General features: G+C 34.6%; 7 protein-coding genes and 2 non-coding genes across 24 annotated transcripts; 6 read left to right on the forward strand and 3 right to left on the reverse strand.

The window, feature by feature from the left end:
* Positions 1-7,632: 7,632 nt before the first annotated feature.
* LOC111044732 (retinaldehyde-binding protein 1) lies at positions 7,633-37,311 on the reverse strand. Of its 2 annotated transcripts, XM_039423748.1 has the most exons (8): positions 36,978-37,311; positions 22,747-22,917; positions 19,070-19,161; positions 18,063-18,219; positions 13,952-14,145; positions 11,084-11,194; positions 10,106-10,256; positions 7,636-9,178 (listed from the first exon to the last, which is right to left on the reverse strand). In XM_039423748.1, the coding sequence occupies exons 2-8, from the start codon at positions 22,883-22,885 to the stop codon at positions 9,144-9,146; spliced, it is 879 nt and encodes a 292-aa protein (XP_039279682.1). In that variant the 5' UTR covers positions 22,886-22,917; positions 36,978-37,311; the 3' UTR covers positions 7,636-9,143. The 2 variants fall into 2 exon arrangements, with proteins under 2 accessions (XP_022185639.2, XP_039279682.1); XM_022329947.2 differs by lacking the exon at positions 36,978-37,311 and having other exon boundaries at positions 7,633-9,178; positions 22,747-23,191.
* A 13,505-nt stretch (positions 37,312-50,816) lies between these two features.
* LOC111044733 (origin recognition complex subunit 1) lies at positions 50,817-72,324 on the forward strand. Its single transcript, XM_022329948.2, has 12 exons — positions 50,817-51,008; positions 52,621-54,075; positions 55,113-55,608; positions 56,120-56,737; positions 58,880-59,016; positions 61,123-61,231; positions 62,216-62,380; positions 65,099-65,248; positions 67,923-68,038; positions 69,265-69,438; positions 70,311-70,435; positions 71,705-72,324. The coding sequence occupies exons 2-12, from the start codon at positions 52,748-52,750 to the stop codon at positions 71,857-71,859; spliced, it is 3,573 nt and encodes a 1,190-aa protein (XP_022185640.2). The 5' UTR covers positions 50,817-51,008; positions 52,621-52,747; the 3' UTR covers positions 71,860-72,324.
* A 5,510-nt stretch (positions 72,325-77,834) lies between these two features.
* On the forward strand, positions 77,835-94,262 carry LOC111044734 (aspartate aminotransferase, mitochondrial). Its single transcript, XM_039423749.1, has 9 exons — positions 77,835-78,082; positions 81,121-81,277; positions 81,732-81,860; positions 83,293-83,514; positions 84,292-84,448; positions 85,080-85,178; positions 87,384-87,549; positions 88,066-88,216; positions 92,290-94,262. The coding sequence occupies exons 1-9, from the start codon at positions 77,991-77,993 to the stop codon at positions 92,410-92,412; spliced, it is 1,296 nt and encodes a 431-aa protein (XP_039279683.1). The 5' UTR covers positions 77,835-77,990; the 3' UTR covers positions 92,413-94,262.
* An 8,015-nt stretch (positions 94,263-102,277) lies between these two features.
* On the forward strand, positions 102,278-456,355 carry LOC111059730 (nuclear receptor coactivator 2). 14 transcript variants are annotated; one of them, XM_039423755.1, is made up of 17 exons: positions 102,278-102,578; positions 409,320-409,430; positions 416,165-416,312; positions 418,422-418,547; positions 420,366-420,683; positions 424,480-424,755; positions 426,604-426,830; positions 427,970-428,907; positions 430,871-431,173; positions 432,009-432,361; positions 433,333-433,521; positions 433,737-434,111; positions 435,429-435,717; positions 437,405-437,647; positions 441,038-441,238; positions 446,312-446,367; positions 449,895-456,355. In XM_039423755.1, the coding sequence occupies exons 2-17, from the start codon at positions 409,366-409,368 to the stop codon at positions 449,964-449,966; spliced, it is 4,179 nt and encodes a 1,392-aa protein (XP_039279689.1). In that variant the 5' UTR covers positions 102,278-102,578; positions 409,320-409,365; the 3' UTR covers positions 449,967-456,355. The 14 variants fall into 14 exon arrangements, 12 of the variants coding, with proteins under 12 accessions (XP_039279689.1, XP_039279690.1, XP_039279691.1 ...); XM_039423756.1 differs by having other exon boundaries at positions 416,168-416,312; XM_039423757.1 differs by having other exon boundaries at positions 102,279-102,578; positions 418,422-418,532.
* Positions 124,544-124,614, reverse strand: Trnag-gcc. Its single transcript has one exon. It is a non-coding gene; the product is annotated as a tRNA-Gly (tRNA).
* On the forward strand, positions 124,810-124,880 carry Trnag-gcc. Its single transcript has one exon. It is a non-coding gene; the product is annotated as a tRNA-Gly (tRNA).
* Positions 162,260-266,476, forward strand: LOC120350221. The gene is made up of 7 exons (XM_039422787.1): positions 162,260-162,267; positions 221,576-223,699; positions 227,596-227,736; positions 263,465-263,541; positions 264,553-264,683; positions 265,950-266,275; positions 266,374-266,476. The coding sequence occupies exons 1-7, from the start codon at positions 162,260-162,262 to the stop codon at positions 266,474-266,476; spliced, it is 2,910 nt and encodes a 969-aa protein (XP_039278721.1).
* Positions 374,167-379,182, forward strand: LOC120350422. The gene is made up of 2 exons (XM_039423762.1): positions 374,167-376,251; positions 377,171-379,182. Exons 1-2 carry the CDS (start codon positions 376,230-376,232, stop codon positions 377,527-377,529), a joined length of 381 nt encoding a protein of 126 aa, XP_039279696.1. The 5' UTR covers positions 374,167-376,229; the 3' UTR covers positions 377,530-379,182.
* A 6,005-nt stretch (positions 456,356-462,360) lies between the features above and the next one.
* LOC111059739 lies at positions 462,361-573,277 on the reverse strand. Of its 2 annotated transcripts, none has more exons than XM_022347369.2 (8): positions 573,007-573,277; positions 523,805-523,955; positions 470,009-470,183; positions 468,402-468,559; positions 466,896-467,009; positions 465,822-465,962; positions 464,840-464,974; positions 462,361-463,332 (listed from the first exon to the last, which is right to left on the reverse strand). In XM_022347369.2, exons 2-7 carry the CDS (start codon positions 523,943-523,945, stop codon positions 464,861-464,863), a joined length of 843 nt encoding a protein of 280 aa, XP_022203061.1. In that variant the 5' UTR covers positions 523,946-523,955; positions 573,007-573,277; the 3' UTR covers positions 462,361-463,332; positions 464,840-464,860. The 2 variants fall into 2 exon arrangements, with proteins under 2 accessions (XP_022203061.1, XP_039279697.1); XM_039423763.1 differs by lacking the exon at positions 573,007-573,277 and adding an exon at positions 538,141-538,212.
* Between the last annotated feature and the right edge of the window lie 3,439 nt (positions 573,278-576,716).

A 576,716-nucleotide genomic window follows, 5' to 3' on the forward strand; every position in this document is an offset into this window, starting at 1 on the left:
AATGAAGAAATACACAAAAGTGCAAATAATATAGTATATAGAATATCTCATAGATTATAATTAGCCTGATTGCCAATGTTCCTGACTTCTCTCATTTCTCCTCTGAAATTATTTTGTTGATAGAGCTAAGAATGATATCCTTCTGAATATTCTATCACAGTTTTTAATATGTCTATGTAGATAACTTTTCTCAATCAGCATTGGTATGTAGTACGGTATGCACCATCTAGGTTACATCACGCGAAAGTACTGTTATATTAATTTTCTATATCTATTACAAATGTATACATTTCAAATTTAAATAATATTTTCTCTATCGTCTTCTCGTAATTCTATCTTTTAAAATTATATTTTTCTGGCAGTTCACAATATTTCCATGGTGTACAGAGATCACTGATCAGTAATGTGTTGAGTACAATATTATTTTGTTTGTTGTTATGATACTCAAAAGTACGGTAAGCATAATTTATTATTCCCACGCATATTTTGTGTATTTTCTTGCACAGAAGCTGCAAGTAACGTGTTTACTACACAATGCATGCAAGCAAGCACAATACTCTCTGATCCTGCAAGTAAATACCGGTACTTCCTAGCTTCTAATTAAGTAAAAAGTTTCAACTACGATAGTCATATTCTTTTAATATTGTAAAAGAGAGCAAAGAAATGAAATTATTATCACTGTACTTCAGATAGAAATCATCACTTGAATATCTTGGGAGAATAATATACATGGTAGTCCACTTACATTTTAAAATTTTAATCCAACAGAAAAATGGAATTTCAAATTGTCTTGCTCTTGTCAATTTATCTTGTCTCCACCCTTGAAAATGCATGTTATTTTTCGATGAAACAGTGGCAAAAATCATGACAGAAATTATGAAATATGCAAGACACTGCATACATAAAAGAACATGCCTGTATGTAAAGATCAAGGAAGTTTCTTCCATAGTAAATTAATTCAAAAAAGAAGAACGTATTCAAAATAAATGAATAGACCTATAATAAGTAGTCGTATAAGCTACAATTAGTGAGTATTTCATCATTTGAACAAATAAAAAACTTACAATATCGACGAATGCTGAGAATCGCCTAGATGTTCCTTAATTGATCTCTTATGAAGAAGACCACCTAGTGAAGCATATTGAGAGAAATAAACACAAATAAATAATGATACGTTGAGTTTGAAGAAAAAATGAGTTGTTGGAAAAGGATAGGAATATAACATTTGCGTGACGAATAGAATGAAAAAGAGTCAAAGCCATCGTTAATAAACCTTATCATTATTAGATCTAGTAATGTCAGGTATTGTTTGTTTTGAATTACAACCTTCTAAATTGTTGTGGCACTTAATGAAATGGTATTTTTATACTCTATTGTACATGATATGTGTGTGTGCAGCTTGATAACATAATTACTACCTATTTGAACAACTCGAATGCCTGTGTGTTTTCCTTCAACTGCTAGGAAATGTTATTTTCGCTACGGTATCATTAAAAATTCATCTAGAATTTCAACGACACTATATTCTTCTTCATTTTATCTATTTTGGCAATTGATTCTCATCTATTTCCGGAATCGTTGGTGTTTGTTATTATTGCACCTGGACATTATAATACAATATTGGAAGCTCAACTCATTATATCATGCAAAAAATACATTTGATGATAGAAATTATATTAATTCCACAAATTCCCATATCTGTGTCTTATCCATATCCATATACCATGAGAGATTCATATCGTTGGAATATTTTACACATGTTATTTATAAGAGATTTACTCCTTTCTCTCTCTGATTGAAAATAAGGTAACTTCTCGAAGTTATTCTTGAATTAAACTTGATCACATTTGGAAGAGAAGATTATGAGAAACTATTCAATGACCCTCTTGTTACACAAGAAAAATGAATGCGATATGGTAATCACTATTTCCCAACTTTAAAACAATGGAAGCGAATATAAAACTTGATGAATGAATGGGGAGCAGGTGGCTAACTATTGGAATTCAATACATTGATAATGTTTAGAAACGTTTCACAAGGCCACATTCAAAGACAGGAAGTCTAAAGCTCAAGCAATCCGAGCATTTACCCTGAATGATGTAGAATTGGCTGTGCAACACTTGAATGAAATTTGCGATTGAATAACCTGAACAAAAAGGTGGCAGAAATTGTGTTGACTGTAGGAGTTCACATAGTTGAATATTAAACTCTATTCCACTAGTATTGTAAAATCTGACAAAGCATTTATTGGAACGGTTCCACTTGTTACTCGTTCTGCTACTACGTTGACATCATGTCGTCATTTTGTCCGTCTGTGCTGACCAGTGACGTCACAGTCACGGTTCTTTGCCACTGCTCTAATCAAGTTGGTTTCCTATATTATTCGTATTTTTCGTCAGATTATTTGCCGTTGCAATTTTAATATTTGTACTATTCGATTTTTTGGAATTTATTTTGTCTTTAGGCATCTTACTTTCTAGATATTTGTTACTTTTTCACCAAACGTCTGTAAACGTGTTGCTTACGTTTCTAACACATCCGGCATGTTCCTTTTTTCAACAAGCTTTTAGCGGTTTCCGTGTCTTTTGCAATGATTCCTAGTCGAGAGTGCATTTACGCTTTTGGTCTAAACCTTTTATTCATATTCATCGGACCTACGAAACGTTTTTAAAAGTGAATTATTCTTCAAATTAATTCGTTTGTTCTATTCTTCAATTGTGATTCAATTATTCATAGATTGCTTCGCATATTTACTCTGATAAACTTTGTCAAAATTGCAACCTCGTGTGGGCGTTTATCACTATTTATTTGATCTACAGAATGTTCTTAAAGTGTGAATTACTTCTGCAAATTAATTCATTTATTCTATTCTTCAATTGTGATTCAATTATTCATCGATTGCTTTGCATATTTACTCTGATAAACTTTGTCAAAATTGCAACCTCGTGTGGGCGTTTATCGCTATTTATTTGATCTACAGAACGTTTTTAAAGTGTGAATTGCTTCTTCAAATTAATTCGTTTGTTCTATTCTTCAACTGTGATTCAACTATTCATTGATTTCTTCGCATATTTACGCTGATAAACTTTGTCAAGTTCACAACCTCGTGTGGGCTTCAATTGCCATTCTTCTAACGATTGGCTTCACCTCTTGAAACTCAAACTTTCAAGTTCATCATCTCTACCGTTTGGAAATCATTCTAAAAATTCAACAACTTGAAGGTCGGATTATTCGTTTGGAATTCTACTTGCTCCTGTTCTCATTTCCACTGGGGGATTTGCCTGCTGTGGTGGACGCTTCCATGTTTGTCATCGCATGGCCAAATCACATCATCGCTTGCTGATGTCCTGTTCCTGTGGGTATTGCGGAGTCATTGTCTGTCTGCCTGGCTGCATCTCCTCTTCAAAATTTTATTCAGGTTACGTAAATCGTTCTATTCAATTTTCATTTACTTATGTATTACTTAACGGTTTTGTTGATGTCTATCTTGACATTCAATTCACTGAGGCCACTGACGCCTATTGATGTCTATCTTGACATTCAATTCACTAAGGCCACCGACGCCTATTAATTCATTGGATTTGACAGCTACCCTTGGCTTTACAAGTGATTAACTAAGGCCACTGACGCCTATTAATCGTTCTAATTGATGTCTATCTTGACATTCAATTCATTGATGGCCCATGTCGCCTGTATTTAACCTGGACAATCATTACATTGTATTTAAGAGCTACCCTTAGCTCTTAAGTGTCAATCTAAGGCCACTGATGCCTATTTATTGTTCTATTGATGTCTATCTTGACATTCAAATCACTGAAGGCCTATGCCGCATATATTTTTATGTATTCTACTTGTTGAGCACTATTTACAGCTTATTGTCATTTTTTATTCCTTTTGTAAATCATTGTCATTTATTATTATTCCTTTTGTAAATCATTAAGATTGAACTTTGCAGCAATAACTTTCATTATAGCACTCAATTTATATTCGCAATTCAGGTATCATTAATATTACCTTTTCGATTATTGTCAGGCTTCAATGGTCATTAATGTCATTGACCTAATCTCATTTAAATTTTGTATTTCTCTAACGTTTTATCACATGTTGTAATTTTCCCATGATTTTTCAACTCAGTATTCTTACAATTGTTTTTTGTATGTGGCCATCTGCCTATTATTATCTTATTATTATTAAATCTTATTTTGTTGATTCATTTAGTCTTTTATTGGCGTACTTACCACACTTCAAGCTATCAGTATTTTTATGCACAGAATTCAAAGATTTATTTGTAGGTATTTATACCAACTATCATTCACAGTCCACTGCCCTGACCTTGGATTCTGTCAAGTATTGAACATTGAAACTATAAAACTAAAAAAGAGCATATTTGAAATAATTTCATTTCTTTTAGACTAAAATATGAAATAATAGTAAGAGGTTAATGACTAATAATTTTATTATATTATGATTAGACAGCCTACCAATAATAGGTTTGTGACCTCTGATGAATAAATATGTTACCGGTAATTCAAAATCTGTTCATCATATCAATGAAATTCTCACATCCAAATAAGGTTGCTTAATTTTCACAGTATTTTTATCCTTGATTGAAATAGCTGGACTAAATATCTGCAAGGATCAATTTATTGATCTAAGGTTAAATTGGATTTCACAGTTTATAATGCTCTTTCAATATGTACTTCTTGTATCATAAACTTCCATGGATGAATTACAGAAATTAATGGATTAAAAATTATCTTTAAAGTTGAATTCAGAATACCAGCTAATTATAACTTAAAAAATTGATACATATCAAAACATTAAATGAGCTACGGTACTAAAATATTTGTCATTTTTGCAAAACATCAACGATAGATACAAACATAATTTTCAACTGTTATTTTTTCAGCAGCCGTCAATCTGAGAAGGTAAAAACTCGTTTTGTATGAAACATCAATTTTCCACCACTATGCAACTGCATAATATTAAAAATAGCACAAGAGTAGTTGGCTCGGAATCAAGGAAAACGTGAAGGACACTTTTTTAGATTCAGTGTAGATTGCATTAATTGCCAATGTAAGTTACAAACATGATTCGTCGACAAAAAACTTTATCTCACCACTCAGTTGAACGTTTACCTGCAACTTGCTTATGATGAATGCTGGAGTTTTATTTTAAGGTCAACGTATGGCAAATTCATGTTCAAGTTCACAAATAACCCTGTAATTTTCGTCTTCAACTACCATTCAGTTACCATTTTCATCCAATCAAATTTTGATATGAAAGAAGTCATGTAATTTTCTACAACGTTTGAATGATAAGGATTCGATCAGATGGCAATTATTGGAACTGGTTTCCTTGAAGCACCGATCAGATTCTACTGAAGACCTTTCAAAAAATCAGACCGAAAGACCAGTTTGAATTCCCATCCAATCTTTTCTCCAATATAGTATGCATGCTTATATCTGTTGATAGATATGTGAATAGAATAAGTTAGTTCAAAGTGTATTATTTTAGAAGTATTTTTGATATAAAGAGTTTTGCACAAATTGCAAAATTCAAACATATATGAATGTTATTTCCAAGCAAATTTATCTGATTTTTTATTCATTGAAATACAAAAACGAGTATAACTATTATCATACCTTCAGCCGGTCTCGACTAATAAATTATGCCATTCTCAAGTGTCTCAATGAATTCCAAGAATTTTTGTCTTTCATAAAAAAGAGTGTAGTGCTAATATAGTTATTTCAATCTGAAAACTATATCCCTATAAAAAATGTGGTATCCCTATAAAAAATGTAAAGAATATTCATGCAGCGACCGATAAATCTGTTTAAAATTTATAATTATTCAACAGATACGTTGAAATTCGTTGGAAATAGTCTCGATGCTTCAAGGGATAGAATTTTAAAACTTGATCTAGGCCTATAATCATGCTTATACATTAAAACACCTAACAGTAAGTATATTTTTTATTCGCAAATTAATAGGTTTTTTTTTCAATTGGAACGAATCAACAAATTTGGTACAAAATTGAGATTGTACCTATTATAATATACTTTTAATAAATGTAGCTCACCTATTATGTATATACTTTACTGGACACTCTTCAGACATTAACTTCATTAATCGACGGACTGCCGCATCCAGTATCATTCAAAAATGAATTATTGTGGGAATGAGGAAGCTAGATGTTGTATAATTATCGTTGGATAGCAAATCAATCATTTTTAGTGTAGTAGTATTTTTGATTAAGCATCTGTTAGAATGAATACCGGTTAAAGTAAGTTCGGTCATGAACATTTAATTGATGTTTATACAGAGTAGGCTACATAGTGTGAAAATTCTAATGAGAAAAACATGCTATGAAAGCCATATGTTATTGCAGAAGGATTCTGCAGTTTGTGCAATTATTGTTGAGTGTATGAATTATTTTGATTGAAGCCACAGTCCTCACATTCTCAATTTTCATTTATCATCCTTATCAATCTTAGAAGCTTTTGTAAACATATCAGTTGCATTACTCAACTGGAAATATTCCGAACAGTGTTAAACTTATTCCAGAGCCCCTGCTTATCCATTATCGTCATTACATGTGAGATCTTTGATAAATAATTTATTAAATTCAATTATTATCTCAAATTCAATTATTGAACTCAGTGATATGTGTGATGTGAGAATTGAAATGTACTCTCAAATAAAATCAATAATTTTATTGTTTATTCAATTATTCAGCTATTCGGGAAATCATTTCTGAAGCAAATTAAGTTTGATTTAGTTTTACACTCATTGTAAAAAGGTGTTTTCTGTTCAAAGACCAATAAAACTATGTGAAACTAAATCAAAATTGTTGATTTTGAATGCAACTGGTGGACCAGTCGACCACGACACTTTTTGTGCGAACAAGTAGTGTTGTTAACTATGTTTTGTTGAGAATGTACTTTAAATATTGTGCACTTTGATAAGAATCGACATGAAAGTGCAATTCTCTCATTCGTATAGTTCTTTTCACAGGCATTTGAATACCTGTATAGAAACTTCTGAAGAATAACAATCTTTTAGAAGTTTTATTGAAAAATGTTCAATATTAATACTCTTACTTCTCAATGTGAATTTAAGAGCCTATAGTGAGGTCCACGTTATAATGGCAGTGGAGAAAGATAGGAGAACAACGTTGCCGATCCTCTATCTTGTCAATGTCTTCTATAGACGGTAGCTGATATAGGTTTATTGATGTAATATCAATTTTTCATTCTCGTATAAAATAATCAATTATATTTTATTAAGCAAGAAATTATATTTTTCAAAAATTTCATAATGAATTTTCATAATTTTTATGAAATATTTTGTTAATTATTAATTATACATTAATGAAAGACGATCTGGCAACAGAGCAAAGCGAGAAAGAGATAGCGCTAACCGCTTTGTTGAATGATAGACAAGGGTAGCAATACCATTGTTAATCAAACACTGCCATTATAACGTGGACCTCACTATAGCTTAATCAGTGAAGGATGTTGTTCACCCATTAAACTATGAAAGGCTACCACTACCACTATTATCTGTTCTCATAACTAGTCATTCAAATAAGTTTGAGATCATTTTTTTAAACAATAGTAAAACACATTATAATTGACGGTATATTTTTTATTTGATAGTGTAAAAAATCATCCTTAAAATATTTAACAACATAAAAATTAAAATTCTTTCTCAGTTATTTTGGATCCCCATCAGAGGAGGTCTAAAAAATGAACAGCAATAAACTATTCAACTTGGCCTTCTATAAAGAATTTGAAACACAATAATATTTTGCTACAACTACGATAACAAACATGGATATAATACATGGAAATGAGTATCTAGAGCAATTACGTCACTATATTAAAAACTATTTTTGATATAAATATCCTATATTAATAATTATTTACAACAACATTATAATGTTAAGCATAGTCTCAATATATCATAATAAATACTAAAACATTTGTCTACTGTAATATAAGCAATAAATTGTTTAAAAGAAGTATTGTTAATAAATTTCACTATAAATTATTTTTAAACATTGAGACTGGAATTGTAATAGATTACTCTAAAGGAATACATTATTTTATTTTATTGAAAGTGAGCAGAGCTATGGTTTACCATTAATAAAATAGATTTGAGAATTTATATTAAATATAGAAATAAAATTTTACAAAATTGGAAGTATGAAAGTAGAATTTTCCCCACTATAAACTGGATATGTTTATTTTTCAGTCTATTTCTAGAATATCACATGAAAATATCACTTCTCTCAGTACAACCTTGCGATATGGAATGTTTTATAATAATTCAATATGAAAATTATTACACCTCTTATGAGTTTTAACAGTTCTTCTATGTTCAATAATGATATTTAAGTTTTATCGACCAATTATTTTGATTTGTATTAGTTTTATTTCTAGCTTCCTTTATAATTTCAGTTTAGATTAATTTCTAGTTATATTAGTAGGTATAAGAAATTCAATTTATCTGTACATGCATCATTACCATGTCAGATAAGATAATGTGAACATAAGATAAGGCAAATGAAATATTCAATGGTATTCTGTTAATGGAATTAACTATCGAATGTTCAATGATTAAATTGTAATAATGGTCGTTGGTAATGAACAGTATGGTCCAAAGTAAGTTATTATTCTAATTATAAGACGAGTGCTTAAACCAGGTCAAAAATTGTTTAACGAATTGATTGGAATGCTATTCTATGATGATAATATTCTGTGGATATGAATACACATCCACGAATTAAAATATCATATTTTCTAATATTCCATATTAGAATATACTAATATTCCAAGTTACTTATTTTTTATTGTCCCCAATGTTAAAATATTGCAAGTAGTGCAAGTAAATCCTACATTTGAGCTTTAAAAATTTGCCCCTCAACAAAAGTGGAAGGCATCAGGTACTTATTCTATTGAATTTCAATTTATCTAATAATATTATTCAACTTATCAACCATAAGTTATCGGCTTTACAAATTAATTAGATGGTTACATCTCTTCTAGGATGGTATAATTCGCAGAGTTTTCTATCAACTCTCTCTAGAATGAAGTTATTGCTTTGTGTTGCTTGTTGTGACGTAAATTTGCAGTAAGTTACTCTGTCTTGACATTTCCGTAGTTCATCCATGCTGAAAAAGTTGAGGAAAGGTTATCAGAAATATAAAACCTAAATCATTTTAGAAACGGTGAAGTGTTCTATTTCTAATGCATGACAAAAATATTATTGCTGAAGTCTCCAGATTCCAAAGAATAGAGAGAAATTATAACAAATAAAAATATATTCGCATAAGAAGCGTTTTACAGCTACAACCACTTAAAAATAATTTAAATGTCCGGAAAATGAAAATATAATAGGCTACGGTATAACCAGAGACAAACTAATAATAGTACCTACTGTAGTATATATGAATATAATAATAAATAGTAGTATTAGTTTCTCTTTGGTTTAACTGACTCTGACTTATATTCCCTAAACAAGTGGTACCGTACAAAAAGTATCGTATTAATACCCTTAAGTACCGTGACATTTTTATCGTGACATATTACGGTACGTATCTGTGATTTTTGTATCGAATTTTTCAATAACGGTAAATAACACTTTTACCAACTTAATGCTCATCAAATTATTACTGAAAAAATTAAAATAATTTGGAAAATATTCTGCAAATCTCTCTGTCTAATTTCTCTCGTATATTTCATAGAAAAAATTAAGCTATCCTTCAATTTAGATTCATGCCAGAGCTATTGTATCGAAAGCTATTAAACATTCTCAACTGTTAATATTCCTTGATAATAATTCATATCAGAGTAACTAGTGAAAATAGACTTGAATGATGAATCATCTATGAAAGATGACATGAAGAATTTTCCCAGAGCATGAAATTGATTACAAAGAGTAGTAGTTCTGTATTGGGTTTTTACTGATTTTCTTCCAATTAGCCTTGTCGGTGCTCATCTAAGGAACTGTAAGATATTATTATTTGTTCATTCATTGTACAAAACACTACAATCATATTCAATTAAACTATTAAATGAATATTGAATTTTTAGCATACCTTTGATGTGACTGTCGATGGTGCAGAGAGTGGGGTACCAGTCCTTGCTGCTGTAGTCGATCTTGGGCAGAGAGCCGCCATAGTCAGCTGGCAGGTGGGCGGGGTCAATGAACTCATGCAGAGCCTTGAAGTTGGAGCCGTGTCTATGAAGCTGCAATAATCATTCAAATTCATCATTTCAGATATTTTATTACTAGAAGAATATGCTAGTAAAAAAAATTGCTAATTTAATGACTGACAAAATAATAATTCTTTTTTTTCATTATTCATTTCCAATTACTTGATATATTGTCATACTGTAATTATGTAATATTTGATGTACAAAGATTTAGAAGGTATAGGATAGAATAATTGATTTAAGAACTCACTTGCAGCGCCAAGTGCCACTTGCTCAGTTTAAATTTGCGGTTCCCTACATCCAAAGAATCAATCTAGCAATAACATTATTTCAATGACAATGCTTATAAAAGAAAAATAAAAAAATACTATACAGATTGGAAAAATGAAAAATCATTAAATAAATATAATTATATCCTGTATAACGGGAGGTCCCTGCATAAAATCCAAGCAGTGAGTAGAAGATTTTTCGAAAAGTCGTACGATACTGTCATAATATTCATTTGTACATATTTCCCTTTTTTACCCAATTTACGATTGTTTTCAACCTGCACATATGTGTATGGTCGCTAACCCTTGTGTAAGCGAGAATCGCATTTAGAATGACCCAATATTATAGCCCTATAGCGGTCTAAAGGTTGTCATTATTTTTGCAAACATATTAATTTTTATGTATTCAGCTAACATTCAAATTAATGGTATAAGGGCTCTTCTAATTTGGTTGCGGTTGACGAATTATTCACCGATAATGAATTGAAAATAATGGATTTTTGGTATCTACATATGTGTACTACTATTTCTCATTGAAGATTTACAAAGTATATTCACTTCAATAGATAGATATTGAGTCAAAATTCTTACCCTAGCTGATAATTTTTGGTTGACAAATGACTGGAAGATTCCCCAAACCAGTTTGAAAACACCTGGCTCTCTCACAATGTGGACTTCTTTCAGACGAAGAGGCATTGCGGACTGAAATTAACAGAAAAACATTTCAAATGACAAATATGATAGAATTTCCCTTAATACTATAAACGCTATGGTTAATACATTTAAAAATATCTATTCTATTCAAAATGAATGTTGAATTTTACTCTTGACCATGATTTTTATTGTAAAGATTACCGTATTTGTTTATCATAATTTCGAGTTAAATGCATTTTTCTCTAGAATTATTCTGATTATTTAATGATAGAGGAGTCACATATCCTTCTCCCTAATCATACAGGTTGATTTAAAAGTACTTGTCCTCAGAACTGTCATGCTTTGTAACATTTTCAATGCTATCACTGCAGTAGCTTCCAGTTGAATTTTTTTTCATTTCTATTGGTTTCATTACATGACCTCTCACTCTCGTTCGATTGACTCTCTGATAGCAGTTTTTAATACCATTTATGATTAAAAATGACGACTTAATAGCAGTACAAATTCAATTACGGTACTGTACCTACCTAACTGGCGTATGAGGCCAAACCTGTGAAATATTCAAAGCCCTACAATTAACAGCCAAGGCTATAAGTGAGACTACATTCATCATACATCTATATATCCAAGAGGAATTCAATTATTTTGCAAAACAAAAATATAGAAGACATCAAATATAACATTCAATCATATATTATTATTCCACAAAAAATCTCTTCTATTTTCTTTGCAATACACACTTTGCAATCCATTTCAATAAAATTCGTAACATTTCAAAAATATGTTATCTCTGCACTATTTGGGAGACAGAATTGAGAAATAGACGAAGTTCTGGGTAATAGCATGGTGTTACGTTATATAAATTTAGGAGAGGAATAGCACAAGGTTACCATATTTTTCCTTTCCCTATCATTTTGATAATGTATTTATTGTATAAATGAATAAAGAATAAATAAATAATAACGAAAAGAGTACATCTTTCTCTATCTACTTATGCTATCTTTTCTCTATGGCAATGGGCTGTTTCTTTCTTTTCTGAACATTGCGTTTGTTTGCTTCATCCAAAATATCAGTCTGAATGATTGTTGAAAGACGATGGGATGATTAGTATTTATCAAATAGTTTGGCTGATGTCATATCTACATTTAGTACGACCATCTAATCTTCACAGTCAATACGCTACCAATTTTCAAGTGAATGCATAATCATACTTTCATTTTTTGTGAGCTGTATCTAAAATACGGTACTTATTTTTCCACTTGTAAAATTAAAGAATTGACGGACGGTTTGCAGCGATTCAAATATTTTTAATATTGAAAAATTATTATTAAATAACTAGTAATTGCTTTTGCTTTAAATTCACTCCAAGGCAATCGGTATTGTTAATAAATAACACCAATCCTCCCAATTTCACTAATGCTGACAGTTAATTATTGTACCGTAGGTATTCGTGTTTGATCACAAATACTGTATATTACTAGTAGTTCTGCGAACAGTAGACCTCGCGCATAAATACAACTTTCAATCTGATGAAAAGGGCCAGTACCGGTACAGTATATTGTGAAGATTTAGCCATGATTGTCATCTATTATGTATTTTCTCCATTGAAAGTGCTAGAGACACTGTTTCCAGGTACACCGGACTTATCAAGGATTACTTTTATATCAAATACATACCTTTTGAATGAAAAAGACTAAGAAATTGTCAAAAAACCACAGATTTATTGATACTCAGAAAGACCGGTTTCGGTCATTATCAGAGTTTATCAGAGATTGACAATGGTGTAATTACCAAAACCGGTATTTCTAAGTATCAATAAATCTGTGGTTTTTTGACAATTTCTTGGTCTTTCTAATTTAATGTTAATAATTACCACAATATCAACTTCTCAACTACACAAAAAGGAAAAAATTACCTTTATACCTTTACATACACATTTTTCTCTACAACTGCAGTATTGGACTCCAATAAAATAAAAATATTTTTTAAATAATTTATCCAATTAATTTGTTAAATCAATTTAATAATAATAATAATAATAATAAGATGATTCAATTTAATTATTCTATCTCATCATACTAATATTATGAAAACAATATTAGTATTATCTGTAAAAAAAATCTGGCAGGAACGAGAATCAAACCTGGGTCCCACAGAGTGACAGACCACGGTCTAACTGACTCGCCCACCATGTGCTCGTAACAATAGATGCGATAAAGTATGGCAATGAATCGCTGTATCTTCAAAGACACATCCTTTCTGGATTGAGGTTAGTTTGGTTTTTTTAATATTACAAAAAAACAGAGGTTTTATCAAAAATCGTTACACATACGTTTCTGCGCCTTGTTTCAAAGATCTAGCATACCAAATTTCATCCAAATCGGACAATAACTGCGACTGTAACTGCAGTACAAACAAACAAACAAACAGACGAAAGCCGATCGAGTTGAAACTAAGACCTCAGCTTCGCTTCGTTCAATAATAGAGAAAATATAGCATAAGTAGATAGATATCCCATTGTATAGGTAGTTTATTTTTCAAATTTCAAGACAATGTTTTGTTAACTCGAGCCGATATTACTGTCGCCTACTGTCTATTATCACTGTTTTGGCCGAGTGAGAATGTAAGAACAGCACAGTATGAGAGACTACCAGCGTCACATAGCTTCACGAAGAAGAGCTACGTGGACTATCAGCTTATTGAGTTAGCATTGAAATTTGAAACATAAACGCCCTGTACCATGGAATATCTTCTTATGCTTTATTGTCTCTATGATATTATTTTGTGAGATGGTTGACCGGTTACCTGGATGAATGTAAGCAGCCGGCTTGAAAAGGTGAGGTCCATGGCCCAGGCCTGGCTGAGTGAGAGGCCCTCGAAGTCAAGCAGCACCACCACCCCGCGCACCTGTGTCTCAGGCTCCATCATGGCCGCTAAGTGGATTAAGTAGAACAATCTGAATAGCTGTTCTGATTTCACTTTCTTCACATCCCAGTTTTCTAAACAAAAAACACATTACATTAGTTGTATTAGACTTCTTGTAGAATTCACCGTCAAAATCAATTTCAATAAAATTCAAGACATTTTATTCAAGAGATCCGGTTCTCGTATTCTCAAGTAGTTACTTCAAGTAGTGTACACATCAAACTCAGCAGCTCTGCAGAGTCTGTGGATGGATGGATGGAAAAAGATCTGTCTGTGCCGGCAATGCACTGCAATGCAGGTGCAGTTTAAATCGCCCTCTGCGTATCTGCCAGCCAACGTTTCCAACAAAACTCTGCTGGCCTGCCGATGTTTTTGAATCGCTCTGGGAGCGATTTTCTGCAGGCATCCGAGCGGACGTTTTCGATAAAGATCTTTCATCAAAAACCTAAATCGCGTAAAAATGGAGATAGAAGAATTTTAATTTTTTTTATATGATGGAACTGAGTGGGAATTAGCTTTGTTTATAACATTCTTTGTTCTTTCCTGCTTATAAATCAAACTACTCTAGAAATGTTGGGACACACTATATCGGACACTCCATATAAAATATCAGCCCTGCAAAATTCTGTCAAAGTAGAGTCCTACTACACAGTCATATTAGGTACTTAACAGTTCATAGATATTTGATTTATACTTTCATTTATACTATAAACGATCAAATATATACGGTACATGATATTATTATGATCATACATATTAAGCTGCGTACAGACTATGCACACCGCGAACGCACTCCTTCACTACCACCTAGATTTTAATATTTAGGATGTTGTAACTTTTTTATTCTTTACCTGGATTTTGTAAATTCAGGTGGTAGTGGCTCCTTGCGCTTTTCATCAGCTGAATCATCTGTATCTTACTGTTTCTTTACAAGAAGTATAGTTGTTATAATAAGCTTAGCAGCAGCTGTTGAAAAGTGGAATGCATGTGTTCGCGGCGATGTACGCACCTTTATGACTTCTTAAAATAATGAGGCCCTTAACATAGTTCAAGAGCGCTTTAGTATAGCTCGAGCTATGATGGGCTATTTCCCTTTTGACTAAAATGCATTTTTATCCAATACCAACTATTAACTAGCCTGTAATATTTGCAATGTGAAAAGTATAAGTTACTGATTGTCGATAGAATAAACATTAATACAATATAAACGAAAATGTTTCGTTTAAAAAAATGTTTATATTGTTTCACAAACAGTTCATGACCTGCATAACTATATTTACCGGTTAGTATGTCACCGGGAATGGTAATATTGCCTAATCATCAGAATAATATTCATCGACTACCTGTAGTGGATGTGTTTATGTTTACAATGTCACTGACACTCTCGATAGTCAGGCGACCTCTGTCATTAATATGTTTGTACTGAATCGGAATTAATTGTTGATTGGCTCTAGTTCAATGAACTTGAAATAATTTGTACTACAGACAATCACACCGCTGTGTACCAGTACACAACGCATGAGTAAGGAATTCAAGTCGGCAGATAAGGGTTCTGCTTCAGCTGAAACTGCTACTGGCCCGTTTCGAGGAAGTTCATCTTAGTCCAGGGTCAAAATTGAAGTTCCCAGTAATTCAATATCTTATATTGAATATTTTTTTTTTTTAATCACACGAGTCCAATTAATTCAAGGGCTCCACAGCAGTTGTTTATCTAAATCCATCAAATAAAGGCTACCACCTTCATAGACCCCTTATATATGACCTAATATAATTTTATTTCTAGGCCTATTATCACGGTCCCGAGACATGATTTGCCTATTCTGTCTTTTCTTATTAGAATTAGGTGAATGTTTACAAGAGCTCCCTGCAATTCTCTCAATAATTCTACATTTTTTCCTTGTTTTTGACAAACGGTTTTTACTATTTTCTGGGATCCATCCAGTTTTTTCAGCGTTTAACTATTCCATAATAATGATAATATTATTCTAAATTGATTTTTTACCCCAACTTCTAAAAACCTTCAAGGCTTCTTCCCTTTAGGATAATGCGTCATTCCTCACGCCAATCTGTTTATTTGTCCTCAAGACGTCAATGTCAAAAATCATATGAATAATTGAACTCTGATAATATCAAAATAGTTTTGACATTTTTATGTAGTCTATATTTTTAAATCCATCAAACTCTATTATTTGCTTTGAGACACAGTTTATACTGTATAAATACTGTTTTAGAATATACGTAGTTAAAATTATTATTATTATTATTATTATATTATTATTATATTATTATTATTATTATTATTATTATTATTATTATTATTATTATTATTATTATTATTATTATTATTATTATTATTATTATATTATTATTATTATTATTATTATTATTATTATATATTATTATTATTATTATATTATATTATTATTATATTATTATTATTATTGGGTATTTGGAAGTAGGCCTACGGTACCTATATTTTGTAGTTTTTATGGCATATTAGACTACTACTACCAAGATGATTAGTTTTGATACCTAATGTTGCTATTTCTTTCAGAAATTGAAACGACGATGCAATGAGTTAAGTTTAATAAAGTGGTATTATTCATTTGCAAGTGAATAAATTGAACCCCAGTTTGCAATTTAATGGAACGGAATATCAGTGGTTCATCACTATTTGGAAATTATATAGGTCATCTTATCTATCTTCTGGTCAACGGAAAAAAATCTGATTAGAATAATTCTTGGAAACCAATTGACTTTATTCAATGAAAATTATCGTGTAAAGGACGTTGCTCAGCATTTTTTAAAGCAGGAGTATAACAAAAACAATTTTTTATCAACCTAATGCATTCCCCCATCATTAGCATCAATTTCAATTGAATACATCATTATAATCAGTATCAGAAGACGTCAAACGTTTCATCAGTTTTTATTTTTTCATAAACATAGTCAGCTGTCAGTCTAATTTATCATTGACTTTTCTGCGTTCTCCTACTTTAGTTATCTCGATGTCCGTTGTAACAATTGAATCTGTCTTGATAATGATAATACATTTCGACCTACAATGTTCCATGGCAACTTCTAGAAATAGAAAACTTACAACTAATTTCATATTATCTGCTGCAAGTGTTTTATTTGAATTGAATTACTTACATATAATTAAGTATATTGGATAGGCCTAATGTAGCGAATACATAAATTACTTGATGATTTATTTGTGGATGAGGGGGTTGAAAATTCTATAATTATTTATTATTGATTTAAAATTGACAATTGAGAATAATTGATAGATGAAATGATTATTAATTAATCAATGATCAAAATAGATCATTAAATTAGAACTGTCTAGTAACAGCATGTAATGTATAGATGCAATACATAGTGTGAAGTTTCTAGTTCAAAAATTTCTAGTTTCATTCAAAATTTGGACTTTTTGAATAATTAATAAGTTACTGTTCTAGATTTTTTTATTTTAGACTCTAATAGTATCTATTTGATTCAAAATTTACTCGTTTATCTGAGTATTGAAGAGCGTAAATTGTATTTTGAAAAGTGAAAGTGACAAAACCAACATTTTGATTTGGACAGTATACAGTAGTATAAATTGGAAATGGGACAGTTTTGGGCATGAGCCTGTTGTGCCTTTCCTCACGTTAAGTATTTGTATACAATGTGATAAATAAATACCGTAAGGTTATGAAGGATTAGACTCACTGACTCAAGGACTCTTCTTGAACTCATCCATGGGTTTTGGAATTCTCATCTAGGAGTTGATTTAGCTTATGATACTGAATTATGATTGAGTTTATAGTACTTCAGATGGAATGATTCTACTTTTCCAATATGGATAAATTTAGGTAATTTCTACTACAAATAATTCTTATTGATTGTAACTATTCTTTTATTTTGTGAATCGCCAATTTAAATAATCGAATAAATTTTTCTTGCCTAGATTAACTGTTAAAAATATGATTAACTTGGATCTACTCACTTCCAATGTTGACTACGAGTACACGCCTGCCTTTCTGGTCCCTGTTGACGAGTACATTCACCACTTTGTTCTCGACCAATGCTTTCTTGTCGGACTCTGCGCTCAGATTCCTCAGCAGCTCAATGTGCTTTTCCTTGAAATCAGCCACCCTCTTCATCTGGAGCAATCATAAAAGCAATCATTTATCATTTTTTACAATGACATCAATGACGAATCTGATGAGAAACTATTGGAAAAACCTCAGGAAGAAATTGACATTTACAGAATCCAGGCGGATTAGGCCTAGCTAAGCTGCAACTCCTATTTTGATGTGGTGATTTATTCAGTAGTATCACAGACGAATAATGCAATTTTTAAATAATGAATGAGATGGTTGAAGAGAATGCGATGATTACCTTCAATAATAAACGGTGTATTTTCTTTAAGGTTGTATTTAGAAACTTTTGTATCTATTTCTGTCTAATGAATAGCTGTCTCCTAATAAAAATTTCTTCATTCCTTCTTAAAAATTGATCTCTGTTAACATGGTAATTATTATTATAATATTTTTTTTAATAATAATTCAATTCAATTCAATTTCTTTATTCCAATACAAAAACACTGTAAAAAATAAAATAGAATAGTTATGGAATAATTATTTGCCCGCATGGACTGCTGATCCGTGCCGTGCGCGGGGAAAGAGTACCTAATCTATACAGGTAACAATAGTGTAAAAACTACAATCGATAACTTAAACTCAGATAAGAAATAAAATATGATATAGATTTAAGTTGAGCCTATAAAAAGTATGTTAAATAGTCAGACTGTATCAACGATGATTTACATAGCACAAGTACCCGACTCATAATGGTCTCATATAAGTACCGTGCAATGTGAGCCTACAACACATTCTACTCAATGCGGTATCATAGATGTGAAATGCCTTCTTTAGATTAATAATTTTATGCATAAAATTATGAGAAATTGAGTTTTATTCTATAAGAGTAGTTATTATTATTTCAACTCACCAACTCCATTGCACTATCCGGGTAGTATTTTGTAGGCCTGAGAAATACTCGTAGCATTTCATCACTGTCATCGAAATATAATTTATGTTGTTCTGAAAAAAACAATTGTTTTAAAACATATTCACATTACATTAAAACATGAATACAATTATAATAGTAATACAATGACAGGAGGTTACCAACAACAAATCATCTAATCAGGGGTGAAAACCCCCTCACCTCCCCCACCAAGGCCATGGACGCACCCCCACCCTCTTTAATATCCCAAATTTAGTACTAGCCCCACAAAGAAGGAAACTTCACAAAAAAGAGTTTTGAGCCCCACCCCCACCCACCAAGAATTTCGAATTCCAAGGATGTCCTCGCCTCCCCCCTTTGGTCACCCGCACCACTGATCTAATTGCCAAACGAATAAAAATGATGTCTTCTACTATAATTCTAATTTAAAATTATATTGGAGCTACATATGGTCAGTAATACTAAAAGATATGTACCTATTCTATGTTTATTACCATACTATACATCTCTATTTTAATAGCGAATAAGATAACACACCGAAAGATTTAGAAAATCCTGTATGGTAGGTTTTTTATAACATGTATATTTTTATGTTTTATAATGATGATGTATAGAAATGTTTAAAATGCACGAATTAAATCTTGGATATATTATTACGAGTACTTTACTGGAACAACTCATTGGTCTAAGTATTTCTTGAAGATGTACATCTATAGTTCATAATAGCCTACATTTCAATGGAATTTTCCAATAGGATAGATAGATCATTTCCTTTTTCATGAAAATAGATGAGTCACATGATAATGCAAATGGAAAGCACTCGTGTGGCAAGAATAGATTATTTCGACTGATTCATCCATTTCTGCTTATTATTACTGAACGGTATTTATTATCTTATCTTTTTGACCTCTAGAATCACATCGATTTCGAAGTTGTACATCTATGATCTAATGCTGAACTTATTAAAAGTACGATATAATAATTGGAAATCATCCCTTCCAAGTGCGGGGATATTATAAAGAAAGTGACATACGATTCAAACATGTGAGCTTCAATTAAAGAATTTTTTCATTCCGTCAAAATTTTAAAACGATTTATTGCTTTTGATTGAAAAAGTTTTTAATTAAATTGAGCAACTTACATATGAAGAAAGAAATTAAATGGTCTGCCAAGTATAAATTCTGCATAAGAAAATCCTGTACAAATTCATACAGTCTATTATAGACCAGTCATAAATGAATCCAGTTTTGTTGAATCTTTATGAATTATCATTTGTATCCTATAGTTGGGAATAGAAAATATGATATATTTAGGAATAGAGAATAACTTGCTAAAACCAGTTCAATCGATGGACTGAACGAAGTTTGAATTTGGAAATAAATAATGTACTGTACCTACTACAGGCGGTACCATATTGTCAACAATGATTTTTTTATTGGTACCTATCTTCAATATGCCTAACTTCCATTATGTACCTGTAGTACGGTACTTCAACAATAACGGCTACTGACGATTCCAAAAAGATCCTGATTTTCTTATGCTAACAAATTTTGAGAATTGATAATATAGCCAAAGCCACATAAAATATGAATAATTTCGGAAAACACTGAACAGTTTGTAACTTACAATAGGATTCTGTCACTATATTGCTCGAAATATTGTAATATTTATTCTGAGGGTGAGCTCACAATCTTATCCATATTATTTTAATATATTCTTGAATCAAAAAATATTGAATTTATTCAGATACGATCCACGAAACAAGGATAATATAGTAGATTTATTTTTTGTATCTGATTATTATTAAAAGAGTCAAATAATCAGATGATTATTATCATTTCTTCTGCTCTTTGAATTTCTAAATTATGATGATAAATATGTTGGAAAGGCGTAAACACGTAGTGTTATCATTGGGTAATACGTCAAAGCAGTTCCAGATCAAGATTGTACTCTAATATTATTGTATTTGATTCCGTATATTGTGGGTTGTGGGTCATAGATATTGAGCCGTGTAATAAGAAATAATATAGCCCACGTTCAAATTTTCCACGTGAGGGCTTGCTGAGAAATAAGACCTCTCACCACATTAATCATGGAAAATAATGTCAAAATTTGATAACCAATTTAGGAGTCTAAAATTATCGTCTGTATAATAAATAATGGAGACAAAGTCCAGTCACATCTTTATCTCGGGATAATGTAATGAATCATTATGTCTATCTTTTGAATTTCCAATTCCATGAAGCAAACAATTTCTGAGGTTTCAGACACTTTTGATAGTGCAAATCCTGAAGAGATAACTTACATTTTTCATACTTTGAATCAATTCTCCCAACAGTTTATTGAAATATGAATAATACGTTACCGAATTTTCGGAAGGAATAAAGTTAATAATAATTGGTACCAAATAGTAGGTAGATACCGTATTTTTCATAAGCCTTGTTGAGTTGAAGCTTTTAATCATTGTTGCCTGAGCTAAGGCTATTGTATATTTTGTATAGTAGGTAGGCTATACAGTAGTATTGCACTAAGAAACTTGATGAGTTTTTCAAACAAAAGATTCAGCCTTATTGGAGTAGCAGTAATGGAAACGATGGACCAATCGTAGTGCAGAGTAGTGGAAAAGTGGGAAGATCCTAAAATGTATGACATACATTGGTCCATTGTTATGATGGGTTTCTGATAGTGAATTAATAAATATTTCTGATTATGCCTACAGAAAACGTAATGTTGGTGCTCATTGCTCTTCAATAAATAGGGCCTACTCATAAAATTCACTGTATAAAGGGCTAAATCTATCCCTTTTAAATTGAATAGCAAAAATTTCAACAATATACCATTAAAATTACTTCATGAGAATATGTTATTATGATAGGGATAATTCTTACTTGTTGTTTTTTACAGTAGTTCATATAAAATTTCATTGAATCCTTTAGTTTCACATGGATTAAGGAACATGTGGTAGATAATTTGATTATTATTGAGTTTATTTATAAAATGACAGAACGTTTTCATAGTTATCTGAAATAAGCATCATCTTAAGATGCGTTGGCTTAGAGAATGTGATACATTTTTGTTCTCTGATGAGTCACCATTCACATAACTCTTATATCATCAAATAACAAATAAATGTTCTATTTGTCTCAAATCTCAGAGTTTACTGCAAATTACTTACAAGTGAAAAATACTTGTGGAAATAAAATGCTGGCCTAACTAGCTGCTTAGTAGCGAACTAATTGTGGCTAGTAACTAGTAAACTAGAACAAGTAGCTAGTAACAAACTGCTTGTAGGCAGTGTTACTGCATGTGGTTCAATTATAATGCATATAATACATTAAATGAATGTTCATTTCATTCTCTGCTCCACCTGTGGAGGCATCACCACCTTCCGCAAGAATTAGTTATTTTCAAATAACAAAATCAATAGGATTCAATATACCTAGTCGTATTATGAAAGATTTCTATTTTTTTTCTTGATACCTTTTTGTATATTTTTATTACTTTTATTGAATAATAAAAAAATAATCTCCAATTTAATTGATTAATTTCAACGTTTCCATAACAATAATAATTTGAAATATGAGCGGGAGAGATGGATTATTTTAAAATGAAGCCGAAAATTTGTGAGTACAATAAAATGTGAGTTTGTCGGCACCTACCTCTGAGCATAGTCCTGAGTTCGTTGATGGCCTGATTGGCGCGTTCGTCGGTTTCACGCAGCTCCCTCTCGGCAATGAGTTTGGTGTCGGCGGTGATCGGCTCATTCTCCAGCCGGAACCGGCGGTCGATTTGCTCCATCTGCGGCGCTGAAGTGTGGCTCTCCGACTCTCCTGGAACGCGGATCAACATTGTTTTGGTGCACATTGTCGGTTAAAAGAGCGAATCACGTCAAGGCAAAACAACCCAACAGGAAAACGGACAATAACTAGTGAAAATCGGAAAACTCAAGTAACAGTTCCGCTATCAACCAATTCGAAGTATTCGTTTCCTCGCGATGTCTAACCTCTGACAGGCGTTTGTCCGGTTAGCAATATTTATGCCTCGATCGGTGCCGAATGCCAACTAACCATCCAGTGGCTTACAATTGTGTTTTTCTACGACCCTGCTCACTTTTGCAGTGCAACCTTTGAACCTTTGCTCAGATAAGCGACGGACAAACATTTCGTCACTATTCATGGTCGCACTGTCTACAGATTAGACGAGTGGAACATGATGATTGGATGGCGGGAGGGAAGAAGAGGGGGAATTATGATGGGAGAAGATGACACGAGATCAGAGAGTATATTGTAGGCGTGAAGAAGAAACAAACGATAAAAACTATCTATATCGGAAATCCTCGTAAATAACAAGAAACAACAACAATAGCTATTTAAATATTGGACTTAAATCGGAATCAAATTTGTACAATAAGTGTTTTCAAATATAAATTTATGACTTACAAAAGTTCAAAAGTGTGGGTGTACTTATCAATCATGCATAGGAAGTTGTCAACACTATTGTTTCCAATATGTTTTTGTATTTGGAACTTAATCACTATTTTGAAAATTATGTTATGCTCTCCAGAGATCAGTGTTCATTGACAGTAAGTCACGTGAAAATTTTGAAGGGTACAGTTCCAAAGTATCAACGAATAAGTTCAAAGTCACGACATTGTGTAGCAGATTTCAAAAATAAATCAATGATATTATTGACTAATAAAGTTTATTAATTTTTTCATCTTTCAAGCATATTAGTAAAATAGATAGTCTATTAAAGGGAAAACTTTAGCATTGGGCAACATGAAAGAGAGAATAACTTTTTTTAAACTTGCATAATAGGAGATTCAATAATAGTAAATATTGGAATTTGTCAATTTCTCAATAAACTAAGGCTCAACTCACGCTTACGCGACTCAGGTCGAGAAGAGACTCGACTCTAGTCGAGAGCATGTGTTTCCAAAAATGTTGACAGACTAGTCGATTCTAGTCTCTGCGACGTCACCATTTGAAAACACATGCTCTCGACTAGAGTCGAGTCTCTTCTCGACCTGTGTCGCGTAAACGTGAGTTGAGCCTAAGTCTCACTTTTATAAGATAATAAGCTTATGTTTATGTAATAAGTCAACTCCTTATTTAATCATGTAGATTGCAAGTGATGGTTGAATTCTACTCAGTTTACATACTGTTCTACTAATCATATCTTGTATTAGCTTCCAGTATCCGGTAGTTCGGAATCCACCTGAAGCTGTAAGTCCATGCATCCCTCATTACCATCCTTCTCATTACCCAAGCACAAGCCTGTAGCTCATGTCGGCACCAGCCTCCAAAAAACTCGTACAAACTAAAATTAACTATATGTAGTCTATTGTCTTATTGTCCCCATTCTAGAGAGAATCCTATCATTCCAAATTAACCCTCTGTTACACACAGCTGATGTGAGAGATCAGAAATGGGTATTTTGGGTTGTACGGCCCCTGGGGTGTAGCAGCACTGTGTCCAGTGCCCTCTAGTGAGGTCCACGTTATAATAGCAGTGGAGAAAGAACAGCGTTGCCGATTCTCCCTTGCCTTGCCACTGCCTTCTATAGAATATAACTGATAACAGTATTATCTTATAAAATATCAACTGTTCATTCCCATCTAAGTGATCAATCATATTTTATTCATCAATAAAATATTTTTTTCAAATTAATTAATGATAAATCATAATGTTAATCACTCCTACATTGTTGAAAGGTTGTGGAGGTAGAAAAGGATAGCCCTATCTTCTTTAGACAAGGATAGCGGCAGCATCATTGTTGATAAAATACTGCTATTATTACTTTGACCTCACTATACTGTAGTAATGTACCTTAGTACAGCTATTGATAAGGAGTGGGTTAGTCGAGTTTCTATTATCCATCATTTAGTAGTTTTACTTGACTCCAAGCTGGTGAGTATGAGCTAAAAACCGCTTTCCAGAATCTAATAAAAAATATCGACTATGATTCGATATCTACTATCGGTTCGGAATGTATGGGTTCTCCCCACTCTTACCGCCACCGCGATTCCTTAAATCTTCAGTTTTATAAGTGATTATTGTATTGAAGGGTTCAGTGTAAGAGAGGGCTGAGCTCCAAATTCGCCCTCCTAGGCAAAAAATAATGGCAGCTATTATTACATTCTTCTTTTTCTTCTTCTTCTTCTTCTTTCTTCTTCTTCTTCTTCTTCTTCTTCTTCTTCTTCTTCTTTTTCTTCTTCTTCCTTTCTTGGTTAATGCATCATTGCCTGTTCCGAACCTCATAGTCTTTATAATCGGACCATCTTTTTCTTGGACGTCCTCTATCTCGTTTCCCAACTGGTTTGTACAATGAAGATTGCTTAGGAATCCGGTCTCCACTCATTCTATTCACATGTTGGAACCAATCATTCCTACTCCCATTTATTTTATCTTTTATTGCAAAAATATTTAGCTGAGCTCTGATATCTGTGTTTCTGAAACGGTCAACTCTACTGCACCCATGAGGTTTCTGTTCTACGCAGAAACCTCATTTCAGATGCTTGCAATCTGCTTTCATCGCGCTTGGATAGTACCCAAGTTTCACTACCATACAGTAGTGTAGGAACCGCAATTGTTCTATAGAACTTTATTCCTGTTTTGTTGTTTCTTTGCTGGCACTATTCTTAAGAGTTCTATGTATGGTTCCACAGATATTTTGTACAATGAAGCGATGCATCTTGGTGCAAGCATCTTTATCATGTTGATAAGAGATATCACAGCCAAGATAGCTGAAATAGGATACCTGTTCTAGAATTTTATTTCGTAGAACAATTTTACTTCTCACCGGATCCTATTATAATAATTATTCTATTTACCCATAACCCATGAACAAGTGTAGAGCTTATGAGGGCATCACATTCAGGGGAAAATTAAACGGCCCCATTTCCAATGTGAACCGAGATTTAGCCAGGATTCAATCAATGTTGTATGGTGGGCAGGAAGCATACCAGAGTGCAATATATGGGTACAAGAGAAGTTTCAAGGGTTGAAGTCTTCATGAACTGTCTTTATAAAGTTTTTTATTAATTTTCTAGAACCCTCAATTCCTTTCGCGGCCTAGACGTGCCTGATATTAGGGAGCGCGGTCCTTCATGTTTACTATCTATTTATAGAATCAAAGAAAAAATGAACTAGTATCTCAACTCTGATTCTGTATGGTGTTTCATGTGGGAGTTTTGGAAGATTCAATAAACAACATGACCCAAAATAAGACAATGGTATTTTTGGTGAACCACAAATGTCATTGATGAACTAAACAAAACAAATCTATTTCAGTCTCATATTTCCTAGTTTAATCAATCCAAATTCAGTTATCTATGACACCAAATTCAATGTCACAAATCTCTGAACTCTTCCTTCTGTTTGCGAATCAACTATTGGATGTTGAATCATACTCGCCTATGCTTTACAAACGGAATTTGACCTATTCAGTTTGTGATAAATTACAATGCGTCATTTTCTGATTAAAAAAGGTAACGGTGCAAATTTTAGGGAACAAAAGCCTTTCAGATAGCCATAATTGCATTCACTGATGAGTATTATTGTAAATTGTTTAGTTTCACTTGCTGATAAGGGTAGTTTGGAAAGGTTATCATTGGAAAGTGGACAAAACGTCATTCCACAGAAGCGTACTATTTAATAGAGTTCGAATTTTGGACTTGAAAAATTATAGCAAAATGTTGTTCATTTGAATCTGGAATTGTACTTTATACTTTCTCCGCTAAAATAATATGCTATTGTTTATTGAATTCCAAAAGTAATACACTCACCTCACTTGGCTTATAATAATACACTACAATAATATTGGCTTAAAAAAACACTCACTTTGGCTTTCAATAGCTTTTACAACAATAGCATTAAAAATAGAACAATTTGAACATTGTTGAAAGAACATTGCTTGATGCAGGAAAATATGTTTGGAAGCTCTCCTCATTTTCATTCCTTTATGGCGAAAAATTATGTAGAGGTATCTGACGTGGTGTGCCGGATGAATGTACTTAATTTCATATAAAATAATAGATATTCTCAAAATATTCAATTTATCCTCTGTAGGTTTACAAACATTACAGGCCTAATTCGAATAAATTTGGGTGTATCAGCAGACCCGTTATCATCGTGTTATGGATCAATTGCATCAGTCACGCATCTATGAGTGCCTTGTAAGGAAAACAGCTCTAAAAAATACAGTTACAGATCCGGAAAAAATATTCATCATCTTATTTATTTATTAGGAATCACCATCAACAACGATTCGAAGCCATATAGAAGGTCCAAATCAAGGGGTTTCTCGCCGACAAGTTTATCTTATTAGAAGAAAGAAGGCTTGACGTAGTAGAGAGTTAAACAGTACTCTAGTACTCCGGTACTGGAGACTACTGGAGAGTACCAGACAGTACAGGACAGTACTGGAGAGTTTACTAATTCTCCACAACTCCAGTACTGAGGAGCTTGTAAACTCCGGTACTCCAATAGACAATAAAAGAGTCCTTTACTCTTTAACCCAATTATTTTTGTTTAATGCCATCGAACACCGTTCCTGTCAATGGAGTTCAGGTTTGTTATTGGAAATAGGCTCACCTGCAGTGAGCTTAACCAATCTTTATCAAAATAGAACATTATTGTTATTTCAAACGATTCGTAAATAATAGTCTGAAATGATAGTGAAGTTGTCTATTTATTACGGTATGTTCAATATTCTAGTCAAATGTTTCGTCGAATTATTCGAGTACTGTAATTCAAAATTTCGAGCTGATTTACAAAAGTGTAATATAAATAATACGGTACTCTCACTGCTTATCAATTTTACAACATTGGCTTACCTAAATGACCTCATGACTTACAGAATGACCTCATCACACTACCATGCGCTAACCAAGTGGAATAATAGGTCGATTGAATAAAAGCTAGCAATTGCCGAATTCCAAGTATTTTTCAAGCAAATGCTAGAATTCGATTCAGCTGTATAAACTTATTAGAATAGATAGTTCTAATGACTAGTTGCAGTCACTAGATTCTAGCTCGTAAAGTGTTTAGTTTGCTCGCAAACCCATCGATCACGATTGAATTGAATCTACACAATAGTGTCTTTCCTGGATAAAGAATTTTCATTATAGAATTAGTCCCACAAGAAATATGGCTAATTAATCGCTGATTGAAGCTGCTATACAAACTCATTATGTATCAACTTTAAGCTGTTATACAAGCTCATTATGTATCAAATTCAAGCTGTTATACAAACTCATTATGTATCAACTGCAAGCTGTTTTCCAAACACATTATGTATCAACTTCAACCTTGCATTTTGTATAGGTTGTACAGCTGAGGTGCCAGAGTAAGTCCGCATACTCCTCTGCAGCCAATTGCAAGCGATCTTCAGCGTCCTCTGTCTTAGTTTATTCAAGGTTTTAGTTTTCCGTCGCGTTACCCTACGATTCTAAAACTCAGTTGGAATCTTGGAGATCGCACTTATACAAGTTGCATACTGTAACTTTTAGTTGAGCTATTTGGTCATTTTTGGTAAATTGAATAACTTTCTCAAAAATTAATATTTTCAGAAAATTTTTGTTTTATTTAATCAACAATATCATGAAGAATTTATCCTCTAAATCTCATGAATTTATCTATTACCGAATTTGAAATGTTCTGTCCCAAAAATTTAAACTTTAGGTGCTCATATCTCAAAAAGTAATGATTGGAAAAAATGTTTTCCTGAGAAAACTTTTTCATTTTGATAGCTTGATGATATACAAATCGAAAAACTTTGAAAAATATCACCAGTAGAAAGTTCATTTGTAGCCTTTGCACAGCCTTTTAAGGAAAAATTCATCAAACTTTGTGACTCAGGTGTGAAAATAACGAACAAAAAAAATAAGTCACAAATTCATTGTTCATGCTTTATGCATACTCTAACTACTTACGGAGATGTTAAAACAGTATCCATATAAGCATCTCAACGTTTCAATGAAAGGTTAAAGTACCTACAGTAGGTACAAGATTTCTCAGGGCCAATGTGCTATCATTTTCTATAGCTGGTCTCATTCATACAAAAGCTCATCATTCATACTAGCTCGAGTTAATTTGTACAATCTACGAAATAAGTTGAGCCTTAATGATGATTTTTTTCCGGTTGCGATTGCGATTGCATTTGGCCAATAATTGAGTATACACAATATAATAGACATGGATAAGGAATATGGTACTCGTCATTGTTGCAAGATATATGCCAATTTTGTAGAATCATTTTTCAACTTTTGAAAGTACCTTTTTCCATCACTGATAAATTTCTTCACAAACTACCTCTCTACTTGTTCACAAAACATTGTTCTACATATTAAGCCAATCTTACTTCAATCAAAAATAACTTGAATTTATTTTCTGAATACGTAGAGCAATTTTATGATCGGTAAACTCTGAAAAAAGCTGAACTCCACTGATACCGTACATGAGGTATGCTCCATTTCAGGGTACTTAATATACTATTTTTCTCTTAGCTATCGTAGACTTCATATTGACCGACATAATATTATATAACTCATCCTTATTCTCGAATTGCTGAGACTATGTCAAGATTAAATTTTAATTGGTCGAAACGGAAACCAACTGATAACACTACTTGAAGTTGGAGAATACCTAATAAATCATAGAGGTCTCTTCAACTGTTACTGCTGCAAAGGTCATCGGAGATCAACATACATCCAATAGGCCTGTAGTTCATAACTCTATTTTTCCACCGATCACAGTTTCATAATTCTTAAACTTCTCATATTTTTTATGACATTGGTAGAAAAAACTTTGTTTCTGTTTATGGGAATATTTTATATAAAATATAATATGTAGTCATTGGTCAAATTGACGATGAATACATATTACGACGCATTCTCAGGACTTTCTATGCTTAGAACTGTTGAGAATTTGACAATCTGTCTTATTAATGCTCTACGTCGCTCATTCACATATTCCTTACTAGATTTTGAGTGATTATCAGTAGAGCGATTGATTTCTACATCTCTACAATTATTTTTTTTCAATCCTCGAAAAGCTCAATGTTCTTATCTCTAAAATTACTATATTATTTTCCTGATCCTTTGATTTTTATTTTTATCTTTTTTCAAAATCCTCCGCTCCACAGATTAGATATTTATTTTTTTGCATGATTCATTGTAGTTAGTGGTTACTTGGTAATATTGTAATTACTTTGTATTGATATAATATTTATTATAAAAGCTGCAAATGGCAAAAAATTCACAGCTAATACGGCTGATTGTCTCGGAAGACCCACCTCAAAATCAGTTAGAGAACATACTGGAGGCTATGGGGAAAAGTCCAAATCACGAAAATTTTATCCCCCTGGCACCCCTAGAACCCCCCAATTTTTTTCGACACATTTAAATCAGCCTCGCACAGAAAATTCGATAGAAGCTTTTTTTTTGTTCAGCTCGCCAAGATAAGTGTATAACCATAGCTAAATTTCAACTAAATTCAAATTGCGATCCAGGAAAGGGAGACATAAATAATAACTGGAAATCAGGCCTATCACTTTTGGGATTCGAGTCCGAAAAGCTTTGATAAACTTATATCCTATTCAGGGAAACAGAGCAAGCATTTCCATTCATACATGCCGCAAAAGTTGCAATAATATTGAGATGAAATTAATAATGATAATTGATACTAGAATCTTTCTTATTTCACGGAGCACGGTATGCACTGATCCGAAAACAATAATCTTCCCTTCATGATTTGAATACATGATCTTGTAATTCCTGGTATATATTATTTCATTTCCAAATTGATAAAAAGTTTAACGAATTATTGCTAAATCGCTTAACAAAGACTTATTAGGTCTAATCATGTAAATCCATATTCCTTTGTTACAAGTCATTGTTTACTATCCGTTACTAGCTCATATCTGTTAGATAAATTTGAACTATTGGTCCTTATTTCTGAGAACTATTATAAATCTATTTCAACCAATACTTTCATAATTTCTTCAAGCACTCAAGTACTTATATTCGACTTGGTGAATCATCATAATAATATGGTGGAAGTTTTAAAATCAGATATACTGTTTCGTCTTGATAACAAAAGATAATGAGTTTCAATTTTTCTGTTAACAATGGAGTTTTTCTGGGAAAACTACAGAAACGCGTCAATGTTTTTTCAGGATTCATCTGAGAGGTATTCGCTGTAGGCAGACGTTGAAGAGGAGAAGATTTTTTAAATTTTCGGAAGCACACATGATGGAGTTTTAGCTCCTTATCTAACATTTCCAGATTTATTTTTCAATATTTATTTTTCAGTTTCTTTTTCAATAAATTTCGAAATGTTAGATAAGGGAGAACAGGGCTTTGCAATGAAAAAATATCAAATAGATGTTTGTCAGAGAGAGGACTATGATAGCTGATTTTTTCGTGACATCATTCACAATAATTAAAAATATTAATATTATAATTCGAGTTCAATCTCCAATATTCACTAATAAAAACCCAATATGTTTCCGAATAGAGAAATGATAGCATGAGCATCCCAGTGCGTTTGTGTTCCAAATTTCAACAATGGCATAGCAAAGGGAGGTTTCCAGGTTACAACCACCTCCCCCCCAAGATCCATAAAAAGATGCACAAAACCCATTCCCTCATCAAATTCCAATAGGTGAAGTATATAGGGGGCCCAAAATCATTGCAGGTCAACCCCCCATTTCAAAATCCTAGCTATGCTACTGAATTTCACTGTTTGCTCAAGCCAATAGTCCTTGTGGTTCTTTTTCGTGAAGCTATGTGGAACTGGTAGTTTCATACACTTTCACTGTTCCAAGACAGTAATAATAATCGAAAATAGTCGGCATTAATCGGCTTCAGCAAACAAAAAATTGGCTTGAAATTTGGAGCATAAACGCCCTATACCATGAGATATATTTTCGTGCTACCTTTTGATACCGGCCTGAGGTACTTTTTATAAAGATACTAGAATTATTTATTGAAACTTTTGCATTGAAACCGCTAAAGAAGGCATAGATAGTTTCTTGTACTGTTCCAATATAAGGAATTTAATACTTCGAGAATAATCTGCCTTCTCTTCAATATTGATAGATCATTCTTTCGACTTCGACATACCAACAACTAATTTCCGAGGACTGTTCGTACCGTAAGTCTTGAACCCTTAGTACAACCAATCTAAGTAGCATGACACCAAGTTCAACACAATAATAAAAATGGTCGCACACTGATTTTGTTTGCTAACGATTGTGTTTTGTGTGTTTTACACAAACATTTCATTCTGCGTCACCACACAATACCCAAGTTCCTAGTTGCCTACAGGTCTTGAAATTCTTTATGCAACTTTATCTCAGAGTCTTTAACAATATTCATGTTCTCAGCTCTAACACGTGTTTAAATTTAAATACAGTGATAGGCTTACTTGATATAAGGGTTTAATGTCTAAAAATTGATAAATCATCAAACGTTCATTGAAATTATAAATTGAGTATGATAATAAGTTATGGTACAATATTATTACTGCTCTATAAATAATGTTGATTTTTATCTTATGCTCAACCCTAAATGTATTTTGTACTGTTTATCAGTAGCCTAATATTTCTCAATCAAGCATTAAATTTGAACAAGAATCAATTACACTTCTTCAGCACGAGGATACAGTGTGTTTTCATCTATCAATTCGTTTGTGATAAGATAATTTCTCAGTTGGTGTCATAGAGCTGTATGTGTTATGTATTGTGCACAATTGAACTCTATTTTGAGAAAAAACAGATTTATGGGCTGTCCTTGTTAGATCTGACGTATCCAATCGATAAATTAGTAAATTTTCAGCTTTTAACGTACCCTATCAAAATTGTAATAGTTTCAATTTGTCAATGTACTACAGCTTCATTATACACAATTTCCATTCATAGACCACGTGATCGTTTATTATTAACATAATAATTCATTATTTAGCAGATAGAAATGAGATGAGATTCTAAATATACTCAGATAGATTTTTACGATAGAGGATAGACTAGGAAATTCGAATTCTATCTCAATAGGCCTATTGTATATTGTCTCAAGATTGGTTAGCCTATATACCGAATATAGCAGCTTTGAATATAGAAATTGGACATTTTCTGTGTATTGAAATACTGGTTGAAGTACACTCAAGAATGAATTTTCTATTATTCAACCGAATTTGACTTATGGGGGAATATACAAAAAATGCCCAGAAACCCAGAAAGCCATGTCCTTGAGTCAAAAAACCAATTTTCATATTGTAATACCTTTTCAAGGCCTTTCTAACAAATAAGCCATATTTCGGCAGATATCATTCTACAAGGGTTATGTTCTATCAGAATCACCCGTTAGATGCACTTAATTTAGTAGAGAGGCACACGCATAAGGACACTTTTTGGATCTAAATTTTAGACACTCATAACTTTAACGCAATGATCGGATCTTCTCGTACTATAGCTCATTCTTCTCAGCTCGTCAAGACGGTTCAAAATCGTGTATCATAACTGGAATATGATCAAAAAAATGGAAAATTCATCCTTGAGTCCACTTTAGCCCATATTTCCATACACAAAAAATGGCCAAATTCTATATTCAAAGCTTTATATCTCAGTAGGCCTAACCCGATATGATACCAATTGGTAGTTGGTCTTGAATTATTGTAGAACAGAATACCTCTTTCATGTGAGGAAAATTATTTTCGTAAGATAGATTCGATTGTTCAAAGAATCAAGAAATTGGCGATATTTTCTCATTTCCACAGTATCGGCAGTTTTTTTGATATTGCACAGTAATTCATGATGGATTCGAGGCAACTCAGCTTATATAGCATGCATTTTACTTTAATTTAAAACCAATCGCAAGCTTTGATCATAATATCAGAATCGTTTTAGAAACACTTGATTGGGTAACAGCAAAATCGCGAAAAAATGGAAATCACCACTTTTTTATCGATTGTAACTTTTGAATGGAATTGAGATCGAAATTATCGTTTATGGGAGTGAAAAGAGGAAAACTTCTCTAAAGCCATCACTAAATTTTTATTTTTTTTGTAATTCACAAAATTGACAGCTTTGAATATGGAAATAATCCATTCTTTGAGTATAAAAATATTAGTATACGGAGGAATTTTCCATTTTTCAATCTAATTTAACTTATGATACATGATTTTGAACCGCCTTGACATGCTGAGATGAATGAGCTATGGCACGAGAAGATCCGATCATTGTGTCAAAAGCTATGAGTGTTTGAGATTTTGATCCTTGAAGTATCCTTATGCGTGCCTCTCGAGTAAATCAAATGCATCTAAAGGGTGATTCTGATAGAACATAACCGTCCTAGAATGATATCAGCCGAAATATGAATTCTTTGGTTAGAAAGGCCTTGTAAAGGTATTACAATGAAAAATTGGTATTTTGGCTGTAGGACATAGCTATCTATTTTTGGGTGTATTTCCCCTCCCATTATACTAAATTTGAGAATTCCTAAGGAATCTTGTTGAGATTTTATTGTTCTTACACAATTATTGTAATCACACAATATGTGATTTTCATCATTACTGAAAAGTACTCTAAATAGGGTGGAAGCGGTAGGTTTAGATAATTTTGAAAAAAAACCCTTGAATAATACCCTTTTTTAACATGTGTAGCTGTAAAACCAGAAATGGTGGAATTCTGCGCCACCACACAATTTATTAGGAATTTTGTTGTCTTTAATTTTGTAGAGAATGCATTTCTTCGAAACACTTGAGGCTTTCGAAATAAAATGGAAAATTTGAAAAAAGTCCCAGAATCTAGGGTTTTTCAGGGGTAAAGCCGCCCCCTAGCGTGTAAGCAAATTTTAGATTTGAGTTCAACGCCCCAAAATACATATAGAACTATCAATAAACATTCTTTCAGGACTGTTTTCTAAAAAATTAACTTACATTTGACTGGACATAAAAGTATGAACTCTCCCATAAAAACCAAATATATTATTCCACGGTGTTTGTGTTGTGTCCCATAAACGAAAACACAGCTAAAGTACGTTTTGGTTATGCGTTGCCACTCTATTCTTTCGAGAAAGTGTGAACCGATGAACCTGAAGTAGGTGAACCTATATTCTTCAACGGCCATCGTCCGCGATCGCATAAAAAAAGCATTGGTAACGCTACCTAAATATTTCACTTTTAATATTCATAATTTATCACAACTTTTCCTAATACAGTATTAATCATTCTTAAAACGTACATTTCCATTCTTTCATTTCATATTCATGCTTAATCAAAGCATATCATCAAAACTCACTCAAATTTATTATAAACTGTAGATCTTTTTTTAATATCTTCCCCTAGGATTAACAACATTAAGCTTTTTGAAATAAGTCGCCTATATCCTGAAATCAGATGTGATAGGCAATTCTACACCCTGGAAAGTTACCAGTAACGAGTAGCCTATTGAAGAAACGTATCAATAGGTAATTTCTTATTTCTTGTACAGTACGGTACTTGTATCCTTACGTGTACGGTACCTACCCTAAATGAGTAGAGTACACAAACATTTAGGAGTACATGTAGACGCCGGCTCCGTTCTTTATAATATATTTTTTTTATGATAGCTTTGGCAATCATCTCATAATCTTATAATAGGCTACTCAATAAATACGTAAATCATTAACGTAGAAACAGAACAATTAACGCAGAAATACGTCTTGAAAAATATGAATTTTTAACTATACCGTACCAACAAAAAAGAAATCCGATCAATAAATCATTCCATAGATAAACAGCATAAATAGATGTGTTGATGAATTGATTATATGGCTATTATAATCTCGCAATACTTTCATGAGATTGTTTTTTACTAACGTATTCATAATTTTATTACTGAATATTATGATTGATACTTGAAGAGCGCTAGGTTTTTTTTTCATTGAGGCTATGAGTATAAATACTGGCTAGATAATATTTCCAAGTCAATTTACAATGATTCAGCCAGTTTATTTCGTGGGGGCGCGGCGTTATTTGTAACCGGAGTGATTAGAGAGGGTGTCTAGGGGACTTCTCCCTGAAGCTACTTTAGCTGAATCATACTTGCTCGATTTTTATTTCACGCACTTCAGCTAAGAAAAATTTTGGTTAAATAGTGTGTTATACTGACAAACTTCTATTTTTGACTGTTGGATATGAATTAGACCATATTTATAAATAACAATTGAGATACCGTAATTATATTGTTAACTTATCAATGGCACAGCACAATAGTAATGTAGAACATATAATAATAATTTGCGGAGGTAATTAAACTTATTGGGCTCCATCTCACCAATATCGAGCTATTTGAGTTTCTCTTGAGAATCCATTTAAATTCAAAATATTGTAAGGGTTTGGAAGATAATATAAGATTGGATACCGCTGGGACAGAAGTTGAAATACGTGGTAATATAGAGAATATAGGGATTTACTAATACATTATATTCCATATTTTCTAAAAAATATTACAGGACCTATTAAAAACGAAATAAATGCTACTGTATTCTCTAATGAAATTGATTGCACTGGTTTGAAGATCTCCATGCAACTTTTATCATCCTCCATTCATGTAAACATATTAGCTTTACATTAACTCTCATTAATTATGATTTTTAATATTATTTACAAACTTTCAACAGTAAAGATTCCATAATTTTGAATTACTAATAGTTATTCAAATTTCAATGTCTTTGATATTGCCTTGAAATTAATATGAACCGCTGATGTAAGCGGTGTTATCATGAAGAGTAGGTACTATTTTCAGTGAATGTTAACTGACAGACCCTTCAAATCCCCCGATCATTTTATTGGTCTTATCTTTATAAAAAATGATTGGATGTAACAGAAACTTTCAAATTGAAACTCACCAAAAAATAAGGAAATCCTTGAAGTTTGTCAGTGGCAATCCAGCAAAGCACTAAATCAATGTTACATGGATAGTAAATTTATTTTTTGTCGCTCAGTACCTTTATAACTTTGAGAAGTTCAAAGATCCAAAGGTCCAAACAAAAAAAGACTGATAAAAAATGAATCCGCCTCTCTATGACAAATATTACTAGCATTTGAGGTTGAGCTGTCACCAAATAAGACTACGCTTTTGATAATGCACCGAACGACAAAGACGAGTCTAAAGTCATCATTAGGATAGCACACGTTTCTCTCCAACAAATAATTATATCATAGTTCAAATACTCTCCCTTGTCAGTAATCGCTTTTATCCTCGCATAAAGTGTTTACCTAAACACAATTATGATAAATAATAAATCATTCAATAGTTATTTTGATTTATCACTTATTCTTAACAAATGATCGCTGAGAGAGAATTTCAATTTTTTTCAATAATTAATAATTGTATGAAATTAGCAATTTTATACATACGGTTAATATCCGTATGAAATGGAATATTTCCATGATACTCCAACTTGTTTAATATACGCTGTTATTTCAGATCCAATAATAATAATAGATTATGGTTGAGTATTTTGTTTGAAAACCTATTTTTCATTGAATACAATACTTTATTTCAAATCTAATAATGATAGATTATGATTGAGTCAGTTTACATAGATATATTTATATAAAGCATAGCATATTTAGGATTCATTAATTATACAATAATAACTTGAAAACTCACCTCCCAGGGGGTGAAAGTTCTATCTAATCCTGTTTTTCAGGAAAATCGTACTCATCAGTATCCATATCCCCAAGTCATTTTTAATAATATAGCTCTATTGTGATTTTCAATGCGATTAGCTCATTTATAGGCCCAGTTCGCTAGGTTAAGTTCCAGTTTCCAACGAGAGAGAAAAAATATATAATATATATACTTGGAAATTATTATCCTCCTAATAATTACAGTAGGCTATACTTGAAGATTATTTGCAAGCACAGCCCAAAACTTTATTTTAGAGATGTGCAAGTAGTTTGAAACCTCATCAACACTTAATCAAAACTCCATTATCATCAAGATCGGCATTGGATGCCGCTTAATTATTTTCTCATCAATGACCCGGCAAAAGCAGTTTCGCATTCAAAATGCCTCCGACTTAGTCCGCCTTAATAAATATACACAAATAAAATTCTCAATCCTACGTTATAAGTTCTTCCTTATTTCAACTTGATTATTCGTATTTTCTGTATAGTATAGGTTAAAATTCAATTGTAAATATTTATGTAGTCTACCGTCCCTCATTTGAAAAATACTACTTATAGGCCTATTCTTCTCAAACAAATAGAGTATAGACCTATTGCATCACTCAGCATGAAAAAAAATACGGTAATAGTTTGTGGAGCGAGTGATTTGAATAGAAAAAAATTTGTTCATATTTTTTAATATGCTTCTTGAAACAATATACCGTATTAATTGACAAATGGTACTGTATGACACAATAAAATACATACGGATTATGTTACTCATTCAATTAAAAAAAAAATTAAAGAGACACTCACTCTATTATAAATAAGTTACTATAAAAGTATTAGAGATTTGATACCGGATAGATCAAATAATGAATGAATATATTTTTTGATAATTTGAAGGGTGAATTTGAAGGAAAGTTCAAATTGAATATATAGCCTTGTGACTTTGAAAGTTGTGCCAATCTTCAAGCTCGTGTGAAGCAATCAAGCTGACTGGACAATGATATGCAGTTCATTGTGTTTATTGATTGAATCATCCATTGTGGAAAAATCACGCAATGTGCACGTTAATTTTGTCATTGAACTAAGATGAAAGGAAGAAGATAGAACCTGTAATGAATTACGGTACGCTACTTACCAGCAACTTGACTGCTTACGTGTTGTTCTTTTGAGGAAGTGAATCAGAAGAAAAATCATAATTATTATTATTCAAATCAGCTTTTTAAAATGTTCCTAATTTTGTGTATACTTCTCAAAATTATAATTATGTTTTGATCATATATGGTCAAAACATTATTTTTGGATTCTATAAATATAATAATCATGAAATATAAAATAATAAAATATCCTATTATACTAAGTGAGCCATTTCTGTATTTATATATCTGGTTATTTTTATAAATGGTTATGTTTATATATGGTTATTTTTATATATGGTTATTTTTATATCTGGCTTTTTTTATATCTGGTTATTTATGTTTTACGGATCTCGTAAACGGCTCTAACGATTTTCACGAAATTTGGAACATAGTAGGTTTATTGACCGAGCGAGGAGAGGTCTAAGATTCAAGTCGACGGTTTGGCATTTCTCTTAATGTTTGAATGTTTTTAATGTTTAAATGTTTAAATATTTAAATGTTTGAATGTTTAAATGTTTATATTTTTGAATGTTTTTAATGTTTAAATGTTTAAATATTTAAATGTTTGAATGTTTAAATGTTTTAATGTTTAATGTTTGAATGTTTTAATGTTTAATGTTAAATGTTTAAATGTTTAAATGTTTAAATGTTTAAATGTTTAACTGTTTAAAATGTTTAAATGTTTAAATGTTTAAATGTTTAAATGTTTAATTTTAAATGTTTAATGTTTAAATGTTAATGTTTAAATGTTTTAATGTTTAAATGTTTATGTTTAAATGTTTAAATGTTTAAATGTTTAAATGTTTAATGTTTAAATGTTTAAATGTTTTAAATGTTTAAATGTTTAAAGTTTAAATGTTAAATGTTAAATGTTTAATGTTAAATGTTTAAATGTTTAAATGTGTTAAATGTTTAAATGTTTAATGTTTAAATGTTTAAATGTTTAAATGTTTAATGTTTAAATGTTTAAATGTTTAAATGTTTAAATGTTTAAATGGTTAAATGTTTAAATGTTAAATGTTTAAATGTTTAAATGTTTAAATGTAAATGTTTAAATGTGTTAAATGTTTAAATGTTTAAATGTTTAATGTTTAATGTTTAAATGTTTTAATGTTTAAATGTTTAAATGTTTAAATGGTTAAATGTTTAAATGTTTAAATGTTTAAATGTTTAAATGTTTAAATGTTTAAATGTTTAAATGTTTAAATGTTTTTAAATGTTTAAATGTTTAAATGTTTAAATGTTTAAAGGTTTAAATGTTTAAATGTTTAAATGTGTTAAAATGTTTAAATGTTTAATGTTTAAATGTTTAAATGTTTAAATGTTTAAATGTTTAAATGTTTTTAAATGTTTAAATGTTTAAATGTTTAAATGTTTAAATGTTAAATGTTTAATGTTTAAATGTTTAAATGTTTAAATGTTTAAATGTTAAATGTTTAAATGTTTAATGTTTAAATGTTTAAATGTTTAATGTTTAAATGTTTAATGTTTAAATGTTTAAATGTTTAAATGTTTAAATGTTTAAATGTTTAAATGTTTAAATGTTTAAATGTTTAAATGTTTAAATGTTTAATGTTTAAATGTTTTAATGTTTAAATGTTTTAAATGTTTAAATGTTTTAATGTTTAAATGTTAAATGTTTAAATTTTAAATGTTTAAATGTTTAAATGTTTAAATGTTTAAATTTTAAATGTTTAAATGTTTAAATGTTTAAATGTTTATGTTTAAATGTTTAATGTTAAATGTTTAATGTTTAAATGTTTTAAATGTTTTAATGTTTAAATGTTTAAATTTTAAATGTTTAAATGTTTAAATGTTTAATGTTTAAATGTTTAAATGTTTAAAGTTTAAATGTTTAAATGTTTTAATGTTTAATGTTTAAATGTTTATGTTTAAATGTTTAATGTTTAATGTTTAAATGTTTAAATGTTTAAATGTTAAATGTTTAAATGTTTAAATGTTTAAATGTTTAATGTTTAAATGTTTAAATGTTTAAATGTTTAAATGTTTAATGTTTAAATGTTAAATGTTTAAATGTTTAAATGTTTAATGTTTAATGTTTAAATGTTAAATGTTTAAATGTTAAATGTTTGAATGTTTAAATGTTTAATGTTTAAATGTTTAAATGTTTAATGTTTAATGTTTAATGTTTAATGTTTAAATGTTAAATGTTTAATGTTTAAATGTTTAATGTTTAAATGTTTAAATGGTTAAATGTTTAAATGTTTGAATGTTTAAATGTTTAAAGTTTAAATGTTTAAATGTTTAAATGTTTAAATGTTTAATGTTTAAATGTTGAATGTTTTAAATGTTAAATGTTTAAATGTTAAATGTTTAAATTTTAAATGTTTAAATGTTTAAAGTTTAAATGTTTAAATGTTCAAATGTTTTAAATGTTTAATGTTTAAATGTTGAATGTTTAAATGTTTAAATGTTTAAATGTTTAAATGTTTGAATGTTTAAATGTTTAAATGTTCAAATGTTCAAATGTTTAAATGTTATATGTTTATACGTTGCACATTTACAGGAAAACGTGGTAATAGATTTTCATGAAATTTGACAGGTATGTTCCTTTGTAAATTGCGCGTCGATGTATATTCAAGGTTTTTGGGAATTTTGCATTTCAAGGATAATATAAAAGGAAAAAGGAGCCTCCTTCATACGCCAATTTTAGAATAAAAATCAGACTACATAATTATTCATCATAAATCAGTTGTCGAGAGGATTATAAATCGCATGCTATTCAATATCAATACTAAGTCTCATTCTTTGGAAAACTCGCTGGACATTAAAAGGATAATAATTCATCCTTGGAAAACAGATGATAATTTCGTCGTCTCTCGATAACAGAAGATGCGTGTGCCTGTGTGGGAGAGAGACGGAATTATTTCTAGCTGTGTAATCATAAACAATCAGTGAGAAATTTCATCTTGCTAGACAATTTAATCAACACAATCTGATTTGTTGACATGACATGATAATCCTCATAGAGTATCATAATTTTTAAAGTTGATCATTATTTGACAATTTTAAGTGATTAGTGAGTGTTATTTTGTTATTCAATTTAGTTTGTGTATAATCTAAATTATAATTTTTTTTGTTTTCAAATGTTTGAACAGAAAATTGAACCTGAATTCAACTGTATGGAACATAACCTACTTTCTGGACTATTTATAGTGTATAAATCAAAATTCGGGAAAGAAACAGTTTTGGGCTGTGCCTATAGCTGTTAGTACTTCCCTAATCATTTTAAATAATTGTGTTCGGTTTATCAAAAGTCAATAAATAAATAACGAGCAAAGCTCGGTGCCCCGATATTAAAAATTAATCGTGAATTACCCTACCTCCCAACAACTTATGGAAGAAGTTCTTAAAATTTCATTCAGGCATGCTACTAAAATATGATTTTGGCTTTACGGTCTTGTTACTGATCATGTGACCAATAACTGATGAGCATTTTCAAGTAATATACTATAGATAATTGAAACACTCGTTTTTGATACATTATTAATCTGTTATTTGACCTACACCGTACTTCTGCATTTCTTAATTCACTTTAAGCAATAATTCTCAAACTCTTTTCCATAATTCCATATTCTTTCCATCTTCCATTTTAGGATGAGTATAAGCTGAAGCTCAATTTAAAAAAAAATTAATTTAGTCTGTCATTCTTCAGTAATCAATGAATGCAATATGAACAACTGACTCTTTTTCATGAGATGAATAATGTTTTTCCAACATTTTCCAGTTTCTCAATGATAGGGGAGTGATAATAATTATTTGTATAGGTCTTCTAAGGAATGATTATCTACAGCTGGTACCAGTCAACTACACTAACTTCAACTCCAAATTACCGTTCTAATACCAATAAACAATTTATCACAGGGTAACGTGTTTTATGTAAAGCTGTTAACTTTAGATGATAAATTATAGGTAGCCGCTCGGCCGAAAATTTCGAAAACATAGGTCTGTAAAATGGATTAATAAATAATTATTATCAGCCCCCTATTAAAATTTCTGGTCAGGAACCATCCCCGATATTCATACAACAAATCCCCAAGGTTTCATGCCGTTCTGTCAAGTAGTTTTTGAGTCTATAGGGAACAAACAAACAAACTAGCACACAAACAGACATTTATTTTTATATATATTGATACAATATATGTATTGTGGATTATTGGATTATAGTTAGCAAATACCAAAGACCTTAAAGATGCATAGACTCACATGCAGCACTAGTGTCGTACTTGAAATTGAAATCGGCCATTGAGGGGGCAACCTATGAGATTATTACATACCAATGCCTTTGTGATCTATAGTATTACAAATATATAGATATAATATCTTGTGCTAAAATACCCCAATGGCGGCCTTCAGTTTCAAGTAAGAGCTATCATTGGGAAGGCCTAGGCATTATGGGTCTATATCTCTTCAAGGTCTTTGGCAAATACAGACTTCTTGTGACCTTCAGTCTGCTAACGGTGTCTGGTCGGGTTCAAATCCCACCTGAGGCATGATCGTTTGATCATCTGATTTCATTACACACTTATGTGAGGATCACAGTAAAAAATATATTTTAAACTCATTAGTGAAAAATTAAATTAAATTAGTAAAAGAAAAATTACTTATTACTTCAGTTAAATTATAATAATGATTAATGAATCATTTACTCTTCCAATCAAATACAGAATAAACAAAACATAGTCAGTATCAAAAAATTACAATGATATCCCACTTAGAAGAATAAATTGTCATCCCTGAGTCAAAGCTGTGCAGGATGAATTGATTTGATTGTTTCTATAACTTGAAGCGCAATTATGACTGATTTATTGATTTGAAATAATTTCATCAATACTCATCCATTCAATTTATAGTTTCAAATTCAGAAACAAACATTAAAATATTTGGACCAATCAAATGATGAGGCCAGGAGGTTGAAAATTGGAAATATTACCTCCAATGCTCTAATGGAAAATTACAGTATTTTCTCCAAGTTCTCACTAAACAAAATCTACTAAGTAGATGAATAAATATATGAATGGATAAATAGATACATACATGAATAATTAAATGAATGGATAAAATGTTATTAACATTTTAACCTGTTATGGTACTCATCTCTTCCTTAGCCTTCCCACATCTTTTTCTCCGGTAGGCTTGTAATATTGAGCTTCTGCAAATTCTTCTGAATCGTATTCCATTATTAAGTTGAAGGATCTCCCTGTGAAATAGATCATTTTTGGTGTTTCTAGGGTCATACGATCAAGACTTCCTATCCAGGAAGGCAAAACTTCAAATACATAAAGCAACCATTCGGCTTTAATATATAGTTTACATAGGTCAATGTTAGCGAAACTTGGATGCTCACTAGAGAGGATTACAGAGTTTCAGCCGCATTTGAAAGAAAAATTCTACCTAGAATACTGGGACCAGTTAGAGAAGAAGATGGTTAAAGAAGGAGATACAACCAGGAACTCTATGCCATTTTCAAGTAGCCTGACATTATTGGTGTCATTAAAGGGAATAAAATAATGTGGGCAAGACATGTCAAGAGAATGCTAACCGGCAAGGGCACAAAAGAATGGACTGTACTGCACAGAACAAGGAAAAAGAAAAGTGTGATGCCCTAAACTCACATGGCTGGATGAATTGGAAAAGGACTCAAGAGAGCTGGGAATTTGTCAATGGAAGACGACTGCACTGAATACAGAGAGGTGGAGACTGATTGTAGAGCAGGCCAAAACTCGACTATCGGGTTGTAGAGTGTGAAGTGGTGAATTGTAAATTCTTTATATATGATACAGTGTTCTTGATATTTATAAGAGCGGTTGCTAAAGTCCCTATTTTGCAAATAAATTCACAAAAAGTTAAGGCTGTCCGGCTCACAAAATCGCTGGGTGCAAACCGCAGCTCTAGCTCAGTGGTAGATATATGAATTTTCCAAATATGATTAATTGTGTGGTGTTAAAAGTTTCAAGTGTCATGTACGTATATTACGCAAAGACCTTCTTAGTGATACAGGTATTAATACCAACATGGATAAGTTATTACTAATATAGCTCTTAAAATTTTAGGTAGGGTCTTATTTTCCTTAATAAGAATAATGTTCTTATGTTTCAAATAACCTATAACCCTGGTCAGCATACAATATTTAGATTCAAAGATCAAGATCAAAATTTTGTTATAAAATTTTATGGAAATTTCCATCCAATTTTTCTCTATTATTGAGAGTTATGTTATCAAACTCGTGTGATACAGTTTGTCTGTATTTTTGCAGCTTGAAAAATTTCAACTTGAAGAGCAACTCAATTATTTTAGCCAGAAACTTACAATAGAACATCAGGTATATCCTGTTGAATCAACTTCAGATTATACTTCTTGCAGCTTTCAGTTTTATTAATAATTCTATTTAGCATTGATAGCAAGGTTGAGTAGGTAAGCTTTTCATCATGCCTCATGCTTGTGGTGCCATTGTGTAAAAATATAGACCTTTGCCCCACTTTGGGCGCCATTATTATGTGAAGTGGTAAATTGTAAATTCTTTATAGATGATACGGTGTTCTTGATATTTATAAGAGCGGTTGCTAAAGTCCCTATTTTGCGAATAAATTCACAAAAAGTTAAGGCAGCTCACAAAATCGCTGGGTGCAAACTGCAGCTCTAGCTCAGTGGTAGATATATGAATTTTCTAAATATGATTAATCACCATAAGGTTCAATGACTGGTGATTAATAATTCTTACCGCTGCTTCTATGAAGTTCTTGAAGAATACCAATAAGGAAATCAAAAAGATAGTTGATGACTGATTACCAGTAACCATGTATCCAATTGAGAATAATGAAGACCAACTATGGTTTTTTCTAGTTGATTTTTAAAACGCTCACCATGAATACAGGTATCCACCAATTTATCCTTTCGAAATTCCTTAGAACTTACAACGCCAGTTCTTGAAGCTCTCTGGATCCTTATATGATATAACTGGAACCTTATTAATATAATTATCAATATATTTTTTCTGGCAGACTAGTATGGCTATCATCAAAGGATGATAAGTACTGAGTGCTCTTAATAAGATCAATATTAATTGATTCAATAATTTTATATGCTGCAGAATATTTTTTCTTGACACTAAGACAGCTCAAACTGTATATCACGAGATGAAATAAACTTCTATGATTTTGTATGCTGACATAAAACACAAAATATATTCCCATAAAACAATATATATAAATTCCTTAATAGTTAAACAATTATCACAGGGTTTACTAGCATACACAGTTGTGAGCTTTAAAGATTATAAATATATTATATTTAATACTGATACTTGGACTTCAAGTCAATTCAGAATTCTACAATTTAAAACCTGTTTGGTTGATAGATTTGATAGGACAAGCTTTGATCAATTAGCAAATAATAATTATTAAAACTAATATTTAAAAATGTCAGGGTTTTTTAATGAGTCTGTGCCATGCATGGAAGTAAGCTTCCTACATAAATCAAATAAATTCATAAAACATTCTTATAGACTATAAGATAGCACTCAACACGTTGCGAATTTTTCTTTGACTGAATTTATTTATATAGTGCTTTGATTAATTCCCCAACTCTAATTAAAAGGCCTTTATAAACGAGCTTATTTGAACTAATACTCACATTAATGATGTTCTTGGAAGTCTTGTAGAGTAAATTTATTATTTCCAATAATTAATTATGCAGGTCCTTTTTGTCTCGGCTGGGCTTGCACGTGGTCCAGATTCCTTATAGATTTCTTTCTGTATTAAAGATATATTTATGGGAACTGATTACAATTAAGAACTCTTTAACAACACTGAGCTCACAGATAAATAAACATTAATTACAAATAGTTCACATTTAAAAAAGGGATTGGCTTGATAATTTTTAAAATTTAATAAGAAGGAAGACCATAGTTTCCATGTGCATCTTCACAAAACGAGATCACAAGCCAAAGAGAAAGTGATTTCCAGAAAAATTTCATCTCTTCCTTGAACGATTTGTAAGCCTCCTTCTGATTGGCTTTTTAATTTAGCAAAACTCAATACAATTGGTTACTTCAGATTCAGGGTTTCTTCAACTTTATTATAGAAAAATAAATAAAAAGTTTTTATATAAATATATGGAGTGATTGTCTTAGACTATTCTAATAAATAAATTGTGATATACAATACTATCATGCAATATACATTTAATTGTAATAAATATTTATGCAGCAATAATAGTTGTCCCTATTCATTTACATAGACCTTCCTTAGTATATATAATACATCTTTTGTGAGTAAACTTTATAATTCAACTTGTACTGGTTGATCGAACAATCAGATTCGTTAGGTGTTGATTCAAATAACTATCGATTTATCCTAGATCGATTGATTCATTTAAAGACATAAACAAACAATTCTAACCTCAAATGTACATGGAAACTTTTATTTTTTATGATCTGCCAATAATAAATAAGCCGCTTTATAATTTTTAATTCTGCCAATGGATCCTCATTATTGTTGAATTACAATTATGCATGTTTTTCTTATCGCTTTAGATAATAACCATATGATTACTCTTTATTGCTAACAACATTCAATTTTACTTGAGTGGTTCTTGACTAGGTTATCTTTCCTTTCTATTTTATAATTCTATTAAAGTTCAACAGTTCATTTCAAAAATATTTTGTGGTGCTAAAATACCACGTGACAAGTGCCACATAAGTAAAGTAAGTATTATGCTGATACTTTATTTATCTATTTGATCATATAAAGGTGTAACAGATAAAACTCTTCTTATTTCATTATTTCTGATTCTATCAGATTCCTCAGAGCCCTCATTTCTGCAGCTTCAATCTTGAAATCTCATTTTTATTCCCAAAAAAGTTGGAACAGCGATAGTGTTGGAAAATTTAATTCTACTGTCCTGCCTTGTCTTATTTTTGAGGTTTCTGTGAATTGTGGCACATATTCTCTAAAATTTGCATAGTTCATAGTAAAGTACGCGCCCCATAGCTTTGCCTTCAAGACTTTGAAACGGCATATAAGCAAGGTATGGTTTGTGGGGTAATATTTATGGCTTTGCAGAAACATCAGGCTTCAGAGACCATTGATGGAGTAAGCTTCCTACCAAGAATAGGTACAGAATGGAAACTGTCAATCAAACGCCTATCCAACCAATGCTTTTTACATGGAGCAATTGCGTACGTGACCTTAGGAAGTTCCAATCCTGGTCTTCTGATTGGCTGGCGGCAGTGAACGAGATCAATAATATTGTTCCAGATCAGTAAAGTGATCCGAACCTCCCATCAATAATATTACAATGCGGCGCTTCCTTACAAGATGGCGTGTTTTTGCGCCAGGGTACTAGACTAGTTTCCATACTGTATGTATACTGTGTCCCTACCATTGATATATATAGTTAGATGACTTCAAGCGTTTGGAAGCATGATGCCTCCTTCATTTCTCGTCGCCATTGAATATCGGGCAAGAAGTCAGGCGCCCAGACAGACTTATATGGGAAAACATCGACTTTCATTGCGTTATATCTTTCGACATACTTTATGGATTTCAATATAATTTTTTTTCAACTTTTCATCATTTCCATTACCATATGATACAATGATTTGTTCATTGAACTTTATTTTTAACTCGACCAAACTTCTAATTTAGTGAACCTACCTCACTACAGATTTTGATCCATTCTATTTGCAAATGAATCTTATTTTTACAATATTTTCCTATTACCATGTATTTAGGATATGGAAAATAAAACATTTATTATAGATTGCTAATATTACCATATATTTTATTAGATGGCAAATAATAATAAATTAACTGTTATCACAATATTTCGTGAAACTGTTTCCATTCGTTTTGCAACTTAAGTATAGGTACCTAACTATACTCTTATACTCCTATATTTATAAGATAATAATAAATAACTACATATTATAAGAACGGGAAAAATAAAACAAAAATTATAGATTGCTAATATTACCATATATTTTATTAGATGGCAAATAATAATAAATTAACCGTTATCACAATATTTCGTGAAACTGTTTCTCATTCGTTTTGCAACTTAAGTATAGGTACCTAACTATACTCTATACTCCTATATTTAATATAAGATAATAAATAACTACATATTATAAGAACGGTAAAATAAAAGAAAAATTATAGATCGCTAATATTACCGTATATTCTATTAGATGGGAAATAATAATAAATTAACCGTTATCACAATATTTTGTGAAACTGTTTCTCATTCGTTTTGCAACTTGAATATAGGTACCTAACTATACTCTATACTCCTATATTTAATATAAGATAATAAATAACTACATATTATAAGAACGGGAAAAATAAAACAATAGCAATGATGAAGGATTTATAGACAATTTAAGCAAATAATATTTTTTATAATACAAATTTGGCATACAATATTTTCATAGTTCACAAAATATTACAATATAAGACAAATTAATGGAATGGAATATGGATACCTATATTGGATCTATGGAAATAAAATATTTATTATAATATTACCGAGACTTATATTTTATTACTTGGCAAATAATGATAATGAATCAACCTAAGCACAATATTTCCTTGAAACGATCATTTGGCACTAGGCTTAGCCTGCATGAAACATGACCGATGAAAATATAAAAATACTTATGTATAAAAAGAAATATTTTCATCTGGCACATGCAGATTCGTACATCCATAAGCACTGCATGAAACTACCATACTTTGAATATTCTTTGTTGCTTCAATAAAAAAAATATTATCATTTGAAAAAGGCTCTTTTTCTACACAGCGAATACAAATACCCGACTTCTTGCCCGAAATTTCTGGTAGCTACACTAGCGCAGTGGCATCATAGCGGACTTCGCTCTTCTTAATCTTATTCTCTATATCAATGGTCCCTACACTCAGACTCTCAGAGACTCTTCATGAATGAGAGAGTTGCAATGTATCACCAAAAATGGAAATAGCATTTTATCAGGTGATAGGCTGTTTTGTGTTCCAAAAAGTTCCTTGTGTAGGGTATTTTTTCGGATGCAACATGTTGCTTTTGATAACATACAGAAGAGCATCTATTGCTTATGGAAAGATGCATTTTCAAAAATCATCAATGTTTTTGAATGGGTAGTATTGTAGATTAGTGGCCCTCCGCCGATACAGTGGTCAAACCTACAGGACCCGTACTATACACATCTGTATAATTTATGTCACATTGTTGTCAATGTAATTTTAACCTTTTACCAGTTCTATTAGGTTCCTATTGTTTTGTTTTTTGTGATGCATATTTTTACATTGCTTTGTAGAATTTTTTAGATTATAATTCTCAACTCTATTCAGCAGTTGGTCTAGATTATAGTAGTTACTCTAGATCATTAAAAGAGTAGCTCTATTCAACATAGATTATGCTTCATTGACTGAATAATTATCAACGAGTCATCTGCCTAAATAATTGAATTCAGAAATATATAGCTTGAGATTGGAAATATGTCTGAAACCCAAAACTGAACTACATTTTTGAACCAAACCCACTTCTTGAGTGGCGGCCATATGTTATCATAGTAACATGCATCAACTAGTTTACAAAATGTTTACTTGTAGCTCTGTATATAAGTATACTTTCAAGAATTTATTGAAACGGTCAAAGTTCACAAACTAGAAATTATAGATGCACTAGCATCTAGACAAAATACTATAAAAAGTGGTCATTCATAATTAGTCATATCATTTTTAATTTAAAAAACTCATTTTATAAATTCAAAGTTATTAGAAAAAAAAATTTTTTGTTAATGAATATTGATAAAAATATTAATGAATTCAAAATCGTGGTTGTCTTATTGTGCACTTGTTGGCAAACCTGGCAGCTGGTTGGCGGGAACCGGGAATTTACAGCTGCTTGAGTGACGTCTATACACTCTACTGTTGAACTGTTGCAAGTTCCACAAGAGCACAAGACTACGTTTCAACGTTTCAACTTTAATTTTCCAGTTTAAATCTACAAGTTAACATTATTTACTTGGAGATTTTTCATTGCTTCTAATATATTTATTGTGAATTTGTGTAAATAATTGCTCTATCTTCTTCAACCATTCAAGTAGGTTTATTATCTTTTGGCTAACATTAGCTGTATGTGCAATTACCTTTCAATCTAAAAGAGAAATAATTTACTCTCTTTGAATTACTGTGACTTTACAAATTCAAGTTTCCTTATTCGAGCATGCGTATATATTTTACTTTCACAAATGCTTTTTTATTTTACAGTGATTTAGCAAAGCTTTATTTGAGCAAAATTAATTTTATAGGTTATGTTTACTTATTATTTTACACGTTAATGCTGTTGTCTCTTCTGAGAAATAAAACTAGGTTATATTGAGATAATATTGGAATGTTTAGAATAATTATTGTTGTGCTCCATTGTCATGCGTTACATCAAAGTTTTTGGCACTTCATACACTAAGTTAATTAAAGTGGAACAAGATGGACACAGGCTACTAACTGTGGTGATCTACTCCTTATATTTTATCAACAAGTGTAGTGTTTTTTAATTTACCTGTAACTTCAACTTTTATGGCTTATTTTAATGAAATTGTTATTTATTAAAAAATGTCACGCTTTTATTACTATTTTTTTCCATAACGTAAAGAAGGCAACAATATCCAAAAAAGCATGTTTTCAGTAAATGATCTATGTATCACGTACCGCACTACACTGCTATTAATAAAGTCAAAAGAAAAATCAATTTTTCTCCAGAAATGTATAATTTAAATTGAAGTTACATCCAAAAATAAGTAATCTCAGTACAAGATATATAGGTCTGTACCATGTTTTCAGGGAAAGTACATATAACTCGATTCTTTCCAAATACCTACCTATAACATGATATTAAACACCCAGATTTGATATGATGCTTTGTAAGTAAGCCTCATAGTATGAGGCTTTTTGTAAAAACTTTCAGTATAACTACAGTAATATTCAGACTTTTCTTCTATATAAACCGAAGACCGTTTCATTTATTTAAATAGGCAAATTAAAAGAGAATAAATTCTATTACTTTTTTGTTATTAAATAGAACTAGATGAACTAGTAGTCAAATTTATTATCTTCCTGTGTCAACGAGATCTTTCGACAGGTCCGCCATTGACAACCATCTTCCTGCTGGAAGATCTCGTCACAGTAAGTGAATAAATTTATTTATTGAAGAAATTTGACCGCTAATCGTTCTATTTCATCATCATCATCCATCATCCATCATAGACTAGGCTTGTAAAGCCTGCTCCGGTGTCCACCGCTTCCTCGGTCTTCCGACGTCCCTTTTCCCATCCAACTGCAACTTCCAAGCTTGTAGTGGAAGACGAGTTGGTGGCATACAACGTAGGTGATTTGTCCACTTCAATCTGTATTTTTTAATGATTGCTGTTAGTGGTTGCACATTGCACTCACTCGATCGTTCAGTGAGTATAGAACTTGATCGTTCTATTTGATAACAAAAAAGTGAGGCTGCACTTTAGTATATGGGTCGCGGAATCCAGCATTGAGACCTATAATACATATATACGGTACTATATATATACGCGGCCCATATACTAAAGTGCACCCAAAAGTGATTTAATAGTAAGCAGTTCCTGATGGATTTAAGAATGAATTTGAATTAATTTTTCGGATTTAAGAATGAATTTGAATTAATCTTTCATTTTATTTTTTTTCAGATAGAAACTAAAAATTCGAATATAATGTTTGAATTTGAATAGATATGACATTGACCTATCATCGTCTTCTTGGGAAGAAAGTACTGTTTTCATGATTCACCTTTAAAGAGAATATAAATCATCCGAAATGAGTGTTCATAGTCCATCAAAACTGAAAAAAGTCATGAGTGGGAAGAAATTGACAACTAAAACTAAAGAAGTCATAGAACTGGAAGCTATTTTGGCTGACCTCCAAGATAGTCCTCTAAAGCTCAGCTCTCCTGTTAAATATTCACCAAGCCATGTCAGATCTAGTCCAAGGACAAAATCCGCTCAAAAGATCACTTCTCCTGTTGCATTCAAACGCAATCTTGAGAAAGACTATCCGTCACCTGGTAAAGGAGTGAAAAGAATAGACTTCCAATCTCCATCCAAAAAAGTGCCTTCATTCGGAGTCGGGTCTCCTCATGGAAATAGTATAGTGTCACCTCGTAAACTTAGCAAAGAGATAGGTGTGTCTAACCATGGTGACTTACAAAACATAACCAGTCCTGCGATTGTGAAATTGGAAGCAATAGACAGTAACCGCGGAAATCTCACTCCTACCAAAACTATTACTCTTTCCAATGGCAAACATGTGAATGGAGTTCATGCATCATCATCTCATAAACTTTCTGTTACAAAACGAAATTCAAATCTAGAAAATAAGTCGCTTGCTAGTCAAAAAAGTGGAAGTAGGGACGACTTACTTGAAACTGGTCTTATAAAAATGCCAAAGAGCCTTAAGGAATTGAATTTAAGTAAGCTTGATTCACTCCCATCTCTCAATATTGGTTTGAAAAGTGACGCTAAAGATTTTAAAATCAAAACACCAACAACAGTTAAACCCGATTGTAATGAAAAACTAGACGAAAATGACATTGCAGCTATGTTGGAAGATAGTGACGATGATAAAGAAGACAATGAATATCCTGGTGTAAAAGGCGCAAGTAAAAATAGTAAGAACGAAATTTGTAACAAACCCATTTCATCGCCCGCTAGTGATATTCAACGAGTGGTGGGCTCAAGCAGAAGAAAAACAAATTGGAAACTTGAAAAGTATCGAATGGGCTACGACGATGAAGACATTATCTTCATAAAAGACTATGGTGGAACACCAGATAAATCAGCTAGTTCACCTTCAACAAAAAAGATGAATAGTCCTAAGCCAGCATCTTCTTCCAAACAGCAAAAACAAACAGGTAATCAAAATAGATCGAGAAAGAATGGAGAGTCAGATGGTGATGACCTCAAAATTGTAAAAGAACCTAAATCCCATAGTAAAACGTATTTGTCATCAAAAAAGAAAGGAGTAAGTACTTCAAAAAAAGACAGTGAAACAAAGAAGAAAGACGCTCCAGCTCCTACTGATTCATCTAAGAAGAGTAAGGCTCGTCGAAGTCTATTACAGGAAGCTACCTACTCCATTGAGGATAGGTAAGTCCACTTTTTTTCTATTGTTTTATTTCCACTTAGCATCTGATTCTTATAATGTAGTTGATACTTATAAAATAAAATTATAACCTAGTACCCTTTATGAAAAGTTTTTAATATAAAATAACAGATTAAAAACACAAATCAAAACTACTAGTTTCGATGTTTGACATCATCTACAGGTTATAAAAATAGATTTCCAAGTTTTATAACCTGAAGATGATGTGAAACATCAAAACCAGTAGTTTATTTTGTGTTTTTAATCTGTTATTTTATATTAGAAACTTTTCGAAGAAGGGTACTATAATGCTATTTTATAAGTAAAAATAAGTAGCCCTGAATACATACATTTAAGTAGTTGATACAATGTCATTATAAATATTGAATGGAAGCGGTTGGGTCCGTGATTGCTTTGCTGTAGGAGCAGTTGAACAGTAGCGTCGGTTCATGCCGTAGGACGGGTCACCACTTGAAGATCCGACTTCGCTAAATATACGTTAAGCGTTGAAAAAATCGCTTCCCTGTGACTCGGAATTCACGTAAAGCTGTAGGTCATCCCATCTCTCCTTCCCATTGCCCACGAACAAGCCTGGATCTTATGTAAACCTCACACTCAGAAAAAAACTTGGCTGCATCAAACAACAATAGACTAAATATATAAAAGACTTCCTGTGCTTTACTGTATAATATTTATGAAAGTAATAAAACATTTTATAGAACATTATTTAAATCCTTTCCATTCAGTAGGACTCTAGTCATGGATGCATTTCAAACAATGTTGTCCATCCTCAGCGCTTTGAGCTACAACTTAGCTCAACTCGTATAGAAAGCATATTTGAAAAATATAAAGTAGGCCTACTTATTTTCATATTTTTTCTGGAATGAAAAATCTAAATTGACAATAATAGATGGCGTGTACTAGCAGTACATAGGCCTATAATGTCGCTCTGTCCTGTTAAAGGGTCAAGTTTATTTTTGTCGAAGCTGAAGCTAAATTTTATTCATTGTATCATGTTTTAGAGCCTACTTTGCTTTTTCAGCTGTCAGTCACCTCTCAAATTGAAATTGAAACGGAAAGCTTCAACAGTCACCTCTTCTTATTGCAATGATTCTGAAGATGATGATGAACCTCGTAGATTGAAATTGAAACGGAAGGCTGCAACAGCTGTCTCTTCCTATTGCAATAATTCTGATGATGATGAACCTCGTAAATTGAAAGTGAAACGGAAGGCCGCAACAGTCGTCTCTTCCTATTGCAATGAATCTAAGGATGATGAATCTGATGATGATGAATCGTTGCGTACGAAACTGCGAAAAACAGTGGCATCCGCTTCTAAAACAAATGATAAAACTCCTTCAAAATCGATTGACTCCAAGAAAGACAATAGTACACCCACAAAAGAAGATATAAAAACGAAATCTTTGAAAAGAAAATCTTGCAGATCAACTGTAACTGGTGAAGATGATGGTAGTGATGAAGAACCTTTTATAATGAAATCTAAACGAGCGAAAACTGATTTGATTTCTGAAACAGAAGTAAGTGGATTAATTTAATGATAATTTGAAATTATTATTCACTAGCTGAAACTTGTTCTGTTTAAATTAGCCGTGATCTTATTCAATATTCTATTTAGCACGTAAGTCAGAGAAATTCTGTCAAAAAGAAGCGAGATAATAAAAAATTACTCATATTTCACATTTTTCTCCTGATAACAAGAAAACATGATAGATGCAAAACCTGCTATCATTCTTTTTCATACAAACCATAAATAATTTGATGCAGTTGCAGTAACAAAAATCTGTTTTGCAAAAGTGTTTTCATATAGGCCTATCCAAACAAAATTTTCAAATCTATCTAAAATGTCATTGCACTTGTGTTTCAATGTTCATTTCCTGCATTCTATGTCTATTCCGTTCCTCTATATTGTATTCTATGCTGTTGACGGATTTTATTTTTTATTTTCTTCTCCAATAGGATATCTATGTCTTATTTTTTCATAATATAATACTGGCAATGTATTTCACTTCTTTCTTTTTTTATTTACAGCCAAGAGAAAAGTCACTGAGGTCAAGAGAGAGTATTAAACTTCCAAAATGGCGGTTGATGGATGCCATGAATGGTATTTGCAGGTTAAAGTCTCCTACACGAAGCCCCAGTGCTAGTGTGCAACCACCCAACTCCGATTTCAATACTCCTAAAAAGCCGACAACATTTCAATGCCATTCCCCGAGGTTCGACCAGCTAGTTTCATCTGTTCAGAAAAAGTTCGGCAAAGGTGAAGGATCCCCTGCTAATGGGACAGAGGAAATTGGAAAAGAACAAGACACTAATCAGAAAACACCCAACAAGAATGGACTGTCGAAATCAGTTCTATCACCTAGAAAATGTACTCCACCTACAGTTGTGCCATTCGAATTGAATACTAGACCAAGTAGAGCAAAGATCTTAGAAAGTGACAAGATTGACAATGACTCGACCAAGAAACGTTCAAATAAAGAAAACCTGCTGAGACCTTCAACGGAGCAATCTGTAACTAACGATTCTACGAGATCAACATCGAAGAAAAGTTTGCAGCGCAACGTAAACTTGCCTTTGAAGGTGACCGCAGTTAAATCTGAACAAATACCTTCTGAAGGAGTCAAGAGTCCGAAAAATGCAACAGAAGTAAGTACAAGCATAGAGAAACAATAGCGTAAGTAGATATCCCATGCTATAGGGCGTTTATGTCGCAACTTTTACTGTTATCCCAAGCCGATTACTGTCGATTATTGTTGATTTTCACTGTTTTGACCGGGTAAAAGTGTATGAACGGCACAATATGAGAGATTACCAGCGTCATAAAGCTTCACGGGAAAGAACTACGTGGGCTATCGGCTTGAGATAACAGTAAAAGTTGCGACTTAAACGCCCTATGCCATGGGATATCTACTTATGCTATTGTTTCTCTATGGTACAAGCAAAAATATCCTATTTAACCTGTCTTAATGTTTTCTCAGGTATGGGTATTAGGCTGTTCTAAAGCGATTATCTAAAACTTATTCTATCTTATCCAATCAATAGTAAAAATAATAATATATTATCATACAGAATACAGTCGATTGAGAGTTTAAAAATTTCAGTGCATTATTAACTTATACTGTATTTTTTAAATATTTTAGGCTAACACTTTCCGAATGAAACTAAATATATTTTATCAAACTTCAACTTCATTCTTTCACCATAAATCAAATTTAATGAGTTTGAGAAAACTTTTTCCTATTATGAGATCAATAAGGTGTTATCTACAAAAATACAGAATGGCACGTTTGCGAGGCAAGGTTAAATAAATAACTTTGAAATTTAGATGAGCTGAAATTTTTATAATGAAATTGGGAATAGTGAGTCTCAATGATAGCATCAGCATTAGTTGAAAGGGAAGGTTTAATAAGCAATGCTGACATTTCCAAGTGAATCTCAGTTTAGTCGTTTAGTGTGACTGCTTTGAACATGCAACATTAATAAGCTGCTACCACTGCTGTAGTTTGAAGTTCAATTCTCATTCCGCATGAAACGTATTGTGTTTGACCCTACTTCATTATTGATGCAGAAAATACAGATACATGGACAGGAAAGTAACTTAGTTACACATTTAAACATTCAAATAATGTTACAGTGAGTGACATACAGTGAATAATGTAACACCTACAGTGAGTGAGGACTTGACACCTAACACCTACTCTTCAGAACTATTCATCATAATTATTACAGCCTAATGCTATTTTGTATTATTAAAGACACTTTTCACATCCTGGGACATTCTGTAAAAAATACATTTTACTTTCCTTGCCCTATTACCATAGGTAAGGAAAGTATTGCTTTCCGAAAAAAATTAAGGTACCCCAATTTCTATACGTTTCAAAGTCCCCTGAGTCCAAAAAACTGGTTTTTGGGTATTGGTCTGTATGTGTGTGTGTGTATGAGTGTATGTGCGTCTGTGTACACGATATCTCATCTCCCAATTAACGGAATGACTTGAAATTTGGAACTTAAGGTCCTTTCACTATAAGGATCCGACACGAACAGTTTCGATCAAATGCAATTCAAGATGGCGGCTAAAATGGCGAAAATGTTGTCAAAAACAGGGTTTTTCGTGATTTTCTCGGAAACGGCTCCAACGATTTTGATCAAATTCATACCTAAAATAGTCATTGATGATCTCTATCAACTGCCACAAGTCCCATATCTGTAAAAATTTCAGGAGCTCCGCCCCATCAATGCAGATAGATTCCCAATTATCAGGCTTCAGATACAATTGAAACAAAAAAAAACAAGTGGAGTAGATTGAGCATGAAAATCTCTACAATTAATGTTCAGTAACATTTTCACCTAAAATTGAAAATAAGCTTTAAATTCGAGAAAATGTGATTATTCAATTGCAAATTATTGTTGATTCTATTAAATCATTCACTATGAAGAGATAGCAGACCTCACGTGTGTCTCCAGCGTTATTGCCCTGTCACCAGCTGGCTCAAATATTTGAATAGTAGACTTGAGATGCGCGGGAACACTAGCGTCAGTGATCAATTTTCATAACGGCAAGGAAAGTTGTGTGAGTGCGCCACACCAGATTTTTTTATAATAGTATATTGCAATTCAACCCTAGACCGATGATGGAATGGCATTTGACGGCCCGTAGGCATGTTTTGGCAAATGCCATAGGTGAACTTTATTTTTATATAACTTAAATACCGGATTGTATGTAGATTTTGAAACCAACTTTCTGTTTATATTAAACTATAGTGATCACTAATCGCATTGTTTTTGTAGGTTGTTGGAAGCAGTTTGGACGATGCTAGAATTCAGTTGATGGTATCTGCAGTTCCGAAGTCGCTGCCATGTAGGGATAAGGAGTTCAACAATATTTATTCGTTTCTGGGCAGGAAAATTGAGGACTTTGCAGGAGGGTAAATTTTTCTCTCTTGTTTATTATTAGTAATAGCTGTGATGTTTGAATAGCAAAGACTAAAAACTCCCGTAAGGTGTTAAGTTTATGAATTATTCCTGATGATGAAATATCTATGTAAGCGGTATTCCATTTTTTTCCAAAGAGATTTTAAAGTAACTATATTATGTTATTGGATTCTATGACCAATATATTTAGCCATTATACCGGCTGATTCAAAAAGGACTTTACAACTTTGAAAATGTATATAAATCTTATTAAACAAGGTACAGAGCTGATTTTGGTGTTGTTTTAAAGAAAAACACTCAAAGTTTTAACTCGCGTAGTCCGCTAGTGCCTGGTCGCGCCGCACAAGCGCTAGAGGCAGTTAGGGTACGTCAAAGATGGCTGCCTTCACTGGACCCGAGCGTGCTAACTGTGTGTTTTGGTTTGAAAATCGGCATAGTGTACCTTGATATGTTGCAAAAATTGTTGATACCACAGATCGATGAGGATGACCGAGAAGGAAATGTTTTCTTCGTGCAAGATGGCGCACCACTACACTATTTGACTGACGTCCGGGATTTTCTAAATGACCGCTTTCCAAATCAGTGGATTGGCCGTAATGCGCCAATTGCATGCCCCCTCGTTCCCCAGACTAACACCGCTGGATTTTTTCTTGTGGGGTTTCATAAAAGATATGGTGTATGTACCTCCTTTGCCAGCCACTATACCTGAACTTAGAGTAGAGCAAGGATTTGCGCTGCTGTTGAGCAAGTTACACCTGAAATGCTAGTGCGAGTCTGGGAAGAAATCGACTATCGATGGGATGTCTGCAGGATAACCAACGGAAGTCACATAGAAAATCTTTAGTTTAAGGTAAAACAACTTAAAGTGTTTTCCTTTAAAGGTGCGTACAGACTTTCGCTCTGCTCCGCAACCGAACATCACTCCAGCAGAGCGATTGATGATCGACCGGGGAGCAAGAGTGGTTCGACCGGGGAACGCGAGAAGATCTAACATCTTCCGTAACGTTCATGATGGGTGCGTGGGCGGAGCGACTGTGGTTCGATGGAGGAACGAGGGCCGTACGAGGGCGGAGCGTGCTCGGTGCGGGTTGGAAGCGCGAATATGTGTACGCAGCTTAAAACAACACCAAAACCAGCTGTGTACCTTGGTTAATAAGATTTATATGAATTTTCAAAATTGTAAAGTCCTTCTTGAATCTCCCGGTATAATTAGCCGAATGGTTACTATCTACAAATTATTTGATTGGATTGTATGACAAATATAAGCAATTCAGCAAAGTGTGTTTTAAAAACACGATGAGAAAGAAGCGTATTCTGAAAGAGCAATAGGCAATCAAAATTATGAGTTTTATTCAAATACTATATATAACAATCAAACTTATGTGCTCCTCTCCATCAATCTCGATTGATAATCCATTTCTTTGATAAACGACTCCTCCACTGAATTTGAGTGAGTATTAATATGTTTCCAAGTAGCCTAATATTATTATTAGAAATTCGACTTGATAATAATATTTTGAATTATTTCTTAGCACTGTCTTTGAATTTAATTATAAACCGAGTCTCAACTTCCTCATCAATTTCGTTTATTTAAATACGAGGGTCATTCAATAAGTAGTAACGAGACAAATTACTAATTTTCAAAAACGGCTTAATTGATCCATATGAAACTTACAGAAAATGAAGTTGGCAACCTTGCGATGACATGTGATCTAGTTGTTCTAACGTATTTCGTAAACATAATCGCAAATTGACCCAGTTAACAATGGCGAGTCCGCTTGAGAATTGCACCGTGGAAGAACAACGTGCCGTGATCAGATTTGACTGTCGTTTCGATTCTGGCTCATAGTGGTGTGTCTATGTTTCATAACACGTTACAATTCTTTTGAAAAACATCCTCCTTCAGTGTAGCATACCGATTTTTCAACTGTCGACTGATTTGAAGCCGGGTTTCTTAGTGAGCGTCTGTGAGTTGTCTTGGCACCCATCTTGCACAAGTTTTGTTGTACTGCAGTTTGTTGAGAATAATGTTATGGACAGCTCCAACACTCCAGATTAATTATATTAAAATTGTTCATGTTGTCTATGTTGTGTTTCAGTTGCATGTACATAAGTGGAGTGCCGGGCACCGGCAAAACAGCAACTGTTCATGCAGTCGTACGAAAACTACAAGAAGATGTAGAAAACGGTGATCTATCTGCATTTGATGTAAGTTCAAACAATTCTCCATGGAAAAATATTATTTCAACATCAAACATTGGCAGAAAATAATTTAATTCCTATTCTTCCCATTAATAATGTTTAATTCTTCCCAGAATAAAATGGTTAAGGAGTCTGATGCTTCGAGTCGTTGTAAATCTGAAAATCAATAGAAACATACAATAAATGAATATTGTAACAGAATTAACTTGCAATAAATATTAAATTTGTAATGTATAACATGTTAAAAAGTCAAACTAGCAGGTCAATATTAGTGTACCTTCTTATAAGATCAGGCCACATTGTTATTGAACGGATTTTCTTCTCTTGCAAACGTATTGATTTCGGCCCGTAAAATTATTGCTCTTGAATAAATGGAGATTTACGGGCTTTATTTCTATGAATTAAAAAATTGTTTAGTATTTTTCATATGCTAGTTATGAACAAATATTTGTCTGTTCGTACAAATTTAGGATCTAATATTTTGAGCATTTACCCTCTTTTCATGAAAATACTATATACAAGTTTTTTGTTAATGTCAGTGTTGATGTATTGCTTAAATAGACTCAAATACTATATTTACTGATACGATTTATTAATTTCCTAAATCAATCTGTCTTTTCATTTATTATATTATAGTTTTCTGCCTTTTCTTTCAGGAGTGAAATGAATTACAGTAGTTTATTGAAGTACTCCTTATATTTTATCATCCAATATAAGGCTCTCATATTATTATAATATGGTTTGTTTTTTTTTTCAAATTTTTTCATTGAATAAAAATTAATCTTCTATTCATTATTCTATAATCTTCTTTATATTCTCGTCTAATATGGCATTTCATGAAAAAAGGTTGACAGCTAAACATACTAGAAAGTTTAGGTGCTATTACATCTTGAATTTGTCCAAATAGACGAGAATATGTTTTAAAATGCGGTACAACATTTCAATTAGTTTCTTATATCATAATAATTATGTTGTTTGTTTCGTTTGCAGTTTGTTGAAATCAACAGCCTGAGGCTCACAGAACCCAGACAGGCATACACTCGCATCTTGCAAAGTCTGACTGGAACCAAACTGCCTTCAGAGCAAGCTCTGCGCATGCTTGACAATAAGTTCTCTGGCAGAGGAAGGAAATCAACTGTGCTACTCGTGGACGAAGTCTGTAATTCTACTATTACTTGTGCATGCGTGTTAGCCCCAACATGACACCTCTTTTCATCCTGTCTCGTTTTGAACATCACTTCCTCTTTTTGGATTCCTTCCTTGTCTCCTCGAACCTATCCTATTAGGTAATACTCTTTACTTGTTTTGCTGAATCCTTCTATCTCATCATTTCTCCTTACCCAATTGTATTTTGATAATAGAGAGTCGCCTATTGTTTATTGTTTTTGAAGGGACGGATTCAAGGATCAAAAGGTTCAAAGAACCTCACACGTCAACCGAAGCTTATTGTGTTCTCAAGTAGTATGTTAGTTAGGCAAACCAATACCTATGTCCTTTAGAAGAACCAGGAGTTTTTCCCTATACTAACATTCCATACATCACCTGGTTGCAATCCTTGTCGCAATCCAGTGTGATATGCTCGGCAGTCTCTTCAGACTGATTAGTCCTCGTGACCTCCGTGAGTACCACTCCTGGCCTTCTTTGTAGGTCCTTCCGCTGAGGAAGGGGCGGCCAAGTTTCCTCTAGGGCGCCCGGCCACCCTTGACTCAGCCTCTTGAACCACATTATTTGTGTCTGGTTTTTCACCCATCACTGGTCTCTTTGGCTTTTTCTTTTTGCCCCTCCGAAACTTCGCAGGGTCAAAAGCCTCACCTCTCCCAATACGTTTTGCCTAAATGGCCGCCCTTCTTTGAGCAGTGGTGAGTTTTGGCCTCTCCACCCACAAACTCGTGACCTACGTGAGTTCCACTCCTGGCCTTTTTGTAGGTCCTTCCGCTGAGAGAGGGGACGCCAAACTGCCTCTAGGGCTCCCGGCCACCCTCGACTCAGCCTCTCGACCCACATTTGTGCCTGGAGTTTCACCCATCTCTGGTCTCTTGGGTTTTTCTTTTTGCCCCTCCGAAACTCTGCAGGGTCAAAAGCCTCACCTCTCCCAAGAAGTTTTGCCTGAATGGCCGCCCTTCTTTGAGCAGTGGTGAGTCTTGACCTCTCCACTCACAAATTCGTGACCTACGTGAGTTCCACTCCTGGCCTTTTTGTAGGTCCTTCCGCTGAGAGAGGGGACGCCAAACCGCTTCTAGGTCGCCCGGCCACCCTCGACTCAGCCTCTTGACCCACATTTGTGCCTGGAGTTTAACCCATTTCTGGTCTCTTGGGTTTTTCTTTTTGCCCCTCCTAAACTGCCCTGATGGGGCAGATCCCGTGGGTTTGAAGGCAAGGCAACTTCTGGAGTTACCTTGAGGTCCATTTTAGTCGCCTCCTACGACAAGCATGGATGCTGTGGGTGAATTCTGGTTTTCAACACATTCTTGATTACGATGATCGACTCAAAGTTCCCCCAACCCACAGGGGGCGAGAGTCACCTACAAAATTGAATAACTTTTATCACAGTAGGCTCAAAACGTTAAGAGCATTATATCAGTCAACATAATAGTTCAACTACTACAACCCAATTGTCATTTAATTCAAATTCAAATTGCATTTATTGCAATGAGAGGTGGTTCATTGCAAATAGTTCCAACTGCTCTTTTTACAATACAAAAAGGTTTTGAGAGTACCTGCAATTTATCCACATTATAGCGCCAAACAGCAGATGATCATAGCCATAAAATACATTCAATAATATTTTAACTGATACTATTTCTCTTGATTTTCTCAACATGAAGACACCTCTGGTAACCTTAGAGACAGTATAGTCTATATGAGATTTCAAGTTGCTATGGGTGAAATACCTAAAAATTTAGCAGAGTGAGAAGAATTCATATTATTATAGGACACTGATAGATTTTGTGTTTTGTTTAGATTAAGAACTAATTTATTGGCGTTGCACCAGTCAGTCATAATATCTACTTTTCCTTTTAGGAAAAGTACTCAATTTCTGATCATTTTTAATATTTAAACATACATCATCGGCGTACATATAACATGTAGTATTTTTATTTGCAATATTATGGTAAGTCGTTCATGTAAATTCTAAAAAGTATGGGCCCTAATATGACCCCTGTGGCACACCATTAGGAACCTGTTGAAGATCAGACATGACTCCAAGGAAACAAACTGCTTGCAGTCTTTTAGTTGAGTAAGATTTAATAAGTTTCACAGCCCCTTCAAAGAAACCCAGATTTTCAAGTTTGGAAATGAGGATGTTATGTGAAATGGTGTCAAATGCTCGAGATAGGTCAATTATTTTCGCCTTGACACCTCTTTTACTCTCCATACCATCCAATGTCTCTTGAATGAACGACATAACTTAGTCATAGATTGTAATAATGAATTTTACCACTGTAATATTTAGTGATTATTTGCCATAAATTTTCACAATCAAAAAGACCATATTTTTAAAAAATCAAAAGTGTCAACGATAGTGGAAATTCATTACAAGTAATATTGAACTGGTAAAATGTGTGGCTCATGACGAGGACTGGAACTGGAACTATCCACAGCAGATAAACTGGCCCGTAAACGATAAACTGCACAATAAGTCCATGTACAATACTGTAAAGGTAAAGGTAAAATGCTACAAATTGATATACAATTGGCTATATATGACATTCCAAAGCGTATGAAAATCACTATCACGCTGAGAGATGAATTACAGTATCATGGTAAAGGAAACATTGCTTTCAGCGCCTCACAAGTTCCTTAGTTCAATAACAGTATCTCTTGTGCATTTTTTCATTATTGAGTTTTTAATTTGATTCTATCAATTTTCAGCTGGACTACTTGTGCAATCGCAGACAGGATGTTATCTACAGCATTTTGGAATGGCCTATGAGGCAAGGGTCCGGAGTTGTTGTATTGACAATTGCCAATACAATGGACTTGCCAGAACGAACTCTGAAAGGAAAGGTCACCAGTCGAATGGTAAATTTTATCACAATATCTGTTTTTAGGGAATTAGTTTTAAAATATGATTTCTGTAAGGAGTAAAACTACTAGACTAAATAATCATGGGGAATTAATAATCATGGGGATCTGAAATTATTCAGAGTTATGTTTTATCTCCAACTAAGTTTACGAACAGATCGGTCAGGTCGATGTTTATACTCCATACAAAATTACTTATAACTTAAAGGAATATGCGGCGCAGAGAAATGGAGGGAGATCAGCCAATTACAGTGATGGATAGAGTCATAGGTAGAAGCGCAATTGCCAATTTGTCGATTAGAGTCAGTCGACTGAATGCTTTCAGAGATGAAACTCCGTAAGTTTGACATGAGCGCTTGAATACTCACTAGAAACTAGAGAATGCTGGCCGGTTCAGAACGGTAACTTCGCCGCCGTTGTACCCCTACCTCTGTATGCCTTCTCTGCTGCGCATGTCCCTCCCAAGTCCAAAGTAATTTTGTACGAAGTATAGCTTTCAGTGTAGGTCGCGATCGATCTTCTATATACTATATATATATATATATTATATATATATATATAATATATATATATATATATATATATATATATATATATATTATATATATATATATATATGTATGTATGTATGTATGTATGTATGTATGTATGTATGTATGTATGTATGTATTAGCATGATAGCTCGTAAGGGCCGGCACAAAAGCCGATTAAATTTTAATCGTGATAAATTTCACGAGAAGCAGTCAAAGAAGGCTTTTTCGAAAAGAAGGCCTCTCTGATTGTTTGTCCTGAAATTGATCACGATTAAAATTCAACCGGCACTATGTTTTATAATTATTAGCAGCTGATTAGCGGCATCAGAGATGAACTAAATCTAAAACTATAGTTTTCGTTTCTCTATGGTGGCATCGATCAAAACCGAAATTTTCACTGTAAACACTCGTTTAGCGTGAACACTCGTTCTCTTCTCACCTTGGAACTGCAGACAGGACTCATCTTTCATTTTAAAACTTGTTCAAAAAATATTACACATTCATGAATATCGTGAAAAGTAATGAAATAAAGTCTTGAAATTTCTTGAGGAATTCATGTAAAGTATATATTTACTCAATTTTCTTCTTTGCCATTCTCCAGATTGATCATTAGAATAGGGTCACATGTATGTCAATAATGCTGTCCAAAATGGAATTATCGAGTTTTTGAATGTATCAATTATCTTTTAAAAAATTCTTAAATATTAAGTGAGACTAGATTTATTATGAAGGGGAACACATTAAATATATATTATAAATAGATCCTCTCAAATAGTTTATAATGTGGGATTCCAGAAGATATGATGTATCTTTTATCGGAATAAATGCAAATAAAAATTGAGCCTATGTCAACACCGACGGGGGATTGGTGCAGGACAATTTTATATAAGAAATCCTGCTGCGTCCCTCTCTCATCCCGCGTCGGTGTGCGCAGTGCATCAAGCTATTGAATTGCCTTCTGAAAAAAATTTAGAATAATGGAAATTTTTAAATGCCGTACTTTCACTTTGAAACAGCCAGTAATTATTCATTCATAACAACCATTTATGTTTAAGCATTCAGTAGTGCTATTTTTACCATTTTTCATTATTATGTCTGTGCTTTCCACATTTTATCAAGGTCTCGTTTACTAGATTTCCATCGGGCAGTTCAGATATAATGAAAACATACTAAGGGAAACAAATAAAAAATCTAAGTACCCTTTATTAAAACCTTTTATTCATAAGCTTACCAAAAAGTTAATAAGGAAAGCAAATTTATCAATTCAAGTAATCAAGTGAAAAATATTTTTTTGTTTTAAAATTACTAATTTTTACTTTCCTTGCCCTATTACCATAGGTAAGGAAAGTATTGCTTTCCGAAAAAAATTAAGGTACTTCAATTTCTAAATTTCTATACATTTCAAGGTCCCCTGAGTCCAAAAAAGTGGTTTTTGGGTATTAGTCTGTATATGTGTGTATGTGCGTCTGTGTACACGATATCTCATCTCCCAATTAACGGAATGACTTGAAATTTGGAACTTAAGGTCCTTACACTATAAGGATCCGACACGAACGATTTCAATCAAATGCAATTCAAGATGGCGGCTAAAATGGCGAAAATGTTGTCGAAAACAGGGTTTTCCGTGTTTTTCTCGAAAATGGCTCCAACGATTTTGATCAAATTCATACCTAAAATAGTCATTGATAAGCTATATCAACTGCCACAAGTCCCATATCTGTAAAAATTTTAGGAGCTCCGCCCCATCTATGCAAAGTTTGATTTTAGATTTCCAATTATCAGGTCTCAGATATAATTAACAAAGAATTTCGAGTGGAAAAGATTGAGCATGAAAATCTCTTCAATTAATGTCAAGTAACATTTTCACGTAAAATTGAAAATAAGCTTGAAATTTGAGAAAATGTGATTATTCAATTGCAAACTGTTGGCAACTGTTGATTCTATTAAATCATTCACTATGAAGAGATAGCAGATCTCGTGTGTATACAGCGTTATTGTCCTATCACCAGCTGGCTCAGATCTTTGAATAGTAAACTAGTATGCGCGGGAACACTAGCGTCAGGTGATAAATTTTCATAACGGCAAGGAAAGTTATGTGAGTGCGCCACACCAGATTTTTGAATATTGATTTTTCACAGGGTCTGACAAGATTGACGTTCCAGCCGTACACACATCACCAACTGCAGGAGATTGTCATGAACAGGCTGATTGGAAATGACAGCTTTCATCCCGATGCTGTCCAACTTGTGGCAAGGTAATTAACTCCGCCCGCCTTTATTAACCCATTCTTCTTTCCACATTTCTTGCTTTTTCACATATCAGAACGAATTTCTTTTGCTTATAATTCGATTCATTAGTCTAATATGTTCTATTTTCGGATGACATTGTGTACGTTCTATGTACAGTAAAATGTTCCCATGGAACGCCATTTCAAAATCGTTGGTTCAAGCTTTGGGCGCACACATATAAAGTTGATTTACACTAAAATGTGTTGTTTACTAGCTGCGTGAATGAAGAAAGGCTGTTTTACAAACTTACCGTCAGTGCATTTCTTTTATTTCATTACTCTCAAATTTTCTACAGAGAAAAAATCATTTAATGAATGGTTATCAAACTATCAGCGCATGCGCAGAAAAGCAAGCAGACTACAATAATCGACCAATGAGAGCTCAGATAGTTGGAACTGTACCAGGTCGGACAATTTACCACGCTTCGACTGTGGGGCAGGATTTTGGAACTGGTTTCTGGTACAGAATCTGTCAAAACTCTTCCCATGGAACGCGGAACTTTTTACCTGGTAAATTGTGATTCGGACAATTTACCATGGAATGTACACAGAACGGGCCCATTAAGTGAATTAATATGCTATTCGAACACTATTTGTATGCAATATTATTTTTCTCTCCTTTGGTCACAAAGTAGCTCATGATAAGTATTCCTTCAAGTTGAAAAATATAACCATAGAGAAACAATAGCTTAACTTATGCTATTGTTTCTCTATGATAATATAACCAACAGTGATATTTCTAATATGAGTCGAAATTGAAATGTCGTAGAAACTCTAGTATTATACTCAAATTGATTTCAATGAGCTTCTATGTCACAAAGTGGTAAGATTAGGAATCAAAAGTGTAGATGTTGGGTTAAGATATTATTTAGAGAAAAAAAATCTTTTTCTACATTATACACTGCCAGAACAGGTGTCTCGTCGATTTCCTGATAATGAACATATATATAAACGTCATAAATTTAATAACAATAACTAACTATAGGCTACAGTCAGTATCCTCATTCTTTCAATGTATTTCTCCTTTTGAATTTGGTTCAATAAAAATTGAATGTCTGGTAATCTTCGCAACTTTATAATAAGTAGACTACAATTGATAATTGAGATTTCAAATAGTAATACATTATTTTAAGTCTCAATGACAGATATATACATATCTTCTATTTGAACGAAATGTTGATTTGATTGTTCAGGAAAGTAGCAGCGGTTTCAGGAGATGCGAGACGAGCTCTCGACATTTGTAGGAGAGCCACCGAGCTTGTCAGTCCGGCCAAAGGAGACAATGCAGCCTCCAAGACTGTCACCATTCAGCACGTCGAGAAGGCTGTCAGCCAGATATCATCAGGACGAAGGATCCTGGCTATCAAGTATGAATATCTCTCTTTCATTTCTATTTATGGGGTCAAATTTTAATCAGATAAAATCAATCCATTTTATTGCAGAAGACTGTTTTGATCATTGAGAGTATGATAACAATCAACAGTAATAATATGGAACAACATTACTTTTTAAACATATTATTCATAGTATATTCTTGAAGAAGTTATTTTTCTCACTGAGTCACAATAAGTGAGATTTGATTGTTTGATAACTTGAGTTATTGATTTGTTTCAATACATGAGGCTTTTCTCATCCCACACTGACAAAACTTCTTTCATTCCCCGCCTATTGGTGACTTATCCATTATGGTCAGATTTTCCTTAAGTTACCTTCAATTTCTACGTCTGCTTGATACCATGTACATTAAATTAATGCACAACTTATGGTAAGTTTCAAGTAATAATATTATAATCAAAAGGGATCAGAAACCATCCTTATGACTTATCCATTATGGTCAGATTTTCCTTAAGTTACCTTCAATTTATACGTCTGCTTGATACCATGTACATTAAATTAATGCACAACTTATGGTAAGTTTCAAGTAATAATATTATAATCAAAAGGGATCAGAAACCACCCTTTTTAGCGTCGGTTTCGTATAAATGATTCAATCCTTAACCTAATAACCTATGAACCATTGTGAAGAGGAGATAATATTGTATTTTTCTTCAACAATAAAGAGTGGAAATCGATCGAGTAGATTTCAAAAAAATAACGTTGATTTCAAATCTTCTGTCTCTGGACTTTTTATTGTTACCTCCGAAATACCCTCTGATTTTCAAATGAAAATTTGAAAAATGAGATTTATTTTTTGTGGATGTGCACTGCTTATAATGTGAGTTTGTTGTGTGTTTGCTAGGGCGTGCAGTACAATGGCACAGTTGGCTCTGCGAGCTCTGAGAGATGAAACCCTGCGCACCGGCATTGACGAGTCTAACGTTGCTCACATGTACAAACATCTTCTCAATATTTGCGCGCTCGAAGGTAGGCAAAATAGTATTGTTTGTTCTATTACTTAGAAGTAGTAGTACCCTTTTTATCTTATTTGAAAAATTTACAAACATGGATAAAATATGAACATCATTTACTTTAAGACACGACCAGTTTCGAGTGTTTATCCCATTATCAAGTGTCAAAAGATGTTAATTTCAAAATTTTGTCACTTAGTAATGAGATAAATATCCGAAACTAGTCCTGTCTCAAAGAAAATAAAAAGTTTACTAGTAATATTCATGTAATGAAACGTTCAAGTAGCCCTATTGAAATACATGAAAAATGTTATCGATACACCCAGTCAAATGCCTTTTCAATTATACGTCGGCTTATTTATTCTTCCTCATAGCACTTAATGTTATTTCTTCAAGGATTTGATAGTAATTTTCCTTCATAAAACCTAGTCAGTATTTTTTTAATCCTTAATATTGTATTAATAAATTTGTGCTAACAAAATTATCATTAAACGAGAAATTAATTCTATTAAATCTACGGAAGTAGCTTTATAATAGTGTAATGGTGATGATATTGAAATAAATTAATTATGGGTTTGTGTTTTCATAGAGATAAATTTATTATAGGTTCATTCGAAAAGTGTCGAATTAGGACTTCAGTCGATGAGGCTTCAGTTGAATTTTGTGTGTAAATTTTTATCGTGAGAAATTTATTTTTCTGTTGAAAAATAATTTTCTCATATTAATAATTTGCTAACTTGCGTCCGGTAAGACTCCAATTTTATGCAGGGCTGAGGTATCCTCACGGAACTGTATTTCCGTTAGCGATGGGAAATACACGAGTATTTGGGAATATTTCAAACTTGCATTATTTTAATTTCCCACCGAATTATGCTCATCTCCATGTGGACCGTTGTCTTGTTGGTGGAAGGGGATCATAAAGGGTGCTAAGCTTGTGTACCAAGTTTGAGTATTTTTTGCCAATTATGTAGTTCTTGAAAAAGCTGAGAAAACGCAGATTTTGGGCGTATCTTTGGATTTTTTCAAAACCGTTCTTAGTGCGCCTCTAGATGGCCAACTGAACAAATCTGCCAAATTTGAACGTATTTGATCCAGTAGCTTTTTAGCTCTGTTGATTATGAATGAGTGAGTGAGTGAATAAATCAGTGCCATTTCGCTGTTATATACAGTATATTCAAATTGAATTTGTCTTTTTAAATCAATAAATGAATATTGAATTAAATAATTTTGTCTGATTGATAATCGATAATTTTTTATAATTAAGATTGTTAATTTTTTTCCACAGGTGTGGAAAAACCAACTTTTGGAGAAATCCAACGAATCTGTACGAATCTTGAGAGCCTGGGTCTTATAATAGCTGAAAAAGGCAGACCTGATCTGATGAGGAAACTTTCTTTGAATGTCAGCTCCGATGATATTCATTACGCTCTTAACTGCTAAATCCACCAACGCCGTAATGTGATCTCAATTACCCTGAGCTGATCCACTAGTTTCTAAAACTTCTGGAAACTGCTGTAATTAGTGATAATCCCAATTTGCTCTACAACTTCCCTAATAATTTGCATGTTATTACTCTTTGGACATGCAAAATCGCACATCACATCGCGATATTCCGAAATTCACTTGATAATCTTCCATCCAAAATCAGTGGACTCTAATACTAATAATTCAGTATTGAATATGCCACTATAATGTAGTAATATCTTTCATATTTGAAAAAACATATTTTCACAACAGAGCAAAATTTGAGTGTAAAGTTCCTAACAAACACTTGTATATCTGGTGTAGCGGTCAAAACAATGACTTTCGAACTTAGTTGCTGCTTTGTATTATAAATTAATAATGTATAAAATATTAAGATATTTTAACGAATAAAACTATTTTTCAATTCTTTATTTTTCGAATCACTTGTTCTTATTTTATTGATTATATGATGAACTTTCAAGAGAAAATATCGAATTCTTTCCCATTTCCAAGTGACTAATGAAAAATGACAGCATTCATCTGTAATTTATTGAAATGTCCAAATTATTTTGAGTTGTGCGGTGATATTTTTAAGTTTGTTTAAATTATCACTAGTGAAAACCTTCCCCAATATTTTTTTAGAAAAATATTAATTTCAAGAAAGTAGCTTATTGTGGAATGAATGAAACACAGCCTACTAGAAATTGTTAAATTGAACAGTTAGTACTCCATAATTGACTACATAATAATATGAGGGTGTAACATTAACTACGTACGAGAAATTAGAAATAATATCTGTAAAATGTAATTTAACCATGTACTCCTGTAGAAGTTGTGAAAAGTTGTACATAATACTAATCTCATGCGTTGCACGTGGTATCGCTCGATTTTTTTTTTTTTTTTTTGTTATCTCACTCAGGGCTTTAAATGTAGGCAATTTTTGTGTATTGATTAGGTAGCCCGAAAATAGTAGTAGCAATGTTACAGGTGACTGAGGAGATTCCAAGCAACGAAATGCGTCCAGGTCTACCTTAGAAATGACATAGCTTCTCTTGATGTGTGGCTTGTTGGTTTGTTTATAGTATTGAGCTATTCAGGTTGATATTTAGCCTTATTAGATAACAAATTGACCCTCCGGCCCGCTCGGTATACCAGATTTACATCATACTACAAAAACGGTTCAGGGTCCATAGCACCACTGCCAATCGTCAGGGAGCATCATTGAGGAGTTAGCTCGGATGCCAATGACAAGGCTGCAAGCAACCCCACCACAGGCACCCAGTTCCGGTGGTACGTGGGTCCAAAGGCCCGGACGTATCCTCTCAGCTACCTGAATGCTTGGAAAATACCCGCGCCACTGTCAGAATGTCCCCGGTGAAAACCGGGGGCAGCCAGGGCGTTTTTAGAAGGTCGACCCCGAAACCCCGCCTAGATTGCCGTCTGAGCACCGACAACCACTCATACCCCCAACCCTAGCCCTACACCTGTCTATAACCCCCCAGCTCAGAAGCAAACCCCACCAACCCTAACTAACTCCCACACAGCTCATCCCAGCCCAATCCCACCACACCCTAGAGAACCCCAAGAGCTCCGGACTGGTTCCCCGCGACCAAGCACTGGTGACAGATTCACACATACAGCAAGACGTGTTAACTCATGCTCTCCAACATCAACACACAGACACACACACGCTACACCCAGCCAATCCTACACTTCACACCCCCGGCCCCTACCATAAATTGCTAACCCATAACAGCACCCACCAGTCTTAGAACAATAACACAACTCCACAGAATCCAAATTACTATAATTCAACACAACCAATACTCGCCATCCCCCTCAACATTTCTCACAAAGTCTACAGAAGAGTTAGGACAAAAACATAGTCCAGAAGAAAGTGTTTTTACGTATCGTCCACCGGGGTGACTTTGTCCCACCTCGCGGTAAAATATTCAAATCAGTTTATCTGCGATCTCTGTTATTCGAAATCGATATTCAACATTGATAGCCGTAGCCCTGATCATTATCGAGGTTCTACAATCGATATCTTGTCGAATCTCGATTACTAGTTGAATTATCGACATAAAACCAAACTACTTGCTTCATCTTGTGATTTCGTTGTCGGAAAACTTCCTATTAGAAAACTTATTTCTAAAAGACATGTTATCGGTAAGTACATATTTAATTATTTTGGCCTTTTTATTATATTTCAATTGGTATTTATATAATATCCATAGTTGAACTGGTTAGGGGTTCTGTTACTAATTAAATACAACGAGGTCACTTTTAGGTTAAACTTGGGGTGACTCTAATACGATTTTAATAATTATTTTTAGCTGATTCTGCAGCTGGAGCCAACATGCCTCGACGCTATTTTTATTATTTAGCGTATGGCAGATACACAACAAATATGAGTCTCAAATGCCTAGATATACACTGTATATTTCCAAATTCTTTTAGATGTTGTGCAGTTTTCGGTCAGGAGAACATAAGTTTGTCTGACTGCCATCGTTTGCTAGTCCATTTAGCGTTACCCAATGTGCACTATGGAGGCGAACTAGCATTACACATTTAAGTTAAAAATTCACTAGAAAAGATCTTTAGGCAGCAGAAACAGAAATATTTTTCAAAAAATAATTTGTGATTTGTTGAAGTGGATTTCATTTGTTTTCAATGATATTATTCATTTTAAAGGCTAACAGTCATGGTTTCACTTTAACTCTTGAAAATGAACTTTTTCCATATATTTTTTAAAGTGAGACAAAGTCACCCCAACCCTGGTTGACATTGTCTCTTAATTTCAAAAAAATATATCTTTGTTAAAATGGAGAAATATGTGAACATTTTATAATGAAATAAAATTTTATACATTTAAATATATATAGTATATGTATATATATATATATATAATATAAATATTTATATATATGTGTGTATATATATATATAGTATATGTATATACATTTTAATTTTTCTTACATTTTATATATTTTTTTAAACATTGCGCTACTATGGTGTAGTGGACTCAGCGCTATCCATTCTGGAGTCCTATCTGGCTGGGAGACAGCAGGTGGTGTCTCTGGGTGGAGCTTCTTCCTGTCCACTCCCTGTGAGCCACGGTGTACCTCAGGGATCAATCCTGGGACCGATCCTATTCATAATTATGATAAACGACCTCGACAGTGATGGTTCAACGCTCTTGTTTGCGGATGATACATCATTGATGTCTTCTGGCCGTGACCTTCAGAAGGTGTTGGAGATGTCAGCTGAACATCTGCGGTCTTCAACTTCATGGTTCCTGGCAAACCGATTCCAGTTGAATGCAAACAAGACCCAGCATGTCATCTGCAGCTTGTCAAGAAACCTTCCTGGTGATCAAGACCCTGTCAAGCTGCTGGGTTTTGTTCTGGACAATAAACTCAACTGGGCCAGCCATATTCAGCATGTGACCACAAGACTGTCCAGAATTTGTTTTCTGCTGCTGAAGCTGAGTGGTCAAGTGACTGAGGCCTATTTAGTCATGGTGTATCACGCGCTCTTCCACTGTCACGTTTCCTATGGCCTACTCATGTGGGGTCATTCAGCAAAGGTTGTGGACATACTGAAGCTACAAAAACGGGCTGCCCGAATCATCACCGCAAGCGATTATCGCGCACACTGCAAGCCCCTTTTCGTTAGACTTGGTATTCTAACAGTGATCTACCACTTCCTACTTCTCTGTCTGATGTATGTCAAGAGGAACCAGCAGTACATGTTGACTCGGACTGATGTGCATGAACATAACACCAGACATCGAGAGCTGATTGATGTTCCCAGAGTACGCCTTCAGAGATCACAGGTGTGCTTCAGGAGTTCGGCATTGCGATACTTCAATAGGCTGCCTACAGGAGTAAAACAGTTGGATTTAAGAGCGTTTGAGAGAGTTGTATCCAAGCACTTGAAAAGCAAGGCGTACTACAGTGTTAGTGAATATATGAGTGATGATTTGTCGGAAATGCTGTCTTGCTAAACATGCCTTATGTATATGTTTTTGTTTTTTGTGTATTGTATTTTATGTTTTTGACGCCATCGATCCCATATTATGGGTAAAGGATGCAGATTTAGGTATAAAGGCAGAATACAATAAAAAATATTGCGAGAGATTTGTTGCAACTCAAGTATTAATACTATTAATTGCAAGTGGTTTAAAATCTCAACTCCCCAAAATTGGGACAAAGTCACCCCGGTTTACCGGCAATCAATGTTAGAATTTTTCTCTAATTATTAAAATGGCAACATTGAAGGTGTACTCTAGAAGAAAAGAATTGAGTTTCATGAAGAAATGAATGTGTAATTGTTATTTCAGTATTATTCAAATAAGCATGTCTCCATTAATAAATTTGTGATTTATAGCAATATCGTACGTTGTCAAGAGTACCGGTAGTGCATTGGTGAATTTTCCTGTGTTTATCCCAATTTGTGTAGTATTCCCTGTGTTTAAATGAATAAGTGATAGCGTTAAAATGGTTACCGTACATTCTGTAGGTCAATAAAACCACGGTAAATAGAAGAAGTTTTCATCTAAATACCGTGAATAAAACTACCTACTCGCTCCATATGTTAGAGACCTATCTAAAGCCCGGGACACACCATGCAGTGTTTCAATAATTCAATCCTACTCATATCCGATAATTTATGTGGTGGGACAACACCTGCAGATCACATGACTGTATATGTGGCATGCACCATTCAAGGCCATGGTCTTCTTCAAAATATGAAACGGATACGTTTTATATTATATAATAATGTTGTGTTGTTAGAATAAGGATCTTGTTACGATCAAACATTATGATGTTATCAAAAGTACGTTACAGTACGGCGGTAGTCTACGATATTTTATTTCTACTCTTATATAGAATTCATTTTAAAACTATCCAAAAAATTTCTCAATTCAAATGATGAACTATTTGAAATTTTACGCTAATTATTACATTTTTCAAATCAAATACTATAATTTTGTTTAAATTTAGTATTCATTTAAATAGGTCCATAAAAGGGATCACTAAAGTGAAGCCCACTGGGACACGTCAAAAAAATAAAAGAAAAACAACTGCCCGGAGGCAGAAATCAAAAAGAAAATACGCACTCACCACACTGCTCTCCAACATAAAGAACTCACGGAGTGAGTACAGAGGGTGATCCGTCAGCAGGCTCCTCAGAGCCTCTCGAAACCGCACAGCAGGCAGATCCCTGGCCAACAGAGGCAGCCTATTATAGAGGCTGATAGACATATGAGCCAGACCAGTCCGAGTTCTGCTCAGCCTCTGGTAGGGTAAATCCAGCCTGAGTCTACCCCTAGTCTCATACGGGTGGAAGCTTTGTCGGGTCAAGAGCAACCCCACGTTTGCATGTGTTCTGCAAAGGGTATGAAGAACATAGAGGGAGAAGACGGTGAGGATCCTCTCTTTGATAAAGAGCGGGCGACAGTGGGCTAATCTACCAGCCCCACAAATAATCCTCAGGGCCCTCTTCTGGAGACGAAGGACTCGGGCGACATCTGTGGTTCCACCCCAGAGGGGGAGGCCATATAAAATCACGCTCTGAAAAAAGCCAAAATAGCACATTTTAAGATAATGAGGTGGCACACTGTCTTTGAGACCTCTCAACAGGAAAACTACTCTGCTCAAACTACTGGCGCAGACTGTCTCAATTTGCTCGCCCCATGAGAGCTTCCTGTCAAGGGTAAACCCTAACAGTTTGGCGGGGGCAAAATTGTATTCATTCCCATTTCTGAGACTGAACACAATAGACTGTGTTTTGTCTTCATTGAGAAGGAAGCGATTGGCAGAGAACCAGAAATTACAATGCACAAACGTTAAATCAATCAAGACAAAGGCATACAATCAAGTACATAATTTTATTTCAAATTTGCCGCGTTCAATTACAGCTGATGTGACAATGCTACCAACTACACAGAGTTGGCTTCTTTAATCTCTTCACTGCTCGTCTGCTGCTGCATGTGTCTCCTATTTCCCATCCCAATTCCCATCAAAATCAAATCAGAATCGGTTTGAAGTTTCTTGTCCAAACATTTAATTTATAATTATATCATTAAATTTAATTTGACAATGTCGTTCAGTTCTCTTAAACTTATAAATGTTTCGTCAAATCTACTAAAACATACAAAAAATGGGACAGGATTTAATACTATTCGTTCGGGGTAAGTATCTGCAATTTAACCTTTCAATATTTTCTCAAATTCGCGTGACTAATTTTATAAAAAAACTAATTTTACTTTATCATTTGGTAACTTGAAAAATAACTAAAATATTGATTATTTTATCTTGTAGCAGCTCTCTAGAATGTAGCAAATTTATTAATTATTAGTAAACTAGCCTATTACCGCAACTTGACCACTTACATTTAATGTAATTGTGTTCCAGAGACAAATAATCGTTTAAAAATTTAATTCGGTTATCCAACTTTTTAAAGGAGACTATAAATTATAGCTTGTTAGCCTCAAAAAGCAGATAGGCTTTAACGCTATCTATCTTTAGAACCTTATTACCTTAGGCTTGGGACACCAAGTGTCCAAGCAAGTCGCGGATATTATTAGGCTCATTAGACTAGGAAAACCATACTGTTGTTAAGACCAGGTTTTGGTCATATCTTCACTCATGTAACCAGCTCGGACCGCCTGGAGCACCATTGGTTTCTCACTGGTTTTCCGCTGGTGAATCAGCTTGCTTTACACATGGACACCACTGGTCCTGGTCCTGTCTAATGCAGGCGTTAGTTCATAAGGATACCTAGTGCATCATAGGTAGGCCTCTAGTTTTCATTTTTGGCAATGTTTTTTAAAAAAAAACCCTGCTTGTGATGCGCTAATATTACTTGATAATATAAACTTACGCTAATATAAACTTGATAATGTCTGGATGCCACCTATTCAGTTACAATTAAAACTTTTGTATTTCAAATGTCGAAATGTGTATAACTACTAGGTACATTAATATTGAAGTAGTATCAATGGATAAAATATTATCAAATTTAGTTTTGAGCACTAATCAAATCGTAAAGCGACTTAATTAACTTAAAATAACTTGAGACTAAAAATTGCTGATTCCTCTAGATTTTTTCAGTCTTTCTTATAGGATATTTATTATATTTTTAAATTGAAGAAGGCTTAATTTAAAAAATAGGCATCCATAATCAGTATTTTTAAAACTTTTTGATGTACCTTTTTAGTGGCTGACATTTGGCAAATCCGCCAAAGTTTGTTCTATTTATCTATTTCAAGGTATTTGGAGAATGAGCGTTCGGTCTTTTGAGTCATTTTTCTTAATAATAAATTATTGTTAGGTATAGGTTAGTAAAGTTTTGTTATATTGGGAAAAGGTTGTAAATTATTATTAAAATCACTGAAAAAAAATAACGTTTCAAGTAACTTTTGTGTTTGAGTAAATTTTTTTATTATCTTCTAGAAATACAATGTAAGCCTACTTAATAAGTTTATAAAAATTGAGTTATGAAAATAATATATTGGACAGGCTAATTAGTTCTTATCAAATATGAATAGAGGCTATTCAATTCCTTATAATATGTGAAAACAAAAAAGTGATAATCTATTGCAATCTGTATTCTTTCTAGATAAGAAAGAGATGTGCGATATATTCAATTCAATTATACATTAATCCCTGAACAGCTTGTACTGGATAGATTTGTACGTCATAGAAAAATTAAAAACACTCAAGTTCACACTAATTACATTCGAAAATGTGTTTTTATGTTTTTCATATTTGAGTTTTTTAATAGACTGGCAGAAAAACCTCATAGACATAGATGATCTCTATTGGAATAATTCAAGATTGCATTTTCGTTTTCCAAAATAATCGATGTCTACGTAAGTTAGTAATCTTAGACCCAAGTAGCGGATTATTGTCGTCATTTTTATTGACTTGTCTGTAGATGCCAGTTTTATCTTATCTATGTCAAGCTAAACTCAATAACAATTCGTAAGCTGTTGAGAAAAGCATTGAACATTAAACAAAAATGGTTATTCAATGATCGGAAATTAAGTAGCTTATCATCTCCAGACATTAATTAGACAAGACTCAGTAAAAACGTTCTTCAAACTAGAATTCAATAAAATTCTAGAGTAGCTCTTGAAATACTGTATTAAAGTTCCAGCTGTGTGTTTCCGATTTATTCCAAATTCATATTAATTTATTAATATTTTGATGAATAAGTTCATAAATTTAATTCGGTGTTGTTAATTGATTTGAAATTTACATTTTGCTGAACATAAATTTAAGACTGTAAATTTCCAAAGTCAGTTGCTGGTTGCTAAATTTCTCATTTAGAATATTCAATCAGTTGTATTAGGCCTATATAACAATCACTAAATTTTATTTTGAACAGAAAAATAAAACTCAAAATTTAAAGTAGGCCTACAAGTTTAATAACCATAAACTTCTTCCTTTATTTCAGTAATGTAATGTTTTTCCATCGATCATTTTTTATAACTTCTTGTGTAATAGAAAAAGTACTATTTTAATTTGAATATCATATTTCAAGTCGCAAAATTTGCAAATTTTTATCTATAGTAAAATGTTATATCACAAAAAAAATTATACCTACCAATATTTTAATTATATTTGCTGACTCTGATAGGTAAGTAGGTAATAAGTGTGAAACTATTTTTCAAACATCCTGCACACTGCACTATTATTGACAATTCATCAAATTATTATCGATTAATACATTTTTTATTGAATGAATTAGAATTTCATAAGTTCTTAATAATATAAATCTTGAAATTTCTTAAATTATATTACTCTTTACTGCATACAAGGAGGTTGCTTAGTATTACCACTTTTAAGACTCAATGTTGGCTTACTCATTGAAATGAAGGAAAAATCATAAAAGCTTGGTTGCTTCAATTTCAAATCACGATCATAACAATTTTATTAATAATGTTAAGAAAGTATGATAGAATATTTAAAAAAAATTGATCCCAACTGGTGCAATCATTGATGACATGATCTGATAACAGTTCACTCATTTATGGTAACTGAATTATCAATTAATTTGTCGAGCTGACGCAAGCCTAGTGGTCTGGAACCCACTCTGCTATCGTTGGACAATTCCCATTTAGTGAATCGTTCTTAGATGGGAGCAATTACAACAAATTGAAGAGTTAATCTAATAGAGTAATGTTCATAATTTAAGAAAAGTTGAGATAATTTGTTGTTGCAGATCATGGTGGGCTGGTGTGCAGATGGGTCCACCAGACGCCATCCTTGGTGTCACAGAAGCCTTCAAGAAGGACACCAACCCAAAGAAAATCAATCTTGGTGTAGGAGCCTACAGGGATGACCAGGGCAATCCCTACGTTCTTCCTAGTGTTAAGAAGGTACAATCCAAAACCAATAAATTGCTTTAGATGAAAGAACAACAATATAATATCACTAAATGATTCCTTCCATTTATTAGCTTATTTCAACAATAATTATTGGCATATAAATTAGACAACTAATTTTCTGAAGGTTTCACGGGCATAAATAGCTTATTCAAACTTATTCGAAATATGCATTCAATAGCAGGGAGAAGTGACCAAACTTTTCTTTTAATACATGACCAAGATCTTTTATTAGTTTTATACGTTTGTTCATTTACAATTTATTATATTTGTTGAGACTTGAGTGTGTCGCATGTGTTCTTTGCCATACGCTGTATAAAATAAATTTATACAAATACAACTAATTTTTGTCATGTTACTTTAGAATCAAATCATTCTCATATAATCCTGAAAAATAGTTATTATTTCCATCTGTGATTTTATTTAATGAAATTCAACCAATTTTCAGGCCGAAGAAATAATTATGGCCAATAAACTGAACAAGGAGTACTCGACCATCATTGGCATTCCAGAATTCTGTAACGCTGCTATAAAACTTGCCCTGGGTGATAACAGTCCTGTGATTGGTGCCAAAAGAGTAAGTTAGTTATTTTTTATTAGTTACTGTATTGGAAAACATCATTCTCCTCTATATAGCTTCAACATACAGTATGTTGTACAAATCATCATAGCATTGATAAATTATTGATATTATACTACTAGTTTAATATTTATATTGTTTGATTGTTTTAAACCTATATGATTTATGAAAACCCCTCATTGAGCTCTCTTTTTGAGAGGCTCTCAGATTTTTAACTGAAGCACTTGGATATTTTTGGCTGTAAATCAAATACATCCTATTAGAAATTCAGCTTATAGCTTGGCTGGTGATGCCTTCTATTTCTCTATCTTTCTCATCTCTTCAGATTCTCATCACTCGTGTCTCTCACAATTCAGATCTTACTTGTAAATTGATTATATCATTCATTGGATAAAATCCAATTAGTGTATTCATCGTTGTAATGAGAGTCGAAGAACACTGAAAGAAAGCTAATATCACTTGAGATTTTTCTTACTGAAGGAACATGATATAAAAACGTTATTTTCTAATTATTTAATGCTGTCTATATTCCTAAGTTTTAATTTGGTATCATGATTCATTTTTCTTCTGTCATCGTTTAATAGTTGTTCTTATAACCAGTTCGTTGGTTTGTTTTATCTTCATATAATTAGAGCTTTGTCTCAAGTGCTGGTTGTATATTATTTATCTTATTCTACTTCATTCAAGGCTAGTATCAACAAAAACTCTTCAATACATGTTATTGTTTATGTAATAGTTCCAAATTCTAAATTTCAAAGCAACAAATATTTTTGCACTGAAAATTGTGATGTTGAGTTAAAAGTAAAAAGTGACTTGACCCTATTTCGAACTCATAATATAAATTTGGAAGAGAAATAAATATTTATGGGTTCGCATGTTTTTGCTCTTTGAATATACTCTTAATAATAAATAATCTAGTAAGTTACTAAAGTATAAATAAATACTAGTAGTGTTTATTTTAGTAAGGAAAAAATGATATCACTTGAGATTGATCTTACTGGAGAAACATAATATAGAAGCTTTATTTTCTATGTTTTTATTCTTTAATGTTTTCTATATTTCCAAGTTTCAATTTGGTATCATGATTCATTTTTCGTCTGTTTCAAATTCCGATAGCTACATTGTGTCATATATTCCATTTAATTCAATGCAAAACCCAAGGCCACATAACATAAAAAACTATACAAAACTTACGTTTTAAGTGTCTTTCGGAACCTAGAATGATCTTCTTTAAACTTTGGGCACTTGTTATGAATAACATTAATACTTCCCCTTCAACTAGAGCTGATATTTTAAAGTGAATCTCACTCTAGTAACATCAAAACAAAACCTATTTATTCAATTTTAATTGTTATTTCCGATTTCGAATGAATCAGGTGCTTTTTTATGAATGAGCATTGTAATACTGTATATGTTTGTGCTATTTTAGAACGCAACGACACAAACGCTGTCAGGAACAGGTGCACTGCGCATTGCTGGCGCGTTTCTGGAGCGATTCTTGCCAGGCACCAAAGAGATCCACCTGCCTACGCCCACTTGGGGAAACCACATCCCCGTTTTCCAAGACTCGAGACTGACTGTCAAGAGATACCGCTACTACGATGCCGGCACATGTGGCCTTGATTTCAAAGGAATGCTGGAAGACATTTCTGTAAGTATCATTGAATTGAATTGAGAAAAGCTTTATTCATTACATGTACAAATGGTGCTACTACTTACACTACTCTTGCATAACTTTTATGCCATTCAACAATAATATTGCATATTGAACGGCTTACATGACACACAAATATTCCTCTGTAACGTTGTATGAGATTCAAACTTCCATAATTTGCCACCTAACCCACATTGTTTTATATTTCATAAATCGAATCCTATTTATTTTCTGATTATTTATTTATTCCTCAAGTAGGATTTACATTAGTCAAGTTTACTTGAATTCAAGTTTTTTCAACGTCTGTGTTGAATGGATTTTGAAAACTTCAAGTCAAGTTTACTTGAACTCAAAAGTATATAATTATAAATTAAAAAATCTAATTAATCACAAAAAATTTTCCAACTTTTCATACTTTTCTATTCAATTCTTTTTATACATTCTACATTTACCAACAACTGTATTATCTCATTTACCCATTTGTAGGTCGGACTGTACCTTCAAAATTCAAGTTGAAACCAAAAGTCAAACATGTTCAACTTGCAGAAGGATTTACATTCGGTATAGTGGATTCAAGTTGCTTTTTTGTGAACTTGACTTAAAGTTTGCAAAATACATTGAGTTTATGCATAATTTGAATTCAAGTAAACTGGACTAATTTTAACGCAACTTTAGTGTCCACTTGATTTAATAATAATTACCATGAATGTATGAGTATATTTATGTATATTATCATCATCATTGATTGTCAACACCTTATTTATTCCATTTCAGAAAATTCCTGCCAAATCGGTTGTCTTATTACACGCATGCGCTCACAACCCGACAGGAGTCGATCCCAAGCCAGAGCAATGGAAGGAACTGTCTGCGTTGATCAAATCAAAGAATCTGTTCCCATTCTTCGACATGGCTTACCAAGGCTTTGCTTCAGGTAAATCAATTACCTCGTGATTGAAAACAAAGTTTCCATTCAACTAATTTCTGTTACGAATCCAAATTTTAATTTGCGACAAAAAAACTATCTAATTTGAAAAGTTTATAAAAAACGTAGTAGTTGCTCTAATAAATTATGTTGTAATGTACTTTTAATATTCTTATTTTATTTCGGCTAAAATGCCCATTTTTATAATGTCTCCACTTCCAAACATAATGATTGGTATGTTTGTATTAAGGATTTTCAAGTTTGAGTATCATTTGTTGAAAATCAGTACAGGCGAAGGATTAGAGAAAACACTATAAAAAATATAATAACGAGCCATATTAGTAGAGAGTGTAGATAAGAGACGCTGTAAACCTTCAAAAGCTCCAAACTCTCATATTTGAAGGTTTTTACAATATAATCTGAAATTTTATACAATCAATAATTAAAATTATTAAGATCTTAAGTCTCATGGTGTGATAAGACATACACAGAACAGCAACAAATCCACTTGTACTTCTGTAACCACGATTTTGATAAATATCCAAGTATGATTTTCATTCCACAAAACCATATAATTATTCAATTACAATTTAATCAATCAATTATTTCTTAATGAAATATAATGTGGTATCTATTTCAGGTAATGTGGATAACGACGCATTCGCTGTTAGGATGTTCTTGGAAGAAGGCCACGACATTATCCTCGCTCAATCTTTCGCCAAGAATATGGGACTGTATGGTAATTATTGAAATCCCAATCTTGTTCTTTTCAGATATCGATTCTGAATAAAACAACTTGAAAGTTTCACCGATCACCCATTCATTGAAAACTTGTGCAGAGCTTGGTGACAACATAGAGTGGTTTTATTGTCTAAAATCTGGAAAACTGTAAAACAACCGAAACTAGTTTATTGTTTTTTCTCCAAATATATTGGATGGAACTAATTCGAATAGTTGACCGAGCGAAGTGAGGTCTAAGATTCAAGTCGACGGTTTGGCATTTCTCTTAATGTTTAAATGTTTATATGTTGCGCATTCACGGCGAAACGCGGTAATAGATTCTCATGAAATTTGACAGGTATGTTCCTTTTTAAATTGCGCGTCGAGGTATATACTAGGTTTTTGGAAATTTTGCATTTCAAGGATAATATAAAAGGAAAAAGGAGCCTCCTTCATACGCCAATATTAGAATAAAAATCAGACTATAGAATTATTCATCATAAATCAGCTGTCTGGTGGACTATAATACTATCCGTTCAAAAACATCGAACATCTTGTGGACTATAAAAAATACTACCCGTTCAAAAACATCGAACATCTTGAGAATGTATCTTTCCATCAACGTTAGTAGACAGTCTTTCCATAAGCTGAGGCCATTATTCTACTTTGGAGTTATTGATAGAAAACATTTTTTTTTAATTTTCCTTTTTTTAATCTGATGATTAAAATTGCAATAAATATTATTGAAAAGAAATTGATTTCTAAAATCATGAAAAGTGAGAAATTAAGTTTATGGAAATCAGCATTATGGTAGTTTATTTTGTTAATTTCAACACACCGATTTTTCGCCAACACGACAACACAGAATGTTCTCTGATGGGTTGATTGGGTTGGCGTATTGACGGCAGCCAGACCTGATAACAGCGCTCACACTCACATTCCGGGACGACACGTCACGGTACGATAGGACAGAAAGCTCTATGTTTATGTAGGATTTTTCAATACATTTTAAATTGATAAATTATTTATTAATTTTTGAGAATACATAACAACAGGTCAATGTAACTTACTGAGCGCGAGGTCTACTGTTCACAGAACTACTAGTTTTATTCAGATTTTCGAGCTTTAAAAACAAGCAAAAACGAATATCGATTCACATTGAAATCATGTATCAATGTTGTATTTTGAACTATTTCATTTATTTCTGTATGAGATATTACTAGTAAAAAATTTTACCTAAAAGTATAATTTTATTTATTTATTCGACTGAAATTAGTCAAAATAACAACTATCTGTAACAATTCAAATCATACCTTCTCGTTTTTTAAAACTGATAGGTCCTTTGAATGGTAATATTTACACTGAAGAGTTCCTATTTTTGTATACATATTTTTCATTGTTGCAAACAAAGTAATTTGAGTCGTTGCTGGTGTGGCAGCGCAGAAACGAAGACCTACCTCTGATGAAAAAGTAGAACTGCCTCAGACAATCTCATTTATTGTAAGTAATTTCAAGTGATTAAACCCGAAAAGATTGTCTCCGTGATCGCGCTGATGAGTTATCTCTCAGATTAAAATTAGATAAATTGAAATCACTCGTAGAGCCAACTCCTCTAACTATAACGTATGAGTTTTAAAACTCACCTGAAGCTGTAGGTCCTCTCATCATATCTTATCTCATCTAACTCAAATATCGTTCTCTTTCAATCTTTTTAGTTATACTGAATCGTTGTTAATATTTAATGGAGTGCGTCCAGTGCGATGTTATTTTCTTTTGTTTTCCTATCCAATTGTAATGTTATACCAGAGAAATCTCCTATAATTAATATTATATCCTGCTATTATTAATTCTGTGGTTATACTATCAAATATGTCATTAAGGCTCGTACTGGAGTTTTTCTGTCAGCCTTTCTATGTTTGTATCGAATGAATAGGTCTAAATGAAAAATCATCATCATCATCATCCGTCTCATTGCGCACGCACAATCTAGAGATCATTTATACACACCACCCTCAGCAGATAAAACGTATTGCTTGCCACTGTGTTGTTTTGACTACCGTATGAAGTTTACTCTTTTCTTACACAACGTAGGCTATATCTTCCAAATGTTTTTATGCAATGTTATTAGTCATGCAACATTATTAGTCATGTTTTAGTCATGCAACACTTGATAAAACTTGGATCAGGCGGGTTTGAAGTACAGTACGTTTAATGGTTTGTGTAGGTGAGAGAGTTGGAACATTGACGGTAACCGGGCAAAACGAGGACGAGAAGAGCAGAGTGATGTCGCAGCTGAAAATCCTGATCCGGCCGATGTACTCGAATCCGCCCATCCATGGAGCGCGCATCGTCAATGAAATACTCAACAGCCAAACTCTCAGAGCCAGTTGGTAAGCCGTGAGTCTACTATCAAGTAATACAATCGTCAGCTAAATTCTATGTATGACTTATAATTGAATGAATAAAGAAAATTCTTTATTCTTTATTGATTGATATAATAAGTATACATCATATAAATGATAGGGAGAGGAAAAATAAGGTAACCTTGTGCCAATCCTCTCCCCAATTTAGATATGGTTACACATAGTCCGAAATAGGTTAAGTCTTGTAGCTCTTCACTTCGCAAAATTTTCAGACCACTAATATGTTCACAAAGTAAATTTTCAAATTTAGATGCTTCAAAATCAAATAAAATTTCAATTTCGGTTACAATGGAATTTCCGTACTGTAAACATCTTTATAAGATTTTTACATCATACAAGAACTTTCAACTTTTCGTTGTATTTCAAAACTTTACAAGGTTTTAAAAATTTTATTTGAAAGCTCTTCAAAAAAATTGTATTTCAAAGATGTACAAATAACTTTTTTCATGGACTGTTCACTTAGACTGTTCTCTTGTTTGCCAGGCTAGAAGAAGTGAAAGGAATGGCAGATCGCATCATTGGAATGAGAACTGCGTTGAAGGATAATCTGAAAAAATGTGGATCGCAAAAGGACTGGAGCCATATTACTGACCAGATTGGGATGTTCTGTTTTACTGGTCTCAAACCGGAGCAGGTAAGCTATGTCATCATCATTATATTATATTTTACCACCACTATACAGAGTTTCCCACAAAAGGTGTAACAGCCAAAGACCATGGATTGTACATGAAATAAGCAACAAAAAATGTCAAGTAAAATTGTCTTACATCCAAAAAATTTTTGATCCTTGTTTTCGAAATATATTGATTTTTTAATATTTGTAAAAAACGGTAATAGCTATAAAATTACCCGTCAAAATCTAATTCAAAAGATTGGTTGGAAAGAGGAAGAAATTCCGAATAAAATTATCATAATCTATTAATATTTTTTACATTTTTGTAGTTTTTATGAGCGCTCAAAGTAGAGAACAGTACATTGTATTTCAAAGATGTACAAATAATTTTTTTCATAGACTGTTCACTCATCCAGTAAACTTAGACTGTTCTCTGTGTCTAAACTTAGTCTAAACTATGACTAGAAGTTTAGTCCTATGTCTAAACTTAGACATTCATCGAGTTCAAAGCCAAATTTCAAACAGTTTGAACGCTCATCAAAAGTTCAAACACGTCAAACGAAGGAACAAATTGAATGAATTTTATTGGAAATTTCTCCCTCTTAATAATATAATATAATATTTATTCTACCAATCAACATACATTGTACAAAATATTTCAGGAAAAACACTCTTAACTGGTGTAGCAAACACCTTCGCATGCACAATACATTGTATATCAAAGTCTAAATGAAACCCCCAAGGTAATCCTGTGCGGGGCCCTTCTTCATACTTGTATTCACAATAGAAAAAAAATGAAATGAAATAAGTAAAAATCAAATGAAAATATAGTCATACTTGGATATTACACATAAATTTAAAAACTGTAAAATTTTGAAAAAGAATTACTAAAGAAAAAGTATTGAACATAAAAATATAAAATCATAAAGCAATTTAACAGGTTTTATCGACCTTAGATTAAGGAATACTCTTATAGAAATATTTGAATATCGTCAATTACAGCAATGATTTTGTTCAATGTGGCCTTAACCGCTCGGCTATATTGGTACTCTGACTGTATTAAGTCAGCTATTTCTGAACATATCCTTAGAATTACATTTTCAGTGATAGTTTTATAGTTATTGACGTTTTTAAAAAATATCGAAAAATCTATCTTGAAAACTAAGTTCGATATAAGAGAATATTAGTGGACATTTTTTGTAGCTACATTTCATGTAGAATGCATGGTCTTCGGCTGTTACACCTTTCGTGGGACTCCTAATAATTTTTAGTAAGATGGCGTTCTTGATCAGACAGTATTAACCGTTCTGTAACACATTAGCACAAACTATTTCATATCTGGGGCCTGTTTCATAAAAGTTACAAATCCTGTAATACAGGAAAAGTTCCTGTGTTACAGGTAAAAATTAAAAATTTGTGTTTCATTACCAATTTTCTCTCTAAACAATTTACAAGTCATTTGCCTGTATTAGAAGTAAATAATACAGGGCTTTATCATTGTTGTGTTTCATAAAAATAAACTACCTGTATTACTGGACCTGTAAGGTGTTGAATATTTTATCATAGTTTAGACCATCCTAAAACTTTTACAAGTGTAGGTAAAATCTTGAAGTGTGGCATTTTGTTGTAAAGACAACGTGTTGAAATGGATGAAGGTAGTAGTTCTTGTTCTAGTAAAGATGACTATGTTATTATGCGTAGGCCAAGAATTTTCAAGGACAGAATTTCATACAATATGATGCAGGAAACTTATAAATATAATGAACGGTTTAGATTAAGCTTTCCTCAGTAAAGTGTTATTGGAAATATTCAGAAAATGTACGTCCATAATGTTTTATGTTTTTTTTATTAAACTATTTAATTAATGTCGTTAATTTAATTATTAACATTGATAATTAACTTTTTTTTGAAACATTACTACTTACATAACTGTTATAATAAGTTATGTAAGTTGAGTAGTTATTATAATTTCTCAACTATTTATCATTAACAAAGTTATTTACCTGCATGAATGCAATCTGTACATCGTCAGAAATTTGATAATGTGGATTTTACACCAAAGCATCTTAAGTAGCACTTTGTTCAGTTATTATATTAGGCTCGCTGGCCAATGAAAACATTAATTCAAAATAAAGAACTGTAATACAGGTGATTTTACAAGTGTAGAATTATTTTTAAGAAACATAATTTTACAGGATTGTAAATTTTAATTTATGATTCCTGTAATGCAGGCCCTGTATTACTGGAGTTTTATGAAACAGGCACCTGTATTACTGGGCCTGTAAGTTGTTGAATATTTTATCATAGTTTAGACCAGGGCTCTCCAACCTACGGCCCGCGGGCCACATCCGGCCCACCGAGAGTTATTGCAAAAGATTTACAAAAAATATATATATTTATACGTATTTTTGACAACAACTGTGAGTTCAGTACTCTTCTCTTACTAGCCACTTCATCTCGTAAGTGTGAAATTAGCTGTAAACAAGCAGCGATCAACCATTGCGAGATGTTAGCATATGGTTCCACAATTCAAATTCCAAGTACATCCTTGTTATTGGCCCTCTAAGCCTCCCAAGAATTAACAATGTGGCCCTTGGATAAAAATGGTTCGAGACCCCTGATTTAGACTATCCTAAAACTTTTAAAAGTGTAGAAAAAATATTTCAAAGATTAAACAAATATAACAGTCATATTGAATTAATATCGTTAATTTAATTATCAACATTTGATAATTAACTTTTTTTAAAACATTACTACTTACATAAATGTTATAATAAGTTATGTAAGTTAAGAAGTTATTATAATTTCTCAACTATTTATCATTAACAAATTTATTTTCCTGCATGAATACAATCTGTCCATCATCAGAAATTCGATAATGAATATGAAGAATTCAAAAATGTCAAAACTTATTTTGCTAAAATAAAAATTGAAGAATATATTAACAAATAATAAACAAAAATTCAAAGAATACACTATCAATAGAATGAATGACATAAACTACAATGGAAACATTAATTCAAAATAAAGGTCAATACAGGTGAATATTACAGGTGATTTTGCAAGTGTAGAATTATTTTTATGAAACATAACTTCACAGGATTGTAAATTTTAATTTATAAGTCCTGTAATACAGGCCCTGTATAACAGGGGTTTTATGAAACAGGCCCCTGGCCTTAGGTCGTAGAAAGGTTGAACAATTATTTTTTCCTACAGTTACGTTGAAAAGTGGCCATTGCTGCACTGATTACAGAACGCAAAGAATCACTTTTCCGCTCTAGTGCGGGAAAAATTTTTCTGCACTCCAGATTTGCAACATGGCAACGCAAAATACTTAGTAGGTTATATGGAGCAACAGTGCAGCAAAATCAAAATGAAGTTGGTAACAGTGACTGCTGTGGCTGCTATAGTGAGCAGAGGTGCAACGAAGCACAACGCGCAAATTATTAATCATATATTATAACCAAGGAAAACATTTTTATTCAATTTGACAATAAATTAAGGTTTTTATCAATAATAAAATTACACAGAAAAACATTTGATGGATTTCAGGCAATTTTACCCATAATTACCCACTTTTCATATTCAATGGTAACTGTAGGAAAAATTTAATGTGAAATACGTGCGCAAAGTTCCTCTGCTGCACTCAACAAACCATTCCGCCCTCGCCTACGGCTCGGGCGTAAACGTTTCTTTCGGTGCAGCAAACTGTCACTTTGCGCACTAGTTGCACAAATAACTAATAACGTTTGATAAGCTAACGGAAAACCCCATATTACCATTTCACATTTCTTGCTCATTGTAACTTCTTGAAGTCCTCAAATTCTTAAGAGTCTCTTTCATCTAAAATACAATTCTCCAGCTCTGATGGTTTACTTTAGGTATGATGTTTTTGAATTTCTGGACAAGGTAAAGTGAAAAAGTCAAATACATAATCACATAACAAACTATTTTTTCTCAGTTTTAAGAGTTTCAGGTTTCCCAATTCTCATGAAAGTGATTCTAGTTATTGGCATGATATTGGTGAATTTCTTAACAAAAACCGTTTAATGGATATGTTCTTCTGTAATAACATAAGTATCTTGTCTGTGTAGGTTGAGAGGCTAACAAAAGACTTCAGTATATATTTGACCAAGGACGGACGTATCTCTATGGCCGGTGTAACGACAGGAAACGTTAAATACTTGGCCGAAGCCATGTATGAAGTAACTAAGTAGCAACTTACTGAATTTAGTAAATTTACTAATTTACTTTAGTAGGAACCAAGGTTATCTTCAATGGAACAATGAAAAGATATATTTTTAAAACATATTGTAAGTTTCATACTAATTCCAATAAGATGTCACAATCGAATACCTTAGATGCACTCCACTATTTTGAATCCATGAAGATCCAAAAATTTTCCTGAAAAAGATCGAATATGTTTCAAGTCTTCAATTGCAGAGGAAATTAATCATTTCTATGTTTTAAAGGTATAATGTGAATCAATCGTGTAGCTTATGTTTAATTATTTTCACATACGTAATCAAGTGTTTAATTAGCTATCGTTATTTAGTATATTGTTACATTAGGAATCCCTGGCATCCTCTCTATTTATTCTTATTTAATTCTGTTGTTTTACATGGTTTTAATCGATATGTTCTAGTATTTACTAATAGTGAACCGTGCCATTGTCGTATAAGCTATTCCATTACACCTTGAAGATACAAAAAGGAGTCACAATTTATTTAAATACATTTTTCTGAGGTTCATGAATATACTTTATACAAATAAAATTATAATATAAATTATTAGAAAGAAAACTTTTCCGAATTCTAACAACATTTTCATATTATCAACCTTACTGATAGTTATCAACATTACATTTCAATAGAAATTTTATATATAGCACTTCTATGAAAATTCAATAAATAAAATAATATGAACCACAATTTAAACTTTATACTTGAACAAAAATTATGGGAATGGTTCCTTTGACGTCTTGTATGTAGGATGATGGTTTGATTAAGTAGATTGACTATTGATATAAGCCAATGATTGCCTTAGAAATGATACATCCCGGGATTTTGAAAATTCACAAAGAAAAGTTCGTTTAGGAAATAGCCTTATTTTTGCTCTAAAAATTCATTCACATATTTTTCATATGCTATTCATCTTCTAATATGTATCTCACGCTATTTTACATTACTTTTCTGCATTTGCTATTATTTGATGATTTTCTGAAAATCAACAATTTTAAATCTACAATTATTATCATTCTAAATGAAAACTTTTGTAAAGTGGTGCTTATATTAAGTAATAGAAGAGCGTGTTAGCCTTGTTATCAATATGAATAAGTTTAGAACTTGACAGTTTAATGTTTGATTAGTTAGTATTAGAAGAAATATTTCTTTTCTTTATGTATTAGTTTTTTCTCTTCTCTTAAATTTTTCTTCTCCAATTGAACTCTATTGACTTGAGATGAAAATGTAACTATAACAAGAAGTGAAGTTTTTGAGTATCCAATAATTTCATGTTAATGGATATTGGATGGTCCAATTGCAATGATAACGTATAGGTGTACTAAAGAAACTTTGATTTTTTTAGCATATTATGATGAAATAAGAATGAAATGTATCCTCCACTTGCCAGTGATTCACATATTGATACGTTTTTTCTATGAAATCGTATTTTATATTTCTTACTATAGAACTTGACTTTCACTGTACCGTCTATCATTCAAATTTTATGTAGTAGTGCACAGTATTTTTCGTAGAAGATAATAACATTCCATTTAACGTATAGCAATGCATCAACAATCGACATCAACAAAATATTTTTTTATTTATATTTATTATTTTACATAATTATTCTTTTAAATGCTTTGAAAGCTTGTGTTGAAATTTATTGTTCTAGGAATTTATAAATTCATTATTATTGTTATATACTATTAGCCGATAATGTTATTGTTCAAACAATAATTATTGTTTCAATTATGTTTCAAGTTATCTGTTCGAACTATGTTGCGATATACATAAATGTATTTTATTCATATTTTTATCAATAAACTATTTTTTGAAGAAGACTTTTTTCAGTTGCTTGATTATGATGTCATTTCTTAATTTCGTTTACATTTTTCTTAGAACCTCAAATACTGTATCTCATTTATGTCAAATTAAGCTGATGAATTGCTTATATTTGAAAATTTCAATTTTTTGTGATCACTTGGAATAGAATCGTTCTTCAGTCATACAGTTTATTATTTGTTGTTAACCATGAAGAGACCAACCATTTTAAATATGAGAGATCAACATCGATCAGCCTTCTTGCAACTAGGCCTGGGAAATAGGAATTTAAAGGAGTGGACCTTCAAATGCTTCAAATCGAACGAACTTCATTCTTCAAGAAGCAAAACAATATTGGTGGTGCTCGAGGAAGCTCTTGATCATAACCCAAAACTCAAGGATAAGGGAAATAATAATGTTCAAATCCCAGTGCAACATTAGGCTACATGTAGGATAAATAATGAGATTTAAAGATCAACAGAATTTGTTTTTGAAAGCTGGAGACAATTCTCATGTCCGAAAATGTTTTTAATATTTGAGACATCATCTTCAGAGGCCTCACATTCAATTATTGTGATAGATTAGTAAGCTGATCAATAAGGCCATTGCTGCATGACTATTAATTATTTCTCTCCTCTTATAGATATATTGTTTGCACCCAATATTCAAATCAACTATTCCCCATATCCCATATTGCTTTAATCTGAAGATTTTTGGTGTTGAAAAATGTTGTCCAATTTTGAAAAAAGATGAAATCACTATTCTCGATAGAGAACTTAATTTGCTTCCTTGGGTAAAAGAAAGGAGACGGGGCCGCGCTACCTGTGCACCGGGCTATTGTCCCAAAAAAGGTGCATCCTCTAACTCTCGACTAGCATACTTTATTGTCCTCTGATTCCGCTTCATTACCCTCATTAGTAGCCCCGTGTGCTTTCTTGAACGCGATTCTAGCTGGTATAGCACCAACTTATCTATTACTTTGCACTTTACATCTATCTGTTACCTGTATTTTCTACAATTATTAAATGTAAATCAGTGATCAAGTACTTGTAATTATTGTACTATTTCCAATGGTTCATTTGATGAAACTCAACTTGCTCACAAGCTGTGTAGAGACTAACTTGAGTTACATACAATTCGATACTTATTGAACGTACGATCTTTTGGCGTCCTTTCAAATTTCATAAGATTGAACACAACTTGGCAAACATATGGTGTGTATCATGTATTTGTCAAGTCCCATTCAATCTCGTAGAATTTATAAGGACTGCAAACAAATGTACGTCCAAAAATCGATGTGGGCTTTACACACCACGTACGTTTGACTAAATTTGTACTCATAATCGATAGTAATGTGTGTGTTTATCCATCACTGTATTACAGCTGAAAGTGCCTTCAAGTAACCACACTGGTCCACCAATATATTCCTCGGAGTGGAAACTTTAACAATAGACCACGAGAATGTCGAAATTCAATAACAATAGACGACCACTGAAGAATCACTAGAACTTCCACCTTTCATCCATTGTTTTCGGCGGCCCCGTCTCATTTCTTTAACCTGTTCCCTTAATTACTGGTTGAGAGCTGCTGTTCTAAATGAAGACTGAAGAGGTTATATACATAGTGATTCAAAAAGAATAATCCAATTTCAAATTATATTTTTTTGAAATATTCAATAATTCTATTAATTAGAAATAAAAATAGAAGTCCAAGTACCCTTTTTTCAAAATTGACAAAAATACTGTTATTTTTATTTTATATTTATTTTGAGAAACGACGCACACAAACGAATTTCTCATCAAATTACACACAGAAGCATCAAGTTTATGATGGTGTATTATGAATGTTCTATATGTGCCCTCTTTATGAGGCTCGGACGACATCTACAAAAAAGTGGGGTCCATGCACGATTGTTTGTGAAATGCACAAAAATTTTGGGCGAATCTCGTCCATTGCGATGACGCAACGATTCATGTAAGCGGTAAGGCATGACCATCTTTAGTGTAAAACATGGCCATCTTTCTAGAAGAACTATAGAATGGCCATGGGTAAAGTCAATCGACATAGCCTAATGTTGGTAAACTATAGTCTCATCAACATCCACAGAAAAACTTTGAATCATTGCTTTCTTGACCACTCACTGGGTGAAGTTATTTTTTCGTTGATTTACTACACACTGCATTTCAGTAGAAAAAAAAACAATTTATTTATGAAGTAAACAATTTTGAAGAACAGGCGCGCTTTGAAAACTTATCATAATAGTTACAAGCTACTCGTTTTGTTCTAATTTCTATTTTTATTCACTAAACAGACAATTTTTCAACACAAAAAGTATTAATAAACTAATATAAATTTACAGTGATACAATATAAATATTATACACAGGATTGGTTTATTTTATTGTTGCTAGGCAAACAAAGTACACTTGGCTAAGAATCATATATACGGCCCATAAGATGTGTATTTCATGTGAAAGAAATCATGTTCAATGTTCAAAACTCACATCATATTTCTGGCGATGAATGAGTCGTCGCATCGATGGGAGATGCTATTTTGCTGATGAAAGCACAAAGCAATGGAGAGACCTACCGTAATTGAAAGCGACGGGGCGAGAGAGTGGGTGGTTGCTGTAGCAACGCCTCATGTTGCCTGCCTGGTCCATTGCAGTGTTCGGGGCACCGCGACGCCGACGCCGAGGCATGGACCACCTCCTCTGCCTCCGCACTCACCACCACCTCAGGTAGGCACCAAATAGCCACTATAAATGCGTAGTCTGTGTATTTAGTATTGATTACATGTGTAGCTGATTTGATGTTTTATATTGTAATATTATTAATCGATCATTTATTGAAATACCTAACTCTGTGATCACTATCAAATCAAAAAGAAAACTGTGATTCAAGTAGATAACAGCTCCAATCAACAACTGAGTAGCACAGCCTACTCCTGAAAATAAATAGATTTTACTCACTACATTAAACTACAAGAATGATTGCTATTGAACAGGAAATTGAATAATCATGTTATTCAGTCGGTGCTGGTAAGCACTAAACCGTCGGTTTTAGGTAAGCACTAGATACCAGATCCAATCAATGACCTGAATTACAGTAGTTGAAAACTTCTATAAATTAGCCCACATGAATGATTACGGTGAAAATTGAAATAGACTACAAACTGGAGCAGGTAGATGATCATTGAATCTCTGATCACTAAATTGGGAGCACTTGAAGTTTAGAGAGCCTCGATGTCCCATCCAACTCCATCTGATAAAGAGTATTTCCTTTTCTCAAAAGATTTCTCAACAGCTTAACCAGTACTTGCAACTTCCGATATTTATAGCCAATTTGTAGACGAATAAACGAATTTCTGTTTGAGTTTTGGCCGGCCAGGTTTATTCAAACTATTCAATTATTCAGAATTATACAACTTCTAGAAAAGTACAACAGGTTTGGTCTAGGGGTAAGTAGCGTTAGAAACTTCGGTCTGCTAGCACCGTCTGGTTCGTAGGTTTGAGTCTCGCCGATGGCATGGACGTTTGATCATCTCATAATTTCATCAACGCACTTTCCGTTACCCACGCACAAGCAAAAAAAGCACATGTGGGCATCATCCGCAACAAAAAAAGTTTCTAGAGGAGGCTTAACAGCATGGAAAGATTATTATTTCAAGTTTATTTAATTACAGATGGAATTAAATAGAGAATGCATTTATTCAAATGCTAATTAATATATAATTATTATTTAACGATGATTTGCAGCATTTATTTAGGATTTTCGTTAAATAATAATTATTTATTTAATTGTTGACAATCTTGATGTATTTAATATTTTCATGCAGTTTTATTCACACAGGAGCGTTACTCCATAATTTTCGTGTTCCGGTTCTTATATTTGTTCATGCATGAACAAGATGATTCCATAAAGTTTATTACAAATAACGTTTTTTATAAACTTTGACTTTTCAAAGCAATATTCTTCTCCTGTTTACCAGGAAAACGCTAAAATGAAAATTGACATTGAAATCCATTCTACTTAGTTATTGCTATCACTAATGGGGACTAATTGCATTTTTTCAATCAAAAGGCTTGCTAGCAGGCACTATATACCTATCACAACGTATGCATAACTCTTGTTACATACTGAGAGGTGGTGAGTTTTCAAACTCATCAAAACTTTCTCAATCATGCAATATTATTCATTTGTGTATGGTAATTTATCATAATGTAGGTATAGCTTATATATAACGGCAGTGATGCAATTACATTTTGCGATAACAGAGTTGATTGTTTTCCCTGCGGAGCTGTTCCATGTTTATTTTCAGTCGCTCAAACGTTTGATTCTCGTCCACTCTGGACTTCATGGGTTTTAATTTATTTGTTTCTATTCTGATCTTTATTGACTTTTATGATGAGAGTTCAATAAGTTGGTTGGTTTATTAATGAGAGTGGGGTTCGGTGATGGATATAAAGTTCGCATGCTTTGGAAAAATCAACTTAGTTCATAGGAAAGTCAAGTTTTTTTCAAGAAAAATAACACAAAATAGTTTTGTTGCAGGCCTAAATCAGCTACTTAAATGGTCTCAATTACAATATTATTTGCTCATTGCTCCCACCATCATTGTTATTTTTGTTGTAGACGGAATAGCAAATTATTTAAATTCTTATTAGTCTACCTATAATTATTAAAAAAATATGTAAACAGTTATTGTTGAAATAAAATGATTAGTATTACCCTGGGTAATATTTCCTGAGATTCCTAGGCAAAAAAAAACTGTAAATATCAGTCAAACTAGGACGTTTTAAAAATGAGCTGTCGACAGTCTCTAGTTATAAAAAATGTTGCTGTAACTCTGTAACAGAAGGCTGATGAAGTTTTGTTTTTGTTTAAAAGTATTAGCCTTTTCCAGCAATGCAGAGTTAATCAACGATTATAAATGCAATTTTATAACTGTGTTTAATCGTGCACACAAGGACCCGCTGGATTGATAATGTTGAAAATCGTTCTCTGCTCTCTTTGTTCCAATTTTCAATTTGGTTCAACTCACCTCCCGAAATGGAAATAAATCAACTCATACGACTCCATAAAAGTGCAAATGAAATTTGTTTTATGGCTTTACCAAGGAAGGACGAATATTAATATCATAAAAGCCATTTTAATGAATGTTTCAATCTCATTACAAGCTAGCACTATTTAATCCAAGTAACATGCCATTAACTAAGCATGCAATTTGAAGTAACCCATAGTACTGCATGGCAAACGTCCTTCCATGACTTTTTATCATTGTGAATTCTGTTTATGATATCACATTATCTCTGATTACAAAAGTGCACATTGTATTATTGCTCTGCATTGTATTGCAAACCTTGAGTTCTGTTTTGTACTTGAAAACAAGCTTCAAAGCTTGAATAAGAGAAGTAATAAATGTGAATTATGATAAAACTGTTATTTTCATTTTTTTTCTGAATTTGAAATTAAAACTCTGACCTCTTATAACATTGCAGACTCTATTTTGCTATTTCTTTTTTAATTTTGTCTTATACTAACCGTGATACTTTTGATAAGATTCTGACTGTTTCCATTTCAAAACTAGACAATGCTCATTGTCTACGGTATTCAATTCAATTATGAATTTCATTTCATTTCAGGTTATTTTTTATTGCCGAAGCGCGATTCCTCCCCCACCTAAACATCAAATTCTATATTATTGAAGGCTACTTTTTGCTTGATTTCAGATCACACAAATTTAGTTGACGTTCCTAACTATTGATAGAGAACTCATTTGAAATTCACCTATAAAATGAATTTCCACTGTACAGTTTACAAATTATTTTGTTATATTGCAGTAGATTTGAACATCCATAAAGGGTGAGAGATGCAGAGGAGTGCACTTAAAAAAAATTGTTTGGCTGAGACTGTAAAACAATAGGCTAATAATAAACAAGGCCTATTAGTTTCTACTCCTTCCAATATTAAGTTTTTTTAATCAAATTAAAGTTGAGGGAAAATTAGGTTGTAAATTAAGTTTGAATTTATTCCCGCCTATCACTAAAATATTCAAGTTTTCACTATAAATCAATCTTTGTCAAAAGAATCTAAGATACAAATGAGTCTATTTCTATGTTTGTTAATTTATTATTTTTTTGTTAAATATTTACTGGAATTTTCTCTCTACTTTATCATCACATGCTCTCTTTTTTATTTCTCACCCGGTGCGCCTTCAAGTCTGCCACATAATGCAAGACCAATTACCAATTTTGCCTTCCCACCCTTCTTGGCAGAATTTTCCCTCGTGGCCGAGACCTTTTGATGGGAATGAGGTGACCACATCATTAGAGTCCTATTGAGTCCGTGATTGCGGCAAGCACGAGAAATGAAGTAACGTCTTCATATTCCTTTCCCTTCATCACGTTGTTTTCAATTTGCAAAGCAAATATGTCTTTAGAAGAGAAATTTCTTCAGAAAATGTTCTTAATGTACTATTATTCGATATTTGGGACGCATGCAAGAATTGACTACTTATTTGATTCGAACAACCTTTCTAAGCTTTCAAGCTAGTTTGTTCAAGTATAGTACAAATTTATAATATATATAAGAGGGCTCTGTGATTATAAAAATTCAACTTAAATCGATTTTAATCAATTTACATTTTATTATGTAATTAATTATCTATTCAAGAGTTAAATTGTATTCATATATTACTCATTGAATACATTACAGAAAGTTATATCTTTATTTTTATTTACAAATGTAATAAAATAGGTTTTATTAGAAAGGAACAGTATAGGCCTACTATTATTTTTAGTTGGTATGTGGTAACTTAGTTTATTATTTAAATTAATTTATAATCAAATAATGTAAAAATTAATCCTCTTTTGCTGGTGAGTGTTCAGAGACTTCCGATTTTTTTTCAAATTGCAGATAATACGGTATGCAGATTGCACCCTCTTCTGTTTTAAATCCTGATGCAGGCGTACTGATGTCAAAATAGACGATTTTACTTTTCTTATAAAAACATCAATGGTTTTATCTTCTTATTCGAATTTTTCTATAGATCATTAAGGCAGTACAACTCTATTTTTCAAATGAATCTTTTAAAAAAACGTGATATTCTTTTTAATTTGTAAAAGTACCTATTTTATATAGTGAGATCCACGTTATAATAGCTGTATTTGATTAACATTGGTGTTGCTATCCTTGATTATCATTAAACATAGCACATAGCGTTATAATTTTCTAGCTCTGCAACGTTTGCCAGACCGTTTTAATAACAATGTAGAATTAATATAATCAATCAAAAAAATTGATCTCATCTATAAAACATTATAGGCCTAACATAATCGTTGAAAAATATATTTTCTTGTCGAATAGAATATAATTTATTATTTCATAGAAGAATGAACAGTTAATATCACATCAGATATACCGGTATCAGCTATCCTTTGTGGAATGCACTCACAAGACAAGTAATTGGCAACGCTGTTGTCCTATCTTTCTCCACTGCCATTAATAACGTGGACCTCACTAATTTTTTCACCTACTATTAAAGCGCAAATGTTTTTTTCATTGATATACAAAATTGAAATATAAGTCTATATTAAAGAAGGAGATTTAGGATATGTAATTCTGTTTTGTTTCTCTTTCCTTTTCGAATATTATTTATAAAAGTGTTTCAATTTTTCAAATGAAAGATAATTTTGATCGACAAAAAACTACCTACAATAATTTTGAACAAAACTATGTTGTCTTCTTGTTTAAAACTATAAATTAAACATAGGCTACATTGTTTTATAAATTTAATAGAGTGTACTTTTATCGTTCTTGTATATTATTCTTATTAAATCTGCGTATATATCATTCGTGTTGATGATATTCTTTTGGTTTCTTGAAAATGTTATTCAAGTAGAGAATATTTTCGCTCTTTTGCTCAACGACCTTGAATTGAACATTCTCTGTCCAATGGAAAGATATGTTTTGATGCGGAGAACCAATAGAAATACAGTGCTGCCTGTCAGGGTCAACAAAACCTATCGAGAAGTAATGGAACGACAACACGAGCACGGTTCGAAGCAGCCATATTGTAGTGTAAAGTTATTTTGCTGAATTTTGATAAAAGTGATTAATTTTGTGTTTTTGAATGTGTCAGTGAGAGTTTTTAGTGTTAAACTTGTCAATTCTTATTTCTAATTTATTGAACAAGAATATAGTCTTCCTTTTTACGTAAAAATCATTTCTGATCATGTTTTGGTATTTCATGGAAGACCTTGAAACTTCTATGGATTGTGTGCGGTGTTATTATTGAAAATGTTGGAAAAATACTTAAAATGCTGTTCATTCATTCAGGTAAGAAACTATTCTAAAGTTGTATTCAATATATCGTTCATTTCAAATTCAAACTACGATTGATCAGTCAAAAAACTGTAATGTATGTATTTGAGAGGTTACTATAGGTTATCTCACGGCCTTAGACAATTCTTTATTTCATGACTTTTCAATAATTATTGACTATCTATTAAGATTTTGTAATTTTTACTTCTATACTTAATTTAAATCCAATTGAAGAAGTATATTTCTAAATTTTCGAAGCATTGTTATCTTTTATAGAATGTTGCGATGACCCTAACCTTTATGCAACCACGGTCCACGGTATTATCTAACTTGAATGAAAATCGTAAACTCGTTATCTTGTTCCATATAGCCTACTAAAGTTTTGTTCAGGTAAAATTTGCAATTATGACACCGTATGTTTTAATTGTTCTATCAAAATCTTAGTAGCTTATAGAATATTTCACTATATAGAAATGACATTCATTCAGCAAATATAACTAATTTACAATAAAGAATAAACGTACTAGAAAAGATTTCGTATAGGTTAGAATCATAGCAAGCTTGGTGCTGCTCGCTGCATTATTATAATTTTTTATTTGTATCCTATTTTCTATTTAATTTTTCATAATTTTTTTCCGTTTGGTTTCGTATACCGTGAGTTAGAATCGTAGCTGTCTGCTGTATTATCATAATTTTTTTCTATCTTAATTCCTATTATTGGGGCACCGAGCTTCGCTCGTTATTTATTTATTGATAAACAGAACACAATTCTTCAAAATGATTGGGGAAGGACAAACAGGCACAGCCCAAAACTGTTTCTTCCCCGAATTTTGATTTATACACTATAATTGGTCCAAAAAGTAGGTTATGTTTCATACACTTGAATTTAGGTCCAATTTTGACTCAAAATATTTAAAAACAGAAAAGTTCTAATTTAGATTGTTTACAATCCAAATTGAATAACAAAATAACACTCACTATAATCACTTAAAACTGTAAAATAATGATTAACTTTGAATTTTATGATATAAGCTACTCTAATTTAGGGCCGTTTGCACAGTGTAAGTTTAAGCTAAAGCTTGAAACATATCTGGATTTTTCTTGGGTTAAACTAAAATTCCGTTTGCACAGTATTAGTTTAATCTCTGTATTGAGTTTAAACTCTGGGAAAGTTTAAACCTCCAAAGCAGGAGGTTTAAACGAAATAATTTTGATTAACTTGACATCTGTAAAGATTTGATGGGGAATTATAGTAAATTATTTTTCGACGGTTGTTTTAATTCTTCTGTAGACGATAATTATTATTAATTTAGGTTATAGTGAATCATTATTTGAATGTAAAAATAATTGTAATGGAGAAATTGATAGAAGTTTTTAATGCGATTGGTAAAGATGACTGTGAAGAAATTTTGAAACTGAGAAAAATTGGGCAAAAAAACAAATAATTTAAATTTATGGGATAGAGAATTTTTTTAACGGTTTTGCTTAAGTACAGCAACTGCCAATTTATTATTTTGATTGAATAAACCACTTGATAGAAAATAAGACAATTTTTAACAGTGGTATTCGATTGGAAAACATGTTTTTAATAACACATAAATGAGATATTGCTTTCAAGAGATTTCTAATAAACGATAGTAGATTCAAGCGTAACAAAATAACTTTTTTATCTTACATTCTAAAATATATTTTCTGGTGCCAACTAAACATAATTTTTTAAAGAATTTCTTGATCGCTTTTCACTCTTATAACCGTACAGCGTACAGCTCTGTGGATTTTGAATAAGAACAAGAAAATACTAAAATAGTAGCTAAATAACCTCAAATTACTGATGGTTTGTAAACAACAGGACATTCTATTACCAACTTAACGCTAAACTAGTTTAACTTAAACTGGATTAGTAAATGCACTGAGAAAACCGATTCAAGTTTAAACTTTCGGATTAACTTAAACTCGATTAACTTAATCGAGTTTAGCAATCTATACTGTGCAAACGGCCCTTAATTTCCTTCAGCGGGTTTTCCCAGGGATGAAACATAGTGCAATCGAATTTTTATATCATAAACCTACTATGTTTCAAATTTCGTGAAAATTGTTAGAGCCGTTTTCGAGATCCGTTGAACATAAATAACCAGATATAAAAATACAGAAATTGCTCGCCTATTTTGACTAGGCAATTTTTTTTATTGAAATTTTTCCCACCAATAATCGAATCTCATAATTATGTTCTTTTTTATTTATTGTTGTTTTATTAGCTTAATTTATATAGGCCTACCGTACTATTCTAGGACCCACTTTATTATAATCAAATTATTAACCAATTATTTTCAAAAAGTGAGATTTTTCTTTAAATTCTCAATCATTAAACATTTACTTTTTTAGGTCTATACAATAATTGTACTTTCAAACGTTCTTATCAGCAATGTCAAAAAATATTTTAAATTTTCTTATTAGCAACTTCAAAATATTCTTTTTTCTCTTATTAAGCTTAGCAAAATAAAATCTAGCCTATTTTATTTGGGGGTAATCTGAATAAATGTACTGAAGGTTAAAACTATAACAAAGGAATTGTTTTCATAGTTTAGAATTGGGTTTTTAATACTCTTTCAATTTATATTTTCCTCTTGTCAAAAAAAAATTAATTCTTACTTGATTCTAAATTTCCTTTTTAAACATAATTATAATTATATTTTATATAATACTGCTGTAATTCTAAAATTTAAGACATCAATCAGGCTTCTCTCTTTTTTTCTAGAAATGCTGAACTTACTTTTTAATTATAAATTTAGGAAATTATTTTTTTATATAGGAGTTATAGTATAATTTTCCTAATGACGGGATGGCTATAGACCAAATAAATCCAGTTTAACTTACTGAGTAAAGGAAAACAATTGATGGGATTCTAGTTGAATTCAAGTTAATATTTTGATTTATGTTCCTCAAATTTTGAAAAATCAAGAGTGTACGTAACAACAAATATTAGAATAGAATAGAATATCGTTATTAGCCTTAATAGAATAGTCAATACAATACAATAAAGCACAATAAACAGTCACAGTACATTGGGCTCAAATATTCAAATATACATTACATACAGCTCATAATATTCAATAATACACATTATTCAAAAATATACATTATTTGTAATTCATTTCAAAATCCCTTGGATATATTTTTTCTCCTTATATTCTTTGACAGAGAGGAAGGGATTATCTACGAGAAATTTATTCACCACTTTCCTCGGTGAACCAATTATTTATGAAGTATTTATAAAATTTAGTATGCAATCAGTAATACAATAAAGAATGAACATGCATATAAATGTTGTTTGAAAATTAAGGTTTTTAGTTTAGCTATTGTTTAGATTATTAGATTATCACATTGCATGGTATCACATTTCGAATAGTATTTAGTATTTAATTAATTAGGTCCATAAAAGGGATCACAAAGTGAAAAGTAAAAGAAAAACAGCTGCCTTAAGGCAGAAATCAAAGAATTGTAAAGATTTTACATTTAAAAGTAACAAAACTATCCAAAGTAATAAAAGACGTGATAAATGTATTCGTTATTCATTTTCAAAATTTGGAAGTAGAATTGGGCAAAACCTGTTGTTCTCTCCCAATCTTATTTATATGATATGTCATTTTATCCATGGATAGAACTGATAAATAAATAAATTTAAAAAAAATAGGCCTATAGACATTTTGCCATTTTGATTAGGTACTGCCGTATGTAAAAGACACATTTTTCAACGTTTAAAATAGTCACGATTTCTGGTTGGTTTAGGGTCGGTCTTTGGGGTTGTTTTTCTCAAACGATTATGAGATAATTTTGAATTCAAATAACATGTATCACTAGATGGATAAGGAATCTCTTTTCCTTAGTAGAAAATAATACTTTTTCTTTAATAAATTCCAAAAAATATTGAATAGCCTGAATGGAAATAGGGGCATGGAGGATGGAGCCTGTTTTGTTGCCCACCGGTATTGATAGTTCTACCATTTTCTTGTAGAGTGCGTTTGCGTGGCCAAAGTAAAGTTCCTATGCGTGTCTGGTGTACGACAAGTGCTGCTCCTAGTAGTCGTTTTTGAACTAGAACTCAGTTTGCGTGAGTGATTTGAATGCAGCCATAGAGTAAAGAAAACTATACTTCTTTAGACGATTTTCTTCAAACGATTATTTCTGTCATCTCTGATGCAGTATAGGTCTGAGCGTAGAGTTGATGAATTTAATACAGGGTCTAGCAATACAATAGTTGATGTAATTTTACTAATGGAGTAAATTCATAAAATTCACTGCCAAAAACTCCCAATCATTATTCTTGGTTATCAAGCATATCATCAAGCTTACTGTTTTATATCAATAATTAGAATAGTCAGACACGGCTCAAAGGTCCAAAGAAGATGATTAATCGTTGTGGGGGGGGGGTTGTTCGTGTCAGTTGTGGTAGATTCTCTGTTCATATGTAATTTTGAAAAATGAACGAAATGTTGAGTAGGCCCAACATTGGAGGGAATGCTGTAGAGCCGCCCCTGACAATCACTTCCGAATTAATAATACCAATGGAGAACTTCATTACTAATAATATCAATGGAGTCATTAGTTGATTCTTAAGAAAATGTGATTCTAGAATTCTACAATTCAATGCTCAGTAACTATTCTTCCTAACTTCAAATGTAGATGCTTGTCTTGTTTTATCTCGTTCTATTGTTTTATCTTTTGCATTATCATTTATCTCGCTTCTTTCTTAAAATTTTGAATTCGTTTGTAGTTTGAGGGATCTATATCAAAAGTGTAGGGGGAAAATCTAATTATTTTTGTCATTATACTTCAGGTCCAAGCAAAGAAACTCGATTTAGTGACTGGACTAAGTGTGCTGATGAGCGAGACAGCCTATTCTATCACTATAATATGCTGTACAGTAGTTGTGGTTGTAGGTCTCTGTACTCTGACTCTCGGTACTGCCACTTGCTCAGTACTCACTACTCAGTACAGTATCACAGCATAGCAGTCTTTCTCCAGTGGTAGTGGTGGCCTTGAATTTCGATTTCGTTCAGCATCAGCGACTAGATTTCTCATTTCTTTCAGTGCTGGGCCTGTGGCTGTGACTGACTGCCTCTGCTCTGCCACGGCTCCACTTTTATTATCGCTTGCCACCGAGCAAATCCACAGTCTGGCTGCGGCCTTTCCTCTTTGAATGGGCCATTCGAGCACTCATAACACTTGAAGCTGCCTTTACAAATTTATTCAATAAAACTCTGCCCCACCTCCGTCCTTCCAATGCTTTTTGTCCGTTTCTTTCATAGTGGATAATTTATTCGTAGCATTTACATTGATATAGTATCAGTTTTGTCAAGGAAACTGTGTTCAAAAATGTTATTATGATAACTTATACTGCTCTTTCTTATATAATAATGCGAACTTACTAATAGTGGGTAGGTTTGTGATTTTGTATTCAAATTTTTCAAATAAGTGCAATATTTCTTAAGTTTTTCATTCATTGTGATAAATTCTGTGATTCATTATAAGTATTATGCAATCTTCAAATCATTTATTCCTGGACCAAAAATTAAGTGACGAAGAAGTGTGTGATATCATAACCTCAACCTTTTGGCAACATTAACTTTTTATCAAAATTTTTGAAGAGAAATAGTACAGGCTAAGCCTAGTTTTTCCTTCAATGTCATAATTATATTATGATTGTAGTATTATGTACAATAAATAAATGAAATGCTCTTCCCTATCTTATAATGGATGCTCTTCTCTTATCAAAGATTTTTCAAAAATATTCTAATTCGTATTAAGTTTCACTGGTTATTTTGAAAAGATACGCATGCACTGAGGAAGATACATTCGATATTTGTGGATAGATAATAATGACAAATCTTCTCTCGCTGTCTAGAGTTTTGTGAAATAAGTCGATTTTGGGATTAGAGTAGTAGAAAAGTCGCATAGAATAACCAATCTATCGATACTCTCTGATAGTAGTATCTAGAGAACTGCAGTCTATCTAAAATAAAGGTTGTCGCGACAATAGTAAAGTGTTACAGTAGTTGAAACTTGAAGGAGAATACATTTCTTTGAAAGATTGAAGATTCCCGTATTAGACGTTTCACTGTATTTACATTGATAAGGCTTTGTCAGCTAACTCTGTTGGCAAGTTACTGGGAAGTGCTTGGCGCTGTGATTGATCTGGTGACTTGAATCAGAATCTTAACGATACGCCTGATGACTCATGATGCGTAAGGCTAGGACTTTTGTGATCATCTTCAGCATAAATAAATGTTTGTTTGGAATTGAAGGGCTAAAATGAAGATGAACGTCAAATTTTTAGTAATGTTGAACTGATTAATTAATTAATCAATTCATAGGACAATCGATTTTTCAGGATAGTGATAACATACAGTTGGCATGTTCACCTTCTCAACAGAGTTTTTTACTATTTTCTGACATGAGTATGAAGATTATGAGCCATGCTCCATTATACATTGGTTCATAGTGCATATCTATGAAAGAACTGCACCATTTTAGATTGGATTGCTGCATCTAGAACCTATCTTCTGTCATCACACTCAAGGCTATTGTGAAGTCAAAAATATAGGCTATCAAAAATAAGGCTATTGTGAGATTATAAATATCTACTCATTGGAACCAATAGTGATTTAAATATAGAAATATAAATAGAGCACAGGTTAGATAGTTTATTGGTTGTTGCCAATCCATATTTGCATTGAGGATGTAAGTAGCCTTATTGCATGTCCTATAGGACCAGTGCACGACTATGCAAATATGAGCTGTCGAGGTAGAGCGGAGCAACTAGAAATTATTTGTAAATATATAATTGATAAGCGCGCTAAGATTTTATGCAGATGTGAGTAGGCTACTACTCGGTACTCGGCAGATAAGCAGCCCAAGAGGTGCGTGTCCATTAGGAAGGCATTAGCATGCTGTAAAATCGTCGCTTGTTTATCGAGAATGTATTGTATTTGTGCCCACTTGAAGCTGGCTGAAGTCTGTGGGCAGTGACTCACCTGCACTGCACTGTCCAAGGCGTTGTGATGGTGATCATGTTGGGCCTTCATTTACATAAAATGACGATTTACATAAATTTCTTCCGAATTGTTTACATCTCAGTCGGAGCCTTTTAATTTCAACTCGTGCTCTTTGCGTTGCACGCTTATTCTCGTTGAGCCATACCAGACCCAAGCACTTGAAAATCGATTCCGGGCTGAGTATGCTCAATGCTTAAAATGTCCGATCAATGACCAGTTTGACTTGATTTTATAAGAGTATTTTCCACTAAATGGAAAGGGTGGAGAGAAGCATGTGTGACAATTTGAATAAATTTACTTAGAAAATCAGCGTCTTGATACAAAGTGTCGAAAGTATTGCAGGAATTTTGAAATATAACAGTAATTATTATTAAACGAAAATCCCAATTATTCCAATAGTTTATTTCCATCTTTAAATATAACAGTATTTTGAAAAGTACTTGAATGACTATCATTTTGAAGAATGATGAAAAGATGTTGAAATAAGCAATATACCATGTTGAAATATTTTTCCTGGGATTTTTTCATCTTTTTTTACAGTTATTCTGATTTTCTTGATTTTCGTTGCTGGGTTTGTGAATGTTTGAATAATATTAGTGACAATTTGAATAGATTTACTATGATCGATTGCGTCTTCATAACTTCAGAGAGTATCGAAAAGGCTTACATTATGGTTATAATACAATATTCCAATAGTCCAGTCAACGAAAGATTATAGAGGGAAACGTTTGGAACACAATTTTCAACTCCACAGCTCTTTTAAGGATAGTGAGAGGATTATCATATCAAAAGTCCTCACCCCTACCCCCTGTGTTAAAGGGGTGGGGTGGTTTGAAAGTACCATTTTTTCATTTTTCGCATATATCTGAAACTATGCATCTTATGAACATTTGTATCCTGTGCAAATTAGAAGATTAAAAAATTACTAACAAGTTTTGTTCTTTACATTTTTTTCATATCTCTCATAGTTTCTGACATATTTGCTCTTGAAGGTGAGACATTATTTGAAAAAAACTGCCTTCAATTTTTTCATCTTTTCGGCCTTATAATTTTTGAACGATTGATGAAAAAAATCCGTGCTGATTATGAGCTGATAGAGCATAAAATTATCTTCAATTTGATGTATATTTTCTTTATTTTACGCATTTCCCTACGACTGTTGCAGAAGTTTTAGTGTTGAGAGTGAAATTTTCTGTTTAGCAGCAATACATCAGTTGACAATGAAATTTGAAGAGAATGTTTGGAACACAATTTTCGACTTTGCAGCTTTGTTGAGACTAGTTTGGAGGTGAGCATATCAAAAATCCCAACCCCTACATCATGTACTGGAGGGATGAGGGTGGTTTGAAAGTCGCATTTTCCACTTATTACTTACATGCTTATATCTTGGTAACAATGCTTATATCTTGGAGTTTAGTGTGAGATGACAGTATATAAGTATCTTTCATTGACAGAATTTGATGAATTATATGACAGTATTCTGTAATTTCTTATTTTTCTGTTACCTTGTTTGTCAGTATTCTTATCTTTTGAAACTGCATAATATTATTAGCAGCTCAAACATGCCAAATATTTTTCCTTGCTTTTGATAAGAAGTTAGGATGAAAGGATAAGAATTGATCCAGAGTAAAGAAGAGGATAAAGGAAAAATCTTATAACATAGCAGAAAGAGGAAGATTGTGGTGGCATATCCTAAAAACATTCAATGACGAGTCTAATCTACATAAAATATATGCCGTCAATCCAGCATCCACCATAAACTTTTGTAGTCTTGAAATTATACTGCACAACAATAGATTATGTTTGATTCTCTGTCATGCCTATAGAAAGCGACAGTAAAAAAATTGGCATCGACTGAAAATGTTTTGTTTATCCTGCCATAAAACTTGTATTATTTTGTGAGTTTATTATTTGGTGTAAACTCTGTAGGTGGTGATACTCGACGAAAAAGGTGCAGTGATTCGGTTGGCCGTGAGTCGAATCAAGGCCTGTTCCGCAGAGATGAGTCACGCTCTTCGCTGCCACTCATGTTTCGCTACCAATCACAAATCACTCAGCTGCTCTCAGCTGATATCTCTCATACAAACTTCACAATCGAAGAGAGTATAAATTATTGGGCTTGGTCTTTAACAAGCTTCTCTCACTGGTCTCCAATTTGCTCTTCTCATTAATATTGTAAAAAATGTTCTCCTTATTTGGTGTTCACTGAAAGTAAGGAAATTATTATTACTTTCCTTGCCCTATACCATAAGTAAGGAAAGTATTGTGCTTTATGCTTTCCGAAAAAAATTAAGGTACCCCAATTTGTAAATATCTATACTTTTCAAGGTCCCCTGAGCCTGAGTCCAAAAAAGTGTTTTTTTGGTATTGGTCTGTATGTATGTGTGTGTGAGTGTGTGTGTGTGTGTACACGATATCTCATCTCCCAATTAACGGAATGACTTGAAATTTGGAACTTAAGGTCCTTACAATATAAGGATCCGACACGAACAATGTCAATCAAATGCAATTCAAGATGGCGAAAATGTTGTCAAGAACTGGGTTTTTCGCGATTTTCTCGAAAATGGCTCAAACGATTTTGATCAAATTTGTACCTAAAATAGTCATTGATAAGCTCTATCAATTGCCACAAGTCCCATGTCAGTAAAAATTTCAGGAGCTCCGCCCCATCTATGCAAATTTTGATTTTAGATTCCCAATTATCAGGCAATCATACAATTTAAGCAAAAAAAATCAAGTGGAAAAGATAGAGCATGAAAATCTCTACAATTAATGTTCAGTAACATTTTCATCTAAAATTGAAAATAATCTCGATATTCGAGAAAATGTGATTATTCAATTGCAAACTGTTGATTCTATTAAATTATTCACTATGAAGACCTCGTGTGTATCCAGCGTTATTGTCCTGTCACCAGCTGGCTCAGATTTTTGAATAGTAGATTTGAGATGCGCCTGAACACTAGCTATTCACTATTCTTACGTCAGGTGATCAATTTTCATAATGGCAAGGTGTGAGTGCGCCACACCAGATTTTTTTAACGTATTGAAGAGGATTGTAATATTTTTTCTTTCTTTTAAAAAGTTTATTCTATGAACCAGATTTTCTACTATTCAACTGATCATTTAGTAGAAGGGGTGTAATTTTTATGTGATGTTTTGAAGGTATGGATTCAAGGATCCAAAGGTTCAAAGAACCTCACACGTCAACCGAAGCTTATTGTTTGTCAGGGGTGTAATTAATTTATTTTCAACATTAATATTCGAGCTCGGTATGACGAGCGTATGATTAGCGTATGTTTACGCTAATTCACATCAAGTCCTAATTTAATTTTTCTGAAGATACTCAAGTCGCTTGGCGACCAGCAGGTCGAGTCGCAGTCGCGGACTGGCGTATCCTTTCGAATAGAACTCGATTGTCCTCATCCACCGATTCACCAGAGGTTAATCCCCATAGCCCAAACTTCAGTATATTATTTCTATCTACTTGGACAGTTTTTTCTATTGGTGAATATTTTTTCTATCTCCAGTTTCTCGGTCCAAACTATGTTCTCAGTAGGTGAAGACCCATTTCATCCCATTTATTTACACATTGAATTTAAAATACGGTATTTCAGCATAACGAAACATGCAATAACATTCTTTATTAGGATATCTCGTTTGAAATCGTGATTATGCATAGAATAATATTAGTATTTCAGATTATTCTTGTTTGAATACTAGAGTGCTTTTGAAAGCTATTGATTAGAACTGGAATAACACCGTTCGCAAGTAAAGGGTTCAGTTGCTTTCACTGGAAAGCAACTACCTATACTCATAATTTTATTATAGTATGCTATACCATAGAGTAAAGATACCACTTGATTAAGATACCTATTTTGTCTCTGGTTATTAATAGACTACTCTATTATTCTATACTCACTCTAGCGTCTAGCGTGATTCAAATCGTACGTACGACTGCAGTCGCGGATACTCCAGTTTCTCTGACCTTAAGACTCGAGTCGCTTGTGTTGCTCATTATCCCTACTCTAGTTGCCAGTAGCCTTACGACTTATTTGAAATTGTAATTATCGGCTTATTCTATAAAGTTTTCTATTTTAAAATTGTATAATATGGGATATTTTACTACTTTTCCAATCACTAAATAATTGAACGTGTGCTCGTTTATGTATTATGTTTATGCTAATTCACATCAAGTCCTAATTTTATTTTTCTGAAGATACTCAAGTTGCTTGGCGACCAGCAGGTCGAGTCGCAGTCGCGGACTCGCCGATACTGGAATCGCCTAGTCTGAGTAACACCACTTGAATGCATTGTACTTTGTCGCTTCGTGATTTTAGTCGCGCTAGTGTGAGAAGAGCCCAAGTTCGTTGGCTACAAAGACCTGAGACGTTTGCCATCGATAAGTGAAAATGGATTGATTGAGGCTTCATTGTGTGCAAGTGCTTTGTGTTGGTGACATCCGTCCTTGTCCCTCCAACAAGTGCAGAGAATCCAACCGGTTGCACAGCGATCTATCTGTTCCTAGAAGATGGTGAGACGTGAGCTGTAATTTTATTGGACCATTTCAACCTGCTTGGCTGTCTATTGCGCCATGCTATTCACCACCACCGATTCCAAACCTACTAAATTGGTCTTTTGGCATTCTTCAAAGTTTGCTGGCTGAGCTTGTGAGCTTCCATCCAGGAATCGGATTTAAATTTTGAATATAATTATTTGTATTCAATGATTAGAAATATTATCTTTTCATATTAGTAGGAATGAAAGGGTGATCACTTGTACTGCCGAATCCTCTATCCTTTAATTGTCATTTATGAGTTAAAAAAACTCTCCGGTGATTCTCACCTTAAGCTGTAGGTCCACTCATCTCTCATCACCATCATGATCCGTCCCATTTCTCACGCACAAGCCTGGATCCCATGAGGGCATCACTCTCAGCAAGTTGTCTTGAATTTATTGTGTTTGTGAAATTTTGATATTGAAGTATGAATTGTACATCAAAACAAAGGCATATTGGTTTTGGCCTACACTATGTATAATTTTCTGCTTGAATAAAAACTCATTAACTAGCTTTTCTATAAAAAGGCTTTCTGCTTTATCATATTAATCTAAAACAAATCATTTTCTGTTTGAGTAATTCAATTCCCATAAAAAACAATCAATCATTCATTGTACTATGCAATACATATGCTCCCACTTCTAGGAAGCACAGGATCCTTATACGGTCGTTTTATAGATAATTTGATGGATGTAATCTGATCCTTTATTACTTTTTCCTTATTTCCAATATTGAATTTACTATATAACAAAAAGGAACGGGACCCAGAACGTTTTTGATTGAAAGAAAACATTCTGATCAATTATTTCAATTGGATTGTGTGGATTAATTTATTCTATCCAATTTTATGATGCTTGTCTTTATTTTAAGCGGTTTCGGTTTATAAATTAGTTGTTGTGATTTGTCTTAGTGGTGATTGAAGTGGAAGATGTTGTATGTATGGGCTTCACTCGGCACTCGACCGGAAGTTTTGACGTACACGTGTCTCGGTTGTGGGTTGTGGGGGTGGAGTGGCCAAATTACGGCACTCGTTATCTTGACGTAACAGAAGGATCTCACTGGCCGTTTGTTTATGTTACGAAGTGTGATAATAAGCGTGATGACTCCGGAAAATGATGCCGCACAACAACATTGGCGTCCACTATTTACGAGTGTGCGTAAGAAAGAGAGCGTAAAACGGAATTGCCGAAATGATAAAGAAAGGATCGGGGTGAGTGGACTCGATTTGTCCTATAATCAACCACGTGCTTGGCTCAGTTCTACTCTGGGATGGGGAGGAAGAGAAGAAATTAGTGAAGGGCGATGGAGTCAAGTCCTCCTTGTAGCGTGGAACCGGCCCTCAAAAACAGATAACGATAGTGGTCGGTTGTTTGCTTACACAAGTTTGATTTTAAGCACCGAAAGGGGATGAGATGTCACGTCGTCTGGTGGCTCTCTTCCCGCCATCCGGTCAGCTTTAAACATTGATTGATTATTATTCATTTCGTGGCGTCTCCTCTTTTCTAGTAGTCCACTTGTTTGAGATGAGTACCATTAGCGTCGCTTTAAAAGGTTTCATTTTTGTTGGATTTAGAGGTAGCGTCGCTTTAAAAGGTTTCATTTTTGTTGGATTCAAATCGTACGTACGACTGCAGTCGCGGATACTCCAGTTTCTCTGACCTTAAGACTCGAGTCGCTTGTGTTGCTCATTATCCCTACTCTAGTTGCCAGTAGCCTTACGACTTATTTGAAATTGTAATTATCGGCTTATTCTATAAAGTTTTCTATTTTAAAATTGTATAATATGGGATATTTTACTACTTTTCCAATCACTAAATAATTGAACGTGTGCTCGTTTATGTATTATGTTTATGCTAATTCACATCAAGTCCTAATTTATTTTTCTGAAGATACTCAAGTGCTTGGCGACCAGCAGGTCGAGTCGCAGTCGCGGACTCGCCGATACTGGAATCGCCTAGTCTGAGTAACACCACTTGAATGCATTGTACTTTGTCGCTTCGTGATTTTAGTCGCGCTAGTGTGAGAAGAGCCCAAGTTCGTTGGCTACAAAGACCTGAGACGTTTGCCATCGATAAGTGAAAATGGATTGATTGAGGCTTCATTGTGTGCAAGTGCTTTGTGTTGGTGACATCCGTCCTTGTCCCTCCAACAAGTGCAGAGAATCCAACCGGTTGCACAGCGATCTATCTGTTCCTAGAAGATGGTGAGACGTGAGCTGTAATTTTATTGGACCATTTCAACCTGCTTGGCTGTCTATTGCGCCATGCTATTCACCACCACCGATTCCAAACCTACTAAATTGGTCTTTTGGCATTCTTCAAAGTTTGCTGGCTGAGCTTGTGAGCTTCCATCCAGGAATCGGATTTAAATTTTGAATATAATTATTTGTATTCAATGATTAGAAATATTATCTTTTCATATTAGTAGGAATGAAAGGGTGATCACTTGTACTGCCGAATCCTCTATCCTTTAATTGTCATTTATGAGTTAAAAAAACTCTCCGGTGATTCTCACCTTAAGCTGTAGGTCCACTCATCTCTCATCACCATCATGATCCGTCCCATTTCTCACGCACAAGCCTGGATCCCATGAGGGCATCACTCTCAGCAAGTTGTCTTGAATTTATTGTGTTTGTGAAATTTTGATATTGAAGTATGAATTGTACATCAAAACAAAGGCATATTGGTTTTGGCCTACACTATGTATAATTTTCTGCTTGAATAAAAACTCATTAACTAGCTTTTCTATAAAAAGGCTTTCTGCTTTATCATATTAATCTAAAACAAATCATTTTCTGTTTGAGTAATTCAATTCCCATAAAAAACAATCAATCATTCATTGTACTATGCAATACATATGCTCCCACTTCTAGGAAGCACAGGATCCTTATACGGTCGTTTTATAGATAATTTGATGGATGTAATCTGATCCTTTATTACTTTTTCCTTATTTCCAATATTGAATTTACTATATAACAAAAAGGAACGGGACCCAGAACGTTTTTGATTGAAAGAAAGCATTCTGATCAATTATTTCAATTGGATTGTGTGGATTAATTTATTCTATCCAATTTTATGATGCTTGTCTTTATTTTAAGCGGTTTCGGTTTATAAATTAGTTGTTGTGATTTGTCTTAGTGGTGATTGAAGTGGAAGATGTTGTATGTATGGGCTTCACTCGGCACTCGACCGGAAGTTTTGACGTACACGTGTCTCGGTTGTGGGTTGTGGGGGTGGAGTGGCCAAATTACGGTACTCGTTATCTTGACGTAACAGAAGGATCTCACTGGCCGTTTGTTTATGTTACGAAGTGTGATAATAAGCGTGATGATTCCGGAAAATGATGCCGCACAACAACATTGGCGTCCACTATTTACGAGTGTGCGTAAGAAAGAGAGCGTAAAACGGAATTGCCGAAATGATAAAGAAAGGATCGGGGTGAGTGGACTCGATTTGTCCTATAATCAACCACGTGCTTGGCTCAGTTCTACTCTGGGATGGGGAGGAAGAGAAGAAATTAGTGAAGGGCGATGGAGTCAAGTCCTCCTTGTAGCGTGGAACCGGCCCTCAAAAACAGATAACGATAGTGGTCGGTTGTTTGCTTACACAAGTTTGATTTTAAGCACCGAAAGGGGATGAGATGTCACGTCGTCTGGTGGCTCTCTTCCCGCCATCCGGTCAGCTTTAAACATTGATTGATTATTATTCATTTCGTGGCGTCTCCTCTTTTCTAGTAGTCCACTTGTTTGAGATGAGTACCATTAGCGTCGCTTTAAAAGGTTTCATTTTTGTTGGATTTAGAGGTAGCGTCGCTTTAAAAGGTTTCATTTTTGTTGGATTTACATGGTACTTGGAATCAAAATTTTGTCATGTAGTTTTTCTCTTTTGTGAAGCTATTTTCTCGATGGCATCTCAATAGGCTCTTTACTTGTATGAGGTGGTTAGTAACAAAAAATACGTGATTACGAAAAACTAGTATTAAAATAAAATTAATTTTTTAGAATCAGTATGAATTCACATAATTTTTGGACATATTTTAGTAACTAACATACATGAACCTAACTAATAAGGGTTTAAAATATTGTGTAATTTCTACTTGAAAGAAAGAACAACCATCTTGTAAGGTCTTGTCAAATAATACATTACATATCGATATCATATTTATTATGTTGGAGGTTGGAGGTATTGCAGGATGTCATATCACATACAGTATGCAGACATCATTCATGTATGTGAACGTCGTCTGATATGTTAACAAAGAGGAGAAACAAGTAGTGTTATCGAGGTTATATCCTCAGGCTGTCCAATATACAGTACTGAACTTCATATTTTCGTGCACTCAAAGCTATGCATTGCTCATAACATTTCGTGAACTCACGCTCACGGCAAAACTATGGCACAGTAACAAAATAAATTGTCTAGTGATACATGTTGTGGAGAAAATTGAATTATAATGGAAGTACAAATCCAAATATTGCTTGATTTTGATATCTCAACTTCTATTCTTCTACCTCTCTCATTGTATGCTAATAATTGACTTATGTTTTTTTTGCAGGTAAAATTTTCAGAGCTTTTCAACGTACTTTGTAAGTTTGGAAACGTACCTCTGCTACTTTTAAGGAATATTGAAAGTTTGAAAGATTGATATGTTGTTGACAGAGAGTATAGAATGTAATTACATTGCATTGCAGTATTACATTCAAAATTACAAGTATTACATTCTATACTCTCTGGTTTTTGATGTGAATCACTCGTATGTAACTATTTTGTTATTTCTTCAAAAGACTCATTTGTAGTGACTTTGTTATTTCTTCAAAATTTCCCACAAGGTTTTTAATCTAGTGGAAGAAAGATTGCTTGTTATTGTGAAACTCCATATAGTTAATGAGAGCACTCGAATATTGTCAATTCCACTTTTCATTCGAGCAATCAACTGTAATTTTGATACTTTACCAGTGTTTTTATTCAGAAGACATCAATGAATAGAATTTGACAAATTCAATGAAATGTCAACTGACACTAGTCCTTAAGTATAAAATCGTTCATTGATTGTAGCTAAATCCACTTATTCTTAACAAGATCCACACACTCCACAGTGTAGGTGTTTGATAGTTACAAATTATTATCAACCTGTACCATATCTTCATCCAAGGTGTTGGTGATTGTATCACAGTTGATTATGGACAATAATTGTACTTTTGGTGACATTTTGGCTTTAACCTTATTAGAACTGGTTGCACCTACGTATAGAATTTCAGTTGTATTAATAATGTATTTTCTCAGTTGACTTGTAATACATAAAATACAGCAGTTTTTAATATATTCACTGATGTTATGTGCTACTGTATGCAAGTCAATGGATTTCCTAATCTAACTTAAATTTGTCTCCAATTGAATATTATGGTATATGACAAAACTTTCACTTTGATCTTGAAAGAGGCGAGGAGGGAGTGTTAAGACAAGTCCTATGAAATCAATATTACCATTTTAAACCATCATAAATACAATTACTGTATTATTCTTTTATAAGTGAGTGTGAGAATTAATCTGAAAGGAACTCATTTTGATGAGGAAGATGCATTTTTTCCGTCACTTTAAATTTCACTCGTGAAGTTAATTACCTATTTTCAGTCCTACTTTGCGTAAGTTTTATTGTGATTTTACTTATTCAAGTGTTATGCTGGCATGGCTTGAACAATGACTCAGTATCATTAGTTTGTCGTCATGCTTCATAGAATTGTGCCTACTCTCGGTCTAGCTAGTTGTTCTCCCCCCACTTTGGCTATCACATTAAAACTTCCTGTTTGTGAAAAAGTCCTGACAAATTATCAACTAGCATCCTCTCTAGATTATTTTCTAAGCTTTTTGTAGGCTTATGATTGGTATTCTTGATTTTTTCAGAACTCAAATACAGTACTCAATAGAGTTTGAATGATTTTGCTATCACCTTTTCACTTATTTACTTATCCTGTGAGCAACATCTCAATTGATATGGTTCCTCATTCTAAATTGAGCTATGTCCATGGGCGCCGACTTACCAAAACATTTGGGTGGGCTCATTGGTCTGGGAAGGGGGGTGGGGGTTCAATGGAATACACCCAAAAAAGGGGGTCCGGGGTTCAACTCCGGAAATTTTTTTAATTTTGTTCTGTAATATGTTTTTGTTGGTTTAGATTCTTTTTTATAGAATCTGGCTTTTTCACTTATCACAGTAGGCCCTATTGGTAAACCAGGGAAGATAATCTCAAAATACAATACAATTTGTTTGTATGCTGAGTAGCAATAATTAATTCTTGACTAAAATAAAATGAAAACTTGCTTGTTATTGAGCTCATAAAATTTGTTGAAGGAGATTTTCATTTGAAGTATTTCTTCAACTTCTCAAGTTGACAACAACATTGAAAGTTAGTGTAAACACTAAACAGTACACCCATAATCTAATATTAATCCTGTAATGAAGCATAGGCCTGTTGAAAAACATTGAGAATAGTATGTTCTCAACTTATTGCCTTTCAAATTTGACAATTTGCTTGGAATCGAATGTTAGATTCATGTGAGCCTTCGCCTTCTTTATCTATATCCATGTATTTCATTGTTTTTACTTTCAACATTGACATTGATTATAATATTGAAGATAAATTTAATAAATTAAGAATATTTTACAGTTATCAAAATGTTATTTTCTGTTCACAATAATAAATAATTAATCAAAATTTTGGGGGACTCCAGCCCACCCATTCCTTATGGAATCGGCCCCTCTGGTTATGTCATGTGCTACTACTTTTCTCTTCATTAATGTGCACTAGAAGTCACAATTACACTGGCAGGAATTTTTGGTAGAACTCAACTTTGGCGCTAATGGTGATTCCTATTTTGCTTCGCCGAATGTAAAAGAAAAGCAATGATTGAAGACTATATTAGGTGCACAGACCGATAAATGTGATTTTTGAACGACTTTTGAAAGCATTTCATTTATCTTTTTGCTGCTCTCAGTCAGTACACGTCTGCATTTTCTTCACTATTTTTGTACCATTGTAATTTTGGCCACCTAGGATTTCAATAAGAAATATTTTGCAAAAAAACCAATAATAATTTTAGGTTTCTGTATTTTTCAAGACAATTTTTGTCTTTAATTTCATTATAACTGTCCATATCCATCAATTTTGCAGAAATTGTTATAAACTGATTAACTTATTTTCAAACCAAGACTGAAGTCTTCCATTCATAAAGTTCATAGAACTTTCTGAGTTTCTATTCTACCGGGTGCGGCAGAAAAATTTCATTTTTTTTAAGTAAACGCCAATCAGTCAGCTGATGTAGTAGAGCAAATTTGGTCTCTTTAGAGAGTTCAGACCATAAAGTTTTTTCCCGACATGTTCAGTCGCCATCATGCATTGGAACAATGAGAAGCGTCCATTTGCCGTTGAGACTTATTTTTCGAGCAGATGTTCTGAGATCACAACCCAGCGCGAATTTTGAGATCGTTTGAATTTAGCCTCTTTGGCTACTATCCCGGAAATCAATTGTTACGTCGGTCACTACGTTCAGACAAACTGCAAGTACGACAAGACGAAGAACTGGAGTCCCTCGGCCCATTAGGTCACCTAAGAACATTGAGGCAGTGAGAGTTTCAATGTTGCGATCACCACAGCGTTCTGCGCGCAAACAATCGTCTGCTCTTGGACTTTCCGATCGTTCTGTGAGACGAATTCTTCATGATGATCTTCATTTCCATCCACACAAGATGGCAATTGTGCAGGAACTTTCTGAACGTGACTTCAATTGAGGGAAAACTTTCCAGGACGCTTCATCTCAATTAAGAGTGATTTGGAGTGGCCAGCCCGATCTCCCGATTTGAACCCTTGTGACTTTTTTTCTATGGGGGGTCTTTGAAATCCCTTGTTTATGTGAACCGTCGAAGGACCCTACAAGATTTGAAGACCAATATCAGGGAAGAAATTCCTAACATAACGCCTGCAATGCTAGCAGGAGTCATGAAAAAAGTCAGAAATCGGTTTACCCAGTATATGGAGAATGGGGAACGTCAACTACCTGTTATATTCTTTGCAAGATACAGTATTTCTTTATTATTTTCTTGAAAATAATAAAAATCGATAACATTGCAATACTACAACTAGTTACTACTGTTATTAGGTACAATATAGGCTACATTGTAGAGGTAACTTTGGTGAATAATTCAAACTGACAACTAATTGGTTTTAACAGCTTGACAAACGTGTCGGGTACTTGACAGTACTTGGATTTGTGTCTACAATGAAATAATGTTGAGGGCTGGTATGAGGGTCCTTCTGTCGCTTCGTGGCCCTTCTTATTCAATCCATCTCCTCTTCCCTGTCCACTCTCCTCTATCACTCACCCACATAATATACTTCTTGACTGTTCATTTATTCATCACACGTGACTTAACCAAGTTTCATAATGCGATCCTCCAACGCCTAGAGTGGTGGCTTTTATTGACATTGTAATTGACGTTGTTTGTCGTAAATATGTGACAGGTATTCATGTTTCAAGACGTTACCGTCAAATAATACATTCACTGATATGTCATGCAAGCTCGCTTGTATCTTCAATTTGATAGAGCTAGTTCTGCTCAGGAAAGTTTAGAGATGAAAGCTCTGTTGCAAGATGGAATGAAATTGAATCATATATTTTGAAAAAACTCATCACAATATTCAGAGTAAGGATGATGCAGTTTTATGTAACTGAGTACAATTGCTCTACTAACTATAGTTTGTATAAAATAAGTTGAGACTTGGAGAAAATATCCGTGCTGTCAAATTGTGCTAAATTGTTATCTTTTCATTCAAGCCCATATGACTGGAATAATTTATTCGAATTGACAACTTTGTATCGACTGTGCTGTCGAATTGAATACATCAGTCATGTAGGCTTGCATGAAAATATTGAAATTTCGCACAACTTGGCAACACCGATATTTTCTGCAAGTCTCAACTTATTTTATATACGGACTATAATGCTATCGCTACTAACTACTGTCTAGCCCCCTGTGGGTTGGGGGAGCTTTGAGTTGATTATCTTACTGAAGAATGTGTTGAAAACCAGAATTCACCCGCAGTATCCATGCTTGTAGTAAGAGGCGACTAAAATGGACCTCAAGGCAACTCCAGAAGGCCCCATCAGGGCAGTTTGGAGGGGCAAAAAGAAAAACTCAAGAGACCAGAGATGAGTGAAACTTCAGGCAAATGTAGGTCAAGAGGCTAAGTCGAGGGTGGCCAGGTGACCTAGAGGCAATTTAGTGACCCCTTCCTCAGCGGAAGGACCTATAAAGAAGCCAGGAGTGAAACTCACGTAGGTCACGATTTTGTGGGTGGAGAGACCAAAACCCACCACTTCTCAGATAAGGGCGGCCATTCACTTCTTGGGAGAAGTGAGGCTTTTTACCCTGCAGAGTTTCGGGAGGGTAAAAAGAAAACCCAAGAGACCAGAGATGGGTGAAACTCCAGGCACAAAATGTAGGTCAAGAGGCTGAGTCGAGGGTGGCCGGGCGCCCTAGAGGCAGTTTGGCGTCCCCTCTCTCAGCGGAAGGACCTACAAAAAGACCAGGGAACACAATAAGCTTCGTTTGACGAGTGGGGTTCTTTGAACCTTTGGATCCTTGAATCCGTCCCTTCAAAAACAATAAACAACAACAACTACTCACTAGCATTGGGTAACAAATATAATAGACTAGCAGGTAACCCGTGCTCCGCAAAGGTATGATCAAAAACTTGACAAACTGGACCCACTCAGATCTTGAAGAATTGAAAATAGGCCTATAACTATCCTCGGTGAATTAAGAATCTTTATGCAAAATTTCAAATTAAATCAGTCCAATACGTGATGATGCGTCATTCGTGAATTTCTTATCCCCTACGTGTAAAAGCCAGTTCTTTCCTCTATTATAGTATAGATAAACAATTCCAACATAAGTGTTTTCTACCGCTAAATACACTTTTATCAACTTGCCTTCTGCAGAACTATAACCACAGCGCTCAAGCCTCTAGTAGCTTCAAAATACATCGTAAGAGGTACCAATTTGATCTATCACCTGAGTAAATAGTTTAAAAAGGGTACTCAGATTTATATTTTTATCTATATTCAAAAGTAGTCCTAAAGGAAAAAGACTATTCATGTTTTATATAAAGTGGAAAATTCGATTTGGCTCTCAATTTTTTTGTTATCGGCTTTGTTCTAAAAACTCCATTGTCACTATGTGAGGTATTGAAACCTCTTCTGTAGAATGGTTAACAAATTATTTTGATAAAATGTGTATATTTGCTTTATCAGTGAGTGATAATAACAACTCTCATTACTGTTCGTTTAATATACATTTTGTTTATGTAATAAAAACAATGCATCGACCGGGAATCGAACCCGGGCCGCCCGCGTGGCAGGCGAGCATTCTACCACTGAACCATCGATGCTGTTGACGAAGATGACTTTGAAGATTACTTTCACTCTTGGATGGTCTTGTATAGTGTAACAACAGCTTAGAGCTCCAAGCTATAGCTTGAAGCTATACAGTGATAGTGCAGTAGGGAGTGATAATAGTTCTGAACAGTATATAACTACGAAGTGAAAGGCTTCTTGTAGGAAGAAGATTTTGCTCCTCTTCGTAAGCATCGATGGTTCAGTGGTAGAATGCTCGCCTGCCACGCGGGCGGCCCGGGTTCGATTCCCGGTCGATGCATGGTTTTTTGTTAATCTACTTGAACCCTAATGCATGTGCCGTATTTATATGCAAAGTACTATTTTTCACCTGCTGATTATTTTTTCTAAACAGAAAATTTACGTTTTACTTTCCGAAAAAAAGGTACCCCAATTTCTAAATTTCTATACGTTTCAAGGTCCCTTTAGTCCAAAAAAGTGGTTTTTGGGTATATGACTGAATGTGTGTCTATGTACACGATATCTCATCTCCCAATAATGAACGGAATGACTTGAAATTTGGAACTTAAGGTCCTTACAATATAAGGATCCGACACGAACAATGTCAATCAAATGCAATTCAAGATGGCGGCTAAAATGGCGAAAATGTTGTCAAGAACAGGGGTTTTCGCGATTTTCTCGAAAACGGCTCCAACGATTTTGATCAAATTTATACCTAAAATAGTCATTGATCAACTGCCACTAGTCCCATATCTGTAAAAAACTCAGGAGCTCCGCCCCATCTATTTTAGATTCCCAATTATCAGGCAATCATACAATTTAAACAAAAAAAAATCAAGTGCAAAAGATAGAGCATGAAAATCTCTACAATTAATGTTCAGTAACATTTTCATCTAAAATTGAAAATAAGTTCGAAATTCGAGAAAATGTTATTATCCATTTGCAAACTGCGTCTGTGTACACAATATCTCATCTCCCAATAAACGGAATGACTTGAAATTTGAACTTAAGGTCCTTCCCCTATAAGGATCCGACACGAACAATTTCGATCAAATGCGATTCAAGATAGCGGCTAAAATGGCGAAAATGTTGTCAAAAACAGGGTTTTTCGCGATTTTCTCGAAAACGGATCCAACAATTTTGATTAAATTTATACATAAAATAGTCATTGATATGCTCTATCAACTGACACAAGTCTCATACCTGTAAAAATTTCAGGAGCTCCACCCCATCTATGCAAAGTTTGATTTCAGATTCTCAATAATCAGGCTTCAGATACAATTTAAACAGAAAAATTCAAGTGGAAAAGATTGAGCATGAAAATCTTTACAATTAATGTTTAGTAACATTTTCACCTAAAATTGAAAATAAGCTCGAAATTCGAGAAAATGTGATTATCCATTTGCAAACTGTTGGCAACTGTTGATTCTATTAAATCATTCACTATGAAGAGATAGCAGACTTCGTGTGTCTCCAGCGTTATTGTCCTGTCACCAGCTGGCTCAGATCTTTGAATAGTAGACTTGAGATGCGCGTGAACACTAGCGTCAGGTGATCAATTTTCATAACGACAAGGGAAGTTGTGTGAGTGCACCATACCAATCTGTTCCATAACGAAATGAAACCACATTATTTTGATAGAAATTAATAAAGAAAAAATCTGGTGTGGCGCACTCACACAACTTTCCTTGTCGTTATGAAAATTGATCACCTGACGCTAGTGTTCCCGTGAATCTCATGTCTACTACAATTCAAAGATCTGAGCCAGCTGGTGACAGGACAATAACGCTGGAAACACACGAGGTCTGCTATCTCTTCATAGTGAATGATTTAATAGAATCAACAGTTGTCAACAGTTGTCAACAGTTTGCAATTGAAATAATCACATTTTCTCGAATTTCGAGCTTATTTTCAATTTTAGGTGAAAATGTTACTGAACATTTATTGCAGAGATTTTCATGCAAAATCTTTTCCACTTGGAATTTTTTGTTTAAATTGTATCTGAAGCATGATAATAGGGAATCCAAAATCAAACTTTGCATAGATGGGGCGGAGCTTCTGAAATTTTTACAGATATGAGATGTATGGCAGTTGATAGAGCTTATCAATGACTAATTTAGGTATGAATTTGATCAAAATCGTTGGAGCCGTTTTCGAGAAAATCGCGAAAAACCCTGTTTTTGACAACATTTTTTCGCCATTTTAGCCGCCATCTTTAATTGAATTTGATCGAAATTTTTCGTGTCGGATCCTTATATTGTAAGGACCTTAAGTTCCAAATTTCAAGTCATTCCGTTGATTGGGAGATGAGATATCTTGTACACAGACGCGCGCGCGCACGCACACACACACACACACACACACACACACACACCACACACACACACACAACACACACACACACCACACACACACACACACCACACACACACACACACACACACATACACACATACAGACCAATACCCAAAAGCCACTTTTTTGGACTCAGGGGAACTTGAAACGTATGGAAATTTACAAATTGGGGTACCTTAATTTTTTTCGTAAAGCAATACTTTCCTTACCTATGGTAATAGGGCAAGGAAAGTAAAAATTATTTTGTATTTATTTCTTCAATTTGAAATTATTTTGTTGAGAAAATCAATGTTATTTCAATACTCACTTTTTAATTTAATATTTAGCGCTTGTAAAAAACAATGTTCCTTACTTTTTAAATATTGTATCCAAACACTTTCTATTTACTTTTCTTACCACTGAAGACTTACGATGAATACATTCATAATTGAACAGTTTTTGATCGCTATTTATTCATTGGATAGAGCAAACAATACAATAGTCAGAAAAGAAGAAACTATTCATTACGTTATGATTAACTAATCTTTACATTATGATAATATTTTATTAATATTGCTTTTAATATATTTATATAATATTTCAATAAAATAGAGAAAAATAAACACAGTGCTTTAATTCCTCTCTTTTCTGATTTTAGAAATATATTTGAAATACAAAAATAAAACTGAAAGCATATTTCAGTTGAAAATAATATTACTTTTAAATAATCAGTTTTTTAATTCCTCTTTTTTATTTTAAAAATATTTTTCCAATATTATACCGTACATTCTCTAATAAAATACAGAAACTAGGAGACATTAGTTGCTCGATTCACATGTTGAACTAATGGAACAATATTGAAGAAAGAACTGTGTTTCTTCCAGGAAATACAGTTAGCTATTTGCTGGCGAGAGGGAAAGCAAAATAAAATCGGATCAATGAAAGAGGTCTGGCACCCTTTTCGGCGACATTTCAACCATCTTACAACTTGCACACTGGCACACATGCACTCGCACGCGTGCACTCACCAATTGGTTCACTAATAATAATTTTGCCAATAAGGAAGAGCTTTCTGCAGCCGGCTGGAAAACATCTCTGCTGTTGCTCAAGAATAGTGTATAGCTTTAGACTATCCTTGGCTGTTGCTGTCCTCTCAGTCAGCTTCATTTCTTCCGGCTCATCATTTCTGTGGCCCTTGCTCTCTGGCTGCTGCCTCCGCCTTGATTGCATGCCACTCTGCCATGGCCATCTCCCCATCAGGGCGCTTATTGACCGACCAGCTGTTTCATCAGCCAACGCTCATTCATCCACTAAGCTCACTCACTACTCAGTGCTGGGTTTTGTCTCTTATTTGAAATTGTGTTTAGATGATAATGAGAGAAGTTGAGTAAATTTTGAGTTTGACTTTATAAATCTCAAAATGTTAATGTGTTTTGTCAATACATATCTAAAAGTGCGTACAGATTTACGCGCCGCGAACATGAGCAATTCACTTTTAATCAGCTGATGCCAAGCTTTTTATATCTGTATGTTACCGTTTCTGTAAAAATACAGATATAATCAGCTGATTAAAAGTGAATTGCTCATGTTCGCGGCGCGTATATTTGTACGCACCTTTAGATTCGAAAATAGAATAACATCAATGTGATGAATTCAAATAAAAATAGATTTTACTTTCCTTGCCCTATTACCATAGGTAAGGAAAGTATTGCTTTCCGAAAAAAATTAAGGTACCCCAATTTCCAAATTTCTATACGTTTCAAGGTCCCCGTAGTCCAAAAAAGTGGTTTTTGGGTATTGGTCTGTATGTGTGTGTGTGTGTGTGTGTGTGTGTGTGTGTGTGTGTCTGAATGTGATGAGTGTATGTGCGTCTGTGTAGTACACGATATCTCATCTCCCAATCAACGGAATAACTTGAAATTCGGAACTTAAGGTCCTTACACTATAAGGATCCGACACGAACAATTTCGATCAAATGCAATACAAGATGGCGGCTAAAGTGGCAAAAATGTTGTCAAAAACAGGGTTTTTCGCGATTTTCTCAAAAACGGCTCCAACGATTTTAATCAAACTTATATCTAATATAGTCATTGATAAGCTCTATCAACTGCCACAAGTCCCATATCTGTAAAAATTTCAGGAGCTCCGCCCCATCTATGCAAAGTTCGATTTTAGATTCCCAATTATCAGGCTTCAGATAAAATTGAAGCATAAATTCCAAGTGGAAAAGATTGAACATGAAAATCTCTACAATAATGTAACATTTTCACCTAAAATTGGAAATAAGCTCGGAATTCGAGAAAATGTGATTATTCAATTGCAAACTGTTGGCAACTGTTGATTCTTTTAAATCATTCACTACGAAGAGATATCAAACCTCATGTGTCTCCATCGTTATTGTCCTGTCACCTGCTGACTCAGATCTTGAAATAGTAGACTTGAGATGCGCGAGAACACTAGCGTCAAGTGAACAATTTTCATAACGGCAAGGAAAGTTGTGTGAGTGCGCCACACCAGATTTTTATAAATAAGTAATCGTATTTTGTGAATTTTCTTTCGAAATCTAGTTTAGTTGAGTTCACTTGAGTCATTGAGAGTTTTTATCCTACTTTCATAATATATTCCTGGGATTTGAATTCAATTCAAGACAAACACACAAAAAAATACAAAAACAATAAAATCAAAATACAAATTTCTAATATATAAATACAAAATACAAAAAGCAGGTATATATCATTCCATAATATATGATCTTGAATTCCTCATCTTACAGTAGAAAACATTCCCTTCTCTATAAATAAACTCAATCAAATAGATTCATATAATTGTCTTTGTAGCTTATAAACCGTTGTCAGAAGGGACAAGATGAGTCCCTAGAGACATATCCCACAGCCCACTAAAGCGAAGTAGGAACTACTGTCAGAATGCTTGTAATTTTCAAGTACCGGTATCTATATCACATCATTTTTCAATACAACTTAATTGTGTATATTACTTACTTGAGCCTTTCCTATTATAATATTGATGGATGTAGTGTGTCTTGGTGAATGTGAATAGTAATGCATTCAAATGAAGGGCAATCAGTTGCTGTTCTACTTTAGTTCCTCAAACAGAGTTGAAAAACGTTGGACCCTCCATAGACTTTTGTCTATCTTTCAAACATTGATTTATTATGCCGTTATCGAGAAATAGTAGAATCGATTGAGAAATGTGATAACACTTGCTGAAGGGAAACATTTGGTGATTTTGATGGATGTTGGGCAGATAATCGCAGCAGGCAACATCATTGCCAGAGCGAACGGTTCTTTTAATATGTTTTGTTTTTTCCTTATTCTCTTTCTTATCTTTCCATGATTTTTCCTTCCCTTATTAACCAATTTGCTCCAAATATGTTTCATAGCTTCGTCAAGAGTTATGCTGCTTACGTCTTGGCCTTGTACATGGTGTATTAGACTTGCTAATCGCTACTAATGCTATATAGTAACATTCATTCCGAATATAGACTGCATTACATTTAAATAACATTTGTGCTTCCCATTCAACAGTTATAAGTGAATTTCACTTCAGTAGTATTTTTAATACTTAGCTCTCAATGCATCCTGCATCTTCCAGTTTTCTGGCCCCTGTTTGGCTAGTTCTCATCTGAAATGTAAAACTAATATTCAATTTCATTTCAATTTATTTCCACATGAAATTACAAATTTGTACAATATAGTTAAGTTACAACAAAATAACAAAGATAAATTACTCTACTATTTTGTTTTAAAATTGTAACAACATTGAATAGTGGAATCCCCCAAGAAGACTATACGTCTGTGAATGTGGGAGAGTTCCTGTGAGCAAGCTAATATAATAACAAAAAGTAAATAAAGTGTGAAATAGTTGAGCATAATAGTCCAGAAAGTAAGTTCCGTTTCAATTTATATCTGCTACAGCGCTGCGATCGCAGTTCCGCACATCTGCGGTAGACGCTCTGTATCAAGGAGAAGAAACGTGCGCCATTTGGAGATCGCTGTCAGCCACGTACGTTTAGTTGTGCTTGTTTACAATGACAGTGTTGATTGAAAATCCCGCCGCTTGTGAAATCAGGTCTGTGATTCGTTTTCTGAATGCAAGGAAAGTGAACCCAAGTGAAATTTATCGGCAAATTTGCGATGTTTATGGACAAAGTGCGATGAGTGATTCAATGGTGAGAAGATGGGTCCGTCAGTTCAATGACGGACGTAGTGATGTGCTTGTTGAAGAACGAAGTGGGCGTCCATCTTTGGTTACAGAAGAACTGGTTCACGCGATTGATGACAAGATCCATGAAAACCAAAGGTTTACAATTAGTGCTCTCGCCAAATTTCCCCAAATTTCACGATCACAAATGCATGAAATTGTTACCGGAAAACTGAAATTTCGACAAGCTGGAAGAAACTGTTCCCAACTGGTTGAAGACACAGGCGGCAAATTTCCATGAAGAAGGCATACAAAAACTTGTGCCACGCTATGACAAATGTCTGCAAAATTTCGGTAGTTATGTGGAAAAGTAGTTTAAGAATTGTAGAATTTTGTGCAATAAATAACTTTTCTGTATCTTTACACAATTTAATTTTATTACCAAACGGAACTTACTTTCTGGACCTACCACGTAATATACACATTTATAATACTAAGTTAACTCAACATGCTAGTATGAATCTACAGACTATTGCACTTCCCTACCACTGTTTTTGTCACCATTTGTGAAGAGTGCATAATATCAAGACAAAGTACTCAAATGGCAAGAAAGAGCTAAAAAAGAGCTAGAGGGCTCAAGACCGTGACGATTTATTTATTAAATTGTAGAGATTCAAGAAGCATAGGAATGTAGTAAGCCCTCGGTTCCAGCTCAACCTATGCCAATCAACCATCAACAGCTTCCTTTTATACACCACATCGCTGCAGCTCTCAGCCTCCCTGATATCATTGGGCAAATCTCTATAGACGATTTCTGCTAGATAGTGAGGAGATCTAAGTTCTATTCCGTGATATAATTGAGGTGTTTAATTTACATGGTTATTTCTGTGTCGAGTTTGATAGTTATGTCAAATATTGCTGAGTAGTTCTATTTTGTGTTTCCTGATATATGTGAAAAGTGTTTTAATATACAGTTGCCTGAATTGAGCACAGGGAAGTCCGAGAACAACAGCGACGTGGGATATCTGGGTTCTTTTTAAGAATTTTGTTTTATAATGGTGCGCTGGGTAACTGCAAGAGGCTCCAGGCAAGCAGATGATACCCCTCCCCAGACAATGATACCATGCTGTAAAGGTAGACGCACACAGATCGTCATCGGACGGACGGCACGCATCGGAAGATTATATTTGATGTTTTGTTTTCAATTGGAATGCGCATACCCATCCGCATCTTATAGGTATGCGCACTCCAATTGAAAACAATGCATTAAATCAAATCGTCTGATCCGTCCGATGCGTGCCGTCCGTCCGATGACGATCTGTGTGCGCCTACCTTAACACTGACTGTGCATAAGCTTGATATACTCTTTTACTTAATCTTGTATCGAGTACTTGTCTCAACTGAGATAGACCATACAGTATCTGTCGAAGCCTTTGCTTGACACACTGCATATGTGGTGCCCAACTCAGTTGATGGTCAAAAATGACCACCAGATATGTATATTCATCCACTCTGCCAATTACTCCGCAAGCACAGGATAAAGATCCAACATCCCCACATGTGTGCATTTTCACCTGTCTTAGCCCTGGGTCTGGTTGGTTTCTTGTAACAACTGGCAAGTACTTGATTTTATTGTCTTAGATTATTGTCTTGTTGGGTGAAATAATATTCAAATTTGAACATTTCAATCAAGTGTACATTAACCTGGTCTTTATTTATCAAGTTTTAAAAGCGTGACTCACAGTTCTCTCTATTAGAGTGCAAAATTTTTATAAATTATAAATTTATATAGATTACAGTGCAAACATTTTTATTATAGTATTCATTTTACAAAAATATGTTACATTATTTATAATTTATTCTCTAGAAATGTGTTTATTATTGGACTACATAATTGTATGTAACATTCCAGTTTTCAGACTTTGTAATATTAAAAGATTACTGTATTATGATTGTGTTCTGAAGGATTTCTTGGATTGGCCTTTGGTTATTGAACAGTGTTTGTTTTTGAACGTTGAGCGGTAGAAAGTTGTCTCTAATTGAAATTTAATTGAGACGCGTACCGCGTTCAAATTTCATTAGGAGAGGCTGTGCGGGTGCGGGTGCCTGCCAAGCTTTACATATTAAAAGGAGCGTGCCCCCCTGAACCCCCTTTCAACTCCCTTTACACCCCCCCCCTCAAAGTAGTAAAGCAATATTGCTCGGCACTGGAGTTGGCTGTTTGACTGCTCTGCTGCTTACACACTGATGTCTTCATTATTTCACATTTTCCCCTTGTTCTACGTCAGTATAGGCTTTTACTCTTTTACTTCTTTTCTGTGCTTCGTTTCATTTATTCTATCTTTCTTTCTCATTTTCTTCTTTTTCTCCTTTTTTTCTTCCTTCTCCCCTTCACAACCTCTTCCTCCTACTACTCCTCTTCCTTTTCTCTTTACTACGCCTCCTCTACATTATATTTTCCTCTTTTCACCTCACTTTCTTCGTTCTTCCGCCTCCTTCTCCTTTTCTTCTTTTTGCTTTTTGTTCGCCTTTTCTTATTTGTGGGCCTGCCGCAGTAATATAGTTGTTGGTTAGCTGGGTCTCGCTCTCTTCAGCAGCAGCACCACTATTATTAATGAAAGCTTAAACGTAGGGCAGGGCGTACCGAACTCAGTGCCCTATTTGCTTAGTGATTGGATGCTAAAATCGAAGTTAGTTCTCTGCTAATGCGGTGGAGGATGGGGAAAATTGTGTTGGATGGAAATGAATTTTCCGGAAAAGCAATTATTTGTTTTCTATTATTTTCTTTCGACGTCGTGCAGCCGTACTAATTAGTTTGAGTGGAGGAAATTGGAATTGTCATCGCATTTTCTATTAGCCCGAGGCGATTTTGAAATTTCGCGCTGTGCATGACATAGATCCATATTGCTTTTATGACAAGCAATGTGCTACTTGTTTATCAAGTATATATCCCAAATATTAACTCCTTAGTTTTAGACTGCATTCAGAAGTCCCATAACCCACAAGTATCACTTGTTCGCCTGGGAAAATTTCATTCTGCACGCTACTTTCTTATTCTTACATTTTTGATCTGTACATGGTTTTGTTTCTTGGCACAGTATTCGTGCTATAATGATCAATTTACCCATCATAATCAAGTATCCAACATAATTTACTAGAATTACACAATAACATCAGTGCTATTATTGTAATAATTGAGGTATCTTAATTTTTTTCGGAAAGCAATACTTTCCTTACCGATGGTAATAGGACAAGGAAAGTAATAAAATGAAAATGAAATTATTATCAAGAAAAAAATAAAGATAATAGAAAATGAGAAATTCTGTTTGTAAAGGAACAGAAAAAAGATTAAACAGCAATGAATGATAGGCTACATTAAAGTAGTTTCTCGTTATTATCCAGACAACAATCAATCAACCACCCGATACCAACCCTCAATCTCATTCATGTTCGATGATATTTTTCCAAATTGTGTGGAAAAGGAGTATTGTAAAAATTCAAGTGATTTATTTTTATGCATTTATTTATTCAGTCATGTACAATTACACTTATGTGAGAAAGGCACACCAGGCTTATGCCCAAAACTGTCCCTTCTCAAATTTATACTACAGTCAAATCAAAATTTAGGTCAAGCTACTATCACTTATTGAAATAACAATCTACACTTCTTAGTATCTACACTTCTGAATAGTTATCATAAATAACCGAATCTCACAGAATTAGAAAAAATTTCATCCAAAAATTCTTGATTTTGAATAGAACTGGAAAATTTTGAACCGAAAACTTCACGAAATATTTAGAACTGGTTACTAAATTCTGAAAAGTAAAACAATTCAGAGGAACTGGATCTATTTATTCCACCTTTGTACTGAAAATACGAATTCGAAAAATAAATAAATAGAATAAATTCACAAATTTCATTTACTAAGTCATTTTCCCATCCGGAAACTTTCTCTGATTGGTGCTGTTCATACTGAAATCATGGAATTCGTCAAAATAAAAGATGCCATCACTTGTAAGCAATGATTGAATTGCAGAGGCATCACATTATGCATACGGTAAAAATTCATAAATAGAATCACTTTCTTAAGCCCGGTCCAGACGCTCAAGCAAAAGTCGGATCATGTAAGTCATTGCGTCTGGACGGTAAAACGGATCGGTCGGTCTTCAAGCTTAAGTCGTCGAACTTGAAATGTATCTGCCGGGAATCTTTTTCCATCGTCTTTTGCCTATCCACCAAAACCTAAATCGCGTAAAAATAAAGATAGAGAAATTATTGTGATTACAGATTCGGATTCAGCGCCATCAAATTAATAAAATGCCTCGCGAGTACTTGAAAATAAGCAAGTTTTTTATCGATTGTATATAATGCCATTTAACCCTTTTTTCTTTCTTGATTCTCATGATACTCTCAGAATTTAATGTTGATATTATGATTTACTATTAAGATGTACTATATTGTTGATAAGAATACTATCTACAAATTTTCAATTTATTTACAATCACTGTGTCTCGAGATATGACATGTAAATAAAGACATTTAGCGATGAACAGTAATATTTTTGTCATTATGTTGTTAAATATAGCATTATCCAGTTGAATCAGCAAAAAAATACGATATAATTATTACTCATCTACCGGATATATGTCAACCGTATACAATTCAGACTCAATGAACCATATTACAAATCACAATTCATATTGAAGTGACACATAACCTCTAGCTACTTTGGACTGTTGTAAAAATTAGAATTGGAACCATTTTGGGCGTAAGTTAGCCTGTGGTACTTTTCTGTAAGTTGTATAATTCTGAATGATTGAATAAATAAATAAACATATCAAGAACTGAACTTGTGAGCACAAAAATAGGAAAACGGACGACATAAGACGGATGCGTGTGGACGCAATTTTACATCAGTCTTTTGCTTGAACCAAACGATCAGTCTTTTGCTTGAACAAAAGACTGATGGTAAACTTGATCGTCTGGACCCGGCTTTAAAGCAAGCTTGTCTATAAAGTGTTACTACTGTTTATAAGTGTTTGAGTAGCATGATTATGAGTATATAGTATATGTAAAAAATACTTATAAATTAGGCATTAGGGCTTCACATTCTTACAACTCAATCCATCTTTTTTATAATTTGTATAACACTATATTTATAAAATAACATCATAGTACTATTTAAGTTTTTAATATAAAATAAAAGATTAAAAACACAAATTAAAACAAAACAACTAGTTTCGATGTTTCACATCATCTTCAGGTTTTGAATAAAAATTTCAAATAAACGTTTTACTAATAGTTTTATTACTATTATTTTAAATGTATTTAAAATAACAAAACTATTAGTAAAACGTCTATTTAGAATTTACTTTTAAAACCTGAAGATGAAATGTGAAACATCATCGAAACTAGTTGTTTCGTTTTAATTTGTGTTTTTAATCTGTTATTTCATATTAAAAACTTTAAAAAATGGTACTATGGTGTTATTTTATAAATAAAAATAAGTAACTCTAAATACATTTTAGAAACATCATATTTATGAATTGTATTCTTGTGATTAATTACAAGTTCCACTGTAAACTATTGAAGCATTAAGTTGATTATTCAGATATCGGTAATTATTGAAAAATGATCTATTTCATATTCTCAGTTCAGCAGATATTTATTCATTGCGAGGAAAGGAGTATACCGATAGTGAAAAATGGCCGCATGAATTTTAATGAGTTGGGATGTTAGGGCCCCTTGTGGTTGTGATGCCCTACATTGACGGTGTAGGCGTAGGGTCCAGAGAGTATAGAATGTAATAGAGCTGCCTTCCCGTAGAGTGGAGCGTGCTCGTCCCCCAACTCTCTGGTTGGGTACCTCGCCATAGCCGTCTCAAGGCTTTATATATGGCAAGCGTTACGGAAATCGTCCATATCTTTAGTTCTAATAAGAATATCGCAACAAAATTAATTTCCATGTCTTCCTTACATAATCCCCTACAATTCCATTCCTTTTCCATGTCTTCCCCTATAATACCTTTTAATTTTAGCTGCAACTGTTTGGTAGTTATCAGTGTGCAAGCTAAAATAGTTCGATATTCAATGTTTGCATACATTTCTATTCTCTTTAATAGGCTATTATGCAATATTTAAACAACAAAATGTTACTAATAAAACTTCTAGAACACAGGAAGACCTTCAAATTGATATGTAATCATACGTACTTGAATGATCACAGAACAACAGATTATGCGTTCAAACGAAATTAATAGTCTGTGACTCTGCTCTAAAACTACACTTGACCAATATTGCAATTATATTATAGAAATATGAAAATATAATATAAGCTTGGTTACCTTTGATATTCTAGTTCTATTCAGATCCTGAAATATCATGTGATGATTTTTCTTACAGGCTTTATTTACATATGAATGTTATTACATTATAGCTCTATAGGTATATAGATTCTGCATTTATAGTTGAATAAATAGTCCGGAAATATTTTTATTGTCCTTTAAAATGAATAAGATTTTATCGTTTTCTGCCTGATTTTCTGTTCTTGGATTTGTTGATTTTTGTCACGTATATATTTCTTAATCCTCATTAAAAATATTTTTTCTATATGAACTCAATGAGCAAATTTTTATGATTATCCTCTCCTTCTATTGAGAGATGAGATGATTCTTCAAACAAACTGATATTTAAAAAACGTATTAGAAGTTTATTGGTATAGTACTTCTTCATATTGCTTTGATGCATGACATTTGAAAAGGCTATTTTGAAAATTGTCTCGCACATTCTACAATTATTCCTGTTTCGACTTTCTAGGGAAAAAATCATTGTTTGACAAAGGCAGTTCTATCAATTACTTTTTCTATGAAATGAGTAGCTGAAAATCAAACAAATTCAAAATCAAGCTGGTATTAAATAGTGTAGAAAAAACATATATATGCAGTACATATAATATAAATCATGAATAATATAGGATAAAGTGTCTGTAATGAATATTTGAACTCATCAAATCCATTGTACCATTGATAGTATAGTTTCAAGTAATGATGATTTTATTCAAAGGATAGGTATGTTGTTGTTCTATGACCACCAAGTACTTATTATTATGTATCAATGGAAAGATCTTTTCATGCATTACAAATTCTATCGATGACATTTTTTAGTTGAACGCTTGAATAGTTTTTCATAGATTAAAATGGAAGCATGTGCAATCGTTAATATTATAGTATTTCGTTTTGTACACGGTTAACATGCCAACAGTGGCAGCTACGATGAAATGGCATATGACTTTAATTTTAGGTAATAATATGAGAAAGCCATCGAGATAAATTTATGTTTCAACATTCCCATTAGAACTAGATATATAGAGAATTCGCGTAAACGCTTGCAATATAAGCTTAGGCGAGGTATCCAACCAGAGAGTTGGGGGGTCAAGCACGCTCCCACTCTGCATTCAGCTATGAGCAAGGCAGCCCTATTACCATTCTATCCTCACTGGTAGGGTCTTGTCGGCTACCTTGAAGGCGTCACGTCACGGTCGCTCTTTGTTGTGATTTGACGTGGAGCAGGAGTCTCTGGTTGCGAAATCGCCAGCTCAATTCGACAGAGGCCAAATTTTATTGCTCGACTTTTTTCTACTCTGGCATTTCCAGTGTGCCGAATAAATCGACTGTACATCCGTCCATTGCTCATACAGCGCCTGCCACTGTACTGTCAGACTCTCACCAATTAATAATTGCACTACATTAGACCAGTTTTCGGCCATCGCATCACAAAAGACCATTGTGTTCAATTTCTAGTACAAGCGCTCACATTCCTCCCAAATATCCCATCAATTATTGCATTCAAATTCACCCAAACAACTTGGCTACCAGCACGCGTGGTTGCCAAACTTACAAATCACTAGTCCCAATTATTGTGCGAAACGGCTTCACATAATCATCACACTGAGTGCCACTCCAACATCATAATGAGCTTACAAAACAAGTCAATATGTCAGCTGAAAAAATGATATCAGTCTCTAGTCATTAATGAGTCTACAGGATTTCTAATGTCTAATAAATGGTTGAAGTAAGGATCACCCTACTTCCTATCCTACCTACATACCAACAACTCTCTTCTTTTATCTGCACTCAAATTATTCTCCACTACAAATTATAAATATTATGTTAATGTCTTTGGTTCAATAATATTTCATTTACTGAATGTTTAATAATTAATACAAACTCTCTTTTTGCTATAAACTATTTTTGACTGATTATATTATAGAAATTATCCACAGTAATTATTTATTATGCAAATGAAGAATATTTTCAGTATAATAATTATTTCTTTTATACTGTATTTAACTAAAATAATTATCATTCAAGTAAAGAAAAGTATGAAGCAAAAGAGAGGGTTCTAATACATTAACTATATTATTGGGTAATATAGTTACTGTAGGTTCTATTCTAACTAGCAATCTAAGATAATGATGACTTTGAAAAATAATAATTTTACAGTAGACTTATTAGATTTTTATTTTAGAATGGCTTTTTCAGCCTTCCTAATCTGTAAAAGACATTGATTATATTGGGATTCTTCTTCTTGTAACTGTTTGTAATTCATTATTATTTTTTACACTTCTTATTCATTTGCCATCTTCTTCATCATTTTTTGTATGGTTAAAAAATATTTTTATAATTATAAATAACTAGCTTACCCGGCGAACTTTGTACCGCCAAAAAGTCAATGTATCTCATGTCACACTTCACTTTATTTGGTGATTCATGAAATTTATCTGTCAATAAAATATTTCATTCACATCTCAATACGGACTTCCTATGTGCTTAGTCATGCAGCATTTATTATTCCGAAAACATATTCTTCTCAATCATTTGGTAGAAATATCTATCAGTAAAGTTTTGAATTTAAAAAAAATATATATAGGTTAAATCAGTGTTTCAAAGATGAATTTAATGTTTTCATAGTTGCTGATTGTCAATAGATGGTCCAGGAAATATGTGATGTACAATGAATTACACAGAATTCCATCTTCCATTTTAGGATGAATATAAAAATTCATACAAACAAACAGACATAGATAAATTACAATGATCCACGATAGACATGGATAGATTACAATCCATGAGACAATACTAAAGATTTTTGGAAATGTTAACTAATAATAATTAATCAATTAACTTTATTGCAAAATTATACATTTAATAATTATTTGATGAAATTCCAGTTCAATCGTAATGAAAACAACTTCCTTCAAAAAATAATAATACGTTTCAAGGGAAAAAATCAAGAAAAAAAAGTCGAAGTCTTGGGATTCGAACATATTATTTTAAATGTTTGTTCAAAAAGCTGAATAATATAGCTCTTCAATTGGGTTCAACAAACTTTCGTTCCTGATATACAGATTTCAGTAGGCTACATACAGTACCGTACCTAACCTTCATCATACTTGAAATAAATCTCTTATGTAAATTTTAGGGGTTTTGGGGGGGTTTTTGGGGTGAAGCGGCCCTCTGGCGTGATAGCAAATTTCAGATTCGAATTCAGCGCCCCAAAAAACATATAGAACCGTCAAGAAAAATTCTTTCGGGGCTGTTTCCTGAAAAACGACCATTTGACTGGACTATGTACGGTAGTAAGTTTTTTTTTAAAGTTATTTCCAAACTTTATTTTTCTCCAAATAGTTTAGTTAGTACACTTCAACATAATCCGTACAACATTTCATTGATAAGCAATCTGCATTGATTTAATTAGCACAGTAGTCTGGTCTGAGATTGTCAGACACCATACTGTCTGCAGGGTGCAAGTATGTGGATGGTAGTTGTGCTTTGTAGCGTAGCACAGCCATTGAAGATGGCCTCTGCTGAGGTACTAGCAATTATTGAAACGACCAATTTGGCTAATGGTGGCCGCCGCTTCAGTGCTCCACGCTGCATAATTACCTTGCTATTCGCCTCTCCTACTAGTACAGCACTAATAGTAGCTATATGCTGTTAGTATGTCCCCTGCTCACTGTTCCAGTTACATGCATTTGCCTCAAACACCCCCGCCCCCGGCCATTTTCAAATAATCGTGTTTGTTCGACTCTCGTTGGTGACATTCACGCATGTACAGTCTACGTACGTCTACACTCACATCGATGCACGAGGTAACTCTACCAAATAGTTGTGAAAACTTTCGTCGAGAATCCTGAATGACCGTTTCAACACTTGTCACTAGTAATTAGTAGTTGGAAGTTGGTTGTAATCTGAGAGGCTTGTTCTCGCGTCTTTTCCATTTTTATGATCCTTTCACGACTCACCTTCTCTGGATGTTCCAAATTAAGCATTTGACGAGTAATATATAATTTAATAGTTAACTCATATTTATTCATCAATACAATTACAAATCATGATAAATATATGACGTACAAATAAATATCAAATATTAAAAAATAATTTTATAAATATTAGCCTAATATTATATAAACATAAAAATAATTGAACATTAGCCTAATAGTGATCTATGTTATTTTAAAGTATTTTTGGTGATCTGTCTCAGTTGTTGATTCGATTTTATTAATTTAAAAATATTAATAAATTTATTCATGATACATAATTATTGTTCCTCATGAGTAATCATGGGGTTTTCAATTGAAGTATAGTATCGTCAAATTTATTGTTTCTAATCTCTAATGCAAGTAAAGTTCTAGAGATAGCATTTTGTTGTGCTTCCTATGGAAATTGGAAATGCATCTTGTTGAAACACAGATAAGATGTTAGCCGTCTTTCCTTGCTAACCACTTGCATGGCGATGGCATAGAAATCGTGATGCACCTTGGCCCGGATGGGTATCCAGTTCCTGATTATGCAACTCCTCTCTCATTTCAACGCTCACTCACACTCCTCTCTCTCACTCCCTCGGTTATCTTAATTTGAATCTCTCTGTTTTTCTCACTCGGCAGGTCCTCTGCGTGCTGCTCACAGTCAGGCAACACAATTCAATGCTACTGCACCACTATCTTTAATTACAATATATTATTATTCTCGACTTAATTGCCACCATGTATGATATTGTGCTCTTGCGATTTCGTAACAACTAGGCTTTTTTACTGCGGTCTACCGCTACTTATTTGTAAACCGGCATATTATTGAATCTCAATTGCAAAAATATTCAGTCAATTCATTATATTGTTTTGTAGTTATTACACTTGAATTGTTATAATAGCCTTTTAATGGTAAACTTGTTGCCCCATTTGATTCTATTATAGTTTTGGTCTACTGTGCTAGAAACTGTAGCCCAATGTTATTATAGATTTTCCGTTAATAGTTTGAATTTCACCTCATTTTTTTGGTCAACTGTATTAGTTTTTGTCATTAATTGTTGGAAAATCTAGTTGGTTCGAGGTTATTAATTTGTACGGTACATTAATTGTTCAAAATCAAAATGGTTTTCAATAATATCTCTTCAAATTTTTAGAAATCGATAAAGTGGAATAGAAATTGTGTTTCAAAAAATTGGAAATTGAAGCGTATATAAATTTAGATCAACTGCTTAGCCTTATATTATATTGTATATTGAACATTTGAGACAATATTGTTTCTTCAATAGGAACAGTCTGTATTGATTTTGGATATACGAGTAATGTGGTCTTGATCATACACTAGATTGAAGTTGTTCTTAATAAATTAGTTTGTCTAATACATAACAGACAATTGTAACAGACATAATACAGTATTGTAATTTTCAAGGAAGAGCGTTGTTCACGTTATAAATTGTTTCAACTCAACTAGACATTATCGATATTTATACAATATCGATATTTTATCAACATCTTGATATCAGATAGTTCAGTTCTATATTGTGCAAAACTAGAAAGAGAATAACTTCGGTATGAGCTACTTGGGATGAAGATGTATCAAAGATAGTCGGTTTCCTGGCCATTGTGAGGAACATTACTGTAAAATGGTGCACAGTAACGTCCGAGCAAGAGATGGAATCGAGCAATTTGCGATAAGTGCGAACGATTGTCGTAAACCAAGGATGACATCCACTGCATAGGGTAGGTGACAGCAATGTTGTGTTGGAGTGTAGGTGAATTTCGATGAAGAGGAGCAAGCAGTCTTGACACACATTCTGCACCGTGCACTGTGCCGCGCTATACTGTGCAGCCTACACGTAACGCAACAAGCGATAAGTCATCCACCAACCAGTGATAAGGAAAGTCTCCAATGTAACCTTGCTGTCATTTGATTGCGTCAGAGTCAGCACCACCTGACAGCTTAGGTGGCTGCTCATTGTTGCCATTTTGTGGTTTTTAGGTTTTTATCGTGTCACCACCCCTTACTCCAGTAAAAATGATTCTATCTATAAATGAAGATGTGTTGGATGTGTTTGCATCTGTGTTAATCTCTTTATGGTGGATTCTTTTCTCTTGTATAATTTATTCAATAATTATGTAAGATTTTTTTTCTTCATTGAGAAGTCATTCATTCACAAATATGGCTGGTCTGCCATATTAGCCCATTTATAGGAGCTTGTTCAATGCAAAGAATAAGGATTTTGACCTAACAAGATCTACTGCAGTAGAGCATTATTAGTAAAATTTTCCAAATCAAATGGAATTGATTCATTCCTCCTAGTAATGTACGTATTTGAGAAAACCCCTTCTGAAACCTATGTACATGACATAAAAATTCCTATCATACTAGAATACATGCTAGTTTTTTCATGTGTCGAAAAATTATACTGTTTCTTTTGCAAAATTGTCTTGAAATACTAAGTCGAACCCGTTACTTAGAAATCCGTTGCTTGGGATACCACATATTATAAATTTTTGAAATGAGGTAACTTTTACATTGCATCTCATGTATTTTTAATTTAAGTGTTCTTGAAATAAATTTATTATTTTAAATGATAGCATCAATTTTAATGAATGAATTTATCCGGTTTTTGTGTATCTAGACTTCTGTATTTTACCCTTCAATGCACATTTGTTACAGTGCGTCTACCATTTTCATTAATGGTCTCCTATTATTTTGTTTTATAACTCTGAACTCCTGTACACCTTACATAATCATCTTCATTTAATACTTGGTAAATTTGTAAATTCTATCTTGTTCTTCAATTACGAGATGACTCAAAAGTGAGTCATTTAATGCCATAAAACGTTATCGAAGGTTAAATAATATTCTATAGGAACTTAATTCAGATGATATTGCAAAACCGTGCACCATTTGCCATTACTATAAGCTCCCGTTGAGAACAAAATGGAAGGGTCATGTACATAGGAGATTGCAACTTGACCATTATGTCAGTATAACACTGACTTTAAGTAACACTTATATTATTGTGATCCAATAATCAATTTTCATCTCAATAAAACTCCAATAAGAAAACTATTGCGGTCTTCCTGGATATACACAAAACTTTTGATACAATAATACCTCATAATACTTTGTTCAATAAACTAGAGTCCTATGGTTTCAGAGGAGTCTCGCTTAAATTGTTGAAAAGCTATCTGAGTAATAGAACCCAGTCCCTAACCATAAATGATCAATCTAGTGTAGTCTAACTAACTTAACTTCTTATGGTCTTCCTCAAGGTACTGCACTTTCTCCCATCCTTTTCATACTCTATGTAAATGACTTTTTAAATTTAAGACTTCTAAACTCAACTGTGATATCCTTTGCAGATGATACTGCAGCTATTTTTCACGGTAATTCATGGAATGAAGTTCATACCATAGCTGAAAATAATATGCTTTCAATTAATAAGTGGTTAGATAAGAATACCTTATGTTCTAATATTGAAAAAACGAATTACATAACTTTCTCTGCAAATAGAGTAGGGCAGCTCAACGAGAATCAAGATTTGAGACTCCATTCTCAGTGCAATTTAAACTTGGGTAATTGTGATTGTCCCACCATTAAAAAAAGTCAATAATACTAAGTACTTGGGAATCATAATTGATGAAAACCTTAAATGGGATTTTCATATTAAATACATTTGTAGAAAAATGAGATATTTATCTTTTAAATTTTACCAAGTTTACAGAATTCCTAATAAGAACCGCCTGAAAATGATGTATCATGCTCTAGTCAAGTCAATTCTGCAGTATGGCATAGTTGTTTGGGGAGGCTGTTTCAACTGTCATATTGCTGAATTATTTGTAGCACAAAAACTTATAATTAAAACTATATTAAGCAAACCCAGGTTCTATCCAACGGATATGGTTTTTAGTAATTTTGAGGTCATGTCTATACGTCAATTATACATAAAAACCGTAATTGAGTACTTAATAAAATATAGATCCGATTTTCCTCTCACATTAAACTCTACACTTAATTATTATAATCTAAGAACCACTGCTAACAAATATGTAACCTATAACACTAATATTGAATGTATAAGGAGGCAGTTAATTTACATAGGTACTAAAATGATAAACCTCATTCCAAATCACTTTCTCATGGACAATAAGATCAGCGGAAAAATTAAACTGGATATAAAAAACTGGACATACAGTAATTTCTTCTTCCATTTAGATATATGACTCGAGATTTTTGCTCGTTTTTTCATTAGTTTTTTCTCATTTTTCAGCGGACTTGCTTACCTTTATTTTGCGTACCCATTCCTCTGTTTTCTTCCTTCCCCCTATTTCTCCCTTCCCTTTTTTCCTCATCACTTCTCTCTTCTCTTCTTTGCCTGCCTATTACATGGGAAACCATAGTTGGCTAGGTATCTTCCTCTCTTTTTTCTCTTCTCCAACACATCCAACCACAAAGCCCATGGTTTTTTTATATTTGTAACATTTTATATTATTTTATTTGTTTTATAATTCTTTGTTATTTTATTTTGTCTTGTTTTGTGTGTTTTTAATAAATTTAAAATTGAAATTGAAAATTGAAGCCATGTCACAAAAATACCTGTTGATCTTTAGGATCAGATATTTAGATGGATTTCATGTTGAATTGTATCAAGTGCTTCAAAAACTCACTCCGCTCCCTAAAAACTCCAGTCATTTATTCATACATTCATTTACGAACATGAAATCATAATATTAAATCAGTAAAGAGACTTTTTAAATGGTTCTTTAGATATCTGTTTCTCATAAATTGAAATTTGTAGAACAAAAATGGATTTTCTATCAACATTTGAAACGGTTACACATAGCTTTTTACTTCCTATTCATAAATCCAAAATGTAATAAATATTATACAGAGTGGGTGAAAAGTCCGAGAACAGCTTAATATCTCATACACAAAGGTAATTTAATGGTGGGTGTAATCGGGGATCCCTATCAAATTGAAAATACTACTTTACTATGACTTCAAAAATCTGGTCCGCCATATTGAATGCAACTTTATTTTTTTTAAATCGGAAGGTTGTCATATGATACATGATTTCGATACAAAATTTCGAGAAAAAATGAATGGTGGAAACCGCACATCGATATCTCAAACCGTTCAGAAGATATTTTTACATCATTAATTAATACCACTTATGTATTTCATTTCTGATATGCATGATATTGATTAATAATGTGAATATCTTCTGAACGGTTTGAGATATCTATATTCGGTTTCCGCCATTCATTTTTCATTGAAATTTCGTATCGAAATCATGTATCGCATGACCACCTTCCTATTTGAAAAAATAAAGTTGCATTCAATAAGGCTGATCCAAGATGGTGGACCATATTTCTAAAGTCAAAGTAAAGTAGTATTTCCAATTTGAGTAGGATCCCCGATCACACTCACCATCAAATTACCTTTGTGTATGAGATATGAAGCCGTTCTCGGACTTTTTTGCTCCTTTCTGCTTTGAATAGTATTGATTAATAATGTGAATATCTTCTAAACGATTTCAGATATCGATATGCGGTTTTCGCCATTCTTTTTTTCTTGAAATTTCGTATCGATATTACATATCGCATGACCACCTTCCTATTTAAAAAAATGAAGTTGCATTCAATATGTCGGACCAGATTTTTGAAGTCATAGTAAAGTAGTATTTTCAATTTGAGCAGATCTCCAATCTTACCCACCGCAAATAACCTTTGTGTATGAGATATTAAGCCGTTCTCGGACTTTTCACCCACCGTATGGGTTTATAAATTACAAACTTATAAATTACTCAATTCCTTCCCATAACTATGAAATATGATGATTTAATGATGTAAAATCGGGCTCTCATACAGTCACGCTCACTTTAGCCTCTCAACTACTTCCATTATACTATAACATACTACTACTACTACTACTACTACTTGTACTAGTAGTACTAGTAATAGTAATACTACTCGTGTATTTGTATAAAAAAGATTGATATTCTAGGGTCTATATACAGAGTGAGGGTTGTAACTCGACTATTTTAAATGTAAATACCCATTGTGTGGTACATCATTTTAAAGCCTTTTTGAAACAAGAAAGATGGCATCGACAAAAATGTTCTATGTTACTTTTATTCAAAATAGCGGCTGATTAAAGTTTGAGTTTTTAAAGAAATAATTGATAAATTTTAATCAGCCGCCATTTTGGATAAAAGTATCATAGAGCATTTTTATTGATGTCATCTTTCTAGTTTTGAGAAAGCCTTTAAAATGATGTATCATACAATGGGTGTTTACGTTCAAAATACAACCCCTCATTTCTTTAAAAACTAAAACTTCAATCAGCCGCCATTTTGGATTCAAGTATCATAGAACATTTTTGTCGATGCCATCTTTCTTGTTCCAAAAAGGCCTTCAAAATGATTATCACACAATGGGTGTTTACATTTAAAATATTCGAGTTACAACCCCTAGGTCATCCCCTTATGAGGGATTGAAATTCAGGTTCACGTCAAAAGGTAGAGTATTTGACCAATAACTTATCCTGAAAGTTACAGTATTATATCTATAACAGTCTCCAATTTATTGAAGGGTTCCCATACATATGACTCACTCTCTATACAACACCTCTTGTCATCTGTATTTCATTGTACATTACTTGAATTAGAATAAATATCGGGGCACCGAGCTTCGCTTGTTATTTTTATTTATTGATAAACAGAACCATGGCTTACTTTAGTTAATCTATCTATAGTAGGCTGTGACAGAACACAATTTTCTAAAATGGTCTTTTTTATATTTCACAGCTGGCTATACGTCATCTTATGAATTTCGGGGATGCGATATTTTGATTTTTTACATACTCACTCGCTCACTCACTTTTTTACCATCCACAGCTGTTACAGCCAAGGATGTATTATCCTTTTAATGTCGTTCATCGAGTTTTCCCAAGGATGAGACCTAGTGCAATCGAAAATCATAAACCTACTATGTTCCAAATTTCGTGAAAATCGTTAGAGCCGTTTTCGAGGTCCGTTGAACATAAAAATATTATACCACCCATATAACCAGATAACCACATAACCATATAAATAAATAAATAAATCTATATATATATATATAAATTGTTCGCTTACTATAATAGGTTTCCTGTGTATCCTGTATCTGTGTCTTCTTACTGTATTCTTCCTTTATCTGTATTCAGTACTTATTAAAGTACGTTATGACTAATCGATTTTGAAAAAGTAATGAATCTGAAGCAGAGAAGTTGAGTTGCGCTTGCGCAGCAGTGCAACAAGTAACCCATATTACCTTTTTCACTTGAATTGCTCTTTGTTCTGCAAGCGGACCCACTTCTTGCTGGAGCATGTAATCTGGCGACCTTGCCACACCATCATCATCATCATCATTCCTTCACTCGATCCGCCTTCTTTCCCATCCTTTCTGTGCAAGGAGGATATCTCGATTTCATGCCTTGCCCTATCCACCTTGCCATGATTGCCTATTCAATCTATTACCTTTCTTTAGCATGTTGTGTAGTTGCGGTCCCCTACCCTCTGACAGATCTCATCAATACTTCTTTTCGTCTATCATTGGAGTTTGCCGTGCGGCTGTTGCCTTGAAAAATGAGCCTCCATACATTTCCACAATGCCTCCGACTGTCACGGCCATTCCATCCCCTTTGCACCAGTCATACGTAACCTCCAAAAAAATACTTGATTCAAGCCGTCGTGAATCTTCACATCTGGGCTTTGTATATAGTCTGTATCACAGGTTGATGAACTTTATTATATTTACTAGATGTTATAACTTTTACTTTCATGTGCACTAGCTGTAATTTCAATTATTTAGACAAGAATATGGCAGGTCAACTTCACCTGCATAACATTCCCTCATTAGAAACATTAAACTTTTGAATTGCCACAAAAACAGTTCTTACAAATTATTCTACCAGATAGAAGAATCTTCTATATTGTTGAAATATAAAATTGGAATTCTGTAATGAAATTTAATTTTCTTATTATAAGCTTTATGCTTCCTTCTTCTCAGTTTGATACTATCTGGGACATGACATTCACAGACAGCTGGTATAACATTACTGTTTGGAGTCCCTACTTCAGTCACTACCTCCGTAAACAAAGCCGTAGTGCAATCGTGTGAGGTCAGCACAGGTAGGGCTCCTACACCAATAAAAATTCGTTGATTTCAGCTGATCTTTATCATCTAGTGCTTCTATTGGTGTAGGAGCCTGGAGGTTACAGAGGTACTGCTTCAGTACGCATCTCACTTCAATTCGCAAATTTATAATTTTTTATATAAAAATTACCTTCTTCCTGATTTTAAATAATAATTTCACAGAAGTACTGATGTCTACTTTCAATAAGCAATCTATACTTGAATCTTATTTTTATGTAGAAAAAAAAACATTTTAAATCTTGTTAGTTTTGAACAATTTAAGTTATATTACTGAATTCGGGTAATGAAGATCTTCTTCTTCTGACTTACACGGTATAGGCATGATTGCCTGTTCCGATCTTTAAAATAGCCTTGGAAATAAAAATTTATCAAAAATATAATTAAAATCAAACTTTAAAATCGTGTCTAGTTTCAAGACCACCTTTTCCTTGGTCTTCCAACGTCTCTCTTACCTGCTGGTTTATAGTTGAGTGCTTTCACAGGGTAATGAAGATGTTAAGTGGTATTACTGTTTTACTTTTCTCTTTCCATTTTAGTAACTTTCGATCAAGTAAATAAATAAGAGCTTCAATTCAATTGATGGGACAAAAATGGCGATCAATTTGTTTGGCGTTTGGGTGGGTACCAGTCAGGAGTCAGCCAACAGATTGGAGTGAAAAGCGAATTGAGATGCGAGGAGCGTCGAGTGAAGACTGGCGTCCTGAGACACAGCACAGCGTCTAATGCAATTTGTCCGTCAGGCAGGCTGTTAACATTCAACAGCTGTACTGGCGAATTGTGTTGCCTCGTTGCCCGTCCAATCACTATCACTGTGTTCACGCAAACCTCTGTGGCCAAAAGAGATTATGATGATAAGGCCCGGTTGCACAAAAGCCTTTTAAATATTAATAATCATCATCATCTTCTTCTTACCAGGCCTGTACCGGCATCCATTTCATTCTTGGTCTTCCTAGAAAGAAATGGATGCCTTTACAGGCCAATAGAGCCTAATCCTTGTAAGAAGATGATGATGATAAATTTTAATCATGATTAAATTTCACGAGAACCAATCAGAGAAGATTTTTTAGAGAAGAAAAAATTGCTGCTCTGATTGGTTCTCGTGGCATGTAATCGGGATTAAAAGTTAAAAGACTTGGGGAACCGGGTGTCAGTCTTGAAGAATGATAAATACAGTAGGTATGCAGAAAAGCTTGGGATGAAAAAATGAGCTTAAATTTTTGAATTAATGCTTTTTGAGGATTTAGGGCCGGTTTCCAAGCTCGGGATGTAGCTAAGTTCTAGACTTTAAACAGCTGGAGTCAGAAAATTGGCTTTCCGAAACGGGGCGTAGTCGCAGTTTTTATGATAAACTTTATTTTCTCATTTCTATAATTGGAAACGTTTTTTCATGACGAAATGAAACATTCCTAAATAATTCAAAATAGCTGAAACTTTATACTATTTTCTCTTTATTTTATTTTGTGTTCAATTTTCTAGTTTTTCGAAATATAATTTTAACGTGGACTGCGACTACGTCCCGTTTCGGAAAGCCAATTTTCTGTCTCCAGCTGTTTAAAGTCTAGAACTTAGCTACATCCCGAGCTCGTTAACCGGCCCTAAGTGTTCTCAGTATTTTTATTGTTATGTTTTATATGTATTCTTTATTTTATTATTTAATGATTATATTCTATTATAACTTTAACCTATGTAATGTATATTCTTTATTCTATTTCGGGCCGGTTTCCGAGCTCGGGATCTACAAGTTCTGGAGCGTCTACACAACTTCTCGAGTACACGTTATTCTGGAAGCGCTGGATGATGTCGATATTGGATGGTCGGGTGCATCCCTACAGTTGAATTCCATAGGTCCACACCGGCTTGAGAATCTGCTTGTAGAGAAGCAATTTATTATAATTTGACAACTTCGATGTCCTCCCAAGTAGCCAGTACATTTTCTTGAATTTTATGCCAATGAAAGATAGTGTTCAAAATTTAATTTTTGAAAAAATTATCAATTCAAAACTAGGGAAATAAAGACGTTCTGTGATTAAGCAATGTTTTAAGTTTATCATTCAATGGCAGATTTTACTTATAATCAATGTTTTTCAATCATTCATCTTATAAATATCAATAGACATGTATAATAAAACAAAATGATGAAGATGAATAAAATGAATAAATAGACGAATGATGATGGTCTTCTTCTTTGAGATAATAGAATTGTAGTCATGTATTACATAATGAATGCGATATGATAGAGTACAGTAATTGACTCTGTAGTCAATAATAGCATCATCCTAACCTATTATTGTCTGAAACTCGTCCATTCCTATGGTTGGAGTTGTAAAGATAGTTTCCTACAACATTCAATAAATTGAATATTGAATGGAAATACTCTGTGACGAATTCAAATTAGAAATATGCAGATATTTTCGTTGGCTAAACAGTGAAAATTTGAAAGAAACTAGAATCATTAAGTTGCTTTCAACGTTAAACTAGTCATTATGAATCAGATCGAACTAAAAATATCAAGTGATAATGAAATAACAGACATTTGTTGCTCAAATGCATATTTCAATGTTGCACAAATACATTGTTCATGAAATAATTATGGTTGATAAGCTGGTGATAATCTGACAACGATAATATATATTTGCCCAATTACAGACTGAATCTGTGTAATCATGATTCTGTGGTCTTGTAACTTGAATTAATGTGCTCATTAGAAATCGTCTGACGTTGATTGCACCAACTCTGGCTAAGCTTTCAGCAATAATTGAATGCTGCAAATGAAATGAAACTCGTTCTGATTGGATTCATAGATGAGATTCGTAGCCAATTAACGTTCTAATTTTAGTTGATTCTCTCGTTAGGTACTCATTTATTCCAAACAAAATTAGTTAATCGCCAATTTATTTCTTTTTCCTACGGTAACCTAATAATTTTGTCGCTCTTCAAAACCAATTTGAGTTTTCATCAAATTATTCAGGGTTTTTTGGTGCAACTTCAATTGTCTTTCAGAAAGATGAAAATTACATTCAAACATGTTTGACAATCATCGTGATGGAATGTTGTCGTCCAAGTATAATTTAAAATCAAATCAGATACCTTTTTGTGAAAAAAGCAAATTCGAATAGATTTTTATTGGCTCTACGACTGTCATACTTCAGCCGGGACCGACAATTTTACTTGCCCTTCTGATAACACAGATACTTTTTTGTAATCTTGAGGCGAGACCATGTAAGCGTTTTTAGATTGTGCAGGTAGGAAGCTCTCCGATTGGGTTGGCGCCTAAAAAACGCCTAATATTATATTGCCCTATCTTATAAAGAGTAGGCTCTCACCTCTTACTTGTGACCATCCCTCATCCACTTGAATTGTACTTGAAAATCGTCATATACGAGTATTTTTATATAATTCATAATTCTGTAGATAGGTATGAATAATAAATAAATAAGAGCTTCAATTCAATTGATGGGACAAAAATGGCGATCAATTTGTTTGGCGTTTGGGTGGGTACCAGTCAGGAGTCAGCCAACAGATTGGAGTGAAAAGCGAATTGAGATGCGAGGAGCGTCGAGTGAAGACTGGCGTCCTGAGACACAGCACAGCGTCTAATGCAATTTGTCCGTCAGGCAGGCTGTTAACATTCAACAGCTGTACTGGCGAATTGTGTTGCCTCGTTGCCCGTCCAATCACTATCACTGTGTTCACGCAAACCTCTGTGGCCAAAAGAGATTATGATGATAAGGCCCGGTTGCACAAAAGCCTTTTAAATATTAATAATCATCATCATCTTCTTCTTACCAGGCCTGTACCGGCATCCATTTCATTCTTGGTCTTCCTAGAAAGAAATGGATGCCTTTACAGGCCAATAGAGCCTAATCCTTGTAAGAAGATGATGATGATAAATTTTAATCATGATTAAATTTCACGAGAACCAATCAGAGAAGATTTTTAGAGAAGAAAAAATTGCTGCTCTGATTGGTTCTCGTGGCATGTAATCGGGATTAAAAGTTAAAAGACTTGTGGAACCGGGTGTCAGTCTTGAAAAATGATAAATACAGTAGGTATGCAGAAAAGCTTGGGATGAAAAAATGAGCTTAAATTTTTGAATTAATTCTTTTTGAGGATTTAGGGCCGGTTTCCAAGCTCGGGATGTAGCTAAGTTCTAGACTTTAAACAGCTGGAGTCAGAAAATTGGCTTTCCGAAACGGGGCGTAGTCGCAGTTTTTATGATAAACTTTATTTTCTCAAATGAAACATTCCTAAATAATTCAAAATAGCTGAAACTTTATACTATTTTCTCTTTATTTTATTTTGTGTTCAATTTTCTAGTTTTCGAAATATAATTTTAACGTGGACTGCGACTACGTCCCGTTTCGGAAAGCCAATTTTCTGTCTCCAGCTGTTTAAAGTCTAGAACTTAGCTACATCCCGAGCTCGTTAACCGGCCCTAAGTGTTCTCAGTATTTTTATTGTTATGTTTTATATGTATTCTTTATTTTATTATTTAATGATTATATTCTATTATAACTTTAACCTATGTAATGTATATTCTTTATTCTATTTCGGGCCGGTTTCCGAGCTCTTGATCTACAAGTTCTGGAGCGTCTACACAACTTCTCGAGTACACGTTATTCTGGAAGCGCTGGATGATGTCGATATTGGATGGTCGGGTGCAGCCCTACAGTTGAATTCCATAGGTCCACACCGGCTTGAGAATCTGCTTGTAGAGAAGCAATTTATTATAATTTGACAACTTCGATGTCCTCCCAAGTAGCCAGTACATTTTCTTGAATTTTATGCCAATGAAAGATAGTGTTCAAAATTTCATTTTTGAAAAAATTATCAATTCAAAACTAGGGAAATAAAGACGTTCTGTGATTAAGCAATGTTTTAAGTTTATCATTCAATGGCAGATTTTACTTATAATCAATGTTTTTCAATCATTCATCTTATAAATATCAATAGACATGTATAATAAAACAAAATGATGAAGATGAATAAAATGAATAAATAGACGAATGATGATGGTCTTCTTCTTTGAGATAATAGAATTGTAGTCATGTATTACATAATGAATGCGATATGATAGAGTACAGTAATTGACTCTGTAGTCAATAATAGCATCATCCTAACCTATTATTGTCTGAAACTCGTCCATTCCTATGGTTGGAGTTGTAAAGATAGTTTCCTACAACATTCAATAAATTGAATTGAATATTGAATGGAAATACTCTGTGACGAATTCAAATTAGAAATATGCAGATATTTTCGTTGGCTAAACAGTGAAAATTTGAAAGAAACTAGAATCATTAAGTTGCTTTCAACGTTAAACTAGTCATTATGAATCAGATCGAACTAAAAATATCAAGTGATAATGAAATAACAGACATTTGTTGCTCAAATGCATATTTCAATGTTGCACAAATACATTGTTCATGAAATAATTATGGTTGATAAGCTGGTGATAATCTGACAACGATAATATATATTTGCCCAATTACAGACTGAATCTGTGTAATCATGATTCTGTGGTCTTGTAACTTGAATTAATATGCTCATTAGAAATCGTCTGACGTTGATTGCAACTCTGGCTAAGCTTTCAGCAATAATTGAATGCTGCAAATGAAATGAAACTCGTTCTGATTGGATTCATAGATGAGATTCGTAGCCAATTAACGTTCTAATTTTAGTTGATTCTCTCGTTAGGTACTCATTTATTCCAAACAAAATTAGTTAATCGCCAATTTATTTCTTTTTCCTACGGTAACCTAATAATTTTGTCGCTCTTCAAAACCAATTTGAGTTTTCATCAAATTATTCAGGGTTTTTTGGTGCAACTTCAATTGTCTTTCAGAAAGATGAAAATTACATTCAAACATGTTTGACAATCATCGTGATGGAATGTTGTCGTCCAAGTATAATTTAAAATCAAATCAGATACCTTTTTGTGAAAAAAGCAAATTCGAATAGATTTTTATTGGCTCTATACGACTGTCATACTTCAGCCGGGACCGACAATTTTACTTGCCCTTCTGATAACACAGGTACTTTTTTGTAATCTTGAGGCGAGACCATGTAAGCGTTTTTAGATTGTGCAGGTAGGAAGCTCTCCGATTGGGTTGGCGCCTAAAAAACGCCTAATATTATATTGCCCTATCTTATAAAGAGTAGGCTCTCACCTCTTACTTGTGACCATCCCTCATCCACTTGAATTGTACTTGAAAATCGTCATATACGAGTATTTTTATATAATTCATAATTCTGTAGATAGGTATGAATAAATCTGCTAGAGCTGCGCTCACATACGTCCAAAATGTGGTTCGAAACAAAACTATTCGGATCCCACACCAGTACACTCATTAATCACATGTGTATGTATACAATCATCCATTACCTTTGAGAGCTCAAAACGTGATAATGATTGGCTGATTGGTCACCTCAGATGCGCAATAATCGCTTCATATTCAAATTTCATAGTGGAGCTGTCAACAATTTCAAAGTTTTGAAAGTAGGTGAATGGAGAAAATGCATCTCATTTTGAATAGGCACAATTCTAACAGAGGTGAAGCTAATTTGTTTTCGAAACTGTTGAATGCATTTCGACGGAATGTAAAGTTGAGTTTAATAATAATAATAATAATAGTTGGCCTCCACATCATCACCCCTTACAGCCAACCCGTTCCACCATATGGCGCCAAGTGACTTGTAAGTATGCTTAGGCATTTTCGTGCAATAGAATGGCACATTGCCTTGGTATATTGCAGCTTGTGGTGCTGTTCCTGGGGGAGTTACTATCGCCTCCAAGGATAGGCCGACACACGTATAATGAATCTTGTGTGGAGTACAAATAGTCCCACGTTACTAGCCAAATTGTATAGTGCTGTATTTTAAATGCCTCACTTTGCGTCTGCAAATTGTGTTGTGCTGCAAATATATATAGCTCCACGTATAACGAATCTTGCACTGAGTCACCAGTATTGAGGTTAGAAATTTTGAAAATGTGTGCGTGGACGCTGAGTGAACACCAGACTGATTGAGTCACTACAAGATTCCATACAATCGTCTGAATCGCGGGTGGCATAAACACTCGCTCACCCTTGATTCTTCTTATGACAGATTGTATAATGATAAAAATTTTTAAAAGTAGTGTAGCGGTTGCTAAACACTGAATACGGATATCTTAAAACTATTACCGGTGATGGAACAGCATATAAAATCATACAGGTCGAGCAAAAATCCCGATGTAGATAATTTACCGGACTGCGTCTCTAATAAGTTCCGAAAGGTTAAAATAGGATACTAAGGACCAGAGATCATTCGGAATATATTTCGAGAACAGAGTCTTGTCGGGTTTTATGCTCTATTGTAGGAAATTATATGATCTCCAGTTGCATCTGCTATACAGTCGACGAATTCGCTCCTAAGTCGAAGTTGGTAACAGATAAAAGCTGATATATAAGCAGGTAAGGACAGAGAATAGGTAATCTCGATCTGACCCCACACACTACATCCACTTAGATCTGTTCCAGTATCCAGGTTGATTCAATTATTTCAATGATTGTACTTGATCGGTTCTTGATGATATAGAACGTGTCAGACACAATGATTGACAGGCTTAAGAAATAATCGAACTCAGAAGACGAATTGACAAAATGGAAATATAATATAATAAAATATATGATTTGACAGTGCAGATTCAGAGCTTGGGTTACAGATTGAAAATAGTTTAACATTAACAAAATAATTAGAAGTTTGCTTGTGTTCGCCTGATTCAACAGAATTTATAATTGATAATTTTAACAATCTTTGAGAAATGGTGAAAATAAATTATAAAATATTTTAAAAAATTGCTCGGGTCGTGGTTCTGGCTGCAGAGGATAGTTAATCAACTACAAGTTCTTATAAATTCTATATCAAGTAAAATCTAGGATCTTAATGGTTATAAGCGCTTGTTGGCGTGGCCATTACTTTAACGAAGAAAAATTTTATATTTTCTGCACTGTATTTTCTTTCGAAGCAAAGATTGGGGCCCCAAAATATAAAACTCACGTGAATCCTCTTGGCAGTCGTGGTTCCTTTAGATCAAATTTTGTTTGATCGGTGGCTGGTCCAGGCTTCGGTTTTAGAACGTGTGGAATTTCAATTAAGTATCTTCTTCACCAAATAAATTAGGGGACAGTTAAATTAGAATTTCTAGAATTATCGATTGATGAAATGAATTTACAAATAATAGATAAATTAGCCTAAAATATTGGCTCACAGATAAAATATATAAAAATTGAACAAAATTTCACTAATAGGTCTTTGGTAACTTTGAACAAGGTCTTAACGGTGAGGATTTTAAAAGGGAAGTCTTGTCTTCTTCTAAGCCTTTTGCTAGAACCTTTTCTCTGAGAATCTCTGTGTAATTAATTTGCATGAAAATTTGCCATTGGTAGAATGATTATGACGTAGGCATGACGTCAGTGGCAAGCAGTAAAATATAATTCCTTTGATTACAATAATAACTTAATTTGTATAATTTTTTAAACTGCTCAATTCTCTAGTTACAGTTCCTCTATACAGTGTACATGCACTAGCATATATGATAAGGCAGGTTTGTTGTCTGATAACAGATTAACATATGATGTTTTCAAACGATCATCCCTTTTGGTGCTATTTCTATGACATATGATTGGCTTAGACTTGCCAAAGAGATTCATTCACCATGTGACTCAGTTGAATCAATAATTTATAATTTAATATTTCTATACAATTCTTATTATGTTCGAAACTGTTATAATTAATTTTTGCTGCTCTTATCAATAATACAATATTCATGCTTTGACCTAGTTCGTTACAATAACATTCGACATTATAATGTAATTTCGTGAATAATAAATAAATTTTAACAATAATTCATACATTTTATTTTTCTATTTGAAATTCTTGGTCCTTTATCAATAGTTCTTAATTTTAGAAATAATATTATAGCTTGCATGAAAACCTGGCATGACATTTATAGTATTGAGTTAGTCAGCTGTGTCTGAGCTGCTACAAAAACATCTGATCAATAGTAAACAAAAGTGTAACCTCCAAAAGTTCAATGAGCAATTCATAAATGTCTTGTATTCAAATTGCAAAATAATTATAATTTTATTAAATAAGTCTCTGGAAAAAATGCGTAGTACGGAACGGTACTCTTATCTGATACTCAGCTGTTGATAAGGAAGCCTTATCGCTCAGGTGCTGACTATTCGTTTGGTAGATCTTTCATTCTATAAGGGTAATACAATTTTCCTAGCTAATTCTCTCCTTTCATGAGATTTACTCAAAAAATTCATCACAAGCTGTAAAAAAAAACATTTAGAAGTCGTATCACTCAAGTATATTTTACATTGTTCGAATTTTCCACTTAAAAATGTTGGTTGCTTCAAAAAAGTCAATTTGATTAGACAATTTATTGCCAACTTCCATACATCTCTCCAAAGGGGAGGTACAGCTTCTTAGGAAAGCGTGAAATTGATGATAATGTCTCAAATTTCGTGGAGGAACAACGACTCCAACTCCTCGATCACCAATGAAGACATTAATATAAGAACAATGCATCAAACTTGGTTCTTCTCCATTCCAGAGATTCAAATTTCACGGAATCGCAGAATTGTCTGTAAGAGAGTTCCCCTCCATGTCTGGCATAAGTCGTTTTAATACAAGATGCACAAATCTTCTTTGAACAGATTCAATTTTCTTAGATGTACATTGTCTGTCTCTGTTTCAAATAATAGAAGCATACTCCAGATGACATCGGACAAGTGAACAATAGAGGGTCTTCATTGTGCAGGGATCCCTGAAATCTCTTCCAATCCATCTCATGACTCCAAGTTGTCTTCTTGCCCTTGCCACAATATTATCGACATGCACAGTCGATAATAAAACCTTTTATAATAAACTACTAAAGGTTTTATTAAACCTTTTATAATAACTATTGGAATTCTATCAGAGCCTGGAGAAGAGTTTTTTAGGTCATAAATTTCCTTGAGAACGTCCTCCTCATTCACATCAGGTAATCCAAAAGATGATGAACTGGGATTATCATTGACTGGAGTGCAAGCAGTTGTTGAGATATTTTTCTGATTTAAGGAGAAGTAATTGCCAAAGTGCTCACAAATGTTGTGTGGTTCAGTCACTGTCACCTCATAAACTGATATAGTGGATGGACAATTATTAGCCTCAGTCCTGTTGTCCCTTACATATTCCCAAAAACATATTGGCTGGGTTTGCAGATATGACTCTGTCTTTTGAGTCATAATGAATTTGTCTTGAAGTAATTGACCTTATACCTGAGAGCGGAGAGTAGAATACTTTGAGTAATCTCTGTCAATCAAACTCTTTTTGTATCTCTTGTGTGCTTTCTTCTTGACTTTTATCATTCTGATCAATTTGCCTGAGAACCAACTGGGAAAAGCTGACCGTTTTGGTGTCCTTTTTGGAATGCAGTTATGCATGGCTTTCTTCAAGACATCAGTTAGTGTTTCTGCAGCTCCATTGGGATCATTATAGTTCACAATGTTTTGCCAATCAGTATCTCTCACCTCCTCATATAGTTTGTAATAATCTCCTTCCCTGAAGCAGTATACTGCTTTTGGAGCAGTTGGTGTGTGCCACCAGTGTGTGCCACCATATAGCAATGTTCTGAACATTCACAGCAAAAGGTGGATGATAAACATCTGGGGTAACGAATGGGGAAACTGAATGGGACACAGCAATGTTCTTCAGGTTACTGACCACCAAGTCAAGTACACGGTCATCATTTGAGCCCCTATTGAATTGATTTAAGCAGTTCTCTTCTAGAAACTGTAATACTACTTCGGCTCTTTGTAGTGCTTGCTAATGAGCATTGGGAACAAGAGAGTAATCCATCCAATGAACAGCATCAGCATTGAAGTCACCCAATATAATCAGGTCAAGTGAGTCACCAACCAATTTTTCACTCAGTTTTTCAAAATATCTGCTCAAGGATGACAAATCAGAAGTAGGAGAGACATAGTGACAAGCAATCAGAAGATGATTCCCAGGAAGTTTGATTTCAATCCAGATGACTTCAGGTAAGAAGTTCAAGGTCCAATCGCCTCGTTGCCGGTAGGGATCTTTTACAGCAAGCAGTGAGCCTCCACCTCCAGTCTGTCCTGTAGTATCATATTGCCTTTCAGCTCTGAACACATTGTAATCGGGTGGAAAGAAGTTTGAGCTATTATATTTATCGCCTATCCAGGATTCAGTTATAGCTACAATATCACAATCATTACTAACAACTGAAGTAAGAAATTCCATCGACTTTGTTCTTAGACCTCTGACATTTTGATAAAATATATTTAAGTCCTTCATTGCGAGCGACCCAATGAATTCACACTAGCTTTTCCGCCAACAGGCTTACAGGAGAATGAGACAGTTTCCCGTAGAATGGAGAGATAATAGCTCCTTCAGGCCAGGCATCAGGCTTACAAACTTCAAGGAATACATTTTCAGAGACAAGTACATGAAAAGAGCTGTAAGAGTCTGGAAATTTTGATTGGAGTTTAGTAGATGAAACAAAACCTTTTGATGTAGTGCTCCTGACAAGATTCTCAATATCATTTTCTGATGTTTCAGAGGAAAAACGACTAGCGAACAATGCCTTATTTCTCATTCTAGTGGTTATATTTGTATCCTTTCCTGATCCAATTTGAACCAGCCTTTTGCTCTTTTTTTCGGCATAGTGGAGTTTGTTAAGATACTTTGAAGCGTCAGTGTTTTGCTTACCAACATTGGTCTGCGGATCTCTTTTCCCTTGTCTTGGTTTTTTAGCCACAGCAGACCAAGGTTCAGATAGCTTGGGAGGTAAGTCGTTCTGCTTGTCCTGCAGAGCTGACTCGTCTATGACGATAGGAGAGGGAGCAGGCGCATCATTATTCACCAGCGAGGATTTGGATCTTTCTATTCGGATCTTACTAATTTCTGAACTGGGAGACACGTTGTATATTTTCGAAATCACATTAACATCGTTGTTTAGCAAAGCATCTCTTAATCTCAAGTTTTCCTCAGTCAATGAAGAAATTTCCAACCTCAACGCTGCTACTTCTGATGAAAGGTTACAAATGAGAGAGGCATTTGTCTCCTCTAAGCTACGGAACCTTTCAGCAAAAGAAGCTTCCAAATTCCTAAGCATACTTACAATTTCAATTTGTTTTAAATTGTCCATTGGGACATCGTCATTGAATTGGAGTCGGAGTTGAGATTCCGACTGGTCAATAATTGACCAGCAGCTAGCGGCCGTATCGGTGTATTGTCATTTACTATCAACGACTCTTTATTCATGCATGCATGACAATTAAAGCCTGAGTCTTTGAAAAAGTCAAGTTCTTCTTCACTTATTTCTAAACAAACTACATGTTGTCTTGTTGTACAAGTCTCACATTGTAGGATCTCTTGTCGGCCATATATTACTTTATTACACTTACTACATTTTTCTTTACTTGGTGCCATATATTTTTATTATTATTACCATGAGAATCTTCTCTCTTGTTCCTATCCTATAAACAAAGATAATATGTTTCCATTCTATAGCAATGCAGGAACTTCGTCAAAGATTTAAAAGGTCACAGAAACACACAAAAAGTGAATACTCAAGTCGAACACAACTTAAAACAACAATAACTCAATGACTAGAAATGATCAGGTAAATAAGAAGCGACGGTTTACCAGCGCTTAGGATTTTATCGGGAAGATGATGGGAAGAACAATTGCCGAGAGAGCTAGCATAGCGAGGAAGTTGGAGGCTCCTGATATGAAAAGAGGATAAAGGAAGGAGTAAGATTGGGAGGAGAGCTATAGCAGTGACAGTTGTCAGATTAAAATAATGACGATAAATATTGCAGCAAAGAGAAGAAGGAGCTGATAAATCACCGAAATCACCGTTATCTACAGTCAAAGATAGGCGAACGAACCAAGCTTCAAAATCGTGCAGAAAGTTCACTGAGTTTCAATTAGAAAGTATTTAAAATCAGTATTATTTAAACCTGTACACCGTGCTAAAAACTTTGAAGTAGTTCACGTTGAAGAGGAGTTCTAACTCCCTCGAACTCAACACTCAAAAGTAGAAAGACACCACAAAAACCACACAAAACTTCAAAAGTTTCACTGAGCGTTTCAGCTACAACCTGTCACGGCAGCAGACTTCTCTGCCAACTGAGTTGACAACAATAATAATGGACCGGGGAAATTTATGGAGTTTCCAAACTTCAGCTATCTTTAGATTTTCTAGATGGATTCTATTAGATGAATAAGTGGGGGTACTGTACTAGCATTTCTGACAGGCTCCCAACTATCGAGCAAGCATTGATTGATGGGAAGTTAATTTCTGGAGAAACGTCGTTTAGCTGTTGAACACCCGTTACTTCCGTGTCAGGTTTCACGATTCCTCACAGACTCGAAAACGAATATTCGTTTTCATGACGGCAACAATGTCCATCCATGTCTGTCCGTTTTACAGGCGATATTGATTCGCTTTTGGCTTCCAAATGAGGCAAAGGGGACCTTGCCTCTGGCCATTGCCGCTCATCAGAGTCAGAAGACAGGAAACGGAGAATGCAATCAGCGATCGACGATCAGCACTGAGCTGTAATTAGAGGTCGTGCGCACTGATGTCGATTGTCGTGTTGGACCAAGTGCTAACAAACTCATGCTGATATCTCTGATCGGGCTGTCGACTGTTCGTTCAATGGAATAATGGATCCAGTTCTTGATGAATTGAAGTCGATTGCAACAGCTTCCGATGAGAGCAGGCTGAGGTTAACCGAATATAGCTCACGTTAAAATTTCTTCCAGATCAACTGATTTCTTTGTTGAAAGCTTGTATAACGCCGAGGGAACTGTTAACTTAGTGATGATGTGTGAGCACACACGAAAGCATGCTCCTGTGAAGGAATAATTTTGATTAGAATAAAGTGGATTTTTTGACAACATTTCAAGTCTTTTCAACTGTTAAATTGTTGATTTGATTGTTTACTTTTGAACTTTACAAACACTGTAAATAAATTTATTGGTGTAAACTTGAACCTATTAAATAGACAATATTTACCAATAAACTAGAGCAGTCATCTAAAATATCACCTTATTAATACAACAGGGATATATTGTGGTTCCACCAATCCTAAAATTTATGTATGATAAATGATTGTGAGAACTATTTAATTACTAAATTGATGCTGTTCAGTACATTCAATGTATTTTAGTATACTCAATGTCGATGCAATAGTATTTTCTAATGGTATTACTTTAAAAATGATTACAATTACTGGAAAGGGTGACATTCACCAAGTTAACCGTTAAAATAGAAGGAACCGCCTGAATTTTTTTTTTTTTTTAAGAAGCTGAGATCCAAGGATAATAAGTTGAATAAGAAAAAAGTGCGCGAAAGAAAGTAAACGGCATTATCGCTTGAAATGTAAGAGATTTCTACTACAATAAAAGGCTTAGTTGCTTTTAGTTGGCAAGTGAGGTGAAGTTTATTGCCTCAATAATGTACACGGTTGACCCTGTTCCACGAAGCAGCCCGACTTCTAAGAATTATATTGCAATGGCAAGGGGTGGGGGGTTGTGGTTGGGGTTACTTGCATGGCCAGTCGATAAGACGCGGAAACTGGAGTTCGTGCTAGGGAAATGCAATGGTCGAAAGCTAACATGTTTATGCCCTTTCTACATTGGCCTCTCAATTCCACCCCATCACAATATGTACTGAACATCTTGAACAGTGAATCTCTCCACCAATTCTTTTCATTTTAGCAAAAAAGTATGAAGTTCATGGTATAATGTGAAATGTCTACAACTTTACATTCATTCCTATTGAATTGAATTCATTGTCAAAAAATGATTTGATTCGCATTATCAAAATTCATCCAATTATTCATTTCCGATAGACCAAGGTATCTAGAATACATATAAATCTATTCTAGGTACATTGTGATAGACCTATAAAATCATTGTGATCCCTATGAAATAATAGATAATTAATAGATTAGTGCCTTGAAATTCAAAGTCCTCGTAAATTCTGGTTCAGTCAGAAATAGAAAAGTAATTATTTTTGACCATTTGGTGGAACAGAAATATTGATTTAATACAACAAATATCGAAGCAATTCAATTCGTTCTCTCTTTTTAATTATGGGCTCGTCAATTTACTAAGCTTGCTTAAGCAGTTTTTGAATTTGTTAATAAACAATAATTTGAGATCCATCCTGAGAAAGAATTTTCTTGCTATCATTAAATTAATTTTATCTGATGATGGTTTCTTGATCCATTCCGAGCTGCGATGTATAACACACTTTTTTCTATGTATTTCACACGACCTGCAGTGACTTACTGACTAGTAAGTAAAAATTTGATTATTTACTTGAACATTCGACTGCATGTCGTGTGAAATATATAGAAAAATGTGTTTTGAATTATTTCTGTTTAAGAATGTTGTAATTTCATTTTTATTTTCAAATAGTGAATCTTGTTTCAAGGTTTCATTATTTTTGTCCTATTTATCCATTCGAACAAATTTTCATGCAAAACATTCGGTTCGAACAAATAATAAACTAAGAAAATGATGTCAATTCAGTAAGGGTTGTTGACATCTTATCAGTTTCTTCGTATTCATGCATTTATTCGCTTACAGAAATCTTTTCCAGAAGTCATTATTCTCAGGAAACATGGCAAAGTAACTTTTGAGCTGTAAAATATTTTTCTACAAATTTTGTGCAGCAGTTTTCCTCGTTGAGAGGTGTGGTGGTGTATCAAACTGTAGATTAGACTGCATCAACTTTACAGCGTCGGCGTTTCAGTTCGCCTTTCATAGCTCGTAATAGTAAATTTCCGCTAACGAGCAAACTTCATCTTTGGAATGGCGAAGTTCGGAAGCCACCACAATGGAACGATTGCAAACAACGTTCCCGACCTAGCCAATAGCGCACAGCTCACAGCCAGCAAAGCCAACTCCAACGTCTTGACAAATTATTATCACTATTATTCGACTTGCTTTGCTCGACTTTGGTCTGGCTTCGAGACTGAATAAGCTTCTCAGGATCGCGACTGATACATTGTTGAAACGCGATGCTGATTCGTAACGATGGCTTTTTTAAAATATTCTCTTCGTCTCCGCTGTCTTTTGTCAAGCAGTTGCAGTGACTTTCTTTCTCAAGTTTGCAGTTTGCAATTTCTCACTCAACTAATAAGTTTGACTTATTACTTTTGTAGTAAGTTTTTCAGTTTTCTTCATATTCAAGTACAAAATTCTATTTTTGATTATATCTTATATATTATGGTTTCTGTTCCTGAACAATCAGATTCATCTAATCTGATATCTATACTACTTATAAAATTCTTATCTCACTGACTCACTCACTCACTGATCACGATTTCTGGGAAACTACTGGATGGATTGCAACAAAACTTGGAATATAGATTCCTTATACGTCCTAGGTGCTCACTAAGAAATCTTTTGGCGATATTTCAACTCTAAGGGTGGTTTTTAAGGGTTCAAAGTTCGTCTTTTAGCATGCATATTCTTCTTCTCCCAATCTCTTAATTATAATGGAAATGTCCATATCATATGTTACTATAGAACTATAATCTAGAGAAAGTACCTCTTCGAAAGAGTTGTTAACTGGCAACTAAACTAGTAGTTTTGTGAACAGTAGACCTCGCGCAGTTATAAACCGCAGCCTCCTCTTATACTGTTCATCAGAGTAAATCCTGTCTGTTTGTCGTGTCGGCGAGATATCGGTGTGAAAACGGCTAATGGCTGTTGGGGTTGGTGTATCAAAAATTTAACATTAAAAGTTAATAATCTTTCAAGACATACTGTCAACAGGACAGCCCGAGTTCAAAGCAGAGAAAGTTCGAGAGAATGCTATATTATTTTAGTTATTTATTGCATGCGTTATTGCATGCAATCAATAGTTCATTTACTTATTTATTCACAAGTGTGACGATGGGTTTCCCCAAATATGTATCCTTAACAATACAAATTGTACAGATAGATACAAATGAAAAAAGAAAATAATGATAAAAATAATACGAACTTTTGCATTAATAAATCTAACAAAGAACAAAAATACCACCTAATTCGAAAATGAAAATTACAAAGATTTCAAGACTTATGAAAAAAGTAAAAATAAAACAAATTGCGAATTCAAAATTCAAAACTTATAAAAAATTAAAGACTATAATAACAAATAATGAACAAAAATTTTATCAATAGAATAAATAATAGATAGACCAGTCACTATATTCATTGGTGCATGCAATTTATATTGTACTTCTGATTTTTTAATATATTATTTGGGTACATAAGAAAAGTCCAGAACCAATATTTCTTCATGCAAAATTTCCTTGTGCTAGATACAGAGTGGACCAAAAACCTCGTATTTTCGGCTCATTTACCAGTTTTCAGTTATTTCTGCCAAATATCTTAACCGGACAGAAAAATTTGCTATTGTCTTTTTTCAAGATTATAAAATTCTGAATAGAATGAGATCATTCGGAACTCTCTATCTCCAATGAATACTGAGTTGTGATTTTTTCAAAAAATAAGTGAAATTTGAAGAAAAAATCAATTTTGATGAATTTTAGTTTTTGATCATCAATATCTTCCGATTTTTACCATTTAGATGTAAAATTCAAAATCCCTCTGAGCGTATTTTTGTGCTCTACAATCTGAGATCAGGGAGAGCGCTCTATCTCAAATAGATTTCCAGGTACACTTGACAACAATGCTCCTTGTATTGTGAAAAACACCTAATTTTTCAGCTTCAACCATCATCACCTAGGATAGGGATTTTGAATTATATATCTAAATGGTAACAATCAAAAAATATTGTTCATAAAAAACTAAAATTCCTCAAAATTTGTTTTTTCTTCAAATTTCACTCATTTTAAAAAAATCATAACTCAGTACTCATTGGAGTTAGAGAGTTCCGTATGATCTCATTTCATTCAGAATTTTATGATCTGAAAAACAGGTGAGAGCAAATTTTTCTGTCCGATTACGATATTTGGCATAAATAGCTGAAAACTGGAAAATGAGCCGAAAATACGAGGTTGTTGGTCCACTCTGTATCTAGCACAAGGAAATTTTGCATGAAGAAATTAGTTCTGGACTTCTCTCATGTACCCAAATAATATATTAAAAAATCAGAACTACAATATAAATTGCATGCACCAATGTATATAGTGACTGAACTAATATACAGGGTGATTCATAATTATGGTAAAATATTTTAATACGTGATAGTAGAGGTAAAAATAAGAAAAAAAGTTCATATAAACATATATCCATAAACGCTTCATTAGCGAGCTATACAGGGTGAAAGATTTCGCCCGGAATTCAGTTCCTCTGGTGAAATACACCGATGCTGAATTGTTTGGGGACTAGTTTTTGAAAAACCTATGCTGGATTCATATGGAAAAATATCTGAAAAATTGAATAAAACTAGTCTGGAAGCTGTAGTATGAGTAGTTTTTGAGAAAAAAGTTGAAATATGCAAAAAATTTAAGTAGAAAAACACAGACTTCTACGTTTGATGCCCAATAACTTTCTTCAATGACCAGTAAACAAATATTTTTTCGCAATAAAAATTGTAGAGAATTTAATTCTGAAAAGAATTATGTAAGCTGTGTAAACTAAATTCAAATAAAAGTTGAATAAAATGTATTCTTATGTAGTACATTACACCATAAAAATTTGCTGTTTTATGAGGAGAGAACTAATAACTCATAGGTTGTAGCTGATTGCAAATAAAACATGGATTTTAATAACAGCTGTTTTAAAACAGCTGATTTTTTATGTTTTAAATAAGAAAATATTCAAATGAAATTATCAGCTGAAAATTATTTTCAGAAATACTTTAGCTCACTGTTGAACAAAAAAAAAACAAACTGTAAGTTAGGCCTACTGTAACCGCGCTGTGTTTTTGTTTAATCTATTAACCAGTTATTTGTAACCATTCCACTTTGCTTTCGTGTTGAGTGTTAACTTTTTAAAAAATGGCAGGTAATCTTAGACATTATTCATACTCCGAATTAGCTGACATGCATTTAATGTATGGAGTGGGACACTACTGTAATAGTACTGAAGCAAGACGTTTGTATCAAGAGAACTTTCCTAACCGAATATGTCCAATTTCAAGGTTTTTTGCCACTATTCATCAACGTCTGTCTGAAACAGATTCTTTGATATCCAAAGAGCACATTTATGCAGGCAGACCCCGATCTACTATGACTGTTGAGTTAGAAGAACAAGTTCTTAATGAAATTTATGAACATCCAGAGAAGAGCACAAGAGAATTGTCAGTGCAGTTTAATGTCAATCAATCTATTATTTATTGGAGCGAGTAGAGGGAGACAATTTCAACATCCTCACTAGATTTTGAAATTTTATCAGAAGTATTTCACAAGACATGCAGCTTTGAATATAGAAATTGGCAATTTTTGGGTATTTGAATATGGGCTCAAGTACACTCAACAATAAATTTTCCATTTTTCGACCGAATTTGACTTATGATGCATGATTTTTGGACCGCCTTGACGAGACGAGAAGAATGAAGTGTAGTACGATGCATGGTATAATCTGAGCATTGTGTCAAAAGTTATGTGTTTGAAATTTTGATCCTTGAGGTGTCCTTAAGCGCACCTCTCCACTAGGAAATACTGAAATGAAGTGCATCTAACGGGTGATTCTCATAGAACATAATGTCATGAACTTATGTCATTGTGCGAAATATCAATGTGAGGACAATGTGGTTGGTGATGATGGTTGAAGCTGAAAATTAGGTGTTTTTCACAATACAAGGAGCATTTTTGTCAAATGTACCTGAAAATCTATATGAGATAGAGCGCTCTACCTGATCTCAGATTGTAGAGCACAAAAATACGCCCATAGGGATTTTGATATATATATATGTAAATGGTAACAATCAAAAAATATTGTTGATAAAAAACTAAAATTCCTCAAAATTTGTTTTTTCTTCAAATTTCACTCATTTTAAAAAAATCATAACTCAGTACTCATTGGCGATAGAGAGTTCCGAATGATCTCATTTCATTCAGAATTTTATGATCTGAAAAACAGGTGAGAGCAAATTTTTCTGTCGGATTACGATATTTGGCATAACTAGCTGAAAACTGGAAAATGAGCCGAAAATACGAGGTTTTTGGTCCACTCTGTATCTAGCACAAGGAAATTTTGCATGAAGAAATTAGTTATGGACTTCTCTCATGTACCCAAATAATATATTAAAAAATCAGAACTACAATATAAATTGCATGCACCAATGTATATAGTGACTGGACTAATATACAGGGTGATTCATAATTATGGTAAAATATTTTAATACGTGATAGTAGAGGTAAAAATAAGAAAAAAAGTTCATATAAACATATATCCATAAACGCTTCATTAGCGAGCTATACAGGGTGAAAGATTTCGCCCGGAATTCAGTTCCTCTGGTGAAATACACCGATGCTGAATTGTTTTGGGGACTAGTTTTTGAAAAACCTATGCTGGATTCATATGGAAAAATATCTGAAAAATTGAATAAAACTAGTCTGGAAGCTGTAGTATGAGTAGTTTTTGAGAAAAAAGTTGAAATATGCAAAAAATTTAAGTAGAAAAACACAGACTTCTACGTTTGATGCCCAATAACTTTCTTCAATGACCAGTAAACAAATATTTTTTCGCAATAAAAATTGTAGAGAATTTAATTCTGAAAAGAATTATGTAAGCTGTGTAAACTAAATTCAAATAAAAGTTGAATAAAATGTATTCTTATGTAGTACATTACACCATAAAAATTTGCTGTTTTATGAGGAGAGAACTAATAACTCATAGGTTGTAGCTGATTGCAAATAAAACATGGATTTTAATAACAGCTGTTTTAAAACAGCTGATTTTTTATGTTTTAAATAAGAAAATATTCAAATGAAATTATCAGCTGAAAATTATTTTCAGAAATACTTTAGCTCACTGTTGAACAAAAAAAAAACAAACTGTAAGTTAGGCCTACTGTAACCGCGCTGTGTTTTTTGTTTAATCTATTAACCAGTTATTTGTAACCATTCCACTTTGCTTTCGTGTTGAGTGTTAACTTTTTAAAAAATGGCAGGTAATCTTAGACATTATTCATACTCCGAATTAGCTGACATGCATTTAATGTATGGAGTGGGACACTACTGTAATAGTACTGAAGCAAGACGTTTGTATCAAGAGAACTTTCCTAACCGAATATGTCCAATTTCAAGGTTTTTGCCACTATTCATCAACGTCTGTCTGAAACAGATTCTTTGATATCCAAAGAGCACATTTATGCAGGCAGACCCCGATCTACTATGACTGTTGAGTTAGAAGAACAAGTTCTTAATGAAATTTATGAACATCCAGAGAAGAGCACAAGAGAATTGTCAGTGCAGTTTAATGTCAATCAATCTATTATTTGGAGGATACTAAAAGAGTAACAATTACATCCATACCACCTCCAGAAAGTTCATACTCTATTGCCACGAGACTGTATTCCCCGTGCTAGTATTTGCCAATGGTTTTTAGTGAAAATTGTTTACCCAAACTCTTTAACAACCGTTTTATTCACCGACGAGGCACACTTTACAAGAACTGCTATCGTTAACGTCCACAACCAACATATTTGGGCAGCTGAGAATCCTAATCAATCCTAATCTTTCACAACATCAGTTTTCAGTAAACATTTGGGCAGGAATCATAGGAGATCATCTACTTCTGTTTGAGCTTCCTCCCAGGCTTAATGGCATAATCTAACTAGTCTTTTGGTATAAGTTTAATGTCATTTAGATATGCTACTTTCATATAAGAAAAACTTTTCATAAAAAACCGAATATTTTATTTGCAATCAGCTACAACCTATGAGTTATTAGTTCTCTCCTCATAAAACAGCAAATTTTTATGGTGTAATGTACTACATAAGAATACATTTTATTCAACTTTTATTTGAATTTAGTTTACACAGATTACATAATTCTTTTCAGAATTAAATTCTCTACAATTTGTATTGCGGAAAATTATTTGTTTACTGGTCATTAAAGAAAGTTATTGTGCATCAAACGTAGAAGTCTGTGTTTTTCCACTTGGATTTTTTGCATATTTCAACTTTTTTCTCAAAAACTACTCACACTACAGCTTGCAGACTAGTTTTATTCAATTTTTCACCCTGTATAGCTCGCTAATGAAGCGTTTATGGATATATGTTTATATTAACTTTTTTTTCTTATTTTTACCTCTACTATCACGTATTAAAATATTTTACCATAATTATGAATCACCCTGTATAATAACATTTTCATCGAGGAAGAGCACCTTTTCGCATACAAAATTCTATGACAGTGACGAGACTATATTAATTCATTATTCAAGTTATATTGTTTTGTTCAAGCAATTTTTGTTTGTATGATGGATCTCGAAAACGATTATAACGGCTTTGGCAGAATTCAGGTTATAAATATTTTACTAAAATAATCTGATCATTTAATTCCTGTAGCGAAGCATCATGCTAGTAGTGCATAAAAATAGCATGCAATGATGTATCTGATTTATAGTATACACAGCTGCTGATTTTTCACCAAGTTACATTGAGATATTGAATTGCATGCGTCAAGGCATGCGTTTTTTAATCCACTCGACAGCTGATTTATGATGAATAATTCCAAAGACCTATTTCTTTAAGGTCTTTGAATAATTATTCTATAGTCTGATTTTTACTCTGTATATTGGAGTATGAAGGAGGCTCCTTTTTCCGTTTATATTATCCTTGAAATCCAAAATTTCCAAAAACCTTGTATATACGTCGACGCGCAATTTAAAAAGGAACATACCTGTCAAATTTCATGAAAATCTATTACCGCGTTTCGCCGTAAATGCGCAACATATAAACATTTAAACATTAAGAAAAATGCCAAACCGTCGACTTGAATCTTAGACCTCACTTCGCTCGGTCAATTAATAATTTTGTAAGGTTGGCATTAAGTTGAGATGACTTCATTAGGTTGGCACCAAGTTGAAGAACTAATTAACATGCATTTAATGTATGGAGTGGGACACTACTGTAATAGTACTGAAGCAAGACGTTTGTATCAAGAGAACTTTCCTAACCGAATATGTCCAATTTCAAGGTTTTTTGCCACTATTCATCAACGTCTGTCTGAAACAGATTCTTTGATATCCAAAGAGCACATTTATGCAGGCAGACCCCGATCTACTATGACTGTTGAGTTAGAAGAACAAGTTCTTAATGAAATTTATGAACATCCAGAGAAGAGCACAAGAGAATTGTCAGTGCAGTTTAATGTCAATCAATCTATTATTTGGAGGATACTAAAAGAGTAACAATTACATCCATACCACCTCCAGAAAGTTCATACTCTATTGCCACGAGACTGTATTCCCCGTGCTAGTATTTGCCAATGGTTTTTAGTGAAAATTGTTTACCCAAACTCTTTAACAACCGTTTTATTCACCGACGAGGCACACTTTACAAGAACTGCTATCGTTAACGTCCACAACCAACATATTTGGGCAGCTGAGAATCCTAATCAATCCTAATCTTTCACAACATCAGTTTTCAGTAAACATTTGGGCAGGAATCATAGGAGATCATCTACTTCTGTTGAGCTTCCTCCCAGGCTTAATGGCATAATCTAACTAGTCTTTTGGTATAAGTTTAATGTCATTTAGATATGCTACTTTCATATAAGAAAAACTTTTCATAAAAAACCGAATATTTTATTTGCAATCAGCTACAACCTATGAGTTATTAGTTCTCTCCTCATAAAACAGCAAATTTTTATGGTGTAATGTACTACATAAGAATACATTTTATTCAACTTTTATTTGAATTTAGTTTACACAGATTACATAATTCTTTTCAGAATTAAATTCTCTACAATTTGTATTGCGGAAAATTATTTGTTTACTGGTCATTAAAGAAAGTTATTGTGCATCAAACGTAGAAGTCTGTGTTTTTCCACTTGGATTTTTTGCATATTTCAACTTTTTTCTCAAAAACTACTCACACTACAGCTTGCAGACTAGTTTTATTCAATTTTTCACCCTGTATAGCTCGCTAATGAAGCGTTTATGGATATATGTTTATATTAACTTTTTTTTCTTATTTTTACCTCTACTATCACGTATTAAAATATTTTACCATAATTATGAATCACCTGTATAATAACATTTTCATCGAGGAAGAGCACCTTTTCGCATACAAAATTCTATGACAGTGACGAGACTATATTAATTCATTATTCAAGTTATATTGTTTTGTTCAAGCAATTTTTGTTTGTATGATGGATCTCGAAAACGATTATAACGGCTTTGGCAGAATTCAGGTTATAAATATTTTACTAAAATAATCTGATCATTTAATTCCTGTAGCGAAGCATCATGCTAGTAGTGCATAAAAATAGCATGCAATGATGTATCTGATTTATAGTATACACAGCTGCTGATTTTTCACCAAGTTACATTGAGATATTGAATTGCATGCGTCAAGGCATGCGTTTTTAATCCACTCGACAGCTGATTTATGATGAATAATTCCAAAGACCTATTTCTTTAAGGTCTTTGAATAATAATTATTCTATAGTCTGATTTTTACTCTGTATATTGGAGTATGAAGGAGGCTCCTTTTTCCGTTTATATTATCCTTGAAATCCAAAATTTCCAAAAACCTTGTATATACGTCGACGCGCAATTTAAAAAGGAACATACCTGTCAAATTTCATGAAAATCTATTACCGCGTTTCGCCGTAAATGCGCAACATATAAACATTTAAACATTAAGAAAAATGCCAAACCGTCGACTTGAATCTTAGACCTCACTTCGCTCGGTCAATTAATAATTTTGTAAGGTTGGCATTAAGTTGAGATGACTTCATTAGGTTGGCACCAAGTTGAAGAACTAATTAAAATGCATTTATCGAGAACAAATTGATTGGGCACTGCTGCTTCAATCAGAGCTATTCCTTGGAGTATAGATAATTTTTATTTTTCATAAAACAGACTTTTATGACTGGACTTGCTTCTATCAATTGATCCTATTCTATCAAGACTAATTTAGTTTGTATATCCGACATATCGCGAAAAATGCTTAAACAATTTCGTTGAAATTTTAATAATTCAGTATGATATATGGAGGGTATTTTTAAAACTTCAGAAGTGTCCGTGGACACTGTTTGGAGTGGACAGTGTTTGGACACAGATTGTGGAATCTGTTTGCAAAGAATGAGGAAATTCGGCCAAAATTTGACTTGGCGAAAGAAAGGGGTTATTTATTAGAACGGCCAAATAGCTGTTGTTGCTATTCCTAATGTAAAAATATCTTCCATAGAAGTAAGGCGCTTTTCCCATGAATCAATTATTCCCAAACATCGATTGTTTTACCAAAGAAAATAGAAGGTAGCTTTCGGTTAAAATATTGGAGAATATGCAAAACAGTTCGTTGACTGTCAGTATTCCTCATTAATAGCATCAATGCTCCCCATTCAAACAATGCTGACACATTGATGTGAATCTTACTATAATTTGGTTACTTTAGATCAGATGAAGATGATAATGTTGATGATCGCTACTGTTTCAATTTCAATCATGTTTGACATTTTTGCTTTTGATGCCAGCTTTTATTATTAAGTGAAATAAGCTCTCATTGAATGAAATCATAATAATTCAAGTCAATTATACTAAGAAAACAATTTATGTTTGAATATGTGTGTTTGTGGATATGTATGTATGTCGGACGGATCTCGAAAACGGCTCTAACGATTTTGATTAAATCAGGAATATTGTGGGTTTGCGACAAAAAACATTATTTTGGAACTGGTCTCAACTCTGGGAAAATTCGCTGAAGTTCTTTGAGAAAGGATTATTGGTCCCTCAAGTAGCAGCTGATCAGAAAAAAGTTTTCCATAGTCTGTTGAAAACGTAAGAGAGTATGAGCAAATGAAAAAGATTACAATAGCTGTAGTTGAGTTAACAAATTTGGCAACCTTTATTTAAAACATTTCAGTATTCATGGAACATCTGGAAGAATAGTTTCAGAAAGTGACCGGATGATAGCAAAAGAAACGTAAAATCGATCTCTCCAAACATAATGGTAGTTGAATGTAATGTTCATTGTGAGGTGATAGAAATGCGACTAATTTCTTCAGCTTCTGTTTTATTGGTTCCTCTGTTGCTTTTGTTTGTACGCAGCCATGGCCTTGAGAGAGCCAGTTGCACTGTCTGTTAATTCATAATCCGGACTAAATACCACGAGAACCAAAACAGACTTTTATGACTGGACTTGCTTCTATCAATTGATCCTATTCTATCAAGACTAATTTAGTTTGTATATCCGACATATCGCGAAAAATGCTTAAACAATTTCGTTGAAATTTTAATAATTCAGTATGATATATGGAGGGTATTTTTAAAACTTCAGAAGTGTCCGTGGACACTGTTTGGAGTGGACAGTGTTTGGACACAGATTGTGGAATCTGTTTGCAAAGAATGAGGAAATTCGGCCAAAATTTGACTTGGCGAAAGAAAGGGGTTATTTATTAGAACGGCCAAATAGCTGTTGTTGCTATTCCTAATGTAAAAATATCTTCCATAGAAGTAAGTCGCTTTTCCCATGAATCAATTATTCCCAAACATCGATTGTTTTACCAAAGAAAATAGAAGGTAGCTTTCGGTTAAAATATTGGAGAATATGCAAAACAGTTCGTTGACTGTCAGTATTCCTCATTAATAGAATCAATGCTCCCCATTCAAACAATGCTGACACATTGATGTGAATCTTACTATAATTTGGTTACTTTAGATCAGATGAAGATGATAATGTTGATGATCGCTACTGTTTCAATTTCAATCATGTTTGACATTTTTGCTTTTGATGCCAGCTTTTATTATTAAGTGAAATAAGCTCTCATTGAATGAAGTCAATTATACCATAGAGAAACTATAACATAAATAGATATCCCATGGTATAGGGCGTTTATGTCGCAACTTTTACTGTTATCTCAAGCCGATAGTTCACGTAGTTCTTTCCCGTGAAGCTGTGTGACGCTCGTAGTCTCTCGAATTGTGCCGTTCATAAATTATCACCCCAACAAAACAGTAAAAATTGACAATAATCGACAGTAATTGGCTTGAGATAACAGTAAAAGCTGCGACATAAATTCCCTATACCATGGGATATCTACTTACGCTATTGTTTCTCTATGATTATACTAAGAAAACAATTTATGTTTGAATATTTGTGTTTGTGGATATGTATGTATGTCGGACGGATCTCGAAAACGGCTCTAACGATTTTGATTAAACCAGGAATATTGTGGGTTTGCGACAAAAAACATTATTTTGGAACTGGTCTCAACTCTGGGAAAATTTGCTGAAGTTCTTTGAGAAAGGATTATTGGTCCCTCAAGTAGCAGCTGATCAGAAAAAAGTTTTCCATAGTCTGTTGAAAACGTAAGAGAGTATGAGCAAATGAAATAGATTACAATAGCTGTAGTTGAGTTAACAAATTTGGCAACCTTTATTTAAAACATTTCAGTATTCATGGAACATCTGGAAGAATAGTTTCAGAAAGTGACCGGATGATAGCAGAAGAAACGTAAAATCGATCTCTCCAAACATAATGGTAGTTGAATGTAATGTTCATTGTGAGGTGATAGAAATGCGACTAATTTCTTCAGCTTCTGTTGTATTGGTTCCTCTGTTGCTTTTGTTTGTACGCAGCCATGGCCTTGAGAGAGCCAGTTGCACTGTCTGTTAATTCATAATCCGTACTAAATACCACGAGAACCAATGAGAGAAGAATTCTATTAAAAAAACCCTGCTCTGATCAATTCTCATAAATTTAATCCTGATTGAAATTGAACAGGCTTTTGTGCTACTGGGCTGATATTTTCATGTTTCAATATCAGCTAAAAACTAAATAAAAAAACATAATATTCCATCAGCTGCTCCTATTTCATTTCATGATGTCATTACATGACACAAGTCAAACCTATTGATATTGATAGATCACAAGTAAATACTAAAGTTTTCAATCCTTTATATTAAGCGAGCAATTACTGTATATAGTTATATGGTTATGTATAGTGAGGTCCACGTTATAATGACAGTATTTGATCAACTTTGGTTTTGCTATCCTTGTCTATCTTTCGACAAAGCCGGTGGTACTATCCTTTTCTAGGTCCACAACGATGACAATTATGTTTTTGACAGTGTAGAAATATAATTAATTAATGCAGAAAATCGGCATCGCTTTTCTTCTATCTTTATCCACTGCCATTATAACGTGGACCTCACTATAGGTCCAACGGATCTCGAAAACGGCTCTAACGATTTTCACGAAATTGGAACATTACTATGTTTATGTATAAAAATTCGAATGCACTAGGTATCATTCCTGGGAAAACTCGCTGAAGGATATGAAAAGGATAATAATTATTCATCATTGAAAAAACAGATGATAATTTCGTCATCTGTCGATAACAGAAGATGCGAGTGCCTTTGTGGGAGAGAGATAGAATTATGTCCAGCTGTTGAATCTAGAAATTTTAATCGACTTGATCAAAATAATCTGATTTGTTGACATGACATGGTATATCATTCTAAATTAGAGTATATAATAATTTTCAAAGTTAATCATTATTTTACAGTTTTAAGTGATTAGTGAGTGTTATTTTGTTATTCAATTTGGTCTGTATACAATCTAAATTAGAACTTTTCTGTTTTCAAATGTTTGGATTGAAAATTGGACCTGAATTCAAGTGTATATGACTACTATTATACAGAACAGTTGCAACACATCAATTAATTATTCGAATGATTTGACTCAATAATTTTCATGCCAAGTTGTGGCCTAATCTCAAAAACGATTATATCAATTTTGGTAGAATTTAGATTATAAATGTTTCACAAAAATAATCTTATCTTTTAATTCCCATAGCGAAGCACGGGTGCCCTGCTAGTGTTGTATAAATTTATATATCTGTGTAAAATCTACTTATCAAATATAGGTTTATTTCTCAAAATTCTGGAGCAATTTCATAGACTTTAGGTACAATACATTTTACTCATATTGTCTCATAATTCTAAATTATATAAATATCTTGTCACTTCATTAATTGTTTGCACACATATGTCCAAAACGCTTTACATTGATCCAAATTACGTTATTGCAATATGCTATTGTGTTTTACCTTTATATTAACCTCTGCAGTGTAAAGGGAGATTTCCTATCTGTTACATTCCTATTTGATCCGATCGTTTGTTGTTGTTTGTAATTGAATACTTTCTTCTTGAACTCAGACATGAAAAATCTGGTTCATTGGAGTCTCTTTTTTTCAAGTGATCTTTAGTATGAAGTAAAAAATACCTTCTTCAGTATCACTGTTTTATGTAAGGTGAGAGGGAAATATTACTGTTTGTATCTGAAACGATAAGTCAACTGGAACAATATAGTTTGTTTTCAAGGAGAAGAGAAGAAATTCTCGAATAAAGAAAAACCCGTCCTCCAATTCCCAGAGAAGTGTATGATAAGTTCCACTTACACCCCTAATCTACATCTGAAGTCGTAAATCCTTTCTTTCCATCTGCACTCCAATAACAAACCCTGTCCTGTCCACGCCTCTGCTATGCTCGACTATTCCCTACTGATGTCGTTCCCCAAATAGTTGTTTATCTTATTCCAGCATGAAATTCCATCACCATGTTTCCCCAACTTTTGTTTCCATCGCATCCTCTATCTGTTCCTCCATTTACAACTAGACGTCATTCTTAGCCCTTGTCAGAGAATTGTATTGTCAGTTTTACCAACAGCTCTGTCAAATATCATCATTCATCTGCCTGAAATGTAGTTCATAGATTGATATTAATCTCGTTTAAAGTTTATTCTGGAGCAGTTTTTTCAACGGCTAAATCATGGTTGAACTAGTCAGTACATGATAAGAAAATGCATTCATTCTTTAGTTTTCTTTCCTAGAATTTAATCTTCAATTGCTTTCACAATAGTATGGAGATAATAAAATTAATGATATTAATAGTAACACTTGATGAAAACGATAGAATTTTATAATTTATTTATGTGAACTTGAACTTTAATTATTCCATAGTAAGCCAGGCAAATATGATCCGTTGGAAGCTAGAAGCTTCTGCAGCTTGATTTGAAAAGTATGCTTTCAATTGTTAATATGAAAATTAAATAATAAATTTCCGTAACATAAATTTGTATCTCTCTGACATTTCAAAAATGGTTTTTATGGAAGCAAATGGTATTCCCTGTTTGGTATACGTATTTTGATTTTGTAATGTGGATTCTCTATTTCCGAAATTCTCATTCATAATGAATATTTAATTCTGATTTTTCATGGATGTGCACCCGTGAGTTTGAATATTTAAAATTTACTAGCTAACCGATTTGACATGCAGGTTGCATCTGTGCATGCAAGCGGAGTGAATTCCAAATGTCTTGTCTGGCATGAATTTTTTATAAGCTGCAGTTTCCAAAAAGCAGGCAGCCTGTAGATGGTTGGAGAGATTGCTGATCAAAGTTTAAGTCTACATCGCCTCGTCTTATCTAGCAAGCACCACCGATGCACTCCTCAAATTTAACCTTTTTCGGTCTCTCTTTTTGCTATTTGTTCGTCTCTTTCTAACCGAACTTACTCACCTTTCCTCCCACGAATACACAAGCAAACTTATCTCTGTTTTTCATTTGGGTGTGTGTCAACCACCCTCTAGCGTCTTACACATCTCACGCATGCGCACCAACCGTCGTCTTCTCATTTGGGTCTCGTAAATTCAACAAGCGCGCGCCCCTATCTCCCCAAACCCAAACCGGCTCTATCAATTCCAAAGTCTTGGAGACTAGACGACCGGATAACATTAATGAGGAAACTTCTCAAGAATTAATAGAGCACAGAACATCTTCCTTTGCTTGTACGTGCGCGTGTGTACGTGTGTGTACTCGCTACAAAATATTGAGCCACCATCTCAGACCGACTAAATCGTCATCATTAACATTTCACTGGTTCCCTTAATTCTCGCTATCTGTAAAACTTCTTTATTGCACCGATCTTGTGTTTCTTTCATTTGTAGTGAAGTTTCTAGTAGCTGAAGTCGAATTAAACGTCTCTAGAGGATCAGAAGGATTAGAGACACCAGGGAACCTCTCGTAGTGTATTAATTAATCGTTGGACTTTTCAAAATAGTTGATCGTGAGCTGGAGGTGTTTAACGTAAAGGAGTGATATCCTCATCAACATTCCAGCTCCCATCAAACTTTTCGATATCCATCTTTGTCGGGGTCTCATCAAATTAACTCTCCTAAATGAGTCATTTAAAGATTTGAAGCATGAGGATACAAAACTATTAATGTTTTGTAATGTAAACTAACATTCAAAACTAGAGCGAACTATACTTGTTCCTTATTGCATATAATTTTGTATTAGTCTATTAATGATGTGTACATGAATTTATCATGTAATTGCTTTTTAGTCCTGATTCAATCTAAATCCTCACTCTACCTCTTTCAAGTGTTTATAAAACTATTAATCTACTATCAATAATAGAATTGATAGTAACAAATCCATCTCAGTCATCACCATTGTTTTTAAACAGAAAACTATTTTTCAGGCAAATTATTTCTATCAGAATCAATTATTTCAACTCAGAGAATGCAGAATTTGTTTTCTAAATTAAAAAATTATTGAATTGTTATAGTATATTCTAGAATCCTAGCCATTTTCATCATCTATCAAAGTTATTTTCTGTTGTCACAATGAGTGAAATAGTTTGGACAGAAACAGTGGTGCTAGTCACTAGAGGTGGAGTATTGCATTTCACTGGCGCTCCCTCGGAAAGTGCTTTTCCACGAAACAAGATACCTTGACGGCATTGAGCAGAGTGGGTGTTCTGGCTTCGCTATTCACTGAAACTTCCAGTCGTCAAATTAAATGTTCTGTGCTCAGCTCATGTTATTTGACTTTGAATTAATCCAGCTTGTTTTTTATGCACCTCCATAGCTCGCATTTTCTCAACTTCATTTAGACTAAATACATTTCTTGATTATCGATTATAAATTTTCCCAGTAACAGTTTCTAGTTTCATGAAAATTCACTTCTATGAGGTTAGTTCCCAATCTGTTGATATCCATTTCTATTCGGAAAATATTTTTATTTCCTCTTACATTTAAGCTAAATGGAAGAAAAATTGACTCAAGTACCGAATATCATCATAAAGTCTCAACATACTGGTATACTATAGTCTAGTGTCAATTGAATTTTTACTTTCCTTGCCCTATTACCATAGGTAAGGAAAGTATTGCTTTCCGTAAAAAATTGAGGTACCCCAATTTCTAAATTTCCCAATTTCACACTAAAAAATATATATATATATGTGTGTGTGTGTGTGTGTGTGTGTGTGTGTGTGTGTGTGTATGTGTATGAGTGTATGTGCGTCTGTGTACACGATATCTCATCTTCCAATTAACGGAATGACTTGAAATTTGGAACATAAGGTCCTCACAATATAAGGATCCGACACGAACAATGTCAATCAAAGATGGCGGCTAAAATGGCGAAAATGTTGTCAAGAACTGGGCTTTTCGCGATTTTCTCGAAAAGGGCTCAAACGATTTTGATTAAATTTATACCTAGAATAGTCATCGATAAGCTCTATCAACTGCTACAAGTCTGTAAAAATTTTAGGAGCTCCGCCCCATCTATGCAAAGTTTGATTTTAGATTATCAATTATCAGACTGCAGATACAATTTAAACAAAAAATTCCGAGTGGAAAAGATTGAGCATGAGAATCTCTACAATTAATGTTCAGTAACATTTTCACCTAAAATTGAAAATAAGCTCGAAATTCGAGAAAATGTGATTATCCAATTGCAAACTGTTGGCAACTGTTGATTCTATTTAATGATTCACTGTGAAGAGATAGCAGACCTCGTGTGTCTCCAGCGTTATTGTCCTGTCACCAGCTGGCTCAGATCTTTGTTTTTAAGTAGACTTGCGTTGCGCGTGAACACTAGCGTCAGGTGATCAATTTTCATAACGGCAAAGAAAGTTGTGTGAGTGCCCCACACCAGATTTTTTTGTTTGTATTTCAATTAATTAATTATTAGGCTAAACGCCGAATATAATATATATACTAGGCGGGGAATAATGAAGGCGGGGATTACAGTTCTTGAAATAATCAAGTAGCTTTTAATAGGTTTTCAATTTCGTTGAAAAATAAATTGAATGTTCTTGCTCATACCATTTTTATTATTCATGAATTTGTTCATTACAATAGGATCTACCACTTGTTTTGTACTTTAATTTGTTCTGATAAAAATTATTTCATGCCATGTAATTTATATTATGCTACCTTGCTACCTCTCGATTATGTACTGCGATAAGAAATTTATAGAAAAAAATGCAATTTCCGATTTTACCCAGATTGTAGAGTTGAGTGATGCAGACGGATTGTAGGCATGAGCGATTTAACAGAAAAACTTGTTGGAAGATTAGGAAGAGGATTGGCTGCTGTGAGGCATTGATTTCCAGAACGTGACAGCTTTTGGCTAACCCCTTGACATCCAATCGGGATCTACTTGAGCGTTCTCATTTTTCCTGGCTTGATAGATGACTCCCATATAAGGGAAGACATTTCGAAGGCTTCAGATCACTTCCTTGAATTGTGCACTGGAAGTTGGCAGTCGATATGTTCCCAAATACCATTATTGGTTAAACTAGAGAAAAATAGTATTTAACCTGTCCAATCTTCATTCTAGTTGTATGATAAGAAGTTTTTAGAATGTTCGTAGAAATTTTAGATTGTTCTTTTTCAGAATTTTCATGATGATAACAAAATTGATGATAAAAAATTTATGCATAAATTGTTTCAGAGTGTTAATGGTAATTTTTTGTTGTTGCAGGTTGGTTCTACATTCATTAATAATCAAATTCCTTTGTATAGTACAGTAAGTATGACATTGATATCATTTCTATAAACCACATTTTTGTAACTAAGCATTTGAACTCTAGTTAATGTCATAATTGTATATACAGTAGTATAATCAGGCTCATACTTCCAGTTTTCCGCTGTATTTGATCATGGTTTTTCATTTTCAATTTTTACGTATTGTAATGCAGATGGAATAATAATTTGTTATTTCTTGCAGTCAGTGTTAGTGTGATAATTCAACAATAAATTCTGTTGCTTTTGAAAAACAAATTTGGGTTCTGTTTGAAGTTCCAAGAATGTATCTCTGCATTTATCGAATGTTTCTCTGCTGTGTATGATATTTAACTCCTATATAGTATTATTCAAAGATTTGAATTAATCCAATTTGTAATATCGATAAATTACTATTTCTTCTCCATGAAATTGGGAAATCGATAGGTCCAATCATTTTCTCATCATCATCATCATGATCATCCATCCCTTGATCCATTATCCATTTGCAAAACAAGAATTTGTTTGGTATCATGCTAACCAAAAACAAAATAAGCATTGATTGTCCTATTTGGTGGTCTAGTGACAATAGAATAATAACAGTTTTACAATAATTCATTATGTATCATTGTTATCAAATCTCATGTGACCGTAAACGGTTTTGGTGAGCAGTGTATTACAACAACATTATTGTAAGAGCAGGACTGTTGAGAACACACGTTTGCTTGTATGTTTTTGTTGTGGCACGATATTCGGTTAGTGTGTCAGGGGGACAGGGTCAACTCGAAGCTCAGGGACATCACAACTCTCGGACGCGCATCTGCCAACCATCTTTCATCTGCCTTGCATCTGCCTTAGCAACTATCTTCCATTTCACTTGGTCACGATGACTGGTCTCGTTTTCGATGATGTTATTAAATCAGACTGCTCAAATTGTTGTTACTGCATGCAGTTGGGGTGGGTCAGTACCACTAGCACACTGACAATTCAATATTCTTCCCAGTAATTAATCGTATTACGAATCCCCCCTTGCGCGTCACAGTTCACAGATAGCCAGCGCATTGGTCCTCGTTCTACTAACACTGACTTCATATCACTGTTGAACGATGAGCGAGATTGAATTCTAGTATTTCATATTTAGTGGTGTGATTAGGAGACAATTGACATCTATTTCAAGAACTTGCAATATTGTATGGTGATTAAATTGTAATATAATTTTAATGGGAAATAAAATTGAATGGAATCGAAAATAAACAAATAAAATAATATTGAAATAATATGTGAAGTTGAAAAACTCTATTACTGGATTGAAATAAATATATAATCTCTCCTCGTATAGAATAAAAGTCTCTCATATGATATTAAATTGTTGGCATAATAGTTTGTATTGTTTGATATTTTGGAATCATTCTCATTTAAATAGGGAGAAAATGACCTTTTCAAGTTGGAAAAAAAAACATGAAATCATAGATTAATAATCGATCTATGGAAATGCAACTAGAAATCAAATTATTGGATGACAATAAACGAGCTAAGCTTTTAACGAAACGTTATGTTCATCATTTAGAACAGAGGCAGGATTGAGATAGGTTTTTATGAAACATCCATTTACGAAAGAGACCAGATTGTTTTTTGCGAGATTGTCAAAAAAGATTGCAGTGCAAATTATATTTAATATGGAATGATTTTTATTGCTTTACTAGCTGTTAACCCGAGCTCCGCAACGGTGTTGTTACAAAACTTGACAAACTAAAAACTTTACGTAATCAAATATTGGAGGATTGAAAATAGGTCTATAAGCATACTCGGTAAATTAAGAATCTATCTGCAAATTTTCAAGTTAATCAGTTCAGACGTGATGATGCGTCATACGTAATTTTCCTGTCCCTACGGCTGTAAGCCAGCCAGTTCTGTTCTATTGAAATAGGTTCCCCCATCAGATCTATCGTGAAATTTCCTTTTTAAAATAAATATTTAGCTGTTTCCATACTTTGCACTAACTCTGTATTCAGTGTAGATTTGCAAAAAGAGGATATGTAAATAGAAGAAGAATGAGAAGATAGAAAATAGAATTGTTGAATACACTTGTTCTGAACAAAGCTCAGGCTAGAGCTACCAGAGGACTGTAATTTACTATTCAAATAATCAAATACAAACAAGGGGCAAAATTTAATCTTCAATTTGAGCCAGGTTATTTGTACAGTTAAACTCTGCATTAATGAACAATAAAAAAGAGCAAAAACTCACCAGATTTAATCCAATCTTGTCTACTTGCCCTTCGAAGCCTTTATTAGGTGTTTTGGTCAGATTCAGGGTGGGATGAAATCTGGGAAAAAGACAGGTTTTCGCTTCCGGGCTGTCTTTTCGTGTTGATTCTGTGTTCCACTTGCAGGTCATACACTGTGTTTCGAACAAAGCTCAAACTGGATTCTTTATAAATTCAAATCCGATTCAAATTAATTCAATTCAACACTATTTACGCTGTTATATTCATAATTCACACACACTACACTCAAACAATTATTTACAAGAAATTTCCGATCGAAATTACATGACAAAAATACAAATTCGGTCTTGCAACAAGACAACAGGCTGACAAGACAAGAATGACTGGGCTTTTAACTCGACAAGGTCAAAACAGCAGGACGATCTGCGCTGGTGCAAACAAGCCTGCTATTGGCAGAACTGCAGTCTGGGATTTTGGCGCTACAGTTTGAATTCTCTGGCCAGACCATACCCCCGCCTCTGAAAAACTATTTTTCAGCCAAGTTACAAAAACTGAAAAAACCACAGAAAGGAAAAAATCCAGTCCTGCCAAAAAGAACAAAAACACTAACACCAAAAAACAACACAAAGAAAAAATGCAACAAGCACAACAACTATTGAGTTGGGAGTGGATATAATTGCATTATTACTAGGTCGAACACGGAAACAACAATTACACTTAAAGACACTAATACGAATAATAGAGCGAGCAGACAGTATCCAGAATTTCTGTCTGATCAAGGACAGCAATAACGAATGTCCAGCATGACAGTTCTTCTTGTGATGATAATCAATTAACATCGATACGAAAGCGTCGGATTTTGGTAAGATCATCTGATGACAAGTCTCGAATTCCAGTCCAGCATGAGACAAACGACCGCCGACGCGAATCACACCTCTATCAATGAATGGAGACAGGCGACGTAGGCGCATAGAACAATCCTCTCACTTCTCTAATTGCACAAATTCAGATGAAAAATGTATCTTCTGTACCACTTTACATAGATACCTCTCAGCAACATCGAAATCTGATTCTTCTGATTGGGGTAAGATTCGTAAGAATTTGAGAACAAGAATTACAATTCTCAAAAGACGACCATAATCCGAACAACGACCAATCAATGAATATATTGCATTGCTGTTACAATCAGGAGATTTTGTGACTGTCAACACTGACGGTTTTTTCGCCTCCGGTGGATCCACGATCTCTTCCATTTGAGTTTGGACGGGCCAATCGCATTCATCCTCTGCTATCCATGATGGACCTGAGAGCCACAACAGAAAGTTCACAAGCTCAACTGGTGATAAACCTCTAGACAAACAGTCCGCGGGATTTTCAATTCCGGCAACATGCATCCACTCCTGTATACAAGAATCCTGTATTTTTGCGACACGATTACCAACAAAAGTTTGCCATTTCGCGGATGGAGCATTAATCCAACACAAGGTGACTGTAGAATCAGAGAGTGCGACAATACAAGACACATGACAACGTTCACTAATAATAGTGACTACTGAATTCATGAGTTCTGCCAACAAGAGTGCCACACACAACTCCAAACGAGGTATTGAAACAACTTTAGATGGTGCTACCTTGGACTTTGAACACAATAATACAACTCTTGGCTCCTCGCTCTCCTTCTGCGACTTCACATAGATAACTGCACCATAACCAGACAATGATGCGTCACAAAAACCAATCAAACTGATGTGAGAATCCTGAAACAAACCAACGTGACGTGGAACAGCAAATTTCAACAATAGAGGCAACTCTTTTTGACAATTCTCCCAAAGAGTGCAGATAGACTCAGGCAGCTTCTCGTCCCAATCCACTCCTAATTTCCACAGTTTCTGGACAAGACATTTTAGACATTATTTCTAAACGGTGACAAGAGACCAAGTGGATCATAGATACAAGCCATCACTGACAGAATAGAACGCTTAGTAGCGACGACCTCACCACTCTTGACTGAAAACTGAAACAGATCAGTACTAGGTTGCCAATTCAATCCCAAGATAGCCAAGGAGTTGTCTGCTTCGAAATCCTTGTACGAAAACGATTTCTCTTCCTCCGAGAATTTCTCCAACATTGATGGTGAATTTGAAGTCCACTTTGTGAGCGAGAAACCTCCTCCCTCAAACAGCTGCTTGGACTGACGATACAGCTCCGCGGCCTCTGACTCTGTGGCGACAGATGTGACTAAGTCGTCCATGAACATGTCTCTTGGTATTCTCGCCTTGGCTGCTGGAAAACGATTTTCATCCTCCTCTACAAGCTGGTGGACGGTGCGAAGCCCCAAATATGGAGAGCTTGAAATACCAAAAACAACACAATTGAGCTGATAAATTTCGATCGGGTCCTCTGGCGAAAATCTCCACAATACACGCTGATAATGACGGCAGGAATCCTCCACTAATATCTGTCGATACATTTGTTTAATGTCAGCAGTTAGTGCGATTGGGAACAAATGAAAATTGACTAACAAAACAAAAATGTCAGTCTGCAATATTTGGGACCAGCATGAAGAACCTGGTTCAATGACAATCCCGATGATGTTCTGGAACCAGCATCAAATACAATGCGGATGGGCGTGGTAGTGCTGCTTGCTTTCACAATGGCATGATGCAGTATGTAGTAACCACCTCAGTCTGTCTGATCTGCTACAAACGACATGTGACCCTGACGTAGGTAATCGATCAATATTTCATGATATGAAATACGAGTATTGCTGTCAAGCTCTAGTCGTCTCTCCAAAGTCAGCAGTCTGCGTTCGGCGACAGCATACGAATCTCCCAAGCTGCTGGGCGGCTCCACAAATGACAAGGCAACAACAAAACGACCAGAATTCACACGATGTACAGACTTCCGAAAATTTACCTCACACTCCAACTCTTCCGGTTTCAGTTGACAGCTTGGTGCAGGGCACGATTCCAACTCCCAAAAACGTCCCACAAAACTATCCAACGATGGACTACTAACGAATGGACTACAGATGGCTGTAAAACAATTCGACACATTCATTGTTGAAGTGAGAATCGGCGCTCTCCCCATCAGAATGTGACCAAAGACACTATTAACAGTCATCAATTCGTGCGATTCACCTATACTAGGACTCCCACGTAGCAAGTGAGGAACTAACTCCACACCAATGATGCCATCTATTCTACTAGGAAGGTAGAATTTGTCGTCAGCCAGTGTGAGATTTTCAAGATGATGAAGTTTGGATCTGTCAATTTCACAAGAAGGCAACTTGTCGATGATTTTATCTACCACTGTGGCATCCATCGAAAACTTGATGGTAGGATCCAGCTTCGACTGAATCGACACACAAGTACGACCTCGAACTTCACTAGTACCACCACCGAATCCACAAACAACGGTTTTCATGGGCTGGAATGGTAGTCTCAAACGCCGACACAATTTGGCTGTAACAAAATGACACTGACTCCCGGTGTCAACCAAGAAACGAACATCACAAAGCTGATCATTACAATCTCGAACATGTGCAGTGACGGTCGACAACACAACGGTCGAATTTTCTACATTGTTGGATGTAGAACAACAACTAATAGGTGATGTGCCACCTGCCTTGGAGTTCGATGAGGACGCAACACCTTCATTGGAACTTGATCTGGAAAAGTGCAATAAAGAATGATGAGATTCTCGACATTGAGCACACTGAGTTTTACTACGACAATTTCTACTCAAATGATCCACATCAAGACAACGAAAACAACAAAACTTTCCTTTAAGCAAACAATAACGATCCCAAGGAGTCATTTTCAAGAAACTTGCACAATCTACTAACCGATGACCCGGTTTTGAGCACTTCAGACAATTGGGATTTTTACTAGATGCATCGTTAGATGAATCATTAGATTGAACCACAAACACCTTTGATTTATTATCCTTTTTGTGCTTCATATTAAACGATTCAGTCTGTTTCTCATCAGAAGGAAGAGTCTTAATTTGCTTTTCAATGAATTTGACATAATCGGTATAAGTTGGCATAGCCTTGTCACGGACAGCCGATTCAAAATTTCTACGAGAACTTGGATCCAGCAATCTCAAGCCATGATAGAGGAATATCGAGTCTGACAAATCAGTGAGTTGCAATCTCTTCACTGCATTGATTGAACTGCAAAACCCATCCAAAATCGCAATACAACCTGCCTTTGATTCTGATTTTATTGGACAAAATTCAAAAATTTGTTTGAAATAGGCATCGACTTGTGCCCGTGGATCGTTATAGCGGGTCAATAATGCCTGCCAAATTATTTGATAATTGTTAGCTAATGGTGGCAAATGATGACAAATATTTGCTGCTTGTCCAGTAAGTCTACTTACAAGATATTGGACCTTCTGCTGATCGTTCAAATTCTTGTTGTCATGTACCAATGCCTTAAATAGTTCATAAAACACCGACCATTGAGTCTGGTTCCCATCAAATTTTGGAAGGTCGATTTTAGGCAGTACCGACTCGGACACGACCGGCTGTGCACTAGCTGCTGTAGCTTCCAAAGATTGAGCAATAGCATCAGTCGCCTCTTTCTGTTTGAGAGTGTTAGCCGCTACTTCAATATACTGAAACAGATCTAGATGTGAGTCGTTGAATGCTACAACATGGTCTTTATTCAACTCAAGTTCCAACTCATTAACCACTAATTCTGTCTTTTCATAATCCGAAATGGTCTGAGACACCTGAGGATACAAGATTGAAAATTGCTCAGCAACTTTTGGATCAGAGACATTTTTAGACAGTTCATAAATTCTTTGCAATCTGGCATACAATTGTTCCAGTTTAGCGTGATGCACCCTGATTTGTTTCTGTAATTTTTCCTCCATCTTGACTACACAAAACAATTCAGCCCGACAATACAAACAACAGACAATAAAACAAGAATGAGTTCAAAACTAGATGAAAGGAAGAATCACGACTAGTAAGTTATCAAAGTTAAACTTTGATTATCAATTCACAAGATAAGTTACTGCTGAAAAAACTATATGATTAGATAATGTTCTTCCAACAACTCACAAACAAACGATAACTTGTTGAATTGAACAAACAAAATCATGCTGTGATTAACCTTCACTAACATGTATAACAAAATGGACAATACAAATTCCAACAAACAAATTCCCGAAAAAGAGCACAATGAGCCTAGTTCCAGGAAAATTACAATTTTAACTGAAATAAATTTAATTTCAGACAAATACAAATTGACAAGAAACCTTGCTCTAGAACAAGGCTACAACAAACTTAAGTTGAGCATAGATCAGACCATCGTCAACATGCCAACATTGGACAAATACGAAACTGCTTAAATCCAATGTGTGTGAATTAATCAACAAATTACAAATTTAAATTCATCACGGCCTGGCGGACCAAGAAATGTTCTGAACAAAGCTCAGGCTAGAGCTACCAGAGGACTGTAATTTACTATTCAAATAATCAAATACAAACAAGGGGCAAAATTTAATCTTCAATTTGAGCCAGGTTATTTGTACAGTTAAACTCTGCATTAATGAACAATAAAAAAGAGCAAAAACTCACCAGATTTAATCCAATCTTGTCTACTTGCCCTTCGAAGCCTTTATTAGGTGTTTTGGTCAGATTCAGGGTGGGATGAAATCTGGGAAAAAGACAGGTTTTCGCTTCTGGGCTGTCTTTTCGTGTTGATTCTGTGTTCCACTTGCAGGTCATACACTGTGTTTCGAACAAAGCTCAAACTGGATTCTTTATAAATTCAAATCCTATTCAAATTAATTCAATTCAACACTATTTATGCTGTTATATTCATAATTCACACACACTACACTCAAACAATTATTTACAAGAAATTTCCGATCGAAATTACATGACAAAAATACAAATTCGGTCTTGCAACAAGACAACGGGCTGACAAGACAAGAATGACTGGGCTTTTAACTCGACAAGGTCAAAACAGCAGGACGATCTGCGCTGGTGCAAACAAGCCTGCTATTGGCAGAACTGCAGTCTGGGATTTTGCCGCTACAGTTCGAATTCTCTGGCCAGACCAACACTATTTTACCTATAACCTCTCTCAAGCAAGGTTAGCAAAATACAGTATAACAAACTAGAAACATGACAAATTGAATACTTGACGTAATGAAATCTTGAAGAATTGAAAATAGGCCTATAACCATCTTTGGTAAATTAAGAACCTATATGCAAAATTTCAAGTTAATCAGTCCAGTAGTTCAGACATGATGATGCGTCATTCGTGAATTTCCTATCCCGTACGTGTATAAGCCATTATTCTATCCTTTATTATATCATATTACTAGCATCTATTTTGAAACTTGACAAACTGAAAACTTGACGTAATGAAATTTTGAAGAATTGAAAATAGGTCTATAACCATCCATTGATTGACATGTGATATTCTAACATATGGTTTAATCATTGGAAATAACAAAATCATATGATAGAAATTCAAAAAAGAACATCTGTTCTATTATTGCTTTCTACCTGATTCCACTTAAACTCAATAATATTGTTCTGATAATTGATAAATATGTTTAATGATATTATTATTAATATAATAATAGTATTGTTTTAGTAATTAATTATCATTATTGATATAATAATAGTATTGTTTTGGTAATCAATAAATATTTTTTTTCACAAACTCTGTATAATAATATGGTGAATGTGAAACAGCTGCATAAAAGAAATTATCTTGAAAACATATGTTTAGGAAAACCATAGATTTACTTTCGGCTCAAACAAAAGGTTCTCTAAATGGAGGTAGAATGATAAGGTTGGCAACTTTCAGTTATGTTGTTTTAACAATTTTCTTCAAATCACTTTCAAAAAGTTCACGTAGTCAACTACTATTGTGTTTGGGACACTTCTGGCGCTATCATAGTTTCACCACTATTATGTTCCACAGTCCTATCTCTTGCAGTCGTTAACTATATCTATAATGAAGTTAAGAGCTGGCTTATACACGTACGGAATATGAAAATTATGTTTGACGCATTATCACGTTTGAACTACTGGACTAATAATTAACTTTAAATTTTGCATATAGATTCTTAATCAACCAAGGATGGTTATATAGGCTTATTTTCAATTCTTCAAAATTTCATTACGTCGAGTTTTCAGTTTGTCAAGTTTTAAAATAGATCCTTGCAAAGCACTGGTTTCTGCTAGTTATAGATATAGTTAACGACTGCAAGGGAAAGGACTGTGGAACAGAATGGTGGTGAAACTATGATAGTGCCAGAAGTGTCTCAAACACAATACTTGGTTACTACATGACATTTTTGATAGTGATTTGAAAAAAAAAGTTAAAACAACAGAACTGAAAGTTGTCAACCTTATCATTCTACCTCCATTTAGGGAGACTTTTGTTTGAGCCGAATGTAAATCTATATATATATAGATAAATGAATGTCTGTGTGTTTGTATGTTTGTTTGTTCCCTATAGACTTGAAAACTACTTGACATAACGACATAAAACTTTGGGAATATGATGTGTGAATATTGGGAATGGTTTCTGAAGAGAAATTTTAATAGGGGGGGGGATAATAATGATTATTTATTAATCCATTTTACAGACCTACGTTTTCGAAATAAATTGTTGACAGAGCAGCTACTGAAGAACAGAAAGATGATCATGATTCATATTGTGATGATATGATTGAGCATCTGAAGTTACCAGCTGTATAATAAACATGACACCCTGTGATGTGATAAATTGTGTACTGGTATTAAAATGGTAATTTGGAGTTGAAGTTAGTGTAGTTTATTGGTACCAGCTGTAGATTATCGCTCCTTAGAAGACCTATACAAATAGTTATCACTCCCCTATCATTGAACAACTGGAAAATGTTGGAAAAAAATATTCACCTCATGAAAGAGAGTTGTTCATATTGCATCCAATAATTACGGAAGAATGAAAGAATAATTTTAAAATTTTTGAATTTAGCTCAGCTTATATTCATCCTAAAATGGAAGATGGAAAGAATATGGAATTCTGTGTGAAACATCGTACATCGCATATTTCCTGGACCATCTATTGACAATCAACAACTATGAAAACATTGAACTTATTTCTGAAACACTGATTTTACCCTTTTTTAATTTTTTTCATTCAACACTTTACTGATAGATATTACTACCAATTGATTGAGTAGAATATGTTTTCGGAATAATTAATGCTGCATGACTAAGCACATAGGAAGTCCTTATTGAGATGTAAATAAAAATATTGATTGTCAGATGAAATTCATGATTCACCAAATAAAGTCAAGTGTGACATGAGATACATTGACCTTTTGGCAGTACGAAGTTCGCCGAGTAGGCTAGTTTTAAATAAAGCTCTATTATTAATAGTCAATGCTGAAAAAAGACAGACTCAATCACCAGGAATACTATAAATTCTATGAGGGACCAGTAAGCCATTAATTTTGAGTATTTCAATCACTTTCACTATGGACACTGGATACATTAAGGACAATCAATGAATCAATACGTTTTAGTAGTTCAATTCAATTCAAATATATGTATGAAATTTATTATCCACAGAATAAAAAACTTTTGATTGCAGTGACCCCGACTACTAAAACATGAATAACCATTTAGATCAAATATAAGGAATTACATCTCTCATCAACTCGTACTTTTTATTCATAAAATATTAACAAAAAAAAAGTTATATTTAATGAACTCACGGCCAAGGTTTGCCTTTTTCTGGCCGTGCTACGAATAAATGTAGGTATATGTGCGACATTTTTTTGTAATCCTGTTGTCTATTAAGAAAGTTTTCAATGTGATTTTTGATGGAAATAGAATTTGAATTTGAAAAAAGAATTATCAACAAACTCCTAACCAAAGAAAATCTCTGTGCTCTGTTCTAATCGGAAAGTATGAGACTCCATACAGCTGATAGAAGGCGCAAACCGAACTGGCCAAGAATACAACAATGAAACACACAAGTGGCAAGTTCGCTTACTCGATTTACGAAAAAATAATTCGATCAGCTGATTGATAAGATTATTATTTAAGCTATCCAATGATTACAACATATGTTAGAATATCATGTATCAATTATCTCAGTTTCATATGGCGTTCACCTTACCATGCTCATAACCTTACTTAATAGGATCCTTTTTCATCCTTTGAAATCCTTAGAGGCAAAATATCTCAAAATCCGTTCTTAGTACGCGTCTAGGATGTTTGAAGAATATTTGTGCAAAGTTTTAAGTCTGTAGGCCAATCAGTTTTAGCTGTAGTGTGATTTTACATGAAAATTTTCGAAAAAAGCCCTCTCCTGAACACCCCTGTGCTCCTGATCGAAATTTTTCTGCATAGATGTAATTATTTTCCGTAGCTGAACAAAAAAGTTCCTCATGACTTTGCTTTGGAATGGGCGGTTAAAAAGTACAACATTTTTGGGGGGCCCCAGCTCCCTCAGAGGGGCAAATTTCTGAAAATCCTTTCTTAGTGGATGTTTTGAGGCTACCATAAACAATTGTGCAAAATTTCAAGTTTTTAGGCTCAGTAGTTTGGGCTGTGGTGTGATTTCAGTCTATCGGGGCTTAGCCTTTTATAGATATAGAGAAGAAGAGATAGAGATATACAGAGTGGGTGAAAAGTCCGAGAACGTCTTAATATCTCATATGCAAAGGTTATTTGACGGTGGGTGTGATTGAGGATCCTACTCAAATTGAAAATACTACTTTACTATGACTTCAAAAATCTGGTCCGCCATATTGAATGCAACTCTATTTTTTAAATAGGAAGGTGGTCATGATTCCGATACGAAATTTCATGAAAAAAATAATAGTGGAAACCGCATATCGATATCTCAAACCGTTTAGAAGATTTTCACATTATTAATCAATACTATTCAAAGCAGAAAGGAGAGAAAAAATTCCAAAAACCGCTTAATATCTAATACACAAAGGTAATTTGATGATGGGTGTGATCGAGGATCCTACTCAAATTGATAATACTACTTTACTATGACTTTAAAAATATGGTCCACCATCTTGGATCCGCCATATTGAATGCAACTTTATTTTTTCAAATAGGATGGTGGTCATGCGATACATGATTTCGATACGATATTTCAAGAAAAAATGAATGGTGAAAGCCGCATATCGATATGTCAAACCGTTCAGAAGATATTCACATTATTAATCAATATCATGCATATCAGAAATGAAATACATAAGTGGTATTGATTAATAATGTGAATATCTTCTGAACGGTTTGAGATATCGATGTGCGGTTTTCACCATTCTTTTTTTCTTGAAATTTCGTATCGAAATCATCTATCGCATGACAACCTTCCGATTAAAGAAATAAAGTTGCATTCAATATGGCGGATCCAAGATGGCGGACCAGATTTTTGAAGTCATAGTAAAGTAGTATTTTCAATTTGAGAGGGATCCCCAATCACACCCACCTTGGAATCACAATCTTTTATGAGATACTAAGCCGTTCTCGGACTTTTTTCTCTCATTTCTGCTTTGAATTGTATTGATTAAGAATGTGAATAGCTTCTGAATGGTTTGAGATATCAATTTGCGGTTCCACCATTCATTTTTTCTTGAAATTTCGTATCGTAATCATGTACTGGTTCTCCTTTCCAAATTCCAAAGGATTTTATATGATTTAGTCTTGCAGTATGTGGTTCATCATTTCGTGATTTGCGCTTGCATTTCTTTTACTCAATTATCCTCATAAAGGCTAGTGGTAGACACTTTTTTTCCTCTTGTCTATATACTAGTAATGATTATAGTTTACTGAGGTATGTGTGCATTTTTTCTTATTGAATTCAGTTAATGTATTTTTATTATTCTATATGCGACTGTATATTTCTTCTATTTTTCATAGAAAAATTTCTTCCTATTTTTGTCTTTTTTCATTCTCATAATTTTATAATTGGCTATTTTTATAATTTATTATTTTCTATCTTCTTTTTATTAAAAATTGTATTATGTTGGAAATTATTGTATAGTGTGGAGGAGGCAAAATGGGTTTTTTACCTGTTGTCTCCATGAATAAAAATAAATAAATAAATGTATCGCATGACCATCTTCCTATTTAAAAAATAAAGTTGTATTCAATGTGGCGGAACCAAGATTGCGGACCATATTTTCAAAGTCATAGTAATGTAGTATTTTCAATTTGAGTAGGATCCCCAATCACATCCACCATCAAATTACCTTTGTGTATAAGATATTAAGCCGTTCTCGGACTTTTTACCCACCCTGTAGATGTAAAGATTACGAATCTAATTCAATTATGTTGTTGAAATCAACAAATCTACCATTCAATTATTGATAGAATTACTCACAATTATTGAAAAAGGTAGACTATATTTTTCCAATTCTATTAACAAATCTAGAATGAAAGTCTCTAATCTACAAATTAGACACTATACTCAAATAAAAAAAACTTATAGAATATACAAATGGAAAAAAATTGAACAAAGTATGTGTAAAAAATGTAATTTTGTCTTTTACAATTACATGTTTTTGAGTTGATTTTACTCTGTAACTTACACTAATTTACCCCAGTAATATTCTCTACACTGGTTTCTGGCAATTGCTGAGATAATTGAGAAATGTTTCGTATTGGTTCGGCGAGGAGGAAAACATTGGATTTGTGAGGCCTTGTGTCAGCCGTTATCCCCATCACAGTAACACTTGTATGCCGCTATCTCTCGGCTAGTCTCGGGAGAATCGTTATTGGCCGGCGATATTGGCTGTCTTCGATGTACTGAGTACTGGCCACACTGTTTGCGGCCGAAACGACCTCCCTTTACTGCCAATCTCCCATCCCACTTGCACACAACCAATCTACTTACTCTCTCTCTCTCTCTCTCTCTCTCTCTCTCTCTCTCTCTCTCTCTCTCTCTCTCTCTCTCTGCTGTCTCAATTCAATCGTTAGTACTTCCCTAGCCCGGCCACCATATGCTATGGGTCAACCGATTGCTTCCAATCTCTAATATTAATTCGCTATTTACTATTGTCGCCCTTAGCAGGCGACATAGCAGGAAAATATTTTAGTCAAACATGATTCTGAAGTCAGCATCAACTATAGAAAATAATATAGTTGAAGGTGTTGATTGTGGAAAAACAATGCTTCAGTGTATTGAGTGCACAGTTTACTGAGTTGGAAAGACTATGGGTACTGCACCAACTGAATAAGATATAGTTTTTTGGACTCTAGAGAAGTGAGTGATGAATGCAAAATTTGATGAATTTCTATTCGATTATAATTACGAATCATATTATTAATTTGGTTGCCTGTAGTTAATGATTAATAGTGCTTGTTCATTTGCTTTACAAATTTTTCTGTTTATAGTTTTGTATCTAGATTTCTGTAATTATCATTCCTCAAGATTCACTGGAATGTTTAAAATTCTGAAATTCTAGAAAATTTAGTTAAAAAAACATGGAATACCATTACCTGTCCAAAGGACATTTCAGTCGTTCTTGTACATTTTACAGTATTGCTAGTTTTGGGTACTAGGATTTGACTAGTTGTACCAAACTCGATATTATATGGAAGTGGAACTCGACTCCATTGAAATGTACATTCAAATTTTCGAATTGAATAAATTAAATTAAATTTTTCCAATTCATGCATTCACGATCACAGTATAATTAATTTCAATTTATTGAATTCAACAATGTTTCTAAATAATTTTGAAATAACACAGAACAACTAACTGAGTTCATCTATTGTGTTGCATAAATTAATTCGAATTCCGAGTAATTATATTCAGCATGGAGTTGAAATTATTGTGAAAGCATTGGCATGTTCTTACCTGCTGCCACAGAGGGAATGATTATCGGTTAGTGTTGGTGGCGGGGGTGGTTCTGGGGTTGGTTATGCAAGTTCTTTGAGTTGTGTAGCCAACCCATCGGAAGGGCTATTGTTATGGTTGGTTGGGCTGATTGCGTTATAGTGTCGCCTTGCAGTAATGGGTTAGCCATTACGTGTAGGATTGATGAATAGCTAATGATCGGCGTGTACTCACTCTGTTTATTATGGCCTTCCTGTTCGCCCAACCCTCGACAAATCTGCACCAGCTCTGGCATTGGCACACGCTAATTTGCTTCGACCCGAGTTAATATTAATTGAATAAACACACCTAACCGAGTCTTGCCAGCAATCAGTACCACTGTGCCCCCTCCACCCTCCACCACAACACTCACAAACTACCATCCCTTCAGAAATAGCGGTAGTCACCCATGGAGACTCCATTGCGGCTGGGGTGCGTCCGCAATATCATGGTGATAAACTCCTCAACGCTTAAATCATAGTTTACTGACATTGTAATAGTCCAGTCACTATATACATTGGTGCATGCAATTTATATTGTAGTTCTGATTTTTTAATATACTATTTGGGTACATAAGAGAAGTCCAGAACCAATTTCTTCTTGCAAATTTTTTTTCGTGCTAGATACAGGATGGCCGAAAAACCTCGTATTTTCGGCTCATTCTCCAGTTTCCAGCTATTTCTGCCAAATCTCGTAATCGGACAGAAAATTTGCTCTCGCATTTTTTCTAGATTATAGAATTCTAAATAAAATGAGATCATTCGCAACTCTCTATCTTTAATGAGTACTGAGTTATGATTTTTCAAAAATGAGTGAATTTGAAGAAAAAATAAATTTTGATGAATTTTAGTTTTTGATCAACAATATCTTCCGATTGTTACCATTTAGATGTATAATTCAAAATCCCTATGGGTGTATTTTTGTGCTCTACAATCTGAGATCAGGTAGAGCGCTCTATCTCATATAGATTTCCAGGTACACCTGACAACAATGCTCCTTGTATTGTGAAAAACACCTAATTTTCAGCTTCAACCATCATCACCAACTACATTGTCCTCAAATTGATATTTGGCACAATGCCATAAGTTCATGAGACTATGTTCTATGAGAATCACCTGTTAGATGCACTTCATTTCAGTATTTGCTAGTGGAGGGGCGCGCTTAAGGACACCTCAAGGATCAAAATTTCAAACACTTATAACTTTTTACACAATGCTCAGATTTCATCGTACAACATTTCTTTCTTCTCGGCTCTCAAGGCGGTTGAAAATCATGCATCATAAGTCAAATTCAGTCAAAAAATGAAAAATATATTGTTGAGTGTTCTTAAGTCCATATTCCATTACACTAAAAATAGCCAATTTTTATATTCATAGCTGCATGTCTTCTGATACTTCTGATAAAATTTTCAAATCTAGTGAGGATGTGAAAATTGTCCATCTCTGCCTACTCAAATAAATAATACTTCCAATCCCAATACAATTCGAAAGTTACAGAAGATTTTAAAAATGGCAATTTCAGTTTTTACATTTTTTTGTGATTCTACTGTTTATCAACAGTTTCTAAAACTAGTCTGATACATCATAGAAACTCACGATTGATTCCAAATTGTAGGTAAATTCATATTCTACGACCTCAGTCGCCTGAAATCCATCTTAAATCACTTTTCCCTATCATGGAAATGCAAAAACTGTTAATATATGAAAAATATCTACAATTTTCGGAATTTTTCAATCTCACTCTACAAACATATTTTTCTAAGAATCGTTTACAGCATATTAAAGAGAAAATTCTATTGTACATTTCAAGATCAAGTAATGATTTCTATAATGAGGGGTTACCAAGATACCTAGCTTTGAATAGAGAAATTGGCCACTTTTTGGGTATTGGAATATGGGGCTTAAGTACACTCAACAATAATTTTTTCATTTTTTGACCAAATTTGACTCATGATTTTGAACCGCCTTGACGAGCCGAGAAGAATAAAGTGTATAATAATGAAATGTGAGCATTATGTCAAATGTTATAAGTGTTTGAAATTTTGATCCTTGAGGTGTCCTTAAGCGCGCCCCTCCACTAGCAAATACTGAAATGAAGAGCATCTAACAGGTGATTCTCATAGAACATAGTCTCATGAACTTATGACATTGTGCCAAATATCAATTTGAGGACAATGTAGTTGGTGATGATGGTTGAAGCTGAAAATTAGGTGTTTTTCACAAAACAAGGAGCATCGTTGTCAGGTGTACCTGGAAATCTATATGAGATAGAGCGCTCTACCTGATCTCAGATTGTAGAGCACAAAAATAAGCTCAGAGGGATTTTGAATTATACATCTAAATGGTAACAATCCGAAGATATTGTTGATCAAAAACTAAAATTCATCAAAATTAATTTTTTCTTCAAATTTCACTCATTTTTGAAAAATCATAACTCAGTACTCATTGAAGATAAAGAGTTCCGAATGATCTCATTTTATTTTGAATTCTATAGTCTGAAAAAAATGCGAGAGCAAATATTTCTGTCCGATTACGAGATTTGGCAGAAATAGCTGGAAACTGGAGAATGAGCCGAAAATACGAGGTTTTTGGGCCACCCTGTATCTAGCACAAGGAAATTTTGCATAAAGAAATTGGTTCTGGACTTCTCTTATGTACCCAAATAATATATTAAAATATCAGAACTACAATATAAATTGCAAGCACACCCCCTTTTCAATGTCTATATTGACTGGATTATAAGGAGAGCTTCTTGTATTGTATGAGTTCAATGATGCTTTCTCAGTAAGTTTTGTATTCTGTCCATGATCTACAGAAGCTTAGCATTAAAAACATTGTTGAAATATGTTTCACTTTTTAAGTGGTAAAAGTAGTGTACATTTACATAGGATTGAATTTTGTTACCTGATTATACTCAATTTATTATTCATTTTTTTAGAAGAAAATGTGTGTCTGAAAACGTTTCTCTTGTTAATTCTAATACCAAATCAGAATGATGAGGTGGCAATCAATGTTGAAAGGGTTATTATATCTTAGGATGAAATTAAAATGAGACTGAGACTCATGCTATGGTGTATTATCATGAATTATTATGAATTTGATCTACACTTTTAGATATGCCGTACCACCACCTGGATGTGATTTGAAATTTATTTGCCAATTAGAACCTCTGTATGGGTATTTATAGAACATTCATGTCATTAATTATTATTTGTTTTACACAAATTGTCTATTCACCTAAGATCTATTGAATTTTTTGGAAGGCAATAATCAAGGTTATTGAGTCTTGGAGCGACGTTTTTGTTGGCAGCCTGATGATTGTTGGAAGTGAACAAAATGTGGGGCTGAGAGGAATCGGAAAAACGCAAATCAGGCATGAAGTGGCATGAATCGATTTGGATTTACATCAACTACGTCTATTACTAATGCGAATTGCAGACGCTTGAAGAAGCAGTCAACGCAGTCTTTTCTACTTTTCCTCCATCAAATGGCTTTGCGTTTTGAATTTTTGTATCAAAATAAACATTAAGTTTCAATATTAGTGTTGATATGTTAGATGCTATTCTTCTCCTTACATTTTATAACATTGGCTTTTGGTTGTGTTGGCTTTTGAGACTTATAGGTTGATAGATCGTTGTGAACAAAATGTCGTACCACTTTCTGAATCCTTATCTGCGGAATGATATTTGACTTGGAAAAATAAATTTTATTGAAGAAATAGCTGGCCCGGCGAACTTCGTACCGCCAAATAGTTAATGCATCTCATGACAAACTTTAGCTGGATGCACACCTTAGGAGGCGCGATGTGGCATTTTGCATCCAGGTGCTTCTTGCTTATATTAGTTTGAATGGAAGAACTCACACACACTGAATCGGACATGGCGTGGAACGGTGTAATAAGGCAGGCAATCTCCTTAAGATCAACACTTTGTATCACCAAGCCGCGCCTCCTCAGGTGTGCTTAGTTAGCTTAATCTGATGCACTATATTTTTATGAAAATTATCCAACAATATTATATCTTAATATGGATTTCCTATGTGCTTAGTTAGTTGTACAGCAGTTTGCATTTTTAGATATAATTGAATGCAGCTTGCTGGGAAATTGAATGGCATATCTCCTTGGTGCTGATTTTCCCGTGCATATTCTAAATTTACAGCATTTCGTGTTATACGACCCAAGTTTGGACGTCGTTCGCACCGTGGCATTATTATTAGAATTACAATTTTGTGAATCAGTAGAAAGAAAATAGAAAAACAGATCTACCGACGGCTGTTGGATGATTATAACAGCTGATTTTTATTTCTGTGTGTGGCCAGCTCACAAATCTTCTTCCATAAGGATTACATGTAAACTTTGAAGGACCGTAGGAAAGAGTCCTGGAGTCTGATCGTAAATTTAGGCCATAGGGCGATAGGCCATAAACCTGCTCCTGAACATAAAAAACACAACTAAACAAAAATCATCAAATTCGGTCCACAAATAAAAAAGTTATTGAACGTCAAAATTTGAGGCTCGATTTTTATTTATGTAGATAGATTACATTATTTTTAAAACTATTTTTCTACTGATAATGTAATTCTCTGTACTATTTATTTATTTTTACAACATAAGCTCTTTATTTTCATGTTGAGATAGTATAGGCCGATGTATATGCGAAGGATCGTATATTTGTGAGGAGTAGTCTGGAATAAAAAAGGTGGATGTTGTTTTCTGTTCTACTAGAATCAAGCCACTCACTCACTGACTCAGTCTGCTGTCTATTTTCTCAACTTCTAGGACGACATTCACAGCTGAGACAAAGACGTGATAGATTCTTTCATCTTATTACGTTTTGATTTACAATTTCCGTCGCGTTGTTTTAAATAAATATCCCTGCCGCTGCGGCGCTACTCTCCCGCGTCCCCCCACACAGCTCGGGACATCTCTTGTTGTCTCCGTTCGACGGTTCCATGAGAAGGGGTCGCGCGGCGCGATTTGATATTTTGTGTATTTCGAACGTTTTCGAATGGCCTTGGGCTGTTTTCAAATGTGCATCGTGGTCGGAGGCAGATTTTGACCGGCGACTTGGGCAGTGCTGGTGTTATTGCCGTTGTTAATCGCGCGATTTGGTCTGTTTGATGTGCCATCCTTGTCATCGTCCATCGTCACTCCTCCACTGTCCCACTGTGCCACTCATGGCACAACCAAGTTATGGGTGGCAGTCTGTAACTGGAAGAGGACGATATTTTTGGAACTGTGATTCCAAGCATTCGGTTTGATTGACTTTGATGGGATTATTCTTATTTTCGCGCATTCATTTATTCATTCTTTCTGGTCTACCACTCAATCTACCAAATGTTGTGAAAACGAAAAAATCACTTTTTCTTCTACTATGTCTTATCATATTTCTTTTATTTCATTGTTCCTTTAAGTTTGTCTCTCAGTAAACAAAGGTTTCATCATGTTCTTCTCATTGCATTTATTTTTACACACGATTTACTGAAGTTTTATGTGTCAACAATATACTAGGTAGTTGTTAACTGTAGACGAATAATAACGTGTGATAATTCACAACTACAGATCTGCTACTATTCACTAGTAATATTAATAGTATTCAATAATGATGAACGGTATGAATACTTAATTAATGAGTTTTCCTACAATCTCTTCTCCATTGTGACTCCGAAAGAGATACGATGTTTTAGTCATCTAGTTCAATAAGCAGTCAAATTAAAATGTTGATATTTACAATTATTGCAATAGCAGAATTGATCAACCATGCTCATCGATTTATCTTTGACGCTGATCAGAACAAAACCCTAATATCACTCTCTCAGGGGATAAAATAGTTGATTAGTTGGAAGATTTCTGTGTATCAAAGGTATGCGAACTGTGAAATTCTCTTTTATAATGTGGTGGAACTATAATCATTCACTATAATTGAATCTGTTCAATTACTTTGAAAACTTATCAAACTTATCTCATACTATATAAAATGATGGTTGATTGATGGTGGAAATATCGATTTAGTTGGAGGGTGACATTTTGTATCTTTCGTGATGCACTACACCCTCATTCCAACTTTACAATAATTTAAGCTTCTGGTAGACAATACTCGGTATGTGAAATACAATTCCTACGGCTGATACAGGGTCTATCACAGAGATTAGTAACAGTCACTGGAATGAAACACAAAGAAGGAGAATCCCTTTTACTTTGTGAATGAATCAACAGTAATACTAATCGCATCACAATCCACTGTTAGGCCTTTGTAATCTGCTCTGCGCTTCTCCACCATCTTCAGTGTCCAATAAATTTCAACTTAGCTGTTGGGATAGTGCAGTATTCAAAGTGTAAATAATAATGACGACGAAGCAGCTACTTACTGAAGCGAAGGCCCCTTCTTTAGGTAGAAAAGTTTGTAGTAATTGTTGATGGTCGTCATTATATGCCTGCCTTCTTGGCAAGAAGACTGGATCTCGTTAAAAGCCATAATTTCGGCTGCAGGAAATTACTTCTCGGTAATCTTGTCTTCGTTTCATCTAAACTGTTTTGGTATTCATAATAATTGTTTTGGAGTTTTTCGTGGAGCCTGAGGATGTGATGTCGATGGATCGTGACCAATGCCAGCTCCCATATAAGGCTGTCTAAAGGTTGATCATCATCCCAATCTTAGTAGAATCATTTCCCAGGATGAATTCGACCCTAGACCTCGTCAGCTACTACTTTTTAATCATTTTCGTGGATACAGATTTCCTAATCATATTTATTGATTGTTGATAGCAATCCTATTTACATCAATTGTGTGATTTACATGTCAATCACATTTTTCATCAGATCTCTGTCTTCAACATTTTGCATCATTTACAATATTGTACAGTAAGTATTTGTTGATTTCCTTTCAGAATTATTTTCAAGTCTGATGTTTTATGAAATATTTAATAATTGAAGCTAATATAATCGTCGGTCTCGGCTGCCTGAAAATAGTCCTCATGTAAGAAGCCCTCAAATTGATCAGGTGCGAACTGAAAACTCCTCTCACACCACGAAAGTACGAACGAGGAGCGCATTCTACCTGGCTGAAGGTTGATAATAAATTATTTTCGTGAGGTGCGAAGGAGGAGCACATCATTTCGGTGCGCTCCTTCTTCGCACCTTGGTACTTGCCGCGCCTTTTTCTATCTGTTCCCTACCTGCTCTCATGGAATTATGATAGTATATATAAAATATTCATGCCACTACTTATTTACTAGTTTTCTTCGATAAACCCCTTAAACAAAAAACGATGTGTTGAGGACCGAATGGTGAATATTGAAACATATTAGTATTGTAGATTTCTGTTAGTGTTCTCCAGGTGTGTTGAAGTGATTAGATTTAATCCGAATTAATTGATATGAATTCCAGTGAACTTCGATTTATGTCAACTATTAGCATAAATTTTTCTGACTAGAGTACGATTCTGCTAAATTACTTCTATGTTGTTGAATTTATTACAACTTTCAAGCATTTCCACAGTATTGTTTTCAAGTTTTTGATGGATAGAATTTTTGCAAGGATATTTTGCTCATACTGGAGGCGGACATTATCATTTCCAAGTTTCAATAGAAGTGGGAATTTTGAAAACATTTCATTACATCTTAAGATACATAATTATTATTATAAATTACAAGTAAATGTGGAGACTTGAGTCTCAAGCTATAAATACTCAGCCTGAATTTTGAACACTTGTCAAACTCGAATCGTAGAGGTGCGAAGAAGGAGCGCGTCAATTCAGTGCGCTCCTCCTTCGCACCTCACTGATTTTCCCTTCTGAAAGCTTGACAGAACTTTTGCATGCGCTCCTCCTTTGTTCCCCCCTGACACAAGATCCGAGCCATCCAAATCGCACGTTATTATTATTATTATTATGATTATATCTAAAATTATAGGTAGCCTATTAAAAAGTCAGTTAATTTGCTTATATGGAATTAGTAACTTCAAAAGGTGAATCAATGATGTTGAAGTACTGTTAAAATTGTCAATAAGATACAGTAATTGGCTTGTTGCTTAAATTCAAAATGAATCACTCAATAACAAGACTTGATATGAATTAAATCCACTTCAAAATTAAATTTAGTTCAAACTACTGTCACTGTGCAAGCGGCACTTATAATGGTGTGGATATTTTCAAGTTTTAGATACTCCATGTGGATTCCGTATTTTGGACAGTGTTCCAAATTGAACACTCTCCAGCTGGTGAGTCCACTTACGTTGATCACCATCAAGAAGTTTCTCAACTCCGTCCTAAAGTTTGAGACTGTAACAACAGAAAGAAACTGGAGCTGTGCTTTGTTCATTTCTCATTCTTGACCTTTCTTTTAAAATTCACTTCACTTGATTCAGTCCTCTCTCTAGAGTGTCAAAATTTAGGGTCTCTTACGTTTCTTAATGTGGACTACAGGTATTTGAGAAGAAAGAGTTATTAACAAGAAAGGTATATTAAAAATGAAAAACTGGTGTTGAACGTGTTGACTACAAGCGTATGAGAAGAGAAATGGCCCAGAACAGAAATCTTGAGAACACTTGTGCAATTTGGTGCTATATACTGAAAACTGGTGCTGTGGTGCCTTATTTTTAAGGCGTTATTGAAATTGTGTGTTCATTATAATGTTTTGGTATTATTACTTCAACTTCTTATATTTGCGTTTACTCTTACCAATCTCTCAACTACTAATGTATGCAGATTGAATGAAATATTGTGATCATTCTCATTTTTTCGTGGTATTGTTACTTCAACTCTAATCATTAATTTGCGTTTACTCTTACCAATCTCCTGACTAGTCTATGTAGATTGAAGTATTGTGTTGTGATCATTTTCCGTTTTTGGTACTTAGCTTAAGTATTTGGGACTGTTGTGGTTGGTGTGAGCGCCCTCTCGCAGTGCTAAGCTGTAAATGCTGCTAATGGACGAGCCAAGACAAAAGAGCGCTCTGCTCTCAGCTGTACATTAAAGTAGCCTAACGACAGCGAAGACCCGACTTGTTTGTTGTTTACGCTACATATACCCGGGCCCGGGTACATATACCCGACCACGCTAATGCCCAGTGACACGATGTGACGCTCCAATACCCGCCACCACTTTTACGGCGCTCCTCCATTCATACCCTCTTCTCTTGTTCTTTTTTATTCAACGTTCGCTTTTATTCCTTTTTGCACTTCTCCAGCAAGCATTACGTCTTGAAAGACTCTTTCTTATACCAACCAGTTTCATGACTGCAAATTAAAGTTGAGTGTGCATTCATCATTGTTCCTCAATAAAATTGTGCAAGATTTTAAAATAGTCAACCACGTCAATATAGCCGAATTGCAATAGTTTATGTAAATTACGCACATTGTACGCTGATAATAAAATTTGAATATTATTTAAAAATCTTTATATCTTAAAAATAGTTAACATAATAAACACAATAGGCTGAGATGATTTATACTCACTATATTACAATTATTATCAAATACCTTTCTTTGTTATAACAAAATAAAGGGTTATAATAGAATAATGGGTACTAGATAATAATGTTTTGTGTTACAATAATCAGTAGCCCTAAAAATAAAAGTAAATATACCATGTAGTATAAAATCTTCCTTCATTCGGAAAAACGTGTTCTTTCAAATTACATCAAATGAATATCGCTCGCGAAAGCGATCAATAAGTAATTCCTGATTTGTTTTATTGAACTATTACCTCACTTCTTATCAAAGTGCATTATGTGGCTGTATGTTTCAAGCAAATTTTCCTTGCCCGTTTCTAACTATTTCGAGCGTCAACTGATTTTGGAGTGAAATTGATTTTAGGGCGAGTTTGCTTTGCCAAACTAAGTCAGACTGCTGTTAACGATAATTTTTAGTTTGCAGTTCTCCAAATTCGTAGCGTGGCCAAGAAGACAAAAGACAAATAGAATCACATAGTCATAGACACAGGGTCGGGAACAGGAGAATGCAATTGTAGTAAATGGTAGTGTGTGTGTTTGAGAGAGAGCGCGCGTACTGAGTCAATTAGACATTTAATTAAGTAGAATGAAATTCGCGACGGGAGCCGCTTCTCTACAACTCTACTCTGGGCGGTAGAGCAGGATCTTTGAAGATGGGATGGTTGCTAAGAGTGAGAGAGTGACTGAGTGTGAGGTGAGTGGGGTGTGGGTCGTTGTAATGAGTCAGTTTGCAGGATGGCTCAAAGGCTCCGTCCGATTCCAGGGAAATTAAAAGACATTAGTTGAAGGGCTGACTGGCCTGTACTGTGACTGGTACAGCAAGGACCCGCTTTCCTTTCACAACCGTGTTTCCGTTTTCCACAAGCGTCGATTTTCCGGCGTCAAACAGCCCCCCTCTCACTTCCACCCCACCGCAACACTGCTTTGACACAGCTGCTGTCGCCTCTCTCTCACTCTCTATTTCTCTCTGTCTTTAACCAGCCGCTTAGACTTTCCTCATCTTATTCGCTGGACTGGATGATTCTCAGCTGTTTTGTCAAAGAAAAAAGATTTACTATTACTATTATTAAAAGGTTTACTGGTTTATTTTTTGAGATAAAGCAAATTTAATTATTTGGTATGAAGGTTTGGTAAAATATGATGTAGCAGGTTGTGTCACGTAGCATGCCGTGTAGTCAGTCAATTTGAAAACAGATCCCTGAGTTCAATTTTTGTACTCGATCAATTGAATCAACTCACTTCTCGAATTCTTACAAATCTTTCTGTAATATTGATCGTGACTACGGAATGTACTATATAAGTGATTCCTCCTAATGTTTCTTTACTCATTGTGACTATGGAATGGAATTTACTATATAAGTGGTTAAACATTTGTCAAATTATGAAGTGTTTTTCTTTTTTTGTGATAGTTAGGGTTCAAAATAATAGTTATTTTCAACTCCTCGTTTCTTGGAACTATTTGCATAGGCTTGTAGGTTTTATAAGGAGTTAGGTGAGACTAGTCACGAAAGTCCGAAGTGCTGAGTTGTGTTGTTGACTGGAGGCTGTGGACCCCTGGGAGGCCGCGCCGCTCTTAATTACATTTCTGCTCTCCCATTATCGCCCTTAATTATTATTACCGGACTGGCTGACCGTTCCAGCCTTCAAAGCCACTCATCACTCTTCAATCTACTCTCAACCAATTCTTCACTCATTAGAAAAACTCTTCGCCTTTATTTAAGACGCATTACTCTTTTAAACGATATTTTATCATCAGAGTACCTGGCTTACATTGTATAAATACCAATTTTGTTACTAAACACTCCTCTTTTCATCAAGTTTCAATATTAGAGATTTCAGTTTTTTTTTTCATTGAGTTATTGAATATCAAGTTTGTTATCATGAGTAGGGAAATATGAAATGGAATGAAAAATTGAATTATAGGAAATCGGATGACACGAGGATCAATTATTGAGAAGCATAACCTTATCGAAATAAGGTCAAACGCTTGAAACACTGAGAGTTCAGTTGAAGACAGAACTGGAAGGAGAGTGTTTCTATTAGATTCAGGAGTTTTTTTACCTGCTTTTTTTCACGTTGATTTTTCGTAGGCCTATATATTTAAACCTATGCAAATATTATGTTTAATATTGCTGGATGGATCAAGCAAGAATTCATTTAATTGGACGATTTGAGTTCCATTTTCTATTAAAAACACCTATTGCTGTCTCACAAACTTAACTATATACTCTAATTATTGATTCAACTTCCGAATTGCAATACATTGTATTAGTTATATTGTACGTGTTACATCAATTCGGAAGTTAAACTGCCTTTATGATGGCATAATTGGTCGAAACCAATTATATGTCTTCACATTTCATGATCATTGAAGCTTTTACATTTCTCAATAAAGACATTTTACTGGTACGCTTTAATGCAATAATCTTTAGTGAATTGATATGGGTTTTTATATTTGCTGTAACTCCAAAAAAATGAAGGGTTTTAGTATATAAGAACAAAACAAATAATATTTCTATTAGAATGTAATGTTCAGGCGAGAACTTGAGCATTTCTAACAACTCAATTCAAATATTCCAATATTGTTCCTATCATTAATTTTTCAATTGATTTTTTTGTTTTGTGGATCACATTGCTGTGTAGCGTGAATGCGTATTTCACGTTGTAAGCCTATGTGGTGTGTGGACGTGTGTGGTGTGTGGTGATTGCGATGGTGATGATGGCCAGACTGAGTTGGAAACGTCGAGACTATTTTCGCCGGCAGTGGCAGCTCTAGCCTTTTCACTTTTCATTGGTTGTTTACTGTTGATTTACGACCGCTTCTAATGACCAAACTCTTGTTCTCTTCCTTTTCTAACGCCTACTTATCCACACTTGTTCATCTCTCTCTCAACAGGTCGCAATAATCGTGCTCGAATTCTGATCTTACTTAGCAGTCGGACAGAGATTTACTTAGCCGAAGTTCAAAGCTTCACTCTCTCCTCTCTTTCTTCACTACTCAGCTCTGAAGCCCACTCATAAAATTAAAACAAAATCCCTGCTAGGTGCAGCTTGATTTACAGCGTGCTTTTTCAGTCACCAATGCACTTATGTTACTCAAGCACATACGATTTGGCTTAGGTCATGGTGAACCTAGTAGCATTTTTTATAATCCAGTGTTTTCGCCATCCACTTCCCGCCGAAATAAATAACGCTTGTTTTCGTTGGCCTCATTCATTAAATTAATGTCTTTTTGATTTGGCACAGGACTATTTGAATTTGCTACTTCTAAAAGTTTTTCGTTTTCAATGCAAGTTTTCAGCAAGTCAATGGTGGGTGCACTGTGAATGCTGCTTTAGGAAAATTCTATTTTTTCTTCAGGTTATAACCTTGTTGAAACAAAATATCCATAATGCTTTCACATTTCTCATACCTTCAACCGATATGCTTCAATCCAATAATATTTAGTGTATTTTGGGTTTTTATATTTGTTGTCTCGATTTAAAGTCTATTCAATTTGTTAGGGATTTTTTTGGAAGTTTTAATGTGAAGAAGCTACTATTAAAACTAAATTTTCAAAATAAATTCCAGGAAGAAGGACCGTGAACTTTTTTATCCACATTTTATAGTTCAGATGTTGATAACAGTAATTAATTTTTAATTTACGAATTTTTGCATTTGCCATGCTATCATGCATGAGTGCAATTGAACTAGATTCGTTTTTCAATTTTGTAATTAGTTTATGAACTTTATTTTGTTTTCAAAGTGGGAAGTACTTGACCAGACTCCCAAGCCCCGTTGAAGCCATGTGTCTACACAAATAGATCGTCATAACAAAGCGGGCTTGATCGTGTAAGTTGTCAGGTGTGCACGTCATTTCTTCCTTCTCCTCCCACACCTATTCCTCCTCTCACCCCTTTTCTGCACGATATCACTATTCTTTTTCTAGCGTCGAACAACTTCCTCTACAGATGAAGTCTGGAATGGCGCATACAAATTTCCTAACAAAGAAAAGTAAGCACCGCATGTACAGTAAGTTGTGGAGTCGTCCACGTACCGGATAATAATAGTGCCAGTGGTACACAAACTTCTTTAAATTGCAAAACAGCTGCTGATGATAAGCCACTTCCTCCAATAGCGACGGCGGCGGCGCTAACATGTGTTGTGAGGGCCTCCTTTGTCCTTCGGCCCCATCATTAATCATACCATACCATCCCAACTTATCAAGTGTTTCTGTGTAGTGATCGCAACTTGCCTCCTTCCTGAAACGATTCCAATATCTCACTTAAATAAATAAATAAATGTTTTATTGTAGTAGCAAGTGAGAACATCAAAATAAAGCACCTTCATTTCTCATGTCATTGTTTTATTGTTATTGGTGTATTGCTATTATTATTTTAGTTATTTACGTTTTTGATACTTTTGTGCTTCAAAAATTTTGAGGTGAAGTCGTATCTCTCAAAAAATTCGTTAGTTTTAGTATATTTCAGTTTTATATTTTGTAGATAAAAGTTTATGAATATTGTCAATCAGCACCATGTTGGTCGATTTCTCCTTAAAAATCAGTATATTTGTCTCAACGAAAGTGGCTCATTGATTAGTGATAGCAAGAGCCTTGCAGATATATTCAATAAATATTTTATTGAACTTCCTAAAAGACTCTCCCAGACTTGTCCATCAAAAACAGATCATATAATACAGCGATAATCAAATGAATTCAAAACGGAACTAAATGTCAGGTCAATTTTTCTGGATCCGATCAGTAGTGAAGAACTTATACAAATTGTTAAAAAACTCGATATGAATAAGAGCTCGGGTAACGATAGAATAACACCTAGAATTTTGAAGCAGAATATCTCATATCTTTCCCAGGTTATTACATACTTATTCAATCTCTCATTAGTTGAAGGGAAATTTCCAAATGTCTTGAAAATAGCAACTGTTATACCGATTTTTAAAAAAGGGGACAGATTGTCCAAAACTAACTACCGTCCCATTTCTCTACTACCTACCCTATCAAAAACATTCGAAAAACTCATAAAAAAGAGAATTCTGAATTTCTTAGATAGTAACAACTTTTTCTCTCAGCAACAGTTTGGCTTCAGAGAGAATCTTAGTACTAAACTGGCACTTCAGCATTTCCTGCAGAATGTATATAAGGGATTAAATAAAAAACAAGGTAAAAATGCAGCTGGTTTGTTTATCGACATAAGTAAAGCATTTGATACAGTTGATCATGATCTTTTGCTACATAAATTATGGCGAGCAGGTATCAGAGGCACACCGTTGGAGTTGCTTAAAACTTTCCTTCAGGAAAGAAGACAATCAGTTAAAATCGATAATGAGATTAGTTGCCCTTTGGTAATCTGTCATGGAGTACCGCAGGGATCTGTCCTGGGACCTATATTATATATTTTCAATATATATCAACGACTTATTTAAGGGTGACTTCAATGGGGAAATAACTACTTTTGCTGATGACACTGCATTGCCATATAATACAGACAATAAAATTCAACTTCAGTTAAATATCCAGCAGGATTTGGATAAACTATCACTCTGGTTTTCTTGTTATAAATTATCTATGAATGTACAGAAAACGAATTTTATTATTTTTAGTCTTGCTCGGAGTCAAACTCTTCCAGATCCTATACTTCTTCACTCATTTGACTGCAGACGAGACCAATGTGATTGTCCCATAGTTAAAATGGAATCCACAGTAAAATATTTGGGTGTGTTCCTGGATAACATCCTATCTTGGAAACAACATATATCAGTCCTTAAAAAGTCTCTCCACTTTTACCTCAGAACAATGTTCAGATTGAAGGGGTTTTGCAATCAGAATATACTTAGAGATATCTATTATGCGTTTGCCCATTCAAGACTTAGTTATGGTTTGAGTTGTTGGGGGGGTGCCTATTACACTACTTTGGATCCTATAACTAAGCTACAAAAATCATTTATTAGAGTAGTTGCTGGCGTGGGTTATAGAGACCACTCTTTTCCACTATTTCTCCAATCTGGGATTTTGCCGCTGAGACATATGTATGTTCACAAGGTATTGTCCATGTTTTACTTGATAAGTGGAAATGACGGTGTAACAGTGGACTATTGTGATTTGTTTGAGGGTCCCCATTTAACAAGAGGAGTGGTAAATCACAACCTACGAGGAGTCAGGCCAAACTGCACTCTTTTTAGGAAGTCATTTATTTTTCTTACACTTAAATTTTTCAATCAATTACCCAATGATATCAAAATAGTTTTCAGGTCTCGTGATAGAATACAGTCGCTTAAATCTATTATCAAGAAATGGCTACTAAGTATTACCCGAGAGGATCTTGAAACCATGTACAACCCTATGATTTAATTTCCAGTGATGAATGATCTATTGCTCCAATTTTGCCAAAACTGATTAATGTTATTTTTTTCATTTTTCATTAATATATTCTCTACACACTTCAAAATAGTTTTAAATAATGTTTTAGTGTTTGTTTAATAATTCTTAAAAAAGTGTTTGAGTTGAATTCATTGTTTCCTATTGACTGGCTCATTATTCTTCTCCGTTATATTCCTAAACTCTGGTAATGTTTTTTATTCCATAAAATAATATTTTATAATAGTTTTTGTTAATAATATTTAATTGATGGAATATTTGTTGAAATATTAATATTATATATTTATTAATGTATTGGTTGATGAGTATTTATTTGATAATTTTTATTGAGTAATAATTTTTTATTCCATATCATTTTTGAAATATATATATATATATATTTTTTGTTTCTCTTCGTCCTGCGTGATGAATAATATATTATTATAATTATTAATACTAGATTAATCTTTCATATATTTTCCTTGTTGAATTTGTATCTGCCAGCTTTCTCTGTCTCTGCTTGTTCCTTGTCTAACTGCATTGCTCTCAACTGTACTCCATCATGCGGACGTGATTTTATCACTTGCATGGTTGAATATTTCCACATATTATTAATGTCAAACTATAGTAGGAAAAGTATTTTATGTTTATTATTGCTTGATTGCTTGTTTGTATATTGATGGAAATAAAAAATTCATTATTATTTATTTATTATTCAACTATGGAAAAGTTTCACAACATCAACGTACATTACTTGATATTGTTATCATGATAGTCATGTCCACTATGATCATAATATAAATGGACTCCTCCTACCAGACTGGGTGAGTTTGGCGGCAAACTTTTGAAATTTTATCATGACTTCTTATTGTTCAAGTCCACTCTGATTCATGTTGCCAATTATTTGGAATGTGCCGTTACAATATATTCATAGGTTTATTGTAAATTTATCAAAATAACAGTTAAGATCTCAAAATTATCAATTTTTTACAATTTCTAATTTGATTTTCCTTTTTTGTTACAGGTAAGATTTAGATTCTACGAATCAGTTCCATTCTGAATAAGTATAATTAACATGATCAAGACTATTTCAAGTACTCCGTGTAAAGGTATATTATTTCTTTAGGAAAATTAACTTAAATTTGCATGTTTAATAGTTGAGTACTTGAAATGAGCACAGTGTAATGGACATTTTTTTGTGATTCATTATCTATGTAATGAAAAATTAATATCTATCAATGTAAATTTGGACAATCCATAGGGAATTTATTTGATGACTTGTGGTTGTGGATATTCAAAACAGTTACACTTGTAGAATGGAAGGTTTGTAGAATCTTTCAATTATTGAACTTGAATGTCAAAGTTCCATTAAGTTGTGTTTTAGTTGGATTTATGGCATGTGTTTTAACATGCGAAGGCGAGTTTTGTCTAGCAGTAGTCAGCTGGCAGAGCAGAGCAGAGCAGAGCAGACAGACGTGAGCCATCTTTTCGCACTAAGTGAACTCGGACAGGAACAACAGAAAGCCATTAAGATATTTCGAACACTAGACGAAAATTTATTCGTAAAAGACATTCTAAAGTCGCGTATTCAAGCTGTCCACTGCATTTATTGGCTTGCCATTTGCCATTTGCTTCACTAGAACTACTGCAATCGTCAGTCAATGGAGTGACTCTCATGGCCAAACGCCAAAATCGCAACTCATTTCCAACACTTTTCAAACTGCTTTCTCACCTTGTGCTAATAATTATTACTCAAACATACAAATTCCACAATATTTACTCATATTTACTTATTACAGTACTAGCAGGTAACCCGTGACTTGACGTAATAAAAAATTCGAAATTTGAAAATAGGCCTATAACCATCCTCGGTTAATGAAGAATCTTTATGCAAAATTTCAAATCAATCAGTCCAGTAGTTCAGACGTGATGATGCGTCAAACATAATTTCCCGTATGTGTATAGCTGCGTACAGATATACGCGCCTCCAACCCGCTCCGCGCACGCTCCACCCTCGTTTCGCTATCGCTCCACAATCGCTCCGCCCCCGCTCTGTACTCGCACCGATCATGAACGTTACAGGAGATGTTAGCTCTTCTCGCGTTCAACTCTTGCTCCCCGGTCGATCATCAATCGCTCTGCTCGAGTGACGTTCGGTTGCGGAGCAGAGCGAAAGTCTGTACGCACCTTATGAGCCAGCTCTTTCCATTATTATAGTAAAGATGATGGATAGATGGATGATTTATCAGTATCTTTGAATGAGAATAACTTTTGAACGGTTTGAGAAATCGGTGCGGTTTTCACTTGAAATTCTGTATCGAAATCATGTATCATATGACCAACGTAGTTTTCTGTCTTCCAACTTTGTCATTTGACTACCTTCCAATTTAAAAAAATGGAGTTGAATTCATAATGGCGGATCAAAATTTTGATGCGACAGAAAATCAGTTATTTTTATTCGAATAGGATCCCCAATCATACCTATCATCTAATGTTCCTTTTAAAAGATATGTTCAGCTGCTTCTATGACTGTACTGTATTGAACAAATAAAAAATATTATATTCTATACAACAACTGGAAGCATGTCAAATTTAAAACTTGACGTAATGAAATCTTGAAGAACTGAAAATAGGCATATAACCATCCTCGTTAATTAAGAATTTGTATGCAAAATCTCAAATTAATTAGTTGAGTAGTTCAGACGTGATGATGCGTCAAACTTAATTCCCTATTCCTTAAGGTGCGTACAGACTTTCGCTCTGCTCCGCAATCGAACGTCACTAGAGCAGATCGATTGATGATCGACCGGTGAGCAAGAGTGGAACGCGAGAAGAACTAACATCTCCCATAACGTTCATGATCGGAGCGATTGCAGAGCGAGTGCGGAGCGTGTTGGAGGCGCTTATATCTGTACGAAACTCTATAAGCCAGTACTTTCCTTTATTATACTATAGATAACTGAAAAAGAAATAGGCCTAATACTTGAAAACCTCACAGAATCATATTGATTTTTTCAATACATCAATAAATTTTAGAATCAATTAGATCCTCAATTTGAATCAGGCAGCCTTTTGTTTTCCCAATACCAAACAAAATACCTAAAATATTCGTTTCACTGCGAATTTGTGTCTGATAGTACATTATAACTGAAGAATATAAATTATTACTTATTTTATTGTGATCTATTCATGTTTTTCTTGTGAAATTCAATGATACCGCATGAAGACTATGTCCATTTCATTTGTACTTGTGGCAAAATTTTACATTAAAAATAATTATTTGATAAAATCCAAGTTCAATTGTAATGAAAACAAATTCCTTCAAAAAATAATTGATAATTATACGTTTCCAGGGGATTGTTTTGTAACAGCATTATAACCTCCTCATAAAAAACACACTTATGGGCTACAACAATGTAGCCTATGACGTATGGAACTTCATGTACGGTAGCATGAATGAAATTTTAACATTAATTCTGAAAAATCTAGAAGGAAAATTGAAATTTGGGCTTCCAGGTGCACGAGATTGATATTTTTAGAATCTATGTGCAAAATTTGGAGATCTAAATCATTTCCATTTTTCCGGTATGCAATCCTCAAGTTTACATGTTTTGATGCGAACAAACAAACACAACCCTATTTTCTCTAATTATATAGATGTACTAATAGGTTAAATACATTCAATGTGAATGTAAAGTTATACTCTCTCTCTCTCAAGAATCTCCAAGACTGTATCTCCCTCTATCCTTTGAATTGAGCTGAAGTTCAATTTCATGAAAGTTCTAGAAAAATACAATTACTTTATTATCTTCTAATGACAAAAGCACTGGGTTATTGTCAGAAATATCAATAATTAATTGTAAAATGACATAAATGTTTGAACAGCAATGGTGTCAGCTTCAGTGTTTTCTTTATGGATAGATATCACAACATCTCACCAACAACAGTATTTCAAGTATTATTTTCTCTTTTAGTAAGATTTTATAAAATTTGATTCAGATTTGTGAAATATGTGAGATTTACATGAGCGCAAGTTTATTGTTACATACCTTACAGCATTCATCTTTCACTTACATAATGCTCTCGGAGAATTTTGTCAGGCTTTTTAAGTTCAAGTTGGAGGGATCTAACATGCAAATACACGTGTAATGGCTTCTTCCGCATTCGAAACCGAGAAACCTTATACATCTCTATTAGATCAGGTACTTTCGTAATGCAAAATCGGATCTCACTCTAAACTTACCTACCTTTGTTTGATCTGCCTTTACAAATATATGTTTGTATCATACATCTGAAATCATATCTTCACAAGTCGCTCGTATGCAACTTTTATCTTCAGGATGACTATGCAGTTATATCATTATAATTGGGAAACTTTGTTGATGATGATAAGAGGACTTGGCGAATTTCAAATTGCATTTTATGAGGTTGGGTATTACTAGTGATCAAACTAGTATATGTTACAAGCTTATGTAACATGTAACTTGTAGTTGTAATTTTCTATTAAAACTCGAAGGTTGGAATTACCAAGGTTTGACAGAGTAAGCAAAGAATGAATAGCATCCTGGACTGCAATTCAGTATAGAGTATAGGAAGTTTTCAAATACTACAAGATTTGAAGGAGAATTGATGAGATTCTCCCTACTAACTTATACTTGAAACAATTTTGCAAACATAGATTGAAGAGAAAAATAAATAAGTGCAATGGCTATAGACTTTTGAAGAAACCTGTTTACTGGGTGAAATATTTGCACAGATATTATATATATATATATATATATAATATATATATATATATATATATATTATATATATATATATATATATATATATATATATATATATATCTTTTCAATCAAAATGAACATGTTTTATAATAGAGAAAAGGTGGAATGATGTCTATTCTTATTCAATGGTTTAGTCTCCGATTCATCAAAGAGTAACAAGTAATATTACATTTTATAAGGATGTGATCGAAAATTTTACGAGTATTATTTGAACAGATGAGCGTGTTTATCGACCTTCATGTTGCTAGCACTGGTGGCATTGAAGAAGCATCAGCTTGGATCGTTGAGTGTATGGCTTAGCCTTAGCTGGTGATGTGCGATGGGTGTTGGGTGTTGGCAGAATTACACGGCCTGTTAAACTGTAACTGGAATGACGTGACTGGAATCCTGCGTGGAGAAGGCCATATCGTGCGTGAACAACCGGAATTCTATTGGGGGGCCAATTCGACACATTTTTCCTTGAATTTTGCTCTGATGTCATCTTTTCGGACGCTTTTTGGCGTTTGGGTAATTACTATACGTCAAAAGCGTTGCGGTGCGTTGCGTTCAACCCTGCAATATCCAACGCGCCTCCGATGTTCGCCAAAAGTTTTCCTTAAACGTCGACGCATCCAGTCAAAATCTCCCCTCTTTGCAAATTATGCTCACGTCGTTTATTACATCAAATACGTGCTACGTCAACCCTCTCTAAAAACGCAAAAATGATTGGGAGTTGAAGTTTGAGGAAAATGTGCATGATAAGAGGGATACATCCCTCCAAGAAATTCGGCGCCAATTTATTTTTTCAAACATTTTAAAATCAGGAACAAAATATGTATTCAAGGCATAATGTGATGAGAATTGGAAATCAAATCGATGCATTTATATCATTATAATAATAAGGAAATGAATAACAACATATTTTTAAGGCCAAATTACGATGTTGTTTGTGCGTTGTAACTACTGTTTACATTATTTTTGTGGAACACACATTTTCTTCCAAATGTGGGAGAAAAATGTAAGGCATGATATTGCGCTTTAATAATTTCAGCAGATAATACTGATAAATTGTTGGAGAAGCAATCTTGATGAATTCATCAAGAAGTCAAATTAAAAGCCTTTCCAAATCATGTTGTAGTGAAGAGGTAAGTGATATGAATTATTATGAGAGCCAAAAAATTCATATCTGGGCTGATAGCCACGGTAAGGGAATTAGAGAGCCTCTAACTGGGTTACTTCGAGGGTATGATATATCTTGTGTTTCCACTGTGGCCCCCGGGATGAAGTTTGAGACTCTTGCAAACTGGATGTTGTCTCCTAATGAGACTGTAGGTCTGAATCGAAATGATTGGATTGTGCTTCTGAGTGGCACAAATAGTATTCACTCTGGTTTTAATGATCTTGATAAGGAGAGATTTGTTGCTAAACTAGTTGAGGTGATTGGGACCTACAGACACAACAATCTGATAATATCAACCATACCCTACCGTTACGATCTCTTTGAGAGTTCCATTGAAAATAGATCTATAGCTGCTATAAACCGAATCATAAGGTGTTTGTCTAGACTGCACTCTGTAAAAATTTTAGATTTATGGTCTATTGAAAGACGTCTCCACACTAGTCACGGTCTTCATTTGAACAGGAGAGGTAAGTTCATGGTTGCAAAGAGAATTTTCAGAATTGTAACTGAGAATTCAGTCTCTGATAGAAATAATTATGTTGGACCTGATACTCTCACACCTCATTCTCTGGCAGTGAGCGGTGACCTAATTGACAGCTGCTATCGTGCTCATGATACAATGACACAATCCTTTGTGACAGTTGATGCCACCTTCTGTAGTGGCTCACGTGCTAGTGATGATGGTCCTTTCCAATGTGATGAGAGAATTGGCGAAAATGGTAGTGTGCATTGCTCTATTGAAGCAACACCTGATTCTATAGTGGTTGACCGTACTGATCAGGATGTGGTAGCTACTCATGAAATTCCAGTTCTGATCTCTTATAGACCAATCAATTTTTTAGATTAAACCAGCGATTGCAAACATTTGTAGATCGCACAAATCTGATTGACTGTCTTGCTGAGGCTGGAAGCAACCATGGTCACTCACCTAATTCTATGTCAGGCCCAGTCACTCTAAATGTCCTGCACTATAATGTTCGAAGTATTCGTAATAAAAACACAGAGTTGGCTCTGCAAATTCAAAACATGCAGGAAAACAAATCTCTAAGTAGAGTTGATCTCTTATGTCTCTCTGAAACGTGGTTGAATGGCAGTGAAAGTGTTAATATTGAAAACTTTAATCTTGTGTGCTATTTCAACAGAGAGTTACGAAAGGGCGGTGGTGTGGCCATATATTCAAGATGTGGATTTTTGACCTCTGAATTCAGCTTAGCAGAGGTTTGCGAGTCAGACTTTGAGGCAGCGGCTGTGACTGTGGAGGGTGATTTTCTAATAGTCTGTATTTATAGATCCCCTGACAGCTCAATGGATACATTTGTTGACAGGCTTGACAAGCTTCTTTCTTCAACTTTTAAGAGATTTAAGGGAATTATTGTGATTGGCGACTTTTATGTTGACTTTCTCAGCAACTCAAGCTCAAAGCAGGAGTTGATGTCAGTCTTCTGTGCCTATGGTCTTCAGGATGTGATTGGGGAGCCTACTCGGGTTACAGCTCACTCTTCCACTCTGTTGGATAATGGTTTCATCAGTGTCAAATATATTGATGCTGTATTGTCAAGAGTGATTAGCTTGTCTCTGTCCGATCACTTTGCTCAGGAGATAGTTGTTCCTTTACCTCTGCATCAGGTGAAATCTCTCAAGGCTGTAATGAAACGATCTTTCTCTGATCAAAACAAGTTGAAATTCTCTCACTACTTAGGTCAATGTGACTGGTCACCTATATATCTGAATGAGATTCACCACGAGGCTCAGACTGATTACTTTGTCCAGATGTTTGTTCAGGGTTTTGAAATGGCCTTTCCTTTGAGAAAGTTAGGAATCCCCAGAAATACTTCAAAGATCCCCTGGTCAAATCCTTACTTGAAGGATCTCTGTAACAGGAAGCGAGACCTGGAACTGTTTATGAAGGCTTATCCTCAAAATACTCTGTTTCGTGAGTTGTTCAAAAAGATATCCTCTGACATCAAACTGCTGATCCATTCTCTCAAGACTGAATATTCCAAGAGACTGATAGCTTCTGCTGACAACAAATCTAAGGCTGTATGGAATCTAATCAGGAAGGAAACTCCCATCAGGGTGAGTACTGAGTATCCAATTTTGATTGATGGCCTCCCAGTAGGATCACTTTGTGAAGTTGCTGAAGTATTCAATGACTACTTTGCTGGGGTGGTTTCATCGAATAATAGGCTCAGTTTGGGGGTTTTTGACGGTCCTTCTTTTTGTGATTTACTTGTAAATTCTAACCCTGGTAATGCTGCTGTCTCTGAGATGCCAACTTGGTCTGAGCAAGAGGTTGTATCTATTGCTAAGAAGCTAAAAATGAAAATGTCCAGTGGGTCTGATGGAATTCCTTCAAAAATACTGAATGAGTTTTTCCATTGTGTCAGTGGTCCTGTCACTCAGCTTCTGAACAGATCATGTGCTTCTGGGTCATTCCCCGCCTGCTTCAAGGTATCTAAGCTAAAGCCAATTTTCAAAAAAGGCTCTCGGAAGGAAGTGGATAAATACCGACCTATAGCTAACTTGACCTCTTTGTCCAAGGTATGGGAGAGAGCAATATATGACCCCTTGCTGGCTCACTTCCTGAATAACAATCTTTTAAGTGAGTGTCAGTATGGTTTTAGAGCTGGAATGTCAACCGTAGATGCATTGGAGAGTTTCATCAGTGATATCTATTCATCATTGGATCAGGGTGTTAGGGTCTTGGGGTTTTTCGTTGATATGAAGAAGGCATTTGACAGCCTGAACCACAGCATTCTCCTAAGGAAGCTTCATTACTATGGAATTAGAGGTAATTTCTTGTCGGTGATTGAGTCTTATCTTAGTAACAGAAACCAGATGGTTGAAATAGAGGGCGATAATGGTGTTGTCATTAATGGAAAATTCAGGTCTGAACTTCGTCCTGTTGGGAGAGGGGTCCCACAGGGATCAATTTTGGGCCCCCTTCTGTTTCTGATTTACATTAATGACCTCCCTGCAAATGTACATCATGCCAAATCAGTTCTCTTTGCTGATGATTCAAATTTCCTAATAATAGCTAGGAATAGTGATGAACTTCAGCTGACTGCAGACTCTGTGCTTAGTGAGGTGGCTCAGTGGTGCAAGGCAAACTTGTTGGAGGTAAACATTAAGAAAACCTCATTTATTGAATTCCAGATACGGCGATCACAGCTGGGCTCTTTTCAGTTTGATATTGATGGTGAGGAGGTTCAGCCCTCTACCTCGGCAGGATTCCTGGGAGTGACTGTCGACCGGAATTTGGCATGGTCAGTTCATGTGGAATCACTGATAAAAAAACTCAATTCAGCAGCCTTCATTATCTCAAGATTATCTGGGGTTCTGGCAAGAGATGCTGTGATTGCTGCCTACCATGGGTATTTTGAGTCACTACTCTCATATGGCATACTGCTTTGGGGTGCTTCAAGAGATGCACTGATGGTTTTCAAAGCCCAGAAGAGAACTGTTAGGATCATGTTTGGGAAGCCCCATAGATTTTCTTGTCGGTCCATTTTCAAGTCATCAAGAATCATGACAGTTCCTGCTCTTTATATTTACAACCTGGCTATTTTTGCTTATAAGTCACATGACAGTTGGACAACAGGATCTGATATTCATGATCATTTCACCAGATCAAGAAATGTTGTAAGAATTAATCAGCACCGAACAGCATTTTATGAACAAAGTACGGAGCATAAAAGTATAAAGGTTTTTAATTCGTTGCCAACCCGGTTAAAGGAGGCTCAATCACTTGGCCTGTTCAAAAGAATGACTAAGGACTGGTTGATTGAGGAGTGTCCGTATAGTTGGCAGACACTCATAAATTAAATCCTAGGCCTTCCTTTCAACATTTTCAATATTAATTACTATGTGAAAGAGGCTGATAGACTGACTTTATTTTAGTACCTTACTCTACTATTCTATTTTTTATCTATAAATGTTTGTTTTTTGTGTTACTGGTATCTATAATAGTGTGCATCATAGTCATAGTTACTTTTGTCATATTAATATAATGCATTGTTTAGAAATAAGAACTTGTATTGCTAGATTAAGTTATGTTTTTATTGACTGATTTTTGTATGACAATTGTCCATGCTTTTCTTGTAATGGCCTATGACATGTAATATATAAATAAATAAATAAATCTTTAATTTAGCAGACTTATGGCCGGGACACACGTATCCGCACCGTGCCCGAGCCGCGGCACGGCCGAGTGATGGACGTACTACGGCGAGTGAGAAAACAAATGCTTTCAAACGTTTAGGGACACATACTACCGCACCGCGTCAGCACCGTCACCGTGTTTGTTGCCCGCGCCGTGCCCGCGCCGTCACCGACTAGTTCAGTTTACTTTTTTAACGGAGATGGTGCGGGCTCGTGTAACATGGAGAGTGAAAAACTTATTGAAGAGATGATAAGGAATTTTCCAGTTTTGTAAGATCAAAGTGATGAGAAGAAATATGGTTGAACGGAAAAACAAGTTAAACAAAAAGTAAAAGTATAACCAAATAATAAGTCAAGCCAAAGGTATAATAGACATAATATAATAAAATAAACAACGAAAAGTATAAAATAAGGAACCCATGACTGTGTCTTGAATTTTAAATTTAAAACTAATTACATTGAGATAAGGCAGAAGACAACGATTTTATTGCTGATATAATTATATTTGCAATACATGACGATTGTGGTATTATTATGCACCGAAATAATATATACCAGCACTGTGATTCTCATCTTCTGTGTCTACGGGTAAATAGTTTAAAATTGAAAAATATAAATTCAAATAGGATGTAACAAGCTCTAATAGTATTATATTATTAACAATAGTTTAACAGCACTGTGATTCTCATCTTCTGTGTCTACGGGTAAATAGTTTAAAATTGAAAAATATAAATTCAAATAGGATGTAACAAGTTCTAATAGTATTATATTATTAACAATAGTTTAACACATTAAGAAATCAGACCACAGTAGCACTACAGAACTGATGCCACTCGGCTGTCGCACGGATATGTGCTACCACCATCACCGTGTCCCGGTCGTAGCTCGGCCGTACCACGTCACGGGCTCGGTGCGGTTATATGTGTCCGTAGATAATTCAAATTTAGTGATCTCAAAGTAAGTAGAAATTGAAGTTTAATTACACTATAAGAATCGATATGACACTTTTATTTTGGCAAGTTCTCCATAATTTAATTGAGATAGATCAGTGAGTGACTAAAATCAATAATCCACTCAATATAACTAAATTATTCCTTTACACAAGTTTATCATATAAAGAAATGCACTCAATTTATCTCTGATCTCTCGATTCATATTATTACAATCTGCAACTCATGGAGGTTTTTGCAGTGCTTTAGGAGAAATTAATGTAGCCTACATAGTTTTCTCTGTAAGAGGGTTATTCAGAGAATCAAGTGTATTGTAATTGTAAGTGAACTGTAGCTGGAGTTGAAAAAGCTTGCTGTTGACGTAGGCCGTGTTACACGCTAATGTAGATCGGCCTGTTTGTGTGACACTCTTGGTGTGTGGCTATGGCTATGGCTATGGCTATGGCTATGGCTATGGCTATGGCTAGTGGGTCAGGGCTGGCTGGCTACCTGGATCGATACATCGATAGAGCAAAACTGTGTAGTACATTATATCCGTGTTGTGATATAAGCTGCTATTTTGTGACCAATGTCGTCGTCATTTCAAGGGTTGGGACGAAGCTCGCTTGTACTCGGCTCTATTAAGCATTCTTTACTTTTCTTGGTTGGGGTGAGTGGTGTGGTGGTAGAAAAAGCAAATGTCTTCATAGATTTCTTTCCCGGTTGTTACTGTTTATTTCATCTTCCCCTTCTCTTCACTCTCACACTGTTCTTTCTCTTTTCCCTCTCCTCCTCTCTATCTTTCTTTTTCTCTCTTCCTCTTCTTTTTTCTTCCTCTTTTTCTCCTCCCCTCCTCATACTTCTCGCTTTCTCCCTCCGCCTCCTCCTCACCTCATCTTCCTCTCTTCCACGCTAGCCTCTTGCTTTACAGCTTGTGTTTCAACGGCATCTGTAAATAAATTAAGCAAATTGATTGTAAAATAGCTGCGAACATTGGTTTGGCTGTGACGCGCACAAATGATGTAAGTCTGCGTTGGACTTTAGATGCAAACACCGGTGACTGTCACACTGTCAAACTCCTACTTTATTTACTCTTCCTCAACGAAAAGTTTATTTGATTAGATCGAGTGTTTGTCTCGGTCTCACTGATTGTTTGGACGTTTTCTTGTCAGAGATAGTTAAGAGGTTACTCCATATAATTGGCTTCATTCAAACATTTATTTTCCCTCTAAATCGCTCCAAATCATCAGAACCGTTTGTTATTACAATATAATTTCAATATTCGATATAGATGAATTCTATTTTTTTTTTGTATAGTAAGTTGAGATTCAATTGATTGATGAAGTTATAAAACAAAGAGGCATGAAACAAATATTATTGGTGCACAATCAATCATAGTGGGTTGCAAATAAATAGATTTGCTTAACTTAATACCAGAAATACATTTAATATTAACAGTTGATACTATTAATACTGTTAATATTGACAGTTAAAAATTAATTACTTTGAAATACAGATTTTGATAATATTATGAGAGAGTTACGTGTTGGACACTTATAAATCTTCGAGTAAACGTTCTTGAGCTTCAAGACAATATTTCTCCATGAAAAGTACTGCCGATTATGAATGAAAATGAATCTCCGGATTAGTGATTCATTGTAAAAAAAACCATAATGGTAAGATAAGCACTGATTCATCAGACCCAAAAGTAACTTGATTTTAATTAATTTACCTTCTGTTGGTCATAAACGATGAACTGAATTATTATTCTTCAGTAACTTTTAGTAACGAAATATTATAATTGTATTTCTAATTAAATAAATCTTCGCAATTTGATTATAAAAATCGTACTATTAGATTACTTTATTAATTTTTTTTCTCAACGCATCAATCTAGTGTGCAAATTGTGTGGGAGATCGGGAATCTTGGCTAGGAAATTCCAACTTGTTGAGGTTTATTGTGTTGATAAGTTCTCCTCAACAGTCTAGTGATGTTTTCTGCTAGGGCTTGTCTGCTAGTCTAGTCTAATAATTGTCATTGTGGTAATGAGTTGTGAGTGCGTTGCGTTGCAGGAGTGAAGACACAAAAACGACGCCGACGCGCCGACAATCCAGAGCAGCCAACCGCGTGCGAGATAGCGGTCGGTGGCTGAGGAGAACAACTTGGCACATAATGAATGCAAAGAGCAGCCCTTGTCTGGCGGATGACGGCAAGTTGGTCCGCTGGGAAACAAGTTGACTACTTTGAAAGTACTAAGCAGCTAGCCGATGAGAACAAAGTCCTCAAGTGTAACAAACGTCGCGCAGACAGTACCTGTGCAACTCTGCAAAATGAGTGAATGGAATGGAAATGTACTTTGTTCTGCCACTGTACTGTCGGATGCGGTGCAAGATGAGCACGAATCGTTTTAAACTGCTTTAAGTTTGGTGGTAGCTCAAGGATGTTGGTTAGTATTTCTGTCTGCAACAGTTTTATTCTGAGTTGAATATCTTCCACTTTATTATTATTGTGTAAAAAAATATTTTGTACAAGAAACACCTTTGAACGAAAAACTTCTGGGTTTTAACTTGTTACAGATTCATGGAGTGTAATGTGAAAGACAATATATGACGAAGAAGAAGAAATACTTATTAAAATTTATCCTGTTATTTCAGTATTACTGATCTTCAATTTCAATATTAAAATCTTCTCATTATGTAAATAACTTGACAATCTTGATACTATTTTGCTATGTTGTTCTATCCTGCTTGTTACTGCAGTCAATTTCCACCTCTCAATTCTTGAAGAGAAGGAAGTTGAGGAAGAATTTCAGAATCTCAATAGTAATAATACGCTTAGATTTTTCCCTTTTTCTCTGCAAGGAAGATCCCTATATTTTGATATTTGTATCATACCGTTACACTGTTCTACGATATGGCCGCATTTCTAGAAATAAAAATGTAAATATTGAACATTATGCCTTGGAATCTGTCTCATCGTTGGAAACTGTTATACTGTGTATTCATCGTCTGCTGATTAGCATAATTTATTTCGAGAAACTCTGAGACGGAATCAGCCTACAGATTGAGTTAGTTGCTCGTCCGTGGAATCCGTTGTAGTGAGTTTGGTCGAGATAAACAACCGTGTATGTAGCTGCGTGCGTATGTCACGCATAGTACAGCTATGTTGGTTGGTTTGGAGTAGCTATTGACGTCTTTTTGCTTCCAACTGCAGTCGATTCAATGCAATAGCATTGCTGCCATGCCAAGCCATGTCTGCTGCCATGAGCTGGCAAAGATGAATTATTTCGTCAGGTGTGTGAGTATGTAGTGGCCAACGATATTATGAACGAGCGAGATATGGCGTCAGATAAATAATTCATGAGGGCTGACGACGTCGACGACGACGATCAAGGTAGCACTAACAGTCCTCCTCCTTCTCCTTCTTTTTCATCTCTTCTTCGTCATCTTCCTTCTCTTCTTCTTTCTATCCTCCTCTATCCCCCCTTCCAGTCTTGTCTCCTTCATGTGTCTATTGATGACAAATTTTCACCGACCGTTTCCAGTAGTTGAATTTGCAACACCAGTCGACCCAACGTCCCATTCAATTTATAAAACCTGATGTGGACGCGAACATATTATGAGAATCAATTTAGGAAGCCATTAATATCATGAAATGCCAATTTCTATTTGAAAAATTGAGCAGTTATGTTATATGCTTGGAGTCTTGTAGTAATTCGCTTGGTAATCATGAATTTATAATCAACATTGCACGTATGAAGACCTGTAAAATAAAACCTGTGTAGCTCTTCACAAAACCTTTTGCTTTTTATGTGCATTTTATAGAATGATTGAATTTGTATAGCAGCTTGACGTTTCATGAAAATATAGAACAATGACTAAACCGTAGAGTTCTTTACTAATTAATCAAGAGAAGATATTGAGATTTAATTATGTGTTTCTGTAAATAAATAACTGAATACTAAGGATGAAAGATTTGGGAGCTGTAATCTTGAATGAATATATTTCACCCTAGATCAAATTTGTGAAAATACCGTACATAAATCTTCACATTGTATTGGACAGGTTAATCACCTTCTCGTTAATTAGCAGACATATATCCTACTCAGACAGGAAACTGGATACATTGTTGAAGGTGGTAAATTGTGAGAGGTGAGGTGTTGGATATCTTTGCTAATGGAAGTTTTGGAAAATGTAATGGTGGTAGGTGAGACGTGCTCGCTGATTGGAGGTGCACCAACATCACCCCTGTGGGCGCGTGTGCGTGCGTGACCCACATCTACATTTGTGCTGAGTTTGAGGTTACGTAAGCGGTGTGCGGCCGGCCGGCAGCCATTGATCATAACTATGCGTCACTTACGCAACTGCGGGGAGCTGATCGGCTATGCTCGGCCCTGCTCGCCAACCCATGTCATTCGGCTCGTCGTTGCTCGTTATACAATCAATCCAACTCTACATATCTGCGATATGTCACTTTTTTCCCTCTCCTTGATAACATAAGACTTTAAATTTATTGTGAACCGTTTAGAGCGTATTTTCAGACCTGTATGATTATGGATAATATTCACAGCTACAATAATCATAATTATATAATGATAGAACTAGAGATGGCTGTGGTAATATCGTGTAGTGATTTGTATCCTCCAAAATGGAGATTGTTTGTTCATAAAAAAACGATAAGAGCCGTTCTATCGTTTCTCCCTTTGGAAAGGGTCAGTTCTTCTATGATATCAGCTGGGAAATCACTTCCCGGTGATTCGGAACACACGTGGGTAGTAGGTCTGGATCACCTGGAAGCAAAATCGTTCCACCAAGGACCTTCAAACCAATAAAAAACAATTGTATTACAGAGTATGAAGGATTAGCTTCATGGAAGATGAAACTCGTGCCGAAATGGCTCACGGTTTCTCTTTCTATATTCCAGTGATACTTTGACAAGCTCTAAAAATCTATGCTTTGTTGAAATGCCCAGCATACATCGTTGTTGATCAATCAACTCACTTGAATTTCAGAACGTTCACTGAAAGGTAATATTTGTCTTATTCGTGTGTGACAAATCTCATTGCTTAATAGCTTGTCTGCTTGGAGCTGAATGAGAACTGTTCATGTTGTCGCAGGCGCAGGCGCAGGATGTCTGGAATGGATTAGCTCGTGTAGAGGATTAGCGCGTTTGATTGCAGTTTGCATTTGACTCATTTGCAATTAAGATGTGAACGGATCAGCAGGCCTTTCTGTACTACTCAGCTTTTCTCCTAATGGAATTGAGTCGACTGCGTGGGCTGTGCGTCTGCGTCTGCATCTGTGGCCCCCTAGGCGTTCACAGAAGATGACACAGTTGTGCAGATGTACTCCTCAGGAGTATATCAGCAATGTACATTACTTCTTGTTTCTAAGGAACTGGTACTGATGTTGATGGAACTGTGATGTGATAAAGTGGATTTCTGTCAGTCAGTTGAGATACAACATCTTGTTTACTAGATCCTTCCCATCGTTCGGTGCAGCACTCCACTTAACAAATCAAAAACGTAGCCTGGTTCTCCTTCAACACTTTATTGCAATGATTTTCTGTTCAAACTTCACCTGTCTCTACTTTTGCATTTACTACTGGATTCCTAACATCTGCTATCTGTCGCTATTTTAATTATTCCATCGTGTTCCCATTAATTAATGTTTATGCGATTTAGTCAGAAGAGGAATGAACTATGAAATGTCATACGAATAAGAAAATGATTACTTTTTAGAATTACTTGTCTTTGGTAGTTTGAATTTTGGATGTGGAGACGCATCACAAACGAGGTGCAGAACATTAAATTCACACTCACTCTCCAACCCCCCTCCCCACCCATCAAAACCATCTATTTGTTGAATAACTGAATGACTAATCTCTGGTTGGCTAACTCAAATTTTAACCGTTTTCGTAACATGACACATTTTTGATATGTTTCTGTTTCTGAAGACTTGTTCTGTCAATTGATTCAAATGAGATTCACGCATTTTTTCAAGTAGATATGCATTTGAGAGATAGAAGTTGAATAAGTACTCACTGTATTCAGCCGCCTTCTAAGAATCAGTAATTTGTCATTTATAGTAATACTTGTCTTGATCAAAGCAAGTTCAAATCACTACTATCTGAGAACTTTGTTTATACACTCTTGGAATTACCTTAATGTTGTAATCACTTACCTCATTATTTATGATTCTGTAAATCATACAAATACAGAACTGAGAAATATTTTAAATATTGTTTTCTTTCTTCAGAATATGATAAATCTCTGCAAACAAGGAGGAATGAGGCCAAGGCTTCTACCCTATTACTAGACGATGAGATTTTTAAACATCTCGCTTTTCGAAATCAATTTTGGGACCAGAAATATTCTAGAAGATTATCTTTCCTAAGGTGATTCGTTAGAATAGAACAAAGAGGAATAAAGAAGTTCAAGGCGACTAGGATAGTATAGGAAAAAGAAGGAAGATTCCACACCACTGATAACAATCAGCCTATTACTTCTCTGCCGATTTCACAACAAGGCGCGCTTGCCAGAGAGGGCAATAAAGAAGAAAAGGACTTTATGGCTTACAATGTAATGAAATAGCGCAGTAAAAGGCGCATTTTACGGGTGGAGGACTTTTTGGGTGACCAGTTCAGACTGACTGGGTGTCACGCGAGAGCCACACAACAGCGCAGCACATCCAAGCCACCATAATTAATCTTCTTCCAGTGAATACTGGCTTTCTGCAGCCAGAAATGAAACAGTGGCACTTGACTGCTGAAAAGAGGTGAAAAGCTGTGATGAATTTCCCCCGTTTCCCCTGTACGGCGATCAGTGTCAATTATTTTGTATCATGTGGTTTAATACTACAAATACATTAACTTTATCGTATTATTACTGTTCGTTTCGAATCGATAAAAAATTATTTTATGGAGGGATTTAAAAATTGTTTGGGTTATTGAGATGTGGAACTAAAACGTATTCAATACTGAATCCAAATGATACTGAATAAAAGTAATATAAGTTCAGAAATTGCTGTTACCATAATATAGGAAACGTTTTTCTTCATTTTATACGTGCCTGTTCCTCTTTCATATTTGCATGTTGATTGAACGGTGTCTCAGTTACAAACTGGCGCAGTGAAGAATAAAGAGAAATTTTCAAACTCATAGCAAGTTTTGTTGAAACCGGAATCTATATTTAAAATGACGTGTATGAAGTGATGTAATGAGCTCCCAGGGGACATTCTACATACTGTATTAATTGCATGTCAAAGTAAATAAAATAGGAAAAAGAGAATCGGTTGATGGTAGAGTAGAGATTCATGAAAGTTGGAGCCGGGGAAGCATCTATATTATTTTGAAGTTAAAATGAATTAGTTATTATAGTAACACAATTTTTCCAGTGGTTCATTAAAAAAGTCGAGAAAAATAGTTGAAATTGTATCCCCGATGTATGAAAATAATCGAAAATATTCTCACAATAAAACTGATAATTCCCAGTCTATTACTAACAAAATCTGTATTTGCATAACCCGTAGATGCAAACCTCCATTGTCAATAATCAGATTGCCTTCGACCTAGAACTACGGTTTGGTAACGGAATTAACTAGCTAGATATGCATCGTATATCGTCTATAGATCCAGTTCATCTATAGCTAGTGTATCCGTTCGCTCTCAATACAGGTATACAAGTTTGCAGAGGTGAGGTAATTAACAGCATAACAGTGTTTGCGCATGGAATGTTTAATTTGTTGCCGCTGCAAACGATATGCTCCATCTGAACTCCACTCTATCTAACGTACAGATATTGACTCCGTGTATTATCATAGATATATATTCCATTTGATATAAACTCCATCATTCACCACCAACGTCATGCCAAACTAGACTTTTGAATGATGCTCCTCAGGGACCTCGAGGGTTTATGCTCGTCAACATCCGTTTGCATTTGTTTGCTCCGGTCCTCATGTTTTTCCTCAAACAAAACCTTACTGAGATCAATAACGCTACCTATCTTTACTCGTCTTGGTTCTCCTTCATTTTCCCTGATAATTTACATTTTTCTGCCACAACTAATCCAATCAACTACTCATAACACCCAGCGTATGTAGAATGGATGAAAATATATCGTCTAATACGTCATATCATAGGAAATGTAGGAAAAGTAACACCACATATCTTGTTCAAATTGTAGTTTCATGAAAAATTGAACTATTGAGTATTTGACGACTGTAATGTGTTCAGTCAATTGAGGCAAGGATAAGTATGTAATTATCATAATTATTATCATTACAGTCTGAGCCACTCATTTGTCATTATAACATCAAAATAATTCATTTTTCACGAATCATTCAACATGGAACACTTGAAACCAATTATGCCCTTGTGTTTCCTCCATCAGTTGTTCTTTCACCCTTGAATATAATATTGTGTCTGAGGTGTCCTTTTTCCACTTTTCCGTTCGTTTCTGAATAGTTTGATTCTCACATTTCCATTATTCAGTTTGGTCTGAGTGGACTTCCATTTTCAATTTTCTGCTCAGTACTATTCAATTATCTCATATTCCTGCATTTTACAGAAATATTCTAGTTTAGTTTTCCTTAAGAAGAAGAGATTGTGTAAGTTTCAACATGATTGAAAAATTCAATATTTTTGTAGAATGAAAATGGAAGCTCGGGTGTAAGCTTTTAGCTTTGAGCTAAAATTGTTTATAAATGTGATTCAGTTGTGTGGCAGGCTACCTGTGCATTGTACAAGAGAAGATTATTATGTGTCCTGTGCTCCTGTCCCGTAGCAGGCAACAAGGTTCTACAACTCATGCATATAGTGAGTGAGGGGAGTAGTCAGTGAGCTTGCATTACAGTATTGTATAGCGTCCGCAAAATGACAGCTTTCCAATATCCAATATGATATCAATCTCTAATGTAATGCACTTTAACATAACCGCCAGGGGCATTATCGAGGCTGATGCACCCTCACTGCACCCTGCCTTCAATCTCCTTCATCTCCCTACACAATATGCGCTGCTGCTCTTGTCTACTCCACTATGTGTAATATTATCACAAATATCCAATTAATTAGGTATAGTATCCAATTCCAAGGTGAACCTTATATAATAATAATCCAGTGAAAGCTATATACATAGAACTAAGGACTTCTGCCACTGCAGACATAGACCGAAGATCTAAATAGCAGAATAAAATTCGTTGAGTGAAACTATCTAAAACTTGCAATTTCTAAAGTGCAAAGCTAAAAATTCATTCATCTTTTAAACCTTATACATTTTGATTCTAATTGATTAAAATTTGGTAGTACTCTGTTGTTCAACGGTGGAATCTAATGATTCGCTTATAAATTTTGTTTTTAAGGGAGTACTCTGTATTTAAATATTTTTGTAGTATTCTATTTTTTTACGATGGAAAAGTATCTAATGCTTTCATGTGATTTATGACTTGTGTGTGGATAATAAGGTATACAATGAATGAGAACCTTAGAAATAGGAATTAAGAAGATGTAAGCTATAAATAATGGGAATCGAATTCGTGACTACCGTAGCCTGTGCAGCGATAGTAGAGTGAAATTATAACGCTCCAGGCAACGAGGCTACAACGTTTGTTCCATTGTAAAATGCTATTTAACCTCATTGTAAGATTTTCATTTTACCTACTAGTCCACTGCATTGCTGCAATTGAATAATCTATTATTTGATATGTCAATACTATTACTATTAATTGCTTCTCGCAAAAGCACGCTTGTCACTCAAAACCTTTGAAATGTAGTCATCCTATGATGACAAACAATGAAGAATTTTTACATTGATAGTAGGGGCTGTGCAGGTAGGGAGGTTTTGCATCTAGTTATCAGCAATGGCACGGTCATAAATGTTGCTGAAGCTATCAGGCAGCAGACATGTGACAGTTACTGGTTCTGACAATGTTGTTGAATGGCGTTTTTCATACCTTCAACGTTGTCATTTGTAACAACATTGCAGAACTTTGATAATTTCATTCCCATAAGTAAGATATGTCATGAGAGCTTTGTACGTGTATTGGACAGCATTGTAATTATAGTTGAAACAATCATGAATATTTCAATAGTAGTGTTCATTTCACCAGTAGTTTCTAACGAAGGTACAGCGGCCCTTAGGGCGAACCATCCAACGAAAAAGGTCGATTTTTCCACATTTATTCATTTTAATTCAGAGATATTTTAAAGATCAAACTTCTGCACTAAGACGACTGGAGTAGTGGGGCTGTATGGAAACATGCAGTTGTGTTGAGATTGCATTGATGGGGAAGCACACCTGCGTAGATCCTAGAAGAACTCTAGAAGGCAGAGTAGAGTTGTTTGGAGGGCAGATGGCAATCGTAGGCCTACAGCTGGTGTCACCTGCACAAGATCAGTGCAGTGCTTGTTGCGGGGGTCGAAGGGTGTGTCCCGAAATAAGGGTAACTCATTCCCATCGCAATCTCCCCAACCAAATCCCTCCCTACCTGTTGGCAGTAGTGTGGAGAGTAGTGCTACACAATGCACCGTTGTTTAGGTGCTCCACACCTATTATAATCAAAAAGAATAAAACAGATGGACTGCCAACTCGACAATACCGATCGTTCTTCAGTTTTCTTCGTAGACGGTCAGCACCTTTCCTTCCGTATTTGTCCTAATATTTCCTCATTTTTTTCCGATAAGGGGGTTATTTTTCATTATGCATGAAGTTTTATTTTTTACTGATGCATGGTTTCAATTTAATAGTACTTACGGATTAGCCTAAAACTTAGATTAGCAATTTCTATTAGTTTGGGTATTGCAGAATCACATTGGATGTGAAAAAAATTGTTTTCATAATTTCCAAACAAGTTGAATTCAATTTTCAAATTGAAATTATAAAAAGAAAATTATTTTGAAAATTTTGTTGATGGAAATTATTTTGTTTTATTCAGAGACCAATGTCTGTGAGACTAATTTATGTTCCCGGAATAAGTATTTTCATTTTTCATAAAGGATTAATGCAAATAAGAGTTAACTCAAGTGAGAGTTTTTTATCAAAGAAAGTGAAGTGATATGTGTTGGCGGTTCGGTGGCTACATAAGCCCTGTTTTGTTCTAACAATAATATTCTTCATCCCCATTTTCCATTCAGTAACTTATTAGCGTTAATTCTATTGTATTCAAAGTAATGCGATATGGATATGGTATTGATGGTTGGATATTAAATTACTTTATAAATAGAATTTGGTTGAGAGGCTAAGGGGTTGTGTAGCAACCCTTCTTAACTTGATCAGCCCTTCGCCCTTATCTTAACCGGGACAAAAGATATGGATCGGACACGTCTTGCCGTGCACTAACTCTCACATCACAGAGCTCTTTGCCAGGAACAAATAGCACATTGGCCACGGTATGGTGAAGTGAGAAGTAGCAGGGAGGAGGAGGAGGACCCTCTTGGAAGATTCACATTCTCCAGCTGCTCTCTGCTCCCCCTCCCCCCAATCCACTACGTTGTCACGCACCATGCGCTTGGATTTAAATGCAAATCGCCGTTTAAAAATATATACATACCCTTCTCATCAAAGCGACGACAATACCATCTTTGTGCTCTTCGATTTAATGCGGTCCGTTTTTTACCATTGCCGGTCGTCTGAAGAAAGAGCTGAGAATAAAACACTCGAAATGAATGCTGCTCATATTCGTGGCTGGCATAGATCAGCATATGGATAGTGTTGGTCTTTTGTTTGTGTCACATCTTGCCTATTACAAGTTTCGAAATAGGATACTCCCAATGTGCCAACTCGATTAGATCTCACTGTTGTTGGAACTAAATGACTGACAAATTAATCTCTCTGTATACGTGATTTGAAATGAAAATCTAGATTGAAATTAGGCTACGCATTGAGATGAGGTTTGTCCATGCCAAATGTGGATGCATGTAAGTTCATGTTAAGCCTATGATAGAATACATCCATTATAAGATTTTCAAAATCTTAATGTTAGTGCTCCAGTCATCTAGTTTTGTCAATTGAACACTCATTCCTGGTTTCACCATGCTCGTTCAAGACATTTGAACAAGATCAAACTGTAGTTATCAATAGTTACTATGGCCATAAAAATCATGTGTTGCAGATTGCTGTGCACTTTTTCTAAACTTTCCCCTATTTGACCATGTTCCATGTCTTGACCAAGCTTGGCGAAACTGACCAATCTGAATTAATCTTGTTCAAGTTGTATTTCAACGATTTCAACTTCCCATTTTTAACTCATATTTATTTAGTGAAATTCAAAGTTAAAAGATATCAAAACTCAGGTTCTTGGTGAGTTATTTCGTGAATCTGAGTTTCTTGTCAAGATGACTAATTTGCCGGTCAGATAGCCGAGTTGACTGAGGCGTTGCAATGCAACGTTCGGTCTGCTAGTGCTACCTGGTTGCGTGTTCGAATCCCATTCAATTACCCACGCACAAGCTAAAAGCTCATCTGGGCATTATCCGAAATAAAAATAATGAAAATTTCGGTAGTTTTGAATATTTATTGATATCATTAATATTTTTTCCTAGATCCAGTAAAGTTAGACGATTGAGTTTTTCTAATCAAAACAATTGAAAGTATGCTGTTTTAGAAACTAATTTATTGAAACATATTGTTTTATGCTGTTTCAGAAACATATCTAATGTTTCTGAACTCGAATGCGTAGATAAGTCATAATTTCTATTGTATAGAATTCTATTTTACTATTTGAGCATTTGTAGAGAATTTTATTTCATCATTCGTGCCTTTCAATTCTCTAAAAGTATACATTACACTGACAGTTGACTGTAGTGCTCTTCAAATGCTTCCTGGTGATTTGTCAGGTTGGACGATCGTGCTGTGCAAATAATCAACCCAACTCCTAAACCTGTCCTCTCTACTCTGGCTTGGCAGAGCTAAGCCAAGTCGCTTTTCGCTCGCACCCTCACTCACCAGTCACCACTTCACACTGAAGCCTGAGACAAACAGCGTTGTCGCCTGAAATTCGATGAAGTGCAGCAGAACAAGCTCGTTTAACTTTTGTTCTTGTTAACAGACTGAGTATGTTCTTATCCTCGCTGTTGAAGAGTGTGTTGCTTGATTGCATCTCAAGTGAATGCTTTTAGTCTTTTAATTGGTTTTGAACAATGCTTCATTCAAATGAAATTATTATCAATTTTCTATTGATTATTGGGATACACTCAAGATTACTATTATTTCTCAGAACAGTTGATAGTCTTGATTGTTGGATAAAGGTTCAAATAATCTTTTCTCAATCTATTATTGCTGGGGAATATTATTAGTTAGATATGCTGAATTCTCACTCCTATCTTCAATCATCATTAATCAAATTTAATAGATCTAGTAAACTATTAAATTTTCAATACATGCTGCATTACTTCTAAACTTCAGTAGATTATTCTATCTCTATCCAAACTGTTGTAGATTCGTAATATCATTTGTGACATGTATCTTACAATGCCACCATATTTATTCATATATTTTTAATCCGATCCATACATCTAGATATATTTAAAAGGGGCAAAAGACTTTCAAACTCAAAACCGTACGTGATTATTTCATTTAAATCAACTTATCTGACTATAATTGATCTGCTACACTTTGTGATGTCCCTTTTGGGTGCACATATGATATGCCCCACGTTGGTAGTGACATGTTATGTAAAGTCGTATCTATCTTATACTTGTGGCAGCCAGCTATAATCGGTAGAGCAAATGAAACCCGGGAATATATATATTCGCCCCTGCTGAAATAAAAATACCACAATGTTCTTACCAGCTCCTCAAAGAGCTCATATAAAGTTCTGCCCCCATACGTTGCAATCTGCCGCTGCTTTGTCGGTCCGCAATTCTTACCGTTGATCTGGAAGATCCCGCAATGATAGATGCTAAAGTGATAGATAAATACAAAGAATCTGAATATTGTGCAAGACAATATAGCATCGACTAAAAGCCAACTCGCTAACATCTGCCAAGGGGTTCAGCAATGTGAGATAATATCGAGCAGGATCAAAGGCGACACCAAATCAGAATTCCTTATAATTTCTACTGCTGCTCCAACTTAACACTAGGACCCTGTGTTTCAATTAATGTAACTTCGGTTATGATTCCGAATAACTCAGATAAATCTTGAGAACGTAATATTTTTGTAGATTTAATAATCAATGCTGTATATTGCCGACTTATCCACCACATTCAATGAAGATTATAGTTGAATGATATTTTTACTGTTACGTCAATAATTAAATAATGTGCTAATACCAGATTGGTCATGCGTAAAGACAGGATTATAAATGAGAGGTACACCATTCAATAGACAAATTCGTATATTACGCAGAAAATTCAACGAGAGATAATAAAACATAAAACAACAAATACTAGTAGTTCTGTGAACAGTAGACCTCACGCAGTATTCTCATCCACAAGTACCTGATTGAAACTATAATAGACCATATGGAAATACAGCAATAGACTGGCTTCTCCACACATCTGTGTGATCACTTGTCAGCTGATTTATGATGAATAATTCTATAGTCTGATTTTTACTCTAAAATTGGCGTATGAAGGAGGCTCCTTTTTCCTTTCATATTATCCTTGAAATGCAAAATTTCCAAAAACCTTGTATATAATACGTCGACGCGCAATCAAAAAAGGAACATACCTGTCAAATTTCATGAAAATCTATTACCGCGTTTCGCCGTAAATGCGCAACATATAAACATAAAAACATTTAAACATTAACAGAAATGCCAAACAGTCGACTTGAATCTTAGACCTCACTTCGCTCGGTCAATAAAGCAGTACGAGAAAATAGGAAGAAAATATCAGCTGTAGCTCACTTGAAGTTTATTTATTATGCTTGTTCGTATTAAATAAAAGATCTTATATTCCATTAATTATTGTAATGTCATAGTTGAATTTATTTGGTGAATCATGAATTTGATCTGACAATCAATATTTTCATTTACATCTCCATACAGACTTCCTATGTGCTCAGTCATGCAGAATTTATTATTCCGAAAACATATTCTTCTCACCATTGGTAGTAATATCTATCAGTAAAAAATTGATATCCATTTTTATATAAATATAGATTATTGAGGTTATTGACTTTTTTTTGAAAGAGGAGGAAAAAATAAAGCTCGCTAGCCTATTTTGTTACAATTAAATTCAATTCAAATATTAGATATAGCTGTTTCCATACCAACCTTGAGTAACAGCGACTTTCAATAAAATCAATTCCAATTCTATCACTTTATAAACTTTGAAATACTAATAATCACAGCCTACTATAGATAGAGTAAAGTAAGCCATGTAATAATACATCAAAACTGTATAATTCATGCACACGCATACAGACATTGATTTTGATATAATATAGATTAAATTCTCTACTTTCATGAAGAAATAAATTTTCTCTGTTAATGTTGCATCGTTGATGGAATTTTTCTTCACAAATTGAATGTCTCTAAAAGCAATAACACTTTTATTACTATTTTTTCATAGCATGTGTGTATCAACTTATTCGCAGGTAAAACACAGAACATACGGGAAACAGCATTATTATGTTGTTGACTTCTAATAGAAGTCCCACCTAAAATATTCAAATATAAATTAAATAGGAACGATTAATAAAGTAGAAAACCTAGAGCAAAATAGTTGACTGTGACGGTATTTGAACCTGCAACCTACAGCATCAGGTACAGACTTCTTAATGCACTCGGCTATTCAGGCTTGGAAAAAGAGGGCTAATTTTTGTGATCTTGAAACATTATCATTTATGTTTAATGTCAAACATTATCATCTTCGGTACCGTTCGGCCGACAATTCAAAACATGGGTCTGTAAAATGTATTATAATTAATAATTATTAGCCCTCCTATTGAAATTTCTGGTCAGAAACCATCCCCAATATTCACACAACATATCCCCAAAGTTTCATGCCGTTCTGTCAAGTAATTTTGAGTCTATAGGGAACAAACACAAACAGACATTCATTTTCATATATAGAGATATAGGCTCAATTTCTCGACTTGCTTTTGCTTGTCGAATAAATCCATAATAATTCTAGATTCCAATAATATATTAAATATTCATGAATCTCAGGGCTTGAATTCGGCATACAGTAGAATTTAGATAAAATAAATAATCCTTTGAAATTATGAGAGCCTCTTTATAATTGCTTCAATGCATAACGATTTTAAGAATGGTGATATGACCTTATAAAATAACTCAAAATGCTTATATATAATAGGCCTTTAGCTACTTAATTCCCTAATTCTCATATTAAAGTTCTTAGTAAGACTTTCCCTTATTTCAATTAAATGCGCAATTAATTATTAATCAAGCTTGATTTCTGAATATAACTTTTCGACGAGCTAGCTTTATTATTTCCTGAATGTCATGAAATGTAAAGAAGATTGAAGATAGTTCGTATTTGAATATGAAACGTGTTTTCCGCCTCGTGTGTCCAGCGCCTTATTAGTTTGGTAGGTCGTGGTCGTCTTCTTCAATGGGGATTAATTTAAATTAGCAACTCCTCTCATACAACGACTTCACTGAGTTGTAGCAATTGTTTAATAATAAAATTCAAATTTAAACTGGCATAAAATATTATAAGTGTTAAGTCCACGTCTCTCGTCTTTTTGGTTGGTGTCTCTCGTGACCTCTAGCAAGCAAGTGGGGCTGTTTCACCTTATTCTTTCTCGACGACACTCCCTCATTCCCAATCTACATGTCATTAAAATATATATTCTGATTGGTCGACCGTGGATTTCACCAAAAACAGTATCACTTAATTAAGCCCCAGAAATTAGATCTTAATATGGGTCTAAGGTAGAATACCTTAGAATAAACAAACATTTTTCACCTTTGATGACTCTCACGTGCAATTCATAATGGGACACATAATTTACAGATAATAGCATATATTAATTAATTTGAAAAATCCCACATGGTGGCTTTTTGAATTATATACTTTTAGCGCCTACCAAATACTAGACTCTGATTGGTGATTTGATATTTTCTTGTATAAATATATCTTAGTATTAATACACACATTAAACTATATCCTACTTCCCTTATTTTTATTATGATTTTTAAATATCCTGTTCATTGATATTTTTATAATAAATATTTATATGTTTTTTCAAACGTTTTTTGTCCCTTATTTACAGCATGCTAAAGTTCACAAAACCCCACTGGTCCTTGTGTTATGAATACTGTTCATATACAATTATTGTACTAGAAAGTGGCTGGTAGAATTATATGTATCCGGCTTGACCGCCGTTGATGTTGTCGACAGGCACTGTTACAAGTAAACCTAACCTCAAATTCTTTATTATGAATTTTTTAAATTGTTAAAAAAATGAATTCAATTTCGTACCATTGCCAATAATTACACTATCTAAAGTCTGTCTTATCTTATCTCTACCGTTATTACTAATCTATCTTTGTCAATTGATAATTTGCAGCTGATGATAATGCTTCTAGTTTCCTTCAATGAGACCTAGTTAATTATTCTCTTTTAAATAATTTTGAATATGTATCAAAATACATCGTTATAAGTTCTATTATATGCTATTCTTCTAGCATAGAGTATTCCTAAAAAATTCTCACCTGCATCATTTCATTATATTATATTGCATTGAATCTAGAAAATCTGAAATTAGTGGGGCATTAACAAGGATGTATAATTATCTATACACTATTCTTGGGGCATCAACTCCAAATCAAATTTATATGTTATTCGAATAAAATTGAAAGTCGATAATAATATCGAATGAAGTAAGTTGATTGAATAAAATATTACCAAATAATCGGCTCTCGGGTTAAAGTCGAATATTTATAGAATTATGATTATTATTTCTTCAGTTCGATTCTGGTTGTTATTGGGCATCTTTGAGAGGCTGTAGTCAATGTTGAATGAAACGGCGCGGGATCAGTTGCAGTTGCAGAAGACGCGTCGCGTTTCCCCTTTTCATGTTGAGTTTGGTGGTGAGGAATGCGATGCGACACGCATTGTAATTCAGATGGCCGGTCGTAAATGGATGCAGAGGGCCGTGAAATATTTATGAAACCAAAGTCTGAAGAAGGGCGGCGGTTGATAAGGGAGAGGTGGGGGGGATGCAAGGGGTCCAACAACCGGATGGGGTTGTTGAATCAGCCCGAGAGAGCAATCGACTCGGTCCTGTCTAGAGTTGGCTAGACCTGATGTTTTCGTCGGATGAATCGGAATGAATAGTGAAAGGTGGAGAAGGCCTTGAAGAGGGAAGCAGCTTCAGAGCCTCCCTCCGTCCCGCTTCTTGCGTCTGCCTTCTGGGCTGAAAAAATAAGAAAGGGATGCTGGGATGTATGGGCAGAAAAAGCCCCACCTGTAGAACTATAGCCACGCAATGTGTCGCTGTTGCCATCTGGTGCGTTAGCTAGGCTTGCATCACAATGTACGGGTTTTCAAAATAGATTTGGAATCGAAGGATTTTGGAGCGAAAGAGCGTTGTGCTCCTTCATTCAACATTTAAATTTACCTAATCGAGCTCATAGTAGTAAGAATGTTTTTTGGTTTTATTGTAATGGTCTGATTCTTCAATTACTATTGATACTCTACTTCCGATAACCTCTAGCATTCTAATTTGTGTTCTCTTGTGAAAGAAGCAAGGGCTGTAAACCCATTATCAGTGACCATTTCCAATAGAATTCACGACGAGAAGAAGAAACTAATCAATCAAATTGTTGGGTAATGCGGACAAATGAACGTTGTTCTTGTGCGAGGGTGTGATCGACTCACAGTGACATCAGCTTTTCCTGTCTCCAACTCTCATTTACGCTTTTTATAAGTTTGTGAGCAAACAATGTTATCACGGTGGTCGTTCTCAGTGAATAATCCATTTCCATTGTCTTGTGGACGAATCCCAATGCGACCCGCCATAAATCACTGGGAGCTGAAAGATGCCGTGTGTGGATGCTGTGAAGGTGTGGTGGAGAGGGTTGGTTGATGAGGGTGCAGACTGCAGTTCATCCCTTCGGGGAGCAATCACTCAATCTCCTGGTAGAAGGGGCTGGAGGTGTTGGACTTGGCCACAGCCTCACTTAATTATTAGAAAAGTCTTCTGCTATCTCTACATCAATACCACTCACAATTCACCTTTATTTCAATTCTTCATAGTTTGTTCATTTTCTACTATCCTTGGCAGAATCAACGGGTACTTTTAAATTGTATATTACAATAATAATAATGAAACCATAGATTTTAAGGAGTCTCCCTAAACGCAAGTGATACTTGCCAGGACAATGCTGGAGATTTGTTCTAATTGATAGAAGTACTAATTCCATATTTGAATTAACTTCTCAGTTACTTTTTCAATACTTATTGTAGAGGGAATATTGTTTATTTACTATACGATTATTTTTACCATGCTCATATTGTAATATAGTATAGTAAACATGTAGTAAAGTAGTAAAGTATAGTATGCATTACAAGAAACTCTTATCTTTGAACTTGAGGGAAGCTTTATTTACACCTGTTTATCAAATTTTTAGAAAGCCTACTCTACAACTTTACTCAAGCAACCCACTGTATTTAAAGTTGTGAGTCTCCTAATTTACTTGAAAATTTAGTTGAACAAGTTTTGAGCAATATTGTTCGCGATTGGCAGGCGAAATTGGAAGTGCCGCGATGTTCCCTCGTCGTCGTCCGTTTGACGCAAACGTTGCTCTCGCCGGCTACAGTATCATTACACAATAAGCAACAGCACGGAGGCGGGTCGCCATGGCAACGGTGGGACGCTACCTCGCCGGTTGCATCCACACAACATATATACAACAACCAAATCTATATAGATATAGATCTCGAGTATCTGCTCCTGTCGTCGATAACCCACCTCCAGTGACGACCACCCTCCCTCACCTGCTTCGTTTCTCGTTTTCGAAAACAATTTTGCCAGCTGAATGATAAATTGGAAGACGCACAATTGCTGGGATACCTTACAACATTTTTTGCAAATTTTTATCGCCACTGTCGGTCGTCGACATTATTTCTGTTTGTTGATGCTTCGCTGCGACATTTCCGCGCATAAATGTTTAGGATCTGTGCAGATCATTGGGAATGTTTGTTGCTGCTTTATCATTTCGCCTCCTCTTTCCCGTCGCATACATATCCACTCCTACAAACAAACACATGGATCTTTCAAGCGTAACTATGGTTTCCATTTTCAATCCCAAATTTCATCAGTTGTCTCCACCTGAGTGAAAGCGTTGTACTAAACTTTTATAAATTCAATAACTTTCCAAGCAATTTTGTGCAGTTGTAAATCTTATTTTCAAACGTACAATATTGAACTAGTTTCTGTTCGTACACCAATTTTCGGTTTTCTATATTTCTCTGCAATACTATATTAGAATCACAGTAGCATTTTGTAGAGAATGTAACATACAACTCCCAATTCAGTTCTTCTGATTGAGTGATTTGTATTTTTCCCCTTGGCATTCAATTTATTCCTATTTTCTCCTTCATGCGTATTCTCCATAACACAATCGAAAGTATTTTTTGTTATAGTCCAGTCAATATAGACATAAAAAAGGGGTTGTGCTTGCAATTTACATTGTAGTTCTGATTTTCTAATATATTATTTGGGTACATAAGAAGTCCAGAACTAATTTCTTCATGCAAAATTTCCTTGTGCTAGATACAGAGTGGCCCAAAAACCTCGTATTTTCGGCTCATTCTCCAGTTTTCAGTTATTTCTGCCAAATCTCGTAATCGGACAAAAAAATTTGCTCCCGCCTTTTTTCTAGATTATAAAATTATGAATAAAATGAGATCATTCGGAACTCTCTATCTCCAATGAGTACTGAGTTATGACTTTTCAAAAACGAGTGAAATTTGATGAAAAAATCAATTTTAGTTTTTGATCAACAATATTTTCCGATTGTTACCATTTAGATGTATGATTCAAAATCCCTCTGGGCGTATGTTTGTGCTCTACAATCAGAGATCAGGTAGAGTGCTCTATCTCATATAGATTTCCAGGTACACCTGACAACAATGCTCCTTGTATTGTGAAAAACACCTAATTTTCAGCTTCAACCATCATCACCAACTACATTGTCCTCACATTGATATTTCGCACAATGACATAAGTTCATGAGGTTATGTTCTATGAGAATCACCCGTTAGATGCACTCCATTTCAGTATTTCCTAGTGGAGAGGCGCGCTTAAGGACTCCTCAAGGATCAAAATTTCAAACACATAACTTTTGACACAATGCTCAGATTTAATCGTACTACACTTCATTATTCTCGGCTCGTCAAGGCGGTTCAAAATCATGCATCATGAGTCAAATTCGGTCAAAAAATAGAAAATTTATTGTTGAGTTTACTTAAGCCCATATTCCAATACACAAAAAATGGCCAAGTTGAATCATTCACCAGCAATTGAATTCTCCTATTAAGGCTGTGCAAAGGCTAAAAAAACTCCATTGGTGATATTTTTCAAAGTTTTTTGATTTGTATACTATCAAGTTATCAAGTCCGTTATTGATCACTTATTCATTCGACTTACTGATAATTGTTTTACTTGTGATACAGATGTGATCAACTTGAAAATATCAGATCATAATACCATTAGTTGTAAAATCCTTCACAATTTTCCATCAAAAGAAATTCAAAGGCCAGATACTTTTAAAGAAATCATAGATAAAAATAATCTTATCGATACGTTGAAACAAAGTGAGTGGAATAGCTGCTTTTCACTCCTTTCACCTAATTTAATTTATGATAAGATCAAGCTGAACTTTGATATAGCAAGTAACCAATGTAAGAAAAGAATACACATTAAAAACATAAAACTCAATTTCAAAAATAATTGGATGACTGAATTGCTTCATAATAAACTAAAAAAATCTGGTGTGGCGCACTCACACAACTTTCCTTGCCGCTATGAAAATTTATCACCTGACGCTAGTGTTCCCGCGCAATTCAAGTCTACTATTCAAAGATCTAAGCCAGCTGGTGACAGGACTATAACGCTGGAGACACGCGAGGTCTGCTATCTCTTCATAGTGAATGATTTAATAGAATCAACAGTTGCTAACAGTTTGCAATTGAAATAATAACATTTTCTCGAATTTCGAGCTTATTTTAAATTTTAGGTGAAAATGTTACTGAACTCTATTGTAGAGATTTTCATGCTCAATATTCCCCATTTGGAATTTTTTGTTTAAATTGTATGTGAAGCCTGATAATTGGGAATCTAAAATCAAACTTTACCTAGATGATGCGGAGCTCCTGAAATTTTTACAGATATGGGACTTGTGGCAGTTGAATAGAGCTTAACAATGACTATTTTAGGTATGAATTTGATCAAAATCGTTGGAGCCATTTTTGAGAAAACCGCGAAAAACCCTGTTTTTGACAACATTTTCGCCATTTTAGCCGCCATCTTGAATTGCATTTGATCGAAATTGTTCGTGTCGGATCCTTATAGGGGAAGGACCTTAAGTACCAAATTTCAAGTCATTCCGTTAATTGGGAGATGAGATATCGTGTACACAGACGCTCATACACTCATACACACACACACACACACACACACACACACACACACACACACACACACACACCACACACACACACAAACTTACAGACCAATACCAAAAAAACACTTTTTTGGACTCAGGGGACCTCGAAACGTATAGAAATTTACAAATTGGGATACCTTAATTTTTTTCGGAAAGCAATACTTTCCTTACCTATGGTGATAGGGCAAGGAAAGTAATAGAGACAGACTATTTAGGCGCAGTAAGAGTAATCCCTCCAATATCTAGTACAGACACGAGTATCAAAGTTTCCGGAACAATCTTAATAAGAAATCACACAAACTAAACGAGAATACATAATAAAAAAAATTTCCAACTCAAAAAATGATATAAAATCAAAATGGAAATAATGTATTAATGGAATTTTGGGTAGGGCTTCGGATAATTCTGGTAACCAAGTTCTAAGAGATTTATCCAATAAAATCAATAGTGCATCTGAACTCTGCTCAGCTTTTGCAAATTTTTTCATTAATAATATTAGAAACACGTCACACTTATGTCCACTCAACTCTGTCCACATTCCACCTAACTCCAGCTTCTATTCAAGGAAAGCCCGGGTTCATGATATAGAAAAAATAGTTGACAATATGGACAAAAATAAATCAGGTATTGATGGTATTGGAGTACTGGAGCTTCAACTCTTTCATCTGCGTGTGCTCCACTGTGTCGTATGATCAATTTGTCTACCACCTCCAAAGGTATATTTCCCGATTCTTTGAAAATCTCAATTATCAGTCCAATTTTTAAATCGGGAAAAAGAGACAATCTAGAAAACTACCAACCAATTTCAAAACTGTCTACACCAGAAAAGATATTAGAAAGATATTTACTCACAAATTTAAATAAATATCTGTCTGAAAATGATATTCTATCCAATATTCAGTATGGTTTTCAAAAAGGGAAATGTACAGAAATACTTATCAAATTTTTCACATAAAATCAATACTTTCCTGAATGACAGATAGCATGTGCTAACCATATTTATAGATTACTCAAAAGCATTTGACACCCTTAATCATAAAATATTGTTGAAATACCTAAATAGTATCGGAATAACTGGATACACACTTAGATTATTTGAGATTTTTCTGAAGGATAGATATTTTAAGGTTAAAATTGATGACAACCACAGTGATTTGGTCAGAAATGATGATCTTGGAGTCCTTCAAGGAAGTATACTGGGACCAGTTCTCTATAATATCTATGTTAATTCCATATCAAATGTAATAAGACATGGAGAAATTTTCGTGTATGCTGATGACACGGCTCTATTAGTCGCGCATAGAGATCCAAGGGTGGCGGAACAATCACTCCAATCAGATTTCAATCAAAGTCTCAGATGGTCCCATGATAAAAAACTTTGTTATTAAAACGAAAAAAAACAGTTTTAATGCACTTCAAATCTCCCCATATTAGATATGAAGAAACTCCAACAATCTCATTTCATAATTGTAAGTGCCTCTTCACCAACTCTTTTAAAAACTGTGACTGTCCATCTTTGTCCTTGGTGAGTGACACACGTTACCTTGGAATAATGCTAGATAGTAGCATGAGATGGCATTCTCAAATTGACAATATATCCTAGAAACTGCAGGCATTAAGCGCTAAAATATATTATTTACATAAAAACATCCCAGTTGATTGCCTGTATTTAATTTATAAGTCGTTAATAGAATCCATTTTAAGATATGGAGTTGAATCATGGGGTTGTGCAGCAAATAACTTATTATTGAGAGTAGAGAAAATACAGTGGAAGATCCTAAAAGTTATTGCGTCTAGAATACCTCATCTAAACTTGAATTTGAACAACCCTCAAACCCTACAAATTTTTTATCAAACCCTGACACCAAGAAATTTTTACACCTTCAAAATAATAGTATATTTCAAAAATAATTTCCATTATAGATTTTTAGCTCCTCCTACCCATTACAATTTCAGGTCACCTATAATATACAAAATTCCCCGATTGAATAATATTTATGGAAAAAGATCTCTGTTCTACATACTACCCTTCCTTTTCAACAAACTACCTCCAAACATAAGAGAATACTCAAAAAAAGATGTAATGATCTTTGTAATAAACAATTCGCTCTCAATTCAGTAGATTCATCATCATCATCTTCACTACAGGGATTAGGTTTATTAATTAACCTGCTCCAGTACCCATCTCTTTCTTGGCCTCCCTACATCTCTTTTTCCAGTAGGCCTATAGTTTTGGACTTCAAGGGGCATTCTTCAAGGTGGCATTCTATCCAAATGACTGCACCAGTTGCGTCTATTTTGTATAATCCTTTCATGCAGCGGAGCAACCGATAAAACCTTCCTTATATCAGTATTTCTGATTCTATAAACTCTAGTGCAGCCAAATACACTCCTTAGAAACCTCATTTCTGCAGCTTGAATTCGACTGTCCATTCTCAGTGTGTGAATCCAGTTCTCACTTTCATAATTATAGGAGAGTCGGAACTGCAATAGTATTATGAAACTTTAGTCTCGTTTCTTGTCGTGTTTTATTCATTTATGTGATTTTTTTTTAATAAACAAAATTCAGTAAAATCAAAATGAGAATAAAATACAGTGATAATAGAACTCTGAAATAAACAATTAATATCTATTATCATTATTTGAATAATAATTCCTAATAGGCCTGCGTTCGATGAACTTTTTTTCAATTAGCCTATTTTGCTGGTTCCAAATTATTATATCTGTTGTAAAGTCACTGCCGCCAGCCTGAACGACTAATAATCTAGTAATAATAATATTGTATAAAATATTTCCTCCTTCTTTCCTTCCTCAACCCCTTTTAGTTCTTTAATTAACTCCTTATTTCTTTTTATTCTAATAATTATGTTTATTATAATTTCTCATCATGATTGTAATCCTTTTATTTCATTTCTTGTATATTACTCTTGATTCACGACAAATAAGCTATTTATTTTATTTATACTTAATTTTAATTTAACGTTGTGAATAATTTTGCTTTGATCCTGCACCTGCTGAAAAACCCACGGGTTTAGCAGGACCCAACAATGTAAAAATGTTTTTCTAATAAAATTGATTGATTGAAATGAAAAAGTTTTCTCAGAAGCTGTTTTCCGGTCTTTACTTTTGAGATATGAGCGCATAAAGTTTAAATTTTTGGGACAGATCATTTCATATTCGGTAAGAGATAAATTCATGAAACTCCAAGGATAAATTCTTCATGGTATTGTTGATTGAATAAAATAATAATTCCCTAAAAATATGAATTTCTGAGAAATATATTCAATTTACTAAAAATTACCAAAAATAACTTTTAGCTGAGTTAACATTCTCTAAAAATGAAATTTTCAGAATTTTTTTGTTTTATTCAATTAAAAATAGCATGAAGAATTTCATCCTCAAAATGTTATGGCTTTATCTCTTAACGAATTTGCAATTATCGGTCCAAAAAATTTAAACTTTAGGCGCTCATATCTGAAAAAGCAATGATCGGAAAAATGTTTTTCTGTGAAAACGTTTTCATTCTGATAGCTTGATAGTATACAAATCGAAAAATATCACCAGTAAAAAGTTATTTTTAGCCTTTTGCACAGCCTTTTAATTCTTACCTTCTTACCAATTTTCAACGAAATTAATTTACGGTACGGTACTTTTGTGGTTCCTTCTCCCTAGTTTTGGGTTTGAGGGTTCCCATCATAGCTTTTTCAAAAATATATGCGTTTTTCATTTCAAATAATTCATGTATATCACCTAGCTTTCCTATTTATTAATTTGATTCTCTTTAAATCACAAAGCTTCTACAATTACTCATTACTGTACACATTACAGATATTGAACCCAGGAATTCGTCGCAATTGTATATTTGCAAAGTACTGATTGAAGAAAGCGACCAAATTGAATTGGGCTGCCTGAGTTTGTGGCCTTGGCCCTGATCCGGTTGGAAGTTGTTGTCCGGATGCCAAAACCATCCCTGTCCGGTGTAGGGGGGTTGCGATACGATCGATAATCCGACGCTGGCCTAGGGCTTGGCGCCCACGAGGCGGCCCAGCTGGCCCAAAGCCCTTAAACCCCTAAACCCCCAAAATCCACACCTAGCTGGTCGCAGCTAGGACGACCCTCTGCACTACTCTCACTTGCCAACTCTATCCACTGCTTAATTTACACGAACGAGGTAAAGCTACTCAGGATGTTGAGTGATATTATTATTGGCCACATCCAAAATCTTCATGAACCTCAATAAACTAACATTACTTTATTTGTTGAACCTAACTCCATGAATAAATATCCAATAAATTCAGGAACCTCAACTTTTTTGTGCAGTACGATACTGTATTTAAAATGTCGGTTGATAATACATCTTAGTTTTATTCAAATAAATAAATTCATTTAACTTGGCAAGTTAGTGTTCGCTCAGGATTAGTGACAGTATTACTGAAAAGTATTTTTTAGTCTTTCAGTAAAACTCTAACTTAGCCATTCCATCGAGTTTCACACTTATTATTCACTTTGATAATCTGAAATCAGCTTGTAAATGTAAGTGTTGTGAGAATTCATTCCATTTAGTAATTTCTCCTTTTCTACCACTCCAATAGTCCAATTAAAAGTATTGATAGAGAGTATATCGAATTATAGTCTGTGTAAAATAAGTTGAAACTTGGCCCTCCTTTCGAAGAAATTACAGGGTTGCCAGATCGTGTAAACTTGCAACTTTCTCAAATTTTCAATAGTTCACTCATCTTCCTCCCTAAAAATGTGTCCAATAGAAAAGAAATCATTGAAATTTTCGCACAAAGAAAGGAAATCTGGTAAGGTGAACTATTGGGCGGGCACCTGGGTACTCGGCTATTTTGCTAACCTGCAAGGATTGTATTGAAAGACACGTTGATAGAGATTGATTGGTTTTTGTTATACGTACATTTTCGATAGATAGGCTATCAGGACGACGTCGCGTTGGCTTGATAATAATAATTTACTTTCTCTTACAGAGCAACAAAAGCTGCAGGGCTAATTGTCGATTGGTTGCGTGTCGAACTCGTACCATATTCAAAGACTGGCATCGCTATTGTCATTATATTGATAACAATCACGATTGTCAGTAAGCCTATTTGCGCTCTCCGCTCCCCCTTGTCAGTGTTGTCAGGTTGTCGCCGTTATCTCGACTCTCGCTCCAGCGGTTGACTTTGTGGGGGGAGGGGTCGACCACATGAATTCTCGTTGGTTCATCACAAGCTGACAGCATTTTACTGTTACATCAATACAAGTAGACACATGTAAATTAATATATTGTATAATATCAGTCCTCTAATAAAATATTTCCACGGTTTGAAATATCCCTAAATTGTAAGTTCAAACCGTATACTAACCGATTTCATTTTTTTTTTTAATTTCTCGTAAGTACAGTAATTCATATTTCTCTGTCTGGGAAGAGAAACATACTTCTTATAATATCGTTCACAAACTAGAAACACTACTGTTGCACTACCTAAAAACACTAGACCTGCACGTCTAGTAGTCTAGTGTGTCTTGGACTCTCACCAATTAAAAAGTGTGGTTATGTTTGTATATTTATTATCATTGACATATTTACTTATTTATTATTCATCATAAACTCATGTAAGAAAACTTTTAAATTAAGTTTTGCTAAACTTCTTATTATTGCCAAAGTTTAAAGCTGGTACTTCTTAATGTTTTAATTTCATGAGAACTTGATCAGCAGTTACCAGCAATTGAGTTAAATGAATATAGTATGGAGAAATGATAACTTAAGAAGATATCCGATAGTAAAGGGCATTAATTTATGTTCCAAATTTCACAGTTAATAATATTTTTCTGTAAGTAGTTCTTTTTCGTGAAGCTATGTGACGCTGGTAGTGTCTCATATTGTGCTGTACACTCTCACACGGCCTAAACAGTAATAATAGACAGTAGTTGAATACTAATAATCTGCTTGAGTTGACGAAAATTCGGCTTGAAATTCACAACATAAACGACCTATACCCTGGGATACCTTCTTATGCTATCATTTCTCTATGATATTAGGTACTGATTGTTTTTTAAATCCTTATTCACTCCAACCTTAGAAAAAATTATAGGTTAGATGCCTGAACTACAAAATTAATCAATATTAAGAGTAGATTTCTCTAAAGTTGGTTTAACTATCAAACCCGTTTAAACAATGTATTGTCGCATTTACTATAAATATCGGGGCACCGAGCTTCGCTCGTTATTTTTATTCAAATAAATAAATTCATTTAACTTGGCAGTTAGTGTTCGCTCAGGATTAGTGACAGTATTACTGAAAAGTATTTTTTAGTCTTTCAGTAAAACTCTAACTTAGCCATTCCATCGAGTTTCACACTTATTATTCACTTTGATAATCTGAAATCAGCTTGTAAATGTAAGTGTTGTGAGAATTCATTCCATTTAGTAATTTCTCCTTTTCTACCACTCCAATAGTCCAATTAAAAGTATTGATAGAGAGTATATCGAATTATAGTCTGTGTAAAATAAGTTGAAACTTGGCCCTCCTTTCGAAGAAATTACAGGGTTGCCAGATCGTGTAAACTTGCAACTTTCTCAAATTTTCAATAGTTCACTCATCTTCCTCCCTAAAAATGTGTCCAATAGAAAAGAAATCATTGAAATTTTCGCACAAAGAAAGGAAATCTGGTAAGGTGAACTATTGGGCGGGCACCTGGGTACTCGGCTATTTGCTAACCTGCAAGGATTGTATTGAAAGACACGTTGATAGAGATTGATTGGTTTTTGTTATACGTACATTTTCGATAGATAGGCTATCAGGACGACGTCGCGTTGGCTTGATAATAATAATTTACTTTCTCTTACAGAGCAACAAAAGCTGCAGGGCTAATTGTCGATTGGTTGCGTGTCGAACTCGTACCATATTCAAAGACTGGCATCGCTATTGTCATTATATTGATAACAATCACGATTGTCAGTAAGCCTATTTGCGCTCTCCGCTCCCCCTTGTCAGTGTTGTCAGGTTGTCGCCGTTATCTCGACTCTCGCTCCAGCGGTTGACTTTGTGGGGGAGGGGTCGACCACATGAATTCTCGTTGGTTCATCACAAGCTGACAGCATTTTACTGTTACATCAATACAAGTAAACACATGTAAATTCATATATTGTATGATATCAGTCCTCTAATAAAATATTTCCACGGTTTGAAATATCCCTAAATTGTAAGTTCAAACCGTATACTAACCGATTTCATTTTTTTTTTTAATTTCTCGTAAGTACAGTAATTCATATTTCTCTGTCTGGGAAGAGAAACACACTTCTTATAATATCGTTCACAAACTAGAAACACTACTGTTGCACTACCTAAAAACACTAGACCTGCACGTCTAGTAGTCTAGTGTGTCTTGGACTCTCACCAATTAAAAAGTGTGGTTATGTTTGTATATTTATTATCATTGACATATTTACTTATTTATTATTCATCATAAACTCATGTAAGAAAACTTTTAAATTAAGTTTTGCTAAACTTCTTATTATTGCCAAAGTTTAAAGCTGGTACTTCTTAATGTTTTAATTTCATGAGAACTTGATCAGCAGTTACCAGCAATTGAGTTAAATGAATATAGTATGGAGAAATGATAACTTAAGAAGATATCCGATAGTAAAGGGCATTAATTTATGTTCCAAATTTCGTGTAAATCGTTAAGAGTCGTTTTCGAAATCCCTTGAACATAAATAACCAGATATAAAAATAACCAGTTATAAAAATATAAACAGATATACAGAAATTGCTCGCTTAATATTAATAATAGGATAGGATGGGTTCCAATTGAGTCACCTGATCATTTTAACTAAAATTTCAGATCAACTTTTTTGGAAAAAGTGGCCCTAAATATTATTGCATTTCCTTCTTCAGGATTGAGCTTTTATATAACTTTGAAAGAGAATACATCTTGAAAGATTAATATCGGCGCACCGAGCTTCGCTCGTTATTTATTTATTGATATACAGAACACAATTCTCTCAAATGATCGTGTTTATATTTTACAGCTGGCTATACGTCAGCTTATGAATTTCGGGGATACGATATTTTGATTTTCCACAGAATCACTCGCTCACTTTTAACTATCCACAGACGATGAAAGTCTCAGCTGTTTCAGCCATGGATAAATTATCCTTTTAATCAAGTTTTTCCCAAGGATGAGACCTAATGCAATCGAATTTTTATATCATAAACCTACTATGTACCAAATTTCGTGTAAATCGTTAAGAGTCGTTTTCGAAATCCCTTGAACATAAATAACCAGATATAAAAATAACCAGTTATAAAAATATAAACAGATATACAGAAATTGCTCGCTTAATATTAATAATAGGATAGGATGGGTTCCAATTGAGTCACCTGATCATTTTAACTAAAATTTCAGATCAACTTTTTTGGAAAAAGTGGCCCTAAATATTATTGCATTTCCTTCTTCAGGATTGAGCTTTTATATAACTTTGAAAGAGAATACATCTTGAAAGATTAATATCGGCGCACCGAGCTTCGCTCGTTATTTATTTATTGATATACAGAACACAATTCTTCAAAATGATTGGGGAAGGACAAACAGACACATCCCAAAACTGTTTCTTCCCCGAATTTTTATTTATACACTGTAAATGTTCCAAAAAGTAGGTTATGTTTCATACACTTGAATTCAGGTCCAAATTTGAGTCAAAATATTCAAAAACAGAAAAGTTCCAATTTAGATTGTTTACAAACCAAATTGAATAACAAAGCGACACTTACTAATCACTTAAAACTGTAATAGTATATTTCGCACCTAGGGCCGAAAATGAGACTTTTCCGGCTCGAAATCGGTTTTCAAGTCCGAGGCCGTAGGCAGAGGACTAGAAAAGATTGAGAGCCGGAATAGTATATTTCGCACCTAGCGCCGAAAATGAGACTTTTCCGGCTCGAAATCGGTTTTCAAGTCCGAGGCCGTAGGCCGAACGCTACTTTTCGCCACACACAAAAATATACTATATATATATATATATATATATATATATAATATATATATATATATATATATATATATATAATATATATATATATATGAGAATAATTATTGTTCATTAAGCACTTCCGAAAGCAAAAGTGGAAGGTCATAGCTCTAGCAAATCTGAGGTAATCTGAATATCAGGAAATTGTCCAAGTATTTTTATTTTTTATTCTGATTTGTCTAAATAACCTAAAAGGTTATGTTCAATTATGTGGGAGGTTGAGTTTATACTTTTTTATTCTTTCATATGACAATAAGATGATATTATTATAGATGTTTTAATTATTGAATAATAAACACAAATAATGAAAAGTTTTTTGATCAGCTGTTTTAGCACACTTGAAATTTGGCCAATCTGAATGTCAACGTCAACAATGCTTGTTGTCATCGACTTGGGAAGTTTAGTTTAGAAGTTCTATCCTACTCTGGAAATCAAATTTGGATAGTTTATAATATATCTTATCTGTTTTTCATTCATCCAAATAAAATGATAGTATATTATTGCAGAATACTTTATTCAATTCTAGAAGCATAAACTGATTCCGTTTCATAAATTATTTGTAAAAACGTTCAGCACCATGGATATTGCCCAAGTAGTTCCAAAATTATTCACCATGTTTCGTGATAAACGAAGTACTATGAGGTTTGAGGTTAGATTCTATTATACTCTGAAAATTGAATTTGAATAGTTTCTAATATCTTATTTGTATTTCATTCATTCAAATAAAATGATAGTATCTTATTGCAAAATATTTTATTCAATTCTAGAAGCATAAACTGATTCCGTTTCATAAACTATTTTGTAAACACGTTCACATCAAATCAGAATCAGCTGACTTCAAGGCTTTTTTACAGCCCTAGGGCCGTAAAAACTTTACCGGCCTGGTCAGAAAACAATCACTTTCGGCCTCCATATGACGCACGAAAACCAGCTCATTACATCCAAGTGGGGCGAAAAATGATGATTAACTTTGAATATTATGATATACTCTAATTTAGAGTGATAAACCATGTCATGTCAACAAATCGATTATTTTGATAAAATTTCTAGATAATATTTCTCGCGAGATACGGTAAGCTGATTGAATGGTCACACAGCTGATCTCCCACACAGGCACACGCATCTTCTGTTATCGACAGACGACGAAATTATACAGACATCTGTTCTTCCAAGGATGAATTATCCTTTTAATGTCCTTCAGCGAGTTTTCCCAGGGATGAGACATAGTGCAATCGAAGTTTTATATCATAAACCTACTATGTTCCAAATTTCGTGAAAATCGTTAGAGCCGTTTTCGAGATCCGTTGAACATAAATAATCAGATATAAAAATATAAACAGACATACAGAAATTGCTCGCTTAATATGATAGGATAGGATGGGTTCCAATTGAGTCACCTGATCATTTTTACTAGAATTTCAGATCAACTTTTTTGGAAAAAGTGGCCCTAAATATTATTGCATTTCCTTGTTCAGGATTGAGCTTTTATATAATTTTAAAAGAGAATACATCTTGAAATATTATTTGAAACAATACTATTTTTACAGTACTGGGAAATTATAATGGATTTCATAATTTTGCAACTTCGTAGTGTGTTTGGAATTTCGTGATTTTGCTAAGTTTGCAAACTCGATTATAAACTTTCTAGATAGAGAATGTATTACATATCTGTCATTCATAACAGTTGCAGTTGTAAAGGATAGCAGATCGTCGCTTTGGTAGTTGTCATTCCCAGTGAAACTGTACCCAGGAAGTATTGTATTGATTGCGCGCACTTGGCATAAATGTGATGGTCATTGTCATTCCCTTCACATACCTGTAGTGCTCTGCTGACGGTGCCATATCGTTATTTTGCCGAGATGCCGGAAAGCCTTCTGATTGATAAGCTGTCACTGGTGACTGGAAGTCACCTTTCTTTCTCTCATCCATTCATCATTGGTTGTCTCTCATTATACTGTGTCATGATTCCATGAAGGTTGCTACTACCTCTGATTGGCATGTGTCAGTGCTGCGAAAATTGATGTTTCAATAGCAACATGCTCCCCTATTCCATTCAATCCAGATTTGTTTAATCTGGTAAGTGTGACTACTAAATAAGAGACTTACACGTGAACACGTAGTATAGGTTGTAGTTGTCAGAAGTACCTGTCACTGTCACTAACACTCATATTGTAATATTTTTATCACTTGTGATTGTGATACACCTTGTACTATCTGAACAGCATTATCCTTGTTCAAGTTGTAGCTGTTGAGTGGCATCCCCTGTAAGGTTAGTTGAACATTAGACTGTGCCTCTATGCAAGACCATGGCTTTATGCATAGGCTTTGAATACGGTTGTATTATTGTTTCATACAAAACACTAGAAATAGTTCCGTTGAACTAAAGCATTATACAAATTTTAATATAATGATTTCAACTCTTATTGTAATACAGTTGAGTTGCAAGACAGTTTCAATAAGATTCTGATTTTGTTCTCAGTCCATTCCTCCATAAACGTATTTCTATGGAGGAATATCTTTGGTAATAAAGCAATTATTATCATATTGAAAAATGAAAAAAATGGAAGAGCTCTTCAAATGATTTATTTATTTCTATCAGTGAATACGATTAGTTGATTATTAGAGAGGTAATACTGATTGATTGTTTTCTTCGAGTGGTATCCACTGTAATAATTGATCCTTGTACTACCAGGCTATTCACTAGCTTCCAAGCAGAGTCCTACCATAGCTCTACCATTTCTTTAAGTCTGTGATTTTAAGTTCGTTTTCCATACTGTGATCGTGATTCAATTTATGAATCAATAAATAAATAATGACTGCTCTTGAAAGCTGATTTTAACACTGAAATATGTTATCTTATTTTTATTGCATAAATCGTTATAGTCTCGCCAATATCAGTTTTGTGATGAAAGCTTGAACTTCAATATTATTTGAACTAAATCAACTAAAACGTGACGTTGAACAGAGTGAAAGGTGTAACGTTCACTTCCTCATTAAATGATGAGGATAGAGCAGAGCAGAGCAGAGCAGAGCAGAGCAATGCAATGAATGGGGGTGGTTGGCTGGTCCCACTCTTCAACTGGAATACTCACGCATTTACACGTTGATCCCTGAAGTGGATCCCGGTTCTCAGAAGTGGTCTCCGATTCCATACTCCAGGCTGGTAAATCGGAGCCAGTTCTCGGAAATTGTAATTATTTAATTTGAATGGAATAATTGGAAGCGGTGAACTGAAGTAGGGATCAGCATCGGTAGACGAGACCTGATCGGTGCTTCGATTGCACTATAGACTGACTACCACTACACCTTATGCCTCGCCCCTTATTAATGTACTCTCCACCCTCCACCCCATCTATTCACCCTTGGATTTCTATCTGTTTGCGCACCTGGCACATCTAGCAGGTGCTTCTTACAAATCTTTCCCATACTCTTTTCCATTCACATTCCGTCGTCCTACCCACCCCATCCCATTCGTAGCTCCCCCTTCACCCACCCACCTACCCATCATTAATCCCTCTGCTACTTTGATCCTCCTGGATTTTCTGTTCTGATTCATCTCTACCCATTCTGTTGGTCGGATCATTTCTTATCGGATTTTGATACCTGCCTCTCCGCATTCAACGATTTTCATTCTTTCGATTAAAAACTAGTTTTATATATATTATATAGTACAGAATCTGTCTGATAATAATATTATCGTTAAAGTTTTCATAACATAAGTTTATCGAGGATTCGTCTTATAATTTTGATATGTTGCAGAGTAGACTAATGTCCAGTAGCACAAATCTCAATCAGGGTTTGATCTTCAATAAATAATTCCTTTTAAATCTTCAAACTGATCGGACATCAACTTTCTTTGCATAACTGGTATTACTTGACTTGATTGATATTCATGATTTTGTCTTGAAAACATTCAATGGATTATTATACAAAGAAAAATGCTCTCTGCTTGAGTGATGGTCTAATTTGTAACATTAAAATTTGCAGTCAATGTCCATAATTTATTTATCTATCAATCAATACGTTAATATTATAATCGAATATCCGAGTCGATTGACATCAAAGTTGACCGTGGAGAAGTAGTAAGTGATCTTGTTTTCTATTAGTAAGCTCAATGAAGTTTCTTATAATGCGAGAGCAAATAATAAAATAGAATGATGTATTTCATTGTTGTGCTCTCTTCACAATGATTCACTAGGTTGATGTAAATAAAACAATGGTATGGAAGAACATGGCCTTTGTTAGCGATGCCGCAGTTACCACCCTGGCAATTAGTTGATGCGAGTTACGTGACACGTGAATTACAACCGAACAAGTGACTGACTGACTGACTGCTGTACAAGGGTAACGAAAAACAAGGGCAGACACCCGCATTGCACATACCATTGACATAGACGTAATTGCCGACGTCACATCAGTGGTGTTCATTTCCACACTCAATAACTCATTGAATCTATTTTTTTTCAACTTGTTGAAGGGTTATAACCCTCAGCTATCCTTAATTTAACGCTCGACCTCTTATTGTGCTTGTTGCTCGACCGCTTGTTGTGATTGTTTTCAAGTGGAACGGTGCCGAAAAACACTCGAAAATGTACCATGATCCATGATCCGCGTTACTCATTTGTGTATCATTAATATTGAAAGGATTCAGAGAATATGTAACACCGTCATGGAATAGCCGATATTCTCCTATTGAATCGCCAATTGCAAGCCCCGTGCATGCTACATTCCATTTCAGTTATGACGTGATTTGTAACGCCATGTTTTTACTATTACAGACATTCGTTATAAAAATACTAAGCTCATTTCATCCAAGTAAAATCAACGTGAATCATAGGGAAAATGAATAAAAATTTATAGGATGAAAATCTTCTCTTTTTTTGAAAGTGGGAGAAATTGATTAGCAATCACTGATCAATTTTTCCTTTGTGTATCGTTCATTCTGGGCATGCAATTTTCCTCAATTTTTGTTTGCTCTACTTGATTTGTACAGTTTTCACCTTTTTATGTAAGCACTGTAAGTTCATTGACGTTAGTGACTATATCACACGCGTGTTACCTCTCCAATTCGGCTGGCTGTTATTCTGCTCTGAAATTGCCTTTTGTATTCACAGTTTTCCTTTGTAAACAGCTTCTCAATTTGAAAATGCAAATAAGTGACAATATTGAATCGGCTTGTTTGATTTTTTTATCCAACAAACTCATTGTTTGTGGAGTATGAGTTGGAAAAATGTTGTTGATTCTCGTGGAAAGTTGTCTTTTTGATGATATCAAGTTCTTATTTTTGACAACTCAAAATTCACTGTAGTATGAAGAGTTTTATCAAAGTTCTCTTCATTCGATCCTTCGTTTTCTCTAATTTTACACGACGTTGACTTTGATTAAAGTTTCCCTGTCTCTTTCACATCATAGCTGCTTCAATTTTTTCATCAACTGATCAAGTACGGTTTATTTTTTATCCATCTCTCATCTTCCGTGGAATTATATCTGTAAGCAGTAATCTAGCCACTTCCGAACTCAAAGTCCAAGCATTTCAACAAAGTACACATCTGCTTTCTAGAGTTTCAAGTATAGTCTCTAAAATGTAAATATAACTCATTATTTTTTAAATTAAATTTTGATTCTCATCAAAGTAGCTGAGAAAACTTTTAAGAGCTATTTTCTGTTCATATGAGTTACTCAGCTCCTTCAACTTTCCTTTTACACTTGGAAGAGTTTCAGATCTAATTTTATTATTCTATTTTATGACTTTTCAATATAGAAATTTGTATGCAAAATGCTTTCAACAGATAAGTGAAAGTTTTATCAATGACAAAGTGCCATATTATTATTTCTTTTTCTCAAAAAATTATGGTATATGAACTAAGAATTTTCCAAATGTAATTCATTGCAAAAAATTTAATTTCTGAAATCTATCAAAATTATAACTTTGATCCTGTAAAAGCTACTGGTCAAAAATCTCTAGCACAAATAACAGCATTTCATTTACGTCTTTTTATATATATTTATTCTATTATGTACCGATTTTGTTTGCCAAATTGTGCTATTACATGCACTACACTACCAACTACGCAGAGTTTTGGCTTTAATTGCTGTGAAACACTTCAAACCGGTTTTGGAATAACTTGAATTCATATTATGTGAGTCATTAATATTTCGGTAATTTGTTCGACCTTATGATGGCTGGAAATTATCTACTATTCAACTAGAATCAGAATATGAGTTTCCAATTTTGTCTTTAAAAATATTGTACTACTTTATGCACTGGAAACTGTCTGTCTCAACACAATAGCAATACTGTACTTGATAATATTTCCTTTATTTTCAGGTTTGTGCCCAAAACTAGTAATCCTCCTGACAAGTATCTAGTACTACATCCCATTCTTGTTACCATTAAGAACAAAGGTGAGTTGAATCCATTTGATAATAGATTTCATCCTGAAGTAGTCAAATTTGAGAGGGTTCCAATGTAGAGAAACGTTTTTTTAATATATAAAATAAAGAATTTGCCATTGCTTACAAGCCAGAAGGGAGGAGAAGTATTGGCAGACCAAGAAAAAGGTGGGAGAATGTTTGAAGGCGGAACAGGTATTAATTAATGCCTACTCCTGTAAGAAGACGACGACGACGGAGAATTCACCTTGTAAAATTGATATTATTCTTTCAAAAATATCTTGCAATAATATCAAAATATAATACATTTATTATAAAATCATATAACACTAAAAGAAGTCACTTCTCACTGATGTAACAATATTTATAATTGGAGATAGATAGAAAAACACTTGACAGACTAAAAAAGTAAAGAAAACTCAAATTTATTCGCACAGAATATTATATTGAATACTGTCCTCATTTTGATAGATGGATCTGATCCATTTCATATTCAATTTCGTTCGTATGTACTCTTGTGTAGGATTCGAGTAGTTCTATTTGAAGATTCGTTCTTTCAATACAGACAGTAGAAGTTTTCAACAAAAACAAATACATGAGAAAGAGGAATCGACAATATTTGAAAGTGTTTTCTCTATTATATTAACAGAGATTCTACAAATAATTCAAAACAGATACAGTCGAACCCCATTTATAGAATATTTTTCTAATAATAAAAAAGATACAAGAAACAAAAGAATAATCCATAGTATCCAAATATTTTCAATTTTTTGGAAAAGTACTTTTGGAGTATTCAAAAGAAATTGGCCTACGTTCTATCAAAGGAATTCAGATTGGCTAGCCTACTACATGACAGCTCAAACTTTGTGATTAGTTGATCTGTTGAAGTGTGTGATAGGTTGTGTTGTGAGCTTGTGACTACCTACCATCGTACCAAGTGTTGAAGTGTGTAATAGACTTGGGAGTATTGACAACTATTACACTATGTGTTGAAGTGTGTGGGCCATGGGCCTATGTCAATAGCAATAGGATGTCGATTGGGGATTGGTGATCGATCGCTGCCAGAAAGGACAAAGTTGTGTCAGTCAGTGCACAACGAGTACAAGGCCATTTCGCGGCTCACGGCTCACGGCTACTATGCCATGCTGTGCTATGCTGGCCGTTGCCATTCTTCACTCACTCACATCTCTAGGCTGCCTACCTCTTTATTAGGCCGGGTGCATACTTTTGGCTTTTCCATGTAGACTGCAGAACCACGAGATCAGGTCAGGACTCTGTGTCATGAAAATGTTGAGTTTCATGATACGGGAACAGCTGATAAGATGTGTAGGCATGGACATTTTGGAAGGTTCTCAAATAGGCTAGATTTCAATTTGTTCTGCCTATAAAGTTAGATTCACCACAAAGTAGAAGAAATTCTTCTCTGTGGATTTACCTAAAAGGCTCTGTTCAATTATGTGTAATTAAGGGAAGATTAGGGAGGTTAGGATTATGCTTTTAAGTAGCAGTATGTTTTATTATCAATTTTAGATAATAAACACAAATGAAGGGAACTGGGGAAAACGAACAATATTCTCAGCTTAGAAGTAGAATGAGAAAAAGAAGAAGAAGAAGGTTTTGTGACTTTAATCATTTTTCCCCTGTGCCCTTCAATAAAGAAAAGTTGAAAAGCAGGACAAACACAAATTGAAATACAGGAAGAAATTAATGTCATACATTTACGTGCATGCCGTGGCATGCTTCACTTAGAAACAGGGATGTCAGCTTCAGTGGATCTGATTTCGAACAAATACCTGAACAAAAATGATGATATTGAGGTGACAACAATATTTCTTTAAAAAATCACAGAATGATTTAGGATTCAGTCATCTAGAATTTTTCTGTATTAACTTGGTGATTCAGTAATATTTAGAAAGTTGTAGTTTCGTTTTGTATGTTTCAATTTGTGGTTTTATGTTTATTATAAGTTTGGCTTCACAATTTTCCTTCCTGAAAGAATTCCATCTTCAATTTCCAAATTACATCTCCTTGTTTTGTAGTTTATAAAGATATCTTGTACACTCGAAAACTCTTTAGATATGAGTTGTTACAAATTTTCCATTGGAGAGTGAGTGTACAAAAAACAAGGAGAGTAACTTTACTGTATTTCATTCTATTCTTTTTTTTATTAATTTTATTCGATGTCTGATTTCAATTTTAAGTTAGAGTACAGAAAGTTAACTTCTAATACACTCTGTTCTCTGTTTACAATACTGCAGTATATAATAATTATTTTTATCATTCGTAGACTAACAAGCAATGACTATTTTTTTCAATATTTTTAGTTCTATGTAAGCTTATTGCAATTTTATTTTGTTTCCTCTTTCTGTGGACTATTTGTGAAATTGTGATTGTTATGGAAGAACGTTTTTGATGGATAGGAGACTACGCATGTAGTTTTGACAGCAGCAGCCGAAGTGGTGTGCGCGCGCGCACGCACGCAATCGCAGTGGCAACGCTCGATCGGCAGTGCGGCGCGCCGAGTCGCCCGCCGAGCATCCTCGCTAATGCTGGTGCTGCCGTCTGGTGGAACTTGTGTGCCTCACGCAATTCACACAGCACAGAGCGCGTTCGCACACACGAGGAGACAGTCACAGTCACAGTCTCGTTCAAGATCAACTCGCTGTCCTGTCGACTCGCTGTGGTGTCACGCCGTGTTGACACTCATTCGAACTTTGGCCGCCCTTCGTTACTGTGCTTTCACGAGGTTACTAAACTTGTGTTGTGTGTTTTACGTCCTGTCTCTCACGATCGGATTAATAGTTGTGTGAAACTATGTGGATATTGAGTGCTTGAATGCAACAGGATGCTGCTTCCAGAAACTAGTTACTTGGATGATATTGTTTGTGGCAGCAGTAGTGAGACAGGTGTGGTGGTTGGTTGTGTGATGTGTGTGCTGCGTTTGTGAAGTGTCAAAGTGGAGGAGTTTTTGCAGCAGTTGGGTGCAGGAGGCGGAGGCAACGACTTGGAGGAGGACGACGACTACACCGTCTCCGATGAACAACAGCACATGTCAGCCGCTGCCCTACTCGCCGACAATGCCGGGTGAGTCCAACCCCTACTTGAAATTGTCCTAGAATAGATGAATCGCTCATCAACAAAGCAGGAGTCAAGTGTTACAGTCAGCAAGTTAGTTGTCTGTTCTTAAAGGATATCGAATGTAGAAGCCTATTGAGTGATGGTAACGTTAGACTATCATTTATCATCCAGGTTTGCAGTTGATGCGGCCAGCATAGGAAATGACAGGAAATAAAGCATGCATTGTGGCAGTGTTTAAAGTTTTAAGATTTATCCAGGCCGAAATAAATTTTTCAGGCTAAAGACAAAAAACTTTTCTATCAAGAATCTTATTATTATTTATTGCAGAGCTAAACATTAGAGTAGGCTAAATAATAAACATTATTAATAAGTTTAGTAAAGCGTTTATTTAAAACTTATATTTATTTTTCAAAAACCTGAAGATGGTGTGGATCACTGAAACTAGTAGTTATAATTTGTATTTTATATCTATTATTTTAATTTCAAAAAAGAGTACTATATTCTATTTTATAAATATTTTAAAAATCATGTGAACTTGGAAAAGCATATTCCTTCAAAGTGAGCCTCGAACCTTGCACCTCGAAATATCAGAGGATCGTTTCTCCCTAATCGGTGATAGTCAAATGGGTAAATAACATTGAGGTTATTGTTAGTAAGAACTGGAAACAAATTTTCGTCCGCCATGCGGGCCACTCCAACTTTATCAAGTCCCACCTGCCAATTTTCACCAGAGTTGTTCGCTTGCCAAGGACATTTCATTTGTATGTGGGTTTCATCTCCAAGCTGTCAAATGTCTATCAGACTATCAGCTGTCATCAATCCAGTTCTACTAGTAAATCAATGATTATCAAGAGTCCTTTGTTTTTCCTAGTTTTCTTTTTTTTTGAGTAGCATGTAAAATCTCAATATGAGAAGCATGTAGCATTGATTTGCTACCCTCCTCACATATCATTTAGCAATTCTTCAAAAGTAATCTTTTTTCACCCAAATACTCACTTTTACTTACTTCGTTACTATAACTAGTATTCTGTGACTTTAATGATTCTATTTTGTAGTTGAAACAAGTGTTCAGACACAAACGCAACAGATTTAAATGAACGTTGATCTTTGGAAGAGCAATAGTAGCAGATAATAGCTTCAATTCAGATCTAAACTTATGTAACGTGTAATGACTGGAACTCAACTCTATGTGATTTAGGATCAATAAACAGAACATAATATAACGAATCTTGATAGTCTACATCTCTGCTACACAATAATAGGTAACAAAACATACCTACATTACATCATGGTTGCTAGGATTCATTTTAGTTGAATTAATGTAGGAATTTACGATTCAGGGTTCCCAGGAGTGGAATTCAGTGTTCCTAAATCGACTAGTGCAACAAATTCCAAATTGACGATCAGCTTTAGGCATACTGATTTATTTCCATGTTTTGTGAGAACAAATATTTTAGCTGAGAAGTAGTAAATTAAGATGTGGAACTGATATTTTGTCACTTTCTCAACGATTTTTTACTAGTCAGCTAATTCGATTGAGTTCAATCAACTAACTATACAATAAGAATAATCGATATAAGTAATTTCAACAGGGGATTCGGTCTGATAATTTATTAAAAAAAACATTTATAAAAGTATCCTGTACAGATTGGTTCTCGAACATTACAAATGAATTGATACAATGTATTAACTACGGTACAATGTTTATCCATCCCTTCTAGCTACTACGCAGGAACATATGAAACTTATTCAAATATCTGACTTTTGGTTTTTCTAACGGTGATATATCATCTTTCTAACGGTCTCATCTTGGTAATTGATATTTTGCGGTATTGTGCACACTGAAAAGCATTTGGCATGTATCTGAAAGAGATCAATTGTTGAGAAAACAGAAGAATTGTCATTTTTTTAAACAATAATGTTCATTGTACAAAGACCGCTTTGGAATGCTTGCTTCGTTACTCCTTGACAATTACTTCAAAAATATTCTATGATGAAACGCCCATTGATCTGTATCCAATAGGAACTGACTTCCTATATCTTCTGAGGTTTCATTTAAAGCTACGGAAACGATCAATCGAATCACACACAGGTTGAAAGGTTAATTAAATCTTAGTTTTCAGCTCGAAGTACTTTGGTTTTTTGGTTGAAAATTAATGTTTGTTTCAGTCGAATGCCTTGTAAGTTACTGTTTCAGTAATTTGCTTGTATATTCTGAAGTTCAGGACACAAAACTTATTAGGAACTCAATAGTTTGCATAGGTTGTGGAGTTCAGTCTCTTTTAGAAACGTTGAAAAATTTTCTACAAACCAATAGTGTTGACCTAACTTTTCATCTTAAATCATTACTACATGCTTCTGGAATATTTGCCATACACATTCTTGATTGTGTCCAATTGCTTTTTTGCATCAAATTTACATTCAGCAATAATTTGTTATTCGTATCGACTTTGACAAGTATTGGTCAATTTTATGATTATTGGCAAAGTGTTCATGTTTTTGAGCTCATTGAATACAGTAATATCCCAAAAGAACGTGTTGAGGATCAGCATTTAAGTCACGTCTTTGGCTGTATATCCCAATGATCTCACTAACAACAATGATGTAATTTTAAATTGTTGCACTTCCATCAACCTCCTTAGCAATTCTGTAAACGCATTGGTGAAATCACACTCTAATTCTGATACCCGAAGTTATCATCCACTTTGGTGGACTTTGAATGACGTATATTTCAAGTTGGATCTCCAAACATTGTTGCGAATACAAGCGCAGTCTTTCCTGGTTTCGCCTACCTGCAAAAAGAAGCTCTAATTCTTGAACATGGCTAATGAATATTATTTTAGTCTTTTCAATCGATTAACTGATTAGAGAGTGATGGACAAGTGTGCGTTAAATGGAAATCAGTGCCACCATGTCACTCACTATTCACTAGTGAAAATAGCTCAGTGTTAGCAAGGGGGGGGGGTTGGCAGGGGCAAGTTGCCAGTGCTGGCACTCGCTCTTCAAAGAATTTTCTCAAGTCACTGATATGCCTGTCTTGTTGATGTCCAACCATCCATCACTTGTGTAGAACACTTGTCCCATCTCTTGTAGGTGCCTTTTTTATTCAATCTTAATTGTTTGTTGAGAACTATACACTATCATATTTGGGCTTTGAAACATTCTGTGATTCGCCCAAAATATTACATTTTCTATTGTCCTTTTATTGTCTTATTTTCGTGCAATACTTTCTTTTCAAGATCAATGCGTCATCATGCATCATCTATTTCACTGTCGTTCAACGTGTAGTAGCCTCCAAACAGCACTAATTGCTATTTGAATTCGATTAATTTCCAGACAGTAATTTTCAATTTACCAGACAGTAAAACATAATACTGTAATGAAAACATTTTTCAGTTAGAACTAAAATGATTGATAACTACGTGCGTTAAATGAAAACTTACTAGTAATCAAGCCTACAACTAAACTGATTGAATAATATAATTGGAGAGTAAATATAAGTGATTAAATTCCTCCAGCTTCATTATTATAATACTTGATTTCATTAATTATTGCAAGTAGTTGTGGTTTGTTTGGTTCAGCATCCTCAATCAATTTAATCGAAACACTGTACTTCCATCCAAACTGATGAATATGATGAAATGTATACGATCGTTCCAGGATTGACAGCGGACGTTATTGGGGCTACTTGAAGCTTTGATATACGGCAAGTGGTTTCAATTGCAATATGCGACAGACACGGTAGATCAGTTTTGTGAGGCGGTCACCCGTTATTAGAATTGGTGCAGATCGATTACACTGCAGTTGGGTGGCTTGCTATGCTACACAGGTGCTATACAGGCACACCCCTTGTCCTTTACGATGGTCAACCCCTCAGTCCTCATCCTCCACGCAACACATGTCCCGCCTCGTGCTTTCAACAACCAGTGCAATTTGATAAGGATGATAAATTCGAGGAGAAATGTGAAAAAAGATTTGAGGATGGAAAATCAGAGGAGAAATGTGAAAAGTTTCGGTAGAGTTGGAGGAGGAAGATTAGTGAGAGGAGGAGGAGAGGTTAATTAATGCCAAAAGGTGTCCGGAAACTGTTGACAAAGCTCTTGAAAAACAAATCTCACATTGATTGCATTGTTTGTGCCCGATTTTATGTGTTCCGGTACTCAAGAGCTGAGAACCAGCTAGAAAGGGCTTTTTCTCAGTTCGGCTGAGTTTTTTTGTTGGCACAAAGTTTCCATTTTGAAAGCTTACTATTAAAAATTGTGATTAAATATGTTCACTTTCCTCGGAAAAATATAAATGAAAATATTATGTTTTGAATTTGTTCTCTAATCGTCCTTGAAGATTGAGTCCTCTTCAACCCTAGGCTGTTTATTCCAAGATATTACATTATCATATTCCACACTAAAAATACAATCACACATCGAAACATTGTTTATTCTTTGTACGTTATTTCTTCATATCTACTGCTCTGCTGGCTTCTGCTAAAAATATATTCAATTCGTCTTCAATTTCATGAGGAGAGTACAGGAATGAATCAGAAGGGAAATACATGGAACATGGAAGTGGCTGGAACTAGAACCAATTGTACCAGCTGAAATATGGACTTGATACAACGTTGTGTGACTTTGTTGAGCCTATAGCTGATTGAGAGGCGTGTCACAAAGGCTAGGTTAGTGCAGTGTTGGATCTGCTGGCAACTGGCATTGGGATTGGGGGACTGAAGGTATTGCGTAAACACGGCTTATATTGGCTGGCATAGGCAGCTGTCGTGTGGCCCAATTTATATTCGCGGATGGATTGCGTGTGTGTGAGCGTGCGTGCGCCCATCCCGCATCACTGTAAAGCTTCAACAGCTGATTCTGCAGAGGAGTCTGACGCCCATACTACTAACTTCATTAAAAGCGAATTTAATTCAAGGCTTTCATGACGTTTCTAAGTAGTAATTTATAACCAAGTTTCAGTAAATTCAGCACCACTTCAAGCTCAGATAGAATACTTGAATTTGTTCGACCATACGAAAAAATGTAGGCTACTGAGCTATACAATATTATTGAAACAGTATTTACGCAGAAAAAGACTTTTCTTGTATACCTAATAAGAAGTTTCAAAGGAATTTAAATAATCAAGAGAGCGTATTACTAAACTAATTAAACAAGAAAACTTCACCTATTCAGTCAACAATTTAAACTGCTCAAGAATAGAGAATAAAGGGAAACATAACTAAGATTAGTGACTGAAGGAAAATACTGGTTACTAGTCTGGAATTGTTGAAATTTTCTATTATAATGTGTTGAGTTGTATGGTAATTATTTAGGGGCCATCAGAGCTACAGAAAATTAAGCGATTTTTGATTTGAAACTAATTGTCCTTAGTGTGAATTACTGAGTATATTGGTAATTATTGTTTTTGATAGCCAATGAAGTGGTTTTATGAAATGGATCGGGCGGGCATCATAGCCCAGATTGGAATCAGCGCTGCACCACATCAAATAAAAACAATTGTTCGATCGTCCTCCTCCGCCTCCTCCTGCGAGTTGTTCGAAATTAGTAAGCGACGAGTTGGCCTTCGTTCAACGTCGTTTTGGGCGAAACAGCTGGCATTATTACTTTCGCTGCTTGGCAACACAAATAAAGAGAATGTACATTAAGATTAGAAGGAAGCTTTTTGTTGTCGTAACGAGCTACGAAATGGGTAACGGGCGAGTCTAGCGAAACGTCCGCCAACCAACAGAAGAAGGTGAGAGTGAACTCAGCGTCAGCCCACAAATTCATACATACATTGGCCAGAGTGGAGCATGAATACAAATTGCTCCAACCAGGGGGTCGGGGGACAAGTTGCGAACTGCAGACCTCATCCCCGACTCATTCCACTGGAATCCTGCAAAACTCCACTTCAAAGACGACCGGTTAATTTGCGATTATTACAGGAGTCCCACAAACAGCTGCTATGATTAATGCTGTCCTCTCTCCACTTCCTCACAAAGCCAAATCTCATGATGAACGATGCAAGGAAAAAGAGTTTCATGATGCAAAAGATTGTAATTCATAATTATGCCCACCTTCATCATCTGTATTGGTTTATTTGTACCAAGTTGGAATCGCATGATTTATGGTCAATACCAGCATATCTACTCTTTATTTTTTATCATTTTCGTTTTCCATTTCAAAGTAGCGATTTTCAAGTACAGGATTACCTTACCTGCAAGGTTCAATTTCCAAAGGATGTTGAAGGAGTGTCTTCAGCCTTTCAGGACTGGATTAGAGATTTGAAATATAATTATTCTGCTCAGTGTCAGATGGGTGCTCGATCTCCAATTTAATTTAGAAGTTAACACAAATTTATTTCATTCACCTAGGCTTCATTATTCAATGTCATTCTCCATAAATCCCATACAATATGAAAGTTCTTTGAGTGAGGAATTTTGGTTCGAAGGACCATAGTATCATCTACATTGATATCACCTCGTTTATTTCAGAATATTTTACCTACATTCTTAATCGTTATCTGAGTTGTAGAGATAAGATATGAAATATCGTTTCCTTCTTTATCGACTTCTTATAAAAGCCTTTTCTTATACATAAAAAATATGCTGTGAAATAACTTTGGATTGACCACTTTCTTTGTCGGGTTCTAATAATCTGCTTGTTGATTATTTTTATGATTATTCCATAGCTATATTCTACTCGTCCCACGGTATTACTTTTTTAGATGCACGGTGAACAATTTCAACTCTGGTACAGTCTTGCTCTATAAGGTTCTTATAGGATAGACTTCTTATAGGAGTAGTATCTTATAGATGGGAATCGTAGGATATTAGACTTCTTATAGGATACAACGGTAAGACTCAGAACTTGAGAAGTAGTTAATTGTTATTACTGTACAAACAATGCAGACAGCAAAGACCCCCCCCTCCACTGTGTCATGATGGTCTGATACTTTCTCGTTTGATCAATCGAGATCACAAAAAACTTCTACTGCTGAATTATGATCTGTGAATTTTCAATAATGATCACAAGCCACCCATAATCTACTACGATCGTGTTGACTTTTTGCAAGTCGATAGCTGTGAGTGATACAGCAAGTCTTTTTATAGAGCTGGTTGTGTCATTGGAAGCAACTGGATTGGTGCTTCATTGCAAAAATAACAGTGTCATCACTGCTGAAGAGCTGATTTAACTGTTGCTGAATTGGATGGAGCCGGAGCGGGCAGGTGTGCATGTGACAGAGTGACGTCGCGAAGGCTGGTGCCCACCTCGCAACCACAACCTCAACCAGAGACCGACGCAACTTCAATATTGGCACGCGCACGCACATGAACACACACCGCCAAAGAACTTTCACCGACATTGACCGCCTTCCGTCTTGAGGCCCCCAAGCCTATGCCAAGCCGAGGCCTTCCAGCGTCGCCGAATTTCCATTACAGCTCTGACGTAAAGCGGTGGTGCTGCACTAGAGTTGATTCACAATGCAATAGTTATTCCATTGAAAGCCAAAGATTATCGTCTACGTCTACTGCACATATCAGTCAAACAACATTCTATACTGCTTGCTATAAATGCTTAGTGCAGATTGCTTTATTAGGTGTCGAGATTTTTGTCTGTTTGAAGGAAACGGAATTGAAAGAAAACTCAGATGTGGTACAAAAAGTATCCATGCTAATAAGATTACATTAAATAATGATATAATGAAATGAATAATGATGTTATTCTCATTCAATTGTTGAACTTTCAATGTTAAAGAGGGCTAAAGCTATAAGTTCTATAAGCTTTCATTACCGGTATCAGCTATCCTCTATAGAAGGCAGTGACACGGCAGAGAATCGGCAACGCTAGTCTCCTATCTTTCTTCACGCCATTATAACGTGGACCTTCCTTGACGGATGGGATCTGCGTCTACTGTACCTTCGTACCTTCAATATTCATGAACTATCCTCTATAGAAGGCAGTGACACGGCAGAGATTCGGCAACGTGTACGGCACGAGGAATCCATCCTACTCTCGTGGTCCTTCTGGCATGAGTGTTGCTGCAATCGGAGCCATGCTTTGTCACAATGCTCATACGTTTTCCATATGTGATTTTTTGTTCTTCGTAGAAGAATATTTCAATTTCATACAATAAATAATGTTCATCAGGTGAAATTTAACTACTAACATCAATGAAAAACAAATGAGTTTACTTTTTAAGATAGGAAGTCTTGATTTAGCGTTGAATGGCTGAGTTATTTAATCATATGATAATAATGAAATATAAACAGGGAAAAATGAGATTCGAAATTGAAGAGATGCAGAATACGTCAGCTTCTGAAAATGAGAGATGATTGTGGAGGATAAGTGGGAGGAATAGCTAGCGTAGCTCCTAGCAAAGGTAATTTCCTTCTGTTGAAACCCATTTTAAATTTTCAAGAGAAAATTGACTACCAAAACTCCACTCCAAGCTATATAAATCATTTTTCTCATGTTGCTCTCTAAATATACGACTCGAGGAGCCTTTTTTCGAAACAACATCTCCACTCAAACTGAGCTGTTCATTTTTTGTTGAGGTTGTTGCACTCGACAAGCTGTACCTGTTTTGAAAAGAAATATAACTGCATAATAATGTAATACACAATGCACGCTAGTTAGCCTATATTATTTTGAGATGCGATTCTCTTGCCAACTGCATATCTATAGAGTGCAATCGAGCTCTTCATGAATAGTTTCTGTAGTCAACAACTTGTTGAAACACACCTGGCAACTTTTGAATCATTATGCCAATTGCAGTGCAATGAAACTCAGACTACGCCGGAGTCACAGAAACATAGTTGCATTTGCATTAATAGTTGACCATTCTCACGACTGGTTCGATTGCTATTAGATCCAGATTCCGGTTTTTTCTTGACAATCAGTGTCTTCATTATTAAATCTTCAGTTCATCGTCAGGAACAAATTTCGTTGTTTTGTTGATGATTTCATGTGGCAGTAGGATTGTTTTATAATTAATATCCTATAGCACATTGTGATATTCATATGTCATATGAATAATGTTCACATCTCTTTCTCCTCACTCCTCTGATATATAGGGATGTTTGGTAGAGAGGACCTAGAGACCTAACGCCCTTAAAAAAGGAAGTTACTGGATTCAATTCTTCTTAATATTTTTCCTACAGTTACCCGAAAAAGTGCTCATTCCCGCATCAATTCTTGTACGCAAAATACCTTATTCCCACACACAGTGCGGGAATGTAGATTTGAGTGCGGCAAACACTGTGTATAATAGTTAACACGCTTTATGACGGTAGAGTGCGGCAAAGTAAATAAATGTTTGTAAACCTGAATATGATGCTGGCTGGAAATTTTTGTAAAACAGCTCATTATTAAAGCGAGATATTGAATAACAAACAGTAAATAAACAAGAAGTTTTGATAGTATTCAATATCAGTTTTTTATTTCTATTCAAGTTATCATGAACGATTTTTCATGTGTGAGATGACTATATTTTTAATTGGAAGACATTGGAAACATTTATCAACCATTTTTACGATCAAGGAATCAAGTATTTTTATATATTTATTTACTTTTGTGGTTAGGTTACTCTTGTTACTGATACTAAGGTTGTGATTGTAATATATTCAAAACAATAAAGTATCCATTAGGTTTGAAACATAAATATTTACACTTCAAAAAAAGTTATTCAGTTCTTCAACTCCCCGAAACATCTCTATTCACATTTTTGTAGAACAACTTCAATGAATGCCGTTGATGAATTAGAAACAGAGTTCAGAATAGATGTTATTAAATACCGTAATCAAAAACACTGGATTTACAATATCCTGTTTACTCAACATTGACTTGAATAATTGAAGTTCAGCATTTCAGGTAAATGTAATGTCTATATAATATAATTTAATCACGTTTTAAATAATGCAGTATAACCTTAATTATACGTTTCATGCGGCTACTGGGCGCTTAGCCAGAGAAGCAGAAAGGCCAAATTGACATGTTTACTAATGTATTTACAAGAAAAAACAATCTGAAACTATATTTTTACACTAATTGTGCATAATATATCATTCAGACTCAAACTAGAGGATATTTGGAACTGGAATAAATAGTACACATGAAAATTTCATAGAATGGTCAGGTTAGACTTAAGTCTGTCCTGAGGGCTGATCACTAGCCTAATCCTTGATCAGTCCTGGGCCTATTAACTTATTTATTTATCTACATTAATAGAAAAATTAAAACATAAGCTTACAGCTTTGATCGCATAGACAAATTAATCAATAAAACAATTTAATGGGCACCGTATAAATATAAGCAAAGTTTTGCTGCATAACTTTTTTGTGTTTTCGAATAGGAGAATATTAAACTGTTAGTCATGGGTGAAGTATAACGTTTGTCACGCTCATTAATGGCTCAAAATACATATCCAGACAAGTGATATGGCCATTTCTACACTTGCTGATGGCTTCTTGTAGATGAAGTATTATTATAATTGAATCTTATAGCTTTAACTTTAGCTTATAGAATCTTAGCTTATAACTTTATAGTATTCATTCTATTGTCATTTAGACTGAATCTGAAATAATTCTGTTGTGGAATGGTTGCAATATTTATTATCAGCATTAAAAATACTAAAGATTTGCACAAACAAACATTTTATTTGGTATAGGACATGTTCACAGTCTATTACTGACTTTTCACATTCTATGTTAACTGTAGGAAAAATGTAATGTGCAATACGTGCGCAAAGTTTCTTTGCTGCACTCAAGAAACCATCATTCCGCACTCGCCTACGGCTCGTGCGTAAACGTTTCTTTCGGTGCAGAAAAGTGGCACTTTGCGCACTAGTTGCACAAATAACTATTCTTTTAGCATAATTGTGGCTTTCAAAACTATAAAGTTATGATGCTATGAGGATCTTTTTATTTTCTATTAGTGTATTTTTTCTCAGTTCTTCTTTAGGAAGAATATAGAAACCTTGAAACCCCAATTAACAACGTAATTAAATGTTTACACTTATAGTTGAGTAACATTATCTCATAGGAATATCCTGTGGATATTTCATACCTTGTCTGTATTTTTTTTAGAACGTTCTCCTCTCGCAGAACATTAATTTTATTCCCGAATTTGTCATAACATCAGTGTAGGTAACTTTCAAATTTGAATTTCTATTCGGTTAACTCATTCAAAAAGTACTAAATCAGCTTGTAATGCGAAAACAAAAAACCTGGTGAAGCGCTCTCACACAACTTTCCTTGCCGTTATTAAAATTGATCACCTGACGCTAGTGTTCACGCGCATCTAAATTCTACTATTCAAAGATTTGAGCCAGCTGGTGACAGGACAATAACGCTGGAGACACACGAGGTCTGCTATCTCGTCATAGTGAATGATTTAATAGAATCAACAGTTTGCAATTGAAAAATCACATTTTCTCGAATTTCGAGCTTATTTTCAATTTTAGGTGAAAATGTTACTGAACATTAATTGTAGAGATTTTCATACTCAATCTTATCCACTTGAATTTTTTTGTTTAAATTGTATCTGAAGCCTGATAATTGAGAATCTAAAATCAAACTTTGCATTCATGGGGCGGAGCTACTGAAATTTTTACAGATATGGGACTTGTGGCAGTTGATAGAGCTTATCAATGACTAATATTGACATCAACCACAAAAAAATATATATAATAACTTGATAAATTTTGGCTCTGGTTCCACTTCAAAGTCGAATAAATCTTTCGCCTTTTATCAATGACTATTTGAGGTATAAATTTGAATCGTTGGAGCCGTTTTCGAGAAAATCGCGAAAACCCCTGTTTTTGCCAACATTTTCGCCATTTTAGCCGCCATCTTGAATTGCATTAGATCGAAATTGTTCGTGTCGGAACCTTACAAGGTCCTTGTAAGGACCTTAAGTTCCAGATTTCAAGTCATTCCGTTAATTGGGAGATGAGATATCGTGTACACAGACGCTCATACACACACACACACAACACACACACACACACACACACCACACACACACACACACACACACATATATATATATATATATATATACAAACGTATAGAATTTTAGAAATTTCACTGAGCATCCTCATTCCTCAGTACAGCTGATGATGCGTTGGTAAACGTGAAACCATGGTACTGTTTTGATAAATTTACAGTGAAATTTGAAAATATCTTTGTTTTTTTATTATGGAGAGATTTCACAACATCACCATCAATTCTACTAATTTTATTAGGTTGTAATGAATACAATTACACAGCAATGAGTAATTGTAAAGTGATTTGGTTTTATTAAGCCTATTTATCAGAGATAAATGTTTGCCAAGTATTTCCCTCCCATAGGCGTACGTACCATCTAGCTCCATCATAAAGTATCAAAGCCCACTGAAACGGTGCCAAGTTTAATTATTCGCCAAGGCATTTTATTCAATTTAATTTTGTTGTATTGTTGCGTGTGTGATTTTCGCGTGTTGCATGTAGTGTGTGTGAGTGTGGGCGCGTGCGTGTGTGCACCTTTGCTTGCTCGATGCGAGTGATAATTTATTGGCCTGCTCCGTGTAAATGGGACGCATAATATTGCATCACTCACTAAAACACTCGTATTCGAACACTGTATATTGCTTTGACAATATTATCGTGGTCGTTATCGCTAAGGGAAATATGCGTTTTGTACAAACCCTTCATTTTAATTGAATAATCCTTAATATCAATTACACTTATCGAGTACAACATAGAGTACGAAATATACTTCATTCGATTGGTGAGACTTCCTATTTTATGGAAAATTATATTTATCTTCCATATTGGCAATGTATATTATCTTACAGTTCTCTCTACTTTAACTTACTCACGATTTAACTTACTCACTTTCAATAATCACGATTGTATACGATGCTGTATAATATACAGGAATAATATGCCGAATAAATTCATATGAATTTTAGGCACTTTCTCCCCTAAAGCCTATCCTGATCGTTTTATCACCATCAAGAAGGCTATCTTTGATCTCATCACTGACAAGATTTATTGGATATATGATTCCACATTTCATTACTGCATTGATGCATGGTTACCAACTGTTCTAATAAACTCTTACTGAAATGATTTGAAGTCACACAATCTTTATTTCTAACCAAGAACTTCTCCCACAACTCTGGAGTTGCAAGAATCTTGCGTAATTCAACCGTTACAATTATAAGACTATTTGAATTTGGAAACTAAAAATTAGAATTTTCTTTTATGTAGTAGCTGAATATAGGACAAAATCGGTTATGAAATCGAAGTAAAAACCGTATTCTCTAATGTTATTTTTCTACGATATTCTACAATGTAAGGTACTTTCCTTGATAGATAGTTAGATGAGTGGTATTCATAGGTTTTGTAATAAAATTATCTAACAGAGTCAGTTGTCATAGATTTTAGATGTCATGCTATTATGTTAAAGGTGACTTGTTGACTATATTATAATACCATTCAGGTAAAATACCGTTCATTGCATTTTTCTTTTCAGATACTATTTGACAACTTTGATGCTGTTTGAGTGGAAAATGCTCTTTCTCATAAAAATATTCAGAACACTTGTTTTAGAGGAAATTTTGTTTTTGGGATTATGTTAAAGATGACTTGTTGACTATATTATAATATCATTCAGGTAAAATACCGTTCATTGCATTTTTCTTTTCAGATACTATTTGACAACTTTGATACTGTTCGAGTGGAAAATGCTCTTTCTCATAAAAATATTCAGAACACTTGTTTTAGAGGAAATTGTGTTATTGGGATTGTTGTGATGCTGATTGTATGAGTGTATGGTGCAAGGGTGAGTTGTTACTTGTTCGATGGTTGTGTGGACTCTAATCTCTAGTCTCTAGCCCGTAGTTGTAGACTCAACCGGTTTGAAATTCCTTGTCGAATGCCAAGAGCCAAGAACCTGCAGTTGACTGCTATGAAGGGCCGGATTATTCGAGCTAAGCCCAGCAGTCGGCGGCCGTCGGCCCATGTCGCTGCTGTCACATTTCTCGTCTTTTTTTGTCCTTCGACGCCGATTTAGTATGAAATATGCGGCTAAAACCCAACATTTTTACATGTCTACAGTCCCAGTAATACGTCAAGACTCATAACTCACGACGAGTAAGCTGCCCGATGCATTCAGTGAAATTTTAATGATACTTTTTCACGGTCCAAGGCAGTTACTTTATTTCGGTAATACGGTAGTCTGAGCCCCTTTCAAACTACTGTTCATGATATGTTTTATAATCAGTATATGTTTTGTAAGCAGTATTTATATTGTAGTCTTGAAATATTTTAAAAGGGTAGATCCCTTATTGATGTTTTCCTGAGTAGCGGTCAGTGACCGTTGGACGGTGGTGGCGATGAAAATACTTGAAATTCAACAAGGAATAGGTCTCCAACAATGAAATATAGTATTTTGTTTTACTGAAATACAGTATTTTGTTTTTTCTTTGAAAATTGGATGCTTTGTATTATTTCACAGAAAGTCGAGTATCAACCCCACAAATCGTCTCATTCATCTTTTTGGAGTTTTACCAAAACTCTAATAAATGCTTACTGTATTCAAATTAATTCTATTATCATAATGCAGCAAAGCATTGATTTGCAATCATGATATTGACGTGATATGTGTGAAAGTTATGCTCTCTTTTCTTTTTATTATGATTTCCATACAGTATTAAGTATGTGATGTACCCAATGATTGTACAGCCCCTGAATTATGAATTAGAATATTTATAGACCGTTATGCGATCAAAACAAATTCCATCATTGGGAAAGAATTACAATCTTATCTAAGGCAGATAAACGACAGTTATCTGACCTATAAAGGCTGTAACTAATATATCAGTAATAGTATATCTTTCAGAAGTTTATTAACGAAAGCCACATGTATTCATAATGTTTACTATTTTGATCGGTAATTCAAATATTTTGAGGTTAGAATTGAACCGATACATAACCCTAAACAAACCAAAACCAACTTGTCAACAACTAGCCAATTGAGAAGGCAGTTTGATTAATAATTGTTCGCAACAGCTATATGATATTAATTTTTTCACCTTTCATATTGTAATTTCTATGCCGAATGGGCCCAAATATTTGTTTATGAGCTGTCATAAAAATATATTTATTATAGAGTGTAACATGATTAGTGTAGTGATTTGGGATTGACATTCTACTAACACATCAAAAACTATGTAAACAAAAGAAATATATTTATTATTATTATTATTACAAGCATGTGTATTGTTATATGTCTTTATACTTCTACTTTATTTTATAAAATTACGTCTATGTTCCACAAATTATTGGCTTCTTTTGAAGTTCACAAAATTAGCGCCAGCACAAGTTCTTTTGAATTGTTAAACCTATCTCGTTATTTAACAAATGTATATCGTAATAGAAGAAATTATATCATTCATTATTTTATGTTTTTATGGAATCTAATAATAATTTAGAACAACTCACAATAAGGAATTTTACTCATTTAAAAGCTTTAAAGTTGGATCTATTTCCACCACCCATTTGGCGCATTTGTTACGTCACAGGATCTAACCAATCCCGAATTAGTATGTAAATTTTGAGAGCATTAATTTGTAAGAAGAAACTCAGGTGGAAATTAAAAGAAGAGGACTCGAGGTCATTTTTCGGAAATTACCAGTGGGATACAGACCTGGTCCACATACTTAATTTTTAAAAGCTTTAATTCCTGTTTTAATGTAATTTAATCTTTGTTTTTCTGTTTTTAAAAGTTGTTCTAAAGTTCCTATAGTAATCTGTGATATTAATTTTTGCGAATTCATTTAAAGAAACCCTAAAATTATAATAGTGAGGTCTGTTCGACGATTTCGCCACGCGTGAAGGATCCAGCCGGAACGATATATTCTACGGCCGAATATATTTCGAATACAAAAACGGAAACAAAAGTCTACGTAAGTTGTTCGAACATATAAAAGGGGATCCCCGCTAGTCTACGAAAATTATACAGCGTATAAATTCGTCAATTTGGGAAAAAGTCATGACTAGATTTAAGGGTATCAAGTTATTTATTATAAATGATTTTTATTTCAATAAGTCAATTTTAATATTCACACTGTACTTAGCCGAAAGGTCTATTTCCTTAGGCGAACCCCCACCCTGAAATATTTTTTATCTAGCCTATTCATTTACTCTATTTTCAAATTATAATTTTGTATTAGCCTACTTGGCCTATTTAATTTTGTATGTCATATGACCCTTTCCAAGGGCTATCACCCATCTCAATTTAATCAATTTGAAATTATTAAATTTTCATACAGTACCTATCATTTGAAGATTCAACTTTGTTATCATTTAATAGTCACTCATTATCAGTTGGAAAATATATTTTGTATAATCTGTTCATCTATCAATTCAATTTTTTGCTATTTGAGAATTCCTTCAACAATATATTTATATTATCTATTCATCTCTCTGAATTTATTTCATTACACCTCCAAGTTCGTTCTTTCTCAACTGACACATATCGATCGTGCAGGACACGACCTGCTTTGCAGTAGTCAGATATTATTGAGTATCATACCTATTATAAGAACATTTATTTCTTCTGGTGGTAGATGGTAGTCGACATTCATATCAAATAATAACACATTTTATTGGAGATATCTTCCCGAATCAAGTAAGGTCGACTGCCGTCAACCTACCGCATTGAGGTGTATTGGATCCAGCATTAACAACTAGTTAATGCCACAAGGAGAGGTAAAAGATCGCTTAGACAGCATCAAAATTAAACTCGGTACTCGAAGCATTTACTATTTTGGTTTGGCACTTTGCAATCTTACAACCTATAGTATTTGTCAGAGGCCCGGTTCGCATGGAATTGCCATTTTGTTTGTTGTCCTGTGCGGTCTAATATCTCTTCCAACTGTAACACAGGTATTAGAATCTAAGTATACTGGTTATTATTTGGAGAGTGAACTCACTCAGAAGTTTAAATCTCTGCTTGGTCCTAGCGACAGCATCGATTATAATAGGCAGATTCAAACTGAACTGCATTTGATTACCGAGTTGGATTCAATTTTAATTTACCACATCCCCACCTACAGCATTAGTTTGGAAGTTTCAGCAGTCCCTACTTCGGCTACCTTTGTAGACCGCCAACCTATCAATTTAACAAATCATTTTATCAAATCAATCTCGTCTATATTCTGTTCACTCTGCCTAGATCCTCTGAATTCAGTGCCATCTATGCTTTCGCAAGACGGATAAAAATCAACCTAACCTATAACTACGAAGTACAGTTTCATAACCCCAAATTTTCCAACTGTTTATTTGTTTTTTTAGTTCAATTACTCCAGTTACTATTATTCATTTAGTGCCTGTTCATGCCCCTCCACGGAGCAGTACGTGACAAGTATTAATATTATTATTAAGTATTATTGCAGTCCGGAATTGTTTCATTGGGCTCGCTCATACTCAACTTAACTTTGTTGTTACCCAAATATCAGTTGTTCAATTCTTGTAATGATCTTAGGATTTTTTACTCGGTATTTCTGGAAATTTCACAAGAACAAACCTTTTGCCAACTGTTTCTGAGAATTGAATAACATCATCAATGTTGAAAGCTGTGGCAAAAACCAGTTGCTTGGTCGCCTATGAAGAGATAAAAAAGGCTGTCTCTTATTTTATGAGACTTCTTGTAGAAGTAATCTTTTGACAACACAGTTTATTTACTATTGGAAATCTGGAAACATTTAACATTTGCATTTGCTTATATCTTGTTGCAAAAGTCTTAAACTCGTTTCCAAAGGCGTGTAGTAGGCCTACGGATTGAAACAGAAAAACGCGGTGAAAGCGAAAGAGACCTGTTGAAGTCTTCCTGTTCCTTGTCGCAAACTTTGAAATTCGAACTGTGATGGTTTGGTTTGGTGAATAGTGGATGTGGATGGTTGGTGAATGGTGTCCACTGCACTGTATCACGGTTTTCAGTATCCAGCTTCCGATTTAATTCAACTTCCCCGGTTCACAACCGGTCTCCTCCCTCTCCCTCTATTTCTCCACTTGTCGTTGTTACATCATTCCTTTTCCTCTCGGTCTCGGACCGATATCTACCGGTTTTGCTCACTGCAACACTCGATTTGCTAAAATGGTCGCTTACCGTAACCGTACATCATAAGCTGTGCCTGGCCTGTGCGCCTTGATGCCAGTTGTAAGCTTGTAACCAATAGGTTCAGCACTCTCGTTATTTCTGATCACTACTGGGGGATCAACCTCTCCATGTATTCAGTTGACCTTTCCTTGTTGCTTCAAAAATAAATCCTGGATTGCTGTACTCACTCTCACATTATTTACTATTGAGACGGTATCGTGTGACCTTGCGGCGTCAGGTGTGAAATACTGTTTTTGTGTCTGTCACAGAATACCTTGAGACGGCTGTTGTCCAAATATAGTTGCACAATAATTGCAATAATTCAATTTTTTTATAGGATTAATCTTCATAAAATACACAAGCTATAGATTTGAATGTGTATGTTGTTAGAATACATAATAATGATGCAATATTATTAGTGTTACATTGAAATTTGTCAATGCAGTTATTTCTATTGGTTAATCATTATTTAGTTTATCGCGCTTAGAAACAACCACTTGTCACAAAATCGATGATAAATTATATTTTTACCAAGGAATAAATTTAAATGGCATATCATCTGACTAAAAAATGAATCATCAAGGTAAAAATTTGACAACTCCAATATACTAAATTCATGATTTTTGAAAATATTTCATTTGAATCGTGATGGTTATTGAATTGACCTTTCCTGTGCTTACCTTTTCATTTGCTTGAGTTAGCAATGTTATGAATTGCCTGATTTTACAAAATAATCTCCTTATTCCAATGAGCCATGCAATCAATAAAATCTATTTAATTCCACTAGAGACACTGAAAAGTTGTACTAGCCTTATGTAATTTTTCAGTTGAAACTCCTTTTTCTATAGAATCAGATAAAATATTATATCTATTGGAAGTATCGTATAATCTTTTATTGATGAGTTGAGTAATTGAAAATACTTAAGAATATTAACAAATCCTGCTAATGAGAGATTTATTTCAAACCGCATTATTCCTATTCATTATTTGAGTTGACAATGAATCTGGAAAGTTTAAATTTGGAACTTGTATTTAACACTATAGAGAGATTCACTTGAAATTGTCAACATTTCTTATAACAATAACATTAGTGTTCAACCAGCAACCACTAGTGGATATTTATAACTTTTTTGGTTAACTGTGTGGTGGCTGGTCCCAACAGCTACAATTAAATAGTAGTAATGTAGTTTAGGTCTACATCGTAAATGTATAACATAGTGCTGCCTGCCTTAAGGACCTATATCAACATGTTGCGATAATCTTAACAAGTAGAGTACTTGGAAAGTACTATTGATTCAATGTAACCGAGGACAGAATTTGATTTATTAGTAGTGTAGCTGGTTTGTTGGGTTTGTTGCGCTTGGAAACTGGTGAGCGACTGAAGAGAGACCGGTTTCCACTTCCAGCAACTGCCCCCTATCAGTGAATGTAATAGTTGCCTGACGTCACTGTTATCGGCCTGTCGTGTCGTAACACTTTTCTTCACTGAGTGACGTCACTTGGGCTCCAAAGATCACCGTCTCGCTCTTGAATGTTGCTGTGTTCTAGTGACAGTGAAGAAGCAAAGAGAAATCGCCTACTCCTTTATTCGTGTGTTGGCTACCTCAATCTTTTTTGTCATCAGCTTTCACTCTTGCTGGAGGCTCAATTAAATTGTCATTAAAGCCATATAAAAGCCAGTGTACTAGGTCCACTGCTATTCTGTAATCGACCCTAATTATCACTATTTGTCTGTGTATCAGGCAGCCATTTATCAAGCCACTGAGGGTATAATAATACTGAGCATTATTACTTTTATTTGTTGAAGAGGTGTTATGGGGTTATGTGGTTATGTAATAACCGCATCCGGGAATCAGAACGTTGGTCTGCTTTATAATTCCTTATAACTAGACTTTAAAGGATGCAATCTGTTGTGATAATTCTAATCTAATCTTAGGAAATATAATAAATAATTAATTTTTCATACGTTACTTTTTTCTTGGGTAGGGAATAAATAATGAAGGGAATCTTCATTTTCCACTCCCAGTGACTTGCAACATTGCTATTTCACCTCACTTTTCTAATCAATGCTTATAAAAAGTTTTTTAAACATCATTGCTTCACAGTATTATATAGTTATTAATACGTGTAGATTCAATACTCAAGAAATGTGTAATTTGTAGTATCTCAATAATCGCAATCTGCTTGAGGTTTTTCTTCTATAATGTAGATTAATGCTTTAAAAAATTCTTTGTAGCTTTTCATATCAAGTTTTATCCAAATCTGTCTGTGTTGTTGTGAAGGTGATGTTGTGGTAGATATTCATGTTGAATTATAACGACCCAATATTGTTGAACCACTTATTTATTATAACATTTTCAGATACCAGTTTCAGACGAAATCAAGTCGTTTGACATCCCAATCCAAGTCACATTCTAAAAAAAAACATTCCTTGAACGTCATTTTGTAAGTCAGAGACATGATTGTAATGAAGAATTGGGTCTCTTGTTTTTCAATATTATGATGGATTCTTATTTGAATGATTGAAAGACGTCGATGAAATTGATTTGGAAGATTGAACGGTAAAGCAGTGACACGCTATTGAAGTTGAATAAATCAGAATTGCATTGGCCCCATTTCGCCTTGAGCGGCAGCTGGCAGCCTTACATACTGTTGTTCATGCAGTAATTCATAGACTTCGTCATAATCACTAAATGATTTATCCCTGTTAGGATTTGATTGTTGGGTTCTCGGATTATTTTATCCCTTATCCCCAACTGATTTATCCCTGAAAGGATTTCCTTGTTCGATTCTCAAATTATTTTATCCATTGATCTCTTGAATTACGTGAGTACAACAGCAATATTGAACAGGTGTAGAGTAAACCTTCTTCTACTGACTGAAACTTTTGTAATAATTCGTTTTGCGGACAATTTAAGTATTGTGTTCTTTGAAAAATATTAATATTCTCTCTGTTTCGTCATAACAAATTCGTTATGAATTTCTCTTTTTCTCGATTTCTAGCTATGAGATTGCAGGAAACTCTGATTTAGTTGAAATTTTTATGACCATAATTTTTTGATTCATTGACTCTGATCTCTGATTCAGGATTCGAGAGAAGACTTAGAAGTTTAGAATAATAGTGTATTGAGGTTAGTTGATGGTGGTCTTGTTGGGCGATCTTCACTATACTTCAGTTGATTTCTCAAGTAACGAGTTGTGGCATAATTCAAGATACACCAACAATCAGATAACAATATAATCTCAATAATAACCTTCTATTATCTTCTGTGTAACTACCTGTATATGTCGGTTACTAAATGAGTCAATCACAACTGAGTTGAGTTATAAGATTGCTTATCTTATTGTATGAGTACATTCTAGCTCTTATGTGAGGTTGATGTCATAATAATTTTTGTGGTGAACAACAAGTCCTCAACAATTTACTATAATACTAAACACCGTTTAACTAAACTTTTGTAAGATTGATTGAATTTGAAAACTTTTTCTCATTTCAACTTTCAAGTCTACCTTTCACTTAATTCTGTAAAGTTTTGAAGTATTTTTGCTGTGGTCTCTTGTAGAATGGAACTGGCCAACAGGAGCCGAGCGTTGGCAGTCGAGTGAAACTACTGGCTGCGGCGTGTGTAGATGGATGAAATTTGGCAACACTGTGAACTAAACCGCAAAAACGTCGTAACGATTGTCGAATACGTAATGATAATTATTATACAGGCGTAGTGAGGAACCGGAAAGTAGCGGAGTATCCTCGCCGCGGCCCACAACCCACCGATTATCACTATATACCGTGTCCTATCACTGTGTTGGCATATACGGTGCCACCATTCTGTCCATTGTATTGTCCAATTGGTTGTGACGTGTTCAGCTTTTGCAATTCGGGGGTTCGGGGGTGCTCGTGTGTCTTGCTAGTGAAGGAGAGTTGAAGACGGGTGTCATTAGCAAGTAGCCCCCCCCCTCAGCCGGAAACCAACTGAAAACAATTTACACTCACTGACAATGAATTAATGCTCTGCTGTTAATTATGCGCAACCCAACGTTGTCTCTCAACTCATGTGAATTCAGGAACCCGCGCCGCTCACCTCTGTTTTATCACTTCGTAGTGTTTGATGTTTATTTTTTCAAAAGTTCCTATTTTATTTGTATATCCATTCATTGTCCACAAGAAATACTGACGGAAATGTACTACTAACATGATGCTGCCGCTAAAACCTCTCCAATTCAAGCAAACTTCAATAAAATAATAATTGAGTTGGAAACAATATTTGTATCAGATAATAATTTATTTGGTTCTCAATGTTATTTATAAAGTATTCAGTGACAGAATCTAAGTTTTTTAAACTTTGCAAATCTCCGATCTTACAATTTTAACTCTAGAAATGTAGTAATTCATGGACTTTAAATTCGTCTGAGCTTTTCCGACAAATCATGTTCATCAGTAACATGATGGTACTTGACTGTAATTCTCTATTGTAGGTTTTGTACTAACCTGATGAAAATGGCGTGGACATTTTTGTGTAGTCATTTCTCACAATAATCTGTGTAGAATTACCTCTGAGAAACGTTATACCTACACTTATAGAGGAATAATAGTACTTAGTAAAACATGAATTGTTTGGGATACCTTGTATAATGTTGACGTATCCTTCAATTGTGCCTTTGCAATATGTATAAGTATTTGTATCAAATAGGGAGTAGCATCATATAAGTTGTGTCCTATGTCACTAAAGTTGATTTTATTGTGAATATTGTAGAACTGATTACGATGATAGAATTCATCTAATGCATTGCTATGATTTGTTATTACCGGATTGTAATGTCATTGCTCATCCAGCTTTGGACAAATCCAGTTGGAACAGAATATTCATTGCCGAATTAGCTTTGCTTAGTTTTGGCTTCTGAACTGGTGGCAACTGCTAACATGGCAATGGACACTGAATGCTGAATGCCAGCTTTGTGTTTGTAGTGAGTCACTCCATTCCTTCCACATTCAACCAATGCTGTCAGTTTCAAGTGAATTGCACTTCATAGTGTTGGCTCGATGCTGCTTGGATACTTCCTTCCACATTCACAGTCGGAAATGGCGCATCAAACGAAGAAGACGCGCATCCCTCATCTGTTCTGTTCTCTTCCTTTCTTTCTCTCTCCTATATTCATTCCTCTTATATCCTACTGCTCTTGTCTAGTTGTTAGCGACTCGTGTCACAGATGTGTCACTGCATCAACATGTCGCACTACAGCTGCCTTCTTTTCTCCCATTTCCTCAACTGTATGTTGGCGATTTTGTAAATGTTGTTATCTACCAGTCTATTGCTGCTGCATCATCTCGACATTCAATATGTCTTGGCTAGAAGTTTCAAGTATTCATTCTATATTGGATTTTTCTTGTATCTTACTTAATTTGATAGACCTGATACTTATTCATAAGAAATATTTATAACTTTTTCTCATTATTCTCTCACCACAACATATTCTTGAAGAATAATCTAGTAGGCCTACCTCTGGAATCATCATTCCGATATCCAACAAGTCTTTGCTCTGTAACCTCAATTTTTATACCTTCGATTTTTCATTCAACTTGATTCGATTAGATCTTTTTTATTTGAAGTATCATTATTCATATAACATCAGTACAAATCACCACTATACATCACATATCTAGCTAGAATCCTGATAAAATTTACTGGATATTAATGATAATGTCAAAACTTATGATTGTGAATTAGATCCTCGTCAATGAGTATTTTTTGTGTTTAATAAATTGTGGTTTGAAATTATCGTCAATTATGTATAAATCAAGAGCCAAAATAACTCATAAAGATCCTTTCTCTAAAATTTAATCAAACTGACTCAAAGTATCTCGATTTAACATATGCATGAAATTTACTGATGCGGTATCTATTTCATTGAATCAATCGTATTGAGAACTATCAAAAATTACCCACTGAAGATAGACGATTGTTGTAAATTGAATGTTGAATATTTTACTCAATAAGGCAAGGCAAGCTATAATTTTTATTGTGAACGCATGTTATGTTCAGTAATGGATGTCATCCGTAAAATATGAATAGAAAACTATTATTTGAATTTTATCTTTTCACCAAGCAATGAAAACATTCAAATAATATTGCATGCTCATAATCCGTTAAATGTGGAATGCTGAACATTTTAACTAGGTTATCTTATCAATCCGCTCTGTTTCAATCAACAGAATATGTCTGGTTCATACTGTATTATTTCTCTCATCAATACACCAACTTGATAAAATTCCATCTCCATTCAAAAGATATTTTTCTAACCTCCTTGTTTGCTGTATGTGAATTGTATCATTGCTGGTTAATCTTTAAATTCTGGACAATTGCGGTGTTTGTTGGTTGGTGATTGATGTCCAGACGCGAGTTGTATAATCTACAACGTAATTTTCATAAAAATCTGGATCAATTTAGCATAATGATAATTTGTACCTCATAATGTAAACTTATATGTTTGATAATATTTTTTAGATTAATAAACCTGTGTTCATAGATCTGAGCCCTGAACTTTATATTATAAATCAATTCAAACTTTTCTAATTCACCTAAAAAATGGAAAAGATTTTTCTTGAGTCATTTTTTTTCCAAGGTTAAAGAAAAATCATTCTATTTATTATGTGATATGCGTGATTATTTAGTACATCTATGCGAAAATTGGTAAACAAACACTTTTTTGCTATAATTATTATATTAATAGTCAAATGGTTTCATTACAACGTCTTAACCTTAGCATGTACTTCAAAAGCTATCTGACCTAACTCTAGTGATTCAAATCTATAGCCACAATTGGAGGAATCAATTCAATGCCCAGTACTTGATTTGTAGATTGGCCGTAACCAGCTCGCGTAGAAAAGTGGCCTCGTTTATAATTTTGAAATGATAAATGGGTGACTGCAGGTGGAGGAAGCAAATTGTATGTATATGAGTATTAGGCAGGCACTGGCATTCCTAGTTCAAGTAGAAGGAAGCGGCAGGCAGCACTTGGCGTGTTAACTTTCAGGAAAGGGGTCAGAATGAGGAGATGGCGGTAGAAGAAGGATAAGGGTGGTGAAGAAGAGCAAGGAGAGGATGGGGACGAAGAGGTGGAGGAGTACAAGAAGGAAGAAAAGAAAGGAGAAGAAGAGGAGGAGAATGAGAAGTACGATGGAGGAGGAAAAGGTAAAGAAAAATGGGAGGAAGTAGAATACGAGGAGGAGAAAGAGGATGAAGAAGTAGAAGAGGAGGAGGAGGAAGTTGAAGATGATGAATAAGAAGTGGAGTGTAATATTTAGTGGCGATGACCGCGCCCTTACTTCGATCGGCAGTCGGCTGTGCTCGCGTGCCAACTCATCTGCATACAAGGCATGGCTATTATGTCAGCAGTCAGCAGCCCTACTGCCCAACTGGGTTGGCAGCCCTCGGCCAATCGCTGACCTGCAAGCTGCTTGCTACTGATCGATGCTCTGTGTCAGCTGATGCTCCTTGCCTCTATCAGGTCCGTATTGTTGTTGTTGAGCTTTACATAAAATCATTATCCTAAATTTTATAAGGCCCACAAAAAAGCATTGCACTCGATGAGGCTCACAACAAGATTGCTACACATAACTTCCATTTGAATGTTAAGGCGAAACGAAGATTTTGACTTGATCAGTTTCTTGGCTCTTTTAGTGGTGATTTGATAGATGAATGATGAATGATATCCAATCATATATTAGAATTAGATGATCCCAATAAGTCAGTAATGGAATGTTCAAATCTGCTGTCATCCACTGACGGACACCGTTGGCAGTAAACCTACAAGCCCAAATACTGTAAATAAAATTTTAGAAATATTATCAATTGAATTTTGGGTGTATGACAACTGTCATACAATTCAGGTTAGGCAGGATGAGAGTACTAGAAAGTACACTTAGATTCGGAATCCCTCCTATTCCGAATTCGGTTTTAACAGTGGCTGGAATTAGAATCAAAGCTATTCAAATTGAACATTTTTATTCTCAACTAAGTTTTCGTGAAATGTTTCCCCGTGCTTATTTTTGAATACGTCTTTTCTGGAATATCAATCATCCATGGTACTCACAGTACATTTTCTAATCTGAATTAGATTAATCAGGCCGCTGCTTCAACAAAAGAGTCTTAATTGGATTAGTAAGGATGAACTTCGTTTTAAATACCCGTGGCTGTTTGAGGCACTAGGTCTCAAAGGAACTTGATTGAGAGGTACAGAGGTATAGCATACGACTACGTGATCGCACATCAAATCAACAAAGAACAAATCTCATGCGCCACCTTTTTTATAAACTGCACCTGATTACTTCTGACTCGGAAAGCCAGCCTCCTCCACACCCTCACTGCTATAATTTTTTTTTGTTTTACTCCGCGCATGCGCATTATTTCACTTTTAATTAACACACGCATCGGCCCGGGGCCGCTTTTTGATGCTAATTGACAGTATTATGCACGCACACACCTCTGGTCCAGTCCTCTCTAATTTCCCTTTGTGCTTTTTTACACAACATGAGGCCCCCGCTCTCCCCTCTCCAACCGTGCCCTTAAACCTCGGCTTCCTCCCCCCCTTCCACATCCATCTCAGCATATACCTGTAAATTATTCCGGAACGAATTAACCGAACGCTTTGTATGTGAACGTCTGTCTAGTCTAGCCTTTGCGCGGAGCGTCGAAATTTTCCATCTCTCCTTTCATCATCGCTCCATTTTAGCTCTGCTATCCTCATACTCATTAGTAATACACTCCACCAATGTTCTCCTTTGGCCACACCACACTCGTTGGTTAAAACGTTCCCAATGCCAATCGTTTTCCGACAATAATAATTCAAGTCGATTAATTGTCACTTGATGGGAATTCAAGTGTCATTTCCTTATTGGAGGAGCTCGTTTGCGAAATTTTAATTTTGTTGATTGAAATATCGTTTGTGGTTTTTTATGATGAAACTTCCCAACTTCATCAAATGGCTGAAATGAGAGGGGATTTATTTGGTAGAAAAAGGATTGTACTGGATATTTCATTATTTCATTTTATAAAGGTGACTTGAAATCGATAGATATTAATTATTGGTGAGCTCGTTTTCTATAGAAATATAATCTCCAAGTTGATCCAAATGTTGAAGTTACAGATTTCAGATTGAAGCTATGAAAAAATAATAAACTCGAAACAAAACGTAAACTATTTTTAAATGTTACTATGTGTTTATTTTTCTTGTAATATTTTGCAACCACTTATACTTATTTATTTTCTTTCGTTTACAGGTGAGTAAAAGTTGCGCACGTCTGGTTACCATGTTTGAATCTCTTCGAAGTGAGTATATTACAGTATTATTTGATCAAGTGGTCAAGTCTCTAACAATACTTTTTCTTGAGAAATACTACTTTATAACTATTGTTTTCACCTCTCTGCTGGAGAATGTTAGCGTACCATCTCCTATAAGTCTCTAATATTAATTCATTAATTAATATTGAGCTTTTTTTTGGCTGTGAATTATTTTTTCTTATTCATTTTTATTACATCGCCTATTCATTAATGAGATTTACACTTTTATTCCCTCTGTTGCATATTAAAGCCTATGTGAAAAAATATGCAGTATCAAGTATTTGCTATAATTGTGAACTGTAACATTGAAGAAGAAATAAAATAACTTTAACAATCTCATCACCAGTGTTGCAAGGAAGGCACTATACCAGAGACATTTCAATCATTTAGCACCAAAATTATATAATCTACTTCCTGCAAACTTTAAACAGATTAATCATCCTAGAAAGTTCAAAACAATCGTACACAATTGGTTGATGAGAAATGGAAAATAGAACATAGAAAACATTATTTCAAACAACAACTAACCACCTAATGACGTACTAAACATCAACTAATTAATAATCCGCACAAGAAAAAAACAAACCAGGGGAGTCCGATGGTAGCATTCAAAAGGCACACCAGTGTTTAAGTCGGGCCCAGGCCACAAACTCAAGTTCTATCGTAAATTTGTCAAACTCTTTAAATAAGGATGAAAAAAACAAACAAAACCTACTCTAGAACATGGTACGCCATAGTGGAGTAGGTCAATTACCACACCGAAAAAACTAAACAAGTAGAGGACACATTATAAGAACTAAAAGACACATTAAAAGAACATTTTTTGTAACTAACTATTGTATGTAATTGTAATTTATCTAATATTTTGTGTAATTGATGTTGTAGTTTTAGTTTTTTTGGGAAATAAACATTTATTTTTTTTTAATTTAAATCCGCTTAAAACCTTTTTTGATTAATGCATTGATAATTGACAACTATCAATAAACATAGTAGATGGTCTTGCTCAAGAATAAGTAACATGAAGAATCTGAATTCGCTAACATTTCAATTTAATTTATACATTGATTTGACAACTGAGTAACTGACATATAGGAAGAAATTTTGAAATTGCAACTCTTGAAGATCAATCTCCTTTTTCAACATGATTTTATTCTGAAAAAACCAACAATGATTGTTGTTTCCAAGTTCTGTCATAAATAGACCTAGGCTCCATCACTATAGGCTATGAATGACATAGTGATGACCTCAAAAACTATACTGCAATATTATATAAGCCCCACCTTCTCACGTAATATTGATGTCAGTTATTGTTTGAGTTAAAATAGTCATAACTAAACAGAGCTAGGTTTAGTAGCTAATAATGTTGAATGTGGTGACTATAAAAGGAAAAGAGTTTGTTTTGTCAGTTTTTGTTTTTTTCGGCGATCAGCTGAATTGAGAGCCGCAGCCGAAAAAGTGGTCGAATGCTAGCTGTAGCTTGCTTTCCTCTGTGGGCCTCTCAGCTCAGCGTTGCCTGGCCTGGCCTGGCCTATCGCGCCGCTTGTTTAGTGAGCCGTTTCGAAACTAGGACACTGCGACCTTGTGCCCTTTTCGGCTCCCCCCCCCACTCACCACTCGCCCGTTCGCTTTCGTTTGACGTCTCTCTAACTAACTTCACTTGTGGCCTTACACGGTACAGCGGGCCCCTCCATTATCACCTCGGAAATCTCTGTTATAATATTTCATTCTCTATTACATATTATTATCGATAAGAGCACCTCAATTTTCATGAATTTTCAAACAATTAGTTGGAAATTTCTCAAATTTTAATAGATTTAACCCACATTCGTTCAGAAAACTGTGGTGCGCTTCATTATTTTGTAGTTTACCTCTAGTAATTTCTACGCTCTCGAGTTCATGTAAGCGTTAAAATCAACGTAGGCTTGGAATGAATATTTTCTTCAGCAACCTGCTTGGTATGTGAGAGCTCTCCTGCTCTTGTCTGCATAAGGAACGAGATTCTATTACTTAAATTTCGGTCTTTAGCTAATGAGATCACAATTCTCTATAATGTATTCCAAAGTAGAAGAATCTTGTTATTGAAGGAACTTTGAATACACCCCAATCTCGATCATAGATGAAAAAATGTAATCTGTAAAATATTGTCATTTGGTTCAATGTACGTCTTTAAAATGGATTAATTTATATTGTGATGCAGAAATAAATGATACAATAGTTTAGTATGAAGGGCTTCAGTAAAAAAGATAGACAAAGCATTCAATTGAATTTATGCATCTACTCTCTCGATTTCATTAATGGAACTCTATTGGTCGTTGGATCCAAGAATAAAGTATTACACTGAACAAATAGCTGTTGTATTTATAGAACAAGTCACTTAATGAAATGCAAAATAGCACAATCCAATTTTATTTCACAGATAGGAAAATAGACTGTGAGCATTCTTCGATTGTATTAGTCAGTTGGCCAATGCACATTACATCTTAGCACTAAGAAGGTCTGAAGGTGGGCTCGTCTCAGTTCATTAAGCAAACTACTACAAGATTCTCTCTCACAATCTACATTTGTGATGGAAAGTTTCATTTTCAGTCTAAAATATTGTTTAGCAGTACAACCTAGAACACATACTCCTAAAAACGTAGAAATGAATCTATTACAGCCAAATATTGTAATAAAAACAAAGAAAGATAATATGAAACAAGGATATTACCAGATATTATCTTCAAGATTCAAAACAGTATTTTTCTGTTTCAAGAAGCCTCATAATATTACGATCTTGCGAAAATAATATTATGGAATATATTAAATTGAGAAATATAAAATTCATTGCAGAGAATTTGTGTTGGACTCTTCACTTATTCCTACAAATTTTTATTGTTATACATACTTATTTATCAGTTTATATTTTCCATTGAACTCTCATTCATTATCATAGAGAAATGATAGATTAAGAAGATATCCCATGCTATAGGGCGTGTATGTTCCAAATTTCACTGTTAACTCATGCCGATAATTCTTCTTTGTGAAGCAATGTGACGCTGGTAGTCTCTCGTACTGTGCCATTCTTAAGGGCCCTACACACCTACGGATTTGGCTCGCGGATTTGGCCTGTGTCGGCTCGTGTCCTTGAACGACTCGGAGCAAAATCACTACACACTAGTAGTAAGCAACGCGAGCCCGGGCTGCCCTACTAACAAAACGCTATCCAAACCACCAAAATCTAAATCGTCCAATGATGGAGATACAGGAATTTTGATTTCAGATTTGAATTCAGCAGCCCCAAATTCTTTCAAACTTAAGTCCCATTTTCGAAAATACCCGAAAACAAGGGAGTTATGGCTGTTTTTAATATAGCTTTCTATTATCATAGTAAAAACGTACTAGGATAATAAGATAATAATCTTTCGCTCACAAAGGGAAAGGGTTTTAGAAGTGTTTGAACACTTATAAGTTCAGGTCTAAACATGAACATTTTTAAAACTTTTTTTTTAATTTTAAACTTTGGAAAGATGAATCCAAATATGAAATCATAAAATCAACTATGAATATGAAAAGAGTTGAATATGAATTCAACTCTGATCATTTTCACTTCCATTTCCTCCTTATTGTTATGTTATCTGTCTCTCTACTCACACACACACACACACACGCACACACTCTTTCTCTCTATATCTCTCTCTACTTATCTCTATGTTTTACTTTTGATATGTCCAAAGCTCCGCCAATTTATGTAGATGCATAACAATATAATTATCTATAGTTATTATATTACAAATTACTTTTTCATATCATATACAGTTCAATAATTATTTTCTTAGTCTATATTATGTAAATTCATCTATAATTTTGCTGTATTGTAAGCTATTGTATATAAGTGTATAAGTCAATATATATTGTAATCTACATAAATAAAGTACTCAATCAATCAATCAATCAATCTCTCTCTCTCTTTGACGGATGTGAATTCAGTAGGCTTTTTGAGGTCCGCTGAAGTGCAGTTTCATTATTAGATCTTTCAACGCCCCTTAAAATTAATTGTGCTCCATTTGTAGTTTCTTTTTAATATATATTGTTATTATATATATATAATATATTTATGTTTTACTTTTCTTCTTCATCTCTTCTCCCTGTCCCCTTATTTTTTTCTATTCTCTCTTCCTCCTGGATAGAGCGTTCTGCTTTCTTATAATTATAACAATTATTAATCTGTCATTTTCCAATTATCTACTAATTTTTCTTTTTCTTAATTGCATTAATACTATTTTGTTCGTGATACTATCGTTTGTTTTGTTTAATTATCTGGATTATTTCTAATTGCATCAATACTATTTTCTTCATGATACTATCGTTTATTTTGTTTAATTATCTGGGTATATATTTTGTAATGCTGTTATTGCACCCATTGCAGTCTGTCGAGACCTAGCAAACTATCAATGAAATCAATCAATCAATCTCTCTCTCTCTCTCTTGGTAGAGAGTTAGTGGGAAGGATATTTTGAATATTCTTTCCGAAGAATGGACATTGATATATCCAAAGCTCCGCCAATTTATGTAGATGCATAACAATATTATCTATAGTTATTACAAATCGCTTTTTTCATATCATATACAGTTCAATAATTATTTTCTTAGTCTATATTATGTAAAATTTCTGCTGTATTATAAGCTGTTGTATATATTGTAATCTACATAAATAAAGTACGCAATCGATCAATCAATCAATGGGCCATATGAATAAAGTTGAGCATTTGCTTATACTTCTAAAATATGGAGCATTTGCTTCATTTTCTATGAATAAACGTGAGCAAAACCTTTTGCTCATGCTCATCAAAAAAATAGTTTGAGCATTTGCTCAAGAGTAAAAGCTTATACTCAAAACTGTATGAATAAACTAGAGCATTTGCTTCAAAAAAGGTGAGTCTAGTCTAGAGCAGCTTATCACCTTTTGCTCTTAGTAAAATGGCTCAACCAATTCGTATGAGGAAGAGGAAACTATAAAACTCTTTCTATAGTGAGATCCACGTTATAATGGCAGTAGATAAAGATAGAAGAGCAGCGTTGCCTGTTCTCTGCCTTAATTATATTTCCACATTGTCAAAAACATATTTGGCATCGTTATGCAGCTAAAAAAGGAAAGTACCACCTATTTTGTGGAAGGATAGACAAGGATAGCAACATCAAAGTTGATCAAATACTGCCATTATAACGTGGACCGCACTATAGATTCAACCATGATATATATCACCATCTTATTTATCTCTTTTCTGTATAGGGCTACTTTTATAGAAATAGAAAGAAAAATAAAAATCTTAGTACCCTTTTTGAAAAATTTAATCACAACATGTTTCGGACATTGATGCCATTTTCAAGACTTGAAAAAATGAATAAAAAAATGAAAATAAGTTTATTCTTCAGCGAATAAAAATTTTGGGGAAACACTGGTATTATTATTATTATTGTACAGTACTAGTACGTTCTTGCTATAGGTTCAACCAAACTCTTCATAGAAATATAATTCTTCATTAATAACATTAAAGTGCTCACAGAAGTTTTATTTTCGACTATTTTAGAGCTTCCGCGAACTATTTTACTAACTCTATTTTACTAAGAGGGCGCTGAATCCGAACCTGAAATCAAAATTTTGCTATCTCGATTTTTGGTAACTAAACGCGCCCGGCCGGGAGAGCCTACACACTCACGGATTTCGCCCGAGCCGAGCTGAGCTGAGCCGAGCCGAGCCGAGCCGAGCTGAGCCGCGCCAGTAGCTCTGGACGGATTTGGCCTGGCTCGGGTCGGCCTGGCTCGGCTCGGCCTGGCTCGACTCGCAATAAAATCGCCTACACACTCACGGATTCCTCCCGAGCCGAGCCAAGACAGGCCAAATCCGTAGGTGTGTAGGGCCCTTTACAATCTCACCCCAACAAAACAATGATAAAAGACAGTAGTCAACAGTGTTCGGTTTGAGTTAACAAAATATTGGTTTGAAATTTGGAACATGAACGGCCTATTCCATGGGATCCTCTTTATACCTTTTCTCTATGGTAATATACACAGGTATTTTCCTTCTATTGACATGGAATCTCAGGGACTATATCGGAGCCTGTTGTGCGGGTTGCATAACTAATGCTGCATGAAACGATCAAAGCTCTACATTTTATATTTTATTGTCGCTCGTTTTTCTCCACTTAGTATTTTTCAGAAACGACTACAATGAGGTAACAAGGTACTTCATTATTGAACGAAATGGAGCGGTGTCGATTTAATGATGTATGCAAGAAAATTGAGGAAAATTTCAAAGGAATATTCCCGATAACAGCGTGCTTTGAAAGCAATAAGAATCATCAATTACATCGTTCATTAATAAATGCTCAACTCATCACTGAGTTGGAAAACAACTTGTACAAGGCTGTCTGACAGAATACAATGTACAGATCCATTCAACAGTTATGATGTTAATTTATTATGATTTCTCACCACATTATTTGCATAGATCCGCTGCTTTGCTGGAAACTACTGTATTATAATTTTCGTTAACAGCAGTTGTTTTCATCGATTACCTGGTTCTGAAAACAGCAACCTGCTTTTATGATGGTTGCTGGAAAAATGGACAAGCCGATCCAAGCAATTTAATAATTATAATTAACAGTGAGCTTTTTCGTCATTTTTCCTCTTCCCTGTTCTCTCCACTATCTTCTCCACCTTTTCGTCTTTCCTCTCTCTCCACTCATTTCTCTCTTCACCACTAATACTTACATCACCTTCTATTCTATTTTGCTCTGAATTTTATAATTTTTTCCTCTTTCTGCCTCTTCCTCTAGATCATCTTCGTCGCTTCTATACTTGCATGGCTTGTTTGTAGTTGACAGTAACGGCTGAGCTGTCTATTGTTGCGTTATTGGTGTAGCGATGGCGTATCTGTTTTTTATAATTACTTGCTAGTTTGCATACTTACGTCTATGCCGTAATTAGCGCGCTTGTATTGGCGAACTAGGTAGGAGCCTCCTCTCTCGGTTTTCCTACAGAAAACTAGAAGTTCATCAACCTCCCCACCCAATCCAACCCGCTAGCTTTTCTGTTTGTATTCGTTCGCTATCCTGCTTCCTGCGTCACTTTCAATTATCTATCACTATCTCTATATCTTTCTGCCAAGTTTATAGGTTCTGAGTTTCGATACACATGGCAAGTCTAAGTTGGCAGTTGGCACTAGACAAACTTGTTGACTCGATTCGTGAGGCGCACGCGACTTTTGTCTGTATGCTTTCCCGAATTCTTCCCGTGGAAAAGTTTTCAAGGCGCTTTTAGCGTTGTTCTAGTCTCTATTATCTGTCGTGCTCAGCTAAGTAGAAGAGTGCTTCCACTAATTTGATTGAGAATCAAGGCTGGCTAAACAGTTACACGCAACCGGGCTCAGCTAACACTCGTTCACTTTCTTACCCAATCATTATGTATATTGTTGCACAATCACTCGATACTTAAATCAATCACCCATCAACCTCTAATAGCTAACCTACGGAATATCGGGTTTTTAGTCTTGGTATCAGTCAAATTGTTGCCCCTATTGAGAAATTGGTGTTCAATTTTGTAATTTTTATGACGAGTGTTGATTAGCTTTCAATTATTTAAACTATTATAACGTTTTTGAATTGCTCAAACCTCAGGTCTTCAACCTTCTCTCCAGTGTTGAAAGTAGGCCTGTAACCAAATTTTCTGTATTATCATTGCTGTTTCTAAAGTCAACTACTCGAACCGTAAAATAATAATCCAGTTTCCTGTATAATATTTTCACTACAAAATTAGTTGATATAAGTACAAGCAAAATTTTTGACATAATATTGCATACTCTCAACGATCTTGAAAATTAATACTGAATAAAATTCATTATATTTCCACTCAAATGTTTGACCAATTTACTTGAAAAAGTAGATAAATATTGTAGTTTTTTCTTTCATTTATTTATAATATGTAAATATATGGTTTATAATTTTTAAAGTAAATAATATTTATAGTTTGAGTAATTTATATAAATAATGTTTGTGCTTTTTCGTCGGACATTTTCTTTTAATTAAATGAAAATAGATTCAACGTACGGACTACCACTTAGTGCCTTCTTGCATGCACATGTTCACTAGCATGCTCATGTGAGCAGAGTCCCTATTCCGCTAGCTAGCCATGGTCTTCACCATTCCTCCCCCTTCTCACTCCTGCAATTGCGTCTTTGCGAATCCAATTACCAACGTAATTAACTTTTTATTCCGCCCCGCCTCCCCGCGACTTCGTTATACTCCTTTTTCTGCTGCCACTGTCCCTCAGCTCCTGCTTTGGCTTCGTTTCCATTTCTTTTTCAACCTTGTCTCACCACTCCAACCTTCTGTTACCCCCATACCCCCTACCATAGTCGTTTCCGTTTTCACTTGTTAGACTTATGCCGGGTAATGATAGTCCTCGATATTTGCATGTCATTAACTTGGTGTGCTACCGTCAAGAGACCGTTACTCTATTACTCATTCTCCATTTTCAAATTGAAGTTTTTCCTTGCCTACAACTGTGTCTCTGACTGCTTGTCAAGCATTACAGCATTGATAAACTCTTTTCCATTAATGGTGGTTTCCTCATTCTGTACAAATAACGTATCAATTAATGCCTAAATGCATGCCGGCTTTGTCTCATAATCTTCAAAGGAAATCTATACTGAATTAATAGAAACAGTTTTATCAATGATAACTATATGATCCACCTTTTGATGAGTTTATAAATTTGTGTTTATCAACGATATTATTACATCGTTCAATTGAGTGGATTCTCAAATCCAAACAAAAACCTTTTTGTTATGTATTTCAAAACAAAATTATACATTGCCATTAGTTTTTTTTCATGCAATTTTTACATATTATTATGCTTATCAACACATGTTAATATTGATATACTTATTTTTTGACCGAACGAAGGGAGGTCTAAGATTCAAGTCGACGGTTTGGCATTTCTCTTAATGTTTAAATATGTGAATGTTTGTATGTTTATATATTTATATGTTGCGCATTTACGGCGAAACGCGGTAATAGATTTTCATGAAATTTGACAGGTATGTTCCTTTTTAAATTGCGCGTCGACGTATATACAAGGTTTAATTTTGCATTTCAAGGATAATATAAAAGGAAAAAGGAGCCTCCTTCATACGCCAATATTAGAGTAAAAATCAGACTATAGAATTATTCATCATAAATCAGCTGACAAGTTATTACACAGATGTGTGGAGAAGCCAGTCTATTACTGTATTTGTAAAGGTCTATAATTTCAATCAAAGACATTAAAGAGGTATGCATCTTTAAGCTGGGCTTACACCAAAGTTATTAACAAAAATCTGGTGTGGCGCACTCACACAACTTTCCTTGCCGTTATGAAAATTGATCACCTGACGCTAGTGTTCCCGCGCATCTCAAATCTACTATTCAAAGATTTGAGCCAGCTGGTGACAGGGAAATAACGCTGGAGACACACATGAGGTCTGCTATCTCTTCATAGTGAATGATTTAATAGAATCAACAATAATTTGCAATTGAATAATCACATTTTCTCGAATTTAAAGCTTATTTTCAAATTTAGGTGAAAATGTTACTGAACATTAATTGTAGAGATTTTCATGCTCAATCTACTCCACTTAATTTTTTTTGTTTCAATTGTATCTGAAGCCTGATAATTGGGAATCTATCTGCATTGATGGGGCGGAGCTCCTGAAATTTTTACAGATATGGGACTTGTGGCAGTTGATGGAGCTTATCAATGACTATTTTAGGTATGGATTTGATCAAAATCGTTGGAGCCGTTTCCGAGAAAATCACGAAAACCCTGTTTTTGACAACATTTTCGCCATTTTAGCCGCCATCTTGAATTGCATTTGATCGAAATTGTTCGTGTCGGATCCTTATAGTGTAAGGACCTTAAGTTCCAAATTTCAAGTCATTCCGTTAATTGGGAGATGAGATATCGTGTACACAGACGCACATACACACACACACACACACACACCACACACACACACACACACACACACACACACACACACACACACACATACAGACCAATACCCAAAAACCAGTTTTTTGGACTCAGGGGACCTTGAAACGTATAGAAATTTAGAAATTGGGGTACCTTAATTTTTTTCGGAAAGCAATACTTTCCTTACCTATGGTAATAGGGCAAGGAAAGTAAAATGGTTATAACTTAATCCTTATAGATTCTATTAGATTGAACGGAAGTTGACAAACACATTTGTTCATCATGTGTATGATAAGTTATGTTCAATCTAATATAATCTTAAAGGATTGAGTTATTAACATTCTTTAAATAAATTTGGTCTATCGCAGCTTTAAGGTCTTTGGTTTCAATATTTTGTTTTGCAGTCATGGTATTATTATGCATGCCCATCAATATCAATATTCTCACATTCGAAAAAACTAATTTAATAGGTGAATAAAAATAAACAAATGAACTAAATAATGCTGGAGAAATTATAATATTTTTGATTCTAAAAAATTAATTTTCATCAGATAGAAAGATCATCACGGAACTGGATGAATTATATCATATGAAATACAAATTCAAACGTGAACTGAGTTTGTTAACATTCAAAACATTTGACATATGGTACTTGCGGATGAGAATACTGCGTGAGGTCTACTGTTCACAGAACTACTAGTATAAAAAATCCTAACTTGAGCATATTATTTGGAAGAATTCATTCTATAATAAATTAATTCATCCTAGAAAATATTAATAATCCTATATTATGGTCAATTATTACTAATTGTGTCATAATTTGGTAGCTTGGAGTGGCGTAGTCATGTGGATTAGATGCTGGCTTTGTAATACAGAGGCCTGGGTAAGATTTTTTTCTCGGGCCACTCTCGTGTTTAGGATGGACATGTTAATTCGTCGGTCCCGGCTGCCTTAAAAGCAGTCGTTAGGTTATGTCAGAGGCCCTGGAATTGATCAGCTGCGACATGAAAACTCTGACACCAGACCTGAGCTAGCCAGGTCACCCGAAATTATTATTATTGCTAGCTTTATAGGCTATAGCCACAGAGTTTTTGCTGACCTAAACTCTTTATTTGCCGTGGGTGTTGTTGGCAGTTATAATTGCGAAAATGTGGCGCAGAAAGTGTCTTTTCATTACAATTTAGTGTTAACGAGTCAACATTGCGAATTCACACATCCAGAATGAAAATGCATTCAGTTAAATGTCTCGAAACCAGTAAATGTTGTGTAACTGTCAGTCATTGCTTTTGAACGTGATGCAATTGCAAGTACAAACAACAGTTTCAGTTGGCTGATTTTTACTAGTTGATAAAGCTTCAAACAATCTCGTCATTTACAAGATTAGACAAAAATCACAAGAAATATGATTATTTCACTACGAAAAATACCAAATTTAAATCTGTCAGATATGAATTTGAATGCATTATTTGACTTTCAACATCAATGATGAATAAGTTTCTAAGTTTGGTACTTATTGATACTCATTACATAGGTATTCTCTGATTATTGAATACAAAATATTACTTTTTTTAACTAGATTTAACTTTTCGCTCAAGACCTAGAGAAACTTCAATGTGAATTAGGAAATTTTATATGTATTAGAATAATTTCCATAGTTGTTGTCAAAGCTATCTCAATGTAAAAAATGTGTTGATACGGTAGCCTTCACTTTCTTGAATTGTTGAAAATTGGGTAATCGATTCTGATCACTGTTACACGAATATCATTCGAAATTTTTTTACCACAAATTAATTTTTACCATACGGTACATGCAATTTTAATTGTAATATCATAACCTATAATGATGGGTTGTATAAATTAGAATGGAATTCTTTATTGGCTATTCTAATTATTTTGCCAGCATGGAGTATAATGGATATTTTAAAGTACGTAGAAAAATGTGAAATACAAACTCAAACGATAGGTTTTAAATGATGTCAATTCCATGCGGCCTCAGTGAAGATGTTCTAATTGTTCAATATTGACCTCGAAATATGAAAACAGAGGTTTAGTACCGAAATAATTGAATACGTGGTATTGGGTCAAGATATTCCGGCTACATTTAAATCGAAGGGGGATTTAGGCGCGCAACGTGCCAAAGTTGGTGGTTGTTGACGGTGATGCGTGGGGGGGTGCCGCTAAGTTGTCCCCCGAAGGGGCAGCGTACGGCCTTGAAGATTCTGCCCTTCATCGCCTCTCAGTTGCTCCCATTCTTTGGCACCAACCGCTCTCTTTTTAATCCAATGAATAGCGCAGGGGGCGTCGCGCGATGTTATCGATTGTCGCTGTACCCCCTGTCGCTACCGCCCCCCCGTGCCCTGATTTCAGCGGGCGCCACCCCGCCCAACCCTGCCTCATCATTTGCGTTGTTTATCGATTGCGTATTAGGGAGTAGTGTTGGTTCTGGGGGGTTGTGGGGGTTTGTTAAGGGTCCGTTGGGGTGAAGGGGGGCATATGTGCGCGCGCAACCGGTCGTCGCCTGCGTAGGTCATGCGGACGGCACTCAGCATACAGCGGCGAATTCCATTCCATGGCATGCGGAGCCGCCGATCGATGTCCCTTGGCCTAGGCCTAATTAACACCACTGCTCAGTGCTCAGTTAAACCCACTGTCTTCAACACCACAAGCACCCCATCATCATCATCATCATCATCATCGCTTTCCGATCCCACTTCATCAGCTTTTCCTCTTCATCTACTCTCCGGCTCTCAATTGACTTCCCAAATTGGTCACCTGTTTTCTAAATCACTGAACTCCCGTTCAGTTCTCCCCCACTTGAGATATTTTCTTTCCTTTGGAGCTTAATTGAGAAACTGTATTTGATATTATCCTAAACTTACTAATATTTATTTATGTATTCAATATCGTATGATATTCATTGGTTTTATATATAGTTTGTTGAAACTATTATTTGCGACTTTTCATATTACGAAATCCCTGGTCACTTGTTTATAGGATCTTGAAAACTCGCATTGATGCATGAGATAAATTTAATTAAAAATATTGTTGACATTAATTTTTAGTCAGCTTCAAATGCGTCTCATTTTCATATATTGTCACTTTATTTCACATTTATATTTCTATGGAAAATATATAATATATGAAACGTAAATTGAAATATTGTATTAATCATTGTATGTTTGTAAGTTTAGGAAGTGGTCTTTAGAAAAGGTGAATTGGTGCCATTTCTAGGCATGAAAAAACAATAAGTTAGCCCATAGCAGTGGTATGGAGACTTGGAGACGTTCATAAACTGGAGGACTGGGGCTAAAAACTTGGCAGTCGAACAGCAGCAGCAGCAGCAACCGTAGTCCTTTGTGTTTTGTTGGAGTCGAACTGATTGCATGAGTAGCAGCTGAAGGAGGAGGAGGACTGTGGAGAGGGGGGGGGACCTTGAGCGAGCAGTGAGTTGGCGGCCGCGTGAAGCGGCGCTGATCGATCCTCCACGCCACGCAGCAACCAGCAACCAGCAAGGTCTCCTGCTCCAAGGCTGCCTATGCCAAGCCATCCACACTATTTTCGACAATTGAACATGATCCTAGATTTGTGGTGAGGCTGTGTAAAAGATGAAAGTAGGAGGCGGTTTTTGAGAATGGATGTATCTTGAGTAGTTTATGACATGTTGAAGATTATTGGTGAGATGATGTACAGGCAGAAAATCCTTACTGGAATACAGCTATAATCACAGACCAGAATCGGTATCTGTGCTTTAATCAATCACTTGAGGGGTGTGGGGGATAGTTATCGATAAGTGAGATTTGGAGATACTTTTAATTTTAAAATCTTCTAATTTTCTGAAGATTACTGATGAGGATTATCCTTTTGGTTTCTAATGTTTTGTAGATAATACACTAGTCTTGTTGTTGATACCTCGAAGATGACTGAGAACTCATGGGGTGCTGGCTGTTTGAGAATAATGATCTATATTTATGTTCACATTTTATAAATAATCATTGCGTTCTCAATGAGGAACCTTGTTTTGGCGTACCCCTAGCAATACAACACTAGAATACCACTTCACTTTGGAATTTCGGTAACTGCCATTGAGATTTTTTTTTATTAAACACGCAATTTAACTATCAATTCTTATCGCCTCAACTATATATTGTCATCTTGAAATTAGGCCTGTTTCTCTACAATAGTAGTACTCAGAGTGTCCTAATGTTTTATAAGTTCCCTATTGCAGAATAAATATATTTTTGTAATTTGGTATGGAATGTTGCTGTTACTGTAACTCCATCTTTAGAATTATATCTATGTTTAAAAGATTATGTTTCTCACTGATTGTAGGTTGTAATGTTGGATAAAATACAGTGTTTACTTTGCTCCATCATTGGGGTTATCACAGTGACGGCGTGTTGACAATTTTAATATTCAATTTTTGCACGTCTGAGAAACAATAAAGTTATGTAACTAGTATAGCTTATTGTGAGTGAATCTTGATTCTCCACGTCTACCTTAGTATCATGTCAACCTGCAAATTACCTAGTCTTTCGAGACAAGAGATCTGGATTTATTTAAACCTGGATTTAATCTTGAATTGAAAAAAGTTTAATTGAAAGTTTTTACGGTCTTACAACCATTGTGAACTTGACGACATGATTTCAGAGAGAAGGCCAACCTTTAGAACTTTCACCCATTGTGTACAAATACACAATATCATTAATTCAATAAATGTTGTTCAATATTTTATACTGACAATACTAGAAAACGGGGTAATCAAACTTATCCCTAACTATAAGGAAAACTATTAAATATTTGAAGAGACTACTATTATGAAAGATCCCTTCTAATGCAATCATAGCAATGTTTATTTGGTTATTTGAAGTAATAGCTCTGAACTGGTCGATCACAGCTAATGAGATATTCATAGAATCCATTGCTCTGACAGTGTGGTATTCTATTATCTTCCCAATGTTAACAAAAGTTCAAAGTCAAAGTTAATTCTCTTATCTAGAATATAACCAGAGATCTTCTCTAGAGCTGTGTTAGATTCTACTGAGTGGGTTCATATGACATTTATTACGTTCTCTCATTTGCAGGTTAGTTTCTTAGATAATTATAATGGATGACTCGTATATTTGTAATCCACTCTATTATTTATTATAATATCTGCACGTTTTTGAAGCTGGAAAGCTTAACTCACGGATATCGTCAATACTCTTTTTAATGCATCATACATGTAAAAAATGAATTGATTCACCGTGAATCATTTTACATTTAAATTGAATCATTTACGGTCACTGGTTGGAACATTGCTTACAGGTTGGAACATTCGTCCAACGATGATCTGATACTATTCAACTGAATGCAAATCAAATTATCTTTCTTTAATCTGGGATATTGAGAAACTGCAATATTAGAATGAAACTAAAACCTTTTTAAATACGGTCAAATCCAATATGAAATCCTTAATTATGCCCGAATATATAATTGTATGAAATACTTCACAAAGAAAGATTCGAATTTCAAAACAAAAGGTGCATTATTATTATAATCATCTTGTACAGGGAAGGGGAATAAAAAAAATATTCGAATTATACAAGTTTGGCTGTAATTTGAAATTTCAAATACGATGATGTAGATTGTTAAAAATGTCTGTATAACTTGCCGAGTATGGTTCATGTTGAAATCAGTGAACAAGCCTGTACGCTTGAGAAAATTAGCTTTCAAAATTCAAAATTATTCCAAGTAACACGATTTTACTGATAGTAGTGGAAACATTGTATGCGATGAAAAATGCTACAGTGACAACAGACGACGTTTTTATAGTTTAATCTTAGCTAGAAGCAGGATTTGAAAGTCGTGAGTCTTCTATGATGATGGAGGGAGAGGGGAAAAGCAATTAGGGAGCCTTCCATAATAGCTTATGAACATTATTCCCCAGACTCGTTAGGAATGCATGAGAGAAGGTTGAACATTGAACAACGCTGTGATGATCACGATGATGAAAATTGCTGCTTTACTTTCTTGAGCGACGGTGGCGACCTCTGGCGGTCTTCTGCAAAAGCAACACATGGCTCATGATTTCTGTCAACAACCCTCTATGTAATGCTCTGCTCTCCCATCTCATCAATTTGTTAGTGCTCTAATAACTATCATGTGATTTATTGCTATTCAACCTTTACACCAATCTTGTCGTCCTCCATAACCTTTCAACTGGTATTAACTGTAAAAATGTTTATTCCTTAGCACTTGAATATAGAGTGACATCTCAGGAGCTTGAAAATTAATGAATTTCTCGGGAAATACATCTCTCGATTCATTTTTTTAGTTTTCTTGATGCCAACAAATAATTTAATATTTGTTTCTTGTAATACAATATTTGATAACAGTTTCATGAAATCACTGTCAAGCTTATGAATCTGATACCTATTTTTTACTTGAAAGAGTACCCTACTTTATATTTCCTTCTTTTCATTACCCCTTGCAAATAGTTTTTTTTCAATTTTTTCATACATTACACATTCCATTTCAAATTCAAAAACATACATTCCTTTTTTATTCAATGTTTGAAACCATTCTTGGGTTAGACAAATTACAATCCGGTAGAACTTGTTTATTTAAATTGATTAATTTAATTTTCCAACTGTAATTATTATTATGCACGAATTTTCGTAACTTCTAAACATTCGATGAGGTTCTAAACATCACGGTTTCAGTTGATCACGAATCAGCTGATTGGTCCCAGTTTGGCGATCTAAGTTCGTCAAGTTCTCATGGCTTACAGAAAGTCCAGTGGATATAGAATCATATATTTGAATGATATAATATATTTCGAACAATACAAGCATATTGTCATGAAAGAAAAACTAACTCAGTAATCTACCCTTTTACTTTTGAAACAACCTTTCTGGTTATGCCATGACGCCGTGAGATTCCAAGAAATTTTCAACTTGTCTCAGTCTGTTAAAAAATGGTCGCAATAGGCTCTTGAGCAACTGCAACTGTGAAATTCTCTTGAAATAAATCCCTGGTACAAAGTTCTTTAGTTGTAGACGATCCATCACCATCGGTATTTAATGTTTATTTGTTTAATGTGTTTTGATCTATGTATTATATATGAAGTTTCTTAACAATGTGGGACACCTTCCATGATTTTTCAGTATGTCTACAATAAGGGCAAAACTATATAAAAAATCTTGTGATATAAGAATATTGGTGAAACTTCATGGAAATTGTTGCCAGAAATATCAATGTGCAATTGATGTACAATTGTTGTGATTCAGGTTTGAGGGAATGTCATGTGGAAAGAGGTGATCGATTTGTTGACTAGCAGGATGTCGTTTGGTGATTAATGGAAAGTTAATGGGAAAATTATCTCGTGTCGAGAAATAGAAGGAGAAGGAAAAGTGGCCAACGTCAACACGTCGATAAAAGCTATTTTTAAGTTACACTCCACTCTGCAATGCTCTACCCTTTGTTCTATTACACTCTCGGTTCCTCCACTATTGTGGGGTGAGAAGGTAGGATTCTTTTCCAACAACTTTGTTCCTCTTAGCTTTTATTGAATTTTCCTCATCGTGAATGAGTATCAAAGTTTGCAGACTCATTAGGTTGATGTGGTTATGTGAAACCCCTCAATTGTCAGGCTCTGCTCTCATCATGAGCAGTTTTCCGGGTTTTGCGCTCTCGCTCCAGTGGCTGTGTGTACCAAGCAACCAAGCTATTCATCCTTTGATGTTGTTCTGTTATACATCTAGAGTAGAGTCTAGAGCTCTTATGAACGTGTGCTAATTATAATAAAACCTAATAATTTGATTTAAGTCCTTGAAGACATATTACGTGGTTCAATTGTGAGAAATTATTACCAGAATAAATACAAAAGGCTCATGTGTCATGAATCATGGAATGTTTACATTTTCTTCTTTCAAATTTGTCAAGTATTGACTAGCATTATAGTTTGATACTCTCACTTTGGTCACGTCCAAGAGAATTTAACTACGTTTTCAATTATTTGAGTTTTACAATACGAATATGGTGTGTTCGAGAATAGACGTGACTTTATTCAATTTCTTAACAAAATGTTGTTTTCAAGCTTCGTAATTTAGTAGATGTGTTCAGTTTATAATCTGTTTCAATGAATTTATACGTAATCATTAGGACACATATTTGTTATAAAGAAGGCTTAGAATTCTTAGAATGCGTCCATGCTGCAGAAAATTAGATTCTACTCAACTTCAATCTTTTCCTTGTATGGAGAAAGACATATCTATCGAATCTTAAGTAAAAGTACCCACAGCAGTTATTATTTTTTTCTGATTAATAAATTACTTATTGAACAATATTATTCCCAAATCGGAGAACTATTATACTTTGAATTTTTAATCTTTAGATACTTTAAGTAGAGATCATGGGAATGATAATGATAGATGGTGTACAATTTTAGATTGGTTCAAACCTACTATTTAATTATGACATGGAGAAAATTTATTTTGAGTATTAACCAATTCTGTTACAGCGATTGTAACTGCAGAAAGGCTCACCATCGGTTAAGAGAATGTGTTAAGGGGCATGTCTAGGAAGGCTGTTCAAAAAGTGTAGTACTAGGTAAATTTAACTGATGAGATGGGGAGCGGAGTCAAAAAGCATGCTGGCCCACAAACATCGGTCTTCATAGCTCTACTCTCTCTCAATCGATGCGCTCTCTCACACATCAGTCTTCTCTTTCTAGAGAAAGAAGTTCATTACTTCAGTAGCACCACTATCACAATTGACACGCGCACTCACTCTCACATCAGTCTTCTCTTCCTAGAAAAGTCCATTATTATTATTATTATACACTGCATTGTCTACTCATTCTGCGGCTGTTCTAACATGACTGATCTGCTTTTGAGTAGCCTGGCTATAGATTGTATTCTATTGCTTCAACAGTGTTACCAAAGAACACTTCATTTGACTAATTCTTCTAAATCGACATACAAGTTCATTAATATATGAGTGCACTATCCATATATATAAAAGCGAAATGGCACTCACTGACTGACTTACTCACTCACTCACTAGCAGAACTAAAAATCTACCGGACCAAAAACGTTCAAATTTGGTAGGTATGTTCAGTTGGCCCTTTAGAGGCTCACTAAGAAATCTATTGGCGATATTTTAACTCTAAGGGTGGTTTTTAAGGGTTTAAAGTTTGAATTTTAGCATGTATATTCTTCTTATTCCAATATCTTAAAATTATAATTGAAATGTCCATACCATATGTTAATATAGAACTATAATCTAGAGAGAGTACCTCTTCGAAACAGTTCTGTGGGTAGATGACACAAGCTGATTTGTAAACTTTTCAGAAGAGCAATATTTGAAAGTTTGGCATAGCTGCAAAAATTATCTATCATATTTTTTCTTACCCATTTTACACTAATATAATCAGCTGATCATTGAATATTTGAATATAAAATATCAAGGAATAAAACATTTATTTAAATTGAGGATTGAATTTATTTAATTGAGGATTTTTGCTAGTGATGTCAGAGATATCATGTTTTGCCATCTGCCAAATGTTTCAAATCACAATGTAACAGTATAGGAAATATCTTAAAAATCGATTATTTAGAAATATTTAAATATATTTTTCAACAATTAATTAATATTATTTACAAGTATTGATCAAGTTAAACAAACTTGAACTGTTTGCAAAGTTTGTATGGGTTATGTAGTTCTCAATAGAGGTTATTGATTTTCAGATTTTATAATAGCCTACCAGTACATACACTTATCAAATTTTGACATCTTTTGATAATTGGATTATAATACAAACCGGTAGAAGAGTGTTGAGATATATGTACTTATCAATATTTGTCAACTTGGGGTTTGGAAGAAAATGCTCTATCAGGCTTGAGCAAGGCCTATATCTCAGCTATTTAAAGAGATACAACATATTTAGTTACTAGCAGGTAACCCGTGCTTCGCAAGGGTCTTTCTTAAAACTTGACGTAATGAAATCTAGAAGAATTCAAAATAGGCATATGTACAGTGAGTCAGTCATTCTATCAGGGCTCGAATAATTTTGAAATTTTAATGAAATAAAACTGGAAGAATATAATTTTTTTATCTAAATAACAACACCTTCATTGAAAGACCTGCATGCGTTTTTATATTGCCGATACAGCACTGATGAAACTGTAGACGTTTATTTAGCATTTGTCTCAATAATTGTTCTAGCTGAAAATTTAATAATCCATGCCACGTGTAGGCCTAAACATTGCATCAGGAAAACGAAGTTTCAAAACTATGTTTTTCAGGTAGAAAGCAATATAGAAACAGATGTACCTTTTTTAATTTCGACCATATGATTTGGTGATTTTTTAATGAAATCGAATGTACCATTAATGAAATTTAAACATTAATTCTGAAAAATCTAAAAAGAAAATCAAAATTTGGGCTTCCAGGTGCACGAGATTGATATTTTTAGAATCTATGTGCAAAATTTGGAAATCTAAATCATTCCCGTTTTTCCGGTATGCAATCCACAAGTTGACATGTTTTGATGCGACCAAACGAACACATGAACAAACACAACCCTACTCTCTCTTATTATATAGATAGTACCATCTTATAGATCTAATTTTTATGAACACAACCATAATTATGCATAACTCAATGTGTTCAAAAATGTGACTTATCAACTTGTGTCATCTACCCACAGAGTTGTTCTGGTAACTAAATTAAAAATTTTGTCACATTTGGCATTAAGTTGAGTTGACTTTGTTAGGTTGGCACCAAGTTTAAGATTGAAATGCATTTATCCAGGACCTCCTAAATACCAATTTATCCAGTACCTCCTAAATACCTATTTAGGAGGTCCTGATTTATCGCGGAAAAATTGATTAGGTACTGCTACTTCAATCAGAGCTATTCCTGGGAATATTATATTACTACTAGCCGTTAGGCTCGCTTCGCTCGCCATATCCGTCCAGCCCTGGACCCCCGACTGGATTGTCCAAGAATGAGATCAGCAGGCTCGCTTCGCTTGCCTGCATTTTTCATTTGAGCATTTTTATCATATGTTACGACGATCCAGTCGGGGGTAGGCCTAAAGACTAAATGTCTGGCTAAACGGATATGGCGAGCGAAGCGAGCCTGACGACCAGTATTATATAGATACAGTAAGTGCTGAAGGCTGTTAATAAAATGGTTCATGCATAGACAAATAAAAATCATGATTCTTCATTCTTGAGATTTAAATATATTTATTTTGATTCTAGATAGGAATTCATTTTTCCAGTAATAATATTGTCTGGAGTACATGATCAAATATTTCAATGTATTTATGTATATTATCAGGGAAAATCACAAACAAAAAAATATTCCAAAAATATTATAAATCAAATCAAATTGGTTTTTATTATCCATGATAACATGAAACAGCTGTTATATAGCTAAGGTGAACGTTATATTTTCGAGCTCAAAATTTAAGTGGTTTTATTCTCTATTTTGTGAATTTAACGTTTTTTTATGTTTTTACAAAAGTTTTACTATCAATCTATCAAAATTTGAAATTGTTTGTTTTATTCTAATCTATACTCTCAGATTGTGATTTGGTGTAGAAAATTGAAATGGACATAACCTATGTATAATATTTGCACAATTTGAAACTGAATTAGGAAATTGAAAAAGTTTTGGGCAATAGCCTGTTTTTTCTTTCCCGATCATTATATTGTTTGTGGTAATCTAATAAATAAATAAATAATTAACAGGGCACAAAAATTCAAATCATACAACAACGCTAAATATTATAACGCTACAATGATTCATAAGCATAGTTTTATTCAGAAGCAAAGTACTTGTGACTGTATTAGCACGATTCAGAACTGGGCTAATATACGGTAGCAAATATTACGAGAAGTACCTAATTCCTGATTCACCAAAACAAGTGCAGATCACCATGTACAACGGCCTGTAAACAACTGAACAATGGACAGTTGATAACTGTCTATTTTTCTATTTTATAAACAATCGAATTCATTTCTGGTCAATTATGAATTTAATAGAATCTACCGCGCAGGCGCCAGCAGGCGCCTAAACCCAAAAAAATTATGATTCATATAAGCATAATTTTATTCAGAAGCAAAGTATTTGTTCAGAAAACATTCCAAAGAAGAAGATCGTCAGTCGTTACAATATTGACCCTATTGGAAACCCCCCCCCTCACTACAATGACAAGGACGCAGTCTGCGCAATCTCCCCCCCCCCAACGTTACCACTCCTGGACAATGACAATGTACAGTGTCATACTGTACATTAGTTTTTGCATTTCACCTTCCAATTGAATACTTGTACCCTATTACTACTTCAAAGAAAGTAAATGTAAATGAAAAAAAGTGAACAGAGAATTGGCTTATCTTGGAAATCTTGCAGTATACTATTTTTTATTGTAAGTATTTTTTTATTGCAGAAATTTTCGTTGAAGCATGAACTATTATTCATTCATATTATCCAATAACTTACTTTTTCTCGAGAATTTAGGAATGATTGGTTGTTTTCTAATTACAGTATAAGAAAAAAACATGTAAAACTTCATCTCTCCAAAACTAAATTTTTCCCGGGTAGTACCTATCATGTAAAGTTCTTGGGTTGAATTTGAATTGCCATGCATGGCCCAACATGGATAATAAAGAATTCGATAAGAGAAGAATGAACCATGTCTCCAAAATAGCTATACAAATAGAATGTAGTACAGATTTCATGTGATATTGAAATGAAATGGGAATAAATAATAATATGGATGTCAAACTACTGTATAAGCATATAGAATAATAGAGCATATTATATGAATATAGTATATAACATAAAACACAATAGCGCAGACAAGAAGACGGGCAATATCTCATTGAACAAAAACAATTAATTGTTTCGACAACCGAAAACCAGTTTTCCGGTTCTCCGGTGTGAGTGTGTGTACTCGCAATCATAGCAGTTGGGACTGTGTTAGTGAGTTCGACCACACTTTTTCGAAAGGCTAGTAGGGAATTGAAGCTTTCTCGATATAGAGTTCTTTGCAGGTACTTCGTTCTAGCGTGTTTCGGACGCTATTTTCCAACCGATAATCATGAAAATGGTACCAAATTGTTCAGAAAGATTTGGACATCTGGCGCCGTACCGCCAAATTTTGATATCACTTATCAATTTTTTCCTATTGAACGTCAAACTTTGCCAAATTTTCTCCAAGTTCATCGAATTTTAAAGTCATTTTATAGTTGGAAAATTGGAATTTGGCGGTACGGCGCCAGATGTCCAAATCTTTCTGAACAATTTGGTACCATTTTCATGATTATCGGTTGGAAAATAGCGTCCGAAACACGCTAGAACGAAGTGCCTGTTTCAGCCCTTTTTCCGAATTATAACATTGCTCTTAATGGATTACATTAATTTTTGTTGAGGAATGGTTAGCATTTAAAAATGTCATGCTTATCATCTATTTTATAACTTACAGGTGTTTTGCCTCTCTTTCACTCTTGCCAATCTTTCTATTCATCTCTTCTTTGTCTTTCTCCTTACTGCTTCTTTTCACTTTTAGTTTCCCATCTTGTTGTCGAACAATCACTGACGGATTGGTGTGAAGTCTCAGAGCTCGTTCTCTCTCCTATTGTGCGCTGCCCTCTTCTAGATAGTGACGTGACGCAGAGAGGCGAAAAAACGTCGTTGAAAAAGCGTTGATTTATGAAGAGCCTAGCGCATGAAGAAAAAAAGCCGCAAACTACGCGATTCCTCACCGATGGATGGAATTGCTCCTCAGTGTGCGTTTCGTTGCTTTGGAATGCGTCTAGAAAATCTGCCAACTTACCCACTTTTGTATCTTTTTTGTCTTTGTCCGGTGCCTAATTCTATGCTTTTCCTTTCTTCACCTCTCTCAGTGCATTTGTTCCTGAACCAGCTCCAAATAGTCAGTGTAAATGCAGTCCATTATCGCCGCAATAGTATCAAAAAACTTTCAAGTCCCCCAAAGTTTCTAAACTCAGTATTCTGTGATTTATTCTTCCAATCTTGCAAAATGAATTTAGTTTAATGAACTACATTACAGAGATCTCTCTCAGTATAGAAACAAATCAGGGAACATCAGTTGAAATTATAATATAACTAGCAGGGTACCCGTGCTTCGCTACGGGAATTAATATGTATTATTATTTTTGTGAAACATTAATAATCTAAATTCTATCAAAATTGTTATAATAGTTTTTGAGATTGGGCCACAACTTGGCATGGAAATTATTGAGTCAAATCATTCGAATAATTAATTGATGTGTTGGAAGTGCTCTGTAGAATATTAGTCTGATTGCATAGAATTTGGTAGAATATTGGGCGGGGCTTAGAAGTCAACCTCGACTTTATTCGTTGCGATTATTAATATTTCCCGTTGACAGTTATCAAATTAGCAGTGATCATATTATTTTTGGCTGTGCTTGATGCAATTGAAGAATAAATTCCAAATTAAATTGATTCGGAATTTGATGACTCATACATGGATCTCTTGCTTATTCTGGAATTTTTGGCACAGCCTGTCGCTTACTTTTCGTTTCACTTATCCAAGAGTGTTAAAGCAGCCAATCCACTGATTCTTTCTTACATGGAAGTTCATTCATACATAAGAGTCCATTCATAATAGTTAGTATAACATTTATTGTGGCTGATTCCTCATGTCCTAAACTTTACTATCATAAATATTAAAGTGGGATCATTTTAATGTGGATTTGCATAAATCTGAATAGAGTTTATTCAATTGCTTCGGTTATTGACTACCATTATATGATTTCTTTGTTTGAACTTAGCTTGAAACCAAAAGCTTAGGGATGAAAATTTGGATGTAAACTAACATGTAACTCAATTTAATTTCTATCTAAATTGACAACTTTAGAATTTACTTGTGATCTATCAATATCAATGGTTTTGTCTTGTGTCGTAATTTTTTTTTTTTATTGTCAATACTATAGCTATCTAGACTGGAGACTAATGAGCTAATTTTTTCTACCCTAACATACTACTTTAAAATGTTAACAGCGAATATCGTTTGTGTCGTAATAGCATCATGGAAGGAAATAGGAGCAGCTGATGGAATATTATGTTTTTTCGATTTAGTTTTTAGCTGATTTTGAAACATGAAAATATCAGGCCCAGTAGCACAAAAGAATGTTCAATTTCAATCAGGATTAAATGTCATGAGAATTAATCAGAGCAGGGTTTTTTATAGAAGGCTTCTCTGATTGGTTCTCGTGGTATTTAGTCCGGATTATGAATTAACAGACAGTGCAACTGTCTCTCTCAAGGCCATTGCTGCGTACAAACATAGAGTAACAGATGAACCAATACAACAGAAGCTGAAGAAATTAGTAGCATTTCTATCACCTCACAATGAACATTCAACTACCATATGTTTGGAGAAATATATTTTGAATTTCTTTTGCTATCATCCGGTCACTTTCTGAACCTATTCTTCCAGATGTCCCATGAATGCTGCAATGTTTTAAAATAAGGTCGCCAAATTTGGTAACTCAACTACAGCTATTATAATGTTTTTTATTTGCTTACACTTTCTCACGTTTTCAACAGACTATGGAAAACTTTTTCCTGATCAGCTGCTACTTGAGGGACCAATAATCCTTTCTCTTGGTAGTTCAACGAATTATCCCAGAGTTGAGACCTGTTCCAAAATAATGTTTTTTGTTGCACGCACAATATAATTTAATCAAAATCGTTAGATCCGTTTTCGAGATCCGTCCGACATAGATACATATATCCACAAACACACATATTCAAACAAATTGCTTTCTTCGTATAATTATTGACTTCAATGATTATGATTATTTCATTCAATGAGAGCTTATATCACATAATAATAATAACAGCTGGCATCAAAAGCAGAAATGTCAAACATGATTGAAATTGAAACAGTAGTGATCATCAACATTATTTTCTTCATCTGATCTAAAGTAACCAGATTATAGTAAGATTCACATCAATGTGTCAGCATTGTTTGAAAGGGGAACATTGATGCTATTAATGAGGAATACTGACAGTCAACGAACTGTTATACATATTCTCCAATATTTTTATCGAAATCTACCTTATATTTTCTTCGGAAAAAAATCAATGTTTGGGAATAATTGATTCTTGGGAGAAGCGCCTTACTTCTATGCAAGATATTTTCACATTAGGAAAAGCAACAACAGCTATTTGGCCGTTTTAATAAATAACCCCTTTCTTTCGCCCAAGTTAAATTTTGGCCGAATTTCCTCATTCTTCACAAACAGATTCCACAACAGACGCTTCTCAAGTTTTTAAAATATCCCTTTGAGCAGTTTTCGCGATCTGTCGGATATACAAACAAAATTAGTCTTGATAGAATAGGATCAATAATTGATAGAAGCAACTCCCGTCATAAAAGTTTGTTTTTATGAAAAATAAAAATTATCTATACTCCCAGGAATAGCTCTGATTGAAGCAGCCAGCAGTGCCCAATCAATTTGTTCTCGATAAATGCATTTTAATTAATTCTTCAACTTGGTGCCAACCTAATGAAATAATCTCAACTTAATGCTAATCTGACAAAATTATTAATTGGTCGCCAGTTATCAACTGTTTCGAATAGGTACTCTCTCTAGATTATAGTTCTATAGTAACATATGATATGGACATTTCAATTATAATTAAGAAATTGGGAGAAGAAGAATATACATGCTAAAAGACGAATTTTAAACCCTTAAAAACCACCCTTAGAGTTGAGTGTCGCCAAAAGATTTCTTAGTGAGCACCTAGGACTTATAAGGGAGCTATATTCTAAGTTTTGTTGCAATCCATCCAGTAGTTTTCCAGAAATCGTGATTAGTGAGTCAGTGAGATAAGAATCTTATAAGTATAGATGTAAATTAACTTGAAAAACTTATTTTTTTATTAATAACCAATCACTTTTTGATGAAACTTATTCAAAAAAATCTTTATCTTTTTGAATTATTTGTTCACAATAATACAGGAGTTTCATCTATCTCACTGTTCAAACATACCAGATACCATCAAGAAAAAATAGCATCTACTATCTACGTAGATTATGTACGAGTATTTTAGTAGATGAGCATCTACTTTTGCTATATTTTTCTTTTGTTCAACTTATATTTGCAAGTATTAAATAATATTAAACTGTTCTCTTCAACTCGTTCACATTATCTGTTTTGGGTTTTCTCATTTGTGCGTACCTCATCTTTTATTTCAGTAATCCTTGAAAAGAGAAATTGATAAAAATGAGTTTGCTGGCTCACTGGATCAGTGCCATTGCTGCGATTTTGTGATAGTTGAAGCGAGAAATAGGGTTGGAAGGTAGTGTGGCGTTTGGCTGGTGCCAGCTGGGAATCTAGCTAGAAGTGCAGAAGTGCACACCAGTTGTCGCAACTCCATTCCAGATCGACTGCGTTCTTTCCTTGTCACTCCTATCCATCAACATCCTTTCTGTCTCACTTCCTCACTCATTCCTCGGTTCGGTCTGTTTCTAATTATACAAATGGCGGCATCTCTTCTTCTTCGTCTTCTCCTTACCAGTTGCATGTCCTTTTCATCTTCTTTGTTCCTGTCTTTAAATTCCAGAAAAATCGCTCGAGCGAAACGCACTCTGTGTGAGAGATGCCAGTGCAGTGCAGTGCAGAGCAGTGCAGAGCAGTATGGTTGAAATCAGTTTCGGTAACCTATTAAAAAGCACATAAATTAGTGATGTGGGATTTATCGTGCCAATTATACTCGCTCAGATTTATTGCAGATTCACGCTAATGACTGGCATTCTCCTGATTTAATTACTGTTTCACTATAAATTTTTGCTTTAAAACTCATGAAAGTTCTAAAAAAGAACGTGTTCAAATCATTATTTTTGTTATGTATCCACTATTTCAAAAAGCGGCTCAAAATTGGTAGAGAAAGTTTTTTTCAATCAAGCGGGCAATACCTACTATCCTATTTATTTATAAAAATTTGTCAATATAATGAATGAAATGAATAATGTATTCATAACTTGATCCTCTCAAGGCACATTGAAGGTACAGTATCACTAAAGTTTGTAATCAATTTATACATTTCTCCACAATGATTATAATTATTTTATACTAGCTGGCCCGGCGAACTTCGTATCGCCAAATAGTTAATGCATCTCATGACAAACTTCAGCTGGATGCACATCTGAGAAGGCGCGATGCGGCATTATGCATCCAGTAGCTTTGAATGGAAGCACTCACACCGAATCGGACATGCCGTAGAACGGTGTGATAAGGCAATCTCCATAAGATCAACACTTTGTATCACCAGCCGCGCCTCCTCAGGTGTGCTTAGAGCCTGTTCACATGACAGCGATTTACGTTCGGTTGTCGCGCGGTTGACAAACCGTGCGGTTGCCAGGTATAGGGAAACACATGGTGCCGTACACATGCATCGCTCGGTTTTAGTAGTCGCCGGCGAATCGCGGCGGTTGTAGTCTCAGACTACAACCGCTCGGTTGCCGGGCGGTTCGATATACTAGAGCAGGCATGAGAGCGTACACATGTCTTCAGTCAACTGAGCGGTTTCGAGCAGAGCAGTTCACATAGTGCACATTCTATTACGATTTCAGTTCTATTAAAATTTATTTCATTACAATTTCAGTTCATTTACTTAGTAAGTTCAGTTTAAGTTAGTTTGTAGAGGATCATAAGACAGACAGACAGATATTATGTTATAGATATAGATATTATATTTCATAGTGAGGTAAAACTAGCCCACGTTGGGACACCGAAATTCAAACAGCTAACTTGGACAAAATAAAAAAATTCTTCATTTTCTAATTTTCTATTGATTGTATTTGCTTACACTTTCATGGCAACTGCATTGATTGTCAATTGATTTTTTATTGCAAAAACAATTTTTGGGAGTGTTCCAACCTGGGCTTTAGATCGGCCCACGATGGGACATCCCTTGAACAGGTTGGGACATTGAATTAAAAATGAGCAATTCGTTATTTTTATTAATTAATTAAAAACATATTTGAATTTACATTTCATTATAAATACTTATTTTCATTATTTGTGTTTATTATTCAATAATCAAAACATTAATAACAATATAAACATATTGACAATCATTTAACATTATAAAAAGTATGAACTCAATCTTCCCCATTAAAACAATTATTGAACATAATCTTTTAGGTAGGTCACTTTTATACAATTGAATAGCTTTTTCAAAAATTGATATTCAGAAAATTTTTGTTTTATTCAATCAACTATCAAACCAATAATATGCAAATTTGTATCGAGATCTTCAAAACTTAGATGGTTGGCTGCAGCAAAAGGAAGAGGTAACCTGCTAACTACAACTTCACTAGACGCTCGTCTCTCACCAGACAACTTAATATATATCAATGAACATTTGACCAGAGTGAATAAAATGCTGTTGGGAAAAGCCAAATCATTGAAAAGAAACAAAAAAATTGCTTTCGCATGGGTTAGGGAAGGCAAAGTTTTCATTCGAAAAACACCAGAATCTCCAGCGATAAGAGTTGTAAAAGATGAGGATCTCGAGATATTTTACAATATGTAATCAGTATTTGCATTTTTTATTGTACATAATATACATGATAGGAATCTCATACAAAAAGTATTGTTTATTTGATCTTAGTTCTTTCAGTATAAACATACATAGAGAATACCTTTATAATATTAATTAGATAGGAGTCTACAGGTAAGACTCGATTTGTTTATTGTTTTATTTTTCATTTAATAATTTAATTTAATTTTCACTTATTGATTTTTATTTTTTCTCACTTTTATTAAATGCCATTTGCAGATGAATTAGATGAAATTGATTTTGAATGCTATGATACAATTGAAATAGATAACTTTTTTGACTATGAACCAAGACAATATGCACTAACTTCATCATTATTCTTAAATGTATTGCATATGAATATACGAAGTATAAACAAAAATTTTGATCAACTGCTTTGCTACCTGAAGGAAAGCAGAGTCCGATTTCAATTTATTGTTTTAACTGAAACATGGATTATAGATGACCAATTTTGCAATTATAATATAGAAGGTTATCAGATGGTTTCAAAGTGTGGTAGATATACTAGGAGTGATGGAATATGTGTGTTTGTGGATAGAAATATTGAATTTCATATATCAGAAGATATTATAGGTTACTCAACTTCAATGTTTATTGATTTCAAGGTAGACAATAAGAATTATACTCTAATATCCATCTATCGTTCTTCTTCTTTAAACGTTTTTGATTTTATAAATAGTTTAGATGCAGCATTGGCCAATTTTGATACGGATAGAAATGTAATTATTGTTGGAGATATGAATTTAAACATATTGGAGGTTGGAAATGTGTCAAGTGAATATCTTAGCGTTATGCATCTAAATGGATTTAAATCTTTTGTAAATAAGCCTACGAGAGAGTTGGGTGAGAGTAGTACTTGTATTGACCACATATTTTTCAAAAATTGTAACACAAATACTGGTGATATAATTGGTACAGTCTTGAAAACTTCTATTACCGATCACTACTGTACATCCATACACATAGGGCATAATAAATTGAGAAATAACAATAATAGTGCATTTAATAAAACAAAATCAATAATAAATTATACAAATCTTTCTTCTCTTGAAAATGAGACTTGGAGCAACATTCTTCTATCTAACTGTAATGATGTGAATATCTTAGCTGAAAATGTTATAAAAACATTGAATGGTCACATTACAAATAACACAAAAAAATTAATATAAGTCATAGGAAAACGCATTTGAAATCATGGATGACTGATGGAATCTTGAGTTGTATAAGAAAACGAGATAAGATGCACTGTAAACTAATAAGAGAACCTTTCAATAACAGACTGAAAGAAGAATACAAGAATTATAGGAACAAGTTAAATAAATTAATCAAACAGACAAAAATAAATTACTTTGATGGCAAGTTTGATGAGGCCAAGGGAAATAATAAAAAAACATGGCATTACATTAGAGAAATAATTGGTGTTAAAAACGAACGTAGGGAACCAAACTTAGAGCCAGAAGTACTGAATTCACATTTCGCTAATGTGGGTCGTAAATATGCAGATAAAATATTGAATGAAAATGGCCCAAATGCTGCTATAATCATCCCTCCTCCGCTATCAGAACCCCCAAGAAACAGTTTTTTCATTCATCCAACAAATATAATTGAAATAGAACAAATAATATCTACTCTTGGTAATAACTCTTCACCCGGATATGACGAAATAACAGGAACTTGTCTTAAAAAAATCTCCAACTTCATTGTACATCCTCTTGAATTCATATTTAACAAATGCTTTATTAATGGTGTATTCCCCGAAATTTTCAAAATTGCTGTGATTAAACCAATTCCCAAATCTGGTGATCTGTCAAAACCTGAGAACTACCGACCTATTAGTCTTCTTACTAATATTTCAAAAATACTAAAAATGAGATTCTTAAACTTTCTAAATAACAATAATTTTATAGAAAAATTTCAGTATGGATTCCAGGCGGGAAAATCAACAAAAAATGCAATTCTTCACTTCACCGGAATTATAAGCAGTAATTTCAATGATAATAAAAAAACAATATCAGTGTTTTTGTATCTTGCAAAAGCATTCGATACCATTCCACACATAATATTGTTAAATAAAATAGAAAATTGTGGTGTTAGAGGTGCAGCAAAAAACCTTTTTGCTTCATACCTCGCGAACAGGAAGCAGATCCTCACCCTTAACAAAAAAACTGACAGTAGACACACCTCAGAATTTGGACTTCCACAAGGAACGGTACTTTCACCTCTATTATTCTTGATTCATGTAAATGATTTATATAAGCTAAATATACCAAATTGCAATATAGTATCATTTGCAGATGATACAGCATTAATTTTCACAGGGGAATCATGGAACGAAGCTTATAATAATGCAAATAGAGGGCTGTCAATCACGAACTACTGGTTACAAACTCACATTCTCACTTTGAATGTAGACAAAACAAAATTTATTGCATTCTCACCAAATAATAGCGGACAACCTCCCAATAGATTACAGCTAAAAATGCATAACCATAATGAAGTCTCTGTGGACTGCTCTTGCAAAGTTATAGAAATAGTTGAAAAAATTAAATACTTAGGTATAATTATAGATCAAAACTTGAAATGGAATGCACATATACTTTACCTTTGATCAAAATTAAAATATCTGACTTATATTTTCTACAAAATCAATAAAATTAAACATCCAAGTATTATTAGAAACATTTATTTTGCTTATGCACACTCTTTATTTCAATATAGCATTGAGGCATGGGGGGGCAGCTCAGGATACTCACTTCAATAAACTTTTTGTTCTACAGAAACATATTATTAGAGCAGCCCTGGGAAGACCGAGAATGTACCCTAGTAGACTACTATTTAAAGAAATTGATTTACCAACATTGAGACAAACATACGTAACTAACGCAATTCTGTACATTAATAAAAACAAAGACAAATTCACTACTCTTAATACACCATATCTAATACGTCCAAATGTTTTCAATACCTACAATAACCGATTCACTAGACTTACATCTTGCAAACACCAATTGTCCTTCTATTGCCATAGAATAATAAATTGTCTACCTGAAAAATTCATTCTAAATAGAATTACTAAGTGTTTAATTTATGAAATAAGAGAGTGGGTATGTAGGAAAGTTTACTTCGGACTTGAGATTTCAGAAGATTAATTGACTTTTTGTTCTAGTGCTTACATTGTTATATTGTACATACATTTATATTCTAGTGTTTATATTGCATATTGTTTCTTTTGGTACTAATTAAATTGTCTTAGACATCCATCCTAATTACCTTTAACATTTTTGAACTCTCTTCCAGAGCTCAAGCATTAGCTTTTCTGGGAGAGCCCATTATTTCAATATTAAAACAAAAGAAAACATTCGTTGAATATGTTTTTAAATATTAGTTTAGATTATAATTAGTTATAACATTATAAGAATGTTTTTGTTTCACTTGTTTGTAAAAAAAAGAATGGCAATAAAATTGATTTGATAAAAAAATTGATTTGAACAATACCATGAAGAATTTATCTTCCAAATCTCATGGATTTATCTCTTACAGCATTTGAAATGTTCTGTTCCAAAAATTAAACTTTAGGCGCTTATATCTCAAAAAGTAATGATCGAAAAAAATGTTTTTCTGAGAAAACTTTTCCATTTTGATAGCTTGATGATATACAAATCGAAAAACTTTGAAAAATATCACCAGTAGAAAGTTTAATTTCAGCCTTTGCACTGTCTTAATCGAGCGTAAACCACTCATGAATCGCTGTCATGTGTACGAGGCTGGCAAATCGAGCGATTTGCCAACCGCGCGACAACCGAGCGTAAATCGCTATCATGTGACCAAGCTCTAAGTCTTAGCTTAATCTGACGCATCACTATATTTTTCATCCAACAATCAATATTTACATTTATATCTGAATATGGACCCCCTATGTGCTTAGTTATATATTTATTTAGTAATAATTGACCGAGCGAAGTGAGGTCTAAGATTCAAGTCGACGGTTTGGCATTTCTCTTAATGGTTAAATGTTTATATGTTTTTATGTTGCGGTAATAGATTTTCATGAAATTTGACATGTATGTTCCTTTTTTAATTGCGCGTCGACGTATATACAAGGTTTTTGGAAATTTTGTATTTCAAGGATAATATAAAAGGAAAAAGGATCCTCCTTCATACACCAATATTACCGTAAAAATCAGACTATAGAATTATTCATCATAAATCAGCTGTCTAGTGGACTATAATACTACCCGTTCAAAAACATCGAACATCTTGAAAATGTATCTTTCCATCAACGTTAGTAGACAGTTGACTATTTATAATACTACCCGTTCAAAAACATCGAACATCTTGAAAATGTATCTTTCCATCAACGTTGTAGACAGACCTGATAACAGCGCTCACACTCACTCACATTCCGGGACGACACGTTGCAGCCAGACCTGATAACAGCGCTCACACTCACATTCCAGGACGACACGTCACGGTACGATAGGACAGAAAGCTCTATATTTATTAAGGTTTTTTTCTAGACATTTTAAATTGATAAATTATTTACTAGTAGTTCTGTGAACAGTAGACCTCGCGCAGTTATAATGACGTCCCAAACCATAAGCACTTCCACACTGATACACTAACTATTTATTTGATCAGATCATGCTTACACTAGATTTAATTATCATATACTGTAACGCTTTCCAGAATTTAGCGCGAGAAAACCAGAAGACATCTGGGCGCCCAGACGAGCTTTTGTTCTTTGCATCCTATTTAATAGTGCATAAAAACTGCATTCAATGAGGCATGCAATTTATAGTCTAGACAGCTGTTTATTTTTTACCAAGTTACATTGAGATATTGAATTGCATGCGTCATGGCATGCAATTTATAGTCAATTCGACAGCTGATTTATGATGAATAATTCTATAGTCTGATTTTCACGGTAATATTGGCGTATGAAGGAGGCTCCTTTTTCCTTTTATATTATCCTTGAAATGAGAAATTTCCAAAAACCTTGTATATACGTCGACGCGCAATTTAAAAAGGAACATACCTGTCAAATTTCATGAAAATCTATTACCGCGTTTCGCTGTAAATGCGCAACATAAAAACATTTAAACATTAAGAGAAATGCCAAACCGTCGACTTGAATCTTAGACCTCACTTCGCTCGGTCAATTAATTTTTGAGAAAACATAACAACAGGTCAATGTAACTTACTGAGCTCGAGGTCTACTGTTCACAGAACTATTAGTTTACTAAAAATCAATTAGTTCTAAACACCGAAGACAGCACAATTTTCCGAAACAAAGCAATGTCTTTAGAGCATGTAAGTCTTTATTCTGAGGCTACACTGCTGGATGGTTACACACAGAACAGTCATTTTGATTTTTAGTCGGGGCGTTTAGAATCGGTTATGGAGCAGCACACACTCTTGTCTACTATCTACCGACAGCTGTTGGATGACGCAATGATTATCACAGCTGATTTTTATTTCTGTGTGTGGCCAGCTCACAAATCTTCTCCCATAAGGATTACATGTAAACTTTGAAGGACCATAGTAAAGAGTCCTGAAGTTGGATTATAAATTTGATAGGCCATAAACCTGGTCCTAAACAGAACGAACACAACCAAAAAAATCATCAAATTCGGTGCACACATAAAAAATTATTGAATGTCAAAATTAGAGGCTCGTTTTTTATTTATATAGATTGCTATATGATTATTTAAGATTATAGTAATATTCTGCAGGATTACTTGCAACTCTATTCTCGATATTATAGAATATGATCGAAAACAAAACTCGTGTTTCCGTTCAATATTTCGTTGAATATTTTCTGTTCATGAATAATATCAATGATTGATGATAACTCGAGATATCCATCCATATGAGATAAAGGCGAACTGTAATGATACAATCCAATTATGCAGTAACATTAAGTCATGGTTGTTTCATTCGATCTATTCCCTTCTAGACTCTTATTTATGGTTTCCTCCTGACCGCACTATCGTTATATCCCTATTCACTACCAACATTTTATACATTTGAAATATTGAAATGATATGAGACAGTGACATTTAAGGTCTTGGTATGAATAATAATCCTATTCAACAGTGTCATCTCTATGGCACTGGTCCACAGAGTGTTGGTAGTGATGCTGAATATTTGAATTGAGTGCACTATTAGCAATGAAAACTGCAGTATCTTGGCCACATTAACCTCTCCAGATTCCGCTTAGTGGCAAAAGTGCATAGGAGCCGATTATAGTGGTGAGAGGGGTGGGGGGAAGAGGTGCAGTTGCAATTCTGCAATCAGCGGAAATGCGATCGGCCGCTCAAGTGAGTGCAAGTAGTATGCAAATGGATGGAAACTGAGGCTGTGGATGCGGGAAACTCTCCGCTCAATTTCCCGGATTTCCGGCCGGCGGTCGTTGGCGCGTTTCATTTTCCCAAAGCCACCGACACTGTCGCTCTAAACAAACAGCGGTATGCTAAAATTGGGAAGATTTGCAGTTTTCCTTAGTAAGGTAGTTGATGGTGAATGTTGACTATTGGACGTCAACAAAATCATTCATCCCAATGAAGTGGAGATAATAAATGTTGTAAAATGACAATTATATATCACTTAGAGATTTATCAACAATTTCCCTCTATGTAGATCCATCGTCTCCTTCACAACAATAGTTGAAAATCGAATGAATATTATTTGAAAATTAAATGAAATGAAAAATCACTTTATTAGGCGGAGTTAGGACTTTTAAGTCCTCTACCACTCAACCTCGAATATCAAAATGATTTTACAATGGTTTTCAGATGATAATGTTTGTCTTGTAAAAGTATTGTTGTTTCATTAAAAGTAAAGAACCAGATGTAGTGCTTCCTATTTCTTAGTCTCACGTTTCCTAGGTCTTATTTCTATCTTAAATTTCCAGTTTCAATATTTTCTTACGTTGCTTCTACACAAATATTTAATTATTGTAATGGAATTTAGTTCGCTGGAGTACACCGATATTCACTTCATGTATGGAGCAGCTCTTGGCAATGCGACCGAAGCAAGAAGAATGTATGCAGCTGCATTTCCAAACTGCCGTCTCCCTTCCGACAAGGTGTTGACAAGAACTCACAATCGGCTGAGAGAAGTTGGTTCATTTGAACGGAACAGGGTAATTGCTGGTAAACCTCGAGCAGTTCGAAATGTTGCTTTTGAAGAGGAAGTATTGCAGAAATTCGATTTCAATCCTAGAACGAGTACGAGAGCAGTTGCAAAGCAAATCAATTCAAGTGCTTCTTCTGTGTGGCGTGTACTAAACAAGGAAAGACTTCACCCCTTCCGCTTTCAAAAAGTTCACTCATTGGTTGAACGCGACTATGAGCCAAGAGTAAACTGTGCCCGTTGGTTTCTTCAGCAAGACATTATCCAACCAAATTTTCTAGAAAATGTGTTATTTACCGATGAGTCCAGCTTTACAAGAGAAGGAATCTTCAACTCTCGCAACAGTCACGTCTGGGCCTTAGACAATCCTCATGAGGTCAAAGTGCGTGGTTATCAGCATAGATTTTCGCTGAATGTTTGGACGGGTATCTTAGGTAATCGCGTGATTGGACCATACATTCTTCCTAATCGTCTGAATTCTCCCACATACATTACTTTTTTAAGAGACATACTACCAGAACTTTTGGAAGATGTGCCTCTTGCAAACAGATATAATATTTGGTTTCAACATGATGGTGCCCCTGCTCATTCGTAAATGTTGTTACGGACTTTCTGAACATGACCTATCATCAGCGGTGGATTGGGCGGGGTGGACCAGTACCGTGGCCCGCACGTTCACCTGACCTCAACCTTTAGATTTTTTTTTCTGGGGCCATATGAAAGACCTTGTTTACAGCACGCCAGTAGAAAACGAAGAAGACCTTGTGGCAAGAGTGGTTGCTGCAGCAGGTGCCATTCAAGATGATGAAAATGCTTTTATAGCAGTTCGACGGTCCATGATTGAAAGGTGCAGACTGTGTAATCAAGTTGAAGGACGGCATTTTGAGCAATTGCTGCATTAGTATCAGTGAACCGATTTGAGTGAAATTAATATTTTTCAATGTAAAATAAAATTTGGAGGAAAGTTATTCTTGTATATTTCTGTAATAAGAACGGTTTTCATGAAATTATAAAATAGTTATTTGTGCATCTAGGGACTAAAGTGCAACTTTTTCTCCCTGAGGGAAACTGTTGTCGCCCGATGGCGTAGCCGAGGGCGACAATTTCCCTGAGGGAGAATAAGTACTTTAGTCCCGTGATGCACACAACATTTTTCCTCCACCTACACCAATACCTATAACAATGAATAATTTGTATATTGAATAATTAAATAAAAGTTCGCATAAACGAAAACGTACCTTTAGATGAACGCTCTCGTAGAGATGCCGATGACGTTAGAGGTGTGTACTTTTTCATATCCACGTTAGAGGTGTGTACTTTTTCATATCCACCAACGGTTGAACATAACCTAACAATCGAAATAGAGCTACTTATTTCCTAGAGCTAAAATATTCCAAAGATCGAAATAGAGCTCTTTTAGCACACTTGAAATTTGGACAATATGAATGTCAACAATGCTTGCCGTCGTCGACTGCGGAAAAGTTCGCATAAACGAAAACGTACCTTTAGATGAATGCTCTCGTAGAGATGCCGATGACGTTAGAGGTGTGTACTTTTTCATATCCACCAACGGTTGAACATAACCTAACAATCGAAATAGAGCTACTTATTTCCTAGAGCTAAAATATTCCAAAGATCGAAATAGAGCTCTTTTACTTTTCCTCTACCGACCACGACAGTGTTGCCACATTCCTCATTCTTCAATCGCGGCGTTGTCAGACTTCTTCCCATGTTAATCTTATGGGTTTATTTTTACTCCCTTGGGAGTAAAAGTGATCACTTTTCCCGCTGGGAATTATTTTTAGTCCCATGGGAGGAAAAGTAGTACTTTAGTATTCGATTCCAGGGTGTAAAATGAGACTTTTGATAGTAGGTGGAGGAAAAAAATTAATATTGATCTTTAAATGGTGAAAAGTGGTCATGCATGCAGTACGAAAAAAATTAATTTCTCTGTTATTCTTCGACCAATCTTAATAAATTAGGTATCATTGGAATCGTTAAAACATTTGCTAACTTTTTTGTCTCTTGTAAATTTTCTGTAAAATGGACGGTTTTCGAGATATTCGCCATCAAAAATTTAAAATGGCCGCCATTTTGAAAAATTTCAACGAAAATTTTTTTTTATTTTTTATAGTTGAGTCTTTATAGCATAAATATTCATGCCAAATTTCAGATCAATACAACATTTCGTTCTTGAGATAAAAATTTTTAAGTGAAAAAAACAAAATGGCAGCTATAAGGATAACCGCTGAGTTTTGGACACTTCAAATATGACATTTGTAGTCTCCTAGCATCCAGGTACAATACCCTAAAATTCTCGACACTACTTCTGAAACATCCTGTATATCACGTAGAGATTTATCAACAATTTCCCTCTATGTAGATCCATCGTCTCCTTCACAACAATAGTTGAAAATCGAATGAATATTATTTGAAAATTAAATGAAATGAAAAATCACTTTATTAGGCGGAGTTAGGACTTTTAAGTCCTCTACTACTCAACCTCGAATATCAAAATGAAATTAGTTTAATAAATAACTCATAACTGGAGATAAAAAGCTCACCCTTGATGAAGAAAATGGACAGAGAAGCCCATTCTCATGAATTGGTCCACTCCTTTTTGACAGTCTAAATTGTAGCCTACATGCCACATTAACGTGTAGGCTTATGGAAGAATTCACATATAAAAAACTGGATTCATTCAATTTTAATTCATACTTCATTCTCCAGTTCATACTCCATTATGAAGTCAATACCGTGTATTGCACAATTATTGAAACTGTGACTTCCCTCTTTGGAATATCATGCTCTGAATGTGAACCATTACAGCAATTTGTTTGATAGACCAAATTATTGTTTCCTCGTGAAGCGTTAAAATATGGATGCATTTCAAAAGTGATTTGAATAACTTCCAATTATAGTGCATCAATTTACTTAAATGTCGTCGCTTGAGCACGAGGCGTTGGCGGCACGTGGCGGCAGCAGCAGCAGCTCCCAAAACAGCAGTCATGTTTCGAGCACTACTCACATCACTCACACACTATATGCTATACATGTAGTTGAAACCAAGTGCCCGCTCTTTTTTAATTAGTGTTTCCGGTCCCGGTGGATCTGGATCCATTCACGCGGTATCGCTCATTCAAATCCCTCTTCCTCTCCTCACCCGAACCAGCATAGTTACCTCATATCCAACACCCTCCCTCCCCCTTGGGAGACCCTCAATAATTAGAGAATAATTGAGGAAAAACGGACATGTACTAGTCTGCGGCCCTCTAAACTATTATCTCATCCACCAACTGTTCTGAAAGCTTGCCTTATTCTGTTTTTTACATTTTTTGGGGGGAATTTCCATTCAAATTGGCAATTTTGGAAAGTATTCAATTCACTTGGAATATCTCCCTGCAGTATCAACGGAATTAGTTGGTTTAATGCTAATCAGGTTCATTTATAAATTTCGGAAGCTTTTATGGGAGAAAATCTTATCTAGATAATGAAGAACATGTAGTGTGAATTTTTTTAAACAAAGCTCTCCACAACGTCTATCACAGGTAATATATAGATACAGTATAGTGACATTATTTAACGTTACTCAATGTGTTTCGGTTGTGTTCCTTGCTATTTACCAAAAATATTCCGTAATGACTACTATTCATGAATTTATAGGAAACTAGATTCCCATGGTATTCCTGTAAATATTTTTATTATGGAAATTTTCCCTCCCCCCTGTGATGAATTTTCATTCATCTGAATACATTTGAATTATCGAAATGATATAATTGAATACGTGAGACTTCAACTGAACATATTTCTTGTGTAAACTATTTAAATGTGATTAGTTTCCTATATCATCAAGTGTTTTCAAGCATTATAATCGAAACAGTGTTATTCATATCATCATGGAAATCCATAAACTTCTTAACAGTTCGCTTCTAGCAGGTTTGTTTTGTCCTTGAACTGCCTAATTAGTTAACAGATGACGCTATTCGTGATGACCGCACCTCATAATTACAGCTTATGCTTTAGAGACCAAAATTTAATTTGTTCAACAACATATGAAAAAATGCCGAGAATTTATAGAATCTGCAACTATGGAAGAATTACCTCTTGGTGCAAAAACGTTTTATGAGTTTATTAAACATTTTTGTTTACTCTGGATGAGAGGTTTACTACTCCCGCCGAACTGATTAGTTGTTTGCTCAAATAACATGAAATTACCTGATTTCAGGTGCTGCAACCATTGTATACAAAGAATTTCAAAAAGCTAACTCAGATGGAATCTTCAGAGTGATGAACTTCATCTGTTGTGTCAATCTCTATCTTGTCTCTGTTGATTTTCTGTGTATTGGCAGTAGACTTGAGCGTCCGACTATTGTTGGTCTTCATGTTGATCGATAGAACTAGAACAGCCAGTCTATTCTGGGATTATAATTTTCGCAATTCGACGCATGTCCGCCCTTCTCGGACGATTTTTGGTAGACAATCCTTTCTAAAATTCAATTGTTTATATAGTATCGTTCAATTTTTAGATCATAAGGTATTAACCGACGTACACCACTCTTTGTGATAGAGCTACTAGATAAAGATGAGCTTGTCGGCTATGTTTCAATTCGTTGGGGGGTTTCATGTTCCAGAGATAGGATGAAAAAATCCGATAACGTCTTTCCCTGTCCTACCCGACTCATCCAATCCCCCAAATCAGCGCTATTCTGTTGTAGGCTATCCCTGAGTGGTAAGCTCTACGGCTTATTCCAGAAGATCCGATTTCAAGTAATCGGAACCTTGTTGTTGATTACTCCCTCTATCTACTCTCTCCTTCACCTTCTTAACACTTATCTTCTACTCACTAAACCCCCACACCTGTTCACCTTCAATTTATTCACTGGCTGAAACTTGGCACTAAGTTAGTCGCTCCTTTTCTTGAGCTCTATAATGCAGCTAACCGTTCCTCTTCTCAAGTTTTCACTCCCTCTTTCTCTGTCACATTACCTATTTCTCCTGCTCTCTCTACACCATCGAATCTTGTCGTTAGTTTGGCCAGGTGGGCAAAGTGACGCGTTTCAGTCGTTAACTGCTGTAGTTACTGGCTGACTAATTAGGTCTATGCCTCGGAAGGAAGCCCCTGCGGTAATCCTGTAATACAATATTCGCACCATCACAATGATTATCATCTCCATCGACACGTTCAATGTCGGCTTTATCATCAGCATTATCGCCATCATTATCCCCAACCTCAATTCACAATGGGTCACTACAACATCACTAAATCATACACAGGAGACGTAGATGTATTATACACACACCTGTATTATACAGACTCCTTCAAAATCTCTGAATTATTCTTATAAAAATGATCATTGCTATCCTACTTTGATCTAAAAACAAATTTATCGAAATAGGGATATTTATTGATACACCGATAAGCTGTATTAGTTTCCAGCTCGTTCCCAGAAATACTTCATGTCGCTTACCTTTTTGAAATTTTAATCAGAAAGTTGGCCAAGATAGAATATCAATAATAGACAATAGTTGAATAGAATGAGTAGATCTAAAAAGACTTATAAAAGTATGGGAGACATGCTTCACTAAATGCTTTTCTTATTCGAAATGGGTTGGATTATTTGAATAATTTCACAGCAGGAGCTGGTTAGGCTACACGTTCAACACTCCCAATAATCTAGCATAATGAACTTGGCACTCATCTGTCTTATTTATATGCTTACATTATCTACAAATGGTTAGGCAATGCATTTAAATTGGGCATTTTACTACATCGTAGCTCGTCTTACTGTCTTTTTCATTTATATATCTTTCAAATCTGTATATTGTATATGTTATTCCTCCATTTTCATACTCAACTTCAAACTAAACTCGTGTTCGATAATTGATACACAAAAGCATTTGAAATTCTACAGTTGAATATATCGAATATTATTCCCGGTTTCACACTTACCGATTGTCGGCGACATCTATCGCCACGACACCCAGACTGTCCTCAAATTGGCTAACTCTCACCAACTGCTGATTCTCAGAGAATCGGAGGACAATCGGGTGTCTTGACGTCGTGGCGATATAAATGTCGCACGATAAGTGAGATACCGGCTGAGGTTCGTGGCAGTAGATAGAGATCTTTTTAGAGGCAGTATTTTGTTTGAAATTCTACAGCATTTATGCTTTCCAAAAAATTGCATTTCGAATTTTATTCAAGGAAGTAAAGTACCTGATGAAACATGAGTAGTAATTGCACCATTTTTGAAGGTAGGTGGAGGCGTACCAATTTGCTGTGAAATGGTACTTGCACACAGGAGCAGAGATACAGCAAAGTGGCAGCTACTCGGTGTCACTCAACCGAATTTGCTCACTTGATAATAATTACAAGGGCGGAACATTTCGGAGAAATGTGTGTTTCGGAGAGCGCACTTCACCTTTGTGCCAATAATATGCCACTGCCAGAAGTGAATTGGGCCGGAGGTGCGTGGTGACAAGTGCAGAACACTGCTTGCTTGCTTGCTTGCTTCTTGCCGTCAGATTTGCTTTGGCGTGAGAGGCGTCGTTTTGTTGACTTAATTGGCGTCGAATAACAATTTGGGGTGGTTGAGGGGGGAGCCCCCTCTCATTTCCATGACTGTCGATAAATAGTCGACGACGGCAGAGGCAGAGCAGAGCAGAGCAGAGCAGAGGCTGTGTCGTCAGCTGGAGCGTGTCGTTTAATTAAAACTTTGCTGCTCTTGATCGATGCTCTACAACAAATTCAACTCAACCCTTTTGCTTTACCGCCTCTCATACAACTCTATCCCACTTCATAAGGGCTGTGTAATCATCATATTTCCCGCCATCTTTGTTTTTTAAAGTTTCTTTTTCCATCTTTCTCACTCGCCTGTTTTCCCACCTCTTTGTTTTTCACACTTTTCTCACTTTCTTTTGAATATGCTCATGATTTTCCTCCTCTTGGTTGGATTCTAGCCTTTTTATCTTTTCTCAACTTTAAGCATTCTTTTTCGTTCGTCATCTTTCTTACGTTCCTTTATTGCCATTTTCTTCTCTTCTTCTTGTAATTTTTCTCTCTCGCTTTGTAAGATCTTGATGACTCCTCCTCTTTGAATTCATTCTTTCTCCTTTTGTAACCTGACGATTTGTTATCATATTTATTTTCAACACTTCTTTTCCAACCTCATCTTTTCTTTTCATTCTCTCTTTTTTCTTCTTCGCCATACCTCTTCCTCTTGACAACTTTTTTTTCCAAATTTGGTTTGGTTCCCTTTTGTCTTACTAGGATTTTGTGCGAGGATCGATGTTTTTCACTTATCTTCCTCATCACCCAAGTTTGAAGTCTTCAGCGGCCGGTAGAAAATCTCTCAAATTATTTCAAAGTTTTGAATAAAAATGAACTTCCTAGACTGAGTATTATTCCATTCCGCTCGAGTATTGTGTAAATATTCTGTTGTTGATCGAAAGTAAACTTGGAAAGTTTTGGAGTATGGGTATTTTCTCATTCTATAACGGCTAACTTTAGATTTTCCTGTTGTTTCTTAGACTTATCTATTTTCTTCTGAACTTCTATAGTTCATAATTATGGTATAGTATTGAAAATTGTAGAAGTATTTCTTGCTCAATCGAAAGAGAATTCGTGAAATGTTCAATATCGAATGTGTGAGACTAACTTCCAAGTTCCAGTATGTTTGAAACTTGAAACTCACAAGTTCTTTCAACTTAGTCAACTTTTGAATTACAGTAATTTATTATTATTCCATTGTACTTATTTTATTCTTATTCTATTGTGCTTGTTTTCAACAATTTCTAATAAAGATGTAATGTTTTCTATAAGTTCACTTTTCTAATGACATTATTTAATGTTGGATCTCATAGCACACGAAAATATTCTGCCCTCCTGTAATGAATTGAACAGTAAGTGAAGTGCAGTCATCTATCGATAACCTTTTGGCCTTGACCTCGTTACTTGACCTTCAATGGTTCAATGACCTACTCAATAGGCGAGAAATTTTACCTCATTGTTCATAACTTAGCTGCTATTACATTGACTTTTTCACAATCAATTCTACAAATTTTTACTTTTTTATCTTGGATTGAATTGATCTTGATCTGCTTTGGGTGACTGAAACATGAAATCAATTATTGTGTTTCTTATTCATTTATGAAATATGTCAGTATTTACATAGATTCTCTATTTTTTAATTTGATTGCAGTTGAAAGCTCATAAATTATAACAGAATATAATTTTGTCAATGAAATTTTAATATAATTTCTTCTTCCTTCGCAGGTATGTATCCAGATTCAATATTTTAGTCTCTGCATCACCCTGGATATTGATCCGAACGTAAGTAATTAGAAAATTTATTCATTCAATCAATTTCCTTATTTGTCCAAGAAATTCAGGTGATATTTCACTATAGTCTGTTCATCGAAAAAAGAGACGAAACATAAAGTTGGCGCTTGTGTAGATATAAAAGTAATGACTCCTATCAGCTTATCTTATGCTTATTTTATACTTATAATAATTATATACTTTTTTCTGCTCTTAATAGCTGATTCTAGTACTTCTTCATCCACACATGCGCAAACTTAATGTTTTGTCTCTGATTTTGATGAACAGTCTATAGATTTGTACAACTCGTGTTGGGTAATGCGTTATCAAAGTCATTATTTAGGCTCCAACAATATTGCAAACATGCAGGCACTTCACTCAGATGCCTCAAGAATTCATTAATATCATGTTTATTATGTAATCACTAGGTTTCAATTTTGTTTATTATTATTTGGTTTGGAATATCTTTTGTTCAAAATAGTACTGATCCAAAGTTCAGGCCCTATCAAGGGCTCCAGGGGCAGAGCCCTATGATAGTCGGAATAGATCCAACGAGGACCAACTACTCTGCAGTTGAATCTGAAAATGTTGAGTGATTACTTGGCTGCACCGTTATCTGACATGATTCAGCTGTTAAATGTAACTAACTATTGAACATTTTAGTATCCGTAATGTGTTCAAAACCCACTTGAATAACTAAATAGTTGAGTTGGTTTTGAGAGAATTCTCATAACTCATGCATAATGAGCCAATAAACTAGAAAAGTGGCTGCGAATGGTTGTGCAGTTGGAGCAAAACTGAGAGGATTGAGCTTGAGAGTGAGAGAAGTGATGATGATAGTGGGTGGCATGCTCTATGATGGCGTTTAATGGATGTAGTTGCAAGTGACATTAGTGAGGACCTATAGTTAGATTCACTTGAATCTGTCAGCACTCCTCATAAATAGCATCAATGCTCTTCCCCATCCACCAATACTGACATTGTGAAGTGAAGGGCAATCGGCAATGCTGTTTATGGCTGTTTTTGGCCGTGGGCTCTGCTCACGCAATAAACGACGCCGGTTGTAAAAATTTGCTGCAAAGATAGAGCAGTAGAGAAGAGAGTGAATGGAAAGGGTAAGGGTGAGAGAGTGAGAGAGGAGTTTGGCGCTATGACGTCGTAGACGCATCGCGACGCCTATCATAATAGATGGATTATTGTGGTAGGGCAGTTGCATCTTTGCCGTTGGTGCCCAACTAAGTTGGTCTCCTTTGTCGCAGTGGCGCCTCCCGCCCTTAACCCTTCCACTGTCGTCAGCTTAGCTTGTCTCCACACTTGGATTGGTATTTGCTGCTACTGGAATAGTTTTGGGTGAGTGGTCGGCCATTGGTTCTATTGAACAATTGTATCATATGGTATATGATTTACGTTGTATTAGTATAATATTCAACTTTTAATTAGATAATCTTATTATTTTATGGAATTGGTATTCACCATTCAAGCTATTGGACTCAATCGTTATAGTATTGAACACTGGAGATCTTGGTGAGAAGTCAAGTTAAATCTTAGGTTTATGAAGAATCTTTGTGAATCCCACTCTGCCAACATAAGCGGATACTTTGAGGATTGTTAAATCATAGGTCTGGTAAAAACCTTGAAGCTTTAAAACCTGAACAATAACTTAGGGTATCAAGGGAATCATAAAAAACAAGTTAGTATTTCCTGTGAGTCTAATCAGAAGTCTCATAATAAAATTGGCGTATTTAATATTCGTCCACGTATGTTTGGTTTGTGAAATTCAATTTGCTTTATTAATGTAGCCTACTACTATCAACATTCTATTTGATGTAACAAAATATGAGAAAATCGTATGTTATGACAGTGACATTCGGTTCGCCAACTTGTCCACTTCATTCAGATTCGTCGCCAGACACGGACATGCCAATGAGAACAAAGATTTAATATTGAAGAAAGGTTCAGCTTTCGTATTAGTTGCAAATGGATTCGTTTCGCTACATAGGCAACAGGAAAATTAGCGCGAAGAAACAATTATTATAGTCGAGATAAAAGGTGAGAAAAGGGCATCTGGAGGATATTGTACAGTTGGGACTCATATTTTTTGTCCCAGACTTATTGAGTCAGGAGAGCATGCGTATTGCTGTATGGAGGTTATGTTTGGCTCGATGTTGAAAAGGGGGACAACCAGGATAGGCTGGTCGTAAAAAGTGTGTTGGGGTGCAACTGCAAGGGGGCCGATCGATGTTTGTCGGACTCAAGGGAACCGATGTTGGCCTAGGTCGGATCGCGCCGCCACGCACTCACGCACGCGTACACTCGCCGCCAACGCATTGCTACATACGCGCATTAGACCATTGTCAGACCATACTCCGATGGCGCCCACCATAAACTGCGTCCATTGACACGCCTATCTTGTGTACCTTGATTATGATGTAAAGTATATTATTGTTTCTTGCCAACGTGAAAAAAGGATCAATGATTGCGGTTTGTTGGATAAGACTGGAGAACTACTCTATTTTTAAAATATGCAACCACAATTTTGAAGAGGTGTTGAGAGAACACTGATTCAAAATTCAAAACCACTTTTAAAACCTTCTGGAATCGTTTTGATCCTTGTTTCTTCAAGTAGAAACAATTTCGCTGAATACCTTACGGCTGTTTGGAGGAAGAAAATGGTGTCATGTTTTTTCTAGAAGTCCTATTGAATGAAACAATAACAGTTTGGGGTTTTTCTACATAATTCATAATGTTACTTAGTAAAATTTCCCTTTATTTACTCTTCATTACATTTTCCACTTCAGTAAAGTACTCCGAACATTCGAAGTGAGAAATTGAAATTATTTTCAGATCTAGATGAAGACTGTTCAGGAATAAATTTCTTCAAGTCCCCTTTCATTACAGGAAACAAAAACTGGACACTTGTCTGACTACTTTTCAATCTATGACTAAGCCTGTAATTCAATTATAAATTATAAGCTAGATATTTAGAATTCAACAATGATTTTTTATATGATAAATACATTGTTTGTTGAGAGTAAATACGAAAATTGCCTTTTCAGTTGACTGAATCATAACATATTTGAATGATAACGAATACTCTATCTTCACATACCATTGAAATGATTCAATTTGATGCTCAGTGTTCAGAGCTTATTCGCTGGGATTTTTCCTTATCAATAAGACCAATCAAAAGTTAAGCCAATCAATACGCTTACATTGGGTTGAGGAAATTACGTTTTTAGTATTGAAATATTTTATTCTTGATTATCATCGGATTTGATGTTGAGAATATAGATTTCAGTTGAGCCATGACACGAGTGTTGCATCGAAATTCTCCTCTGGGGGGCAAGTAGAAAAAGTGTAACGATACTCACGCAAAACGGTGTGTTGTGTTGCGCTGTTGTCACGCAGCCTCTCTGCATTGCGTTGTTCTAATCTGAGGCCGCCTTTTTGCTGCAGTGCTTAAACAAAATTGGTGATGCTTTTGTGCGTGTTTAGGCCTCATATACGTGAGTGATGATTAAAGTGTGTTTCTATACTGTATTAAATGCTAGTGAAGATTATGAATAAAATAGACTCTTTGTGGTACGTGATAGATGGCATTGAAATTAGTAAATTGTACAGTATTATGATTTGTTTTGAGAAAAAAATATTGTGATAAATATAAAGGTTTTGTATTAATATTTATTTTCGTTATAAGATAAGATATAATTTTATTCAACACAGTTAATCATATGTAATACAATAAACAGTTGAACATCGCCATAGAGATTAATTTGAAATAAGCTACAGAAAAAAAACCAAACAACAATGAAATATGAAAATTGGAGAAAACTACACCGATACAATCAATACAATGCGCTTATCAATTGAAACTTTTGCTGCTAAATCATGTACATTACTAAAAGTTATTTTCATCAAAACAACATCTACTTAAATATTGTTGATAGATCTTAAATGAATTGTTATGTGTTTGAATAAGATACCTGAATAATATAACAATGAATCAAATTAATTTTTCAATAACATTTTGGATTAGCCATTGATCACATTATTATTGTTATTATTATGGATCACACTACTTATTAACAATATGAGTATTTCAAACGATTCGCTTGATTATTTGAATGGTAATGATATATTTAAGATTATTGGTAACTTTTGATATTAGTACTAATGTTCTGATCATAAAATTTATTGGATGTCAACATTAATTCATTGTGTTATCCCCATAAAGTTAATTTTTTTATGAGTATAAACACAGGTTTGATTTTCAATCGTTTTCCTCAATTCATGACATGATGAAGTACACTGTCTACATTTTCCAGGAGACCCAACCTTGTGCGACAACACATTGCTGAAATCGTTGGAAGCGTTTCAATGCTGATTGTGGAATATATGCTGGTTGGTCTTGGCTGGTTGGTGACACCCGTTCTTGTCGCAGTAAAAAATCAATTGATATGGACGAATGCGACGAGGTTAACGGCCCAGAAACCTCCTTATAAAGGAGCCACTGGCACTACCGGTCGCAGTTCCCGAGAATACTATTCCATTCCAGCCTTGTTTTTCCAACAAAGCTCCTCTCTGTACATCCAGAATTCTGATGCTTGCTTGCTTGCTCAAGATCCTCACTTTGTGGATCTTCCACTACTCTAATCACAGACAATTCTCATATTCTCTTATTCCTGATTATGCACCTTTCGTAATAATCACCATCATATTTTGGATGAAAATTGTGTAACCTGTTGACCAGCAGATGGAGTAGTGTCTTACTTGGATCTTTAACAGATTCTTTATTCAAGTATCTAACTCTATATCACTTGCATCAATATTAGAAATAACTATAACTACTTGGTAGTATTCCAGTGTCCAGTGAGTAGTTGAGCTTCAACTCAAATATATTATGAACCACATCAATGTTTGATCGTTTCCAAATAAAATATTTCAGCTTTCCATTGAAATTAGCAAAATTACTACTTCTTTTAAGCTTTATCAAATTAGAAATATTTTTATATTCTAGCAAATAACTTAGTGTCGGGAGGGTCGTAGGTTTTTTTCTATCCAATACTAGATATTTGGTGGAAAAGACAAAAATACGAATGACTGCCTTGTACTCCAAAGGAATAACCCACTATTTCAAATGTTGTACACGCTCCAACTTTAATTAGAAGCTAGTTCAGGATCAGCCTGTCTAGTGAAATTAATTTTTAGCTGAATTTTTTATTGCAGAGTCTCCCATAAATAAATGAGCTGAATGATTAGAACGGATTATTAAATAGCATATACTCTAAATATTAGATCAGGCATTGATTAGGGCTGACGTCTGAAATTGAAATTGTCTGATGCTGAAATTCCAAGTCTTTCGGGAGCAAACAAACATGAGAGATGAAAAAGAGGAGCAAAAGTGGGTCGGGTGCGGCTTGCTCTTGCTCTTGTTGTTTTGGGATGAAGGCGTTCTCGTGAGTGGATTCAGCTGCTGAGTATGTGCCAGTAGTGGCAGTGGGCAGTGGGCAGTGGAGTGGCATAGAGTCAGCATAAGCACAGCAGGCAGCCGCAGAGCAGAGCAGAGCAGGCCAACGACTGAGGAAGACGACCTTCACCACCCTCGTGGAGCCCCCAACACATTCCTGTCTTCCTACCTTCCAACCGCCGTCAATAATAAATATTATAATATCACTTATTATATAGAGCTCAGTCTGTTACCATTGTCATTAGTGTTCTCTCTCTCTCTCTCTCTCTCCTCTCATTTTCATCTAATCCACTTTCGTTTTCATTACGTTTCATGTTAACCTCCATTAATCCCATCGTTTCACTCAAGTGAACGTGTCAGAATACATGTTTTTCTCAGATGTTTTGGAACAGTGAATCTGTTGCCGCTATCACTACTACTAATATTTATTTGTAGCGTAACTGGCTGGGTCATACTTTCGTTTGTTGTGCTGTTATCCTGTAAATACTGTCAACTGTTGAAAAGCAAATTGGAAATGATCTCAGATTTTGTTTATTGATACATTCTGGATTTTATCACTTGGGAACAAGGTGTGTTTCCATCATGAATGTTCAAATCAAATTAAATCGAACAAAATGACGTTTCAATGAATTTTGCTTCCATGTATTCTATGTTTAACAACAATAACTGAGCCTACACTAAATTATAGCTGTGCAATATTTAAAATCAATCAACAAAAATGTTTCATTTAGTAGAATTATTTTTCAATGACATATGCTTCATTTTATAGAATTAGTCCATATCTATAGTATGTAAAGACGGATTCATTCTTCCTCATACAAGAGCAAAGGGTATATATATATTTGGGAAATCATTGAGGTCGAAGGAAAAGTTGAAAGAAAAAGTGGACAAGTTAGGAATAGAGGAGGAGGAATGCGCGTGAGAGAAAAGTGAGGTGAGTTGGTGAACGACCTTCACCCAAAAATAAATTATAAACGACTGACTCAAGTGGACGCAGCTAAGTAGAAATTCGATTTTCCACAGGAATAGACTTACCGGCCACTTTATATAGAGCTGACAGCTAAGTTTGATACGTCATAGGGTCAAGGTCATCGCTCACTGCTACTCTACTCCACATAACATGTGTTTTCATAAACATGTTATCGTGACGTCAAAGTCATCCACAGTGGAAATATTCTTCAGCTTATCTCTTTGAAGTTAACCAACTGTGATGACTCATAGCTTGAAGTGTTGAATTTTCAAGACCTCTTACGAGAGTTTCGGAAGGATTAAAACTTGAATAAATCATCTTAAATTAATTTGGATCCTGAAGAAAACTTTATGCAACTACTGTATATATATCATTGACATACACATTTTATTGTACAAATAAAGACTCAGTTCATCCGAGATAATTGATGATGTCATCATCATCATCATCATCTTCACTTCAGGGATTAGGTTTATTAATCAACCTGTTCCGGTACCCATCTCTTTCTTGGCCTCCCTTCATCTCTTTTTCCAGTAGGTTTATAGTTTTGGACTTCAAGTGGCATTCTTCCAGGTGGCATTCTATTCAAATGACTGCACCAGTTGCGTCTATTTTGTATAATAATAAATTCTTTCATGAATACTTTCAGAAATACTGATATAAGACAGGTTTTATGGGTTGCTCCTAATGATGATGTTATAACCCAAATTCAATATTTCAGTAATTGTAACATTACTAGGCCATCATTACTGGTGTAATCGTGATTATGTGGTTATGACAAGCTCACTCTCAAACAAAACACTCAGATTTGATTTTTAATAATATTTTAAAATTCATGTGAAGTTCAGTTAATCTTGAAAAATTATCTTTTCCTCCACCTACTGTCTAAAGTACTTACTTTACTCCCTGAAACCTAATACTAAAGTGTCAATTTTTCGCTCTCGAGACTAAAAACAGAAGAATTCCCGAGGCAGTAAAAGTAACTCCATTTAAATAACATGGAAAGCATATCTATTTTAAAAACTTACATTGGAAATAGGTTAGAAGGTCGAAGCTCAGATGAGGAATCATAATAGAGTTGTCTGTCATTGAGCCAACTGAATCAATACTTAAACCAGAAATTTGATCAACTCATGAAATATATGTTTCTATGATATTACATACCTAATATTAGTAGAGGATAATAATGAATAAGTATTTTATTCTATTCAGAATTCCAACCAACAAATATTTTTCATCTGTGATTCAAATCTGAAAAGCGCGTACTGGAATCGACCATTGTTAATTGGCCAGCTGATAATTTTTACAACTTTTGCTGATTGATTGCGCAATCGGCAGTGCCAGCCAGACAGGTTTTCAGTTTTTGAATTATGTTGTAAAAGAAAACAATGTCACCAATAATGTCAGTTATTAAATTTATTTGATTTGCAGTTTCTATAAATTTAATGTAGGTGGAGGAAAAATGTTGTGTACATCACGAGTGAAAAATGCTTTTCTCCCTCAGGGAAATCAAACTTTTCCCTCAGGAGAAAAAGCAGTATTTTTCACTCTAGATATACACTATATTCATTCTGTATAGCAAAATTTTCCATACCGTTCTTTTCAGTTGGTGATTTCTGTCAATCCAATTCGACTATTATGTTACTGATTTTATATAAACAAACTGGTACTTTAATATCAAAAATATTTCCCACCCTCATTACAATCAATCAGATGGTATATTACATAAAACAAAATAAACATTTTTTTTTATTTCAATCAAATCGATTGATTCAGTTTTAGCATTTTATATAAAACACCTTCACGTACAAAGTTCCCGAACATATTTTTGGTAACAGCCACTCTACCAGTCGTCGTTTCAGTAGCTAGATCACATTTTAATATTATTTTATTGGCATTTAGCTCACCACTTATTGTTTCACATACAGCAGACGTGTGCTGACTAGGAATATCTGAAATACCTGTTCCTCGCTATTCTCGTTCCAAGCTACTACCACTTCAGTTGTTCTATTCTGTGCACTCAGTTGCCCCTCCCCACCCCCTCTAACCCCTCTACCACTTCTTCATTAGCTCCAAAATGAAGCAGAACACTCATCCAAGGACATCCTCACTTTCACTTTCCGATGATGACGTCTATTCAATCTTCTGGTGAGCATCTAGCCTCTATAGATAGCGATTTTTGTGCTTATTCATGGTATTGAATAAGAGCAATCTAGCTACTATTGGTGGTCGATTCGTGTCTTACATGCAACTTGTAATCACATTTTCATTACTTTGTGATCGTATTTTTCTTGATTATAAACTTTTAATAGAAATAAAACCAAGCATAAACATGAGAGAAATATCATTTGAAGAAATGCATTATGCTTAATTTTTTTTATCATTATTCAGTTTCACTCTTGTACATTTATATTCTCTCTGATTTGTTGATTTCACTGCTGTTGATCTGAAGCTGATTTGTTTCTGGTTTACTGTAATTACTATCAGTGTTAATGATCTTTAGTTTTTTTTCTGTTTTATCTCTGTCCTTCTATCTCTCAGCACATGCTGTAGAATTTATTTTATATTTTATTTGAGATGACAATAACTTATCTGTCGAACGTAGTATCTAGTTCTCTAAAAACAAATTTCACTGCACTAACACAACAATTTAACGTCCAAATAATAATTGTGATGGAAGGTAGGCGAAACTCATTGTTCTTCAGCTATGATGCTCACAAGAGACAGGGACATTTTCGTGAGTAAATTCAAATTTTGTAACTACTCTATTCCATCAGAAACCAGAAACTTATTACTGTTGCAAACTGTGGAAGTCAATAATTACATTGTTCTAATTCTAAATACGTTTTCTTATACTTTCCTTTCCTGAATTGTTTTCAGTAATATTAATCAAACGTTTTTTTCAGGATGTTGGTAATATCTAGCAATTGATCCTGGAAACAGGTGGCCCATTACTCCTCAAATTGCAACAATTATAAATTTTACAACAGCTGGGCCACCTGCCTTGTATTACTAATTTATTGTCGGTTGATTAGCAAGCGTGCGGGTGATCACAGCCGAATTCGATTTTTGGATTAAATTTTATTGGTTTATCGATGAAAGAGCAGAAGTTTTGGTTGTTGGCGATGTTGGATGCTTGGATGGTTTTTGGTAGTGGGCTGCGAGGCGGCAGTTGGATGAGGTGTACGCCCCGCCTGATGGGGGACAGGTGCTTTGATACTTGATCAGCATCGCGTGCTGTCTGCTTTTCGGTGGTGATCCATTGTTTATAGCTGCTGCTCAACACTTTTCTGTAAGTTATCAGAGTGCTTGCCCTTGTCTTGTGATCAACTACTAAAGAAAAAGCTACTTTCCTCCTCAGTCTTTTGACTTTTGGCATAAGTTTGAACACTTGGACGTTGGTCTTTGTGTGAATTCAAGCATTTTGTCCCGCATGATTAGATCAGGTACAGAAACTGACCTAAGGATTGAAATTCTAAAAGGAAAAAAATGACTGGTACTCTTCTTCTCTAAAAATCCCATTTAATCTATTTTCCCATTTAAAACTATTCAAACGAAAAAGTTACCAAAGTCATGAGAATTCAATTCAATCTCATGTCTATATTACATTCTCATATTCCTAGATTTAGTTGAAAAATCTAGCAAGGCTGACAGTGGCGTAATGTTTCCAAACCGGGCCCCCCGCAAAAAAAACCCTCTTCTAAAATCGTACCACCTTTCTCCAGCCCCCTTCTCCCTTAATCCCAAGCATTAAACTCTAATGTGAACGTACATCTGTTATGAGTGAATTACATAGCTTAGTTGAAAAAATAAATCTTGTTCTCGATTGAATTCTACAATTCAAGTCAAGAATTATGTTTTAAGTTACAAATATAGAATCCAACCTTTAGAGCTAGAACTAGAGTTAATAAGTAGTATCTAGTCTTAAGATTCATGAATTATTAAAATAATAAAGATAATAATTTATAAAAACCTTTGATTTGATGTCTCCTACAAGCCTCCAAGTTCTGCAATCACTGCTTTCTGGATACAGTCCTTGGTTCTTTCTCCCAAGCTAAGCATTAATAGCATATAAGCTATTATACAGCTTATATTTACGGCACCCCTGCCACACTATATGGTATATATGTTCAGGAATTCAATGGGAAAATAATTTCTTTCCTCCAACGCTTACTTAAAGATAGTAAATAAAGATAACGATCTACTTTAGAACCATTCTGACAATCTTTGTTTGAATCAGAGAGAAAAGAAGTAAATCTTATCTATAAGTAAGTGGTTTGAATAGTCTCAGTCTGGATTGTCTCCCCGGATGTATAAATTTTTATGATTTGTAAACAAACAACTTTCCTAATTTTTCAATAAGCTCACTACCAGCACACATTTATTGAAGCTCTGTCAATGGAACTATAATTATTATTATTACGAGTAGATTTGAACAATGATTGTTTTTCTTTCTTGCCTTATTCATTATTTTCTACTTGTATTCTCTTGATATTAATTTATAACCAGACTGATAACATTTCTATTGCATATTTCTTCTTACACAATGAATGAAACCTGTCATTTTCCACAATATAACTTTTACTATTTTATCAAAAGTTACTTCCATGATTATTTAATTTTTCTTTTTAAAGTATGCAATATATAATTATCATTTCGGCCCTAACCCGGGCCACCTAGACCGAGTAATTTTATTTTTTCAGAAAACCTATATTAGCCTACATATTATCCGGGCCCTAGCCCGGCCCCCCCCGCGCCGCGGGGTAGCGGGGGTGTACGCTACGCCACTGAAGACTGATTTTACAAATGTATGCTTATGACATGAACTATTTTGATTCAGGATATCAAACTTTGTTATACCAGTCTGGTTTTCAGGTTTCACTTGTTTGAGTTTCAGATATTTTTCGATAACTATCCATTGAAAAATTCTATTCAAGGTATGATTCTTATCTATACCGTTATCGTTTTGACTTTTTTCATGAAATGTTACTGTATTTGGAATAAACGCCGGCTATAGATAACAGCTATTCATAGATAGAGAAACAAAATTTGCCAAATCCGTATGATGGAACGTGATACAGCGTAGCGAGTAAACTGAAGTTTAAATTGTTTTTCATCACGTATTACTAGATCATAATGAGGATGATAAGTAACATTCACCTCAATTTTATAGGCCAAAAGGTTTCATGAAATTCTGAAAGTTGATGAAATATCATGTGGTGTATTGTGTACTGAATTTTGTAGAATTTTCCACCAGAACCTTGACATTTGTTACATTAATGTAATTGTGATGAAGATGTTATCTGATTTGTGACGCATGATCATGCTCTAGGGAAAAAGTGCCTGTCGTGAAGGGCGTGTGACAGAGACGAATAATGCAATGTATTATTTAACGTTTCTTTTCTATATGATGTGGCACGCGCCCTGATGCGACCCCGCCCTAGCCACTCGTCCACAACAAAGCAACTCAATGCACAATCAACCGGAAAACCAATTATCGCCCAAACATATGGTGCTGTTCAGTGTAAAAGATATCTATGCAACCGACGTATGCCAATTTTGTTGTTTGGATGGTCAAAAGGGTATATTCAATGTTATTATGCAAGATAATACAGTATAAACCTATATACTATTATAATAATTGGGGTAAGTTTTAGATTGAACTCTTGTGATCCTCCCATGAAAGATTATAGAATTTCCTTTCTGTGTAATGTTTCTCAAATAGTAATCAGTGGAGAAGATTGCATTACAGTACTTCATTTCTGCGATGAGATTACGAATCTCTTGAATATGTGGAGTATAGAAAATGATGGTTGACTGTGATACTGTAGTATAGAATTCATGAATAGGGAAAATGTGTTTTGTTTTGTTGAAGTCTGTGTGTTTTCCAGAAACGTCGAGCAATAATTGTAATATTAAATTATTACCACCCTGCAGTATAGGGTATTAATCAGTGCTTCCTTGTAAAAATTGTAAAGAAAATAAATCTCTATATCTATAAAAGGCTAAGCCCCGACAGACTGAAATCACACCACAGCCCAAACTACTGAGCCTACAAACTTGAAATTTTGCACAATTGTTTATGATAGCCTCAAAACATCCACTAAGAAAGGATTTTCAGAAATTTGCCCCCCTGAGGGAGCTGAGGCCCCCCAAAAATTGTCTACTTTTTGACTGCTCATTGCACAGCAAAGTCATGAGGAACTTTTTTGTTCAGCTACGAAAAAAAATAGATCTATGCAGAAAAATTCCGATCAGGAGCACAGGGGGGTTCAGGAGAGGGCATTTTTCGAAAACTTTGATGTAAAATCACACTACAGCTCAAACTAATTGGCCTACAGACTTAAAACTTTGCACAAATATTCTTTAAACATGCTAGACGCGCACTAAGAACGGATTTTGAGATATTTTGTTTCTAAGGGTTTCAAAGGATGAAAAAGGATCCTATTTAGTAAGGTTATGAACATGGTAAGGTAATTGACACATGATATTCTAACATATGTTGTAATCATTGGAAAGCTTAAAATAATTCTATCAATCAGCTGATCGAATTTAATTTTTCGTAAATCGAAAGCGCGAGCTTGCCACGTGTTTGTTCCATTGTTGTATGCTTTGCCAGTTCGGTTTGCGCCTTCTATTAGCTGTATATGGTGTCTCATACATTCCGATTAGAACAGAGCACAGAGATTTTCTTTGGTTAGGAGTTTGTTGATAATTCTTTTCTCAAATTCAAATTTTATTGCAAACAAAAATCACATTGAAAAATTTCTTGATAGACAACAAGATTACAAAAACAAGGTGTCAAACATAAACCTACATTTATTTGTAGCACGGCCAAAAAAAGACAAACTTGAGTACTAGCCGTGAGTTCATTCAATATAACTTATTTATATTTTTTGTTAATATTTTTTGAACAAAAAGTACGAGTTGATGAGAGATGTGAGTAATTTCTTATATTTGATCTAAATGGTTATTCATATTGTAGTAGTCGGGGTCACTTCAATCAAAGTTTTTTCTTTTGTAGCTAATAAATTTCATACGTATTGATTGTCCATAATGTATCCAGTGTCCATAATGGAAGTGATTGAACTACTCAAAATTAATGGCTTACTGGTCCTCCATACAATTTATAGTATTCCTGGTGATTGAGCCTGTCTTTTTTCAGCATTGACTATTAATAATAGAGCTTTATTTACAACTAGCTTACCCCGCGAACTTCGTACCGCCAAAAAGTCAATGTAGGCCTATCTCATGTCACACTTTACTTTATTTGGTGAATCATGAAATTTATCTGACAATCAATATTTTCATTTACATCTGAATATGGACTTCCTATGTGCTTAGTCATGCAGCATTCTTTATTCCCAGAACATATTCTTCTCAATCAATTGGTAGTAATATCTAACAGTAAAGTGTTGAATTAAAAAAAAATAGATAGGATAAATCTGTGTTTCAATGATGAATTCAATGTTTTCATAGTTGTTGATTGTCAATAGATGGTCCAGGAAATATGCGATGTACAATGAAACACACAGAATTACTTATTCTTTCCATCTTCCATTTTAGGATGAATATAAGCTAAGCTAAATTAAAAAAAAATGTAAATTATTCTGCCATTAATGAATACAATATGAACAACTCTCTTCCATGCGGTGAATAATATTTTTCCAACATTTTCCGGTTATTCAATGATAGGGGAGTGATAATTATTTGTATAGGTCTTCTAAGGAACCATTATCTACAACTGGTACCAATCAACTATACTTCAACTCCAAACTACCGTTGTAATACCAGTAGCCTACACAATTTATCATAGGGTGACTTGTTTATTACAGCTGATAACTTTAGATGCTAAATCATATTATCTCAATATGATCTTGAATCATGATCATCTTTCCGTTCTTCGGTAGCCGCTAGGCCAACAATTTCCAAAACATAGGTCTGTAAAATGGATTAATAAAAAATCATTATTAGCCACCCTATTAAAATTTCTGATCAGAAACCATCCTCAATATTCACACAACATATTCCCAAAGTTTCATGCCGTTATGTCAAATATTTTCCAAGTCATAGGGAACAAACACACAAACAGACATTCATTTATATATATATACCGTATATAGAAGATAGAAGATTTCATTCGGCTCAAACAAAAGCCTCTCTAAATGGAGGTAGAATGATAAAGTTGACAACTTTCAGTTCTGTTGTTTTAACATTTTTTTCAAATCACTTTCAAAAAGTTCATGTAGTACCTACTATTGTGTTTGTTTCAACATTTTTTTCAATTCACTTTCAAAAAGTTCATGTAGTACCTACTATTGTGTTTGAGACACTTCTGGCGCTATCATAGTTTCACAACTATTCCGTTCCACACTCCTATCTTTTGCAGTCATTAATCATATCTATAATAAAATAAAGTGTTGGCTTATACACATACGGGATAGGAAAATTATTTTTGACACATCATCACGTCTAAACTATTGGACTAATTAAATTGATATTTTGCATATAGGCTAGATTCTTAATTAACCAAGGATGGTTATAGGCCTATTTTCAATTCTTCAAAATTTCATTACGTCAAGTTTTCAGATTATCACGTTTGAAAATAGATCCTTGCGAAGCACGGGTTCCTGCTAGTAAAAATATAGAGTGACAAATAAAGGATATAAAAAATTAGAGAAATTGGCTCTGAAGTTTATAACTGAATAGTTTTTTTGAAATTCCATTCAATTAGTATTTGTCTAGCGGGAAATTAGTACCTCATCAGTATTATCAACATACAGAAGATATAGAAAATTATATCTAGGATTGTAATGTTCATGATGCTGTATTATAAGTTCATAATTCAACGCATGCTGTCTACAATGTATGATGTCTTTTCAACCTATTCAAGTTCAATAAAATTTAAGAATATAATTGAAAGACAATGATAAATTCAACTTTTTGGTATCTCATAATAATTAAATGTTAGTCATCAACTCAAATAATTGATAATGTATAGTTCTGGAAAAATGTTATTCCAAAGGGTAATTAATGGAGAGAAGCACCAGATGAATGGAAAATCGCACATAAGTGTTTTCAATATTTAAGAAGGGCAGTAGGAGATTATGTGAAAATTACAGGGGTATAGCAGTTTTGCCTACAATAGCTAGAATATATGGAAAATTTTCGAAGATTAAGCTTGAAAAGGAGATAGAAGGGAAGATTGGAGATGAACAGCATAAAGCATAAATGATACAGTACCCAGCAATAGACTATGGGACGCGATGGGAAACCTACATATACCAAGAAACCTCATTAATGCCACAATGGAACTTTATAATGGAAATCAAATCGGAATTAAGATAGGTAAGTAAGGATAGGTAAGTAAGAATTAAGATAGGTAAGAATTAAGATAGGTAAGACTGTAACTGCTCCTTTCCAAACATCAAAAGGCTTATTGCAGGGATGCAGCTCGTCCCCAACTCTCTTCAAAATATACCTGGAAGATACCTCAAGGACTTGGAAAAGAAAGTGCCAAGGAACGGGTGTACCTATCAGGGGAGAACACCTTTTCACCCTCTGTTTCGCGGACGCGTAGGATGAGGAAGATTTAAGTTACATGATGAGAAAGTTGAAAGAAGAGTATGATAAAGCCGGGATGGAAATCAATGTGGACATCGTATTTACAAACGAATAGCGATGGCACACCGGATTTGTCCATTGACTGTAACACCGTGATAAAAGGGAAAGATAAATTCAAATATCTAGGATTTACCATCATGAAAAATGGCGATTCTGGCCGCCTTGTTTGGTCACGTGGCATCTAATGCAGTTCTCTGTTTCACTCGTCCAAAACAAACATGCAGATTTCTCGTCACCATATCGGAATCAAATGCTACATGGCATCGGTATTAATGAGAGAGCTGGTCACGTCATGTCACCAGAGCCTGTCACACGTGCCGTTGACATGAGAGTGCAGCCGGTCTTCACTTTCGTCAACACGAATTGTTCATTTGCCTAGTAAGTCGGTCGACTGCTCCGCCATGTAACGCATTTGTCTCATTAATTTGCTTTCTTGAGATGAAAGCTACATGTGTGTGACATATGGTCGGGCAACTGCGTTTTGATGCATTGATCAATCATGTCTTGTCTTGGTGCATCGCTCATGTCAATCCTCCCCTTTACTTGTCAGAACATAGTGCTCTTGCTCTCTTGGGTACGACTGACTGGACAACTGGACATCACTCATTCCCCCACCGACTATGTTTAGTTTTTGTGACAGTGCCTTAGTGGATTTTAGTTGATGTGCCGAAGTGTATTTGTAAAATTGTAGAAACAATTTTCTCTTATCAAGTCTTGTATAGAACATTTTCCTGTTAGATCAACCATTACTAGATATTAATAAACGTTAAATATAAATATTGTTTTAACTTTTCATAAATAAATTCCCTGTTTTTCGTTTAAGTAATAATTTATTGACATTGAGTTTACAATCAAATCTGGTGGAAATGAAGTGCGATATCTCACACATTACAAACAGTAGGAAATTTCTTACTGACTTTTTCTATCAATGCTAGAAGTGGATTGATGACTGGGTGATGACAAGACGAAGCAGGCGGTCGGACAGTCACAATAAGATTGAGCATGTTTAGTATAGCATAGCATAGGGCAGCGCAGTTGAATTGAGGAATTAGCATGGAGAGCATAGAGCATAGAGCAGGGAGGAGGACTCTATTGGATAATTGAAAACAGGGCCGCCAATAAATTAGCCGACTGCTATAATTCAAACCAAGCTGAACTTGCGCTGCTATCAGGATGATTGCTGTCATTCAACTATACTCTTCAGCTCTCAATGCTTAAATTGTTTGCATATTTATCATAACATGGATTGCTTTTAATTTATGATAATTATGATAATCGAATTTAGCACGATTTTATAATTTACAATAAAATAGTAGTGGAGGTAGGTACAACGCAGATCGAGGACAGAAAGCTTCATTGATAATCTGGAAAGCTGGTTATCCTTTTTGAAAAATTGCTACTTGATTATTTTTGGTGACAAACCAATAATACTGTATCATAATAATATCATTGTATAAAACTTGATTTGATTTAATTTGTTATAGTAGGGATTCTATTGTAAGGTGATGGGACTTTTTTATTATTGTAGTTTGAACTGAGTTGAACTTTGGCGAAATTTCAAATATTTTCCAAAACCCGAACCGTCAATGTGGTGCGTAATAATCTGTAGTATTTTCTAAATATTCAATCAATTATTTTATTCTTCTTTTATTTCGATTCACTGTACAAACGTTTTCTTCACACAATTCCTATTAGAGACTATGATTTGAAGTATCTTGATATTTCCTCTCTCAAATATCTTAGAGCCCAATCTGGAGTCTATTTGTATTTGTTGAGGATCACTTGAGTACATATTTCATGGAACCTTCATGAATACACTCATTATTTATATTTATTCCATTATTGTCTCATCTATATTTGAAGAAACCAAGATTTTAAAAATCTTTCCATGCATTACTTTATATTACGAAGGCTGCGGTTGAATGTAGTAACACCCCGTGACTAAGATAAGTTGGTAAAACCCGCGTAGAAGGTCGTATGGTATTCTTTGCGTAAACAGATTACTCATTGACAGGCCATATTAGATTTAGCAGGGCTGCTGTATGGTGGGTTGATGATGGAGCACAGCAGAGCAGAGCAATGCCCTAAATGAGATTAACTGCTCAACGTGTGCTTTACAACGGCAAACCTTGTTATGGTTCACAGGGTCGTGATTATACTCCCGATTTAATCTCAACCCCAGTGAGCTGAATATCTGATACTACTATTCCAACTTCTCTATTGAATTCAATTCATTGAAAACCGAAAATCGAAGTGAAAAACTTATTCAACCTCTTAAAAATACTGTATTGTGGAAGTGTGTCCCTGCATAATCTCAATATGCAATCTCTATGATAAGAATTTACAATGTATTTCTGTGATTTACTGTTTGCCATGAGTCTCTTCAGACCTGGAAAAAGAAGAATAAAATATATCAAATAAAATCAATGTCCATCAATGTTTAGATTTTATCTACACACTCAACATTAAAGTTATTAGTTTGACACTTTTTGGTTTAAGTACAAAATAATTTTCTATCAAAATGAAGCAAACACATCTAAGGATTTTGACTGTATCTAGAATATGAAAGCCATCCATGAATAAGAATATAAGAATATTTATTTGCCATTGAACTGGAATTTAAGTGGTGAAAATATTAATTTAAACGGAGTTAATAGCAGCATGCTATCTTTTATCAATAGTTGTCAATTACTTATTGACAAGATAGTGAATTTCCATCAATTTAAAATTGGCCCACAAGTGACCTAATACTTTCTCATAAATATCTCTAATATTTAACGCCCTGTGATTTGCTTTCAACTGATCCTGTTGGAAATATATTATCTTGAAAAATATATTGTCACAGTATTTCATCAAACATTCTGTGGTTGTGATATTGACTAATTTTAGCAAAAAAGAATTGTAAAATTGTTTGCTGATAATTATTTATTGTCCATAGTATTGGTTAGCTAGCGGTGTTGTTGGGTAATGGGCGTGAAATATTTGTTTTACCGTTATCTTCAGTAGGCTAGGTATTTCTACCTTCGTACACTTATCACCATTTCTGGTGAGGAAACGAATGGACTTGGGTTGTTTGACAGCTTTGACTATCGTTTCGTGTCTGTGGGTTAGTGTGTACTGTAAAACTGTACAAGTGTTGGTACTTTGGTTGAGATGTTATCATCTCATTTGCATCCCATCACCATACCTTTCCACCAATCTCTTCAGCTCCACATCTTCGGTCCTTTTTAATCCGCTTCTCCCTTCTCACAACTTCAATCTCTTTTCTAGCGTCTTTTCATTCTCCTCTCTTGACCATCCTCATGGAAAATGCATGCTGGTATAAGTGTTGTGTGTCATATTATCTTCGTTGTTTATAGTTGGGAGGAACGTTTCCAGTAGATAATGTTTTGAAACTCATTATACAAGCTAGAGATAGAATTTCCTGTTTTGAGAAGGCAGAAATAGTAATGAAAGAGTATTATTTTAATTTTTGTTTGGAGGAGGTATTCGTTTGATGTTTTAGGAAGACAGGTAATGAGACTTAAACTACGTAAACAATGGAAGAACAGTTTTTATTCTCATTCATATTCATAGCTATATATAACCGATTATTGAATAATCAAGTTAATTTATCAATTCACTGGACATCTTCACTATAATCCCTTTAAATTGATCTTATGACTGACTCATGATTTGAAATTGCTTTCAAAAACTTAACTTTGAAATTATCATTATCATAATGAAAAAACATGTTTTTAAACAAGGTCTTGTTTCTAATTATCTCTAGGCATCATTGTAATGATCCTGGATAGCCTGCATAAATCTAAATAAATTCTATCAACACATGAAAATAAACATTATAAATGAAGTTGCAATGTTCAATAGAAGAGTGGACACTCTCTCATGTGATTAGTTGGTTGGAATTGTTAACCCATATTTGAAATATTGGTGAGCTGAAAGATTATTGGGTAGCTGAACAAATATAATTGGTTTTGATTCCATGGGATTTACTAAAATTTAATATATTTTAAATCCAGTGAACCTCTGCTAACTCAATTATTGACCACATATTCATCTTCATCAAATTTTGAATTGAATTGTGATTGAATCTCAAGAAAGTCAAATTTTCCGTAAATTGATGAGATGTATGTCGAATCCAGCAATCTTTCATCTTAATCATGTTTCAAGAATGTTGATGAACTCTCCCTTATTCATTATTCTTCAGTAATGATTTATTAAATGGTTCTCTTGAATAATAAAAAAATATCTCCAGTGTATTGAATTTGTACACAATTCTAAATAGTTCACTCTGCAATATATTATTTATTCTTTGTAATTTCTCTCATCCAGGAAATGTAAAATCCACTCACATGATGAAAACGTTGAATAGGCGTTTATCAATGTAGAGATTATGATGCAAAAGTGAGTATTAGTGAGGTGTAATCGAAAAACAATTATGTTAGTCCGGTCAATTCATTTTCTGGAAGATATCAGGAGACTAATCCCTAGAGTTTTTGAAAGAAGCGGTGAGGTCTGAATAGAAATGGCCATTCAGCATTCGGTCGTTTTCATTTCGCTCTCAACCAGTCCGTGGCCGATCATTAAAATTTCATTAGCGTGTCGGCGACAGTGCAAGAATGCGGCGACCGAGTTTTATTTCCTAGTGGAGCTTACTATCAGGAGCACTGACTACTCACTCAATCGTTGGGTGCGATAAACAAGTCGAAAGAGATTACTGCTGGACTGAACGGTGAGAGATCTATGGAGGGACTTGGTTTGTGATCCTTGAAAAAGCAGCCACAGGCTTCCTTTCTTCTTGCACCGCTCCCAAAAAGTAATTAGGAAACCGCCAAGGACGATCTCGCGGATGGCTGCTCTGTCAAAGAAGCCAGCCAGCCCTTCCAGCTATCATTAATTACCTTTGTTCACTTTTGCTGCCATTTTTAATAGTCTGAGCTCTGAGCTGCTGTTGGTGATTAGTGCCCAGTGTACATTACCTATGTTGGTAAAATACTCTTGTGTTCTTTCTCCCACATATATCAAAGTGTCTCTCATTTGTAATTTTGAGCAGACTATTTTGAATTTGTAATTACTGTAGATTATTAAAAATGAGAAGTTTTTTTTTTTACAAGTGGTAATGTGAAGGACGAGCTTATGGATGAATGAAAGCCGATTGTAACCTGCTACACTACCAGAATATTCAGAGAGTGTAGAATGTAATTACATTGATAACATTATTATCAGAATTTATATTACATTGTATACTCACTGAGCTATAGAGGTATAGGCTAGAGACTGTATCCTAGTAGAGACATTACCCCTGTATCCATACATGTGTTTTACTCGTACTTTTAAATAGTAAACTTTATTGATATTTTGTCCCATTACTGAATTTTATTTTATTCTATGTATGGAGACAGAATCCAGCAAAGCGTAGAGCTAATTTAAAAGCTTACTACAAACTTGAATTACTTTTATGTATTTCAACAGTTGTTCAATGCTTGTGTTCCCCTTCTCTTATTGTTTGATGAATAATTTTAATTGAATAATCCCATTTAATGGAATTTCTAAAATTATTCACACATAACGAGTGGGTCAAAAGTCATTGCCCATCATAAAGCTGATCTCAAATTTGGGCTACTTTGTATTTCTCTCCATGAATATTGAATGTTCAATGCTCGAAAATTTCAAACAGAATCCTTACTAGAGAATAGTTTGGAAAAAATCGATATGTTTCTATTATGTTCTCAGAACATCAAACGTGTTCAAATATTTCTGCTTATTGAAGTCAAGAATGAGCCCAGAAGGATAGAAGTCTAATGGAGGCTGAAAGTGGTTTTCGATTAGTACATGCACTGAATCGGAAATTGAAGAATTTGCCTAAGTAGACGTGAAGCTATGTTTCCGCCTGTACGCTGTACTTTGCTACACTTCCTGCTGGTCCATGCTCCCCCGAGGACAAGAGCATCGCGTCGCGTTGTCTCACTTTGGCGTGGAGAATCGTTTCCTGTCCTTAAAAATAAACCGCCCTTTCCTGTTTTGCTCCTGCAGTACTCACTCATTCACTTCTTCTCACAGTCACTCAGTACAACTCTGTCATAAACACACCCCCCCCCAGCACCACTCTTTTGTCGTATTTCGAATTGTCCGTTGCACCGTTTCTGATGTGTGTCGAATCGCTTCAGTCTACCTCTGTCCCTTTGTATCTCAGTAGACTAAATTAAACCTAGAAATAAAGACGATGTAATGGCTGAAGTTGGAAGAGGGTGATGAAGTACGGAAGCTAAAGTTTCAGTTTCATACACATTGCAAAGCGTTTCTTGTTGTACAACTCTTTATCTCAATTTCACTTTTTCTCTCTCACTTAGTGATAATTCCTCTCACTTCCATTATCACTTATTCATCTCCTGGACTTATTTTGTATTTGTGATATATGTAGATGGTAATATCATTGAGAGTGTCAAATACAAGATTAATATGCTTAGCCTAAATAACATGTGTCACAACCAAATCTGCTATTAGTTCAAAAGTGAGATAAATTATGATGCTATTAATCTCACTTTCAATGGAAGTTCTTTAAAGTTATTATTGTCACCCTTTTTTATCCACAATATCTCGAAGCAGATTGATCATAACATTTATCTGTATTATATTTTTTCTCGATTCGCTTTATTTTTTACTATTTCCTAATTATATGCTTTTTTGCAGGTAAGTTCTATCAGATTCATGAAGAGTTTCATATTCACATACTGTACCGTAGAAGAGGTGAGTCTTTATTTTTCAAAATATTTATCACAATTATAGAGTTCTACATTCTGGCTATTTAACCCTTTTTTTTTAAAAGAAACCCCTTCTCAATTTTCTACAAGTCACAGTATTATAACATTTCATAAAAATGTATTATTATATGAGTTGAGAGATTGAAGTTATCAGAGATGACAGCATATCATATTCATAAAATTGTTTTTCCTCCTCGTCCGTCTGACAATACAGGTATTTTATTGTTGCGCAGGCAGTGCACAGATAGTGTGCATTTATTGCAAAGAAGCCCGTATAAGAGATGACTGATGATTTCCTTCTGTTGACAGTTCGGAGCTGCAGTACGGTATAATAGTCGCTTATTTATTCGCAAGTCATTGATGCTAAACATTGGTGCCGAAAAGGCGTGCCATAATAGGCCCAGTGTGCATTTGCCCATTGATTAGATGGTCATTATTCAAGTAGCACCGTTGTTCGAATATGTCCAGGTAGTTGAACACAGTTCTATTATAGAAGCTTCAATTATTCTCAATAGTCACTGTTGTGACTAGTCAGAATGGTGCAATGCAGTGGGTGATCGGCGATCTTGGAATAAGTCCTTGATTTCATAGAACGGATTTTTTAATAACGTTGCCCAAATTATTTCATGATATTCTTGGCTTTTTTAATGCTGATTACATCCGCTACTTTCAATTGCTGCTGATCGATAGTCATTGGGAATTGCCTTTCATATACCCTTTTATGTCATGAATCAGTAATTTTTGTGGACATTTGCTACATCACTTAATCCTGATCCTTGAATGTAAAGCCGGTCAGATTGGTAATTGAAGTGTTAAAAATTGTTCTGCTTGAAATATAAAATTGATGTTGATATATTGGTACTTCAGTATTAATTTTGTGTTCTCCCTGAAAGATGTAATGGTACTTTCAATTCAAGCAAATCTTTCGAAAACTACTAACAGTTGCAGTATACATCAATTTCCACCATTATGATAGTACCTTGAATATTTTCCCTCATATTATCTCTTAATCCTCCATTCCAATTATTACGGGAATTCATTGTCAAGGATGATATATATAGCTTATATTATAGCTCTATACACTATTCTTGATTCATTGTAATATTTGTGATAATATTGTCCTATGGTTAATTTATAACTAGCAGGCAACCCTTGCTCCGCAATTGTCTAATTAAAAACTTGACCCACTGGCATCTTGAAGAATTTAAAATAGACATATAACCATCTTCAGTAGATTTAAAATCTTTATTATGCAAAATTTCAAGTTAATCAGTCCAGTAGTTCAGACGTGATGATGCTTCATTCATTAATTTCTTATCCCGTACGTAGAACCCAATTCTTTCCATTATTATATTATAGGTATAACAAACACTATTTTATGATATAAAATATCATTATCTAACTTCAACTATCAATCGCTTTCAAAAAGTTTGTAATTGAATAAGTTGAAGTTCATTCTGGAAGTTGACAAAAAATTAATGTAGGTAAAGTTTCATGTAAGATTATTTGAGCTTTTGAACATCTGTTTCGAGCTCTCCTTTCTTTCCGCACTGTTGAAAAGATGACTACTTGTAATCCACTGCAGTCCTGTCCTCAGCAGTTGCATACAGGAGAGACGAGAGTCTAGGACCTGTAGGAAACGTTCGAACAACATTAGTTAGTCGTGCATGTCCAGTAATGAGAAAACATGGAATGAGAAGGAAGTACAACGCATTGTGTTGAAAGGAAATGAGTAATGTTCTGTGTTGTAATTACCTTCATTGTCAAGAATGCTGTAGGTGAATGAATACTATTTGCGAACTGACCTTTCTGCTGCACTATAAACGCAATTATTATTTTAGTGGTTGTGATTTGAGTTACATAAGTAGTGTGTGATGGTATAGTGCAGCATCACTGTTGTCTATTGGAGCAAAGAAACAGAAAGTGGTGAGAGGAAGTGGAGTGCTCTGGATAGGACTCTGCTGTCGGCGTGGCTAGCTCGACCCTGTTCAGGTTGAGAAGCCGGCTCCAAATGGCAACTCCGGAAAGGATGTGGGGGGGGGGGGGGGAAAGCAAGGTCGAGCCAGCTGAGCAGCTCCTATTTCTCATTTCCTTTTCTTCATCTTCACTGCTGCTGTCACCCACCAATCTTATGCAATCTAAGTAAGATCGTTGCAGTATTATCTGATGCATGTTATTACGATTCCTAGCTGTAATAGTGTTTGTTGCCTGAGATAGTATTTTAGTAATGAACTACTGCATTTCTACTGGATGTATGATTATACAGACTGTTGTAGATATACTACTGTAACTTTCAGGATAAGTTATTGGTCAAATTCACTACCTTTGACATACAACTGAATTTCAACCCCTCATTAGGGGGTGACTTAGGGGTTGTAACTCGAATATTTTAAATGAAAACACGCATTGTGTGGTACATAATTTTAAATAACTTTCAAATTTCAATGTTGTTTTTTTAAATAACTTTCAAATTTCAATGTTGTTTTTTTAAATAACTTTCAAATTTCAATGTTGTTTTTTTAAATAACTTTCAAATTTCAATGTTGTTTTTTTAAATAACTTTCAAATTTCAATGTTGTTTTTTTAAATAACTTTCAAATTTCAATGTTGTTTTTTTAAATAACTTTCAAATTTCAATGTTGTTTTTTTAAATAACTTTCAAATTTCAATGTTGTTTTTTTAAATAACTTTCAAATTTCAATGTTGTTTTTTTAAATAACTTTCAAATTTCAATGTTGTTTTTTTAAATAACTTTCAAATTTCAATGTTGTTTTTTTAAATAACTTTCAAATTTCAATGTTGTTTTTTTAAATAACTTTCAAATTTCAATGTTGTTTTTTTAAATAACTTTCAAATTTCAATGTTGTTTTTTTAAATAACTTTCAAATTTCAATGTTGTTTTTTTAAATAACTTTCAAATTTCAATGTTGTTTTTTTAAATAACTTTCAAATTTCAATGTTGTTTTTTTAAATAACTTTCAAATTTCAATGTTGTTTTTTTAAATAACTTTCAAATTTCAATGTTGTTTTTTTAAATAACTTTCAAATTTCAATGTTGTTTTTTTAAATAACTTTCAAATTTCAATGTTGTTTTTTTAAATAACTTTCAAATTTCAATGTTGTTTTTTTAAATAACTTTCAAATTTCAATGTTGTTTTTTTAAATAACTTTCAAATTTCAATGTTGTTTTTTTAAATAACTTTCAAATTTCAATGTTGTTTTTTTAAATAACTTTCAAATTTCAATGTTGTTTTTTTAAATAACTTTCAAATTTCAATGTTGTTTTTTTAAATAACTTTCAAATTTCAATGTTGTTTTTTTAAATAACTTTCAAATTTCAATGTTGTTTTTTTAAATAACTTTCAAATTTCAATGTTGTTTTTTTAAATAACTTTCAAATTTCAATGTTGTTTTTTTAAATAACTTTCAAATTTCAGTGTTGGTATTCCACTCGTGACAGCCAATATACAGTAATTGAACTTGATTGAATAGGTCTACTTGAGATAAAACTAGAAATTATCTTTTTATCGGTTTGTAAAGTTCTATCAATTAATGTCCTTTTGGCTGACGAAATAAGAAAATTCGTTTTGAAACTCCCAACTCCATTCTCCATTGTTATCGCAAAGACAGTATCTCTATTGCCGTGACTATTTGTGGCCGGAAGCCTTGACATGTGGGCTTCCATCTTGAAATATTTGCAGTTGTAGAGAGTGAAAGCCTTAATTTATTTGAGGCTTGCCACCCACTCAGCACTCTGTCTCGGCCCTCCAAAATGCAACCGTATCGGATTGACCTCATAACCCAATGACCCTGCTCTCAATTCCCCACATAAATCAATATTACTTTAATCCAAAAGCAATGAGAAATAGGCTACAGTCACCTAGGGAATAACTTTACTCCATGCTGTGCTCTCAAGCATGTATTGTGATTCTTGATTTTCAAGTAATGCGTTTATGTATTATGTAACTTACAGTATGCATTCAATAATGATGTTTCTCATCTTGTGTTGTCAAAAAACTGTAGGGTTGAATTTTGTTCCTATTGAATGTAAAATAGCGAAATGGATGAAGAGAAATGTAGAGAATATAGAATTGAAGTTCATATCAATGTAAAGTCAATTGGAGATGTCAATTATTCATGATTCCATAGTTTATGAAGAAAAATGTCGTAACAATATGATCGAGTTGATTCGATAGATTTGGTTTGTTATTTATAACCAACTAGAATATTGAATGTGTAATCCCATTTCCCAAATTTGGTATGGGGTGTGAAGAATTTTCGTTTAAATAACTTTCAAATTTCAATGTTGTTTTTTTAAATAACTTTCAAATTTCTCAAAGTTTTTGCATCATTATGAATCATAATAAATCATGGTAAATTTGGTATGGGGTGTGGAGATTTTTTTATGACAAACGCTGCTTGCTTGAACTGAAAGATAGAAGAGTGATGGCATGACATGATGGTGGCATGGCAGACTGCACTGCACTGCATTCCTGTGTCCCTAAACGAGGTGTTGCTGCTGCCTCTATCAAAAATGTGCGCAGTTACTATTCGATGCAGCTCGGCTATGCAATGTGCCAGGGCAGCCAGAGCCAGTGTTCGACTAAGTTGCTCTTTTCTTTCGAGCTCTCTTTATCTTTTTGCATTCTTCTAAACAACGATTGAAATACGCCACTTGGAATGTCTGCTTGTGCTTCGACCTGCTTGTCTTCACTAAACATCATTGCGTTAATTAAATTGATAGGAGTTTGGATGGATTTGAGATATACTGTATTGTATTTTGAAAGATTTGAAGACATGTTTAATTTCATAAAATATTCGAAAATCTTAGATAAAATTAATAAAATTGAAAAAAAAAACAAGAACATCCAGAAAAATCAAGAAAATATTAGCTAAAATATCTGTATTATAGGAAAATTAAAGTGGAATCAATTTGGTTGACTGAAAACATAGGCATAGCAGTATTTTCGATCTATCAAAATGCAAAATTGGCCTGTTGATGCAAAGTCCTACAATGATGATAATTCAACTTTTTGTTGTGAGGGAGAAAAAGTATCAATATTTGTCAAATATTTCATATTGTTTGGACTTCAATTTCACCCTTTCATTTTTTCTATAAATTCACTGTTTACATTCAACAGTATTGATTATTTTCTGTTGTTGAAGATGTAATTCCTGGTTCATTTGATTAATCAAACTAATGTTCACTGTTGATTAATTGTTGGTGAATAATTTTTTATCAATCCAAACTAGATAATCAATCAAAGGGGCAGGATACTGATACTTTATCACTGTTGGGTTTGCCTGTGGATTGCAAAAAATAGATGTCTATAGTTTATACAGTACCCAGTCCGAGTTGAATTTATTTTCTTGACATGTAATGCTGATTCAGTTGCGCTGGTCAGGTGCAGGTAGTCAAGATCAAACTTGCCGAAACTAGTTAGGATTAGGGTAGTTGCTATGGCCGCATCGCAGCCATCGAACTGTGTGCCTTGGATTCTGATGAACACCCTCTACGTGACTCAAATTCGACATCAGTTGGATTCCTTTTTCACCGAAATCCAATTTAAACTTGGATTATCATGAGATTGTTCCCTTTGTATCTGTTCTTTTTTCCCATTAAATCCTTTGACAGTTAGATAACTTGACGTTTGATTGTAGGCTACCTTATCAATTCTATACCGGAATTCTGGTACTACCAGGTGCGCCAGAGAAACTTACTTACCGGTATTTGAAAAAATTCCCACGCGGTGAATTGGTCGTGTAGAGGAGCAGGAGGAGTAGCATCTGGAGGAGGAATTTCTCAAATTTATCCTCCCTCAAGTAGCCATCATGCTCTGGTCTAGAGAGCAGCGGTCCTTCGCAGTAGAGAGCTTCTTTTGTAATGGTCGGTCACTTGTTGCAAAGCAACGTGTCTTCCGAGCTCGATTTGAAATTCCTCCTCACAGACTCGTTCCTGGTCGTAATTCGATTCTGTCGTGGATTACCTCATTTCGGGAGTGTGGAAGTGTCGCTAATCCCAGAAATGGACTTCAACGAACCATCAGAACTCCAGAAAATATCGAAAGAGTGAGGCAGTCAGATGTGCGTTCTCCCCGACGTGCGGCTCGCGAACACGCAGCTGCTATGGCAATTTCTGATTCCACTGTTCGATGAATTTTCCAAGAAGACCTTCAATTTCATCCCAATGAATTGGCTGTTGTTCAAGAATTGACTGAACGCGATTTTGTTGCCCGTCATGTGATATGCTGATTGACAACCTGCTTGAAGACGCGGTCATTTTTTTCAGGGACAACGATCATGCGATTTTTTTCATGTGGTTATTTGAAATCCCTGGTTCATGTCAATCGACCACGGACCATAGCACACCTCAAGAACAACATTCGCGACGCCATTGCCAACATATTATGATATACTACAACGAGTTGATACAAATTTTAAAAGTCGACTTCATCAGTGTATGCGCAATTGGGTTCGCCATTGATCTGATGTATTTTTTTCAAGAATGCATGAAAAAGAAATAGGATATTGTGTTCTCATATAAAAAAAAGATTAAAACAATAACTAAACTACTTTTGTTTTTATTGACCTTTCAAATAAGTAAGTTTCTCTGGCGCACCTTGTAGAACTCTAACTACTAATCCGTCTCTAATTTTATCAATTATTTTGTTGTGGTTTCTTTCAATTTTTGTTCTCATAAATAATTCCCCGTTGGAAGGGTGTGACCGCTTGAGCCAACTCTGAATAAGATTCATGAGTTGTAAAATCGCTTTTTTATCTTGATCGTCAATTCTTTTAGTTGGATAAACAATTTTTCTCATTAATGCCTGTATAATTTCGGTTCTAATTATTACTTTTTCAAGCTCCTTTTGTTTGAGATAAGCCTACCTTCCAAACTCTTTATGATTTATGTCATTTTCCGTTCGATGTAATATCTGTTGATCTAAAGGGATTAATCATGTTACATGCTACAAGCTAAATAGAGGTACAATACATTTCCAAAATCACGTTGAGTGTGATTGATGTTGAATGTAGTAACATTGTGTCGCCAACAGCAGTTGGACGCACAACGTGGTGGAATCGATGGATTGAAAACAGAGGAGCGGATCGAATTATTGGAGCGATTACTGCAGTTAACGATAGAACCGGTTATTATGCGGGCATCATAGAGCTCAGACTAGTCGATTGCTACAGCCGATATCTATATTTGAGCTATAGCCACTACTAGCCGAATACGGCCAATACTATCAACAGACCGCACCATTAGAACTGAAATAAGAGAATTGGGGCTGCTGCTGTATTTGAACAACAAATACAACTGAATGAGGATATGTGGTTTCGTACTCACATGTACAGCCTATCAGTGAAGTAATAATGTAATGAAACATTATGTGGGGATGGTGTTGGTGCGTGCCTGAAACCAAGCGATTATTATTACTGAATAATAACGTCCAAACACAATTGCTGGCTCCCTTTCGATCAGAACGTGGTCTCATTACCAACGCGTATTCAAGATAATGAACTCGTTGCAATTTACGATATTATGCTGTTGTTTTAGTGTGTCGAATCAACCACAAATGATGCACTGTGACGCCGATTCAATAATTATCGAGCACCATTAAAGCGGGCGACAAAATTTATCGGCACTAACGTTAATTAACTGGTTGCCTCTATCTATATTCATTCGTGAAAGGATCGTAAGGATGCTAGTAGCGTTTCAAGTTTGATTGCAAATTGATCAAAGTGCTATGTTGTTGAACGTTGTCGATGATTCAAATTTCAAATTACTTTTGTTTAATGATATGAAGTTGATAAACTACTGTAATATAACTCTGGGGTGAGTTCGTGTATCAAGTAGAGAAGTGGTGTTTCAAAGGGTTCAAATGAATCTTCCAGAATAATAGTGAATTTAGTAGAATGCTTTGATGGAAATTAAATGACAAAAAAGTAAACTTCGTTTATACTCCCCATTAAAATGAATCAAGAAAATCAAGGCTGTAATTATAAATTTGAACATCCTTTTAACGATACAGTAGTCTAATTTTGTATAAATAATAGAAAAAACTTCTACTCACATGCGAAGCGATCTTGGACTTAATGTATTTGAACCTAGGTCCTAGCTCCAACACTAGCAGGCTTATTGGAAAGTGAGATTGATGTTGAATTAATTTAGAATTAGGTGTGATTTTGTTCTCATGAACGAAAATCGTACATCGAAAAACGTAAATCGGCATGGAGTTTAACAGAAATCCTTTATTTGTTATATTATGGGCTACCTTGACTTGCCAGTTCCTTTTACATTACATTCAAAATAATGTCCAGTAGGTGATGTGGTTTACGCTGTTACGTCTCAAGTCTTAAAATTCCAACTTAATATTGCCCTCTACACAGAATTTGGGTCACCGGCTACTTCACCTAGCCTTGATTCAGGATCACCACTTCCATATTAATGACATTCTTTGAGAAAATAAAAATACTTGTTCTGTGTGGGCGTTTAATCGAATCGGTTTGCGTGAGTGTGGTGGGTGGGGGTGGGATTGGAGGTGTATGGTGGCCCTGTCGCCCAGTAGGGCACCAATGTAGGGCGGGCGAGTGGAGATGCAATCAAGTAGCCAGTGCCTCCGGGGACGTCTGGGCAAACCCAGCGGGCATTTTCTGGCTTGTCCTCTCCACTGGGACCTGCTGTCTCTTGCTTCTTGCCTGGTGTCCGAATTAGTGTACACCAATGTGTGTCCAAATTGCTTTCTATATCGCTCCCTGTCAGTGTCCCACTGCTGCTATTGGTGTCATTTGTCTTGATATTGCTTCTAATTCCTGAGAAAACCTATCTAAGATAAAACTAAATATCTGATGAGAAAACTAAATAGGTTTATTTACACAGAGCACAGAGAATGAATTTGATTGCATGCTCATTACACCGTGTCCCACAAAGAGGTTTACACATTTATTTTATACTAGCAGGGCACCCTTGCTCCGCTACGGGAATTAAAAGATAGAATTATTTTTGTGAAACATTTATAATGTATAAATCCTACCAAAATTGTTATAATCGTTTTTGAGATTACGCCACAACTTGGCATGAAAATTATTGAGTCAAATCATTCGAATAATTAATTAATGTGTTGGAAGAGCTCTGTAGGATAGTACTCTAATTGCAGCGAATTTTGTAGAATATTGGGCGGGGCTTAAGAGTCGACCTCGACTTTATTCATTGGTAATTAATATTTCCCTTTGACAGTTATCAAATTAGCAGTGATCGTCTTATTTTTGTTTTTGCTTGATGCAATTGAGAATTAAATTCCAAATTAAGTTGCTTCGGAATTTGATGACTCTGGTAGCCTATCCATGGATCTCTTGCTTATTCTGTAATTTTTTGCATAGCCTGTTGCTTACTTTTCGTTTCACTTATCCAAAAGTGTAAAAGCAGCTAATCCACTAATTCTTTCTTCCATGGAAGTCCATTCATACATAAGAGTTCATTCATAATAGTTAGTATAAAATATTGTGGCTGATTTCTCATGTCCTATACTTTACTATAATAAATATTGAAGTGGGATTATTTTAATGTAAATTTGCATACATCTGAATAGAGTGTATACAATCACTTTGATTATTGACTACCATTATATGATTTCTTTCTTTGTTCTTAGCTTAGAATCAAAAGCTTAGGGATGAAAATTTGGATGTAAACTAACATGTAACTCAATTTAATTTCTATCTGAATTGATAACTCTAGTATTTACGTGTGATCTATAAATATCAATAGGTTTGTCTTGTGCCATGCAATGACATCATGAAAGGAAATAGGAGCAGTTGATGGAATATTATGTTCTTTTTCGATTAAGTTTTTAGCTGATTTTGAAACATGGAAATATCAGGCCCAGTAGCACAAAAGCCTGTTCAATTTCAATCAGGATTGAATTTCATGAGAATTAATCAGAGCAGGGTTTTTTTTTAATAGAAGGTTTCTCTCATTGGTTCTCGTAGTATTTAGTCCAGATTATGAATTAACAGACAGTGCAACTGGCTCTCTCAAGGCCATGGCTGCGTACAAACATAGAGCAACAGAGGAACCAATACAACAGAAGCTGAAGAAATTAGTTGCATTTCTATCACCTCACAATCAACATTACATTCAACTACCCATATGTTTGGAGAGATCGATTTTAAATTTATTTTGATATCATCCGGTCACTTTCTGAACCTATTCTTCTAGATGTTCCATGAATACTGCAATGTTTTAAATTAGGGTCGCCAAATTTGTAATTTGTAAGGGTCGCTCAAATACAGCTATTATAATCTTTTCCATTTGCTCACACTCTCTTACGTTTTCAACAGATTATGGAAAACTTTATTCCGATCAGCTGCTACTTGAGGACCAATAATCCTTTCTCAAGGAACTTCAGCAAATTTTCCCAGAGTTGAGACCTGCTCTAAAATAATGTTTTTTGTAAACAAACCCACTATATTCTTAATTTAATCAAAATCGTTAGAGCTGTTTTCGAGATCCGTCCGACATACATACATAACCACAAACACACATATTCAAATAGAAATTGCTTTCTTAGTATAATTGACTTCAATGATCATGATTACTCATTCAATGAAAGCTTATTTCACATAATAATAACAGCTGGCATCAAAAGTAAAAATGTCAAACACGATTGAAATATTGAAACAGTAGCGATCATCAACATTCTTCATCATCTGATCTGAAGTAACCAAATTATAGTAAGATTCACATCAATGTGTTAGAATTTATTGTTCGAATGGGGAGCATTGATGCTATGAGGAATACTGACAGTCAACGAATTGTTATGCTTATCTCTATATATAAAAATGAATGAATTTGTGTGTTTCTTAGTTTGTGTGTTTGTTCCCTATAGACTCGAAAAATACTTGACAGAACGGCATGAAACTTTGGGAATATGTTGTGTGAATATTGGGGATGGTTTCTGACCAGAAATTTTAATAGGGGGTCTAATAATTATTATTAATCCATTTTACAGACTTATGTTTTAAAATTTTCGGCCGAGTGGCTACTTATAATTTAGCATCTAAAGTTACCAGCTGTATGATAAACACGTCATCCTGTGATCAATTGTGTACTGGTATTGAAACGGTGGTTTGGAGTTGACGTTAGTGTACCGTAGTTGATCGGTACCAGCTGTAGATAATCGTTCCTTAGAAGACCTATACAAATAATATTCTTATCACTCCCCTATCATTCAGAAACTCATGGAATAGAGTTGTTCATATTGCAATCATTAATTACTGAAGAATGACAGACTGAATTGAATTTTTCTTTGAATTTAGCTTAGCTCATATTCATCCTAAAATTGAAGATGGAAAGAATATGGAATTCTGTGTAATTGATGGTACATCGCATATTTCCTGGACCAACAACAACTTTGAAAACATCAAATTCATCTTTGAAACACTGATCTAACCTACCGGTATCTATTTTTTTAATTCAACACTTTACTGATAGATATTACTACCAATTGATTGAGAATATGTTGCAATGTCGGAATAATAAATGCTGCATGACTAAGCACATAGGAAGTCCGTATTGAGATGTAAATGAAAATATTGATTGTCAGATAAATTTCATGATTCACCAAATAAAGTCAAGTGTGACATGAGATACATTAATTTTTGGCGGTACGAATTTCGCCGGGTAAGCTAGTTCTCCTATATTTTTATCGAAAGTTACCTTCTACTTTCTTTGGTAAAACAATCAATGTTTGAGAATAATTGATTCATGGGAAAAGCGCCTTACTCCTATGGAAGATATTTTTACATTAGGAAAAGCAACAACAGCTATTTGTCCGTTTTAATAAATAACCCCTTTCTTTCGCCCGAGTTGAATTTTGGCCGAATTTCCTCATTCTTTGCAAACAGATTCCACAACGGACACTTCTGAAGTTTTAAAAATACCCTCCATATATATCATAATAAATTATTAAAATTTCATCAAAATTGTTTAAGCAGTTTTCGCGATCTGACGGATATACAAACAAATTTAATCTTGATAGAATAGGATCAATTGATAGAAGCAGCTCCTGTCATAAAAGTTTGTTTTATGAAAAACAAAAATTATCTATACTCCCAAGAATAGCTCTGATTGAAGCAGCAGTGCCCAATCAATATGTTCTCTCAATAAATGCATTTTAATTAGTTCTTCAACTTGGTGCCAACCTAATGAAGTCATCTTTACTTAATGCCAACCTGACAAAATTATTAATTTAGTTGCCAGTTAACAACTGTTTCGAAGAGGTACTCTATCTAGATTATAGTTCTAAAGTAACATAAATGATTTGGGCATTTCAATTATAATGAAGAGATTAGAAGAAGAAGAATATACATGCTAAAAGACGAACTTTAAACCCTTGAAAACCACCCTTAGAGTTGAAATATCGCCAAAATATTTCTTGGTGAGCACCTAGGATGTATAAGAAAGATATATTCCAAGTTTTGTTGCAATCCATCCAGTAGTTTTCCAGAAATCGTGATAAGTGAGTCAGTGAGATGAGAATTTTATAAGTACAGATTACGTTTCATAGGAAGGTTTTCATGGAAAGCAAATTGTTAAAATTTTCAATATGCCGCCATTTTGTTTCTACAAAGGTTAGGGAGCTGACATTTTTCCAGAATATTTTTAAAACCTACTTTGTAAACTGTGTAAAATTAAAAAAAGTTCGGTGCATGAATGGGCACGAAATAAGAAATTATAGTCCGTACAAAATTACTTTTGACTTGAAGGACATGCGCAGTAGAGAAAGTTTTCTAATTTCCAGTGAATGTACCAGTGCTCAAGATACACATACGGAACATACACCGATTGCGCCCAGCGGTCAAATGGGAGTGATACATAGCTTTCATACACAAGTACATTGTTTACGTAGTTACGTCATCACTGCTACTAACATTATTATTTTGTCCTGCGCTCTCTCTCTCTGTCGAAGAGATAACGGTATTATATAGTTTCCAATAACCATCTGCTTTATAACGACCATTCGTCTATTCGACTTCAAACGTGTTCAATTGATTTATCTCCACTTGTGACGAATTTTGAAATCATGAATACATGGGATTTCCAGCTGACAGTATGTTGAACCGTTCAATGACCGGGAATCCCCTGGTTTATCAAAACCACACTACCCCATCAACTTTCCGATAATCAGCACATATTGAATCTTTTAAATCTGTCACCATGAGTGAGAATAAGAACAGTGGTGATAGGCTTGCTAGGCTGAGTGACCAAGGTTCAAAGTTATCAGTGTTTGAAGGTTTCAAGTTTTCAAAAAATACATAATAATAATAATAATAATTTGTATTTCCATTAAGATGTGTACGAAAGAACAAAAAACAATATTATATGAAATAATATTAATTACACTGTATGAATAGTTAAGTGATACAAAAGTCTGTACATAGCTAATGTCGTGAAAAAAAAAACAAAAACAAAATATCACTTCTACACACACAAGCATCTGAAAGAAAATAATTAGGTACTCCCGAGGCAAAGGCCTATATGGGAGTCCCAGCATTAAAAAATAAACCAGAAACATACTTATAATTTGTACATGAACAAAAAGATTATAATAAACTGAGGTAAACTTATGTATTATTTACATTGAAATATTAAGAGCCGTTTGCACAGTCAAAGCTTAAACTCAATTTAATCAGCTGGTGGCTCATACTATCAAGTGCGTCTGAACTCTGAATGTCGTAATCGCTGACCGCCGGAGCCGGAATAGGTACCGCTACGGCCGGAAGATGGCAGCACTCTACGACTCCACTTACACTTCACTAACCTGTTTTCCTATTACTCAACTCAATCACCATAATATATATCACCAATCCACGGCCGGCATTTCTGAATGCTGGGTACGAGTTTATTCAGATAATGAGCTATTTATTTGATAAGCTTCATCTCGTATTTGTTACATCTGTTTGTAAATGTCTTGGGGATTTCCAATCATTCCGATTACAATGAATTTAATTGTTATTTCTTATCACAACCAGTTCTTATAACAGATAATGCTATTATATAAATAATGAATCTGTTTCATTGAATTAATTTATTTGTTCAAATTTGATTGTAGTAAGTCTCTTGTTTGTGATTTTCCTATTCAAATAACTCTTGTTTCCGGAGTTTGTTTAGTGAGTGGTGGGTGATGAGATACTTATTTGAGTGTTTTCTACAATTTTTATGATGCTTACTCAACTCATAGAGTGGTTGAGATTGTGCGTCCTTGATACGCAATGTGATGAATGGAACAAAAGAATCAGGTATGCTTTGAACCCATCTTACTGATTTGATTATTGCAATTTGTATTTATATTTTTAAACTATTCCCCCTGGCACAGTTTCACGGGGATGGAGTGCCGTCACAGTCGGACATCAAGCGAATTTGTAATTCATTCAATAATTTATTTTCAAATGTTGGAGCTCGTTTGGCGGGTGCAATTCCGGAGCGTGGTCCACTGTTGATGAGTGATTTAGATCATTCTACCAATGTGACTTTTGAGTTACAACCTGTGTCACGACTTGAAATTTTTAAAATATTCAAGAATATGCGAGGAGGCTCTGCTCCGGATCAGGATGGCATCCATACTAAATTCATAAAAGGACACATGAATGCTGTGATCGAGCCTCTCTCCCACATTATTAATGAAAGTATCCGAACAGGCAAATTCCCAAATGCATTCAAAATTGCCAAGGTCATTCCCATTTTCAAATCCGGCTCTAAATCTTCAATCAATAATTTTCAGCCCATTTTCATGTAAAGTGTATTTTCCAAAATTCTTGAAAAAATTGTTAAAATTCAATTACAGTCTTATTTAGAATCAAATAATTTGTTAGTTCCCAATCAATATGGCTTCAGATTAAATAAGAATACATCAACGCTCTGTTCGATATCAAAAACGAAATAGTGCAAAAGGTGGGTGAAAGTAATAATTTACTTATTAACTTCCTTGATATTGCCAAGGTATTTCATGCTGTGAACCTGAATGACACTGCAATGTTTTCAAAGCTATCTACATGAACGGAAACAGACCACCTGTATTAATAATATTTCCAGTGATATGTATAATGTAGATTACGATGTGATTCAGGGAAGCACACTTGGCCCTTTGCTTTTTTTGGTCTACATCAATAACCTCAGTAATGTTCCCCTAGATAGTAAGATATTTATTTCTCTTTGCAGACGACACTGCAGTTGTATCATTTGGGACTACCTGGGAAGATGCTTTCAGTAAGGCTACCAAGGATCCCTTTGGTGTCAGGAAGTGGCTCGATCAGAACAAACTTACTCTGAATGTTGACAAAACTAAGTATTTGCCTATTTATTTCAAATCAAACAGTAGCCTAGTGCAGGAGATCATCAGGCTCCACTCATGTGATGACTATCAGTCCCCTACGTGTGACTGTGGGGTATTGAAGCGAGTGGAGCAGTACAGGTACCTTGGCGTTCTGATTGACCACAAATTAAGCTGGGATCCACAAGCAGCTATTTCACTCAAGCAGCGAGTGCGCAAAATGATATATATGCCTTCAGACAGCTAAGAGAGGTCCTCCCTTTACATCAACCTCAGGTGGCGTACTACGCATATATCCAGTCAGTTCTTATGTGTGGTATGCTTGGGGTGGAGCCTCCTCGTTTGCCTTGGAGCCGGTGGCGGTGGCACAGCGAGCAATCATCAAAACATGTCTTAGGCGAGACTATCGCTAGATCGCTACCCATCTAATCTTGTTTACCAAGAGTTTCAAGTTTTTAATATTAGACAGCTTTACATACGATTTTTAATGAATTACATATACTAAAACAACAAACACTTCATTTTCAATAATTTAGTTCATACTCATAATACAAGAAATCTAATAAACTTTTATTTGGTTTTGCTCATCCCCGACTCCTACATAACTGCTTTAAAATTAATAGTTAATACATCTGTATATATTGTATAGAAACGTTCCCAATCATTTAAAACAGTCTGAAAATTACAGTATTAACACCTACAAGCAACATTTGAGTAGATGGTTATTAGAAATTGGCAGGGATGCTGCAGACCAACTGATTCAATCCGCCTTCTTATTCAGAACTTGATCTCATAGTGAATTTGCAATTTATAATGAGTAGTATAGCCTTTAAAGTACTATTTAAATATTTGTCTGTATATACTAATAACCAGTATGGAATTTCATTGTGTGCAATTTATATTCTTGATTTGCTGATGTCCTGATGAATGTTAGTAGGTTCAATTACAATAGTTTTAATTATAATATGTACAAAACATGAGAATATAATCTCAATCAACTTGAAAGAACTCACTCTGCACTCACAGACTCAAGTCTTTGTGGGGAGTATTCATTGACATAAATGTGTAAATGAATTTTATAAATTTGTATTATGTTTTGTGAATAAAAAGCTATTTGATTTGATTTTATTTATAACTCTAGTTGTAATGATCATTTCATAGATTGAAATTATCAAAGAGATCTTGACATTCTATAATCATCAGGTTTCTTTCCAATTTTTATTTGGCTTCATTCTTTCTGAAAAGTATACGATTTTGGGGTTTTAAGTTTTCAAGTATTCCCTGAAATGATATGAAGCTTTTATCAAAATTGTTACTGTGAATTGATGGCACGTTATAGTCCAAATCTTGTGTTACTCCCCTTCATATTTTTCTCTCATATAAAATTCAATTGATCACAGAGATATGAATTACTACAACAATAGTGGAGTTTTCAAACAACCGACTCTATTCCGGGAACGTTGATTGTACAGTATCACATTGAAACATTGACATAGAATAACGATATTGTTTGTACGTCACAAGAACAGAAAGTAGGGTGCAATCTGTATTATTCATGTCTATGCATTATTGATGAATAACCTCTTTACATTAACCTTTTCAATGTTAATAATAAATTCAACAAATACTTCAAAAGGAAAGTTTGATACTGTAGAAAATTATTCTCAATTCATCATTTTAAATAACTTTTCAATGGTTGTGACCTGTGACGCATTGATTCATCAATATTGAATCTTCTTTCAATATTTATGTTTCACTTCACGTTAGCAAGCATTGTGGATACAGTATCATGAAGATTTGAGTATGTTTGAGCTGAACTCTTAATTGACCGAACGAAGTGAGTTCTAAGATTCAAGTCGACGGTTTGGCATTTCTCTTAATGTTTGAATGTTTAAATATGTAAATGTTTGTATGTTTATATATTTATATGTTGCGCATTTACGGCGAAACGCGGTAATAGATTTTCATGAAATTTGACAGGTATGTTCCTTTTTAAATTGCTCGTCGACGTATATACAAGGTTTTTGGAAATTTTGCATTTCAAGGATAATATAAAAGGAAAAAGGAGCCTCCTTCATACGCCAATATTGGAGTAAAAATCAGACTAGAGAATTATTCATCATAAATCAGCTTACAAGTGATTACAAAGATGTGTGGAGAAGCCAGTCTATTACTGTATTTTTGTATAAGGTCTATAGTTTCAATCAAAGACATTAAAGAGGTATGCATCTTTAAGCTGGGCTACACCAAAGTTATTAACAAAATGGTTATAATTTAATTCTTATAGATTCTATTAGATTGAACGGAAGTTGACAAACACATATGTTCATCATGTGTATGATAAGTTATGTTCAATCTAATATAATCTAAAAGGATTGAGTTATTAACATTTTTTAAAGTTTGGTCTAATCACAGCTTTAAGGTCTTTGATTTCAATATTTTGTTCTGCAGTCATGGTATTATTATGCGTGCCCATCAGTATCAATATTCTCACATTCGAAAAAACTAATTTAATAGGTGGATAAAAATAAACAAATGAACTCAATAATGCTGGAGAAATTATAATATTTTTGATTCTAAAAAATAATTATCATCCGATAGAAAGATCATCACGGAACTGGATGAATTATATCATATGAAATACAAATTAAAACGAGAACTGAGTTTCTAACATTTAAAACAGTTGACATCTGGTACTTGTGGATGAGAATACTGCGTGAGGTCTACTGTTCATAGAACTACTAGTTAAAGCGAATTGATCATTCATATTTTTTTGCTATCCTCATTTATGTAGACGTTTTTACAATATAAGGTTAATTAATAATTTCAAACTCAATCATAAATTTTCAATGTATTTTCATTATGATTCTACTTCAAGGTTTTATTTAATAATTTAATGTGATGATACTGCACTTTGCTATCAACTCATTTCTTTGTATTTTTAGATTATTCTTGAAAACATGAAAATATTTTTAAAACATGATATATATTCTCATGAGCAGCAACCAGAAAGTTGAATTTTTGATGAAATGAAATGAGTATTGTATTAATTAGTACAAAATATTAATCAATCGATTATCAATGGACTATTATCATGAGAGAACTACACTAAATCAGTTTTCTTAGGGAAAAAAACTGGTGAATTGATCGAGAAAAAATTGCACATAAAATCATTGCAATACCCTTACGGATATTCAAAAAGAATGTTCAAATTCAGAGACTTGAAGACAGTCTTATACTAAAAGTTGACTACTTGTTCTGAACAATTTCTCAAAATTTCATAGTGACAAATGAATAAATAATCTTGTAATGAGTATTTTGGAGTGTATCCCCTAGTTCCATCCTTTCTTTTCTGATTAGTATAAGCAAAGATAATATGAATACTAGTAATATGCACTATTTCGGTATGATGTAAGGAGAACTAGTGCCATGGACGGGAAGTGGTCGCAATGACAGTCTGTGTTGCTGAGAACGAAAGCGAATTGATGGTCTGCAACTGTGTACTGTGTTCTGTGATGTAGCACTAGCAGTGAAGGTGTGAAGAGTGGCACTCTGCTGCTGGCTTTGTTGGTTGCTGGTATGGCCAATAATATCAGGCTACGTGCGTTGGGATTTACGGGCTGGTTATTAGGGTTTGTAATGGTGAATGGTGGGTGGGGGGGGGCAAAGCAATTGTGGCAGGCCAGCAGAGCATGACGGCGATGGTGACGGTGAAGGTTGAAGGATGACACAACGAAACTGGAACGATTGAATCATCGTCTTCTGGCGGCCACCACCGATTCTCTTCCTCCACCTCGCTCTTCTCCGCTCATCATTACTTTTGCTTGTTCGCCTCGCTTCGTCGGAGGAACGAATGCGAAAGTGCTGTTGCTCTGCTCTGCTCTGATCTGCTCTGCAAGACAACAGGTGGATCTAAACTGAATCGGTTTCCGACGAAGAATGGTGTGATTGATGGGGAGGGGAAGGGGGGTCTATCCCCGACCGTGAAAGTCCTTATCCCCCGTGACTGTTGCTCTGTTCCGCATCACCAACTTCTCTCATTTATCTCCTCTGTAAAGTTGTTACGTTCGCCTGCTATTACTGCAATAGACTCCACGCACAACACACATCATTCTCATCGACTTGGCTGCTTCTACTGCTCTTCTACCAAAATCGCCAATTACTGTCCGACGTTGCAGTTTATTTCTTGTATTCTTGAATTTTCCTATACTGTAGTTATCTCTGGGTATAACAGCCCAATACAATCTTGACAATATTGAATTACTTCCTCAACCGAAGTCAATCTTGGAATTTCCATTTCGCCTATCGACCATACAAAAATTAATGTAGTGTTTCCAATGCGTTAGACATGAAAACATTTTGAAAATACGATTTGCTGTTGTAGATTGACCTTTTTCAAATAATTGCATCAATGTTCAGTTTTCCTATCGACGGAAATTTCCCAAACATTGTGTAGTTGCGTATTTCTAATTTCTGAAATATCATTAGATTCTCCGGAGATAATCCAACCTGGAAATGATTCGATTCTACTTACCTCGTTATTCTCTGGTTAGGTTTTATGAAAACTTCCTATGGATACATTTTATGGATGAATTCAAATTTGGTTTAGTTGGATTGAGTGAAATAGAAATTTGTTACCAATTTATACGTTGGATTGCCTGATTTGATACTACGCAGTAGCTGTCTGCGCTGATTCTCAAATTGAAGCAGTGCAGAGAAGCTGCGCGTATTTGATCATTAAGAATTGAAGATGTTGTCTAGTCCCCCCAAAATTTTGCTGAACGTTGGCCGCGTAGCCTGCAGCTATTTATAAGAGCAAAAATAGAAACCGTCAAATTGCGTAGGTTTTTGGGTCACCACCACCACCACGTGTTCGGACTCAACAAGGAACTCTGAGACCAATTCTTGCCGCTCAATAAAGTCCATTTTCCACCCTTCCATCCTTTCACATGAATTACCATTCCTTTGGCGCACAATTTCCATACCAAAGGCACCGTTCAAATTCATTGATGGGTCTTTGTTGATTATTAGCTGCTGCTGCTGCCTTGATCTGTTTTGTTCATTTAGTGCTGACATTTGAAAGCAGAATGCCTACTGCCTACCGCAACTGCCAGCCACTTCCGGTCGCCATGGAAAAACCAATGATTTGTCATCATTATAGGCGAAACTGCATTGCACTTATGATACAAACATTAACGACGATATTCGTAGTTGCAAAAGCCCCAATTAGAATTCAAGTTTTTGGAAGATAAGTTCATAGACACAATAAATGGAAAACGTAAACAATCACAAAAAAAATTAAATTGTTAATTTTTGTGTTAAATTTGTCAATTTATCAATTAGTACTCTAACCAACTGAACCTGGATTTGATTAATTTACATTACAGTATACGATTGTACTGTTTTAATGGTTACCATTTTTGAAATCTATGGAGCAAATAAGATTTGTCTTGAATAATTTATCATGATACAGAATTGATACATCATAAAATCATGCTCTTAAGCAGTACTCGAATGGATTTGTTTTTATAGTCTTTCTTTGAATCTTCTCTTTCAATATCGTTCTCTACTGAGAATGTATCAAAATTGGAATCCCAAAGTAGAATGCATTTCCGGTGGCTTCCAAGTAAATTGCTCATACATTATTATTTATCCCAAACTCCATGATGATGAATCTTACTCGTCAAAGCAGGAATCCACCAAACCTCCAAGCAGTCATCCTAGCATCCACTTTTCTACATGTCATCATATCATTTTCATAAAAAGGCAACTATCGAAATTCAGCTATTATAAATTAGGTTCAGGTTTTCTGAAAGTCAGGTTACTGTTTTTCAATTTCACTCATATTCGTTCTTCACTCTCGCTCCACTAACCTTTAAACCGAAATGCAGTCAGTCATCTTCCTGTAAATGTGGTGATTCAATTCTTTTCCTATTAATGTAGTACCATTACATTCCTAAGTTGAGGAAAAGTTTCATAGTCATTCTCAAACAACGGTTAATCTATTGGTGAGAATATTCATTTCTTTATTTGATTCATCTACTGCAGTAGTGAATATTGGATTTGGTTTCTCTTGAGGGTTGACCTGCTGAACTCTAAAAGATAAATTCATATGTTTTTATATTGAAATAAGGAGCATATTCCTTACAAATCAACTGACAATTTAGTTATTACAATAATATTATATTCGATGTGATTGGCGTATTAGAAGTACCGGTAATGTTGGAGTGATAGAATTAGCTTACAAATTGTTATGTTACGTGTGCTGGTCGTCCATTAAGTGTATTTGCTGTCACAATAATGTCACAATTGTTCAAGTGGGCAATTGACAATGTGTATTGACTTCGATCTTGTTCATTAGCAATGGATGTTGAAATGTGACCAACATTTATAATTCTAAAGATTGAACATTTTTACCGAAATTTATTGGTTTCATGAGGCTGGATGATATTATTGAGGATGAGGCTTGTATGAGTATGTGTGAGATATGTATGATGATGAAATATGATATGACAATTTTTGAAGATTCTGAATCACCGGGATTTAGAAGCTTGAATCAAAGTTATTAGAGCCTTCCAAAAGTATCAATAGGCCTAGTACGTCACTCATGTAGATCAGAATTGGACCAAACCTTTGATCAACCACCCGACCCGACTATAATATAATATAGTAAAAAATTGTATTGTTGTTTTGATGTCCTTGAAATAGATTTCAAGTATTGAAGAGCTGTAGGTAGGTGTGGAGTATTAAAACTTGCTCATAACTCTGTCCAGAAAAGTTATGAATTACAACATTTAAGCATTCAGAATAACATTTCAATTCATAAACCATATTCAATATTATATTTAAACTTTATTTTCTCTCAATATAACGATTATACATTCAAAGATTTAAAAAAAATATCACAACAAGAAATTCAGAACTGATAGTGGATCCAATTGCATAGAATTATTTGCACTTGTTGTATAACAAATGCTCAGTGCATCACACACTTGTAACCACATGTTTGTGTTCCAACAAACTGGAAACAAATATTATTAAGAACTCTGTGTTCATTCAATACTTAGAATTGGAAACTGGAACATTAAAATCAACCATGCACCAATTGAACGTACCAAATGTAACTCCCATTATGCCAAATAGCAACTACTTGTCTGTAGAGGAACACAATTCAATAGTATCTGATTAGTAGGGCAATCAAGTGTGGTGATGACAACAATGTGGGGGTTGAGTGCGTCACTTCCGGTCGCCCTGACGTGGCGTGTGGTGTGGCGCTGCTGCCCTTCGGAGTGGCGCCACTCATCGATCGCAGTCGCGTGCCGCGCCACGGGACTCCATCTGGGCCACTCCAACCCAAACTGGGCCGAGGATATCCCATACATAACTATGCTAATTCAACCTCAGCTTATTTCGATCTCAAAGTGCGGCAATGCCTCTTCATTGTTTAAATTTGCATACCACTCGCCCCATTAAACTCGCATATCAATAGCTGCAGAATCGTTCAATAGTTGTTCATGTGACGGCTGTTTTCAACGTTTTGTGAAATAGAATAGATTTATCAATACATCAATACAAGGATCAAGGGAACTTGACTGAAATCAATACAAGTCATAAAAAATGCCCAGAACAGATTTGACGTGATTATTGAATGAAAGAAATATTATTTTTTCCTGAATTAAAATGTATGTGCTAATTACGAACTTGTAGAGCATTAAATTATCTTCCATTTCGTGTATAATTTGACTATCTTACGCATTCCCATACGACTGTTGCAGCTGTTTTAGTTTTGAGTGTCAAATCTCAAGATTTGCAACAAGTGACTTTTCTTGAATATCACACTATTCTGTCGTCATAAATTGGCAGTGTGCTTCAATATGAACATTCATATTGAGTACCTATTGGAACGTTTGCGGAACTAAATACAGGGGGCGTTTCTAAACTTCCTTCCGAAAAAAGACACTCAAAACTAAAACTGCTGCAACAGTCGTATCGGGATGCTGAGATAGTCAAATTATACATGAAATGAAAGATAATTTTATGCTCTACAAGTTCGTAATTAGCACATTCTTGTCCCATCAATTGTTGAGAAGTTATGAGACTTGAAAGAGCGGGAAAATGGAAGAAAAACTGCTTTTTCGAAAATGCATAACTTTAGAACTTAAATATCTCGAAGAGTATCGGATTTATCAAAAACCTCTACCAAACAAAACTTGTAGGAAATTTTTTGAGCTTCATTTTTATGTAGTTGATTATGTCAATATAACGCATTGTTTCCAAGATATAAGCATGTAAGTAATAAGTGGAAATGCAACTTTCTAACTACCATCATCCCTTTAGCACATGATGTAGGGGTTGGGATTTTTGATATGCTCACCTCCAAACTAGTCTCAACAAAGCTGCTAAGTCGAAAATTGTGTTTCAAACATTCCCTTCAAATTTCATTGATAACTAATCTATTGTTGCTGAACATAAATTTTTACTCTCAACACTAAAACTGCTGCAACACTGGTAGGGAAATGCGTAAAATAGTGTAAATATACATCAAATTGAAGATAATTCTATGCTCTATCAGCTCACAATCAGCACGGATTTTTTTCATCAATCGTTCAAAAATTATAAGGCCGAAAATATGAAAAAAATGGAGGCAGAAGTGTTTTTTCAAAAAATGTCTCACCTTCAAGAGCGGATATCTCAGAAACTGTGAGAGATATGGAAAAAATGTAAAAGACAAAACTTGTTGGTAATTTTGTAAGATTCAATTTTGCACAGAATACAAATGTCCACAAGATGCATAGTTTCCGAGATATATGCGAAAAATGAGAAAACGGTACTTTCAAACCACCCCCACTACTTAGGAACAGGGGGTGGGGGTGAAGACTTTTGATATGTTAATCCTCTTTTTATCCTTAAAAGAGCTGTGGAGTTGAAAATTGTGTCCCAAATTTTTCCCTCTATAATCTTTCGTTGACTGGAATAAAGTGTATATGTAATTATTGTTTTCAGAGTACTTTTTCCTTTGTGTAAATTGTGAAATTCGATGATTTTTTTTAAAAGTCGTCAAAACAGCTGTTCTACAGATGAAATATCTCGACTATGTGTTATTTTTATAAACTGCTCTACCTACCTACCACATGCACGAGAAGGACAAAAGACTCATGTCAGTTTACAAAGTCCATTTCTCAAGGATGGGGTGGACCCCATTAGATCCCCAGGAAATAGATTCATGCCAGTTGATAGAGCTGATAAATATAGAGTATGAATTTGAAATAAATCGGTCAAGTCATTTTTGAGAAAATCGTGAAAAACATGGTTTTTTAGTAACTATCCGCCATTTTTCTCAAGTATATTACGGAGCTCCTGCAATTTTCCAAGAAATGAGACTCATGTCAGTTGATAGGGCTTATAAATAGCTATCCATGGTATGAATGTGAAGAAAATCGTTAGAGCCGTTTTCGAGAAAACCGTGAAAAACATGGTTTTTTAGTAATTATCCGCCATTTTTTCGGCGATCTTGAATTGAATTTTATTGAATTTCTTATTGTCGGGTCCTCATGGTATGAGGACCTTAAGTTGAAAATTTCAAGTCATTCGGTTAATAAGGAATAGAGTTATCGTGTTCACAGACATACATACACACACACACACACACACACACACACACACACACACACACACACACACACACACACACACACACACACACACACACACACACACACACACACACACACACACACACACACACACACACACACACACACACACACACACATACAGACCAACACCCAAAAATCATGTTTTTGGACTCAGGGGACCTTGAAACGTATAGAAAACTTGAAATTGGGGTACCTTAATTTTTTTGGAAAGCAATACTTTCCTTACCTATGGTAGTAGGGCAAGGAAAGTAAAAATACGCTCCAGAGTACCTAGATCCCTAGATGAAGGAAGCTCCCTACCGATGTTCCTTGTTCTCCGCTGTTAGGCAAAGCTACATAACAGGACCCGGACTGTACAAGTCTTTGTTTCGTCAATTTTTTGTTCACACTAGTACCATAAAGTATAAATGTACAGTATAGTTATTCTATACAAGTACTCTATCTCTCCCAAATTATGTGATTCCCTCCGCAATCTCTCATGAAATATGTTTAAAGGATTCTTAACAGCTCTTGATTCTGAAATAAGAGTAATCATTTGGCCACCCTCTCACCCTCTGACTTATAAACGTGTAGTGGTAGTCCAATCTGCATGAACGCAAGAATGATTCAATACTTCCAGCCTCCTACAGATATTCCCATCAACTTTATCCTAATATCTCAAGCGAATTCCGGAAAAATAAAAATATCAATAGAGCTCATAGGCACAAATCTATTTATACGTATGCCACCTTCAAAACAAATGCTTTAAATTGCATATCAGCAACTGAAACACTTTATTGCAGGTTCTTAGTGGAATTTAGCATGTACTCCTGGAAATCAGTTTTCTTATGCAGTTATTTGAGAACGGTGAAGCCTGTGGTGTTTTGGGCGTTTGTTGTAATGAGCCACTGACCTTGGCTGGTTTGTTGCTTTTGCTGTGTAGTGTGGCCAGTCAGTCGGATTCAGCCATCAGCTGGAGAGGGCACTTGGGGATATGGTGAAGTACCCCTCTTCACTTGACCATCACTCTTCAGGTTTGTTGCTTGTTGGTTCTTCCGATGCCGCGCGCAGTCTTGAACGCGGCCGCAGCGTTGCCAGCTGGACGTTATCTTTGAGTGGTGCGGTGTTGCCGCACTCATTCTTCACCTAAAGAAACTACTGCGCCCGATTCCATGTCCCTGTTGATCCACCTTCCGCGTACTTCTTGTTATTATTCCTGATTGTAGCCTGGGCCTGGTTAATAACGGCCCAACAGCCCTCTCATCTGTTCAAGCTCACTCACCCACTGACACCTTTCATCCTTGTTTTGTTGTTGCTTCTTCCTTGTCACTCCTGTTCCCACTCACCCACTGCATACGGTACATGAATTATAACACCTGACACCTTCACTATTTTTAGGAAAGTTGAACTACATCATGTCTCAGATCGAACCAGATTGGTGCCATGTGTAACTTGGTAACAAACTTCACCGTGTTGAACTGAGGTGGCGATTGAACGGCGTTAGAGGGTTTCTCTGTTCAGGGTAGAAATTTCATGTGTAAAATAACATCTTATGCGGTTTGCTATTCATCACAATATTATGAAAGATGTACTGTAGTTTCTCATCACAAACTATGGGAGCTATTTTTCCATCAAAGATCCTAGATCACTGCAAAAATATTTTAATAATATGAAAAACCTTTTCTCTCATTTTCATTTTATTTTCACTATCTTATTTTTTAATATGGAGTATAATAACACCATTAATATAATGTTTTCTTTTTTTACAGGTAAGCTTCTAAGTTCAAATCAATGCTTCATGCAATCCAAAGATTCAAACATTTGTAAGTAATTTAGACTTATGATTTATTGATCAAAAGTTGATGGAGGTAATTAATCCTGCCAATGTCATCATTATATTATTTTTTTCTTTCGCCTTGTTGATTAGAATCAATTTCCTCTAAACCTAAATTTTTCGATTCATCATATGAATAAAATCAACCAGATTTCTCCATGCTACTTGTCGATATTGTTAAATTTTGCATCTCTGGTTATCTTCTTACTTGCAAATATATATGAACTGTCAAGTTTTCCAAAAATTATGATTTTAAAGATAATAGACATTTTTAGAACGTTGCTTATCCTACCGTAGTTGATTTTGTCACTTGAACGAAAATTGTATTGTACCAAAAATTTTGAAACTTTCATTCAATGTATAATTTGTTCCATAAGCATTAATGACGAAATATGAACAACAGACTTTATTACTTTAATTTGTTGAGTAATAATGAGTGATCCCATATTCTATTTTGTCATTTAAAAAAAATAATGTACAGTATTTCCTACTTTGTTGTGTCCTATGATGTCATTTTGAAGTTTGAATATTCCTTTTTCCTTTCTGTCTACCTTGCATTTTCCTTTGTTTTACTGTTGAAAATGTAGGTCAAGTACTCCAATTAAGTAGCTTAGGCTAAACGATAGATGTTTCGTATAACCCGCTGTCAAATTAGTAGAACCTAGAAATATAATCGGTTTTCCGTCAGAGTTTTCGAACAGTTTAAATGAGTATTACTTGTTTAGTTGATATAATTACGGTCTTTGTCTTGGGTGCTCAAAGCCTATCTTATCAGTAGATTGGCAGTATGTGGGTTAATAGTAGGCAATACAAGTGGATTTTCTTTTCTTCAACTACTAGATCATCTCTTGTGAAAACATTTTTGATTACTTCTATTGTTTGCAGAAATACAAATTCAATTCAATTTCCAAATTTTTCTTCAATCATTCCTATATTATTTTCCTTCTATTAGCTATTATCCATTTCGAACTGCGAAATTGTTATATTCTGGCTCCCAAAATCAAGTTTTCTGGTGGATGACCAAACTAAAAAATAGTGTTTGGAGAATCATCATTATCATTATAAATTAATAACTGGTGTTCGGAACTTTAGATCCAAAATCAATATTCGCAGAAGTACTTAAGGAGAAGGTTTCTTTTTGGATGGAAACAACTTTCCTAACATTCTTGAAAGAAATTCAATATGAGCAATTATTTGGACGCTCTTAATAGGAGTAGTTTTAGTAGCTATTCCCCATGTGTCATTTTTAATATCCCATATTTAAATAGATTGATCTGTGATTATTTGTTTGATTATGTGTGTATGTGAGTTGATGAGTGACAGCAGGTGCAAATTAAATGGCCGGGCGGCAGACCAACTCAACTGGCAGTTTCATTTATTATCGCGGTACTGCACTGTATTTGGTTGGTGTTTGTGCATGCGCGTGGCCCTGGCCGGGTCCCCTGCCCTTAACCCAAAAACACACTGCCCTGCCACCGCGAAGGCTGCCCCCCTCCCCGCAACCCCACCTCGCCATCCCTTCCCCATTCCATTCTGTAATGTTGGTACTCTAGTATCATCATCATCTTCATCCCACCACTCCATCCTATGCTCTGCTCTCCTTTACTCCTTCCACTTGGTCTCTGTGACGTGTCCCTTTCTCCGAGTTGTGACTCACTTATTACATCGTAGTATCATGATGTAAACAATGTTATCTGTTGTACATTACCTACCTTCCTTACTTATCGGACTTACTCACAGATCGGGAAACCAATAATTCAGTGAATGAGTCAAGGTTTGGAGGATGAAACTAGACTTGCTGTATTTCAGTTCAGTAGGTCGCCTGATAAGCTTCAGATGTTGCCTTCTCCCTAATCAGAATTAAATGCATTTGGAAATTCCACATTCTTGTTATGGTATTCGATATTAGGATTTTCCTCTTCAGGTTTATCGTTTGCGGTTCCATAGCCACAATATTAGGCACTCATATTTATTCTGTTAACAATAATTTTATTCTTCTTGAACTTGATAATTGGAATACAGTATTATCAAACAGCATAGTCAATATAATTCTGTCATCATCTTCTATAATTCTCAATTCTTCTATTGTCAAATACTGCCATTCGTTTATCTGTAATCCAGAAACTATAGTTTCATTAAAAATGTAGGATTGTGAAATGGAATCGTAATACACTAGGCCTACAGTATTTGAATTTTAACAGAAACGAAAATTTTATCAGCAGTGAACATTGTATTTGCTGAAACTATTGAAGGCCAGTCCGTACTTTATCAATTGCAGTAATTGTTCTTCATAACATTTTCAAATGCAATCAATTCTTGGATTATATTTACTCTCTAAATAATTCTGCATTGTACTTGGACAATATATTATATGATGAGAATGAGATCATATGAGAAAATTATCTCTACTTTTGACGCAGTTCAACTGCAGATAACAGACAATATTATTAGTCAGTGTTAGCACTATTCATAAAAAAAATATAAAATGGTCCACGTAAATATTTTTATCATCAATTTGAATAGTCTAGAATTTGATGAAATGCCTATAGAATTTAGTTTGTAGCTATAGACAAAGAATATCCATAATATCATTAAAGTTTTTCAACCATAATATGATGTAGCTCATTTATTGATTCATTTTATAGTCTCCATTAATCAAACTCGACAGTAATAATTGACACTGTTTTAGATAAAATTTTATCTGAATGACAAATCTGTTTGCTTTCCTCTTTCCTCCAATAAATGATCATTAGCCATCCAGGCTCATGCTGAAGACACCAAGACAGTTCAATATTTTATCTTTAAATAACTCTTCAAAAAGTTCAAAATCACATTTCTTTGTCTCAAAACATATTTTTCTAGAGAATACGAATAATCAGAAGTTGACATTTTTTTGGGCAGCTTCATCTGTTGGTTATTCAAATGATTTTTGTGATTTTCTTTTCAAATATCCTTAATTTCCGAAATGAATCGATTTTAAAATGATTCAATCAATTAAAGTGGAAAAACATCCAAGAATTCTAGAAGAAAATACGTGAAAATACTTCCACCTCATTGTTTTCTTGGATAGCCTACTGGTACAAATTCACTTGAAGATATGCTCCCAAATTAGTTATTCAAATTGGTAGAGAGTTGATCTATGATTTATCTTGGTATGAATATACCAATCTGAGTTCATCTGTCTTTCACTTAGTTATTATAAAAATAGAGGAATACTGAAATTAGTATTTTCCTTGCTTGTTTGTGCACGTTTGATTGCTTGACAGGAGCAGAGCTCTGTAATTTCATAGTACACGAGGTATGAGAAACTGATGCCACTAATGATAGTGAATTAGACGAAAAATGCTAGTGACCCATTTTCATCTCCGAAATATTGATAACTGATATTATGAAATATTATCATGATTCTGTAAATAAATTAAATTGATTGTTCCTCCTATCTACATTTTGCACGACTTTTTTATGAATTTATCAACATTATTATTTATAATGTCGTATTGACTATTAAGATATTAGAATGATATTCTCAAGTGGATTTTCAATATTTGACTATTATTATGAAGTTTACTTTAGACATGAAATAAACTTACGAAAGTAGGCTATGTATATGCTTTTGAGCAGAACCAGAAAAAACTTTTCAATTTAAAATAGTGATTTTCAAACATGACATGTTTTGGAGTAATCTGTGCTATTATTGATAAGCAAATTTTATTAGTTTATTATTTTTGAGTAATCAGTGTTATTATTGATTAGCAAATTACATTATTTAAAGTGTTGATTTGCAATTGAAAGCATCAAGCTTATAGAGCATGAGCGAACCTAAATTTTGTAGAGTATTGTAAAGTGGATGGTTTTAATGATTTGGATTTCAAAATTCGAAGAATCTCTTATTCAAAAATAATAAAACAAGATCAACACGTTTTTAATCCAATACTAAGAAACTTTCTTATATGTTATATTTGCTTAATAGTGCGGGCGCAAATGTCATTCAGTGGTTATTTTTGAGTAACAGCCGTGGAAGATATTTCAATTTCTTAGTTAGGTCTAGCATAATAAGGATCGTGATGATGAAATCGAAATCACAGGCCGCCAAGTCACCTCGGAAACAAGATAGCCGCCAAAATTTTCAGGGGTTTGCTATATCGCTTGTATTTCAATAACCGTTCAAGATATTCAACCGTTTTTTTTTTGAACGAAAATATTTTTAAAATCTCCCTCTAAAATTTTTGTTTTTAAAATTTTCCTCTAAAACGCATATAATTTATTCTATTTTCAATTATCCAAGTTTTTGTTTTGCTTTAAATATATTAACCAGTACCATTTCCTTGATGTCCATTGGCAGCCTGTTGTAAATCTTCGGTCCTAAGTATGTGACTGTTCTCTGGGCGGCAGTTGTTGTCATCCTGGGGACTGCTAGATCAATATTCCTTCTTCGCGTGCTGTGGGTGTGGTCCATGTTGAGAAAGAACTGCGGTTTTTCCTGATGAATGTGAGTAATTTGTGAATGTAAATTTGTCGGATGCTCAGTAGTTGGAGCTCTTCATATAGAGAATCTGAAGGTAGAGTGGATTTTTCTGTCCCATTATTCTGAGGATGAGTTTCTGGACTTTAAAACAGGATTGATATGGCAGAATACGTAGCTCCCCATGCCAGGATTCCATATCTTGCTATTGACTCTACCAATGCGTGATATACAATTTTTAACGTATCCAGTGTGAGTATCTGTCGAGTTGAATGAAACTGTAAACCAGTTTCCTGAGTTTTGTTGTTTGCTGTATGATGTGTTTGTCCCACCAAAGTAAGTCGTCTATTATAACTCCTAAATATTTTATATTATCTGTTCGTTCTACTGATGGACAATTGCAGTCTATGCGATTTATTTTGCAGTGATGTAACTTGATTGTATTTCGTACAGGTTTTTTGGAGTCCGTCAGTGAAAATGCTAGAAATTTAGTTTTTGATGAATGAGAGTCAGGATATTACTGTGGAGCCAAAGTGTAATTTTTTCCATGCCTAATTCAGCGGTTATGAAAGTCTCGTTCCAGTTGTTGCCTTGAAATATCACAGCTGTGTCGTCGGCAAAGACAATAATCTGCCACCAATGTCGAGTGAGCACAACTCATTGGCAAAGATGAGGTACAGTATCGGACCAAGAACTGTTCCTTGTGGCACGCCGAATTTTACAGAAGGCCTTCTTCTGCACTCAGATTTTTCCCTATTCTCACTCTCTGTTTGCGAATGGTTGAGAAATGAGAAAAACAAAGAATACATTTCATATAAGTTTAATTTTGCAATACTTGTTTATATACAATATTTTTGTTTTTCCACTGTCTGTGTAAATATAAAGACTATCTGGTTTGCCGACTCGGGAACACGCACATACAGTTGTCCATGTGAAAAGCAATCCTATCTAAATCTAGACCACACAATTCTAAAGATTGACCTTGAGCTTTGTTGATTGTGATTGCAAATGCCAATCGAATTGGGAATTGCAATCTTTTAAATTGAAATGGTGTATCGGTCGGGATCGTGGGTATTCGAGGAATGAGGACATCTTCACCTTTGAAAGGCCCTGTTAAAATCGTTGCTTCCACTACATTATTCATTAATCTCTTAACTGCAAGTCGCGTGCCGTTGCAGAGTTTTGGCTGATTAATATTCCGCAAGAGGATAATTGGCACACCTACTTTCAATTTCAATATGTGTGGTGGTAATTGAAATCCAATAATTGTACCGGAAAACATACGGTAATCAAGAGTGTAGTTTACCGGTACTCTATATCTCACGAACCTGTTGAAGCTGCGTTTTGAAACATGCGCGCTATCTAGCGGTCAGATTTTGCACTTTGATTGCAGCAGCGCTCAGCTCAAAAATGGCCAAAGTTTCACCCCCTCCCCCCGGGCCACCCTGCGAGCCCGGTCAATTTTTTTTTTTTTTAATCGACTTATTTTCGCGAGCTGACCCCGAATGTGAAGTCAAAATCGGAAAAATCCATAAACAAAAAAGTTAAAAATTTTCGGGCAAGCGTAGCGCCCCTGAAAATTGTAAAAAGTAGATAAAAACCATCCTTGATGCGGATTTTATATCATGTTGAAATTTCAACTCAATCGGTCCAGTACTTTTGGAGTTTTTGCATTACACACAAACCAACATAACATTTTTATATATATAGATATTTGCTTAATAGTGCGGGCGCAAATGTCATTCAGTGGTTATTTTTGAGTAACAGCCGTGGAAAATATTTTTAAAATCTCCCTCTAAAATTTTTGTTTTTAAAATTTTCCTCTAAAACGCATATAATGGAATGAAATTTGAACAAGAAAAAAGTCTTTTTGGGCTTTTGAAGGTTATAACTAGAAAAATATATGCGTTTTAGAGGAAAATTTTATAAAACAAAAATTAATTTAATTTAATTAAATAACAAGTCATTCAAATTCTATTGATATTGTATGCAACGGAGCTCATCCTCATCACTTTATCCATTTTTTTAATTGTTCAGAAGTGTTCGTATAGCAGTGCTTTGATAAAGTTATTAAGTCTAGGTCTTGTACATTTCACCAAAATTCTCTCATCACATGAAGAATCTTCTGCATGCCTTTTATATTCTCAAAGTCAATCATCCTCCCATCTGGTTCATTTCCATCGTACTGTGTGTCATTATATTGTTATTTGCACAACCTTGACGGTATTTTGTGCTCAAGTTAGTGTGGGTGTTCCGTCGGAAATTGCTTGCATCTGGCGCACTCTCTTTCCTCGCTCAGTTATAATAAATGTTGAAAATTCGTCCAATTCATCCTTGACACACATAGTTCTCACAACATCTTCAAATATAGTGAAATAAGAGAAACTGTTGAATAAGACCTCTTCCTGCATTTTTCGGCCACGGACTTCTTCAAACAGATCCATAGTTCTCAACTCATAGCCAGCGCTGAAGAATGAATAATATATTGCTTTTTGGTTATGTTCGGATGTGATTGCTCAATCTAATGTCATCTTTCTTAATTCGATTTACACATGAATCGTCGATTTTTCATGGATATTCCATTATCATCAAATTTTATCATCATCATATTTGATATAGTACAAGGTATTCTTAGTTTCTTTTTCTCCCGATCTGTGCTTTTTGTAAAAATTAGATAAATAGTGTGGAGCCCTATTTTTCTGGTTGTCTGAAGTGATCAGAATAATTGCGACAATCATGTTCTAAGACGTGGCCTTTATGAATGTCAGAGGAATGTGATATTTATCCATGGATTGACAGACTGAGGTTTTTGTGATTAAAACTGAATTTCAGTCTATAACTACATGCAGACATATTTGGACGTAGACAGCAGCTACCCAAAACTAGCTTGAATGCATCTGAATTTTGTACGAGGAATCCAGGTGATGTTCTTCTGTGTCCAAATCTTACAAGAATATTGAGAATTTTCAATAAGCCCCAAACATCAGATTAAGCACCTTAGTACCTATATTTCTATGAATTGTAACCCTGACTGAACGTTCGTCTCGCAATAGAACTGCGTCGCTGACCAAGTAGCCATGATTGATTTCCCCCATCCAAATGTATAAATTCTGATTCAGGTCTCGCCATGTCTTCATATTATCTTAGTACTGTTGCAAATTTTGAAGCTTCACTTATGGAATGAGTCATGATTTTCAGAATGTTGTGTGGAGTGGCGGGTGCGCGCGGTATTTGTTGAAATTTGTGCGTTGCCTGAGGGTTGCTGTGATATTGTGCGGGAAGAAGTGAGAGGTCAGAGGAGGAATCGGGCAGGGATGTGCGTGCGAGCGAGTGAGCGCACAATTGAACCTTGGAAGGTCATCGACTCACCAAGGGAAAGTTGTACCTCAAAGGGTAGTCAGTGCAGGGTGGGTGCCGGAGAGGGGATGAATACCAGCCAGCAGCCTGTGTGAGTGGTGAGTGGTAAAAACTCATCAGTCAGTCCAGTCGAACAGTTGTTGATAGTCGCCAACATTCCATTAATGACAGTCTCGGTCGTTCACTATTATCTATTCCAATAATTTTCTAGTGGAGTCTAGTTCTAGTAGTACAGTGCTGTGATTTCTTATTCGTTCTTGTGTTCAGTAGTCGCGTGTTGGTTGAATATTTTCTGGAGGTGGAATTATGGATATTGTATCATTTGGTAAGATTCTTTACTACTTGTATTTCGTTGGTTTCATGACTGGGTTCTGGGTGTGGTGATTTTATCGTGATGAACCACGGTAACATGCCTCAATCCCTTGCGCCAAATTACTGTGTATTAGAAAAGTGTCTTAATTAATTTAATTCAATTTCTGCAGAACTGTGGAAACCGTATATAAAAGAATGAATATTTCTATTCTGCTACCGTATATTATGTTGTCTGAATTCTTTTGATCAGAGGCAGAGATCTATTCAAGGGCAGATTGTCAGGTAGATTTAGGCTACAATGGATGTTCTTCCTTAGATGTATTTTCTGTATGTAGATAATGTACGTTTGAAGCCTTGATGGAGATAATTCACCTTATTTCTGTTTGCAACCTGCCTTTGCCATTATTAGCATCATAATGACTCTGATACAAAAGCTCACCTCTGTTTGCCCACATTATTCAACTACAGTCCATTGCTTTGAAACATTTTAATTATTGGCAATACCGTACACGTATAATTAGTTGAGAATAGTACGCATCGCATATCCATGTTTTGTACTCTATTATGAAGTTGGGTAATATAGAAAGTTTCTTGGAATTATTGTGTTAATTTCATGGACTGCCACACTGAATAAACGTAGCGAAGCTTGAACTTGATGTGTTATTAATTAGGTTGTATTCATGTGGGATTTTCATTGGTGAATTATTCATCTCGGTTTCCAGAACATTGATTATCGTTATTGCTTTACGATGCCATTCTGAATATTGGTTGTTTAACAGAGTATAGAGTACATCTAGTCGTCAGTCTCCCGAGGCTAATCACATCACATCATAGTCATCGCTTTTAGTTTCAGTGTGCGAATTAGCAGTTGATGACGTTTCTGGTACACTGCATCAAATTCAATATGATATGCACAGTGCATTATTCGGTTCAATCCTATCAGGAACAAATAGGTTGACTATCATCACAGACAGAAGGTTTGTATCTGTTACCATGTGCAGAGTACAGACGACTTTATTTTATATCAATTTTCTATTCAACTTGTAGGTGAAAGTGAATCTACTGTATATTTTTAGTTATTTTAAAACAATATCAAGTGACATAAAAGTTCAATAGCTTCTTTTTTAATTTATAATTGTTTCACCTTTCTTTTATTGCACTTTGTTATCTTATTTTTATAAAGTAATATGAATCAAATTACTAACAAATATTTAATTCAACTCTCAATTAACTATCTCTTCGAATTGTTTTACATCTCTACAAAGAAGTATGTTATTTAGGATTTAAGGAAGCGAATTGGCCATTTCAATATTAGGAAACGTCATAAAATCTGTTATTCTCTTGAAACTACCAACTCATTTGTAACAGAAAAATCTGCTACAAGACCGAAAACCAATGATTCACTGAAAATTCAAATTCACCCGAAAAAATGTTTTTGGGCGTCGCTATTCTGCGTATTATTTCCTCATGTTGAAAGAGGATTTAGATATAATTATGTTTTAGAATTACTTTACTGTTTCTCGGTGGCATTTCTTCTATTCCCGGAAGTAGTTCAGTGTCATCACGTACGGCTGCTCTGATTTGAATGCAAGTATCGTCGTTTTCGTTAGTTGGAAGGAATCCAAAGTCTTTTTGTGTTTTGAAGCAGTACTATTGCAAACGCAGTGAGCAGATCAGAGGAGGGGGGGCCACCATTGGGTGAGCTAAGTGTCGCAGTTGCGTGACCTTCCTCACCAGCTGAGACCTTCCTGCCACCAATCTGTGAATGGGCCACCACTTCCAGGATCAACCGATGACTTTGACCTATATTTTTCTGGGCCTTCCCCCTATTATCCAAGGAGGCTAAACTATACTTAGCTGAGAAAATTCCAATTAATTAATTTTCACTTTCTTAGGGCATTACAATTATTTATAGCTAATGTACTTATAAAACATGGATCCAGAATAAATTGCAATAAATATTGCAGGAAAATGAATATGTCTGTAGTGTTTAGTATGACTTTTTAAACGTCCCGTGAATTATAAAATAGAATTTACAATACGTTTTGCAGGCTACGGCTATCTGATAAACAAGGAAACAGATTGAGTATAATTTTAAATAAATATTGACAATTTACTGTAGCAGTAACTCAATAGTGATAGGCTGCCTCTTCATGACTAATGCAATAAGAATGATCAAAACATTTTCAAATAGTGTGTTAATTGCGCAGTAATTGATGATGAACAGCGATAGTGTGGCGGAAATGAGGAGTTGGAGTAGCAACACTGTAGATACTAGCTATATGGATGAACGGCACATTACTGACACGACACCAACACCTAGTTACAGCATATTGCAGCATTGCAGCATAGCAGTGGCCAAAGTCCACCTCCCGACGTCACTAGTCAGTGGCCGAAACTCCAAGCCATGTTGCCACGTTGAACACACACTGACCGGCCGGCCATTGGGCCCATTCCTCTTCTTCTTCCTTCTTTTCATAGTCTTCGTTATTTTCTCCTTCCTCTGTGTCTCTCCGTTCTTCTTTTTGTTTGTCTTATCCCTGTTCATTCTTTCACATACTATTTTTCCTTATTCTTTTCGCTTGTCTTCTTCCTCTTCCTTCTTTCACTTACATTTTTCCTCATAATTTCTCTCCTCTAAACCTCTTCTTTCACTATTTGTCATTCCTCTTAGTCATCTTTATCCTTCCAATAATCTTCGTTTTGCTGTAATTCATTCCTCTCCTTCTTTACCAATAATTACTTTCCTTCCCAAGGGTGCCCAGCCCCCCAAGGACAATGGCGCATGCCCTCCCCCCCAATCCAAGTGTAATGCCCCCCCAAAGTACCCCAATTCCCAACCCTTTAGTTTTTAACATTAGTCAGTGTATGACAATATAATTCACATCTTACATTCTAATCTTCCAAACGACATTATTTACCTTTGGTCTTGTGAGGAATTCTTTCTGTTTTCATAATATTGTAAAAATATATACCATCGTTTCTTATCTCTTTTAAAATAGAAATAAAGATTCTTTTTGATATTATTTTTGAGACTAGCAGTGCACCCGTTCTTGTTCGGGAGGACTAAAAAGTACTACATTACATCAGGAAAAACTACATGACAAATATTTTATTAGGATATTAAAAGATAAGTAAGGGATGCTTTGCTTTTCAAATGTTACTTATAAAATTTTTTTTTCGAAAGTTTTCCAATTTTTTTCGATGGTTCTATATGTATCTTGTGGCGCTGAATTCTAATCTTAAAATTGCTGATACGCCAGAGGGCGACTTCACCACCAAAATTTTGGGCTTTTTTTTAAGTTTTCCATTTTATCTCGAGTACCTTGAATTTTTCGAGAAAGAGCATTCTATATATAATATTAAAGATAATAAAATTTCCAATGAATTGAGTGGTCGCGCAGGACTACTTTTTGGATTTTTATCTGAAGTGTTCCACAAGATACACAACTTTAAATGTGCGAGAAATTTGTGATATTTCCCCCATTTTCACAGTCTCGCTTATGCAACGTTGCGTATCTTGTGGAACACTTCAGATAAAAAATCCAAAAAGTAGTCGAGGTTGTGATGAATTTTCTCCTCTTTTCACTCCCAAGAATTATTCTTCTGTTTTCAATACAGTTCAAAAGTTATAGCCAATTAAATGATGATTTTTATTTTCTCATTTTTCTTGCAATTTTACTGTTATTAAAGAGTCTCTAAAATGAGTACAATACACGATAGAAACTCGCGATGGGTCTTAAATGAGAGAAAATTTCATGCTCTATAAGCTGAGTTTGCCTCAGCTTTGAGCATTACTTATCTTGAATTACTGTTTATATCGAAAAACTGTCGAGACTGTGAAAATGAGAAAAATATCGCAAATTTCTTGATTTTTTGAAACAAACGTACCGGTATCTTACTTCACGATTATATTTTTACAAAAATCATTAACCTCACATAAAAGAGAAGATTCTTTTCTTCAAATCAAGACCAATTATCATTTTGTGTTACCGAGACACACAGTTTTGAATATAGAAATCGGTCATTTTTATATGCATTGAAATATGGGCTAAAATACACTAAAAGAGGAATTTCCTATATTTTTAACAAATTTTAGTGAGATAATAAATGATTACCAACCGCCTTGACGAGCTGATATGAACGAGTTGTAGTACGAGGAGATTCAGTCAAAAGTTATAAGTGTTTGAAGCTTTGATCCTGGACGTATCCTTATGTGTGCTCCCCACTATGAAATACTGAAATCTAACGAGTGATTATTTATAGAGCATAACCCTCGTAAGGTTATTTCAGCCGAAATATGTTTCTTTTTTGTTAAGAAGGCCATGAAAAGCTATTATAATGAAAATTTGAATTTTGGCTGTAGGACATCATTTTCTATTCTTGGGTGTAATCCCCCTCCCACCACTACTAAATTCAAAAATAGGTACCTAAGGAATTCTGTTCAGAATTATTAATATTGCTAATTCACGTGATGTGTGGCTTTCTATCATTACTAGAAAAATATCCAAGTTGTATAGGGTAGAAGTGGTAGGTTTGCAAATCTTTGAAAATCCCTTAAAAAATACCCCTTTTTTGAAAACTCTTGGCTCCAGAATCAAAAATCGTAGAGTTCCGCGCGACCACTCAATTTATTGAAAATTTTATTATCTTTAATATTTTAGAGAATGCTTTTTCTCGGAAAGTTAAAGGTTCTCAAGATTAAATGGAAAACTTGAAAAAAGTCAGAAATTTTTGGTTTTTTTGGGAGTTTTGGGGGTGAAGCCGCCCTCTGGCGTATCAGCAAATTTCAGATTAGAATTCAGCGCCCCAAAATACATATAGAACCGTCGCGAAAAATTCTTTCGGGCTGTTTCCTGAAAAACGACCATTTGACTGGACTATTATACAAAACAGAAAAAAGTAATAAAGCATTACAATAGTTACTTGATTATTGCGTGGTAAATAGGGTGTAAATTTGAAAGATTGAAATTGGCTTCGTTTGATATTTTTCACAAATTTTTTCTTCTGTCAAATTCACTAGAGTTTGCGATGTTGTTTATAATTGCATTCCCATTCCAGAGACATTAATATCATCATGAAACGCCTTCAAAATTGAAATAATTATTACATTAAAATGTACATTACAATTTAACTTGTCATTGTGCTTTTAAGAAAATTAGGTTGCAACAGCAAGGATACTAAAACACAAGACCATTAAAAATTAAAATTAAGCAAAGGAAATCAGAATAATAGTGGATGATGAAGTTATAATTTATTTTTGTGAAAGATTTACCTTCAAACTCATAGGCTTGAAATTACTATAATTCCTGCATACAAAATATTAACGATTGCATTTTTTATGCTTTATATTGAGTTACACTTTGTAAAATAATATAACATAGAAAAGGTGGGAAAAAGTAATAAAATTAACTACATTAGGATATCTCTATTTAATACCTTGATTTTTTAGTCATGATTCAAAATGTTGACATAAAATATAAAAAAATCATGCCCCCCAAAAATGTTGATGGCGCAAATTGCGCCATGCCCCCCCTTGTGGGCACCCCTGTCTTCCTGTCTTTCTTTTCTCTTCCCTTCTCATTCCTTTTTTTCTCGCTCTCCTCATCATTCCTCTTCTCTATCTTATTTGTTCTCTTTTCCAATACTTCCTCAGCCTCTTCTTTTTCATCTTGCCATCTCTTCTCTCTTATGCTTCTGTTACTATCATTTGTTTTTTCATATTTCTCGAAATCATCTTCTACAACACCTCTTATGTTTTGATCAATGTATTCTCACCTCTACAAATTCTTCCAAAAAAAAATTTCTCCTTCCATTTCTTCCATCACACTCCTCCATCCTCCATCTCAGTATCATTCCAGTATAGTTTCTTCCTATTTTCTCCCATTCTCTTTCTATTCCTTTGTCTCTTCTTTATCACACTTGTCACTTTCTCTCTCCTCATTATTCCTCCTCCTCCTCCTCCTCCTCCTCCTCCTCCTCCTCCTCCTCCTCCTCATCTTCTTCTTGCTTGTAGTTGTCAGTGGCGCCAGCGACCCCTAAATTGGTGGTGTTGTTTTGTTGGAAGTGGCTCTATAGTGTATTATTTGTGGCGCAGCTCAGCAACACGCTCCGTTTCCTATTCAATGTTGCCTACAGCCGACACTTCTCAGCCTATTTCAATCCACCTCCATTCATTTTTCTATCAATATCCTAATACTGTACTATTGCTTTCAATGAATTCTCAAGCAATGCACTGATGATTCTAATTCAACATCTTATGTACCATTCACTTGAATTTGATGAACATTATTATGAATTTGATGAACATTATTATGAATTTCTCATGATTATTATTCGACAGAATTAATTACGTGCTATCTTGAAAATTACAATATCACCTTTGCTGTAGTAACTTACATGATCACTCATCTCAACAAATGGTATCTTGCACAGCCAGCAATAAGAATAATACTTCCTTTATTGTACCAATCTTCCCCTTCTTTTAGGCATAGTTTAGTTTTTTCCAGGCCATCATCCGTGCAATTATTCATCTAATCTTTTCTTTTTTCTTTATTTCTCCAGACGCTTTTCGGTTTCGAAGAAAATTTTAAAGAATAATAAATATAGAATATAGGTGATTCAGAATTATCACTATGTCTAATTTAACATAACATCAAATGTTATTTTTTGAATTTATTCAGGGAAATACCAAAGTAATTAATCAATTCAACTGATAATACTAACTATTGAACCTTGAATTCACGTGGAAAAAAACCTACTTGAGAATAGGCAAAAAGATTTTGCACGGATCTGCGACCGTGAATGTTGAATGTTTCGTTTGCAACTTTGGCTGCGTCTGCTGCTGGTAAGGAGGGGAAGGCAAGGGGGCAGCTTCTCCAAAGTTGTGTCTGGCCCGTCTGGCCCCCTCAACGCCCCAACATCCTGTTTGAGGGACGCCGGATCGATGCCGCCAGACGCTTTTTGGGATTGAGGGGGCTCACCCTGTTCCCCGGTCCCTGGTCCCAGCACGTCTCGTTCAATCCGCTTTGTCCGATGCAATTCCCCCGACGCCGGCTTCCCCTCCCCTTCACTTCAACGTCAAGTGCATTTTGCAAAATGACAGCGATGCCACTCACTGCCTTCATCCGCTGCATCTGATCAAATCTGTCCCCAAAACCATTGACAAATGGGCCTGTCAATCAAACTTGTATGCCTGCTTGTCAATTTCCTCATTGAAAAAATTGTTCTAGATGACTTGATGATTGGTACAGGGGGTGTCGTGATACCTCAAGTCCATCCTGTTGATTTTGAGCTGCATCGGACACTCCTGTCATAACAGACGTCATAGTTGTGTGACAGGCTTAGGGTGAACACTGCACTTGTCACAATAGATAAGGCTACAGAGGAACCTGTCCATACTCTGGGGATGCCTACCAATAATCATAATCATGGTCAAGTGTAATTTCCCTTTTTGTATCACTGTACCTTTAACCATTATCAGGTTTTGAAAAATAGCATTTCAAATATGCCCAGTTTAGTATACTTTTTTGATGAATGTGGTTAGGAAAATATTATATATGCTTTCACTGATATACAAAAGAAATAGGTAAAACTGGTATACAGTTACATTTAGTAAGCCACTAGAAATGAATGAGCAACTTTGCTGACCAATTTTGAATATGACAGATTCAAAGTGAAGACATAAACTTTTATCTAGAGTGTTAAGAATATACAATGTATATTCTATAATCCGTGCTTGTATCGTCCTCTTTTTTGCTAGCTACAGCATTGCCTTATATTTTTGTTCCTAAGTGAATTGGTTCCTAAGTAATGGAAGCAGACCATTATCAAGCATATTCTGCTATGATGAGGAAATCATAATCAGACACATGGTGGTGAAACAGGAATTTATAAGTTTTCTCAATACAAAAAACTACTGTTGATTATCTTTTAGGTTGGAGTAACGTCAACATTACTAGATGTGATCTCTTCACTGTTCATTTATTAAAACCTTATACTATAAATCATATTGAAAATACCTCATTTGCATCACTCACATTCTCATTCACTTATTTTTCATTCAATGAATTTACCTTCTTCCATTATGAATTACCTTATTCAATCGTTCAGTTATTTCATTCACATATTTTTTTTCCAATGATTTACTTTTTCTGAATAAATTATTTAATTCAACAGTTCAGTTATTTAAATATTATGTTTCTCAACTCTTTTCTGTATAGGGCTACTTGTAATATAAATATAAATGAAAATAAAAATCTCAGTACCCTTCTTTGAATTATTTTATCACAACATGTTTCAACATTGATGCCATTTTCAAGTCATATTAAGTAAATCATACTCATATAATTCTACCTCTTGAGTAAATAATTATGGTTTACTTCATATCACTTGAAAATGGCATCAATTTTGAAACATCAGGTGATAAAATTATTCAAAAAAATGGTACTGAGATTTTTACTTTTATTTCTATTTATACATTTCTCATTATGTAAAGTGAATTACATAGTTTGTGTCCAATCAATTTCCATCACTTGGCTACACAGTTTATTTTAATTTTCAATAATAACGAACTTTGAATATTCTCGAAGCAGTCAGTAACAATAATTTGTGTGTTATCTGTGTGTCAAGCAAGAGAGCCTTGACCCTAGCGGCTCTATCTTGAACTTCCAACGTACTCTCGAGTGAAATTCAGACGATTTATTCGTGACAGGCGCCCGAATGTCATTCTTCATATGCAAATTATATTTTTCTCTGATAACAATGATCATTTAAATGTAGAACCGCTATTTTCAGAGCGTCGAATTTAATTATTCATTGTGTCGGATTACAATTCAGCCTTTCATTATTAATAGACGTACCATCTCAATAAATCTCACAAATATTTTCAAGAAATAGATCTGATGTGATTTAAAACTGTTTCTGAAACTATGATTTTAAATTCTAAAATTTGTTAATAAAGAATTATCCTTCAATACCTATTTTTAATAACCTCATTATAAATGATCATAAAATACACATAACTAGTTTAATAGGGTTTGCTCATGAATTTGGAATTCCGCAAATGCTTCAAATTGAATAAGAAGCCAGTAGAACTTTTGTCAATAAAAAATACTAGCTAGTATATGATCTACGGTCGAATCTCTGTATAACGAAGTCGATTATCACGAGAGAAAATTCGCTGCAGAGAGGTATTCGTTATTGAGAGATTGTTCTGTCAAGAAACCTGCCGCGATCTTATCTTGTAATATCTTATCTGATCTTGTGATATCGTATCACGGCGGCAAATAAATGAATATGATACACAAAACATATCGCGAACTTAGATAGCATACCTATCAGGCCAATATTAATATGGAAATTTGAAAATTCATGTTGTTTAAAATGAACAAACATTTTTTTGGAATATTAATAGAATGTAATAAGTAAGTAAACTCACCAATTTATTCCCAGAAAGCTTGATTTGTACTATTAGTAGAGTTTAATCAAAGTAACAATACTTTTCTAAAGTTTACTTAGTAGCAATATTTTTCAACTTCATTGACCAAATTTATCCTACTACTTTTTACACTACTAGATTGAACACAACATACTGTTATTTTGTCAATAACTTCACTATAAATACTATAATTACTCAACTTTCCTATTTTTAATGTTTTATTTGAAAAAGTGAATCATTTTTGGTTGAATTCTTCATTTGAATAACACATCATGTTCAATAAACGAATCACATTCATTCAAACAGTCGAAAATGTTGTCTGGTACACTATGTTTCAGTTTTAAACCTTGCCTGATAATTTTGAAAGCTTCTAGAACTTCTTGATCTGACGGATTCTTCTCCTCAGATTCGTCACAGTCATCATGTGTGTCTGCGACCCCCTGAAATTCAATATCCTCTTTGTTCCTTGTGAAGTAGAAATTTCCAAAAGCCTTACAATAACACCTATAAATACTTCCATATAGTACTACACTACAAAGTAAAGTATTACACTATAAAGTAAACTAAACCAATTCTAGTTGTTGAGTTGCGTTTTGAATGCTTGAATGATAATGACTTCAGAAGTAATAATATTTTTACGGTGCAGCTATTTTCAAAATTATTATTTTTGCATTATCGTTAATTGGAATTTGATATGTTTTGGAAGCAATAATGTTTATTCTAGAAAGCTTTCAAATTTTTTTCTAATTAAACAATGAAATAATGACCGTGTATTTTATCAATTGGAATCATTTCGAAATATACTCACCAATGAGTATGAATTTGTACAAGGTGCGGCAGAAAGGATGAACGGTTTTCAAAAAAGTAATATATGTCGTTACCTATGCATAAAAAAAACATTTATTTACAGAACAATATTCACATTATTTTACAATTTTAGAAAATTAATGTTTGAAAACAATATCTGACAGGTGACGGCCGTTTTCAGCAATGCCGCTCTCGGAAGTTGGATTGTACTCTTTCTAACATTGCCCTGCCAATTTGTTCGACTTCCTCACGAATTGCTCCCTTTAGTTCTTGAAGTGTACGTGGTTTATGCTGGTAAACACGTGACTTCAGGAAACCCCACAAAAAGTAGTCGCACATGGACAGGTCTGGAGAACGAGGAGGCCAATCAATGTCACCAAACCGAGAAATGATGCGACCACGAAAAACAGCCCGAATTGCTTCCATTGAATTTCTTGCTGTGTGAGCTGTCGCCCCGTCCTGCTGAAACCATACTTGCCGGATAGGAATACGTTTCCTTCTTAATTCAGGAAGGAAGAATTCAGTGAATTCAGTATAACGTTCTGAGGTTACAGTTACAGTGGTCCCGTTGTCGTCTTCAAAAAAGTATAGACCAATAACAAATATACTGCTCACAGCACAACAAACTGTCACCTTGGGACTGTGTAATGGTCTCTCATGCATTAATTTTGGATTTTCATCTGACCAATAACGATAGTTCTGCTGATTAACGGTACCATTCAAATGAAAATGTGCTTCATCTGTCGTAAACAAAATGATGTTTTCATTTTGGTCAAATATGGCCTCCATTTCTCGAGCAAAATTCAGCCGCTTTACATAATCGCCAGGATTCAATTGTTGAACCATGGCCATTTTGTAGGGATGAAATCCTAGATCTTTATGTAAAATACGCCTTACTGACCGATCACTGATGTTCAGTTCAGAAGAATGTCTCCTAGCAGATCGATTAGGACTACGGAGTATAGCTTGCCGAACTCTTTCCACATTTTGTGGAGTGCGTACAGTGCGATGAGCCCCTGGTGGTCGTTTATTCATTACTGTTCCTACTGAACGAAATGATTTTACCCAACGTAAAATGGTGTTACGAGTGGGTACATTTTCATTTCTCGCAAGATTGAAATGACGACGAAACTCGCGCTGAACTGTAATGATACTCTCATTATTACGCACAAAACTGTCGTAAGTAAACACACGATGTTGCACATTCCACGAATCCATGATGCCGATTAAACAATGACTAGAAAAAATGATATGATCTACCGAACACATGTTCACTTCAGCTGGCCCAATCCGACTACCCAAATCAGAATACTATCTGTTCTAAAACATCCACCCTTCCTGCCGCATCCAGTACTATGAAAACTTTACTTGTAAACTTAACAAAAAATATTATTTTTGTTCGTAGAAACAAAAATCAAACTATGGAGTCAGTGAGTGGAGTAGATTATTATAATATTAAAAAGAATATATCTCGAAATCAACGATTAGAGTTTTTTATATAGGGAAACATTAAGCAGGCAAAGAAAGGCTAGTGACCCTCCGAAAGGTGTGACGAATGAGTTCCGGTGACTAAAATCTACAAGTGTGAACGTTTGTATGGAGAAGAATATGCGCCATTACTATCGTTCTCCTTTGAAAATAGGACAGAAGGTTCTATTTTCTGGCAAGGTTTCTCTATGACGGTTGACGGTCTGAAGACTCACATTTAAAAAGCACATGTTCCATCTTTTTGGGAACTATCGGCCGACGAAAAAATCATCACTGTGAAGCCAGCCTTAAGTGGAGGTTCGTTGTACAGAGGTTCGACTGTATGTATATTCATGCTACAACATTCAATAACGGAACAATAAGTGTTCCCATTAATTATTATTTCAAACAAGTATTAATAGAGAAAAGCAAGAATATCGTGAACATTATGCTTATTATATGTTAGTCTTTTATCATAATGCAAATCACTACCTACCGGAATGCTTTATCTCATTGAAGGTTCCTATCAGCCTCCTTCAAAATCAAGGGTGTATGATATTTTTCATTACTACTGAACCTATCTTATAATTGTTTTTGAAAAAAATAAACAATTTAGTGATATTCTGATTGCAAAAATACAATCTTTGAATATTTGAAATTTTATATTATGATATAGCGTTTTTTATATTTTATAATTGATGATATTAATATTTTGTGTTTGCAGGCTCGGCGGCCCATGTCAGCTTGAGGAGCAAGGCTGGGGGTCGAAGATGAGCGCAGTCATTGTGCCCGAAAAGAAAAGAAAGAAACTTGATTCCAACGGCCAAGCTCAGCTGTAAGTTACTTATTCACCGCAATTGTTCAAAATGTTCATTTTTCAGCAGATCAAGCTAAATGAAGATTGATTAAAAATGATAAAAACTAAAAGACCAATTCCACAACAGCCTGTTAAATTTTAACCGTGATTAAATGCCAAAAACCATTCAGAGAAGCCTCCCTTTTCAAAACAGCCTTCTCTGAATGGTTCTCATTGTATTTTACCATGAAAATCTAAATTTAAAAGAATGGTTTGAATAAATATTTTTGGACTGAAAATTTTGTGGAAATCTAGAAGACATAACCTCATTTTGTACTTTTAATGTTACCTAAATTTGGGAGAGAAATAGTACAAGGTATTCTTAGTTTTCTCTCCCGATCTGTGCTTCATTGTAAAAAAAGAATAAAGATAATGAAGACAAAGATAAAGATTTAAATATAACTGGCTTTTGTGCAATGGCAATCAGGCAGTTTAAAACAATCTTCCACAAGGGAAAATTGTAGCTTTAGATCATTGCTTAGTGGAGGTTCATGCATGAAGCCATTATATTTCCACTTCTATCTGAGCAAGGAAAAACTGATCGGAGTCTGACAAATTAACTGTAACTAAACTGACGAAACTTTTGACTCTTTGATTCTATGACATATGACATTCCCTTTTCCTGTCCTTTTTCACAAAATAGTTTATTGTGTTTGAACCACTCTGTTTAGAGCAAAATGTTACATTCATATTGTAAACGAGAAAACTCTAAGGAACAGTTTCTAATTTGAATCAAAGCTGTAGTAAATTTGTCTTTTTTCTTTAGGGCTTTTTTCTGTAGTAAATTTATATTGACTGGAAGACCATTACGGGGAGGTTGAATATCGCCTTGCGAGCCATGATACGTTATTAATACTGCAATTTCAGTTTCAAAACTGTCGGGTTAGTGTTAATGAAGCGGATTACTGAAAGTATTAGAACATGAGTGAAATTGCTATTTTAGTTAAGTTTCTAACTATCGGATAGATGGTAATGAAGCAGATAACTGAAAGTTAGCGTTAGAGCTGCTGGTCACTCATCCATCAGCTATAATGCTACTGCTAATGATACTAAAATTGAATTCTTGTAGGACTGCAATTTATTATTACTACCGTTCCATGCAAATGCCCTAACGATTCCTAATACAGTACATTAATGTTTTTCACTTCTCCGATGCACGATGATGGATTCACACTCATTGAACTCTGTCAACAAGGTATCAAGAAGAACTTTCAAATTCTATGTCAATTTTACATAAAAAAAACATTCTTATATAATTTTTAGCAAAATAATTCATGCCCTTGAAAACTTATGTTTTATGAAATGATTCTAAATTTTTAATAAAATCATCTATCTACACATTGATTATACTGAAACTTACTTAGTGTACTTTATCTTCCACTGACAAAAAACTAAACTTTTACATTCCTGTTCCTTTTAAAATATAGTGCTTCCCGACTCATATGCTTTAGGTTCATATAGATACGGTAACGTGGGAAGACTGGATATTCTGTAATATAATATATTGTTAATCTGATAAGACCCACTCCGGGTCGTCGCCCACACACTCACCATTGATTGAGTAAAAGGGGAGTACTGTATATATGTTATGCCATAGCATTTGCGGATCTGCTAAACTTGATAGCGCTGCTAATGTTTGCCTGTGAGCCGTCGTCAGCCGTCCTTTGCGGAATCTCGTATAACGGGACCGGCCCTCCTCCACCCCCTTCCTTCCATCCATCATTCCCACTATGCAATATTGTCGCTCATAGCCATTGTTTTCCGGTCCTGTTTAGGCAGTTTGTATTGCCAGCATATAGCTGCTGTCCAACTTCATTTCATTATCTAAGAGCTATTGTCAAAATATTTGTGACTTTCCTTTTATTTCTGATGCCTTTTACAATATAACAGCAGTGTTCTGTTTATTTAAATAGTTCCGAATCAATTTATCATACTCGTACTGTTTGATGTGTTCTGTGTACTTAAATTTTGTACCATGTTTGGAAATCGAATATTGAATCATTGAACTGAAATTAGTAGAAATTAATTTATGAATTTATTGTAGTTTTTGACATAATGACCCGTTATTACTATTGGTTCTATAACGATGAGTATAGTTGACTGATATAAAGGAAAATAACGATGAAGGTATACAAATTTATAAAGTATACTGATATTGAACATGTTGAAATACCTTGAAAAACAAAACAAATATAGGCCTAATTATGGAAGATTATGATTTGCAGATTTGAAAACTTGAGGGTTGGTTACTATTTACTAACTACTCGAAATTCTTGTGATTCATGTGGTTGTATCCAATGAAATAATCAGACTCATCTTGTTTCATGTGTTTCAAACAAAATATAATCATGAATTACATAAATTTAATATAATAACAAAAAATTGGACTTGAATTGTTGGATGTGGAATAGAACCTACCTTTTTGGGAATGTTACTGTTTGTGAGAAGAACAGCTTTGGTCTAAAACTGTTGGTCTCTCTCTCCCAGTCATAACAATATGATTTGTAGTCTAATTGTATTGATAATCAATAATTATAAAAACATGGTGAATCTTTAGTTTTAGATAGTTTCATAGCCATGATGGCAATGGAGCACATTGAGGTCTTATAGCTGTTATTGAAGGCCGGCTAAAGCTAGAAATTATTGAGCTAGTTTGTAACTTATTGGACAATTCTAGTTAATGATGCTGTTAGGTCTCGATTAATTTGATAGTTGGGAGTACAGGGGTAGTATATAGTTTTAGTCAATCCAAAATTAGGTTCGTAAATAAGTGTTGTTGTAGTACAGTCGTTGAATATGGGTGATGTGGACAGTAGTATCGAAATCATCATCATGATCGTCATCGATTCGTTGCGTCACTGGCCTTCGCCAATTCCCAGCTTGTATTTCAGCTGAATGTGCTGAATTTCGTGTGGCAACTAACTTTTTTATTCGGACTGTCAGTGGTCGGCAGTTGCGTTAGGACAGTGGCTGCTTGTTGCTCGTTTCTGTCGTTCTTCTTGTTGTGGCCAAAACGTAAGGAATCTTTCAGTGTATAAGTTGGGTCAAGGTATATTGATTTTTTTTTAAATCAATCAATCTCTCTATTCAAGACACACAATGTCTGTACATGAAGCTATTATTATTTTACTTCCATAGAAGTTGCAAAGGATCAGTTAAAATCTAACCATCCAAACAACCGAATTTACTAAAAACTACTAGAAAAATAATGAATTTGACTAGTGATTTCTAATACTATTATTTTGAATCATAATGACATTAATAATTTTTCAACTTTGAGAGACTGCTTGTAATCCAGATCTCACTCTTCTGTCTTGGAATTAGAGAACAGATTTAGGAAATAGAATCAAGATGAACAAATTTAGAGAAAATGTGATTTTGTTGAATTATAAATAATGTCCTGAACATTATTTTTGTTGATTGAACAACATGATATTATTAGTTTTCTTCTAAAAATAATCTCCAAAGTTCAATCACATTGATATTGTTACGGTGCCTATGAATCTCATCAAGGCGTAATTAAGCGTCTATACTTATCTTTTCAAGCAAATAATTGACGTATTTCCCAGCTTATGAACGGTGGAACGGTCTAGAAATTTTTTCTACAAAATAGCACCATTTTGATCAGGAAAACTAACAATCAATGTGGCAAGAATTTATTTTATAATATTGCTTAGGTTCCACGAGGGAGTTATGATTTTATTCTAATATAACATTAACAGAAAGCATTAAATTGGAAGGAACCACTATAAAATTAGTTACATTGATTTGCTTCTTCAATATTTGTTCTATAATCTATTGATAGATTTTTATTTCAAATTAAGAGTTTGATGTATAATTTTATTCAAGTCCACCTAATGAATTTGCAAATCTGAAGTGTTATGAGAACATTACAGTATTTAGTCTGAAACTCAGTTCCACTCAAATTGGGGTAAGAATCAATGAAAGATCCAGGGTAGTTTTCAAAATAGTCCTTTTTTAGTTCAGAACTTCTAAAATTTGATTGTTGAACATCAAAATCGGTAGTGGTTTTAAGCTGAATTGAAAATTTATTTAATGAAAATTTCATTGTCGGGTATTACAGTCCTTTTCGAAGTACAGTACTGTACAGTGTTTTATTGGAAAGATGATTGAAAATTATTTTGTACTATTTTATTTCATTCACAAGGGTAGGGGTGGCCGTGATTTATATCACGTTTTACTATCTGGATAAACTTCAATGGTTGAAGAAGAAGGAGAAGAAGTCATGGCTGAAGAGGAAGAAAACAATAATTCAGCTCTTGCTTCGGCGGCTGAGTAAGTTCATGTGCTTCATTATTTTATTACCGCTTTCTCTCTCTCTCTCTCTCTCTCTCTCTCTCTCTCTCTCTCTCTCTCATGTGTCACAACTTGAACCTAAATTGCCATTGATTGTTGACTGTACATCCATTGATTTCGCATTTGTTCTACGTTTTACTCGCCTTTGACACCATGATCTTCGAGTAGGAACTGATTGAATGAGAAAAAGTTAATAAATTGTTTGTCTTGAACTTGCAATAATCAGGCCATATCTATCAGGTCTATCTAGTTCACTTTGTACTTGGCGCATAAGGAAGACTCTGTCTCATATTGTTGAAACGTAGAGTTGGCTATGGAATCATCTCTAAGTTTCACCTTCATTTTCAATGTAGATAGTAAAAGGATTTTCCTGGTTTCCCGGCATTCATTTGCGTGTCATTCATATCTATTCACAGACACATTTGTAGTAGTTCATTAATACTCTTGCAAACCAGTACATCACACTTTAGATTCTGTAGATTAATCAGAATAGTGGTATCATTCATCCAAAATAATAAAGAAGCAAAAGTAATTATGAAATTTAATTTACAACTCTATCTTGTTTTTCTTTTGAAACTGTTATAGTTTCTGTAACTACAGTAAGTCTGCAAATACTGCAACTTCAGTACAGTATTTTTTCTAATACAATCAACCAGATTCATCTCTTCACTGATTATCAGTATATAGATGATGAATAGAGACGAGTGTAAGCATAAGCAGTCTACAGCAAAAATCTCATTATATTGCCGCCAGCCCATTCTTGAACTCAGCCCAAGTCAAACTGGTAACTTCAATTTGTTGTTACTAACTCGATGGAATCACGATATGCTTGCCCTCTCAGCTATTCTTTTTAGTAAACAGTTATTGGATTTTGGGAAATTCAGTTTTTCTTGAATTATTAATAGACATTTAATCGCCAAAACTGCATATGGTACAAGCCATTGAATTCATTCCAGTTTCTTTTAAAATTAATGACTAAATATTAAGGGCTTTTATCAATTTGAAACTTATGCACTCAAACATCATTCAAATCTTGCTTGAATGTGGGGACTTTGTTACGTTCCAGTAAGCAAGCTATGGCAATCATCAATAATGAATAATAAATATTATTTTTTGTCAGAAATTATTCACCTCACTTCTATAAATTATATGCTTTCCAGTATTGTTGTTCATCTATCTTTGAAATAAGTAACTAACTTGATTCCTTGATTGATTTTGGAAAGTTGAAATACGTTGAAACCTCTTCTACTAGATTTGGGGCTTAGATTATGGTTTTGGAGATAAGTACTGAAACTTTGAATCGAAATATTACTTACTGCGTACCACATATTTCATATCATGGCTCATTCTGCAATGTAAAGCTAACCGGAATGGTCTTCAATAATATCAAAAGTCATACGACATTGTATTTCTTACAGCTTTGATATTGTTCTTTAAAAATGTTTTAATTTATGTGAGTTGTTGATCTAAATGATCCATTATATTGTAATAGTTTTGTGGTTTTGATAAATATGTTTTGAATTGTAGTTTTTGATATGATGCATGTTCAATTTTTCAACCATTTTTATTTTAATGATTAATAAAATATTTACTATAATTTATTTTTAAACATAATTATTTTTACTTTGAAAATTATTGATTTATAAGAATCAATCATAGATTCATTATAATATCAAAACATGACTTCTTTGACGAATAAAATGTATATGGTATATTTGATTATATAAGGTTGCAGTTTTATTATTCCATGCTTGTAACTTACATGCTATATCAAGTAAGATAATACGTATTTATTTATTTACAATGCAAATGACACTAATTTATTAACATTGAAAGATAAAAATAATTAGGTAGTCCTTGTGCTAATAAAATCCTTGATTTATAATACGCATATAGGTTTCAACCTTCATGTATTAGATCCTGATGCCAACAGGCAATCTTGAACTCTTTAGCATCTTTATAATGCTTACTTTGCAGGTTGCTTTCTATATTTTTTTAAGGTTATCCTGCATTTCTCTGAAGAAATGGTTCTGCAACTGATCTCAACAAATCTGTTCGCTTCGAATACTATTCACATTTACATTGCCAGCACTGAAGTTGCTTTCAAAAAACATTATTAATAATGTTTGCCATTGAATTTAATTGCGCATACAGATTGCCCAACCAAAAGACACTACATATATGCAGTTATTTAACATGATGCGTATAATGGATATGATTTACATGTTTTATGATGGGTGGTGACTTATAGACAACTGTTCTGTTCTGGTTAATGTGATCTGTTTTAGCTCTAATGTCTTGATTGCTTTGCACTCTGTTTTGTGTTATTCTGTGTTTTGAATGTGAATTTGTTGACATGTGGCTTGTTGTAATATGTTGACTGTTTTGTTTGACAGCAGCAAGTGCCTTAATGAAAAGAAAAGGCGGCAGCAGGAAAACCACCACATCGAAGACTTGGCCGTCCTCCTGCAGCACGAGGGAGAGATGAACTCTCTCTCTGTCAAGCCAGACAAGTGCGCCATTCTTGAATGTACCGTCAAACAGGTAACACATTCATATTTATATAAATACAATTATTTGCGAAATTGGAACTAAACCCAAAACTGAAGGTCCTTTCATCTGCCACTATCATCCCAACTCCCATTACCCAGGCACAGAGCAAGTCCACAGCCAGAGCAGAGCTCATGTGGCCAGCAACATCCCCGATCTATAGTGATCGTTCAGATCGCAGTAAAACCTATTGTTTCATCCGAGAGTATAGGAAATGAGTTGACCGAATAGAATTAATTATATTTATAATAAAACATTATTGTGACAAGGACTCTTCACCATAAAAATCAGTTATTTAGTTATTTTCCAACTAACCAAATTCTGCTGAAATCTAACTTGTTTCTGCTAAACTACCACCTAAATTCTAACTAGATATGTTATGCTTATCCAGTTCAAAATTAGCAGAAATCAATAATCTTTTCATACTGATTGTCAGATCAGAATATATCTCCATATGAAGGAAACAAACTTCGTCAAGTTAAATAGAGAAAATTTATTGTTTTGAAATGTTTGGAGTGTATGTTGTAGAAAGAGATATGGAGGAGATTGATTCGTTATTGCTCAAGTAATAAAAATCCAGCTGAAGAGCAATATAATGTTTCTTTGTTCAGAAGTAGTTTTGTAGCCGGATAATTTGATGAATAAAAATAGACATAAATTAGAAATAGTGGCTGCTTATAGCTTATTCAGCGCAAACCGATGTTTGTAATATTCAGTAGATTGTCCTACTTATTCATCAATGTTTATATAATTAAACTGTAATTGATTCCAAGTTGATAGTATTGTGTAAACATATATTGTTCCGTGATAAGAATAGATTTGTCGTAATCTACTCTGATGAATATTAGCTGCAATAGGAAATTATAGAAGCATACAAATGACCCATCAAGTGATGCAATCTGCATTGAATCACCATTGTTCGTTACCAGACTGAGTTGTCACTTGAAATATTCATTTTATTCATAAAATGTCATAGATGGCCTTATTATATTAATCTGTGGGTAAGACTGTTAGATATCTGTAGAATAGATATCTGTTGAAATTGAGAAATCTTTACGACACATATTTATTTAAAAATGTGATTATACCAGCGGTTATCGTGATATATCCTTAGTTTAGAAGAGTGGCGTTTTCTCGGAACTCCCATTGGAAGGTGGCTCTTGTTTGCAGCTCAACTACCTAACATTTAAAACCTTCAAAATCATTTTATGAATATTACAAGTCCAAGAAGGGCAATAAAATGCAGTGTAACCATTCAATAGTTTTTTTATAATGGATCCTAATTCCTAAATCGATGAGAATAAGTTGAACTAGGCTATATCAATGATAATTGACTCATGTGAATTAATCACAGCTCACAGCCATAATAATCTATCAATTTTGTTACGCCGTACATCTCTTGACGCAAATACACAAGTTAAAAAAAAATGCTGATTCTCGTATTTTTTGCAAATTAAGGTGATTTCTGAACGCAATCAGTCTTGTCAGTTTTCAATGAAAGAACGAAGAATTATCCGTTTTAGATTTTCTTTCATTATCATAATGATTATGAATTTACATCCAGAAGCCAAGTGTTGTACATTATTTCAAAATAGTTTTTTTTATAGAAGTTGTGAAAAAGACCCAAATAGGAAGTTTGGTAGACTACAATTATATAAATCCATAAATACATTCGGCTGTTTGAGTTAGTTAACGGTAATATCAATTAAAAAAAATAGTTCAGTGAAAATGAAAATTCATAGCATCCTCTTATTAATATTAATTTCAACATTAATTTTAACAAAATATGTTTCGTACTCTTTAGAGTCATTCGAAACATGTTTTGTTAAAATAAATATTAGAAGGGTATTGTGATTTTCATAGTACATAAAAGTAGCCCAGCCCTTAATAGAGTACACCCAGTTTCTTTGTACAATCACAATAACAACAATCACATTCACCATCAAAGAGAACATTATTTCTTCAAGTTACAAGAAAATGTTTTTAGTTTACTGTTGTAGAATATTTATTTATTAAACCAATTCAATAAATCAGTTTATATTTATCTTAGGTCAGTGTATTTCACCGAATTTCCCTTTTTAACCGGTTATTTATTTTTTTCAGATTGGAAAAATTCAAGAGAACTCGTCAGGAGACGCAGTGCAACAAGCTGATGTGTCATCTTCGAAGCCAACCATTCTACCTAACGACTATTTCGGCAATCTCCTCCTAGAAGTATTTATCAAACAAGTAAAATTTTATTTATAGAATATCTGAGTACTACCTTGGACTACCTACTAATCACAAAACTTAATTTTTCTTGAGGATAAAAGCTGTCGAATATTTTAAACAACTTGGTCTATCCTCAATTCATCCTGAAAACAAAATATAATTTGATATTTAGTCATTCTTTGTTTTCTCATTTATTTGAAATGTCATTCTTATTGTCTTTTGATTGAATCACAAAATTGTAAAACAATGTACTTGCAAAAATTCTTCAATTCACTTAGTGGAAAAGTCAGTCCTTCATTACTACTTGTAATATAGAATTCAAATAATTCAGTACATAGTCTAACTACACGGGAATCTACCTCTACATTACACTTCTCATCACTCGAAAGAGGAGAAAAAATCAAAACGCTGGCACCAGACCAGCAGAAGGATAAACCTTTTTCGCTGTTGGAAGCAGGCAGTTCAAAAGTAATAATTGAGCATTTATTTTATAATCTCCTATACATTGACAGTATCCTTATCGTTGTACAAATAATATCTTTTATGCTTTACTAACATCCACTTTTCGCTTTTTATTTGAAATATTGCCGGTTTTGAAAAGGAAAAATATATTTTGCATAATGTTTCTTCAATATTAAAATCGCACTTTTCGCTGCATCCAGCAAAAATGTGGTAGGCATCAAGTTTGCTACTAATATAATATACCGTACAAGTGGGTATGTAAAACTCATACTCATTATTGCAGAACAATTAAGGAACCTACTATCAGTTGTTTTGGAAGATTCAATTTTCAATTAGAGAAGAAATAGAATTTGTATTGAGTCTTTGAACTATGAAATTTATGTCAAGAATTATTTGCTGCCACATAAGAATGATTGATGATCGGAAAGTATGTTTCCACGTTGGATGTTCAGGAGTGTAGGTGAAGATGAATTTCGAAATTTGAACTTTGATATCGAAGTAATTTTTCAAGAACGAAAATATCAATTTTATCGTTTCTATTAATGGTGATGGATCAGGTGCGAGGGGCTGTCAATAATTGAAATTCTAATTGTCAGTAGATTGTTGTGTATTATTTATTATTGAAATGTTGGATTCATGATGAGCCTTGTGTGATTGAAACCTGTTCTTTACTTTGAATCTGCATGGATTTTAAGACATTCTACGGCCAGGTATCTAGGATACTCAAACTATTGATTCAACACGGATTTATAAGTTTTCCATGATTGGTATTTAATGAGTAACCTAGAAACCGGGTCTATAACAATTGAGATAATTTGAAAAAGAAATCGACACTTATAATAATTATATAAGTATTGCCGTAGGGCTCCATCACACAGTACATTTGTATAATCATAATCATGTATGTTGCTTGCCTATTTGATCAACTCTTATCAAAGATATGATCCCTTGTTAAACACGTGTCGTGTTAGACTAATATTTATTATATTTGATAATAGATCACAGTATTTACAAAATTGTTGATCAAAGATTTCACCAGATATATAATCGTTCAATTCAATTCAACACAATATACATAAAATGGATCAAAATTCAAAACATCACAATCAAAAAATAAACTTCTGATAATAATAAATAATATGACTGTGTAATGGGGCCCTTGGATGAAGGAAATGTTGTGCTTGGAATCGGCTTACATATTATACAAGTTTTCAGGTGTTGCAGACAACTAACTCTACCAAGCTTCTCTACTAGATAGAATCATGGAAGCGCTTTTCGCAAAAAGAAACTTCTCTTTTCCGGTAGACTTTGACTGTTGCAGACCAATAATGTTAATTGTGTTGTAAGTAACGTTGAGGTGTTTTCATTGTCTAGGCTCTGGATGGTTTCCTGTTTGTGGTGAATCCGGACGGCAAAGTCGAGTACGTGACGGACAACGTGACGCTGTTCATCAAATACAAGAAGGAGGAGATCTTGGGCCGCAGCATCTATAACATCATCCACCTGGGCGACCACAACAAATTCGCCACCATCGTGCTGGGCATCTCGCAGCTGCACAACACGCAGCAGGAGTCGGCCGTGCAGCTGCAGCGCAACCGGTCCTTCATCTGTCGCTTCAAGTCCGACCATCCCACCCAAAATGACCCCAACCATGATCCCAACCACTTCAGCGACAAATACGAGTATTTACAGGTAAGGATCAATAGGTTTTTGATTTTGCTGCTTCGGGTCATAGAGTATTTACAGGCCACAGGTGAACAGTTACATAGTATCAATATCATGGAAAGGTTTTTTCCAATGTAACGTCTTCAATGTCTGATTCAGGCAATAAAAGCCTAATGAAGGTAACCTAACCTATCTTATCTAACCAATCCTTTTAAAGTGAGCTCTTAATTTTGAATTTACGAAAGTTGGTCAGCCAGTTTGAGTCAACCAAAGAGTCATAAGCGTTTTTAAATAGAGAATAATCACAAACAAATTGTAAATGAGAGACTTGATGGTGAACTGCTCGACTGGACCAATAGAGGACCGACTTCACCAAATCGAAGTAGAACCGTTACAGAAGTTTTTACGATCGAAAAGCACTATTATAGAAAAAAAAATCATCTTTTATTATAATAGATACACAAATATTATGAGACTGGATGCATGGATAGACTAGATATAAGTGAACTGCAGCTTCAGTTGATTTTTTAGTGTATGAACAATTAGAATGAATCATCTAGATTTTTGTTACTTTCCTTGCCCTATTACCATAGGTAAGGAAAGTATTGCTTTCCAAAAAAAATTAAGGTACCCCAATTTCTTAATTTCTATACGTTTCAAAGTCCCCTGAGTCCAAAAACATGATTTGTGGATGTTGGTCTGTGTGTGTGTATGTGTGTGTATGTGTGTATGTCTGTGAACACGATAACTCCATTCCTAATTAACCGATTGACTTGAAATTTTAAACTTAAGGTCCTTATACCATAAGGATCCGACAATAAGAAATTCAATTCAAGATGGCGGAAAAAATGGAGGATAATTACTAAAAAACCATGTTTTTCACGTTTTTCTCGAAAACGGCTCTAACGATTTTCTTCAAATTTATACCATAGATAGCTATTTATAAGCCCTATCAACTGATATGAGTCTCATTTTTGGGAAAATTGCAGGAGCTCCGTAATATTCTTGAGAAAAATGGCAGATAATTACTAAAAAACCATGTTTTTCACGATTTTCTCAAAAATTACTTGACCGATTTTTTTCAAATTCATACCCTGTATAGTTATTTATCAGCTCTATCAACTGGCATGAGTCTTTTCCCTAAAAAAAAAACTAATGGGGGATCCACCCCATCCTTGAGAAATGGACGTTGTAACCTCCTTCTAGTGCATGAGGTAGGTAGGTAGAGCAGTTTATAAAAATAACACAGTCATAGTCTAGATATTTCATCTGTAGAACAGCTGTTTTGACGACTTTTGAAAAAAATCATCGAATTTCACAATTTACACAAAGGAAAAAGTACTCTGAAAACAATTATAAATGTACACATATAAAGTAGTCTGATCGTAGTTGCAAATATTTTGCCGCCAATCGTCATTATGTTATTCCCCTAAATTATTCTCGTCTAAGAATGAGGCTTACAGTTCAATGAGCAAGGAAAGTTGTGTGAGTGTACCACACCAGATTTTTCTTAATAGTAGACTTATTTTATTTATTTGGAAAATTAAAATTAAAAACTTTTGCACTATTGCAGTGCGATTCAGTGAATTCATGGTAATATTACCTTTTCAATGCCAATACTGTTGATCTTCAATTCAATTCAAAATTTATTTTGCACATCAATACAAAAATATGACAAAAAGTAATTGTTTGTTTACATAATTTACCTTATGTATAATTACAGGAATAACTTCAATTGATAAATAAAATAAAATAACAATCAACTAAAAAATAATAGAAAAGTGTAAAATAAAATGCGCACCCCTAGGCATAAGCCCAAATGAATATTTTAAATGGTACTCAGAGGTTTAGGACCGCCCGCCCTAACAAATTTATCAGAATTTTATTGTATAACAATGAGAAAGATATACCTACATAATGTGTTACGGACTAATGAACTATTTAAACGAATGACAAATGTGACACCAGAATAATATATTTAAGATGGACAGTACAAAAAGACTTGAGTAAACTAAAGACTAGAAATGATTGAGAACCGGAAACGCTTTTTTGCCCGTTGTGCGAACGCTATTTACACATTTAACACAGAAAAATAAAACAATATATAATGAGAATAATTGTTTATTAGGCACTTCCGAAAGCAAAACTGGAAGGTCATACATAGCTCTAGCAAATCTGAGGTAATCTGAATATCAGGAAATTTCCAAGTATTTTTATTTTTTGTTCTGATTTGTCTAAATAATCTAAAAGATTATGTTCAATTATGTTTTAATGTTGGAGGTTGAGTTTATACTTTTATATTCTTCCAAATGACAATAGGATGATATTATTGACCGAAGTGAGGTCTAAGATTCAAGTCGACGTTTTGGCATTTCTCTTAATGTTTGGATGTTTAAATGTTTATATGTTGCGCATTTACGGCGAAACGCGGTAATAGATTTTCATGAAATTTGACAGGTATGTTCCTTTTTAAACTGCATGTCGACGTATATATACAAGGTTTTTGGAAATTTTGCATTTTAAGGATAATATTAAAGGAGAAAGGATCCTCCTTCATACGCCAATATTAGAATAAAAATCAGACTATAGAATCATTCATCATAAATCAGCTGACAAATGATTACACAGATGTGTGGAGAAGCCAGTCTATTGCTGTATTTCCATAAGGTCTATAGTTTCAATCAAGTACTTGTGGATGAGAATACTGCGTGAGGTCTACTGTTCACAGAACTACTAGTCATAAATGTTTTGATTCTTGAATAATAAACACAAATAATGAAAAGTTTTTTGATCAGCTGTTTTAGCTCACTTGAAATTTGGGCAATCTGGATGTCAACGTTAACAATGCTTGTTGTCGACTGCGGAAATTTAGGTTAGAAGTTCTTAGTAGCACATCCTACTCCGGAAATCGAATTTGAATAGTTTATAATATATCTTATCTGTATTTCATTCATCCAAATAAAATGATAGTATCTTATTTCAGAATACTTTAATTCAGTTTTAGAAGCATAAACTGATTCCGTTTCGGAGACTATTTGTAAAAACGTTCAGCACCAAGGATATTGCCCAAGTAGTTCCAAAATTATCCACCAGGTTTCGTGATAAACGCAGTACTATGAGGTTAGAGGTTAGATTCCATCATACTCTGCAAATTGAATTTGAATAGTTTATAATATCTTATTTGTATTTCATTCATCCAAATAAAATGATAGTATCTTATTGCAAAATACTTTATTCGATTCTAGAAGCATAAACTGATTCCGTTTCATAAACTATTTTGTAAACACGTTCACATCAAATCAGAATCAGCCGACTTCAAGGTTATTTTACAGCCCTAGGGCCGTAAAAATTTTACCGGCCTGGTCAGAAAACAATCATTTTCGGTCTCTATGACGCACGAAAACCCGCTCATTACATCCAAGTGGGGCGAAAAAGCATGTTCAGTTTGTTCCAACCTAACCAAATCAAACAATCATGATCATTTAGGAAAAAGTTACGTTATCTAGGATCTCAACCCTTTTAGGATTGTTTTTATCAGTTGTATAACATTAATCCATTTGTGTGAATGGGATAATTGATGTCAAATCTAGTTTTCCCAGTTTTATAATCGATGAAGTCCAATGTGTCCCAATTTTTATTAGAAAACTTAGAAAACCGGATAGATAAAAGTAAAGCTATAAGATATTATGTTGATAACACAATAACTCAAATTTGTAGTTTTTCAACATTTTCAATTCCAGGTTCATACTATGGACCAAATCTTTCCTGTCGACCAATAATTGTGTATGTATCCAACCATTGTGATATGTTTATTTGTGTTCAGGTGTCGTCAACTCAAATGCCACTGGCTGACCAGACCGGTAGTGGTGGTAGTGTGAGTGGTGGGGGCGGTAGCGAAGGCGGCGGCGGAGGCGGCAACAGCAGCAGCCTTGTGGATGGATACAGTGACAGCGGTCGGTGCATAATGTGCATTGCGCGGCGCATCGAGAAGAGCATCGGTCCAGTCGAGCAGTTCACCATTAAGCTTGACCGCAATGCAACCATCCTCAATCTAGACATACAAGGCGTATCAAACACATACTCTCAATACCTCAATAGGGTGTGTATTCATTTTTTAAAACAATAGAAATAATGTAAGAAAGGCGCTAAGTAACTACCTTTGGTAGTAGTAGCATATGAATTTTTTGAACAAGTTATAAATTAGAATAAACACATAGATATTTATTGCAATTTACCACAACTTTCATGATTTCGGAGTCTGCCAGATGCGGACGAACAAAAGAAGTCTGCTCCAATCTAGGATTAGGCCGTTTTAACACTTATTGTCGATTACTAATTTGTAACCTCACTTAACCTCCAATTATAATGATACAAGAGAAATTCGTTAGCACAACCTACGGGTATATCCATGAGAAGGTATAATGGCAAACGTTCGCATAGACACAAGTTACATACAGATGCCGTAGGACAGATTGTCATATTTCACAGGTTCCTATCATGTTGTCGTCAATCCCTTTTTTAATAATCAATGGGGGTAATTGATGGACTCCAACTACATAAATCCACTAGTACTTGAGTATTCTGTTCCTGGTAGACAATATTCTTTTCATATTCACTTATCGTTGATCAATATTACTTTATCTTCACGACACCCAGAATGTCCTCCGGTCGGCTGAAAATCAGCTGTTTGTGAGAATTAGGCGATCTGAGGATATTTTGGGCGTAGTGACGATAGATTAATGTCGCTCGACTAAAGGTAAATGTGAAAACGGTCTTAGCCGTATAGAATACGGTATACCTGGAATAAAATACTCAAATACTAAAGGATCTACGTAGTTCATCAACTCATGGATTTGGAGTAACCCCAATTGTAGTTTACTAAGAGAATTTACAACAATATGATAGAAATAATATGAATTATGGCAATCCTGTCATACGTCATCTCTATGGAATTTGTGTCTATGCGAACGTTTGACATTATACCTCTTGTCAAGATGTCAACGATATAGATTGAGTCTACAAATTTTCCCTGCACCAAATGAAGGTAAAGTCATGTTACATATAATTATAATAATTGTTGAAGTTATTACTATTGTAAGTTATTGCCGTTTCTTAACAGAACTTCCCTATTACCGATTAAAAGTATCGATAGCTAATAACTAAAAAAATGTGAAAGTGACATAATCTAGCTACATTTGCTCTGTTGTATGAATTATAATTGGAACCGATTTTGGGCTAGAGCCTGTGGCTCTTTTCCGGAAGCTGTGTAGCTCTGAATGATAGAATAAATAAATAACTAATTATTTTTGACTTTTGAAATTACATATTTTAATTTGATATTATCGATAAAAGTAGATGTTCAGTTCTTAAAATGTTCCCTAGTATGGGACTAAAGCTCATTTCCTTTCCTAATGAACTTGTTTCTTGCTTCCAATTCGGGTATACATTTTTTCGTGTATTTTCACAGGGCTACTTGAGGTATTTTGTAGAATCTCTTTATCCGATACTATTACGTTGTTGTTGCGTCTCAATTCTCTATTAGGGTGGCCAGTAACGACAGAACAAGTGTGTTGAACATGTGTTTACCCACATGTCGTCATACATTGTTGTGACATCACAGCGAAAAGCTTCTAACAAAAATGTTTGAGGTTAGGTTTTCGTATCTTTAATTTTTTATTGTTAATTTTTTCTTTGTTGCTCTATTTGAGGTTAAATTAACTTTGTATCATTATAATTTGTAATTTCCAGTTGTTCATTTATTTTTATTGGTTGTTCATTTTATGTTTGAAGCTGCTGTCAAACAGCTATTTTATGTTCGAAGCCCGTTGCTGATGACACAACATGCATGATGATGACACATGTGCAACACGCTTGTCCTGTCGTTAGTGGTGACTCTTCCAGTGAATATAGAGTGTAATATTGTCTAATGTGTGTGGTTGCATTGCAGGACCTAGTAAATAAGAAGATAGACGAGCTGTGCCATGCGGGGGACGTGGCGAAAGTGAACAAGTGGGTGGAGGAGGCACTGAGCAAAGGCCAGTGTCAGTCGGCGCCCTATCGGCTCAGTGTGAGCCAGGCCCACGACAAGTACATTCACGTGCAGACCCTATTCAAGCACTACGACAGTGGCCCGGCTGGTGACGAATTCATCATGGCTACACATTCCATCATGCCGTCAGTACCTGCCACATCTCTTTCAAACATTTCTCTACATAGTTTATTTATTCATTTGTCAACTTAATTACAAACAAGACAATTGACCAATATTATATTTATTTTCCAATTATTTATTTAGTTATAACCTTTCCAACTTCAACTTTTGTAGAAAGTGTGTTGATAGGTGTGTTGCAAGGTTATGTTTAAAAGTTTGCATCAAAAGAATGATTTGTGTATAGTTCTTAAAAACTTTCATCCCTAGTTCTGGAAAGTGCTTGGCTGTCAGCTGTCACCTTATAGCTTTTATTAAAAAGTTGTTTGTAAATATTGTAGGTTTCTTGTAGGTTATTAATGTTATGTTTAAATAACTTTTGCGAGTGATCAGTGTTGTGCTTACAACCTTGCAGGTTATGATTCAATGCAAATTGATTCAACTTTGATCAAATCAACTTTTCCCAGCTATTATAGTTTATGTTTGAAGATGATTGTGAAACTTAACTTATCCTAGTAGGCTAATTTGATTCCAGTTATTGTAGTTTATGTTCGATTACGATTGGATGCATGTCATGCCACACTTTTGTTATTCATTAATGTCTCTCTTGAAACTTTGATTACATTTTGTAAGTTATAATTTCAATCGATAACTACTATTTTTGCTGAAAATTTAATGTTTCATCATTATCTAAACAAAACAAATAGACATGGAGTATGACGGCATAGTTATGACTGAAGATCAGTGATTGAAGTTTGTTGTAACACTAAAATATTTTTGGTGATTAAAGTTATGTTGAGAAAAGTTTAATGTTTCAGTGAAACATCTCTCTTGATAAGCTTGATGCTATAGATGATTCAGTCAGAATTGGTATATCCAGTGAAGAGGACGCTGTTGTTGGTTGCCCTGTTTGTTACTGCAATACAGAAAGAAAGAAAAGCAGCGCATATGCACTTTTCTATATTTTCCTTGCACCGATACAATTTTATATATATTCTCTTAGCCTATCTACCTATAATAATGACGAATTTTTATTACTGTAGATGATTCCTACAAGCTACATCAATTCATTTCTGAATCGAAACATGTTATTCTGACTTATAATATCAAGTTTTCTATCGATCAACGATCAAATGTTATCAGTGCACTTATTGTATGGTTTCAGGGACAGCAATGACATGGACATGAGCCATTCGCCACGTTCAATAGGAAGTGGCAGCTCGTCAGTGAGTGCACTGATGAGCAACGGAGGAGGCGTGGTGGGAGCGACGGTGGGCCGAGCTGTGTCGTCATCTGACACCGTCTCCAACTCGTTCCCGTCACTGGACGCGTTCGGGGGTGACGACTCACTCGGCATGGACACGGCACCCAGCTCGACGGGCATCAGTCAATGGGGAGCCTTCGCCACGGCCACCCAGCAGCCGGCCACGCCCCTCGACACCTCAGCCAGCGACAAAGAGGAGGCCACCAGCGACTCACGGCGACTGCGCAAACTGCTGACCAACCGACGCACCTCGTCGGTCGACAGCAACGACGGCTGCCACAAGATACTCAAGAACCTGCTCGACAAGGACGACGAAGAGCAGCCGAGGGCGGCCTCTGGGGGTGGTGGCGGCGGCGGCAACCACATGCTGCTCAAGCTGCTCAACGACAAGAACGACGTGAACGACCTTGACGCCAAGGTCAACCTGCGCACCCAGGAGGAGCTGCTGCAGCTGCTCAAGGACGAGGAGGCAGACGACTCGCTGCACCTGCAGCCGCAGCAGCGCCAGAAGCGGCCCAGTGAGGAGGGCGACGACAGCAGCAGCAGCGGCAGTGGCAAGCGACCCTCGTTGTCCGTCCTCGACACCCTGCCCTCGCCCACCACCCCCACCACCCCTGCCACACCCTCGCACCACCACCCCTTGCACCACCCTGTCTCCTCTTCCAATGGGGGCAGCAACTCCAAGAACAGCAACCTCTGGGAGAAGAACAAGATGCTCGCCTCACTGCTGGCCAAGCAGCCGCCAACACCCACCACCATACCCCACATACCCGCCTCCATCATCTCGGCCACGCCTCAGGACAAGATGCCCAGGATAGTCAAACAGCAAGCGCCTACAGGTCAGTTGAATAGAAAGTCAACGTCCACACTATACATTTCAGTTTTGATATTTAAATTAATGAGTAAATGTTTTATTGGTTATAAATATTTTCAGATTACATGGACCTTGTCAGACAAGCATGAAAATAACAAAATCATTACAACAATTCAATTTATTTACACACACATAGAATTTTGGTACAGATTGAAAACAAAGAATACATGCAAATAACAACAATAATACACATTAAAACAAAATAAAAAGAAAGTGGTGCAAAAAAAGGTGTAGGATTGAAGGGTTTGTCAAACTATGGTTATCCATTTACTAGTAAAACCTTCAATCCTTGAAAAGGTGAAAAAGGTATCAGGAAAGGTAAATAGACGGTAGGTAACAAATCTTAAAAACTTGGTAAAATGTATACTAAATATTAGCATGTAAAGTACAGTATCAGCTTTGTGACACTCAACTTCAATCAACCTCAAATATTCATTTACAGTGTACAAGCACTTAGCAAATAATAGATCTTTCAAATCCCTCTTAAATTGGCTGAGTGGCAGTTGCTTGAAATGGTTGGGAGTATAATTAAACAACTTTACTGACAAAAAAATAAAACACATTTCTCTGGGATTTTGTGTATCGCTGCACTCTTAGTTTATGACTGATTCTCGTATTAATGTGATGAAAGTTACTGTTTGTGTTTTAACTGTCCAAATTACTATGCACATAACATAAAATATATAGAACATAATGATGATGGTACGGTCAATATCCTAACAAAAAGCTGATTACAGTGTGTAATAAATGGCATATTGGAAATTATTCTTGTTGTTTCTTTTTTGGAGAATAAAGATTGATTTGGCTTTCATACTGTTCCCCCGAAGAGTAATATCATACATAAGAAGACTTTGGATGTGAGCAAAATAAACATTCAGTAAAACAGATGAATTGACAGTTGCACTGAGTCTACGTAACATTCACATGCCCTTAGCCTTAGCATTCCACGACAAACATTACACTTTTACCTTCATTGAATTGTATTATAGTTTAGTTCACCATGTTGAATTATAATTCTTCTATTGGAAGTGATATTATCGTTTTCTGTTTTGTTACTCGTCACCGGCACTCAAACTATGGTTTTGCTGTTGTCGCCGAATTAGTATAATTATATTATGATAAAAAATTATATTTCTTATTCTAAATTTTACATTATTTGTAATCTGTATTTAATTTCAAACATATTTTGTAAGGCAATAAATTTGATTTGATGTGAACATTGGTAGGTACAAGTGAAGACCCACAAATTCAATGGAAGGCTCATTTGAGTTTTTTATGAAACTGAAATTGAGTCAGTAGTTCCATTTTTATTAAGAGATAGATTGTTTGCAGCACACCAATATTTTATAACTGTGTTCTTCTTTGCAATTCTAAATTCAGTTCAGGCTTGAGTCACAATAATATTTCAATCCCAAGTAATCTGCAAACAAGTAGCCATCATTGTTTATGCTATTAATATCAATTGGCAGATCTAAAATATTAACGACTATGGGCCCCAGAATTGACCCTTGGGGCACACCACATTCAACTAATCTACCACTGGACAAGACACTATCCTTACAAACAAACTGGTGTCTGTCTCTCGAATAAGACGATATAAGTTGTACAGCATTTTGGGCAGAGCTATAGAAAATAAGTTCTTCTTCCACAGTGTAATGCTAAACAGTATCATAAGATCCAATGTCTATGGAATCACTATTTTCTAAATTATCTATTTTATCATTTACTACATTGATAATAGGGAGAGTATCGATACCTCCATAATATTTAATAATTGAATTCTCTAAACTACAGACTGCTTTACCTCACATTCCAACTTCATGTAACTATGTTTTTCAATGTAAGCAGCACGCTATGAAATAATTGACAATTTACATAAAAGATTTATGATGTATGATGGATGTTGACGTTGATTTTGTTGTGCTTAGCGAACTGGACGGGAGGAGGACTGCAGCAACAAAATGTGATGAGACCAATGCAGCAGCAGCAGCAGCAACAACAACAGCTAGTGGACTCGAGTGGGCGTGGCCGCACAGTGCAGCAACTGCAGCAACAACAGCAGCAACAGCAGCATCTGCAGCGGCAGCATTACGTGCAGCAGCAGCTGCTAGAACAGCAGCAGTCGCAGCAGAGGTTCGACTTTCGAACGTCTGGCCACGATTTCTCTGACTCATCCGATCCCTACCTCTCCGAAATATTGGATGAAGTCATTGAAATCGTCGATGTTGCTGGTCAGTCATTTTTCACACCTACTAGATCCAAGATGAATTAAATCTATAATTGGTCATTAGAACTTATAACTAGATAATTTTTAGCTGTAAAGTAGCTTAAGTAAGACAAATTTTTCTCTCAAATAAGATGAGAAACTCAACTAATCAGTGTGGGTTGTTCATAGCCTTTTTGAAGCTATTAATAATAGTCATAAATTACAAAAGCGATGTGATTTTCCTTTATATGTTCCAGTGAAAGTTCAGTCTGACTGAGTTATATGTCAAATTTGACGTATAGACTCACTCAACTGATTCACATTATTGTCAACTGATAGTACAAAGTAGTGAAGACTTATTTGGGCATAATGTCTGTAGTCTCCCTTGTCTTGTAATAAATAAGTAAATTAATTAATAACTAAATTAAACTGTTATAATAAAACAATTATGAATCTGATTCGTACACATGAATGTGGAGAGTATTTGTCCCTGTGGAGAATATTTTTCTTGGTATTGAATATTTGCTACAGCTTTATATAATTGAAGAGGATTTCTTCCATGTCCTTCATAATAATCATCATCATCTGACTTCCACGGACTGCTTGCTCCGGTCTTTGAAATAGAATTCTAAAACTTAGAAATTAATTTCTTATTTATTCTTAATTTTTCCTTGGTCTTCCAACATCTCTCTTGCCCGCTGGCCTGCAATGGAGAGCTTTCAGAGGAATTCCAGCGGGTTTATTACAGATAGCCTCCTTGTCCTTGTGGAGAATATTATCGTTGAGATGTGTACGAGGTATCACATAGCTAAGGCGTTCAACTGTAGAAATTGATTGTTGAATTGTTGGTGGTGTTTCAGATCCGTCAGTGCTGATGAACGTGCTGGGCCTGGGCACGAGCGGGTCAGACCCGGGTGGCGGAGGCAGCGGAGGCGGTGGCGGAGGCGGCTACCAGCAGACGTCCATCAGCGACCAGACGTCGATCATCCAAGCCATCCAGAACCAACTGATGCAGGAGACGTCGGTGAGTCAGCAGCAGCAGCGACCGCCCCCACCACCACCCCCACAGCAACAGCAGTTCCACCCGCCGCCGCCCCTCTACCAGCCGCCCCGCACGCAGCTGCCCCCGCAGCAGCAGCAGCGATTCCCCCCCAACATGCAGCCCGGCGGCGGCATCAGGCCTGGCGCACCTCACTATGCCATGGCCAACCAGGTAAATTATTGCTCTATCTCTGTATTCAAAACACGTGTCTATAGCAAAGCTAAAGTGATTTATAAAATGTCACCTAAACAATTTACTAAAAGTAATGATATCACGTGTCAAGAGCAAAGATCAAGTGATATAATGGAATGTCATCTCTAAAATGTTCACCAATTTGTACTAATTTTCCTTCCTCTGTACTAAAACTAACCTCATTCAATAACATGGGTCTTAGTTGTCTTAGGCTCATATAAACAGTCTACATTCAACGCAAATCTCCGATTACTTGGAGAGATGGTCGCATTTATTACAATGCTTCTCATTCTGGGTTTTAACTAACATATAAACAGATCGATCTCCGTTTAAACCGAGATTGTGTGTATGGGCGTATGCATGCGTCTGTCATGGAGAAAAGTAATCAGGTTGAAGATTGGGATGGAGCAATCTTTTTGAATAAAATACAATGGATTAATGGATTGGAAATTGGGATAAAATGGATTATGGTGAAGAAAAGTTGGTAAATGTAAGTGGGTGAGAATTGCTGTATGCATCACAGGAGGACTTTTTATCCCTCGGGGAAATTGTCTCCAAATTGTGAACGTTCCCTTCGTGGTCGGGGATAGTAAGAAGATCTGAGTTATGAGATTGATATTAATAATTAATATTCATGAAACATATTTTTATCGAGATTGATTTGCTGAACATATTGTGATAGGTATAAATTTTGAATAAAATTACTAATTATCACTACCATCTGTTTAATTAATTGGAGGTATGCCGATTATCCTATAATTATTTGTGTATTAGTGTATGTGATTATTCTGGAATTATAAATCTTACATAATTTTATAAATGCTGGTTTTAAATAAAAATTCCCCTGAGGAATGAAAAGTACTTTGTTCCTGAATGTAATGCTTCCAGTTTCATTTAATTCTGTAGTTTGATAGCATAATAATAATTAATACTGTGATGGTTAATTTCAGCAACAGCAGTTGTTAATGCAGCAGAAGAGGCAGATTATGCAGCAGCAGCAGAAGCAGCGCCTGTTGCAGCAGCAGCAACAGCAGCAGATGCTGATTCCGTCCAATGCAGCCGCGTCGGGTCCAGACCCCCCCGGCCTCCACAACATCGACCTCATCAACAACCAAGGCCCGCCCAACGTCTCGCTTCAGGTCAGTTATCTCACACACTCTACATCCATTTTATACTAAATATTTGCTAATTTTTACAAAAATATCTGAAAAATGATCTATCCTTCAATTACCGTAGCAAAGCAAAGCACAGTTACCCTGCTAGTAGACTTATAATATTCAGGTTAGCTTGATTATTATAATTTTTATTTGGTTGGAAAGTTACACGATACTGATCGGGGTTTATTGTGTTGCAGAGATCGTCTAGTGTACCTGACTCGCAGCTGTCGCCGAGCGGCTACGGCGCATCGCAGATGTCGCCGGGACAGCGAGGGGGCGCGCCCCAGCAGCAACCCTACTCGCCCCTGGGGCAACAGCAGCAGCCCCCGTACTCGCCGGTGGCCCCCTACCAGCAGCAGCAGCCGCAGCAGCCCTCGCCGCAGCAGCGACTGTCGCCCGCCGCCTTCCAGCCGCAGCAGTCGCCGCGATCGCAGCAACAGCAGTATGCGGCCGGCGGCATCAGTCCCACCTGGTCACAACAGCAACAACAACAACAGCAGCAGCAGCAGCAGCAGAACAATCGGCTGTCGCTGCAACAGCAGCAGAACCCCATGCTCAATGCTCAGCTCACGGTCAGTCACTTTTCTAGTGTAGTGTAGCAGGTTTACAATTGTTAACTATTAAATTCATTTCACATTTCATCATTCTTCTCGAATTATAATGCTCTATATAGAATAGGCCTTGTTAAAAGGCTATTGATAAGATAGAAGACTGAAGATGAGATTAGAACTTGAATGAAATGAAAATGTCCATGTGAAAACATTGGAACTAAAGATATTATAGACTTTGTTGAAGAGTTTGTCAATACTCCACAAGTATACTTCACAATAATATGGAGTAGAATGACTTTGTAGCGTTTGTTGAAGCTTTTGACCTGCTCGATAGACAGATGCTATTTTGATAGATTATTGAGACGAGGCTTTCTAATCCACCTGGTAGAAGTCATTTAGGGCCGGTTTCCGAGCTCGGGATTTAGCTAAGTTCTAGACTTTAAACAGCTGGAGTCAGAAAATTGGCTTTCCGAAACGGGGCGTAGTCGCAGTTTTTATGACAATCTTCATTTTCTCATTTCTATAATTGGAAACGTTTTCCTTGACGAAATTAAACATTCCTAAATAATTAAAAATAGCTGAAACTTCACACTATTTTCTCTTTATTTTATTTTGTATTCAATATCCTAGTTTTTTTTAATTCAATTTAAACGTGACTTTGACTTTGCGCCCCGTTTCGTAAAGCCAATTTTCTGACTCCAGCTGCTCAAAGTCTAGAACTTAGCTAAATCCCGAGCTCGGAAACCGGCCCTAAATGACTTCTACCAGGTGGATTAGAAAGCCTCGTCTCAATAATTTATCAAAATAGCATCTGTCTATCGAGCAGGTCAAAAGCTTCAACAAACGCTACAAAGTCATTCTACTCCATATTGTTAAGTATAATGATGATATTCTCTCTCTAACCGGCACTGAGAGTTTATGACACAGAATAACTATTTTCTTGAACTTTTTTTTGCAGTTTACAAACTAAACTGACATCAATATTGTTTTGAGACAGGGTTGCCTACTTTGACCAACATTGCTAACTGATTCAAATCAAATATCTCTGTAGAAGATGGAAACAGAGATGCATCAAGGAATCAATGAGCAACCGACGTTGCGATCTGATTATTGGGATTTGCTGAAGTCCAAGTGAGGATGATACTGTAGTGAGGATGATCTGCTTAGAGCATTCCAATTGAATCTTCTCAGCGAAAAATATTAAAGTTACGTAATATGTAGCATGACGATATATTTCAGTAAAACAAACTTTTCTAGGACATGCACTGTCAAAATTGTTTTCATTGTATCATAGTTTAATGTGTTTACACAACCTGATGTTGTGTTTTGGTGTTTTAGGGCGGTGCTTACCTAAATAACAATAGACTGCAGTACGTGACGAGTCCGTCGGCGGGAGGCGGCGGTCAAGTGCGTGGGGGCGGTGGTGGCGGGGGCGGACCGACCCAACTACCCCCAGTCAGGTCGCTGACGTCACCCGGGTCGCGGCAGTCGCCGTTCCCGCCCGAGGTGTCGCCGACGACTGCGGCCAGCTACCAGCAGCACCCACAGCAGCAGCAGCAGCAGCAGTTCAGGGTGCAGCGAGCCATCAGCGCGCCCGGACCTCCGCAAGCCACCACTCAGTTACCAGGTCAGCTACTCTCCTCTTCTTCACGCTCTCTCTCACTCTCTACCTTCTAACGCATGACTACTCTTAGTAGTTCTCTCCATCTACTTCTATCTTACGATTGGATGTTTGTTGAAAAATACCTCTGAAGGGCCTGTCAGTTGTTGATTTTGATCATGACTTACTTCTTTCTCTAACCTTTAGCCTTTTTACTGTAGTGAAGCATCGTAAGTACAGCGTCCGTTTGCCCCCTCCCCCTGTAGTTGTATCTTATATAGAATTCCCCCTCCCCACACTTGTGTACTATCTAAAGGTAACCAACCTTTTTTGCCTTGCGTATTGTTAACTATCTCTACTCTGTGCCTGTTGCATTTTGACTTCTACCACCGCAGACTGATGCAGTACAATGTCGAGTACCCCCACCCCCCACCACCCGGCTTATATGGATGTCTTTCCCCTTGTTAGCTGGCTGACTTTTGGCTGACGGCAACCGAAGCTTGCAATCAATCAGACAGGATGAGTGAAACACTAACGGAAAATAACGAGTTTCCCCTTTATATGTACAAATTCAGGCAAGCGTGGGAACACTTTAAGGGTTGAAAATGGGATAGGTTCACTAGAGAGATAGTATTCCAAACTCATGTAATGTCAAAAAGTTATTGAATTAGATAAATTTTCTAAGGACAAAATTCTTTTAATTTCATTTTGGTATGACATGATAAACTATGTAATTTGATTGTAAAATAAATAATTTAATATATTACTTCCATTTACTTGAATTACTTGAAAAAATATAATGAATCCACAGTATTTATTTTTTTCTGGAAGCCAGCTAATGAAGAAACTCAAATTAATGCGCGCTACTTGTACTCCAAAATAGTTAACGATTACTAGTTTTATTGTTGTTTTAGGATCTCAGTCCTACTGAACTCAAAAAATCGAACAAAATCTACTTATAATTAGAAATAAGTATATGTTTAAATTATGTTTGGATTATGCTACTTTTAAGATCTCACAATAATTAAATGCATGCAACATGCAAACAACATTCATATTTTTTTATTCCTTCAGTTACAGATGAATAGGTTAAATGTTACTAGACTGCTCTACAAAAGTTATATGCCTTATAAAATAAAAAATCAATCAGTTACGAGAATTAAGTATTATATAAATAATATTAATTTTATTGTAAGTTTTTAGTGTCATGCATTTATAATGTATCCATGGTTACGGTTTCATTTAGAAGCTAATCATCAACACCACTAATCATTTTCAACGCCGTCGGTGTACTGGTAAAAATATTCGCAGCTAAATTGACTATGACCTGAATCAAGATAGTTAAAAATCTATCAATGATATTAGCTAAATGTAACTTCTCATGAGAAATTGTGTTTCAAAACTAGATATTAATTGATGTTAAGATAATGAAATGGGCTAGACTAGCCTTTCTGAAGATGAACATCATAGTTATAATGTATATTTAATGCACCATAACAGCCTTTCGTTTGTTGTTTGTTGGTGGAAGTTTTTGTAGTTTGAGAGTTGATGACAGCAGAGTGTTGGGGAGCTGATTGCCGGTGTGGCTGCTTGGACGACAAAAGCGTACATCGACAAGCAACTACAACAGAGGATGTATGTGTGTGTGTGTTTTGAGATGATGATACTTTGGTGCAGTTGATAAAGCTAGGGGTTGCGTTGCGACATGTTACAGGGGGCGTCCGCCATTACGGACCAGCAATGAAGGATCACTCCCCGCTCGCCTCACCCTACCACAACCACCACAGCCATCCGCCCCCGCCCCATCACCCCCCTCATCACCACATGATGTACCCCTCCGACTCCCCCTCCCCCTCCCAGCCGCCGCCACAACCTCAGTCCCAGTTCTGTTTCGATCAGGTCGCTTTGCAATATTACGGCACGAGCTGTGACCGGGGTCGTCTTGCCCCCAACACCGGTAAGTCATGTGACCACCACTGAGTCATGTGACCAGGAGCAAAAACACTCCCCCCACCATCCTCACACGTCGCCGAGACACAAATATTAGTCGACTATCATTTCAATAAATGTGTTCTCGATGCCTCGACAAGTGCTCCTCTCTCTCTTGCATGAATTGTGACGATCCTTTTGTACTCCTCATCCAACATGGGAACCTCGTTTATGTTGTGGTTATTTATGTTCGGTTTGTCTCACCTCAACCATCGATCACATCATTCTTTTGTGTTTCTGTTGTTTGCTTTTTGTTACGAGTCTCGGATACTCTGCAACCTTTCAAATTTCCTCATAATCATAATAATCATCATTCCTCACCATTCACCTTTCACAATTAATTCATAGGGAAAATAATCTACAAATCTCACTCAAATCGCTATCACATTCTTATATTACACGCTGTGTTCTTTTGTAAATATTGGGAACTCAATATAATCATTGTTCATAAACTGGAAGACATAATTTGGCATAAATGTTGGCTAGTGTAAATCATTGGACTCGCATCACTCATACTGTTTCTGATCATCACTGATTGTTGCATGCCCTTTGTGTTGAGTGTTTGTCTGTTGGGATGACGTGGCACACACCTGCTGCACCTTCTTTCTCTCAGTTACCAACTTTCAATATATGTTCACCAATGCATGCTTTCTGTTCACTGCCGCAATTCATTCCACCATTCGAAGGAGCGGTTGCATCAGCAATCATGAGATGAGGATTGCCATTTTTTGCAAATTTATTCACATGTTATCTGTTGCGTACAGGTTGTGAAATACACCTTGGACAAAACCAGCTCTCAAACCTAACTCTCAAATTCTCTTTAAAATGTTTAATGTTTAACGGTTATATGTTAACCGTTAACGATTAATTCTGCTGTTTCTCCCTCAATCATTGTTTTTATTTTGTGCTTGTGAAAATGTAATCAATTAGTAATTGAATGGGTCTTATGAATTGTTGAGTTTCATTTCAATTGTACTTTGTCCTTTGATTATTACAAAGTTTCTATCAACATTAGAAGTAATCTCATTTACAGATATTCTTTTAATATTGTAATGCATGTTTTTCTATAGTATATTAAAAATAACTCGTACATCGAAACTTTAGTATCTCGGGATATCAGGTTCCACAAATCTACTTTATAAATAGAAACACTATTCAATTCAATCTGGTACTGCATTATTCTTTGTCGGAAATTTGTTACCATGTTCACAAATTATGAAAAATATTACGGTAGCAAGTACTGTACACCGTTGTTATTCTCTCATCATATGAATATATGTTAATGCATTTATGTCTTCTAGAACTCTAATAGAGTGATACCAGTCTAACTACACGAACATAAAGACAACATAATACCTAATTTCAATATTAAAAGCATTCTTACAAAATCAAAGACTTGAACAATCAACTGATTTAATTAATAAAAACACATCTTCAACATAAATTTACTTTTAAAGGTATTTAATACTCTACTTTGTTATTTGTTATTGTTACACATATTTTTAAAACTATTGTTCTATCTGGACTTGAATTGAGTGCAAATGGTGTAATAGTACGTGAGAAATAATTCTATTATTATTTTTTTTTTTTTGAATTTTTAATTCACTATTCCTTCTAAATAGCACAGCAATAACGTTCGGCTACTGAGTGTTCCTGCTTGCATTCAATAAATGTTATTTCACTGCATACGTTTTTATGTTGTTTTCGTTTTGTGTTATTGCAATGCTGCTATGTGCCATGCTGTGTGTGCTATGTGTTTTATATTCCTTGGGGTTTATGTGTTTTCCTATATCCTTTGTTCAGGAGTGAATTTGCTGTTGGATCACTTTATTATCATATTATTCCTATATAGTTGTAGTATAGATTTCAAAACTATATTATTGTAGTCATAATTTTAGTATTATTTATGTTTCATCGATAATAAGCAGTCAATAATTTAAACTTTTGTACAGTATAAGATCTCAATCAATTAACGCATGCTAATATGTTTGGATTTAGAGTCTATATTAATTCTATTAACGAAGATTTTTTCGAAATAATCAAAATATTAGCTCAATATTTTTTTGTCAATATCTTTCAAGTATTTTTAAAATTTAAGATAAGTCATGAGAATAAAAATTAGGCGTTATGAATAACCCAGTTATTCCCAAGTAATTCCTATTACCAGTTAAAATTTCCAACTGTGAATTTTTCAACTAGTTTATTATCGCAAATTTAATTTTCTTGTCTATCATCTTAAAAAATACAATCTATTTTAATCAATGACGTATCCATATTCGCAGTCTTTTAATATTTTATTTTGCAACATCCTTTTGTGCTTTCTCATTGAATCCTATATCAAGAAAATATCAAATATCTAATAGAATTTCATTCTTAGTTATTCAAACTCTGGATTTTTCATGATTGATTATTTTATTCCTAATGTTTGTATTTGATGTTAAATCCAATCCAAAACTGTGCATTTCTTGAATACGGTAAATCTTGCTTAACCACCTTAAGTCGAGTTAGATCTCGAAATACTTACTTAGTTTTTATACACGAGAGTAATAATTGAATTACACACATTTGTGTGTGATGATATTTCAAACTAATAAGTGATGAGTGATATCGTCAAATCATAAAACTAATTAATTTGTTCTATTTCGTTTCAATTTTCGTCAGCTTTACAAGATATGAGCTCAATATAATATATTACAATTTTTTGAAGATCAGAAATCCTTGATGCATCAATAACTGCGATGTGTCAAATTGTTTGCTTCATTGCCAAAATTCAGTCATTTTTTCAAATCTATCACCATTATTAAACGAATAATTTTTAAATAATATTTTATCACCATACAATAAATTTTATTACCAACTTCATGCAGATATAGTCTCTGATAGAATATTATATTATGTAACTTTTCTAGAACTAGTACCTACAGTAATATTGATTGGTCATTTTTTTTAATGAAACTACTAGTATCAAGAAACATTTGGTAATGGCATGATTGGCCGAAACCAATCGTGTCGTCATCTTTTTTCTAACTACTAGATTAATAGCTTTTTTATTTAGGCCTAATAATAATTTTTTTTAATAGGGCTACTTGGATGTTTAATCTAAAATTAGATTCTATGAAAGAAAACTATCCAGCCGTGTAGAAATGGGAAAAATAATTATAGAACATTCTTAGTACCCTTGCTATATTTTTATGTAAGACAGATTATTTTTATAAATTAAACATTCAAGTATTCCTATTGAAATATTTATATTAGTAAATAAAAATTGATAGATCTAGTCATTGATGTATAAATTTTTAAATATCTGTATGTGTGGTTAGTTTGGAATAGTGTGTAATGAGGCTCATTTTTTATGTAGGAGGTAACAACGGTATGACGGAGTACGTTCGGCAGGAGCTGAGGGCGATGGTTGGCGCAAGAACAGGGGGCTCGGGGGGAGGGGTGCAAGGGGTGCAGCAGCGTCCCCCCTCCGCCCAGCAGCAGTTGGCCCACCTGACACCTGGCCAACAAGTCACCGCAGCTGACCTCGAAGCACTTGGACTCTCCTTTGAACCACCTGGTATGTCTTCACCCGTCACCTACTCCTACTAGCCATACTGCAATGAAACTAACTTATTCTGTTTCATGGGACAAAACTCTTATTAAAGTAGACCGCACGAAATTGGTCCGGTGGAAATTGGAAGAGCTGAGTCCTTCGCCACAGAATAGCTACAGAATGGAAACTTGTAATTAATCGCCTATCCAACCAATGCTTTTTACATGACGCCAATACTAAACACGTCACGTGACCTTGGGAAGTTCCAATCCTGGTCTTCTGATTGGCTCGTGGCAGTGAACGAGATCAATTGATCCGGATCATTAAAGTGATCAGAACCTACCACCAATACTATTACAATGCGGCGCTTCCTAACAAGATGGCGGATTTTAGCGTCAGGGTACTAGCCAAGTTTCCGTACTGTATGTATAGAGGTTGCCAATTCGTCAGGTGTATAGTAAAAATATTACGTTTTATTTGTAATCAGTTGTGGACAACGTTGCATCAACTCTCATCAGACCATTTTCGTGCAGTCTACTCTAATACAGTGCCAAACTACTGAAATATAAGGCCCGTATGCTCAATAGCAGTTTAATTTCATTTCGAGTTGAAATTTTCAGTTGATACAATTTTTAGATCTTTATGATAAATGCGACTATAGCTTAATCCTGGATTAAGTTGAACTTGAGTACGGCTGCAATTGAGCATACTGGCGTAATTAGGTACACCACGTTGAACAAATGATTATTGAAATATTAGAGAATAACTGGCCTATGTGTGCTTCCACCACTTGTGAATAAGTTTGTAGCGATTTTTTAAATGAGTAGATGACAGTGTGGAACAAGTATGGGATGATGTTGGATATCAGATGCCACAGTTTGAAATATCTTCTGTCAATAATTGGACAATTAATTCACACTGTAAAAATAATACATTATGTTATTCTGTGTAATCTACATACAACTCTTTAAAAGTTATGTTTGATTGTTTAGGAAATACTTATGAAATGTTTCAACATTTCAATATATGAAAGTCTACTAGGCATTTACCTGATACTTATGTTGAGTTATTAACATTCACGTTAACCTGTCAACATTTTCAAGATATTGATGGAATATGGAAATCAAGCAATTCAAATTCCATAAGAAATACATATTCCTTTGCAGAAGAAACTCGAGGCATGTACTCATTCAAAATGTATACACTAAAATCTGATATTGTTCCGTCAAGGCCATCCAAGAATATTGTTGAAAATTTTGTTTCACAGTTTTTCAATTTTTTGACTGAAAAGAAATTCACTAGCTTACTTTTAAAATCCTCTTTCGATTCAAACAATCGATCATATCCATCGCAGATTCTATAACAGCCGTAAAACCGTGAGAACGAGACTAAAATTTATTCGAAGTAGGCTACTCATCTTATTTCTTATTGTTTTGAGTTCAAATTATTCTTCAATTATTCTTTTTGGGATCCTATCAGTTTTTCCCAAAATACTTTTCCATCCCTGACAAACGCCAATTATTCCTCAAACTAGTCTCATAATCATCCATAGCCTTCATCTTATTATCTCTATCAAGCTACATTCTCTGCTTATATTTTCATTACTTGATTGTTTTTGAGTTCTAATTAACAGTTTTATTCATTAATTTTTCTCATTTTTTCTTGAAGCATTGTTTTACTTCTTGCTTTTCTCATTCAGTCTGATTTGTTTTATTTGTACTTACTAACTTGATAGTACATTTGAGGATTGAGTACTCCAACTCCAGTCATCCTATTCTATTTTAATTACAAGTACATTACAGTGTATACAAGATTTGTCTGGGTGTATACAATATTGTACTAAATAAATTCATAAAACTGCAACTTATTCTATACTAGGAGCTCTTTCAATACAGATTTGGCCGTGCACTAACGATTCTGTAGGCATATCAAACACGCTTGTGTGCTTGATATGACCATGACCTGTAAGTGTACTTTAACAATAGGATGCTAAAGTTAATCGAAACGACCTGTTTCTAACATAAAATAAGCCAACAAATGAACTGGAAAATTACAAATTATAAGGATAAAAAAATAATTTAACCTGAGAATAGAACAGCTTAGAAATCTAAACAAAAAAGAATCGTAGACACAAAAACCTAACCTCAATTTCAAAAAGGCTGCAGTATCATTTATGGCTGGCGTAAGTAACGAAACGTATTGTCAGAACATGATACTACATCAGAAGAATATTGGTATTGGTTTGGGATAGGAAGGTTTCCTCAGGGAAAATCGGATAAGATCTCTTTTTTAAAACAAAAAATATTATTTACGTATAATTTTCATTTCAGAGTATATTGAATTGTGACATCTGGAACTCAATTAACAATCTGAATTGGACCAAACGAAGTTAATGACATGGGCTAATGGCCTCTATTTCATTTCTGGTAACACTCAATTAAATCTGTCCTATTCGAAATGTAACTTAGTTGGTTAATTTTGTTGGAATATTGCAGAGTTTTTTTAGTTATGGGTTTAATTGTAGTTCAAACGGGTATCATTGTATTTTATAATCCATGTATACTAAAAATGTCACGGTTAAATTTTTGTTTTAGAGATTTTTAATCGATGTTTCTGATAAATGTAGGCTAACTTTTTCACATAATTTATGTTTTATACTATTAGTTACCAATTTAAATCAGTTCCTAACGAGCTACTGTAAAATATTGTTGTATATTTGGTATTAATGGGAAATATATATTTCATCTATGTTACTTTTATAAAATTTTATTTTGTTGCACCTCTTCTCTCAACATTTTCATATTCCTATCTAAAGTGTTCTCAATCTTTTTCTCCGTCCTACTTTGAAAACTGAATTTATCTCGTTTTATCTGCCATTCTAGCTCTATATAATATGCATTATTAGAGAGGTTGTACAAAACTAAACAGTTTTAACGATTTTATTATAAAAGTCAATAGTACATTATAATAACTGATTATGATCATAGTGTTATTGTAATATAGTTTTGATTCTTGATTCTTGAACACCTACTCCTTCAGTATTGAGTATTATCATTCAATTTCCATAATGGAGTGTGGTAATTATTCGTAGATAGGCTATAAGATGAGACTAAAAATCCAGATGTATATTAGCGCACTTACAATAGAGTAGATAAATGTTGCACATTCATGCCATTTATTTTTCTGTGCTCACGCATCTTCTAAATTTACTTTCCTCATTTGAAATTATGTTTGAGACTCACTGCGTGTATCTCATTAAAGTTGTCTTTTTTCCGTTAGGGCTACTCTTTAATAGAAATAAAAATGAAAATCCAAGTACCCTTTTTTAAATTGTTTGCTCACAACATGTTTCGGCTATGATGCCATCATCAAGTGAGTAGACATGTTGTGAGTAAACAATTCAAAAAAGGGTACATGGATTTTTATTTTTATTTCTCATTAAAGTTCCCTTCGTTTTTATACCTATCATATCTCCATTCGTTTTCATCGTTTTAATACCTATTATATCTCCATTAATTAGAATTTCTTTAAAAACTATATTTCTGAAGGTGATGGTTGGTTGATTGATTATTTCATTGATGATGTGACTAACATTAAAGTATGTTTCAACTATAAGTTTTTGTATGGTCAGAAAGTTACAAACCAAAGTTTTGCCATTTGCAGTAGTTTCAAGAAGATATTTTCTCTGTAAAATGATATTTGTTCCCAGTACTGAGTTTTTATGCATTTCAAACTTTCAAGATGATGCCATACGTATCTCACTTCCATTTTGTATTCATTGAAATCTGACCTACTGCAGACAGCAAAAGCTTAGTATGTAACTATGATTCACAATTGAGAAAGGTATAAAATGAACTTGTATTGGGAAATATATTTCTCTATTTCCCAATTGATATTGAAAATTATCTGAATATATTCAGACTTATTCAAGTGTACGAGGGGAGTTATAACAAAATTTGTATTCGAAAGTTATTTAACTTATCTTCAAAAAGTTTTGTACTAGGATAATTATTCCTAGCTTGGAAAAACACTTATATCTTGCTGGGACGTGCATGGCTTCATTCTCAATAAATGTCAGTTGGAATTAACGTTGTCTCTATGGGTTCTTATTTCACCAATACTCTTATCCTGCATCTATGACACATTTGACACATTTCTTAATTAAGTTGGTCCAGAACTAACCGATATTTCAACGATTCGACTTAAAAACAACCACTATAGTTTGTTGTCTTGTTTGTAAGACCACAGTCTGGATTCTCAAGAGGATCACTACTCTTATCTCCAGATGAATGTATATAAATTACTGAATATAGCCTAATTCAATTTTCTGCCAATTTTCGGAGAGAATTCAAAGTCTGAAAGAGTATTAGGATTAGTATATTCTTGTAGTATATATATAATTTTGAGTTCTGAAAGAGGTATGCTGAAAGTCATATTATATTACCTTACCTCAAATCAAGTATCTATGTAGTACTTTAGATGATTTGAAGAATTTTGCATACCAAGAAGGGAGAAGTCTTATGAAAATTTAGTAGATTTAAATTATTTTATTCATTAGTTCTACTAACTCATCCACATATAACAATATTATTTGTCATCTCATTAATTGTGTCATGTAAAAAAATATTCAGTTCAGCAATAAACTTGATTAGACAAGCCAATTCTACAAATACATTCAAAGTATTAAAATCTTTGAGCTTGTTGTACAGTTCATTACACCCTTAATCGGCCATGTATTATGCGGTTTTATAAGATGGAGTTCAATGTTATTGTAGCATTTTTTTGCAGTTTTCAGGCTATTGGATTAGTTAGCATTGGTAATGCTTGACAATTCATAGGCTCCTCTGTTAGGTTGTTTTCAATTTCATTGCACAGCTGGAAAATTTATTGATCACTAAAACCTACTAGAAGAAATTATGATTGATTAGTCAAATATTTAATATTCTTGTTGACAATGTTTGTCGGCTCTACACTCTCAATAAGAGTTTTTATATTAATTTAATATAACTGTTGATATTGGTCTCTGTGTAGTATTAATCTTGATGAAAGTGAGCATAACTGTTTGAGTATATTTTGCTAATGTGTGGTGGTATACAGGGGGTACTGACCTGGGGACTGCCTCTCCACAACCACCGTGCGGGCATCCCTCTAGGGTGAGTAACGTATCTCTCTCTCTCTCTCTCTCTCTCACACAACAAACATGCACATATTCTTCCTTCCTTCTTTCGCTGCTTTGTTTTTCAATTTACTGTGCATTTCTTGACATTATAGCATCTTTTAGAGGGACAAACTTCGAATGAAACTGAGGTGCGATGCACAGTCTAGTAGACTTACTCTACACTTGATTATTGTTACTTTTAAAGTTTTATTATTAAATTTGAAAGTCAGACTAACTTTTCAAGTGTTATATTCAACTCTGACTTTAAAAATGTACTGCACAGTAATCTAAAGTAGTATTGATAATGCTCAAAGGTACAAAAGTATTTCTTTGAATTTTGCATTGCATGACTGCGGCTGGATATTGCTTCATGCTCTTTCTGTTTGAAATTCTACATTCATATTGCAACAAAATAAGGCCGCTGATGAGCCTTCGTGGTTATTTGAGTTAACTTATGTAGTAATTATGGCTGTAAAGACATATTGAGAAGTCTCCTATAGGCCCTTATTTCATATTCGTTCTTTATTTCGTTTTTGTATCTATACCTGTTTGATTCTACATAATTCGCTCGACTTACTACGCAAGCTAAGATTGGTGAAGGAGATTTAGTTTGGATTTGATCAGATTTAATTTAAGATTAATTTTTTCTTTTTCAATCTAATGCTAATAATTTTATAGAGAATCCATCTAGTTCCGCTTTTGCATGGCCGATAATATTGAACTGTTGAAAACCCCTCTTGAGTAGTTGTCCAATTCGATCTCAATTTACATTTTTGCTGTAGATTCCTTTTTCTATTAATCTCTCCATTTATTTTGTATTTTTAATTGCATGAGTACTCATCTAAAACATAGACTCATTTTTGCTGAAAATTAGATCTAAGGTATTAATGTTTGTCTTTGTTTCAAATTATGTCACTGATTATTCATTGTATGGTGCTATTCACGCTCGTTATAGAAGGATATCGTACATATATGGTAGCATTAAATACCTTGATCAATTAGCAATACCTTAGAAATAAATATCTTACTTGACTTAGAAATACTTGCTTGACGTGTAATCAGGAAAGAATATGTTGCATGGCTATTTTTCAACTCATGGAATAAACTATTTTTACTTATTCCTATTATTTTTGTTAGGTATTTATACATTATAAATATATTATCCCATTTGATATTTTGCAAGATAAAATACTGGTTAAAATGTATGAATTCAGGGCTACTTTCTTGTTAATAGTACCCTTTAAAATCAATAATAGTATATTTCGCACCTAGAGCAGAAAATGAGATTTTTCCGGCTCGAAATCGGTTTTCAAGTCCGAGGCCGTAGGTCTTGATATTTTACGCTATTTTACGCCACACAAAAAAGAAACATTATATATATATATATATATATATATATATATATATATTATATATATATATATATATATATATATTGTTTCTTTTTTTGTGTGGCGTAAAATAGCGTTCGCACCACGGGCAAAAATGTTTTTCCGGCTCTCAAGACCTACGGCCTATATATATATATATATATACATATATATATATATACATATATATATATATATATATATATATGAGAATAGTTGTTTACTAAGCACTTCCGAAAGCAGAAGTGGAAGGTGATAGCTCTAGCAAATCTGAGGTAATCTGAATATCAGGAAATTGTCCAAGTAAGTTATTTTTATTTTTTATTCTGATTTGTCTAAATAACCTAAAAGATGATGTACAATTATGCGGGTGGTTGAGTTTATACTTTTTTATTCTTTCAAATGACAATAAGATGATATTATTATAAATGTTTTAATTATTGAATAATGAACACAAATAATGAAAAGTTTTTTGATCAGCTGTTTTTTGATCACCTTTCTTAGTTCCATGTTAGCGGCTGGAAAGGGTACTCTTTCCGGCCTAGGCAGGAAAGAAACCTGTTCTGACGTCAGAAGAGAGTCGTCTGCAAACAATGTCTTTCAGATCTACGTAGGGACTGGAAAACAGCTGCTTTCTGTGCAGTGTGGCGAAAAATAATAAAACAGGAATACAAATTGTAACGTAACTACTAATTTCGGTGATCACACCATCGTCAGGTTATAAAAATAAATTTCCAATAAATGTTTACTAATTTATCAATTTACTAATTAGTAAACATTTATTGGAAATTTATTTTTATAAATGATAACACCATGATGGTGATCACACCATCGTCAGGTTATAAAAATAAACTAGTAGTTACTGTACGTTACAATTTGTATTCTTGTTTTATTATTTTATTGATTTTAAAGGGTATTATAATTCTATTTTAAAAATACTGGTTATAGGTTGGCATTTCTCATTTCAAGTTTAGATCAAATAATATTATTTTAATCACATTTTTTTCTAATATAATGATTACTAATATTCATCATTTAATGAAATTGGATAAAGCATGGAAGAACTCATCCTGCAACACATGCCTTAACTGCGAAATAATGCGTAATGAACGTAGATTTCAACCTCCTGAGGTTTGTGACAAAAATTGAAGTTTACTCATGTTGAAATACTATTTTTTAAGAGTAAGTTCTTCTTACATAGAAAATACTTGACAATCCTCAAAAAGACTATGGAAAATATGCATAATTTTTCTGTGGTAACTGAATCCTTGTAAGTAATCAATATTAATTGTATAATACATAAATATAACTCGACACTAAGATTCATCTGAAATATTGTACAGCTTGATTTTTAATGAAGTTGATTTTGTCTATTCTATCACACGTTCAAAGGTTTATCGTTACATTCATTGACGAAAATATTCTATAAAGATAGAAAGTACATTATCTCCGCAGTCTTGAAAAATAAATAGTTAGATAGTCTCCTTGATCCATTGTCGTGATTTCATACGATTGTTGATTGTTTCAATATAATTATAATTTATGATAGGTGATTACAACTTTTAGTCAAAAATAAAACAGGATCAGATTAACTGAACACTTCAACTTGGATCGAGTCCAACTTGGAATCTGGGAGTCGGAAACCCAATTCAAAAGAAAACACCATAATAAGCATAATAAGGGTTCCTGACAGTGGCGTATATAATTTTATAATTTTTGAGGGGGGGGGGTTTGGAGCTCAAAGTTAATTTTAGGTCAAGTGATTTTAAGTAACTCCCCATGATTCTTAATATCAATGATCAGTCCAATATTTCTCTTCTAAATTTCCAAAATAATCTTGAAATATAATTTTTCAATAATTTTACTAACACTTATGGTTTTATAGTCACAGCGAATAACTTGATTATAAATCAATAACTTGATTGGAGACTATTGTCTCCAAAATCCGAATTATCTAGTAAACCTGTTGATAAACAAACAAACAATAATGTCAACGTATTCGAACAATCTATGTTGCCTGTCTCAATTTTTAACAAATTGAAGAATGCTCTTAATGATGAATTTAGTTTGAAAACCCCCTCAGTTTGTCAAATTGAAATTACAATGAGAAGGAAGTGCATTGTATGTTATTTAATAGTTGCTGTTGTTGCAGAATAATATGGACGAGGTCTCCCGATCAACAGACCAGAAGTCGTCGCTGCTTCAAAAACTGTTATCGGAGTAAGACGGCCGGTTCCGGTTCCGGTTGCCGGATGCCGGTTCACGATCACACATCAATTCAGTGAATCAGTGAATGAAATGAATTTGTGTTGAGGACCAAGTGACCGGCCTCCGACCAAGTACCTCTCTATGGAAAAGTGCATTATAAATAGTATATTTATACATAAATAATAAGTTATAAATATATGAATATATTGTTATATTATGGATTTGTTATAAATGAAATTGAAGATAGATACTACTATTTTAATATATTTTAAAAAGTGAACTTTCAAATTTATAGATATACTTATATTTACATTAATATTTAAATAAAAATCTTCTAATTGTATCCTATGTAATTTTGAATATTGAAAAACTCTGAAATTTTTATCGATACCATTCATACGATATTAATAATCATCAACTACTATCTCTTTCCATTACCATCACACTGAGTGAATTATTCTTGTGATAAGTAGCTATTTACATTTTTTACAATTTGAAATTGTTATATTTTTTTATTTTAAAATTTTATATGTAATAGTATAATATTTTAACTCTACATTTTTTAAAATTATTCCTTTTTAATGTCTCATTAGTCTCACAGTTTTATGTGACTACGGACTTTTATCTCCTCGTTACTTGAAGAGTTTCTGTCGATACAATTTAAATATTTTTTTAAATCAAATTTGATACATTTTTAGACTGACTGTTTTGTTTACTATGCATTGTTTGCTCCTTGAGATACCCGTATTACTTTTATAGTACTCAAATATTGGGGGTTTAAGGTCTAATTTTATTATTGTCAAACCGTATCAAGTGCCAAAAATATTATTTCTTCTATGGTAACTATGATAACGGTTCTCCACTTTCAGAAATCTCTAAGCTGATAATTTTCTTATTGTGTAATTTTGATGCGTTTCAACAAGAACTATTTCATGTTTAAAATTAGTTGAAGGCTTGTTACTATTTTTGATTGATATGCTTTCCATGGAAATCCATCTGTTCTCATACTCATTCAACGCTTCAATGTTTACTTTTTTCTAGTTTGCTCCTGACTAATTATTTAAATTTGATTCTTCCAACGGGGCATTCAACGTTCATTCAGATGAACTAACATTTTCTGCCTTATTGGCAACATTTCTAGAATGAACTCCTGGCTAAAGTCGTATTTCCCATTCTCTGACCACACAACCTTTTCTCTTTATTATGGCTTCTTAATGAATTATTTCTTGAGAAGACTCCTTAAATTCAGATAATGCGACTTGAAAGCAGTTTGAGAGAACACTTGAACCTCCTTGATTCCAAAATACCATTCTCATAACTTTCTTGTTTCTCTATACATGTAAAGTTCTCAGTTTAACTAGCAAGATTCAATGATACCTCTGAAAGCCTCCAACCCACTACCCTAGTACCCACTACCCTTTCGCACACGTTTCCTACTATATTACAATTTTAGATCTGTTCTTGAAGAGAGTGAAGTTTTAAATTCTTCCTTTAGAGACATCTGATTGAACTCGATCGGGTCATCATGTTTCCAAAAATATTGATACACCCGGGTTTGAATAGATATCTCAAGTTCTATTTGGAAGATTTTCATTCAATTATTCGATTATAATATTCTTCATTCATTTCAGTAAGGCTACTTGAAAGGCTTATTATATTATTATACAGAAAGAATTACTAGTTCCTTTTAATTTTTTTTTTTTTGAGGTAAGACTAGTTTCTTGTATTTAACCCATTATTTTGTTACTTGATAATAGGATTAATACCCAAAACTAGTAGCGAGGTAAATGTGGAAAGGACGTTACTTAAAGTGACAAATGGATATTTTGCAAGGGACGGTGTAAGCAATGGTTTCCACAGCTTGTGTTGCGATCTCTGACAAATACCCGAAACCAGTTGAAATACACGATTAGTTTCGGGTCTTTATCCCATTATCCAATGCCATAAGGAAATTTAAAAAAAAGCTACTAGTAATTCGATTGAAAATTGATTATATATTTATTCAATGATTTCTATGATCAATTAACTGTATTCAAATGCAGTTTTAAATTAATACGAATACGATTCATTTATGTCACTATGGTCCTTGCAGTCGAATAACCCTACGGTTCTTGGCAAAATTATTCAAATATCAAAAGATTTACCTGAATAATATTTTCTTGAATAATGCAGTCATTCTCTGAATAATCAAGATTGATTTATTTTCCAGTTCTCTGATGAGTTCTGTTATTGAGATCGTAGTTGATGTATTATTGTGAGATTTATGTTGACAGGTGACCAAATACCAAAGAATCACTTCTTTATATTGAGGATTTGACTGATCAATTCTCCAACATTCACTAACGGATTACTGAAACCAATAATTTTATTTAGCTTTTTGAAAATGTTTGTTCCCCGATCAGAGAGATTGCGAAATTATTGTCGACTCGTTTGATTGAGATCAGTATTTCATAATTGTTCTAAATGTGACCACAGAGAGAATGCATGCAAGGAACGATCGCTCTGTATTTGTGCACTTTTATTGTAATTATTCGTATGCAGATTATAGGCTACCATTATATAAACAACTCTACATTGCCAGGATATTGTTCAGATCATTCTTGATCTAATAGTCTAAACTTGAAGTAAATTCATGTCACGTACTGCCACAACCATGAACAATATAAATAGAATTTTTATAAATAAGCTTTTATATTCATAATAGAAGATTGTTGTTTCAACATTTTGTGTGTAGTTTCAAGTTTTATAAGAAATTGGTGTAATTTTGTAAGCGTCCGTCCAGTTCACTTCAGTCCATCATTGCCATTGCCAACATCTGCTGGTAGTCTTGCATTGGCCTGCTTTGCCACCTTATTGCCTGCCTATCTAATGTCAATCCAACTTCAAGAAAATATCGTAATTCGTTGTAAATTTTGTTGAAGCTTTGTAAATACTTATTGATGTATATAGATGGAAATTATTACGTGTTTTATACTTGTTTTCTTGGATTTGATCATTTGATATATCTGTATTGTTTGATAAGACACTTTCAGATTTAAGTTTTAGTAATAATGTGAAGTGATTCTTCAATGTCTCGTTTATGTTCACAAATTCTATTAGTTGGATAATTTATGGAGCCAAATGTGTTCAGTACTACCATTGACTCTGTTGTATTATAGTTTTATGAGTTATTTCTACAAGTTACCATTCAAGTAACTTAATTATTTTTTAAATGATCATCAACAAATTATTTTTTCTTCATTTGGGCATTCTTTATCAATCTATTTCTTTTCTACTAGGCATATACTAGCACTCGATCTCCTAAAATAGTGCTTTATGAACAAGTCATCTTCAATTTCACTGTATTCTCTTGACTTGATTGATGTAAGTCAGTTATCTGTCACGATCCAATTAAAGCTACCAAACGCAAGGCTACTGCTGATGGAATAAAGCTAAAAATAATTGCTGATCAAATTTAGATAATAATACAACACTTGGACAGCATTATAAATTGAATGCTCTTTACTAAATCTCGAACCTTGAATCTGTTTTCAACAATAGCAACTTGTTTTAGAATTCAAATCATTTCTCAACAAATTTATTTGAATTAATAGATTAGGCTGTGCAGTGTGCAGTAGTTATAAGGCGTTTCTGTAAATTGCAAACTGCGTTTTATTACTTCAACACTTCCACCACAGTCATTAATTAACAATGGAATCGATATGATACTAAGTACTCTGTGTAGTAAGATCTCATATACATCCAAAACTATTGACTTTGTATTATATATAGAGAAACAATTAAAATTATAGTTCAAAATATAAACAAAATAGTATTAGAATAACAGGAAGACTGATATAATGATCAGGTTTTTTGTCTGTTTAGGTTTTTTATGCTTGAATACATAGTTTTGATATTATAGAGTACAAAAAATTACAGTAGATTTTTTATTATTTAATCAGGAGAATTTGAAGTTTGAAAGACTAATCTTCTTATCTCATACTAATGCCTATTTATCTTCTATATCAAATTGCGTAAACTAGTTACCATTAATCTCCGAGATCGATTTTTGTCAATTCTTGTCAATGTTACAATTTAGAATTGAATACCTAATCAATTATTTTTTCTAAAGTAGCATACATTATTATAGGTTCTTAACTCGAAACTTATACAAAGCCTAACAAAAAAATCAATTACAGCTCAAGAATTTTTCTAATCTTCAAGAAAACAAAATCCTGTGCACTAATTCCATACTATATTTTTTATGGAAATCAATTACAATCTACTGATTAAAATGTTAATATATTATCTTGAACTCTCACTTATGAAGGTTGGAATCATCTAAATTCTATGTTTGATAAACAAAATTGGTCAATATTTAGCTAAAAAAAGAGAGCTATCAAAATGTAATAGTTACTTCAGTTACTCCCATACTATTTTCATGATAAAAATTAAATATGCTTCTTAGAAAATATTAAATTTTAACGGTTCCTATCCATATAAATTCAAACATTGATAACATTTATTAGAACATAAAAAACTACAAGTAGGTACTTTTTCATCTTTCTAAAATTGATTAGCCCATAATTTCGAATACGTATTTTTTCTATTGAAGGAAATGTGGAAATACAATTGATGTGCTCTTGAATCCAAATGATATTGTGCCTTAAGCACATTTTGTGGCCGTATTTTGTATATTCATTAATGATGGCGGAAATTCTCTTTTTTATATTGTAGATGGTAATGCAATGACACATTACTGCAACGCAAAATATTGTATTCATCAGCATCAATTAACTTGATAGGAATGAAGTAAACTGGACATTCAACTTAAACTCATGTTGATATTCTTTCTATTTGCATAGAAAATATTCACCATGTTAAATGTTTAGAATTAATTCGATTTTTAGTCTTATGTTCGACTACTACGGGTCGGGGGACTCGGCTTAATTGTTTTGTTAGAATATTAAAAAAAATAAAGATAGTTTATGAATGAACGTTTTAAAGTTTTACATTTTTTTATAATTATAAAATCGAATAAATTTTAAAATAAATACTTCCTGGTTGCATTATTCATCATATCTTATTATTATTGTAATATTGTTCTCAGATATAATAATTATTGGTTCTATGTTATGTTTGTTATGTTCCTATGGATTGTATGTTTGTATGTTGAGAGTGTGAGTACTGATAATAGAGCCTAAGGGATTGTAAGTATAGTTTATATAGATAGAAAGATTTGTAAATAAGCGCACCTTGTGCATCTATTTTTATTATTTTTTCTATTCTTAGAAACGTTACTGTACAATGTAAATGAAGAAATAAGGGCGAGATGGTGAGGAGGGAGGGAGGGAGGGAGCAGGGATAGACTGAGTTAGCTTCTGTTTTCTGTTGATCGCTTGTTTGTTCTCCAACTCTGACTCTTGACTCTGTGTGAAGTAGGCCTACCCTACTCCATTACCTGAACACCGAGGCAGTGCAAGTGCAGTAAGCACCTGCATTTTTATATTATTTATTAAGTCTTGCTACTTTTTACTTATATTGTTATCTCAAAATACTAGTGTTTCATTGTTTTCTCATCCATAGAATAATTGGTGTATGGTCTATCTATACGAGCTCATTATTTTACTAATATGTCAACATTTTCCCCCAATTTATAAGTCGTTTATGCACACAACCCCGTGTATCACAGATCTTTTAATAGTTTAATTTACACTTGCATATTCGAAAAAAATTGAATATTCACGGTAGCTGCTCGAATTATTTTGGTGAGTTCAGTCCATTAGAAAATTTGTCTCTAATTTCTATGAAGTATTTTGTTTTATGAAACTCGGTAATCCATTGATTGTAATTGTAAACCAAGGTCTGTGAGATATTTACCTCCGAAAATGCGAGAGAGAGATTTTGGTTGAATGCTCTATCCCAAAATATATGCACTATTCAACTATGGCTATGCAAAAACTTGTGAACGGACTCTCTTTACAACAGCTCTAAGCCAAAAGCAATTATCATATTTTCATATACATTTCTTAGAACATCTTATTGAAGAGGTGATTTCAAAAATTCTGGATGTGATTGATCTTGAGCAATTTTTTGTTGTGAAAATGTCCTATTATATAATGTATGCTATAGGAGAAGAGCAGTTGGGTGGGAACTTCGTTGTGATATTGGAAACTCTTGATTGCAGTAGTTCGAGAAAAAGTACTGACTGCTTTTACCAATTTAGTTTTATAACAATAACTTTTCTTCTGTATTTTCTCATCAAATAAAGAATATGAACTTCTGTATGACTGTAATAATAACTGTAATATTGTACTGTAATTTCACAAATGCAATTGATAAAATAATGTTTGTACATAAATTTAGATAATCAGACAATTGTTTATACTTTATTTTTAATCAATAAATTTATTTTGAACTATCAAATCTTGTCTAATCTTTTCGCATTCAATAGTCTCAGGTAGGAATAACATTTTAAAGATATTTTACCCATGAGGAAAAATGATTGTTTCATATAAGCGTAGAATTGCCAATGTTCTTTGGGTACCCTTACTTTACTATTTTTAACTCACTTTATTAACTCTTTTTTTAACATACAGACAAAAGATTAAGCATATATCCATATTTCTGATGTTTCCTTACTTCTAGAAACAAATATATTTTATCAAAATAATGTCTGTATCAATATTGAATTCTTATTCTCTATCCATCCTACCAAGAATACTTCAGTGCGCCACAATGACTTGAAATACTCATTAAAATTCAACGAATGCAAATGGTGTGTTTTATGTAATAAACGTTATTGCTCAACTTTTGAAATATTTTTGATACCAATTAATTTGTATACAATTATAAAATGCAAATTGACGAAGAAGATCGTTATCCCTTCTATTTCATTGCATAATTCATTGTAAGGATCTGAATGACTGATATCCGTTTGTGAGTTTTCATGACCTTGTTATATTCTACATTTTCACTAAATACTTTCACAATACTCTAAGCTATATTTTTTTGCGATGATTTCCCCTTGCCTAGGTATGTTCGTAATGCTTCTTGATGTTGTTGCCTCGATGTGTCTGTATATCTGCCCTTCTATGAAAACTTTAATACAATAGGGTATTTTGAAAATAATGGTACATGAATGGTGATGTGATGGCTAAAAGCGCCTCTCCACACTTGAGAGATCGACCTCCAGCTCAAGTCCGAGCTCTCATGTTTGCACCAAAGCACCCTTCAGCCGGCAATTCTAGTACGGCATCAAGACCGAAAATATTCAATTTGATGTGACTCACCATTTGTCTGCTGGCCTCACCATTTGGTTCAGCCAGGCTAGATTAATCTCTCACACGAGTTGAGGCGCCTTAGGGATACGTTTGGCTAGGTGCAATTATTAATAATTAAATCGATCTATATTTCTACATTAGAGAATCAGTCAACCTGTCACGGATGAATGATTAGTTCTTTCAAATAAAGTCAATATTTTACTACTCTCACCTACTGCATGATTTCGAAATTGCAATCACTTTTACATACATTTAAAACTACTTTGAATACAACTTGTAACATATTTTATAAATCTCTGTAATCTAATTATGATAATAAATAGAAATGGTAATTTGTTGAATCGTAGTTTTGAAATATTTTTGTACACAATTTTGATTCTAATTTTACTGATGTTTGTAAGAATAATCGTCTGTATTGGGTTACATAACAACTGTATAAAATAATTGTTCGCTTTTTCTGTCACTACAATTCAGACTGTGTATATAGAAGTAGGTATAGTTTGGAAGAAGTATAATTGTATATGAATTTTATTATATTCGTTTATGTTGAAAATGTATTGTTCTTTCTAATGTCAACATGTCCTGCTGTTCTCAACTAGAGATCTGGGAGTAAAGATTTTATTAAAGAAAAGAGTTGATATTGAAGGGTGCCTTTCTCCACATTTCATCCTTTACATATTTAGATGTTGATGTTTCTTTTGATTCAAGAAAGGAATTGAGGAAGTATCAGTACTTCAATGGGATTAAGTATTTTTGTTTCGAGTCAGAATAGCAAGGACAATCTTCTAGTCAAACTCAAAGTTGATAATAATAATTATAGTATATGAGAGATCAATGCCCGATTTTTAAATTGTTGAAAAAAGACGACAGAATGAAGTTATAAATAAGTAGAAGTTTCAGAAGTTATTCAACTGTAGTGAATAAGTAATTAAGTTGACTAGAACTTTTGTAGATTATGGCTGCAATTATATTGATCATCCTGGAATATAATATGAATTCACGCTTTTCAATATTCCAGTAAATGTGATAGATACTTTAAGCAGGCACCGGAAGCATGTACATTAACTTGAACCATATGAACTTGAAACAATTACCTGTTCATATAGTCCTACGTGTCCACACAGTTAGTATAATATGATTTTTTCAAGTGTATTATGCTATTGAACAAATAAATTCCTAGTGCCGGTTGTAAAAAAGTCGGTTACATTTTAATCGAGATTAATTTGACGATAACCAATCACAGAAGCCTTCTTTTCTAAAAAAACCCTTCTCTGATTGGTTCTCGTTTTAATCGAGATTAATTTCACGATAACCAATCATGCAGAAGCCTTCTTTTCTAAAAAAACCCTTCTCTGATTGGTTCTCGTGAAATTCATCACGATTAACATATAACCGGCCTTTGTGCAACCGGGCCTTTTTGTTTATAAAGTTCATTAGGATCCATAGAAGAATTGAAATGAACAACAGTATGAATGTTATGTTGTAAGGGAGCCATGAAGCGTTAGCAATCCTCAATATAGTAAATTGACCAATTGCTACTCTTTTATGCTCTGCTGCCTTGGTTGAATTCTGGTCATCTATAATATAATAAGGGAAAGAATCGGCTTATACACGTACGGGATAGAAAATTCGAACACAATATTCCTCATTCCTACCCATTGTGCTTAAGGGGTGAGGGTGGTTTAAAAGTTTCGTTTTTTCATTTCTGGCTTACACGCATGTATCTTAGAAACAATGCATTTCAGCGACATGACTAACTGAAAAAATGAAGCTAGATAAATTTCCTACAAGTTTTGTTCAGTAGAGTTTTGTGATATCTCCTTTAGTTTTCTAGATATTCACTTTTGAAAGTGTAAAATCTTCAAAAATACAGCTTTTCTTTCAACTTTTTGAATTTTCACGGCTTATTACTCAACAACAATGCATCGAAAAAATAAGTACTGAAAGTTGGGTTGTAGAGGATTCAATTCTCTTCAATTTGATGTATTATTTCACCATTTTAAGCTTTCCATCAATTTAATGTTATAGCAGCTTTAGTGGTGAGTGTGAAATTTTCAATACAGCAACAATTGATCATTTGACAATGTAATTTGGACACAATATCTGGAACACCATTTTTGACTCTCCAGCTTCATTAAGACTAGTTAGGAGGTAAACATATCAAAAGTCTTCATCTCTAACCCCTATGCTTTAGTTGGAATACCGTCAAGTTGACACTTGTTGCTGTATTGAGAATTTCACACTCACCACTAAAGCTGTTATAATAATTGATGGGGAGCATAAAATGGTGGAATAATACCTAAAATTGAAGAGAATTGAATCCTCTACAACCCAACTTTCAGTACTTATTTTTTCGATGCATTGTTGTTGAGTAATAAGCCGTGAGATTGCAAAAAGTTGGAAGAAAAACTGTTGTTTCAAAGATTTTACACTTTCAAAACTGAATATCTAGAAAACTAAAGGAGATATCACAAAACTCTACTGAACAAAACTTGTAGGAAATTTATCTAGCTTCATTTTTTCTCAGTTAGTCATGTCGCTGAAATGCATTGTTTCTATGATACATGCGTGTAAGCCAGAAATGAAAAAACAACGCTTTTAAACCAACCTTAAGCATAAGGGGTAGGAATGTGGACTTTTGATATGTTCACCTTCCAACTAGTACAAACAAATCTGCGAAGCCAAATATTGTGTTCCAAATGTTCCCTGTCAATTGATCTATTGTTGATGAACTGAATATTTTACACTCAACACTACAAAACGGCTGCAATAATCGCAAGGAGATGAGTAAAATAATGAAATAATGCATGAAATTGAAGAGAATATAATGCTCTATGAGCTCATGATTAGCACGGATTTTTTCAATCAATTGTTAAAAAGTTATAAAGTCAAAAAGATGAAAAATCGGAGCCTGAGGGTTTCTCTTCAAAATGTGACACCTTCGAGAGCTCATACCTAGAAAACTAAAAGAGTTATGGGAAAATGCTACAAATAAAACTTGTAGGCCAATTTGTAAGCTTCAATGTTTTATTCGACAAAAATTTCCGAAAGACGCATATTGTTCGAGATATGTGTAAAAAAACAAAATATGGTACTTTAAAACCACCCCCACCACCTTAGCACAGGGGGTAGGAGTGAGGACTTTTGATATGTTTACCCACTTACTATCCTTGAAAAAGCTGCGGGATCAAAACTTGTGTTCCAAACTTTTCCCCCTGGACTAGAGCTGATTTTTAGTTTTACCAAGTTACATTGAGATATTGATAGCATGCGTCACTGCATGCAATTAATAATCCACTCGACAGCTGATTTATGATGAATAATATTCTATAATCTGATTTTCACGGTTATTGGCGTTCAAAGGAGATTTCTTTTCTTTTTGTATTATCCAAAAATGCATAATTTCAAATAACCTTATATATACGTCGACGCGAAATTTAAAAAGTAATATACCTATCAAATTTCATGAAAATCTATTGCTGCTCTTCGCTGTAAATGCGGAACATAAATATAAACATAAAGAGAAAAGAGAACTTTTATCTAAATTTAGTTCACACAGCTTACATAATTCTTTTCAGAATTAAATTCTCTACAATTTTTATTGCGAAAAATTATTTGTTTACTGGTCATTAAAGAAAGTTATTGGGCATCAAACGTAGAAGTCTGTGTTTTTCTACTTACATTTTTTGCATATTTCAACTTTTTTCTCAAAAACTACTCACACCAAAGCTTCCAGACTAGTTTTATTCAATTTCTCAGATATTTTTCCATATGAATCCACCATACGTTTTCAAAAACTAGTCCCCAAACAATTCAACATCGGTGTATTTCACTAGAGGAACTGAATTCCGGGCGAAATCTTTCACTCTGTATAGCTCGCTAACGAAGCGTTTATGGATATATGTTTATGAGAACATTTTTTCTTAATTCTACCTCTACTATCACGTATTAAATTATTTTACCATAATTATGAATCATCTGTATAGGTACCGTATGCCTAATATCACTAATTGGCTCAAAAACGTGATTTAAAAAAAATGTTTGACACAGTACAGTATAGACTTTATTTGAACATGTTACAAAACAATATACATTATAAACAAAATTACAAGAGAATAATAAATTACAAGTTGTTAAATTATAACTTTATCTTTGGCATCTATACATCTGACTAAAATCGATATTACTTTTTACCTAGTCCACCTTCAGGCTTCAGGTGTGTAAGCAAATCATGATTATACATCTCAACAAACAAATTCTCTTAATCAAGGAGGTGTACCAACAATTCTGATTTCTGTTTTTTCATTGAAGATAAAATCTGCAAAATTGAATTATACTTCTCCCACGAATAATTGCACAAAATAGATTGCTCAAATAATAATATTGATACAATAAAGTTGTGAAATTTGGAACTCAACCTTGAAAAAAGACTTACTTTGAAATTGAAGTTGTACTTAACTATTGTACAAAAATCTGAAACATTACAATAAAAAATGACAGAAGAGAACATAACAATAAAACTGAAAACCATTCCAAAGAAGATCATAAATAATGATATGTGGTGTGGTCTATTCATATGATAATGTTAGATAACACTTACTTGAACTGACGATATCCCTATTATTGTTTTGAACACTTCATCACACACCACACAGCTCCTATTTGAACAACCCCTATCTAAATAGAAATATAGTAACTGAGAAGATTTAGTTTCATATGTCATGAAAATATATACCTACATATCCATCGTTTATCTGAGTAAAACAGATTATACATGAATATTCTACATTTTCATACAAAAGCAATTAACTAATCTGCGTATGGTAACTAATACAGAGTTCGACTGAGAATCATGTAGAAAACAATCCCATGTTACAGAGCGGGCAGAGAGATGACAGTTTAATTCGATCTCATACAATTCTTAATTTGTTTCAAGATTAATTGTTTCAACAGAATAACTCCATTAATATTATTGGTATTATTCAATTTAAAACTCCATCGGGTTTTAATGCCGAACTCTGTAGTACAATGTATGCCAACTAAACTAAGAAATTTACACACCTAGAACAATATTTATTATCTAGAAATTGAAGATTTCCATTTCTACATGCAAAACAGAAAGTTATCAATCAAGCATATAACACATACTGTAACTCATACAGAAAATTTTAATTTAACGAAATCATACTTACAGAGTCCATAAAATGAATTTTTTTTTGGAATATCGTTCAAAATTGTGTCTTGAAGAAAATTGAGCCTGCTATAAGGAATAACAACTGTGAAACATGACAAAGACACTTATTATGTAAATATATTTTTAAGAAATCCCAGAAAACTCAACGCAATATTGGTCCCATGAAAAATGTATGTCAAAAAATAAAATCTCTTTAATGATCAACTTGCATTATGAATGATGCACTAGTACGGTTTACAATTACCATATTCTTATAGTACGGTTGTAGTAATGTTTAAATTTGTGTTATAATACAAATTAAATATTCAGGTATGATTTTCCTGCTTTGACTTATTGAACTACAATTTTTCAAATTTAGTTTTTGAATAGTATCCAGACACCGAGAGCGTCCATAAACATAATATTGTCAAAAAATTAAAAATTACCTTTTTCGTTCTAATAAAATCCTTCTATACACCGTACCAGATTTTGAAGTCTTCAAATTCAAACAAAAACAAATCGAGTGAATTATTAATTACTATAGTGAATTCATAAAGAGAGACATATAATAATTCTTATTTATTCTTTATAGCTATAATACCTTTCAAAAGATTGCCCATCAATTACATTGGGTACTCATTTTGCTCCAAGTGGTGTTAGGAGCAATAATTGAGAAGTTCAAATTAATGAGAGTGGAGAGACAGAGAAAATCCTTTCAAGATGGAGAGAAAACGTAGATAAGATGAGAGATTGATTGGCATTTGACAATTGACAAACATCATTGTGGTGGTTGGTGGGGGGAGGGGCGGTGAATGGAGAGGAATCACGTGGTAATACATATAAGAAACGTGTTATACGTGGATTATGTTGCAGCTACGTTGACTGGGTTGATGCGATGCTTGGCGCACAATGTTCATTCACAGCCAACATATAACTAGATAGCATATCTGTAAATGAAAGAAACAAAACTGTGTTAACAAAAATGTTGCACAAGTTTAAATTTAAAATAATATCAAGCACACATTTAAATGAATAAAAAACTATTATGAAACTGTAATAAAACGTTGAACACCCGTCACTGACTTCATTATTCGTCAGTCCTTGAGTGTAAAATTATTTGATTCTATACCCTGATTGTATCATGAAACACTGTAGAATTAATATATTCATCTTGTGCACAGTTTTTGTATTTACTGAAATATTGTCCTTAATCATTTTGAATGAGGTTCTATTACTGTTCACGTTACGGTGCCTACCTATTCATAAGCCATTACAAGTCATTTTTACTACTTGTCTATTCATTTATCAGGACTTGGAAAGTTTTCGCATGCTATCAGTGTATAAGTAGTGTCAATTGAACAAATCGATGACTATTCAATGCTTTACCAAAGCAAATGGAAAAATCTATAGCTGAATTGATTCAGCAATCAGAGGCCAGACAAGCAAGAAATCGCAAATGAGGAATTATTCTTAAATAGAATTCGATTGCTCAGCAATAACGAGCTGTGTCGTCACAAAGACAACCAATATTGTAATTGAGATAATAATTCTTTTTAGAATCCTCTGCAACTTAATATTAAAATATTAAGGTGAAATAAAAAGGATATTATCAGTTCCTATATTTTACCTCAATATGGAGAATTCCATACCGTAATATCTCTGTTCTTAGTGTAAATTTTAATTAAAATATATTGCTATACATGGTAAACGATTGTGCGTGTAGAAAGGATAGACGGGGTGACTTACCAGGGCTACAAGCGAGATAATTTAAATGTAGAAATAGTTTTCATATTGAGAGTAGGAGGTGGTTGGCTCAGCGGAGCGAGACAGTGACATGCGTGATAAGCGTGGTATGATGGACATCTCAGGTGTCCACGGTGCCTGCAAAATCATTAAAAAGCCATTAAAAACTGACCTGCGATTGGATATTTCATAAATTTGATAATTTGAATTGATTTTAATACTCACTGAAATTTAGGAGGAAATCCCAATAAAAATGTTCTATGGAATAACTTATCAGAGAAAAGTGTTGAAAATAATTAGATCATCAACATGAATCGATAAAAAACATTTCAGTTAAAATATCTTATTATCAGAGAAAAATGTTTAAAAAATAGATCATTATCATGAATCGATAAAACCATATCAGTCATGAATATGATTAATATAAATTGTACATTCGTGCTCCATTCCGATGCTTTCTCATTGCAGTGTACGCTAAATTATTGATGGTTGGTCTGAATAGATTTATAGGACTGTATCTATTTAGTCAAGTTATACCATAGACTACATGAAAATAGAAAATAGTTCCAAAGTACTATTGATCAAAGCTATATATGATTCTATATTTTTTTGGGTTCACTCCATCTCTTTGAATCTGTGATTTTAATTAAAATATATTGCTATACATGGTAAACGATTGTGCGTGTAGAAAGGATAGACGGGGTGACTTACCAGGGCTACAAGCGAGATAATTTAAATGTAGAAATAGTTTTCATATTGAGAGTAGGAGGTGGTTGGCTCAGCGGAGCGAGACAGTGACATGCGTGATAAGCGTGGTATGATGGACATCTCAGGTGTCCACGGTGCCTGCAAAATCATTAAAAAGCCATTAAAAACTGACCTGCGATTGGATATTTCATAAATTTGATAATTTGAATTGATTTTAATACTCACTGAAATTTAGGAGGAAATCCCAATAAAAATGTTCTATGGAATTACTTATCAGAGAAAAGTGTTGAAAATAATTAGATCATCAACATGAATCGATAAAAAACATTTCAGTTAAAATATCTTATTATCAGAGAAAAATGTTTAAAAAATAGATCATTATCATGAATCGATAAAACCATATCAGTCATGAATATGATTAATATAAATTGTACATTCGTGCTCCATTCCGATGCTTTCTCATTGCAGTGTACGCTAAATTATTGATGGTTGGTCTGAATAGATTTATAGGACTGTATCTATTTAGTCAAGTTATACCATAGACTACATAAAAATAGAAAATAGTTCCAAAGTACTATTGATCAAAGCTATATATGATTCTATATTTTTTTGGGTTCCCTCCATCTCTTAGAATCTGTGGTTTTTATAAACCTTTGAAATTATTCTTAATCTTACATCTTGATTTAAAAGAGTAATTTTATTACCAAAACAAATGGAAGGATGTTTTCTAAATTGATTAAATAGAACACAATAATATCCAGTATTTTTCCTCTAATTCCATTTTGGAACTATAATTCTACAACGTCTCTATAAACAGCGTGGTGAGTTTCTGTCGAAGTTGAGCTAGTAGAATGATTTTGTGTTTTGAAAAATTGAAAACAATAATTAAATTATAAATAGTTGTTTCAAAATTTGAATCTCACACAATATAAATATAAGATAAAAGTTTACTTTATTTGATCATTGAATAAATAATGGTACTGACTTTGTTCAAGCGTGGTGGTCTGTAGTCCCTGTTCCTTCTGATGAGAAAGTGGAACTTGTGAGAGGAAGACCAGCACTGCTGCACATGTAGCGGACTGTCATCCGGATGCAATTTCCTTTGGTATTCCTGGCTCTCGCACACCTAAATCAAAATAAATTTGTGAAATATAAATCAAATTAGAAGAAATAATTAGTATAAAAATGAAACTGTAATTAGGATTTTATAGTCTGTGTAAAACAAGTTGAGGCTTGGCCCTCCATCCGAAGAAATTACAGGGTTGCCAAATCGTGTAAAATTGCAACTTTCTCAAATTTCCAATTCAACGTCAGAATTGTAAGTAAAATATCATCCCTCATATCCTAGTAGTGCTAAAAAGTTTCAGGGTTGAAGGATTGAAAGGAAATTTAATTTTTATTATAAAATTGGAAACATCGTGAAGATTTGTTTTTCTTCTGAATATCACTTCTCTCAGAATCATGGGACGTTGTAATGCGTAATAATTTTATATCAAATTTACGGGGAGAATGTCTCCTTTCTTTTGGTGTCTGGATCATTTTTATATGACCAATAGTTAATTTTTAATTAATGATTATGTTCGTCAATGTCGAGCAGAAAACATGAAATTTTCGACATGCTAGAAACTTTTTTGTTTCAAAAGATAAGTAGGTGGTGGAAGCGTGAAAGTTCTCAGAAATAATTGAAATTATTTTTCCAATTGTCACATAATAAATGAGATAAATGAATATGATTGATTTTATATTATTGGTAAGGATCAGGAAGACTTCTGTCAAGTAGATAATAGTTGAGTAAATAATAATAACAACGACGAATCCAATTACTCATGCACTTGTATCACATAGTTCTTGCAACAACACAAACACAACAATAATTATTATTCATATTCTTGAAAATATTTTTTTAGAATGTTTCAGACTCAACTATTTACTGACTTTCACACTGAGAGAAAAATAGTTGAATACCAATAATGGTAGTTTTCGAACTTGATTAGTTCAAGGATGCTACTTGTTACTAGTAATACAAAATGACTCAGTAAATGGCATGCAACAAGCTTACCTCATACAAGGAGAACTGTTCCACTCTCTCCTTGCTGTTGTAGCAGTTCAGAAGGATTTGGATCAGCTCGTCCACTGTTGTGCGGTTAGAGATCTGCAAACTCTTGTATTGAGACTGGAAAAAATACAATTTATTAATTTGTTGGATACTATTGAATCAAATGTATTGATCTAACTGTATTTTCTTCAACCAAATTTTATTTAAAAATGCTATTTCAGTTTTTCAATAAACTATTCAAAAATCTACAGATGAGAAGTAATTAAATACAATTTGTATAGAGTTTTTAAGACTTATTCAAATAAATGTCATCATTATTATAACATTGAGTCTATTATTAACATTAGATCCAAATACGTGTAAAAGCAAATGAGTAAAGCCATTATATTATATGGGCATATATTGGATGTATGAATTCATCATATATCAGTTTGCAATGGTAAGCTATTATTATCACTTTTAAAATTTTCCTCAAATGACTGCTAACATGATAATGCATATTATTAAATTATTATTAAAATTCTATAATACTGTATCAGAATTGAATAATGGATATTAATAAGAATAACTTTTATTTTTCCTGTTCTGGACATCTAGTAGCCTAAGACTAGTGAGGTGAAACAATTGCGGTGAAAATGTGGTTCTAAAGAAATCAATTATTATATTATTTAAGATAAACGTGTATTGTGCATTTAATTACTATTTTGCTGCTTGCAATTGGAATTTGACAATAGATATAATGAAAAATGAATAACAATAGAAAAATGAAGATTTGTGGTGATGAGCATTTTTTAGACAATCTAGATTGCTTGATCTGTACCTTGCAAAATTGCAAACTGCATCACATTGTAAAATAATATTGCGTCATAATCTAGTTTAGAGTAATATTCCTAACTTGGATTAGCAGATTATGAGAATAATGTTCTACAATATTGTTCTTCATAACGTAACAAACTTCATTAGTTTTTGATCTCCTCGAATTGTGCTCCAGAAACGTTTTGTTGAAGAAATAACTCGATTGAGTTCTGAAGAGAGAAATTACAGTAACTAGCTCGAAACATTAATCAGACAGCAAATTGAAGATGTAAGCTGGAATTCCCAAGATTAAATGAAGCGTGAATAAGGTCTTCAACAATCCATCTACTCTACAGTAATCGTGATGATGAAAGCTGATTTTCAAAATGAATCCTTGATTAATGTTAGCTGCGCTAACTGGGTTAATATTGAAATAAGATTGATAAAAATATATTTCAATTTGATACAATGAGAATCATATTGAAGCCCACAGTGCTTCACAGAAACACTGAAATCACAGAAATTTAGCCATAAATATCACAGAAATTAGTATTATCAATTAGACAATATCGACATGTGTCAATAACTCAATGTGCTATTTATTTATGGACCGACTTAGCAAATGATCTGTTGAAGTATATAATGTATATATGATATTCTTGATATTATAGTTGAGTGTGGAGTGAATGGAGGGAGAATGCTAATGTAACTGACCCCTGGCATGAGCACGCTGTCATAAATCTTGACGAGGCCGCCAGGGTGAGTTTGCAGCGAGAAGCGCGACTCGCCCTTGGGGTGGCAAGACTGCAGGGCGGCCGGGCGTGCCTCATCGTCCAGGTCCAGCACCACAGTCGCTCCTCCTTCGACAGACCCTGCAAACATAACAAACACAATTATCAATAAAACATTCGAAATAGGCGAGAAAAATTGAATGAGCTTGAAAATTCATTGATAATGGGTTGGAAATAAGCGGAAAATAAAAACTTGGAAATATGTGAAAGCTTTTTTTAGTAGAAATAAGTGCGAAATTTTCTGTATACAAAATAGACAAAATCTTTCAAGCTCTCTATTTTTCATGCGTTTTGTATGTGATTGAGGATTATTTTTTAAGGTTGCGTTTGTCTATTATAACTTATCTTCCTCTCCGAAAATGAATTTTCTACAAGTTCTGGAAACAAATATTTTGTGTTTATTATACATTTAACATAGTAAATCTGCTTCAAACCTTAAAGGAACTTGTTTTTCGGGACCAAGTTTCACGTATTTCGTCACATATCTTGAAAATTACTGTAGCTACAGGTATGGAAACGGTTTTATTCAATTTCTCAGCTCATTTTACACAAAGTACGCTAAATTGTACATCTTAATTAACTGCCAACAAATACCCGTAGGGCTTCGTTTCAGCAGGGGCACAGAAATTCAGATGAAATCTTTCACCCTGTATAACTTGGTAAACAAGCATTTTCGGACCTATGCTAATTAGAACTTTTTCCACTTTTGATGTGAGGAATCAGGCCCTGACTTACGGGCACCTTTTTTCAGAACACTCCGTATAAATCATGTAACTCAAACATTCATTCAACTCATGCTAAGAATCAGAAATAGAATCTAAAAAATAATCTCGTTGCAAAATTATCCGTTTGTTCGTTTTTTATATAATTTGAATAAGATACATTCGCATTATGCAAATATTAGGTAGTTTGAATGTACAATATTTAAATCATTCGAGAAAATTCCATAAAAATTTAGATCTACTAAGTCTATTTTTTCTATATTGATCAAACTTATTTTCTGTAAAATTTTACAAATTAAGACAGTTCATTTTTAATCAATATTTTTTTTATTGTAATCTAGACATAGATAGACATAGACACTGTGTTTCTAGGTAAATATGAAAAACACTTTTTTTGAGAAATGAGGAATGCATATGACTCCTAAGGAGGAGCTTCATCGGCCACAGAGACCCAGCTCTGATGAAGCTCATTTTTCATAAAAAATTTAGTGTTTTTTCAATATTTGCGTCAAAACACAGGCTCTAGACTACAACAAAGTTATTATTTAGTGTTTCGTCATGGGAAACAACATCATTTATCCATTTATAAATTGACGGAGATTTTCAATTTTACTCAAATTTTAAGACTGATGTCACAATACCTTAGGCTAATTTTTAAATATTAATTACAGGAAGCCAATGATACGGAAACTTGAACGGCTTTCCAACTATTGTGGACATTCTTTCCAAAAGACATTGGTTTCTAGTTTTCATTATTCATTATGCACATAGAATATTGTATAGTGGAGGATTGATGCTGTGGACTTACCAGTGCTCCTGACATTGACCTCCATGGTGAGATAGAATAGGTTTGGGTCGCGATGGCGCATTCTGTACTTGCTGAGCAGCTGGTTCACCACTTCGCGACAAGTCGTCTGAAACGAAATGCTCAGCGTCTTGTACTCTATGTCCGGCCTCAGGCATTTCGCGTACACCTTGATTGTCTGAAACACAACAAACGAAAATGTTGCATTAATCAAGTTTAATTATTCAAGTGCATTAAATTAATTAATTAATCAAACTCATCAATCAAGTGCATTATTAATGTTGCAATTTAATTTTGAGTTCCAAAAACAAGCATGAAATTCATGCTACATTCAAGGGGTATGTTGTAAAATGAAACAGGGATTCTATATTGATAAGAATACAAATGTCAGTACCATTTCAAATGATTTTGTCACAACATGTTTCAGACATTAATGCCATTTTCGTTATATTAAAAGTAGCCCTAAATAAAAAGACAACAGGGATTTTACTTTGCCCTAAACGAATCAATCGACGTGAAACAACCGTGATACTCCTAGAAGAATTTCCCTTCTTGAATAGTGACAAAAAATATTGATTTGATTCTGAATCAAATATTGAATTATCCGCTACCCTGGATTTGAGGTACTGAATTGAGGATAACTTTCGAGAAAATATTATAACGCCCCTTGCCTACTGTCACACTATTAAGTTATAACAAATTTGGAAATTATTATAAATTTGGTTTTTGTTGCTTGTCATTTTCATCACATATTGTTGGACTTTGTCCAGAGAAGAATCCAGTGAGCTTTTCGTCCGACTTGGCAAAGAGACCGTGTGAAGTTCGGTTGTAGATCCTTGGCTAATGGATTTTCTCTCACGTCGCTCTCTTCTCATTCGTCAAAGCCGACGGTTTTTTATAAAAATTCCTTATCGTCGAGCTGCTCCTGTCCCTAGACCGTGATGGGTAGGAGAAAGACAAGACGAAGAAGGAAAATGACTTTTCTCTGTGTTCCTTCCTCTGGTTGAGGAGTCAGGACACTCCTCTTCCTTCCGCTCACTGGCGGCAGAACGACCTTGCTTCGCTCTCACTTTCTCCAGAAGCTGCTACTGTGCTGTCGATCAAAGGAATGCAAGTGTTTGTTTTCAGTGTTTCGTTCATCATTTATACATGAATAAAGACGATTCCTTTGTCCGTTGTCCCTTCTCTCTACGGCTGATGTTTCATCAAGCAGTTGATTTTCATTGACTTCCATCAGGCCGATTTAGCTGACGGTTATAATCGTTGGTATCAAAACAAACAAAGCTTTTGATCTGAGTAGTATGAGCTTGAGGACCTTTATCCGAAACACTCAAAAAGTCTCTTCTCCACATCCTAGAATATGAATTACTACAATGCTATATCATATTATCTGATAAATCATCATTATTAAAAAATTATGATAATGAATAAGGAAATTAGAAGGGACCTCAATACAATAATTATGAAATAGATAAAAAAAATTCTATCTTATGCCTATAACACAATAACACATAAAATTTAAAAAAATACAAATTAAAAAATAACACATAAAATTTACCACTTCAGCGTTTCTATAAATCTTTTACTTGTGAAGGGGGTCAACAAATGGATACTTAGTGTGAATCGTGAGGAAATGGAGAATTATATAGTATCAATTTATTCTGATCGATAGTAGTCGAGTAGTGTGATAAGTATACAATAATATTAAAAATTAATATATAATATGAATAAAAATGAAAATAAAATATATAAATAGGGAAGTTTAAATGAATTTATACGAAATTTAATGTGTAGGGTGTGTTGAGGGATTTTGTGTGTTTGGAATGTCTCTTTTAGGTTTAATTTCTTGTTGTATCCTAATACCATTATCATTTTACGTCTGTAAGTAATATATCGTGTAATTAATAATATTATTATTGCTCTGTTCCTGTTATTTTGGTAATATGTTATGGTTTAGTGCTTATTATTGGTTGAAATAATTGTTTTGTTTTTCAATTGTATTGTATCATTGTATATTTAAGTATATGGAATTGTAGGGAACTCGTTCCTCGCACACAGGCTTTGCCCATGTGAGGAACCTTCTTCAAGTTTTGTATATGTACTTGTATATTGTTTTTACGAAAGAAACGTTTACGCACGAGCCGTAGGCGAGGGCGGAATTGTTTCTTGAGTGCAGCAGAGGAACTTTGCACACGTATTTCACATTAAATTTTTCCTACAGTTACCATCGAATATGAAAAGTGGCCTACTTTCTAAGAAGAAGAATAAAGATAATTTCAATTCCAATTTTTACGAGAAAACAAGTATTAACATTCAAAATTTGAATAATCTAATATAGGCGATCTATTGGATATATTCTAAGTTTAAAAGCTTCTCTAAAGTGTGGTAAATAGCTGGATGAGGATGAGGTCTGCTGGGCACTCAAAAGCAGTAAAAGCGTCTTCTATTTTTCCAGCTTTCATGCTTGAGCTCCTCCTGATGTATTTCGTGTAACCTTGACAGTTGAGTTTCAACTTGAAAACTGGGATTTTTCATTACAAGTGAACAAGTTGAAAGAAGAGTACAGTGTAATCGTCTAGTGCTGCCAGTAATAATATCATTGATCAAGATCTAATCATATCATAACATCTAGATCATTCTTCAATAGGTTAGTTTAATAAAATACCTTACATTTTGAATTATGAATAATTAATTTTTCAGACTCCAATGAAATATTACTCTTACAAGTAGGCTACCATAATTGTATTTTCCTTTTCGGAATCCTTTTTACAAGGATTCTTGAGCTAGATCATACTTAATTCTAGATCAGTATGAAGGTATAACCTCAGTTTCATATACATCACCTTTCATAAGTATAATGCAGGGTATTCATTTTTACATAGTAATTAATCCAGATTCTATTAAAATTAATCAAATAATTGATTCATTATAGATTGATATTGTGAGTATCTTTCACTTCCCATGTAGGCTATAATATCACTTTAGCAATGGAGTAGGTACAATATGCTTATCGCAATTTAGTTAAATACGCTTTTTTATTATAAGAATACAACAATCAATTTAAAAAAAGGATTAAAAATAATTCAAGAAGACAAACATTTTTTATGAAAAGACAAGGTTCTTCCAATCAGAACATTACAACCGAATACATGTCCTTTGCTCTGACAAAGTTTCTGTGTGTTTCAAATTCTCTTGTTTCGTGGTCGGTAATCCTACTGATTAGTGATGTCGACCTAGTTTCGTAGTAAGTCGAGTCCAATGAGCTTTGTAGACATTCGCCGAGGATTTGGAAGGATACAGCATGATCCTCGACATCCTGGCCGGGAAGGAAAGTGAACAGGGTAATGGGAGCAATATGTGCGTCAGTGAGACTCCTCTCGAACACGTGCTCAACACGAACCTCCTCAATGCAGCCGCATTTCCTGTCTTTTCATCAGGATCCTCGGACGCGGGTGTTATGTTGTCTGTTCTCAAATGAATAAGAAACAAGGATAGACAACCAGCACCGACCGTCCTTTTCTAGGGACAAGGTTGTTTCTACAGCACTTCCGCCCTTCTGTTCCCCGATCCCTAATCCCTGCAGCCAGCAGGCAAGACCTTCCATCCCTTGTTTCAGTGTAAAACCAACGTAAACTCTGGTGACGAGCTGATCCCTGCCTGAGTTTGTGCAGAAATTAAAGGAAGAGCGGCTGCTTCTGCTCATATAACGTCGGCTCCTTTCGTTGAATATGACATCTGCTATCTATCATCCTGCTCACACCCATAACACATGTGAAGAACATACTAGGTGTTAACTTGACATCCATTTGGCGCTTAGAAATAATTTAAATATGAATCCTGGAAAGTATTCAATTGTGGTTATTCGAAGAATTTTAGATGTAGCCATATACCACAACATTCTCAAATTTCAACCATGAAGACAATTGAATATGAGGCATATTATATGACTGATTATTGTGAGTGAAGCGAAGCACATTATTCTATGAGAAACTCTTCTTATCAATAAGAGAGTTATGATGATTCTCGGAACTCTCTCGAAACGAAGTTCTCTATATTATTAAAAAAATGATATGACTCCCAGATCAGTAAAATAATAGCTCTCTATCCATCTAGAGATGATCACATCTCATCTCGAGATCAAATATTTGAAATAGTTCTACAAAATGATTATTTTAAACAATAACTTATATGATAAACCTTGCATAGTTCAGCCTCACCATTGTATTGTGGTTTTTGAAAAAATGAAAAATGTAAATTTGATAATAGCCTAACCTCTAGAATGATGGAAAGCCTCTCTACAACAAAAATGAAACTATTTGTGTGCTGTGAGATTACACAAAGCTATTGTAGGCTACCAATAAGAAAAATACTACCTAAAATTATTCATAATCCTGAGGGATCAGCTGTCTCCCAATCTGAGGAAAAAACAGACAGTAAACAGCGTCCAGTGACAGCAACAGCTGAAGCCTGCTTTGCATGTCAAGTAGTGTCGAGTGTCCTGCGTCCTGTGAACTGTGTTCTGTCAGCACGCGTTCTTAAGTTCCTCCACTTAATAAAAGACCTCCTATTTTATAGCTGACCTCCTTTGCCTCCTCCTCATTTCATTTACTCTATTATTCTTGTCCGTCCAAGCAGAGGAACAACAAAAGAGCAGGTGATTTAATGCATTCATAGCTAGCCTACCTTAACCCTTTCCAATTCCATGTACAAATCAGAATAATTGAAATAGGGGGAATTTATCAGAATAGAGAACATGTCGACGTGGAGTTGTGATCGTGTATCCACCTGCGCCAAGGTAATTAGAATTTTGTCGTGACGATTATAATGATAATTAAATGTGGCTTTTTGTTGTTAGCACGTACATGTTGGTGATAATAACCGACAAGGGACCTGGGCCATTTCAACGGACGAAGGAGCATGTGCTGCAAACTATTGTTTAGAGTTTTGCATGCACGCCATCCGGCTAGGCACATCAAAAATAAGTCATATTATGTTACACCATCAACCATAGACCTTATTTGCTGTCGTTAATTGAATGTCAGCTTAATTGAGCATTTCAACGGACTCAAATGCTATTACATACTTTGAACTCCTTCACAGAAATTTGAAAGAACTAATCAAATCAATAAAAGCATCTACAAATGTTATAATACAGTGTTTATAAACGTAAGTTATAGGTGTGCTAGTAGTAGTAAGCTTTTAGTCAGTATTAGCATTCAATAAAACCAATTAGGGGCCTGCGCGCCGTGCTTAGTCCGTTTTCGTTCTTCAACTCTGAACGTCGGGGTGATGTCTGACGATTCAGTGAATAAAATTTCTTTTTAAAAACTTGTCGTCTTCTTAGACAAAGACAACCTTAACTGTAGTATTCGATAATCTAAGTATTTCAGCACTATTCCACGGAATATATAGTATTATTGCTTCCAATAATACTGTCAACGCTAAAATCTCTACTTGTGACAAGGAAATGATAATAATGTTGAAAATATTGTGATTCTAATTATTAATTAATGGCTGGAAATGTGATGTACTGTATCCGAAATTTTTCTGAAGTATTGTTCACTGTAACAAATACCAAAATGACTTACAAGGAAAATAATTTATTTTCAGAATAGAGGGGACCGACCTTTCTTGTTCCCTGTAAGTTATAAACATTCACCAGCTGGCCTTCCTATTTTGAAGAGCGGGCAACGGTGTATAAAAATAAATTCAATTATCAAGTAAGTGCTTGTAGTATATTGGGGATGCACGGCTAAATCTTGGGGGAGACCTGACCCCAGTTGGTTGGGGCCTGAAGTGCACCATTGGATGAGCACATAACACGTGTAACAAACTACACACGTGTTTGTAGCTGACTCACACCTCTCACTCCTCCTCCTCCTCTTCCTCCTTTACCACCGCCTACTCTTTCTCATCACAGACTCTTGCACTTCACCACAATCTTTTTCTTCTTCTGCTCCTACGCATCCTTACCAATCATTGGTGATGCTCCTCCTATCTTTGAAATATTTATGGCAAGGGGCCGTGAATACTAAAGCGTGGTAGATGCCCAATTTTCCATTTCCCTCCATCCTCCAGGTTCACGCCTCGCGAAACACGCGTTCAATCACTCAATTCCCATTTAGATCGGTTCGAAAATAGGGTTGTCACATTGCCGTCCAAACACGCTGTAATCTATTGCCATTGGGGTACAGCAGTTGTTATGTTGTTGACATTCATGTCAGAGTACTCACAGGCCTGCAGCTCCTAGGGGTCAGGACACCAATATTTCATCAAGTCAGAGATATGAGATAACTTATGATCACACTCATTTCAAGACGCTTTCACTTGGAATGGAGGTTCTTACTCTTGTATGCTTTGAAGTTATGTACCGTATGGCAAACCATCAAACTAAATACATGTTCAGAATGAGCTATCATGGTATTGGAGAGAGTGCTCGTATTCGAGAGTAAGAATATTTATAATTTAGTTTTGAACTTGTGTTGAACGAGTTATCAATCAATTTGATGCATGAAAGACCAGAAAATATGTTTTCTAGTGTATCAGCTATCAAACATTATAGTGGAACGCATATTAGCGTTAGTTGTTGATTGAAAATGAAACATTATATTTTGATCATTAACTTAGAAGAGCTCACTACATATTACGAGCTACTACGATTGTACGAGTAAGATAAATTTATTGTGATTTTGACCAGTCTATAATTTTGAACATTCAAAACAGGACTGGAAATCATTTTACAATGCAAGATTGAGTAGCTCAAAGTTCGAGTTGTGGCACAAGCAGATTATTGTCGAATACAATGACTTTCACTGTGCATAATCAACTGATACGAAGCCATAACTTTCCTTTGCATTAAAGCTTTTCAAACACTCAGACGCGAAGGTCGTAAATTATATTAGCAATGTGCCAGTTTAAAAACCCACTCCGTTTTGCAGCCGTTCGAGTTTTGATCGATGTATGACCTATTATCCCTAAAAGGATGAGATCATGCATACTGTTGAAAGCTGTGAGAAGGGGGATTTTTGAGGGACAAGATGCAGACCACGAGAGAACAGAACAAGGCCAGTTCTGTTTGATAAAGTGCTGCACTTAGTTCAATGATATAAGGCAGGCAGATTTCACAATACTTCGGTCGTACCTCTGACGCCGAAACTTTTCGTTGGTTGCAAATTTCGTCGAAGAATTTTGAATTGCATTTCATCTTTTTCAAAAGTATGCTAATAAGAGTGTATGATTCATGTAGTGAACAGTCTCAAGTCTAAACCTAATACAATTCTTACGAATTTCCATTAGGAGCGAAAAACGTTAACGCCACCGAATTCTGAAAATATTGATATGATAACAATTTCTTTTCTAGGGACTCTTTTCAACAATTTATTACAATTTTTCTCTATGAAAACAAATTCATTTTTAAAGAAAATGAGTTAATATAGCTAAAACGTTCACAATGAATCCTCTGAATTTATATAGATGAAATTTCAAAATAAGTTTCTTGTTTTTGCAATCAAATCATAATTTTGAATGCAGTTGTACTTCCAATATTCAGAGAAGATAGAATTTAATTAGATTCTGTTGTTTTGAAGCGTGTGGGAGTAGGGAATACTGTATCTATTTGCGCCTTGCAAACAATGCAGAATAGAGATAGAGAATGCAGCACAGTACAATGAATGGATACTGGCAAACACATACCCAGCCATGTAATACAAGTTGCATTTGAAAGTACGGAGGCGTGATTGTATGGCGGGCGGATTTTGATTGACTGGCAGAATGATAGACCGGTCGAAAGGAACGTTCAAACACACACACTCTCACACGTTTCCTGTTATTTAAAAATATTTCCCATCCAGTGGCTGGCGCTCCTGTTTTCAAAACAAACGCAACCCGGACGAAAACAATTTCAATTACAGCAGCTTTATTTTTTCTTCTCGCTCGCTCCATTTGCTTTTTCCAATCACCTTCTTGCTTCATGTCGCACCAATTCCAAAAATAGAGAATCCAACAAATGCATCGTGTTAACTGCGTACTTCAGAACAAGAACAACTGGCAGTAAAGTGAAATGGTCTCGTTTGTTTATTGAACAGGAATTACCCCCACGCTATTCCACTAGACTTTGTACATGACAGCTGTGAAAATCAGACAGAAAAAACTATTGGATTCCAGGCAAATTTAGAAGAATGTTTAGGTTTGTGCATTTACTGTACTATTGTTATCAGTTTTCCTATTTCTAGCCTGTAGCAGAAAGAAAAGATGCCGATACCATTGCAGTATTCGTCTATGCAAGTAGTAACTCGGAAGTAAGACCAATAAATTACTAGAATTTTCCCAATCGGAATTCAGCACAATGAAGCTTCATTTTTTAAAAGAAAATAGCACTTTGCTTAACGGGAGAAGTTTAATGACATGGGAGACAGTTTCAAATGGGATAACCGTTCAAAGTGAGTACGTTGTTGTCGATGTTGTCAACCTTTGAACGTTGAAATTTTAATTTTCAACGCTCAGTTTGGTAAAAATATTTTTTCATGTTTGTTTCCAGATTATTTTCATGTTTAAACATTTTCACCGTTAATTTATTATTGTTGTTTTCTGAATACCATTAGAAAACCATTAGACTACAGCAGATGAAAATGTAATTATGTAATGAGGATTATTCTCACCCAATATCAGGTTGTATGCTTTTATCATATTAATTATAAATATTTTATTCCTACTAAACATAGAGCAAGAGAAAAGATAGAAAAGTGGGAACAGGTTGAGAAAATTTCAAAATCATGTGCACAACTAGTTATCTAAATATCAGTAGTAAGAAATCTAAACACCAACTCGTCCTGAGAATAAAAAATTATTCGAGAGACTAATTTTAGACTTGTTGAGATTTTTATTTCTGCCGGAAGGAAGTATGAAACCGTTTTATCAACGACACTTAACCGACCAAATGATAAAATTATGGAGAGGAAAGTTCGAAGATAGGCCGTTTCGATATAATATAAACATAGTTTAGTGGTATTCTGTTCATTTTTCATTGCTCCAAAGGTTATGAATATAAAAACAAAGATTTCACATTACCGTCCCGGGAAGGTGTTGACAGTTCAAGTGTCATCGAACTTTAACATCAAAGCATTTTCGATGGAAACAAGCGAACTTCAAAAGGGATCTTTGAATTTGCATCTACAATAACAATGCTCTATTTTGATTTAGTTAGGGGAGAGTCTTCTAACTAAAACAGACGGGGTGGCTTTGTGAGGAATCTCCTGACTGAATTTCCTTCACTTTTTGGGTGGCCACCAACTATTATACAACTAAGTAGGCTATAAATAGATGAAGTATAAGTTTACTATAGGAAATATTAATATAAGACAAGTATACTAGAAAGAATAAAAGAAACTAAGAGCCTTCATATCCACTACTAGATAACATTTTTATCATAGAAAACGAAAACTGTGTTCTCTATTTAATGAATAAATTATTTTGATTTTTATGAAGTGAATAAACTTTATTCAAAGAACAGATATCCGATAAAAATTATCCATTTACAATTAATAAATGTACAAAATAATTCATTCAAAAAATAAATTATATCTATGTACTGTACATAAAAGTATAAATGAAATGTTTGTTATAGCACCAAAAGTTGATAGATTAAACAATTATATGTTTAAGATCAAGATTATACAATGAGTTGAAACTTTCATAAAAATTATTGTGTTATTCTCTCTTTTTCGGTTAGTTTTTTGTTGTCAATTTAACCACAAAGCACACGCTAGCTATGCTCTGCTTAATGGTGGGTAGTTAATAGTCAATTAGCAGCACGATGACTGCCTCTTCCTGTCTTTGAAGACAAGGGCCAAGGCATCCAGGATGCCCCTCCTCGCACTCAACGGGTCGGGAGACGGTCATCAAAAGAGGGGCTACTCAAATTCCTCGACAACATAAAAAAGATAGGGGACATATGGTGACCATACACGGCTCAGCATGACACACTCTGTTGTTTACTGTCCTTACGCTGACCTGGGCCCATCACAAGTCACAAACTGTGCTTGAATACATTTTATTGCCTCATTCTTTTCCAATTCCATCAATCAATCTGTCTGTGAGAGAGCACCTCTTTCTCAGAAGCGGGAACATCTCATGTTACGTAGACTATACTAACACTCTGGAGGATACTATGAGAGTGATCCAATTTTAAATAACGTAAGAATTTACCAATTATTATATAAAATTTTAAGAATTGTAGAATAAGCAGATGATTCGATTTGAATTTAGTTAAACTGCTAGTTATAAAAATGGAAACCGTATAAGTAAAACTGAACATCAACTTGGCAGGTGTACAAATGGAAACCTTCCATCTCTAATACAAGCCTGTACCTGGAATGAAACTAATATGACATCATCATTCCCCACCGAATTGAGGAAATAAAGATAAAAATTCCAACATCACAATCTATTCACTGGAAAACTTCTGATGGAATTGTCTATCAGAAGTTGAATTCAGCTTCTAGTTATTTAGAGACTGAACAATTTCCCCAACCATACGAATAGGAAATCAGCTTTCAAACTGGCGATCAAAATAATCGTTATTTGGAAATGACGCAAACGTCATTCGGAAACGATGAGATGTTCAATCTCATGTCAATTCGCAGGAGCTGGAGTTTGGACAGATGTGCAGCAACGATTGATGCCTGAGCTGACAGATCTAAAAACGTGCTTTGCTGAAACAAATCGCGGCCGGATATTTCGTTGAAGATGAATCAAGTTGACAGTGGACTGTTTCCATTGGCAAATCGCCAATCATGCACCTATACGCAGTCCAAGCAATTCATTTCCATTCCAGAAATTATTTTGGCCTTCCTGATATCAAAATAAATGGAAAATGCTCGAAATAGTTTCAAAAAATCATAAATGATTTCGATGGACTAATTTATGAAGTAACAATGTTTCAATATTAACGTTCACTTGCAGGCCAATAGATTGCATTTCGAATTGAAGGCAATGGCCATTTTATGAAAAGCGTTCTAAAATTCATTAGCAAAGTGAGGTTGAGTTGTCAAAAACGTTATTCATAAAAATTGTTCTCAACAGTTTGAATCCATGTTTATGCAATAGAATAGAACAATTCAAACTTCAAACTTGAAATATGAATGTAAATTGACCGATAACTTAGAAATATAACATGTACAAACGAGTACACTATAAGAATTGATAATGTAACAACAGCAGATACAAGTTTCTCGATTTTTCATTTAACAATTTCCAATCGTTTTATTCAAAACTTGAAGGGAAATTGAACAATACAAATGCCAAGAATAAAGTCGAGTGGGGTATGGAGCTGAAAACTCTTCTCAACCACAGTTACCCTTATCCTATAAAATCCCTACTCTTATGTTACAAAGTTAATCATTCAACTTCAAAAAGTGAGAAAGAAGAGATCAAATTATGTTGTTTTTATCAGAAAAAGATTACTATCCAGTTCCTATACAACTCAATTATAAAGACAGTTGTTATTTTCTGTTCGAAGTCATTCCAAGTTTGATATCGTTTGCATACTGGGGGCTTACGTTCTGGATGTTTTGCATAGGAAGCACGCCCTATTCAGAGAAGCTTCTGTTGTGAAGATGTGAGTGCAGTCTGTAGGAGGCCTCTAGAGGGTCTTCGACTCCAATGTTTGCAGTTTGCACCCCAGTGAGGTCGTTGTTTTTCGAGAGCCTACACAAATGATGCCCGGAAGCCTTCCACCCCCACAAGTGCCACTGCAAAACGTGGTTCTCGTAAGCAACATAGCCTGTCCCCTCACTTCTTACGTTTTCAAAAGCTCTGGAAATAAGCTACAACTCAACGACGTGCTAGCCCCTTGGTTCTTGCACCGTGAACAACCCAAAAAAACATGCGAGGAAATTCATTATTTTGAAACTTTTACTACCAAAAATCTCATTTGTGCTTTCTAACTTCATTATCATACCTAAACTCAATGGAGTTGAGGCTATTATAACTTTTGTTAGAATACCGGTTGTTGATATATACTGACTTAATAACCTCGCAGGAGACCAAATCATTCGCAAATCAACCATCATTGATTCGTAAATTGAAGTCTGACTTGTAAAGTAGTTTGAATCATGTAGAATTCATTAAATTATTTAATAATGGGAATGAAGATTTTTTCATGGCCACAGTCAAGAAATTTGAAATTATATTACTGAGCAATACTAATTCAATATACACCTCATTTTAGTCGGATTCTCACTTTTAATAAAGAACAGCACAGAATGATTCCAACTCATTGAAATATGCCATCCTTTTACAATTTTCCCCAATCCTTTCACATTTTCCTTCACCCTTTGTCACTAATTTGCAAAATATTAGCTTTAAAGTAGATTATAAAATATGAAGTGATAACGATTTGCATATCTAGATATAATTATATAAATGTTCTGTTTGCTGTTGTAGGCTATGCTTAGTCCATAATACCATAGAGAAATGATAGCATAAGGTTATTACGCTATTGTTTCTCTATGATAATACTATATAATTATCCTCCTTTGAAGATGCGTTGTTTGAGCTTGTATTATCTGCTACTACGTCCTTTCCTTACAGGTATGTTTTTTAAGATGCTACTACGTCCTTTCCTTACAGGTATGTTTTTTAAGATTTTGTGCTAACTTACTGGTTCTACTGTTCATCAACACATTAGGCTAATACTGAAGTTTCATTTGAACAGGCTATCAAATCAGAAATCAGCATTCCAACCATGAGAAACGCGTAAAAATGATTAAACAGAACAAGCGTTGTTTTAATGATCACGTGATGAGGGTCCACATCCACGCTAACAGGCGATAAGTGGACGCTTCTTCAGTTGTTGAGAGATCAGCCAGCCCTAGACCATAGAATGCAGTCTGCTGCGTTCATTTGATAATAAGTTGTAGAGTTGTTCTCTTCGACCGATTGATCGCCTTCCAGTCACGACTCAACGCCGGAAAAACAGCAATTTATCCACATCTTTTTTATTTTTCACAATTTCAAGTCTTCCTTTACAACAGAAAGCGAACTGGTATCGCTTTCCTGGCAATGGAGAAATTGAAAAAGTAACAAAGTGTTGATGTGATGCCGGCAAGGGAAACAAAACTAGTTCGCAGCCGCAACTCTCTCGGCTCTGGAGTCTAGACATACAATTTGAAGACAGTACTAGAGTGCAAGCTTCCAATTTTGAATTGTCAGTATCCAATATAAGGAAAGTGATGTCTTTTAAGAAATATATAGTGAATATTTTACTATATTTAATAAAGAGAATGATCAGAATGTTTCCACTCAGAACTCAAAGGACACTTTGTAAAATTAATGTGTACTCAGTGCGGACTCTGTTCTTAATCCTATATTGAGTAGTCCTATGTAGAGCTTCTTTGTTTAAGAACAATGAAAAAAAAATGATGAAGCAAGAAGGATGGAGATGAATCTAATTTGGATGGAAAGTGATAGACTGAAGTGGAGCTTATTCTAGTATTATACATTTTTCCTCAATAATATTTATCTATCCCTGGCAACACAGTTTTGTGTTTTGTGTGCAGATGATTGAAAAACAGATTTTAAAATTAAATTGTTTTAAAACTAAATGACTTGCCAAAGACATTTAAATTTCATACATTGTTTTGATAGACCCAGTTTCTCAATTATGTTGAGGGATTTGATATTCAGCATCATGGAAATATTTTTCTCTACTGAATTCTCTCAACCAGTTCTTCACTTTTTCATTAATGTTTTTTTACATTACCACGTATCACATTAGCGTGGAAATGGTGTTACTATGAAAATGCTTTAATCATCAAGCATCCGGCATTTCTGATATGTAGTGTGAAAATCGTTCTGAGAAATGAATGAGAAGAAATTTCTGGTTCTAACATAGTGTTATCAATGAAACCCTAACTAATCGCTTGATCTCAGTTTTTCTTAAACGCCTACTAGTAACGGAACACAAATCGTAAGTTTTAGTTTAGCGCCTGAGTTGAGATACTTTTTTCAACTGGAATCCCGGAAGTATTTCTATGTAAACAGGTCCTATTTATTTTTATATTTGGTTTATCTCTCACTTAGTTACTTCCTAGCGACCACACAAGATAATATTTATGCTAGCACAGCCAGCAGTAGGCCTACTGATTATTTGGATGAATGACACACCCGGTTCCAAGCTTAATCGTTCGAAACGACAACTTCACAACACAACAACACAACTTCACCAAAAAGGAAAACAAAATTAGGAGTCACACGCTCGCTTTCAATGAAGAGCTGGCTCCAATTTGTGGATGTCTTATTTTCCACAAGTTACTAAAACTATTAAAAAAACAAAGACGAAATAATTGGGGTAATCATTAAAGTTTAGCTGGCCTACCTCTTGGAAAGTCCACAAATCTAACCTGAAGCGCGATTTCAATCAATGAAGTCTCACCTGTAAAATAGAAAGAAAATTGAAATTAGACAATTTATTGAAACAACAGTTGAATAATATCGGCTGAGAGTTTTTGAGTACGGTACTTTTCCTAAAACCACGTAGCCTATTACTCGCACAACTTGACTTTGATCCGAATCATTGTTAATTCGGTTACTAAATCAATTTGCATACAATCAAATCGGGTCAATTTCATGTGAATAACGTTTGATTCAATCAAGTAACATAATAACAAGTAACATATGAATGGAATAGGATTTCATAGCACACAAAAGTAAATTAGGCCAATAAGGATATAGGTTATATCCAATCAGTATATATATTATATTAGGTAAACAGTAATACAAAGGGTTTGAAAATTTGAGCCCCAGATCCTGTTTTCTCAACCTTAGAATGAATTGGCAGCATATTTATAATAATTGCTGTGTATTTTCAGCTGAATAGCTCAAAACAATAATAGTCAATCTATTATTCTCGCGATTATTATCTTGTCTTCATAATCTTATGTTACATGAAGAAATTCAATAGTGTCATCCACAAACCATACATTTTTCATTACTTCTTCTAAAACAATTTTGAAGTTATAACAACTATACATTTTATATAACGATTTTCTTGAAGTTAATAGAAGTCAATCACCCTCTTCCTCCTTCCAGTATAATATTACAGTAGTATGATAGTGGTCTTCCTGTGTTTTGGGGTGCATGCGTGCGTGCGAGCGTGCGTGCGTGTTTGAAAACTGTTTGGTCCGGAAGCTGCTCGTCTGGAACGGGCACCGCTCACTGCTTCTATTCCTCTTCTTCCATTCCAGGATAGGAGAGATGTCAGCCGAAGAAAATGCACCAAGAGAAGTAAAAGGAGAACGAGATTAAGAAGGAGCAAAAACGTTGAAGGGGAAGATAAGAGGAGGAAAGCAGAAGGAGAAGAGAAAGTGATGAAAAGGAGAGAAGGAGAAGAGAAGAAATATGAAAAGATCGAAAAACGTAGAAAAATGACTGAGAGAATGAGGGAGAGTGAAGAAAGAGGAGAAAATGGAGAATGATTGAATAGTAGAGTAGTAGAAAAAAGATAAAAGTGAATGATGAAGATAGGGTCAAAGATAAACACAGGAAAAAGGGTTGAGGAACAAGAAGAAAAGGAAGTGGAGTTGACAAGAATATTGAGGAGGAAGAAAAGATGTGGAGAATGAAGACGAAGCAGAAAAAGATGTAGACGTGACAAAGAAGAAGGTGAAGAGGAAAATATTGAGGAGAATAAGAATAAGAAGAAGAAGAAGAAGAAGAAGAAGAGAAGAAGAAGAAGAAGAAGAAGAAGAAGAAGAAGACGAAAGCTGCGGAATGCGCAGCTAATGAGCGTGTAAATGAAGCGGCCATCCTCTCAGGTCTCTCTCAGTTGGACTGCTCTGCTCCCTCAGACCCCCCTGGACCGACCGACCGGGCGGATATCCTCGTGGGCGTTTTCGGAGGCAGGCAGACCCGCATTAATCTAACAATCCCCCCTCCCGCCGACCATCCCCTATTATTAAACACAATTCGGATCGAACTGCAGTGAGCTGCCGGCGCAACTCTTATCATTGCGATCTACTTATTTACACACTCGATTACATCCTTTTTACTGTGTAACCAGCTTCTTTTAGTACCTTCGCCCCCACTACTAGACTATCACTACACTACTTAGTCTGATCAGTGGCGTCATCCCCGAGCGTCTACTAGTCGACTTGGTTGTGGGTTGTGGGTGGCTGCTCATTGATTACAGAGGCTGTAATTTGGCTGCTCACTCACAATTACAGAGTTGAAGGAGTGACTTGCAATCAAGGGTGTGTAATATGAAGTATTCGATATACTAATGATTCCTTGTTTTTGGAATGAATTCAACTTCACTCCATTCCTCATCCATATGTTTACTGATATGAGATTGCAATATGATTATATTATTTGAAGGAGATAAAATAAACTCTTCAATAGTAACTCTGCTACTTGATAGTAATTCTCGGGCTTACCGTACTCCTGAAAAAGGCCAATTTTAATCTAGTTAGCATGTCTGTTAAAGAGTATATTATTGTAACGATAATATGAATTGTATAAAGTTCTAGTAATTGTGGTCACTTTGAAAATTGGAAAGACAAGAAGTGTAAAATATTGCCTTACAGAAAGTACAGAAAGCTTCTTGGACAGGTCAAGATTCAGCTTCTTAAATTTTCTAATACCAGGAAAATACATAGACTACTTATAATTTTAGTGATATGGTTGATGAAGATAGAAATACATTTTTAACGTATAAAATGAGTCCTTCTAATTATAAAAAATCATAGGGATTTATAGGTTTGGATTACTCTATGAAAATAAAGTAAGCTTCACATAACTTGAAACACAATCATATTGTTCTCCAAATCCTAAGTTTAATTCTAAATTGAGGAATGGGGAAGACTTGATGAAGTCTAATAATAGCATATAGAGTGACTTCCGTTCGCGAACCAATTGTACTTTGAAATACAATAAAGAATACCGTATATTGTAGTTGTTCACTTCCTCCATGCTGGGAACTGTGCGAACAGGGCATGGCATGTGGAGTGTGCGTGCGTGAGTGCATGTTGGGTGTTTTTCCCTCGTAGTAGGCCTATATGGTTGCATCCCAGATCCCAGATGCCTGAGCATTTGTGCTAAGTGCTGGAATGCATGCAACAGGTACTTTTCCCATGATCTTCCGAGAGGTGCGTGAGTGCCGATTGTTGGTGGATTCCCGCCGGGTTGGGATGCAAAGGATGCGGCACCTTTTTCTTACAAGAAAACCAGCAACAAGCTTCAATGGGTTCGACTTGGGAAGTCAGGATTTTCATGTCAACATATTCATGAGTCAGAGTATCAATGTATCGTATCAATCGACTCAAATCGAAATAGCAGATTTTTTGAATTTGGATACTTGGTGCAAATTGTTTTAGTAACATAGTATAAGCGTTTATGAAATCTGTCAGGATATCACCTATAATAATTCCACCTATAACTTGCTGCAAATTAAATTGAATCGAGCTAGTTATCTATATCAGATATGAAAGGCAATTTGTATAATCTTTGTTTTTCTGTACAGATAGATGCTGTGACTCTATATTTCGTAAAATATAGAAAAGACACATTAAAAACAAACACATTAAAAAAAATCACTATTCTAACGTTTGTTATTCAATACTCTTGATAGATCAATTATTATTAGTAAAATGATTGGCCATCAATAACGCACTCTCTAACTCTGTTGAATCGATCAGATTCAGTGAAGAAGATGCTAATGTTAGTAATTGTCAAGTGAGCATAAGAAGATTCAATTGATAAATTCAATTTATTTGAAGATTCAAGATGGTTGAGAGTACAATACTGGCCTTATATTGAAGCTATAAACCTTGAGATGGGGTCTAATGAGTGGAAATATGGAAACATTAATATTTTCAAGTGAAAAATGGTTGAAGCTAAAGTATTGTAGCTAATTTTCTAATGAACATTCATATTCTATATTTTTACAAAATTACAGATTATTGCCAAGCCAAGAAAATTAGTGCCTAACTTAGTAAAAAATATAGTCAACTAAGATATATGGATTTTTGAATGTCCATTGTTTTCATGAATTGACAAGTAGACCACAGACAGACGATCGTCGACCAATGTAACGCATTCCACAGATTAGGCTTCTGCTTCAGTGAACAGCTTTTCCAACTGTACCCACACTTAACAGCGGCACCTTCCATCTTGTCCAGAACCGGCCAATTCTCTCTATTTTCTTTTACTTTGTAATAATTCTTTTTGCGACTGCACAGTTGAACATAATAGCTGACAGCTAATACATAGCTGAACCCAACCTCAACAGAGCCGCGGTCATTTTTCCGGCGTGCCTTCAATTTATCCTCCTCCCAATTTTCCAGTTTATATATCAATTTGCCGTTCTGACAAAGTGTTTTGCTCAATTCTGCGCCCCGAAATCTTCTCCATTTCGGCGATCGTTGTTGCAGGCAATATAGTAATCACCCACACCATCATCATCATCATCAGGTAGTAATCGTTTTTCGAAATAGCAGTAGCAAAGTCTGAAACTGTTTCCAGGATTATCGCCGCCATTGCTGTTTTGGCGTAATGATGCCCGAATGTGGTTGCACGTTGCACGTTATGCTCGACTCCCCTCCCCACCCCCTCACAAACCAAAGCCAGAGTACACAGATAATAGCGACATGAAACCCATCAACCCGCCACCGTAGATAGACCATTCCCAACATGCCATTTCTTCGAAATCCATTTCGGTTTTGGGATTTACAAAGTTAGTTTCCGTTCTTCTGCTAGATTTGAGAATTACTCCCAATTATCACTGTATAAACTACTGTGTATTTGTATTCATACTTGTTTCGCTACACGATGATGTTCATGATTGATTGAAGAAGGTTTCAGGATTATAAAGTCGTATTTCCATCTCATTCCAGCTTGTGAGAATATTCGAAAATAAAGCTCTTTTTCTTCTCAGCATGTTTTTTTTCATAACGCTATTGATACTTTATAGTATTTTCCATTTAGCAGAGGAATAGGAAATGAATGAACAGTATAACTTTTAAATCATTCCAATTAACGCTCATCGGTGTTGGTTTGAAGTTCCTGTTATCATTCACAAAATGTAATATAGATTAGGCAATATTTATCTGTTCTAGAAATTCCATTCCCCGAATTTTTTACGTTTTATGAAACATTTCAATCATTTATACGTTCTTGGTGTTGAAACCAACAGTTCTTGTTTTTTGGCTAGAAATTCCCGAGTAATTCGAAGCGTCGCGTGTCGTTCAAGCGCTCACTCTTTCGTCTACCGGAGCAGTTTCAGTCACACTCTCGCCTCTAGGCATCCATTACATCCAATCACAGCGCGCGATTTCAAGATGATTCGCCAATCAAGAATTTCTGGTCATTTGCTCCAAAATACTGAGACGGTGGTGGTGGAGAAGGTAGAGTAGGGAACGGGGGCGAGGTAGAAGAGAAAGAGGAGAGATGAAATTAAATTCAGAGAATAAGAAGAAGAAAAAGAAGAAGAGGTAAATGACGGGAGAGAAAGAGTTGGAATAGTTTATGACAGCAGCCAAAGTCATAAGTGAAGGCAACTGGGAAGTTGAAATGTTTAGAAGTTGAATATTTTTATGAAGAAGAGAGATATTATGCACTTCATAGAAGTCATTCTAACCTTTTAAGCAAGTGATAGATAATCGGGAATCCCAATATATTAGATCAATGCCCTCAAATTCAATAAGAACCTGTTGAATAATCCATCTTGCCATTTTATTGCAAGGCAACAAGGTATTTTAAAACTGCTATTCAATTCGACGAACTCCCTCAAGTTCATGTATGATTGGCAATGACAAGAGCGTCGAGCCCAGGCAGTTAGCATGGAGCTGAGTAGCTAAACACATCCACAGGATGCTGCAGCCTGATCTTTTTTCTTGTGCGCTGGAATCGAATCGACAGTCAGTCAGTCCAGCTCAGGAAGTGCAAGGACCTCGAAGGACAGGACGCGTCCTCACACAGGATGCCAAACTTGCCAGTTTACTTCAACCAATCTACAATATTCCACTAGACCAGCAAAGCCATCCATTTATTGATTCACGTGCCCCTGGATTGTTCTTGCCATCGGCTTCCACGCTAGCTGAATGCCTGTTTGATGATTCCAATCCAGTAGATTCAGAAGCACGCTTCCCGTTTATAAGTAGACTGATAGTTTCACTCTTATAAATATAGAAATGTTTAATTTTTAGTCACCTAGAATTCCTGAATTTATATTGACTCTGGTTATTCTAATTATCGACTTGAACTGTATAATTCCAACTAATTTTGGACTTTCTTTCATGATAGCTAACTAGGATTCTATAAATTTGATAGAATGTCTCTAATAATAATGCTTAGTCTTAGAAATGAAATAAACATCAAAATTCACTTTCCTTGATACTGTGTTCCAAGTATTCCCCAACTTGAATCTGGCCAAGGCCAAGGATAGTCTTCATAGACACATTCGTATCATTCGTAACATTCGAATGGTTCTACGGAATCGATGAATAAATTCATAAATATTGATTGATTATAAGTATATCTTCACTTTTGAAGTTCTCACGCAGGCAGTTGTAGCTTTCAAGAACTTGCTGCTCATCTCATGATCGATTTTACAAGACCATCAATAATTCACAGCCTGCAGAACTACGTTTTCATGCGAAAATGACGAAATTTGTAAAACATCATACAAGAGTGTCTTCAAAGGTTGTTGCAATTTGCATATTGACACTAAAACAGGTGAAATGGATGTTTCCACGAAAAGAACTTGGGGAAATTGGAGTCTCTAGTTTGCAAATCAGCCCGTCGTATTCAGTTCAATCAGCTAATAAATTTTAGAAACGTGTGTCAAGAATGCGCTAAAAAAATGTTAAACGGATGACTGAAACCTGTTTGAAAGGAAGAGATGAATTGGAGTAGGGTGTTGGGGAGACTGTCACATGAGCTGCTCTTCTTCCGCTCATTGAAAAAACACATCAGTGGCCACAAATTTACGCAACACATGCGTATCGTGAAGCACAAACCACAAAAATCATGATTACCATTATGTATACTGTAACAAGATAAATATGCGTTTCGTGGTGGGTGATGTCTTCAAATGCCTTAGGCGATTGCGTGAGTAATGTAACCAATGGCTTTGCGAATCTGGCTCAACCGTCGTTCATCTAATCTGAGCGATTAGATGGAAAACTTCTACATCCCTAAAATCTTCCCACAATATTTTTCCATTCCATGAAGATTATTTCAACTAACATACGAGTCAATACAAATAATTATGAAATACTATAAATTGTGATAACAATTGTGAGTACAATTCAGGTATAGTATTAGCTCACTCTATACAACTCGAATTCTATCAAGACACACTACAGGATTATGTTGTATGAACATTTCCATTTAAAATTGAAGATCTCGAAATTGAATGTTTTAATGGGTATTCTACTGTATATTATTTGAGAATGCCTCATATTCATGTTATTATTTGACTTAGAAAAACATGTATTTGGATTTGGCGATCTAGGAAAGAAGTAAAGAGACATAGGAGTCTATCGCAGTTTCCAGAGTATCCATGAAAAAACATAATGATTCCTAGATATCGTTATCGATAGATATCGACATAATATTATAAGATAACGGGTGTCTAATCCATGTTTATGTTTATTAATGCCTCGCAAAACAAAAACACGATTCTGATTTTGATTCACCTCCTGGTGAGGACTGAGGATCTTTAGAAGTAGTTTAAATAGATATCACGATGAAAGTTTGAATCTTCTTCATTTTTTTCTCAAAAAATTCAATTGCATTTTATACGGGAACAGAATAAATAAGTGTTTTTTCAGACTCAAAGCACTCAAGACTTACCGAGTCCACGGTTATTTTGAGAATCTTTCTCTCTTTCTCCCTCAATGTAGAGCAGTAGATTTTTTCCAATTCCAATCTGCATTTACAATTTCCCCCATTCCTGTTCAGTCTGAACTGTTCAGCAGTCTCATAATTCTCCTTTTTCTCGTTGAGTCTGGCATAAGCGTGCCTCGCTATGATCTTGATCTCCTCTCCTTGACCAATAAAATTGGAATGTCACTACGTGAAAAACCAGCCATAAATTAAGTAAGGAGGGGCAATTTGCATTTATCGAGCAACCTACGAAAGATTAACAGATTCAAATACATGGCCAGATTGAAACGGAAAACGTCTGCGCTGAGCTTTTAAATAAATTGTTAGCGAAAACGGTTCACTTTGTAAATTTAACCTGTCATCAGCATTTTTGGTCGTTCAATTATGATACACATAAATTGAGTATCACTTTATTTCGAAATGACTATGCAAATTTTTTAGTGTAGCCGATCACTGCTAAAATCACTTGTGGACATGAAATATGATTTCTCAAATGACCAGCAACCCATACAAAATGCAAGTCTACTAAACATTTATTAGTCTGCTCCCTAAAAATCATAAGATCGAAAAAGTCTTTGAGTTGTGCAGGTTTGATGTCTTCATTTCAGTGCGATATTTCATAAGTCAAGTCTTCATCTTGTAATAATATACGAGTATAACAATTACTTGTAATAGCATGTAAGAGATATTGAAATCAAATATGAAAATGAAATCGCTATATATAAAAGAGATGTATCATGATGGCTAATGTAATGAATGATCAAAGTTACTGTTAAAGTAACGTTACATAGCAATTTAATCATAAGAAGGACACTATAAGAAACAAGCAATCAAATTTAGTAGGAACCCCCGAGTAAAACGCTAGTAAAAAAATTTAGTAGGTAAAAATCAATTTTGTTAAGTCAAGTGTATGTTGCGTAAATGTAGGAACCATAATTATATTGTATGACGTACTTAGCATGTCAGCTAGAAGGGTCATCATTGTTATGCAGACAGTGAGTGCCACTACTCTAGGCGGCATAGTAAACATGTGTTGGTGCTGCGGTGCTGGCAGACAGCAGCAATTCTGTTGTGTCCAGAAGCAGCTGTGGGAACTGGGAAACGCCAAACACCAATCGCTAAAATTATGTTCACGCAAACTGTTTGAAGGCCAAAAGCAAAAATTCCCTTTGATTGCGTTGCAAAGCACAAGTGGCAAATCGCTATTAACAAGCCATCAACTCGTTTTTGTTTGTTGTCTCTCTCTTACAGACACTGCACATGCTTCTTCGAGAAGGTAATCACGTACATCTTATTGCAAGAAGTTGTCAAGTTGATAAACTGTCTACGCTTGATTAGAAACAGAGACATCGCAAATTTAAAAAAATAATGTTCTCGAACAGATATCATAGTAGGGTGATTAAATATGGTATAGATGAGTTGAAGATGCTAGATTAGATAAGCTCATATTTGTAGAAAGTGAAACTTTTCTGCTCGTTACTGGAGAATAAAAATTGAGAATATACTCAAGTATCTTATCGAGTAGTATTTTATCTATAGATAATTTTTAGTATGAAAAATCGAAAGGCACTTGGTTTGAATGGGATAAATATGGAGCTGCTAAAGTATGGTGGAATACTTTTGCACCTTGGAATTCTACACTTCTTCAATATGTGTTGGGAGAGACACCAAGTTCCCAAAGAATGGTTGCAGTCCAAGGTTATATCCCTATTCAGAAAAGGAAGTAGATCAGACCCTCAAAATTACAGAGGTATTAGTCTTTTGGATGCAACATACAAAGTATATGCAAAAATAATTAATAATAGACTGAAAATAATATCTGACATATTACTTCTGGAAGAACAGATGGGCTTTCGAAAGGGTAGATCATGCTCTGATGCAGTTTTCTCCTTGAATCAAATAATTACGAAAAGAAGGGAGTATAATCTTGAGACCCACATGGCTTTTGTCGATTTCACAAAGGCTTTTGATTCAGTTAATCGCGGCATGTTATGGTCAATTCTTGAATCAAGAGGATATCCCAAACATATCATTCAATCTCTACAGAGCCTCTACATGGATACTACAATTCGTCTGCAAGTAAAGGGGGGTTTGACTGATGCCATTGGCATAAACAAAGGGTTGTATATCGCCGACTTTATTTAATATTTATGTTGACATGTTACGCACATGGAAAACTTTAGTGGACTCAGGTATACAGCTCTCAACTCATAGTTTTGTGAATTCAATTATGTACGTCCGTTCTCTACGAGTTCTAGCGCAATACTGAATTCAATTATGTATGCAGATGACTTAGTGATAATTCAGAGAAATGAAGATTCCTTACAAAAATTAGTTTTCATGTTGGACAAAGTTGCTGAAAATTACAATTTGAGAATATCAGTTATAAAAACCAAATCAATGGCATTCAAAGGAAAATATCCAATTAGAAACAAAATAGAATTGAACGGAAAATTAATAGAACAAGTGAAAAATTTCAACTATCTTGGTAATGATATAACATATGATACAGATATTGATGTATACAATAAAATTTCAAAGTTTCAGAAAATATGTGGCACTATACATAGAAACCTCAAAAATAAAACAAGACAAGAAACCAGAATAAAGTTCTATAATACCATTGGAGTTCCGACTCTCCTATATGGAAGTGAGAATTGGATTCATACACGTAGAATGAACAGTCGAATTCAAGCTGCAAAAAAGGTGTCTAAGGAGTGTATTTGGCTGCACTAGAGTTGATAGAATCAGAAATACTGATATAAGACAGGTTTTATTGGTTGCTCCTATATGAAAGAATTATTCAAAATAGACGCAACTGGTGCAGTCATTTGGATAGAATGCCACCTGGAAGAATTCCCGTTGTAGTCCAAAACTATAGACCTACAGGTAAAAGAGATGTAGGGAGACCAAGAAAGAGATGGGTACCGGAACAGGTTCATTAATAAACCTAATCCCTGAGGTGAAGATGAAGATAATTTTTAGAAAAAATTATGTGTAGAATGACAGATTTATCAATGATAAAATATGCAATATGGACAGTACCTATAGTATAAATTATTGGAAATGGGACAGTTTTGGGCATGAGCCTGTTGTGCCTTTCCTCATGTTAAGTATGTGTACACAATGTGAATATTAGATAGGCCTAATGAATGTAATAATGTAGTGGGCCTCTTTTATGGAGGGGGCTGGTACTAAAAGTTGGGATGAGTTTAGGAGGGTGCGTCATTGTGCTTGAACTCTCCTGTATCTTCAAACGGTGAGGGTGGCACTGTAATAATATGGTTACATTCTAGATAGACTAGATTCTTCATACCCAGGATACCTTGCCAATCCACATTTGAATATGAGTTTTCAGAAATAAAGAGATTAATTTGTGATAGGCCTCCACATAAACATTTTTTGTAGCCAATATGCATGTGATCTGTTATTCATTGTTATATCTGTGATGTGTTATATCTGCCATATCTATGATTAATTATTCATAATTATATTCTTCTGATGACTTTTTAAATTAATGTTAATTAAACAACTGTTGATTTGTAATATTTTTTATTATGCACCTGACGATGACCAATAATGTATTTATTGTTCAATAATAGTATTTTAAAACTCATGACAATAAAGAAAGCTTGATGATTGATTGATGAAGAGAAAGAAAAAGATTCATTTAATCAGTGCAAATAGATTCAGAAGGAATAAAAACTTTGATACTAAAACGACTCTCACTTATAACAAGTTGGCACGTTGTTGAAGGTTGCATTCGAACTAAGGAAGGAAGGAAGGAAGGATTAGGTGGAATGTTTCTATTTCGGAGGTCCAAGTAGATGTTGTTGGTTGCATGAACGTGGTGCGTTCAGTCGCTAACCGTTGATTAGAGGACGGAACGGAGAGAGATTTATGTAACTGGCAGGGAGGTAAAGGAGATGCCGATAATGTTTGGGAGCGATGAAGCAGCTCGCATGATCTATCTATTAGCAAGCACTGCACTGCATTCGCCCACCCATACCAATGCCCTGTCACTCATGCTGCAATTATCACTACCCACTGATGCAGCTATAGTAAAATTCATCTTACACTGTCAGCATCCCATATTAATAATAGCTTTTCTCCCCATTGTATCAATGCTGACAGTAAACTCTCTTATTTAAGCCGTCATAAATAATATCAATGCTTCCCATTCATCCAATGCTGACAGTTTAAAGTGAATTCTACTCGAGCCTTCAGTTGCCATTGCGCTGCTTTCATCTGTAGCCAGCCAATGACCTCTGTAGCTGATACATTCTATAAACAAACCATTATCAATTTGATAAACGTGGGTGTTGGATGTCAAAATTTGTTTCAATCATCTACACACAAATGTTATTCTCTCAGGATAAAAGTTGCAGTTGTAGCTTGAAGGCATTATGGAGGATAGGGTAACAAAACACCCAGCGGAACCCACCCACCCATCAACTTAGTTTTAATAAAAAATGAGAAATTGGATAGTCTAAATTTTCAAAGAGGGGATTGAATTGTCTATATTGTCCATGATGTTATTCAAATGTAATGAAATACACAAAATATAGATTCATATCTCCTTACATAGAATAATTAAGAATAAGAATAAGAATAAGAATGTTTATTTCGCCAAAATTACATAGTTACAAAACATGAATGATACATACAAAATGCATAATAAAAATGTAAATTATAATAGATCTAATGATAATTATTTTTGATTTCTTAATGCGCCTTACATCTTGATGTGTGAATTGGTGATTCCTCAGTCAACGGGAATCGGCTTCTGGTGGATTGATTAATAATCTATCTATTCATTTGAGAACATTTTTCTAATGATTGGGAGAATAGCAGAACGAACCCAAATCCTGTTAAATGTCGAGTGATATTCGTCTTTGGCTCCCATAACAGAAAGTCACACATCTCGTTCAGAAACATCACAGGGCAGAGGCTGTAGATAACCTCACAATTTTCATGAGAATAACACTTGAGAATGAGCTTACACTTGTTCCAATTGAAGATCTCAAAAATTATATGTTATTCACAAAATAATATGAAGTAGCAGTCTTTTATGCTATTGAATCCAAGTCGTTATCACAAAATCTTTGTTCTAAATCTGAAGGTACAATACTTGATACTCTTTTGATATTTTTTGAGTATCAAAGAGAGCGATGACCAAAGGGTTCCCTCCCACGCTCATTCATCCACAGGCCGCCTATCGAAATCCTCCATTATTATCGCCCGGTCAGAGGACGAAGAGTTATTAGAGGGACCCTTATGCGGCCACACCCCTCCCCGGCTAACACGCTTACGGGCCCAAACATACTACTAAATCTAATAAGCTCATTGTTCTTAGTTTATTTACGCTGCTGCTCCTTATTCTTTTTTTCTTATCATTCAAGAATTCTTTCCCTACCATTTGAAGTGGATAAACAAACCACTGTGGGAAACTATTTTTTAATAAGACATGAGTGGTAGAGATCTACATTTCTCACCGATAACAACTTAAGATACACAATAAAAATATCTCAGTTACGTAACGAACACATTGAAACGGAAGAATTTGAGGAACAAAGCTTTATAAATACTAGATCTCACATTATAATCAAGGAATGTTTGAACATTTACTCATCTTTCGGGCAGATGGAGCTGTTTGTTGACAAATAAGAGCGACACTATTATACGTTAAATGAACACTTATCTTGTGAAATGATGTAAGAGTATGTGTGATTTCAACACGTTATGACATAACAAATTAGAACTTAAAATGTATTTGATTCCTTGTTCAAAGTACTACGATATATTAGTATATACAATGTTGTATAGAGAGCACAACTGGTGAAATTACCACGTGTCTGAAGAAATATTGACTCATCAAACAATAGTTATGCGAACCGGAGATGATATCTTGTTTTATAATCATAAATTCGTAATGTGTAGTTTTTTCCATATTTTTTGTTATGCAGAACCGTACTCATAATTATTCCTTTTTTTAACATCAATGTTTAATCCTGAATATAATTTTCATTTATTATTCTGAAATTAGTATTGTAGCGTCATGTCTTATAAAATTCTAATACTTATTTGCTTATTTCAACGTATTTGATACGATTAAAATAGTTTTAATGTCAAGCAGCCTGAACACCAATAATGCAAGAATCCCAATGTAAATCTATCAGCGGAAGTCACAATGTGTTACTTTGGTGAGAGACCTCAAAAGCAAGTCTTCAAAAAATTATTCTGCAGTAAGAAATCAGCTGAGCCGACCCTGACAAGGTCGTTTTCCCACGAGGTGTTTGCCAGTCGGGTTTCCTTTTAAGCGTCTTGACATTCAGACGCTCCACTCAGTTTTGGTGCGATTCTCATGCTGTTCCAAACACGATCGAATATCTTCCAAAAAAAACTTCAGGTCCAGCAGACAGAATGACATAAATCAACGTCATTCTATATTCATCCATTCCTTTTTGTTATTAATTATTATTGGAGCACCACTATAACACACTTTTCTGTTTAGGAATGCAATGCCTAACATTATTCGCTTTGGAGTCAATGCGTCATCACTCATCATTGATTTATGTGCCTCCGTTTATGCTTTTTCGTCCAGTTTGTGCTTTTCTAAGTACATGAACAATTTCATGTTGCAAAAATATTCACAATCACATATAGGTGCAGTGGACACACCCTACAAATACAATCAAATGCAATCAATCTAGCATAATGTTCATTCAGTAACTTATTCATGCAGCTTAATGTTTTGTCACCTAAAGTTCAAGGCTCGTTTAGAAGGTGCGTTTGTATCACCAATAGAAAATACATCAGGATTTTCTCTAAATACGGTAACAGTAATAAACAGTTAAAATCCGAGTAATCCCATTCCATAGTGGAAGGTGCAGTATTTGTACTAACTGCACTTCAACATAATTAATTATGCAGATAAACAACATAACATGATATTAAAATATTCCTAATAAATCTACCGTGACCAGGTACCGTGCTTGAATAAACGTACCTGCATTTTGATTCTATTATTCGATCTCTTTAATTTCAAATTATTATTCAATGTACTCAAACTCTCGTATCATTATGCTGATTCTGAGACGAATAGATGATAGTTTATGCTTGTTAGCTGAATTCAGTTGAATTTATAGTACATAATTTGCACTGTGACTAATTCACTTTATCGAGAAATTAATAAAACTGCATGCAAATTTGTATTAATGAGATATTCTGAAGGTATTCAGTACCGTATTCAACCTACGCGAATGAGCATTCCAGCATGAGTTGAAAGATGTTCACCTCAAAGTTGAAAATCAGCAATCATGAAGTAGGATAAACATTTCGATTAGGAAAACATTCTTGAAGAAATGAAAGGAAGATAGCATAACGAAAAGGAGGGTGGAAAACATGGATAAAAGAAATTTAAGCAGGAGTACATTTTTCTGTCCGATTACGAGATTTGACAGAAATAACTGAAAACTGGAAAATGAGCCGAAAATACGAGGTTTTTGGGCCACTCTGTATATAGCACAAGGAAATTTTGCATGAAGAAATTGGTTCTGGAATTCTCTTATGTACCCAAATAATATATTAAAAAATCAGAACTACAATATAAATTGCATGCACCAATGTACATAGTGACTGGACAATTATTCGATCTCTTTAATTTCAAATTATTATTCAATGTACTCAAACTATCGTATCATTATGCTGATAAGCTGTAACTTCTAAATTCAATATAAAATCTAGATGAAATCTAAATTCATATAGATTAGCTGTAACTTCAACTGGTGAATTCATTCAATTCAATATAAAGCTAGAATCTGCAATCCTTGTAAACTTAATTTTTGTCGTTTGGAAAGTAGGAAATGTAAATGTTTAGAATTGTAAATAGAAGTATTAAACTGACTAATTTCAGTAACAGCTAAATCAGGAATTAAGGCTGTATGTTCATAAATAAATGAAACAGTATGGCATCTAACCAATGACATCTTCCTGTTGTCAACTTACAGTTTCCTCGAGTTCTAACATATTTCTACGATAATAGTTTTTCTAGAGAAACTAGTTAATTCAATAGGGAAATCACAGATGATTCACAATTATGACTAGTTTAATCATGATGTAATCGTTCAAATGAGAAAACGCAACAACTACTGAAAGTTGCAAGTCTCCTCATACCACTGTGCATCATATCAATACAGCACATGACTATCACAGCCTTGAATTTTCGTGCAGAGTAGTCAAGTGGTTGTAAATAACTTGCAACTTGAAGATTCACATCCGCGTAGTGTAGTTGAGTTGGGTTTTTGTATGAATTTTACGAGTATAAAGTGGGATGGCTGGAATCCTCTGCTAAATCGATTTCTTACGCTAACAATGTTTGATGATTGAGACTGTATTCAATAGAAAACGGTTATTCCAAGTGATTATCTAACTCCAGGATTGAATAAAGTTGGGCAATATATTTGAGAAGCGTGTTTGGAAGTTCCCGATTGATTTGAGTTGAGCTGAAAGTTTCACAATCAATCAATAATTTTTTTTATTATGAATAAATCTTGACATGAGAAAATTGAGAAGTTTGTGTTTTCTTTTCTTTCCCGACCAGATTTAGATTTTCCAAGATTTATTCAATACTAGCTGGCCCGGCGAACTTCGTACCGCCAAATAGTTAATGCATCTCATGGCAAACTTTAGCTCGATACACACCTGAGGAGGCGCGATGCGGCATTTTGCATTCAGGTGCTTCTTGCTTATTGGTTTGGATGGAAGAACTCACACACACTGAATCGGGCATGGTGTGGAACGGTTTGATAAGGCAATCTCTGTAAGATCAACACTTTGTATCACCAAGCCGCGCCTCCTCAGGTGTGGTTAGCCTTAGCTGATAGCCAACAATCAGTATTTAAATTTATATCTCAATATGGACTTCCTATAGGCTTAGTTAGTTTTTTAGCAGTTTGTATTTTTAGATATAGTTGGATGCAGCTTGCTGGGAAATTGAATGGTATATCTCCTTGCTGCTGATTTTCCCGTGCATATTCTAATATGTGCATATTCATTTTTGCTGGGAAATTGAATGGTATATCTCCTTGCTGCTGATTTTTCCGTGCATATTTACAGTATTTCGAGTTGAAACCAAAATTTGGTCATCGTTCGTACCGCGACATTATTATTAGAATTGGAATTTTGTGAATCAGTAGAAAGAAAATAGAAAAGCAGTTCTACCGACGGCTGTTGGATAACGCAATGATTATAACAGCTGATTTTTATTTCTGTGTATGGCCAGCTCACAAATCTTCTCCCATAAGGATTACATGTAAACTTTGAAGGAGCGTAGGAGAGATTCCTGAAGTCGGATTATAAATTTGATAGGCCATAAACCTGGTCCTGAACATAACGAACACAACTAAAAAATCATCAAATTCGGTGCACACATAAAAAGTTATTGAATGTCAAAATTTGAGGCTCGATTTTTATTTATGTAGATGTTCTGTCGTTGCACTACTATAAGATGTAGTGGGCTCCATAAAGGATTATTCACTCCCAATCCCGATGTCTTATTTGGTTCAGATTGCGCTCGGTGAATGATAAATTATAATATTGTAATCACAATATCTGGAAATCTACAATCCAATATATTTGTCATTCAATCTCCCTAAAAAACCAACTTGCACGTTTCACGATATATTCGGTTGCCAAACATTTCCAACATTATATCTTTCAATGCTGAACACACTTCAATTCGAAATTGATTTATCCTTTTCGATCTACAGTATAGCAATAGTATTTCAACTCCATCTATTAGAAAGATTTATTACAACTACCTGTTTACTAAAACTTGTATCGAAATTCGACGCATGTTGGCATTGAATTAAAGTTATTGTCAAATACCAAGACAAGTGAGACAAAGTCCATTCTTCTAGCTCCAGTTCAGGAATAAAGTGACCTTGTGCTCCAGCCTTATCTAATAGTAACAGAGGTAAGATATAAACAGGGCGGAGAGTGTCACCTCTATCTGTCAAGGACACGAGTTGATCAGGTCTGAGCTCGCTCTCGCTCTGATGTCCGCTTCTTGTTGTGCTCATAGTGTCTGCAACTCCTTCAGTGAGATTCACTTCAAACTGTGAGCATTCCTTATAATTATTAACACCAATGCTTCTCATCTCTACAATGCTGACAATTTGAAGAGAAACATAGCATAGTTCGTTGGACCAGGAACTCACTCACCAGCCGATTGCGTACAAATCGACCCTCAAAGTTTCTCAATTCTGAGGTCAACATCTCTCCACCGTCGTATTGTTGACAATATCACACATGAACTCTAGTATACGCATGGTTTAGTCATGCCATTGTAATCATATGGTAAAAACCCATTGATCTTACTTCTTCATTGTTGACAAACTGATTTATTGTGGAAAAACTTTTGAATCAAAGTAAATTTCGTTTTTCAAGGTGAATAACATTATTCCAATCTATTTCAAATTCTCAATGTAAATTTGAAGTATTACAGGCAAATCTTGACTTATATACAATTCACATTCAAATCATTCAACTCACTCAGGAGCTGAGAGCATAGACGAATAGTTCCAATATAGTCCAATCAATATAGACATAAAAAAGGGGGTGTGCTTGCAATTTATATTGTAGTTCTGATTTTTTAATATATTATTTGGGTACATAGGAGAAGTCCAGAACCAAATTCTTCATGCAAAATTTCCTTGTGCTAGATACAGAGTGGCCCAAAAACCTCGTATTTTCGGTTCATTTTCCAGTTTTCAGCAATTTCTGTCAAATCTCGTAATCGGACAGAGAACTTTGCTCCTGCCTTTTTTTAGATTATGAAATTCTGGATAAAATGAGATCATTCGGAACTCTCTATCTCTAATGAGTACTGAGTTATGATTTTTCAAAAATGAGTGAAATTTGAAGAAAAAAATCAATTTTGATGAATTTTAGATTTTGATCAACAATATCTTCCGATTGTTACCATTTAGATGTATAATTCAAAATCCGTATTTTTGTACAATCTGAGATCAGGTAGAGCGCTCGATCTCATATAGATTTCCAGGTACACCTCACAACATTGCTCCTGGTATTGTGAAAAACACCTAATTTTCAGCTTGAACCATCATTATCAACTACATTGTCCTCACATTGATATTTCGCGCAATGACATAAGTTCATAAGTTTATTTTCTATGAGAATCACCCGTTAGATGCATTTTATTTCAGTATTTTCTAGTGGAGAGGCGCGCTTAAGGACACCTCAAGGATTACAATTTCAAACACTTATAACTTTTGACACAATACTCAGATTTCATCGTACTACACTTCATTCTTCTCGGCTCTTCAAGGCGGTCCTAAATCATGCATCATGTAGTTGGTGATGATGGTTGAAGCTGGAAATTAGGTGTTTTTCACAATACAAGGAGCATTGTTGTCTGGTGTACCTGGAAATCTATATGAGATAGAGCGCTCTACCTGATCTCAGATTGTAGAGCACAAAAATACGCCCAGAGAGATTTTGAACTATACATCTAAATGGTAACAATCGGAAGATATTGCTGATCAAAAACTAAAATTCAACAAAATTGATTTTTTCTTCAAATTTCACTAATTTTTGAAAAATCATGACTCACTACTCATTGGAGATAAAGAGTTCCGACTGATCTCATTTTATCCAGAATTTTATAATCTAGAAAAAAGGCAAGAGGAAATTTTTCTGTCCGATTACTAGATTTGACAGAAATAGCTGAATACTGGAAAATGAGCCGAAAATACGAGGTTTTTGGGCTACCCGGTTCTAGCACAAGGAAATTTTGCATGAAGAAATTGGTTCTGGACTTCCAGGGAGGTACCCAAATAATATATTAAAAAATCAGAACTACAATATAAATTGCATGCACCAATGTATATAGTGACTGGACTAATATTATAGTTCTTTATGTTAATAGCTCCCTGAATAGTGTAAATATGAAATTTCACGTTACATAGTACTACTGTATCAACTTTTATATATACAGTAGAAGATATCTTCACATTAAGTAATTATTTACCAAGGAAATATGTTTTCACCCTTGTTATTGTAAGCTTCTTCATATTTTTCGCGGTTCCCATTATTCGTTTTCACTTCATAAACATGAAAATGTTCGATAATTGATTAAAACGTTCAATATTCTTTGCTCTAATAAATTCCTGCTCCCTCTTTTTCAGTATCGAATGTTCATTTTTAGTATTATTTCACATTCCATGTCTTCCTCCGTTAGGTTCGTTTTTTCCTTCCTACTACTTCACAATACTCATCCATTGAATCAACAACTTAAATGCATTTCATTATCCTCGTATTTTACAAAACAAATCACTGAGTAGGAACCTCAATTCTTTAAATATTCCAGTCACCGTACTTTGAAATTCCTCTAAAAATTAAATTTCTTATGTTTATCACTTCTCTTCTAACCACGAGATTTTTATGTGGAAGTATACATTATAAAACGGGACATCGTTCTATTGGGCAGTTTTTAGTTGACCAGTAAAGGAAGTGAGCCAATGAACCAACAACTCTGTGCTCTGCTCTCTGCTCTCGATCTCAAGTTGATTGGGTTGATTAGGTAATTGCCAACTTGTTGCCTCTCCTCTTCCTCTGTAACTCAAACCCTTGCCACCCCACTCCACTCCACCTACACCACGACATTTCCTCAATTTCCAGCCAACGATCGACATTCTTGCAACGGCCGACAGGAAATGGATTTAGCCTTGGAAGAAGCCACCAAACTTCCAATCAAACTTTCAAGTTTCAAGAGATACGGTATTTGCTGAGCTGATGGTTCAACCTACGATAGCCACTAGAATATCTTTAGAAAAAGGGTGGAATACAAAAGAAAATCTTGTTGAAATTAGGACATTAGAATGGCACACTGCACTGTTCGTTCTACACCAGATGAAAGCATGAACAAAACTTTTGACTGGATTCAATGACTATTACTATTGATCGTATACATGGAATTATACGGAGCAATAATTGATGTTCTGATTGGTGACAGGTAGGATTGTAAATAAATTAAATCTGATTCTTAAAGATTTCCCATCTTTCATGAAAATATCTAACAACGATTGGAAGGAACCTCGAAAGCATCCCATATATATAATACATGAATATCGGGGACCGAGCTTCGCGCTCTGGAGTACAAAAGCATAAAAAATGTATTAAGAAAGAAGAAATTATAATAACATTCATAGTTCATAAAGAGATGTTCTATCTAATCACAGTAAATTGAGATTAATTCCCAGAGGAATGCGAAAATTTCCCTTACGAAGACCCGGTTGCACAAAAACCGGTTAAATTTTAATCCTGATTAATCTCACGTGAACCAAATTAGAGAATACCATTTCAAAAAGATAGATCTACTGGAATTAATCAGGATTGAAATCAACCCGGCTATTTTGCAACCGGCACTAAGTACCTGATTGAATGATCACAAAAGTTCAACAGCTGAGTCATAATTTTGACACATGAACTCGCTCACTCACTTCCAACATCAACAGACGACAAAATTATTATTATCAGCTGTTTTTCCAAGGATGTATAATAATTATCCTTTTAATGTCCTTCAGCGAGTTTTCCCAGGGATAAGACCTAGTGCAATCGAATTTCTATATTATAAACCTACTATGTTCTGAATTTCGTGAGAATCGTTACAGCCGTTTTCGAGATCCGGTGAAATACAAACATATAAACATCGTAACATCTACATAATATATAAACAGAAATTGCTCGTTTAATAGTATAGGATATAAATTAGAAGTAAATTACTGTATTATTGTATTTAACTCTTATTCCTTGTAACTGAATTACTTGTGATATTGCATGGAATTCAAAATGATGTTTCGAAATGATGATTGATGATTCAGATGATTTCATCAAAATGATTAATTTATTAGAACGATCCAATTATTTTGTAAACGAATCAGCTATTGATCGAATTCAAAGATTCATCATAATTTTTTGGCAGGAGTAGAATTTTCTCCACTAACAATGACTTTTGTTTAGTTCAACCTGACGAAAACCGGATTTTAAAAATAAATTTCAAGATATTTTCAACGGCAAAAAATCTTTCTAATTGAGTTGATTCTGTACCTATTTCTTCCTGTTTCCTGTTGATATAATAGCTTCAGAATTCCGTCACCAAACATTTTTAACAAAGACCTAGATGAGCTTGTTCTCCAGATCATGGAATTAACCTGATATTAAGAAAATTGAAGGAATGTTGATTATTAGTAACAACTGGTAGGTAGTTTATAAGTTAACTGTCTAAGAAAATCAACTAAAGTTCTGTATAACTTTTTATAAAAGAATCTTGTAAGCTAATAAAGATTTTCTTTCGGAATATTTTATGAAAGCCAGCTATTGACAGATAAAATTTTCTAATTTTTAAATTCTATAGATAGCCATAATATTGAATTACCAATTCTCTAATAATAGATGGACAATCCAGAGACATGGGGATTCTTCAGTCATTTGAAAAAGGTCACAATGATACATTGTAAGAGAGAATAATTGAGTAAAATAATCAGAAAAGATTTATAGAAATGCCATTTTGGAGAATTACAAAAATGATATATTTGAATGCATCAATAATGATGCTAAAGCTAAGGTATGGTTTTGAAATACAGTACTTACATTACAAAGTCAACATTATTCAAAGTCAGACATTCTCAAGTATTTCGAATCATTCAAGATGTAGATAACGTCTGCCGACAATCACTTACCTACAACAACAAAAAAAAATCTATCAGATAACAGCTATTTCACGAAAATAATCGAAATTAGTATTTGAAAATATGCAATTTTCCAGTTGAGGCGAAATTGAGAAACAGAACAAAAAAGAATTCGATGATGGAATATAAGACAAAGAAGTTATTTTTATTTCTTCATAGAAAATACGACGTTGATCAAAATATTTCAACGTGGTTTTCACAATACTTCCCCTTGTGGATTTCCAGCAACGTCAATCCTCTGATAATCAGAAGAGAAGGTGAATTTTAATTGAGGAAAACATTTCTGCCAAGGTCAAAACATTGAACATGAGTTAATTAGAACAGTAACAGGTCGACATCGATGGACGGGTTATTTTCAACCATTTATAAGGAATTTGCTGTTCAAGTATTGAGAAATTCAGTAACGGTATTCGGATGTATTTATATAATATATTTATTGGCAGTCATTGATTGAAATGATTCTGTTTTGTAATCATAGTTACAATAGAGAGAAATATAAAATAAAATTCAAGAAGTTTTCTTGTTGAGGATCATGCTTATATACGTGTTATAGGAGGGATGATGAGAATGGTAAAAAATGAGTATAAACCTACAGTTTAAGGTGGTTGGGAAGAATAATTTCAGAGTGATTTTTCAGCTAATAAACCATAACTGGCTTCTATAATAGTTACGGTTATGGATTAAATTAATGAAATTATTGATAAAGTACTATGATGAACGTAATTTTGACTCTATTGACAAGATTTGAAGTAAAATGTTTCAGGAAGTGTTACTTTCTATTCAATATTGTCGATATTACAATGTATCTTTTATCTTCTATCTATAATTATATATAAAAGCGAAATGGCACTCACTCACTGACTGACTGACTGACTGACTGACTGACTGACTCACTCACTCACTCACTCGCAGAACTAAATTCTACCGGACCAAAAACGTTTAAATTTGGTAGGTATGTTCAGTTGGCCCTTTAGAGGCGCACTAAGAACGTATTTGAAAAAAAATTCCAAAGATACGCCCAAAATCTGCGTTTTTAGCGTTTTCTCAGCTTTATCGAGAACAAATGAACAGAAAATGTTCAAATTTACTACAGAAGCTCAGCTGGGGTGTAATAATGTTGTGATAGAAGGAATTTAAAATAACGCCAAAGATACACCCAGAATTAGCGTTTTTTGCGTTTTCTCAGTTATTTCACCAAGTAATAGACACAAAATTTTCAAATTTGGTACAGAGGTTTAGCTAGGGTCTAAAAAATTTGTGATGAGGTGACTTTAATATTTCATCAAAGATACGCCCAAAATCAGCGTTTTTCCAACGTTTTTCTCAGGTTTTCTGCGTTTTCTCAGTACTTTGACTTTCTGATGGAACGAAGCATGCTCAAATGAAAAATGCAGGCGAGCGAAGCGATCCCGCTGATCTCATTTTTGTACGATCCAGTCGGGGGTCCAGTGGAATATAACGAGCGAAGCGAGCCTGACGGCTAATAAGCTATAAATCCTGTGGAATTGAGGTTACACTTCTATTCTTGTTGTCTTGATAAAATAGCACTTCATTCTTCCCTGAAGTTCAGAAGTTTATTTTCTTCACTGTGCTGAATAAAATCTTTTATCTCAACATTATTATAAACATTTCGATTAGCTACATGATGGAACAATAACATTTTGTTCGCACTTATTGCGTGCTTACTAGCTTATTGATCTAATGATGAGATCAGCAGAAAATCACACAGCTTGTTTACCTATTTTCTGATAATCCATAAAAATGGTTACACTTTGGAATCAACAGAATAGAATGCTTTGAAGTTTGACTTGACAGATTCTCTCCAACCAAAATTCCTTTTGCAAGAAAAAAATAATGCAAAAAATGAGCACTGAAAAATGCAAAAATTGTGAATGAAGAATAAATTGTGTTGGCAGGGAGAAAGAAAAAATATTAATTATTTAAAATTTTTTGGTTTGTCTGTGTTCATTGTTATTGCAGATTACATATTGATAAATCCCAATCCATTAATTGAATAATCATTGGAAATCTGATTAATACAATTTCTATATCAATCCAATAACTACTACATATTATTATTCCAAGATTTAAGAATTAAAAAATGAAGGAATTCAAAAATACCGTAGAGGAAATAAATATAGAGGATGAATTTTCATTAGTAAGAATGGTTACGGTTTTCGGTGATCGGTGGAGTGTCTACGTCACTCAAATTCCCAAATCGAATCGATGTTCCTTGACCCGCTACTCTACACACAGAAAGCGTAAACTGCAGGACAGGTCATTGAGATGGAATGGCCAGTTCCTATCTGGGCGACCTTCCAAGGTATTTTCGATTCGTCGAATTGTTTACAATTGTGCTGCAACTGCAATTATTCATGGCTAATCACTGTAGTTTTACGAAAAATGTAAGTGACAGGTCTGGTCAAGATTCTTAGAATTGCTCGCACTTACCAGGTGACTTTCTACGGGCTATTTACGGCGACTAATCAGCCTTGCAAAAAATCTTGGCAAGGGGATTATTGAATTCCTCGGCTTATTTAATGTTCGTCATCTTGCCGACGATTGCCAAGCATTTAACTGCACAATATATGTATATTTGTATGTTGCGTTGCGACAACTGTTGCCCACACTAACCGCGGTCGCGTGCCGATGAGGTAACTCCTCCACACGTCTCTCCGTCAAAAACTCCCCCCACCACACCAAATCGTGCTCCAGTCGCCGGCCAATTTCAGGCGGAATCCCGCCACAGGTGATCTCACTCCGATAAGCCCACACGCTTCCTCCGATCTGATCGATTGGCCACTTGATTATACAATTCGTTTACGCGCTTCTTGAGTTCGAGCAAAATCCTATAAAATACTCTATCAATAATTTATTTTCTGTATCATCCCAGTATGATGTCGTGTGCTCTTGAAGCATGCAATTGGATGAACAGTGAAGAGGATCGAAAGTCATGGAATAAATCATTCAATATAATAATTTGACTATTGAATATTATCAATTTTATTATAAAATATTTGTATTATGCAGCTATTTTTGTACATGTTGCATTTATCACAAGTGCATTATATGAGTTATGATTTTGCAGAACATTTTTAGTTAAATTACAAGTTAAAATACCCAGAAGTGCCCACGAGAGAGGTTTTTGACGCAAAGGTTTTCTAAATATTGTGGGTGCATCATTGTTTTTGGGGGGTTGGGCATCCCTGAAATACCAGTCTGTATTTGAGGTTGCTATTGAGGAAATCTCAGCTTTTTAGATGAGTAGTTAGCTAAACTTGAATGATTATGTTAATTGTGGCATTCTGTGAATGAACGCCGCAACAAGTCGTAACACAGAGCACAGCCCAGACGAGTGCATCAATTTGTTCTCCTTGTTACATACATGTAACCTGCTGGCACGAATCTTTTGACAAATTTTCAAGATACAAACACCGTTGGCGACAATGCTAAACGTTCTCGTAAAACAGGAAATACGTCTGTTCAACTCCACACACTACCTACCGGTTCCTCAGGAAAAGCAAACTGATTACAGTTTCATTTTCAATAATAAAGCTAGGTGTTAACAGCTGAAAGTTACATATTTACGCACTTTATGCAACGTTTATAGATTCTAATCTAGCCATTGACTGCATTCCTTTGAATAGTATAACGACAGGTTAGAATCTTACCTACATTGGTTTTGGAACGTGAGACAAGTGGATTGTGATGGATAGTTTCATTTTCGTAAGAGAGCTGTTGGATAATAAGTCAGGAACTAATTCACGGCATAATCAGTTAACTCAGGATCACAGAGTTCCTCATTGTCAGACTGCTGAGTACAAATTACGAAATGTATTCGATGAGTTGCATAAATACTTGTTATACTATACAGTTGATCTTTGATAGCTTATTATGAACAAGTTTTCAACATTTAACTTGTGAATCATCGTCATGCACCTTTTTATGCACGACAAGCTAAATGCAACTGATTCCATTTCCTGAATATCAACGGCATCTTCCTATTTTTTTTAACTGGAATTTTCTATTATTTATAGTTGAAAAACGTATTTCAAATACATTTGAGCTTATATATTTCAATATCTATATTCTGCCATTCATTGCTAGAAAGTGTACACTGTTCACGTGTCAAGATAAAGTATTTTCCTTACCATGAGATTCGGATTGTAGTATCAATCTGTTCTCAAATGATCTATCTCATATTGTTTAGTTCAAAAATTTAATAAAAACGTTTGAAAAACTGTCAAAAAGTGATCAACGTACAGTCACATGACTTCAGCTTGATAAACTTCATCTTTGTAATGATACTACTTTTCAAAGTACTGTACTTCAAGGACGAAATACTAGAGACTTCGGTATGATTCGCGACGTAAGAAAATAGGGAACGATGACATCCAATTAAAAACGAATCATTGAGAGCAATAAGACAGAGAGCAGAGAGAAGAGGCGTTGATGAACGTATAGACAAATAAATAAGAAGAGCTCGACAAATTATGTAATAAAAACAAGCTACGTCACAAAGGCATGTGGAAAACGTAGAGTTCCCACGGGTGGCTTTGTGCTTGTGTACCCACATGGTGGATGGTGGCAGGGCAGGATCAACCAAGGACCTGCAGGATAAGGACGCGGCTATGAAAGGATCCATCCTCAGCTCCCTCCCACGCGTTACTCCATCAGCTGGTGAGCCGCCAACGCCTTTCCAGTCCTATTTGGTTGCCATCAACCGCATCATCATTTCGGTATCGCTTTGATCGCAGTCGCTCCCTCACTCTTCAGTCCGATTGACTTCGCTCTCCTTCTCCGTCTCAATCTTCCGCTTATCATGGGCCAAGCAGCATTTCCTTGTTAGGCGCTTCCTCTTCGATATTTGAATACGAATATTCGACCACAGGTTTTATAACACCCCAAACATTGTGACGCTGTTATAATAGAGACTGTTTGTAGCCTATTACTTTTTTATAAAGTAGCGAAATGTTGATGAATCATCCAATACTGAAAGTTATATTCTATGGTTTCATAGAGTTTCCAAGAAAATCTTAATTTTGAACTTGAGTTTTTCTAGCTGCGATCGACACGGATCGATATTATAGAAACTGGAGCTAGCAAATGTGCATTACTTATACCTGAGCACCGACCAGTTATCGTTTCATTGTCCAAGAGTCCTAGAATATTATTGTACTCTTTTGTAATTGAATGGTTCAATCTGTTGGACATGTGCCTGTTGCATTATCTTACAATTGCAATGCATGTTGACAATCAGTGAGTTGATGGATAAGCCTCAAGGATTGACTAACAGAGGGATTTGTACATGAGATGTGCGCCACTTTATTTGAATGAAGTAGTCTATTGAATTTTTTCTATGTGTTTCTATCAGAGCATACAGCACGTCCTATCCTTCCACTCTTAAATGCATCCTAAGTAATAAATACATTATCTATTTCATGATATATTGTGATACATTAAAATTTTCGATTTTGTTCTATAATTACAGCACACACAGTACATTCTTATATTCTCATAGAAGAAACATTAAACAATTAAAAGAATTGTTGAATAAATCATTTTTTCATTTTAAAGGAGATTGGAAGATCTAGGTGGTAGAAAATCTTAAAAATGCTCGAAATTTGCTCGGTATTCCTACAGTAATTATTGACGAATTACTAGGGAAATGATTTACAAGGTTTCACTTCAACGGGAAGAGACACTCATCTCATATGTCCTCAATTTTATCCCAAATAAGGCGTATTGATGTATCAAGGGAAGTTGATCTTTCATGAACATCATTGGTTCAAATCAGCATTTGATCAATTTCCTTTCAGCGAGGAAGGACACGGTAAGGACACGACATTCAAAATTGCCAGGATGGGAGTAGGTCATTTCGTACACAGGATCTATGCTTCCTGACAAGTTCATAGGGCAAACTATTGCATAGAGATGAATTTTCGTCGGCTAGAAACTTGTGAATAACGGAATCTTGTCAGGATATCCTTGGAAAATTGTAGGTGAATTCTGAGACTCTAGTTTCTGCACGATCAGAAGAAAAGAATGAACAGGATGAACTCACGACATTCAACTCAGCAACAGCAGCTGACTGACAGTGATCGTGCAAGCTACTAAAAAGAAATAGCACTGAACTATCTTGGGCTTGGGGCTTACACCATGATCGAATCAAGTTGTTATCAGACAGATGTTTATGATCCACAAGGTTATCTACAGGAGTCCAATAGGGAACGGTATCAGGTGAGAAATCTCAACCCAGTAATTTCAGGGCTGCAATTATCGGGCTGAATATCTAGGACTGGAAGAGATAGCCCACGCAAAAACAAGAAACTCACTTTACTCTAATCATCAACAAATCAACTACTAAAGAGTAGGTCAGAGCCTGCAATTTTGGTTTGCTTACTCTCCTCTGGTCAGGGGTTCGATTTCAAGTACATCTGCCATTTTCTAGTATTTCCTCACTTCATCACTTAAGCGTAATATTACATCATTTAACAGGGTTGAGAGAAATTCTTATGATTATTAGGTACATATCTACAGATAAGAACCCTTGAGAGGGAAGGTAGAGCATAAAAAGGAAGCAAGTCACAGCTTCAATGATCACCAACTACTGGTCGGATCAACAATCATTGCAAACGTTTGACACAAGGACAAGGTGATATCTTTTACCACAAATTCTTCTGTATAGACCTTTGATATTTAGAAAATAGAAAATGATTAATAATACAATAACCCAAGCCATTCCAATACTATCGACTCTGATATGATGAGAAGATAAATAGATAGAAGAACAATAATAATGGATGTGAGAATCTGAACTGTATTTATTAATTAAATGTAGACTATTTCATAGTGCAATGAAAGCAATGCAATTCTTCACACTTTCAAAAACTGAATATGAAGTTGTAAGAAAAGTAAGATGTGAGGCTTTGGTGATGTATATTTTTGAAAGGAATTCTATCCTATTCAAATTTCCACTGCCAAGTTCTGAATAGAATTTCACATTCAGATATTCTTTCAATATACTTATTCAATCTCGGTTCAAAATAAAATGAAATTATCAACCTGAGTTTGAAACCTCAAAACCTTGTGTTGGTCCAGTTCATGGAACTCCGAGAGTCGAAATTGAGAGACTCAGTGAGAGACTTCCTCTTGAGTCGAGTATACCACTGTAGTCAATAAAGGGTATCAACTCTCTGAATCTGAACGGTATAGACTCAAAAACAAAGACAAAACAAAAATTAATTAAAAAAGCATCACAATGTTGAAGAGTGCCGTGCGATGCCACTGGAACAAAACGAAACCAATCGATTGTCACTCGGATCGGAAGACAATTATTGGGATGAAGGTTTTGCATGGCGATGACTCCGCTTTGAAGATGGTGCGGTGCAATCACCTTTCAACGCCAGCTTGGTGCCGCGTCTCTTAATTAATCGACTCTTCGGCGTTTCATCAGTCACCTTGCTTTGTCTTCACGGTTCAAAAAGAAATTCGGCATGGTTTCACTTTCCATCTTACACAAATTCACCAGAACTAATAAATGAATGATCTAGTTATCAATGAATGATGGACGATTTGGGGTCTACGAGGTGACTAATGAACTAGTGTTATGAGAATTGTTGTGTTTGAATAATATCTTCTAATCTTTTTAAACTTCGGGGCTTTAAAGCCTTGTAAACCTATTGACTTCATTATCATTATAAATATTTGGTATCCTGCATTAAACAAATGATTATAAGGAATCATCGTCTACATGGGATTGGATAATTGATTTCCAGTTTAAATGTTTAATCGCAAAATTTTGCACAATTCTCTTATCACCTGAAAGGATATGGAACGGGGAAGCAAGAACTAATATTTTTTGAATCCACGAATATTATGTGATATGATATTATAATATACAAATCAAGTTCTCACTAACTTACTAAATCCTAACTGACAGAGTCACAAAAGCAAACCAGAAAAATAAGAGCAAGTTCAATGCCTCAGTTTCATGAGTATGAGTGGCAGACTATAACAAATACTGCAAATATAGAGTTCAAGAGGAAGCAATCTATAACCAAGTGACATTGCAAATCCTCAACTAGATAACCCGATCCGTGGAGACTGGATGATTCGAGTTGTGTTCATCGATATGCCAGACAAGATCTGTATTGGGCCTATCCCATTATTCGATGTGGCCTACCTATGAGTGACAGCTAGACACCGAGACCGGTTGTAGTTTGAACCCCACAGGCTGAACGCTAACGCTGAGCTGCGGACACGGTCCAATACGGCCTTGCACTTGACATTGCCAGTTCGCTCCAAATAAAAGCAAAGCAACTTGTTCCGTTGTCAAGATCCGGCCTCTACTAAAACAGCAACTGAAATAAGCTCCATCTTTCTCATTGTAACTTCTGCTGCAAATAGAAATCGATCTCTCAATAAATGCGTTTGGAATAGAATTAATTCGATACCAGGTGGTTTCTGCCTGGAAAGTGTCAGTAGGTAGGAGTGATTTGCTCTGCTTGTTGACAGAGATCCTGTTCGAATCCAGAATCATGTAAGCATAAATAGTTTTCGCTTGCGATGAAAATTATGAAGCATCTGGAACCTGGAAGGTGTTTTCAGTCCAGACAACAGTAGTGATAAAATAGATCATAGTATGTTAGTGAAATCATAATGATTAAAAAATAAAAAAAAAGAATATTCCAATTGAAAACGCATCGGCAGTCATAGTTCAAGAGCTCAATTGTTTTTGGCAACAGAGGACGAAAATAATTGACACTTCATTAAACACCAACAACTTTTATCAGGCGGCACTTTTTCAAAAGAACACAATAAATTACAAAATTAGATAGTTGGAAATATAAATTAACTAAGGAACAGTAAATTACAAGATTCATTCGTTATTATTCATCTATTTGATAATAATTATAAATTGTCATGTCACTTAGACTTTGCCCGTTCGTCATCTTTATTCGTTCAGTCGACGCTGCTTCAATTCAAGGTTTGTTGGTTTGGGATAAATTCTTATTTACCACAAAACACTATATGCAGTATGAGTATGATATTCAGATACTTCTTGCATAAAACAAACGTCAACTGAGAATGTTGCAAATTTCTAATTATGCGCTACAACTATAAACGGCATGAAAATTTAGTTCAGTGATAAATTAGAGTCCTTCTTGATTGCTCGATGTTATCAAAGTCATGTCTCAAGAAAACTTATTAGCTCCACTTAGATTTTCATCAAACGAAATTATTTATCGTTGCAGATTATCTGAAGAATGGTATCCTACTAGCAAGAACAATTCTCGGTCTCTCTCGCTCTCTTTCAGGAATCGTTATTTTTCTCATCCTTCCTCGCGTTCTTTCACTCACTAGCGTCGAGTTTCAAGTTTTGCTTATCCGTGGGAGTTGTGTGCATTCCCGTGACCATGCCTACAACGCGTAGGACGTCCTTGCCCCCCTCGCAGCCCCCCTCCCCCTAGAACCACAAGGACGGACAGCATCCTCAACTCAAAGTCCCCCTCGTAACAGGATTCATTTTTTTGTGGTAGAAACCGCAGGCCCAACCTATTGTCACCATGTACTTCTCGTTGCAATCGAGATTCACACGTGGATTGATGTATGAAAGCTATTCGGTAAGCTTTTGAAATTTTAATGAGATGTTCGCAGGAAGACATTATTTTTGAAATAATATGTACTTTGTTATCTTGAATGATTTAAATGGAATTTAATTCCGATAAAAGTTGCTGATTAAAAAATGTCTTGATAAATTATCTTTATCTTGAACAAAGAATTTTTGTAATTGTTCCCATTTCAAGTGAATTTTTATAACTCGATTATAAAATCTTGGTAACTGGATTGCACTTGTATTTTGAAAAATTTTCAACTTGAATATTCAAGTGTAACTTGCTTCATGCCACTCAGGACAGTAAGAAAACGTCTGGATTTAAATTATTCTCTATTTCTTATTTAATACTGCATACTGCATAGAACAAATTCTCCAATGCCCAATTAATATGATTAATATAGAGTTCTTAATGTATTTTGTACATTAAGTTATTATCATATATTATTCAAACGAATATAGATGAACTTCATTTTAGAGCTGTGAATAACAAATAGTGAGTAGGTTTTTAATTGTGTATTCAAATTTTTTAAATAAGTGCAATATTTCTAAAGTTTTTAATTTATTGTGATTCATTTGGAGTATAAAATCAACCTTCAAAATTCAAAATTTTAAATCATCATTTCTAGACCAAAAATCAAGTGACGAAGCAGTGTGTGACTATATAACCTTATCTTTTGGACAACATTAACATTTTATCAAAATTTTTGGAGAGAAATAGTACAGGCTTAGCCTAGTTTTTCCTCCAATGTCATAATTGTATTATGATTATAGTATTTTATACAATAAATAAATAAAATAAAAAAAATAAATAAATAAAAAAATTTCTTTGGTTTGGACAAAAAAGTGAGAATTCACTGCTTTTTATCTTCGAAAAAACTGCTATCACAACTCACTTCTATTTGTTAATTCTTCTTTTAATTATCGCTAAGCTCCCCCTCTTCCAGCTGATGGAGATAAATGAGACGATACATAATTGAAATTTCTATTTTCACCAACTACAAACGATACAAATAAATATCAGCCTAGGGCCTACGAATCAACTTCAGTTAGGATTGTGATGTAATGATGAACTAATAGCCCACTTTGAGCCACCGACAAAATTAATTTGGCAGTAACAGTAGCTATATAATTCCAAGTATGAAAACAACAATACAAGCGTAACGTCAACAGTTACAAAAATACGTACACAACAAAATGTCAAGGTCGCAGGATTCTAGAACTGGTTGATGATCCAACTTTACTGCGGATGAGCTTTAATATTCATGAGCAGATATTTAAATCTGTAACTCAAATCTCAGCATCGTAGATATTCCATGTTTTGTTGACGGAAATAATGAACTCACAAACGAGATTAATTCTAAATTTGAACGAGGGAACATTAGGGTTGGCTGGCTGTTTAATAACTGATTAGAAAAGGCAATGACCGAGAGTCGGTGTAATTATATACATAGATGATGTATTTCAGGACTCTGATAGATAGTCGAATTTGAGAGGTTAATTGAAATATAATGGAGAAGAGCTCCATGGTTGAGACAGGAGCTATTCTAATAAATAAATTATTCAGGTATAATATGTTTAGTTTTTACGGTTCAACGGCTGGATTCCAGCCTTGAAAATATTCTCCTCCTTATTTTGATTTGTTATCCATCAAGCGTTCCATCAAGATTTGAAAATAAATTGAGAAAACTCAGAACCATTGTGAATGATCATGTTTGAGCGATCTTTATGATATAGCAGGGCACTATGTACTACCAAGTCTAGTGAATAATCTTTTTCACTTTTTGCAATTCTGAATCAAAATTCAAATGATGTTCCAAAGCCGAATCAATGTTCTTATTTTGTATTTTGTACATTAAGTTTTTATCATATATTTTTCAAATCCTAAATATCATGAAGATAAATCTTGATTGACAAGAACCTGCAACAGAAAAAGGGGTCAGCCTCGTAAATATTCTCCTCTTTTGAACACTTCCGATCTTTTTTGTGGAACCCCGCAAGATTTTTGTTTTGGTAACCCCCAAGAATTTCGTTTTAGTCCTCCCTCTGGACATCCATGGTTCGGGTATATGGTGTTACAGATGATAATTATTATTATCATATGATTTCAATACACTAGTTACCAGGACGTTGATAACAGTTTAGTCTTGAATGTATTGAAATAAAGATGGTTGATGTGAAGAGTATTATTTATTCAATATCTAACATGGCGCAGTCGAAAATAAAATGAAACAAGAATACAGTAATAGAAGAATGATTGAATTATCAAGTGTTCAAGTGAGAAGTGATAGCTCAATACTAAAAATGGAATTCAACAAACCAGGTATGCTAGTTATACATGGGGATATCACAAATAATTTTGCCAACTTCAAAGAAGTAACTATTTATTTGACTGCTACCGAGACTGTACTGGGACCTGATGGACTTAAATTGTAAAACACATTATCAGGGGAGAACGACATTGGAACAGTTACCTCAATCCTTGAAGTTTTGGAGAAATATTGTAAGCCTAAACAAAACATGACAATGGACATCTACAAATTGCTAAACAGAAAACAAAGTCCCAATGAACCATTTGATAGTTTCTATGCAGATTTAAGAAGATTAATAAAACCTTGTAACCTCAATGACCAGGAAGATAAAATTATGAAAGCACTAATAGCTTTTTTCAGCTGAAACGAGCAGTGGTTCCCTGTGACTTTGATCAATGCTTAGAGATCCAAAACCCCTAGATATTTCAGATAATGAATAGTATCATGGATTCCAATGAAAACAGTAACAAACAGAACCAGACAGAAGTTGAAATAGACATAAAAAGCAGGTAGATAATTAATGTATTTGGCAAGGTAATTGATTGTTGGAAGCCGTCATTCCTTGATTTGTGTTCATTACCTTGGCATATAATTATTAAGAAAGCGAAGCAGTAGCATAGCTCAGTGGCATAGCGACAAGGCTGTTTCCCAAACGATCCATCTTTGACATCTGACAAAGCTACTATGCATAGCCGCGCCGCGCTTAGTACACGTATTTGGCAATCACTTAAATAGAAATGAATGAATCATGACTAGTAACTAACTACAACTCTTGCCGTCTTGCTACACTTGTCTGCTACTACTACTACTACTACTACTACTACTACTACTACTACAGAAGCGCCCACAATAATCCAGTACACCGGAACACCTGTCCTCAACACCTGTTCTACTCCGATTCTTCGATTTGCTAATATTATTGTGATTCAATGTATTGTACTGATATGCAACAGTACTGCAACTACTACAGGACAACATGAATCCTTTTCATTCAGGAAACTGATTGCCGGTCAATTTTACAGTATCAAGTCTAATTTGAAGTAGTTTGTAGGACAGAAATTAATCTTGCTAATGATTATGACTCCAGATGTTTCAATGTTTTTGTTCATGGCTAGATCGAGAATCGGTAAATTGTTACTGCAAATAATTCATTTGCAAGTACACCAGGCCCGTTCAAGGCAAGTACTTTCACAAGGCAAGTACAAATTACCTTCTTGGATGATAGAAAATCAGTCTGTGAAATTATGAGATTTCTGAATGTATATGTCCCCAATTATTTCTGTATCGGGAAAAATATTTTTTGATTGAAGAAATAAATTAAATGATTCCATAAAATTTATCACCTATTTCATGAGATTTCACATTCATAGAAACTAAGTCAAGTTACATAATCCCGTTACATAAAAAAATCATTAGATTTATGAGATACTTCTATGAGGTCGGTGCTTCAGAACCTACTGATGTAAAACGTGCAATGGAATGCTAATCTTATCCAGCAGTATTGAACGGTGGTAATGATAATAAAAATATTCTTATCGTTAGTAATTAGTAAAAATGTTTCGCTGTTTCATGGAACAATGGTGTTTACGTCATTGAGAAAATTCTCACATTACTAAACAGCTATCATTACAATAGACGGCGGAGTAAAATGGAGCAAAATAAATTTAAACCGTATTCTAGTCCTGGTGGAACATGAATGATCAAATGGTGCGTAGCGTGAAATGGAGTGAAATTATATAAGAATTATAAATGTGTTTTTAGTGATATATTGATTATGAAAACCTAAACAAGTTCATTATTCAGTATAAATTTTGTTCCTGAAAACCCATAAACACTGAACTGTACTCATTATCGATGAGTACAATATTGCAGTTTTTGACCTGAAAGATTTATTAAATCCCCTTCCCGTCTTTCTAGATTGAAGAGATTTAAATTGCAAGTAGGCTACCGTATTTTTACTACAAAGAGGTTTCAAATTAGAAAATGAAATTTTGCATTATAAAGTTACAATGCCGTCACAGTACTGAATTACTGAACATCCCTATAATGCATTCAATAATATTACAAATTGTGTAATACTTTTCATTGAGTTCCAATATTTAAATTGGATTCAATTAATCTTGTTAATTTTGTATTTGGTTATTATCTCACATCTCACATAATTATCATAAATTACATGTTCTCGAAAAAAAGGAAAAAAATCTAAAATGTAAGGCAAACATTAATCACTCGGGAAAGCTTCGTCAAATATGATGAACATACATTTCACGCGAAACAGGAAATTAATTTTTATATGAAGCTGAGATGAGAAGTGTACAGGGAATTAAATTTAACGACAACGGTACTTCGAATAGGGATTTTGTTTATCGCAGTATTAAAAATTTTGAGTTGACTAGGATTATATTTATCGCATATTACGGTTCATGTAGTATCGTTAAAATATAGTTTGTCAGCCACCATTATGTATCATGCATAGATATGAAACGCCAAACGTGCTTCTACATCCTACTCAACCTTGGTTGATTAGAGCTCTCATGGATTCCCTATGGAATTCTTTCTCAAGTATTAATAAGTTCAATCACATGCAAAATATTCAATTTGTGATTCAGATAACATAACATTGATTTACAAAGTAATAAGACAATATCATTTTCACAATTCATCCATCGAGTCCTCATGGATTTCATCTTCATGTAAAGTTTCTAGTCTAGCGTTAATAGGATTTCCTGTTAGTATGATTGGTCATAATTTGATACTCAATGCCATTTATAGTTTTGGAATTAGGATTAAGGGTGTCTTTTTAAGGAAATCACACTCTACTTTAGAAAGGATGATGTTGAAAATGCGTTTCAAAAGTTCTATTTTTGATTTCAACAAATGTGGTGAGGAGAAAGGATGAAGACCGTAATTTGATAAGACTCCCTCGTCCCACGATACTGGAAAAATTGTACAAACAAATTTTTATTGTAACCAGACCACTTGGATAGTAGTAGCAGTAGATGTGGAAAAAGTGTCACAGACTTTTCGAAGTTTACAAGTTTTACAATATAAAAAACTGGAGCAGGTACTGTGAATGGCGAGGAGGATCGCTGTGAATGAGCAGCGACGAGGAATGCAGTTTTTCGTAGGTCGTGAGTAAAACAACACTGGGCCACGATGGAATTTGAGAAACGTTGACGACTTTATTGAGAAATCGCCCTAAAAAGTGCAGTAGCTGACAGGAATGAGAAACTCGCAGACCAAAGAGCAGGGAAAGCAGGTACCGATAATAATAATACCTGTTCGATGAATGGGAAAGGGGAATCCGAGGAACGTGAACACAAAACGAAATGAATGAGAGAGGTGTAGCGCCGGGGATCAGGATCGGGATTATTCTCTCACAACCCAGGAATCCTATTACAGGGAATGGATCCACGAAATTTTGATGGTGCCGAGTACATCATCTTAGAGATCTCGTCTTATAGGCGACCTTCATGCTCTCTCCACCATGTAGTAAAACCGCACACTGTAAGCTGATACCATGGGCTTGCCAACAGGAATTGGTTCCCACATATCACGAGAAGGCATCGTTGTCTTTTCACTGCACCGTGCTACTAAATCTCTCCCGAAAGTTTACTTCAAATCAAGATTTCCAAAGTAGATTGTACAGTACAGTAGCGGTATGAGCATAATAATACCTGATATTAGAATGAATACTGAAATATTATCATAGGAGAGTACAAATCTCAGTTTCATGGTAATATTTGCTACACTGTACTCTTCGGATCAGTTCACTAGTATTTTTAACATCAACCAACTTGTATTTATTGATCCATCACGAGCTTGTTTCATGAAGTGTTTATACTAAAATAAAGACTTGCAGACTTTAAATAATTGTGTAAAATATAAAATATTCATCTGACTGTAAGTTACAATTCACAATTTACTGACATAGATCACAATTACTTTAGTTTCACTGCAGTCTTATTCTAGACATTTTAATATAAAAACTTGATCAACTAACTCAAACAATGTAGCTCTGATTCAGAATGTCCTTTTTATATCTATTCCTGCACCATGCTACTCGGATAATTTCCTTATGTTAACGATGTTCCGGACATGGAAAGTAAGAACATTACAAGTACATGTAACACTTCTAAAGTGTGCGAAACACTGAGAATAATTCGAAGAATGCGGATTAAGTATCTGCCAATCAGATCAACTTCCTAGATCTCACAGCAAATACATAGGCCAGTAATTATATCGGAAAAGTTAATAGTGTGCTACACTAAAGAAATGAAAGAGTATGATGTTACGTGTTTTACATTCCCATGATGTTCAAGCATATACTCTTGTTGAACGAATTAATATGGTGGCCTCCTTAATCCCTTCCCCCAATTAATTTACCGATTCTTCAGAATAGGGCAAAGACAGATATTAGGTTAATGAGGTCGAACAGTTGTTCTTGTTGCTCCGAATCCTGAACACAAAGAGCCAGAAAAAGATGGTGAGTGTTTGTTCCCACACATAATTAGAACTGCAAGAATATTGTGCAGGTCATACTCTCTCTACACATACAAACATCATTATTTTCTTTGGCAGTTTCTGACTCTCTATTTTCTCTCTCACAGATTTTTCTTCTCTTTCACTCCCCCTTCATTATCTAAAACACCCTCACTCTTCCTCACTGCAAAAGATGTCCCCTTTTCTGATAATTATTGTTGAAAGAAAATGTGTGGGTAGGCCTACAGCTTCAACCGTCGTCTCATTCAATTATTACATGCTGCATGTGAAATTTGAATTACGCAATTCATTGTTCGTGATGTCAGCTATTTCAACATTCGTCCATAGAAGTTTCAGCTTCAATTCTATTCACGATTTTCATCTTCTCAATAAATTATGACATTGATTACATCCTGCCAATTTTGCCCACTTCAATCTCAACTTCACTTTTTCATCGTAAATCAAGTGAGAATAGATATAGAACAATTTATTAAATGAGACAATCAGTGATAATATTCGACATCCATTTTACAATTTTATTTTTGAATGTTATAAGTAATAATTCTTTGAGGAGTATTATTATCTACTCAAAGTAGGAAATTTCTAACGGGAAAGATAGATTATTACTGATGATAGAATGACTGAAGAGGATTTGAATTTTCATATTAATTACTCAGTGGATTTACATTGAATTAGTAGAAGAAAAATGGTGTATTTGACAGGACAGCTGACTTACCGTGTACTGAGGATCGCTGAGACTGGAGTAGGACGAGGACCTGGAGGAGAGGGGCTCGGGACTGTAGCTGGCATTCGAGCTGAGACTGAGCGTGTCAGCGGCCCTCGTGCGGTAAGGACTCAGCTGCACGTGCTTCAGCATTATCCTCTCTCTGAAAATTGAGAAAAAATAATGTGAAGAATTCAATAAATGTGAAATACAACAGTATTGATAACTTATAACTTATCAACAGAGAGAAAGAAGAAACCGATGAAAGAAAGAAAGAAAGAAGATATGATTGAATAACATTGGAGAATTTGGTTTGTTATTGTAAATGTTGATAATGAGGAACAGGACTTGACTAAATTATACTGAGCTACTCAGTTTGTCATCTAGAATAATAAATTAAGAAGTTTATTAAGGAGTTCAGTACCTACTACCCACTCAAGGTGAAGGTATCAAGTTCCGTATAAGGTTACTCATTAGCTGATAATGAATGAATGTTTTATGTACGTAACATGGTGTTGATAGATTTGAAATGTTAACACTATACGCATCACTCTTGGTGTTTCTTGTAATATTGGAGTAGGCTATTGTGAAGAATCGTGGAAGAGTACAGTACATTCAACGATCGAACAATTGACAATAGATGATATTCTATGGAATATCATTTTCTATTTATAAAGATTATAGGCTGAGTTTTTATGTAAAGAATCATCACAGCTCGCCTAGAACTTGGTAAAAACTGTTTGTAATGTAATTTTTCATTACAAAACTTTGCAATTGAACTCTCAAACTAGGGTTTTTTCTCTATCCCCAGCTTATGACATTACAATTTATATAATACAATTAAAATTATAAATTCAAGGATCCACACTCTGATTCGAAAGTATTTTTTATTTGAGTACTAGGCACAGCACAATGCATAATAGCCATGTGATATTCAAGGGAAATATTGGGACGTGTCATAGACGTCATACACTACAATGAACTTCAATGAAAACAAAAAATGTTGTCGTGAAATGTAGGGAAACTCAAAGCAACCTACACAAACTATATTTTCCGGCTTTTAGCGAGTGAAAACTAACTGTCAAAAGGAATATTTGATTTTCATGGTGATGTTTTCGCTGGTTATTGACAGACAAGAAGTGTTGGTGGCCATCAAAAACTAGTAAAACTGCCGAGTGTGAGTTTCGTCGCAATTGGCATTGTCAGGGCGGACAGAAATGGGACAATCCTGTTAGTGCCCCCGCAAGGGGGCTGGTCTTTGTTGGCCTCTCATGGCATGTGTGTGTGTGTGTGTGTGTGCATGTGTGTTGGTGTGTTTGTTGACGACTGCGGTGTGCGATCGGCTGGAAATTCACGATTCACGACGCACTCGGGGTCAAGTGGAGTCAAATGACATCAACGAACCTGGCTCATATTGGGCGCTCATCTTCAAAGTGCTCCTTCTATCAACACGACATGGATAGGTCACAAAGCCTAACTGAAATGACCGTCAACTGCCAACCTTAATTGCTATTGATAACCATTATTTATTACAACGGTTCTTGTCGCCACACCAATTGAATGACAGTAATTTGAATAGGAAAATCGACTGTAAAAAATTGAATGATTAAAAATTATTTATGGTTTATTTTTGAATTGGAGTTGTTTATCCAAATTTGTTATTCTCATGAGTTATCTGTTGAACAACACATTTGAAGTTTTTGTCGAACAGAAATTTCGGATTTAGATTATGTACCAGTTCAACAATTAGAGGACAATAATAATTATAAAATAAAGATACAAATAACTATAATGTAGCCTTGAAAGTTTTCATGATAAAAAAGATCAGGACTTCCTATATAGGAGGTCGTGTATAAATACTGTAACTAATTTTCTATTAATTATATATAATACATTTAAAAGGGATTGGATTTGCTTTATTCTCTAAAGCCGGGTCACACTGAACAAATGTTCGACATACATGTTCGGCAAACATGTTTGTTGAGGAGCTCAGGGACAAACCTTTTAATAAGTTTGGACAATCATTGTTTGTCAAACAAAAATTACTGTTTTCCAAAAGTTTACAGAGTTGACAGCTGTAAAACATAAAACCTGTTCTTCCCACTTACAAATATTTTGTTTGGTGACGCGTCCACACTGGCCACGGGCAAACATTATTTATCAAACATAATAAAATTTGCCCAAACTGTTTCAACAAACATGTTTGTCGAACATTTGTTCAGTGTGGACACGGCTTAAGAATGATCTACAAATGCCTGCCTGCAATAATTCATGTGCAGTGTATGAATGAGGAAGGAGCATGTTTATTTAATAGGGAAATTAAATTAGCGCAAAGCCGCCACTAAGTTCTAAAGCACGCAATTGATAGGAATTTTAAATTATAGACCTTAAATTCTTCCTAAAAACATATTTTTTAAATTACTTTTCAAAGATTCAACATTCTTAAGATTGAAAATTGTGCGACATACGATACTAGTAGCATGACTCAAGAATTTTTATACTTGATTAATTTGGCATTGAGAACCTGATAAGCTATATATGCGCTATATTCATGAACACCTGAATAATGAGAGGGAGTATATTGTCAAAAGGTCAAGTTATACAGGATAATAGATGGTACATTCTTGGTCTAATTGAGTTCAGTTAATTTCAAGCAGTTCACCGGGTAACTTGCAGTGAGACACATACACCCTAATGAGCGTAGGCCTACTCAACGTGCATGACAACTAATTTTCCAAGAAAAATTGATGGAAATCGGTTAAATTAGCAAAGGCTAGACAGAACTACCGGTGAGAAAACAAGAAAAAAGTTCGCGGAATCCACACACTTGACATGGTTTTACCGGTTTACTTAATTTTTTCCAATATCCAAGAAAAGTTGACGAGCTGTCCGGTCATTCAATGAAGCGGTGAGAGAGAGATAAAAACTGCAAGAGAGAGTGTGAGAGAGAGTGAGAAAGAGAGAAAGAAATTGCGAGAAGGATGGTGATCCGAGAGGAAATGAATAATCAGTCTGGAAGGCTTGAGCTTAACTTTGAGCAGTAGCAATTAGCGGCAATAGCGCTGATTTGAAATTATAATCTCCAGAAAGCAACGGTTATTGTTGTTGTAGTAGAGGTTGTGGGAGAGTGGACCTCGACTGGGAATCTGCACAGCTTTGACATGCTGCCTGCCTGTCTGCCTGCCTGCCTGTCTGCCTGTCTGCCTGTCTGCCTGCCTGCCTGTCTGCCTGCCTGCCTGTCTGCCTGCCTGCCTGCCTGCCTGCCTGCCTGCCTGTCTGCCTGCCTGCCTGTCTGCCTGTCTGCCTGCCTGTCTGCCTGCCTGCCTGCCTGCCTGCCTGTCTGCCTGCCTGCCTGTCTGCCTGTCTGCCTGCCTGTCTGCCTGCCTGCCTGTCTGCCTGTCTGCCTGCCTGACTTTGCCACCGGAACCAAGGAAAATGCTAGCCTGCAATAGCAGGACAATGACTAATGATAGGATATTACAGATAGGGAGTACAAGAAAGACTAGCTCTATTGGGCATTTCTTGGTCGTTACATTGAATATTTTAGAAGAAGCTCATAACATTAAGGATATGACATTTTCCATCCACACGCATAGTAAGAAGGTTATCAAGTTTTGGTTTGAGCAGCTGAAACTCATCTTACATCTTTTGCCATGAAACTTAATTTTTGCACTGGACTTATTCAATACAACATGATCCTCATCAAATATTAATCATTGAATAAATCTGAAATATATCTACTACCATATAGAATCAATAGGCCCAAAATTCATAACATGTCAAAAACAAAAACAATTTTTTACATGAGTTGATAAACTAAAAGGATTTATAAAAATACTTTAGTATTTTTAGCCAGAAGTGGCTGAGAGGGGGCGCAGTGGCATGATCTCTCACCTGAGTGGTCCGCAACCCAGGGACACATCAAGTAGCTTGAAGAAGGATATTCCTTATCTGCTACATATCAATATCCGTGGAATGAGAAGCAATAGAAATGATCTGCAAGTCTTCCTTTCTGAATTCCACACACTCATTCCCATAATATGTCTTAATGAACACTGGTTGAACACTTCAAATGTCAGCCTACTTAACTCGATTCCTGGTTTCTCTTGTGCTGATAGTTTCTCTAGGGCAGTAGATAATCATGGCGGCTCAGCAATCCTCGTGAGAAATGATGTTAAATATAAAGTTAGAGGTGATTTACATGTATTTAATAAAGAAAAGGTATTTGAGGCATCGTGCATTGAGCTTACCAGACCTAAGGTACTAATAATATCCCTCTATAGGATCCCCAGACAAGAGCATGTAGGAGAATTTTTTGAAATACTTGACTCTTTCCTCCATCACATCGGTGTTGGAGTCAGGTATGAAAACGTCTTTTTTGCAGCGGACTTCAATGTGGACTTGCTTGGTGACAGCGATGATGCTAAAACTTTGGTTGACATTTTTGCATCATATGCCTTATCCCCCAATTTCATCACCCCAACCAGAGTAACATCAATTTCTGCTACCTGCATCGACAATATCTTTTCTAAAAATGATGTGGAAGTCAGCAACGGAATTGTCCTCAGCATGGGGTTCTCTGACCATAAGGGGTTGTTTTTACCCATGTCAGAGAGAGTCACACCTGAGTCAAAATTTCGAAAAAGTGTGAAAATGAGAAACTTCTCTATTAACAACTTCAAGGTATTCAGAGACAAGCTCTCTGTTGTAAATTGGGATTTCAATGAGTCTCTCACAGTCAATGAGAACTTTGATTGCTTTCTAGGAAAATTCCTGCCTATATTCAATGAAACATTCTGTGCCATTCCTATAAAACAAAATAATAGAAAGGGTTGGATTACTGCTGGAATTGTAACGTCAAGTAGGAAGAAAAGAGAATTACATAAACTGTACATGGAAACACAGGATCAAAACTTTAAAAATTATTACAGATCGTATAATAGAATATTCAAAAGTGTCATTAAACTTGCCAAAAGGAAATATCATGAAAAGTACTTAGAGATAGCCAACAACAAAGTAAAGGCCGCATGGGACATAGTGAAATTTGAGCTAGGTAAGCACAAGAATAAAGCAAGTATAATCCCATCCAGAGCAAGAATCAATCCTAGTTCAGTAGCAGAGGATTTTAACAGTTTTTTCATCGATGTTCCAAACCGTGTTGGAAGTACTCACAATCTGCTTGCTTCAACAAGAAACGTGGTAGGTAACTGCAGCTCTAGGATGAGATTTAAACTTCTTAGTCCCAAGCAAGTGGAGGTGCTCATTAAATCGCTTAAAAATAAAAATTCAGCTGGATGGGATGAAATTCCAGTGAAAGTTTTCAGGATGGTTGCTGATATATTGTCTGAACCCTTGTCCAGGATCCTCAACCAGTCTTTTACTGTTGGCGAGTTCCCGCATAAAATGAAGTATGCACTGGTAAGACCTATTTTCAAGAAAGATGACGAAGAGGACTTGAACAATTACAGACCCATTGCCATCCTCACAGCCTTTTCCAAACTTTTTGAGAAGGCAGCTAATGAACAAATTCTTCATTTTATGAGAGTGAATAATATAGTCTCAAAAACACAATTTGGCTTCTTAAGGGGACTTGATACAGAAGCAGCTCTAATAAAATTTTTCAATACTGTGTCGGCAAGTTTAGACGCCTCCCAGCAGGTGTGTGGAGTGCTATGCGATCTGTCAAAAGCATTCGATTGCGTAAATCATGATATTCTTGTTGAAAAGTTGAGAAAATATGGCATTCGGGGAAGGGAACTGTGGTGGTTCAATTCGTTTTTGAAAGAGAGGATGCAGGCCACCCTAATAAACCATGACAATAAAAATTATCAATCAAAATGGGCTGTAATCAATGCTGGTGTACCACAGGGCTCCATCCTTGGTCCCACATTATTTATTATATACGTAAATGATCTGTCATCTTGCTCTACTAAGCCACTTATTCAGAATGCCGATGACACATCATCTATTATCACTAATTCAAGTTTGAGAGCTGTAGTCACCCAAACACAGGAAGAGCTACTGAATATCAAGAAATGGTTTGCTGCAAATGGTCTGTCTATGAACTCAAGTAAGACCAAGTTCATTACCTTCAAACCCCCCATTTTGCATCCAGAAACTTTAATGAGTTGGCCGATTTGAGTGTACCCCAGCAGAGCGTTGCTGTTGATCTTCTAGGAGTAACACTAGATAGTAGATTGGACTGGTCAGTACACACTCAAAAAATATGCTCCAGGGTTAACTCGGCTATTTTCTCTCTGCGAGTGCTCAAAAACACATTGAGCTTCAAAGCCCTAATGGTGGTATATTACGGTTACCTTTTTCCTTTCCTCAAGTATGGCATAACCCTTTGGGGAAGATCAAAATTCTTCATCCAAGTATTTAGATCTCAGAAAAAAGCATTAAGAGTTATTTTTGGTAAGCCCCCCCAATATCCCTGTCGAGAACTATTCCTGAGTAGCAGGATACTTACACTGCCGTCACTGTATATCTTGGAGATCTGTTCATACGTTCACAAAAACCTACCAAACTTCACCCGCAATAATGAAATCCACAGTTACAATACAAGGCACTCATCCTCCCTATCAGTGGCTGCTCATAGAACCGCCATGTTTGAAAAATCTCCGCAATATATGGGCCCAAAAATATATAATAGATTACCTCAGGATATTAGAGACATGGCGGACTTACGAAGATTCAGAGGAATGTTAAAGAGGTTGTTACTTGAAAGGCCATACTATTCTGTGGATGAGTTTCTGCAGGAGTGATATATTATTGTTCCTTGTCTTTGATTCTTCCCAGGTCCTTGTACATAGGTAATCTTGACTAACTGCGTTTTTATATATACTATATATATATATATATATATATATATATATATATATATATTTATTAATATTTCATGTGACTATTGTATAACTACAGTATTTTAATGTATCATGATATGTGTTGAGAACCTCCTTTAGGTTGCTCTTTTTGACTTATCCCCAGTCTGATTATTCAGATGTTTGGGATGAAATAAAAATAATAATAATAATAATACTTAAAAATAGATAATGTTAACAGTGTTTCAAATATAGGCTATTTTCGTAAAAAGTGAGATATTTTGGAAATATAGAAGAATGTTGAATTTCATTTCATTTTCATTCATCATCCCCTGATGATAAGTGTAAAGAATCCTGCTTATCATTAGTAGGATTACATCCAGTTCTGAAGAAATGTTGAAGCACCGCCCATTTACTGTAATTTTTGTTAACTTTACGACTTTTCTCTCCACTTCCTGATCAATAACAATTTCTGTAATTGTCAGGGGACCATTATTAAATGCTACAAGACGTTCTGTAATTTATTGAAAATTATGACAGTTTTCAAGTGACAAGAGCAGTGAAAGGTAAGAGAAAGTTAATTGCACGGTACAATAAGAATGAGATATTAATTATTTACAGGATGAAAAAATCTACAGAGATTTCGTACCCAGTCATAATCTCACTGTTTCCGTTCCAATTCTCTCAAATTTTTATACTCATTCTGTTTTTTTTTCAATTCATGGACAGAATGTGAGGCGATACGAATAATTTCAGAATCATATTTTCCGCTCTCTTGAATTCTGTGTACTTTCAATTGACAGTAAAACAGACAGTTTTGCATGTGATCATTTCTACTCATAATCCAGTTAATCAATTAGAAACAAGTGTGAAGAATTTCATAGAGTTTTAATGATTTTATTCTCTCAATGAAACTATGAGTAATATAGCTTACTATAGTAATATATTACTTTATGAATAATAATATAGTAATGATGTATAAGGTTACTTTGTTATTACATAAGGTTGAATACCAAAGTAAAAGGTTTACCATTACTGAAAAAAGATTAAAATATTACAATTATTTTGAAATATATATAGGCTAGTCGCAGAATTTTATGATATCCATTGACACAAAATTGACATTTCTCTAGTGTTGCTGGAGTTAAGTGTTCATGTAGGTCTATTGCTGTTTTCATCATCCGATATCATAAGTGACCCTTTCAACTAGCAAGAGCCTCATTTATATTTTAAATATTATATTGATCGTATCCAATGAAGTAACTTATTGGAACTACTGTGGTTATGCTCTATTAAGAGTCCATTTGAGTAATCTCACATTTTACCTTTTCAACCTGGTCAGAGAATCTAATTTAATTTAAAATCGACAAGTGTTTGAAAGTAGACGAAGCAACGTTATAGCGCTCAGAGGTACATAGTCAGCCACCGTATCCTTTAACCCTTTTCCCCGCAAAATGCGTATTTTGATTTGGTTTAGTTCTGGAAATGGATCAGGTTACGACAGATAAGCATGTAACTGGCTCGAAATTGTTACACGAAACATTACTTTATGCATTGGAACATATCATGATGCAGCAGACAGCAGGCAGCAGACCCCGATCCAGTTCGTCGGACGGAATAATGGCGCGCGTGTGTCACCTAGGCTTGCCTGTCACATTTAGCTCTACTCTGTTCCCTCCAATATCATCCAGTAGTCGAGTAAACATCAACATGCTCATGTCTATAATATCACTATGAGCTATGAAGGTTGAGAGTTTCTTTTCCCAGGAAGAAAATGAGAGTAGGCTACTAATAGAATTGAAAATTATAAAATATTTTCATTATTATTTTCTTGTGTCATGTTCTTACAGATCGAAATAAATTATAGAAATTTTAATCCGTGAAGTTTGTTCAACCAAGCTCAAAATTAGTGGAAAAATAAAGAAAACATGACGTTCTGAAGTGACAACACACAGTGACAATTTATTGATAAGTACTGACACAGGATTTATTTGATACGAACATTTTTAGACATATGTATGTCAGACATATGATATGTATGATATGTATGATATGTATGATATGTATGATATGTATGATATGTATGATATGTATGATATGTATGATATGTATGTTAGACATATTCCAGTACGAGCCTTAATGACATATATTATCTGGTAATAATAGTACCATATTACATTTTAAAGTACAATATACATATAAGAGGACAATAAGAAAGGCAAACAAAAGACATATATCGCACTCCATCATCTACCACAACCATTCAGTATAACTAAAAAGTTTGGAAGAGACGATATTATTCGGTTTCAGATAAAGATGATATGGGAAAATTGAGGATTGGTTAGGATATAAAGTATTTTGATTAGTCTATGGTTCTAGTCAGATGCGTTCTTACCAAGTTGTACTAGAGGAGAATAAAGAGTATGACAAGGAGCATGAATAGAAGGAGACGAGCAAGAAGAGATTAAGAAAGACTGGTACAGCAATTAGTTCAAGCAGAAGTAGTAGCTTTGTCAGAGTCGTTTCCTTATTATGACCAGCTGAGTGGCTGATTTGTCGGTTGGTCAGTCGTAGAGAACAAAATTGCAGACGACAAGACAGGAGGAAGACATTATAAGCAGAAGAATGACAAGAGAAAGACAGAGAATAGAAGGAGAAGGACAGGGAAAAGCAAGAAGAAAGAAGAAAGAAGGAATGAAGAAGGGAATCCAATCCACTCGATGACCACTGACTGAGACTGAGTGAGTATGACGTGTGCCGGAGTCCGGAGTGCCCCCTTTATAATTACGAGCTATGTGGAACGATTATTTCCTTTCAATTTTGTAATGTTTCAAACTGTGTTATATTCCTATCAACAACTGTGCCTATTCCTTTCCAAGGCTGCTAATAGTAGACTAACATGCTCTTATTCGAGAAGATTTTATTATTAATAAAATAGTTTTATTATTAATGTTTAATGTGGTAAGTTTTTTTTCTACAGACTTTGGGAAATTCAAATTTCTTCTAGGCTAGAAAAATTCAACATTCCTAATAAAAACCCAAAAATAAGCTCACTTCATCTCATTATCACTTTATAACTTATATCCTTCTTTTTTACTACAGAAAGTTTAATTATTCGATAGAAAATTGTAATAGCATAATTTATGGATTGGTGTTTGATTTAGTCAAAATCAAATACAATCTCAGCAAATATTTCAATATACATGTTCATGCTCCAGTAGATTCAGTTGTTTTTCAAGTGAAATATATATTGAAAATTGATTGTATCGTAATTGATTCACTCTTGTCATCCAACAAATGCCAATGTAAAAAAGCAAAATATCAGCTAGCCTGAACGAATCTACTCCTCCACAATTTGCATAAAAGTAGGTGGTACATTATTTGTTTTTGAAGATTTCTTGCCAACTTTCCGTCTATAGAAATATTTGGGGGGAAATGAATAAAAAATCCAAAAGTTGGAGGCGAACTATGCCAAACATCGGAACACACTACTGTGAAAATACAATGGACCGGACCACAGCGACCGTGGGCTGAATGATACATATTTTATAAAGTTGTTGTGACTATACAGCTTTGTAAGGAACTCCCACAAGTGAGCTGATAAAATCAGATGGCAAAGACGCCGCTCGCTGAAACAATTCTATAAATCACGCGAATTCGCCTTGTTATTAAAACGATTATCTCAGTGCCCCCCCTCTGACCATAACTGGACTAGCCGTTCGATTATCTACGATTGCTGCGGATGTGGACGACGTAACACACACACACACAGCACAGCACTGCATGAACACCTCGTTCAGAACTAGTTTCTCATAAGTCTGAGGCGGCAGCTACATGAAGATGTTTCATACTATCGTCCGATAACAATGCAATAATGATCGAGAATAGCATGCGACCACTCTCGATCGCCACCAAGAATACAAAATAGAGATGTGTTGCAGCTTTGTTGATATGCTGCAGCAAACAGCAGAGATTTATTGATTCAGATTTTCTGAACAAAACAGCATAAAAATAATTTGTTGAATCTTGAGTGGCACGATGATGATGAAGTGGAACAGAGAATAGAGGTGTGTTTGATATTGGGTGGTGAGATGTATTTTATCACATATGTATTTGGATTTTGGAGATGAATGTGAATTCATAATACATTGACAAACTGATAAGTATGGGCACAGATAAGACATTTCAATTGGTTAGTCTATGATATGATATAGATAAATGGAATGCTAGTATGGTCTAAAATATTGAAAGTATTAATTGCTTTGAAAAGGGTTGAAAAAAAATTATTTGCGAAGTAAACGTTGAGTGGCTACTTTTTTATAAGAAGCTTTGAGTGAAATGCATCAAGAAATCGAGATGTAAGCTTCTATTATCAAGTAGTTTATTCCTCAATCCTCATTACCGGCTAGACTATTGGGAGTGAAGAAATTGACAAGAATAAAGTTTTTAATATGAACAAAAATGCATTTAGTAGAGTACGTGGCTATTCAGGTGAAACACCATCTTAGTATTTCAGTGAAAAATAGTGTACTTATCAGGAATGGAAAAGTCTCCACGCCCAATGTTCAGCATAATTTTGAGAGAGTAGATTGAATGAATGGATGGATGAAGAAAGTTGGAGATCTCATAATTCGCATAGCAAGATATAATTCCTGTAAAGGTGGAATACTGAATTCAAAAAGAATGATTTCTCTTTGAGATGAGGAGTTCATTACCAAACTGTTCTCAACGAAGAATCCGTTCGTTTCTAGAGCGTGAAATTAAGGGAGGCTCCAATTATAAAAGTCACTCTTCACTCACTTTATCTTTTGAATGAAGAGAAGTGTTGGTAAGGGTTGAAACGAGCGCGAAGGAAGTCATCATAAGTTTGAACAGTACATTGATAAAGATGCTGGATGCATGGTTGGTGAGAGCTGAGAAATTGGGGATGCCTGCCTCATGGGGGTCATTTCCGACGTAGGATCATCTCTTTCAATAAAAATAATTGCAGCATCCGGCTGGCGGCGCCCACCGAAACAGAGACGGAAACACAAACCGACAGACGAGAAACAGAGATGCAAATAGAAAGAGTAATATTACCATAGCGAGGGTGAATCTAGGAATGGAAGAGAAGAGTGGAATTAGAGAGACCGAATATTGAGATTCATGTGGGGACTGTTTTGACAGGAAATGATCTTTCAATGGTCAATTTGAAATGACTCCTCCAATCATACAGAATATTTAAACATCCTCTTCACTTGATTCCCATCTAAGATACATTTTCTTACATCAAGAAACCTCAGCTAAGACAGTTGTGCACAGAGATGTGATTAATCTGCTATTACATTAGTTAAATAATATAATAGTTATCAATAGAGAACGTTTCAACATATATCATGGTAGTTTAATAATCCACCACTGAAGGAATAATTTAAATAAAATGTAAATGTTATTATAATTCAATAAAATTTCACTCTATTTGTCTCTTACTACTCTAACTCTGATGAAACCAATTCGCATTAGGGGTGGCGAAGACAGTAGGATTTTTATCAATCAAGAAAAGTATTATTTTGTACTACTCTTAAAGGTGTTCTGAAAATTTAAATCTCCTGTAGATTTCAGCCACTAACGTTGAAAACCTATTATTTTTATGCCATGAAATCGGAACAAAATCATTGTTCAACTTAATTTTCAAATTAGAAAACTGAATTATCAATAATCAAGGATTATAGATTTCCTTTCATCATTAACTGAATTATTGTTGTTGAGGTGAAAGCAAATCCATAATAAGCCATGTTCAGTCTATTATCGCTTGTTGGAAATTAATCCAATTCCCAACAATTCAAAGTCAGGGAAAAAATCTCTCAATTCTCCACACAAAGCTAACTAGAAACGTAGAAAAACTAGTCTAGTCTCATCAACAAAGCCCAATTATGAATGTATCCCCCGATATTATAGGATTCAACATGTTCTCCAGTTTTCTATTCTCATCAGCACCATACTCATGAGCGGGAGCAGATAATAGGCGTATGTGGTGGTCATGTATATTCTCAGTTTTTCAGAGCGATTTCTTATGTTCTACTTTCATGCTGGCGTACAATGGTGCTTTAATGCAGAGCCATACGAAACAACAATGTCGCTGATTAACGAAATTAATTAGGGAATCGTCATCACAATCATCACCTCCATCTCACCAAGTGGAACAAACACCTTCGACGCAATTCGCACGAGCATTGTACACGTTGATATTGTAGGCTCACATTTCTATGGGGCATTTCTCACTACAGAAATTAGCCAGCTCTTACCAGCACTGTATCAGTTGCACCACAATTCACACGCTTTCTCATGCCTCATTTTCCACAGCTCGAGTTACCCAATAAATTAGCATAATTGGGTAGGTACTGCTCAATTTCTACTTTTGATCGCCTACTGTATTATCACTACAGTTATTAAAAACCGCGCGCTGTTTGAAACAAATTTGTTCATACCATCTAGTGATAGGACAAATAATAATATGAGATAGTCAATTAACGTTGTGTATGAAGACTGAAGATTTTTGATGTCAAATTTTTGTGAATATAAAATATACTTTTCTCTTATTGTATTTTTGTGAGTATATACTGTTCTCTTTATTATACAATGCACATTTTTAATCTTGTCCAATGATCTGGAAACTAGAGAACGATGGTAAGAAAGCTTAGAGTGAAGCAATAATGAAAATATGCGTTTGCATGAACTTTCACTGAGTAGAGAAGATTGAAGACTGTAACATTAACTTGGACCTGTTACCTGAAAATCTTAATAATATGAGGCGAATATGATGTATGAGTTAATAAGACAGTACGAAAACTTCAAAATAGTCTCTTTCAGATTTGAGAGATTGGAAATATTGAATAATTCAAACAATCATACTCTTGAAAAAAAAAGAAATACTTTATGATTGAGATATATTGTAATCGGGGAGATTTGGATTAGAAATTCCTGAGAGTTTAGATTAAATTATGTGAACCATTGGCAATATATCCATTATAAATTATTATCACTCTATTGGTCTGATTTGAACGACTCGGCTATAGAGTAGCTAAGAAGCCCAGAATAAGACTTAGCGAATAAGCCCAATCGTCTACCTCTTATCAAATAAAATTGGAGTTGTTATGGCTATATGTTATGTATGGCTAGTTGTATGGTTAGTCATGAAATTCTATCAATTGAAAAATACTGATGAATTCCGTGAAATATTACAGATGCGATTAAAATAGTTCCCTTGTTTCCGGCCAATTTAATAAATATGTCGGTGAAAATATTATAATTGGGAATTGCGATAACCCATGACACATTACTGAGCCGTTCCATTGTAGTGTATTTTGAATTTGTAAAAATTTATCAATGGAGTAATATTAACAAAGACGTACGAGACCTTGAATGAAATATTTTTGTAAGCGAATCATAGATAAGACGGCAAATATTGAGTGATGTTTATGTTTCCTGTTCCAAATGTGTTTTCAAGCCCATGGTAACGCTGGAACATGAAAATCAAACTCTTACCAGTTACGATGTAAGGCCATCTAGAAACTCAAGGAATGGTGACTCCTGGCTATTGAAAGTAATGAACTCACCTGAAAGGAAAAGAAAATGTGAAATCAATAAAATGCATTATTGGGAGAACAGTGAATAAGACTAAAAATTCAGATCAAGCCACACAATAATGGAGCATACAGAATGGGAATGCTGACAAATGATTATTTGATTTATAAAAATGATTGGATTATGATTTCTATGAAATTATACTGACTTATGATGGGGTAGACCTAATAGGAATAATCTATTATATGCATATTCGTTCATGTTAAATTTAAAAATGAGCTTCGGCTTAAAGTTCTGAATGAAAAAAAAAACTATACTTTCAAATAATTTCCTTCAGAATCATAAATAAGGAAAAGCCCAGAGTTAATGAATTTGATCATTTATATTATTTCCCTAGAATGAATGGGTCAATGCTGATTTCAACATTATAGATATACAATGAAGAAAGTTGGTTGGCGTAGACTGATTTTCAAAGATCATTGAATCTGTGCAGGGTGGAGTGGGAATGGGAACTAGACAACAGAGGGTAGGCCTAGTCGAAAAGCACTTTCAACCCTTAATTTCGAATGGGAGGGGGCGGAAATTATAATTGATAAACGCCAGGCAAGAGGTTCACCCCCAATAAGAAGTTATAAGACTACAAATCTGATTCATTTCTCATTTTCTAAAAAATAAGATTTCAATAATTATAAAAACTGAACTAATCTATATTTGAGATAGTCTATTAGGCTGTAACACATCTTACAACTTGAAATATGAAGTATGTGGCTTGACAAGAACGACGAGTTTTATCATTTTTCCTGCACTATTTCTTACAACATAGCTTCACTACAGCTCTATGCAAATGATGACACCAAAACACGTGTATCTGTGACACACATGATGTATAATAGAGTAGTAATAGAAGTGAATTCAGCACGTGGTTGCAGGAGGGAACTCATGATGATGTTTTATATTAGGAGCGTTGACCTGTGAATACGAATAGCAAGTGCATTACTATGCCTATTTATTATAGGCGTAGCAGTGAATTTAAAAAGCTCTACGTTCCTTTTCAGCCATCAATATGATCACAAGTATTCATGACAATCAATTAGAAAACTGTGCCACGATTATGTCTCTCTACTTAATTTATGGTTTCTCCCATTAGAATTTGGAGAGTGATTTAATAGATTGAGTCAATAACAGAAATTTGAAAAATAAATGTTATTTGTCACTTTCAACCATAAATACATAAATAGTAGCTGGAGGAGTTCCTGATGTTGCCTTCAGTATGAGAGTGACAGCAAACTCTGAAAATGGAGATGACAACCTTTGACGGACAGAAAAGGAAGAATATTTGGTTGCAAGGGCAGCTGGGAATTGGAGAGGGGCCAGCGAAGGGGAATGGAATGAATATCCATATGTTTCCTTTCGGATGTTCGTTAATTGAAATCTGTTTGGTGACAGAAGCTGGTGCTCACTTTTTTGAATGCCTCTATTACAACTCAAGTTCAAGCTCTAGACATTAAAATGTAAAATAGACAAAATTTTCTTCATATACCAGTTACTAAACGTTATTGTTTTCCAATAAAAAGCCTCAAAAATAAAGCCTTGAATTCAATAGTGCTGTAGGATTAATGAGGAAATTAATGCTATCATTATTGAGGATAGTGTATGGTTAGAATATGAGTAGTGGGGTGGGGTGGTATGGATAGTGTATAGTGTATGAGAATAGTGGATGAGTGAACGAATTCTACCCAAATAGTAACAGATTAATTGCCAAACCACATATTCTACTCAATAACACATTAATAGTCTGTTAAACAATGTTGCCTCTTGCTGTTTGTCTAATTATTTCTAAATTCTTCTTTGCCATTTATTCTAATGTGAATAAACCAGAAAATGAATAAAGTTTCAGAGGAAAATACTTTTACTATATACAGCGCAGACACCTCGAACAAGAGTTATTGTGTTTTACTGTATAGAGTATAAAGTAGTATGATAACTGACAAAAGGATTGAAAAAGTGTGGAGTAAATCAAATCCAGTGTAAAAAGAGTGCACCTGGTCGAGCGTCGAATGTGGGTTGTTTCCTCCCTTATTGCAGGTAGGTCAGCGTGGATTGAGGGTGTGGGAGGGTGATGCGGGGATATTTGTGTGATTGTGAGCGAGGCCGGAAACAAGCAGCCCGGATGTTGTTGCATGCACTGTTGGTGATCATCAACCGTTCGAAGGTGAGGTGAGTGCCTCCACAAAAATATCCCATTTTTAGGTGCGCTCACAAAAATAGTACATTCTCTTCAAAAGACGTCTTCGTCGTCGGCGGCTGAGTACTTTGTTGTCCTACGACAATATTGTTCGTCACAAGCGGGATGAAGGATGATGCCCACTTGTCACAACAGTCTTCGCAGTGCATAATGAGGAGCATCATGTTCCACAAAGTGATGAATAACTGATTTGATTAACAGCTCTTATTGGATTTATTTATAAGTACCAAGTACTTGAAGAGGCTCGACGAAGAGTGTTAATGAAAGAACTTGGTATTTTGGAGCCGAATACGTTTCGAGAAAAATCCAACTGAAAGTATGAAGGAAAGATTGACAGACCACATCATCTCAGAAGAATGTCAAGTGAAGGTAGAGGAAGGAGCACGAAACAAACTGGAAGAAACAAACTGATTGCTTCCTCTCGTTCAATCAGTCTCAATTGATTTTGAGTGTTATAATATTCATACAGTTTGCCCGAGTTACATTAGGTGATAGTATGAATAATAAAATAATTTCAAAATTTAGTAATGATATTTGAATTGATAGAGGAATCACAGAGTTCAAAAAAGTGTCCACACATCTTTCAAAATGCGCTTTTCTCATACATAATTTTTTTTTAACGCAGATGACTAAATTAAGATAACTTGTTCAAATTATAAAATATAGGAATCAATCATGTCTTTAATATTTTGTATTTCTCAATTTTATGCTTTTACTCAAACCCGCAATACTTCCAAATCCCATATTCTCACGCATCATCTCAAATACATTTATGAAATTATAACAATAATTTTGTCAACTGCAACACAATCAGTCGATAGTCACCCGCATTTTTTGTGGGAACAAACTCAGGTGCCCATGTTGAACTCGGTTTGGTTCTCGGGTCGTTGCATAAATGATAAAAGTGAAGCTAATTAGCTTTCGACTTGCACATGTCTCGATGCAATACTAAGTGGAATTATTGTCATGTGGTCAACACAGCGCAACGCTCCGATGAGCACAAAGTGATGACCTTGAGTAACATCAGCTGATGGCTTCGCTTCCGCAACAACAATTCCTGCAGCATACTTCAACAAATAATAATCTAGAATGGCTATAATAATTCATTGTAGCCTCCAATGAGACTGCCACTGTGATAAGCACTGCCACTTGCATTTCAGCCGACCATCGGTCCATTGCTGATTAACCACACATAATCGGATCAGATATAATCACTTTTATAGTGATTAGTAATTTCCCTTAGAAATACTGCAGTTGCAGGTCGAAATTCTAGTTGAAGAGAAATAATAATAATAATATGAATTTATACTAGATGTTTATTGTGGGAGAAGGGAGGAATAATTCTGATAAGAAATAATTCAAAATTGCGATGATTAATCTTTTATGAGATAATACAATTTTAATAGATCTAGTAGTCTACATTCAACAAATAAAATCTATAAACAGCCATACAAGCACTTGGGCAAACATATTATATTTCAATTATATGATGACTATAATATATCTCAGGCTATTCGCGCATAGGTCTAACAGTCTATTCACTTTTTAAGAATACAAACTTTAATTATAACCACCTCGAGCACAACTGATATACTAGTACTAGCATAACCGCGCATAACCTAGTACTAGTACTAACAGAATAAATTATGTATATCATATCTAGAATATCAATCTTTGTAAAGTGTTCGAGTTTGCATGAATAAGAGTCCTTCGTATTATCATATAAGAAATAAAATTAGGCACAAGTGAAGACTTACTTATTTGAAATAATTGATAATCGACTAATATGGAGACGATTATTGAAATAGGTGTTACGACCTAGTTACTACGTCTCAACTGAAATTGGTTAGAATATTTTCAATTAAGTAATGCCTCTGTAAGTTTCCAATGGTTGTACTGTAGCCTATAGTATTTCATGACGCTTTAAGTGATGTTATGTTTATGCGGAGGAATAAAATATTCATTTAATCAATATTATCGTGAGATTGTGTCAAGGTTCATCAATTTCAGCGTCTCCTACTGGGTGCTCATTATGCAACCTGAAGCAAATTTATGGCGCACCATATGGGTGGAGAGTGTCGCGTTTACTTCATTCACGTTCCAAAATTGGCAGTGTTGCTATTCTAACAGAGAGATTAGTGCGTTTTCAGCTCGTAACGAACGTTGACAGTGTCGAAACAATCCGTTAACGAATGAAGCGGAGAAATCAAAGCTGTACGAATGACTTCCCACGCGCGAAAATACGCTGAACGCGATTTCTGCCCCCGCGCGAATTCGAACGAGTGAGACAGAATGAGTGATGATTTGTGCGAGTGAGGGCGAGGGAGAGGCTCGCACCGCGGGAGACACGCCCCGATGTATATAGAGAGGTCGTTGGCCACAATCAACGCCTACACACGACCGACACTCCGCCGACACTCGACAGACACCCGGCAGACACTGACGGACCACTGTTTATCGCCGACAGGAGGTTGGCTGGTCTACAATTGGAATCAAGTTGTCAATTGTGGCGTTCTGACATCAGCATCAGATCTGACAAACTGTGAGCTGGATTGAATCGAAAAAGAAGACGTTGTTGCACCTACACAGCTCAGCTCTTGCCTGAGGTGCATCTGAAGACTCAAGATGCAAATTGGTTACATCACTTCCTCTCATTCAAAACAACTTGTCAAAAACTGAAAACCAGCAAGAATGCAAAAAAAACACATGATCTGGAGTAATATGAAATATCCAATGTGTTAGTTTATGTGTTTTGCATTGGTGACGAAGTGATTTGTTACAATGCTCCAAATTGTTGACCATTGTATAATGATGGAGTAGGATGCACCAGGGAGTATGTATCCGAGTGAATTGAGAAGATATCACCGGCGGATATTCAAAATACACTTCAATAAAGCAAGCTCATTTGTAAATTCAAGTCGATTCTGAATGCAGACTCACGGGTTGGACAGTTCACTGTTACCTCTGAATATAAAGAACCAATTTTATGTTCAGAGTGGTTTTAAATTTCCAAAGTCTTTTAAAACTCGTGTCATGTGTGAAGAGCAAAGTTGTGTAAATTCTGGGAAACGACTGACTCTATCGTTATTAAAATGTCACTGAGAAATTCTACTCAAAAGAGTGTAAACTACATTTTGTTGCTTACTAGGCTGATTTTCCAGGTGATTTCGGTTGGAGTTAATGAATTACAGGACGTTCTTGATGACCTGCTTAGCACTACAGAATAGCGTCGATCTTCGAACTCCGAGTTATGAGTCTCGCATTTTAACGATGGCTCGTGAGCAGTTTAGGCAATGCAATCGATGATCACTGTGATCACATTATGCAAATTGTAGTGCGAGACCTGTTCTATCGGAGAACTGTTACTTTCATTTCAAGGCAGATCGGTTTGTTCCGGACTGGATGCAATGCAAACGTGCATCAGAACAGTTCCAACTACACTGGGAACAGGTATTCAGTGAAGAAACATTTCAAATAGATTATGACGATTCAAACAATCTGATGGTGATCTCCGGCAACATAAGGATGGGAGATTTATGTGACTCATTTGGAATGTAATCGATTTTCGTCATCAGCTTTGGAATTCACTGGGATTGGATTGATGAAATCATTGTTGATGATGCGTATTCATCGACTTCAAGCGTATTGCAGACGATCAGATTAAGATGTTTATTGAGACGGGACAATAACAGAAGCAGCATTTCAACAAATTTAGACCAGCCGTGAATGATGAAGATGATTGATAAATAAGATTTGCTGTAGACAAATATATCAGCTATAGACTGTTTTGATAAGTTGAATAGATTTATAATGAGATTATCAGATTGAATAGAAGAGATAAGGAGTGCCTGCGACTTACAACTTATTTCAAATTAGATTTCAAATTTTAAACACATATTATTGTATTTTTTATTCAATAAAAGCAATGTCAAATACTTTGAGACCTATTTTGATTCTGGAAGATGAAGAGAGCCGAAAACAATAATAGTAAAACTAAGCTGAGATCGCGATATAGGGATAAGATTAAACTGATTGACTATTAATTGTTATCGGATACGATCGTATTTCGATTAAATGGTTATGATTAACATAATTATTATGATGATTTTAATTAAATCAGGATGCACTATGAAAATGGGGAAGGTTTGTGTGGTTGCTTTCATAAACAGTGAATTAAGAGGAAGCCTAATAACTTAAATCGCTATTGAAAAGTCCATACAAGAGTGTATGGTAGTTGCTCTTCATAATGCGTGCAATATAAATACACAATCTACTTACACTGTAATGTATACTACATCACTTCAACCACATATAAAAGATTATTTAAATATTAAAAGTCCTCAACTCTGCCTCAACTAAACAAACTGGAGCGACCCCCTATGATTGTGTACCAGAGAGTATAGAATTTATCTACATTCTCTACTCTCTGTTGTGTACTTGATATTGATAGTACCGCACTCGTCCCTGTTTTCTATCCTCGCAAGCTCTCCCACTCTCGCCCACGTCTTACTATCTTCTATCGGTCTCTGTCACCCTACACAGACGATTTTGTAGTACGCTAATAGTTCATTCACAAACTGTGTTCCCCTTCACAATGAAAGATACCGTCAACGATATTTCACACAGAGATAAAATGTCGCTGGAATAGGGACACCGGAACTAAGCAAGTAAGCAGATCCCACTTGAAAAGTTCAGCCAATAAACTAGTGTAGGTCTGCATATTACGCCCAATGAACGTTTTGGCTGCATTGAGCACTACAAAGGTTTCTACACATTGTCATCTCTGAACGATTTTATTGGTCTATAGTCTATAATTTATTGCGTAATTACTCTTGTCCAGAGTTCATTTTTCTCAAACAATGAGCTCAGTCGTTTCATTTTACTTTCCTTGCCCTATTACCCAATTTCTAAATTTCTATACGTTTCAAGGTCCCCTGAGTCCAAAAAAGTGGTTTTTGGGTATTGGTCTGTATGTGTGTGTGTGTGTGTGTGTGTGTGTGTTGTGTGTGTGTGTGTGGTGTGTGTGTGTGTGTGTGTGTGTTGTGTGTGTGTGTGTGTGTGGTGTGTGTGTGTGTGGTGTGTGTGGTGTGTGTTGTGTGTGTGTGTGTGTGTGTGTGTGGTGTGTGTGTGTGTGTGTGTGTGTGTGTGTGTGTGTGTGTGTGTGTGTGTGTGTGTATGTATGATTGTGTGTATGAGTGTATGTGCATTTGTGTAAACGATATCTCATCTCCCAATTAACGGAATGACTTGACAATTTCGATCAAATGCGATTCAAGATGGCGGCTAAAATGGCGAAAACGTTGTCAAAAACAGGGTTTTTCGCGATTTTCTCGAAAACGGCTCCAACGATTTTTATTAAAATTATACCTGAAATAGTCATCGATAAGCTCTATCAACTGCCACAAGTCCCATATCTGTGAAAATTTCAGGAGCTCCGCCCCATCTATGCAAAGTTTTATTTTAGATTCTCAATTATCAGACTTCAGATACAATTTAAACAAAAAAATTCGAGTGGAATAGATTGAGCATGAGAATCTCTACAATTAATGTTCAGTAACATTTTCACCTAAAATTAAAAATAAGCTTGAAATTCTAGAAAATGTGATTATCCAATAATCGCAAACTGTTGGCAACTGTTGATTCTATTAAATGAGTCACTATGAAGAGATAGCAGACCTCGTGTGTCTCCAGCGTTATTGTCCTGTGACCAGCTGGCTCAAATCTTTGAATAGTAGACTTGACATGCGCGGGAACACTAGCGTCAGGTGATCAATTTTCATAACGTCAAGGGAAGTTGTGTGAGTGCTCCATACCGGATTTTTAAAAGATACACTTTATTTTAGTAGTACGCAACTTCTCTGTATGTCATTTTTTAGAATAATCGATTCCATGTTGTTCACTTTATCCTCCTATATACTATATTTTCATTCTGAACAAGATTCCACAATTTATTGAACAGCAATCCATTTCCAATTAAGGCACTGAATCAGTAAGCTATTTAAATATTTTTATACGGTTCTGACAGTTCAGATCGTCTTACTAAATAAGTAATAAATAGTTACGTGCGAAATATTTGAATATTGGAAATGATAAGGTGTTAAACGATTTAAATGTAAATTTGATTCGTAATTTCATTTACATTGTGATTGCTTGTCGAATCTACAACGTAAATTTTCTTCTACGCCTCAAAAAATCTGCCAATTATATTACCAGCGAGATAAGCTCCTAATATTGCTAACTCTCCCTTCAATTTTCTCCTAAATAAACATATTCGGTTCAACCAAATTTGGTTTCGATTTCACAGTCGAGTGCTCCAGTAGCCAATAAGCCACATCGTATCCTCGGGCCATCTGGCAATAAAGCACACAAATTGATTACTGCTGAAATCATGTAGGAAGCTACAGCTTGCCCCAGGCCCCCAGGCATCACTGTCATCTGTAGGCCTACCGCTCGGCAAGTTCAAGTCACTTTCAATCATTTTTCAATTTTTGAATTCTTTAATTATTCTAACGTTCACTCATCAATCATCTTTAAGGACTGATGGATAAGAATATTACCTATCGAGTATTGAAGCTTTCAACAATTTCATTGTTCATAAGATGGATTATTATCACTTTCAATAGGATTATTATCGACTTACCTTTGTACTAATATTATGAAATTTTTCAAAACATCATTTCTAGCCTCCAGGTTATTAAGCCGATATAAAATAAATGATCTCATCTCCTGGAAATGTGTATCGTGATTGATCATCATTCAGTTTCACAAGATTTATTATTCTGAAGCTATTACTATCACATTTGCTAAAAAAATGATGCTCTACATCCACTTCAGACACAACTTATATATAAATCCATCTTGTAGTTTTCTGCTTCTATCTTTTCATAATTTTTATTATTACTCATAATCATGAAGCCATTAGGCATAATCTATCATATTTCTGGAGAAACTTGAACTGTTACTACCCATATTTAAAAAATGATATCTGCCTCACCTAGTCTTCGTCACTTGAGGGATGATAAGGCATGATGACAGGGTAAATACTTTCATTGGAAATTTAGCTGGATCATTCAAGTTTAGCCTTCGAAGCACATCAACAGTAGCTGTGCAGGCCTAGATTTCTAGCTATTTTGACGGCGAACGGACATGGAATATAATTATGTGTATGTGAGTATGTAGGAGTCAGACGTCTACCGGAAAAGGAAATAAGCGCCAGGTCATCCGTTCCAGGCGCAAGTTTTACACAAAGAGCGTCAACTGTTTTTCGCTGGTCAACTCAATTGCCGACTTCCAAGCACCTTCTGTTCTGTCTCGATTGGCGGCCATACCTACAAATTGCCCTACAAACTGCTGCAAATTGCCGTACCAGGGAAACAATGGTTGCCAGTATACCAGTTGCTCTTCAAAATTATCACAAACATCACTAAGCTTCAATTAGAGAGAAGAGAGATGCAGAAGGGCCTGACTCTGATTTACCTCTACATTATGCAGCAACGTACTGCAAAAGTAGCTTATATTTACTTTAAAAATCATAAAAAATATGTTTTTGTGAAAAATATTAAAAAACACTATAGCCTAACAAATAAGATAATCTCAACCGGAATTAATTAAAATGAATAAATAATTCGTCAATAATTTTGGAATTTTCTGAATCAGTGATGATGAGCTTGATTAATCTACCTCACATACCAAATCATTTTTACCATAGGGAGTTAAATAACATTTCTAAGTGGTTTCTGAACCACCAACATTTGGATTTGATTACCATCAATGGGAATAGAACACATTTATACGCGTGGGATTATTGGTTAGGAAGTATATTTAAGTTAGTATATCAGGGAGTGCTTCACTGGGTTCCCGTTCCCGGTGATTGGTATCCGCTTCCGGGACTTCACTTGACTCCCCTCCCTTCCTTCCCTCACCAAACCTATGGGCATCATCCACTAAAAACCAGAAGGGTCGGGCAGAAAAAGGTTCCCACAATACTACTCACACATATCACGTCTGCTTCCGCTATTGTGCATCTCTACATTCATGCAGCTCTGCATCACTCCATGAATATTGCCTGCCATTTTACTGTCACTGTCATCCCCACACTATAATACAGTAGTATGGCAAAGTACAGTATTTGTAATCATCAACATCAACAGCTCGCTTCTCATTGCGTTTTGAGTTTTCCTGCGATATTCTGCCCATTTCTCGTTTGTTCTCGTTTTCAAAATTTGGGAAACAATAGCGTTCGTTAGTTGCTGTCGAGGATTATTTTTTGTTTTATCGGTGAAGCTTTTCAATACAGTTCAGGGTGGTCCTGGAAAGATATCTAATAAGAAGTATGTGGAAGATAAGGAGTATGTGATGTTCAGTGTGGTCCTGGAAAGATATTTAATATTATGGAAGTATGTAGAAGATATGAACTATGTACAAGTATGAATTATGTAGAAGTATAAAGATATGGAGAAGAGGAGTAGAGTAGTAAGAACGAAACTCATTCGATTATAGTTTTTCAATTATTGAGTAGGGCATTTCGCAATCAAAATGTCATTGAGGCTTACTTTTCCATCGACTGACTGCTAGTTACTATACTAGGCCCTTTCACATTATTACAAGTCATTTTGACATAACACAAAATTCATCATCAATTCGGTTTATAATTTGTATTTTTTTGCAAATGAGAACTGCCGTTCGTCTGACTACAAACGTCAAACTCATTTTTTTCTTATACATTTCCGTATTATATTTATATATCAAACTGAATAATTAAACTATCTATATTAATAAATGATACGCTATAAAGCGAACGGTAGCATGATAGTTGAAAAATGGAGAATCAATTTACAAGTATTTAACACTACTTCACGCTCGATTTTCCAATCAATATCCTCGAAGATAATCATCTGCTTCTCGGTCATTGCCAAAATCGATTATAATAGTGCGGAAGAAGACCATTGCATTGGCCTTGGAGCGGAATCACGCTGCAACTGGACATAACAACAAAGTAAGTGAAGGACCACGCCCGGGAGAGAAGGAAGAGAAACAAAAGAGAGGATAATATAGGAAGGAGTAGGGAGAGAGAATGAGCAAGCAGGAAACTATTTGTATTGAATGCATTCAACTGTGACATTGTTTTTATCACGAAAGAATGATCAGATTGTCGGCGACCAATGTGTTTGAGCATCTCTGATATATGTTTTGGCAGGTTGTCTGTGACAAACGCTATCAGGCCATAATAATCTATAGGTAATTGACTCATTGGATATGCTATACAGCGAACAGCACTAACTATATGCTACCAGTATGAACGACTTTTGAGTTGCAATATGAATTTGTTCAAGTACTTCACATTCTATTATTTATTTATTTATGAAAAACATGGAAGCATACAGGATTTCTCACAAAAATTGCTTCCATAACAACACAATTACAATAGTTCATTATATACATAGTAAGAGTACAGAAAAAAAGAATATTGAAAAATTACAATGAAAGAAGAGGAAAAATAATAGAAAAAAAAGAAATGAACAAAAAAAACCGAATCAGTACTAATCATACCCGTGAGGACTAGTACAAAAGTGGATTTAAAAAAAAACACAACATCAACTCAACAGACAAGAGACACATTAAAACACTCGACAGTCACACTCGCAGAAGTCGCCTACAATCCCTACGGAAGCGACTGTAACCGAATGACAGGTCAAGATGATCCGAGAAGCAATTGAAAATGAATGATGATCTATATATGGGAGAGTTCTGATGATTTAAAGTGTTGCACGATTATCATCGTAGTTCAAAGAAGATTGATTCATTTTGAATATTTTCAATTAATATTTTACTAGCTTCTTTCGAAATGATTCATCATAATAATTGCTATAATTGATTATCCATTATGGTTTAACGAAATCTTCAACATAACTCAAGAAACCTTGTGTTTATTTATTTACAGATACTTTGAACTTTTCAATGCTCAGCTAGAATACATGGATATCTCAAATTGGCCGGACAATTTGAGCTGGCTCACACCAGCTCTGAATAAGGCCAATGTTAGCCACGTCCTTGCCAGTAATTAATTTGCAAAATTGACAAGTCGATAGCCAAAATTTGTAGCGCTCAATCACCGAGATTCATCTAATTATGTTTTTTCCTGCCAAAGTGGGCGGCAGAGAGAGAAAGTTGTTGACGCCGCGGATCAAAATTGATTTTCTCAATCGGTAAGTGGAGCGGGCATCCGTTGCTAACGCACTTTCTGACATCTAATCGTCAAAAAATTGTCCACTTGTTGAGCAACTACCAACTTTTGGACACGTGCGACAACTGCCTGCTTCTCTACAAAATATCTCTTTTTACTTTCTTAATACATAAAAAGCTGAATGAAGATTCATTGTGATGGGATGATAAAATTATTATTTAGATTAGTTCATCCCATTGAACACTTACAGTAGCTATAACATTATGGATTCTATATTCAACACACTTGACTTTGTGTTAGAAATGTGTTAACTTTATGTTTCTTCAATGTCTAACTTTAAATATAAAATGAATGTTCGTTATTCTATCAAAATTCGTATTTTTGATGTTACTTTATTGGCAGCATACACCATTATATTCGAAAACACAATTGCAATATTCAAATATTCCAATTCAAATATGCGATTCGCAGTTGATTACTTTTTTCTTTTTCACTAGTTTAACCTTCAGCGAGTATAATACCATGCTATCTCATGTTATAATTTTTGAATCTTTTTCATTTTATTCACTGCACATCATCTGTAGCATGTGAAATCAAGTCCTTGAAAGAAAACGATATTAATTATTCATCAGCGTCACTATCACTTGCCAATCAAATTTATTTATTCAAATGTTTTCTGTAGTTTGTCAGTGATAAAGTTGTTATGAACTACAAGAACACAGTTGAGGGCAAAGATCCCAGGCTCCAGACGGACGCATTTTATTATTATTGTTCTTATTTATTATTTATTATTCTGGCCGTTTGTTCGGCTGTGTCCTCTCGCAGGCATGACAATGAATTCGAATTTTGTGTCTCTCCCATAGCAGCTGAGAACGATTCTCATTGGTGAAGGTGAAGCGGTCGGGGTCTTTCTACGCCACGTCGGGGTAGGCTAAGAGGGCTGACACAGGTCGTGCCTGGAATCGACTAGTGCTTTGTATGAGCACGTACCATTGAAACAGAAACACTCATCTCGCCAGTAAGAAAAGGATACTTTTCCAAAATAATATTTTTAGTAACACCATTTAGTTGAACCAAAAATCCAAGAGCAGAAAATCAATAACCGAAATTGATGTCTCAAATTCTTAAAATTCAATAATTCTCAATTTTCCCAAGATTCTATAGATAATGAATATTCAAGAGACCGGAAAACCAATAACAGAAATCAATTACAATTATTAAAATTCAATCATTTTCAATTTCTTGCCCTAGATTTCCTAGTATTTAAGATACCATAGAATTGAAAATTTATAACTCTATCATCATAGGCTGAGCGGCTATCATAAACGATTGGATACTATAAAGTTTTTTATAAGTTAAGGAAAACAATTTGAGCAGATACTATGATCAGACACAATGATCTGTGTTTGTGAAATTGAGTTATTTAATGATTTACCGGTGCCCGGTACCTGGAGTAAAACAGTAATACATGAACTTATTCATTGAATTATAAATATAAAGATTATTTCAGATCCCGGGATGTGTTTGAAACCACCAGCATTTGTAGAATTACGTATTCAATCGAACTCTATTAATTTGAATTCTCAACAGAAAAAATCATTCTTCAAATTCGCTATGATGAAATATTATGTTGATAAGAATATTGAATTGATACCACAAAGAAAGTGTTTTCTGCAACTGTACTACGTCAAAAGCAGTATGAAAACAATTTCAGGGTCTGCCTTCCGGGAAAGTGGAAAGCGTTGGAGGAATACGAGTACCATCCAGGAAGGGCGTAGTTGAAAGCCCTTCGTTTGGCTGCCTTTTCCATTAAAATGAGCGTGTGGTAGGGTGTGGTTTATATCTTTGACAGGCCCTTGGCTAATGTTCATCCCCGAAATGGGTTCGCTCATTTCCTGATCTCCAGTATTGAAGCTGATCCGCGCACCCTGAATCAGTCAATGACTCAGCTCGAACAGTTTTACTCCCCCACACAATAATTAGGCCTATTGCGGTCTAGCAATAAACTAAAGCTATTATAGGAAAATTCACTTTCAGCGGTCAGAATTAGTTGAATGGGACGCATTGACTTTATTATCATATGGAACGCTGCTGACAGTTTGAAGTGCATCTCACTCGTCGGATGATGCCATCCGACGTGGGCTGTCTAAATCGATGCATGTTATTCAAGCCAGCAATCTTGAGAACAGCATTAATGAGAGCAAGCCAATTTGGCTCAGGTCTAGGGTCTTCGTGCTACGAGAAACCCGATCTCACCCATAATCGAGAAAATGATGATGAGTACTGTAATTTGAAGCTGTTTTAGGTATTTAAATTAACTTCATACCTTTAGCCTGATACCTGAAAAATTTTTAACCGACAAAATTGAAAGAAGAAAATATGTAATAAATTCACTTTAGAGAAATCAATTACAAGAGTGATTTGATAAATTAATTATTTGTACTGAAAAACCCTAGAATGCCCAATTCGATTCGAGAGCGAGATACTTTGATACCTCTATCCACAAAACAAATCAAGAATGTCAGCTTTTTGTTTGACGGAGCGGTTGATCCGTTGCCCTGAGTATTCTGGATTTGATGGCTCGATATTATTTGGCAACTGATCCCCAGTCCCAGTTGCATGTCATGTTTCGTTTACCCAATGATACGTTGCAAAATCGAGAGCGTGATAAGATTCATGGACCCAGGATTGAGGATTACGAGTAATACCTATCCTGAATGGAAATCTCTAGGATACATAACACTAAAGGAAAAAATCGTTTGTATACTGTAATTAAAAAGTATGAGTCGGCCAGAGCCACCATAATAACAATGAAACTAATAATCATTAGTCATGTCATCACATGCCCTATTAAGGGAACTGTAATTGTTAGTAATACGTTAGAATTAGGCAATAGTCTAGGTCGCTTCCTATTCATATTACAGTGATAGCCCCATGCTTATTGATAGGCTTCATTATTATCATCACTCAAGAATGCCATGGATTTTAATAAATGCAATAAAAATACGAGTACTATAAATATTCTATTTCTGGTGAATTTGGCGAATTAAATTAATGTTCTTGATTGTAGAGTTCCTCTCTTGACTTCACAGAAAAGACCGAACTCATAAGCAGCAACCACTGCTTAAGATATTGCTGATATTGAGATATTCAAGATTCAATTTGATAGTCATAAAGTCAAGTTCCATTCTCAATTTTTATTGATGTCATAAAAAGAAAGTTGATAATGTATTGGTCCTTGCATAATGTATCCAAATATTGACTATATAATTATATAGTTTCATATTTATATTTATAGTTTGAAGCATCTATATTGATATTTTATTCGACTGCTATTCGCAATCAGTTTGGTGCTAGAATGAATATTTTTCATTTCTTCACCAGTTTATTTTCAAAAATCCTATAAACATTTTGTGGTTGTCAAAAAATTCTACATTTCACACTAACAAGAGAATAATAGAGTCAAGTTTCAGTGGTTGTTTTAGAAACCACTAATATTTTTTCAAACCTTACAGAATTTGGATAGTATCAGATACTGTAGAGGGTCTACATGAGCTTTGGAGCGAGAGCGAGGGTGAAAGCTAAGGATGCTGCGGTCACCTTAAAAAAGTCAAGAGGTCTAGTGGTTATCTGTGGAGGCATCTGTAGTAGGCACACTGGACTACAAAAACCAGACGGCGACAAGGACAGGAAAAGGAGGCAAGGAGCAACTCCATTCATCGAGTGTTGGTGGATCATGAATGAATGGTGCCTGGAGAGTGAGATGCAACAACAATAAGAGGTACGTGCCAAACGATCTAGGATAGGCTACTTGCATTCCTATCGCCTGTAACGTTGTTATTTGTTAAATTTATCCCTTGGCGGCTGCAATGTGTCATTTCATGTTTATATGTAAAGAGCATTAACAGAGAAAATTTTTGAAAATGTTCATAAATCTTTTGCTCAGGTTTTCTCTGATGTACCTAACACACAACCCATAGAGACTATGTCCAATCAGTACATTGGAAGGTTTTTATCGTTTTTCTATTATTCGAAAGCCATATGATTGACTTTTCTGTACATGTTATTCATAATACTCAAGATGAATTGTGCTAAGGTTACGTTACAAGAAAAAAAATCTGGTGTGGCGCACTCACACAACTTTCCTTGCCGTTATGAAAATTGATCACCTGACGCTAGTGTTCCCGCGCATCTCAAGTCTACTATTCAAAGATTTGAGCCAGCTGGTGACAGGGCAATTATAACGCTGGAGACACACATGAGGTCTGCTATCTCTTCATAGTGAATGATTTAATAGAATCAACATTAATTTGCAATTGAATAATCACATTTTCTCGAATTTAAAGCTTATTTTCAAATTCAGGTGAAAATGTTACTGAACATTAATTGTAGAGATTTTCATGCTCAATCTACTCCACTTGATTTTTTTTGTTTCAATCGTATCTGAAGCCTGATAATTGGGAATCTATCTGCATTGATAGAAAGGAGCTCCTGAAATTTTCACAGATATGGGACTTGTGGCAGTTGATAGAGCTTATCGATGACTATTTTAGGTATGAATTTGATCAAAATCATTGGAGCCGTTTCCGAGAAAATCAAGAAAAACCCTGTTTTTGACAACATTTTGGCCATTTTAGCCGCCATCTTGAATTGCATTTGATCGAAATTGTTCGTGTCGGATCCTTATAGTGAAAGGACCTTAAGTTCCAAATTTCAAGTCATTCCGTTAATTGGGAGATGAGATATCGTGATACATCATACATACACACACACACACACACACACACACACACACACACACCACACACACACACACACACACACACACACACACACACACACACACACATACAGACCAATACCCAAAACCCAGTTTTTTGGACTCAGGTGACCTTGAAACGTATAGAAATTCAGAAATCGGGGTACCTTAATCTTTTTTCGGAAAGCAATACTTTCCTTACCTATGGTAATAGGGCAGGAAAGTAATAGTCACTTGAAAAATTCAAAGCCTACCGTTTACTATCAAATTAGTGGATTTTTCTGTTTGAATATTGAACTAGACATAAAACTAGTGTAGGCCTATGTATGTTAGATAGTTTCGTGTTTCTTCATGATGACTCAATTACTTTCTTCAGTTCCATAGAATGAATTCATGATTTTTGTATCAACTCACCCAAGAAGAAATTCTATGATGGATCACATCATTTTTTTGTACAATTTATTTTCTATGGATGGTCACTTACCTGAAAGAGAGAAATCTTTGTTAGACAGAACTCAAGTATTTCAACAGGAAACAATAAAGAAAAAGTTAATTCATAATACGAAATATAAAGTAATAAATGCAGAAGAACAAATTTTTGAAGAACAATAGAATTTGACAAATTATTAAATTTCAAATTACTACATTTTGAGACGTACAGTTACTGACTTCTCCGGCAGTCAGAATCTACTTACCGTACTAGTTACAGTCGAATCGGATCCATAAAATTTAATAATATCTCTATGACTCGATAATATACACTTGTAAGTGCAATAAAGGTAAAATTACAATCATAAAATTGGAAAATATTGAAGGTTTTATAGGCCTAAGCTAAGGGGAAAAGTAAACCGGTTATACCACAAGACTGCCTGATCATAAAATCTGTTCTAGCAATTTCTTATAAAGCCTGCGATTATAATTGTTCTACAAAATGATTGATTAAATTTCAATTTTTACCGATTGTATGCTACTCATTTTCCAGTTTCCAATGAACGTATTATTCTAGAGCGGATATTCAAGTTATAGATGAAGTGTATAAAAACTTTTGAAAGAAGTCTATTCTACTCAATTGTATGTGGGTCATACAAAACTTTCATGAGGAATATAGTTATAACTACCCATTACACTTTAAAAATCTTTTGAAATAGTGTGGATGGACTTGATTGATTTATTCTGACTGGTATTGTAATTATTTCGGATGAACCATTACGGATAAATCAAAATAAAGATTATCCATACTCCGAATTCCAATGTCTAAAATCTTGCATTCAAACCCAAAGAACAACATAATCCTTATCCTCACGACTACCAGAGAACTAGAGGAAAAATCAACAAATAATAATTGTATAACCTCAGTACAGTACAAGTTGTGGGTTGCAAAGACTAATTTAATATTGTTAGTGGAAATTGATGGTTGAGCATGAGTTGAAGGATAAACGAAATACATCAAGTTGCTATAACTGCACGAGGATAAGCAAAATTGTCGACATCATTTGTATCACATAATAATAATCTCAAATGTGGCGCCTCGAATAAATTGTGAATGATAGCTACTGGTATCGGAGCAACGAGATGAGCTCCAGCCTGCAGCCTCGGACACTCGGTCAGATCTTCAATCATCCACCACAGATTTGTGGTTGTAACGATTTGCAACTTATTTCAAGTTGCAGAGTCACATTCAATCAGGGACTTTGGTTGGCCTCAAATGGAAGGTTCTGACTCCAGTGGATGTGACTGTCTTCTCCTCGACCAAGTGGAGATTACCTTACATCTTCTGGCATCAATGAACTCCCAAGTCACTTTTCAGTTATTATACAGTAATATTAATATTTCTATTCTAATTTCTCTCATCCACACTTTTTTTCAACAGGCTGTTTTGCATATTTCAATGCAAAAACATTGATATATCTATTTGAAATTTCTCGTTCAGGCGAGCCTAGTTAACATAACGTGTATGAAGATTATAGATCAATATTTTGATTGTTTCGAGTGTGAGCTTCAAGAATGTGTTTTACTACATATATTTCCATCGTTATACTTTATTTTTTGAATATAGCCGACAATTGAAATATTTGTTATATGCTATGTCATCATAGCGATCGATTTATCACAGCAGATATAAAGTGTAGATATGAATAATATCCGTATTCAACGACTGTAAGAAACCAGAAACCACTCAATTTGGCAGTCGAGGATTTGAAAGTAGTCCACCTTGCAAGGAGCCAAAACAATGAGAGTTAACAAAAATGCTACCAACCACAAACTATTGCTAATTGATTGCTTTCCATTTCAAATAAAATAAAAGGAAATGGTGTATGACTATGAATATTGAGCTTTTTAATTGAGCTTGAAATGGACACCAATAATCTAAGGCTAGAATAATGTTATAAAAACCACTCTCATTCCATAATGAACTACCATGAATTATTTTTGTATATACGGATGTGGGAATTTACGTGCGGTAGCAGCATACACTACAGCCACCTCTCACCTCTATACGGTTACTGTAATTTGAATTAGACTGGCTGAGTAGTTGGTTTACGATTCAATATTGAGAGTTTTATGATCACAAGGATAATTAGGAGTAGAGTATGTTATTTCCATTCATTCTTCTCTTCTATAATCATAAAATAATAATTGATCATGCTAGTTGGAAATAATTTGTTGAACACTCTGCGATCCGAAGTTCTATAAGATTTCAACTTTTCAACAACTTTCAACCATGATGATGATAATAATAATAATGAATGAAAAAATAAATTGTAAATACAAAAAACATTACTTTGAAAATGAACAGCAAACTAAAAATATTCACGAAATGTATCTCAAACTCACAATTGTTGGCTATCCAGCCAACGCAAACACATCCCGAATGACTTTCCACACAAGATTCTAAAAAACATGAAGAGAAGAAAATAGTAGAACGAAGAAAAAAGAGAGTAGTTGAATATTTTTAAGGTGAGCAGTCATGTCGATGATAGTGAGAGAGAAACAGAGAAGAAAAATGTAATGAAGTACAGAACAGTAGTACGTTTTGAGGTTCTTCAATCCGCGAATAACCGTTAGTGTAATATGTAGTTTGAGGTGAAATAATCCGGCGGCGGAAAAAGATTATTTTAATTCTATTTAACTCTGAAGAACGGGTTATTAACGTGATGATGGGAATGGGAGGCTTGCAGTTACATCTTCTTTTTCCCCACCATCATACTACATTCTGTATTCTACATCTAGCATTCAAGCCCGTACCTTTTTTCACATTATCTGATGTCATTTCCCTACAACGTGAAATCCAGAAATGATGCCTTGATGCGTGAAAAAAACGGTGAAACTCTTCAAAAGAAATTTGTATGTAATCCATCAAGCAAAGAACTCTCCTCTCCAGAACTATGAATAGTTATAGATTTTACAATTAAATAAGCATATATTTTAATTAAAAAATCAAGTTTCAAATATGCAGATACAATAATGTTTTTTCTTTGAATGCTCTTTTTCCCTTGAATTTCCTCCTTTTTTATTGTTTTTCGAAAGTTTTCCATAGATAAATTAATATGCTTGTCTAGGTTTACAAGTAATTCTATCCGCTGTATAAATACATTTTTATCGAGTTGAAATACTGTATTTCAATCGTAGATGAAGCAGTGAGAGCACCCTCTGTAGTTAGCTAAGGCTTTTAATATTATGCAGATATTATGGACCCAGAAAACCTTGCAAGACGAGTTCTATTGAAGTCAAATATTTTCAGATGATTCTATATCGTCGAAAAATAAATTAAAATTATTAAGTTAACAAATATTATTCTATATGTTCTATCAAATAGTTAATTCAAATAATTTATTGGATAAATGGATATACTTCTTCCTCAATAAGAGAACTGACTTATTCATAGAATTCAGTGGAGCGAGTTACGAGATGATTTGATTAATGTTGAGCATATTATTCCGATCTAATAACTCTGATCCAGCGTGGGAATCCAACGTAGGAGTGCGGAGGTGGCTGCCCGGCTCGAATGCAGTGATTTTGAATCGACTAGCCGACGAAGCGACCGGGCCGGAAACAAAGCACGTACGTGTTCATTCTTATTTTTAACACTAGTTCGCTTTTTACAAAGAGAAACAACGTAAACAAAGAATGAAAAGAGGAAGTGGGGAAGAAGAACAGAATAAACAGAGGCAGTTGAAAACTGACGAGGCGAAAGCCAATTGATTTTTCTGCCGATTATTTACACGCTACAAGAGTCGAGTCAGCTCAGCTCGCGTTCCAAACTCGTCTCTATAAACGTAGGCGTGTTTTCCAGTCAACACTCAGCACTCAGCCGACTGCACTCGGTCCAATCCCACTCAGCGACTAATTTGTCGCGGCTCATCCGATCATCCCACACCTTGTTTTTCCAAGTGCAACTCTATCTCATATTTCTGCATGCTGTAGTTCCATTCAAGAGCGCTCAGCTGTATGAGATTCTAGCAGATGAAATGGGAAAGCGAACCACGCTGGAAACAAGGAAATGATGCCAGAAGGTTTCCTGAATGGAATGAAGCCAATGGGAGATGACGCTCAGGATTTAGGTGCGCTTTTTTGAAATTCTTGAATGGAAAACTGAGCAGAAGGGAAAATCTGAGACATAAGAGAAGTAATGATGTTTTTCATGGTTGAGATCGATGTGACATTAAACTCACTTGTAATACGGGATTATTCTACTTTTGCATTAGAGTATTAGACTAGGTACATACACATCGATTTTTGGGAGTCCGACTGCCGTCCTTATGAATATAATTAACTTGAACATAACTTGGCAAACACATTATGCGTGTTGGCATAAAACTGCTCACATCATAATTATGTTTGACAAGCTATGTTCAATCTAATAGAACTCATAAGAGCGGCAAAAAATTGTATATCCAAAAATTGAAGCGTGTGTAACTAGCTTTAGAGTAGTGTAATCTACAATGATTTTCAGTTGTAAAAAGTGAATTAGATTATCATAGACCAAGGAAAAGAATCATGTAACAGCATTATCAATCATTACAACTCATATTATCTGAATCAAATAATAACCATCATATTATTCTATTTACAATTTTCAGCAACAGCAGTTCTGAGCCTTTCACTATAGCCTATTATAAATACACATGAGCAACAAAACATTTTTTGTTCATCAAAATATCAGAACCACGACTTGAATTATTTATAGTAAAAATACTGAACGAATAGAATATGACTTCATTGAGAGAATATTTCACAATCAATTCAAATCACGTAGTATTCAAATTTAGTACTCTTACAAATAAAGCGCGACAAACAATGCACAACCCAAAACTAGCAACACTTTTGGCGCGAAACTGAATTGTCAATGATTAGCAATTGTGCCACTAGGGTGTGCGACAGCATCGGCGGCAAAACTAAAAAAGACGCCAGTGCCAAATTGATGAAATCATCTCTCTAAACTCTCTTACTGTTATTGGGGACAACGGACAATTATTTATTCACTCTGAGAATCAGCGACAAGAAGGGGCCGTTATACTTCGTGCACTACAGCATCTGAATTTAATATACTGTATCTCATTTCATGATCAATTCAGGAACGGTATGATTGAGATGCATAAATAAAATAGTAATAAAAGATCAATGATGAAAATAGAATAATAATAGTTTCCATTTCGTTTCATAACTGTATCAAAGCCGACAGAGGTGATAAACAAAGTTTGAATGTGATTGAAATTTCAAAACATATATCATTAAAGTAGTAAATAATAATTATTATAATTGAATTTTTAAATATATTTTGAAATTGAGTTATGTAGGCGGCGAAATGAAAGTTGACATTTGGCACCGACTTACATAATGTACCTTTGCGGTTCATAGAATTCATTATAGTCCATTCTTCTGGAAATAACAAAAATGCACATAAAAATCCAACTTTACTATCGATATTCGATTTGCAATGCCTAGTTGCACTTACAGGGAGTGTTAATCGCAAGAAATTGTCATTATAATACATTTATTCATACAAGAAGCTCTACTCATAGTCAATTCCTTTCATCACCTTCACCTCCATATATTATTCACTGTACCATTGAATTGTATACAGACTCGATAATAATTGAGTCATACAACGCCTTCTTTTCTTGAATCAAGTTAGTCAATTTATGAGTTGAAATAATAAAGTAATCACATTACTGGACATTACTGGACATTTGTGTGAGAGAATAAATAAGGTCATTGCTGCATTAGATAGTAAATAAATTTTAAATATAGTACTTTGAAAGTACTGTACTGTTTATCTATGGAATTCCGCCTCATATTAACATGAAACCTGACTAGGCTGTATTCAATGACAAAAGCTTCAGTAATAAAATAATGTAGTTGAGCCGTTAGGAGTTAGTTATAATATTCAACTACTGTTGATATGAAACTGTTTCTACTGAATGCGTCTTCGTTCGGGAACCAATACAGAAAATATTCACTTTCAAGAGTACCTACTTACTCTCACAACATGTTTCATTTTCTAGCTTATCCGTTATTCCATAAGGCGAGGAGATTTTCAAGTCAAGGAATCGATTTCAATCAATCATTATGCTTTCTTGCAATTGAATATAGACTTTTTATATTTTCCACTGGAGACTGGACCCTAAAGTGGACAATTTATCAAATCTTGTAAATTATCATTAATGGTATCAAATCAGTTATTCTTTATTAATAATAATTTGCTGAAACATCTACATTTTGACGGATGAAAATAATTGATCTATCCATGAGTTTCCGGAGTTTATTTCTCCGTTCAAGCCTATGTTTGTTTCTCCTATAATGTGTTTGTATAGTCTATGATTTGAACTTCTTTTTTGTTGATGCAATGACAAACATCAAAATTCCAAACTCATTTGAAAATATTTATCAAATGATTGACTAATCGACTAATGTGATCGAAGCAGATCACCAGTAAAACAGCTCACTTGTCGTTCAAAAGGTAAAACTTTCAACTATTTGTAAAACTCAACAGGATATATACGAGTACATGTACAGTATTATACTGCATGGAATATTTCGAGTTTTAGAGTTCCAAGTCAGACGATGTATTACTCTGAGTATATCCATAAACTAGTGGCAGTAGGTCTGGTGGCATTGTGAAGTGACACTTCTCGCTGATAAGATAGCCTCAACTTCGCCCACCATTCGTCTAACAACCCGTGTGGCTGGCTCAGTTTATATGGGACAGTATTTGTGTCGCAAAGGCCTAGTGGCCGAATCAGTACAAGAGGAAGTTGCCGTCTTATCGCACATCAACTGCTGTTTGGGCCTTCAGCCGTGCATGCAGTAGTTCCCCATAACTGTTCACTACACAACTACTTATTTTGACCACTTAATAGACCGAATTTACAGATAATATCAGTCCGCACACAACCATACTAGCGTTGAGTAAATCTGAGTGTTCTAGTACACAACAGTTCTATTTCAATTTCAATAGAATAATTCTCGGATAACTTTTGGAAGGATACATTCACCTTGCCAAAATGATCATAAAACGTACAATGATAGAGGAGAGAATTTTATCATTGAAATTATATTGCACTCAAGCTATGTAGTACGAAATAATCTTTTAATGAATACTATATTATTTGTATTCTAACATTGTATGATTGACTGAATATATTATACAAATTTAAATTAATTACTGTATATATTTTGATACTCCTTTATAATTGTAATTCCATTCAAAACAACGTTCAAAGCATAGTGGGTAGAGTGCACAGTTCATTAACCTGATTAGGCTATTATTACAGTAGAGAGTAGATATACTCGTAGGACACTCTTGTTTCAATTTTAGGAAAAGTTCTTATCTTTGCGTTTGATACCTAATTACGTAGTTAACTAATTATGTACACAATAACGGGTCAACTTATTCAGCTAGTCAGAGATGTTGAATACAACAAACGTTCTTGGTAAATTCCAACTGTGCCATATGATTGGTGAAAATTAACTCTGGAAATAGAGCTCCAAGAAATGAGTAGGACTAGGTTCACGGAAATAGCAATGAACGTTGTAATTAGCACAATATTGAACTTATAGTTATATATAATAATTAATTGACTCAAATTTGAAATTAGGGACTGATTTAAAAGTGTATAATAGAGGACGGCGTGCTATGTACGAAATTAAAACGCCTTATTTTTGAGCAACTTGTTGCTGTATTACAAAACTTATGAAACTTTCTAAACAAAACCAAAATCACTTTTACGGTACGGTACAGTACAGTATCTGTTGAGATAGGTACAAGATAGGTACGGTACAGTATCTGTTGAGAACATGAAATATTGCACTACTCAAAGAACTGAATATTGGTCATTTGATTCATAAAAATCTAGCTGAGAATTGAATGAGAGTTCAGTGAAACAGAGGGCTGTGCTTAAATAAAATTATGGAATTATGGCCAATGTGGGTACAAACGGTTGATCAGTGGTCGTTTTTTATTCAGTAATCTCCATTGATGGATTGGATACGTAGTAATGATTTACTGTTGTTTACCATCGTGATTTACAACCTTTAAATCATGGTAATAAGATATGAGAATCTCTCGTTACCAAGTTTTAAACTGAAAATTCAACAAAACGATTAAATCATTATTTTATTTAGTCCACCAGAGGCTCTGAACCTAATTTTTCTATCATTAGTGTAATATGAGAGAACTAAAGAAAATTTTATTTGATTTTTATGGTAGAAGAAAACGATTTATTCAATATAATAGTCAACGAATTCCAGTGGGTATAAATTTTAAGTCTAGAAAACACGAGATGTCTCTCCGTCATTACTGATGGAAGGTCTTCTTCGAAGCTCAGGGGAAATTCCTGATTATTTTCATGAACGAAATTTCCCTAGAGGAATGCAAGAACAATACATTATTGGCGACTGCGGCTGTGTGTTTCAATTTGTCAAAGGATTTGCTGTTCTGGTAAAAAAAGTAAAGATTATCCAACCTTATTATATCTTCCCTTACAGAGTACCCTTTTCACTCTTTTTCAATTATTTGTATTTAAATCAATGAAAAATAATATTGTTTCACTGTTCAACTGGACAACTAACTGTAGATACGAGTATGTTCAGATTATTGATTTTGAAAGACTGATACAAAACAATGTATCAGTTGAGGTATATGACATAAAACATAATATATCTCAAAGGATGATTGACCCTCATGATAATGATAATAAACAGGGAATATATTATATAATTAGTTTCTATTGAATCTAAAATAATCGAGTTTCTACAAGTTGTTGATTCAAGTTATTTTACCATATCAAAGAAAATTAATGGAAGCTTCCAGTATGTACATCATTTGACCTTTTATCACTATCGCATCACATGTAAGAACAGCCTATACTTATTTATCACACTATTAGAATGTACAGTACTATAGTTGATTTTTTCTCAGAAAAATTAAAAATAGACTATATGTTATGGAGTTGTGGAGTCATGCCGATATTCTCTGTGTTATCAAGTGTTTGTGGACCAATACTAGCTCAGGCTTGGCGTTAGAAAGATTAACATAATTTTTCTGCTCTAGTCATTCAGACACCGTTTATTAACAATGTACACATTATAACGATGATGTATAATATTATGTGATTATGTTAGACCAGGAAAGAATAAATGTGTGCGTATATACGATATCATGCAGTATTATGTTTTCAGGTTAGATTATCAGAACAGGAAAGAATAAAATGAGTGAATAATAATATTATGACTAATAACGGGGCACCGTTATTTTTATTTATTGATAAACAGAGCACAACTCTCTAAAATGATCGTGTTTATATTTTACAGCTGTCTATACGTCAGCTTATGAATTTCGGGGATGCGATATTTTGATTTTCCACAGAATCACTCGCTCACTTTTTACTATCCACAGACGACGAAAGTCTCTGCTGTTTCAGCCAAGGATGAATTATCCTTTTAATGTCGTTCAGCGAGTTTTCCCAAGGATGAGACCAAGTGCAATCGAATTTTTATATCATAAACTTACTATGTTCCAAATTTTGTGAAAATCGTTAGAGCCGTTTTGAGATCCGTTGAACATAAATAACCAGATATAAAAATAGAAACATATATACAGAAATAGCTCGCTTAATATAATAGGATAATAATATTCGGTAGTATCATGTTTTCAGATTAATATAATATCCTCTACAATTTGTTATAACTCTGACAACAAACTCATACTCCACGAAACGTTCAAGAGTTTTTCACAGAATCATTCAAATATTCCAATATTCGTGATCATAATAAATTCCCAAATTATGAAAATCTACATGGGTTCACGAAAATATATCAGAAGAATCCAAGAATGTTTGCGTATCTAGTTTCGCCGTTGTTTTGTGAATCGTGCAACTTGCATGAATCAAAGAGAAACCCCGTATGCATTTCTTTTGAGAAGCGTGAATCCAGTTTCCATAGGAATGTCTATTGTCGTATCTCAATGTGGAATTAAGATCCAAACATGAGAACTTTTTTGGTAGCGTCTTTTGTCTGTGATTGAGAGTAGAGAGTAGAGAGAGAGAGAGAGAGAGAGAGAGAGAGAGAGTGAGAGTGAGAGAGAGAGAGAGAGTGAGAGAGAGTGAGTGAAAGAGAGGCACGCGTCTTTGTGCCAGCATTCTGAATGGCTTCCTGATGGAGGAAAAATCAAAAGAGTGGTTGGGTAGTCCCCAGTCCTCCGCTCGACATTACCCACTGCTTCTTCATGTCTTTTTACTTGTGTCATACGTTGAATCGTCCCTTTCATTCATTGGAGATTCGGACCGAAGCCGCACGTTTAATCCATCATTACATCTGCCGTAATGAGTCGCAGCTACTGCCACTGCCTCCTTCATCCGCTACCAACCGAATTCCTTTCCTCGTTCAAACTGTGCGCTTTATTGCTTCCATTGTGCACCGCATTGCTCACTCACACTCACCACCACCTACACCCATGCCTACACCTGCTACCAAACTACATTGTTGCTGCAACAAGTGTCATTATGATTGTGAAGGAACACACATTCCTCAAACTTTATGTACTAATCCGATAAAACGTTTTCTGTTGTGCTATTCCAGCACATTACCATGTTGAAATGCGATTATTGTTCAATTCATGCTGAGGAATAGCTAGTGAATTTACTTTTAATCAAATTTTTCTCAGTAGCTCAATCTTATAATGATCTTCAAAATTAGAAAACAACGGGTTTTTTTCAAGTAGGTCCTCATTTTTCACAATATGAACAAAAACATGCTAAAGATCAATGCTAAAGTGATACCATAATCGAAGTCACCAATTATGAAGGAATTATTCAACAGTTCTCTAAAAATTCGGTGACAAACGATAATATTCTTGGTAGTCAAATATACTTATTCTGTGTTATGTGATTTATGATTGGTCTATGATCAATCATAATTGATAATACTGTAATTTAAAAACATGTAGAAGTCTTATAAAACATAATTATCAGAGTTATATGAACGTCAGTGTCACACTCTATCTCTCATCTTTAAATAACAGAAAATAACAGATGACATTCGTAATGCCATGGACAACCGTATGTTCTCTCTCCTTATCACATTCGATTTCACTAAAGCTTTTGATAATGTTTGTCATTCAATTCTGCCACATAAACTTGCAAATCAATGTAATTTTTCTTCTTCATGTCTCTCCTGGTTTGAATCCTACCTAAACAATATATATCAATGTGTGAGGGGAGCTGATGGCAAAACTTCAGGGTGGTTACCTGTTGTAGCAGGCGTTCCTCAGGGAACAATACTTGGCCCCCTCCTCTTCTCTATTTATATGAATAATCTCCCTCAAATCTTTCATGACAAATCATACCATATTTATGCTGATGACCTTGTGTGTTACAATCACTTTCCTTCCGACAGTGCTGCTGACTCTATTGCTGCGATGAATGTTAAAATTCAGTATTTGATTGTTTGGGCTAATGCGCACTGCTTGAGACTCAATGCAAATAAATGCAAAAGCATCATTATCGCTTATGGTCGGTTGTATAACCAAATAGATTTCAATGCACTTCATCAAGTTATGCTGGCCAATCATGCTCTCCAATTTGAAAGTTGTGTGAAAGTCTTGGGAATACAGCTGGATAAAAACCTGAATTGGTCGAATCAGATTGGTGAACTGACAAATCGAGTATTTGCCACGATGCACCAATTGAAGCGGTTGAAAAATTTTCTTCCAAACCACCTCCGCACTGGTACAGAGCTTAGTAATTCCTATAATTGATTACTGCAGCATCGTTTATAACGACATTACTGAGGAGCTAAATTTGAAATTACAACGATCGCTCAACTACGCAATTCGGTTTATTTTTGATGCGAGAAGAGATGACCACATCACGCCATATTACAGGAGGCTGAATTGGTTAAAGTTGAAGGAGAGAAGACAATACTTCAAGTTAAGTCTTGTTTATCAGCTGATTGTCAAGGGGAGAGGTCCTCGGTATTTGAAGGAAAGATTTACACTCTTAGCTCATGTTCACAGCAGGAACACGCGACAGCATGAGTACTTCCTTCAGATACCTCGTCACCGCACAGTTATGAATAATAACTCATTTACGGTCACGGCTTCAAGACTCTGGAATGATCTGCCTAGGGATGTTATTTTTGCAGTAACCTTGGGTACGTTCAGGTCCAGGCTTGTTGCTGTGTTGAGTGAGACTGCTTAGAGATGTTTTCATCACAATCTTTTTGTAGTAGATGTTGTGAATATTTTATTTTTTTTATTGGAAATTTCCAATAATCGTTGTAGGCGATTGTTTTGTAGGCCTACAATAACAATATTTTTTTTTGCTCGTCTTGCTGGGGTGTTGGAGCGTTTGATTGACACCTGCAGATACCTTTTAATCATAATACCTAATGGCATCTAATGTTCGTTGATTGTAGTAGGCTATAATTCTATTAGATAATGTATCCTTTATTTATTTCACTATTATGTTATGAATAATTATATAATCTTGTATTATTATTATTATTATGAGAATGTAATGAAATCATGTCATTTAACCGTGTTATCATTTAAGATAATTTGTAAAACTGTAATTATTATTGTAACCATGTTACCATCTATGATCTATGATCTATCTATCTATCTATCTTTTGCCAGATATCACAGCATTGGCTATAGGTATAGTTAAGCTACATTTAAGATTCGTTTGATTCATGATGAAAATAAAATCATTCTAGCTGTATACAATAGGACATGGATTGGCCTCATTTACTATTGAAATATTCAGCGAACGTTCAAAACAAGGTTGAAGCCAACTTCATGGTAACACAAATAAATGGTAAAAAAGCTGAACTTGGAACTTTTATCAAGATGTAGTTGAACAATAATCACGGATTCCAGCAGCATTCTGGATGAGAGCCAAAAGGGAAGAATCTCTTGCTTTCGATTGCCAGCATACATAATTTCAAATCTAGCGCTGCACGTAATTCTTATTGGAGGAAACACCTTCGACTATTAGTGTAATTGTAGGTAATGAGCGGCGACCATAATTTACACATTCCTTAGCACTGCAATAACTACATCATCCATGGCGATGAGGAGAGGAGGAGGGGATAGCTAGCCAGTGGTTGATTCGTTGACTCGAGGTGTTCCTAGCTCCTACAGGTGTACATACCAACAGGCTACAGCGACAGCTAAACTGACAAATTAGCATCAGAGAATGGAATAGAACTAAATTGAATCGGCAGCATGATGCAATTATTGGTTACAAATTTATCGTGAGAGAGATTGGATACAGTAAGTTTGATATTCTTGGAGTATACCGATACCTCTATACTGCACACATTTATTCAGTCCTTTTATTGTTTACCGTTCAGGTATACTATAAAAAAATTGATTAATCATTATCTATAATCTGCTGTGGACAACGTTGATCTAATCTCATTTGGCAACGTTTTATCTGTTCCAACATTAAATGTTCGATAAATTTTATCGTACTATTTTCATGCGGTTGACAACAGCTTACGCATGGCTAGCTTGATAATATGATAATAAAACGTGATTGATAGAAAGTCGAAGATATTTTGATATTTTCATTAACTTTCAAAATGGGTTTTTTTGAATTTCTGTCACAGTTACTTCATAAATATAATGCAATCGCTTATATGGTTTGAAAATATTAAAGTGAGTTCAATAATCGGTCTCACTACATCAAATTGGAAAGAAATTATATTTCATTGTTCAAAGGAAATCTCTTAACCGCCCTGTATAAATTGAAAACACCCCCTGACCCACCGCAGCGATTCCAAGTCCACTGTATAGTAGGCCTACCCAAGTCCACTGTATAGTAGGCCTACCCGTGATCTCGTGGCCGAAATGGCTGTAAACGCACGTTGCGGGCTCCACGCCCAAACATGTTTATAACTCAAGGGCTGCTGTCGTCTGACTCTCGTCTAGACTGGAGGTGGACCTCTGGCCTTTTGTTCTGCAGACGATTTAAAGTGATAATTACCGTACAGACAACACCATCCACGCTCTGGGCCTTTCTCCGTGATAGGACGTCTTCATTAAACGCTCTCCGGCAACCAACTACAAACTATTTATCAATGTGGACTTCCAATTCCAGGCGGAGGGAGAATTTTTTTCCAAAGATAAGCTAAATTATAGTTTACTTGTTACACAGTTTTTTACTTGGGCTGGTAGGTCTACGCACCGTGAAATGTAGATTTTGTCCACACAATATACTGTACCACTTATAGCTGGCAAGAGATAAGTATTAACTCTTAGTAGTGATTGGTAGTTTTTAGTAGTAGATTAAGTAGTGATTAGAATCTCTCTTCATTCACAGTCTCCTGTCAAAACCTCTCTTAATATTTCTCTCATTCTAGTCTTTATAATCATCTTTCTTTCACACTTCATTATTTTCGAACTCTTCCAGTCTCTCTAATTATATAAAATGTTGATTGAAAAATCTATTATTTTTAAAAATTGTGACCATTGTACGAAGTGAAGGAAAATGTCAATAATGGAAAGACCTCGTAAAATATGAAGAGTAGAGTGAATCACATTATTAAATCGATGAATCTGAATGAGTCAGAGCGTTGTAATTGTAATGGAACTTGAATACCATGACATGATCAAGGTTTTTAGGCTACTAGTTTCATAGTATTTACAGTACGACAAATGTAAAAACTTCAGTACTTGAAATTATTTTCCAAGAAACTTATCAGTGATAAGCAATATCCGAGAGATTCCAGAAAGAAGAATGCCAATGACTGATAAGCGCTGAACCAGCTAGGATAAATATTTGCATTAAATTTATTGTAAACTAATAATGATGACCAGCATGTTATTTATTAAAAATAAGAAGTAACTTTCAAGTGAGTCATGAATCATGAAGAGCTCAGACTGGTTCGAGTAATGTAATGATTTATTTATTATATCTATAATTATATTATAGCTCGGCCTATATATTTTTAATAACAGTGCATAGAGTATTTATTTTACTTTCGATGCTACTTTCTCTATCACCTGAAAATTAAAATCATGCGCGACGTGATTCTCTAAAAACGACATTTCTCTACAGATGTTTTCACGAAAAGTTGGTTTTTGAAAGTTTATTAAATCTCATGAAAGGTACCTAATATCTAATTCACTGTCAATAAAATGAACCTAGAAAATTGAGATTTTAAGTGCTATTTAAAGATTTAAATGGGTCATAGCTTGATCTGTAATTAAATATTCATACATAGTGAGATTCATTTCGAACTGACAGCAATGGTTGAATGTGAAGCACTAATGTTATCCTTGAGGTATGCTGACAGTTAAAAGTGGATATAGCAATCACAGTCACAGTATATCTCAATCACAGTTTATCTCACGACTCTCGTACTACAGCAGCTCCCAGCTACAGGTATAAAAGGATGCGTGTGGTTTCAGTGCATTGTTGCGGTAGGCAAACTCAGATAGGGCCGCTAAATCTCTCACCACAGGATTTTTACATGAATATAGTTCGGGGCTAGATTAATCTTCCTATTGTTTATAAACACAAGATCGATTACATACAAAGTTACAAACTTAAGACGGCACCTCTCCAGTTTCGTTTTGGATCAATGTTGTCTTCATTAATTATGATATAATATCGATGTAATGCTGTAGGCTACATGATAAGATATTAATGTATAAGAACAAGCCGAAAAAGAAACAAAATGGTAAAATACTTCATTACAACGAAAACTTGAATTAGTAGTTCTTGATATGAAACTTTAATATTTATTAAATACTTATAGATCGCAGTAACTGTTAAGCTATTATAGAATGAATAGTATTGTGTTTGTTTTTTAGAGTTTCTATTGGAACTCTGGAAATCAGAAACTTAAGAAATCGTTCATTTGAAGATTGGTCGATTCAATTAAGAACTAATAAATTGATCCAACTTATACTCAAATACCGTTTATTATGTTTAGTGTACTTGAGATCGAAAAGTGCAGTACTTCACTTACATGTTACTTGGATACCTGATGCCTGATCTGTCACGTTTCAACCGGAAACGTAAGTGAAGTGTATAATTCTCCTCTGATATGTTCGTATTTTGATTGCTACTATCAATTTGTTAGTCAACTAATTATAGTGTAGACTGTAGAGCATTAATGTATCAAGGTATCTGGTGACGACTAATGATATAAAGGTAGATGACCCAACTTGGGACTGGAGAAAAATAATGATACAATACAGTTCAATGACAGTAACTACAGACTGAATCTGTCTTTACAGGTGAAACCATAAAAACTCCAACTGAATGAATAAATACAGATAACAGGCGTGTTGATAGCAATACTGGATTGTTCCAATTAGGTAACAACTGCATCATTGTTAAATAGCTTAAACTGTTTCTAACAAGTGTGATAAATCTGTATAAAATCTGAGCACAATAATTTAACCAGAGTCATCAAATGTCAATGCCCCCTTGACTTTATTTCAACCTATAGTATCATTCTACTTAGTAAGAATAATTAAGGACTGAAAATTTTGTTACAACTACAACTCCAAGATTAAACCTATTTCGAACCTTATCCAGATTTGGGAGAGGAATAGTACAAGGTTACCTTATTTTTTCTCTCCCTATCATTTTGATGATGTACCTTCTAATTGTATGAATCAATCAATATGTGCTATATTCTACGGCTCTAGAAATCAATTTGCATTAAGACTGTTGATTTCCAATAAATCCCTTGTGTTGATCATACTGGGCTTTATATCAAAATATTCAATAAGGGCATTGGAAAATATCAATATAATTTTGAAAATTTATGTGAAATTCATGTGGATTGGCAGCCTAAGTATTATAATGAATGATATGACAAATATCTAGAAATAGCACAGTGTAAGTCGAACCTTGGACCACTTGTATGTAATGATGATTTATGATTGAATTATGTTGAAATGTGAATTTACATCTTTTTATCAAATTTGATAGAGTAAAAGTAAATAGTGAAGTGTAATCTTCACAGTACGTAGTAGGTAAATAACCATTGAACATTCGATGGATGTTGAAAATCTGATTTGATTATCTATTGGAATTGGAAGTAATTTTTACCTTATTAAAATTCATAAAATAATCATTCAAGTTCTTACAAAAAAGAAATACTTGTACAGGTACTTACGTTTTTTCTGGATCTATCCAATTAAGAGAGAAGGTAATCCGAGACCTGGTAAATGAACAAATAGAGCCTGATAACAACTAGTAGCAGTTACACCGACGTGACAGCCATTATTATTTGAATCGGCGTCAAATGAATCACGCACAAACCTGACTACCCGACCGGCACAGCGAACACGGACGACGCAGGACGCAGACGCACCTACCCTTCCTAGCACATCGAGTGTCGCACGCTTACTGAGTACTGACTCGAAAACTGCGCACAGCGCACCGCAAACTCAAAGCAGGTTCCAACTCCCGAAAGCGTCGTGTGGGCAGCGCTATCTAGCTGATTTCACAGCGAACTGCTAGGAGAAACTGATTATGACTGTATACTGACTCAAGCGTACTGACTATAATTTTATGTATTATTTACAATAAAACAATATAGTACATCCACAGTAATATTAGGTGTTTTTCACAATAAAAGGAGCATTGTTGTCAGGTGTACCTTGAAATCTATATGAGATAGAGCGCTCTACCTGATCTTAGATTGTAGAGCACAAAAATACGCCCAGAGGGACTTTGAAATACATCTAACCAAATGGTAACAATCGGAAATATTGTTGATCAAAAACTAAAATTCATCAGAATTGATTTTCTTCTTTAAATTTTACTCATTGTTGAAAATTATAACTCATTACTTATTGGAGATAGAGAGTTCCGAATGATCTCATTTTATTCAGAATTTTATAATCTGAAACAAATAAGGAAGGAGTAAATTTTTCCGTCCGATTACTGATTTGACAGAAATAGCTGAAAACTGGAAAATGAACAGAAAATACGAGGGTTTTGGGCCACTCTGTATCTAGCATAAAGAAATTTTGCATGAAGTAATTTGTTCTGGAAGTCTCTCATATATCCAAACAATATATTAAAAAATCAGAACTACAATATTGCTAACACACCCCCTTTTTATATCTATATTGACTGGACTAAGAAGTTCCTGTGTCAACTATAGAGGAATCAGCTTGCTTAACACTGCTTACAAAATCTATAGCATGATTATCAAGGAAAGGATGCAGCCTATAATGGAAGCTCTCCTCCGGAAGATCAATGTGGCTTTACTTTCAAATACTACGTTACCGCGCTATATTGGGGGTATATTTTGATATGGGGGGCGCATATCAAAATCTCGCCCCGGGCGCCTATTAACCTTGGGGCGGCCCTGCACAGTATATTATTTAGTAAATACATACGTATCATAAATATTATTTTGTAGTATTCTGTGGTACAGACTGCCAGAACCTCGCTTCCCTATCTATGGCACTTCTACATTCTACTTCTATGAGAGGAAGTTGAAGAGCAGTAAAAAGCCATAGGCACTACTGTAGTAAAATTCAAGCAGCTACCTCGGATGTTGAAAATTTTGAAAAATTGTAAAATTAAATTTAGCAGAGCAGCGAAGAGTGAATATAATACAGTACCTAGTATTGTTTTACTACAATGAGTAGGTACCTAGCCAACCCAAACCAATCAATATCCAATACCCATAGATTCTGTTACTGAATTATATTGGACGTGTTTCTGGTCTGTAAGTAGTTATATAATAGTAGGTAGTAGTAGACTACATTATTTGGTTTAGGGTTGCTTTCTCCAAAAATGTTGAATTAAGATTGTTGTTTAAACCTGACACATTAAAATAAAAGCGGACATAGGCCTACATTGATTAAACAAGTTCAATATTTTAAGCAACTTTGGAGAAAGCGGCCCTTAACGGATTACTACTTTATCGGCTTCCCCTATTCTTACTTCCTACTATTTTTTCTTTATTAGGTTCAAAAACAAATCAATTTTGTCTTTCCTCTCAAATATTGTCATATGCTTCTCACGTCTGAAGATATTGTGTTTTGCAATGAAGGTGAGTGCATTTGAGATTTATTCTACCAAGAATTGTACGTCACCAATACATATTTTAATCGGTTTGTAAAGATACAGTAAAGTCATATTGAGGTTTGAGATAGATTAAATACAAACAAGAATGATTTTTTGTAAAAATGATTATAGCTGATAGCTTCTTTTTCAACGTGTCATAAGTTAAATCAATCGCCCAAACTACACTATGACTGGGCTGTACTAATACTCATTGGATTTCCCATTTGCAATTCCTTGTCATATGGAACAAGCAATATTATATTTATGTGTATCGTCAAAATTTATTTTTGATTAGCAGTTCAGAAAATAAGCGCACGGAGGAGAGAACATTCTTATTCTTTATTTTCTGTGGTAGAAGCATATCAGTCAATCCAATATATAACTTACACAGCATAGTCAAGTTAAATTTCATCTACAGTATTCCAATGAACTTGAACCTTGAATCTCGTTACTGATTTCGATATAAATTTTTCAAATAAGTGCAATATTTTTAAAGTTTTTAATTTATTGTGATACATTCTGTGATTCATTTAGAGTATATAACATCAACCTTCAAAATTTTCAATTCATTATTCCGGGACCGAAAATCAAGTGACGAAGCAGTGTGTGATTACATAACCTTAACTTTTGGACAACATTAGCATTTTATCAAAATTTTTGGAGAGAAATAGTACAGGCTCAGCCTAGTTTTTCCTCCAATGTCATAATAATTGTATTATCATTATAGTGTTTTATACAATAAATGAATAAATATAGTTTTGAATATTCAAAATAAATTTCTGCAGCTGTATAGTTACACCTTCGTCTTGACGTATGTCCTACATGTTCAATTAGATAAAGGGAAGCCATAAACGAATAATGAAATAATGAAAAAACGGTATTTGAATATATCATTTGAACTAGGTAGACCTACTCCATATTTTCCTTTGATGAAACTTACTGATCAAGAATAGTAGGAAAGCAATTTCACAGGAGCCAGGATTGTTATGGAAATGTGGTGGATTCAGAGAGTATATGCAGGATATGAGATTTTAGCGATGGTAATTCTATTTTGAGGTATGATGTTATCATCATGTTAAAGTAGTCATGTGATTAATTCAAAAAACAACATCGTTAACAAGTTAGTTTTTACGAGAAAAGCTCAATGAATAGATTGAGAAAATGTAAAATGTGAATGTGTGGAATTAATAAAAGTTTTATTGATTTGTATCAGGATATTTATCCTATATATATACATTCTACATGTTATATAGGGTAATACATTCTATACTCTCTGAGTTGATCCCCCCAGCACAAGGTCATTGTTGAAGACAAATGTAGGGCGAGTCGAGTACCCATAGACTGTATTTTGTCTTGAGAGACTGCTAAGTGAAACGGGTCCAAGAGTTTTCATTATGTTTCTAGTTTTTCTCGCCCATTGCAATACAATACAACTATAGCAGGCGAATCCCAGCTCAGAATTTCAATTAAGCGCACTATTGTTCCATGATAATAATCATAATAGGAATGTCTTTTTTCCCAGCACCAAAGGCTGCAGTGCAGTTGTTTCTATTACTCGTAGCCAGTGGGGGGGGGGGGGGTGTTTCGGCCTCAAGCCCAAAGTTGGTTGGGTACTGTCTCATTCATTTGAGAACATTGGAAAGCAACGCTCTACAATGCAGTATTTGTCTTGAAAGAGTGAGGCATTTTAAGAAGATAATTTTATATCGAATTGATGATTATGTTACTTATTACACAATCAATGATTGGAAATTCCTGCACATTTCATCACTAGTAGTTCTGTGAACAGTAGACCTCGCA

The sequence above is a fragment of the Nilaparvata lugens genome, chromosome 3, assembly GCF_014356525.2.
Source record: "Nilaparvata lugens isolate BPH chromosome 3, ASM1435652v1, whole genome shotgun sequence".
NCBI lineage: Eukaryota > Metazoa > Arthropoda > Insecta > Hemiptera > Delphacidae > Nilaparvata > Nilaparvata lugens.

Bases quoted from the DNA above. Each gene is read 5' to 3' on its own strand.
- LOC111044732 (XM_022329947.2), bottom strand. From the start codon at position 22,951: ATGTGCACCAAAACAATGTTGATCCGCGTTCCAGGAGAGTCGGAGAGC. The intron at 19,162-22,746 runs GTAGGTGCCGAC...TGTTTTTTTCAG, and splicing joins ACTCAGGACTATGCTCAGAG to AACAACATAAATTATATTTC. The intron at 18,220-19,069 runs GTGAGTTGAAAT...TGATTGCTCCAG, and splicing joins CGGATAGTGCAATGGAGTTG to ATGAAGAGGGTGGCTGATTT.
- LOC111044733 (XM_022329948.2), top strand. From the start codon at position 52,748: ATGAGTGTTCATAGTCCATCAAAACTGAAAAAAGTCATGAGTGGGAAG. The intron at 62,381-65,098 runs GTCTGTAATTCT...ATCAATTTTCAG, and splicing joins CTGTGCTACTCGTGGACGAA to CTGGACTACTTGTGCAATCG. The intron at 65,249-67,922 runs GTAAATTTTATC...GATTTTTCACAG, and splicing joins GAAAGGTCACCAGTCGAATG to GGTCTGACAAGATTGACGTT.
- LOC111044734 (XM_039423749.1), top strand. From the start codon at position 77,991: ATGTCGTTCAGTTCTCTTAAACTTATAAATGTTTCGTCAAATCTACTA. The intron at 81,861-83,292 runs GTAAGTTAGTTA...GTGCTATTTTAG, and splicing joins CTGTGATTGGTGCCAAAAGA to AACGCAACGACACAAACGCT. The intron at 88,217-92,289 runs GTAAGCTATGTC...TTGTCTGTGTAG, and splicing joins CTGGTCTCAAACCGGAGCAG to GTTGAGAGGCTAACAAAAGA.
- LOC120350221 (XM_039422787.1), top strand. The intron at 227,737-263,464 runs GTTGGTCCGCTG...CTTTATTTTCAG, and splicing joins TGTCTGGCGGATGACGGCAA to GTTTGTGCCCAAAACTAGTA. The intron at 266,276-266,373 runs GTTACTAAACTT...TGAATGCAACAG, and splicing joins CGTTACTGTGCTTTCACGAG to GATGCTGCTTCCAGAAACTA.
- LOC111059730 (XM_039423750.1), top strand. From the start codon at position 266,579: ATGTCAGCCGCTGCCCTACTCGCCGACAATGCCGG. The intron at 426,831-427,969 runs GTCAGTACCTGC...GTATGGTTTCAG, and splicing joins GCTACACATTCCATCATGCC to GGACAGCAATGACATGGACA. The intron at 434,112-435,428 runs GTCAGTCACTTT...TTGGTGTTTTAG, and splicing joins TGCTCAATGCTCAGCTCACG to GGCGGTGCTTACCTAAATAA.
- LOC120350422 (XM_039423762.1), top strand. From the start codon at position 376,230: ATGAATGGAACAAAAGAATCAG. The intron at 376,252-377,170 runs GTATGCTTTGAA...TTCTCTTTGCAG, and splicing joins GAATGGAACAAAAGAATCAG to ACGACACTGCAGTTGTATCA.
- LOC111059739 (XM_022347369.2), bottom strand. From the start codon at position 523,945: ATGCTGAAGCACGTGCAGCTGAGTCCTTACCGCACGAGGGCCGCTGAC. The intron at 468,560-470,008 runs GTAAGTCCACAG...TTATGTTTGCAG, and splicing joins GGTCAATGTCAGGAGCACTG to GGTCTGTCGAAGGAGGAGCG. The intron at 464,975-465,821 runs GTCAGTACCATT...ATGATTTTGCAG, and splicing joins GACCACCACGCTTGAACAAA to GCACCGTGGACACCTGAGAT.